The sequence below is a fragment of the Pinus tabuliformis genome, chromosome 5_1 (genome assembly GCF_031772625.1).
Source record: "Pinus tabuliformis cultivar Carrire ecotype Pingquan chromosome 5_1, CPIR1, whole genome shotgun sequence".
NCBI classification, from domain to species: domain Eukaryota; kingdom Viridiplantae; phylum Streptophyta; class Pinopsida; order Pinales; family Pinaceae; genus Pinus; species Pinus tabuliformis.
The window spans coordinates 454,186,906-454,763,621 of record NC_142305.1 but is presented as its reverse complement, the minus strand read 5'-3'; the positions used below and the strand labels follow the sequence as shown (position 1 = coordinate 454,763,621).

The following is a 576,716-nucleotide window of genomic DNA, read 5'->3' as shown; positions in this document are numbered from 1 at the left end:
TACCATTCTCCGAATGCTTTCCCAAGTTCAAGGGACGGATTGTCGGCATTTACTCAACCTATGCAACTCGACGCCCTGGGAGTTATAGGTAAATAACTAGGGTTTAGTTTTAGCCGCTTTTTTCATTATTGTTTTGACCTAATGGGTTACCATTTCTGATTGTTTTTTTGGTTTCTTCTCCAACGCAGGATGTGATTCCGTTCAGAGGTGCACTTGTCCTCTCTGCAGATCTCCCACATTCTAAACACAACACGTTTGGAGATGCTCTATCATCAACAATATGAAGTCTGGTTTTCTGGTAATTGTTACTGTAACTCTATGCCGCTGGTCAAATCAAATGAAACGAGAAAGGCCATTGTGAAAAGGCTTGGCGTAGATTTAGGAACATTTTAGGTTGGATCTGGACAGTCTTTTCAGTTGTAGTTTTTCATTATTCAGTGAATCACTTTACAATTTTGTGGGTAATTTGATTATTTATATTTAGTTTCTTTGTTTCCATGCTATCAAACTTGTCTGCCGCATAAAATGTCATATCATTATCACGACTTTCACTCGCCCGTGAGCGTTATTATTTTCATATAACCATCAATGGTGTAGTCTACATAGGAACTGATTTCATGGACCATTTTCAGTAGAAAGCCGCCATTAGTTCTTTGAGGATTCTCATAATGAATTTGTTCTTTGATATTGCTTTACTTTTGACTTTAAATTTGTGCCCTGAATTTAATGTTTACTATAAAAAGTACAATGAGTAAATTTTATTTTTCTATAATCTGAATACCTAATATTTTTTACTTCTTATTGCGATCTCACATCATTCTTAATTACATAATTTATAAGATGATTTATGATCCTTTCTTCAAACAGCTAGGTTTTTTCCGTTCCGTATCCTTTCCAAAACTTTTTATTGCATTCTCTGTCTCAGAGTTGAGGACGTTGTCCAATCTAGAATTCGAAGACAGCAGTCACCATGCATGAACAAATAACTATGAACATAATTTCAGCATTAAATTTTGACAGAACCTTCACATTAATTCTTCTGGTGGCGGATGCATGGAAACACTTTTCTGCTACAGAGGTGGTATGGCCATTAATAAATCTCTTCACCGCCATTCTCACCGATATGAAAAAAGATTTTTCCTTTTGCGGTATCAAACTGATGTAGTAGAATAGTCCGCATCGCAGTACACTGAGAAATTTTTTTCTTCTATGTATGAGTGTGTATTATGAAAAAATATTAATTATTAATACTCATTTTGTAACTACTAATATCATTTTTCATTACTATATTATACCTAAAAATAAATCATTCGGAATCAAATGCAAATCACTATAAGACTTCATAATGAATGCGCAACCGACTACATAAGAAAACATCAGTAAGAGTAGGGTGTACCTATCAATGCAGCAAAATTAAACAACTGTGTGATTGATAAGTGATTTTAAATAATGTTAACAAAATATATCAAAAATCTTCCGGATCCAATCACATTACATGGCATGAAAATTTCTCTTTTACAGAAGTTTAAAATTTTAAATTATTACTCTATATAAAAGGGAGAGGGTAAAAAGAGTTATTTTTTGACATTGCACGTTTGTTCCAAACTTTTACTCAAAAATATCATATAATGTAATGGATCCAAAAAATTCACATCAAAATGGTTCATCTCACTAAAACTTAAACTCCCAAAAATATATAATAATAATAATAAAACATATTACTATAATAGCAAGATATTTGTAAGAAAGTATCAATCTTGATTGCATTCAATGCCTCTCCCCATCTCACCTACCAAGCCCCCTAGCACCCAGTAGAAAATAATATATTTTATGTAAGTGCTATTAAATTTTGATGTAACTTTTATCATGTATATAGTAAACAATAGTTAGTTATTAGTTCATTGTCTTTTTATTTTATTCCATTATGTTATATACGAACGATGTGATATTGGGTAAATAAAAAAATAATAAACTAATCATTAACCAGATGCATGATATTTATTGCTTTCTCACACATCAATTTTGTCGCAATCTTCTCTGTGGCCATTACATTCTGCATTTAGTCTAAATGAGGCTATGGCTTTGATGCAGAGGTTTTGTTCTGCTACATCCTGATCACCGTTCTTCTTACATGCTAAATTTTTAATGATGTAAATGAAGAGATTTAATGCTAGATTTTAGACGTAATTGATATGGATAATAAGATTGTCTTTCTGATTAAGGGAACAGTCACTAAAATACTACTAGCTATTAGACGTAATTGATATGGATAAAAAGATTGTCTTTCTGATTAAGGGAACAGTCACTAAAATACTACTAGCTATTAAATAATTTTCGTATGTCAATGAGAAAGATTATGATACCGCTGAACCAATGTTATTCGTTCTTTACACGGTAATTACATAGTACCAAGTTTAGTTGATGTATTAAAGAAGGCGCCATGATGCAGATGGCTGATAAGTGAATGCATCCTTGATGCAGTCTGAAAGATACCTAAATAGATGCTATGATCTAGAATGTCCAGGATTTGTGGCAACTGATGGCACTGACATTCGACCCGGCGTTACACAAATGGGGCCGGTATCGGAGATTGGAGGGGAACAGGATGAGTTTTCTCTAATGCTTGACCTCATAAGCAATGTGTATTTTGATGTGTCAATTTTATGCCAAATAAAAGCTAAATAAGTAAAATATTATTGGATGCACAATGAATGATGCGAGACATAGGTCTGGTATGGGCTTTATTTTTCAACGGTGAGAATATAGGTCATTGGCCTGCCTCATTGTTCAATCGGCTTGCTCATGGCACGACTCACTTCGATGCTGGAGGGGAAGTTTGTCATGACTCAGCTCCCCCGGGGGCCATGACTAAGACGCAGATGGGTAGCGGTCGCTTTGCTGCGGAAGAAGATGGTTTTGCCATGTATACGAGGGCCATACAATTGTTTGATTAGATGAGGTCTGAATTTGATCCCGAATATCACATTATTGTAGACAAGCCCAAAAAATGGAGGAAGTTTGCTAGCTTCTGCAAGGCGGCTCAGGCTCAGGCTCTGGCTCTGGTTGGATATCATTCAGTCCACTCATGGGCCTTCGCATTATCCTCTGTCGTTGATATGCTCCCGCAGATCCAACGCTTTACATTGGTTTCTGGTTGCCAACACGCACGAGGTTTAACCCCTCGATAAAGCCACTTCGCTCGCTGCTTCGTGCTAAACACTAAATGTAATCGGGTGCTCGCCCTCTGATACCGCTTACCATTCTTCCTCTGCCTGATAATCTTCTTACACTATTTAAAAACCACTCCTACATGTCTTTGGGGTTTTCTTCATGTTCTTCTCCTTCGATTAATTATTGCGATGCGATGTGATCCCGATTCTTCCACTCCTATCTTTACCTCTGCGGCGCTATTCAAGAAACTGTAACAGCTTATATGGTTCTTTTAATGGATGTTGTTTTTTCCTCTCAAAAAAATGTTCAATGGTTCAAGGAGGAGGAGTGCATTATTTCTGGAATGATGGGATTCAATAGTCTATGGCCAAAGTTTGAAATATTGCTGAGCTTAAACTCTTTCGTGGGATTCCAAAAATCATTTTAGTTTTGAGATTCTGATCTACAATTTCGAGTGCCCTTGATTCTGAATTTTTATGTGGAAAAGGGTTTATGTCCATTTGGTTTTGAAACTGAATCTTGGAAACATGGGATGATATATGTTCGAAATCTTGGAAATATGGGATGATATTTGGGATAATATATGTTAAGGCATCAATTAATAAATGATAAGTATTTATTTTTGAAAAATAATAAAGATTGAAATATAATTCTAAAATTTATCTTTGTTGAACATTAAATTCTTAAAATGTAAAGTAGATTAAATTTAATTTGAAAAATTATAGACATCAATACTGGTGAACCAGTGAACTTTGAAATATATTTGTTAAATAATAATATTTGAAATGCAATTCTAAAAAAAATCAAAATATGAAATAGATTAAAAAAATAAATTGAAATAGATGATGAAGTCTTATAGTGATTTGCATTTGATTCTGAATGATTTATTTTCAGGTATAATATAGTAATGAAAAATGATATTAGTAGTTACAAAATGCTTATTAATAATTAATATTTTTTCATAATACACACTCATACATAGAAGAAAAAAATTTCTCAGTATATATTTAAATTTAATAGGGAGAAAAAAAAGAATATTAATATATAAATACAAAATTGTTTATCCCCATGTTTATGAAATTATAAATGTTGAAAATGTATCTTTATAATAAAATTATCATATCAAGCCATAGAATATAAAATTAATTAAAGATCTTGTGTATCTATTAAATTATACATGTCCATATTTGTGAAATAGTAATTTTGAAGCGTACTTTAAAAAATTTATAGTTTCACTAAACATAAATTTTAGAACGTAAAGTGGGAAAGAACAATAGAACATTATAAATATACATGGTTTTGAATGGGTAGAAAAACATTAAAAAATTTGATGTAAATTGGAAAATAACAAGACATCATAAATATATGGGTTCCAAGTTGTAATTATAACACATAAAATTTTTAAATATTATATTAATTTTGCCTTTAGTAAAGATAGAAATTTTAAAATATGAAGTTTATATTAAAATTAATTAGAAAAAAAATGGATATGTATCAAATTATCCATGTTCATTGTGAAACAATAAATTTTGAAATGTAATTGTAAAACTTATTTTTATTAAACATAGAAATTTTAAAATCTCAAGTGAAAAATAACAACAAAACATCAATTAATAAATGATAAGTATCTATTTTTGAAAGATATTAAATATTGAAATATAATTCTAAAATTTATCTTTGTTGAACATTAAATTTTTAAAATGTAAAGTGGATTAAATTTAATTTGAAAAATTATAGATATCAATACTAGTGAATGAGTAAGCTTTGAAATATATTTGTTAAATAATAATTTTTGAAATGCAATTCTAAACAAAATCAAAATATGAAATAGATTAAAAGAATAAATTGAAATAGATCATGAATATAATTAGAAGAATAAATTATGCATTCAATTATATATCTCCAATATTAATATTCATAACATTTAATTAACAATATTAAAATGATTAATGACATTAACATTATTATTATAAATAATATCGTCAACCTTTAATATTGAAAATAATATTAAATTTTTTTAATTTACAATCTTATCTATTATTATTATTTTAATTTATTAATATTATTGATATTATATTAATTAATTAATATAATATGCCATCAATATTAATAACATTAAATATTAATAAAATTTTAATATTATTTATAAATGTTAGATATTAGGCTTTTGTGATCCATATTGTAAATGAGAGTGCCTTTCAGATTGATCACGTTATTAGGATTTGGTTGACGTTTTGAACCAACTAATGTGGATGAACCACATCTAATATGGATGAACCATATTAGTTGGTTCGAAATGTACCAAATCCTAATAATGTCATTAATCTGAAAGGCACTCTCATTTAAATATTAATTTTAATATTAATTATTAATACTAATATTAATTGATATGAATACAAATATTAATATTACTTTTAATATTATTAATATTTATAAATATTAATTTTAACGTTAATTATTAATATTAATAGCATTAAATAATATTATCATGGTCAACCATGGTCAATAATCATGGTGACATTGTCATGAACATTGTCTTTTGCTCCAATGTCACATTATGAAAACCATGGTCATTCATGGTCAACCATGGTCCAATGTTGCATTGTGACAAAGATTGTCTCTATATGAAAATCAACCATGGTCCTACGTCACATTGTGACAAATATTGTCTCAATATGAAAATAAATCATGGCCAACCATGGTCCAACGTCGCATTGTGACAAAGATTATGGGAATATGAAAATCAACCATGGTCAACGATGGACAACCATGTTTATTTTAGGGTTTATAATATTTATTCAAACATCGAATTGTCACATAGATTGTATATAAAAATCAATCACGGTGAACTACGCTCAGCCATGTTCAATCATGGTCAGCCATGGTCAATATGAAAATCAACCATCGTCAATCATGGTCAGCCATGGTCCCAAATCACATTGTGAAAGAACTTTCTCAGCATGAAAATCAACCATGGTCAATCATTGTCAACCATGGTCAACCATGTTTCAACGTCGCATTTTGACAAAGATTGTCTCAATGTGAAAATCAACCATGGTCAATAATCATGTTCACATTGTGACGAAGATTGTCTCTTTGTCTAACGTCACATTGTGATAAATATTGTCTCAATATGATAATCAACAATGGTCAATCATCATCAAGCATGGCCATTCATGGTCAAACATGGTCCAACATCACATTATAAGAATTATTGTCTCAATATGAAAATAAGCCATGTCAACCATCTTCAATCATGGTCTACAATGGTTAAATGCCACATTGTCACAAATATTGTCTCAAATGAAAATCAATCATGGTCAGTTGCGGTCAACCATGATCAACCATTGTCAATATGAAAATTAACCATGGTCCAACGTACCATTGTCATAAAGATGTCTCAACGTGAAAATCAACTATTCTTAATCATGGTCAACCATGGTCAATAATCATGGTCACATTGTGACGAAGATGGTCTCTTGGTCCAATGTCACATTATGAAAACCATGGTCATCCATGGTCAAACATGGTGCAACGTCACATTGGGACAAATATTGTCTCAATATGAAAATCAACCATGGTCATCCATGGTCCAACATCACATTGCGACAAATATTTTCTCAATATGAAAATCAATCATGTTCAATCATGGTCCAACATCGCATTGACAAAGATTGTCTCAATATGTAAATCAATGATGGTCGATCATGTTTATTTTAATGTTTATAATATTTTTCTTAGGGTTTATATACGTTGGGTTTATAATATCAGTCTCTTGGATTTAATATTGTTCCCTTGGGTTCATAATCCCTTGGGGTCTTAGTATTAATCCCTTCGTTTTATTATTCCTTTGGGTTTCTCATATTAATCTATTGGGTTTATTATTCCCTTAGGTTTATAATATCGATCATGGTAAAACATTGTCAATCATAGCCAACCATGTTTGAATGTCACATTGTTACAAGGATTTTCTCACCATGAAAATAAATAATAATCCCTTGTGTTTAATATTCCTTTGGGTTAATTATATCAATCCCTTGGGCTTATATTATTAGTCCCTTTTGTTTAATAGTATTCCCATTGGTTCATAGTCCCTTGGGGTTTTAGTATTAATCCCTTGGGTTTATAATATCAATCGCCTGGGTTTATTATTCTTGAGTCAAACATGGTTTATTATGATGTCGACCATGGTCCAACATGGAATTGTGATAAGGATTGTCCCAATATGAACATCAATGATGGTCGATCATGTTTATTTCACTGTTTATAATATTTGTCTCAGGGTTTATATACGTTGGGTTTATAATATTAATCCCTTGGGTTTAATATTATTCCCTTGGGTTCATAATCCCATGGGGTTTTAGTATTAATTCCTTCGGTTTACTATTCCCTTAGGTTTATAATATCAATCATGGTCAACCATTGTCAATCATATCCAACCATGGTAAACCATGTTTGAATGTTGCATTGTGACAAGGATTGTCTCACGATCAAAATAAACCATGTTTATTTTTGTGTTTGTAGTATTTATATTTGGGTTTATCAATATTGGGTTTATAATATTGGTCCCTTGGGTTTAATATTGTTCCCTTGTGTTCATAATCCTTTATGGTTTTAGTATTAATACCTTGGGATTTTAGTATTAATTTAAATAAGTTGGGTTTACTATTCCCTTAGGTTTATAATATGAAAATCAATGATGGTCAATCATGTTTATTTTAACATTTATAATATTTGTCTTGGGGTTTATATACGTTGGGTTTATAATATTAGTCCCTTGGATTTGATATTATTCACTTGGGTTCATAATCCCTTGGGGTCTTAGTATTAATCCCTTTGTTTTATTATTCCTTTGGGTTTCTCATATTAATCCCTTGGGTTTATTATTCCCTTAGGTTTATAATATCCATCATGGTAAACCATTGTCAATCATAGCCAACAATGGTCAACCATGCTTGATTGTCACATTGTGACAAGGATTGTCTCACCATGAAAATAAATAATAATCCCTTGGGTTTTTTATTCCTTTGGGTTTATTATATCAATCCCTTGGGTTTTTTATTCCCTTGGTTTTATATTGTTAGTCCGTTTTGTTTAATATTATTCCCTTCGGTTCATAATCCCTTGGGGTTTAGTATTAATCCCTTGGGTTTATAATATCAATCGCTTGGGTTTATTATTGCTGAGTCAAACACGGTTTATTATGATGTCGACCATTGCCTGACATGGAATTGTGATAAGGATTGTCTCAATATGAAAATCAATGATGGTATATCATGTTTATTTCAATGTTTATAATATTTGTCTTACGGTTTGTAGTATTTATATTTGGTTTTACCAATGTTGGGTTTATTATATTAGTCCCATGCTTGAATGTCACATTTTGACTAAGATTGTCTCACCATGAAAATAAAACATGTTTATTTTAGTGTTTGTAGTATTTATATTTGGTTTTACGAATATTGGGTTTATAATATTAGTCCCTTGGGCTTAATATTGTTCCCTTAGGGTTTTAGTATTACTCCCTTTGGTTTATTATTCATTCAGGTTTATAATATCAAAATTTGGGTTTTTTATTCCCTTAGGTTTATAATATAAATCATAGCCAAACATGGTGAACATGTTTGAATGTCGCATTGTGACAAGGATTGTCTCACCATCAAAATAAACTATGTTTATTTTAGTGTTTATAGTATTGATATTTGCCTTTACTCAATGTGAAATTTATAATATCAGTCCCATGGGTTTAATATTATTCCCTTGGCTTCATCATCCCTTGGGTTTTAGTATTTATCCCTTAGGTTTATTATTCATTTGGGTTTATAATATCAATACATTGGGTTTATTATTCCCTTTGGTTGATAATATAAATCACGGTAAACCATTATCAATCATAGCCAAACATCGTCAACCATGTTTGAATGTCTCATTGTGACAAGAATTGTCTCACCAGCAAAATAAACCATGTTTACTTTAGTATTTGTAGTATTTATATTTGGGTTTACCAATGTTGGTTTTATTATATTAGTCCCTTGGTTGAATGTCACATTTTGACAAATATTGACTCATCATGAAAAGAAACCATGTTTATTTTAGTGTTTGTAGTGATTTTGTTTGGGTTTATAATATTAGTCGCATGGGTTTAATATTATTCCCTTGGGTTCATAATCCCTTGGGGTTTTCATATTAATCCATTGTAAACCATTGTCAATCATAGCCAAACATGGTCAACCATGGTTGAATGTCGTATTGTGACAAAAACTGTCTCAACATCAAAATAAACCATGTTTATTTTAGTGTTTGTAGTATTTATATTTGGGTCTACCAATATTGGGTTTATAATATTATTCCATGCTTGAATGCCACATTTTGATAAAGATTGTCTCACCATGACAATAAAACATGTTTATTTTAGTGTTTGTAATATTCATATTTGGGTTTACGAATATTGGGCTTATAATATTAATCCCTTGGGCTTAATATTGTTGCCTTGGGTTCATATTCCCTTGGGGTTTTAGTATTACTCCCTTCGGTTTATTATTCATTTGGGTTTATAATATAAATCCCTTGGGTTTATTGTTCCATTTGGTTGATAATATAAATCATGGTAATCCATTACCAATCATACCCAAACATCGTCAATCATGTTTGACTATCACATTGTGATAAGAATTTTCTCACCGTCAAAATAAACCATGTTTATTTTAGTATTTGTAGTATTTATATTTGGGTTTACCAATGATGGTTTTATAATATTAGTCCCTTGGTTAAATGTCGCATTTTGACAAAGATTGGCTCACCATGAAAATAAACCATGTTTATTTTAGTGTTTGTAGTGTTTATATTTGGGTTTAACAATGTTGGGTTTATAATATTAGTCTCATGGGTTTAATATTATTCCTTTGGGTTCATAATCTCTTGGGGTTTTCGTATTAATCCATTGTAAACCATTGTCAATCATAGCCAAACATGGTCAACCATGGTTGAATGTCGCATTGTGACAAGAATTGTCTCACCATCAAAATAAACCATGTTTATTTTAGTGTTTGTAGTATTTATATTTGGGTTTACCAATGTTGGGTTTATAATATTAGTCCCATGCTTGAATGTCACATTTTGACAACTATTGTCTCACCATGAAAATAAAACATGTTTATTTAAGTGTTTGTAATATTTATATTTGGGATTACGAATATTGGGTTTATAGTATTAGTCCATTGGGCTTAATATTGTTCCCTTGGGTTCATATTCCCTTGTCGTTTTAGTATTACTCCCTTCGGTTTATTATTCATTTGGGTTTATAATATCAAAATTTGTGTTTCTTTATTCCCTTAGGTTTATAATATAAATCGTAGCCAAACATGGTGAACCATGTTTGAATTCACATTGTGACAAGGATTGTTTGAACATTGAAATAAACTATTTTTATTTTAATGCTTGTAGTATTAATATTTGCCTTTACTCGATGTGAAATTTATAACATTATTCCCGTGGGTTTAATATTATTCCCTTCACTTCATAATTCCTTGGGTTTTAGTATTTATCCCTTGAGTTTATTATTCATTTGGGTTTATAATATCAATCCTTCGGGTTTATTATTCCATTTGGTTGATAATATAAATCATGGTAAACCATTGTCAATCATAGCCAAACATTGTCAACCATGGTTGAATATCGCATTGTGACAAGAATTGTCTCGCCGTCAAAATAAACCATGTTTATTTTAGTATTTGTAGTATTTATATTTGAGTTTACCAATGTTGGTTTTATAATATTAGTCCCTTGGTTGAATGTCACATTTTGAGAAAGATTGACTCACCATGAAAATAAACCATGTTTGTTTTAGTGTTTGTGATGTTTATATTTGGGTTTAACAATGTTGGGTTTATAATATTAGTCTCATGGGTTTAATATTATTCCCTTGGGTTCATAATCCCCTAGGGTTTGTTATATGATTTTCATAATATAATGATAATTTAATATTATTATGCCCTATTTTATTATTAATTAATATATATTAGGACTTTATATTATTAATATAATATTTATATAATAATATATATAAACTATCTGGTTGTTAATATTTATATAGCTATTAATAATCCTAAAAAGCAATAATAATTAACCCAATGTATACAAACCCTAAGATAAATATTCAAGATAACAAAGCCTAATAATAATAATAATATTAATAATATTAATAATAGTTTATATTATTATAATAATATTAATATAATAATCATAAATATATAAATATATAACAATATAGTTGCTATTATTTGTATAGTTATTAATTATTATAAATAATTGGTCTTTATCGTTATTATTATAATAATATCAATTATATTATTATTATAATAATAATTAAATTTGTATATTATTATAATAATATAATAATAATATCCCCGAATGCGGGTGTATAGCATAGAGCTCAGAAGGATGGCGGCGAAAAGGCATAGCAAGTGGCTCAACGCAAGTGCCAGCCGGCATCGCACAAACCATGATTTGATATCACCGTCAGTAAACATTAATGCAGCCATTACGTAGCTCACCAACTCCTGTAGATATGTAAGTATGGTGGATACTCTGCTCTGTAAGTTACTCTGTCCCGCTCCTCTCTCCAGCACTTGCAAGTTTGGCAAGGTGGAAGATAGCCCATGCTACCGGCGGTCTCAGAAACCAGACGAGGACAAGCGTAGGGGTTGGTATGCTTCCAACTCCCTTGGTCGCCACCTCTCAATCCTTTCCTCAGATGACTGTTTAATTCCTCTAGAATTCTTCAAAATGTCGAAGCTGCGAACCAGAATGATTAGCAGACGGGGCGGTTCACGGGGACGTGCCTCCCGTCAGCCCTCCTCTTCTACCTCAGAAACTTCATCAGAGGCCTTGAATTTTCAGTTTGACAGGTATCTAGCAACAAGAAGCGGACACGGCAGGTGTCGTGGCCATTTCCTCTCAAACGAGCATTCTCTCCATCCCAACACCCAGACGGTGTGCTTCCGTTTCTCGTGCACCCTTCGCCACTCTTCCATCACAGCCTCAGTTACTATTGAGTTGAGTGAAGCTTCTAAGGATTGGGAGGCTGATAGTTCTGGACACCCTTCGGTTCCAAGAATGGAAGACTTGATGGCTACAATGCAGACTTTGAATGCTCAAAGGAACACCCAAGGCGGTTCCGCATCTCAGGCAGCGCCCTTCCAAGCTGGTCCTATTGCCCCCTCATGTGGAAGTCCTTTAGAAAAAGAGGGCCAACCCTCTAAAAGTGAAGACCCTAATCCTTATGGCTACCGCATAGTCGAAGAACCACCTTCTGCACAGCATGAAGAATGATCAGGTCGATGCCTCAAGGTTTTTGTCCAATTGCTGTTTGAAGTCGCTCACTCTCATCCAAATTCACAGCCTTTTCATGGTTCTAGCTCTCAGAACTTCGGTTTTCAATTTCGGCTTTACCGGTTACCCAGGTGTGGGCGGTTTACTTCTGTTCCAGTTCAGAATGTTAATGGGTCACTGTTTTGGCAGCGGTTGTGCTGTTCCTTTCTCTGGTCTTGGTATTCTGTCACTGTTTTTTAGATGTCTCAAGTCTCAAAGTAAGTCAATATGCTGGGTTTTGGTCAATATCCCAAGCAATTTTTGTAAGCATGCCGATACAATGGCTAGAAATCTCGAGGCATTTTCCTCTCTGTAACAAATTTTTTGTATCAATATAGAAGTAGTCATATTCAATATATATCTCTCTCTCTCTCTCTCTCTCTCTCTCTCTCTCTCTCTCTCTATATATATATATATATATATATATAGATATATATATATAATATTATTATAATATTATAATCAGATATTATTATTATTATTATTGTTATTATATTTTAATATTATAATAATAATACAATATAATTGTTAATATTTTTATTTTTATAATTTTATATTATTATGAGCCATTCATATTTTAATTAATATATATTAGGAGTTTATATATTTATTATAATATTAATATAATATTCTTATAATAATATATATAAATAATATTGATTATATTATTATTAGAATAACAATTATATTTTTATATTATTATACTAATATAATAATATTATTATATTATTATAATCCCCCATCATCATCATCATTATTATTATTATTATTATTATTAATTTGTTTAAATAAAATAATAATAATCTAATATTATTATGAGCTATTCTTATTATTAATTAATATATATTAGGAATTTATAATATTATTATAATATTTATACAGTAATAATAATATTAATATAATAATCATAAATATATAAGAATATAAGAATATAGTTGCTATTATTTGTATAGTTAATCATTATTATAAATAATAAATAATTGGTCTTTATTGTTCTTATTATAATATATTATAATAATATTGATTATATTATTATAATAATAATTATATTTGTATATTATTATAATATTAAATAAAATATTATTAATATTATCCCTTTTTTTTGCTGAAGCAAGAACCAGACCTTCTATTCACTTGTAGCTAAAAAATAGGTTACATAAAATACACCAAACCCAGAGGAGAAGAATTCCATAGAGTTAACGAGCGCCCTGAGCTTTGGGTCCTAATCCAACTGCTCGAGCTCTTAGCTAAGGGCCATCAAAAGAAAACAACCTCCTAAACTGTTCGATCTATCTAACGGATGAGGATCTAAATCTGAATTAAATCAAGAGAACTCTAGAAGTATTTAAGCGGACCCGATGAGGAAATAGAGACCATGGTGAAAAGATTTCGGGTCCGCTAGGGGGATAACCCTCGAGCAAGTGTTTCGCCCGAAATTCCCTGAACCTGACCCTGAGGAGAAACCTGCAAGGAAGATATCCCCATCCCACCAAATTGCACAACAAACCTTAGCTGTAGATCTACTAATACAAGATCCAATGCCTATAAAGGATATTGGGCTAGAAAGAAGAGTGAGGAATACTCGCCCGATGAAGGCGGTATTCTCTCTCCTCCTTGAGCTACGTGTTGAATGGTCAGTGGCATCGAAAGCATTTTTATTAAACCACTTAGGGTATTGAAGACGCCCGAAAACCACTGTAACTGTAGCAAAACCTCCTTGTACTATATAAAAACTCTTGGTCTCACGATTTAGCTTCACGCTCTTCCCCCACTACCATCCATCCAATTGCGAGACCCAAATGTGCCAATTCTTGGGTCTTCTGTTTGTCGAACCCTTATCATCCATCTGTTTGATTTTCAACTGGTTACTTCTCCTTCATGCACTGATAATGCTCCCTGTCTGCACGAGCAAGAGTGTGGTAATCCTCACGCAGTTTAAAAAGTGGGTACCGATTCCCACTAGCAACTCTTGTTATCTCTTATGTAGAGCACCCCTTCATTAGCTATCTGGCCCGCCACTCAGTTCGTATTTCTACGCACATGAACAAATTTGAGTGTTCTTGGTATTCTTAGGTGAGATTGAATTTGGTGATAGACCTGCAAAAGTCTCCAGTGGTTCAAAACTTTGTCTGGTGCAGTGCCAGTGCCTATCTTTTTGACCGAATTAATTGTTAATTCTGATTCTGCCTCTATGATTGTATTATGTAAATTGTAATCAATAAAAAATTCTAAGCATTTCTCAATGGCCATGAGTTCTACCATATTGTTAGTGGCATTCCCTAAATTACTATGAAAGATGAATTTTATATTGCCCTCTTCATCTCTTATGACTCCTCCGTAACCAACATCCTCAGGATTTCATTTTGAGGCTCTACTTATATTGAATTTCAAAAAGCCATGGGGAGGGGGTTGCCAGAAAGCCTTTCCTTCTGATGTGTGCCTTGCGATCTTGTTTATGCCCTGAGGGACAGGCAGCTGGAGCCCCAACAGTCCAAGAATGTGAGCATCCTAGTGACAAGGGGGTTTCTCAGGGGGTTGCTTCAGAAGGGCATTAATAGTTTCTTTGAGTTGTTTTAAGATCTGAGCCATGATGCTTTGGGTTGAGCTAGATTTGTCCTTGAAAATCCTGTTGTTACGTTCTTTCCAAACATCCCAGATCAAAAATCCTGGAATTAGAGTCCAGGCTATGTTGACTGTCTCATTATCTGAGAAGTCTTTCCTCCAATTCTTTAAAGTTTCAGTGATGTCATTTTCATTCCTGTCCATTTGATTGAAGATTGAGGCCACCCAGTTCCATAAGGTGGAGGTGAATGAGTAGAGGTTGAGAAGGTGATCCATAGTTTCTTCCCGCAGACCACATAACTGGCATCTTGATGGACCAATAAAATCTCCCTTTCTAAGATTTTCCCGAGTGAGAATCATTTTATGTTGTACTATCCACATGAACAGTTTGATCTTCATGCAATGTGGGTTGTTCCATAGGTCCTTCCATATCTTACCAAGGCTTGGATAGTTAAGTCCAGTGGCTATTCTTTTGGCTTCTTTAAGGTTGAATATGCCCTCATTGTTTCTCCCCCATCTTAGTTGGTCATTCGAGGTTGAAGTCAAATTTTTACTCTTTTCTAGAATCGCTTCAAGAACTTTAGCTTGGGCCTTCAAAGGGGTCTCTTCACTCTAAACTAGTACCTTCCATATTCTCCATTTACCATTGTCCCTTGTCTGATCCCAAAAGTCACTTATCCTTTTTAGTCCTTTATTGATGGTATCATTTTTGATAATATCTAGTCCTTCTCTACATAGGTTAGGTTCCTGCTACCAATTATCCTCCCAAAACCACGCTAGATTCCCATTTCTGATCTCCCAGAAACTATGTTTCTGAACTAAGGCTCTATTCTCGCAAGCATTGTTCCGAATATGGGAACCCCTGATGTGTCACGTCATTCAAATGTGGTCCCTTTCTTGCCTGTCCATTGCATATTTCTGTTTCTAGAGCTTAGCCCAGGGGTTTCTTGTTTCCTTTAGCCATCTCCACCAATTTTTCCACCAAAAATTTGCTTAGAGCGTTCGAGTCATCGAGACCCAAACCACCATGGGTTTTGGGTTTGCATAGCTTGTCCCAAGCTACCAGAGCCCATTTCTTTTTCTCTTGCCCTTTACCCCAAAGAAAATCTCTTTGGATATTCCTGATTTGTTGTGAAACTGCCATTGGGAAATGAAGAGCTGAGAACATGAAAATTGGAATGGTTTGTAGTACAACCTTTGTAAGAACTAGCATGCCTACTAAATTCAAAGATCTCTTTGTCCAATTATTGACTTTGTCCTTTAGTTTATTAGTCACTGACTCCCAAACTTCCTTACTCAGAGGTTTGTCAGTGAGAGGCATTCCCAGATATTTGGAGGGAAGATGATCTCTTTGAAAGCCGAGAATTCTGGAAATATTTCTTTGAATAGAAATATCAGTATTGAAAAAGAAAACCTTTGATTTTGTGAGGCTTAACTCTATGCCAACAGCCATCACGAAATCATGCAAGATTTGTTTGAAAGCTTTGGCTTCCTTGACTGTGGGTGTGCCCTGCAACATAGCGTCATCCACAAATTTCTAATGAGTCAATATGTCCCCATTCTAAGTAAGTTTGAGTCCATGGATTCTTCCTTCCACCTTGGCTGAATTGATCGCTTTGCCCAATCGTTCCATCATGAGAATGAAGAGGAAGGGGGAGAGTGAATCTCCTTGCTTGAGACCCCTCAATGGCCAGAAGGTTTTGGATGGAGAACCATTAAGAAGGATTGAACAACTGGCTGTGGTAACCAGGGCCATGACCCATCTTATCTAGTTGTGGTCAAAGCCATACACTTTAAGAACTTCCCTGATGTATGACTAGCTTAGCTTGTCATAAGCTTTCGCTATGTCAAGGTGTATCATCATACCTGCTTGCTTATTAGTCTTGAGGTAATGAACCACTTTGTGAGCTTGAATGATATTATTGAGAATTTGTCTACCTTCCACATATCTAGTCTACTCCTCTGGCAGGAGCATTGGAAGAAGGGGTTTGAATTTGTTAGTAATAACTTTGGAAATGATTTTATACACCACATTGCATAAAGCTATGGGTCTAAATCTATCTGGTGTCATGAATTTTTCGTATTTATGAATTAAGGCTATGAAGGATGCATTAAGAACTCTTAGAACCGTTCTTAATTTTCTCGAATCCTCCACCACATCAAGAATATCATGTTTGACTATTTCCCAGCATGTTCTGAAGAAGTCTACATTGAAACCATCTAGCCCTGCAGCTTTCCCATTGTGCATCTCTTTGATTACTTCATTGACCTCTTCTTCCATCACTGGCCTATTGAGATTATAATTATCTTCCCTGGTGACTGATGAGCCCCAAATTTTGGTAACATTTTGGGCTCATTTGGCCTACTTACCTTGCTCAACCCTTCATTTTTCATCACTTATGCATCATTTCTTAGTATATTCATGTTATTTGTAGGAAGGAGGGCAGTCACTATGCCTAGGTGGCTAATACATGTTTATTTCAGGTTTTTTGACATTAAATGGAGCAAAACCACGCAGATGAAGGCAAGGAGACAGCCAAGGTGGCATTGCGGTTTTGTAGGAAGGTTGTCCACAGCCTTGAATGACCTTCCTCGTGATCTCCACCCCAACTCCGAGCTCCAACAGCTATCACCACCGAGCTAGAAGGCAGCCAACAGATTCTATAGGAATAGCAGTTTACTTTTAGTTGGTCAGCCAAGCCCCACTAATTTAGGACGCCAGCTTGGCCCTCATAATGTATAAATATTGAGGCTGTAGCCTTCGATGGGAACTTTTGAACCTTTGTTGCAAATTCTGAAGTACGAGCTACAGCTCTGTTTTGGTCTTTGTAAGCCATTTTTGGCATGTTGTTAGACTTTTGACTATGATCTTTTAATAAAAGGCACGCAGATTTGAGTTCAATTCTGAGTTCTTAGAGGAGCTATAGCTCTCAGGTTTGGGCCCAACCTGAGAGCAATAGGCCTCCTTTCTTTGTATTGTTACTTGTCTTTCTTTCAGCATTATATTTCTTGTCCTTTACATGCACTTGGAAACACAGTTTGCTGGTTCGGATTTCTTGGTGTGGTTACATAGGTTAGTGTTATGAACAAAGTTGATTTCAGTAGTTTAGATTGGAGTAAGGAGATTAGAGTGATCAGAGCTCCAAAAAAGGGTTGATTTCACACTCACTTCCACCTCTATTTAGAGATTGGGATTGCAGCCCATGCCACCCACCAAAAACACAGTTTTATATGTTCATGCAAGCTTTAACGTAATAATTTCAGTTGTAGAAGTGTCCATGCATTTAGATCTTGTGGAATAACTCTTTGTTTCAACACCATGCATGATTTTCCTTTAAACTACATTGTTGTTCTTTGGTTTTTAATAAAACAGTTAAAGTAGGTTGATGACATTTCGGTTATATGCAAGACAGAGGTGATTTGTTTCATTTACACTACGCAGCACCACTCTATCATTTCCTTATCCTTCTCAGCCATGCCTAAGCCATCTACTTACCTCCCAGATGGATCATTTGCCCACCAACTCTTCTATTATCCATGTTGTTTTATCTTTTCGGCCTTTCATTGCCTCTACCCTCCTATCGACCAACCAGCTTTACACACCCCCTCTCCATCTCATCTTTCTGTCCATAGTCCATCACAAGCTCCCCTCTCATCCTCCCTATCCACCCATACAGTTCATTCACCCATCCATCACCCAAAACTCCGATTGCAGAACATCCTGTAGAAGTTAGCAGACTTCCTGTAGAAATCCCGAGCTTCCTGTAGAATCCCCTGCAGACATCCTGTAGAAGCTTGCAAACACGGTTTCCAGGCATCTGAACCTTGTGAACTTCTGCGGAATGATGCTAGGGATCCCTTGGACCCTCTCAGAAGTGCTCCTGACCTTTTCCAAGCCTTCCTCCCCTTGAACTACCCCTGCACAGTCAAGACCCAGTAAGAAGCACAATCATAATAACTCCAACCACTTGAGCAAAAATACAAAAACATGTTCTCTTCATATGAAAGTAGTTTAGACCCATGCATCTCATCTCACTAGAAGTAATGGCATCATTTTTAGAAGTTGCATTCCCACCATTGCATCGTAAGGATTAAGCTGGTCAAATTAGGGTTTACTAGGGTTTCCATGTTTTGTTGGCTTTCAGTTCATTCTCGCAAAGTAGGTTAATTTCCTCTGAGATAGATTTCGTTCATCACTTAAAAAGCTTCTTCTGAGAACATATAGAAGTTGGCTTGAGCCCTAGCGGACTTGTGCCAGCTGACCAAGTGACAGCTGCGACAAGAGCTAGTACTTGTGCATACAGCACCGTCGCTTCCAAGTTTGTTACGAACTACCAGGTTGATAAAATTAGAGAAGGAAGCTCCAGGAGTTGTAGCATTATTGCTACAATACTGGAGCCCACCATCTTTTTGGCGCCGTTGCCGGGGAAGCGTCAGAGTATTAGTAATTGTTGCTTTTCTTCTATTTTCCTACTCTCGCCTTCTGCCAAGTAGTTTATTTCATTTCCATTCTGCAAAAGTAGCATAGACATTTCCTGCTTTCATAGATTAGCATTTCAATTCCGCAATTTCAATTTTGCAAGCATAGATTAGCATTTCAATTCTGCAAGCGTAGACTAGCATTTCCATTCCTGCAATTCCATTTGAGCAAAGGAGATTAGTTCTTTCCTGCTTTCATTTCAATTCTGCATTTTCATTTCAGCAAGATAGTTAGTTGTAGATCAATCTGTTTCAGTTTTTGCAGGTACCAGAGAAAAAAACAAAAGCAATCAAAAAAAGTCTTTCCATTTCATGCCTCGTAGGAATCGAGATAAAACAGGCAAATTCTTACCCAACACCCCCACCACATCACTGAGTCACCCTTCTCTCTTCTTCGGTGACAGTGATCCAGAAGAACCTATAGGTGAACCTCCTGAGATATACGAAGATCCTATAGCAGAATAAGAATTAGAGACCATCCCATCTGAAGCTATGGCTGACCATAGAGGAGAAGATGAGAGAATAGAAGGTGCCTTCCCCATCCGAGAAACCAATGGAGACATGAAAATGAAGAACATTAGCCCCTCCGCTTTACCTCACTTCCATGGACTGACTACTGAAGATCCTGATACCTTCCTGTTTGAGTTTGCTATCCTTTGTCGAACCTAGGACTATCCTGAAGATGATCAGAAGCTAAAACTCTTCCCTTCAACTTTTAAGGATGCAGCATTACGCTGGTTCATGGGCTTACCTGGGAATAGTATCACCACTTGGGCTCAGATGCAGCAAGCTTTCAATACCAAGTACCGGGACTACTGTAGGTCCAAGGAAACCAAGGGAGAAATCTTTCGGATGACCATGGGAAATGATGAGTCCTTAGAGGATTATGAGGAAAGGTTCCAACTTAGCTATAAACGGGCCAGGTGCACACTTGACCCTGAATCCCTCAGGTTGGTCCTGCTCCGAGGAGTCCCTGAAGACCTCTTAGATACCCTTCACATGTTAGTTGGAGGAGATATTTACCAACTGCCTTATGAGAACATAAAGACTGTGTTTAGAAACCACTCTAGGGCAGCTCGGAAACGAGGTAGAGGAAACCTCCTCCCAGCTGGTATTCCTTTCTCCAAACATGAGTTTGCAAATCAATTAGAGGATCTCAAAAGTGAGGTGAGACAGACCATTGCCATGCAACTTGATACATTCAGGATCCAGCAGAAGAAGGAAGAAGTTGAGAGGGCTTTGGCTATCTTCTGCCCTAGATGTACAAAGAGACACCCTAAGAACGAATGCCCATTACATTCGGTTGAGGTATGTTTCGTTTGTGAGGAGGACCATCCCACAATATAATGTCCAACCTTACCTAGGCTTAAATCCATGTACCAAGGGACAGAAGCCCCCACTGAACCTCTCTATTTCCTCAACCAAAGGAGGCCACAAGGACCTAGACCTTACTAGCAGGGGATGCAAGGGGCACCCCAAGCTTATTACAGCCCCAACCAATCTACTCCTATGCCTTCCTGGGGTCCCCCTGCTCATCCTTCCTGGTCTGTGCCTCCTCCATGGTCTTATCCACCTCAGTACCATCCTCAACCCACTACTCATTCATATCACTCACATACCCAGCCAGAGCCTCAGTGGAATGCACCTCAGTCTGGGTGGAGGCCCCAGTACAACACTCCTCCCACCATTTTGCCTCCACCACCAGTTCAACCTCAACCATTACCTCCTGCTCCTCCAAGACAACCTCAAATTCCTGCTCAACTGAACCCGAACCCCAACAACAGACAGGCCCAGCAGGTATACACTGGGGAAACATCATGCCCTACCTATGTTGTGGAGATCCAGGAGATCAATCTTCGATCTGGAAAGACTCTTCCGGATCGCCAACCTCCTCCCCCAGAGGACGAGGAAGACAAACAGGAAAGTGAACCAAAGGCCATTCCACCCTTTCCTGAGAGACTAACAGCCACCACACAACCCAACCCAGAGGAGGATGAGCTTCTGGGAGAGCTCAAGCAGTTGTGTGTGAAAATACCACTTCTCCAAGCCATCAAGGATGTGCCAATATACAACAAACTGGTTAAGGAAAAATGTTTCAAACACCCAGGCAGGCGAAAGAGAGATGCTTCAACCATCAATGTCTTAGGACAACTGTCTGACCTTATGTTAGGACAAGTCATCTGCCCAAAGTACCTAGACCCTGGGAGTCCTATAGTAGATGTCCACATCAATGGCACTATCATACCTCACACCTTGATTGATATGGGGGCTGCCATTAATGTGATGACCAGGGATACCATGCTCAACCTCAATCTTCAGGGTTCCCTGAGGAAGACCCCGACAGTCCTGTAACTAGCAGATCGCTCCACCATGACTCCCGAAGGGATTGTGGAGGATGTCTTGGTCTCTGTCGACTCTTGGGAATACCCTGCAGATTTCTTGGTTCTGCAACCAAAGGCAAAGCTTACTGGATATCCTCTTATTTTGGGAAGGCCTTGGTTAGCCACTGCAGATGCTTACATAAGTTGCCGTGTAGGAAACATGACCATCAAAAATGGTCCTATGTCCAAGCAGCTAGTCCTATACCCTCCTGCCCAACCCTCATTAGAGCATGACTTACCACTTTGGTTGGAGGAAGGAGAAGAGGATAAGGTGTACTCAGCACCTGTGTGCACCTTGGACACCACTAGAAGAGACCCCCCAACCGAGGATGACTTGATTGAGACCTTGATCCAGAATCCACCTCCCAGTGCACTATCCTTAGAGAAATTGGTGGAGGATGCCCAAGCCAGCACCTTAGTGGATCTTTGTGCAACTAACCCTGTCACTCCCAGAGTCAAGAGTGTGGAGTTTGGCCCTGAGAGAACGTTAAAGATCAGCTCCTCCCTATCTCCTTCCCAGGAAAAGGAGCTGTGTAACCTGTTGGCCAGTCATCTAGATGCTTTTGCTTGGAGCTATAAGGAGATGAAAGGAGTCCATCCTTCGGTCTGTACCCATCACATTTACATCAAGGAAGATTGTAAACTGGTTAGGCAACCCTAGAGGAGAATGAATCCAGCCCTTAAGGACATTGTCAAGGAAGAATTGCAAAAACTGTTGGATGCCGGATTCATTTACCCCATCTCAGATAGCGAATGGGTGTCCCCTCTGGTGTTGGTTCCCAAGAAAAATGGGAAGTGGAGAATCTGTGTGGACTACCGAGAACTGAACAAAGCTACCAAGAAAGACCATTTCCCTCTACCTTTCATAGATCAAGTGTTGGATGGACTGGCAGGAAAGAAGTTTTTCTCTTTCCTAGATGGGTTTAGCGGGTACAACCAAATCCAAATCAGCCCGGAAGACCAAGATAAGACCACCTTCACTTGTCCTTGGGGTACCTTTGCCTACCGAGTTCTTCCCTTTGGGCTATGCAATGCTCCTGCTACCTTCCAGAGAGCTGTCTTGAGCATCTTCTCGGAGCTGGTCCATGATGCGGTGGAAATCTATATGGATGACTTCACTCCTTATGGGTCCAACTTCCAGGAAGCATTTTCCAATCTGGGAAAAGTCCTAACCAAATGCATTGAGATGAACCTGTCCCTTAGTCCTGAAAAATGTGAATTCTTGATGACTGAAGGGACCGTGCTAGGCCATACCATTTCTTGCCAAGGGTTACAAGTGGATCCGAACAAAATCGCTCTCATCAAGAAGGTTCCACCTCCCCAAAAGGTAAGGGATGTTCGGAGTTTCTTAGGATTAGCAGGGTATTACAGGAGATTCATTAAAGACTTTCGCAAGCTAGCCTCGCCATTGTTTGGCCTGTTGGCAAAAGATGTGGAGTTTAAATGGACTGACGATTGTCAGAGGGCTCTGAATGAATTAAAGGACAAGTTAGTGTCTGCCCCAATCTTGAGAGGTCCAAACTGGGCCCTACCTTTCCACATCCACACTGATGCCTCGAACAAAGCCATAGGGGCAGCCTTGGGACAAGTTGAAGAAAAACTTCCATATGCCATTTACTTTGTTAGCAAAAACTTATCCAAAGCTGAACTGAATTACACTGTAACCGAGAAAGAATTCTTGGCTGTGGTCCATGCACTGAACAAGTTCCGACATTATATCACTGGCTATCAAACATATGTACATATTGATCATGCTCCAATTAGATATTTAATGAATAAACCAGATGTGAATGCTCGTATTATTAGATGGTTACTTTTGTTGCAGCAGTTTGATTTGACCATTGTTGACAAACCAGGTAAAGAAAATGTTGTTGCTGACTTTTTATCTAGATTGGATTTATCTGCAGATGAGGATGGAACAGTGGATGACCAGATGCCCGATGAACATCTGTTTGCTATCTCAGTACTCTCTCCATGGTTTGCTGATATAGCAAACTACCTTGTTTCAGCACAGTTCCCTCCGCACCTATCTTCAAGAGAGAAGAGCAGAATCATCAGAAAAAGTGCCTCATTTACTTGGATTGGGGGCAACCTATTCAAGCTTGGCCCTGATCAGATCTTAAGGCGTTGTGTAAGGGAGGAGGAAGTCTTTGATATCCTCCTCACCTGTCATGATGGGCCTTGTGGAGGACATTTTGCAGCAAAGAGGACTGCCTTCAAAATCCTGCAGGCAGGCTACTATTGGCCCACACTTCATCAAGATGTCAGAAGGTATATCAGCCAATGTGACCGATGCCAAAGAATGGGGAAACCGACTCAAAGGGATGAGATGCCTCTCCAACCTCAAGTGACTCTTGAGCCATTTGAGAAGTGGGGTATGGACTTTGTGGGTCCAATCAACCCTCCTTCGAGGCAAAGGTCTTACATCATTGTGTGCACTGACTACCTCACAAAGTGGGAAGAAACTAAGGCAATCAAAGCAGCAACAAAAGAAAAGGTGGCTGAGTTCTTAAGAGAGAACATCTTCTACAAATTTGGCTACCCAAGAGAGTTGGTCACCGATCAAGGGAGCCAGTTCACATCCAACCTAATTGAAGACCTACTAGCTCATCACAAAATCAAGCATAGGACTTCCACCCCCTATCATCCTCAGGCAAATGGGCAAGTGGAAGTCACCAACAGAGCATTGGAAGGGATTTTGACTAAGGTGGTGAGTAGCAGTAGGAAAGATTAGGCAGATCGCTTGGTTGAGGCCACATGGGCTTACAACACCACCTGGAAGACCACAACCAGCTTCACACCTTATGAGCTGGTCTATGGGAAGAAAGCTTTGCTGTCCATTGAATTTGAATACAACACTTTGAGGATGGCAGCTCAGCTGGACCTAGATCTCAGCCATGCACAACAAGAAAGGTTATTGCAGCTGAATGGACTGGATGAGCACCGAATGCAGGCCCTCCTTCACTCAGAAGTGGTTCAACTTCAGAGAAAGGTGTGGCATCACCAACACCTCAATGACAAGCAATTCCAACCAGGAGATTGGGCACTGTTGTATGACTCCAGGCACAAAGATTTCAAGGGGAAGCTGAGAACCAGATGGCTGGGACCATATGCAGTGGAAAAATGTCATGACAATGGATCTGTTCTTATTCGGACCATTGATGAGGAGGCCATCCCCATGCTTGTCAATGGGCATCGACTGAAGATCTACAGGAAACCTCTCTCAAGACAAGAGTTCATCAAAACTGTGGAGAAGTCAGTGCTGGTCATAGAGAAGGGTTCTGCCTATGCTTTGGACATACCCTGAAAGATCTAAAAAAAATAAAAAAATAAAAAAATAAAAAGTAATAAAGATCCTTAGGTGAAAACCTTTCTGAGGCTCCCAAGGCAAGTGGTAGGGGTGAAAACCTCATTGAGGCGCCCCTATTGCCTTTCAAAAAAAAAAAAAAAAAAAAGGGAGATTTGAAAAATATCCTTGAGTGAAAACCTCTCTGAGGCGCTTAAGGCAGATGGCAAGGGTGAAAACCTCATTGAGGCGCCCCTACTATCTTTCAAAAAAAAAAAAAAAAAAGAAAAAAGAAAAAAAGAAAAAAAACAATAAGCAAAAGAAGACAGGGACAGCAAGTTTATAATGTGGAAATGCATGCAGGTTGCAGGTGTTATATGAAGGGGAGGAGGTCTTTCAACTCAAAGTCAAGGATCCTTATCATGTTGCCAGGGGACCTCACCAGCACCTCCTCCAAGAATACTCATCTTCTCCAAGGTATGGGCACGATTTCATCACAGCTTAGTCTTCTACAGGAAGTTACAGACTTTCTACAGGAAGTACAAACTTTCTACAGGAAGTTCTGTATTTCTACAAGAAACTTCCTGTAGAAGTTTTGGACGGCCCAAAACTGATTATATGAGGAGATCTAATGACCAAGGTCCGGTATGGATGCATGCAAGCTACCAGTTTCTCCCTCACACATTGCTGTCACCTCCTTCTACCACAATTGTCTACATGCAATGAAGATATCTGCACCATCAAAGCAGATCATTGAGTTATCAAGAGAAAGCAATTTTTAAAATGAAAAAAGACGCTGAGATGCCATGCCATACCCATCCCAGCTATCCATGAGCTCTGTGAGCGTGATCGTGAGGCCACTGTCTTCGTCGTGCAGCATGCACCCGAGGAGGAAAAACTGCTACAGGACATCCTGCAGGAGTCCCGTAGCAGTTAAGCCAGCTAGAGTGTACACCATTCAAGCGCTTGCAACATGCAAGGATAACGCAGGCACACACAGCCGAGTCATAAGCTTCATCGTTAGCGGCCTGTGAAGAGGAACCTCCGGGCCTGTGCAATCCACCAGCAGCAAATAAATCCACTCATCGTCGTCCAAGAGCCTGAAAAATCGTGTTGCGGCCGCACAGGTAAGTGCCTCGACCCTTTCTTCCGTCGAATTGCATGAATTTTACTTTGAAAATGTTTGCAAGTGTGAAGTGAATGGGTTGAGCGGTTGTATGGCCAATCGACTGGCCACGTCGACCAGTCAGATGGTCTAGTCAGATGGTAAACGGTGGTCGTGGCAAAAGGAACGGGCAGTGCACACGTGAGAGCCATCCAGTCGGGGAGAAATGAGTTGTAACAGAAACAACGGCGGCGGATCTGCGGGGAATGATGTGGCAGTAATGGAACTTGCAGAAGAATGATGGTGTGACGTCGTCCAATGGTCCGGCAGGGACAACTCACCCCCGCGCCACGGATTCCGCCGGATTCAAATCTAATCGGCTAGATTGCCACCCCATGCATTTATCATTCGCCGTTTGAAAGTCGAGTGAGCATCCGGATTCCTCTGAAGCTCGACACTCCAAGTCTTCAGCCGTTCGAACGCCTGTTAAGCAGCACCAAGAGCGCAGACCCACTGCAGTATCCTCCAGAATTCGTGCGCTGCTTCTATAGGAAAGCTGTTTCTACAGGAAATTGGGTTCCTCACGTCAAAAGGTGGTGGATTAAAAAGGTAAGCCTGAACCTTCCATGCAATTGGTTTTGAGGGTGGCAGAATGGACGTCTACAGTCTGGTCGTAAAAAAAATTTGCAAGTATTGTCTGCCGTTGCATGAATTGTCATCCTACAAGATGTCAGTATAATTAAGCTGTGTTAAGGTCCTCGGGAGATAAGTTTCGTGAGCTGTGTGCATGACAGAGGCGTAATTCTACGCTCTGTCCCAGTAGGCCAATTTTCTTCCGCATTCGCCACCTCCAGCTAACGCAGCAGTTTTTCACCATGTCGGGTGGGTTTATCAGAAGGGAACCAACCGATTCAACAAAGTTAAGAGAGAATCCTGAGGTGGTGGAGCTATTCACGCAAGCGCAATGGATGTCGTTCTGCGACAAGTTGCAGGGCTATGATGATGAGGTGGCAGAGGAGTTTTTGTAAGCTCTGAAGCCGAAATCCAAAACATTGGCCATCGTTAACTTCAGGGGTTTGAGTCTCAGACTCACCCCACAATTCATCAGCCGAGTTACTGAGCTCCCAATGGGATTACCATGGGATAAAGAAGAAAGGAAATTGGGCCAGAAGGCTAAGAAAGAATTCTTTCCACCAGAAGAGGAATTCTCAGAAGATAAAAATGGGGTTCATAGAACCAGCTTACTGCCACTATGGAGTGAAGTTAGCCTCCAGATTATGAAGTACATCACCTGCGAAGGTCGTTTTAGCATTGTATATGGGTACCATTTTCGGTTACTCACGGAATTAAGGCACCAAATGGACCTACCTGTAGAAAACAAACTGAGTATCCCCTACTTTCTACTACAGTCTATGATTGAATGTGCCACCAAGATGAAAGAAGGCACACCAGACCAGGTAGCCCACCATGGACTCATTAAACCCCTCGTGGAGGATGCGCTCCACACATACAAGGTTCCTCTCTCATGGGAAGCCTTCAGAAATTTGACCAAGGATGGTGACATAAAGATGTTGACCGAGGAGCTCGGTTCATCTAGCAGTGAGGAGAAAGAGTCAGTGTCCACAGGGAAGAAAGAAAAAGGCCAGAAGACCATGACCACGGAGCAGAAGAAAAAACAAGAGAAGAAACAAGAGAAAAAGGGTGCCAAAGAGAAGGATGACACACCCATTTTGACGGCAAGGGAGAAAATATTATAAAGCAGAGTGGACAAGGCTGAGCAGGTCCACATCAGCAAAGGCACCTCGTCAGCAGCCGAAACCAAGTCAAAAATTAAAACACCCTCAGCAAAGCAATCTAAAGTGGTGCCACCTGTCTCTACAGGAAAACCGAAACCGGCGTCTACAGGAAGCCAGAAATCAGCTGAAAAAGGGCCTTCTACAGGAAGCCCGCAGTTAACTAAAAAAGGGTCTTCTACAGGAAGCCCTGAAAAAGCGAAACCCAAGGAGAAGAAAGCTGACATTCTTGCAAGGGAGGCAACAGCTGTGCTAGCCACCCTCAGCACACCTCCTAAGCCCAAGGAGAAGAGAAAGAAGGAGACCCCTCTATATTTTAAGGCTAGGAGAAGTGTGAGAATAAAGACGGGCAAGCCACAGCCTCCGTCCAGCAGCCCAATCACTATAGATGATGCCCCTACTTCGCCCAAGGAGAGGTCCCCCTCGAGGATATTAGTCACCTATGAGAGGGGGAGCCCGAAGAAAACTACTTGGAAAGAAAGGTTAGACCAATTGACTACAAAAGCTCGGCTACAGGATGTTGAGGATGCTCTACAGGAAACCTTAGCCAGGCTTAAAGAAACAGAGAGAATGGAAGGAGAAGCACCCTCATCACCACCAATGGAGGGCGAAGTAGAGCCACCAAGAGAAGTAGAAAAAGAGCACATTCCAGAGCCTAGCCCTCAGCCAAGTCTGAGTTCATATTACAACTTCTTAGAGGCTGGCAAAATTATACCTCAGAAATTCACTGTGCCACTGTTCTTTGCATTGGAGGAAGAGAGAGTACGTACACACATGTGGATGAAAATAGCCAAGTCAAAGGGTGTGGCGGACATAGGTCCCTTGCAAGAGCAACTTAAGGAGGCCAGAAGTGAATTAGCCATGGCTAAACACGTGGAAAATTGCCAAAGAGTGTTCCTACAGGAAGAAAACGAAAAGCTTAGATTGCAGCTACAGGAGCTGAGGACAGGAACAGGTACACCCTCCAATGACACCACAGTAGAACAACAAGGCAAAAAGGAACTGCACACCGGTCTTGGGGAGCCAACCACACATCTACAGGAAGCAGAACAGCAAGCACAAATTGAGGTGCAAGCTCTCAGACAACAGCTGCAGCAGAAAGAGGCACAATTGGCCTGCATGGCCAGTTGGGCCATGGATGCTATACAATGCAGACAGCCGGCCAAATCCTATGGCCTGTACCTAAAAGACCAATGGCTGCAATTTCAAATCAATACCTTGGCGCAAAGAGGTATCTCTCAACTCCAAGACCCGCAGCAATTCACTGAAGTATGCAGTACTAGTTCATCAGAGGATAAGGCCAAATTAGCAGAGTTCTACCTCCATAATTTGGCCCTGCCTAATGTAGTTTCATGGGATCCCAATACGGCCTTGGGAGATATGCAATTAATGGCATTTGCCTCATGGTTGAACCATGAGGACAAAAGAGCAGCAAAAGCCAAAGCGGTCATGAACCGGGAGCTGAATGAGCCATTGCTAATTCGAGCAGAACCAAGGGATCCAATTGCACTAATCTCGGCACACCAACACTTGTCCACTGACCCTCAAGCTTCATTGAGATATATGGATCAGCAGGCCCAAGCCATAGCGCATTTTGAGGACATGGAGAGACTGTTAGGAGACAACGTTGTCTAAGCTTGCACCTGCCGATGGAATACATTGGCCCACAGTCTGAAAATCAGAGAGTATCATACCCCAACTCGGATGAGGGAAGCTCTAGTATGGGTGGCCCTCTATAAGAAATCCATGCAAAACCTCCAGGCCAGCTGGATTGGCCTCAAACTAAGCCCACCACTGCTGCTAGGATTAATGGAGGGCAGCACAAAGAAGGATGATAACGAACAGTGGGAAGAGGTGAACAGAAAGGCTGGTTTTCATATCAGCAAGGAGGACACTACTACAGAGGCTTCGGATGTAAGGGTGGCAGTAAAGGCAATGAAGGATGAGGAGTTGGGCTAGTTGCTCAAGGATGAGCAAATATTTTAGCCGGGGGGTGATGATGAGCCCCAAATTTTGGTAACATTTTGGGCTCATTTGGCCTACTTACCTTGCTCAACCCTTCATTTTTCATCACTTATGCATCATTTCTTAGTATATTCATGTTATTTGTAGGAAGGAGGGCAGTCACTATGCCTAGGTGGCTAATACATGTTTATTTCAGGTTTTTTTGACATTAAATGGAGCAAAAACATGCAGATGAAGGCAAGGAGACAGCCAAGGTGGCATTGCGGTTTTGTAGGAAGGTTGTCCACAGCCTTGAATGACCTTCCTCGTGATCTCCACCCCAACTCCGAGCTCCAACAGCTATCACCACCGAGCTAGAAGGCAGCCAACGGATTCTAAAGGAACAGCAGTTTACTTTTAGTTGGTCAGCCAAGCCCCACTAATTTAGGAGGCTAGCTTGGCCCTCATAATGTATAAATATTGAGGCTGTAGCCTTCGATGGGAACTTTTGAACCTTTGTTGCAAATTCTGAAGTACGAGCTACAACTCTGTTTTGGTCTTTGTAAGCCATTTTTGGCATGTTGTTAGACTTTTGACTATGATCTTTTAATAAAAGGCACGCAGATTTGAGTTCAATCATGAGTTCTTAGAGGAGCTATAGCTCTCAGGTTTGGGCCCAACCTGAGAGCAATAGGCCTCCTTTCTTTGTATTGTTACTTGTCTTTCTTTCAGCATTATATTTCTTGTCCTTTACATGCACTTGGAAACACAGTTTGCTGGTTCGGATTTCTTGGTGTGGTTACATAGGTTAGTGTTATGAACAAAGTTGCTTTCAGTAGTTTAGATTAGAGTAAGGAGATTAGAGTGATCAGAGCTCCAAAAAAGGGTTGATTGCACACTCACTTCCACCTCTGTTTAGAGATTGGGATTGCAGCCCGTGCCACCCACCAAAAACACAGTTTTATATGTTCATGCAAGCTTTAACGTAATAATTTCAGTTGTAGAAGTGTCCATGCATTTAGATCTTGTGGAATAACTCTTTGTTTCAACACCATGCACGATTTTCCTTTAAACTACATTGTTGTTCTTTGGTTTTTAATAAAACAGTTAGAGTAGGTTGATGACATTTCGGTTATACGCAAGACAGAGGTGATTTGTTTCATTTACACTACGCAGCACCACTCTATCATTTCCTTATCCTTCTCAGCCATGCCTAAGCCATCTACTTACCTCCCAGCTGGATCATTTGCCCACCAACTCTTCTATTATCCACGTTGTTTTATCTTTTCGGCCTTTCATTGCCTCTACCCTCCTATCGACCAACCAGCTTTACACACCCCCTCTCCATCTCATCTCTCTTTCCATAAGCCATCACAAGCTCCCCTCTCATCCTCCCTATCCACCCATATAGCTCATTCACCCATCCATCACCCAAAACTGTGATTGCAGAACATCCTGTAGAAGTTAGCAGACTTCCTGTAGAAATCCCGAGCTTCCTATAGAATCCCCTGCAGACATCCTGTAGAAGCTTGCAAACACGGTTGCCAGGCATCTGAACCTTGTGAACTTCTGCGGAATGATGCTAGGGATCCCTTGGACCCTCTCAGAAGTCCTCTTGACCTTTTCCAAGCCTTCCTCCCCTTGAACTACCCCTGCACAGTCAAGACCTAGTAAGAAGCACAGTCATAATAACTCCAACCAATTGAGCAAAAATACAAAAACATGTTCTCTTAAGATGAAAGTAGTTTAGACCCATGCATCTCATCTCACTAGAAGTAATGGCATCATTTTTAGAAGTTGCATTCCCACCATTGCATCGTAAGGATTAAGCTAGTCAAATTAGGGTTTACTAGGGTTTCCATGTTTTGTTGGCTTTTAGTTCATTCTCGCAAAGTAGGTTAATTTCCTCTGAGATAGCTTTCGTTCATCACTTAAAAAGCTTCTTCTGAGATCATATAGAAGTTGGCTTGAGCCCTAGTGGACTTGTGCCGGCTGACCAAGTGACAGCTGTGACAAGAGCTAGTACTTGTGCATACAGCACCGTCGCTTCCAAGTTTGTTACGAACTACCGGGTTGATAAAATTAGAGAAGGAAGCTCCAGGAGTTGTAGCATTATTGCTACAATACTGGAGCCCACCAGTGACAAGTTTTGGAATATGTTCAGTGAAGCTTTTAGTAAATTGAGATCTGTCTACAATGGTCTCCTCTGCTATGCTTTGAAAATGTTGTACCGGAACAGGATCCATTTCCTTGTGAGTATTTATCTCTTTCCCTTAAGGATCTATGAGTTTTGTGATCCAATTATGTGCCCTATGTTCCATGGTAGACTTGTGAAAGAACCTAGTATTTATTTCCCCTTCTTTAATCCAATGCACTCTTGATTTCTATCTCCAGAATATTTCCTCCTGCTCGCATTTGTTGTCCCATTCTTGTTGAAGAGAGTCCGCTTGCATTTTCCTTTCCTCTGTGAAGCCTTCTATGATGAGAATTTGGTTAGTTTCCTATAATTTTTTTTCCACTTCTCTTTTGGCTTTAAAAATATTTCCAAACTCATTTTTGTTCCATTCTTTAAGCCTTAGCTTGATGTGTTTGAGTCTCTATTGCAGGAGGAACATTTTTGTGCCTTGAGTGGGCATGTCTTCCACCCACCATTTTCCAATATTAGTGATGAAGTCAGGGTGAGTGAGCCAGACATTTTCAAACCTGAAAGGTTTGTTCCTCGGAGTGCTAATGAATGAAGCTTCTAGCTGAATGGGCCAGTGGTTCGAGCCTCCAAAAGGGAGGATAAAAGCTGTCATGATACAGCCAGTGAGAAGGAGGTCCTCCGAGATTATGAATCTGTCTAGTTTTGAGGCAACTTGAGAAGCTCCTCCTCTCTTGTTATTCCATGTGAAGGTACCATTTATTGTTTCCATATCCACCAGTCTCATGTTATTTAGGAAGTTTTGGAAGGCAATAGAGTCTCTTCTAAGTGATATGGTCCCTCCTTTTCTCTCTATGAGAGATATGATCACGTTGAAGTCCCCTCCTAGAATCCAGGGCATTACTGGGTGTCTCTCTCTCAACTCCTCTAGTGAGATGAGGAGCCTGAGTTTGTCTTCAAGTTGTTGAGGACCATAGACATTTGTGATCATGTAACATTCCTTCTCCCCCAAAGGTTGGATAACCATTGAAATGTGGTTCTCGATGCCTAGCATCCAGGATTCCAAATTTCTGAGGATTTCATAGAGTGAGAATTCCTCCCATTGTATTATTTGCTTTGACTACTAGGTACTCATATTTAATAAGCCATTTGCTATGTACTTCTCTTATTTTTTCTACTGAGCATTTTGTTTTTTGTATAAACACCATATCTGGTTTTTCTTCTTTTATTCTGTTACTGAGATTTCCTTGTTTTCTTTTACCTCCTAGACCTCTAATATTCCAGGTTGTAAGCTTCATAATGATGGGTATGTAAAAGAGTAATTGGCGAGATCTTTCGTCTTACCTGAATTAATCATGAGTTTCCCACACTCTGTCAGCAGTTCATTTTGTCTCTTCCTTCCTCTTTTCTTGGTTGGGGTTTTGGTGGACTGTCCTAATGTTATCTCCATTGATATAACCCCTCTGTTCTCCTAGTTGACATGGTTCCTTCTGACTCCTGCAACGTTTGTTTGAGACCTTCGGCGGAATAGCTGTTGTACTCTGTCAAACTCCTCTTGTGGTAGAGAATCAATCCCTTTGTTGGTTCCCTGCTCTAGAAACTCTTCTAGATTAGGATTCTCCCTCTCAAGAATCCCTTGTACGTCTATGTCCTTCGTACCGCCTTCACTTGGGGTCATCTTATGGTCCCTGCTAAGTTCCATAGTGCTTGTTAGGTCATCCTTTTGTTCATTGCTTTCCTGTATGATTTCCATGCTATCCTCTTTTTCCTTCTCTGCATGATTATCCTCTAGATCCTTGTTCGTTCCATTTTTTCCCCAATCTTATTCTAAAATCTTGAAACTGTTATGATTTGGTAGCTTCTTCTCGCTAGGTTTCTTTTGGTACTTTCCCCCACTCCTTTCCCTCTGCCTCCCACTTTGGTGAGACCTTCAGGGTCCTTTCCTGTGTTGGTTTTCAGGTTGTCCTCCCTTTTGTTGAGTTGGCACTCTCTGAAGAGGTGCCCATGTTCATGACATTTACAGCATCTGAATGGGATGTGTTCATAGCCGACCGCCTGTACCCATTCCTCATCATATACTTCTAGGATTACTTCATCTGGGAGTTCTCCTGATAAGTCCATTTCTAAACATATGTAGGCAAAGGAGGTATATTTACCTCGCAGAGTCGCCTCTGATATCTTTATAAAATTCCCTTATTTATTACCTTTAGCTTTTAGGGATTCAAGTAGCCAATAATCTAAAGGTAAGGAGTATAATCTAATCCATACCGAGACCGATGTGAAAATTTCTTGCTCCAGGACAAAGTTCATCACCCAAGGTCACATGTAAAGGCCTGTGACAACATAGAAGTAGGGTCCTCCTTCAAATACTCTGTCTTTGTCCTCTAGGTTAGTGAAAACCACTGTAAAAAAACCCTTGGACCCAAGATGTAGATTTATTTGTCCCTTCGGTTTCCAGTTGTTTCTTATCCATGTGTACAACGCTTTCTCCGTGGGCCATATACACATAAACTTACATATGACCGAGTAAGTCACCATGTGATCTCTATGCACCTGTAGTGCAGGATCACTTAAGACCACCCGGGGTTTAATGTTTGTCTTCGCCTTCCAGGGTCCTATCATAGATATGTTCTCAGTTCTCTAACTATTGTCTCCTAATTTCATTTCCCTCCTAATTTCCTTGTGGATCCCTTTCTGTTCAAGGAATTTACTGCTTTCCAACTTTTGAGTGCCAGTTGCCTTTGTCTCTGCCTCCGTCGGTTTCCGACAATTGTTCAGACTTGCCTTCTTGCTTCGATTTGAAACCACGTTACTGTAGGAGGGAGTGGAGCTCCCCAGCCGTACCCCTCCATAATTACGAGCTTGCTCAAAACCCTAGTCCCTCAGAAGCTTTTCCTCTTTCAAATATTATTATTATTATTATTATTATTATTATTATTATACAATATAATTGTTATTATTTTTTTATAATTTTATATTATTAGGTTATTTAAATAATATAGTAATAATCTAATATTATTATGAGCTATTATTATTATTAATTAATATATATTAGCAGTTTATATAATTATTATAATATTAATATAATATCTATACAGTAATATATATAAATAATCTGGTAGTTAATATTTATATAGTTATTAATAATCCTAAATACTGATAGTAATTAACGCTATGTATACAAACCCTAAGATAAATATTAAAAATAGTAAAGTCTAATAATAATAATAACAACAACAACAACAACAACAACAACAATAATAATATTATGAGTTTATATTATTATAATAATATCAATATAATAACCATAAATATATAATTATATAAAAATATAGTCCCTATTATTTCTATAGTTATTAATTATAATAATAAATAAATAATTAGCCTTTATTGTTCTTATGATAATAATATTGATTATATTATTATTATAATAATTATTATATTTATATATTATTATAATAATATACTAATAATATAATATTACTATAATATTATAATCAATTATTATTATTATTATTATTATTATTATTATTATACAATATAATTGTTATTATTTTTATAATTTTATATTATTAGCTTATTTAAATAATATAATGATAATCTAATTTTATTATGAGCTATTATTATTAATAATTAATATATATGAGTAGTTTATATAATTATTATAATATTGATATAATATTTATATAGTAATATATATAAATAATCTGGTTGTTAATATTTATATACTTATTAATAATTTTATATAGTTATTAATAATCCTAAATACTGATAATAATTAACCCTATGTACACAAACCCTAAAATAAATATTAAAAATACTAAAGCATAATAATAATAATAATAATAATAATAATCGGATGCGGGTGACAACCATGACATTAATGGTGATTAGACGGATGGGCGGTGGGAGCACTGGCCACATGGCTACTTGCATCCCCTCCCAAGCCAGAATGAAGGGAATTCATGTTGCCCTACAGGTGCCATTAATTGGGTGCTCCAATCGAGAATTCTCGATCAACCTCAAGGCCATGGCCTCTACATACCATAATGCAGTTTTTCCTCCTCTGCTCCACAGCTTTTTCCCTCCTCAAGCAGTAGAGCCTTGCTCTCGCACTATCACTGGAAGCCGCTGTTGGCTACTCAGCTGCATGGATGTGGGAAATGGGTATCATTTCTCCCAAACCACGCACTGCAATCTGATTCCAGCTCAGAATTCCTCCACTCGCTCTCTACATAGCCATTCCACCAATCTTCCCACTCATAGCTCTGCGACGAATTCCACCATGGCTCGCATCCGCCACCGCATGCGTAGCAGAAGAGGGGATAGTCGTGGTGGAGGCATCCGTCCTCCTACTACACCCAGCCCTGAATCTGCCTCCCCTCCCTCTTTTGTTGACATTTCAAATCCTCACAGCACCTTCTATGGTCGATATCCTGATACCTGCAGTGACAAAGGACTAGCTCAACTCCAAGATGCCCGTAGGAGGGACACAGTTGTTCATACGACCAATTTTCCCCTTCCCCCTCACCCCGCTCCTCACATGATGCAATTTCAATTCTACAACACTCTTCACAGGCCTGTTATCACTGCCACAGTCACCATCACCTTCTCTGAGGAAAATGACCCGCAGGAAGCTCCGCCAGAGAACAATGGTGAGTAGCAGAGGGCCACACAAAGGAACAGGAGTGCTCGAGACCCAGGCAAGCAGCAACTGGTCGAGGACTTTCCCACCTCACATGGAAAGAAGATGGTTGGCAGTCAGCAGGTTACTGAAGGTAGAGCTAGAGACACGAAGGCACCCGGTGGCTGAACAGGAGACACGTCTCGCCCACATGCAGCCGAAGGTAGCTTTGCTGGCACTCAACTAGCTGATGGAATTTAGCGCGGCGCGTCTATAGAGGAGGAGGAGTGGTACAAGTACGCATATCTTATCGAGCAAGAGCCTGCCCCAGACGACCTCTAGGAAGGCCATCATGATTGACACTTGGCAACTAGGTGTCCCCCTTCTGCCCGCTGGTGTTTCTCTATGATGATTGGATGATTTCTGTTATGTCATGTTTTGTAAAAACTTTCCTCCTGGTTGTTTTTTGCAATGTTTGGTATTTTTGGTCAAAACTGATAACTGTTATGTGGGTTTTTTTCTGCTTTCACGCACTGGTTTCCCCATCAAAGGAGCATACATGCTTAGACTGTTATATTTTTTGACAAATGATGTTCAGAACTGTTGAGGCCAAAGCCTCGATGTACATTTATTTTGTTTCACATCAATAGAATAGTTTTACTTAGAAAAAAATAATAATACTAATATCATTATGAGTTTATATTATTATAATAATATTAATATAATAATCATAAATATCATAGGAATATAAAAATATAGTTACTATTATTTGTATAGTTATTAGTTATCATAAATAATAAATAATTGGTCTTTATTGTTCGTATTATAATAATTATACTATTATTATTATTATTATTATATAATAATAATAAATATTATTATAATATTATAATCGAATATTATTATTATTATTATTATTATTATTTTATATTATTAAGTTATTTAAATAATATAAAAGTAATCTAATATTATTATGAGCTATTCTTATTATTAATTAATATATATTAGGAGTTTATATAATTATTATAATATTAATATAATATTTATACAGTAATATACGTAAATAATCTGGTTGTTAGTATTTATATAGTTATTAATAATCCTATATAGTTATTTATATAGTGATTAATAATGTTAAATACTAATAATAATTATTAATGTGATTGATATAAGCCTATCAGAGTATATCAACCACATATATATATGATTGATATAAACCTATCGAGGTATAACAACTATATTTACCTTAGTAAATATGCCTGTGCTAGTCATATATACTTTAAAAAGCATCCCATCCCATCCCAAGAAGAAAACCTCTCTTAGGTAACTTGCCCCTCTCTTATTGGGAATCTTACTAGGACATAAATACCTCTGAAAGACTTATTGGTAAACGACCAATAGTCCTATTCATGCACAAATCATATCAACGTACCGAATAGTCGTTTGGGCTGTTTTGACGTAAGCATAGGGAGGTTCTCTCTTTTTTTTTTCAATATTATGCCGAAAGCTCAAACCTTTGTTGGAGTTAAGATGCACAATAGATTAAAACATATACTCAGCAAATAAAATAAAGCACAGGAGACACAACCATTTAACGTGGTTCACCCAACCAATCTGGGCTACGTCCACCAAACATAGGCATCGGCAATCTTTATTAATCAAACAGAAGATTACATAAATAAATTCCTCACAAACTCTCACACCACTCTCAAACCATCTGTATCGATACCTGTTTTATAGCAAGGAGAATCTAACTACCTCATAAATCTTCTCACATCAAACTTAGGATGCATTAACTCTCTCGCAACAACCTGGAGCTAATCTAGCAACAAATTCCTATTGTTGTCACACACTGAGATTTTTGCCTATTTTATTTAAAACAGAAAATCTCAACAATCTCCACCTTGACAACAATTAGCCTGATGCCCTGTTTGTTTATTATTTTATCTTTTCTGCAAGCCAAGAGAAGCCAAACACCAGCGTAGCTTCTCCAACAAAACTGGTTTCGTGAACATGTCTGCACAGTTTTCAGTGATAACCTGTCTTACAAAATGGTACTTAATTGGAATATGCTTTGATTTACTATGATAGGCCGGATTCTTAGCCAAATGTATTGCACTTTGACTATCAAAAAGTAACCTGATATTGTCCTGTAACCTACCAAACTCACCAAGCAAACCTTTCAACCAAACGGCCTCTTTGCAAGCATGCGAAACAAAAATGTATTCTACTTTAGTAGTGGATAAAGCAACAACGTTTTGTAGCTTTGACATCTAGCTAATAGCTCCACTTGCAAGAGTAAAGACATACCCTGAAGTTGACCTTCTCTTATCCAAATCACCTGCAAGATCAGAATCAACATATCCGCAAACAGATTCACTACTCTTATTGTAAGTAATACAATAACTACTTGTGCCTCTCAAATACCAAAGCACCCATTTCACTGCTGACCAGTGTTCTTTACCCGGATTTGCCATATACCTACTGACAACCCCAACTGCATGTGAAATATCTGGTCGCGTACACACCATCGCATACATCAAACATCCTACTACATTGGCATATGGAATTCGAGACATATAATCCTTTTCTTCATCTGTATTAGGACATAAACTGGAAGAAAGCTTGAAATGGGAAGCTAAAGGGACTGACACAGGCTTCACGTTATTCATACCAAACCTCAAAAGTATTTTCTCAATATACTTTTGTTGTGATAGCCATAGCTTACCATTGCTCCTGTCTCTGAAAATCTCCATGCCCAAAATCTGTCTTGCTGCTCCTAGATCTTTCATATCAAATGTCCTTGCCATCTGAGCCTTCAACCTGTTGATTTCTTCTATGCTTTTGCTTGCTAAAAGCATATTGTCAACATACAATACTAAGATAATGAATATGCCATTTTTAAATTGCTTAAAATAATGACAATGATCATATTCACTTCTAACATATTTCTGACTCAACATGAAAGAATCAAACTTCTTATACCACTGCCGAGGCAACTGCTTTAGGCCATATAATGACTTCTTGAGCCTGCAGACAAATTTCTCATTGCGATGCTGAACAAACCCTTCCGGTTGTTCCATATAAATTTCCTCATCTAAGTCTCCATGTAGAAATGCAGTCTTAACATCTAATTGCTACAACTCTAAATCAAGCAAAGCCACTAATGCTAACACAATTCTAATTGAAACAATTTTAACTACTGGTGAAAAAATCTCATGAAAGTCAATACCGGCTTTCTGAGAAAACCCTTTTTCTACCAGCCTTGCTTTGTACCTGTCTTCCATATCATTCACACCCCGTTTCAGCTTGAAAACCCATTTACACCCCACATTTTTCCTGTCTTTCGGAAGCTCAACCAGATCCCATGTGCCATTCTTACCTAAGGCCATCATTTCGTCCTTCATGGCTACTTTCCACTTGTCAAATTTCGAACCTTCTACTGCTTCCTAATAGCACAGAGGTTCATCGTCATTAGCAATAAATGCAACAGAAGTGACATAATCATCATACCTTCTCGGTGGCTATTTGATTCTTGTTGACCTCCTTAAGGATGTTTCTGGCGCTTCCTCGATTGGCTGACTACCATCTGTAGGAACTTCTTGATGATCAGTATCTGAGACCTGTTCATGATCTAAACCTGAACCCTATTCATGTTCTGAAACCTATTCATGACTAGTATCTGAACTATGGTCATCATGACTACCATTAGAAATGCTATCAAACTGAATGTGCTGAAAGTTAGATACATCATCCTGTTTCAATCTACTATCTACATCTAACTATACAAGAGAGGATTCATTAAACTTTACATCTCTGTTGATGATGATTTTGTGGGTAGTAGGATCCCACAATCTATATCCCTTTGTTCCAACACCATACCCAACAAAGATATACCTTTTAGACTTTGGATCTAATTTAGTTCGCTGATGTTTAGGCACTAGAGCATATGCATCACAACCAAACACTCTGAGTTTAGAATAGTCACAAGGGTGTCCTTTCCATACCTCTTGTGGAATCTTGTAGCCTATCGCCATTGATGGAGATCGGTTTATCACATAACAAGCTATTGCCACCGCTTCTGTCCACAACTCCTTTTGCAACCCGGCATTACTCAGCATACTCCTTGCTCTCTCTAGGAGAGTCATGTTCATGCGTTCAACAACTCCATTCTGCTGAGGAGTATAAACCATGGTCTTATGTCTCTCGATCCCTGCATACTTGCAATAGCTTTCAAACTCCTTGGAAGTAAACTCACCACCATTGTCAGTTCTTAAACATTTTATTGTTCTACCAGTGCTATTTTCTACCAATGCTCTAAACTGCTTGAAAACTGAAAAAACATCAGACTTCCTTTTCAACATGTAGACCCACACTTTCTTATAAAATTCATCAATAAAAGATACAAAATAAGACAAGCCACCATATGAGGCTGTAGGGGCTGGTCCCCAAACATCTGAATGGATATAATCAAGCATGCCTTTACTAGTATGTTTGCCTGTTTTAAATTTTTTCTTACTTTGTTTTCCAAATAGACAATGCTTACAGAAATCTAACTTTCCAGACTTTAGATTTGGAAGTAACTTGCGATCAGCCAAAAATTTTAACCCTCTTTCACTCATATGCCCCAATCTTTGATGCCATAAGTGAATGGAACTACTGTCATGTTCAGACACTGTAGACACATAATCTAACCCTGTACTTCCTTCTAACTGAAATAGATTTCCTACCTTCTTAGCTTTCAAAACTAGTAAAATACCTTTGTAAATTTTCATTACTCCACCTTGAATTACAGTTTTATATCCATTTGAATCAAGTGCTCCTAATGAAATCAAATTTTTCCTTAAATCTGGTACATGCCTCACATCAGTTAATATTTTTGTTGTCCCATCAAACATTTGCAGTTGTATACTCCCAATTCCCACAATATTAGATGTGACATCATTACCCATGTACATGACTCCATCATTCACTGATCTATATGTCTTAAACCAGTCTCTATGAATACACATGTGGTTTGATGCACCAGAATCTAGCAACCAATGTTGATCATGATTTGGCAAATTAAGACTTCGTTGCTCATACCTAAACCAGATGTCGAACCTGTATCTGTCGTATTTGCCTCCTTCTTCTCTGTCGAAGAATCTGCTTTTGAAGTTTGTTGTTGTCGCTTCCAACAGTCCTTCTTTAAATGCCCTAATTTGCCACAAAACCAACACTTTAGCCTACTCTTCTTCCCTTTCGACTTTGAACGTGAGTCGCTCGGCCTCCTAGGGCGTCTTTCTTTCGAACGACCTTTAACCATCATAGCTTCTGATGTAGAGGTTTTTGAATGCGACCTTCTCCTTGTTTCTTTCGATAATAAGGATGCAACTACATCATCAAACTCAATAGTTTCTGATGAACTAAGACTTATAGAAGTAACAAAATGATCCCATGACTCGGGAAATGAGCACAATAAAGTAATAGCTTTATCCTCGGATTGAATTTTTACTTCTATACTTTGTAATTGCACAAGAAGAATATTAAAAGCATTTAAATGATCAACAATCGATGTACCTTCTTTCATTCGCAAACTGTACAACTATCGCTTCGGGAGAATCCTATTGGTTAAGGATTCGGTCATGTACAGTTTCTCCAGTTTCGTCCACAAACCAGCAACCGTTGTTTTCGACACGATATTAAAGAGGACATCATCAGCCAGACACAGTCGAATAGCACTGATTTCTCTTTCATCCATCTCGGCCCACTCATTATCTGTGATGTTGTAAGGCTGTTTGGATTTGCCCAACAATGTCTTTGCCACACCATGTTGGACAAGCAAATCGTACATCTTCACCTTCCAGATCTCGAAATTATTTTTGCCATTAAACTTCTCGATTTCAAACTGGGCACTCTGAGTTTTCGCCATCTTATATCAACCAAAAAACACAATAATCTCCAAAACCAATTTCCAGATTTATCTCTGATCTTTAAATAACAGAAATTAATCTCAAAAAGAATGTCTATGCCTTACTGCCTTCTAGTTAGCAATTCCTCTCATCTAAAATAATTCAATATTTATGTTTACGTTCTTCTTCCAAATAAAAAACTTAATATTAGACTGACTGGTTACCAATAAACATCCAATTGAGTACCGAAAATAATAACGCATACTCAAACACTCTGGCTCGGCCAACTATTTTATTAAGAGAAGCTGAAACCGTACCATCTAATCTTTCAAACCATTTCGCTCAACTTTTAATTAAAGAAAACGTCCGAAAGGAATTGCTAACATGTTGACATTTAGAAGTTGGAAGGATCTTTTACACAACATGGATAGTACCTTCGGATCCGCGCCATTCAAACACTCTTTATGCGGCCAGCAGCACAAATGGTCATATGCACAAACACGCAGTTCTGGAAACTGCCTCCACGCATCCGGCACCAGCAATTCTCCACGCAGCAAAGGGACATATGCACCAGCAATTCAATGAATACCACCAGCGCTCCACGCATTACAGGCACCAGCGCTCCATGCACCAGCAATTCAGCACCGGGCAGCCACACGCTATAGAATCTCTGTATGTCCTCCACGCAGTGTATATATATGCTCCACCAATTGTCATATGCCAGCAGTCTCCAGCGTCAACGAACCAAGCTCAACTCCACGCAGGTTCACACAGCTTCTCGTGGCAGGCAGCAACCTCACGCAATGATTGCAGCAAGGTGTGCAGCAATCAATTGAACAGGTTCACGCAGCAATGTGTGCAGCAATCAATTGAACAGGTTCACACACCAGCAATACGCTCGATCCACGTACCAGCAGTCAATGGAATACCACGCACCAACAATTCTGTGCAACAACACTCCAACATTGCTCTGATATCAATTTTTGGAGTTAAGATGCACAATAGATTAAAACATATACTCAACAAATAAAATAAAGCACAGGAGACACAACCATTTAACACGGTTCACCCAACCAATCTGGGCTACGTCCACCAAACATAAGCATCGACAATCTTTATTAATCAAACACGAGATTACATAAATCAATTCCTCACAAACTCTCACACCACTCTCAAACCATCCGTATGGATACCTGTTTTATAGCAAGGAGAATCTAACTGCCTCATAAATATTCTCACATCAAATTTAGGATGCATTAACTCTCTCCCAACAACCTGGAGCTAATCTAGCAACAAATTCCTATTGTTGTCACACACTGAGATTTTTGCCTATTTTATTTAAAACAGAAAATCTCAACAACCTTTACGGGCTTAGACTATAGAGGACCAACAAGGTTGGTTAAACCTCAGATTTGCCAACTAATTCGTTCACTTATATTTTATTTTCCAAATGTATTCAGTTGCACGATAAGAATGGACTACAAGTATCACGTGTAACGTTGAATAATGCTAGGTAAGGTTAAGTAAAGTGAGATTTGTGATAATAATCACATGTTAATGTTGAGTAAGGTTATATTAAGTCAGATTTGCAATATTTGTTCATCTATTCAGTTTTACGAAAAGTTTTGTTTTGTTTTTTAATTATATGGTGAATTGGTAACTGCTGGTTTTAATTTATCGGAGACTCAAGATCAATCCTCGTAGCTGTCACTATAACACTAAGAGTACATCCAACTACCTACAAGTTGATGTACTAAGATCCTATGACAAGCGAGGCTGTCACTATAACACTAAGAACTACCTACAAGTTGATATAGACTCAAGATCAATCCTCGTAGCTATCACTATAACACTAAGAGTATATCCAACTACCTACAAGTTGATATACTAAGATCCTATGACAAGCGAGGGTGTCACTATAACACTAAGAACTACCTACAAGTTGATATACTAAGATCCTATAACAAGCAAAACTCTCGTGCCACAAATGAGGAAAGTAAATTAAAAATTTATATTTAATAATCAAAAGAATTTTAACATATTATAGAATAAGAGTTAATGAGGGTTTAATTAGGGTCAAAGTAGTGGTGCCACAAATGAGGAAAGTAAATTAAAAATTTATATTTAATAATCAAAAGAATTTTAACATATTATAGAATAAGAGTTAGTGAGGGTTTAATTAGGGTCAAAGTAGTGGTGGAACATCGATATATAGAAGAAGTAGATGAAAGCCCATTTATCATATATATGTGAATTAAAGACGGTTCCATGTTTTTAAAATTAAATCATTTTTATATAATTTAATTCGTTAAAACATAAACTTAAAATATTTTAAGTTATTAAATATTTATTTATTAATATTTATGGACTAATGTCTTTGGCCTGAGTCATGCCGTGAAAACGTATTCTAATTATCAATTACACATTTATGTTATAAGTTTTTAGCTAATAATTTTAATAAATAAATATAAATAAGTAGTATAGATTTATTTTAATCATGGATTTAGTAAGAGTTGAGAAAGATCAAATCAATTAATACAAACATAAATAATCAGTATATATCCATTTTAACCACGATTTAGTAAAAGATGAGAGATCAATTCAAGTAAGGTGCAAATCTATTTAGAATGCAAAACTTCAATAAAAAGTTTGATCTAAACAAATTTAATCTCTTTGATAACTTGATTATCATATCTATATATATCTATATCTATATATCTATATCTATATATCTATATATATATATAAATATAAAATTATAATTTCTCATTGTTTATATATATATAAATAAATATATAATTATAATTTTTCATTGTTTAGGTTGTATTTTTAATTGACTCAATCTCTTCAAAATTCAATTGGGCATAAAATGATCATACGATTGAAATGGTTTAACAATAAAAAAAATATTTGTTCCAATTGCTTTATATAAAGTATTTAATATTTTTTATTCTTTTTACTTTTATTTTGTATATGTAAATCACAATTTGTTGATAACTTTAATTTGTATCGAGTAAATATTTTCTTTATTTTTATTTTACTGAGCACATACATACTTACATATCTTCATCATACTGAGTTGTAGAATACCACGGATGTTGACTCAATAAACTTTTCAACTCAATTATTTATAACATAAAAATATTATATTTATTTATATCTAAATATAAATATTTAAACAATATAATCATAGATGAATTGAAAAAATAATTTCAATTTATTATCCAATATTTTTATAAAAAATTACATTTAAATAAATAATAAGACAATTCAAAATCCGAAAGAGTAGTTTACTTAAAGTTAAGAGTATAAAGGGATGGATTTAATGGTCGAAAGTAGTGCTTTAACCTATTATAGGATAAGGGTTAGTGAGAATTTAATTTAAAGTTGTGTTGAGGTTAAAGTAGTCGTGGAACATCCACACATATAGAAGAAGTAGATCGAAGCCTATTTATCTTATATTTGTGATTAAATATTATTCTATATTTTTGGAATTAAATCATTTTTATTATAATTTAATTTATTATAAAATATTTTAATTTATAAAATATTTATGATTAATGTATTAAATTGTTGTTCCACAGAGTATCTAGGCATTGAGAAGAAGAGATTGGAGATTAAGGTGACATTCTGTGTGATATCATGGCTAAAAGATTATAATATGAGTGATATTAGGTAAATGTTTTCTAATTACCAGTTAGAAATTTATACCATAAGTTTTCAAGCGATAATTTTAATAAAAATGTAAATAATTATATAAAATATTAAACTTATTTACACAAAAGTATAAAGATTTAGAAAATATATTTATATATACAATTAAAAACTATAAAATAATTTCAATCTATTATACAACATTTTAATATTATTTTATAATCTATTATACAACATTTTAATAAAATATTATAGATATATAAAAAAAAATTATTATTTTAATATTAAAAAAAAATATTTTTTATATTTAATTTTGCCTTTGATGTGATGAAAGCACTTCTTAATTAAAGGCTTATTAATAGATTAGTATCATTTATGAGATTCTTACAAATCAATCTAATTACATCTTAATTGTGGATATATCAAAGATACATCTTAAAGATCTATCAAGTGTTGAGAGGGATGAAATCTCAGAATGTGCAAACCTCATTTTTTAGTGTAAAACTTGAGGAAAAGTTTGCAACGGGATAGATTTTGATCCTCTTGGCACTTGATAAATCTAGATCTAGAGTTAAGATAGATCTAGAGTAGTTATATATATATATATATATATATATATATATATAAGCAATAGTAAATTAAATCTATGATCTCAATTTTATCTCATCTATCATAACAATATTATAAACATGGGTTTGCTATAATTTTTTTATTTTCCTTTTATTTTCATTTTATTTAAAATAATTTGAAATTTCTTTACTCTAAGGAGTCAAAATGTTTACCTAACGTAACATTACAACATCCTTTCCATACTAGCTTAGAGAGCATATTTGATCACATCAAAAAATTATACAGAAAATTATATATGAATTTAAATGTCTCTTGCAAATTAAAAACTACCCTTATGAGTCTAAATATTGTAATGATTTTTAATCACATGTATTTGACATAGCATGAGTGGCTGGTTGTTTGTGTTTTAATACTCAGCTCCAATAAACATATAAACTAGCACAACCACATTTACCAATGTGGTAGATATACACCAATATGCATATATGAAGCATATATACAACCACATTTTCCAATGTGGTTGATACAGGCTGATAGGCTTATATCAACCACATTAATAATTACTATGTGTATTTTTTTAAACAACAACTATTTATGATTATTAATAACTATATAAATAATAACAACCATATTCTTATATATATATATATATGATTATTATATGAATATTATAATAATAATATTAACTCATAATAATATTATAATACTATAATAATAATATTATATTTTAATTATATTATTATATAATATAATTATTATTATTATATTATTATAATAATATAATATATTTATTAATTTCTTATTATAATAATAATAATATATTATTATACTAAAACCCAAGGGATTATGAACCCCAGGGAATAATATTAACAAAAATGACTAATATTATAAATCTAAGGAATACAAACCCTAAAATAAATATTAAAAATACTAAAATAAACATGGTTGAATTAATAAAAGCCTAAATTAATATTTTAAACTCAAGGGAATAATAAATCAAAGGGGTTATTAATATTAGAAACCTAAGGAACTAATAAACCCAACCGTTTAATATTATAAACCTAATGAATTAGTGAACCCAAGGGGTAAATTTTAAAAACCAAAGGGATCAAGAAGCGCAAAGGATAAACATTACAAACACAAGAGATTAATAAAGAAAACCATGATTGATATTAGAAACGCAAGTTAATAATAAACCGAAGGGATTAATACTAAAACTCCAGGGGATTATGAACCTAAGGCAATAATACTAACCCCAAGAGACTAATATTATAAACCCAACATTGGTAAACCCTAATATAAATATTAGAAACACTAAAATAAACATGGTTTATTTTTCATGGTGAGACAATCCTTGTCACAATGTGACATTCAGCCATGGTTGATCATGGTTGATCATGGTTGACCATGATTGATATTATAAAGCTAAGAGAATAATCAACCCAAGGGATTGATATTATAAACCAAAAGGAATTATAAACCCAATGGATTCATACTAAAACCTTAAGGGATTATGAACCCAAGGGAATAAAATTAAACCAAGTGGACTAATATTATAAAGCCAATGTATATAAACCCGAAGGTAAATATTATAAACACTAAAATAAACATGATTAACCATGGAATAATAAACCTAAGCGATTGATATTATAAATCCAAAGGAACAATAAAACCAAGGTATTAATACTAAAACCCCAAGGAATTGTGAACCTAGAGGAATAATATTAAACCTAAGGGGCTAATATTATAAACCCAAGGTATGTAAACCCTAAGTGGAGACAATTTGTTTCATAATGTGAGATTGGACCTTGACTGATCATAGTTCACCATGCTTGGTTATGGTTAACCATGATTGATATTATAAACCAAAGTTAATAATAAACCCAAGGGATTGATATTATGAACCCAAGGGATTAATACTAAAACCCAAGGGATTATGAACCCAAAGGAATAATATTAAACCCAAGTGATTAATATTTGAAACCCAACATTGGTAAACCCAAATATAAATATTACAAACGCTAAAATAAACACAGTTTATTTTCATGGTGAGACAATCTTTATCATAATGCAACATTTACCCATGGTTAACCATGGTTGACTATGATTGAAAATAGTTTACCATAATTGATATTATAAACCTAAGGGAATAATAAACTCAAGGGATTTATATTATAAACCCAAAGGAATAATAAAACCAAGGGATTAATACTAAAACCCCAAGGGAATAATATTAAACCCAAGGGACTAATATTATAAACCCAACATTGGTAAACCCAAATATAAATACTACAAACACTAAAATAAACCTAGTTTATTTTCATGGTGAGACAATTATTGGCACAATGTGACATTCAAACATGTTTGGCCATGGTTGGCTATTGTTGAGAATGGTTTAACATCATTGATATTATAAACCTAAGGGAATATTAAACCCAAGGGATTCATATTATAAACCCAAAGGAATAATAAACCCATGGGATTAATACTAAAACCCCAAGGGGTTATGAACCCAAGGGAATAATATTAAACAGAATGGACTAATATTATAAACCCAACATTAGTAAACACAATTATAAATATTACAAACACTAAAATAAACATGGTGAGGCAATCCTTGTCACAATGCAAAATTCAACCATCATTGACCATGTTTGGCTATGATTGATAATGGTTGACCATGATTGATATTATAAACCTAAGGTAATAATAAATCCAACGAATTGATATGAGAAAGCCAAAGGACTAACAAACCCAAGGGACAAATATTATAAACCCAACATATATGAACTCTAAGATAAATATTATAAACACTAAAATAAGCATGATTGACCATCATTGATTTTCATATTGAGACAATCATTATCACAATTCCTTGTTGGACCATGGTTGACCATGGTGGACATCCTAATACACCATGGTTGACTGGGAAATAATAAACCCAAGCGATTGACATTATAAACCCAAATAATAATATACTGAAGTGATTAATACTAAAACCCCAAGGGATTATGAAGCTAAGGGAATTATATTAAACAAAAGGGACTAATATTATAAACCCAAGGTATACAAACCCTAAGATAAATATTAAAAATACTAAAATGAACATGGTTGAATTAATAAACCCTAAGAATTAATATTTTAAAGTGAAGGGATTAATAAACCAAAGGGATTAATACTAAAACCCCAATGGATTATGAACCTAAGGGAATAATATTAAACCCAAGGGAATAATATTATAAACCCAAGTTATATAAACCTTAAGTGGAGACATTGTTTTTCATAATGTCACACCAGATCATGATTGATGATAGTTGACCATGGTTGGTTATGGTCAACCATGATTGATATCATAAACCCAAGTTAATAGTAAACCCAAAATATTGGTATTATGAACCTAAGGGAAACGTAAACCCAAGCAATTATGAACCGAAGGGAATAATATTAAACCCAAGGGACTAATATTAAAATCCCAACATTGGCAAACCCAAATATAAATATTACAAAGACTAAACTAAATATGGTTTATTTTCATGGTGAGACAATCCTTTTCACAATGCAACATTCAACCATGGTTCACCATGGTTGTCTATGATTGACAAAAATTGAGCATCATTGATATTATAAACCTAAGGGAACAATAAACCCAAGGGATTGATATTATAAACCCAAAGGAATAATAAAACCAGGTGATTATGAACCCAAGGGAATAATATTAAACCCAAGGGCCTAATATTATAAACCCAAATATAAATACTACAAACATTAAAATAAACTTGGTTTATTTTCATGGTGAGGCAATCCTTGTCATAATGATACATTCAACCAAGGTTGACCATGGTTTGCTATGATTGACAATGGTTGACCATGATTGATATTATAAACTTAAGGGAATAATAAACCTAAGGGACTGATATTATAAACGCAAATGAATAATAAACCCAAGGGATTAATATTAAAATCCCAAGGGATTATGAACCCAATGGAATAATATTAAACCAAAGGGACCAATATTACAAACACAACATTGGTAAAGTCAAATATAAATACTGCAAACATTAGAATAAACATGGTTTATTTTCATGGTGAGAAAATCCTTATCACAATGCGACATTCAACCATGGTTGACCATTATTGGCTATGATTGACAATGGTTGACCATGATTGATATTATAAAACTAAGGGAATACTAAACCCAAGGGATTGATATTGGAAACCCAAAGGAATAATAAACCCAATGGATTAATACTAAAACCCCAAGGGATTGTGAACCCAAAGGAATAACATTAAACCCAAGGGACTAATATTATAAACCAAACATATATAAACCCTAAGATAAATATTATAAACACTAAGATAAACCTGATTGACCATCCTTGATTTTCATATTGAGACATCCTTATCACAATTCCATGCTAGACCATGGTTGACCATGGTGGACATCATAATAAACCATGGTTGGCTGAGGAATACTAAATCCAGGTGATTGATATTATAAACACAAAGAACAATAAACCCGATGGATTAATAATTAAACCCCAAGGAATTATGAACCTAAGGGAATAATATTAAACAAAAGGGACTAATATTATAAACCCAAGGTATACATACCCTAAGATAAATATTAAAAATAATAAAATAAACATGGTTGAATTAATAAAATCTAAGAATTAATATTCTAAACTCAAGGAATTAATAAACCAAAGTGATTATTACTATTATAAACCTAAGGAACTAATAAACCCAACTATTTAATATTAAAAACCCAATGAATTAGTGAACCCAAGGGACACATATTAAAAACATAAGGGATCAAGAAGCACAAGGGATCGATACTACAAACACAAGAGATTAATAAAGATGACCATGGCTCATATTATAAACCCAACCTAATAATAAACCCAAGGTATTAATACTAAAACCCTAAGGGATTATGAACTCAAGGGGATAATATTAAACCCAAGAGACTAATATTATAAACCCTAATATAAATATTACAAACACTAAAATAAACATGGTTTATTTTCATGGTGAGATAATCCTTGTCACAATGCGACATTAAACCGTGTTTGACCATGGTTGGCTATGATTGAAAGTTGTTAACCATGATTGACATTGTAAACCTAAGGGAATAAATAACCCAAGGGATTGGTATTATAAACCCAAAGGAATATTGAACCCAAGGGATTAGTACTAAAACCCAAAGGTATTATGAACCCAAGGGAATGATATCAAACCCAAGGGACTAATAGTATAAACCCAACACATATAAACCTTAAGATAAATATTATAAACGCTAAAATAAACATGATTGACCATCACGTTTTTTCAAATAGAGAAAATCCTTATCACAATTCCATGATGACCATGGTTGGCATCATAATAAACCATCGTTGACCAGGGAATAATAAACCCGATCGATTGATATTATAAACCGAGGGGAACAATAACCCCAAGGGATATTATAAACCGAAGGGGATAATAAACCATAGGGATTAACACTAAAAACACAAGGGAATAATATTAAGAGAGGGATAAATATTATAAACCCAAGGTATATAAATCCTAAGATAAATATTGCAAACCCTAAAACTTAATGTTTTATATACCCAAGGGAATAATATGAAATCCAAGTGATTAATATTATAAACCTAAAGGTATATAAATGCTAAAATAAATATTAGAAACCTTAAAGAAAAATGATTAATAAATACAAGGGTTTATATTTATAAACCAATGAATTAGTAAACCCAAGGGATAAATATTATGAACCTAAAGGATCAACAAACCCAAAGAATTAATATTAAAATCACATGGGATTAATAAACCGTAAAAATTAACATTTTAAACCCAAGGGATTGATAAACCCCCACGATTATGAATATTATAAACCCTGGAGATTAAAAAACAGTGAGGATTGTTAATATTATAAACCCAACCACAACGAACGTTAATGATATAAATATAATGTTGATTATAAAATTAATATTCATATTAATAAATATATAATAATAAAAATATTAAAAATATTAAAAAATAACTACTACAATAAAATTATTATTATTATAATAATAATATTACACACAAAAGAATAATATTATAAACCCAAGGTATATACACCACAAGGTAAATACTGTAAACCCTAGAATTATCATGGTTGACCATGGTTGATTTTCATATTGAGACAATCTTTGTAACAATGCGACATTGCACCATGTTTGACCATGATTTATTTTCATATGCAGTGAGGCTTTGTCATAAAGCAACGTTGGACCATAGTTGACTTTTGTATTGAGAAAATACTTGTCAGAATGTGATGTTGGACCATGGTTGACTATGATTATAAACCAAGGGCATTTATATTAGACACAAGGATTAATATTATAATCCCTATGAATATTATTAAACCCTAGGAATAATTTCCCTTATATTAATAAACTAAAGTTATTGATATTATAAACTGAAGGCGATAATAAACCAAAAGAATTAATAGTAAAATCCTAAGGGATTAATCCGAAAGACTTATATCTAAATCTAATATTAATTATAAAATTATTATTTATATTTATAAATATATAATAATGAAAATAATAATAATATTAAAAAATAACTATTACAAAAAAAAATATTTTTGTTATAATAAATAATAATTATTAATTTATATTAGCCAATGGGGCTTTGGATTTACAGTGAATGGGTGCACTGCTAAGGCACTCCTTACAGTAGGTCACTGGTTCAAATCCCTTGTGAGTTCTCACCTACCATTTTTTTTAATTAATTTATATTAATAATTAATTATAATGTAAATAAATTATTATTACAATTATTTTAAAATAACTCAAGGTAAAAAATATAAAATTGATTATAAAATTAATACTAATATTAATAAATATATAAGAATGAAAATAATAATAATATTAAAAAATAACTATTACAATAAAAATATTATTATTATAATAGATAATTATTATTAATTTATATTTAGTAATTAATTATAATGTAAATAAATTGTTATTAGAATTATTGTAAAATAATTAGTGTTATTACTAATTATTTATTATATATTATTATTATTAATATTAGAGGTTAGACCATGGTTTACCATGATTATAAACCAAGGGGGTTTATATTAGACCCAAGAAGAATATATTATAAACCTTATGAATAATATTAAACCGTAGGAATAAGAACCCTTATATTAATAAACACAAGGGATTGATATTATAAACCAAAGGGATTAATACTAAAAACCCAAGAGATTAAAAACTCAAGGGAATAATATTAAACCACAGATAAATATTATATACCCTAAAAACCAAACGTTTTATATAACCATGAGAATAATATTAAATCCAAGGGATTACTATATAAACCCTAAAATAAATATTATAAATCCTAAAATAAACATGGTTTACTATACAGTCCCTTGGGGTTTTAAACCCCAAGAGGCTATGAACCCAAGGCAATATTGTACCCAATTGATGAATATTATCAACCAAAGGTATATGTACCCCAAGATAAATATTGTAAACCCCAGAATTATCATGGTTGACCATTGTTGATTTTCATATTGACACAATCTTTGTCACAATGCAACAATGCACCATGGTTCATGCAGTGAGTCTTTGTCATAAAGAAATGTTGGACAATGATCGATTTTCATATTGAGAAAATATTTGTCACAATATGACGATGGACCATGGTTGACCATGATTATAAGCCAAGAGGATTTATGTTAGACCGAAGGATTAATATTATAAACCCTATGAATAATATTAAACCCTAGGAATAATAACTCTTAGATTAATAAACTAAAGAGATTGATATTATAAACCAAAGGGGATAATAAAACAAAGGGATTAATAGTAAAAACCCTAGGGATTACGAGCTCAAGGGAATAAATCTAATATTAATTATAAAATTAATATTCATATTGATAAATATATAGTAATGACAATAATAATAATTTTAAAAAATAACTATTACAATAAAATTATTATTATTATAATAAATAACAATTATTAATTTATATTAATAACATTAATCAAATAGGCGTTGGGAATGCCTTTTGCTAATATTTATTAAGTGATATTTTAAATACTAAATATTAAATATATATTTTTCAATTTTTAATATCAATAATATTCATGTTACAATTTAGCACTCAATGTAAAATTTTATGAGCAGGGTCGCCAGGTAAAACACGATGATCGAAAATTTACAGAGAATGCCCAGTGAAACATGATGGTTGAATAGCTTTGATTAATACGATTTTTTTAGAGAATTACTTGCGATTTGGACAATGCCCGGTAAAACATGATGATCGAAAATTTACGATGACCTCAAACTCAAACGTGTAGATCCTTCGCCAAAAAGGAATTGCATAGCATGGGGTCGTGGGACTTCAAGAATATAGAAATAAACCAACAGAAAAAATTTGCGGGTAAAGGTATCTCTTCGATCGAAGGATAGCTCTGTCATTGAACTAAATCATTTCATATGGAAAAGAGATTAGTGTTAATGTCGAACTAAATCCCCACATAGGGAGACATGAAAACTAAGTGGCCACTCATTTTTCTCATCTGAGTATTTACCACCTCTGAGATAATTAAAATGCAGTTGAAATTTTCAGGGCATTTATGAGTAGAGCAGCATGGTGAGTAGTGTGGTTAGCAATATGAGAAAAGCAGTGTGGGCAGCAGTGAGAGTAGTGAGAGCGACGAGTAGTGAACAGTGAGCAGGGAATTGTTATGCAGCAGAAGTATCAAGTAGCGAGCAAGCAACAACAAATGCATTCAGACATGAAAAAGGAACTAGAAATTTCAGAACATGTGGAGACAAATGATTTAAGACAAGTGAAAATTACCTCATCCGCCAAAGCTGGGAAGTGGGTTTGGGTAAATGCCAAACAATATCGAGACATTTTAAAACGAAGAATAGCCCGTCCAAAATTGGAGAAAACAAGGAATAAACAGTCTAAACAGAAAATTAATTAAGCCTTTCGCAAAAAGCACTCAAACAAGTCTCGTCCACAAGCACGTGGCAACAAGAAGTTTAAAGGAAAAGTCATTGATGATTCTACCTTATATAGTCCCACATCCAAACCTCTCACTTGGTCATCTGATCTTTATGTGAAAGAATTATTAAATGCAAAATAAAGGTTTGATGTTTTAGAAGCTAAAGGGTATGAAACAGATCATAAAATTCATATAATAATGGCTGAGAACAAGCCATTAGCAAAAGGTAATAAAATTTTAAAAGAACAAGTAGCATTTCTACAAGAAGCTCTCCTGATAGGGAAGACAGAATGACAATGCATGAAGGTGGATGTGCAAAACATAAAAAATCTATAGTGGAAAGTGCAAAGGTGGTGAATGTGAAATCATCCCAGGAAAAAGGGAAAATGATTGCTCAAATAAACAACCATGAAGAGAACACAAGAGAAGAAACGAAAAAAGATTCCACCAAAGTTTCCAAAACTTGGGCTCAAGTTATTAGCAATTCTGCTAGTAAGGAGGGAGAAAAAAATATTTAGGTTGAAAACATGCAAGATAGTGAAGGAAAGGAAAGACAAAATAGGGTATCAAACATAATTATTAAAGGGGTGAAAGACTTAGGGAAAAATGAATGTACTCTTGACCTTGCAAGAAACTTCTTGAAAGACAAGTTGCAATGGCTAGGAAAAGTATGCCAAGCATGGAGGGTGGGTAAGTTTAGTGGGGAGAGAGCCAGGCCCATAAAAGTCATTATGCCTAGCTTGCATGATAAATATATTATTCTAAGCAAGAAACATCTCTTGAGGGGTTCTTATTTTTTCCTAGAAGAATATCTAACTGTAAACAACAAGAGGAAAGAAGGGAGGAAATATAGAAGGTTAGGGCAACAATAGATGAAGGAAAGAGAGCACGGATTTATAAAGGAAAAGCTATGATAGTGCAATTTGGACCTCCTTCTAGAACAAAGCAACAAGATGGTAATAAAGAAGAGGCAAAAACCTCTTCAACGAGAAATCATAAAGCAAGGTCGGTATGGGAAAATAGGGATAAAGACTCAAATGTGAGTCTTGCATGTCAAAATAAATAGCAATGAAGTCATACCCAAGTTTCCTTAAGGTTATTTTGTTGGAACTATAGAGGTTACCCATAGAGACGAGGACCTAGGTTAGGGCCTATTTTGGAAAATAGAGACATAATTTGCCTCATAGAAACACATGAGCATGAAGGGTGCAAAACACCTCTGTTTGAAGGATACTGGAAGATCGCAATGTGGAACAAGGCAGCAAGGAATGGAAAAGGGCATAGGGGTATCATGGTTTTAGTAGAGGAGAAAGAAGGTCATCCCATTCAGTTAGAAAAGGAAGACTCAAATAAGCAATTCATTTGGTTTAAAATATCAGAAAATGGAAACCATATTAGAATTGTAGCATGCAATTTTGCGCGACAGGTGTCAAAAATCTACAGAGGTAGAGGGCTTGACCACAAAGATCCATTTGCATATTTAAAAGCAGATATTGCAACATATTCACAACTAGGTGAATTCCTTATAGTGGGTGATTTCAATGCTAGGACTGCAAGTGAGCAAGATAGAATTCTTTGTTGTAAAGATGATTATGACCCTGTTTGGCTTACAGAAGAAAAAATCATGAGTGAGAAATAATTTCAGAGGAAAAGGGCTGAAATCTCTTTGGTGAAAAATTTCTTACTCTATGTGGGGCCTTTGATTTAGTCATTTGTAATGGATTGATTAGATGGGTCAAGTCCGATAATTTCACTTGCAATACTTACAATGGAGCACGTGAGGTAGATTATGTAATTTTCTCGCATGGTTTGTGTGAGAAAATGGAAGAAGTTTTGGTTGGAGATCAGCTGTGGGATTTGAAATCAAATCACAAGACAATTTGTTTATGTTTCTCTTGCATTGGAAAGAAACAATTAGAGTAAAAAATTCAGCATGTCCAACAAAATCTTCCACAGGGCAGAATTCTTTTGACCCCAGAAAATTGTAATACCTTCAAAATGATGGTAGAGAGGCTCTATGAGAAGGAGAAAATTACAATTCACAACCTTCATAGTCATGAATTAAGACATTTAATTCAATGTGCACTTGCAAAGCGCAAAAGAACAAAAATTAAGAAGTCTGAAACAAATTGCTTTCGAGTTAATGCTTGGTTTGACGAGGAATGCAAAAAGGCAAGGAGAATGTCGAAAGAATCAAACAAGGATAACATAAAGCTCAAACCTTACAAGCAATTATTAAACAAGAAAAAGGCTAATTTCATGGTTTCAAGGAGGAAAGAACTAATCTTCCTTGAGAAAAAAATCCCAAATTATTTTGGAAGGAGCTCCAGCCGAAAAACATACAAATTGGAAATAATATTATAGCTTCTGAATGGTTTGACTATGCAAGACAGTTCTATGAGAAGGTTCCCAAGCTTGACCCTCCCCCCTTGGTCAACACTGATAGTGAACTCTTCACAGTACAAGAGGTAGAGATGGGTATCAAGAATTTGGGTGTTGGAAAAGCAAAAGACTCAGTTGAACTCCAAGCAGAATATCTAAAGTGGGGCTCAAATATTCTTACACCTCATATTACAAAAATCTTCAACAACATCATACAACAAGGGCTCCCCATAGATTGGACAACTAGTCTGGCAATATCTCTTTTCAAGTGCGGTGACGTCAATAATCCTTCCAATTATAGGACCATCATGATGAACCATTTTTTTGGAAAGCTATTTCGAAGCATGCGAGAAAACAAAATTAGCAAGTGGGCAGAAGAAAGAGATAAGCATGCTAAAGGGCAAGCAGGTTTTAGAGCTAAGCATTCCATAGTTGATCATTGCATAACTTTAAGGCACATCATTAAAAAAGTTTGGGAGAAAGAGGAAGAATTCTTTTGTTTCTTTGTTGATTTTAGAAAAGCATTTGAATTAGTTCCTAGGGATAAACTTTGGTAGAGAATGGAGGAACTTGGGGTTCCTAAACATTTGAGAGCAGCTATGCATAGGCTGTATGAAGAGGTGAAAGTCAAAATTAGAACTTCAACAGGCATTTTTGAAAGTTTTAGAAGCAATAACTAGGTCAAGCAAGGTTGCCCACTGTCTCCTACCCTTTTTGGTTTATATATCGAAAAGCTTGAGGAGTGGTTAAATTCGCAAGGGGGTGATGGTATCTATTTGTGCAAGTTTGTTATAAGGATTCTTTTGTATGCATATGACCTTATTTTGATTGCTAAATTGGCTCTTGGTTTTCAAGAGCACTTACTATCCCTTGATAATTTTTGTAGAAGTGTAGGGATGCAAGTCAATATCAGCAAAATGAAATTAGTGGTCTTCTCTAACAAAAGAAAACATAACCAGCATAAGTTCTACTTTCAAGGCAACATTCTAGAAGAAGTTGCGGATTACAAAAACCTTGGAATTGACTTCAACAAAAATCTAAGCTACAATGGTTGTAGAAAGAAAAGAACTTTGGGGGATTGGAAAGCATTTTCTGCTTTCAAAATAGGTGTAGAGAGGCAGAGTTATGGGAGTGGAATATCACTCAAACTCCTTTTGGGCTTCTAGTTGTTAGCATTATGATGTATGTGTTGTGCTCTATGGAAACCCACTTGTAGCAGGACAACTCACCTGTATATGGTAACTAGATGAATCTACAGAAGAGATATCAGATGTGATAGAATGCATGACAGTAGCGTTTACGGATGTGATGAAATGTAGGGAAGCTTCAAGGAATCAGTTTAGAAGGCAACTCACTCAGATGAAAGTATAGCAGGTAAACAACAAAGAATTATAGATTAGTCTTCACAAAATGAAGAAAGAGAGGTATGCGTAGGTTCACCATTGACCAAGTTGTGTATGCACGCAGGTTCACTGTATACAAGTCACGTATACATACACATGCACTTTCACGGAAGGAAAACTGCGTATACCTTGGAAAAGTAAATTTTTGGTGCAAAATATTTGGTCCATGGTATTTTGATCCATGGTATTGGTCCAAGGTAGCTGCTCTGAGGTATTGACCCTAGGTATTTGGTCCGAGGTATTGGTCCTAAGTGGTTTTGGTCCATGGTATTGAGAAAGGCCTAAGACTATAAAAGGAGGAGAAGATCATTAGGCCAAGATGTGGAAGTATCAAATATCTAATGAAGTGTGAGATCTAATATGCAGGTTATTGGCTTATGGTGTTGTGCTTGATCTGAACAAAGGATGAACCTTAGCTTTTGATGAAGGATAAGATCTAATGATGTATCAAGATCTTAAGGCTTGAAGTGAATTATCTTTATGTGGTCTGATCATGTATCTGAATAATTGATGCATGTTGTAGTCTATAAATATGATGATCTCGGTATGACTGAAATCTGGAGTAGTTGAAATGTTTAAATCATGATTTACAAATCTGTACGTAGGTTCACTTTAGAAAAGGCACATATACATCCTAGTTCTACATATCCAAGCAACGTATACATCATAAATTTGATTTTGCAGATCTATACGCTGGTTCGCTTCAAGGAAGGCACGTATCGACATAGGTTCGACACATGGAAGTAGCGTATACCTTACAGAATATGTTTTAGTTGCTTCTATTTGCTATTGTAGTGTTCTGGGTTCTAGCTTCGGTTCTAGTGACTGTATTATGGTGAGAGCATTATTTATTTATTTATTAATAAATAAATAAAATTGTAACAACATATATTATAAAAAAATTTAATACAATATACCAAGATTAATATTCTTAACATTAATTATAATCATTATAATATCATTAATACTAATCATGGTTTTTGTTTTTAATTATTATAATTCTAATTATTATTACTAATTATTATATTAACAGTAATAATTAATGATAATAAATAATAATAATTTCAATTAATATTAATAATAAATAATAATAAATATTAATGATCAATCATTTATTATAAATATTGAATATTAACTCAATTTTCTAGGATTAATATTTTCGATATAATGTCATTTTTATTATCATTAATTATTATAATACTAATTATTAATTAGTATATTAATAATAATTATTATTAATAGAATTAATATTAATAATAACCATCATATTAAAAGTAACTAATTAATATTAATATTAAAAAAAAAATAAAAAATTAAATTAATTAATTAATTAAATTAATCAGAGATAGCCGACTTCTCATCAAAAATTATTTTTCAAAAATTGAGAGCCGGCCTTCATCCTTCTTCTCTCCTCATTACTATTTAATCCCTCAAATAAGCTCTTCTTCTATCAAGCATTCAAGTTGTCTTGATGATGGATCTCGGTGGGATTTGAAACGTTGGCATAAAATGGTTCTTACTGTGGATTCTCCAGTGACTAAGTCAAAATTAATGGGTTGTCAAAGTGGTTGATCGATTCAATTATGGTTGTTTCAAAAGAGATTTCTTGATGCAGATATATTTGATGATTGAATGATGTTGTTGATGGATTCAATCTAAAAATTTATGAAACGTAGTCCCTGGAAGAAAAGATAAAGTTGTAGCCTTCTGTAGGTTGACACCTACATACTAGTAAACATATCAACTAGTACAAGATCTATGGGGTTGTAGCTCCTTTCCGATTGAAGTTGGAGAATGAGAGAAGGTTGTAGCCTTCTATAGGTAGAAGCCTATGTACTGGTATAAGACTGCACCAATACAAAAATTGTAAACATAATTCTCTTATTATTAAAAGAAGACAGAGACAATTGCAGCAGGTGGTTTTCACCCACTTTGGGTGTCCACCTTATATCTTTGTGTTCATGTGTCTTACTTATGTGTGATGCTTTATTCTGTTTTTACTGCACTATCTAAATATATTGGTTAAGGTTCTATGCATGATAATTTGGGTAAATCAAAAGATCTCTGCATATACACTGGTTGAATTAAGTACAGTTGCGTATACACGCTAGTTCACTAAGCTAAAGTAGCATATAAAGATCAATTTTGAAAATTAAATTATTGATCTAATAATACTGATTCACCCCCCCTCTCAGTATTATTTCCAACACTAGTGATTCCAGTGATTCTCTATGGTTGTGAATAGGGGGCTAGCAGTACCTCCAACATGCAGTGGAGACAAATTGAGAAAATTCAAAAGTGTTTGATTACAAACAAATTTAAGATTAAAAGTGCAATTCCTTATGATATATTGTCAAGTGAAACAGGGACTGCTCCTATTGAATCCATTGCTATGGTGCGAGTCATAAGGTATTTAAAAAAAAATTGAGCAATTGGAAGAGGGTAGATGGCTTAAGGATGTCTTTAATCATAGATTGTGCAAGAGCAAAAAAACTTGGATGCAGAAAAATAACAAGTGGTAGTAAATGGGGTATTTGATTGAATGCGTGTCGCATAAACAACAAAGAGATAAAATATTTTGGTATGGAAAACTTCCACAAATGTACTTGGGATAAGGAGCTAGGAAGAAAGAAAAATTACTATATTGAAGTGTTTAATCCCACTCATAATCATCAACCAAAAGCATACATAGGGGCCAATATCTCTTGGAGAGACAAAATTCTTACTGCTCAGTTAATGACTAATTCTCATCAATTCCGTTGTGAAACAGGGCACTGGAAAAGGACAAAGGAAGTGTGGGAGGAAAGGGTATGCATTTTTTATTCTTCTAGAAAAGTGGAAACATAAAAACATTTCATTTTAGAATGTGAGGCATTCAAATACAATAAGGAAATTTATGGAGATATGATGAAAGCTAGCTTTTGGGATAATCGATTTAGCGAGGGGTTTGTCAAGAAGCAGAGAGCATTTATTGTGAAGCTTTATAGAAAAAGGGTCAAATACATCAAGTAGATGAAGAAGCAATCTATCGCATAGGCTATCTTTAGCCCTGTGGACGTTAAAATAATTTCTTTCTTTCTTTCTTAATAATTTGTTGTTATTATGCTAATAACATTAAATGATGATAATTTCAAAAAATTATTATGTTAAATTTTATTATTTTCTTAAAACTAATAAAGATGTTATTAATCATCACATTTAATTATTAAATGTTGCTAATTAATCATATCTAATAATCATTTTAATAATCGTCATATTATTATTAAATATAATAAATCTAAACTTACATAACTGCTTGCATTAATGTTTAGTAAACCACTTTGGTCAACCATGCCACTTGATATAGTATATGCAAATCACAACAATATTTACTAATGATTTAACCATATTAGACTCATCAATATTGATAACCCAATATATGTTGATAACTTAGTATTTGGTTATAACCACAATATATTGGGTTAATGACATCACAAATATTAATTTGTAAACATTTTTAATATTGTATTAATGATATTATTAATAACATTGTTTTCCATATTAATTTGAATGTTATTGTTATTATTAATTATATTTATTAATATTGTATTTTTTAATAATTAATATTAATGTTATATTATAATAATAATAATAATTATTATTATTATTATTATTATTATTATACAAATATTAAAAATATAGTATTTAATGTAAAACTTCCTTTAATAAAAACTATTTAAAATAAATAATATATTTATTAAAAAGAAAAAGAAAAAAAAAACGTATTTATTAAAACCTCAACGTAACTCACATTTGTTTTAATGATGTAGTTAAATGCTTGTACTAAACATTGGAATTAAATGTTGTATTTGTTGGATTCAAACGCAATGATACAACAACATTGTACTTGTTGGAATTAAACTTTGCTTTGAACATTGTAAATGTTGTAAACATATTATATGATATAACTCATTGCTTATATCAAATAGAGTTGGGCATGTACAAAGATGATAACATTGGAAAATTAATCATAAGCCACACAATGTAATGTATTGTAAATGTTATTATGAACATTGTAAACTATGTTCTTCACAATGAATACATTGTTCCATAATACTAATGAACACTCTTACAATGAACATAATATTAATGCAATAACCCTAAGCGACGCCAAAACAAATGTTTCTAACATAAAAAAAAAAATACTAAATTCCAGTATGCTACCCAATGGCTTAGATTATGGCACAATATAAACGTTGGAGTGTTGCTCCAAATTGTTAATGTTTCTCCCAAAACATTGATGCATTGGAAATATATTAACATTGCATAACTTTGCAATTATATATTTAACGTTAGTATTAAATGAATAAAAGATGCCAATAAATGAAGGAACATTATCCTTAAATGAAGAAGAAACGCATGTCTGGTTTATTTTGAATTCTCTCCACCACAATAAATGTTGAACACTGAATATTGCATAATAAAAACACTTCCCGATGTTGTACATTCTCCAATTTATAACGCTCTTCATCGTGCCTTTAAGGTGTCAATATTATGTATGGAGTTGTCAACATTTATTATTATTATTTTTGTATCTTGCCATCTCTGCAATTTTTTTAATTATGTCTTCCCTGTGCCTATGTCATCTACTATTTTTGAAGATCATGTCAGCTTGCGTTACCTTTGATCATAAGTGTAATGCATATTTGTAATGAGACTTGACTTTAAGAGTTAGGGTGCAAAAAACCTAAAAAATTCTTTTGAGAGCACTTTCTTCCGAATGAAACAATAGGTAACATATCTCATGAAAATGCAAGGATTTTGATTCCAGTACTATAAGTCTTGTTTTATTGCTTAATTATTTGATTAATTACTTGTCTCTTGATTCATTTGCCTTTTGTTTTTTTACCATTGGCTACTATCTCTTGTTTTTGGTTCACCGTGACTATTTTTATTGACTTCCATTTAGGTTCATCAAATTCTATTGGAACTAATACTTAGATTAAAATTTATCCTTTTTTATCAAAATTTTAAAGTAAAACTTTTTTTAATAAAAAATTAAAATAAATAATATATTTATTAAAATTTAATGGGTGAATTTAAAATAAAATAACCTTATTTATTTCAAACATTTGTAAGTGAAATGGATTTAAAAATTTGAAGATTCAAACACTTCATGCAACTCATTAAAATCCTAGACCTAATAGTATAATATTATAATAATATAAACTAAAATATGTATGATTGAGGCATGTTCAAGTGAAAAGAAATATGGGGATCTAAAATATTCGTTTGAGCAATATCTTGGTATAGCAAATTCATTTTTCACTTAGTAAAGAGGGATTCAATCAAATTAATGAATTCAAGGTTTAGATGAAGGGGCATAAGGGCTTTACATTATTTGAATTTGTCCAAGAGAGCATTCGAAAGTTAAGCAAGAGAGCATCTCATGGTTTACAAAGTTTTTATTATTATTATTATTATTATTATTATTATTATTATTATTATTATTATTATTATTATTATTATATATATATAATCATTTTGATTGAATTTAAAAGAAACATATTTCAAATTCACTTTTATTTTAAATCAAACAAATTATATTGAAATTTAGTATAAAAAAAAGGTGATCCAAGAGAGATGTTGAAGAGGAAAAACATAATGATTAAGAAGAAACATCATTAAAATTTATTGTTAAAACCAATGAGTTATATTAAATTTAATACTAATATCTAATTTTATATTGAGAATATTATATTATATATTATATTAACAATACTAAAACCTATTATTATATAAAATATATAAATATTTAAAACCTAAAATCTAAAAATACTATTATAACTTTTTATTTTGGGTAGGTCAGCACCCACAGGGATTTGAGCTAGTGACTTATCGCAAGGAGTGTCTTAGTAGTGCACCCATTCACCATCAATCCAAAGCCCCATGGGCAAAAAAAAATAATATTATAACTTAAAACCCTTAACTTTTGCTATAAAATTTGTAATTAATGAAGACCAATGAATTGAAAAAACAAATATTTGGACCATAAAGCCTTTTGAAACACACAATTTTAAAAAACTTAGCCCACAACAATGTGTAGCCACATTTCATAATATAAAGGTTTTAACATTTTTGTTTTTAATTCTATTTCTCTAATCTTCATACATGTCAAAAACTAACTTGTACGGTAAATTTTTAATCATGATTTGCACAAAATTAATTTAACTGAGATTTAAACATGTGATTTAGATATGCAAGAAAGTTAGTAGTGTGAATTCTATCCATTGATGGTGTGGTAACGATGAAAATATACTGGCATCTTTAAGTTTACACCATATGATTAAAAAAAACTAATTAAGAAAAAAGATTAAAATACCACGTTCCAATAAGGGGAGATGCCACTCAGCGTAACAACTGTTTCCAAACACAAAATCCAAACCTAGTAGCAAGAGACCTGATGCAGGAGCATCAGGATTAGCTAGCAATGTGAAAACCTATTCACATATTGTGGCTAAACAGGTTGAAATTCAGACTGTTGGGTCAAAACCAGTTTTTACTGAGAGGGTTGGATCTCTCAAATGAGTTGTTATAATTCATTATTGTAATAAGTCGAGACTATCTTATTTTAGTTTTAGAGATAGAGTTGTTTGCATAGGTGTGAGGTAGAGCTAAGAAATAGAGGATTTGTGGTTAGATCTCTTGAGAATAGAAGATTGTTGTTAGATATTGTTAGAGGAATTATTTGATTGATAAAAATGGAAAATTGTAATAAGTGAGGGATTAGAGAGGATTTCTGAGTGGAGCGAGGGCATAGAGTGAGTGGATTGCATTCTTTTGGAGACAAAGGTCTTTATTGTAGTAACAGGTGAAGGTCGAGACTCTGCTCTTTATTTTATTATGAACAAAACAATATTGTGTGCATTATCATTTGCGTAGCCCATGGAGGCTTTGAATGTTTACTTCCTTTCTCTGTGTTTAAACACTTCGATGTTGGCCATGTTTTTTCATAGTTCTTAGTGGAAATCCCCGCATTTAAGGGAGATTTGGTGTAGATTGGGTCTGCAAGCTAAATCCCATTTACACAGGAAATCATGCTAAAACACTTAGTGTATTTGAAAGGGTGGATTTGAAAGCTTATGTAATTGGTTGTTGAATGTTATTGGGTCTGGTAGTTCATACATATATCGCATCGCTCAAATCATTGGCATATGACAAGTCTTGTCCCCGATCCTTGGTGATATGTGATCACCGATTGGTATCACACCAGCTTATCGGAGCGGGTCATATATTTAAATGACCATCGTAAAGTGCCAGTAGCGATCATGATATCGCATCGGACCAGGGGAGAGCATTGATAGTGGAGCCTTGTGTCTGTCGACCCACGATACTGCGATTGGATCCTAATCGTCTGATCGGTTAGATCCAGATCTACGGTGGAAATTGATATATTTGCTTATAAAGGTGGAAAATAATTCCTTAATCCTTTTTCAAAGGTTTGGGTCCCAAAAAGGATAAAAGTGTTGCTTTAACATTTGAAGGGTTCTTTAGTCTCGAAATGGGAAAGCATTATTTTAAAAGGATTTGGTCTCGATAGTGAGGAGCGATGATTGTGGGTTGTAAAGATCCCTTGTGGGTTTTTATTAACCATTGTTTCTGCTACATCAAATTTTGGTATGACAGTAGAAGAAGGAGGTGTTTGCAGTGAAGATGCTACTGAGGAGAGGAATTGGTCGAGGGAGACTAGAACCAAATTCAATTCTATTGGAAGAGGTGTCGAGTTTGCGTGCACGAATGGAGAAAGCCCAAAGAAGAGCACCTGATGATGGAGCCAAGAGTTCTTCAAAAGAATTTGTTGTAGATGTGGGAGAAGTGGACGAAGACAATGAAATTTCCAAAGTCCTCAAGATGCTAGCAAAAGTTGGAAGCAAACCCAAGATGGAGATCGCTATGTATGAAGGGAATATGAATGCGGAGGTGCTTATAGATTGGATCAGATGCATAGATCAATACTTTGACTATGAAGAGGTTGAGGAGAATAAGATGGTCAAGTTTCCAGTCACCAGATTAAAGGGTCATGCAGCCATCTGGTGGGATGAGGTACAGACATCAAAAACGAGGAAAGGGAAATCCAAGATCAAGCAATGGGATAAAATGGTAAGAAAACTGAAAGCCAAGTTTTTTCCTAAAGACTATCATTTGAATCTTTTTAAACAAGTGCAAAATTTGAAACAGAAAGGAATGTCCATTCAGGAGTATATAGAAGAATTCTATAGATTAAGTATTAGAGCAGGGCATGTAGAAAATGATGTGGAAAAGATAGCTAGATATACAAATGGGTTAAGGTATGAGACACAAGATGGGATTATCTTGTTAAGTCTGAAAACTGTTGAGGATGCATATCAAGAAAGTCTAAAGGTAGAGGAGAAAATATTGAGGAAACATAGTCAAAGGAATAGAGGAAAGAGCTTAGTGGGAGGTAGAGGAGCTGCCAGATCCAAACGAACATAGCATCACCATGAAGCAGGAAGTTCAAGTTGTATATCACCACAAAGGGGTGAATCTAGTAGAGGAAGATTCACGCCCAGAGGAAGAGGGAGAGGAAGAGATGTTAGGTGTTAAACCTGTGGAGAATGGGGACACATGTCATGGGATTGTCCTCATAACAAATTAGCGAGCCAGAGGGGTGAAAATGTGGCTGAGGAAAAGCTAGAACCACCTCAGCTTGAGAAGAAAGAAGAACCCCCTAAAGAAGGTGAATCACTGCTATTTAGAAGAACTTTGCTTAGAGCAGAGAAGGAAACTCGAGAACCTGCACAAAGGAAGAATTTGTTCAGAACCACATGTAAATCAAAGGGTGAGTGCTATAAGGAAATCATAGACAGTGGAAGCACCAATAACCTTGTGTCCAAAGAGATGGTGGATAAGCTTGGGTTAGTGAAGATAGTACATCCTACACCCTATAGAGTGTCTTGGTTGCAGAAGGGCCATCAAGTTATTATGACAGAATAGTGTAGTGTTGAGATGCAAATAGGTACACACAAAGACGTAATCCTATTTGAAATAATGCCCATGGATGTATGTCATATACTATTGGGGAGACCATGGCAACTTGACTAGAAAGCGATTCATGATGGGAGTAGGAACACCTATACCATAGAGACGGATGGAAAAAAGCACATGTTATTGCCATTGAACAATGATGTTGATAAAGGATTCCATGAAAATAGTGTAATGTTGATAAGTGGTAAATAATTGCTACAGGAGGTCGACAAAAGCAAGGAGTTCACTTCAATATCGTAGGGAGGCCCAAGGTAATCTTAGCATCCATGAATTTAAATGATTTTCCAGAAGAAATTAAAGTCGTGTTAGATAATTTTATGGATATCATTGTGGACGAATTATTGAATGTATTACCACCGGCTGGAAGTGTTAGCCACCATATTGACTTAATACCAGGGGCAAGTCTACCCAATAAAGCTGCATATAGACTAACTCCTCAGGAAAATGCAGAGGTTGCAAGGCAAGTACATGAATTGATGGACAAGGGACTAATGAGAGAGAGTTTGAGCCCATGTTCTATGCCAACAGTACTTAGCCCGAAGAAGGGAGGAGAATCGAGCATGTGCACAGTTTCCTGAGCTATCAACAAGATAACGATCACGTACAGATTTCCTTTGCCTAGAATGGATGATTTAATGGACTGTTTAAGTGGATCCAGATACTTTACTAAGATAGATTTGAAGAGTGGGTATCATCAGATAAGGATTTGGGAAGGCAACAAATGGAAAATTCCTTCAAAACGAATAGTGGACTGTATGAGTGGTTATTGATGCATTTCGGGCTCACTAATGCACTCAGCACATTCATGAGACTAATGAATGAGGTCTTGAAGGAGTATGCAGGTAAATTTGTCATTGTTTACCTTGATGATATTCTGATTTTTAGCAAAAGTAAAGAGGAGCATTTAGAACATCTTAAGTTGGCCCTAAGAACTCTACAGAAGGAGAAACTACTAATCAATTTGAAGAAGTGTAGTTTCGTGGAGGAGGAGCTGGTGTACTTAGGATTTTTAGTTTCCAAAGAGGGCTTGAAGATGGATCCAGAGAAGGTACAAGCAATCCAGAACTGGCCTACTCCTAGAAGCATATTTGAGGTAATAAGCTTCCATGGACTTGCTAGTTTTTACATAAAGTTTATAAGAGGCTTTAGTCAAGCTTGTGCACCAATCCTTGATACAATTGAGGAGGTCAATAAGCCATTTCGATGGACAAAAGTAGCGGATAGAAACTTCAATTTTTTGAAGAAGAAGATAACAGAAGATCCAATCCTAGCATTGCCTAATTTTGAGAAAGCCTTTCAAGTAGAAACAGATGCAAGTGGAGTAGCAGTTGGCGTGGTGCTGAGTCAAGAGCAAAGGCCAATAGCATATTTCAGTGAGAAACTAAATGATGCAAAGTGTTATCACTGTAAAACTTCCTTAAAAAAATTTGGAAAACTTACATGGTTTCTCAATTCTTGTATCAGTCATGGTCAAGTCATGGTGTTAAAGGGTCTCTAGGTCATTTCATGCTTTAAGGGTTAGGTCATAAGGTTAGAAGTCTTTTAAGATCATATCTCTTTTCCAAATAATGTTTGACAGCCTCATTCCATGTTTTAGAAGTCTTACCAGGTGTTTATAAGTCATATCTCACATCTTTTTGGAGAAATTTTGAAAGTAGCTACGAAATCACTAAACTAGGAGTTTTTGTAGCGCGCTACGAAACCCCTGTAGCAGCCTGTTTCAGCAGAAAAAACTCTGCTTTCTGCATTTACTAGTAAATTTCCAGAAGGGGTTCTGAGCAGCTGAAAACTTAATTTTGAAAACTGAAAGAGGCTCTTATTCCTAACATACCAATATACAAAAACCTCTTTCATTTTCTTCAAATCAATTCTGAGGTGGGAGGAATTTATGATCAAACTTGCGCTACGAAACTGCTGTAGGTGCAAGTTTTCCACAGGCATATTTCTTTGTTTTACACCTGTTTTTTCAAAATCAGTTTCTGGTCACATGAAAGGGTATTTTGTAATTCTGAAGGAGGTTTATCTTTATCAACTCTCCTAACACAATAACCTATCTCAATTTCTTCATAAGTGTTTTCATTTGGGAGATACTAAGCTTTCATTGAGACCCTACTTTCAGAAAACGGATTTTTCCTGTTTACCATGTGTTTTTCAAGGACAGTTGCTAGATAGCTGGAGAAATATTTTAAAAAATCAGGAGAGGTTTTTGTTATGGACAACATGGGCTACAAAAACCTCCTTCAGTTTCGTAAAATGTGTCATGGATGAAGATATAAAGGCTCTGTCCCACGTGCCAATTTTCAAGGATCTAAACCTAAAAACAGGGAAACATGTTCCCTAATTTCTAGGGTTTGTCATCAGCAGTTGGGTGACCACGTGGGAGGCTTCATCAAATTCGACTTCTTGAGGTTGCAAGTTGTCAAATAATGCTTTAAATTCTTAGATAAGGTTGTTGAATCATGATAAGGAGTTACACTCCTAGTTGTATTAGGTCTCTAGGACTGCTAGTTAGGTGTCATTTGCATTTAAAAATCAGTTTTATGTATCAATAGGTGTCATAGTAGGATGAATTCGAATTTCCCTCATGCTGGAGGAGGAATCTCAGTTATGTAAAGAGCTCTATATATAGAAGAAGATCTAATGTAATCAAGGTTGGAAAATTTTATGATACAGCTTGTATTTGGTTTATGTAAAGACTCATTTTCAGTAATATAATTTTGACTTTACTTCTCAGGATTCATGAAGGATTTCTTATGTTCAGAATATGTGATCTTGTCCTTTCCATAATTTTTACAGTGGTATAGATGTATAATCACTCAGAATTCACTGAATGTGCTCTGATTTCCTGTATGCATTTATAAACTGTGGTCCCATATGAGTTATGTTCTGAATGTCTAAATGTTGAGTGCCCTGACTTCTATGTAAGGTTGAGTTCACTGTTATATTGATGTGTTGTTGACTCCATAAGCCCAATGGATAGTTGTTTAATGTATTTCCAGCATTCATATTTTTCACAGTTGTTCTATAAGAGTTAGCCATCTTATCTTTAATCAAAATCATTAATCCTTTAAGAGAGAGCCCTCTCACGTTGAGGAGGCTAAGCCTCAGCCTAAAGTAGGTCTGAAATAGTTACTTAGAGTCAACCTGACCAGCAGCCTATCAGGATCTGATTTTGAGATAACATTTTGGTGCGTCTGCCGGGAGTCTGAAGATTATTCATTCCCGAAATCAAGAGGCTGAACTTCTGAAGGTAGCAGGAGCTCAGACATCTTTTTGAGGCTGCAAAACTACCTTGGCGACTCCACACATCAAATAATAAATTGGAAGGTGACTCCACTGCTAGAAGATCAGTAGCTTGATGAAGTTTCAAGATGAATTCCATTGCAAGAATGAATGCCAGGTATGCTCCTATGAATCGGTCTCATATCCCTGGTTTTCCAAATCCTATGCCAAAGGTTGATTGGTTAGAGGATCTTCCAATATTCAAAGATGAAAAGAAAGACGATGTTGCTCTTCATTTGGTTAGGTTTCATATGCATGTGCGCAGTCTTAAGGTTCATTTCCCTGAAGATTGTCTCATGAAGATGTTTATGACCACTTTAGAAGGAAAAGTATGGTCTTGGTATAAAAGTTTGGAAAATGGTTCAATATATTCGCTTGCTAGTTTTCATGATGAATTCTATGAGATGTATAAAGAATGTTATCCTTCCTTATTGCTGCTTAAAGATTGCTGTAGGCATTCTTTAAGTCTTATTCAGTACTTGGAGGATTGTTATGATGATGATGAATTTATGGATGAAGAAATTTTAGAGGCTCTTCATAACAATGCATTTCAACACCAAGAAGAAAGTATAACATCTCATGAAACGCAACGTGAAGATCAGCAGGGGTTTACTTATGAAAACCATGTTACATCCTTTGATATAAATGAGAAGATGCAGCAAACTTGCCAAGATTTTGATCACAATAAGTATGAAATTGATTGCAAACACCAAGAAGAAGTACCGAAAGATAGCTTTTATAACCCTCAGGCAGAGGAAAAGGTTGTTCATTTTTGTAATTCCTTGCAGCAGCTTGCATCAAAGAATGATCTTTATAATGAAGAAAATTACATTGTTTGTGGGCATCATGCAGAAAGGCAGTTGGATAGCACATCAAAGGGGTCTTGTGTGGTTGAGAATCAGTTGTCTGAGGATTTAGAGTGTTATGATGGTCATCAAAATAATCATGTCTTCTTTGACCCTATAAGTGAATACATGGCAAAGCTTTGCACACCAGTATTTCATTTTCATTTGCATTATGAAGATCAGGTACATTATAAGTTGATTTGGTCATCTCACTATCATGGTTATTTTGAGGTTGAATGCAGTCAAGAGCCTCCAATATCAGAAACAACAATTGATTGGCTTTATTGGAAATATCATGTTGCTTGACCTAAAGTGGAAATTGGAGCTAGTAGGTAGGTAGGAAAATGCAAATAAGCTCAGGGTAGGTTGACTGAGCATCTATTTCAGTAGGTGCAGTTTGAATTCTTCTTACAAAAAATTATTCAAGGCTTGAGGAGCAGATTGGGCAAAAGTTCAAAGTTTTCTTCTAGAGGATGGATAGCGGCACTGGAGCTACAGGTTCTTAATGTACCACAAGGGCACACTATCCCTAGTGGAGCCACTGTTATCACTGTAAAACTTCCTTAAAAAAATTTGGACAACTTACATGGTTTCTCAATTCTTGTATCAGTCATGGCCAAGTCATGGTGTTAAAGGGTCTCTAGGTCATTTCATGCTTTAAGGGTTAGGTCATAAGGTTAGAAGTCTTTTAAGATCATATCTCTTTTCCAAATAATGTTTGACAGCCTCATTCCATGTTTTAGAAGTCTTACCAGGTGTTTATAAGTCATATCTCACATCTTTTTGGAGAAATTTTGAAAGTATCTACGAAATCACTGAACTAGGAGTTTTCGTAGCGCGCTACGAAACCCGTGTAGCAGCCTGTTTCAGCAGAAAAAACTCTACTTTCTGCGTTTACTAGTAAATTTCCAGAAGGGGTTCTAAGCAGCTGAAAACTTAATTTTGAATCCTGAAAGAGGCTTTTATTCCTAACATACCAAACTAAAAAAACCTCTTTCATTTTCTTCAAATCCATTCTGAGGTGGGATGAATTTATGATCAAACTTGCGCTACGAAACTGCTGTAGGTGCAAGTTTTCCACAGGCATATTTCTCTGTTTTACACCTGTTTTTTCAAAATAAGTTTCTGGTCACATGAAAGGGTATTTTGGAATTCCGAAGGAGGTTTATCTTCATCAACGCTCCTACTACAATAACCTATCTCAATTTCTTCATAAGTGTTTTCAGTTGGGAGATACTAAGCTTTCATTGAGACCCTACTTTCAGAAAACGGATTTTTCCTGTTTACCACGTGTTTTTCAAGGACAGTTTCTAGACAGCTGGAGAAGTGTTTTAAAAAACCAGGAGAGGTTTTTTTTCTGGACAACACGGGCTACAAAAACCTCCTTCAGTTTCATAAAATGTGTCATGGATGAAGAGATAAAGGCTCTGTCCCACGTGCCAATTTTCAAGGATCTAAACCTAAAAAAAGGGAAACATGTTCCCTAATTTCTAGGGTTTGTCATCAGCAGTTGGGTGACCACGTGGGAGGCTTCATCAAATTCGACTTCTTGAGGTTGCAAGTTGTCAAATAATGCTTTAAATTCTTAGATAAGGTTGTTGAATCATGATAAGGAGTTACACTCCTTGTTGTATTATGTCTCTAGGACTGCTAGTTAGGTGTCATTTTCATTTAATAATTAGTTTTATGTATCAATAGGTGTCATAGTAGGATGAATTCGAATTTCCCTCATGCTGAAGGAGGAATCTCATTTATGTAAAGAGCTCTATATATAGAAGAAGATCTAATGTAATCAGGGTTGGAAAATTTTATGATACAGCTTGTATTTGGCTTATGTAAAGACTCATTTTCAGTAATATAATTTTGACTTTACTTCTCAGGATTCATGAAGGATTTCTTATGTTCAGAATATGTGATCTTGTCCTTTCCATAATTTTTACAGTGGTATAGATTTATAATCACTCAGAATTCACTGAATGTGCTCTGATTTCCTGTATGCATTTATAAACTGTGGTCCCATATGAGTTATGTTCTGAATGTCTAAATGCTGAGTGCCCTGACTTCTATGTAAGGTTGAGTTCACTGTTATATTGAGGTGTTGTTGACTCCATAAGCCCAATGGATAGTTGTTTAATGTATTTCCAGCATTCATATTTTTCACAGTTGTTCTATAAGAGTTAGCCATCTTATCTTTAATCAAAATCATTAATCCTTTAAGAGAGAGCCCTCTCAGGTTGAGGAGGCTAAGCCTCAGCCTAAAGTAGGTCTGAAATAGTTACTTAGAGTCAACCTGACCAGCAGCCTATCAGGATCTGATTTTGAGATAACACAAAGAAGAAATATTCTTCCGATGACAAGGAGTTTTATGCTACTGTGCAGGCGTTGAAAAAGTAGAGGCATTACTTGCTGCCTAAAGAATTCATCTTATATTCAGACAATCACGCTTTACAGTTTATTAATAACCAACCAAAGCTAAATCAGAAGCATGCCAAATGGGTAGAATTTCTGCAAATTTTCACTTTTGTAATGAAGCATAAGAGTGGTAAGTCTAATAAAGTAGCAGATGCATTGAGCAGGGTAAGTTTTCTTTTGCAAGAGTTTAAAGTGGGTGTTGCAGGTTTTGAGGAAATGATAAAGATGTACAAGGATGATGAGGATTTTAGAGACATCTACACAATAGTTCAGAATCCAGTGAGCCATAACAGAAGTCAGTGGATGGACTACCTCAATTAAGGAGGTTTGTTATTTAAAAGAAACAAGTTATGTATTCCCAAATGTGCAATGAGGGAAAACATCATCAAGGAAAACAACGGTGGAGGGTTATTTGGAAATTTTGGACAAGATAAAACCTTCGCTTAAGTGAATGCTTTTTATTAGTGGCCTAAAATGCAAACTGATGTTAAAAAGTTTGTTGAGAAATGCAGGGTATGTCAGTATGCCAAAGGAAGGAGTCAGAATATAGGACTGTATCAGCCATTGCCATACCAGATCGACCGTGGGATGCAATTAGCATGGACTTTGTTCTGGGATTGCCTAAAACTCAGAGAGGAAATGATTCTATTTATGTTGTAGTAGATAGGTTTTCTAAAATGGCACATTTTATTGCTTGTAGGAAAACTAGTGATGCAACCCACATAGCTAATTTATTCTTTTCAGAGATTGTAAGATTACATGGTTTACCTGTAAGCATTGTATCTGACCATGATACCAAGTTCGTAGGGCATTTCTGGAGGACGCTTTGGAAGAAACTGGGAACTAACCTCAGTTTTAGTTCAGCATACCATCCTCAAACAGATGGACAAACTGAAGTAGTGAACAAGAGCTTGGGGAATATACTAAGGAGTTTAGTATATCATAATCCCAAATAGTGGGATTTGGTATTAGCTCAACCTAAATTCACTTACAATGATACACCAGATTGAAGCACTGGAATGAGTCCATTTGAAATTGTTCTTGGAATGCATCCAAGAGGAGTGTATGAGCTTAGAGATTTGGGAAAACAGGATGCTAGGAGTGCAAGTGCTGAATATTTTTCCGAATAGATGTAGAGATTACAGGAATAAGTCAAAGGTAAATTGCAAGAGAACAACAACAAATACAAGCAGAGAGTAGATCTGAAAAAAGAGAAAAGGAGTTCCAAGTAGGAGATTTAGTCATGGTATATTTGAGGAAAGAAAGATTTCCTACTAAAACTTATAACACACTGAAAATGAAGAAGATAGGACCTTGTAAAATTAAAAGGAAATTTTTAGCCAATGCATATGAGATTGAGTTACCAGAAGGGGTTTGCATATTCCCCATTTTTAATGTCTTAGACTTATATCCATTCAGAGAGGCAGAAACAGAGTTGTAGAAAGAAGAGACAGGTGATGAATTTCAAACCGTGAACTGGGAGGAACAGGTACCAAAACTAGTCAAGAAAGAAGTTGAAACTATCATGGATCAAAAAATATCCAAGAAAACTAGAGGGTAGACATATTTCCATTATCTAGTCAAGTGAAAGGATCAGCCAGTGGAAGATTCTAGTTGGTTGATAGCAATTGAACTACAAAAATATGGAGTAAGTCCTAATAGCTTGAAGAAGAAATCTTTTCTTCCCCAGAAGTACGATGCAGGAGCATCAAGATTAGCCAGCAATGTGAAAACGTGTTGACATTTTGTGGCTAAACAAGTTGAGATTCATTGACTGTTGGGTCAAAACCAATTTTTACTAAGAGGGTTGGATCTCTCAAATGAGTTGTTATAATTCATTTTTGTAATAAGTTGAGACTATCTTATTTTAGATTTAGAGATATAGTTGTTTGCATAGGTGCGAGGGAGAGCTAAGAAATAGAGGATTTGCTATTAGATCTCTTGAGAATAGAAGATTGTTGTTAGATATTGTTAGAGGAATTATTTGATTGATAAAAAGAGAAAAATGTAATAAGTGAGCGATTAGAGAGGATTTATGAGTGGAGCAAGGGCATAGAGTGAGTGGATTGCATTCTTTTGGAGATAGAGGTCTTTATTGTAATAATAGGCGAAGGCCAAGACTCTATTCTTTATTTTATTATGAATAAAATAATATTGTGTGCATTATCATTTGAGTAGCCCATGCAGGCTTTGAATGTCGACTTCCTTTCTCTTTCTTTAAACACTTCGATGATGGCCCTGTGTTTTCATAGTTCATAGTGGAAATCCCCGCGTTTAAGGCAGATTTGGTGTAGTTTGGGTCCACAAGTGGAATCCCATTTACACAGGAAATCATGCTAAAACACTTAGTGTATTCGAAAGGGCGGATTTGAAAGTTTATGTAATTGGTTTTTGAATGTTATAAGGTCTCGTAGTTCATATATATATATCGCATCACTCAAATCATTCGCGTGTGACAAGTCCTGTCCCCGACCCTTGGCGATATGCATTGACTTATCAGAGCAGGTCTATATATATTTAAGCGACCATTGTAAAGTGCCAATAGTGATAGCAATATCACATCGGATCAAGGGAGAGCACCAATAGTGGAGCCTTGTGCCTACCGACTGCCGATACTATGATTGGATCCTGACGGTCCGATCAATTAGATTCGAATCTGTGGCAGAAATTGATATATTTGCTTATAAAGGTGGAAAAGCATTCTTTAAGCCTTTCTCAAAGCTTTGGGTCTTGAAAGGGATTAAAGCACCGCTTTAACATTTGAAGGGTTCTTTAGTCCTGAAAAGGGAAAGTAATGTTTTAAAAGGATTTGCTCCTGATACTGAGGAGGGGTGATTGTGGGTTGTAAAGATCCCTTGTGGGTTTTTATTAACCATTGTTTCTGTTGCATCAAGACCCCTTGGGATATTTATACTAAATTAAATAAATTTTATCCAACTATGATCAAATGCTAGCACAAATACTTTTTCTCTTTCCCCCGAAAAGAAACTAGTCAGGGGCTAGAGGTAAATCGCTAGTTGGAGGTCGGGATTTTAAAATATCACACCGAAGTACTCCAAGGGCTTGACTATGCTGCGAGAGGTCATGTTTGATTGACTGCACTTTGAATTTGTTTGATGGGTCCCACACTTAGTCGAGGTTGATGTATATTTTTTCCATGGTTAACCATGAAGCCCAACTTCCCGACTACTACATAGCCGATTGATAAGAGCTCTGACTATGGACTATTGAGTGCCTATGAATTTGAGATGATCAAGCTCTTTTGTGCTACAATTTCATTTGAAACCTAAATATAGTAGCAACATATTGAATGAAAGTTAAGTTATGTGTGCTTGAAACCAAATACATCTCATCAAATCATATATTTGACGAAGGATTTGAAACGACGACATACTTCCAAACTAATGGAAATTTCAGATGGGATTTCAACAATTCTTGATGAGCTTCATGCTATAGATCTAATGGATCATTCCATGCTAAGAAGAGGAATGGTTCATTGCATAATTCAATATTCGGATTAGTTACTTTGATTTCCATATGGAGATCTAACTTCGTCACTAATGAAAGATTCAATACATTGCCACATTTGTTCATTCATGTGTGTAGGGAGGAGCTCAGTAACCTTCAACTGGGGTTTTTAGTAATCCCCAACACAGACAATTCAGGATGGCTTCTACCCCTATCTTTAATGTAGCTCTTTGATAAGCCTTCCTTGGACAACTCTACAGCTCAACGCACTTTTACGACTCTAAGTTATGAAAGGAGAGCGACTCGGATTTACAAATTAACTAATACAGAGATTCTCCCCTCTAAATAGGGAATCAACATTATTTCCAAATAGAAGAGTTTCACATGCACATAAAGGATTATCTTGAGAATTCAGATTTTATTAAATTTGTAAAGAGGTATTTACAAAGAAATATTACACATGCTCATTACCCCAAGTTTTCTCTCTCTCAATCATTTGTCGTCTATCTCATTCTATTTTAAAGAGCCCCTTCCTTTTGCTAAGCTCATATTCATGCACCTTTTTTCTTGAGCTCTACCCTCTTGCCTCTCAACTAGTTCATGCTACACCCCTAAAAGCTAAAGACTCGAAAATATTTTATAACAGAATGAAAATTATTTGGACATATGTCCCAACTCTAACCTAACTAACATCTCAACAAATATTTGCAGATGATTGATTAGCGCAAACAATAGTTCATCAAACTGCTTAACACCTATCAGTCTTGGATTCTTTCAAAATCAGGATATATGTATCCATATTAAAATTTACAAATTTTGATTTACTAGAAGGAAAAAGAATCTCCATTTGGAAATTTTAGGACCCCATTTTTGGCGGGGGTCTTAATCAAAATGAGCTACTTAGAGATGATGCTCCTAGGTCGAACTCCCCATGCGGAAAAAAATTGACCTCCTAGTCAAATTTCCTCAATATGACAAATCCTCCAGGGTCCCAAAATTCAATATGTTGTTGACCTCTTACTTTGTTATTTTTTTGCATGGATTTTGTTGTTTTCCACTTCCTAGGATCCCAAAATTGACCTTACATCTCTCTTCATTTCTTCTTGATGTACCTTTGTCCATTTAGATACAGTCTAATGCAGACTGTCCTCCTACCTACAATATGCCTCCTCTTAGACACTTTTATCTCCAACATGCTTACTTCTTCAATATTTATGTCATCTTTTACTTTGGCTAGTACACACTTGGAAAATTGTTGCTACTCCTTTTCTTAATTGTATTGTTGTTGTTCCTTACTAGTTATCGTTGCCTCTCCTTTTGGTGGAGTTCATACTCATGAACCTCCCAAAGTTGATTGTTTGATGTCACCACTCCTTTCATTATGGTTTATTATTTTTCCATTAACTTTGTAATGGTAATGTACCATCGACTTGGTGTCCATGACTCTTCATCTTCAATGGTCAGCTTATTCCTTTTCTAAACCAAGTTTTTCATACTACAGCCTTGCAACACTTTTAAAAACTCCATGAATTCAATTTCCAGTTCTTCTATATCCTTGGCAACAACAAGCTTCCTTAATTATCTTTCAATAATCTGTTTGTCCATTGTTGTATGATTTTCATCTTGGTATTGTTTATGAGAAAATTTTGCCTCATCCACTATCAAAATGAAATTATGATTTTTTATGCCTTGAGATGGAATTTCTTCTCTTTCCTTCTTCTCCATGATAGTTCTAAATGATTCTCCATCACCATATACAAGATAGTCTGCAACCATACATGAAAGGATAGGTTCAAAACCATAAGGTTCTTTTCCCTCATTTGATCCTCCTGTCAGCTTCTCCTTATGTAGATTTGAACTCTCCAAGGAGCTATTGAGACTTGTAGAAAGTCCCTTATCTTCCTCATGAGAAAAACTTGTCTCATCCTCCTATTTTTTATTTGTTGTTGATCATTTCTATTGTTGACCAATAGTCCTCATATTCTACTCGTATGTATCAAAATATTTAGATGCTTCACTTACCTTGACTCCTTCTTTCTTATATTCCTTGTCAGATTTTCAAGTAACCAAACAATGCTTCATATACTTCAAATCCTCTTTAAATTCTTATAGCAGGGCACTTGCATGCTTCCCTTCATTTTTTGTGGGGTTTCCTTCATGCTCTAGTCCTCCTCCTTTTGTAACAATATTCAAATGTTTGCAAGGCTACCTTCAATTTCCTTCATAACAAAATTTTGTTTCTCATCGCTTCCATTTTTGCCTCTAAGAAGCATCATCTATATATTTGTGTCTATTTCCTATAACTACACATAGTTTAAAACCATGAAGCTTTGTAGCCTCGTCTCCTATCAATAAGTCCTCTTACTGCTTTTGACTCTTTACATAGTCCATAAGACTCCCCACTAGTCTCCTGTCATAATCATTATCAACTTCACCAAGGATAAATCCTTGTTCTAATTCATAGAAGTGAACAATCCCGTCTTCACACTCAACATGTATGAGTTCTTCCCTTGCCAATAAATCCAATAAACTATGCTTCAGCCTCCTATATAATATGAGCCATTTCATCTTAGGGGCCATTTCATCTTGTTTTTCCTCTTTAGCACCCAACCATCCCATTGGCTTTCTTCCCTCTATTGTAGTAGTGATATTATGATGTCAAGTCTTATCTTTAACTCAACAGGCTCTATGTCATATTCTTCTTGATTCATTCTTCCTTTTATGCCATTATTCTTGGCATATTTTTCTACTTTGTTGTGGTTTATCCTTGAACCTACGTTATCACTATCAATAGTAATTCTCACACCCTCCTTCTATGGAATCCCTTTGTCCACTTGTGACCAACAAGAAGCCTTCTCCATCACTATAAAAATTCTACCACTTGTCACCTATACCAAGTCCTTCTCTTGGTATCTTCCTTCTATCAATAATTTTATCCACAATCACAACTTTGGAACTAACTCTGAAAACTTCTACCCAATTGCATCTCGAAGTTGTCCTCATTCTATTTCTCTGCAATAAAACCTCTTCTTGAGCACTCATTCTCCTTAGCTTTTAACATGTTAGGTTGTTGCACATATTTCTCACCTCATGCTGATGACTTATCTTGTTCAATTCTCCTAAAGGACCTCCTTTGTCCCTTCCCTTTGTTACAAGGTCCTTGTGCTACACTCCTCTGTCTCTATTTAAGTAATATTTACATTCACATCTTCTTTGGCTATATGGGCTACTACCTGCAATTTTTCAGTTCCGTACTGACCTAAATTAAAACTTAAATACTTGATTTACCTAACTAGTTCTTCAATTATGAGATTTTAATATCCTAGTCTCCTTAGTTCTAGTTCTAATCATTCTTCTTCAATTATTTAAGTTTATTTTCCTCTGTGGGAATTATTTAACTCTTTCAAGTATAGTCTCCTCAACATTCTCTGTCACTAGACTCTGCATTGTCTCGGTCCATAATCTATCCCACCTTGAACCCTCAATTACTTGTTTTTCTTTCAATGATGGTTTCACAAAAACAAGACACTATCACTTATAAACTAGAAATTTCATTGCCTCTTTGTTTCTACTCCAAGTCTCCACTAAATTATTTCTCCCCTTACCTTCAACAATTTTCATTGATCGACTACAATCATGGTTTAGATATAAATGTTCGAAGATCTTCTAGACTTTGATACCACTTGTTGCAATGGAAGTGGCTGGTTGTTTTCATTGTAATAATCAATTGAAAAAAAATATAAACAACCCCCATCAAACAAAAAATCCAAATCTGGAAGTGGGAGATTCTTTGTTATATTTATATCTAATTAAATAAATTTGATTCCACTATCATCAAATGCTTGTGAAAACATTTTTTTCTCTTTGATATGATGAACAACTAGTGAGGGGTTGGAGTGTAACCACCCCTTCCCACATTTACCCAAATTCACAAGCTCACCAGGATAAACATGAGATGAGTGTCACTAATATGTAACCACCCCTTCCCACATTTACTCAAATTCACAAGATCCCTAGGCTAAAAGTGAGACGAGTGTCACTATCACTTGACCCAGCCTCGTAGATGCAGTTATGAAAATGGGGTCCACATGTCTAGAAATGACTGTAAAGACCTAGTGACACCTGATCACACTATTATCAACCTCGCTTGACTGGATATTAATTCTTTTTAGTTTTGTTTCCTTAAATTTAACATAAATTTCTATTTTGACAAGTTTTCGGGTTCTAAACTTTTGAGGTCATTTTGAGGGTCTTAACGACATTTTCACAGAAAACAGAGAGACTGGAAAGTGCCAAAATTATTCTCATGGTCTTTTTTCTTGGCCTCCTCGTGGAAATCTTTGAAACAAGGTATTATGATAGTTAAACAAAGGTCGTATGCCAAAGTCACGACCCCAAGAAGTTGGAGGTCAAAATTACTCATTTATATAAACACTTTATGTAGTTAATACCTATAGGTTATAAATACATATACCTCGACTAATTCAATAAGCTCACGTGAGAATCATCATGAAGGCGCCATGCCAGTTCAAGCTAGCGGCAACACTTGTTAGCCCATGCATTCATCAACCATTCAATAACTTACCAAAACATGTCAAGAGGCATAGATAGAATACATCATATAACCAACATATAAGTTGCACATAAACATAATGGAAACCATGGAAAATAAACCATAATTTCAACATCATAACGAGTACAAGTTCTCATAAATCAGAAAATGAAAATAACTCTTATTAACATATGAAAAAGTGAGCCAAGTAGGGAACTTCCACGTAGCACCGGACCATAGATTAGGCTGAAGCAAATCCCTCTTTCATCCAATCACCCTTGCACCATATTCCAATCATGAATGTTTGATCTCATGAAATAAACCCAAACAAAACCAACGAAGGCTTCTAGAGGCCAAACCACCTCAACCATCAACCATAGTGATTCCACGTATATGGTCCAGAAATCACTAATATAAAATAGATCAGTCTTTACCGAGGATGTCCAGGTGTAAAAGCCTATGGTTGAAAGTTCATTTAATAAAGTTAATAAAGGAAAAATTACTAAAGGAAAAATAAGACCAAGGTCATGGGACTTGTATTCCAAGATGAATGTTGGGAAAAACATCCTAGTGAGTGTCACTTTTGATTTATTATGGCTAACAAAATTGGCAAAGGCATTGGAAAAGGAAAAGAGGCATTAATAGATATTTAGTTATGAAAATAAAGGAAAATGGAAGAAAATGGAGACGAAATGTCTAAGGTTTTCATGAGAGGAAACTAAAAGGAAAAATAGAGGAAATTGAAGAAAATAAAGGCCCCAATGATGAAATGGCTTCTGAGGATGAGTTCACAACCTTTTGTTAGTTTGTCTTTCGAATTAGTTTCAGAGAGATAAGATCACCAAGAGGAGGAAGCAAGAAAGCAAGAAAAGGAAGGAAAAGAAAGGAAAAGGGAAGCAAGGGACGAGAAAGGAAGAGTGGATCAAGCAACTTCAACCAGAACACTTGTAGGTAATAGGTTGCATGTGTGATTTCCTAGTTGGTTTGTGAATGCATGGTACATGCATTTGTGTATTTGGTTCTTTTGCTGTCATTGGAATGGGTTTTTCTGGGTATGATAGTGGTTTCAACCTTACCTTTCCATCTCCACACAGGCATGGTGTGATGGGGTTCTATTATTTGGTTGAGCTTTCAATTTTCATAAGATTTCTAAACTGGGTGAGGTGGTCTCAGGAAAATTCCAAAGGGTTGGGGTTGTAGGTGGCTTAATATTCGAGAATTGCTTGACAAGTGGGTGGAGATAGGAACATTCCTCAAGGTTATAGTGAATAAATTCTAAGGCATTCAATCTTGTTTTGGGCTTAGTGATCTCGTCATCAGTTTTGGTGGGATCACAGTAGCCTAAGGGTAGGTGTGGCTTAGTCTACATGAAGCCCTAGTTGTTTATGTATCGGTTTTCTTATATGATCTCTTGATTGGTTTTGGCAAGATCATAGGAGAATTAGGGTGGAGGTGGTTTAATCTTAGAGAATCCCTAATTGTTTATGTATTGAGTCCTACATTCATCCTTGAAATATGGCATGAGGGTGATTGGCTAAAAGAAAGATTTGGTTTAGCCAAATATATGGTCGAGTGGCACATGGAAGTCCCTGACTTAGTTGGATTTTTCATATGTTATTAAGATCTCTCCTCCTATTGTAATTTATGAGTGGTTGTACTTGTTATTATGCGACTTCATTGTTATTCTATGATGGTTATTATTTTTGTTATATGTTGGTTATAAACATGGTTCCGTAACATATTCTAACTATGGCACTTGATACGTTTTTATTAGTTGTTGAATGGTTAATGAATGCATGAGATAAAAAATGTTATTGTGGCTATTAAGAGAGGGAATTAGACCTTCTTGGTGAATCTCAAATAACTTTTATACTCCTATGTTTAGATATGCATTCATGACCTGTAGATTACATCTTCACCATATGTTTGACGAAATGAATATCATCGTTAAGTCAAGTCTTTAATCAATTTTTGTATGAATGGATTTGTTCTAATGTTATTGATCATTTTTGAAAGTCTCATTCAATTCTAGGAAATGGTGTAAAGGTTATCCCAAAATGGTGGCTTAAAATTTGGGAACACACTATTGGTTTTGTGTTATATTCTTTCCATGAATAGCCCTGAGCGCAAAGGTGGGAGGTAGACAACCCAACCTTTTATGTGTTGGGCATAGTGGAGGGGTCAGAAGCCCCCTCTATTGGGGGGTTTATAGGGGGAAAGTAGCCCCCCTACACAGCATCCAATGCAGCACCCCAAATTTCGTTTTTTTGACCCTATATGAGGTGGGCGAACCTACCTATGCTTTTGTGCATGGATTTTACACATGGTTTTGGGCGTGATGGTTTTATGCCCATGGTATTTTGTAGATCCGGTCAAGGGAACTACCATTATGTTCTAATCTAGGGTTAATGGATTGAGGTATATGGATGCTTCAACATGTATATATATGTATTGTAACATTCAAAGGAATATAACGAAAAATAAATTTGGTAGTCCTAGTTTTGGGATCCGGGGAAAAATATTTGTGAATATCTATTTTATGTTTTAAACACTTTCCATTTATTTGATGTATTTAGAATTTGTATGCTTGTAACTTTTGTATAGGGTTAAAACATAGATTTGGTAGTAGAGTTGTTGTGGATTCAAGGGGACACCTTTTCTACTGAGAGGTTTTGTTCGGGTCTATGGTAAACCTTGTCCAGTGGGGGATATACAAGATATACTCTTTTGGTTAAAGAAGACAGCAAGCAGTGGAAATATAGAGATTGAGAAATTTAATGGTATGAGTTTTTAGTTATGAAAATTTAAGACAGAGGATCTCCTGGTGGATAAAGATCAATGGCTCATGGTAGATCCAACTACTAAACCAATGAAAATGTTCGATGAAAACTAGAAGAAATTGGACCAGAAATGAAAGAGCATAATATGTTTATGTATCTCAAACTCATTATTGTTGAATTTATTAGGGAAAGCTTCAGAGAAGGACTTGACAAACAACTTAGGGACTTTGTACCAATCTATGTCTGTGGTGAATAAATTGTTCCTACGGAAAAAGGTTTTATAACCTAAGGATGAAGTATGGAGACTTAGTGACAGAGGATCTCGACGCCTTTATTATTGTGGTAAGCCAGTTGTTATCTATTGATATTAAAATTTCAGATGAAGATAAGTGCATCATTTTTCTATGTTCTCTACCAGATTCATGGGATAATCTGGTTGTTGCAATAGGTATCAATACAACTACCTTGCATTTTGATGAAATAGTCTCATCCTTGTTTTCAGAAGAGATGAGATGGAAAAATATGGAGGGTCAAAATGGTGATTTTTTTTTTTGTATGAGGACAGTCCCAAAACATAAACAAAAATAAGTCCTTGTGTGTGAGATCTGAAACTAGAGGGAGATCTAAATCTCCAAGAAAACTTGTAAAGGTGTGCTAGAAATGTGGAAAGGAAGGGCACTTCAAATAGGCTTGTAGATCTAAAGCTCCTCGGAATGGAAAGGAATCTGATGATTCTCCTTCTGTAGATGAAAAAAACACCTCAGATGAATGTGGGGATGTGTACATGGCTTCTTATTTAATTACACACGTAGATCATGAGGCATGTTTGATTGACTTAGGTGCATCCTTTCACTTCACTCACCATAGGTAATGGTTCTGTGAGTATGAGAAATATGATGGTGGTGATGTCTTCTTAAGGGATGAAAGGAAGGCTAGAATCATCAAAAAGGGAAAAGTGAAGCTGAAGTTACAAGGTGGAAGGATTATAACACTTCTAGGTGTTCTCCATATTCCTGCACTGGCCAGAAACCTAATTTCTATAAGCAAGATGGATGATGCAGATGTAAAAACAGTGCTCGAGGAACATACCTACAAGATGGTTCGGGGAGTAATGGTATTGATGCAGGGAGTTCAGATTGGAACTTTGTACAAGCTTTTGGGTAACACTGTTATTTAAGGGTGCAACAATTTTGTTGTTCCTTTAAGCGGAGCAGAAAATCTAGTGGTCTCTAGAGAAAATACCTTGCTATGGCATCAAAGGTTTGGACATATTAGAGGGAAGGGCCTTCGAATACTTCATGGTAATGGTATGGTAGAAGGTATATATAATTTCTCTTTGGATTTTGATTTATTTGAACATTGTGTATATGGGAAGAAGAATCAGGTGAGTTTCCCCTCTACGGCTAAAAGGGCAAAAGGCATATTAGAGCTTGTGCACAGTGATGTGTTTGGACCTATGTCGGTTCCATCACTGGGTACATTTGTATACTATGTATCATTTATAGATGAATTCTTAAGGATTACATGGATATATTTCCACAGGAAGAAAATTGAAGTCTTTGACAGGTTTAAATAATTGAAGGATCTGGTGGAAAAATAGATAGAGCAGAAGTTAAAGGTGCTGAGAACAGATAACGGTGGAGAGTTCTGGGAGAAGGAATTTGAAGAGTTAAGTAAAAATTGTCATATAGCAAGGAAAAATACTTCTCCATACACACCTCAGAAAAATGAAGTTACAAAAGAATGGATGTGACATTTATGGGAAAGGAAAGAAGCATGATCAATGGTGTCAGGTTAGGATAAGAATGCTGGGTATTTCTTACCTGGTCAATAGATCACCTTCATCAACATTGGACGATAAGTATTCACAAGAGGTATGGACTAGTAAGAAACCCTCTCTTTCACATCTCAGGGTATTTAGCTATGATGCATATGTGCATGTTCCGAAGGAGAAAATAACCAATTTTGATAGTAAATCTGAAAGGTGTATCTTTATTGGGTATAAGGATGGTTTGAAAGGTTATAAGCTTTGGAAAGAAGAAATAAGGAAGGTTGTGTACAATCAAGATGTGGTGTTTAGAGAGGTGAAATATGCTGTCAAACATGAAGTCCTACCAAACGAACCTAAGAAGATAAAGTTTGAGCTAAAGGAGGAAGAATCACACTCTATAGAAGAAGAGGAATCAAAATATGAAGAGCCACAAACTCCATCTATGAGAAGATCAATTCCAAAAATAAGGAAGCCAGAAAGGTATAGTCCATTTGCATTCTCTAGAAATTTTTCTTTATCTATTATTGATGATGATCCCAGAACTGTGAGGGAGGAAGTAGATTCAGAGGATGGAAAAATCTGGAAAGAGATTATGGTTGATGAAATGACATATTTAGACAAAAACAAAGCTTGGTATCTGGTGGAGTTGTCGGTTGAAAGGAAACCCATTGGAAGAAAATGCGTGTTTAGGAAGAAGATGAATGCGGAAGGTAAGGTGGAGAAATACAAAACTCAGTTGGTAGCAAAAGGTTATTCCCAGGTGCTAGAAATTGATTTTGGTGATATTTTTTCTCCTCTTGCCAAGGAAGCTTCTATTAGATTAATTTTATTTTTTATTGTTTCTTTTGATTTTTAGGTAGAACAGAGGGATGTGAAGACAACATTTCTTTACAGGGATCTGGAAGAGGAGATCTACATGACGGAACCTGAAGGCTGTGTAGTGAAAGGTAAGAAATAATTGGTATGCATGTTAAAAAATTCTTTGTATGCATTAAAACAATCACCAAGGATGTGGTATCAGAAATTGGATACATTTATACGAGGAATTGGCTTGAACAGAAGAAAAGTAGATCACTGTGTGTATTCTAAATTAATTAGTGACCATGTTATTTAATTGGCCTTATATGTGGATGATATGTTGTTGATTGGAAATAACAAAGAAACTATCCAATATTTGAAGACCCAATTGTCGCCCAAATTCGACATGAAGTATCTTGGTACTGTAAAATATTTGTGGGAATGGAAATTAAACAATATCGAGCAAAGAGGAAGCTCTAGTTAAACAATGGGAAGTATGTCGAGAAAATATTGCAGAGGTTTAATATGTAGGATAGTAAACTGATGAAGGTTCCTATTCCTGTAAGTGTAAAGTTATTTGCTGAGCAATGTCCCAAGACATAAGAAGGGTAAGAGGACATGTCACATGTTCCATATACAAGTGTAGTCGGTAGCCTAATGTATTCAGTGGTCTGTATTAGACCAAACATTGCACATGTAGTGGGAGTATTGAGCAGGCTTATGTCAAAACCAGGGAAGGAGCATTGGACAATAATGAAGCAGGTTTTCAAGTATTTGCGTGGCACTAGTGATTATCATTTGTGCTACCAAGGAAGGCAATGATTTGATAGAGTTTTGGACATCCTCGTCTTTTTTGAGGGAGACTAAGTTGGAGATCTAGATGAGAGAAGATATATAAGTGGGCATATGTTTAACCTATTTGGAGGTGCAGCCAGTTGGATGTGTAAGAGACACTATGTAGTAGCACTTTCAACTACAAAGAAAAAATACATGGCAGCCACTCATGCAAGCAGGGAAGAAATTTGGTTCCAGAGATTGTATTCAAGTATGGGGTTAGTACAACAATCTATAAGGATAGAATTTGGCAGCCAAAGTACAATTTTCTTGGGAAAGAACCCTGCTTATCATTCAAGTACAAAGTAAATTGATGTTCAGTATCACTTTGTTAGGGATATGGTTAAGGACAAAAAGGTGTGTTGGTAAAGGTGGACACTTTGAAGAATACTACAGATGCATTGACAAATTTTGTGAGCAATAAGAAGTTCTCTTGGTCTAGAGAAACAATGGGAATTGTAGGGTTGAACCAATGGTAAGCTCTCTTGCTGCCCCCTGTGGAAAGAAACCAACAAGTGAGAGAATGTTGGGTGTGTGCTATATTATTTCCATTATTAGCCCATGGCATGAAGCTGGGGATATAGAGGGGGAGTAGGCAGTTCCCCCTTCATTGCACCGAGCATAGTGGGGCAGTGTCCAACCTGTACGGAGTCTAGCGCAAAGCCACAATATATTTTTTTAGACCCCATATTAGGTGGGTGGACCTACCTATGGTTTTGTGCATGGATTTCAGACATGGTTTTGGGCATGATGGTTTTGTTCCCATGGTATTGTATAGATTTGGTCAAGGGAACTATGATTATGTTCTAATCTAGGCTTAATGGATTGTGGTATATGGATGCTTCAACATGTATATATATGTATTGTAACTTTGAAAGGAATACAATGAAAAATAAATCTGGTAGTCCCAGTTTTGGGATCTGGGTGAAAATCTATGTGTATATATATTTCATGTTTTATGCTCTCACCATTGTCTATTTTCTGTCTTCGGAATTCATATGCAAGTAATTTTTGTACAGGGTTAAAACCTACGTGCACCCTCTAAACTAGAAATTTTTGGCCATAACCACACCGTTACATGCTTATTATTAGGTCCCTATAATACTAGTGTATCCCCCTTATTGTTATTGTTGTGCCCATGTAGCCCCCATATTATTATTGTTGTACCCCATAGAAGACACTTATTGCTATGTTGTTCCCTTACATTATTATTGCTGTGTAGGCTTTGATTATATTATGACCACTTAGACTCCTATATATAGAAAAGAGGTCTTGTCATTTGTATCACCCAAGAATTGTTCATTTATGTAATCTAAAGGATGTTTTTCCCCTTAAAGAGGATAATTTTTAAGTCATTGATGTTTATATTTGTGAGTTGGTTGCATAACATTTGGTATTAGAGCTTTGGATTTTAGGGTTTCGCTTCTTCAAATAGGTCATTGTGGAATTTTCTCTATAAGTATTTTTATGCGAAGCTTAAGAAGTAAAATTGCAACCACGTGGAGTTGAAATATTATTGAACCTTTTGTACGAATTTCAGATATTGTCTCACTATATTTGCAGATATGTGATCTAAGGAAGTTAAGCCTTTTGCAGACTCCAAAATTCCATCTCATATAGGTGATCTAGGGAAAATAATCATAACTTTCTCTTTGAGCATCAGATTTGAATTTTGTAAAAAGTGACTGAAATAAAATGGACTCTAGTTTTTGGGGTATCATTTTCAGGGCCGAAGGTTGAATCAGTGACACATGGCACTTTGTACAAGTTCACTCTATTGAACCTGTCTATAATCAAGCCATCGTGTGAGATTGGGAATAACACTTTCTTGAAGAATCCAATATTTCTCTGACTTGTTGAGTTGGAAAGAAGACTTAGAGGGCTACTATAAGACTAAATTTTAGAAATTGGAGATCTAAAGTTATAGATACAACCATTTCAATATCAAGCTCCTAGAATTAAGAAAAAAGTGTGTATTTGTCAGACCAGGTAGTAACTCCACGAAATTCAATTCATTGATTTCATTTAGGTTGTTGTTTATTACATACATGAGGGAGAGGTTGTTCATTTCATTTCTCGGTGACTATTCATATTCTCCATTATTTATTTACATCAATTTCAGTTATTCACCCAATCCATATGATTAGGTGTCAACATTCCCCCCTTAATCCAAATGGATGTTTGTGAGTCCAAGCATTGTTCTGAATCTTTCAAGTTTTTCTCTTCCAATTGCTTTGGTGAAGATGTCTGCAATTTGCTCGTTCATGGAACAATGGAGGAGATGGATTTTTTTGGCTTCAACATGATGTCAAATCAGATGATATTTAGTATTGATGTGCTTCGTTCAATCATGGACTTTGGGTTCTTGGCCAGCTTTATTGTAGAGGTATTGCCAATCATGAGTGGAGTTGATTGTACTTGTTTTACCTGCAAATCGTCAAGAATTTTCCTGAGCCACACAATTTCTTTTGTTGCTTCAGCTGCTGCCGCGTATTTTGCTTCTGTTGTGGAATCTACTGGAACTGATTATTTGCTTGATCTCCAGGAGACAACTCCTGATCCAAGACTCATAGCATATCCTGAAGTAGATACCCTAGTTTCTTTGTCTCCATCGAAATCTGAATCTGAGTATCCAATCAAGTTGAAGTCGTCCACCTGTGTATACTTGATTCCAGAGTCTTGAGTTCCCTTCAAGTACCTTAGAACTCTTTTTGCAGCAGACCAATGTCCCTCGCAAGGATTTTGCGTAAACCTAGAGAGGATTCCAACAGCAAACGAAATGTCTCGTCTGGTAGTAGTTAGGTAGTTGAGACTTCCTACAAGTTGTATATACTTTGTTGCATCCTCAAATTATTTTCCTTTAATAGATGTGAGCTTTAAGTTTTGTTCCATTAGAGTAGTAAGAGGATTGCATTCTTTCATGTCAAACCTATTCAACAGATATCCAATGTATTTCTTTTGAGAAATAAATATGGACTTCGGATGTTGGGTTACTTAAATGCCAAGATAGTAATGAACATAGCCCAAATCAGTTATTTCAAAACTTTTCCCCAATTCCTTCTTTATGGATGCAATGTAGCTTTCATTGTTCCCTATCATCAAAAGATCATCTACATATACCACAAGACATACAGCTGTTTTTCCAACTTTTTTGACAAATAAGTTGCATCATCAAGATCATAATGTTTTTTAATTGAGTTTCAGAATATGCTCAGTTAGTTTTTCATACCAGGCTCGCGGTGCTTGTTTGAGGCCATACAAGGACTTCACAAGTTTGCATACTTTATGTTCATGTCCTTTCACAGCAAATCCTTCAAGGTGAGACATAAAAACATTCTCTTTTAGATCTTCATTTAGGAAACCAGTTTTTACGTTCATTTGATGGAATTTCGAACTGTTCTGAGCTACTAGGGCAAATAGTGTTTGGATGGTAGCCCATTTTGCTATGGGGGCAAAAGTCTCCTAAGAATCGACCCCTTCCTTCTGTGCAAAGCCTTTTTCTAGAATCCTATCTTTGTGCTTGTCAAGTGAGCCATCAACTTTATACTTGTTCTTGTAGACCAACTTGTAGCCAATTGTTTTGGTTCCTAATGGAGGATCAACCAGCTTCCAAGTGCCATTCTTTATGAGGGAATCATACTCCTTTTGCATTGCTTTTTTCCATTCATCATGAGAAGTAGCTTCTTTGAAGGAAGTTGGTTCAAAACCTATAGACAATTTCAATTCATAGAAACATCCATATGAATAGGTGAATTAGAGTCATCTACATCACCTCCATTTTGCCGGTTTGAATTTCTAGTTCTTGTCTTTCCAATCTCATCGGGATGAACACTTTCAATTGTCTTTGTCAGCCACTTTGGGGCACCTTTCTCAGATGGTCTAGGCTGCTCCATTGATTGAGTTGGGACTGAATCAAGGTTGAGTCTCCCAATTCTATCAATCACATCCCTTAAAGCATCATTGATTGTTGGGGTTTCATGCAGGGGAGAGTGTTCTTCAGAAGAAGATTCCACATGTTGATCTAGTATAGGAATTCCCCCTTCAAGATGTGGAATCTAATTATCAAATTCTTGAAATGATTTTGCATTTGCGAATCTATCCAAGCGATCAAGCTTCCGCTCAACAACATTGTCAGTTTTGGATGATTCAAGAAAAATTACATCTCTAGATACAACAAACTTTTTATTTACTTCATCATAGAAACGGTATGCTTTGGAGGTGTTTGAATGCCCCAGGAAGATACACTTATGACTTCTTGCACCAAGTTTGTTTATATGTACCTTTTGGTATCAAGGCATAACAGGTGGAACCGAAGACCCTGAGATACTTTATCGAAGGAACATGCCCATACCACATTTCATATGCAGTCTTGTTTCTAATAGCATTAGATGGACATATATTCTTTATATATGCAACACATAGAACAGCATCAGCCCAAAACATTATCTTTACATTTTTGAAGAAGAGCATGGATCGTACGATATTTAAAATTGTCCTATTCATTCTTTCAACTACACCATTCCATTGGGGATTATAAGGCATAGTTGTTTGATGTTTGATCCCATGTTGGCGAAGATAGTTTTCAAATTCATTTGATGTGTATTCTTTTCCATTATCAGTGCGAATAGACCCAATATGAGATTGTGCATCATTTTCAATCCATTTATGAAAGTTCTTAAATGTTTGAAAAGCATCAGATTTGTTCTTCAATAAATAAACCCAACACATTCTGGTGTAGCCATCAATAAATGTCATCATATATTTATTTCCATTTTGCAGAAGGAACAGGAATCGAAACACATAAATCTGAATGAATGAGTTCAAGTTTTCTATGTTCTTTTGAATCTGAATCATGAAAACACTACTTGCTATGTTTTCCTAGAATACAAGCATCACATTGCTTAAATTTCCTAGGAATTGTAGGAAAACTAGAAACACCATTTTTCTTCAACAAGCGGAGACTGTCATAGTTCAAATGTCCAAATATAGCATGCCATAACAAACTTGATGGAAGTGTACTTTCTTCATGATGAGAATTGCATGAGAAATTTTGTGCATGAGCAGAGGTTCCTTGAAGCTTGAGAAGCCTTTCTTCTTCTATTCCCCTCATGACAAGTGAGTGGTCAAATGCCTTTCTTACCTCAAGATTTCCATCAAACATATGAATGGAGTGACCTTGCTAGCGGATGTGGATCAAGGAAAACAAGTTTCTCTTAAGCTGTGGGAGATATAGAACATGATACAGAAGAAAGTCTAGAAGACCAGGCAGCTTAAGCCTGATTGTGCCAAGCCCTGATGGCTTGACTTTTGATTGGTCTGCAAAGTATACAACTCCATCAACATTGTCAGTGAAATCTTCAAAAAAATATTTTCTATGAGTCATGTGGCAGGCTGCTCCTGAATCAAGCAGCCAATCATTTTTCCAAGAAGCAAGTGAAGCATTAAACAAATCTTCATTTACTCCAATGTTATATTGTGCCACAACATAGTGAGTGGATTCAGGTGCTTTACCTTTGTCTTTATCATCAATTTTACCTTTCTGTTGGTTTCTTTGTAGCTCAATTTTGTCCCATGGTAGCTTGCATGTAGAGGCATCATGTGATCCATTTATTTTGCAATGAATTCAGTGGAAATCAGCCTTTTCTCCTTGGGAATGTCTGCCCCCCCTGCCTCTAAAATATCTTCCTCTTCCTCTTCGACCACCTCTTCCTCTTGAAGAATCTTGAGCAGGATGATTTTCTTTATGAGCAAGGCACACAACCTCTTCATAAGATTCAGGGGCTCTCTTCTTTCCAAAATCTTTCTCTCTTTCAGCAAACTTTTTCACAAGAGAGTCAAAGATGGTATCTTTGAGATTTCCATTTGTTTGCAATGACTGAAGATAATTAGAGTAATTAGGATAAAGTGTCTTGAGAAAAGAAATAAGAGGAATATCCAATTCAACCTTAGTGGATTTAATATCATGAATTATAGACTTTAATTTAGATGCAAGAACAAGAGGATTATTATTTTGCAGTTCAAGAGTGAAGAGTTTAATCACGAGTTGAACAAATTCAAGTGCTAAATGTGAATCATAGATTTCTTTCAGGTTTTGTAAGGCTTCAAAAGTAGTTGAAAATGGCGAAATATGGTGACTCGCCTCTTCATTTACAAATGCTGCAATTAATTCATAAGCTTTGTTGTTTTTGTTTTCCCAAATGGTGAGCTCTTTGTCTGAGGTAGGTTGTTCTGGCTCTTTGTCTCTGTCTCCAACGCACACTCCTTTCCACAACTCATTAAAAATAAGGGTGTGTTTTATCATCTGGTACCACTCAGGATAGTTCTCCTTGCCAGTGAGAACTATTCCCACAATGGATATGATTGAATGCATTGTAAAATCTTGTACTGTAAAAAAACTGTGTACTGTAAAAAGAAATATATTCCTACTAATAGAAAAGTACTTTTTGTGGTAATTTTTTAAAAAAATACAATTCAAAGGGGCATTCAACACGATTTCTCAAAATTCGCTTGTTTGCTCAACCAAAATCTGTCATAAATATATAGGGTGGTTTGCATCTCACACAATTTTGTGAAGAACAAAGAGCATTTAATTGATGATGACAGGAGCATAGATTTGAAAGTGTAAAGATTACCAAAAAATAACCCATTCTGGGCCAATCAACTGCGGTGTGCTTCCTAAGAGAATTATCATTTTCTTCCTAGTTCCATCTACAACATGTGCAATGTAAAATGGGTTTACCCATGCCACAGAGTCATCCATGCTTGTCGGAAAGTTGAGTTTTTGTCTGTTCTTATTGTTGATATTCAAGTAATGAATGAAGTGGCACATCGTGACATACAGACACACTCTCATCGCTGTAAACGCTCATACGAGAACTTGAATTATTTTACATGAAAAAAAGCAATAGTTCAACGCAGCATTATTCAAACAGTTCAATGGCTCACCACACCAGCATTCATGGGTTCGTTTCCCATTGTGGTTTCCACGTTCTTCACAATGGCTCACCGCACCAGCATTCTTCAGAATCACTCACTATACCAGCATTATTCAAAATCGCTCACCGCACTAGCGTTCTTCATAATTGCTGCTATACTCAACGCTTTCTGAATTTAGAGATTAGTAGACAGACTGCGCAGTAGACAAAGAGGACAAAGAGCACAATAGACAGTGGACAGAGAGCTCAGTAGGCAGAATCCACAGGGGCAGAGGACAGAGAGCATTAGGCAGAAGGGAGTTACAACTATATTGGGAGTTGGCTCTGATACCATGTCAGACCAAGTAGTAACTCCATGAAATTCAATTCATTGATTTCATTTAGGTTGGTGTTTATTATATACATGAGGGAGAGGTTGTTCACTTCATCTCCCATTGACTATTCATATTCTCCATTATTTATTTACATCAATTTCAGTTATTCACCCAATCCTGATGATTAGGTGTCAACATTAGAAGAATCAGTTTGAAGTTATTCCAAGGGCATATTGAAGCATAGATAATAGTATTGGGTTCCAAAATTCCTCCTAAGAAGAATAATTTTACACCCATTACACCCTCAAAAATCTCTACTATGATGCATGAAGAGCAAGAATTGCACATTATATATCAAAATTACGAAAGAAGTGCAACAAATTTTTCTCTTAGAAATAAGAACCAAAGATGAACTAAAAGGTGACATGGATGGTTTAAAAGTAGACATGAAAGGTTTGAAGGATGGAATGGAAGCTAAGATGGATGGTTTGAAGGAAGACATGGAAGGTTTGAAAAAATTGTTGCAAGAAGGGCTTCCCAATGGTGATAAGGTAACCCATGAAAACAATTATGAGGAGAAAAGGAATATGAATTACAATTTTAGATACTTCAATGTGGGGTTTAATTCGAAATATAGATATGAGGAATTTTGATGGAAAGGATCTCGTAACATGGATACTACAGGTGGAGCAATATTTTGTTCTACAGGAGATGCAACCCTCACAAAAGGTACGCATTGCATCTTTATATTTAGAACCCAATCAATTTTTATGGTATAGATGTTTTGTTTCTCAGAAACCACTTATCACCTGGTCAATTTTTATGGAGGAAATGATAGCACATTATGATGATACAAAGAAGAACACCTTCTTTAGCCAATTGATGAATCTCAAACAAAAGGGTTCAATGACAGAGCACCTTGAAGACTTTGAAAAGTTGAATATTAGGGTAACTGATATTCTAGAGGAGAATAGGATTGATGTCTTCATATGGACATTAAAAGATAACATCCAACACGAGGTTCACCTTTGGGAACTTGCTTAATTGGAGAAGGCATTCAAGGTGGCAAGAAAAGTTGAAAGAAAAATTATGGAAACAAGGAAGTATATCACTGATAACTATAAATATGGAAACGTTGTTGCTCCTAGTATTCCACAACCAACAAGGTTGACACCACAAAAACTGGAAGAAAAAAGAGCAAAAGGGTTTTGTTACATATGTGATAGAAAATACACTAAAGTTCATAAGTGCGTTGAGAAGAAATGATTCTTCATAGACTATGAAGAGGAGGAATGAAAGGAACAAGAAACATCAAAAGTGGAAGATATACACAAGGAACCAACCCCAGAGAAGGAATAAATGAACCCAACCATATATTGTAAGGCATTGGCAAGAATTACCACTCTATAAATACACAATTAAAATGCATAAGCAGATTAACTCAACCAAAATCAAGAAGATGCATGATGGAGGTATTCATTAAGGGAATTTTGAGGTCTAAAATGGGCCTCCTAAGACAAATATATGATCCATATAAACTTTATAATAACCAATAGGATTCAAGATGATGATGTCAACCATGGGGAATGATTCACCGTTTTTGGAGTAAAAAAATAAAACTATTAAAAAATAATAAAATAATAAAACTACTTTTCCAACCCATATTTTCAACTTATCTCCCTAATATTTTACTCAAATTTCGAGCGAGAGTACACGTTGGATGAAAATTTTAATTCCTTATCCAAGGAGTACCCATGTTACATACTTTTGATGGACCCTGCTACACTAAAAATGATAAATACATGAAAAAACATGATTGCAAACATGTTTTTCATTTATTTCTCATTTTTCGTGTAGCAGGGTCCATAGAAAGTATGCAACATGGCTACTCATCCTTGGATGAGGAATCAAATTCTTGATCGAACGAGTATTGTCGATCGAAATTTGAGTAAACCCATAGGGAGATAAACTAGAAATATGAGTTGAAAAAATAGTTATTTTTTTCCCTCTAAAATTTGATGTTGTAATCTAATATTATTTTATTATTTCCACTATTATTTTATAATTTCCTTAGGAGGCCTATTTTAGACCTCAAAATTACCCTAATGCACACAAATCTTGTACAAATTGGATTGATTCACACATTTTATGGGCTTTTCTCTACCCTTGCCACACTTCATATGTAGACTTACAATTATTTAATGCAAACAAGTCTAAACCAGAATTGGTTTAGATCCTAATATATTTCCTAAAAATTATTTCGATCTTAAAAATCCTCCCATGAATCATCTTTCATATCATTTAAGGCACATTTGTTACATTCCAAATAACTCAATTTTTAGAAGTCATCTAACTCCTCAACAATTTTCCATAAATAATATATTACATGTCAATGAGGGTATAATTCCTTATTTCTTAAATAAATCACCTTAACTAAAAAACTAAATTAATGTACATTGATTTCACTTAAATTAAATCACGAGGATTAACTCAATGACCTTTTGATATATCACATGTCTCTGACATATCACATGCATTCATGACATATTAAACAATACCCTTAATTTGACTACATATTGGAAAATACATGTAAAAATCACATTATTTAACCCCCTACAAATATGAACCCAATACACCTTCCCAATTAAAAAATCTCATACGTTCACTAGATATTGTAGGTATCCATTTTTCATCATTTTTAATACCTCTTTATATTTTTTCATTAACTTTGAGCTCCATTTTTTTATACCTTCCAATATAAAAACCCTTTACCCCCTATATATCCCCCAATATATTATGTCATTTTTTCCTTATCATATATCCCCCAATATAAACCCACATGTTATGGTATTTCTCCCCCAGTGAAGCACCCATGAATTAAATTAATGGAATTCATTTTCTTTACTAAATGTGGAAAAACCTCCTAGGTCTTTATAACTTGTAGAAATGGTCCTACATTTTCTTTAATAAATGTGGAAAAACCTCATAGGTCTTTATAAAATTAATTAATATCATATAATTCTTATAAAGTTATTAATTATAAATCTCTAACAATGTCATAAATGTCTAAAGGATTTTGATTATAAAAAAATCAATTATAAATAATATAACAAATTGTGGATTTAACAATAATATTAATATTATTAAAAATAAAATTTTTATAATTACACATTATAATTAAAGAAACTAAAATTAATATTAATTACAAATAAAATAATTTCAATATTGATTTATAACCCAAATATTCTTATAATATGACTAACTATAATAATTATTAAGTATTATTAATTACTAATTAACCTAACCTAAAAACATGTCGACTACTATCATTCCCATTCTCTCAAACCTCTATTTATTCATCCCGTTGAGATCTATCTTATACATATTTTTGACCTATCATGATGATGAGCCACAATGGATGGCTCGAAACGTTGATTTAATAACCCTAGATGCGATAATCCTGGAAGAAGATAACACTACACAGATCCCCTAATTGTCAACGAGGCAGTAGATTCAAAGGATAGAAAACTCTAGAAAGAGGCCATGGTTGATGAAATGTTATTTTTGGACAAGAATGAGGCTTGGTATATAGTGGAGTTGCCGGTTGGAATGAAATCCATTAGAAGAAAATAGGTGTTTAAGAAGAAGATGAATGTAGGAGGCAAGGTGGAGAAATACGAAGCTCGGTTGGTAGCAAAAGGTTATTCCTAGGTGCCAGGAATTGGTTTTGGTGATATTTTTTCTCCTATTTTAAAGGTAACTTCTATTAGATCACTTTTATATGTTGATGCTACTTTTGATTTTGAGGTAGAATATATGGATGTGAAGACAACATTTCTTCATGGGGCTTTGGAAGAATATATCTACATGAAGCAACCTGAAGGCTTTGCAATGAAGGGAAAGAAAGAACTAGTATGCAAAATAAAAATGTCTCTATATGGGTTAAAGCGATCACTAAGGATGTGGTAAAGCAAAATTTGATACATATATACAAGGAATTGGCTTCACCTGAAGCAAAGTGGATCACTGTGTGTATTTTAAATTAACTGGTGACCATGTTATTTATTTGGTCTTGTGTGGATGCTATGTTGCTGATTGAAAATGACAAAGAAAATATCGTGATTTGAAGACCCAATTGTCCTCCAAATTTGTCATGAAGGATCTTGGTGCTGCAAACTATATTTTTGGCATGGAAATTAAATGATATTAGGAAAATATGAAGCTCTGGTTAAATGGGAGAATGTATGTCAAGAAAATACTATAGAGGTTTAATATGTAGGATAGTAAACCGGTGAAGGTTCCTATTCCTGTAGGTGTAAATTTATCTGTTGAACAATGTCCCAAGATGCAAGAAGAGGAAGAGGACATGTCTTATGTTCCATATGCAAGTGCCTCGATAACCTAATGTATGCAATGGTTTGTACTAGACCAGACATTGCACATGCAATGGGAGTATTGAGCAAGTTTATTTCAAAACCAAGGAAGGAGCATGGGACAGGTGTAATGTCCCTCTATTTTAGAAACTATAATAGTTTAAACGTTATATTTGGTAGTTTAAATACTGATAATAATGGCATGATGACCAAGATTTTCCATGGAAAAAAACTATCATAATGTAATTAGTTGAATTTGAAATAATTAAATATGGTATTGGAAGAAATTATCTGGAAAGAAAATAAGAACAAATGATATCATTATACTAATCCATAATCTAGGATGGATAGATTGCATAAAGGAAAATAATACTAATAATATTAAACTTTCCCAAATCACTCCAAAGGAAAACACCTAGAGTGAAATCATGTGATTTACTAGATAAGTAGAGAAAATATGGGAAATCACTCTGTGTGGCGGAAACAACACTGGAATCGGTCAAAACACATCGTAGTGTAAAAATACAGGCTTCAAATGATGAAAAACGGAAAAAAACAGGAAAATCCTTCACTAGGACAATAGAGTTTTTTATTCTGGGAAGAAAATAGATCTCATCTCGGGGGAACCAGAGGTGACGGTTCATGGTTGGGTGGCAAGTTGTTATTTCCAAGCTAATTCGGTTGTTGGTAATCATAGTAATATGAATTTTTGGTAACAGAGTATTTAGTTTCTTATCATTATTCTGCTATAATTACATTGATGTGATTATTTTCTGCTCAATTTTCTAACCACAAATACTGTTACATGAATTCCTACTATGAGAATCTAATAAGGGAAATATTGTTGCATTCAAACTCGATGAGCTCTTAAGAGATTTTGCATGTCTGTGGCTAAAGTAATTGTATGTTTTATTTAAGAAATATAGTTATAGAGATCTCGTGTCTCGTCGTATGAATGCATTTAGATTTGATTTATAGCTTGGATTTTATTAATCATGTAGCAACTGACTCCAGCAATGCTCTAATATGTAAGCCAACTATTGAAACTTTTATTCAAATAGATTAGTTACCTTATGAGTAAACGAGAAAAGCAAATTATTGGAATGTAGTAAATAGGCATTCATACATGTACTCTTAATACAAAAGTGAGACTTTTGGGTACATAACTGTATACCCAAATGGTTGCATTTCTGTAAGAGTTCTCTGTGATAGTTGTACATCAACTAATAGGCTAAAACTAGTTAGATTAGGATATTCTAAAAAAAAACCATATCTGGTAGGTTTTAATTATCAGTACCAGAAATGCAATATTATAAATCGAATTTCATAATCATCTTAATAATTTGAATTAATAACATCATAAATAGAACTTGATAACAGATTGAATAGTTGAAGCTAACAACTGCAATTAAATTTGCAGGTAAGAAACACTTAGTGATCCTAGGTATATAGGCAATCCCTGAAAAAATAAAATCGACAGGTAGGAAAACTCTATGCTAGAGATTACATAGATGGAGTTACTATAACTTAGTCAACTCCCAACTCATAATTATTTCATTCATTAATTATGGGAAATGTTGAGATAGATATTTGAACCAAAGAGTGAATGAGTGGTAACATCACATATATAACATTACAAAAGTACATAGTACATATAGATATTATGAGTTCATGCATGAATTAGAAAGAGAATTCATATGCAGATCAAACCTTAGGCAGTAAATATCCATAATTAACACTACTACATCGATTTCTCAGGATAATTGTATGGTTGTAAATTGAATACTCAAGAAAACATACTATAATTGTATATGTTAGTCATAGCTTAAGGTGAATTGAAATATCTTGAACGTTGGTTAGGAATGATAGCCAAGAAAATGTAAACATTAAATAAAATTTTTCTTTTGATCATCTAGATGACAAGAAACTTGCCTAATAGACATACCCTATCTTTCTGAGCTCAGCTGAATGTTGACAAAGGAATACCATGAACAACTATACATACACAACTGGAATTTTTGAGAACAATGCTAAAGATACAAATTATTAGGAAAACGCCTCATCATAAATTGGCAAAGGGATATCCTTATCAGTGTTACACATATGAATGAAATTACCAAGAATAGCACCAAAGATAAAAATCATTATAGAATAGTCTTATCATAAAGACAACAAAAACCTTTGCATTATCATTGCAGTGAAATGAAAAATCCACATGACATAAATATCTTCTCGCAAATGAAGAGGAAAACCCCAATAAGTTACAAGTGAGTACATTAGGTAATTAACTTTAAAAAGTAATTCTCCAAGACTATGGCATTTAAATGTAAATGTGAACAACAACGAGTGGGTGAATCACCTATAAAATAGCTAGGAAACAAAATTTAGAAGGGACGCATAGTGACCTACAATTAAACCCTAGGGGAAAGAACCCATTAGCCTTATACATGGCGAAAAAAAGAGACAAAATTGATAGAGGACTCAAATCCTTATCTATTCAACCTTTCAGGGGTACACCCAGAAGGTAATTTTTAGCATCGAATAATTGCATACGATTTCGACAAACCCATGGAATGCTTCAAATATGATGATGTACTTGTTGTGTAATACTCATAATAATAGGGGGTTTCGAGAACCAAAACCAACCTGGATAATTGTCGAGCCTCATATTAGCATATTAAACATTAGAACAAGCACCATGCCTACAAGAAAAGACCTTTGAGGTTACCTACGAGGAATACCAAGCAAAAATAGGTGAGAGAGTGAAAATACGAACTGAACTAAGGAGTCAACAGTTAGTTATCATGGTTATTGTAATAGCTAAGAAAAATGAAACCAGGTCAGCATACCTTTTCGGAGAATGGAACTACTATGCGTTGGCATTGTAGAAACCTATGTAGTGAGTTCGAGAAATAAAGTAAGGCAGTGAGGGAGAGAATATTAGTACAACTGAACATTCTTGCAGTTTGGAAATAACCGAGAATGCAAAAAAAACCCACCATAGTCTCTAGAAGGAGGATGGCGAGGCCCCTTATGAGGATCCATCGAGCTCTCTAGTATAAGCTAAACTAAGCCCTCCAAAAACAAAGGTTGCTCAGTTGCATAGAAAGAGTAGTGATTCTTAATCGAAAACGCAAAATGAAAAAAATATAAATGATATACTTTTACTTGAATAAACGAAGACCCATGCACCAACGCAAGATGGGTTACTAGCTCCATATCTAGGGATATAAACCCCTCATAGTTCCAGGGAATCAACTACAACAGGGTGTCCATGGCATTGCCCTAAATTACAAGAAACCACCTCCATTTCCAAGGCACAGGAAGAAAGGGTTATGCATGCACAGTATGAACCAAAAACTCAATAGACAAATGAAGAATTTCAAGCAGGGCATGCACAAAACCTTGGAAAGTGAAGTTATGGTTTCAAATGCTCAAGTAATAATCGTTGATTGAAAAACCCAACATACTACCAATTGGAGTCCAATCGCAAAGATAATGACAAGCTCACTTACATCCCATCTGGCGAGTATGAGATCACGTGGATAGAGTTGCGTGGCACACCTTGAATGGAGAAGGGTGATGTGGGTTGCATAGCTTTTGTAAGGAAAATGGTGGTGAAAATTTAATGATCCTCATAGGCATGAGAGTTGCGCCAAGTAGTTAGAACAGGGCATGCCAATGGCCAAGTGTGCACAAAATCATTCCATCCACCCTATATATTGTTAAGTAAGTGGATCATAACCTTAAGGGCATGAAAAATTAGTAATACCAAGGAAAATTGATGATTCCATAGTGTTATATGATTAGATCGATAGGAAAATAAAGTAGTTGTTATGGCTTAACCATGAAATATTTATATCATAACAAAATATTTACGTCACAAGTAATATTAAGGTATTAAGTCCTTAGGAAAATAGGTTCATAATTCATACTAATTTGAAATGAAGGAGGAAGTATGGAGTATATAGATGGTAGTGGTGCACAAAGTATCATGACCAGGTAAGGAAAAATTATCATGAATTACTTGGAAACTAACTATGTAGTTGAATGTATTATTAGTAAACTATGCCCTTCCTATGTTGTAAACAATCACCAAAGCTGCAAACTATTTAGAAGGGAAAAAAAATGGTTGTTAATTGTCTGGATCCATTACAAATGGTATCAGAGCCAAAATTTCTACATCGTGCTTGAATAGAGGCTCCATTATTGGTTGTTGTTATGGATGATTAACATTACAAGGAAATTCTCTGATATTGTTAAATTGCTTTGATTGACAAATACCCTACTTTATTTGAATGATGGAGGATTGAACCCCAACCATTACTAGAGGGGATGATTTATATGTAGAAGTGGGGGAAGGTGGTACTTCAATACCTGCTCAGTTTGCAGAAATTGTACAGAACTTGCAATGGAAATTGGCACAACTCCAGAGTAGCAATGAGCGATTAATAAAAGCTAGTGAAGAATAGCAGAAATGGATTAGAGAATGGATTTAGAAATCTATTCATAACAGCATTGAGCTAGAAGGGTCAAAACAGAAGTTGATAGGATCGATGCTGGAAAAATCAGAAAGTGATGAAGAATTTGATAAAATAGATTCTAAAATCCATAAGTATAAGAAGGAGAAGAAACTATAGGGAGAGTTTTGAAAGATAAAACATCCTACCTTTGAGTGGGAAAAAAGAGGAGGACACAGAAGCTTGACTCTTCAATATGGTTAAGTGCTTTTAGGATTACGAATATGAAAGAAACCTGAAAGAAAGATTGGTTGTTTATCAGATGCAGGGAAAATCCACCCTTTGGTGGGAGGAGAAAAAAATAATGCATCTGTTGGATGAGAAAACTATTTCATGGGAGGATTTTCAACATAAATTTAAAGATCGCTATTTGAGCAAGAGATATTATGACAATTGGGAAAAAGAATTCCATGAATTGAGATTGGGACAACTTACCATGGATGAGTTCCTGACCAAGTTCACCAACTTGCTTTAGTATGTTCCCTACAATAGAGAGGAAAATGCTAAGGTACAGAGATTTCTGACCTGTTTATCAACTGTGTATAAAGAAAGAATTGAGTTTGATAATCCCATAACTATGGATGAAGCAGTCAAGAAGGCCAGACTTTCTTATCAGTAGTTCAAAAATCAAAGTGAGGGTTCTCGATTGTCACAGGTTGAGGATAAAAACAATATGGGGATGAATTTGAATACGTAGAAGCTGACCTATTTAAATAAATTTGGTAAGGACCACCAGTAGAAAAAATTCAACAGAGGTGATCAAATCAGCGAGCATAGTCTTACACTAGCTCAAATTCTGTAGAGTTGCATAGCAAAAAAACATAGGGGGTAAGGAATGGGAGAAACTAAAGTGTTGCAGCTGTGGCGAACTACACTTTCTATGGGAGTGTCCCCAGAACCCTAAGTCTATTTAGAAGGTATAGGTGGCACATGAAGCTTCTACGGTAAATGATGTGGCCGGAAGCATTTTGAGAATCAACATGGAATTGGAAGACTGGCATGGAGAACATCAAACTACCATCACTGATATTGAAGGTAGTATTCAAAACCAACTTGTGTCTATTTTAATAGACCATAGGGCTAGCCTAAGCTATATAAATCCTCAGATGGTGGAAAAGTGTAATTTAAAATCAGAAAAATTTCAAAGTTCTTGGCTGGTACAATTAGCCGCTGGTACCCAATGAAATGTTCAACCCATGTGGTAAAAAAATGTGTAGTGAATTTAAATGGATATCTTGCAGAAATCAACTTAAACATCCTTCCCTTAGGATTAGATGTAATTGGGATGGATTGGTTGGAACAAAAAAATGTTGTCGTGAATTGTTTGGAAAAGACTGTGAGTTGCATTGATTCAAAAGGGAATTCGTTTCCGGTAAAAGGAAAACCAAAACTAGTATCAGTTAGATAAATAACAACCTTAGAGCTGAAAATAATATCAACGAAAGGATTTCAAGTTTAGATGGTGCATGTGGAGCAACATGAACAACAAACATTAGCTGAAGGGTTAGATCAGTTACCTGTGGTAAGAGAGTTCCAAGATGTGTTTCTTGAACAAATTCCCAAATTATCCCTAGGAGAAAATTAGATTTCTTTATTAACTTAATGCGAGTCGCTCTGCCTATGACCAGAGCCCCATACTAAATGATTACCACAGAGCTGTAAGAACTGAAAATAGAGCTACAAGAGCTATTAGACAAAGGTGATATTAGGAAAATTTGGTCATCATGGGGAGCCCGAGTACTGTTCGTTAAGAAAAAGGATGGTACATTTAGAAGGTGTAATTACTATAGACATCTTAATAAATTAATCATTAAAAACATATATCCCCTACCTTGAATCAATGATCTGTTTGATCAAGTGGGGCAGTTGTTTTTTCAAAGATTGACTTGCGAATTGGATATCATCAATTACGCATAAAGGATGAAGATATACACAAGAAAACTTTTAGAACAAGGTATGGTCATTATGAGTTCATGGTATCACCTTTTGGATTCACTAATGCACCTATGACCTTCATGTGTCTCATGAACAATGTGCTCCATAAATACCTTGATCAGTTTGTGCTAGTTGCCATTGCTGATATATTAGTGTATTCTAAAATTTGGAAGGAACACCAAGAGGATCTTATATCTGTCTTGAAAACACCCAAGGATCACCAAATTTATGTAAAGAATAGTAAGTGTGAGTTCTATAAACCCAAAATACAATATTTAGGACACATCATCTGTAAAGACATATTTGCACTAGATCTAGAGAAAGTGAAAGAATTATGAATTGGCCAATACCAAAAGATATGTCAGTAGTTCATTCCTTCACAGGAATTACTAGATGCTATTGGAGATTCGTGCAAGGGTTTTCAAAGTTGGCCTAACCGATTACCTCTCTACAGAAGAAGTGGTTGAAGTTTGAATGAATAGACAAATTCGAGGAGAGTTCTAATAAATTAAAACACATGTTGAGAACAACCCTTCTCTTAAAGATAATAGATCCAAACAAGAAGTTTACAGTGTGCACTGATGCTTTCCTAGAAGGACTGGGGGTGTGCTACTACAATATAATGCCATAATAGTCTATGAGTCAAGAAAACTAAAAAAGGATGAGCACAATTATGTTCTGTATGACCTGGAACTAGCTGCGGTAATCCATGCCTTTACATGTGGATGCGTTATTTCCTGGGAAAAAGGTTTGTGTTGGTATCTGATCATATGAGCTTAAAGTATTTCTTTAGTCAACCTAATCTAAATTCCAGGTAGGCAAGATGGTTAGCTTTCCTTAGTAAGTTTGAAATGGAAATAAAACAAATAAAGGGAAAATAAAATAGAATTATTGATGCACTAAGTAGATACTCTCATTCTCTTATCGCAAGTGCAGAAAGAAGTGTGAAAACAGATTTTGAAGAACATGTATGGTTAGCAGTGCAACAAGACCTAGGTTATCAATAAATCTATCAAAAAGTACAACAGGGAGAAGTTTTTGGGTATGCTCTAAACTCAAAAGGTTTAATTACATATAAGAACACGTTGTATATCCTAAATGTAACCACATTAAAACTAATGATTTTATATGAATGAGACAAGAGACCATATGATGGTCATCCGGAGTATCAGAAAATGATGAAAACCTTAAGAAAATGGTTTTTCTGGCCACGTATGAAGAAAGAGGTGGCAGGCTATTTATCGAAATTCTTGGAATGCCAAAATGTGAAAGTAGAACACCAACACTCCGTAGGGTTACTCAATCCACTACCCATACCAAAATGGAAGTGGGAGGTGATCTCCATGGATTTCATAATAGGATTACCAAGGTGCAGGCATCAACATGACTCCATTATGGTCATAGTTGATACATTGACTAAAGAAGCACATTTTATCCCAGTGTAATCCACTTTTGGAACTACAAAAATTGTTAATATCTTGATCAGGGATACTGTTTTGGAGAATTTAGAATGTACAGATAAATACTAATTCCCTAGTTAAGTAGTTGTATCTAGAACAACAGTTTAAAGTGTTTTAGAGTTTTCCTATAAGCAATAGATATGATGAGAATATAGAAGGCCTACCTATAGTTCCTCTTTCCTCTCGTCTCCCTTGTATTGATTTTGTCACTCCTTCTCGTACTTAATCCACTTGACAAGTACCTTGTAAACACAATAGAAGATAAAAAATAATCAAAGCATACGATCTATTGAATATAAGTGAAAGGAATCAGATACAATTCACACACATGAGCATTATAAAATAATACAAACACATGGGAAAAAGGTTCAAACACTTTATTAAATAGAAGAAGGAATTACAACAATTGGTGTCTGATTCAAAACCATTCCTCTAGCTTAGATCCCATCCACATCATATCAAAAGCATGAAAAACTTGTAGCATCACAATACTTGCTTCAAAGCTAAATATCATAGCAGCATTATCTCCTTACAATTCAACATAATCCAGCCTTTGATCACTTAGATGAGGATTCAATTTATAGGAAGATGAAGGAAGTTTTTTCATTAATGATGGCATTGAATGGACTTCCATAGTTAGAATTAGTTCCATGGAGGAAGGGATGAGAGGATAGGATTCACCTTAACTCATTCCTTATCCATTTTTGAGCTCATAGGAATTTATAAGTGAGGGAAACTTCTAGATGACTCCAAAAGATAAGAATATTCCCAAACCCTATGGGAATTCTGCTCAATCTCGCCCAATGTAGGTGAAAGGAAGCCTAAGTGCTCTCTAGAGAACCCTGGTAGTGGACTTAAATGCTCTGCAGTGCACCTTCATGAGGGCTTACCTGCGCTAGTCCCTCTAGAGGTTATTTCTGGATGTCCTCAAGTAATGAAACTTTCTGGGAACGAGACATTCAAAGGGGTGACTTGTTTAGGGGATGAAGCAACTGAAGTTATGGTTTGATGAGCCCTAGAACACTAATCTGGATGTTGGTATTTGATGTGCCCAAATGGATCTATAACAACTGCCCCTAAATCATGAAGTCAGAAAAATGTCAATGTCGAATGAAATGATTTACAACGTGATGAGGAGGTATCGAAGTGGAAGGTGACCTGCATCAATTACAATACATATATCATGATATTTGATTTTTCATGAATAGCTGAGGGGAGGCATGCCCATGCTCAACTTATAAACTTTCATTACATGTACATCAACAATCATCTACAGATATAGACCCATGATCAGAATGACCATCAATGTAAAGCCATTGTACATATGATTTAGTACTCGTGAAATTGCAGCCCGGATGGATGAAACTAGATCTGGGGTCTTCAATCATGTTCAGCTATTCACTCAAGTACGAGTCTATTCATTTGGATATGTGATTTGAAGTCAAACATGCGAAGACAACATCTGATTACCAGCCAATGATGTAAGTTGTTAACATATGCGAGAGAAATCACCAATAATGATAATGATCCTCAAGGTATTGCAGTACATTCTACATGGTGTGAATGGATGATTTGAAGTCGAACACCATACAAAGTCTTTTAGTTGAAGGCCATTGATGTATGCCTATCACCGGAAGCGACTAACCTACCATTGCTGTATGCAAGCCTCAAGGTACTAAATGGGTGTTTCTAATTCAACTTCTTTGATAATGTGCTAATGTTGACAAGAAGCGACTCATCCTAGGAGGTCCTTGATGTATCCCACATCAATGACACGAAACGAGTGAATGGGTGTTTCTAATTCAACTTCTTTGATAATGTGCTAATGTTGACAAGAAGCGACTCATCCTAGGAGGGCCTTGATGTATCCCACATTAACAACACGAAACGAGTGTAGTGATTTTAGAGATGGAATTTGAGTGATGAGACAAGCTTCAGGAACGGTGGTCATGAAAATGAAGGTTTATAGTACTGTAAAGGATGACTTCTCTTGAACATATTGGCAACACTGAATGAATTGGAAGCATTGACCCAAAACCAAAGTAATGGATGGTGTGATAGACCATAGGTATGATAACCATTAAGCAAATAACCCAACCCAAATAATCTGAATGAATTGGCAGCATTGACCCAAAACCAAGTTATGGATGGTATGATAGACCAACGGTGTAATAACCATCAATCTAATAACCCAACCCAGATAGTCAGGGAGATGAAGTGAAAGTGTCATGTTAAAGAGTGACCTCCTACCATAAAGTGGTTTTCCCCTTCTCCCATTTTTTCCCAGTCATTCCTAACCATTACCTCTTTATTTTTATGAAGCTTGAGGAGGATAATGTTAGGATATTCCGACACATAGGATATAGTTAAGTTCAACTTGGTCTAGTATAGAGTTAGGTTAGAGTTAGGTAAAGTGTGTTTCTTTACCGTTGTACATTTTGTAACTTACAATCCGATGGTCACGATATGTAGTGATCCGACGGTTCACTCTCACCTCGGTATTACCGACACTTGATCCGTGGCTTGACACCCGATTGGTCCATGAGTTCTATTTAAAGCGCATGGAGGGTCATTGTTCGGGTAATCCGTGCATGAGAGAAGCTTATGTAAATTTTCATTCTTTGATTAATAAATTGCCTGTAGTACCCACGTTGGGACAGGCCGTGGACTATTTCCCTCCTTGCACTCTGAGGGTTTTAACCACGTCAAAAATACTGGTGTATTGATTTGAGATCTAGTTGTGAGCGGTGTCCTTTTGGTATTCTTTCTGTGGAACTTACCCTGTAAATTCCTACATGGTATCAGAGCTATTTGAGGGCCGCGTCTGTTGGTGATCCAAATCTGAAGCCGGTAGAACTGCATGCGGTTGTCGTTTCCTAGATCTGCTGTTTCTAACTGCTTTCGGGCCGAGAGGACTGCTCTGTTGCATTCAGAGCATCTGTTCCAGTGAGGAACCCCTTTCGTTTCACGCGAAAAGGTTTCCGGTAGCCCTAGTTGCGTCATTTTTCAGATCGGGAGGTATACAGTGTTTTTTTTGCAGTTTACTGTTATTTTCTCTCTGTTTATTTCGGTCTCAGTTTATTTAGCCTTTTTTTTTCATTTCTGCGTATGCTCTTTGCCCTGCGACTCTGTGCGATCTGGGCAAATCAGAAACAGAAATGAAGGATTTTTCTCATGCGTATGCTCTTTTCCTTGCACCTTAGTGTGATCTCGGAAAATCAGAAACATTGAGAAAAATATTTAGTTTTTCGGCTAAAGCTAACTTTGAGATTTTTTTTTAAAATTTCTAGTTTTTTGGTTAAAGCTAACTTCGAGCCGCAAGGTTCGTTTTTCTTTGCATGTTCGTGTTGGGTTTTGTGTTTTGTGTTTTGTAGGGAAAAAGAGCTTTCTCAAGGCAAGCACGCAAACCAAGGCCCCCCCCCTTCTCTCTCTCTCTCTCTCTCTCTCTCTCTCTCTCAAATTTTTTGTATAGATCAATTGGTTCAAAGCTATTTTAAGAGAGTAGAGGTCTTGGGTTCAAATCTCCATTTTGTGGGGGCGGATTTTTTCATTCCCGCACATTCGCGCACTTTGCCGGCAACGTCAACAATTTTTTTTCAAAAAGCCATAATTTCTTCATCCGGAAGCCTTTTTCAGAGCCGTTTTTTTTAAAACCGCCTATTTTTTCGAGATCTATCCATTGGAACACTTACTTTTAGCATCTTCAGCTTCAGTTTTTTTAAAAAATGGAAAGTCCATGCCAAGTCATTCTTGACAGCACTAACTACTTCCAATGGGTAGACTACATGGAAGATTTACTTAGAAGTAAAGGTCTCTTCAGAATAGCCACAGACCAAGAGAAGAAACCAAAAGATGAAGACAAGGCGGCAAAATGGGAAAATAGACAAGATCAAGCACGAGGTTTGATAGGGATGTCTATTTCTCCTGATCTTAGATTCCACATTGCAGGACTTGAGACTCCTCATGAAGCATTAGAAAAACTTGCTAAAATTTTTGGGATTAAAAATGTAATTAGAGCCCATCAACTTGAGAATGAGCTGCTTACTTTGGATCCTAATAATTTTTCTTGCATTGAAGATTTCTTGTCCAAATTCAAGACCCTTAGATATCTCTTGGAAGGTGTTAAAGTTAAGAAAGAATATGGTAACCTTATTTATTCCATCCTTACTAAGTTGGGACCAGCCTACTCTGTATTTGTTTCCACTTTCCATTCTACAAGGGAAGCTTTCATTTGTCAAGGACAAGACTACAAGGCCCCTTCCTTTGACTCCTTTTGTGATTCCTTAATAAGAGAACAAGAAAAACTCTTACACCTTGGTCTTCTTAATCTTAGAAACTCTTCCACGAAAGCGTTAGCCGCCCAACAGCAACCAAATTCAAAGAATCCTAAGAAGTCATATCCTCAAAAGAATGGTCCTAAACCATCTCAGCCTCAAAATGAAAGATCATTTCAGCAAAATGATAAGACCAATAAAAACAAATGGAAGAAGACTGATAGACATTGTAACTTTTGTAATCGAGATGGCCACTTAGAATCTAAATGCTTTAAGAAGATGGAAGCCTTGGAAGCCACAATGAAGAAACATAACATCCATGTGGAGCCTACTTCAACTTCAACTTCCGGAATGGCACTTTTTGCATGTCGTTGTCAATCATCTCAGTCTGGTTATGCATTAAATGTATCTTCTTCTTCTTCTCATTCTCATGAGTGGCTCATTGATTCTGGAGCCTCTTATCACATGGCCAAAAACCAAGCCATGTTTTCTTCTTTAAATGATTGTAACACCAAAAATATATATGTTGGTGATGATAGATCTCTTAATGTTATAGGGACTGGAACTGTTCATCTAGACAATGGTCAGTTTAATGATGTATTATGTGTTCCAACCTTATCCTGCAACCTTCTATCTATCTATCAGATAACTCATTCAGGTGAAGGTAAAATTGTTGAATTTTCACCTCATGATGTTGTAATCAAGGATCTAAAAGATCCTAAACAGATTCTAGCTACTGGTGTTGTTGATGATTCCACAAGGTTGTATAAGTTTCACAACTTTGGGTCATCACATCTTCCCTCAGTATTTGTTGCTCATAATGATGAAGTGAGCAAGCTTTGGCATGAGCGATTTGGTCACTTAAACTATCGCTCCCTTCAGCATCTATGTAAAGAAAATATGGTGACAGGTCTTCCTATGGTATCTTGCAGAGATGGTGTTTGTTCCGGATGTGTACTCGGAAAACATCATCGGGACAGTTTTGACAAACGTGCCTCTTGGCACGCCTCAGCCCCTTTACAGCTTGTGCACAGTGATTTATGTGGTCCTCTTCCTGTTGCTTCATTCTCTGGCTGCAAGTACTTCTTAACTTTCATTGATGATTTCTCCAGACGCACTTGGGTATACTTCTTAAAACTCAAGAGCGAAGTATTTAACACATTTTTGGCCTTCAAAGCCTTTGTTGAAAAACAATCTGGACATCAAATTCTTAAGCTAAGAACTGATAATGGTGGAGAATATGTTAAAAACACATTCATCAACTTTTGCACCGAAAATGGAATTCAAATGCAACATACTGTTCCATACACTCCACAACAAAATGGTGTAGCTGAAAGGAAAAATCGCACCTTAAAGGAAATGGCTAATTGTATGCTGCAATCTAAAGGACTCAGTCTTAGTTTTTGGGCCGAAGCAATTAATTGTGCAAATTATATAATCAATCGCACTCCTACTAAGGTTCTAGAGAATATCACTCCAGAAGAAGCTTGGAGTTCCATTAAACCAGATGTAAGTCACTTTCGTGTGTTTGGAAGTGAAGCATGGGCCCATATTCCAGATGAAAAGCATAAAGCTTTAGAACCTAAGAGTGAGAAATGTACTTTTGTTGGATATTCTGAAGATGTAAAAGGTTATAGACTTATTCCATTTAAGTCCAAAAATGTTATCATTAGAAGAGATGTAAAATTTGATGAAAATAAATCGGCCTGCGAGCCTAGTCCGGCGGATGTGCCACCTCTTCCTATCTCTTCTACTTTTGAAAACATTTCTTCTTTAGATGATTAAAGCGAGGATGATAATCCTCCCCCACCTTCTCAGGATCCTCAACTTCCAAGATGGGTCTGTGCTACTCGGGATGCAGCAGGTGATCTTGTCGGTGATCCTACAGATCAGCGACGTACACGTTCTCAGTTTGAAAGAGCCTCTTCTTTACTGGCTCAAGCTCCAGTAAATCATGATCCTGACACTTTTGCAGAAGCTTCAGGCCATCCACATTGGGAAGCAGCTATGAATGAAGAATATCATTCATTGATGACAAATGATACATGGGATCTTGTTCCTCTACCAAAGGGACGAAAACTTGTAAGATGTAAATGGGTTTACAGAACTAAGTATGGACCAGATGGCAAAGTTGATAAACATAAAGCTCGTCTTGTTGCTAAGGGCTTTTCACAGGTTGAAGGCATTGACTACATTGAAACCTTCGCCCCTGTTGCCAAAATGAACTCTATCCGCCTTGTTCTTTCCCTTACTGCCTCTTTAAAATGGGAAGTCCATCAAATGCATGTTAAATCTGCCTTCTTGCATGGGGACTTGCAGGAAGAAATCTATATGGAACAACCCTTTGGCTTCATACAAACAGACTCCAGCCTTGTGTGTTGACTTAAGAAATCCCTTTATGGTCTCAAGCAAGCTCCTCGGTCTTGGTATGCCAAAATGGATAGCTTTCTTCTAGAATCTGGCTTTTCTAGGTGTCATTCTAACAATACTGTCTACACCAAGAAAGTGGGCAACTCTCTTATCATCCTTGTTCTTTATGTTGATGATCTTATCCTTACTGGTAGTGATCCCAATCTTATAAACCATGTGAAGTCTATCCTTAAAAGGAAATTTGAAATGACAGACTTAGGACACTTACACTACTTTCTCGGTCTTCAAGTCTTGCAATCCAAGGAGGGTATTTCCCTTTCCCAGTCCAAGTATGCTTGTGATATTCTTCGTCATTTTCACATGGAAGACTGTAAGCCAGCCCCTTCTCCCTTTCAATCTGGAGTCAAACTTTCAGTCTCTTGTACTTCTCCTGAAGTTGATGCTACCTTATACCGTCAACTTGTCGGAAAACTCTTGTATTTAACCCATACTCGTCCTGATCTTTCCTTTGCTGTTGGCCTTGTTGCTCGTTTTATGGAAAACCCCCGTGAAAGTCATTGGAAAGCAGCTAAAAGAATACTTCGTTATGTTCGAGGTACAGTACAGTTTGGGATTCATTACAGTGCCAAAGCAGCTCCTCTGTTAGTTGGTTTCACTAATTCTGATTGGGCTGGTGACCCTGATGATCGGAAGTCTACTGCCGGTTATGTCTTCACTCTTGGTTCAGGACCTATTACATGGGCTTGTAAGAAACAGGCCGCCATCTCTCTTTCGTCAGCAGAAGCAGAGTATCGTGGTGCCGTGGAAGCTAGTAAGGAAGCCTTGTGGCTTCGTCAGATCCTATCAGAGTTTGGCTTTGAGCAGCAGCATCCAACCACACTTTGGTGTGATAATCAAAGTGCCATTCAGCTATGCAAAGATCCAGTCCAGCCTCAGCGCAGCAAACACATTGAACTACACATGCACTTCATCAGAAAGCTCATTCATGACCATGTTCTTGAAGTGCAATATTGTCCAACAGATGATCAGGTTGCAGACATCTTCACAAAGGCTCTCACAGAGGCGAAGTTCCCTAAACTTCGATATATGCTTGGAGTTCAGGAAGTTGTCACTAAGGGGGGATAGGCTCTAGTGCCTCCTTCCTTCTCCTATTGTGTCATATTTGTAAATCCTTCAATCCTATCCCAAGTTGTTCTTAAGGGGGGATGTTAGGATATTCCGACACATAGGATATAGTTAAGTTCAACTTGGTCTAGTATAGAGTTAGGTTAGAGTTAGGTAAAGTGTGTTTCTTTACCGTTGTACATTTTGTAACTTACAATCCAATGGTCACGATATGTAGTGATCCGACGGTTCACTCTCACCTCGGTATTACCGACACTTGATCCGTGGCTTGACACCCGATTGGTCCATGAGTTCTATTTAAAGCGCATGGAGGGTCATTGTTCGGGTAATCCGTGCATGAGAGAAGCTTATGTAAATTTTAATTCTTTGATTAATAAATTGCCTGTAGTACCCACGTTGGGACAGGCCGTGGACTGTTTCCCTCCTTGCACTCTGAGGGTTTTAACCACGTCAAAAATACTGGTGTATTGATTTGAGATCTGGTTGTGAGCGGTGTCCTTTTGGTATTCTTTCTGTGGAACTTACCCTGTAAATTCCTACAGATAACACATGCTTGTTGTATAATTTCACCCTTCGAGTGAATCCATCACTATTTGATGTTTTAACGAGTCTAGCGAAGGTGATACCTGGTCTTGTCTAGATGGACAAATTTGTCGCTATTTGATGTTTTTAACAAGTTTAACGACAAAGATAACTCGGTCCTTTTCATGTTTAGAGAGTTTGAAAAGGGACAAAGAGAAAACTCCACAAGTTATTTTTTGTAAATTAATCTCTCAAGCCTAAAAAAGCATAAAATAATACAAGAGAGATATCATTTCCAATCCGTTAACGAGCTGGAAAGGACAAGCGCTCGACAATCTTTTCATATTTAGAGACTCTGAAAGAGCTTAAAGAGGACTCCATTTTGAGGAATGAGTGGTGTCTAGGGTAGCAGCTGGTTCTGGTGATGTTGGAACTTCTAAAAACATGTTGATTTATCTAAAGAGGCTCGCTAATAAGACCACTCATTGCAACTGTTCCTCAAAAAGGGTAAAACAACCAAGTCAATGTGTATGATCAGCCAAAGCGATGGTGGCGATGGGATGAAAATAACCAAGGATCATCTAACAAAAGAGGCTGATAGAATGGCAATCACAAGGTTTGAAAATGAAAATGGGTTCATTTTTACACAAGCTTGAACCATAGGGAACTATGCTTGGATTCAATTTCATTTTTACACAAGATTAAAACGAAAAAATATGCTTGAGATTGGTTTACATGCCCCCAGCATCATGAAAGGTAGAGTCTTTTTATAACCAGATGGAAATCGCTACGATGAAGCAAGACAATTATTCAACACCTTTTTGGCTTCATCCAGATAGGGACAAACGTGAATGGGGTGATTTCCTTCACATAACCTATAGGGAAACTTAACTTTACCACTAGGTGCATGCCCCCCAAGCTTCATTACATTCACCCAAGTTGAATACTTGTGGCCATCGGGTGGATGGAATGAAGATTCATTTACGAGATCAAGAGAAAGGCTCGACCAAGATTTTATGAGACCTACTCAAAGACTCGAATTGGAAATTTTCTCGAGGGGACCTTGTTTCATTTTTTAATGAGCTTGACACAAGACAAGGAACTATGTTCATACCCTTTGTTTCATTTCTTAACGAGGTTGACACAAGACTAGGAACTATCCTCATATTCCTTGTTTCATTTTTTAACGAGGTTAGCACAAGACTAGGAACTATCCTCATGGAAGTTTTTTCATTTTTTAATGAGGTTGACATAAGACAAGGTACTATCCTCATGGATCTGTTTCATTTTTTAATGAGGTTGACATAGTAAAATAAATATCCTCATATCCTTTGATCACAACTCATAAGAGGTCGTGAAGGAGAGATCTGGTTCCAATGCCTCCAGTACATGATGTAAAATATCACTGAATTGATCGTCAGTTGATGTAGGTATGGAACGATTTGGCACATAATTAACTCGTGACGGGGATGATACCATTGGTACAAAAGGAGTATTTAGGCAATATGGTTGATTGGAAGCCATATTTGGACTAGGAGATGAAAGTTGGTTAATGGTGAAAATTCTACCTTCATGCGGGAAATAAATCACTCGAAAGAGTGTTGAAACAATAGCTCCCATGTCATAAACATAGTCATGCCCAAGAAGTAAATTGTAATCTAAAGGGCCTGGTACTACCATCACATTCAAATGAATGATTTTTCCTCCCAAAGTAATAGGTAACTAAGGAAGGATCCCTAATGGTTGACTAGTTCCTCTATTAAAACCAACAAATTGTGGGTAACAGGCACAAGTGGCGGCAAATCGAGCGTTTGCCAAGTAGTTGAGGAAAAGATACTCACTAATGCACCTTCATCTATAATAGTGCTAGATACAATCATATTATAAACCTGTACTATGATCTACAAAGGCACTTAAGAAGGAAGATAGAATCCTGCCAGTCGATTCCAACCAAAGAAAGTGATCAGACTACTTGGAGGGGGTACCGTAAATAGGAGAATTAACCCCTTGAGTTACGAAAGTGGGAGGATTTTCCTCCTATCTTGATGGAGTAGGAGGAATAACCCCGATCTCATTAGAATCTGAAGAAACAAAAAGAAGTTTAGTGGTATCATCTTCACTCTCTTTAGGAAAGGTATGATTAGCTGAAGGTGAAATTGCATCAACGGTTACCTTGACCTGTTGATTTTGGTTGGGTATAGACTCATAGGATTCACTTTCAAAGAGAGTGGGTTTGACCACTGAAAGATTTTGGTCAATGAATTCATCAACTAGTGAAGGATTTAAGTAGAGTTTCCTGTAACTAGATGGAAGTCACTACGGTGAAGCAAGATGGTTATCCAACACATTTTTAGCTTCGTCCAAATAGCGACAAAGGTGAATGGGGTGATTCCCTTCACATAACCTACAGGGAAACTTAACTTCTCCCCTTTTCCATGAACTTTACTACCGCTAGTTGATGGTGTGTCAGTAACATGATCTCCAGAAGTTGATGACACAGGATGATGTGAACGGGAAGACCATTCTTCTAATATTTGAGGAATATTAGGACAATTTCAAAGAAGATGGTCTCCCACACAAAGTTTGCATGGATATCAAACTTTGTGAGGCTTGATGGATGATTTCTCATCAGATGTTGCATTCAAATCAATGGTTGCTTGGTTGCCTCTCTGCTGAATTTGCTTCTTCTTCTTCTTCTTCCCTTTCTTATTCTTCTTAGCCACTTGGTTACTAGTACCAATACTTTCACCAGGCGAAGGGGAAGAAGGGGAGGAAGAAACGACTGAGGAAGAAGGCAAAGGGTCAACTTGAATTCCTTGATTAGTTGACTCCAAATTTGTTGCCATATGTTTCAACCTAAGATCAACTAAGGAGTGAACGGGAAGGATGTTATTCACGGTAAATTAATTTTATTTTAATCAAAGTAACATAACAAAACAAACGAGGGATAATCTAGGCAAAAGGTTTACTAGGCAACTGTGAACTACAGAATACCTCTTGGTGAACCAAGAAGTACGGGCAGGCAATCTCCTCAAATTCTATGTTCGGTGTATCACAGTGTACAAGGCGACCGAATCGGTTACCTAAGGATGGATAGCAACCTAGTGTTGTCCTCCCATATATACCCGAAAGTACATGGAGTCCCAATCCATATAAGCATTCTCTAATGCAAAACCGCATAGTGAGAGCATTCCCATATACTTTTGTTCAAATTCGCAACTATGGCCAAACTCCATGTGGGTCATCTTATTTATGGCAGCTAATATTTTTCTTGGATCCCACTCATCGAGAGGTGTAGGATTGATCTAAATATCATCTTATTCCGATAAGTATTCATGGAGTTATGAATTTATTTGCATTATAAGACAATTCATCAAGGTCGGCCAACAACCAAATAAACCCCACACATGTGCTCAACGCTTTAGTATAAATATAGGTGGTGTTCAAGTCATTTCAACACACTTGGCATGTCTTCCTCTCTCTACTTATCTTTGGGTTTTAGTAAGAGGAGAGATCCTAAGGAATAACGTTGCCCTGATCCAAAGGGCAGAAACCCAAAACTGTCGGAAAGGCAGGAACTGTCGATAAAGCCGGAACAACCGAAACTGCCAGAAAATCATAACTACCAGAAAAGCAGGAAAAGCTGAAACTACTAGAAAATCCTGAAATATTGGAATTGTTAGAAAAGCTGGAAATCCAGAACTACTAGAAAAGCCGAAACTTCCAGAAAAGCCGAAAAAGCCAGAACTTCCAGAATTACCGGAAAAGATGGAACTATCGGAAAAGCCAGAAAAGCCAGAATTGCTGGAAAAGACAGAACTGCTGGAAAGGCTGGAAAAGCCAGAATTTTTGGAACTGTCGGAACTGCAGGAATTGCTAGAAAAGCCTGAACTGCTAGAAAAATTGGAACTGCAGAGACTGTCGGAACTGCCTGGAACAACAGGAACTGCCGAAACTGCCGGGAAAATCCGGAACTTTCGAAACTGCTGGGAACTTCCAAAAAAATCAGAGCATTTGTCTCCAAAGGAGAGTGAAATACAAGGGATAACTAACTAACATTGGGGCAGTTGTATGGTACTCAGTAGAAAATACACCAAGCATGCAATGTTACAACTAGCATGCAAGGGACAAATAGCATGCAACAAGAATCATGCTAAGGACAACAAGCATGCTAGGGACAACAAGCAAGCAAGTGACAACAAGCAAGCAAGGTGCAGCCAACACATAGGTCAGGATGGAAACATGGTGCAGCAATGGAACATAATGCAGTACAGTGATGGGTACAGTCATGATTAGTGAAGCATGATGAGATGCAGCGTAATGATGATGGGTGCAGCATGTTGCAGCACGGTGAGGTGCAGCATGATGATGAAATGCAACACAACGATTGGTGAAGGAGTCACCTTGGAGAATTAGTTGAAGCAGCATGTCTTCAGCTGATCTCATGTATCATCTTCATAGAGATGATCTATGCTCTTATCTAGATCAGTCAAAGTGTTGACTTCTGTTGTAAACATACTATCTCTCTCTCTCTCTCTCTCTCTCTCTCTCTCTCTGTTGAACTATTCAAGAACATATAAGAAGAATTGATCAAGGGTTTCCCCACATTGTGGTTTGTCCTTGGCTAACGCCACATCTTGTGTCCTCTTGTCTTGGCTTGTCCTCTGCGATTTATGTTTATGTTCTATCTACAGTTTACTTTAATGCTGATGTGATTTCTAAACTAGAAAAGATATGGAGCTAACTATGAAAATTGAAATAAATTTCTCTAAGCATAGAATATACCTAAAATTAATAAATTTACATACTGTAACACCACCCTATATACTCGAAGCTACATGGATGAGCTACGATATACTTATGTACACGGAATGAGGTATCACACTCAGGATGTATTGCATACAAGTTAACAACATCTACATTGTTTTATGATGCCCGAACATGTCTCTAGACTAGACATCTAAATATTTTTCGTTAGGTGACAATGCTCCATTAGGTAAATTCAAATAAATTTTAAGTTGATCTTTTTTATAATTTTCCTTTCAAGGTTCACCACGTGATGTATTTTTTCCATTCCTAAAACGAAACTAATATGATAAGCATTATTTCCATTCAATTTAACAATGAAAAACCTTAGCTAGTAGGGATAGAGCAATCAAATCTTTGACAAAAAGTAAAGAGCACATGTAATGAAATTTCCCTAGCTATTCCTTTCAAGCATTCACAAACTACAATATGAATGATGGAAGTTTTTCTTTTCGATTTCCTTAATGAGAATATGAACAAAAGGAAATATGCACATACAATAATCAATCTTTCATAAGAACGAAGACTTTTACGACAGTTCTGATTCGAAGGAAGAGAAGACTTTACGAAACTTTCTTTCGAATGAAGATTAATCAACTATATTATAACTTTGACTATAGACTGATAATGACAAAGAAAACATTAAAGAAACATTAATCAATCAAGTCAAAATAGGGCTCACGAGGAGAAAGAAACTTGTTTTCTGGGACATGACATTCATTGATCAATCAACAAGCAACCAAATAAAGGAAATTTGGTAAAAAAACTCAATCCAAAAGTGAAGATTTTCCCGAAGGTTGATTAGTGCAGGTCAAAGAGGGCCTAAACAGGCTACAAAGAACTGTCTCTCACTTAAGGGTGCTCTGTGGAGCACTATCCCCTGACCAAGCATGCGTTGATTCCTCAAAGGTCACTCAAGAGTCATCTAACCTCAACTTTTTACCAAAATTCAATGAAAAATAGCTTAAATACAATCAATGAACACATGTACGGTCTACAAGAATGTCTTAGGAGGTGAATAAGCTACTAGGAAAGGTGATAGTTTCCCAGTGGAGTCGCGAATTTGTTTTGGAGAATTTAGCATCTACGGATAAATACTAATTTCGTAGATAAGTAGTTGTATCTAGAACAATAGTTTGAAGTGTTTTAGACTTTTACTATAAGCAATAGATAAGATGAGAAGATAGAAGGCCTACCTGTAGTTCTACTTTCCTCTCATCTCCCTTGTATCGATTTCGTCGCTCCTTCCCATACTTAATCCACTTGAGAAGTACCTTGTAAGCACAACAAAAGACAAAAACTGATCAAATCATATGATCTATTGAATATAAGTGAAAGGAATAAGATACAATTCACACACATAAGGATTATAAAAAAATACAAACATGTGGGAAAAAGGTTTAAACACTTTATTAGATAAAAGAAGGAATTACAACCATTGGTGTCTGATTCAAATCCATTCCTCCAGCTTGGATCCCATCCACATCACATCAAAAGCATGAAAAACTTGTAGCATCACAATACTTGCTTCAAAGCCAAATCTCATAGCATCATTATCTCCTTACAATTCAACATAATCCAACACCTGATCACTTAGATGAGTGGTCAATTTATAGGAAGATGAAGCAGGTTTTTTCATTAATGGTGGCATTGAATGGCCTTCCATACTTAGAATTAGTTCCATGGAGGAACGGATGAGAGGATAGGATGGATCTTCACTCATTCCTCATCCAAGCTCATAGGAAGTGATAAGTGAGGGAAACTTCTAGATGACTGCAAGATAGAAGAATATTCCCCAAACCCTATGTGAATTTCACTCAATCTCGCCCAGCGCAGGTGAAAGGAAGCCAAAGTACTCTGTAGAGCACCCTGGCAGTGGACTTAACTGAAAGGCAATACACCTTCATAAGGGCTTACCTGCGTTGGTCCCTCTAGAGGCTATTTCTGGATGTCTTCAAGTCATGAAACTGTCTGGGAAGGAGGCATTCAGGGGGGTGACTTGTTTAGGGCATGAAGCAACTGAAATTAGCATTTGATGAGCCCTAAAACACTGATCTGGATGTTGGGATTTGATGTTCCCAAATGGATCTATAACAGACATCTTCAGACTGCATGGGATACCAAAGATGATAGTTTCAGATAGGGATGAGAACTTTACCTCCAACTTCTGGAAGGCTTTGTTCGGGGGTTTCAAAACTAAGTTTAACTTCAGTACTACATACCATCTACAGATGAATGGGAAAACTAAAAGAACAAACTGAATTCTGGAGGATATGCTCTGAATTTATGTGATGGATAGGCCCACTAAGTGGGAATATTTTCTAAATCTAGTTGAGCTTTCCTATCATAACAGCTACCAAAATACTATCAAGATGGGCCCATTCAAAGCTTCTTATGGAGAGAAATTCCATAGCCCATTTAGTTGGAGCCAACCTCAGGATAAGTTGATTCTTGGACCTGAGGTTCTATAGGAAATGGAGCAGTCACTGCAAAAATTTGAACATAATATCAAAACTTCCAAAGATAGACAAAAGAGTTGTGTAGATAGAAAAAGGGTACATAATGAGTTTGAAGTGGGAGAGCTGGTGTATCTGAGGTTTAAGCATCATAGAACTTCTCTCAGAACCAAAGAGTGTGCTAAATTACCAACACGATTTTGCAGCCCATTCGAAGATTTGGATCGTGTGGGTGCAGTAGCATACCAGTTGGCTCTACCTAGTCATGTTAAAGTTCATAATGTATTTCATGTATCATTAATGGAGAAAATATGTTATGATCCTTCTCATATAGTTGACTGGAACATATTACAGGTGGATCTTAAAGGAGACTTTTTATTGGAGCCACTCTATATCTTGGAGTGGAAAGAGACCATGCTCCATAATCATGTCATGGCCTAGGTCAAAGTGTAGTGGCGGCACTTTTCTCTTGAGGAGGCCACTTGGGAACTAGAAGACAACATGAAAACACATTATCCAACTTGGTTTTCCAAAGAAATGTTTGAGTAATAAACATCGCGGACGATGTCATTTTACTTTGGGGGGGATGATATAAAGAGCATCTATTTAAGAAACTATAATAGTTAAGACATTATCTTTAGTAGTTGAAATATTGATAATAATGGCATGATGACCAAGGTTTAGTTTGGAAAAAAAACATTGCTAATGTAATTACTTTAATTTGAAATAATTAAATACGGTATTGGAAGAAATTATCTAAAATGAAAAAAGGAACAAATGAGATAAGTATCCTAATCCATAATCTAGGATGATAGATTAGATAAAGGAAAATAATAATATTAATACTAAACTTTCCCAAATCACTGCAAAGAAAAACCCCTAGAGTGAAATCATTTGATTTAATAGATAAGTAGAGAAAAATGTGGAAAATCACTCAGTGCAAGGAAGACAACACTGGAATGGGTGAAAAATCACCGTAGTGGAAAAAATAGGCTTTAAAGGAAGAAAGAGAATCCTTTTCAAGAAAATAAAAAGAGAAAAAGCCTCAGTTGTGGGCATTGGCAGAACCTAGAGAAATGGGAGCCATTATAGAAAGTCTCCTAGGGAAATTGAGGCATAAGAATGCCTTCACCAAGACAATAGAGGTTGTTGATTTTTGGAAGAAAAGAGATCTCAACTCAGGGGGAACCAGAGGTGACAGTTCACATTTGGGTGACAGGTTCTTATTTCCAAGCTAATTCGGTTGTTCGTAATCCAAGTAATATGAATTTTGGGTAACAAAGTATTTATTTCTGTAACACCAGAGGCCGATTCAACCTCCTTGGTGAATTTAAGGAAATGGAATTCATGGAACATCACATATAGTCATCCAACATCATCCAAATAACCTTCAGGAGACAAGTCAAACACTTTGATTTCCTGTCCTTGGGTCCTCTTGCTATTTGAGAAAATTAGGGTAGGGTAATGCTCCCTATACACTATCCAGATGAGTTAGTCTCAGAACTAACACTCCCCAAACACTAGAAAGGTGCTTTCTAACGCTTCCTAGACACTGCCCATGCAATTTAGGCTCAAACTAATGCTCCGTTTTGCTAGCATTCTAGGATTTGAGCCACCTTTTTGAGCCCAAATCCCGGGACACTTCAGAGAATGGAATGATTACTTAGAATTAGTAAGGATTCAAGGAAACGAGGATGCAAAAGAAATAATATGAAGATCATAACCAGACCCCTACTAGCCATGACAGGCATTTCATCAAACATATCATCAACATGTAGCCTATACATGTAAATAATAGAATTAAGTGTAGGAATCTCATGCTTGTCTAAGAGTCTCTATGAGCCATTGTTACTTCATGCCATTTGCAGCATTATCCTCCATTAACTCATAAACACATTATCCATTCATATACAAGTAAACACATGGTGAGAGCCATACATAGCTTCTGTCATGGAAGGTACATATAACCAGCATAGCAGGAACAAGAATAAAATAAACATATAGCCATCAAATCCATAAATACATCATTAACTTTTCACATGAAAATCAAGGTAACGTATTTCTCATTAATGAATGCAATGAATGAACTAGAGATGGGACTACCACATTGCACCCGACCGTAGAATGGATGAGCCAAATCTCTTTTCATCCATTCACCCTCGTGCCATATTCCAGGAATGAATGTGGGATCTCATAGAACACATCAATCAAAACTCATCCAGGGCTTCTAGAGGCCATCCACCTCAACCCATCAAATGGTGATTCCACCTCATGGTCGGACATCACCAAAAACCATCATCAAATTGGTCTCTATCAAAGCCTCCCATGGCTTCTAGAGCATTTATCCAACCAAGGCTTCCATAACTAGTAGCTCAACCCACAACTTATATAGGGCTTCCATAGCATTTGTGCAACATAGTTTTCCAAGACTAATAGTTTAACCCACCAAGGGCTTCTAGAGCATTTGTCCAACCAACGTTTTCAGGACTAGTAACTCAACTAAAGTTGTTATAGGGCTTCTATATTCTTTGTTCAACCAAGGATTCCAGGACTAATAACTCAACCTAAGAAAAGGAAACATGAGAACAAACCAAAACAAAGTAATGAAAGTAAACCAACAATTACCATGGTTATCCAGGAAATGGAAAGGCTAGGCAATCCACTATCAATCTCGGCCACCCTCCATTCTAATGATAAATCATAACCAAGAAACCACATGCATGTGTAATGCATGCCAAAACTAGTGAAGAAATCATACATGCAACTTGGTACCTGCAAGAAAATATAATGTAGTTGTTGACGTCGATGCCCTCTTGTGCTTGCCTTCTCTTCCTTTGCCCTCTTTCTCCAAGAATCCAAGTATGCCACACCCTCCAAGAGTGCTAGAAGAAAAATCTAAGTAACCAAGAGTATGAGAGAGAGAGAAAATAATGAGAGAGCTCCAAAATTAAACCGACAAAAAGGTTACCAACTAATCCTCAAAAGCCTTTTTATGAATGAGGCCTCTATTTTCTTCACTTTCCATTATTTTCCTTCATTTTCCTTCTCACATGCAACCTGTGAGCTTTCTCCCCCTTTTTCTCCTAATTTCCATTATTTTCGTAAATAAATGTGCCAAAATGTCATTTAATGCCTTAGCCATTGCCTTTGCCAATTTCCTTAGACATAAACAATCAAATGAACACCCGCTAGGATGTCTTTCCCAACATTCAGCTTGGAATAAGTGTCCCAGTCATTCGTGGTTATTGTCTTTAGCATTTATTACATGGAATTTTCACCAAGGCTATTATAGAACCCTCCCCCTTGCGGGACACTGTCCTCGGTGTTCAATCACACATATAACTCAGCAACCTGCTGAAAGAAGACATACAGCTCATGGAGCTTTATAACCCAGCTCTATGTGGTATTTACAATGAAATATCTGCTCAAGGCATAACATCATGACACCAGGACAACATACTACATAGTGGAGCTTTATAACATAACTCGTTATAGTATTTACATTGAAAGTCCTACTCAAAAAACTCATAGGTCATCATAACATCATGATAACATGACCACATGATAGTATAATAACATTACACCTATACCACATAGTGGAGCTTTATATCACAACTTGTTATGGTATTGACATCCATACATCGGTGTACACATAACAACATCATCAAAATATATATACCAAAACATATGCCAAATCATATACCAAACATATATCAGGCATATACTAACATCATATAGCGTATATAAAAACATCATAGGGCATATATAAAAACATCATATAGCATGTATCAACCAACATAAAGCATATATCATACCATCATAAAGCATATAATAAAGAACATAAAGAAAATACTAAACCATCATAAATCATATACCGAGCCATCATAAGAAAATACTAAACCACAATAAAGAAACTACCAAACCACCATAAGCAAAAACCAAACTATCATATCAAGCTACTTTGCCTCAACTAGAAAACAAGGAAGGATAGATGGCCCGCATTTGATCGAACATCTCCCATGTAGCTTCATTAGGCTGAAAATGATTCCATTGCACATTAACTTGCTCTATTGCTTGGTTTCAGAGCATAAGCACCTTTTTATGCAATATACAATGAGGCTTCGGCTATAATTCTCCATCTTGTTCCACCTAAAATACAAAGCAGTCAATCACATGATGACCATCCTTAACATACTTCTTAAGAAAAGATACATGGAAAACATTGTTGACTTTCACTGTCAGAGGCATTGCAAGTCGATAGGCTACTAGTCCAATACTATCAATGATGCTAAAGGGTCCACAAAATCACAGTACCAGCTTGGCACATGAGCCAATCTCGAAGAAGATCTTCTTCAGTTTGATCCACAAGTACACTTGTTCCCCAACCTAAAACTCTTTGAACAACCTATTCCTATCATCATAGCTCTTTTCCCTATCTTGTGTTTCCTTAATATTTTTCTTGATCACCTGCATCTCCTATTCCATTTCTTCCAACATATTTGTTCCAATCAATACTCTCCTAACTGGATCACTCCAACTAATGGGAGTGTTACAACTCTACCCATACAACGTCTCAAAGGGACTCATCCTCAGTGACTCCTGATAGCCATTGTTGTATGAAAAGTCAACCATAGGGAGATACTCTTCCCACTTCCTCTTTTGATGCATCACATACATCCTCAACATGTCCTCCACTATCTTGTTGACCCTTTTTGTCTATCCATCTGTTTGTGAATGATAAATTGTGATGAAGGCCAACTCTGTAACCAAACCTGCAAATAACTCCTTCCAAAATCTGGAAGTGAGCTTCGCATCCTTGTCTGACACAATATTCTTTAGAACACCATATAGTATAACCACGTCTTAGATAAATACATGTTCCACATCACTAGCTGAGAACGTAGACTTCACCGAAACAAAGTGTCCAAACTTTGTTAACTTGTCCATAATGACCAGGACAGAATCATGTTGCTTACTATCTTCGACAACCTTGTTATGAAATCCATGGAAATGACCTCCTATTTCCACTCTGAAATCGCAACCGGTTGTAACAGTCCACATGGATGTTTGCACTCTACCTTCACTTGATGAAAATCAAAACATCTTGCCACAGACTCTACTACATCCCTTTTCAAATTCAGCCAATAGTAATATCTCTTCATTGGTGTGGGTGTCTTCTGATAACCTGGGTGACTTGAATATGGTTAATTCCCTAAATATCACCTTCTTGAGTTCACTACTATCTGGTACATATATCATATCTCAGAACCTGACCAACCCATCTGTTGTAAGACATTGATCCAAGTCCTGTGCACTTGTACCTATACCAATATCTATACCTGTACCTATGTTATCACATGTACCTATACCTGTACCATCACATGTACCTATAATATCACCTATAATTGTACCTATACTATCACCTGTACCTGTACCTATACTCTGTTACAAGCTACACACAATCTCCATATTTCTAACATCCTGTTGTCCTGCCCACAAATATCCTATCCTGCAAATCTGTCCCATACAAATTCATAGCTGCCAAGTGATGTATCTGTATCCATCTACTGAGATCATCTGCCACTTTTTTCTCCTTGTCTTTGATGTACCTAATATCAAAGTCAAACTTGCTGATCATGCCCAACCATCTATCGTACCTGTCATTTAGATTTGGTTGGTCAAACAAATACCACAACCCTATGTGATCACTCATAAGCACAAATCACCTTCCAAGAATATAGTATCTCTAGATCTTCAATGGATCTATAATCATTGCCAACTTGAGATTATGTGTGGGATAGTTCTTCTCATTCTTGTTTATTTGCTAGGACTCATAACATACCACCTGTCCATCCTACACAAGGACTCCACGAATCCCTCCCTTGCAAGCATTTGTACACATTACGAACTCTTTGTCTAGATCTGCAATATTTAACACTAGTGCATGTGTTAGTAACTCCTTAAGCTTCTCAAAGCTAGTCTCACACTCTGTGTTCCATTCAAACTTCTTATCTTTCCTCTCTAATGATGTGATAGGATAAGCAATTTTTGAGAAGTTCCTAATGAACCTCCTATAATAAACTGCCATATGCATGAAATATCTCACCTCATCCACATTCTTAGGATCTTCCCACTCAATGATGACCCTTATCTTCTTTGGATCTACTGCAATACCTTCCTTGGAGACAACATGCCCCAAGTAGTGCACCTCAGTCTGAAAGAAACTACACTTGCTGAGCTTAGCATACAATTGATCGTCTCTCAATAACCTCAATACTGATGTGAAATGCTCAACAACTCTTCTCATTTTTAGAATATACCAGTTTATCATCAATGAACACAATCAGAAACTTATCCAAAACTTGACGCAACACACTATCCATCAAACACATGAACATAGTTGTAGCATTAATTAAGACAAATGGAACAACAACAAATTCATAATGCACATACCTAGTCCTAAACACAATCTTGTATATTTCCTCCTATCTGTTGCATACCTAATGGTATCTGGATCCAGGGAAAATTTTAAGAACCCCCCCTAAATTTACATGTATAATAAATGGGCGAATCTCCATGGTATATAGGAAAAATGGAAGGCGATTTTATCAATAATATGATATGTATATATAATTTTTTTGCGAATCTCTCACCAGGCATGGCGAATATTTTACTCAATTATAAAATCCCGTGTTTATTGAATACACAAATGAAATCATTGCATTTCTTTAAAATATCTTTTGAAATCAAAATTACCGAAATTACATGTCGATAACCTAGTGGGTGTAGGATAAAATTCACCCATGCCATTCACAGAAAGCATGAGAAAAAACCTAATACTATATATAAAACCAAGAAAAATTCAAATTCATCACTTCTAGGGACCTCGTAACCACCCTGCCAATACACAAGTATGTTCCTATTTGCAATTAAAAAAATTACCCAAATTACAATCTGTTCACTCCACTTCTAGGGACCTCGTAACCACCCTGCCAATACACAAGTATGTTCCCATTTGCAATTAGAAAAATTACCCAAATTACAATCTGTTTACTCCAGCATATGTTGGAAAGTTATAGAAGGATGACTAGTGCAATCAATCCATTCCTTTTAGCCCTGGATTTGTTTCAGTTTAAAACAGAAGTATACAAATATACTTGTCCAATGTCTATGCTTTAACCATTCACCTTAAGATGTTTTTACAATATAATTTCCTAAATCTATTTAATATCTTCATTATCATAAAAACCAACCTATATCCATCTTAACTCCACATCTACCACTCTTAGGGGGATGAAATCTATTTATCCCTCTCAGCACTTGGTAGACCCAAAATTAAGATGGATCTAAGATAGAATTTCCCCTTTAAATAGTCTATGCTCACATGAATACCATGGGTCAATACCATGGGTTATCATAAACCTGGAGCTTAAAAATTACTATTAGTAATTTATAAAAATTAATAAAATTAATAGTTGATTTTTATTTTATTTTTATTTTAACCAAGCTAAAATGTTTAACATACATTAAATTACAACATCCATTTTTACTCTTGATCAGATCATATATTTTTTCACTCTATGCTAGTTTGCATATCACAATATTTGATACCTCTAGTAGATCCAGAGTAAAGATGGATCTATGCTGGTTTAATTCCCCCATTTAAATAGGCTACATTCCAAGTGAATACCATGGGTCAATACCATGTGCCATTTTGGTGAATACCATGGGTCAATACCATGTGCCATTTTTATTTTTATTAATACTAATATTAGGGTTAATAATGTTTTTTTGCATAGTATTAATAACAATCTAGTCCATGGTATTTGTCCCATAGTATAAATATAAGGTGACTTACGGAGTAAATATAAAAAAATGTTTTATTTGTTTACCATACCTCTCGTTTATTTATATTTTTATTAATTTACCATACCATTCATAAATAAAAGGTGACTTATGGAGTAAATATAAAAAAATGTTTTATTTCGTTACCATACCTCTTGCTTATTTATATTTTTATTAATTTACCATACCTCTTTTACAAATATGGTATTTGGCCCATAGGATTCAGTTAAATAAAACCTCTTTCTTGAGCCTTCATAAATAGAACGAGGGTTATGGACTAAATATAAAAAGAGGTTTTATTTATTTACCATGCGTCTAGTTTATTCATATTTTTATTTATTTACCATACCTTTTGAGTAAGTATAAAAAGATGTTTTATTTATTTACCATACCTCCACTTTACTTATATTTTTATTTTTTTACACCCTTGCATGTATATAAGGTGACTTATGGAGTAAATATAAAAAATCCTTTATTTATTTACCATACTTCTCATTTATTTATATTTTTATTAACCTACCATACCTCTTTTATAAATATGGTATTTGGGCATTTGGCCAATAGGATTCACTTAAATACAACCTATTCTTGAAAATGGGCGAATGGATTCACTTAAATAAAACCTATTCTTGAAAATGGGCGAATGGATTCACTTAAATAAAACCTATTCTTGAAAATGCGCGAATGGAAGGTTGTAAATCCTAATTTCACGGGCTAAATTTACCTTTTTTACCCTCTCCCTTAAAATAAGGTGGGCTATTTGAGGTGATTTGTAAAAATGTACTATGATACAAAATATTCGCCCACTAAAAATTTAAAACCCCTTAATTTCGCCAAAGGGCGAAAATTCGCCCCTAAAATCACCCCTATCTGGATCTCAAGTCAATCTTTGAGAACACTGCTACTCTCTTTAGTTTATCGAACAAGTCATCAATCCTCAACAAAGGGTGTCTGTTATTGATAGTCACTAACTCCCTATGAGGTTGCAACTCTGTAATGTCTTGAGGAAATACATCCCTGAACTACTGTAAAACTAGGTACTTGTTCAACACATCTGCATCCTCAACCTCCTTACCCTTATCACTATAAAAATGTACTACAAATAACTTGCACCATTTCCTACGGCTATGCTTTTCTTACATAACTTTCACCATTCTAACTGATGTGGATTTGCTCTTGCCTTGCAAAACTCTTGGTTCCCCATTGTCATCAACAGATTCAATAACTTTGTCGTAGCAGTCAACCTTGGTTCTATGTAGATACCACCAATCCATGCCCAACAACATACTGTATGAACCCAATGGTAAAAAATTCAAATGCCCTCCTGTAGGCATACCATCTAAGTCAAATACATAAGATCTTACCCAATGATTAACTTGCTTCTTCGTACCTATAGCCAATTGGACTACCCAAGACTCTCCATGCAATTGCTTACCCAAACCACATTTATCCACCAAGTCTAGAATAACATAGCTATAATTAGATCCAGACTCAATCAAAATACAAATAACTTCATCACAAAGCTTACCGTCCATCTCAATGATAGATTCCTAGTGTTCTGTATGCCTACTATCCACGACTGTGTAGATACGAGGAAAACTCTGGCAAACATCTCCAACATTTTTTGCCTCTTGTGCACTGCATATCTAGGGTCTACCACCTTGATTCTGTGGACAATATCTCATGCGATGGTGCTTGCCAAAAGTCCAACACTCTAGGGGCTTCCACTCTCCATCCTTATTCTTCTCTTCAACTCTATGTCCCTGCCCTTTATTTGATGCAGTGAACCTCTTAGGTGGGGCAATATTATCCTTGTTATCTATTGTTGTGGCCTTCCCCACCTTTTATCCCATTTGCCTTTCTTCCTTTCACTACCTCTCCAGACTACCTTAGTCTTAATTCTACACTTCGATTGCTCATAGCAATGCTTTAGCTTTCGAATGGCATCCTCCAATGGCATAGGCTCATCGAATTCGATTCTATCTTTCAATGCAACTAGTAACCCACTAACGAATCTCTGAATCTTACTTTCTCCTCATTGAGGTAAGACACATACCACAACAGTTCCAAGAACTTACTGGTGTTCTCATCATCTGTCATGGATCCCATCTTTAGTTCATAAAATTCATTTTCTCTATCATCAAAGTACCTTTCAGACAAATAGTTATTCTTGAATAACTACTCGAATTCACTCCAGGTCAGATCTTCATCATCTATGTCTTTGACATTCTTCACATCTTCCCACCATATGTCTGTTTTACCCATAAGACTAAAAGTAGCCACTCTAGCTTTCATGTTATCTAAATAATCATGTAACCTGAATAATTTCCTCATGACAAGCAACCATGCATTTGCATCCTGTGATCTCTTTATTTGTCCACCATGGAAAATTTTAGGGGCGAATTTTTGCCCTTAGGAAAAATAGGGGTTTTAAATTGTTAGTGGGCAAATATTTTGTATCATAGTACATTTTTACAAATCGCTTCAAATTTATTTTATAAAAAAATAAGGTATGGAGGTTAGCCCACCTTATTTTAAGGGAGAGGGTAAAAAGGTAAATTTAGCTCTTGAAATTAGGAGTTACAACCTTCCATTCGCCTTAATTTTCAAGAATAGGTTTTATTTAAGTGAATCCTATGGGTCAAATACCATATTTATAAAAGAGGTATGGTAAATTAATAAAAATATAAATAAATGAGAGGTATGGTAAATAAATAAAACATTTTTTATATTTACTCCATGAGTCACCTTATATACATGCAAGGGTGTAAACAAATAAAAATATAAATAAAGTGGAGGTATGGTACATAAATAAAACCTCTTTTTATACTTACTCAAAAGGTATGGTAAATAAATAAAAATATAAATAAACTAGAGGTATGGTAAATAAATAAAACCTCTTTTTATATTTAGCCCATAACCCTCTTTTTATTTATGAAGGCTAAGAAAACAGGTTTTATTTAAGTGAATCCTGTGGGCCAATACCATATTTGTAAAAGAGGTATGGTAAATTAATAAAAATATAAATAAATGAGAGGTATGGTAAATAAATAAAACATTTTTTAATATTTACTCCATAAGTCACCTTATATTTAGGGACACTCAAAAAAATGTGTTATATTTAGGTGAAACCTATGGGCAAAATACTGTGGGCCAAATACCATGGGCTAGATTATTATTAATACCATGCAAAAAAACATTATTGATCCTAATATTAGTATTAATAAAAATAAAAATGGCACATGATATTGACCCATGGTATTCACGTGGAATGTAGCCTATTTAAAGGGCGGAATTAAACCAACATAGATCCATTTCTAAGCCCCGAGAGGGATCAAATATCGTGATATGCAAACTAGCATAGAGTGAAAAAATATTTGATCCCTCTCGAGGCTTGGTGGATCAAGAGTAAAAATGAATATTGTAATTTAATGTATGTTAAACATTTTAACTTGGTTAAAATGAAAAAAATAAAGTAAAAAAAATCCATTATTAATTTTATTAATTTTTATAAATTACTAATAGTAATTTTTAAGCTCTAGGTTTATGATAACCCATGGTATTGACCCATGGTAATACCATGGTATTCATTTGAGCATAGAATATTTAAAGGGGAAATTCTATCATCTTTGATCCATCTTAATTTTGGGTCTACAATCCATTATTAATTTTATTAATTTTTATAAATTACTAATAGTAATTTTTAAGTTCTAGGTTTATGATAACCCATGGTATTGACCCATGGTAATACCATGGTATTCATTTGAGCATAGACTATTTAAAGGGGAAATTCTATCATCTTTGATCCATCTTAATTCTGGGTCTACCAAGTGCTCGGAGGGATAAATAGATTTCATCCCTCTAAGAGTGGTAGATGTGGAGTTAAGATGGATATAGGTTGGTTTTTATGATAATGAAGATATTAAATAGACTTAGGAAATTATATTGTAAAAGCATCTTAAGGTGAATGGTTAAAGCTACATTTAGTCACTTCACAAAATTTAGTAAAAAATACCAATATCTCCATTAATATTGGTTTTTCTGATTTTTTTAAAAAAATTCAAAACAGTGAAACCTTATCACTCTTTCCACATCACCCTCGTAGAAGATTTCCCACCATTTTTCAAACATTTTCAATATGATATCTTCATGAAAAAGTTTAGGTACTGATGTTGGATTAGTTGTTTGAAAAATAATCTGGTTTGTACAACCTTTCATCTTTTGTGCTATTCCTAGTTTGTCGTAATGATCTGTAGGGGTTGGAGCCACTACACCATATTTTCCTAAAAGGTGGAGATTGCTCACCAAAAAAGAAATTAATCTACATGTCACAATGCTATAAAAAAATGTGACACGTATGAGGGTAGTGAATTATGCTAATAATCAATTGAGATTGGGAGAGATGTAATTAAATTTTATTATTTAATTGAAGATTTCCAATTAAAATAATAATAAATCTACATTTATATATTCATATATTGATTGGAAGGCTTCTCACAATGGTCACTTCTTTCAATTAGATCCCCTCCAAGCCTTTAGGATACCTAATACTTTCTTATATAATATATTTCGGTCTTGCTACTTGTTGGCGTGTTGTGGTAAACAAACTTGATGTGTTTTTTTTTATCTCTCAATTGGAGTCTATGGAAGAAGAAAGAAATTTGATAACTTGAAAAAAGTGGTAGCTTGACAAAATTTGTAGAGAAAAGATTAATCTCTCCTACCTTGACAGAACTCGTGGTCAATATCAACACCTACAAGAACTTTATTGTGGAATATTATCAAAACTAATAGAGGGATATGAAAGAGTGTATTGTAAGAACCTTGACAAACACGGCCACTGAAACTTGGAACATTGTTAATAGGAAGAGAAAATTATGTTTCTTTTTTCCAAACATGTATGTTAGTATATTACAGTTTAATGAATATGTTTTCTTATTATCATATATGGTTTCATACTTTAACAAAACGTTTGCCAAGACTTCACAATGTTTTATTATTCAGTAAAATATTTGCCAAGATCTTACAAGATTTTATAATTTAGTGAAAGTTTCTCCATCATTGTACAAGATAATATAATCTCATGAGAAATTCGCCAAAAAAAATTATATATACATATTATATTATTGATAAAATTTCCTCCCATTTTTCCTATGTATCATGGGAATTAGCCCATTTATTATACAAATAAATTTAGGGTGGTTCTTAAAATTTTCCTTGCTGTCCACCAAAAGTAGGTGGCTTTTCCTTCTTAAATTCATCTGACGAATACACCCTAACACTCTTCCTATAAGGATGATATCGATGATGACCATAGTGCCTATATGAATCAGAACTAGAATCATACCTGTGTCTAACCCTTCTCCTCTTTGCAGTCTCCAACAATTTCCCATCACAAATTGTATCCTCTCTATCTGATTAGTGACCTCCATGTGATTTTTTTCCATATGCCTCATTAGTTTTATCTTCCTTCTCATCACTGATCTATAGTGGTCCTTGTCGCTGCGAATCTGACAACCTCTGAAGTATTATTGCATTCACCTCTACTAAATCTTCCTTTGACTGTATGATTCTGTCATTATCTACCTTACAAGTCCTTATCTCCTCCTTTAAATTTCTTAATCTAACTTCCAAGTCAGAGGGGTTCCCAACACCATAATTCTCTTCAGATTCGTAGGGAGAGTCTCTATAGTCAACGATCTTGCTAGCCATTTGATATTTCTTCCTACAAGGCATAATATGTAAGATAAACCATATTACAATAAATCAACGTACCTTAGTATAGCTCGGGGAGATACTTGTCTGCCCGATTACCAAATCATTGTGATACATGTATAACATCATCATAACAACATATCAACATATGCAAGTAAATGTATCAACTCATAAACATCACTCTAACTAGGGTCTAGTCACCAATGCAAGGTCATATCAACAATGCATGCTATGACCTCATGCATGAGAACACCATTACTCCATCGTAAACATTGCCACATGCAACCAACAGTATGCATAAGTAATGCCAAACCAACTACCAATACGCATAACCACATGTAGTCAAACATAATCCATCAATTCTTGTAATCAACCTACAAGACTGATGCATGTAATCAAAATATTAAAAAATGTAGCCTAACATATAGGGATGTAAGTAGGTATCATGAAATCATCATGTAAGCGACATATAATCCATACACAGTCAGTCACATACTCATTTCAGATATATTTCATGAAATCAATATCAAATTCTCCATGATAACCATACTACAACCCTAATCAATCATCAAGCAAATGCAACAAGTATATAAGTGTAAGAGACACACATGCAACTGACATGCATGCCTCACAAACAGAAATTCAACCCATTCAGTCTAAGAGTTGAACATGGTCTGATACCACTCTGTAACAATCCCCTCCCATATCTTACCAAGAAACCAAGCAGCCAGGGTAAACATGCGATGAGAGGCCACTATGATAGGATTCAACCTAGTTGGTGAATTTAAGGAAATGGAATCGACAGAACATCACATACAGTCATCCAACATCATCCAAATAACCTTTAGGAGGCAAGTTAGCCACTCATACTACCTATCCCTTGGTCCTACTGCTGTGTGAGAAACTTAGGGCAGGGTACTGCTCCCCAGACATAGCTCGGGCGAGTTGGTCTCAAAACTAATACTCCCCAGACATTGGCAAGGTGCTTTATAACGCTTCCAAGACATTGAATAGGAAAGTTAGCCTCAAACTAATGCCATGTAGCATTGTGGGATTTGAGCTAGCTTTTTCAGCCCATAGCCTGGGACACTACCCAGAATGGAATGATCACTTAGAATTAGTAAGGATGCAATAGAAATACGATGAAAAGGATCACAACTAGAGCCCTACTAGCCATGACAGGAATTTTGTCAAACATATCATCAACATGTAACCTACAAGTGTAAATAATAGAATTTAGTGTAGGGATCTCATACCATATCTGAGAATCGTTATGAACCATTGTTCCCTCATGCCATTTGCTGCATTATCCTCCATTAACTCATAAACACATTATCCATTCATATATAAGTAAAAACATTCTGAGAGCTACACATAGCTATTGTCATGAAATGTGCATATAACCAACATAATAGGAACAAAAATACAATAAACATATCAACCATCAAATCCATAAATATATCAACACCTTTGTACATGAAAATCAAGTGAACAAATTTCTCATTAATGAATGCAATGAACCAACTAAAGATGGGACTACCATGTTCCACTTAACCGTAGAATGGCTGAGTCAAATCTATCTTCAGTTATTCACCCCTTTGCCATATTCCAAGCATGAATGTGGTATCTCATAGAACACATCAATCAAAACTCCTCTAAGGCTTCCAGAGGCCATCCACCTCAACCCATCAAACAGTGATTCCACCTCACAATCAAGCATCACCAAAACCCATCATCAGATTGGTCTCCATCCAATCCTTCCAGGGCTTCTAGAGCATTTTTCCAACTAAGGCTTCCAGAACTAGTAACTCAACCCACAGCTTATACAGGGCTTCTAGAGAATTTTTGCACCCAAGGCTTCCAGTACTAGTAACTTAACCCACTAAGGTTTTCTAGAGCATTTGTCCAACCAGGGCTTCTAGCACTAGTAAGTCAACCCAAGCTATTACAGGGCTTCCAGAGCGTTTGTTCAACCTGGTCTTGCATGCCTAATAACTCAACCCAAGCTAAGGAATCATGAGAACCAACCAAAACAAAGAAATGAAAGTAAACCCATAATCATCAGGCCTATCCAGGAAATGCCAAGGCTAGGAAAACCAATGTCAATCCCAACCATCTCCATGAAAATGACAAATCATAACCAAGAAACCACATTCATATGCCATGCATGCCAAAACTAGTGAAGAAATCATACATGTAAGTCGATACCTGCAAGAAAATTTGATGTAGTTACTGATGTTCATTCCCTCTTGTGTTTCCCTACTCTTCCTTTGTCCTCTTTCTTCAAGAATCCAAGTATGCCACACCCTCCAAGAGTGCTCCAAGAAAACTCTAAGTAAACAACAGTATGAGACAGAGAGAGAAAATAATGAGAAAGCTCAAAAATTGGACTAACAAAAAGGTTACCAACTAACCCTCAAAAGCCTTTTTATGAATGAGACCTCTATTTTCTTCATTTTCCATTATTTTCCTTCATTTTCCTCCTCGCATGCAACCTGTGACCTTTCACATCCTTTTTCTCCTAATTTCCATTATTTTCATCAATAAATGTGCCAAAATGCCTTTTTAATGCCTTAGCCATAAACAATCAAATGGATACCCCCTAGGATGTGTTTCCCAACATTCAGCTTGGAATAAGTGTCCCAGTCATCCGTGGTTATTGTCTTTAGCATTTATTACATGGAATTTCACTAGGGTTGTTACAATTTTCTTATGATTATTCTGATCTAATTACAGTGATGTGATTATTTTCTGCTCAATTTTCTAACCATAAATACTCTTAGATTAATTATCAATGTCAGTATCTAATAACGGAAATATGGATGCATTTAGACTGGATGAGCTCTTAAGATATTATTCATATCTTTGGCTCAAGTAATTATATGTTTTCTTTAAGTAATATAGCTACAGAGACTTGGAGTCTTGTCATATGAATGTATTTATATTTGGTTTAGACATTGGATTTTATTAGTCATGTACCAACTGAGTCGAGTAGTGCTCTAATATGTAATCCAACTATTGAAACTTTTATTCAGATACAATCATTACCTTAGAAGTAAATGAGAAAAGAAATTTATTGGAATGCTATTAAATAGGTGTTCATGCATGTACTCTTAATATAAGTGAGACTTTTGGGTACACAAGTCTATTCCCAAATGGTTGCATTCTTGTAAGAGTTCTCGTTGAGAGCAATACATTAGCTAACAGGTCGAAACTAGTGAAATTGGGAGATTCAAGAAGAAACCCGATCTGGTAGTTTTTAATCATCAGTATGAAGAAGGAAATATTATAAATCAAATTTCACAATCGACTTAATAATTTGAAACAATAACATCATAAATAGAACTTGGCAACAAATCAAATAGATGAATCTACCAACTGCAATTGAATTCACATGTAAGAAACCACCTGGTAATGTTGAGTATATAGGGAATCCATGAGAAAAGAAAATCAACATGCAATAAAACTCTATGCTAGAGACTACGTACACAGAGCTACTAGAGCTTAGTCTCTTCCCAAGTCATAAATATTTCATTTATTAATTCTAGGAAATGTTGAGAAAGCTATTTGAACGAAAGACTAATTGAGTGCTAACTTCACATATATAACATTACAGAAGTACAAAGTACATAAAAATATTTTGAGTTCATGCATGAATCAGAAAGAGCATCCAGAATCATATCAAACCTCATGCAGTTAATAACTAGAATTAACACTACTACATTGATTTCTCAGCATACTCAGGAAAACAGAGTATAATTGTATATTTTAGGTGTAGCTTAAGCTGGCTTGAAATATCTTGAAATCTGGTTAGGAATGGTAACCAATAAAACATAAAGAGTAAAGAAAAGTGTTATTTTAATCAATTAGACAAGAGACAACTAGCCTAATAGACATACTATGTCTTCCTAAGCTCAGTCGAATGTTGACAAAGGAATACCATGAACAACTATACATATACAATGAAATTTTTAAAGAACAGTGTAAGAAAATTCCTCATCATAAATTGGGAGAGGGATATCCTTTTCAACAATACACATATCAATGAAATTACCAAGAATAGCACCAAAGACACAAATCATTATAGAACAATCTTGTCATAAACATATCAACAACCTTATCATTATCATAGCAGTGAAATGAACACTCCTTGACATTAGTATCTTCTTGCAAATGAAGGGGAAAACCCTAATAAGTTACAGGTGAGTACATGAGGTCATTAACATTAAAACAAAACTTTCCAAGACTATGAAATTTCAATGCAAATGTGAACAACGACTAGTGGGCAAATCACCGATATAATAATTAGAAAACAAAATACAGTAGCGACACATAGTGGCCTGCAATTAAACCCTAGGCAAGAGAACACATCAGCCTTATACATGGCAAAAAAAAAAGACAAAAACCTGATACAGGACCCAAATCCTATTCTATTCAACCTTTCAGGGGTACACCTAGAAGGTAATTTAAAGAATCTAATAACTGCATACACTTTCGACAAACTAATGGAAGGCTTCAAATGTGAAGGTGTACTTGTTTTGTAATACCCATAAGAATAGGGGAATTCTAGAACCAAAACAAACCTAGATAATTGTGGAGCCTTAGATTAGCATGTTGAACATTACAAAAAACATGATGCCTATAAGAAAATAACTTGGAGGTTACGTACGGGGCATGCCAAGAAAAAAGAGGTGAGATAGTGAAAATATGAACTGAATTAAGGGGTCAACAATTAGCTATCATGGTTATTGTAATAGCTAATAAAATTGAAACCAGGCCACCATATCGTTTTTAAGAATGGAACTACTATGCGATGGAGTTGTAGAAACATGGGCAGTGAGTTAGACAAACAAAGTAAGGTAGTGAGGGAGATTTGAGTGGTCCAACTAGAAATTCCTGCAGTTTGGAAATAACCCATAATGAAAAAAAAATAAAACTCACAATAGTCTCTCAAAGGAGGAGGGCAAGCACCCCTTCTTATGATCCATCGAGATCTCCAGCATAATCTCAACTAAGCCATGCAAAAGCAAAGATTGCTCAGTTGTGCAGAAAGAGCATCGATTCTTAATCAGAAACAAAATTGAAAAAAAGATAAACATTATACTTTTACATGAATAAACGAAGACACACGAGACCAGGAGAGATGGATTACTGGCTCCATATCTAGTGAGATAGACCCCTCACATCGCTAGGGAATCAAATGCAACAGGGCGGCCATGGCATTGCCCCAAATTACAAGCAACCACCTCCATTACCAAGGCACAAGGAGACAAGGGTTCTGCGTGCACATCATGAACCAAAAACCTGATAGACAAATGAAGAATTCCAAGCGGGGCAAGCACAAAAACCTAGAAGGTGAATTTAGGGTTTGAAACGTTGGAGTAATCACCGTCGCTTGAAAACCCCAAGATCCCAGCCGTTGGAGCCCAATCACAAAGATAAGGACAATGTTTCTTACATCCCACCTGGCATGTACGAGATCATGTGGCTGGAGTGGTGTGGCATGCCTTGAAGGGAGAAGGGTGACATGGGTTGTGTAGCTATTCTAAGGAGAATGGTGGTGAAAATTTAATGTCCCTAGTAGGCATGAGAGTTACGCCAAGGAGTTAGAATAGGGCAGTCCAACAACCAAGTACGCACAAAATTATTCCATCAACCCTATATAGTATTAAGTAGGTGGGTCATAACCTTAGGAGCATGAGAAATTAATAATAGAAAGGAAAATTGATTATTCCATACTCTTATACCATTAGAGAATATGGAAATAAAGTAATTCCTAGGGCCTAACCACGAAAGATTAATATCAGAACAAAAGATTTACATCACAAGTATTATTAAGGTATTAAGTCCTTAGGAAACCAGGTTGATATTTCATACAAAATCAAAATGAAGGAGGAAGTATGGAGGATATAGTTAGTAGTGATGCGCAAAGTATCATGACTAGGTAAGGAAAAATTATTATGAATTACATGGAAACTAACTATGCAGTTGAATGTATTATTAGTAAACTATGCCTTTCCTATGTCATAAACAATCACCAATTTTGCAATGTATTTAGAAGTGAAAGTAAAATTGTTATTAATTGACTGGGTCCATTACAAGAATAGTGAAGTGATTTTTCAGGTATTTGTGTGGCACTAGTGATTGCAGTTTGTGATACCAAGGAAGACTAGGGACAAAGTTTTGGACATCTGTGGCTTTGTTGATGTAGAGTAGGCTACAGATATGGACCGGAAAAGATCTACAATTGGGTATGTGTTTAACATATTTTGAGGTGTAGTCAGTTGGATGAGCAAGAGACAGTTTGTAGTGGCACTTTCAACTACAGAGGCAGAATACATAGCAGCCACTTGTGCAAGCAAGGAAGCAATTTGGTTGTAGAGATTGTGTTCAAGTATGGCGTTAGTATAATGAGCTATAAGGATAGACTATGACTTCCAAAGAAAAAATTTCTTGGCAAATATCCCTGCATATCAATCAAAGACATAGAACATTGATGTTCTATAACTTTGTGAGGGATATGGTTCAGGACAAAAGTGAGTTATTGGTAAAGGTGGACACTTTGAAGAATGTTGTAGATGCAGTGACAAAGTTTGTGAGCACTAAGAATTTTTCATGGTGTAGAGAAACAATGGGCATTCGAAGGGTTGGACCAATTACTAAGCTCTCTTGTGACCCCCATGTGTGTGAAATAAAACAACAAGTGGGACAACTTTGGGTATGTGTTATATTATTTCCATGGCTAGTCATACATGCAGGGTGGTGGTGATGGCTCTAAAATTGTAGCACCAACATTGGGGGATACTCACCTAGTCTGGACCTTAGTACAACTCCTTTTCCATTTTGGATGGTGGCTCTGACTGGGGGTTATGGGACCAATTTCCCAATAATGTATGGTTTAACGAATGAATGTTTTATAATATATATCGCAGATGGTAGGTGGTTTAATCTTTGACTTTAAAATATACAAATATGCCTGCGTAACTCAGGTAATCTAATAAGGATTCTTGATAATTCCTAAGATACAAAGAATCATATAGATGATTTACTTATCTATAGAAAGGTGCATTTAAACAATGATTACTTTGTTTAAGAAATTAAACAAAGTAATTATGAAAACATATTGCATGACATCGTAATATTGATCATTGATATATATCTCTAATTGTAACAATTCTAAATCGTTCAGAAATGACTCAATATAGAATTATTTGAAGCGTATGAATACATCAACAATAGAAAAATTAAATGAAATGCCAATTAAATCAAGAAAAAAATAACAATGATAGAAATACCACATGCATTTGATTCTTGATCTTTAAACAACATTCTGGTTCCACCTCTTTATTCCAAAAACTTCCAGGAGATACAAAAATGTAGATCTTGGAAAAGTTCTTTCACAAAAATCTGAAACCTTGATCCACTGCTTATAAAAAAATAAATTTAGAAGCGCAAAAGTGCAGCTTCAAGTCTAGCTTTTGTACAAATTGAGGACCCTTTCTGCAATACACTGAAAGGGTTTATATAATAGAACTAAAACAAACTATCAACATAATCGCTTAAAGTTGTTGGAACTGTAAATATGCAAATCTGGGATTTGCATTGCAAAAATAGTAGCGCAATTGCCTTTTAAAAGGATTGATTGTATCTATTTCTACTCCTGTATCCACAACTGACAAATTGAGAGCATGTTTTGAACTTCCAGAGGATGACTCATACTTGAGTGTAGTTGTCCCCTGTATGTGGCATCTGAAAGTTCGCGCACCATGTGATCAGCAACGTTAGTAAGGCATTTGATGGTCATCTATTGACTATGTGGCTTGACTAAAAAGGACCAAAACACATCCCAAGTAAGGCTTTCTACTCTACTGATTTTTTCTTCTTTGGTGGCCAAATCCTGCTTCCATTGATTTTCTAACATTTTCGCTTTCGGGAACTTTCCATAGGAACAGTCAGAAATCAAACTAACTCCATATAAATTATCATTTACCAGTTGTATCACATTTTTCATTATAGCTCTAGCCCTGGAAGTAGCCCTTTATTCCTTTATTAACTGTGTTTCCCATTCTGAAAACAATACTTGTTTATGTGACTCTTGAATTTTTGGTAGGTTAGTAGCTCCGCCTTCCACTATGCTTTGCCATTTGAGGAAATTTGAGACCTTGTCATCTGCATCCTCGAATTCTAATCTAGTATTAACTACCTGATCGATCAGTGATGCAGTTATGATGCATAGTGCGACGATAAGAGATATTTTATGGCAAAGGTTATTGAGCTGTTGCGATAAGGCCTTGTTTTCTTCTAGAGCTTCCTTCTTAAATTCCTCAACCTTATGATAATCTCTGAACTGTTCTATATATAGTTGAAGCTGTGAGATTTCCTCCTCTTTTGCCTTCATTCCTTGTTGATGTGTCAATTGGAGTTGTTCAAGATGTTGGGACAACTGTTGTTGTTTTTGGATGACATGTTGGTCAATATTTTGTTTCTCTATGTTTAATTGAACTTTGAGTTGCTCATTCCTCTATTTTTCTTTGGCCAACTGTTTCTCAAGCCGATTAATCTCATGCTTTTTTGTTGTTGTTTGCTCCTTAAGCTGAACAATCCTTTGATCTCTTTCTTTGATTAATAGATTAGCCTCAGTGAACTTATCAATTGTGGCAGCTGTGTAAGCCCCTGCATATTGGGATAGCTTAGTCAAATCCTCAGAAGGATTGACCTCTGAATCCTTCCATATAACATCCATAAATTTTGATTGAGGAGCTATGGATGATGTCTAGTCAATTTTACTCTTTTTTCTCTATTTCCTCACTACAACCCTGTGCTTAGGACTATAAAAGTCATCCAAAGGTGGTATCTCCTCAATATTTAATGTAATTCCACATGAAGGATTCCAGGGATTATTTCAACTTCTTTTTGAGCTATGTTTGTACTGGGTTTCCATTCAATCGCGCTCTCAGTAATGATGGGTTGTTGAGTTGCGGGTGATGTTGATGTATTAATGTTTTGGGTGTCACTCTAGCTTTTGATCTGATGATCAAATTGTTCCCATTCTTTTATCAATATGCGGTCAATATTAACATTTTTTCTAAGGGGTTCACTTGTCTTTTCAACTGTTTCCCCTTTCCCGAAAATCTCTTCAATAGTCTACTCCCCACTGTGTTCTTCTTGTTGAATAGTAGGGGTAGTATTTAATAGATCTAGAGGCAATGTCTGTAACCTCCTTGTCCTGTATTCCATGAATTCATCCAACTTTGGGGCTCCTAGTTTGAATCTTTCTAGATGAGTTACTTGTGAAAATAACTCTGCAGAAGCAAATAAATCATCAAACTCATCCTCATGTATAAATTTAGTAATTTTCACCTGACTGGTGAAATTGTAAGAAACCATGTTTGGATCATACTATCTCTTAGGAATTACTGCTAGACTCGGGTCCTTAGCTTTCTCTGCTTCTTTCTCAGCATGTTTAAAGTCATGCAAGGTGTAAGTGCCACAACGAAGGGGAAATGGAGACCACACTTGTTTTTTAGAGTCTTTAAGGTTTCTAGTCATTCCCTTCTCCACTATTTGATGTGCTATTTCCTTAGCTAATAGCTTGTTTGGAATATAGAGTGGAAGGACATGAGGGTCTGTTATACTACCAAAAACCTTAATATAGGTGAAATTCGTCTGAGACCCGAGGAGTAGGTTTGTTAAAGATGGCTTGGTGAACAAGTAAAACAAAACCATGGCAAATTATGTATATGTGATTCTTATATTCAGACTTCTATAGATACTTATGATAAATATGAATGGGAGTTGCATCTTAAACAGTCCATTTCCAACCCAGAATAGGAAAGTCAGAATTGAAACAGATTGTGTCCATTATGTAGGAGCTGATATAAAATGGGGGCACGACTCTGGTGGTGACAAATCTATTTCTTCTATAATCTAATATTTGATTGGCCATTTCTGATAGAATAGTTTCCCAATCCATAATAAAAGAGTTGACTACTGCTTCTATTAATGGGACCATTTCTATAGAAAACCTAGCAGAATCTAGGCTTCCAAAGAGCCTACATACCATTGCAACACCATAACAATACGGAGATGCTAAGGAGTCCACATAGTACATACCAGAGGATTCGTGCTTAAGATTGCTTGGAAAATGTCTCCACTGTTTGATAGGGTCTGACTCTAGGTCATTCTCCTTAGCGAAAGCTTCCAGAAATGCCTTGTTGTAGTGCTATTGGGGATCCGGCAAATGGTACATCTTCTTAACATCTTCAGGCTTGAATGTCTCAAACATCTTCCCATCAGCTGTGAAGAAGGCTCTATCTGTTATATTAATACTTTCGATTACCCATCTCACTAGATCATTATATCGTAAAACTTTGGCTCGGGCTGCTATTTTATGGAGGAAGGAGCTAGCCAAGTCAATGAGCGTGCTCTCTGTTTTATCGATTCCATCCGATATTACTTCGAGTAAAGCATAGATGCCTTCCCACGATACTTTACTAAGTCCTAGACATGTAGTATCTGCAATTACCACCAATTTCGTTGGTGCTTCTTCCACTACATTAGGGGCCTTTGCCTTCCGATATTTCTTAGATATCTTGCTTGATTGTGTGATTCTCAGAAAGCTCTGTAAAATGATAAAGAGGAGTGTAACAGTCGAAAAAATTGAACAAATATAATACAAATTATAGACCAAACACAATTAAGCGCATTATGTGTATCATATGTTATGTTGTACTTAGCTATCTCTAAGAAATATTCAAAGGACATCGACATAACTACTCCTTAATGTTTTATCATAACTTCCAACATGAAACTTTAATCCTGAAACCATATGTCGCATCGCAAGTCTTGTAACAGTATTTTTTAGAATAGGTTTCGTGACTCCGTGATTTGCGATCAGCTATTGCGTTATTTTAATATTTGTCTAATAATCGTGTATCACAAATTGGGAGTTACATGTGCCATACTCAAAAGATTTGTTTACATAGTTGCGATTGAGATGATCTCTGAGATGGCATGGGAAGGCAACGGGTTTTAATATTGGAAAATCATGTCATTTCTTTCTTTATCGATTTATCCCTTTACCACATGTATTTATAATATTTATCACTTTATTTTTATCGACAGCGCGCCATGCGATAATTAAATAGCATAGCGATTTTTCAATGCAGTATATTGGATGTTTCTTTATGAATCAACGATATGCGATTTGTGATAGCCTTATCGCACTGCAAGATTTCAATGGATTTTTATGGACACTTCACTATGAATTGGTGATATGCAATTCGTAATAACCTTATCACATCGCAAAATTTCAATGTCACTTTAAGTCATCTCCTGTAATTAACATTTTGCGAGATAAGATAGTTTTATTACATCATGTGTATAAAAGGCTTACCTTGATAAAAATTTGCAATGAGGGTTTTATTATGACCATTATCACATCGCAAGCTTTTCAAATAGATTTTCACGAGGTTTAAAGAAATGTGGTTTGCGATGAGTAGTTCTAACTATTCTAAAAGCAATTTTCATATGACTTCTATGGAAAATTTATTTTATTCAAAAGTTTATTGCTTTTATCTATATTCAAAAGGGGAACCATTTCTTATTTAACATTTTGAGACTAAGAGTTGAAAAATTGAAACGGGGAGTTGTTGCATAGCACAAAAATTGGTGATTCACTGGGAGTACCAGTTTTCTCTGAAAAATAATGAAATTTCAAAAACTTTCTTACATAGAATCAATTGTGGAAAAGACAACTATATAAGGATTGGTTAGATAAAACTTTGCTCTAAAATAAATATATATGAATTTTGCAACCTCTTGTACAAACCCTTATGATAAAATAACAACATTTTTTGTTTTCTTCAAGCCTTGATTGGTTGTTAAAGATAAAGTAGGGGGCTCCTCCAACCTAGCTTTTTAAATTTACTCTTTTGTTATAGGTAGTGCCTTTGTTGCCAACAAACATCTATAGTCTCGACAGGGTTACCTTTTAACCATCAGTCATTCATTGTCCCATCCATTTAAGAGCATAACGTTTTTGAAGATAAATCCAAAATATATGTTTACATGTATTTTTTATTTTTTTACTTTTTTATTTTTTTGGAATAAAATCCATTGTCCTGGTTTTGGAGCCAGATGATGATAATTCCATTCACTAGTTGTAATCGAACTGAACAAGTTGGCTTGTAATGAGACCCCTTGTCTTATGATTATAAGCCATTACCCTGTTTTGATATGCAGTATTGGTAATGTCAATTTAATTAGTTCCATATTATCATGGTAAGAATGATCGTCATGAGAACTCTTATCTTTTAAATCAGATATATTTCATAATTACACTCTAGAAAACAATAAACCTAGTGGATGGGGTGAATGCTTTACTCCTTAAGAGTTTGTGGATGAGAGTTTTAGAGTTGTGGATGCTTAGCTGGAGAAATTATGTACCTTTTTATAAATAACCTTTCTTAACTTTATAAAAATTCAAAATGATTCACTGTATTTTCAAGGCTTGGAAGGTTTCACAAAATTAAAGACGTTCTTAGAGTTTCATGTTATATCTAATTTCCAAAACTGTAATCATTTCATTAAAATGTTCTATTTTTGAAAGCAAATTTTCATAATATTTTTTCAAAGAGCTTTTCAATAGTGAAAATCCAATGGGAGACTATTTGAAACATTATTTCCTAAAAGAAACTAGCTTGCATAAAGAATATGTACCGGTAAGAAGGGCTTACCTTCTTAGGAGAAGAATTTCTTTAAGATAAGCCCATTCACAGGAAGAGAATCTCTCTTTCCTGATAAATCATGTAGTCGAAACGTTGATGAGCCTATCTTTTCAACGATTTGAAATGTTCCAAGTGTTATCAATGAAAATTCTGTTACCAAAAAAATTTTTTAGCCTAGCTTAAAGACAAGGTGTTTTCGCAGCGCATGAATCCTTTTAGCAGCCTCTCAGCGCTACTTGTTTCGGTGGTTTTGTAGCGCGCTACGAAATTGGGGATTTATCCTAATCCATAGCGGCCCTTTCACAGCTGTCATGTTTGTCAAAATCCATTGGGCTTTGCATCAGCAGTTGTCAGTGTATAACTATGTTTTAAGATATGTTTGGCTCTACAGATGCAGAACGAGATCTCCATACTGGTATACTGGCTACAACTGCCATTGATGAAGTTGCTGTTGGATTTGTAGAGGAATACGGGTCCATGTTTCAAGACTCATCACTTCAATGCCGTTATGGAATTTTTGAGCGATTTAGGGGTCCAGAGTTCTTATTTCTTCCACAGATGACTGTTTTCAGCTGACAGTGGTTTGGCCCCTGAATCGATGAGTAAGGATTATTTGATGAAAGAAAACATTCTTCAACAAATCGACAGGAAATACATTGTTGTTGTTGCCCAAGGAAATCTTGCTGTTATTAACCAACATGCTGAAGATGAAAGAATTCGTTTAGAAGAGCTACGTAAAGAGGTTTTTGAAGGTGTAGAAAGGCCAAAGGTTACTGTCCTAGAATATCAAAGGCAAGGGAATGATTCAGGGTGGACCAGTCATCATCAGCAGCTCGTAGTTGAGACAATTCTTCAAGCATTACGGGATGAGATCATGTATGATCCTCGTGAGCGAATTGAAATTGCGCAGAGTCATGTTTTCTACAGGCTTTCACTCCTAAGACAATTTCTGCAACGACAAAGGCATTGGATCCTGAATCTAAGGTAGTGCATATGTCATCTTCAGGTGTACATGATTGTGGGATCGCGTACGTGTCAGTCATGAGCTTTGACAAACGAAATGTTGAAGATGTGGCAAACGATATTAGCTGTTCGTTCATTAGCTCTGCCACCGACAAAAGACAGAGACACATGGTCGAAATTAGCTTATCGTTGCCGGAAAGGTGTTCGTATTATTTAAGGTAATTCCGCCTTGATCAGATTGTCGCAGTATGATCCAGAATTACTACTCCAAATACAAACTGGTAACTGTTAGTGTGTTTGAGACCTATTGTGCATATCTGGAACGAGAAGTTGCTTTGGGAGGAGGTTATAAAATTGAGAGAATCAGAATCGCGTGGGAATACTTCAAAGAGGAGCTACATCGTGAAACATGTCAAAAGATAAAGTCTCTTCATCTATATGACTGCCTGAGAGCTAATAAGTCAACAGCAGCATGGGTGTTGAGGCTCGTGTGCCGTTTCTAGATAAGGAGTTTATCAATATTTCCATGGGAATTGATCCAGAGTGGAAGATGGTGCGGCCTGATCTTGGGCGCATTGAGAAGTGGATCCTTCGCAAGGCATTTGACGACGTGGAGAATCCTTATCTACCAAAGCATATTTTGTACAGGCAAAAAGAGCAATTCAGCGATGGTGTTGGTTATAGTTGGATTGATGGTTTGAAAGAGCATGCTGCAAATCATGTTACCAATATGATGATGGCAAATGCAAAGTACATTTACCCTGAGAATACACCCACGACAAAGGAGGCATACTACTACAGGATGATATTTGAAAGATTCTTTCCTCAGAATGCTGCACGCTTGACTGTACCTGGAAGCCCTAGTGTGACTTGCAGCACTGCCAAAGCTTTAGAATGAGATGCTGCATAGTCTAGGAACCCCGATCCTTCTGACAGGGCTGTTTTAGGTGTTCATGTGGATGCTTACAAAGAAAATGCATATATCAGCAATGGCAATGGCGACGAGGAAGTATCAGCAGATTTTTCAATTAAAAAGCCAAAATTTCTAGATGGTGGTGTGAAAGTTGCAGTTGACGGTTGAGCCATAAGACATCCGTGCTTTTTAAATGTAGCTTTGGCTTAGTATATACTTGTGGAGCTCTTGGATGATTGAGGTTTTCGTGTTTTTGCACAGGCACACCAGGAAAGCAAATGTCAGGATATGATGGATCTGGACCATAAATTCGTTTGAGCGAATGAAGGTGCTTTATCACCGTATCTCTGAAGGCTATAAAAACTATTTCTGGTGAGTAAGCATATGTAGTTCCACCTGTTTTACCTCCATCAGCAATAAACAAAGGAGTGTATCGGGAAATTGGAGGAATAGAACTATGCATGTCCATGATTGTTAATTCTAAGACTTCTGGGTCCCTTGTGAATGAATTCAAAGAGGATATGGCACGGAAACTGGAATTGTTGTTGATTAGCAAACACTGGTTAATATGTTGAATGTCAGAAACAGAGGAGATAGTCTGCTAGATAAAAGTGTAAAGTTGGGGTGGCTGAACTTCATGCATGTTTTCATATCTGTTGAAGCAAAACTGAGATCTTACAGAACCAGCCTTCCAGTTTCAACACTTTAGTTTCCAGCTAGATGCAGTTTGGATGTTTGATGCGCGGTTTGAGCAATATTCAATCTCATCTTGTGCACTCAGACTTCAAAGATTTATGCTGAGATAATTTAACTGGATATTGGATTGTTCTCATAAGATCACCATGGTTGATAGCTAAGAACAGTGTGCTTCATGGCTAGAACAGTGTGCTTCATGGCTAGAACAGTGTGCTTCATGGTTTTCTTATGAATGCTTGATTTATTTGTGATATGTGACAAATCTATCTCCTTCGGATGTGAGGAGTTTAGAGGAAGACTATGTTTTTTAAAAATCACACAGCAGTTTCGTAGCGCGCTACGAAACTGCTGTAGGTGATGATTTTAAACGCAGAGCAGCTATGTTGGTGAGATGATTGAGAAACTTGAAAGAGAGACACCTGTCTATCAGTATAGCCTACAGCACATCCAAGATGTGGCAGTCCGCTCTATTTTGGTCAATTAAAGATAAAAGGCAAGCTCTTTTGGATTCGAATATGGTGAGGCAAATCAAAGACCGACAAACAGGAACAGTTTCCTATATTTCAGGGTGATGGAAAACATATTATATTAAGGGCCAACAAGCAACTGCAGACACCTGTTCAGTTCACTAAGCATCTAGATCATAAGGCATATGGTGTTATGCGTGGTTATTAAACGTATTAAAGAACTTGGAGTGTGTTTTTTAAATGGTAAAGAAAAATGGAAGACAGGGACCGTGAAAATAGGGTGGTCAGGTTTGCCAATTTATGAGTCATCTGCACAGCTAGCACCCGAGGTCAGCTTGTTCAGTGAATGTTTCTCCAACACATCTCAGCCTAACTAAAGGAGGACAGCTGTCAAGGATCCAAGAAGAATCATGTTACGAGGAGAATGGAATTAGTGTTTTAGTTTGATTAGGATTTTGTGTAATTACAGCTCAGCACTTTTGTAATTAATGAATTAGTTAAATAGCATATAGGAGTAGTTAATAGAGCCTTTGAGCTCGCTCTAGAGAGGGAAGAATGTATTCCTATAAAGGGATCAGACTAGGATGTAATAGGGGTTGGAGATTTATGAAAAAACAGAGTTTTTATATCAGCTTATGTAAAAGACTTTTGACAGTAATATGAAGATTACTTTTTCTTCCCAAGATTCATCATGTGTTCAATGCTCAGAATATATGTGGCTTTGTCTTTATCCTTTTATGTTTTACAGCTCACTAAATATGCAATCACTCTGAATTCACCTAGTGCTCAGACTTCCTGTGTATATTTATGAGTTGAGGTTCCTTTTGAGAAATGTTCTGAGTGTTTAAACATTATATGCCTTGGCTTCCATGATTAAGTAGTTAATAGTTTACTGCAGAGGTGTTTGACTCCATGAGCCCAATAGAAGAAATGTTATTTTGTTGTTCCAACCAGCTTACTTTCATGTACTGTTTGAAGAGTTAGCCATCTTTTCCTATTATTAATTCATATCAAAAATCTGTGAGAGAGCCCTCTCTGACTAAGGAGGCTAAGCCTTAGTCTAAAGCCTGGTTTGAAATAGTTACATGAGATCTTGCTAAATAGCAGCCCTTAGTACACGATTTTGTGATAACATTTTGGTGCGTCTGCCTGGAGACTGATGATTACTCATTCCCGAAATTTTAAGATTGAATTTCTAAAGGTAGCAGGAGTTCAAAGTGGTTTTCGAGGCTGCAAACCTACCTTGGCCACTCCATTGTTGAAGAATTCAAAGTTCATACATTCATGGTGATTCCACTGGAGTTATGAAGGACCCAGAAGCTGCCATTCTTAGTTCAAGGTATGCATGCATAGATTTTTCAGGAATTCATGGTTTCCCAAATCATTTTCCTAAGGATGCATATTTTCTAAGGAATGGTCCCAAATTCAACGGAGAAGATTTGAGTTTAACCTTGAATCATATATCAGATTTCTGTGAATTTTTAAAGCTTCTTAGAGTTAAACATGAGGATGTTTGTATAAGGTTATTCTATGATTCACTTCAAGGGAAATGCAAACAGTGGGTTGAATGCTTTCCTACCAAATCCATTAAGTCATTTCAAGACCTTTGGCTCATGTTTTTGGAGGAATGGATAGATAGGTCAGAGTTGGTGGTAGACTCTCCCTCGGTTGAAGATTTTAAGAAATGGAATGATGATCATAGTAAAGAAGAAACAAATGAATCTTTTTCTTTGTCCTTATCCTCATATCTAAAATCCTTTGACTGCAAGTCAGAGGATAAGATGAAATTTTTTGATGAATTTGCCAAAGACATTGAGAAAGAAATTGAAGGTTTAGAAGGACAAATTCAGGCATACAGTTTTCATGATCATGATCATTATTCTCAGAAATTTTCTATGGCAGAACGCAAGGAGACTATGCTGGTTCCTTTCTCTTTCACGATTGAGGAACTGAACACTGTGGTTGAAGGTCATCTTGCACAGCCGGAAAGTTACAAGAGAAATCAAGCTGATCATCTATTCTGGGATCCTGTAGCTGATTACATGGAAGAGTTTTACTCTCCAGTATTTCAGTTTTTCAAAGAAGATCAGAAACAATTTCAGTGGCAGCGGTCATCACACTATCATATTGGCCCTGAACTCCGATGCAGTCAAAGAAGTCAAATGTCAGATAAAACAGAGGATTGGTTACATTGGAAATTTCATATTGATTGAACAAAAAGAAGTTGAAATGGTTAGGGTAGGTAGGTATAGGTAAATGCAAATAAGCTCAAGGTCAACTGAGCATTTTTCATTAGAAATAGCTTTCCACATTTTTCATTAGAAATAGCTTTCCTTCTCCTACAGTCATGCTTGTCGAGCAAATTGCAGTTTGTCAAAATGGATAAGGCACTAGAACTGCAGGTTCTTAGTGCACCACAAGGGCACACTATCCCAAGTGGAGCCACTGTTATCAATGAAAATTCTGTTACCAAAAATTTTTTTTAGCCTAGCTTAAAGACAGGGTGTTTTCGCAGCGCATGAATCCTTTTAGCAGCCTCTCAGTGCTACTTGTTTCGGTGGTTTTGTAGCGCGCTACGAAATTGGGGATTTATCCTAATCCATAGCGGCCCTTTCACAGCTGTCATGTTTGTCAAAATCCATTGGGCTTTGCATCAGCAGTTGTCAGTGTATAACTATGTTTTAAGATATGTTTGGCTCTACAGATGCAGAACGAGATCTTCATAATGGTATACTGGCTACAACTGCCATTGATGAAGTTGCTGTTGGATTTGTAGAGGAATACGGGTCCATGTTTCAAGACTCATCACTTCAAGGCCGTTATGGAATTTTTGAGCGATTTAGGGGTCCAGAGTTCTTATTTCTTCCACAGATGACTGTTTTCAGCTGACAGTGGTTTGGCCCCTGAATCGATGAGTAAGGATTATTTGATGAAAGAAAACATTCTTCAACAAATCGACAGAAAATACATTGTTGTTGTTGCCCAAGGAAATCTTGCTGTTATTAACCAACATGCTGAAGATGAAAGAATTCGTTTAGAAGAGCTACGTAAAGAGGTTTTTGAAGGTGTAGAAAGGCCAAAGGTTACTGTCCTAGAATATCAAAGGCAAGGGAATGATTCAGGGTGGACCAGTCATCATCAGCAGCTCGTAGTTGAGACAATTCTTCAAGCATTACGGGATGAGATCATGTATGATCCTCGGGAGCGAATTGAAATTGCGCAGAGTCATGTTTTCTACAGGCTTTCACTCCTAAGACAATTTCTGCAACGACAAAGGCATTGGATCCTGAATCTAAGGTAGTGCATATGTCATCTTCAGGTGTACATGATTGTGGGATCGCGTACGTGTCAGTCATGAGCTTTGACAAACGAAATGTTGAAGATGTGGCAAACGATATTAGCTGTTCGTTCATTAGCTCTGCCACCGACAAAATACAGAGACACATGGTCGAAATTAGCTTATCGTTGCCGGAAAGGTGTTCGTATTATTTAAGGTAATTCCGCCTTGATCAGATTGTCGTAGTATGATCTAGAATTACTACTCCAAATACAAACTGGTAACTGTTAGTGTGTTTGAGACCTATTGTGCATATCTGGAACGAGAAGTTGCTTTGGGAGGAGGTTATAAAATTGAGAGAATCAGAATCGCGTGGGAATACTTCAAAGAGGAGCTACATCGTGAAACATGTCAAAAGATAAAGTCTCTTCATCTATATGACTGCCTGAGAGCTAATAAGTCAACAACAGCATGGGTGTTGAGGCTCGTGTGCCGTTTCTAGATAAGGAGTTTATCAATATTTCCATGGGAATTGATCCAGAGTGGAAGATGGTGCGGCCTGATCTTGGGCGCATTGAGAAGTGGATCCTTCGCAAGGCATTCGACGACGTGGAGAATCTTTATCTACCAAAGCATATTTTGTACAGGCAAAAAGAGCAATTCAGCGATGGTGTTGGTTATAGTTGGATTGATGGTTTGAAAGAGCATGCTGCAAATCATGTTTCCAATATGATGATGGCAAATGCAAAGTACATTTACCCTGAGAATACACCCACGACAAAGGAGGCATACTACTACAGGATGATATTTGGAAGATTCTTTCCTCAGAATGCTGCACGCTTGACTGTACCTGGAAGCCCTAGTGTGACTTGCAGCACTGCCAAAGTTTTAGAATGAGATGCTGCATAGTCTAGGAACCCCGATCCTTCTGACAGGGCTGTTTTAGGTGTTCATGTGGATGCTTACAAAGAAAATGCAGATATCAGCAATGGCAATGGCGACGAGGAAGTATCAGCAGATTTTTCAATTAAAAAGCCAAAATTTCTAGATGGTGGTGTGAAAGTTGCAGTTGACGGTTGAGCCATAAGACATCCGTGCTTTTTAAATGTAGCTTTGGCTTAGTATATACTTGTGGAGCTCTTGGATGACTGAGGTTTTCGTATTTTTGCCCAGGCACACCAGGAAAGCAAATGTCAGGATATGATGGATCTGGACCATAAATTCGTTTGAGCGAATGAAGGTGCTTTATCACCGTGTCTCTGAAGGCTATAAAAACTATTTCTGGTGAGTAAGCATATGTAGTTCCACCTGCTTTACCTCCATCAGCAATAAACAAAGGAGTGTATCGGGAAATTGGAGGAATAGAACTATGCATGTCCATGATTGTTAATTCTAAGACTTCTGGGTCCCTTGTGAATGAATTCAAAGAGGATATGGCACGGAAACTAGAATTGTTGTTGATTAGCAAACACTGGTTAATATGCTGAATGTCAGAAACAGAGGAGATAGTCTGCTAGATAAAAGTGTAAAGTTGGGGTGGCTGAACTTCATGCATGTTTTCATATCTGTTGAAGCAAAACTGAGATCTTACAGAACCAGCCTTCCAGTTTCAACACTTTAGTTTCTAACTAGATGCAGTTTGGATGTTTGATGCGCGGTTTGAGCAATATTCAATCTCATTTTGTGCACTCAGACTCCAAAGATTTATGCTGAGATAATTTAACTGGATATTGGATTGTTCTCATAAGATCACCATGGTTGATAGCTAAGAACAGTGTGCTTCATGGCTAGAACAGTGTGCTTCATGGTTTTCTTATGAATGCTTGATTTATTTGTGATATGTGACAAATCTATCTCCTTCAGATGTGAGGAGTTTAGAGGAAGATTATGTTTTTTAAAAATCACACAGCAGTTTCGTAGCGCGCTACGAAACTGCTGTAGGTGATGATTTTAAACACAGAGCAGCTATGTTGGTGAGATGATTGAGAAACTTGAAAGAGAGACACCTGTCTATCAGTATAGCCTACAGCACATCCAAGATGTGGTAGTCCGCTCTATTTTGGTCAATTAAAGATAAAAGGCAAGCTCTTTTGGATTCGAATATGGTGAGGCAAATCAAAGACCGACAAACAGGAACAGTTTCCTATATTTCAGGGTGATGGAAAACATATTATATTAAGGGCCAACAAGCAACTGCAGACACCTGTTCAGTTCACTAAGCATCCAGATCATAAGGCATATGGTGTTATGCGTGGTTATTAAAGGTATTAAAGAACTTGGAGTGTGTTTTTTAAATGGTAAAGAAAAATGGAAGACAGGGACCGTGAAAATAGGGTGGTCAGGTTTGCCAATTTATGAGTCATCTGCACAGCTAGCACCCGAGGTCAGCTTGTTCAGTGAATGTTTCTCCAACACATCTCAGCCTAACTAAAGGAGGACAGCTGTCAAGGATCCAAGAAGAATCATGTTACGAGGAGAATGGAATTAGTGTTTTAGTTTGATTAGGATTTTGTGTAATTACAGCTCAGCACTTTTGTAATTAATGAATTAGTTAAATAGCATATAGGAGTAGTTAATAGAGCCTTTGAGCTCGCTCTAGAGAGGGAAGAATGTATTCCTATAAATGGATCAGATTAGGATGTAATAGGGGTTGGAGATTTATGAAAAAACAGAGTTTTTATATCAGCTTATGTAAAAGACTTTTGACAGTAATATGAAGATTACTTTTTCTTCCCAAGATTCATCATGTGTTCAATGCTCAGAATATATGTGGCTTTGTCTTTATCCTTTTATGTTTTACAGCTCACTAAATATGCAATCACTCTGAATTCACCTAGTGCTCAGACTTCCTGTGTATATTTATGAGTTGAGGTTCCTTTTGAGAAATGTTCTGAGTGTTTAACATTATATGCCTTGGCTTCCATGATTAAGTAGTTAATAGTTTAATGCAGAGGTGTTTGACTCCATGAGCCCAATAGAAGAAATGTTATTTTGTTGTTCCAACCAGCTTACTTTCATGTACTGTTTGAAGAGTTAGCCATCTTTTCCTGTTATTAATTCATATCAAAAATCTGTGAGAGAGCCCTCTCTGACTAAGGAGGCTAAGCCTTAGTCTAAAGCCTGGTTTGAAATAGTTACATGAGATCTTGCTAAATAGCAGCCCTTAGTACACGATTTTCTGATAACACCAAGCCACATCTTTTGAGATTTGGTATGCTTACCTTTGTCTTCATGTGCTTTATCCCACTTCAAAATGAGATCACCGGTCTGTAATGATTTTGAGCTGATAGAACTTGCATCAAAAGAAGATTTAATGATTTGTTGATGTTTAGAATGAGTAATTCTGGCCTTTTCTCTTTCCTCATCTAATTTAAGGATTTGGTCAAACCTCAATTGAATAGAGGAAGAAGGGATTTCTTTAATAAATTCCACTAGGGCTAGAGATGGGAGTGCTAAATTTGGAGGTATTACAACTTCTTTCCGATACACTAAGTGAAAAGGAGAAGTACCTATTGAGGCATTCTGAGTTATGCGATCTCCCCATAATGCAAACATCAAAGATTTATGCCAATTCTTTTGGTTTTGATCAATAGTTCTTTTGATAATCTTGATGAGATTCTTGTTAGTTGACTCTACTAAGCCATTTCCTTGAGGATAGTAATTTGCAGAGTATTTTAACTTAAAAACTCTCATAAGAGCAAATTCAACTATACTATTTCTAGAAAAATAAGTCAAAAATAAGCGTGTTAGGCAAACCAAACCTTGTAATGATGAACTGATCAATAAATTCAATAATTGCATCAGAATTGGCTATCTTTAGAGGAATTGCTTCTACCCACTTTCTGAAGTAGTCCGTGGCTGTAAGGATGTATCTGTGTTGCTTGGAAGAATGTGGGACAATTTCTTCTATAATATCAAGTCCCCATTATTCAAATGGTTGCTCAATGTTTTTTGGTTGTAGAGGAAAGGTTGGTCACCTTTGTCATCCACTAGTAGTTTGGCATATCTTGCATTTCCTTACGTAGTCATGGGCATCTTCAAACAAAGTTGGCCAATAATATCCAGCATGTAGTATTTTTTGAGCTGTAGTGTCTTCTCCAAAATGTCCACCTGTTGGGCCATCATGTAATTCTTGCAAAATAGTCTACGCTTCAACTTTTTCAAGGCATATTGATATTATTGAATCATAATTTGTCCTGAATAACACATTATCAATGATTTCAAAGTGTTTGGATTTTAATCTTAAGTCACGTTTGTTTTTGTAACTGAGTTCAGGAGTAGCATATCCATTTTTCAAGTAAAAATTTAGATCAACATATTGAGATTCTGAAGTGCAGTATTATCTGAATCTTCATTCTCTAGAATATTGGAAGCTCCTACCGATAATCTACAAAAACATTACCCTCTAACAATTTTTGCTAGTTTAATATCAATATCATATTCTTGTAAAGATGTTACCCAATTGGCTCTCTTCTCTCATAGTTCCCTTTGAACTAGCAATTGTATCACTGCAGAGAATGGGACTATTACTTTAGTGTGTGTTTTTGCAAGAAATGGTCTAAAGTGTTTGATAGATTTAAATACAGAAAAAGCTCTTTTCTCAACTTCTGAATAATTTCGCTCAACACCTTGCAAATTAGAACTAAAGAAAGATATGGGTGCTTCTACTTGTTGGTCATTGATTTGCATTAAAACAGCAGCATAAGATGTTTCAATGGCTAGAGTAACCAAAATAAAATGACTAGAGAAATTCAGAGTATTCAATGTAGGAGAATTAATGATTCCCTGTTTGATTGAATCAAAAGATTCTTTCTAGTTATGTCCCCATTTGAAAACTAAATTTTTCTTAATCATAGATTGCAAGGGTAAAACTATCTAATAAAAATCAGGAACAAATCTTTTCAAAAAATTTATCTGTCCCAAAAATGATTGCATAGATTTCTTGTTATGTGGAAAAGGAATATTAGAAATCTCTTTTATCCTATCTGGATCAATGTATATGCCATCTCTGGATACAATAAACCTTAAGAGCTTACCTTCATTAAGAGAAAAGAATGATTTCTTGGGATTTAAAGAAATCCCATATTTTTTACAACGTTCAAAGATCTGTTTTAAATCATGCAGATGTTTGGTCCTTTTCTTAGAATAAACAGTTATGTCATCTAATTAAACAACAAATGTTCTATTGATCAAACCTTTGAAGGCTATATCCATGGCTTGTTGGAAAGTAACCCTAGCATTTATCAAACCAAAAGGCATTTTCTGATAATCATATGTTCCCCATTTAGTTGTAAATGTAGTCTTTAATCTATCATCTGGATGTACCAGTATCTGATTATATCCTGAAAAACCATCAAGAAAAGACATTAACTCTGAGCCAACAACTGATTGAATTATCTATTCCATGGTTGGCAATGGGAAATTATCTTTCAGACATGCTTTGTTGAGATTTCTAAAATATATGAAAATCCTAATGTCACCATTATTTTTCCTTACAGGTACTAAGTTGGAAACCCATTTAGAATGTCTGAAAGGAAAGAGTATTTTAGCCTTAAGGAGTTTATTCAACTCTACTTGGATTTGACTTTGAAGATTTTGGTGAATTCTCCTTAGCTTCTATTGTACAAGTTTCTCATCAGAAATCATTGGAATTGTGTGTTGAATGATAGAGGTATCATAAGTTTTTAGATATTCGTAATTCTAAGTGAAAACAATTTCTTTAATAATATGATGAAAGAAAATCTTTCCTCTGATGAAAGTCCAAGTCCTAGATTGACGTTCTGGGGTTTGACCTCAGTGCCAAGATTTACTAATTAATACTTTAAAGTAGAACTTTGAAGTTTTGCTTTAGTAACCTTTTTGATTCTATCCCTAATATCATAAAGATATTCTAGCTTGACCACAGATCTAGGAATAGGATTTTCATTGAGTATTTTCTTTAATTGAAGATCATGATCACTTTCATCGATAATCTGCTCGTCATAAGATCCTTCATAAGTCAGGAAATTTAAGATATCCTTATCGTGATTAAATACATGCCAATTGGTGACATTATCTGGGATAGATGGTCAAAAAATTAATTCAATTGAAAATTTGTCTGGACTATAATCCTCAAATGGAAGGAGCTTAGAAGAAACATTAGCCAAAAGGTCAGTTGCTACATTTTGTGATCTAGGAATAGGAGATATATATCAAATGCCAAAAAATGAGTTATGGGATCTTGAACAAGTAATTGATAATGTTTGAGATGAATCGAGAGACAATGGATAGTATATCTTACTTGCCTAATAACAATCTTAGAATCACCAAATACTTTTAGATATTGGATATTCATGCCTATTTCTTTATAGAGCCCTTGAATCAATGCCTCATATTCTGCAGTGTTATTGGTACACTCAAATTCCAATCTAGATGATAACATGGTTTTTTTCCCCTCTGGACTAACTAAAATACATCCTGCTCATGCACCGTCATTGGATTTTGATCCATCGAAATACAAAGGCCAAAATAAAGGCTTATTTACAAGTTCATCTACAACATTAACACACTTTGAGGTATTAGCATGAGAGAAATTTTCAATTTGCGATATGACACTATAAGATTTCTGAGCATTAAAATTCCCAAAAAGTGACTCAGTCGAATAGTTTCCGAGAATATTATTATTGAAGGTTATAGGTTGATTCTCTTGTTCAAACTCAGTTACTGTATGAGTCAAATGCTTTTCACGATCTATTCTGATTTGATTTTGCTTCCCATTATAGGGGAGCCACATGTGAGACCAATCACCCAAAATATAGTTGTGAAGATTTTCGGACCAATCTCTACTCAGAATCAAACCATAAAACTCAAGGATGTCAACGATTAATATATCAATTCTTTGGAAAAACCTGGGATCAGTTGATAATATGATAGAAACTAAATTTATCTCTCCTAAAACTTGCACCTTAGTTCGATCTAATTGAACAATGTGAAATGTGGACTTCTGGGGCTCAGTATTTAATTTGGAGTAAACTAAGGCTGGCATAATATTTGATGAAGACCCTGAATTAGTCAAACAATTATGCAAATTTCTATTGTAGATCTCATAGGTTAAGAGAAAAGGAGGAGTATGACAATTTGACCTGTCCCCAATTAAAACAACATCAGTATCATCTACTTTATCAGATGGTGGCTTACCTAATCCTTTAGTAGCCTTGGACAATAAACTAGTTGAAGAGGAGAATAAGGTACAACGTTTAATTCTTCGAGCAACAATTTTGGTTGATGTTTGAACTTGCTAAGTTCATGCATAGAAATATTTGCTCGAGTCTTCTTTATATGTTCTACAATTTTATAATCCATGGAGTCTGAAAATACTAGCGTTTTAGATGATGAGGGAGGATTGGAAGATGATGGTTGATTGTGGGGAGGTGCAAATGGAGTTTTCTTTATGGGAGTTTTGTCTTTAGTAACAGGATTTCAGTTTTTATTTTTATAATATACCTGATTAGTCTCAGCTATATTTTTTCATCTGGTATTTACTGGATGAGCTTCCTATTCTTTTTCATTATCAGAATTGGGTAAGATAAAGTCCCACATTCCATGACATCCAACTGTTTCATCTTCATCCATTTCTTCAGCTGATAAAACTGTATCTTCATCTTCATCATCTTCCAGATTAGATTCGGCATTAGATATCACATTAGGTGGTTTAGGATTAGTCGAATGATTTATTTTAAATTCCTAAAAGGTTTTTTAGTAGAAGTCTCAGCTACATGTTTTTTTATTTCAACCATTTCATTAGACATAGTTTTAAGAACTCTTTGTAAACCTTCCATGTCATACGGATCCTTGAATTCTTTCTTCTTTGAATCATCTCTAAAGGTAACTTTTTTGGATTTCCTTTCTTCTATAGTGTTTTTCTTTTCCAAATCTAGGATACGTTTTTCAACAACAATTTCTTCCTTCATATTTTCTGCTAATGTTGGTTTAGAAGCTCTGTTAAAGAAAATGGCTATGTTTGAAGGCAAGGCATAGATATACCATTCATTTCGGACTTCTTCACTAGGCTTGGATGTCACAGGAATTTTATTCAACAGCTTATTGAAGCGTGAGTTGAAATCTTTGATGGGTTCCTTTGATTTGGATTTAAGATTGGAGAGATCATTGATCAGAGTTGCTATAGACCTATCATCTCCAAACTTAGTTAGAAATTTCTCTTGGAAAGCATCCCAGCAATTGATATAACCTAGTGGTAATGAAAAGTACCACGATCCTGCTACTCCTTGTAGAGTGTATGGAAATAGTCTAACAATAGCATCTTCTTCAGTTACTCCATTCAAGTTGATTGATAACATGAAATTATTTATATGTTCTTCTGCCAATAGGCCAATGTCAAGGTTAAATTTTGGTAACCATTTTTCAGGATGAGCTAGAAATTGGCTTAAAGGTGCAGGCATTCTAACTGCTCCTGGATTGGTCCATGGCCTTGGTTGAGGTTGATTATGTACCATTGTGGAGCTAACAGTAGAAGAGGGTGATGAAGGGGTAGAAAGTGATTGGGTAGAGGATGTTGAAATTCCTGTACCTATTTGGACCATGATTTGAAGTTGGGAAAGGGATGAATTATCTTGTAATGGTATGGATGGAATAGATGGCGATGATGACAGAGTCTCAATGTTAGATTCAGATGGTGTTTTTCTAACCCTTCTTTGAGTTGTTAGAGGAAATTCGACTAGTGGAATACCAGGTTTTTCACTTTTCGATCTGGTAAGCGGTTGCGATGGGATATATTGTGAAGTTACACTGCCTTGGGATAACTTAGATTGTTCTTGGGACATCGAAAACCCTTGTAGTTTATGAATAAAAGACTCTACTTCAGGGGGTTCAGGAGAAGAATTACCTAGTGTGTTTAGGATTTCAGTAGTGGGTGTTGTATTATTCTATTTAACTTCTCGCTTAGGAATAGGAGATTTTGAATGCAAAGGAGAAGTTGGAGGAGATGGTGAGGGAGTTTTACTCTTAGAATGGCTTGCGGATTTAGATTTACTCACCATTCACAATTAAGCCCTTCTTCTAGCACCAAAAACGTTTATGCCTCTAAAATCGTAGCACCAACATTGGGGGATAACCACTCGGTCCAAACCTTAGTACAACTCCTTTTCCGTTTGGGATGGTGGCTCTGATTGGGGGTTATGGGACCAGTTTCCTAATAATGCGTGGTTTAATGAACGAATGCTTTAAAATATATATCAGAGATGGTAGGTGGCTTAATCTATGACTTTAAAATATACAAATATACCTGCATAACCTGGGTGATCTAATAACAATGTGATTCTTGATAATTCCTCACAGAAAAACAATCATATATATGATTTACTTATCTATAGAAAGGTGCATTTAAATAATGACTACTTTGTTTAAGAAATTAAACAAAGTAACTATGAAAACATATCATAAGACATCATAATATTTAACGCTGATATATATCTCTAAATATAACAATTCTAAATCATTCAGAAATGATTCATAATAGAATTATTTGAAGCGTATGAATACATCAACAATATAAAAATTAAATGAAATGCTAATTAAATCAAGACAAAAAGAACAGGGATAGAAATATCGCATGCATTTTAGTCTTGATCTGTAAATAACATTCCGGTTCCACCTCTTTATTCCAAAAACTTCTAGGAGATACAAAAATGCAGGTATTGAAAAATTTCTTTCACAAAAATCTGAAACCTTGATCCACTGATTATAAAAAAGTAAATTTAGAACCACAGAAGTGTAACTTCTCAAGTCTAGATTTTGTACAAATTGAGGGCCCTTTCTGCAATACATTGAAAGGGTTTATATAATAGAACTAAAACAAACTGTCAACATAATCACTTAGAGTTGTGGGAACTGTAAATATGCAAATCTGGGATTTGGATTGCAAAAATAGTAGTGCGATTGCCTTTGAAAAGGATTCATTGTATCTATTTCTGCTCCTGTATCCGCAACTGACAAATTGAGAGCATGTTTTGAATTTCTGGAGGATGACTCATCTTTCACTATAGTTTTCCTATGTACATGGCATCTGAAAGTTCAGGTAGCATGTGATCAACAACGTCGATAAGGCATTTGATGGTCATTTGTTGATTGTGTGGCTTGACCAAAGGAACAAAATGCATACCAAGTAAGGTTTTGTACTCTACTGAGTTATTCTTCTTTGGTGGCCAAATCTTTCTTCCATTGATTTTCTAACAGTTTCTCTTTCGGGAGCTTTCCAGGGGAATAGTCAGAAATCAAATTAACTCCATGTAAATTATCATTTACCAGCTCTATCACATTGTTCATTATAGCTCTGGCCCTGGAAGTAGCTCCTCATGCCTTCATTAAATGTATTTCCCATTGTGAAAACAATACTTCTTGATGTGACTCTTGAATTTTTGGTAGGTTGGTAGCTCTGCCTTCTGCTATGCTTTGCCATTTGATGAAATTTGATACCTTGACATTTGCATCCCCAAATTCTAATATGGTATTAACTGCCTGATCGATTAGCGATGCAGTTATGATGCATAGTGGGTCGATAAGTGATATTTTATGGCAAAGGAGAGTGAGCTATTGCGATAAGGCCTTATTTTCTTCTAGAGCTTCCTTCTTGAATTCCTCGACTTTAGCATAAGCTTTGAATTGTTCTGTATATAGTGATTTCCTCCTCTTTTTCCTTCATTCCTTGTTGATGTGTCAATTGAAGCTGTTCAAGCTGTTGGGACAACTATTGTTGTTTCTGGACGGCATGTTGGTCAATCTTTTGTTTCTCCAGGCTTAATTAAACTTTGATCTGCTCGTTCCTCTGTTTTTCTTTGGCCAACTGTTCCTCAAGACGATTAATATCCTATTTTTCTATTGCTATTTTCTCCTCAAGCTGAGCAATCCTTTCATCTTTTTCTTTGATTAATAGAATAACCTCAGTGGCCTTATCAATTGTGGCAGTTGTGTAAGCCCCTACATATTGGGATAGCTTAGTCAAATCCTGAGAAGGATTGACCTCTGAATCCTTCCATATAACATTCATAAATTCTGATTAAGGAGCTATGGATGATGTCTGGTCAGTTTTCTTATTTTTTCTCTGTTTTCTGACTACAGCCCTTTGCTTAGGACTGTAATAGACATCCAAATGTGGTATCTCCTCAATATTTAATGTAATTTTACCTGAAGGATTTTTAGGGATTATTTCAACTTCTTTTTTAGTTATGTCTATACTGGGTGTCACTTCAATCATGTTCTCAGTAACGATGGGCTATTGAATTGTGGGTGATGCTGATGCAATACTATTTTGGGGGTCACTCTAGCTTTTGATTTGTTGATCAACTTGTTCCCTTTCTTTTATCAAGATGGGGTCAATATTAGCATCTGTGCTAAGGGGTTCGCTTGTCTTTTCAACTGTTTCTCCTTTCCCGGAAATCTCTTCAATAGTCTACTCCCCACTGTGTTCTTCTTACTGAACATTTGGGGAAGTATTTAATAAATCTAGAGGCAATGTCTATAACCTCCTTGTCCTGTATTCCACAAATTCATCCATCTTTGCTGCTCCTAGTTTGAATCTTACCAGATGAGTTACTTGTGAAAATAACTCGCAGAAGCGAATAAATCATCAAACTCATCCTCCTCATGTATAAATTTAGCAATTCTCACCTAACTAGTGAAATTGTAAGCGACCTTATTTGGATACTACTATCTCTTAGGAATTACTGCTAGACTCGGGTCATTAATTTTCTCTGCCTCTTTCTTAGCATGTTTAAGGTCATGTAATGTGTAAGTGCCACATCGGAGGGGAAATGGAGGCCAAACTTGTTTTTTAGAGTCTTTAAGTTTTTTAGTCATTCCCTTATCCACTATTTGGTATGCTATTTCCCTAGCTAATAGCTTGTCTGGGATATACAGTGGAAAGACATGAGGGTTTTTTATACTACCAAAAACCTTAATATACGTGAAATGATCCTCCCCGAACCAACTGTTGATTGAAGTTAAGTCAATGCTAGCTTCATCATAAACCCGAAGAGCAGGTTTGTTAAAGATGGCTTGATGAACAAGTAAAACAAAACCATAGCAAATTCTGTATATGTGATTCTTATATTCAGATTTCCATAGATACTTATGATAAATATGAATGGGGGCTGGATCTTGAACAGTCTATTTCCAACCCTGAATAGGAAAGTCAGAATTGAAACAAATTGTGTCCATTATGTAGGCACTCATATAAAATGGGGGCACAACTCTGGTGGTGACAAATCTGTTTCTTCTATAATCTAATATTTGATTGGCCATTTTATCTAATAAAATAGTTGCCCAATCCATAATAAAAGAGTTGACTGCTGCTTCTATTAATGGGACCATTTCTATAGAAAACCTAGCAGAATTTGGGCTTCGAAAGAGCCTACATACCATTGCAGCACCATAATAATACAGAGGTGCTAAGGATTCCATAGAGCACATACCAGAGGATTCGTGCTTATGCTTGTTTGGAAAACGTCTCCACTATTTGATAGGGTCTGACTCTAGGTCATTCTCCTTAGTGAAAGCTTCCAGAAATGCCTTGTTGTAGTCCCAATGGGGATCCAGCAAATGGTAAATATTTTTAACATCTTCAGGCTTGAATGTCCCAAACATCTCCCCATTGGCTGTGAAGAAGGCTCTATCTGTTATATTAATACTTTCGATCACCCATCTCACTAGATCATTATATGGTAAAACTTTGGCTCGGGCTGCTATTTTATGGAGGAAGGAGCTGGCCAAGTCATTGAGCGCGCTCCCTGTTTTATTGGTTCCATCTACTATTGCTTCTTCTTCTATCTCCATTGGGTATTCTACATTGAGTAAATCATAGATTCCTTCCCACAAGACTTTACCGAGCGCTAAACAGGTAGTATCTGCAATTACCACTAATTTCGCTAGTGCTCCTTCCACTACAACAGGGGCCTTTGCCTTTTGAGATTTCTTAGATATCTTGGTTGATTGTGTGATTTTCAGTCAACTCGACAAAATGAGAAAGAGGAGCATAACAATCATAAAACTTGAACAGAGATAATATAAATTACAGACCAATCACAATTAAGCACATTAGGTGTATGAGATGTTATGTTGTACTTAGCTATCTCGTATGAAATCGTCAAAGGACGTACCCATAGCTTCTCCTTAATGTTTTGCCGTAACTTCGAATGTGAAAATTTAATGTTGGAACCATATGTCGCATCGCAAGTCTTGTAATGGTCTTTTGTAGAATGGGTGTCATGCCTCCACAATTTGCAATCAGTGATTGCGTTATTTTAATATTTGTGTAATAATCACGTATTGTAAATCGGGAGTTACAAGTGCCATACTTAAAAGATTTGTTTCCATAGTTGCGATTGTGATGAGTACTGAGCTGGCATGGGGAGACAATGGGTTTTGATCTTGGCAAATCATGTTATTTCTTTGTTTATCGATCTATCCCTTCACCCCATGTATTTATAATATTTATCACTTTATTTTTATCAAGAGCGCACCGTGCGATAATTAAATCGCATCTCGATTCTTCAATGCAGTATACTGGATGTTTCTTTATGAATCAACGATATGCGATTTGTGATAGCCTTATCGCATCACAAGATTTCAATGGAATTTTATGAACGCTTCGCTATGAATCAGCGATATGCGTTTTGCAATAGCCTTATCACGTCGCAAAGTTTCAATGCCACTTTAAGTCATCCTATGGGATTAACATGTGCAAGATGCGATAGTTTTATTACGTCATGCGTATAAAATGCTTACCTTGATAAATCTTTGCAATGAGGGTTTTATTATGGCTATGATTGCATCGCAAGCTCTTCAAATGGATTTTCATGGGTTTTAAAGAAACATGGTTTACGATGAGAGGTTCTAACTATTCTGAAAGAAATTTTCATATGACTTCTATGGAAAATTTATTTTATTCAAAAATTTATTGCTTTTATCTATATTCAAAAGGGGACCCATTTCTTATTTAGCATTTTAAGACTAAGAGTTTAAAAATTGAAATGGGGGGTTGTTGCATAGCACAACAGGTGGCTACAGGGGGGTCATCATCGCCCCCTGTTCATTACATTGGGCACAGCATGGGGGCAGTATCGCCCCCACACAAGGTTCGGGGTAGTGCCTTAGGAAATGTTTCTAGACTCTATATTAGGTGGGCAGACCTACCTATGGTTTTGTGCATGGGTTTTTCACATGGTTTTGGGCATGATTGTTTTTTGCCCATGGTATTTTTTAGATCCGCTCAAGGGCACTATGGTTATGTTCTAATCCAGGGTTAATGGATTGTTGTTTATGAATGCTTTTGTATGTATATATATGTATTGTAACATTGAAAGGAAGGTAATGAAAAATCAATATGGTAGTCCCAATTTTGGGATCCGGGGAAAATCTATGTGTATTTGTTTTATATTCCTGTCATTGCTTATTTTCTGTTTTTAGAATTCGTCTGTAGGTAATTCTGTGTAGGGGTAAAACCTACATTTATGTAGTGGTTTGAGATGGTTAAGAATAATAGAGGATATGATTTTGTAGTTCACATTACAAAGCGAAATGGGCCAAAATCCACGAGGATCATTATATGTACCTTGCTTTGGGATTAAATTAATCAATTTAACATTTAAACCTGAATATACCCGCTGAGATTGTTGAGATTTCTCCTCCAAGTCATGAACTTCTAGTCTGATGAAGGACCAACATGATATGAAGAATTCTATTTTGAATCCATCTTGAATCGAAGCTTTGTTACTTCGCATTTCCATTACTACTTCTTCAACTTATGCAAATGAAATTTATCCCATGAAGGCCCATTCTTATTTCTGTGAATGCAGTGGAGGATATGAGCCACAATACTTTGAATTGTGTCCCCCTTGTTAGACACAAGTTTGATGATCATGTCATAATAGTATGGTACCAATTTCTTCTATAGCTCTACATGATTCAATAATCTTTGTCCCTCCTTTGAGAAGAGGGAAAATATCTTATTATGGTGATGCTGTTTGATAATTGCCTTATGGTATAATTTTTTTCTTTTCTCTCCTCTTTTAGGTGTTGTATCTAATTTTTTTTTCCTTGATAGATTTTACTCTTATTTGCACATCTTCTCGATCCTATTAATCAATTGTCCTTCTTCCTTAATCATTTCCCTAGTAGGCCCCTCCAAAATTATTTGTTTCCAAATAACCTACATCTAAGCCTCAAAAGCTTGTTTATATATAAAGCTATGGCCAAACTCATATTATTCTAGTCCTTAGTTTTTGCTTTGAGTTAATTTAGCTTTAGCTTAAAATTGGGCATGCGATTCCTTCTTTGTGCATTGATCTCCTCTCACTAGGTCTTGGCTTTATTCAGGATTTTAGGATCTTGAAGCCAATTTTTTTTTTAATCTAAAGGCATGATTTCATGGGGTAAGTTTCAAATCCACATTTAACTAAATAGCCTAGGAGTCTGACACTAAGTAGGGTAATATGTAGGCGCTTCAAAAAATATATCTCGACCTAGTAAATATTCTAATATAATAAACCAATATAATTGGCTCCCCACCTAATGCTTCCCACCTATGTGATTTTTCAATGTAAATATACCATTAATTCTATCAAAATTTGTAGCCCTTAAGTCATGAAGAAGATATATAAATTAATGCGCATCACAATCAAATATTTTGATGCTATCTTTCTTTTCATCTAAACTTTTAATAAGGTTGAAATCTCTTCTAGCAATGCCAAACTCATCTTGGCAAAGAGTACTGAAAACATGGAGGTTGAACAAAAAGGTTGCCTCCTAACAAGAAGGCGCAACCTATATAGCACTGTTAGGCACACCAACTCCTTGGTTACGACATAGCTAAATATTCTAGAAGGGTTGTGAGAGCAAGAAATCTAGTCTAGAAAGGATACCTCAAGTTAATTCTAGAGAGCAACATGGCCCCTAACACTTCCTTTTGTATCAAGGGCCATAGTCTCACATCCCTTCCAACATTGTTCCATAATATCTTTAACATTCTCTCTCAATACTTTTGTCTCCTGTAACAAAAGTATTATGGGGTTCTCTTTATTTATTCAATCCCTTAGGTCCCTTTGTTTTCCTTTGTTATTCAAGCCACCTATATTTCAAGTGAATCTTCATTTGATAAAATGTTGACAGGAGGAGAACATCTTTGGAAGCAGAATCACCTTCCATGAATTTATAAGATACTCATCCCATTCTAGATTTCTTCTTTGGTGGTTCTTGTACCTTTTTCATTGTTTTCTATGATTATTTCTTCCTTACCTTTGTCTCTCTCTATTTGAGCATCCATTTCCGAGTTTTATGATCTCTTCTCCTGGTATATTCCAAGCCTTTGGTTTCACCATTGGAGATAAAGCTGATAATATTGATTTTCTATTAATTCAAAATGACTTCGAGTTCTAATTTTTCCAACCCTTTGATAAACTCCATCGTAGATTGTTCATCCACATTTAGGGTTTCTTGGTTCTCTTTCACTTCCATCGCAACGTTCACATTCACAACCAACTCCTCTATTTATGTAACCTCAATTGGAGCTTCATGGATCTTCCTCTAGGGATTAGTTTTCCCCTGGGGATTTACCTCGTTAGGCTTTACCACCATTAGATTCTCCAACAATTTGGTTTTCACTTCATATTTAGTGATCACTCAGAAGTGGTTTCCCACTGAGATAGTATTTGTATTGGATTAAGACAATTGATTCTTAGGGTTTCTCCATTTGTTGACCAATGTCTAGAAGCATTCCATATCGTTGTGAGAGATATGCTTATGAAAGTCTACTTTCTTGATTGGGAAATCTCAAAATAGGTGGCAATACTCATCGCTTCGTCGACACATGAATGCGGTGTGCTCATAAATCAATGGTTTGGTCCAAACTTCATCACGATAAGAAATTTCAATTGATTCTAGGAGGGACTGAGAGATATTCATGTACACATAGATTCTCATGTAAGAGGTATAATGATGTTTCATCGTGACCTCAAAGATATTTACCAAAGTACCAATAGACTTTCCAATACCACTAACAATATGAGGATCTGAAAAATCATCTATAAAGGAAAAATGTTGTAACCAAACTGGGGCTGCCAAAAATTGTTCCTTTTGTGGATTGTAGCACTCTTCCATAGACCTCATGAATAGGTCGACATTGATGAAAAAATAAGGACCATTTTCAAATTCCTTGGTCTCGTCCTCTAGATTAGAGAAGATCACCATAAAGAAACCCTTGGCTTATAATTTCATATCGATTTGGCTCTTGGGTTGAGATGTGTTCCAAATCCACTTCACCAAATCCAACTCCCTCAACCAAATACCAATAAATTTTCATATGAGAGTGTGTTATTTCGTGTGTTGATGACAACCTTCCAACTTGTTGGGTGGCGCCACAAACATAGGGTTTACTATTGCACCTATAGTAAATTAAATTGTTGATAGCCAGTTACAACATCTTAATAACAGGGGGCTTACGCCCTTCCCTACAAAATTACTCATTCAACCAATCAGACTCAACCCAAAGATACGTTGCCTCATAACTCTAAATACGTTATTTTATTAGTTGTTTAACAAAATGAATAAATTAAATATTTATGTATATAGGTGTGCTTATTTTAGAATGATGTTTGTATAATTTTAATTTAATTATTAATAATTATTCAATGTATGTTGAGGATTTAACTCCTACTAAATATCTTCTAATATTCTTTGTAGTATACATAGATTGAAGGTTGAGATTTAACTGTAGAGTAGTTGTGCTTTTTTAATTAAATTGATTAATTTAAATATATGTCATATGAACATGTGTCATATGAATATAATTGATGGTTTTCTGAGAATGTGATACTAGTAAGTCATAGTATTGTAACAAATTTTCCATATATGTGAAGAATATGTAAAATGAAATGAATCTCCATAATTAAAAATATTTTTTAACTGTCTATATATTTAATTTATATAATATATTTTAATTAATAATAATAATAATAATTATTATTATTATTATTATTATTATTTACAACAAAATTATAATTTAACCAAATATATATATATTTTTAATTTAATAACCCAAAATACATTATAAAACAAAAATAAATGTTTTTAAAGTTTATAAACCTTTTTCACCCATTTAATTTATATAACTGCCCAATTTATTTGTATTAAAAAATTCTATATAATTATCATATAAATATACATCTTTAAATAACCATCTAAAATCAACTAAATAATGATTACTGCAGTCTAAGGATTACTTCCTGTTCCTTCGATTTACCTATTTCTGAGGCGGCTTCAGCTTCAGTCGACGGAAACACACTGATAGTGAGGCAGCAGATTCTCAGGCAACGGCAATGATTTTCTATTTAGCGGGGAGAGAATTGTCTCTGCATCTCTACTGGTGTCACCATCGTAAGTCCTCTGCTTTAAATTCATACCCACGAATTCATGAACTGCAGCGGGGTTCTACATAAAGTTGCAGCGAGGTTTTCATGTTAATTTTAGTGCAAAATCATGATAGCTGTACTTGTGCGAATTGATCATGTGAATCGAGCACCATTACGAAGACATAATATTAATAGCCCAGTCAACATAATGATAATATTATCGAAATTTGATAATATAATATTAATAGTTTATTCAATATAATGATAATATTATGGAAGTTTGATAATTGTTGAATTTAGGTTTTTCTGATTTATATTAAGTATTTAGAAGAGTTTTTGGCCAAAATTACGTTATAATTCATTTATCTACGCATTTGGAACTAAAAAGTGTGGTTCATCCTCAAGACAAATTGCCCGGATGAATCACGTTTGTTGGTTCGAAACTTGTCACAAATGAATTATGATGTGATTTTAGCCTCAAATTCTTGTCAATAAAAATTTGATAATATTATAAATTTATTAATATCTATTGATTTTAGTTTTAATGTAAAAACCATAGTTACAAGTACTGCTCCAGGCATTGGGGAGCACTTATCCGAAGCCCCCCCACTCTCCTGGGAGCTTGGGCACTGGTCGGAAACACCCCAAAACTCCAAAACTGTGGGAAGCTTGAACAGGTACTTTGGAGCTTTTTGGGAGCTTCACTGTAACCGATTTTTTACTTTTGGGAGCTTCACTGCAATGAATAAGTGAAAACTTAGGTGCATTTAGGTGTATTTGGCGTTGCTAGCTTGGGTGTTGCTTTCCGCCATTCTATCCAAATGAAAATGACGCACCTAACCAATCTTGATCTTTGTCATTGGAAAGCTATTCATTCTCCTCATACGCTGAGGCAGATGGATATAAAAGCATTTACGAAGATCACTGGCCACTCCCAAAACTATCATTATCAACTTGGAAATTTATAATTTTATTATACAAACTCTCTTTAAAATAAAATTGGTTTTAAAGTCTATTGGTTTAATTTTTTTAGTTATTATTAATATATATTTTATTTTTTCATATATATATATATATATATAATATTGGTGAGGTTACATCAAGGGCTGAGAATTGAACCAATGACTTAACATATAACATTGCATGAAATCACCTAATAATCCATTGATAACAACTTTTTTCAAGATTTGGGAGTTTGGAATGTTTCTTTGCTCTGAAGGAATTTGAATGAAAAAGATTAATATTTTGTTTTTTTTTTTTTTTTTGCAGTGTTTCAAAATTCAGTCTTTTACATATTTCTTTTCAAGATGGAATTTGATTGGCAAGTTTTGGATGGAAATAAATAAATTATCTTATTTTTATTTTATATATATATATATATATATATATATATATATATATATTAAATTTCAATATAGTATATTATTGCTGCTCTTGATTGGCAAATTTTAGATGGAAATAAATAAATTATTTTATTTTTATTTTTAATATATTATATTATTGCTACTCCCAACTTGATGTTTTCTGTAATTTTAAACAAAACTTTTAACCGTGCCAGATACTCGTTCCCGCCTGTCAAAAATACCTACCCCGAAAACTTGTAATAACCAACTTCAACAAAATATTAGGGAAAGAGCTAACCAGCCATCCCCAGGGTATTTAATGCCCGGGATATGCACGCCAGTTAACGCGATAACAGGGGAAAGCCAAGTTTCGACATTAACTAATATTTTGGCTTTTGTGTGTTATCGGGCTAAGCGGTGTGCATATCCCCAGGCAATAAATACCCTGGGGATGGCTGGTTAGCTCTTTCCGAATATTATAGCCAGTAAATTTAATTCCTCTTAACTGAGTATTGAACTAATGGTAATAGAGTCTTCTTGTGGGCAATTTATATCAATCGTATATCAAGTAGAAGTAAAATTTAATTATGCTGTTTTGTTTGGAATCAGAGCATTACCCAAATTCAATTCCTCTGAACTGAGTATTGAATTAATGGTAATGAATGGTAATGGAGTCTTGTTGTGGGCAATTTATATCACTCGTATATCAAGTAGAAGTAAATTTAATTATGCTGTTTGGTTTGGAATGACGCTTTCGTATTGTGGCCATTTTATATGTTTAGTTTCGAATTATGTTTTTATAAGGTGGGTATTTTATATTAAATTTAATTCAAATATATATAAATTTAATTATGTTTATAAGTATATTTATTTTATAATTGGGTTTTTAAGATTATAATTTAATTATCAATAATTATTAGGTAGATGATCAAGGTTTAATTTTAGTAAAATATTTTAAAACATTTTTAATAGTATATATAAATTAAATACTCAGGATTATTTTAGAAAGAGTTAAAGATTAAAAATCTCGTTAAAAACTTCATTATATTAAATATGTAGATATTCATTCTTTTTATAATAATTATTATTATTTAAAAAAAAATTATGATTTAGTTAATTTTTATGAATTTTTTAATTTTAGTTATTTATAAAAAATAAATATTTAAATAATTTTCACCTTTATTATATATTAATGCCCATTAAAATTTACCAAACATTTAAAATAATATAATTAACTAATTATTAATTTTCTTTTATAGATGTTAAAATGTATCATTGGATAAGTTCAAATTCAGGAGTAGCATTACACAACATGAACGTTAAGTTCGATAGTTGTGTTGCATAACGTATAAACATTTATGATGGGAATCAATATCGTATTATGGGAAAAAAATAAAAATCAGGTCAATGCTGAGTGGTACAAGGGTGTGAAAATGTAAGATAATAGTTCTCCAATGAGACGGTTGTATAAGGCTGAAGCTAAAACTAAGGTGTAATGATTTGCACAATGCATGAACGTGTAAGATGAAAATACTGCAAAATATATGAAAAATTCAATTATCTACCTAAGTTGGTTGAATGCGGAACGCTAACATTAGAAAATTTGAATAAGGATTGCTTCTACCAAAGTGAAATGGCCTCTAAGCAGCAAAATTTCGATGCAAATTTTATGATAACATCCTTCTAGAGCCCATAAATCCCTGGGTCTGGCCAACTTTCAAATCTTATTCAATTTATTTTAATAAAATAAACCTTGAACAAATCCTCTACAAGCAGATCCAGACTGGGCTTACCAAGCTGTTTATGATATATTGGTGTAAGAAATCAAGTCTTGTGAGACGTAGGATTCTGGGTATTGCAGGACTAATTAGATCTTGAGGCTAGAGGAATCCTTACATGAACTAATTTTGTACATGGGGGAAAGGATTTTCAGGAGCTCGCTAGCTCTCTGCTTCGTCCTTGGCTTACACTCCATCTGTAACAGCATAACCAGTTTATCGAACGTGCCCATCTGGACAACTTCTCTCAGCAACCCTTCTTCTGCAGAATTGAGACAGACTGCCAATAGAATCGCAACAGCATAATTAGTTGCACTGTCAGACACAACCAACAAGCTTCGAACAATAGAAGGTATCGCTAAGGCATGGCCAACTATGGCATACCGCCCTTCCCAAATGGTGGAAAGTGCCTCCAAAATAGACAGCGATAGCTCTGTCATGCCTCTGTCTGCACCAGGAAGAAGCTCAATCAAACGTGGAACTGCACCTGCTCTGCCTATCTTGGCTCTATTCTTAACGACAGCGCACAACGGAAATAATGCCTTCAGGCTGGCCTTAATGGCCGGAGGATATATATTTTCTTCAAACAGTTTTAGCAGCCCGTCTGTGATTCCTTCTCTCGATCCAATTTCTCTGGCGGAAATTCTATCGTTTGCCAGTTTTTCAACAACGGATGCTGCATTTATCCTGGCCTCGAGAGTGCAGTTTGCGAACACACGTTCCAGGGTATCCAGCACAGAGGGTCTCATGAAATCTCTTTTGATAGACATGTCATAGGCAGAAAACATTGAAAGTGCACCGACTGCTTCTTCCAGGGCCCCACGATCTGCGCCCACATCAGAATTAAGTGAAGCCTCTGAATCAAGAAGATGGATTAGGACAGGCAAAGCTCCCTCGGATTGAAGGCACTGTCTGTTCCTCTCGCTTCCCTTGGCTAGAATTCTCAAGTTCTTCAAAGCTTCAACTTTATTTATTGCTGCATCTTGAATTTCCTGAATCATTTGGCGCACCTTGCTTCGTTCTGCAACGGGCTTCGGTGTGGGTATTCTGATGACACCATTAGATTTGTTGGCAACGCACCATTCCTGTAGCAGCCTGCGAAGGGTATGATTGGGGATGAGCTCTTTGCTTTGAAGAATCTGCATAGTCGCTGGGCATACATTGTTTCCATTGTCCAGCCATTTCTCAATGGAAGATCGATCGTAGGTCATTCCTGTGCATAGGCTCACAGGATCTGTCATTATATCTAACGAAATAGGACACCTGAAGAAGGGCGGAATAGATACCGATATGGAGAGATCCGCACGTTCAATTCCTGTCGCTAATGGCCTCTTGGAAAAGTTCTTCAAATCTACCACCATGCTGTCTTGAAAATATCAGTCCAGGAAACCCTAACCAGCACGTTGAAACCTTCAGAAAATATCACCCACTTACAGGTCCGTAAACTATAGGGTTACATATCCTTAATGCAAAACTCGGATGAGTTAGATTATATGAGAAAACATCATCAGAAAAGAGTAAATACTGATGGCAAATTACCAGAGCAAGAAACCATGAATTTTTCAATGCAGACACAGCATCAGATATGTGGGAAAATTATTGAACACAAACTAATCATCTGACTTAAAAATTCTCGATTATGTATACATTAAAACAGCTTCAAAACATTTTACCAGGAAAACCCTAGCAACGCATGAAACATGCACAGATGCGCTTGCCCGGCTTGCTAAAGACATGACAGACTTTAGAAAAACTTCTCAGCAAATGCAAATTTAAAAAGCGATCAGTTTACTGCATTGAACAGCTCCATTCATGCACCCTAAATATGGGCTATATTCAAATCTGCGGGGCATGTATCATGCGATTGACGTTGACTAAGAATCTGCAGTTTACGACGATTTTGCGAAGTTGGGCTTGATAGATTTTCTTACGGGGAACAGATCTCAGAAAAGTCGAAAAACAATATCATAAGGACACTAAAATTAAACGAAGGATAACAGAATTACTATTGGAAAATGAACAAAAATTTCAAACCAACCTATTTCAAAGAGTTTTAGGCCCAGAAAACTTCTGAACATCTAGATGGAATACCACGCAATCCAGAATTTTGAACGAGTCAAGATTCAAAACAAACATTGTTCCGAGAACTTGGATATTGAGACAATAGATCCGTTTTTGATGTGACTGGTTGAATTGGTTTTTAATATGGTGTCTTCCGTCAGCCATTCTACGGTTTTCTCGCTAGAATTTCAAACTGTCAGCACCTGACTATTCAAAGAAGAGGAACAACTACTTCATAAATTTCTCGTGAAAAACACAAAGGATTTAGTCAAAGATCATTCCCGACATTGCTGTTCTCGACGCCCGCTATTTTTGTACCTTTGACTGAAATATGAGCAGAAGCGTGCATTGGATATTAAATTAGTACATGGGCCACATTGACTGCAATACAAACCTGAGAGTGCATTGGATGAAAAGAAACTGACTAAATACATGCATGAACAGAATGGGAAAGGGAAATCGTATTTGTTTTTGTCCTCATCAATCTTGCTTTTCTGACCAGCGCTGATAATAATGGGCGGAAGATTTTAGTTTTGCCTTGGACCCCACATATATTTTATCCTTTGAAAATCAATGCAGGGTTATCCACCATATATATATAATAATAAATGGGCTGCAGCTTATATAATATAATAATCAATGGGTTGTAGTATAATTAAAAAAAATGTGTGAGTTTTTATTATTTAAATTATCTTAGAATGTATAAATAGATTTAATATTAAATAAAGTTTTTTTGGTAAAAATCACAGGAGAGAATTTCCACTGAAAGATTATGTTTAATTTATTATGGATCACATAAACTTGAATACTAAGGATTTAATATTTTGAAAAATTTATGATGTATTTGATTTTGTTAATTTAATAACTTAAATTTATGTTTTTAAATAAATTAATAAAAATTTTAATAAAATAATTTTAAAAACAGTCATTTCATTTTTCAATTTGATAAAAAAAAATCAAAATTATTAAATAATATAATATAAATAGTTATAATTAGTAATAATAATAAAATTCCCCGGATGCGGGTGATAACTGAGATGGGACAGGCGATGGGGGATGGCCACATGCCGGCCCGTGGCCATCACGTGGCAGCCGTAGATAACACAGCCATCGATTGCAGAAGGTATAAGGTGGAATGGCAGGAGATAGTTAATGCTCCGCGGGGTAATTCGGCTCAGGCGACGGCAGCAGTTATGGCGGGGGAGCTCCAAAGCAGGGCCGGTGAAGTCATAAGGGATATCGATGCATGGGATCAGAGAATGTTTGTGGTATTGCAGTTGCCTGGCCTCTCCGTCTCTGTCGGGATTTCTTCTCCGTCTGTCTGGTTCATCCCTCAGTCGGCGTTGGTTGCAGGGGGTCTGGTTGCAGAGGGTCTGGTTGTAGGGGGTCTGGACTACCCTGTGGTCTGTTGGAATTTCTTTCCCCTGCCTCCCACGAGAATGGTGAGACCTCGACAGCGCATGCTTAGCCGCCGAGGCACTTCCAGAGGGGGAATCTCGCGCAGTCATGAAGCGGACAATGTTGTCCATTGCTGCCACTGCAACATTGCTCGCTCCACTGGCGCCAACCCCCTCCACTCCAGCCAATTCATGGATGCAGGGGCTTCGAGCTCGAATGCCTTGCCTGCCTTTGGTTCGGCTATCTTCAATTTCAGCAGTGCCATGAACAATCCGCGGATCAGCGCGCATGTCTCAGTCTTGTTCATAGAAAATGCCCGGGAAGATGAGGACGCCCTGGATGAACAGGGGCAGAGGACGAATGACAATCAGAAGCATGAAGCAGCGGCCTCTGAAGCTGATAAGGAGCAGGAGGTTAAAGGTGCGGCCTCAGACCCGGAAAACGTAATGCAACGCAAGCAAGATCAGAAGCCGGGAACTGGCGAGGAGGAAGACACCTTTCCCACTGCAGCTGAAAGAGAAGCCTATGGCTGGTGCCGGGTAGAGGAGGTGCAAATGGACGACTGATGACGCCCGCACACAAGGTTTCTATGGCTTTCTGTTTGGTCTTCTGCTGTTTGTTTTTTGACTCTGTTAAAGTAACAATGCTTCTGGTCTCTTTCGTGTCTGGTTTAATGTCCATGTTCCTGAATTTTGTGTCAATGATTTGGGTAAGGTCGGTGTCCCCTGCGTGGGATGAAATGGTTGGTGCCCCTGCGTGGTCGTGCTGTCATGGAAGTCTGGTTTTTGTGTCTGGCGCCCCTGCGTGGGCTATTTTTTTGGATGCCTCAATTGCTCTCGGGTGACATACCCAGAGCCTGACTCTCTCTTGTTTCACCATAATGTATTTTTGAATCCTGTACATAATATAATAGTTTAGTCTTTTATCGAGAAAAAAAATAATAATAATAAAATTAACATCACACTTAAATTAAACATTAAATTTGTATATAATTTTTTTTTTAAATAAAAATACCCATTTGTGTGTAAAATGTTATCTCTTCACACCAAGACTCAAAACATCCTGAACCATATTTTCAGCCTCTTAAATATCGCTCAAGAACTAAGATCCTCACTTTTACAACTAATCTAATTTTGGGTAATCTAATATTTAACCGATAAAATACAGAAATAATAAATTTATTATTGATTTACTACCTGATATTTAATATTTCACCACGATTAAATTAGCATGTCTATAAATTACTTTAAACTAGTGTATCATCAAATTTGAAATGAAAGCGTAAAATATGTGACCCCTGCGAAATTCTAAACTCATATGTTCTTATCTGTGTATAAATTTTAAATTAACATATAAAACTAAAAGCAAAAAGATGCAATAAGAACATAGAAATATGTGAACATTGATAATAATTCACATGTGAACATTGTGAAATTAATGATTAACGATTAAATTAATACACGGTGCTTAATGTTTACCCACACCACATGATTAAACAGCCTGTCATAGGAACTAGTACATTCTGCTCATCGCTGTATAAACTATGGACGAGTGTAACACGGAAACTGAAATAAGGACACGGGGTTAATGTGAAGCTAGTGATCAGGTAGCCAATATAAATAAAAGAAGTGGTGACAAAAATACCAAAAATTAACGTCATTGAAACTTTCATTGGCATCGCGTGACAATCCAGAAAACAAGGCCAAAAATTAACGTCATGTAAATTTTCCTAGGGATTGTGTACAGCACAAGGACAATCCGGAAAATATTCTCCAAAAGCGAGTGAATAAAGGTTTATTCTGAATAAGGAAAATGCAAATGTGGCCACATTAATTTACTGGACCGTACGTTATGCTATAAACTCAGCACCATCGTATTAATTGAATATCTATCAAACATCACATAGTTGTTGTGCATAGTGGTAAAATTAAGAGCCATTCAGTTGTATTTTCGTCCCATTGGATTGACCGATCAGTCTATGAAATAATAAGGAGCGCCATTTTTATCCAGGAATAGTTCAGAATTCTATACCGTCGTGACATGTCGATGAGCTAGCATTCTTTCAATAATATTTCATGTTGACGTGGCTCCAACACAGCGGCAAGCTGGAGTTGCTGGACACGTATTTAATGACTTCAAAATTGAATAAGTGAATGAGCTAGCATTCTGTCAATGCCAGTTCATGTTGACGTGGTTCCAAAAGAAAACCAAGTTGGACTTGCTGGCCTCGTATTTAATGACTTAAAAATGGAAGTGCATTAATGGACATCGCATGATAGTTCGCTGGAGGAATGACACGTATGGGTGAATTAAGACATGTCCTGGTTGGCTACGATAGAGATGTAGTTTGATTTGTCTACTCTTTCCAGCATGTAGCCGGACTCGTAGGAAATTCCCGGGTATTTGATAACTCGTTACTTTTCTTGAAGGGGATGGAATCTACGGTTAGGGTGGGGTGGATGTGTACTTGCTTAACATGGGTAGATTTTCACTACTTCCCCTTTAACTTCCCGGTTTACCAATGCAGTCTTGATATGTGCTGGTGTTTAAACTAGCTATATTAAAAGGAGGAGTGTTTTAAAGAGTCTATTTTATAGTAGAGTGATTAACCGTGGTTATTTTTATGATTTTTTTATTGGTTGAAGTTTTATAAAGTGTAGATTAATTAGTTTGTGTGGGGTTTAGTCTTTATCATGTTTTAGTTTTAAATTTCATGGGGAAGGTTGAGAGTAGGAATCAATTGTGAAAGTTACAATGTCCCTATGGGTGTCTAGGCTTGACCAAGTGTTGTGTAATGATGTGACAATGATCCAAGATGTGTCCAAGCTCGCCCAAGTCTCACACAAACATAATGACCACATCATGTTGTTCAAAAAATCACTCTTCCATCCAACATGTGGGGTAATATCGACCTAGGTATAGACTAGTAATTAAAAAAGACAACAACTCGTTTACATTATTTGGAGTCCTACCAAAAACATTATGAAACACAAAGGATTGTAGGTAATTGTGATTATGGTTCATTATTATAATAACTTTTTCGTTGAAGCGTTTTTGGTCTATATAAAGAATAATGGTTTTTTTTATGTAACTAAGCATCTCACCTTCTAATCTATAGGCAAGGGTAAGACGGCTGGGGCGGATGGCTTTCACTCCCCCCAGCGGAGTTCGAACCCTGCGGAGGTCCCCCCTTCGGCGCATTCTGCCGGCTTCGGCCGTATTGTAATCTGGCTTCGGCCGTATCTGTCTGGCTTCGGCCATAATGTAATCATGAGGGCTGCGGCCATATATGGATTTTCACTCTGAAAAAAAGATATTCCTTACTACTCAAGGCCATACAACAAGGTTCAAAGCCATTATACCACATAATATATTTGATCTCAACATGTCGCTTGCATGAATTAAATTTGGGTGGGAAGGTTATAAGATGTAGATATTAGTTCTTTTGCAAATATTATTTAAACTGAAATGTTCCAAAATGTGAAACTGGAATTTTATCACCTTAATAAGTACTAATGGATTATTTCAAATGGTATGATTTTCCTTAAATAGTAATAATGAGTTAGATCTTTTTTCCTAGGCAACCTAAAGATTTTCTATTGATAACTTGGGAAAACCCAATTTTAGGTAGTCTTTGCAAGCTCTCATTGACCACTACGAAACCAAACGAGTGGAAATTATGTAGGCTCTTGACAAAGAGAGGTTTGAAGAAAAAAATTAAACAAACAATTAAATATGTTTTTTGCTCAAAACTGAAGCCTTCTATTGGGATGGCATGTTTAGACTAACTAACTATAGATTGAATCAAAAAATTAGTAAACCGGGAGAAAGACATAGAACTTATGTGGATTGGGAGAGGTTCACCTCAATGGGTTCTTTACTCTCCTTACTAAAGTTCTCTAATTCAAGAACATAAGCCAATTGAGCTTGAATTTTCTCGATTTTTTGATACATCTCCTTTACTTGTAGTTGTAGATCATCCAACATGAGCATGACCTCGTCTTTGGCCTCATTGTGGTCAAAAAACACTTTCTCCAAAGCGTTTCATCTTCCAATATAAATCTATTGTGGGAAGGTACGAGTTTTTCCTTCCTTGGGTGTGTCATGGATATGGAATCTAACCTCTTACTTCTTTTTTAGTATCTAAGTCCAAGAGCACCCTCTTTATCCTCACACTTCATGTTCAAGGTCTTCATGTTTTGATTGAATTTCCATTGGATTGTGATCATGGAACTTGCAAACAAAGGATTCCTCCCTATATTAGGCCTTGATTCACCCCAACTTTCCAAAGAAGCCACTCCTCATTGGTTGTGAGATCATTGTTCTGACATGATTAAGGAAAAAGACCAAGGTTGTGTAAAACGAAGGCATGCTTTTGTCAAATAAATCATTGTTGTGGACAAGGATGATCTCCCTAGGTCCATTACCCAGATCTAGAACAAAAGAAGATAGGAATACATAGCTTTCACTAAGTCTATTGCAAACAAATTATAAATGAAAACAAAAGTGATATCAACTCAAACCGGTTTATCGAATTTTTTCCTTGCTAATTTCTTGAAATATTGTAGCTTCCAGCCTTGTCCTTAGTGCTCATGAAGCAAACACATGCAGACAACACCAAAAAATAAGAATAAAAGCACATCTGATCCAAATATAATTTGACAAGACACATATATTTGACCAAGGAGATATATACCAAAAATCGTCAAATGTAGACAATAATTGTGGGAAAACAACATATAAATGTATTATCACAAAGGAAGTTGTCACAACCTTAAGCCTTGATGTTGTAGCGTCCCCTTCCAACTATTTCTCATTTCAACACCTTACTTTCAAAATATTTCGCATTATTATTTGAACACTTTAGCAGATTTTCAATGAGAATCTTGGAGCCAAAGGCTTTCTGAAATCAACTTCAATGAAAGATTATTGCATTTGTATGCTTAGAGGAGGATAAGAAAAGGTGGTTATGATTTAGCCAAATTAAAGATGAGTTAGATCCAAACCAATTGGGATATATGCCATCCATGACGCTTATCTTCTAGAAACTTCTTATTATTTTTATTTTCTCCTTTGTAAAAACAACGTCGCACCTTTTGAATGAGAAACCTATGATAGTGTCACATCTTGTAGTTATGGAACTTATGACAATAAGCTATGTCGCATCTTGTTAATGTGTAACATGCAACATCCTCGTAAATTAGGGTTCTTAAAGGGATTAGAACAAGATTTTGATCTTTTAGGGAGAGGATTTTCCTCCATATTCTTCAGGGATTAATCGAAATAATGCTTCAGACGACAAAAAAATAGGGGTATGACATAAATTTCCATGAATGTGACAAAATAATGTATAACACATGTCGAATCAAGAAAGAAAAGAAATGCAGAGGGGGATGAGCAATAAATAAGGAGAGTACATGTGCCATAGCCAAACCATATCACGAAGGTCCATCGCCTTGGGACCGGTGGGGGGAAGCAATCGACGGGTAATGTCACATGTGGTAGCAAAGACCAGATATGAAATTTAGGAGAATTGTGCAAAGGAAAATAACAGAAAACTAGAGTAGAGGAGATGATGTTTAGAGGACGCATAGAACAGAAATACTTCCAAATGGATATAATACAAGAAGAAAGTCCCCATTAAAAGTATAAGAACATTTAAACGCGCCATGATTCTGATATTATATATGAACAAAAAGTCAAAAACGGCTTTTACGCGAAGGTTATCAACATAGTTATGAGCCAGCATAGTTGAATCCTTATTGAATATGAATTATAATTGCACGCCATGATTCTGACATCATATATGAACAAAAAGTCAAAAATGGCTTTTACACGAAGATTATCAACATAGTTATGAGCCAGCATAGTTGAATCCTTATTAAATATGAATTATACCTGCACAATACCTTCCTAGCATTTATTGTTTGGTGGGGTGATTTTTGTGCCTCACCCATGGTCTCCAACCCCTATAGGGAATAATGATTTATCTCTTTATAAACTTGTATATAACAACAAATGCTAGCCATCCTAAATATGCATTAGAATTGCAATAACTTTTGTAACATTTAAAAAGTTGTAATTATTAATATTTAGATAATTAAATTAATTACATCAATAATTTTAAATAAAATCTTTTAGAAATTTAAAAGTTAAAAGTTAAAATGCATGTAAAGTTAATTTGGTTTATTACACTATACTTTATCTGAATTATAAGTATTTATTACAAGTATAATTGATCTATGATAATATTTCTGGAGACTAATTTGTGGTGAATTAGCTTTTATCTTCGATGAATTTTTTTGGAGATTATTGTTGTGAATAGTTGTGAAGACATTTTGGGCGTACACATGGAAATAATATATTTATTTGTAGGGAAACTTGTGGCGACGTATTTGCAGTGAATCTTTGCATGGAATAGTTTTTATGTGTTGAATATTTGTGATATCGTGAGATTTTATCTATTTAGGTGTATATTATGCATTTTACAACATTACTAAGGCAATAAATCTGTAACAATATGATTGCAAGAATTTTGTGGCAATATATTTTGCCACTAATAACTCAAGTGTATATAGGCAATAAATCTGCAACAATATGATTGCAAGAATTTTGTGGAAATATATTTTTCCACTAATAACTCAAGTGTATATGTAACATTTATTTATTTTGTTTTTTCTCAATGTTTTTAATATTTTTATTTATTTTTATTTTTATTTTTTGACTTATGAACACTTCACCACATATATCAAAACCTCAACGTATTAGGGGGACATCAAGTAAATCTATTCTAGAATTTTTCTCTCTCTTTTCCTTTCTCCTAGCTAGAAGAATTAGCAATTGTGCCAGTTTCATATTTGTATGACATGAGGTCAATTTTGACTCCTATCACTAGAACCTATAGGTTCCTAAATATGACCCTCCCACAAACATAGGTAAATAAAAGAGACTTGAACCTCAAATATTTTAGTATATAACAGTTCACTATCATGGTGATCGCTAATTGAGTTTCCCTACAAGTTCTACCTTAGAAATTCTTTATGATCACATGGATTTATTAAAAAAAATGAGAGAAGAAAGAGAAGTAAAACATAAAATAGAATTAGTTGGATTTTTTGAAACCAAATTCATATTGCTAGAAAATATAATATTAGGGTTTCAAATTTTGCTAAAAAAAGGAAGTCATGTTATAAAAAATAGGAAATAAAAAACAATCATTTTTTGAAGAAAATTTCATGTTGAGAGACAATATTTAATATTTGAAAAATAGTAAATAACAATTCTACCCTAAGTAGTATGAAAAATAAATTAGACATCAAACACGTCAAAAAGGAAATGAACAAGCTAGTTGAGTAGGACCAAGAGTGCAACAAAGGAGCCTTGAATCTTATAATTGTTGGTATTAAAGAGAAAAAAATATGAGAACACATTAGAAATAGTAAAAGAAGAACTAAAGCATTAATAAAAAATTGAAACTTATTTCAAAGATGCAAGAAGGTTTGGAATGATACTTGAGAATAAATATAGGCATGTATACATTAGTGTAAATTGTAGTGCCCATAAATTATGCATACTCAATAAATCTCCAAGCTTAAAAGGGACAATAATATTTTCCTTTATATTGTTTGTAAAGACCTTCCTCTATTTGGATCTATTGGAGGAGTTATTGGAGTTTTATATGCACCTTCAACAAACATCAAAATGTCCACACCAAGATAAATTAAATAAGTACTCATTATTACTTTCCAAAAGGTATAATTTGTCCCATAAAAGATATGCACTCTCATTGAAAATAATCATTCTTGAATGGCCATTGATTCTCTTAAGGTCTACCTTCCAACAATTAGATTATTTCTAAAAGAATGCACTTTCTTCCTAATTATTGGATTGAAAATTTTCCTAAGTGGTGGGGTTGAATCAATATGATACAATTTTAAACTATATAAAACATTAAATAAAAAAAATTCACTAGTCACGTAAGATTATTGCACAAATGATATATGTGGAAGCCCAAATGGAAGAAAAACATAAAACTTCGTTTAATTATTTGATTGAACTAGGCACCAACATTCTACTAAAATATTTGTAGACACCAACCAATAGGAGACATCAATCTCCGCATCTTTGCAAGCATCAACATGCATGAGACACCTCTCTAGGACAAACCTTACATTCTTAAATGCATTCTTAAACAAGGGACATATGAGTTAGTCAGTTATGATGGAAATCCTTTATTTGAAGCTCACAATGAGATTAATATTTTTGATGAAATGTATTTCCATTTGGATGTATGAGTAGCATGATAACCCACTTCAAGTATGATTGATGCAAAATGATACTAATACACAAGATCGGGTAAAATATTAATAATATGTGAATCCGATGACTATAGTGTATGCATGAGGCTATTATTAATGAACAAGAGCTTATAAATTTGAAGTAAATGATTTCGTCACAAAATGTTGAGTGTATAAAATGGTAGCATATCCGTAACACCCCCAACCAGTTACTCGTGTATTTCAACCACCTCCTGTGGCATATCCATACCTATATAATCCTATGTAACTTGGATTTCTAACAAATTTTTACTTAATTTACTTCCAATTATGTATGTTAAGAATTTCTAATGCATTCTATAAAGAAGTGCACTGACTTATAGGGATAATTATAGAATATTATGATAAAAACCTACAATTCACACTCAACACAAGAAAAAACATAATTAGTTACAACATAATTTGAATTAATATTAGCAGTAGCACTTATGTCATAAAACCTTCCAAATGGTTGTAGTCCTTAGATTCTACCCTTAGTAATATACCAGGTTTCTCATTTTCTCTTAAAAATGGGTTACCCTCTAGCTAGGGTTTTGAATCCATCTGGAAGTTTCTTACTTAAAACTAGGTACATTTCCAATACTGTAGATAACAAGGCAAAAATATCAAATCCAAACACCCCAACCTACAGGCTGACATCCCCTATCAATCCCACTCCCAAGTAGTACACCCCCTTCTCTACACCTTTAGTCCCTTGGGATGTGCTACTACCTCTAGGGTTCCTGACTGGGCTTACTAGAGATGTCTTAGAGAATTGTGGCTCTAGGATTTCCTATTACTCTTGAGTTTATATGGGTACCCTCCTAGACATAACATTAGGAAACATGTCCCACCTTTCTTAGGGTCATCCCATTGTTTTTCCACCAAGGTGTCAAATTCATCTTTTCCTACTTAGATTCTCTAGGATCCTTCCATAGAATCAATATACTTTCTCTTATGTGCATGTTTTATTCCTGACACATGAAACCACTGAAATTCACTTGATTTAATTTCTCCTAAAATCATGTGCACTTTAATAATTACATATCAAGCACCGTTTTAATACAATTGGAGTTTTATCCCCTTATACTCTTTCTATCTTTTTCTACAATAGTGATGTATTTTGTTAATGTGCATGAAACTTCTTCTTTACAAATTTGGGATCTCTAGCCTCAAAACATATAAATAATATGCACATAGGCACAATCGCCTCAAAACATATTTACACACACATGCACACAAGCATGTTGGCCCCAAAGGTAGTCTTCAGATCACCAATCTATGTTTCACATGAACATGTTATTCACTATCCAAGGGTCAATGTGGGGTGTTACATTAATCTCTCCCTTATTTATGCACTATTCTCAATGCATTATATATACACATATACCACACAATTATCCTATAAGATGACAATTATTTTACCTCATTGCATATCCATGCTCTCATGTAGCATCTTTAGCACCAAAATGGGTCCATTGCACCTTTACAAAGATGATGGATTTATTTCATAGCGCTTTGACCTTCACATCCAAAATTTACACTCATTGAATCTAAAAGTATCTGTCGGGCACCATATGAATCTTATTCTAGTTAGTTACATAGTTAGGATCAGGAGCATACTTTTTAAGTAATGAAATATAGAACACATTATGAATATGCATGAATGTTATTAGCGCAACCATATATGCAATTGGGCCAATCTTCTCGATGACTTAAAATGACCCACAATATCTAGTTTCCAACTTTGCAAATCTATCTAGTTTCAATGAGGTTTCCTTTTCCTTCACTCTTAACAAGACATAATCATCCACTCTAAATTCCCTATTTAATCTATTCTTATTTACATATATTTTTTTCCTGTCCTTGGAAAACTTAAAATTCCAATCAATTTCTTTTACTTGCTCTTCCATTTCCCTGAGAAGGTCTAGCCCAACAATGGCCTTGTCCAATGGGTTATCCCAACTCATAGGTGTGTTGCATTTCTTTCCATACAAGACATTATGTTGGATAATATTCAAATATTCTTGGTACACATAATTATAAGAGAACTCCACCAAGTGCAAATATTCTTTCCATTGATGGTTTGTACATCACATACATCCTGAACATATCTTTAATAACTTGATTGGAATTTTTTATCTGACCATATGAATCTGGATGGTATGTTCTACTAAAATTTAAATTAATCTTAAGTACTTTAAATAAACCTATCAAAAAGTTTTATGTAAACTTGGGATTCCATTATGATATATTTGTCTTCAACACACTATGTAGGTTAGAAATTTCCTTCATATAAATTCAAAAACATTTGCTGCCTTATGTGTTGAATTTGTTCAAATAATTTGAGCCTCGTTGGTGAATTTTTCCACCACTACCATGATGGAATCATGTTTCTTCACAATTTTGGGTAGATTTATAATAAAATAAATAGAAGAAATTTATAATTTCCACTTAGGATTGGGTATTGTCCATAGAAATCTAGCTAAACTTCTATGTTAAACTTTAATTTTTTTTGAATTCCAAACACTTGGATATATAATAAGCCACCTCTTTTTTCATACTTCACAAAAGGTAGTGTTTCTTAACTTCTGAGGTTTTGTTTTGGTATCCTCGATGTCCAACATAAGTTACCCTATGCATTCCATTCAACACTAAATTTTCAGCCCGTGAGAATTCGACATATAAATCCTGCCTTTGTACATAGGAATTCCATATTTTCCCATTCCGTAGTCATTGTACTTTGGGTATAAATTTATTTGTTGTGGGTTGGTTTTTATTTACACGTATTATTGATCTAGAATTTTAGCCTCTAAAATTATGATTTTTAAATCTTTTTTTTCATATACTTATGGTTGCAGCGTGCATTGTATGCACCATTCTATTAAGTGCATCAACCAAATTACATTCCTCACCTTTTATGTGCTTAGTTTTGATGTCATAATTAGCCAAGAATACAACCATCTAATTTATCTGGAATTTAAATTTCTTTGTTCAAATAAATGATTAAAACCATTGTGGTGAATTCTCAATTCAATAAATTTTCCCATGAGGTAATTCCTCCACATTTTTAAGGAATGTATAATGGTTTTTGACTCTAAATCATGAGTGGCATAGTTCCTTTAAGGATCCTTCAAATTCCTTCACTCATAACACATCACATGTCCATTTTACATCAAGACTCCCTCAACCCCTTACTTACATGCATTGGTGCACACAATGAAATCTTCATTTGGATCAATTGTCTTCAATATAGACACAATTTAAATGTCGAATGATCTCACATTGATGGGACCATTCAAATTTTGCACCTTTCTTTCAAAAGTAAGTGATACGATGAACTATTTTTTAGAATCTCTCAATAATATTCCATAGTATCTTGCTAAGCTCATTAAGCATATCAACTTTTTCACGTTTTTGGGTGTTGTTCATTATTTGATTACTTCGATCTCTTCTTAGTCTAGTGTTATGCATTTATATGACATGATATGACCCAAATAGTGAATTTAACTTTGATACAATGAGAATTTACTCAACTTGGCTTACAACTTATTCTATCTAAGTACCTATAACACCACCCTCAAATGTTTTCATGCTCTTATTTAGATTTGAAATATGCTAGGATGTCGTAAATAATTGCAATAAGAAACTTATGCAAACAATTTTGGAAAATGAAATTCATGAGACACATGGAGACACCCAATGCATTAGATAACCCAAATGATACAACCACAAAACTATATTTTCCATATTGAGTTTGAAATTTTATGTTACTGATGTCTTATTCTTTAATCCTTACTTGATGACATCTTGATCGCAAATCAATTTTGGAAAACACCTTAGCTCGCTTGGGTTGATCAAGCAATTCATCTATGCTTGGAGAAGGGTAGCTTTTCTTCATTGCTAGTAAGTTCATCTACATAAGCTCAATACATAGCCTTAGTGTACCATCCTTCCTTTTCAAAAAGAGCATTGAGGCATCCTAAGGTGACACACATTGGAATATCTACCCTTTCTTTACTAATTATTCTAACTGTTTTTGTAATTATATAGTTCCAATGCACACATCCTATATGTGGTTTTGGGTACCAAGTATATAAAGTTCAACCAATGTACCTTTTAGGTGGTAAGTTATGTATCCAAATAGAAAATAGCATAAAAAGCAAGAAAAGATAGATCAACAACTTGATAATGATCCACTTCATGGGAAAACCTCCTTTTACATCACATAAATGAAAAATTATTGGATGATTCAAATGACAAGACTTCTTTTATACATATAGGATTCTAAGGGGTCAAAATATAATTAGGGCCTACATAACAATCAAAATGTAAGGCCACAAAAATAACAATAGTGGTATTTAGTGGAGCACAACAATAACAATATAGGGGCTACACTAGTATTGTAGGGATCCAACATGCCCCTCTCCTTCAAAAAAGTGTTGCCCTTAATTCTTGAGTAGTTATGGACGATTCTATATAAAATACTCATCCTCCCATGTGGAATATATAGTACTTAAGTTCTTCCAGTTAATGAGATATTCTAAAATTGATTAATTCCATAACTATCGGTTTTTTTATGTCATTGATCATAATAGAAACACCCATCAACCTGTGGCATTGTACCTCAATAAGGTTATAAATATCAGACATCATTTCATAAAAGGACATATTGGTCTGCACTATGTAGTTTTGTTTCTCTTATTTAATAAAGAATTTATTTCTTTTGAACATTGTGTGCTTTCTCTTCATCTATTTGACCTTGGCCCTCCAACATCTACATTAGTGATTTCCTCAAGCTCCAACATGATATTTCCTTTCTCATCAAATTCTAGCAATATAGTTTGAACTAGGAGCTTGTCACTTATCACCTTCTTTAAACATGAAACATGGAAAACTAGGTGTACTTGCGAAGATGCGGGTAACTCGATTTTGTATGCCATAGCACCAATATTTTGCAACACCTTATAAGCGCCATAGTACTTCGGTGATGATTTATTATCCTTCTTAGATTTCCTGAGGGACATTTGTTTGTATGATTGAAGTCATAAAAATACCCAATCACCCACATCAAAAGTTCTTTCACTATGATTTTAATCTACTTGTTTCATTTGATTATGCGTTGGAGTCAGGTTATCCTTTAAGAATTTCAGAAATTTTTGTTGATGCTCAATGTGATATTTCACATTATTGAACCTTAGAATTGCCACTTAGAGATTATGTGATGGACAATGAATTCTTTCCATAAATTTACATAAATGGGGTTATTTGTTTTGTGGTATGGAAGGAAGTGTTATACCATCATTCTATCAGAGGTAACCACTAGATCCATTGTGTTTTTTTATTAGATATAAAACAAAGAAGATTTCCTTCAAAATGTTTTCTCACTATCTCAGTTTTCCTAATATATTGAGGATGATAGGATGAGCTATGAGCTAATTGAGTACCAAGGCAAGAAAAATTTTATGTCTAAAAATTTCCAATGAAACTTGGATCTCTGCTACTCACAATAATCTTTGGGCTTCCAAATATCCTTTGAATTTTTTCCACAAATGTAGTAGAAATTGTACTAGCTTTGAAATTATGAGATAATGCACCAAAAATATGCATACTTCGTAAAACTATTAACTACCACCATAATGACACTTTTTCCTTCAAAGTTGGGTAGGCCTAGGATAAAATTTATTTTGACCTCCTAATGTTGGCTTGGAATCACTAATAGTTCTAAAATACGTAGGGTGTTATTTTTCTCGACTTTCTTTTGTTGGAGAATCAAACATTCTTCCACAAACTTCTGAATATCAAATTTTAGGCCATCCCATAAAACGTTCCTTCTTGACCCTGTGGTAACCTTTTAAGAATATTGAGTTCCCTCCTATAGGATAGGCATCCAATTATGAATGAACATTTTTTTTCATTTGGGAGCTCTTACATAGATATAAGTGATCTTTGTACCACAGTGAATCATTTTTCCAGATAAATGTATCAAATGCATTGGGATCTTGCTACAAATTTTAAATGAGTGCCCACATCCATTTATCATTATTCCATTCATCCCTTGATTCTATTATCCAATAATGTTGGATACTAGGAATGGCATAGAGAAATTCATTCACATCCTTATCCTTTATTGAGAGTGCATTTGCAACAACATTTTTCTTCCTTCTTTTTAGATGATTTCAAAGCCATAACCAAACATCTCTGTGATCCACTTTTTCTACTCTTATAAATATAATATTTGTTCCAAGAAGTATTTAAGACCATCATGATTTTTTTTTTATCTTAAGGTGTCTTCCCATTAGGTAAAGGTACCATTTGATTAAGGAATGTAGTATTTCCAACATTTCCTTCTCATAAATATATTTTTGTAAATCCTTATCTTTGATTGGATAAGTTTCAAAAGCAATGGATCTTCCTTCTTGTATTAAGACAACACTAATGTCATTTCCTTAGGCGTTACATTCCATAATAAAGTTTTTTGTGAAGTCTGGTGTAGCTAATACTAGAGCTTGACACATTTCCCCTTTAAGATGTTTAAAGGCTTTAATTTCTTCTAGAGGACCTACTTCAGGATTATTTTTAGAGGTTCTATTATTTTCCCATAATTCTTAACAAACATGTGATCATACCTTTTCAACCCAAGAAATCCCCAAATATGGCTTAATATTGTGGGGATTTTACATTCTTTGATAGCTTTAATTTTGTTAGGGTCTACCTCAAAACCCTCATGAGATACAATATGACCCAAATATTCCACCTCCTGTACCCCAAAGGAACATTTGGAGGGTTTTGCATAGGAGTTTTCTCCTCCTATAGTTTGAGCAACCTATCAACATTTTGAACATGACCTTTCCAAGACTTATTGTAGGTTAGTATATTATCAAAAAATACTAACATAATTTTTGTAAGGAAGGGTTTGAAAGTGGAATTCATTGAACCTTAAAATGTGGAAGGTGCATTACTAAGAAAAAAATGCATGACCAAAAATTCATAATGACCTTCATGTGTATTGAATGCCATTTTTTTAATTTATTCTATCTTAGTTCTCATTCGATGATATCTAGAACATATATATAACTTGATGAAGTAAATTGCTCCATGTAATTCATCCAATAATTCACCATTGGAAGGAATGGGAAATTTATCTTTATTAGTTAGCTTGTTGAGATATCTATAATCCATACAAATATACCACGATCCATCTTTGTTGTGCACCAATACTATTGGAGAAGAAAAAAAACTTTTTCTTGGTTTAATTATACCTGACTCTAGCATTTTTACAAGCATACATTCAATTTCATTATTCTATGCATAGGGATATCTGTAAGTTATGATGTTTGGAGGAACACTTCCTAAAATCAAGTCAATATAATGATCATGATTGTGAATAGATGGGAGACCTTTGGAAATCTCAAATACCTTGGATTGATTGTCAAGGACTCTTTCGAGATCTGGATAAATGGATTACTTAAATGTTTGAACATATAGTGAGCATAATTGGGCAATTTACCCTTCTTGTTCCTTCTTCAAAATATTTTTCATACCATTAGAACTAATTATGCTTCTAGGTTCCCCTATGATAACCTTTAACTAAATTTTCTTTCCTCCCCATAAAAATTCAAGAAATGTTGTGAAAAATTAAAAGCAATCATCCTCAAAGATTGCAACCATGGACTCCTAATACACCATGAGCACCACCCATTTGAATGGAAAGCATCAGAATATTAAATACATATTCCCCCATGGCTAGATTGATATTATGGCACTTCCTTGAGAAATTTATAGTTCCTCTATCTGCAATCACCGCTTGACACTCTAGTGTCAAATATATAAAGAAATTAAAATCCTTGACTATCTTACAATGAACAAAATTATGGGTGCTAATTGAATCAATCAACACAATTACCTTTTTCTTCTTGATATATCCTTCTATAATGAGAGCTTAAGGAGTGGTAATTCATGCCCTTTCTTTACAATATATGGTTAGATTTATATCTTATTTTTCAATCCTTCGATTTGGTTCCTAGTTTATATCATCTTCTTTTTATGTTTTTATTCCTTTTCTTCTTCCTTTTCACAATATATGTAAAATAATTTCTTCTTAGCACGATTATGACTTTTAGTGTATTTTCTATCACAATTGTAATAGAGCCATTTTTCTCTTCCTTCCTCTAGTTTTTGTTGTGTAAACCTTGTATATTTTGAGAGGCTAGGAGTAGAAACACTTCCATATTTATAGTTGTGAGTGGTAAACCTCCTTGTTACCATAATTTTTCTTTCAACATTTCTTTTCCACCCTGAATGCATTCTCCAATGACCTAATATCCCAAAGGCGAACCTCATGTTTGTTATTATCCCTTAAATTTATTATGAATACATAAGTCATATGCTCCTTTAAAATATTAGTTACCTCTATATTCAATCATTGGAAGTTCTCAATGTTCTTTACAAGTGAACCCTATTTTCTGAGATTTATCAATTGGCTAAAGATGGTATTTCTCTTTGTTTCCTCAAAATGTGCTATCAATTCTTATTTCTGAGAATAAATCCATCGATACCACACAAAATAAGTCGGTTCTAAATATAAAGGTCCAATGTGTGTGTTGCACACTTTGTACATCAAAGAACTATTCCATCTATAGTATCCATGTTACTGGATCCTTACTGTCAAACTTCCTCATATAGATATTTGGAATGTAGTTGGTATTTAACCCAAAGTTGGAGTCTCTAAAATTATTATTGACATTCCTTTTGTTCTCAACATGATCTTCATGGAATACCTTGTTAGCACCATGAAACATTTCTTGTAGCAACTTTGTCAAACCTTCCTTCAAACCTTCCACATCTCCTTTTAAACCAATATGAAATCCTTCCATATCTTCTTTTATTTATTAATTTAAACCATCCATCTTAACATTCATCATTGATTTGAATTTATTTATTTTTTCTCTTTGTGAGAGCGAAATTTGTTGCACTTGGTGCCCTAATTTTGATATATCATGTCGCATTTCTCACTCTTATTCATATGTCATGGTAAATATTTTTGGTGGATTAATGAGTGCATCATTTTTGTTCCTGTGATTCATTTTGTAACCAAATAATAATATATCATATTCTTCAATATGGCCTTCGAATCACGTCAAATTGATTTTTAAGAAAAATTCTGGAAGTTTAGAAATACACACCTTTTTCATTTTTAAGAGCTTGATTTTGAGCTTGTTAATCTGTTTGACCTCGAAACTATTGTATATTCGTGATTTTAGACTCCCAATATCTAAAATATTTCGTTTAGGTAGCTCTCTATTTATTTTTTCTAACTCCACAAGTTAGACCAAGATTGGACTGTTTAAGATAAATGTATTCCAAATATCACACGATGACCTAATGATGGACTTGCTAATTATAATGAACTTGTGGAGGCTTCTGTGTGTCATTGTTTTAACCTTCAGCCCTAAAACTTGTAACTAAAAAACTATATTTTGTTTGATTTCAGTCGCTTTTTATGTAATTCAAATTCGATGATCAACGGGAAAGTTATGATGATTTTCCCGAGGACACTTCTTTGAGTCTGAATTTTGGAGCATAAATAAATCCTAAATTCCTTGGACGATATCTTCAAAAATATATTGAAACAAGATGTGAAAGTTTATCCATATGTTAATCAATTATATTTTTTCTCCATGTGCTAAAAATTTCATGGTTTGAAGGTTCACATAAAATCAATTATAGTGAAAATTCGACACTGACTAGTTTGAAGAAACAAATCCTGGGATCAAGAGCTCTCATACCAAATGTTATGTATCCAGATAAAAGAATAACACAAAAATATAAGAAAAGATAGATGATAGACTTGATAATAAGGCACATTGAGCAGGAAAACTCCTTTTACATCTCAGAAATAAGCAATTCTAGGATGATTCAAATAAAAATATAATCTTGGTATATATAAGAGTCTAAAAGGTCAAAATATAATTAGGTCATACATAACAATAATAATGTGAGGGAACATCAACAATTATAGTGGTCTTATATTGGGCACAACAATAACAATATAGGGGCTACACTAGTATTGTATGTACCTAACATGGTAACCCTATAATTTTGGAAAACACATCTTCAAATTCAATAACTACTCGATCATCATTAATGTTTGGTGTGCGATCCTTTTCTATATTCCCCTTCTGTGTTGCATAAATTTGGAACCTTTTTCTATAAATTTCTTTCCAATTTCATGACTGATATTTTGATAACATAAATTGGCCTTGGAATTCATGCACATCTCTTTGCTACCCTTCATCATCAAGGAAAGTGAATGATTTATTTTAACAATTGAGTACCGCATGATATTTTTCCAATGAATCTATACCAGTTAGTTGATCATATGATCCCAATGGCATTATGTTTAAATATTGAATTTTCCTTAACCAATTCACATTTATTTGGAATTCGTTTACAAATTTAGTTATTCTCATTTTAGCTCCTATTTCTAACTGAACTAACCAAGTTTTCCATGCTTGGTATTATTAATGTTAAATATTTTAACAAGATTAGGATGAAGATAACTATGACTAGCTCCAAAATAAATTAAAATCACCATGGGTTGGTTATTAAATTTACCTTCAACTTCAATCATATGCACATGCTGATCAAATATCATGTAGTTCAATGTTCCATAGATCTTGGGCATGCTTCTACACATGCCTCCCACTATACCTGTCAAGCTAAGAGGTCACTCGACAATGTCAATTGTGTTTTTGCATTAATATTTGTCATGGATATATACATGGAGGGAGAGACTCTTGGGCTTCACCTCCCAATGTCTCTTCAGATTCCTAATCTCCTTATTTTCTATTTAAACTATTTACATAAATTACCTAAACCCAAAGATTAGGTTTCAAAATTCCCCCCCAATCTAAAGGGATGTTGGTGAGTCCAAGAATCACTCTAAATCTTTCAAACTTTTCTCTTCCAAGCACTTTGGGTGAATATGTGTGCAATCTGCTTGTTTGTGGAACAATGGCATATATGGATTGTCTTGGACTCAACATGATGTCAAATTAGATGGTATTTTGTATTGATGTGTTTTGTTTGATCATGGAACTTTGGGTTCTTGGCAAACTTCATTTCAGAAGTGTTGTCAATCATGAGTGGAGTTGAATGCACTTGTTTCATATCCAAATCTTACATAATTTTCCTCAGCCAAACAATTTCATTTGTTGCTTCAGCTACTGCCACATATTCTGCCTTGGTTGTGGAATCTGCTGGAATTGATCATTTGTGTGATCTCTAGGAGACAACTTCTGATCCAAGGCTCATAGCACAACCTGAAGTAGATACCCCAGTTTATTTGTCTCCATCAAAGTTTGAATTGGAGTATCCAATCAAGCTGAGGTCGCCTACCTGTGGATACTTGAGTCCAAAATCTTGAGTTCCCTTCAAGTACTTTAGAACTTTTTTAAAAAAAATTAATGTCCCTCACAAGAATTTTTCATAAACCTGGAGAGGATTCTAACAACAAATAAAATGTTTGGTCTGGTAGTATTCAGATAGTCAAGAGACTTCCTACAAGTTTTCTATACATTGTTGCATTCTCAAATTATTTTCCTTCAATGGATGTAAGATTAAAGTTCTGTTCCATTGGAGTAGTCAAATTATTTCACTCAACCATGCCAAATGTGTTAAAAAAATCTCCAATGTGCTTCTTCTGAGAGAGGAATATAAGCTTTAGATGTTGAGTTACTTCAACACTAATATAGTAGTGGACATAGCCCAAGTCAGTCATTTCAAAAACTTTCCTCAATTCCTTCTTTATGGATGCAATGTAGCTATCACTGTTCCCTTTCATCAAAAGATCATCTACATACACCTCAATATATACAACTATTTTTCTAACTTTCTTAACAAACAAAGTTGCATCATCAAGATCATAATGTTTGAAGTTGAGTTTTAGAAGATGCTGAGTTAACTTTTCATACCAAGCTCATGGTGCTAGCTTGAGGCCATAAAAGGATTTCAAAAACTTGCATACTTTTTGTTCTTGGCCCTTCATAGCAAATCCTTTTGGCCGGGACATAAAAAGATTCTCTTTTAGATCTCCAATCAAGAAAGCAGTTTTTACATCCGTTTGATGGAATTCCAACCGTTCTAAGCTTCCAAGGAAAAGAGTGTCCAGATGGTAGCCCATTTTTTCTGTGGGGGAAAAGTATCCTCATAATCGACCCTTTCATTCTGTGCGAAATATTTTTCCACGAGCCTAACTTTGTGCTTTTCAAGTGAGCCATCAACTTTATAGTTGTTCTTGTAGACCCACTTACAACCAAATGGGTTCGTTCCCAATGGAGGATCAACCAACTTCCAAGTGTCATTATTTATCAAGGCATCATACTCTTTCTTCATTGCTTCTTTCCATTAATCATGAGAAGCAACTTCTTTGAAGGAAGTTCATTCAAAATCTATAGAAAAATTCAGCTCACGATCATCAGAAACATCCATATCAATAGGTGAATCAAAATAATCTACATTATGTCCATTTTTCCTGGTTGAATTTCTTGTTCATGTGTTTCCAATCTCATTAGGATGAACACTTTCAAGTGTCTTTTTCAGTGATTTTGGAGGACCTTTCTAAGATGGTCAGGCTCCTTAGTTTACTGAGTTGGGACTGAATCAAGATTGATTCTCCCAATTTTTTCAATCACATCTCTCAAATTGTCATCAGTGGTTGGAGCTTCATGTGGGGGAGAGAGTGCTTCAGAGGAAGATTCCATAGATTGATCCAGTATAGGAATCCCCCCTTTAAGATGTGGAATCTGATTATCAATTTCTTGAAATGACTTTTCATGTTCGAATCTTTCCAAGCTATCAAGTTGTCGCTCAACAAAATTTTCAGCCTTGGAATATTCAAGAAATATCACATCTTTACATACAGAAAACTTCATATTAACTTCATCATAGAGATAGTAGGGTTTGGAGGTATTTGAATACCCCATGAAGGTACACTTACGAACTTTCACCAAGTTTGTTCCTTTGTTCCTTAGGTATTAAAGCATAATAGGTGGAACCAAAGACTTTGAGAGGCTTTATAGAAGGAATGTGTCCTTACCACACTCCATAAGGAGTATTACTTCTAATAGCATTAGATAGACATCTATTATTTACATACACAACACATAGAACTACATCATCCCAAAACATTAATTTTACATTCTTGAAAAACATCATGGAACATACCATATTTAAGATTGTCCTGTTCATTCTTTCAGCTACTCCATTCCAATCGGGATTATAAGGCACAATTATTTTATGTTTGTTCCAATGTTGGTGAAGATAGTTTTCAAATCCATTTGAAGTGTATTATTTTCAATTATCGGTGTGAATAGAGCCAATATGAGATTGTGCATCATTTTGAATCTGTGCATGGAAGTTCTTGAATGTATGAAAAGCATCATATTTTTTCTTCAATAATAAACCCAACGCATTATGGTGTATTCATCAATAAATGTCATCATATATTAATTTCCATTTGCAGAAGGAACATGCATTGGGCCACATAAATCTAAATGAATCATTTCATGTTTTTTATGTGTTCTCGAATGTGAATCATGAAAATATTGTTTTCTATGCTTTCCTAGAATACAAGCATCACATTACTTAAGTTTCCTAGGAATTGTAGGCAAACTAGTAACACCACCATTCTTCAACATATGAAGGTTGTCATAATTCAAGTTTCCAAATCTAGCATGCATAAAAGACTGTATGGAAATGTACCTTCATCATAATGAGAACTGTATGAGAATTTTTGTGCACGAGAAGAGGTAACTTACAGCTTGAGAAGTCTTTCTTCTTTTATCCCCATCATGACAAGTGAGTCATATGATGCTTTGTTGACCTCAACCTTGCCATCAAACATATGAATGAAGTGTCCTTGTCGGCAGATGTGGACCAAATAAAACAAGTTTCTACTCAACTCCAGGAGGTATAGAACATCATGTAGAAGAAATTCTAGAAGACCATGCAATTTGAGCCTGATTGTGCCAAGCCTTGACGACTTGAATTTTGATTTGTCTACAAACTATACTACTCCATCAACATTGCAATTAAATTCTTCAAACAAATCTCTTCTAAAATTCATGTGGCAAGTTTCTCCTAAATCAAGAAACTAATAATTTTTCCAATAAACAAGTGAAGCATTAATCAAGTCTTTAGTTACTCCAATTTTACAATGTTCCAAAAAATTGTGAGTGGATTCGAGTGCTTTACCTTTCTCTTTATCATGGTTTTTACCTTTAGCTTCATTTCTTTCTTGCTCAATTATATCTCAAGGAAACATACATGTGGATGCATCATGTCCATCTCTATTTCAACATATGCAATGAAGATCAAACTTTTCTCATTGAAACTGCCCCCCCCCACGCCCCACTCTCATGCCTTTAAAATTTAGTCTTCCTCTTCCTCTAGAAGAATCTTGAGCATGGTTCTGCTCTCTATGTGAAAGAAAAATAAATTCATCGCAAGAATGAGGAGCTATCTTCTTCCCAAAATCCTTCTCTCTCTAAGAAAACTTCCTCTCAAGGGAGTCAAAGGTAATATCCTTGAGTTTTCCACTTGCTTGGAATGACTCAAGATAATTTGAATAAGTGGGATATAGTGCCTTGACATAAGGTATGAGAGGAATGTCTATTTTTACGCCAATGGTTTTTATTATATCATGCATAATAGATCTTACTTTTGATGCTAAAGCAAGAGGGTCATGATTTTTCAATTCAAGTTCAAAGTGTGACTCATACAATTCCTTCAACTTCTTGTCTTAAAAAGCATTTGAAAATGGTGAAATATGGTGTCTCAACTCTTCATTTATAGATGTTGCAATCAAGGAATAGGCCTTGTTGTTCTTGTTTTCCCAAATGGTGATCTCCTTATTTGAGGTGTGATTTTCAAGTTCATCATCTCCTTCTCCTACACAAACTCCTTTCCACAACTCATTGAAAATGAGAGAGTGTTTTATCTTTGGTGACCATTCAAGATAGTTCTATTTTCCCAAGTGAACTACTCCAACAATAGATATCAATGAATGCATTTTAAAATTTTGTGCTATAAAAAACAAAAAAAATATACTTCACTACCAATATACTGTAAGAAATTGCACTTAATTCTAGTGGTATTAACAAAGGTCTATTTGTGGGACGCTATATTTAGGAGAGGGAGTATGTGGGGGAAGGAGTATTTGGGGTAGGGAGTATATGGGGGGAAGTATCACAGTTAAAAAAAATTGGGATTGGATTCAAACTGGAGGTATCACTAAACAGTGGGAGTCGGAGCGTATCACTAAATAGTGTGGTGGTAAACAACTACCTCACATATCAATTTTATGTCTCAAAGTTAGTATTAACATATGGTAGTGTTCAACGGAGGTACGATGGGTGGTATTTGAGCATTGTGGTATTGTTGATTGTGGGAGAAGTTATATGGAGAAGATACAATATTGGAGCGTATATAGTATTAATCAACAGAATTGGGAGCGTGGAGTATCCAGGCATCAACAGATTGAGGAGGGGCCACGTATGCGGAGGGAAGAAATGGTGTGGTGAGATGATTCGACGTTGTAGAGAGTATAGGGTGTGGAGAGGTTGTATAAACTGTGTAAAGGGTGGTGGGGCACCACAGGGAGCATGGTCTTAACCAGGTTCTATGGGGCATTATGCTTGGAGGAAACCGATGGAATATTGGGAGGTCAACTAGAGGTATTGTAGGCATTAACAGTAATACATTAAAATGAAAATCCGTGATGGGTAGCGTTGAAAAAATGTGGATGTATGGAGCATATTATAAACAGATATGAAAACATTCACAGATATATGATAACAGATTATAAAAAAAAGACAGCATTCAACATATTCACAGGTTCCAATAGAATGCACAGTGGTATTTAAAATTATTCAATGCACAAAACCTTCATGACTTGCAGCGAACAATAACCAAACCAACCTCATTGCCTTGAATATTATGGCATTTCAATGACCTTTAGTTCAACCTTAAATTTCAAATTAATTGCTCAAATCAACCATCTCCCATGCAGAGGGACAAATAATATGATAGACCACAGAAATGGGGAAGACTTTAGAAGTGACAGAAGTGAGTTACAAGGGCAGAAAAGCTAAAAATGGAGCTAGCTCCGATACCATATCAGGGCAAGAGGTAACTAGACTATGCGAATTGCGTTTTTGCATTAAGATTGCTCATGGATATATACATGGAGGGAGAGACTCTTGAGTTTCACCTCCTAGTGTCTCTTAATATTCCTAATCTCCTTAGTTCTTATTCACATTATTTACATAAATTTCCTAATCCCAAAGATTAGGTGACAACAATATCAAGTCTTTGGATGTGATGTATAGTCCTAATTTTTCCTTCTTCTTTGGGAAACATAGCTTTCATCCACAATCACAACGCTTAATGGGATGTAATTTTGGTCTCTTACTCAATGAATCAGCCCCCCTTTTGTCACTATGGGCTACCTTTTTTAATTTATTTTCTTGATAATTGTTCTTAAAAAATGAAGGTTTGAACCCATTCTTCCTTTTCTCGACATTGATTCTTTTCTTATCATCCTAAGTCTTTTGGAATATTGTTCTCCTTTTTCTATACACTTATAGGTACTATACCTTCCTCATACCTTCATCCAAATTCTTTGGTTCACAAAATGGTGGAAACCCAGTCACAAATATATCTATCTTTAGCTTTTCATCTTTCATAAAATCAATATACCTCAACAATTCAATGAATTTTCGACCATACTCTTCCATTATCATTTTCTCTAACTTAAGTTCAAAGAAATTAGGCATTTTTATTTCATATTAGTGCTTAGATAGGAATTTCTTTTTGTGGAACTTTTTAAATTCCTCCATGATAACTTACTCTCATTCTAAGAGTTGTTTATAGCACAAATTCAATTTTACCTTCAATTTATATTTTTACTCTCGTACATATAAATTAGATGAGTATTTTTTTGCAGGTGGCAACACCCTAGGGTCTTGGGTTGAAAACCCCAATAGAGCGGATGGCATACAACATAAGGAAATACCCAAACAAGAAGTCTAAATGCTTAAACTACTGAAGTAGCAAGAGGAGGTATCACCCGAGGGTCCGACACTCGAGGTTGATCCCACAGGGTCCAAACCCTCTACTCCTTTGGATTCCTTTAGAACCTGTAACTTATCCAAGAAAATAATATAGAACAACAATAATATAAATCATGTTCATGATATAGGTGTTAAATCATATAAGCAGGTGAGTAAATGAGCATTAACATAAGATTCATAAGAAAATCATAACATAGATTAATTCATAAAAACAATAAATATCAGGAACAAAACAACATTTCTTTATTGATTTAAGTTAAATGAAATGTGGAAAACTACAACCTAAGTCTTCCTTGAGCTCCAAGTGAAACTGTCCTCTAGATCCATCTTGCCTAGGCCTCAACAATCTTCCTCCATCGATATACACAAGGATCTCATAGAAGTGATGAAGGACATCTCAAAGAAGGAAACAAAGGTTTCTTATAACTTGGGAGTGTAGGAGGCACAAGGATTTATTCTAACTTGATCAGGGATGTAATCAACTATAATATCAATATCTCATCTCTCCTCCCCTTAGGCCTTCCCATGGAGGTTTATTTATACTTCTCCAAATTAGTTTTTTCAGTTGGGAAACAGTTGGGCCATGGGCTATAGTAGGTGAGTAACATGTAAAACCTATAAACTCCACCAGAATTTAAGGGGATTATTTACTGTTTAGTGTTTTAACACATATACACGGGTTGGGTATAGACTATCCCACGTGTACACTCTTTTTATATGAGGAAAAATAGTATATGGGAAGTAAAACACTATTTTTTAGAATTTGGACCAGGTTTGGAAAGGAGGGGTTGCCCTAGGTCATAACCAGAGCATAAAATCTACCAAGAGTGGTAAATGGTGCTATAATAGATGTCCCCTAATATATGAGGTCATAAGGGGTACATGATGGTTGAAATGTATTAAGTGTATAGAAGTAATCCTGCCGAGACCTGAGAGGAGTTCATTAGAATTCGACCTGCCAAGCCAGTGAAAGAGATAAAAAAGAAAGTTGTTGTCTAAGGCGGGCATACCTAGGCTTAGATATAATAAGAAATGCCCCCATGTCAAGTAAAAACGTGGATCCAATATGTATACAAGTATAAAAAGACTAAAAATACATATTGGATCATCTAATCATATCCATAGAAGTACATGTCTCAATATCACATATACAGAACTGATCAATGATGTTGAAGTAGAAAGCTGATCACTGAAGTCAGAAAGTTGATCCAAAAAGTACCAAGTCAAATGGTGGAACAAATGCTACTACCTGCAACTCGGGTGCCAACATATAGGATTTCTCTATAATGAACTGCAACATATAAGGCGGATGGTGTCAACTAGCAAAAATAGGAGGGACTGGAAAGTGAACCAAAAAATGTTGATGCAAACTTGGGGTGTTCATTGACCGCTATGTTACATTTCTACACGATGGGAATAAATGATTTGAAGTTGACCATGTGAGAAATCATTTGATTTCCAGTCATTGAATTGTACTGTTACCAAATGTGAGACTACTCATCGATAATTATGATGAGAGCCAAGGTACCTAATACAATATAACAAGTGCAAATAAATGAGTTGTAGTCGAACACTTGGAAGAATCTACCAATCATTAGACAATGATGTTTTCCCACTGTCGATAGCGAAGGAGTCTGCCACTGATGACTGCAAACCCTAACATACTACCAAATGGACTCTAGACCTTGTTCCCAGAGAAATGAGTTGAAGTCGATCGGAAACGATCCGCTAGAAGGAAGGCATTAAGGCATCCTTCATCAATTGAGTACGAGTGTAAACCATAGGCCAATAATATGGAAGGAATCAGACGAATAAAGTTGTAGTAACCCAACCGAAGAATGTTTCTGGTGTACACAAGATGTAGCTAACGCACGATAGAAACCCTCTGAACCAACCAATAATGAAAGATGACATAAAGGCGAGCAATCCACCAATAGGGAGAAATGGAAGCAAGGGCACTACATGAATCCCAATGTGTGATAATGAAATTTGACATCAAACACAAGGGAAACCACTTAATCAAATACCCATGATACTGATCGATGATGAGCTTAAGGTGACCTATTAATGATGAAAATACGGCCAAGGTGCGGCTCTAGATCCACTCTTAGAGGAATTTTTTATAGTTGATAAGAGCAAGACCCACTAGCAATAAGTCAATGGAGCTTCTCAAACTAGCATGAGAAAAGGACCAAATAGCTGATGTGATAATGAACGTGACTTTGACAACTAGGGATGGCTGATTAAAAATAGGTCAAGAGATAGTGCAGAAAGGCCGACTCGGGTTTACCTCCCTTAAACAAGAGCACACCTCAAATGTGACCACAAGGCATCATATGATAACTTTGTATAAGTTTGTCATTGAGGAAGCATAAGAAAACTCTCCATACGATTTGAAGAGTAACCAATTAGAGGAGTACTGACTCAATAACAAGGTTAAGGCTCTCCTAACTCAAACCAAAGCCCATCCCAATGGAGGAAAGACTTATTTCCGAGTTGCTTTGTTCAAGGGTGGCACAATTGACTCTAGTTGCCATCAATCATGGAAATAATATCTCGTTCCTGCTCTTTTTGGAATATATAATTTTTTTATGTCTTTTTCATATTTATGAAGCCTAAATAAGAATAAAAGAATGCTATAAGGTAGTGGAAAGAATGAGAGTCCAAATATAGATGCGCTAGTTCCTAAGAGGGGAACATTCCTATGCTCCATGCAAGGTGACGAAACTAGTCAATGACACTCAGAGGAATGCTCTTTCCACGGGTAATAGGGTGTGAATTTGTAGAGGCTAAGTGATTGCAAGATTGATTTCACAAAAGACATGGTCAAAAGGTGGCTTAAACACGAGTCCAAGTGAAGCCGGCTTAAGGCCAAAAGGTACAAGTGGTAAAAATGCAAAGAAACAATACAGATAAACACAAAGGAGCCTCTAAGGTATAAATCTAGAAAAATAGCGAAGAAGTAAGAGAATGAGTCTTCATCGTACAAGTCATGGCGAGAATAAAGAGGACTCCCGAGCCTACGCAATATATAAGCATGGGAAGCATATGCTAGAAAGGATATAACTAATATGTCCATGTAAAGATTGGCTCTACCATCATATCATGATTTTACAAGTCAGCGAGTGAAAATGGTTTTATAACCAAGACATTATGGGGTCGACCATATGGCTAAAATATTGGAGTATGGAGGATAGTATGCAAAGTGTAGTGGAAAATGATATCCCTAACCTATATTCTAGTGAAAAAATGATACGTGCCATGATGGGTCTATAGTCATGGAACTGAAGCATTCTCTCAAAAAATCTTCAAAGTATCCTGTAAAAATAACCCATCCCAACACTCCAAGACAAAAGGTCAAAAAGCCCACAAAAAATAAAAATAAACTTTAGAAAAAGTAATTATCATATGTCAACTTATATACAAACTTTTTGACTCACAATTTCTCATTTGTGTTTTGAGCAATTGGGTGAAGGAGCTATGGAGAAAGAACCAAGAAAGTTTCCTTCATCAAATTCATCCGTTCAAATAGCCTCCAATCTTCCAGGTAACCTTCTAACTGAGCTTTTAATAAGTTTTAATGTTTTCTAAATGTTTTGTCAAAAATTTGACCATGCGAATTTATTTTTAAAAAATTTCTCTCTACGTACATGCGGGTTGGATACATGTGAACCGCGTATAGGAAAGCCCTATACATGACCATGTTAATAACAAACTCGTGTGTGTGTGTGCATTTGCAAAATTTAAAAACACGATTTTAATGATTCAAAACATCATTTTTTTAGGATGTCGATTAATTGGCGTGAAAGAGAACATAGTGCGATTGATAATGAAGTAATGGAGGATCAAAATGCATTAGATTCCTTATAGGATGCAGATTGCTAAAGATTTTCAAAATTGTTGAATATGAAGGCAAATACTAGGTAAATTGAGATGTTAATCCAATACTGGAGTGCAGAGTAAGACGATTTTGTTATTGATTAGATGCCCCTGAGGATTGAAATAGAGGATATCTATTTCATCATAGGTCTTTCCCAGAGGGGAGAGAGGGTCCACTCAACAGGAAGAACAAGAGGTAGTCTTAGTGTGGAAGACTACGTATGCATATATTGTCCAAGAAACACCGAGAAGATTGGAACCCATATTCCAATCAAACATGTAGAGAGTCTATCACTGAGAATCCTTCTTTTTACCATTGCCAGGGTAAATGGTTCTGCTTCTCTACATTAGGCCTCTCATGTTTCAATGAGTCTTGCAGTGGATTGTCTCACTACAGTCTTCGATTGGTGCACACCCTTGTTAGCCAATATGAAAAAACAACTTACTTCTATCAAGAAGGGTCAGACAGAGAACTTTGGATATAGAACCATCTTGTGTTCGTTCTTCTTTGAGAGAGTACGTGGGGTTTGTCCCAAGGTATTATCCACCATCATGAGCCCAAGAGGTCCATGAATGAGCAGGTGGGTTGACTTAATGAAATGACTAGGTGGCGGTGAGGTCCCTAGGAATACATTCGGTGACGAGTTTTCCTTTGGTGGGAACAACATGTCATTGCGGTCGAATATTAACCTTATGCCGAAATGGACCTAAGAGGAGATCCAGATTTGGTGTTTCCACCAGATGCAGCATGGGGCACCATAGGTACAAATGTTTTTTAATTTTTTAATTTTAAAATTTTTTTGGATTTCAAGTATAAATGAACAAAAATTTATTTTTGATGAGAAAAAATACTTACAAAAGTATTGCAGATGTTGGACTAGTGAGACCTAATGGTCTTCCTCGACATAGGCATCATGGAAGAGATGTAGAAGGAGCCACAATAGAGACTAAGAGGACCCTCCATGCAGTCCAGAGAAACTTGGTGAGGTTAACTCACCAAGTAAGTATTGTGGCTATAAAGGACGTACCAGAGGAGATGCAACGACATATGGTAGGAGTACCATAGGATTGGGCGCAACTATTTTGGTGGGTGGAAAATGCCATCATTTTCTTCCTTTCCACTCATCCTGAGAAGGATCGCTAGATAGATGATCATATCTTTTTTTGTTAGACATGATGATGGGAATAATCCCAAATTTTGTAGGACATTTTGTCCCGATTTTTTTATATCATTTTGGACACAAACCTCTATCTATGTACAGATGGTTTATCATGATGATCATTTATATACAGATGATACTTTGATTTTTATTTTTTACTGTGATGAATGATTTGTATGCCAATCTAATGCTTGATTAGTGATAAAATCGGCTAACGAATTTTTTGATTGTGGAATATGAACAAGTGTGATATAAAAAAATGATATTTGTAATAAACAAACTCTCATAATTGGTGATATAAATAAGGATCTCTCACCAGTTGTGATAGCACCAGTTGTGAATCCAAATAAACTACTAATGAACGAATACCAATGGATATTGCCTAAGATAGTAAATTAATAATAATAGTATATTCGACAACATTATTTGAATCAAGACTGGTACATAGCCTCTCAAAACCAACAACTAGCGAGATGGATAATAAATCACCCAAGTTGCGGAAGCAAAGTTTCATGTGTGTCTACTAGCACCATGAATAAACCCTAGATATATCAAATCGTCCATCAATACCTAGGAAAGCGGATCAAAAGTATTAACATCACTATAAAATTGATAAACAGATATGCACAAAGATACAATATTTACAATCAAGAAAATGTTGGGCTGAAGCCTAAGAAAAATACTTTTTAAGATAGTGCCCATTTCTGGGCTTCGAAAAATTATTTCCCTCTAAATCAATCAACTCATAAGCCCCCTTTTTCAAAAAAAAATTGACAATGAAGGGACCGTACCACATAGATTTAAACTTGTCTGCCCCAATGCATATTTGTCTTGGTCTTAGACCAGGACAAGGTCACCTTTAGAAAAAAATCTAGGATGGAAAGATTTATCATATTGAGTTTCTACCCTCTTCTTATGAGCTTCGTTGATTATGGCCACATTTCAATGCTCCTCATTGAGATGTTCCAAATGAATGAGGAATTCTTCAAGACTAGAAGTATCAGGAAGAAGTACAACAACTAGTTTAAGGGAAGGAATTTCACATTCCATATGAAAAATGGATTCCAACCCGTAAACTAGTTGAAACGGAGTAAAACTAGTGGCAGTCTTCACTAACATTCAGTATGCCCAAAGTGCCAGATATAACGTAATGTTCCAATTGGATCAAGATTTGTTAATCATCCTTTGTAGGATGATTTTTAGGGATTTGTTCATGATGTCAGCATGTACATTGCCCTAAGGAGAATACGATGATGAATGCTCCTGCCAGAAACCCAATTTAAGAGCCAATTCAGACATCATTTTGTTTTGGAAATGATTGCCATAGTCAGTGACAATCTCTTTAGGAATATCGAATTGGGAAATAACTTTATTGAAGAGAAACAAGGCTGTTGTTTCACCATCATTCTTGAAAGTAGGCATAGCCTTGACCCACTTAGTAAATTAGTCTATAGCTATGATGATATACTTGTGATTTCCTACCGAAGGTAGATTACAAGTAGAAAAATCAATACCCCACTTCGTGAAAGGACCGATGATGATCATAGTGAAAAGAGGAGCTCGATGTGTGCACATTGTTCGAGTATAAACCTAACACGGATGGCATCTCTTGACCACTTCAATACAATATTTGAAGATCAAAGCCCAAAAGTAACCTGCATGCAATTGTTTTTGAGTTGTTTCAAGCTAAGATAGATGACCACCACAAGCTCTACTGTGGCAATAATTAAGAACATACTTGGCTTATTCTATGTTTAAACAACATCTAAGGATTTAATCAAACCTGTGACGATATAAAGTGTCACCTATAATAATATATCTTTTAGCGATGTGATGTAATTTTCTATGTTCATCCTTTGAAAAAGTGAGCAGAAACTTCGAAGTGTGGAGATATATAATAATATCTCTGTACCAAGGATCTTGCGAGGAAATAAGAAAAACATGTTCATCAGGAAAAGTTTCCTCATCAACGATTTCTTCCTCACAAGGAAACTTTGAGATCAATTATGCAAATACTAAGGATCTTTTAGACTTAGCTGAAATGAATTCGAGATCGAATTCTAGTAAAATGACAATCCATCTATTATATTTGCCCCCAACCACTCGCCTGCTGAGAACAAATTGAAATAGATTAACAGCTACTAGGACAAAAGTTTTTAGAAGTAGAATATAATTTCTAAGTCACTGGACAACATGGACAACTTCCAAAGTTAATTTATCAATGGGATAATAACGTAGTTCACAACCCACTAAGCCTTAGCTCAGATAGTAGATTATGTGCTCAGAGAGAGCATCATCCTCTTGAATCAGAACCATACCAATAGCTAATTCTACTATAGCGAGATATAAAAGTAAGTCTCTACTATAATCAAGTGAACTCAATAAAGGAACAGAGGTTAATTCTTTTTTAAAAGCATCAAAGGAGGATTGCGTGAAATCATCCCATAGAAATGGGACGCCTTTCTTAAGCAATCACATAAATCCTTTTGTAATATCGGTGTAGTTATCTATAAATATCCTTAAGAAATTGGTTTTTCCTTGAAGACTTTGAATTTTACATGTAGAAGATGGGGGAGGCAACTGTAGTATCGCCTCAACCTTGAAGGGATCTACCCAAATCCCTTTAGTCAACATGATGAATCTCAACAACTAACCAAATGTAATAGTGGAAACACACTTATTCAGATTCCACCGAATTATAAAAACGACATCATTCAAAGATAAATCGAAGATGTTTAGGATGATCTATTCTCTTTCAAGAACGAGCAGCTAAATCATCCAAATAATCTTTGATAATATGCTTTTTATCATGAAAATCATATGACATGGCCTGCTAAAATGTAGCTCCATCATTTTTATGGCCAAAAGGCATTTTTTTGTACGCAAATGTACCCCAGGGGAAAATAAAAGTTGTCTTATGTTGATCTTCTGGATGGATAGTAATTTGATTATAACCAGAAAAACCGTCCATAAATGAGAAAATTTCATTACCCGCACACTGATCGATAATCTGATCAATAAAAGGCGTGGAGTAATTATCCTTAGGACAAGCCTTATAAAGTTAATGCATACATAGATCGTTCCCTGTTTTTTATCTATAGGGATTGGATTTGAGACCCACTCAGTTAAAGGAACGGGGTATATGAAACCCACCTTAAGCAGCGTCTCAACCTCAGCTTTGATAGCTACTGCGTTTCTAGGGTTTACCAGTCGAAGTTTCTAACAAATAGGTTTTGCATTTTCGTACGTCTTGATCTCATGCTAGACTATATATGGATATATTCCAGGTATTTCCTCATAAGACCAAGCGAATACATCTTGAAACTCTTTAAAGAGATTGGTATAAGTTTGAGTTTATTCAGGGGAACAGTCAACTCCAATGAAGACATTTTCAATAATGTTGGGATTCCTAGAGATGTTCACTAGAACATCTTATGAAATGACATACATGTTAACTTCGACAGAAAACTGTGATGGAGCCAAAGGATTTAAAACTACGTGAACATCACTAGCAGATGGAGAATTGGACAAACTCTATTCTACTTCCCAAAAATGAGGGAGGAAATATGACCAATGATGCAAATCATACCAGGGTATTTCAACACCAAGCATTACTTCTAGGATAGCTTCTTCAAATGGAAAAACAGTATCTAAGAAATCCAGAGAAGAAGTCGAATCTAGAGTCTAGGCTGGAGCCATATCCCCATTCAACTCCTCTGGTGAAAAAGGAGTACAATTGAAGTCTACAGTGTTAATAATAGACTGGTAAGAAGTTTTAGCTGCAAATATAGGAAATGCCATTCCACCTACCTACCCCTCATCTAATTTGGTGGTAGATGAAGGTAAGGGCCAAGGATCCAAAAATAATGAGTTCTAAAGAACTATTTTTGAGAAGGTGCCTTGGTGGATGAAATAACATTAATTCTAGCTATAGGTGCAGGAAAATAAAAGGTACCCATTAAGGAAGAGTACATTCCAACTCCTAAATTCTCTACAGGCTACTTGGGATTGTTCACTAACAGAATAGTAGATTTCGAAGTTGCATGGGACTCACCCCGAGAATAATCCATCTAATCAACCTTTACAATTCTCCCTTCATGAGGAAATCAAAGGATGTGAAATAACAATGATACAATAGCATCCATCTCGTAAATCCAATTTTTACCTAAAAGGAGATTTTAATCCATATTTGCATCAACTATCTCTACTTCAATATTTACAACCTTACCCCCAACACAGATGGGAAAGGCTGAAATAATCCCATGCGGTCTATGAGAATGACCATCAAATGCTGTTAATAGAGTTGCTGAAGGAACATCCTGAGGCAATCCAATAGCCTTCCAACATGATATGGACATTACACATGTGGAAGCTCCCTCATCAACTATAGTTTGAAAGGTATTAGTTTTTTGATATGCAGACTTGATTTAAAAAGCCATATGATGTGGGAGTCTCTTCTTGATGTTTGACATATCAAATGTAAGCACAAGAGAGTTTTTTGGATCAACTGCTCCAATCGGAGGGAGCAATGAACTCCTTTGTGTTGGGCATGACTGGAGTACCTCTAACACCGGCGTAGAACAAGGAATCTGAGCCAGATCTTCTACAATAGAGTAGTTTTGGGCTTCCTTAGTATTGGGGTTAATGGTCGAGCATTTTACGAAGCCTTTCGGCATCTGAGGTATAGACTCAACTACGGGCCTCTCAATATGGAGTTGCTCTGAAACATTGGGAGTAGACTTAGCCTTCAACGATTGTGATTCATCATAATCACGTGACTGTGTAGCAATGTCAATATGTGAACTCATCATGTAAACATTTAATGTATTTTGCCCTTCTTCGTTTCCCCCAAAGGCGGTACCGATACTAGAATTCATGCCAGCAACCAACTATTTCCCTTGGGGAAAAGGGTTAGTTAGCACAACTTGGGAGCTAGAAGACCCCTCATGAACCAACAAGCGTTGAGCATCTTGAATCTTAGGGAAAAGATGAGTCAAATGGTCACCATTGCATAACTTGCATGGAAACTTTATTTTCTTCTTAGACTCTTTTTGACCCCTTCTGGCATCATTGCCAGGTTTGTTTGCATTGCCCTTCCCATCTTGATTCTTTTTCCTACCACATCCTTTCTTCTTCCCATTGGATTGTTGGTTTTCTTTGGGGTTATATGTTTGAATGACATTTATAGATGAAGGTTGAGAAGGCATAGGCACTGATGATGATGCCTCCATAGAAGAAGCGGTTTGTAAAGACAACCGCTGCAATTGATTTAGTAGGTTTTTCATGTTAGTATCAATTGATTTGAATATCCCATCTACATGGGGACCTAGCTTTGGCTTGGCTAAATCAATCTTGGACCTAGAAGTATGAAGAAAATTTTTCTGAAGAATCCCAGATTGAGAATATATAAGTTCTAGTTATTGGGCTCTAAAAATAGCCTATTCATCGGTGAATACACTAGAGAGCGATACGTCATTATAAATCTCAGGTTGCAAAGATTTAAGAAACCATTAAAGAATGAATTTTTGTAGAATATCGACTTTAGTGAGCCTCTTCCTTCTCCTCCACTTCTGGATATGATCTGAAATGTAGGTTGTCTGGTCCTAGTGGAAATTATCTAATAGCTCAGTTGCTACATCATAACAAATGTGAAACTAAAAAATGGTTTAAAAATATAGTAGCCAAATCACCGAATGAAGCGAAGGTGCCCCCTGGGAGTTCAATGTACCATTTAGTTGCTTTCCCATTTAGGATGCATTGAAATAATCTCAACATGATTGAATCATCCATCAGGGACTTCGACGAACACCATAAGTGGAAAGTGGTTATATGATCACCAAGATTTTCACTAGTCTTCCCTTCGAATTTGGGTATATCCGACAAAATTTTGGTTGGAACTGGAGGCTAGGCTAGGTTATATCTGATCAAATCATTAGTCAACTTGGATAGATATGGCAAGTTTAACGTCATTAGGAAAGCTAAGCATGGAGGACCCTAAGAATTCCACCCAGTCTGGGTAGGATTTCCAATGTTCTAAAAAGAATACCCTAGACTTTTGAAGTCACCAGGTTGCCTGAAGTAATTCGTAGAAAAACCTAAACCCAAAGGAGAACTTGTGGCCCAGAAAAAATCAGAGTTTGTCCAACTCCTGCTAAAAAATTTCCATATCTAGTAAAATTCCCCACTTAGAAAGGTGTTGAATGGAGTAGGGAGCCCTTGGTAAGGGTTTCATGCATGAGCATTGGGAGAAAAACTCTGGAATGAACTCATGGAGGAACATGAAATATTCCCCTATTGGCTGAAAGAGAATTGATTCCCAGCTCCGAGTCCACTAACATCTAGGTTAGTTCATCCTTGGAAAGGTATATAACTTTGACCCATCGAGGGAAAAGGTATTGATCCTAAAGATGGGTTAGAATGTGATATATGACCACTCCCAAAAGGGAAACCCTAAAAATAAGTTGACCCACTTGCCATGGAATGTATAGACGTGGAGGCAACTGATGGAAAACTTAACGGAACTAAAGGAATTGCACTGGTCAGCATTCCAAAGGGGAAAGAACCAGTGCAAGAGGAAAATGCTTCAGTGCCTGTACTTAAGGATGGAATGGAGGTAGAGCTAAAAATTGTAGTGTTAGGAGTGATTTAAGGTATGGAAATCATAACTCATCCTTGTATTAATAAAGGAGTTTGCATACTAGTAGCACTCATGGTGGAAACCATGCTCCCAACAATGGTCATTGAAGGAAAAGATCAAAATAGACCTGGGCTCGAAGGCATGTGGGTCGAAGTCACAATGTATAATAAAATTTCTGGATGATCGGGAGGAAGAGGAGAATTAGTAGTCAAAAGAGACTCAAGAACTTCTTCAACCTCTATAATGTCTTATGACTGGAAGAGGACTCTAGAAAGGACTGGAGTGTTCCTCTCCAACTCTTTACTGATACCGGGTCTATTATGTGAATGAATAACTTGAATTGGAGGATCAATATCTGTTGCATGCTAACATTGATTGGAAATCACTAGTAGAATTGCCACTATGCCTTCTAGAAGAAGGCTCGGCACTTGTAGGTGAAAGCCCATGAAGACTCCTAGACCAACGAACTGGTAAATCAAGCACTTTTAATTATTTTTAAGAGAAATAATTAAAGACTCAAAAAATTATAAATCTAGGCCAACTAGGAGCAAAGAGAACTCTCTAAAAAAGTCCCTAAAAGATACAATCAATCAAAATAATTCCAAGTATTTCCATTCTAGGTGATGAGGACTGGACACCAAAATACAAGAAAGTGAAACCAAGGACCTTCTGAAAATATTCTAGGATAATGATGGCCCAGGCCTACTAGCGAAGGTAATATAAATAATTATGGTGACCTCCAGACAAATCCTTTGGCGGTGCAAGCACCCAAGCTTCGGAAGGGTACCCTCTAGAAGTACTAATGAATGTGATGCAACGTCTACCTTAGGTGCCACGAAATACCCCTCCGCAGCCACCTATGTGATCCCTAAGAATAGCAACTAAGGGCACTAGTTCGTATCAAAATCCAGGTGGAACAGTCTCCAGGTGGGATCTAACAAGTAGGAGAGGGTGTATCTCTCTTCCTTGTCTTCACTCTCCCTCGTGCTTGACTTCCAGTCACAGAGCTCTCCTGGTCTTTCTAATGACACTGGATTTCACTTATTATTCAACTTCTATGTTTGATAGTTTGATTGGCTTTGGAGAGTTAACTCTCCACTCACCTATTCCAAGACCCTAAAGAACCTAAACTTGTTGTTGTTGTGAATGAAAAATTAAAAATGTTCAAGTTCTTTTCATTAAAGTGCTTGATTTTAGAGGGTTGTTCTTTAAGTCAAAGGTATAACGAGAGTGAAACTTATGGTGTTTTTGACACAAAAGAAATCAATAGAAATTTAACTATATGCATGCAATTATTTTCTTTCGATGAAAATGGATTTCTACTTGGCTCTACGAAAAACTTATATAAGAAAAATATTTATTTTTCTTTTCCTTTTCAGAAACACTCCACACACACTCAAAATCTAACAAAAAGACTAAAAATGCTTATTATGCAAACTTAAATGATGATGCAAGATCCTATGAATACTCATATAATAAGAAAATGTGTTTCTTTACAAGATTAATAAGCCAACTTGAAAATAAATAGGGAAAAAATTCAATAACAAATTTCCCTCAAAACCAAGTAGTACCAATTGAAAAAGTTCACAATTGCTCAAAACAAAATAGAAGAAACCAAAAACAAAAACTTGAAAATAAAAAGAAAGGAAAAAACTATGTTTTTGTCCCTTTCCCTTTAAAAACCCAAAGAAATTTTTGAGGTCACAAAACACTACTAAACCTCAAAGATCAAGAAACAAGCATAAAGAGTCCTAGAACTTTGCAAGTTATGCAACTCATCAATAAAATGAGACTTGAAAAGAGAAGGGACTACAAACTTGCACTAACTAATATAAATAGCAGTAAAAAAGACTTTAGCAAACCAACATAATGTCAAGAAAGACTCTCAATATTGCCAAAGAGACACTCAAAAAACCATGAAAAAGAAAGGTCAACCAAAAAGGAAAGCAAAGAAAATAAATTTGAAAGTTGGGTTATAAACAAAACTGAAATCAATTTCTTGTTTTGGAAAGCCAGAACAACCAAGAACTTTCAAACAGAAGTGTTGCACCTAAAACTGAAATTGAAACCTTACTCAAAAAGAAATCCTAGGTCAACTAGGTTTTTCACCAAGAAGAAGATTCAAAATTGAAAACTTGCAAGAGAACGGAGTTCTACTGACAACCAATTACTAGAAAATATCAAAAGTCCCCAGTCAACAGACTTAACTGGGCAAAAGATTTTCAAAAATCAATTCAAAATTAGGTATACACAATTGTGTAAAGGCACAGAGGCATTCACACACATTTTAAACATAGGAAACTTGCGTATGTATGGGTCTATTTCAGGAAACAAGCATGTATACACTACTGTATCCCTAAAAAAAGGCGTATGAAAAGATCAATGAAGAAAAATAAAAAATCAAGGCCTGATCCAAAAGTTCAGACTTGATGTCTGGGAAGCGAATAAGTAACTGACACTGTAAAACAAGAAATCAAGAAAACAAACCCTGGTCAAGAACAAACAACCCAAACTGTGAAAAACAAGAATGTTTTCCCCAGCAGAGTCGCCAATTTTGTTGCAGGTGGAAGAAACCTAGGGTCTTGGGTAGAAAACCCAAATAGAGCAGAGGGCATATATCATAAAGAAATACCCAGACAAGTAGTATAAATTCTTAAACTACTGAAGTAGGAAGAGGAGGTATTACTCGTAGGTCGTACATTCGAGGTCAATCTTGCAGGGTCCAAACAGTCTGCTCCTTCCGATGTCTCTAGAACCTATAAATTATCTAAGAAAAGCATATACAACAGCAGTAATAGAAATCATGTTCATGATATAGGTGTTAAATCATATAAGAAGGTGAGCAAATGAGCATTAACATAAGATTCATAAGAAAATCATAATATAGATTAATCCATAAACACAATAAATATCAAGAACAGAACAACATTTCTTTATTGATGTAAGCTAAATGAAATGTGAAAAACTACAACCTGAGTCTTCCTCCAGCTCCAAGAGGAACTGTCCTCTAGATTTGTCTTGCCTAGGCCTAAACAATATTCCTCCATCGATATACACAAGGATGTCATAAAAGGCATGAAGGAGATCTCAAAGAAGGAAAAAAAGGTTTCCTATAACTAGGGAGTGCAGGAGGAATAGGGATTTCTTTAGTCTTGATCAGGGATGTAATCAACTATAATATCAATAAATGATCTCTGCTCCCCTTAGGCCTTCCCATGGAGGTTTATTTATACTTCTCCAAATTAGCTTTTTTCAGTTGGGAAACAGTTGGGCCATGATCTATAGTAGGTGAGTAATGGGTAAAACCTGTAAACTTTGTCTGGATTTAAGAAGATTATTTATTTTTTAGTGTTTTAACACATACACGCAGGTTGGGTATAGACTAACCCACATGTACAAACTGTTTATACAAGGAAAAATAGCGTATGGGAAGTAAAACACTATTCTTTAGAATTTGTACCAAGTCTGGAAAAGAAGAGCATCAAATCCACCAAGAGTGGTAAATGGTGATATAACAATAACTATGTATCTGAATGCACGTTATTATCTATAACAACCAAGCTTCAGCCTCCTATCCCTCTCTTTTCTTGTCATTAAATGTGGGAGGACTGATCTTCATAAGCTCTCTTTGTAAACTATCCAAGTTGGGTGTCCTTTTTGGTTTCCTAAACATTGATTTCTTGGAATACTCCCTAATTTTGAGGAAATATGGGATCTCTTGGTTAATTTCCTTAATGTATTATGGTGCTACTTAGTAGTACTCCTACAGTATCTTTATTTCCCCACACCCTTACCCCTAACTCATGAATCATGTTTCTACCTAGAATCATATCCCTAGTCCATCGTTATCCATAATTTATTTAGGATCTATAAAATGAGGTTATTAATTTGTCAATGTTCTTTCATTATGAACCATGTAACTAAGCATCTATAGTTTGAGAATCCTCATTGTCCCTTCTGGGTCTCTATCCTATGGCCTATTCCACCCATGTCGATTTGATTCCTTTCGCAACATTGTCCATTATAATTTTCACACATATGAGCTCTTGTTCATGGCTGTAGGCCCTTGAGCATATCCCACACTCTAATTCTCATGTTAGCTCCACCCTATAGGCCACCTATAATATCATTTTAATTTTTAGAGAAATGTATTATCTTGAACCAAAATCCTAGAATGATATACGTATTCTACCATTCAACAGATTTCTATTTACTATATGTTTTCCCAAATCCAAGTTTTAATATGAAAGTTATGAGATGTGAAAATTTTGGAAAATTTAACCCAATTTCCCCTCTCCTATCACAACAATATTATGCCAATTCTTTGAATACTTTTATATCAGAATTTAAAAATAGCTCCATAGTTGTGTACTGTTTTCCAATAGTTTCCTATTGACTACTTTGATGCCTTAAGATAAGTTCTATTTGCATAGTTACAATTGTTTGAAGTGATTTCATACCCCATTTCTCCCTTAGATTCTCTCTAGCATAACCCTTTCATATTGTCTCCATTTTGCGATTGTAATATGTTAGTGGAAAGCTCTCTCCAAGATATTTTATCTGAAGGGAAAACACTTCCTATACCATTGGTACAAAAGGTGTCATGGATTTTTCTACCTAAAAACACCATTTAGGGTCTGAAAATCCTAGGAAGACGATAACTCAAAAAGTAAACAACAAATTTAACAAATTTGTTAAGATTTTGATTCTTTTAATGCCCAAAACTAGTCACTCTACTAGAAATCTATAATTGTTTTTAGTCATACACACCTTGATCTCTATGTGTCGTTGTTCCATTGGAAAATAAATTCCTTTGTATACATATAATTTTATTTCCCACTGGATATGAACTAAATTCTCATTCCTTCCCTTACACACCTAGCATACATACAACATTCTGCTTTTCATCTTGGTCCCTAACTAGGCCCCAAAGTTTGCATGGTACCTCCCACATGATATTCCTTGATTTGATATAGCTCAATGGAGGGTCCATTCTCCCTTTTTTCTACAGTGAGTGACTTGGTAAATCATAGGTCTGATTTTGTATCTTGGAATATATCCAAAATCAAGATTCTTGTTAGGTTGGAACATGCACAAATGTTGTAATGAGATTGTGTACCTAATGGATCTAACAGTTGAGATAAATATAATCCAATGGACCAAATTCTTAGTATGTCATAACCTCTACATGGGGTAAAAGTCATAGTTTTTTACAAAATGGATCCGGCAATCATGAGCAAACAAATTCGGTGGTACACTAATGACATTGGGTAGAAAATGGTGTTGACATTTACCATGCATAATCCACCCAATGGGTCAAATGATCCATGATCAACTTATATTCATATCAAGTGAAAGAATGTTTCTTGATCAATGGGGTAGAAAGCGCCTAATGGATCCTATAGTTAACATTACATGAGAATGATGGTGCACATTGTGCGATGAAAAGAACAAAATTTTAGCACACTTGGTTCACTAGATGGTGTCTAGTCATCTCAATAGTTTGAAACCTAGCCTCTTCAACTTAATACCTCAATCACCACCTGGAACAAGCCCCAAAAATTTCCACTTCATTAATGATTTCATAATATGGAAAATTTTATACGTTTTATGATTTTTTTTTATTCTCATTCCATTAATAATATTTACTTTCACTGAATTTCAATTAGCACAAAATTAACATTTCTTCTACTAAAATTTGTCCACCAATTTGAAATTTCCTATGTTTATAATAATAATATCAACCCATATATATACCATTGTGGTGGTTTTTCATCCTAAACTTTAGATTCTGTTCATCTTCATTCCCTGCAAATTTGTCAAACAATTTTCCAACAATCGATGAATTTCTCCATAGTGGATCTCGACCCATATGTATTGAGTGTTGTAAACCTGATCTCTCATACCACTCTATAACACCCCTAGCCACTTGCTATTGTATTTCATCCAGCTATTGGGGCATATTCATACCTCCGTGTCCCTCTTTAAATTATCTTTCTAACATTTTTTTTTTATTTAACTTATTCCTAGCGAATTGTGTTATGCATGTATAATACATTCTACAATGCATTGCAATGACCTACATGGATATAATTGCATAATAATATCATAATATACAAATCATACTTCAGACGGGAAAAATACATAAATATTTTAATTAATACTAACAATGGCACTTACCTGAAAAAATATATATCCTTCCTATTGAACCTATATGTTTTCCTAACCATAGACCACGTTGTTATTTTTTTCTCAACAATGGGTCACCCTCAAGTTTGGGCTTGGACTCCATGGAGCAACAAGTGCAAAACTAGGTGCTTGTCTACTACCATAAGTAAATAGGGACAAGCTACAAAAACATGATAACCTGCAACCTACAAGCTTACATCCACCATTAGCCCCACACCCAAGTAGTGTAGCCCCTTCTTTAAGTCTGAAATCCCTTGGGTTGTTCCACTACCTCTAGGGTGCCTAACTTGGTTAGCAATGGATGTAACATAGCACTGTGGCTCCAAGAGCTTCCATGGCCCTCAAGGATTTCTATGTATCCCCCTATTTTTCCACCAAGGCATCTAATCCCCATTCTTCTAGTTAGAGTCTTTAGGATCCCTCCATAGTACCAACATCCTCACTTTTATGTGCATGTCCCTTTCTTGCCACGTGCCATTAGGCAAATTTGGAGGTCGAAAATGGACTTCGTAAGGAAAATAATAAAGTAAGTGTTATGAATTTTTAAAGAAAAAGAGAGGAAACTAACTTTTTCAATTGTAGTTTTGTCTTCTCTCTGTATAGGTTTACTCAAATATCAATTGTAGACAATTATTGGATGCATAATCAAATTCCACGTCTAATGAGTACCCATTTAGGATACTGCTAAGTAAACTAATATTGAAAAAAAATTGAAAATACATGAAAAAAGTGTGTCGAACACATTTTTTATGTATTTTTTATTTTTTGAAGTGGGTATACTTAGAAACATGTACAGTGGGTAGTTATTGGATTTGGAATTTGATTATGCATCCAATGAGTCTTTATAGCTGACATTTGAGTAAACCTATAAGGATATAAGTTGAAAAAAAAAATAGTTTTCTTTCCTTCCCTCTAAAATATTTACCCTCGGGGATGACATAATCATCTTGAATGCCATTGGTTCTCTTAAAGTTAATTTTTTTAGGACATTTTTTGTTTTGAGGCCCATTTAAGACCTCAAAATTTCTCTAATTCTCCCCTCAAAGCAACTTGATGGAATTTTTGTTAAAAGTATGTTCACTTTATTATTTATTAGGTCATCTGGAATCCTCGTTCTTCTTTTCTAACTTTGTTTATAGTATTAATATATTTTACTAATTTGCATGAATCTTCTCATTTACAAATGTAGGTTCTTTGGCCTCAAAATAAATAAAACATATGCATATGGGCATAATGGCCCAAATACATATATACACTCATTCATATGTTCAAGCTATCCGCAAAGGTAATCCTCAGCTCAACTACCTAATTTTTGCATGTACATGTTATTTGCAATGTAGATGTCGTTTTGGGGTGTTACATTATGCATGAATTATTGAAGGTTCTAGGCTAATGTAAGTTTGCATGGAAATTTCTAATCCTAAGACCATTAGTTTATTAAATGAACATGATTTTTTTTTATTATATGACAGCTCCATCCAAAGTCTTCGTATAAGCTACATTGTAAATGTATTGTAAATATTTTGCAACTTTTGAAATTGAGAAAAGGGGATTGAGTCAAGGGATACATATTCCAGAGTTGGGAAGGAGGCCACTTGCTTGGGATGTTATGGTTTCATGTGTAGAGAAGAAACCCAAAATATAGGAAAACCACCAAAGGTTGTCTTGTACATGAATTGATGAAAGAGCTCTTGAAATTAAATGAGCTACAACAAGAAGTATGCAGTCCGATGTTGCTTGAGAAGAAACCACAAGAAAAAGGATGGGAACTTTATGGAGGGACTATGTAATTTCAACCAACAGGGGCACAATAGTAATTGTGGTTGAGGGGGATGCCAAGAAAAGCAAGAGGCAATAGGAGATACGAGAGAGACACATTCAGACAAGAGAAGGAGATACAAGGATGGATGAATAGTGGTATCGAGGGGAAGATTAGGCAAGAGTTTCTAGCAACAAACACTTAATATAAGAGAAGTGAAGGGGATTGGCTCTCGATCCCTGGAGATTATGGGTTGAGTTTCTAGTCCCTTGAGCATTGTAACAACAATCTCTCCTTGGAGGTTGTGGGTTGGTATAAGATCCCTAGATCCTTGTGAGAGCTTGGGTCCCTAGAGTTTGTGGGTTGAGATAGAGGTCTCAAAAGCCCTATAACAATTTGGGTCCCTCAAGGTTGTGGGTTGGGATGGAATCTCAGGGGCCTTGTAAAAGCATCAACACCCTAGAGGTCATAGGTTGAGATAACAAACTTTGAAGACCTGTAATAGTTTTTGAAAAGACCATCCTCGTGTTGTGGGGAAAAGTATCCGACTCGGAATGACCCTATCCCGACTCTAAGGGTGATAGTTCCTTAGCAACAACTGAAAGTAAAGCTTTGATAGTTTTCCTTTATGAAAATACAGAGAAGGAAGAAAAGATTGACCAACCGATGTCTTTCGCTTTTGTCGATCCTGTCTTCTCTCTTTGCCTCTTGCTCCCAGCTCCTTGCTCTCTTGCTGGCCCAGCTACACACAGATCCTGCAAAAACGAGAGAGGGAAACTACAAGAAACATGTACTCATAACTGATGCATGGATTAGGATGAATCAAATATACAGATGAAAACAATACATCATTGCAATACAAGTATATAGGAGAACATCAAAAGCTTTATTGATAGAAGAAAAAGGTTCTGAGAAGGTTACAACCATAAATGGCTCCAATCCAGCAGCACCTCCCCAGCAGCAAGAAATCTCCTCTTCTCCTCTATAAAAGCAATCACCCAATAGCTCTAACTGTAAACCAACAGCACTTCCTTGCTTTGCACAAAATTCCAGCCTCCCTAGACCTCATAGAAGAGCTCTATATATAGGGTAGAAGGAGAAAGGATGAGTCAGCTTGAGACTGACATAAAGCTGCCTTGTGTCCTCTCCCTCTTCAGTTAAACTTCAGTTCTTGAGTCCACTTGGAGATCCTTGCTTCCACATGGAGATCAAGTACCTCTTACTCATCACAGGGCGAATTCCTTGAACCAAGTGTCAGTTTGGAAGCTTCCTGGGCAATTGACACCTTGCAGAATGACTGTGCCACTTGGCCAATCTCGCCCAGCGCAGGTAGCCTTCATTAGAGTTGACTTTCAGTGCAGGTACAAGGAGGAGCAGTTGACATTCAGCGCAGATGCTCAGTGGAGCAGTTGACATGATCCAAAAATAGCCTGTTTTTGAGTGTTTTCAGGTGGAGAACTGATAGGAAGTGCTGTGGTTTGCTGACCTTGTTCCTCTAGGGGTAAGAACAACATGTTTAGGGACTGAGGATCCCTGTAATTATTGACATTTCATGCTCCATGCTGCGAGGCACAAAAATTTCTATAACAGTTGCCCCCTAAAGTATGAGGCCGTTTATCGGGTGAAATGCTTTATCCAGAGGGTCCGAAGTTCATTCAAGTGCTGAGAGGTGCCCTGTAATACAATACAATACAATACATTATTTTTCATTATGTTTTCATGATCTAGCTGAGGCGGGCATTCCCATGCTCAGCTTTATAAATACATTTTGGTACATAGAACAGATGATCGTCTGATGGTAGACTGATAATTCTCTGCTGAAATTATCATCCTTTGAGTAGGATGATCATCTGCTGCAATGATGTACATGACAAATGCTTTTATATTTCCTGAATATGTATCGCAGCCCGGATGGATGAAACTAGATCCGGGGTCTTCAAACTCGTTCGATCTTCACTCTAAGTACAAGTCGATCCATGTGAGAATTTCGTTGAAGTCGAACATGGAAAGACATCGCTTGATTACCGGTCAATGATGAAAACCGTTAACAAGCGCGAGAGGAATCACCGATAATGATAATGACCCTCAAGGTACTGCAGTACAATTCACGTGGCGTGAATAAAGGACTTGGCGTCGAACGCCACGCAAAATCTTCTGGTCGAAGGTCATTGATGTATACCTGTCGCCGGAAGTGAGAAACTTGCCATTGAGGCATGCAAGCTTCAAAGTACTGATGGGGTTGTTCCTAGATCAACTTCTTGGATAATGAGCTGAAGTCGACAAGAAGCGATCCGTCAAAGGAGGGCCTTAATGAATCCCACATCAATGACACGGAACGGAGCTAATGATTTTAGTGGAGGTGAAAACAAACTGTGACATATGATTCAGGGTGGCGATCATGAATGGATGAAGGAGAATGTATGGCAGTGGATGGGACACGGTTGACACTTTCAGAATGACCTCTCTTGAACATATAATGACACTGATGCGATGGATTGGTAGCATTACCCCAAAATGTGGATGGTTTGGCGAAGACCATGGTGATGAGACCGGTGAATGGAACAACCCAACCCGATGTGGTACGGAGGAAAAGTGTCATGTTCAAGAGCGACTTGCTACCATTAAGCTTTGATGTTCTCCCAATTTTTCCCCAGTCATTTCTGACCAGTACCTCTTTATTTTTGTCAAGCTTGAGGAGGATAACATATGCTTGTTCTATAACCTGCCCTTCGGGCAAGCCCATCGCTATGATTTAACGAGCTTAGCGATAGGGAAACTCGTTCTCGTCTAAAGACAAGTTTGTCGCTATTTAATCATTTTAACGAGTCTAACGACAAGGAAAACTCGGTCCTTTTCATTTTTAGAGAGTCTGAAAAGGTACAGAAAGTTAACTCCATAATTCCTTTTTCGTCATCTAATCCCTTAAGTCCGAAAAAGTATAAAACCATACAGAAGGGATGAATTTTCGATTGCTTTAATGAGCCGAACGAAACAAGCGCTCGATCTTTTTGTGCAATAATCCCTCAGGTCCAAAAAGATTAAAATCTAGAGGAGGGATAGCTCTTCCGGTCGCTTTAACGAGCTGGAAGGCCAAAACTCGGCAAATTTTTCATATTTTACGAGTCAGTGAAAAGAGCTCAAAGAAGACTCGTCTTTTGAGGAACGAGTGATAAACAGGGATAGCAGCAGATTCCAGGTACAAGTTGGAATATTCCAATTACGGCAGTGTCACAAGGATGGCTAAGTGAAATCACTCTTCGCAGCGGTTCCTCAAAATGGGTAAACAAACATATGGAGATGAACGATTGGCCAAATGAACGGATGGAGGTGAGACTGCAAGAACACGACCAAGGGTTTTAATATGGCTGTCAAAAGTTACTTTCACCAGGGTTATTTACCGGTTCATTTTTTCTGAATGAGCTTGAACTCTAGGGGAAGATTGCTCACAACTTATGTTTATTTTTTAACGAGCATGAACTATGTGCTAAAACTGCTCGGATCTTGCGTTTATTTCTTAACGAGCATGAACTATGTGCTAAAACTGCTCGATATACCAGTCATAGAATAAGAACGCCTCCTGTGAGATAACTATTTTTTAAGGAGCTTTATCTCACGAAGCTATGCTCCAATTTTGGCAAGTTTTTACCTTTGCCCCACAGACTTTCTTCATGCAAGGTCGGAATCGGCTAATCCTACGAGTTTAAAGGGTTAGACCTAAAGGTTTGAAGGGAGGACCTAAAAATTTAAAAAATAAATAGTCGTCCCTCGCTCACATTCCAAAAGTTTGCATGCCCCCAGACATAGGATAGAATTTCGAGGCTGCCCCTCCTCTCCCCTACCTCTGCTTTTCTTTGGGTGTTCACAGCTACTTGTCATCTTGCCAATCTAATGTTAACGATACTAGTCTTCTCGTTATTTTAAGGGGTCTTACGCGGTACTCAGTCTTCCCGTCGGCCCAACTTTTAACGAACAGCTGTTTGTGACAAGAGAAGAACACTACTCAAAGACAAAACATTGGTATTATTGAGGGAGGCTTGTCTCTTCCTTATTATCCGAAGAGGGTTCTATTTGCTGCCGCAAATCAATCTCTTTCTTCGGCGATGTCTATCATTGGGTTACTTAACGATGGTTACCCTCTGTCACAACAATAGAATCTCTTTCTTTGGAGGCTGCCCCTACTTATCCTTCAAAACATTTGTTTTAATGGGTGAGGCTTGCTTTTCCCCAAAGATGGTTACTACTTGCTGTAATAAGGGAATTCCTACTTGGGCATTGCCCACCTCTTTAGACAAAGGTGAATGACTCTTTTGCCAAACACATAACTTTAACAAAAGAATACTATTCCAGAACAACCCCTCTTCCATCCACGGATGGGGTACGGACTAGTCATATTCTTCTGCGGAAATTCTACTTTATACCCAGGGTTTCTTCTGCCCGGAGCAGACCAGGGTGCATGCCCCCTGGGTTCTAGTCTTTCTTTCCGAATCAATCGCACTCATCGGGAAGGAGGACTGGGGGTGGAGGCGTATCTTGAGTGAACAGACCATTTAGGATTGGTATTTGACTATTTGCGGTGTGAGATCCCGGAAATGAAAGTTGGTCTACGAGCTTGACCATCCTTCCTTCGTGTGGAAAACACATTACTCTAAAGAGTGAGGAGACTATCGCTCCCATGCAATAAATATAGTCACGTCCAAGGAGTAGGTTATAATCCAAGGTTCCCTGGACGACCATCACGTTCAAATTGACGGTCTTCCCTTTCAATGTAACAGGCACATTGGGGAGGATTCCTAATGGTCGACTGGTTCCTTTATCAAAACCTGAGAGATTTCTTAACTCAGGTAAAAGCGCCGGGGAACCCAGTGCTTTCCAAGCAACAGAGGAAAGGATACTCACAGACGCCCCCTCATCAATAATAGTACCAGCCATAATCATTCTATAGATCTAGACAATGATTTTGAATGGTATACTGGCTGGTAACCGGGGTCTGCCTAGTTGATTCCAATCAAAGGATACAACCAGGTTGCTTGGTGGTGGGACCGAATATACGGCCGGGTATGACCCTGATGATGTTCCTTCCTGCGATAAAGGAATGGGCGCATTGCCTGACGCTCATCAGAGTCGGTGCTAATGAAAAGAACTTGGATGGTGTCATCCTTATTCTCTTCAGTGAGGGTGTCGCATGAAGATGACTCTTCGGCGACGGTGTCATTTGAAGATGGGTCTTCAATGACAGAGTCATTGGACGATGAAACCTCTGAAGGAAGAACCGGGTCAACTGCCGTTTCGACCTTTAGACTTTCGTCTGGTCTGGATTCAGTAGGTTCATTCTCAATGACCGACACTTCAGCTGACCACTTGGGCGGGTCAGCTGGATTTTCAACTATCAAGGGATTAGGCGCGAGTTTTTGGTATCCAGGAGGAAGTCGTAACGGTGAAACCGGACGATCTTCCAAAACTCTCTTTTCCTCATCTAAGAATGGACATTTGTGGATGGCATGCTTGCCTTCACACAATACACAGGGTGATCTTGGTCTCCCTCTTCGTCCTTCACTCTCGCTAGTTGACGGACTGCAATCAACATGACTATCAGAGGTTGATGCTACCGGATTGTGCAACCTTGGGGACCAGTCCCTTAGTATCCGGGGAATACAAGGACAATCACGATGGAAGTGGGTCCCTTTGCAAATGACACATGGCGATTTAGGCCCGGTCGGTGCAGTGTGTGGGTTTTTGTCAGCTGTCTCCTGCTTGCCCCCAGTCGCCTTCGCCATAGGCTCCTTCTGCTTCTTTTCTTTCTTCTGCTTCTCCTTCTTCTCCTTGGGAGGCTGACTTTTGCTAGCTCTACCTTGCGAAGATGAAGGATCAGAGGAAGTATCGTAAGAAGTGGAAGGCTGGTGGGTAGTTCTAGATTGTTCTGACTGTTGAGTCGACTGCTCAGGATTAGTGGCAATCTGGACTACATTAGTTGAAAAGAGCCATACAGGGAGGCCGATTTTCAATCCTGGAAGTGACAATGTTGCCATATGAGGCGCACCAACATCTCCCCAAGAGGAGAAGGGATTTGGACTTCCGCCAAGGTTGCCTCCTTGGTTGGTGGGCTCCATACTTTTCAACTGAAAGATCAACGTGGGAATAACAGGTGATTTTGTTCCGCTTAAAATAAATTTTATTAACGACGCTTTCAGACACAAACTTGCTTTTTCATGTTTTAAGAGTCGAGAAAAAGCTAAAGATGACTCTAGTCGCCTTCGATGTTTTAACGAGCCCGAAGTGACAAATGCTCGGTTGGACCTTTTCAGTTATAGAGTTTGAAAAGGGCCAAAAGAAACTGCTCTGGAGATCTAGGCAGAGGGTGTGCCAAACCTTTCGCCAAACCACAGAATACGTTTTACGGTACGGGTGGTCGATCTTCGTGAATGCTGTGTTCACTGCATCGCGATCAGTAGGGTGGTCGACACGGCTTCCTATGGATAAAGGATAATTGCCTATAGGGGTCTCCCAATATACGCGACGGTACGCGGGAGCACAAGTTCGTATTAGTGCTATCGTCCCTCAGGAGGAATCACCCACCTTCGTAGAGATCGACAGTCACTATGTTTAACGACGCCGGAACACGTCTCTACCTAGACCTCTAGATGTTTGCGTTATGTTACAAAGCGTTGTTATGTAAATTGGATTTATTTTAATGTTGATCTTGCTTATCAGTTTGCCTTTAAGGATCACCACGAGATGTATATATACAACTTCCTAAATGCAATCTAAGATGAGAAGCAAAACTTTTCAGTCTTTCAACTTTGAAAACCTTAATCTACTGAGGGAAAAGAAAGACATCAACTTTTCTCACAGATCATAGAACACACACTAAATGCACTTTTCCTAAATTAACATGCAAACTGTCAATAATGCACATGCACAATGCAGATATTTCTTTTCTTTATCCTTAATGTTGATGTAAGACAAAAAGGAAACTGTTGTATAACTCTGAATCTAATTTCAAGCGAAAGTAAACAAGCTTGTCCAAAATCAAAAGACACCTTAAGATCGACTTGTTTAGACACTGGAAATGTATAGATTCAAACCACAAAATGAAAAACAAACAAACTCAAACAGCCATGAACAGTAACAAAACTAGCTCTTAAGATCACAAAGACACTTTTACAGTTCAGGATCTAAGAGGCCACAGCTATACTGGTTCGCTTTTCACAATGGGAAACTGTAACTGAAACAAGAAATATTGAAAGAACAATCACAGTTTCATCACACAACTGAGGCGGAATAATGTCAAGGAAAGTTGGTTTACAGCAAGTACAAATGACAAGCAATCAGCAGCAAAACAACAGTGAAAACAGGGCCAAGACTCAGTGGGAAACCTCAGGAAGACATAGCCTAACTGGTTCAGCGCAGGCTCTGGTCTGTCAAACTGACTCTCAGCGCAGTTCCCGAAGGGAATACCTGCGCTGAAATGCAGACTGCCTTTGGACAGCCTGCACTGAGACACGAGAGTTGCGTTTACAAGGATTTCCGGGTCATAAAAAGCTCAAAAATTCACTGTTTTTGCTGAAATAAAAAGCTATAGGTCAAGTACAAGCTAAGGGATGATCAAGAGGATGAAAAGCTATCACAAAGAGCACAAGAGGATTTGTGGATCAGCTCTTCAAATCATAAACTTGCTCAGAAACTGAGCCAGAGCAGCTGCCCTCTACTTTGCAATTGAAGGACTCAATTGCAGTTCGATTTGGTGCTCTCCTTGTTTATGAGATGAATAGCAAGAAACACAATAAACCAACAAGATACTGGTCTATGAAACCAGAGATTCTGGGTTCGATCCCCAGCGGAGTCGCCAGTTTGTTGTGGGGAAAAGTATCCGACTCGGAATGACCCTATCCCGACTCTAAGGGTGATAGTTCCTTAGCAACAACTGAAAGTAAAGCTTTGATAGTTTTCCTTTATGAAAATACAGAGAAGGAAGAAAAGATTGACCAACCGATGTCTTTCGCTTTTGTCGATCCCGTCTTCTCTCTTTGCCTCTTGCTCCCAGCTCCTTGCTCTCTTGCCGGCCCAGCTACACACAGATCCTGCAAAAACGAGAGAGGGAAACTACAAGAAACCTGTACTCATAACTGATGCATGGATTAGGATGAATCAAATATACAGATGAAAACAATACATCATTGCAATACAAGTATATAGGAGAACATCAAAAGCTTTATTGATAGAAGAAAAAGGTTCTGAGAAGGTTACAACCATAAATGGCTCCAATCCAGCAGCACCTCCCCAACAGCAAGAAATCTCCTCTTCTCCTCTATAAAAGCAATCACCCAATAGCTCTAACTGTAAACCAACAGCACTTCCTTGCTTTGCACAAAATTCCAGCCTCCCTAGACCTCATAGAAGAGCTCTATATATAGGGTAGAAGGAGAAAGGATGAGTCAGCTTGAGACTGACATAAAGCTGCCTTGTGTCCTCTCCCTCTTTAGTTAAACTTCAGTTCTTGAGTCCACTTGGAGATCCTTGCTTCCACATGGAGATCAAGTACCTCTTACTCATCACAGGGCGAATTCCTTGAACCAAGTGTCAGTTTGGAAGCTTCCTGGGCAATTGACACCTTGCAGAATGACTGTACCACTTGGCCAATCTCACCCAGCGCAGGTAGCCTTCAATAGAGTTGACTTTCAGCGCAGGTACAAGGAGGAGCAGTTGACATTCAGCGCAGATTCTCAGTGGAGCAGTTGACATGATCCAAAAATAGCCTGTTTTTGAGTGTTTTCAGGTGGAGAACTGATAGGAAGTGCTGTGGTTTGCTGACCCTGTTCCTCTAGGGGTAAGAACAACATGTTTAGGGACTGAGGATCCCTGTAATTATTGACATTTCATGCTCCATGCTGCGAGGCACAAAAATGTCTATAACACCTCGAGCAAAAGAATAGGAAGATGGGAATCAAGGATTTTGGCTATTGCCTTGATGGTATAGTGGATTCTGGACTCCCTAGACGGGGGTCATTCATTGTGTGTTGAATTGGGGGTGAGGTTGGGTGCCTTCGGACTACTAGTGTCATCCAAGAAAGTAAATATCAGTTGGTGGGATTGAGGAAGGAAGTATTTTGGAGTCCTTGATTTAGTGGTAGTTGGTGTGCTGGTCCAAAAAGCAAGGAACCCCCCCAGACTTTGGAATCTGGCTGAGGGCTCAAGGGTGATGGCTACAATTAAGTTTGGTTGCAACTATCTACGATTGGGTGGAGATTCCTTTTCCTAGACTCAGTTTCCCTGCAGGTTCAAAGATAAGTATTTATGTATGTCATTTATCTTATAATGAATCATGTTGTTATGTTCTAGATAATGGTTTTGTATTTAGGCACTGCATTGTTTTGATTATGCTTCCATATCCCGGGTACATATATATATATATATATATATATATATATATATATATATAGATATATAGATATAGATAGATATATATATATATATATATATATATATATATATAGATATAGATAGATAGATATATATATATATATATATATAGATATATATATATAGATATATATATATATATATATATATATATATATATATATATATATGCATGTGTGTGAAAGTTGAAAGAAAAAATGTGTGTAATGATTTCTAATGGTAGTCACAAAACTTCTGATACATAAGAGGCATAATAAACCACATGATAACAAAGACTAAGCCACAATGTTATTGGATATACATACATGTTTAGCAGCGTGAGAAGAAACACATAAATAACTCATTAAGGAAAAGACAAAACTCGTTACATGTCATGGCCTAGCCATGAGAGCTTGGATTAAAACTTGAAAGATAGTGGGTTCTAAGACCCTTTTATTAATATGAACATTACATGGAAGATCCTCTACATAGTATTGTTGGTCACTTTAATTGCTTATTGAATTAAACAACAAAGTGCGACATTAATTGTCAACCCAGGGAAGCCTTGTTATTTCAAAGGAAACTACGTACTATATGCACTCAATTTTAAAAGCAACAAAAGTTGTAGTACAAACAAATCTCACCTTAAATTAACAACCTAAAGCTGCACTCTGCAATACAACAATTACACTCTGTTGCAGATAGCTACCACAGAATGCTTAATTCCACTCAAAGAATCAGACAATGGAAAAGAATCAATCTGCAAAAGAAAACAATGGCTGTGTTGTAATAGAGAGCCAGGACCCTATCCCTAGAGTAGAAATCTCTAGCACCTGCCTCTGATTAACTAGCTTGCCAATTTACTCTGTAACTTAATCACCGGTGAAACACTCATAAATTAACTTTGAATAACACAGCAATCAATTGAGAAAGAAACAGAGTTTCAGCAAAGGTATTATAAACAATATTCAGCAAACAGTACTTGTTAACAAGGCATGAATAAAAGACACACTTGACACACTGCAGAAATGAAATGGGTGAATCTTGTGATGAAGGTGGGCCCTGTCCTTCTCACAAGATTCCCCAGGAAACAAGAACTAGAAAAAGATGTTCAGAACAAAATTTTATTCATCCATCAATATGTCATATTACAAAAATAATTCCAGTCCTGTTCCTTCAGCTAAACCTTTTTCCACAGTCTGTTCATCCCCTTCTAATGTAGATGTCTCCTCTTTATAAAGACGAGACATCTATTACAAAAGATTTGCTTTGTTTTAACCCATTATACAAAAATAGGGAAATAAATTCCCTGTCAACAAAATGTTGTTATAGTAATGTTGTCTTTAGATTATAAGCATTACATCCATTGTAACAACTTCCTCAGTGATTAGTTCTAGTTCCTTTGCTACTGTCAAATTTAGAACGAAAATCTCAATTGTTTCAGCATCACGATTTGCGTGCTGTTTCTGCTGTTTCAGCAACTTCAAAAATAGTCTTCCAGGCTGTTTCAGCATCGCAGACTGCACATCATTCTTTAATTGTTTAGCACTTAATAATTCAAAGATTAACTATAAAGATGTCGTGATTATATGCTAAATAATTAAACATATAGTGATGAGAAGAATCATTACATACCTTTGAGATAATTGGGTTAAAACACTAACAAAGGCTTTTAAATATAAGTCGAAAGGGATGATATCATAGAAAAATATATGGTCAAAAAGGGACAATATGAGGTCCTAACATCCCCCCCAACTGAAACGGTTGCATGTCCCCATGCAACATCTACTATGAGTCTGAATTGGATTACTGGGATGTACAGTGCAAATTACTTATACAGTAAGTATAGAAGGTGCTATCAGTGGAATCTCTGAAACCGTCGACCCTCTGTAATCTTTGCCATGCTGCAAGATCTTCCTTTTTAGACACCTTGAAGTAGGCCTTATATTGCTGTACTGGCAACCAGAGAAGTGGGAAATGAAAATGATAGCCCAACCATTTGTCACCACATTGCTGAACACATTTAACATAATTAAATTGCTGCATGAAGATTAAGAGGGTTAAAAGGATGGTATTCCCTTCTCTCCTTAGGGCAATGTTCCCAGAACAAATTGTTTGCATGTATGGCAAGAGTTCCTTTCTTTTTGATATACTATTGACATTCTTCTAACACTACTACCTGTAATTCCCTGATATGCTCAATCATTCCTGGTTCTCTTATAACCCGATGATGTTCAGCAATGAAAAAAACTGCATTCTGTGGTTCAGCATGGATCCACAGAAGGTGATTTTCTTCGTTATGTTTTGCTGAAAGAAAATCGTTTTTCCACGTGAGTTGATTGGGCATAAAAGAGACCAAGGCTCTAATCTGAATGTCACCAGCCATAGGAATCAAATTAAGCATTCTATCTTCCGGAATGGCCTCATTATGGAGATGGAGTTCACATAAGAGATTCTGTTCACTGACTGACGCTGCTACAAAAGTTTCAATAAACTGCTGGGGTGTAGACACTTCGTGAGGTCATCCATCTCTGACTACATTTGTCTGACGGAATGCTAGGCTTTCTGCTAGGAACACAAAATAATTAAATGATGGTTTCCTAGTAGCCAGAAGTCTTTGAACTAATTCAAAGATAAGAGACAGTCTAGTTTTTAACTTTTTATTTTCCTTCTGTTGTGCATGGAACTATTCCAGGACTTCCCAATTTCTATATACATCATTCTGCCATACTAATTTATGTTCCTGTAATGCATTTTCTTGCGACAAGGCATACTCTTTCTTCCATATATCCTTGAGTTCTGGAATTCTTAAAGTTTGAGTGAAGACAGTCTCTGCACAGAGAGGCTCAGTCTGGGTAAATACTGTCTTTGCAGACTTTGGTGCAGGATTCTCAGCTTTAACAACTGGGGTAGGCCACGGTACTTGCGGTTTCTCTTCTTCTTCAGAAATCTTTGAAGGCCCTGCTGGTTCTTGTGTAACAGCAGGGTGTTCCTTTTTAACTACAACATGAGTAAATGCAGGAGTGGGTCCAGACAATGGGACTTCAATTACCTTATAACCAGCTCGTGAATAGAGGTCACCACACTGGCTACACATGTATTCATCATACCGATCCTTATCTGCACTTTTCTCAGCTGCAGATGCTGCCTGAGATAAAGTATACAAGTTAAGTTCTTTTTCATAAGCTTCCCTTGCTATTATTAACTCCTACTTATAAGCCTGAATCTCGGCTTTCAGAAACTCATTCTCTTGTTGAAGGGAGGCTAGCGTGACAGGGTCTTCTGTAGCAGTTGCAGTTTCTGTAGCTGGTTCAAGTGGATGGGAGGATGGTTGTTTGGTGGCAATTTCATTACTTATATCTCCAGCAGGTGGTTCTTGTGTGACAACTGCTAGACCATCAGCTAGTTTTGTAACAACTATATCCTCCTGAACATGCAAATTCTGCATACCAACCACCTAAGTGGCTAGTTCTTCTGTAGCAGCTATAGTTTGTGCAGTATCCTGGGTTTCTACACTTCGCTCATCGGAAGGTGGCTCTTGTGTATCAACTGTTGAATTAGAGCAAACAAGTCTTGCTCTGTTTCCTGATCATGGTCATCAGCAGGTGGTTCTTGTGTGACACTTGCTGAGACAGTAACTGATTCAGTTGTATGTTGATTATCCATTTCCTCTTTATCAGCAGGTGGTTCTTGTGTAACACCTGCTGAATCAATAGCTGCTATGTCTTGATGTGTTTCCAAATCATGATCATCAGCAGGTGGTTCTTGTGTAACACCTGCTGGACTAGTAGCTGGTTCTTATGGGACAACTACCTCTTGGTCATCTAACTTTTGCTCCTCAGCACCTGTTGAGTAAGTAGCTGGTTCTTATGGGGCAGCTACCTCTAGGTCATCTATCTTTTGTTCCTTGGCAGGTGTTGAGTCAGTAGCTGGTTCTTGTGAGGCAACTACTTCTAGGTCGTCTATTTTTAACTCCTCACCAGGTGGTTCTTGTGTAACACCTATTCAGTTGGTAGCTGGTTCTTGTATAACAACTACATGTCGTACATCGTCTTGGGTGTCTACTTTTGATAAAGTAGCAGCTGGTTTTTGTGGAGTAGCTACGTCTTCTGAAAGGAATGATGTCACAAAATCCTGGACATTTTGCATTTCCGTACAGGGGGGTGAAGATGGTAAGGATTCAGGGTTTGGTGGGGTATGGGTTTTTAGGATAATGGGTGGTGAATTTGGGGTGGGGGTCTCTTTTGCTGCTATGGAAGATGTCCTCCTTCGTCTTCGAGGTAAGGAGGCTGGGAAAACAGTGGTTTTTCTTTTATGGATGGCCTTTTCTGGGGTAGGAGGAACATCAGATATAATAGCTTGTTTAATTGAGACCCTTGTTCGTCTTTTTGATGAAGGAATAGTCGTTTCTTGACTTTTCCTTTTCCTTTTCATCTTAGCTAGGGGAATGTCGTCATCTGAATCACCACTGGGGATATGGACAGTGGGAATGGATGATTCAGGTAAATTATGGGACGGGGTTGATGCAATAGTGGGGTCAATTGGACTAGCTATCACGGATGGTTGAGGATTTTTAGCATTCATTTGGGGAGTCTCAACTGCTGCTTGAGAAATTTCAGTAGTTTCTTGAGGGTTTTCGGCTGCTGGTTGAGTAACTTTAGCAGCTTCCTGGGGGTTTTTAGCTACTGGTTGAGGGATTTCAGCAGCTTCCTAGGGTGGGTTGTTAAGGAGAGGAGGGTTTTGTAGGGCAAAGCCCCTCAGAATTAAAAGTTGAACCAGGTGATGGCGAGTAAGGGAGAGGAGTGGGTACTTTGCATCCTTGGAATAATGTGACATATTCTTTAGACACCCAAGTAAATAGTATGGCATATTTAATACACAACCATGTCTTAAATGATTCAACAACACAAAGTCATGCTGGTACACTACTTGGTAACGTCCTTCGTAGGTGAGGTAGTGCTTGACAAACTCTGCAACCTTTGGCCATGGAGGTGGTAATGAATGTAGTGCAACACCTCTACCTTTACGTTCGACCCGCTCCCCAGGTAGAAGAAAATATTGTTGTGCGTTCAGAATTATGTGTTTACGGTTGAACCAACGGATGCCATTGGCTGGTAATCCTGAAACCTGCGCTATATCCTCCTCTGTTACCAGAATTCGCACTCCCTGAACAGTAGGATAATCTTCCTTTAAATTACGTGCGAATTCTAGGACTTGCTAAGAATCAAATTCCTGGAGCCTCCGGAAGTAATCCACCCAGCCTGCTTGCAGAAAAATTTGAGATGCTTCTAGGTATAGTTCCAATAGAGTTGTTGAACCAGGTTCATTTCGGATAGTGTTACCTCCCATAGTTACTGGTTTAGTAAAATGCACAATACAGAGCCGAGTTACCGCAACCGAGACAAAGTAAGATATTGCGAATGGGGTTATGACATAATAAAACAGAGACAGGGTGACGAGACTCGATCATGTTAAAAAAATGATGTTGATTGGCATGTCGGGTGATGATTGCAAAACTTTGATATTCCCCCCAACTGCGGCTAAAATGATAAGTTTTGGATGTAAGGCGATTTCGAAAATCATATCAGAATATTCTCATTAACTACAGTTTAATATTTACACATAAACACGCATACTTCATGTTTTACCTTCGATTGTTGTGCTGAAAGTATATTTTCATCATTTAGTGGATCACCAATGGTTATTGGAAAGGGTTATAAGATATGAGGGTATTTATATAAAGGGCTTTCTCTATTCACAGGAGGTAATGGTGAAGGAACTCAATTATTAGGATGAATGGCTGATTCTCTCAAATGGAAAGTGTTATATATTGATCATTTTTTAGAGAAGTTGATGCCTCAACTACGGGAAAGTGGGAAAATTGACGCTTTTTCAAAAAATGGAAAAAGTCAGTGTTTCGGCAATCGAGAAAATGGGGAAAAGTTTGTGTTTCAGCCATGGTTAAAATGGGGAAAAGTTGGTGTTTCAGCAACAGGGGAAAATGGGGAAAAGTTGATGTTTCAGCAACAGCAGAAACTGGTGTTTTAGCAATGGCTGAAACTGGTGTTTCAGAAATGGGGAAAAAGAGATGCTGTTGTTAAAGAGGAATAGGAAAATGTTGTTGATGGGTCATGAATTAAAGTGGAATGGTCGTGTTTCCCAAACTAAAACATAATCCTGCTTGTAATGCAATTATTCCTTCAACCAACCTCCGAATCTAAGACCTGCAAAATAAATTGTAATATGGTAGCCCTTGACAGGGATTATTAGTTAAGTAATCTAATCTAATACTAATACAAAAATAATGCAGAGATTAAGTGCAATGAGGGCAAGAGGCTCCCCCAAAAAGATGTAATGTAAATCTGCCATGCAAGTGGCCTTAAAACCATCCTTAGAAATTGGTTGCTGGTACAGATGAAGCTGATACCCATTTACTAGCAATGGAGTTCTAGAACCATCAATTGTTAGGATCCTTACTGTTCCATTGGGAAAAATAGTATCTATCTCGTAAGGTCCCAGCCACCTTGTTTGTAGTTTTCCTTGAAAATTTTCAAACCTAGAATCATATAGTAAAGCCCAATTACCTTTTTGGAACTGCTTATGTTTAATAGTTTTGTCATGCCACCTAGTTCTTTGCTGGTGAATCATAGTTGTTTGATGGATGGCATCCAACCTTTTTTCATCCAATTCCTGTAGCTGTTGCAACCTAGCTGTCTGTGCATCAGTCAAATCAAGGTTAACAGGTAAAGCAATTCTTAAGGTTTTAATTTGAAATTCCACAGGAAAAACAACACTTTTACCATAAACCAATTCATAAGGTGAAAAACCTGTAGTGTTCCCCCAAGTAGTTCTGTAAGCCCATAATGCCTGAGGCAGTCTTTGAGACCAATCTTTCCTATTCTCCTTCACAGTTTTTGTTAAAATAGCTTCTATGACTTTATTTGTACTTTCCACATGACCATTAGCTTGGGGGTGGTAAGGTGTAGTCATTTTATGATTGATATGATATTTTTGAAGCATATCTTTGAAACCATGTGAATTGAAAGGAGGTCCTCCATCTGTGACTAATTCTTTAGGCACCCCAAAGCTAACGAAGATTTCTTCAAATGAAAAGGTTAAAACAGATTCTTCATTAGCTTTGATTAGTGCCTTAGCTTCCACCCATTTAGTCATATAATCTGTACAAACCAATATATAAACTCTTTGGTTGGATGGAGGATTGATGGGCCCTACAAAATCTAGAGCCCATCTTTCAAAGGGTTCAAGTATTACTTGAGGGTTCAGTGGCATTTCATCTCTATGATTGGGTTGGCCCATTCTCTGACAACTGTCGCAGGCTGTGACATATTTCTTTGCATCCATGAAAATTGAGGGCCAATAATAACCCATCCTGAGAATTTTATGTGTTGTTCTCTTATCACCAAAATGCCTACCACAAGGGCCATCATGACAAGCCTTCAATATATCATAGACCTCATATTCTCTAATGCATCTTCGGATCTCCTGATCAAGTCCTGTATGAAAAACACACCCACTTATCCAGTTGTACCTAGCACTTTGTTGAATGATCCTTCTTTTCTCCCTATGTGATAGGTGTGATGGTAGCTTCCCTGCAACCAAATAATTGGCAATGTCTGCATACCATGGTGAGTGAGCAGATACTGCAAAAAAATATTCATGAGGAAAGGAATCATCTACTAGAGTATTATCATCAGTTTTTATCCGAGAAAGGAAATTAGCAACTACATTTTCTTTACCTGGTCGATCCACAATTGTAATATCAAATTCTTGTAGTAACAATAACCACCTCATAACTCGAGAATTTGTAACAGATTTATTCATTAAATACTTGATAATCGAGTGGTCAGTATGAAAAAAAGTACGATAACCAGTAATATAATGTCGAAATTTATTAATATCATAAATAACTACTAAAAATTCTTTCTCCATAACTATGTAATTAAGTTCAGCATGGGTCATATTCTTACTAATGAAGTAGATAGCATAAGGAAGATTGTTTTCCTCTTGACCCAAGACAGCTCCAATTGCAGTATTTGAAGCATCAGAGGATATATGAAAGGGAAGTGCCCAATCAGGTCCCCTCAGAATAGAAGCTGTAGACAACTGATGCTTAAGTTCATCAAATGCTTTCTGACAGGCATCAATCCACTTAAATTCAGCATTTTTCATAAGTAACACAAACAAAGGAGAAGCTATTTTAGAAAAAAAATTGATAAATATTCTGTAATATCCAGCATGTCCTAAAAAACCTCTTACATCAGTTTGTGTTTTAGGAATAGGAAGGGTCTGAATTACCTGTACTTTGGATGGATCCACTTGAATCCCAAGGAATGAAATGAACTATCCCAGTACAATTCCTTCGTTCATCATCATATGACATTTTTCGGTACTCAAGGAAAGATTAGCTTCTATGCATCGTTGAAGTACTTTCTCAAGGTTTTGTAGCGCAACTTCAAAATTCACACCATACGGAGTGAAATCATCCATAAATATCTCCAAAGAATCATTAAGCATATCAGAAAAAATTCCTATTACTGCTCTTTGAAACGTTGCTGGAGCATTACACAGTCCAAATGGGAGAACTCTATAAGTAAAAGTTCCCCAAGGACTAGTAAAAGTGGTATTGTCTTGGTCTTGGGGTGCAATTATGATTTGGTTATATCCACTAAAACCATCTAAAAAGGAAATGAATTTCTTCCCTGACAAACCGTCCAACACCTGATCAATAAATGGCAAGGGGAAATGATCTTTTTGGGTAGCTTTATTTAAGGCTCTATAATCTACACACACTCTCCATTTCCCATTTTTCTTCGGTACTATTACCAATGGAGAAACCCATTCACTGTCAGATATGGGGTATATAAACCTTGCATCAAGCAACTTTTGAAGTTCTTCCTTAACAATTTCCCTCGAATTGGGATTCATTCACCGTTGGGGTTGACAGACTGGTCAGGCTCCCTCCTTAATATAGATATGATGAGTACATAATTTAGGAGAGATCCCCTTCATGTCTTTGTAGTCCCATGCGAATGCTTCCTTGTTCTCACGGAGCAACTTCATTAGCTGTTGTGTTTCAGCATCTGATAAATTGGGGTTTATGTTTAATGTTTTGCCAGGTTCAATTTCTACTGTTATGCTTTTAGAGGAGATAGCAGTTGATGTTTGAGGTAAATCTTCAGATTTAAGCTTTTGCTGTGTTTCAGGATCCAGAATTGCAGTTAACTGATTATGTGCTTCAGAAGTAACTGAGGAAGGTTCAGAAATAAAATTACTAATTACTTCATCTTCTGTGGTATCTTTAAGAGTTAAGGCTTGTCCAATGGTCAAAATGGGTTGAGTATCATTATCCTCATAGTCTAACCATATAGAATCATCATTATTAATCATAGGTGTAGCATGAGGGTACAGCATAAGCTGCTTAGTTTCACAACCATTAGAAATTGTCATTGATCTTGATCTACAGCTGATAAAAGCATCTGCTATAGCCAGCCAGGGTCTCCCCAAAATCAGAGGATGCCCCCCCAACTTTGCTTTAGTCTGTAACACCACAAAGTCAGCTGGGTAATTCCAGGATTCAACTGAAATGATCAAGTCTTCAATAACCCCCTCTAGTTTTATTGTGGAACGATCAGCTGATTCCAGGATAGTTGGTGTTTCTCTAATTACATTTTTCAATTGTAACAGCCGTGCAGTTTCAAGGGTCATAATGTTTATAGCAGCACCTAGGTCTACCAGAACCTGCGAAACCATAATTTTTCCAACTTGCACTATGACAGTAGGGTGACCAAGGTCACCATATTTTACAGGAGGAACTTTTCCTGATATTAAAGCAGCTAGATCACCCATCACATGAACTGTAAGGGGATCTTTAGCCTTCCTACTAGGTTTCTTAATACAAATGTCTCTGACGGTTCTGGTGTAGATTGGTACATCTCTGAGTGCTTGTAAAAGTGGAATTTTAACATACAGATTCTGCAATTCCCCTAAGAGGTTAAAAGCAGGTGGCTCAGGCGTCTTAGTGAGGGCCAAGCGCTCAGGGAATGGTGGTTCTACTGTTTTAGCAGTTCCATTAGAGGATGGCTTGACTGCTTCAACAATTTTATTAGAGGGTGGCTTGACTATTTCTACATCCTTATTAGATGATTAACTCTGTTCTGTCTCTTCTTTATCAGAGTCAAAAGAGGTAATATCATCTATAATTGGCTCGACTACTCTCCCAGATCGTAAATGAATATCATTACATTTCACAGGAGATGTAGGCAGGTTCTGAATGTTGATGACTTTCATAGCTTTATTATTATTAGGGTTAGGGTTCAGTTGTATAGGCAGCTGAGGCTTCATGGTCTGATTATTTGGTGGGGTACCTGATGGGAGAGAAAGTTGTTGCTGGAACTGAGGAAATTGGTTTGTGAATGGAGTTTGTTGAGCTCTCCATTTTGGGTTCCATTGGTTAAAATAGGATTGTTGTAGAAGCCAGGGAGTCCACATTGTAGGGTCTACAAAGGGAGGGTTTGTTTGCTGCATGGGTGGGAAATTCATTTGATTAAAGGGTGGGTATTGCATTTGGTTAAAGGGTGGGTAATTTTCTTGATTAAAAGAAGGATAATTATTCCAACGATTAAATGGCATACTAGAATTCGTACCTTGTCCTCGTGGTTGCCATTGCCTCCTTTGTGTCAATAGATAAACTACTTCAGCTTCCTTCTCAGTTGGTTTTAACGTTGCTTTTCCCTGGTAAAGAGGGGCATTGTTGAGTTTCATGGTCCTTTTTACAAATGGTACAGATTGGCACCTTGTCCAGTGGGCATTCCCTCAATGGATGTTTTTCCCTGCATTTAGAGCAGAAGATGGCCAAAGCAGCCTCTGCCTCTACCTGCTTCTTTTTAACCTACAAGGTATCAATTTGTGAAGCAAAAGAACTTAACACTTCAGTCTTGAATTCCTCAAGTAGATTACCTATTTCAGCCCTTGTTGCTCCTCCACTAGATAATTTCTTGACCCTTGATTAAGTACTATCCCTACTCTTTGATTTATTTGCAGCTCCTCTTGAACACCTCTTGCAGAGGTTAGCAATTTTGTCAAACGATTCTTTACATATATCCCCTTTACGAAGCATATTTAACATATCTAAACAATCAACCCTTACCCCTTTCAATAATATTGTTTTGAGAATATCTTTACTTACATCACGGTGCTCAGATCTCTGCAGATTATACTGGAGTCTTTCCACAAAGTCCTCCAGATTTTCATCCTCCTTTTGAACCATCTTGAATAATTCCTCCATTTTTTCTCTCGTCTGGCAATAGTCTTGGTATTTGGCCAGAAATTTCTCCTTCATCTGATCCCATGTTGTGATCACATGACCTCCCAGGCTCATAAACCATCTTAGTGCATTTCCTTTTAATGTTGCTGGAAAAAATTCAATTTCTGAGCATTATTAACATAATCATAGCTTCTACACAATATATCAAATTCGAACAGAAACTCATCAGGGTATTTAGAGGAGAAACCATGGAAGTTGGGTAATGTTGAAAGTGGGATATTTTTCATAGGAGTTGTTCCTCTGGGGAGTTCCCCAATAGGGAATTCCAAGGTGGAGAGGGAATTTTCTCCTTTTCCTTCTCCTCTATGACCCCCACCAAAGCTTCCTTCATTGTTATCCTCCATTGGTTGTTTTCCTGATGCACTTTCCCGGCCTTCAGTGTTTTCTGTTGGACTCTCAATGTCCTGAATTTGTTCCTCAACTTCAATATCTTCTATTGGTTCTTCAATATCTTCTACTAGTCCTTCGACTTCCTCCACTGGTTCCCTAGTATGTTCTACTATTTCTATAATCCTTTCAGGTCCCACTACTTCCTCCGTTTGATGGTCCGTTTGGAAAGAGTGTTGAGTCTGTGGCCTCCGAGAGCTTAACCTTTGGGATGTCTCCGTTTTTGAAATAATATCATCGATGAAATTTTTCCTTCCTCCTCTTCCTTTGCCCTTGCCACCTGTAGGATTAATTTTCTTGCGTCCTCTCATGTATCCTGCATATCTACAGAAAAATCATCAGTAGTTTTAAAATCTACAATTGCCTTCCCCGGCAACGGCGCGAAAATGTTGGTCACTTTAATTGCATATTGAATTAAACAACAAAGTGCGACATTAATTGTTAACCCAGGGAAGTCTTGTTATTTCAAAGGCAACTGCGTATTATATGCACTCAATTTTAAAAGCAACAAAAGTTATAGTACAAACAAATCATGCCTTAAATTAACAACTTGAAGCTCCACTCTGCATTACAGCAATTACACTTTGTTGCATATAGCTACCAGAGAATGTTAATTCCACTAAAAGAATCAGATAATGGAAAAGAATCAATCTGCAAAAGAAACAATGGCTCTACTGTAACAGAGAGTCAGGACCCTATCCCCAGAGTGGGAATCTCCAGCACCTGCCTCTGATTAACTAGCTTGCCAATTTACTCTGTAACTTACTCACCGGTGAAGCACTCATAAATTGAATAACACAACAATCAATTGAGAAAGAAACAGAGTTTCACCAAAGGTATTATAAACAATATTCAACAAACACTACTTGTTAACAAGGCATGAATAAAAGACACACTTGACACACTGCAGAAATGAAATGGGTGAATCTTGTGATGAAGGTGGGCCCTGTCCTTCTCACAATATTCCCCAGGAAACAAGAACTACAAAAAGACGTTTAGAACAAAATTTTATTCATCCATCAATATGTCATATTAAAAAAAGAATTCCAATCCTGTTCCTTCAGCTACGCCTTTTTTCACAGTCTGTTCATCCCCTTCTAATGTAGATATCTCCTCTTTATAAAGAGGAGACATCTATTACAAAAGATTTACTTTGTTTTAACCCATTATACAAAAATAGGGAAATCAATTCCCTGTCAACAAAATGTTGTTATGGTAATGTTGTCTTTAGATTATAAGCATCACATCTAGTGTAACAACTTCCTCAGTGATCAGTTCTGGTTCCTTTGCTGCTGTCAAATTTAGAACGCAAATCTCAACTGTTTCAGCATCACGATTCGCGTGCCATTTCTATTGTTTTAGCAACTGCAAAAATAGTCTTCCAGGTTGTTTCAGCATCGCGGACTGCACATCATTCTTTAACTGTTTAGCACTTAATAATTCAAATATTAACTATGAAGATGTCGTGATTATATGCTAAATAATTAAACGTATAGTGATGAGAAGAATCATTACATACCTTTGAGATAATTGGGTTAAAACACTAACAAAGGCTTTTAAATATAAGTTGAAAGGGATGATATCATAGCAAAATATATGGTCAAAAAGGGACAATATGAGGTCATAACAAGTATCATTTGTATTTGCTTCCATGTTGTTTGTTTTCCAAGACACAAGTTGTTGTATTACATGGAAAAAAAATGTATTAATGTCAAGGGGAGTTTCCCCTAGGACCAATCGAGTTTTCATCCTTTCATAAATGATATTTAGCCTCACATTCTCAACAGGATGGATGCCTATTGCTGGCATCTTAGGGTGGTTGTCGAGGCACTCGAAGGCTCTCTGTAGCACCATGGAGTTGCTTGCAGGATCAACCTAGGGTTTGGTACTATCAGCGGGTGGAAGGAGATTTAGGAACCTCTCAAGAGCCTACACCAACCATGGTAGGTAAGTGATGTTGGAATGACTATGCCACCTTAGGTAGCATTCTCTCCTAGTGGGAAGGGAAGGCTCATGGGCCAAGAACCCAATGGAGAATATATCACCCAAGCTCAAAAGGGATAATGTTGTAGATTATCCTATGCAAACAAGGGCATCATCATGAAACCATGAAGCACATCTGGGAGTCTACCATATTCTTGAGAAAAATCCATAGTCAACAAGACTGACTCAAAGAAGGTTGTGTGACAACAGGGCTTGTAGGAGGGAAGGTTGAAGACCTCTTCATCTAAGACATTGTATGATGTAGAGTCAATTTCCCTTGATCAAATTATGACCATAATTAGGAGGAAGGCCTCGTTGCGGCACGAAGGAGTGATGCTATAAACTTGTAGGAAATTTTGTGATAAACTTATCCTTTGGACAGTTAAAACCCTAGTCAAGGGAGGCTTCCAGTTTTTGGAAATAGATTTCCCCACATTATTGGGTGGAATGACAATGAAAAAATTTCATAGAGCCTGAAGCTTGGAAGATAATTTAATTAATATTTGAGGACTTAATGGTAAAGGGATTCAGGGTTCTATCGAGAGACAATGATGGAAACTTCCTTTTTCACTTCGATATGCCAGGCGGGGAAGCTGCCATAGTTGGTCACCGTAGAAGCCGAGAAGTTTGGAACCCTAGAGTGTTGTGAGAATGATTTCTTAAAGGGCTCCATGTTCGAGGGTTCCCATTTACTATGTAAAACCATGTTTGAACCTAGTCATCGAGGGATTGTTGAAATAAGGAATTGCTAAGAGGGGGTGAATTAGTAATTATGAGATTCTTTTTATTTTTCTATTATGCTTACAATAACTTCTTATATTCTTTTACTTGTGAGGAAACTCATTAACAAAAGCACTGAACAACAAGTTCAAACATACATGTTCATACAATAATCACATGAGTAACACACAAATTTGACACTATTTTTTTCACATGGAAACCTAGAGGGAATAAACCACCACCAAATTTTTTGTTTGTTTATGATGTATATTAATCACCCACTTAATTACATCTGTTTTTTTTGGGGCACCCACTCACAAGTGGCACCAACCCCATTTGGTTAGAAAGAACGAACTTTCCCAAAGGCGCCAACTTCTTCTGAGTGCATGCACCAACCTGCTCTAGCCATTGTTCTACTATTTCATACAATTTTCAAACTGAAAAGAGAGGCATACACATTACAAGTAAAATACAAAATGGTTGGTTGCAGATTCAACTTCTACACTCTGTCTTATGTGTTATCATGCAATAGTTCTTTACTTTTTTCTCACAACAACATCTCCTTAGCACTATGCCTCCTATGTAAAGGGCTCTCTATTACCTACTCTTCAGCACTACCCTCATTGTTCTTCACACAACTGATGAGCCCCAAATTTGGTTACATTTTGGGCTCATTTGGCCTAACTACCTTTGCTCAATCTTTCATTTTTCATAACTTATGCATCATTTTTTAGTATGTTTATGTCATTTGTACGAATAAGGGCAGTCACTATTCCTAGGTGGCTAACACGTGCTCATTTCAGGTTTTTTGACACATGATTGGAACAAAACCGAGCAGATAAGGACCAGGAGATAGCCAAGATGGGGTTGAGGATTCGTAGGAGGGTTGTCCAGCATTAAATGGCCTTACTCGGGATCTTCACCCCCAACTTCGAGCTCTAACAGCCACAACAACCGGATTAGAAGGCAGCCAAACGGATTTTGAGGAAGCAGCAGTTCACTCCTAGTTTGGTCAGCCGAGTCCCACTAATTTAGGAGGCCAGCTTGGGGCCTCGTGATGTATAAATTCTAAGGCTCTAGCCTTCGAAAAGGACTTTTGAAACATTGTTGCACATTCTGCACTACGAGCTGCTAGCTTGGTCTTGCTCTTTTGTAGCCATTATTGGCATGCTATTTGACTTATGATTATTATTTTTTAATGGAAAGCAGTCCGATTTGATCTCAATTCTGAGTTTTTAAAAGGAGCCATAGCTCTCGGGGTTGGGCCCAACCTGAGAGCCTAAGGCCTCCTTCTTTTGTATTGTTATCTTTTCTTTCAGCATTATGGTTTTCTTTACATGCATTTGAAACGCAGTTTGTTGAGTTAGATTTCTTGGTGTGGTTAAGTAGGTCATTGTTAGAAGCTGTTTAGAATAGAGTGAAGAGATTGGAGTTGATAAAAGTTCCAGAAAAGGGTTGCCTGCACACTCATTTTCACCTCTTTCTAGGGGCTGGAATTGCAGACAGTGCTACCCACCAAAAACATTGGTTTACGTATTCATGCAATCTTTGGTGCAATATTTTCGGTTGTAGAAGTTGTCCATGCGTTCAGACCTCTTGGAATGTTTCTTTGCTTCAGTACCATACATGGTTTTCTTTAGAAATAATGTTGTTGTTCATTGGTTCCATTAAACAGTTAGGACAGATTAGGAATGTTTTGATTATGTGCAGGACGTGGATGATTTGATTCAGTTTACACTGTGCAACACTACTCCCTCACTCTCTTGTCCTTCTAAGCCTTGCCCAGGCCTGCTGCTCATCTCTCAATTAGACCCCTTGTCTCTCAACTACTCTACTGCCCACGTTGTCCTACCTTTTCGGCCTTCCATTCCCTCTACCCTCCTTCAGACAAACTAGCGTAGCACACCCCCTCATCATCTCATCTCTCAGTCACTAAGGTATTACGAACCCCTCTCCTACCTCCCTATCCACCCATGCAGCCTCTTCCACTCACCCATCACCCAAAATCCGATTGTAGAACATCTTGTAGGAATTACTGAACATCCTGTAGAAATTCTGAAACATCCTATAGAACCCCTGCAGACTTCCTGTAGAAGCTCATAAACACAGTTTCTTGGAAGCCAAACTTTGTGAGACTCTCTGGAAGGGTGTTAGGGATCCCTTAGACCCTATCTGAACTTTCCCAACCTTTTTCAAGCCTTCCTCTTCCTTGATCCACCTCTACACAGGAAAAAGCTAGTTAAAAGCACATGCATGATAATTCTAATAATTGAAACAAAAATGAAAAAAGTGTTTTCTTCAGATAAAGGTAGTCTAGACACATGCATTTTACCTTCATAAAAGTAATGGCATCTCTTTCAGTAGTTTGCATTCCCATCTCTGCATCAGTAAGACTAGCTGGTAGAATTAGGGTTTGCTATGGTTTGCGTTCCTTGTTGGCTTTCAGTTCCTCTCTGCAAATAGATTCGCTTCCTTTGAGTTAGCTTTCGTCCATCAGTTAAAAAGCTTCTTCTAAGAGCTCATAGAAGTTGGCTTAAGCCCCTAGCGGACTTGTGCCAGCTGTCCAAGTGACAGCTACGGCAAGAGCTAGTACTTGTGCATACAGCACTGTCGCTTCCAAGTTTGTTACGAACTACCGGGTTGATAAAATTAAAGAAGGAAGCTCGAGGAGTTGTAGCATTATTGCTACAATACTGGAGCCCACCATCTTTTTGGCGCCGTTGTCGGGGAAGCGTCAGAGTATTAGTGATTGTTGCTTTTCTTCTACTTTCCTACTCTCGCCTTCTGCTAAGTAGTATTTCATTTCCATTCTGCAATTTCCTTTCTGCAAAAGTAGCATAGACATTTCCTGCTTTCATAGATTAACATCTCAATTCCGCAATTTCATTTCTGCAAGCGTAGATTATCATTTTAATTCCGCAAGCGTAGCCTAGCATTTCATTCCTGCAATTTCATTTGAGCAAAATAGATTAGTTCTTTCATGCTTTCATTTCAATTCTGCATTTCCATTTCAGCAAGATAGTTAGTTGCAGTTCAATCTGTTTTAAGTTTTGCAGGTACCAGAAAAACAAAAGCAATTAGAAGTCTTTTCATTTCATGCCTCATAGAAATCGAGATAAAACAGGCAAATTTTTACCCAACACCCCCACCACATCACTGAGTCACCCTTCTCTCTTCTTTGGTGACAGTGATCCAGAAGAACCTATAGGTGAACCTCCTGAGATATACGAAGATCCTATAGCAGAAGAAGAGTTAGAGAACACTCCATCTGAAGCTATGGCTGACAATAGGGGAGAAGATGAGAGAATTGAAGGTGCCTTCCCCATCCGAGAGACCAATGGAGACATGAAAATGAAGAACATCAGCCCCTCCGCTTTACCTCACTTCCATGGACTGACTACGGAAGACCCTGATACCTTCCTATTTGAGTTTGCCATCCTTTGTCGAACCTATGACTATACCGAAGATGAGCAAAAACTGAAACTCTTCCCCTCTACCCTTAAGGATGCAACACTACGCTGGTTCATGGGCTTACCTGGGAACAGTATCACCACTTGGGCCCAGATGCAGCCAGCTTTCAATACCAAATACCGGGACTACTGTAGGTCCAAGGAAACCAAGGGAGAAATCTTTCAGATGACCATGGGGAATGATGAGTCTTTAGAAGATTATGAGGAAAGGTTCCAACTCAGCTATAAACGGGCCAGGTGCACACTTGACCCTGAATCCCTCAAGTTGGTCCTGCTCCGAGGAGTCCCTGAAGACCTTTTAGATACCCTTCACATGCTAGCTGGAGGAGATATTTACCAACTGCCTTATGAGGACATAAAGACTGTGTTTAGAAACCACTCTAGGGCAGCCCGAAAAAGAGGTAGAGGAAACCTCCTCTCAGCTGGTATTCCTTTCTCCAAACATGAGTTTGCGAATCAATTAGAGGACCTCAAGAGTGAGGTGAGATAGACCATCGCCATGCTACTTGATACATTCCGAATCCAGCAGAAGAAAGAGGAAGCTGAGAGAGCGTTGGCTATCTTCTGCCCTAGGTGTACAAGGAAACACCCTAAGAACGAGTGCCCATTACATTCGGTTGAGGTATGTTTTGTCTGTGAGGAGGACCACCCCACAAACCAGTGTCCAACCTTACCCGGGCTTAAAGCCATGTATCAAGGGACAGAAGCACCCACTGAACCTCTCTATTTCCTCAACCAAAGGAGGCTACATGGACCCAGACCTTACCAACAGGGGATGCAAGGGACACCCCAAGCTTATTACAGCCCCAACCAATCCGCTCCTATGCCTTCCTGGGGACCCCCTGTTCATCCTTCCTGGTCTATACCTCCTCCATGGTCTTACCCGCCTCAGTACCATACTCAGCCCACTACTCCTTCCTTTCATTCATATGCCCAGCCGCAACCTCAGTGGAATGCACCTCAATCGGGGTGGAGGCCCCAGTACAATACTCCTCCCGCCATTTTGCCTCCACCACCAGCTCAACCACAACCATTACCTCCTGCTCCTCCAAGGAAACCCCAAATGCCTGCTCAACCGAACCCGAACCCCAACAACAGACAGGCCCAACAAGTATATACTGGGGAAACATCATGCCCTACCTATGCTGTGGAGATCCAGGAGATCAATCTGCGATCTGGAAAGACTCTTCCAGATCGCCAACCTCCTCCCCCAGAGGACGAGGAAGATAAACAGGAAAGTGAAACAAAGGCCATTCCACCCTTTCCTGAGAGACTAACAGCCACCACACAACCCAACCCAGAGGAGGATGAGCTTCTGGGAGAACTCAAACAGTTGTGTGAGAGAATACCACTTCTCCAAGCCATCAAAGATGTACCGATATACAACAAACTGGTTAAGGAAAAGTGTTTCAAACACCCAAGCAGGCGAAAAAGAGATGCTTCAACCATCAATGTCATAGGACAACTGTCTGACCTTATGTTGGGGCAGGCCATCTGCCCAAAGTATCTAGATCCTAGGAGTCCTGTAGTCGATGTCCACATCAATGGCACCGTCATACCTCACACATTGATTGATCTGGGGGCTGCCATTAATGTGATGACCAGAGATACCATGCTCAAACTCCACCTTCAGGGTTCCTTGAGAAAGACCTCGACAGTCCTGCAACTAGCATATCGCTCCACCGTGACTCCCGAAGGGATTGTAGAGGATTTCTTGGTCTCTGTTGACTCTTGGGAGTACCCTGTAGACTTCCTGGTTCTGCAACCAAAGGCAAAGCTTACTGGATATCCCCTTATTTTGGGAAGGCCTTGGTTAGCCATTGTAGATGCTTACATAAGCTGCCGTGCAGGAAACATGACCATCAAAAATGGTCCTATGTCCAAGCAGCTAGTCCTGTACCCTCCTGCCCAACCCTTATTAGAGCATGACTTACCACTTTGGTTGGAGGAAGGAGAAGAGGATGAGGTGTACTCAGCACCTTTGTGCACCCTAGACACCACTAGGGGAGGCCTCCCAACCGAGGATGATTTGATTGAGACCTTGATCCAGACTCCACCTCCCAGTGCATTGTCCTTAGAGGAATTGGTGGAGGATGCCCAAGCCAGCACCTTAGTGGACCTTTGTGTGACCAACCCTGTCACTCCTAGAGTCAAAAATGTGGAGTTCGGCCCTGAGAGAACGTTAAAGATCAACTCCTCCTTATCTCCTTCACAGGAAAAGGAGCTGTGTAGTCTGTTGGCCAGTCATCTAGATGCTTTTGCTTGGAGCTATAATGAGATGAAAGGAGTCCATCCTTCGGTCTGTACCCATCACATCTACATCAAAGAAGACTGTAAACTGGTTAGGCAACCCCAAAGGAGAATGAATCCAGCCCTTAAGGACATCGTTAAGGAAGAATTACAAAAACTGTTGGATGCTGGATTCATTTACCCCATCTCAGATAGCGAATGGGTGTCCCCTTTGGTGTTGGTTCCCAAGAAAAACGGGAAGTGGAGAATCTGTGTGGACTACCGAGAACTGAACAAGGCCACCAAGAAAGACCATTTTCCTCTACCCTTCATAGATCAAGTGTTGGATGGACTGGCAGGGAAGAAGTTTTTCTTATTCCTAGATGGGTTTAGCGGGTATAACCAGATCCAAATCAGCCCGGAAGACCAAGATAAGACCACCTTCACTTGTCCTTGGGGTACCTTTGCTTACCGAGTTCTTCCCTTTGGACTATGTAATGCTCCTGCCACCTTCCAGAGAGCCGTCTTGAGCATCTTTTCTGAGTTGGTCCATGACTCGGTGGAAATCTATATGGATGACTTCACTCCTTATGGGTCCAACTTCCAGGAAGCATTGTCCAATATGGGAAAAGTCCTAACCAAGTGCATTGAGATGAACCTGTCCCTTAGTCTTGAAAAGTGTGAATTCTTGATGACTGAAGGGACCGTGCTAGGCCATACCATTTCTCGCCAAGGATTACAGGTGGATCCCAACAAAATTGCTCTCATCAAGAAGGTTCCACCTCCTCAGAAGGTAAGATATGTTCGAAGTTTCTTAGGTTTAGCAGGGTATTATAGGAGGTTCATTAAAGACTTCAGCAAGCTAGCCTCGCCATTGTTCAGCTTCTTGGCAAAAGATGTTGAGTTTAAATGGATTGACGATTGTCAGAAGGCTCTGAATGAATTAAAGGACAAGTTGGTGTCTGCCCCAATCTTGAGAGGTCCAAACTGGGCCCTACCTTTCCACATCCACACCGATGCCTCGAACAAAGCCATAGGGGCAGCCTTAGGACAAGTTGAACAAAAACTTCCATACACCATATACTTTGTCAGCAAAAACTTATCCAAGGCAGAATTGAATTACACCGTAACTGAGAAAGAATTCTTGGCCGTGGTCCATGAACTGAACAAATTTTGACATTATATCACTGGATATCAAACATTTGTACATACTGATCATGCTGCAATTAGATATTTAATGAATAAACCGGATGTGAATGCTCGTATTATTAGATGGTTACTTTTGTTGCAGCAGTTTTATTTGACTATTGTTGACAAGCCATGTAAAGAAAATGTTGTTGCTGACTTTTTGTCTAGATTGGATTTACCTGCAGGAGAGGATGGAACAGTGGATGACCAGATGCCATATGAACATATGTTTGCTATTTCAATACTCTCTCCATGGTTTGCTGATATAGCAAACTACCTTGTCTCAGCACAGTTTCCTCCGCACCTATCCTCCAGAGAGAAGAGCAGGATCATATGGAAGAGTGCCTCATTCACTTGGATCGGGGGCAACCTGTTCAAGCTTGGCCCTGATCAGATCTTAAGGCATTGTGTGCGGGAGGAGGAAGTCTTTGATATCCTCCTAACCTGTCATGACGGGTCTTGTGGAGGACATTTTCCAGCCAAAAGGACTGCCTTCAAAATCCTGTAGGCAGGCTACTATTGGCCCACGCTTCATCAAGATGTCAGAAGGTATATCAGCCAATGTGACCGATGCCAAAGAATGGGGAAACCAACTCCAAGGGACGAAATGCCTCTCTAACCTCAAGTGACTCTTGAGCCATTTGAGAAGTGGGGTATGGATTTTGTGGGTCCAATCAATCCTCCTTCGAGGCAAAGGTCTTACATCATTGTGTGCATAGACTACCTGACAAAGTGGGTAGAAACCAAGGCAATCAAAGCAGTGACAGAAGAAAAGGTGGCCGAGTTCTTAAGAGAGAACATCTTCTACAAATTTGGCTACCCAAGAGAGCTAGTCACCGATCAAGGAAGCCAGTTCACCTCCAACTTAATTGAAGACCTACTTGCTCATCACAAGATCAAGCATAGGACTTCCACCCCCTATCATCCTCAAGCAAATGGGCAGGTGGAAGTCACCAATAGAGCATTGGAAGGGATCTTGACTAAGGTGGTGAGCAGCAGCAGGAAAGATTGGGCAGATCGCCTGGTTGAGGCCACGTGGGCTTACAACACCACTTGGAAGACCACAACCGACTTCACACCTTATGAGCTGGTCTATGGGAAGAGAGCTTTGCTGTCAATTGAGTTCGAATACAACACCTTGAGGATGGCAGCTCAGCTGGACCTGGATCTCAGCCATGCCCAACAAGAAAGGTTATTGCAGTTGAATGGATTGGACGAGCACCGAATGCAGGCCCTTCTCCACTCAGAAATGGTTCAACTTCAGAGGAAGGTGTGGCATGACCAACACCTCAATGACAAGCAATTTTAGCCGGGAGATTGGGCGCTGTTGTATGATTCCAGGCATAAGGATTTCAAGGGGAAGCCGAGAACCAGATGGTTGGGACCATATGCAGTGGAAAAATGTAATGATAATGGATCTGTTCTTATTCGGACCATTGATGAGGAGGCCATCCCTATGCTTGTCAATGGGCATCGACTAAAGATCTATAGAAAACCTCTTTCAAGGCAAGAATTCATCAAAACTATGGAAAAATCAGTGCTGGTCATAGAGAAGGGTTCTGCCTCTGTTTTGGGCATACCCTGAAGATCTTAAAAAAAAATAAAAATATATATCTATATATATATATATATATATATATATATATATATATATATATATATAATAAAGATCCTTGGGTGAAAACCTTTCTGAGGCTCCCAAGGAAGATGGTAGGGGTGAAAACCTCATTGAGGCGTCCCTGCTGTCTTTCTAAAAATGTTTGAAAAAGACCCTTGAGTGAAAACCTCTCTGAGGCGCTCAAGGCAGATGGTAAGGGTGAAAACCTCATGGAGGCGCCCCTGCTGTCTTTCAAAAAAAAGAAAAAAAAAAAAAAACAGGGAAAACAAGTTCAAGATGTGGCAATGCATGCAGGTTGCAGGTATTCCATGCAGGAAAAGAGGCCCCTCAACTCAAAGACAAGGGTCCCTACTATGCTACCAGGTGACCTCACCAGCACTCCCTCTGGAAACACTCATCTCTTCCAAGGTCTGGGCGTGATTTGATCACAGCTTAGCCTCCTACAGGAAGCTACAGGACTTTCTACAGGAAGTTCTGTATTTCTATAGGAAACTTCCTATAGAAGCTTTGGACGGCCCAAAACCGACTGTGTGGGGAGATCTAACGCCCGAGGTCCGACACGGAGGCATGCAAGCTAATGTTTTCTCCATCACGCACTGCTGTCGCCTCCTTCTACCACCCCAGTTGCCATGCAATGGAAATACCTGCACAGTCAAATCAGAACATTGAATTATCAGAGGAAGCGATTCTCAAATGGAAAAAAGGATGCAGAGACACCATGCACTACTTATCAAAGCCATCCAAGGGCCCTACGATCGTGACTGTGATGCCACCGTCTCCACCGTTTCAGCATGCACTCGAGGAGGAAAAACTGCTACAGGACATCCTACAGGAATCCCGTAGCAGTTCATCCAGCTAGAGTGCACACCATCAAGGCGCCTGCAACACATAGAGCGGGCACATGCACCATCCGCAGCCAGGTAATAAGTGTCGCAACCAACAACAGTCTGCGAGGAGGAACCCCCGTGCTTGTGCAGGAAGCAGCAACAAGAAAATCCAATCACCCTCGTCCTGAAACTTGAAAATAACGTCGCGGCCGCACAGGTAAGTGCCTCACCCTTTTTTCGTCAAATTACATGAACTATGCTCTGAAATGTTTGCAAGTGTGGAAATGAATGGGTTGAGTAGTCGGGTAGCCATTCAACTGGCCACCACGACCATTCAGATGGTCTCGTCAGATTTGGAAAGTGTTGGTCGTGGCAAGCAAAACGGCTAATGGACACGTGAGAAGCGTCCAGTCGGGGAGAAGCGGCGATATAACGGAAATGGCGGTGGCAGATCTGCAGGGAATGATGCGGCAGTCAGGGAGACTTGGAGTGAAATGAGTAGGTGACGTCATCCAACGGTCCGGCAGGGACAGCTCACCCCCGCGCCACGAGTTCGGCCAGGATTCAAATCCACTAGCTAGATCGTCACTCCACTCATTTATCACCAGCCGTTTTGCAGTCGAGTAAGCATCTGAATTTCTCTGAAGCTAGTTACTCCAAGTCCTCGGCTCGTTCAGACGTCTGGTGGTGGCACAGAAGGCGCAGAACCACTGCCATGCTCTCCAGAACCTGTGCGCGACTTCTATAGGAAGCTGCGCTACAGGAAGCTAGCCACTATGGAGGAAAATTGATCTATTCACGTCAAAGGTGGCGAATTGGAAAAGGTAAGCCTGAACTTGTTCCTCCCATGCAATTGGTTTGAAGGGTGGCGAAGTCGACGTCCTCAAAAATGTAAAAATACAGTCGGAGCATAAAATTGCAAGCGTCGTCTTCCTTTTGCATGAAAATTGTCGTCGTAGTATATGCGGGGTTTTCTACAGGATTTGGTTCGTAATTAAGGCCCTGTCAAGGCTCATCTATAGATAGCCAAGAATTCACGAATTGTGTGTGTGACAGAGGCGTAGTTCTGCACTCTATCTCAAGCAATCCGAAAGGCCATCTTTTGATACGCACCCGCCACCTCCGGCTAACATAGCAGGCTTTCACCATGCCGGGTGGATTCATCAGAAAGGAACCGACGGACTCAAAGAAACTACGGGAAAACCCGGAGGTGGTAGAACTATTCACCCGTGCGTGATGGATGTCGTTCTACGACAAACTTCAAGGTTATGATGATGAGGTGGTAGAGGAGTTCCTGCGAGCTTTGAAGCCAAAATCGAAACCGCTGGCCGTTATCAATTTCAGGGGTTTGAATCTCAGACTCACCCCACAATTCATCAGCAGGGTCACTGACCTCCCAATGGGGGTACCGTGGGACAAGGAGGAGAGGAAATTAGGCCAGAAGGCTAAAAAGGAGTTCTTTCCACCGGAGGAGCAATTCTCAGAGGATAAGAACGGGGTTCGCAGAGCTAGCCTACAGCCGCTTTGGAGTGAGGTCAGCCTCCAAATCATGAAGTATATCACGTGCGAAGGACGATTCAGCATCGTATATGGGTACCATTTCCGGCTGCTCACAGAATTGAGACACCAAATGGACCTACCTTCAGAAAACAAGCTAAGTATTCCTTACTTCCTCCTGCAGTCCATGACTGAATGTGCCACCAAATTACGAGACGGCACGCCAGACCAGGTAGCCCATCATGGGGTCATTAAGCTCCTCGTGGAGGATGCACTCCACACCTACACAGTCCCTCTCTCGTGGGAAGCCTTCTGAAATCTGACTAAGGATGGCGATATCAAAATGTTGACCAAGGAACTCACCTCCTCCAGCAGCGAGGAGAAGGAGTCAGTACACACAGAGAAGAAAGGGAAAGGCCAAGAACCCGCGGCCAAAGCACCGAAGAAAGAACAAAAAGGGAGGCAAGAGAAACCCTAGGTTGCCGAAAAGGAGGGTGACAAATCCACATTGACACCCAGAGAGAAAAGGCTACAGAGTAGGGTGGAAAGGATGGGACAAGTCCACGTCAGTAAAGGCACCTCGAAGGCAGCCTCAACCAAGTTAAAAAGCAAAGCACCCTCAGCCAAACAGGCTAAAACGGTGCCACCTGTTTCTACAGGAAAACCAAAAACGGCTTCTACAGGAAGCCAGAAATCAGCTGATACAGGGCCTTCTACAGGAAGCCCTGAGAAAGGAAAACCAAAAGAGAAGACAGCCGAAATTCTTGCAAGGGAGGCAACACCCTTAGTACACCTCCTAAGCCGAAGGAAAAACGAAAGAGGGAGACCCCTCTGTATTTCAAAGCCAAGAGAAGTGTGAGAATCAAAATGGGCAGGCCCCAACCTCCATCCAGCAGCCCAATTACTATAGAAGATACCCCTACCTCACCAAGGGAGAGGTCCCCCTCAAAAATATCGATCACTTATGAGCGGGGGAGCCCGAAGACAACTACTTGGAAGGAGAGAATGGACAGGTTGGCTTCAAAAGCCCGGCTACAGGATGTTGAGGCCGCTCTACAGGAAACATTATCCCGGCTTAAGGAGACAGAGAGGATGGAGGGAGAGGCACCCTCATCACCACTTAGGGAAGACGAAGTAGAGCCACCGAGGGAAGAAGAGAAAGAGCATATTCTGGAACCTAGTCCCCAGCCAAGCTTGAGCTCGTATTATAACTTTTTGGAGGCTGGGAAAATTATTCCACAAAAATTCACAGTGCCGCTTTTCTTTGCGTTGGAGGAAGAAAGAGTGAGGACCCACACATGGATGAAAATAGCTAAATCAAAAGGATTGGCAGATATAGGCCCCTTGGAGGAACAACTCAAGGAGGCAAGAAAAGAATTAGCTATGGCCAAACACGTGGCAAACTGCCAGCGGGTATTCCTACAGGAAGAGAACGAGAAACTTAAACTGTAGCTATAGGAACTGAAGAAGGAAAAGGGCACATCCTCAGGGGACACTACAACAGAACATCAAGGTAGAGAAGGACTGCAAGTTGGTCTTGGGGAGCCAACCTCGCATCTACAGGAAAGGGAACTGCAAGCACAAATCGAGATACAAGCTCTCAAACAGCAGTTGCAGCAAAAAGAGGCACAACTGGCTTGCATGGCCAGTTGGGCCATGGATGCTCTACAATGCAGATAGCCGGCCAAATCCTATGGCCTGTACCTACGAGACCAGTGGCTGCAATTTCAGATTAATGCATTGGCACAGACGCGTATCTCCCAACTCCAAGACCCCCAGCAGTTCACAGCGTTATGTAATAGCAGTTCATCAGAGGATAAGGCCAAACTCTCGGAGTTCTATCTCCATAATTTGGCCCTTCCTAATGTGACTACATGGGATCCCAACAAAGTTGTAGGGGATATGCGGTTGATGGCATTTGCCTCATGGTTGAACCATGAAGAAAAGAGGGCAGCAGAGGTCAAAGAGGTCATGGACCGAGAATTACATGAGCCACTGCTGATTAGAGCAGAGCCAGGGGATCCCACTGCATTGATATCGGCCCACCAACACTTAGCCACCAACCCTCAAAATTTATTGAAATACATGGATCAGCAGGCACAGACCATAGCACATTTCGAGGATATGGAGTGACTGTTAGGGGACAACTGTGTTCATGCTTGCACCCGCCGATGGAACACATTGTCCCACAACCTTAAAATCAGAGAATATCATACTCCAACACAAATGAGGGAAGCTCTAGCACGGGTGCCCCTCTACAAGAAGTCCATACAGAACCTCCAAGCCAGCTGGATTGGCCTCAAGATAAGCCCACCTCTGCTGTTAGGATTGATGGAAGGCAGCACAGAAAAAGAAGAGCATAAACAGTGGGAAGAGGTGGAAAGGAAGGCTGGGTTCCATGCCAGTGAGGAGGAGACCACTTCAGAAGCCTGGGATGTGAGGGTGGCGGTGAAAGCAATGAAGGACGAGGAACTGGATTAGTTGCTCAGGGATGAGCAATCATTTTAGCTGGGGGGTGATGATGAGCCCAAAATTTGGTAACATTTTGGGCTCATTTGGCCTAACTACCTTTGCTCAATCCTTCATTTTTCATAACTTATGCATCATTTTTTAGTATGTTTATGTCATTTGTATGAATAAGGGCAGTCACTATTCCTAGGTGGCTAACACATGCTCATTTCAGGTTTTTTGACACATGATTGGAACAAAACCGAGCAGATAAGGACCAGGAGACAGCCAAGATGGGGTTGAGGATTCGTAGGAGGGTTGTCCAGCATTAAATGGCCTTACTCGGGATCTTCACCCCCAACTCCGAGCTCTAACAGCCACCACAACTGGATTAGAAGGCAGCCAAATGGATTTTGAGGAAGCAGCAGTTCACTCCTAGTTTGGTCAGCCGAGTCCCACTAATTTAGGAGGCCATCTTGGTGCCTCGTGATGTATAAATGCTAAGGCTCTAGCCTTCGAAAAGGACTTTTGAAACATTGTTGCACATTCTGCACTACGAGCTGCTAGCTTGGTCTTGCTCTTTTGTAGCCATTATTGGCATGCTATTTGACTTATGATTATTATTTTTTAATGGAAAGTAGTCCGATTTGATCTCAGTTCTGAGTTTTTAAAAGGAGCCATAGCTCTCGGGGTTGGGCCCAACCTGAGAGCCTAAGGCCTCCTTCTTTTGTATTGTTATCTTTTCTTTCAGCATTATGGTTTTCTTTACATGCATTCGAAACGCAGTTTGTTGAGTTAGATTTCTTGGTGTGGTTAAGTAGGTCATTGTTAGAAGCTGTTTCAAATAAAGTGAAGAGATTGGAGTTGATAAAAGTTCCAGAAAAGGGTTGCTTGCACACTCATTTTCACCTCTTTCTAGGGGCTGGAATTGCAGACAGTGCTACCCACCAAAAACATTGGTTTACGTATTCATGCAATCTTTGGTGCAATATTTTCGGTTGTAGAAGTTGTCCATGCATTCAGACCTCTTGGAATGTTTCTTTGCTTCAATACCATACATGGTTTTCGTTAGAAATAATATTGCTGATCATTGGTTCCATTAAACAGTTAGAACAGATTAGGAATGTTTTGATTATGTGCAGGACGTGGATGATTTGATTCAGTTTACACTATGCAACGCTACTCCCTCACTCTCTTGTCCTTCTAAGCCTTTCCCAGGCCAGCTGCTCATCTCCCAATTAGACCCCTTGTCTCTCAACTACTCTATTGCCCACGTTGTCCTACCTTTTCGTCCTTCCATTCCCTCTACCCTCCTTCAAACAAACTAGCGTAGCACACCCCCTCATCATCTCATCTCTCGGTCACTAAGGTATTACGAACCCCTATCCTACCTCCCTATCCACCCATGCAACCTCTTCCACTCACCCATCACCCAAAATCCGATTGTAGAACATCCTGTAGGAATTACTGAACATCCTGTAGAAATTCTGAAACATCCTGTAGAACCCCTGCAGACTTCCTGTAGAAGCTCATAAACATGGTTTCTTGGGAGCCAAACTTTGTGAGACTCTCTGGAAGGGTGTTAGGGACCCCTTAGACCCTATCTGAACTTTCCCAACCTTTTTCAAGCCTTCCTCTTCCTTGATCCACCTCTGCACAGGAAAAATCTAGTTAAAAGCACATGCATGATAATTCTAATAATTGAAACAAAAATACAAAAAGTGTTTTCTTCAGATAAAGGTAGTCTAGACACATGCATTTTACCTTCATAAAAGTAATGGCATCTCTTTCAGTAGTTTGCATTCCCATCTCTGCATCAGTAAGACTAGCTGGTAGAATTAGGGTTTGCTAGGGTTTGCGTTCCTTGTTGGCTTTCAGTTCCTCTATGCAAATAGATTCGCTTCCTTTGAGTTAGCTTTCGTCCATCAGTTAAAAAGCTTCTTCTAAGAGCTCATAGAAGTTGGCTTGAGCCCCTAGCGGGCTTGTGCCAGCTGACCAAGTGACAGCTGCGGCAAGAGCTAGTACTTGTGCATACAACACCGTCACTTCCAAGTTTGTTACAAACTACCGGGTTGATAAAATTAAAGAAGGAAGCTCCAGGAGTTGTAGCATTATTTCTACAATACTGGAGCCCACCAACAACACACCTATCGAACTTGTTGCTCGATTACTCATTGTGCTCTCTGTGCTTAGACCTCTCTGTCTCTATGCACAGCTCTCACTCCTCATCAATTTGGCGATATCCTCAACACCCCACCTGACTCAATTTCCAAATGATGGTTTTGTTTATTAGAGGCACTCTATGTTATGCTATCTCTAAATTCTATACTTTAACTTCCCAAATGTACCGTGGCATGGCTTTGTCTATCATTGTTTCATCTTTTGGTAGTTTCTTGTCATAGTATCAAATCAGAGATGGGCCATGGATCTTCTTACTGAAAAACTACGTAACTCTCCATGCTGAGAAATTAATTCTCAGACAACCTGAAAACTCCTCCAAGAGTCCCATTCTTGGTTATTTCTCAACAAAGCTTGATGGTCCTTAGGGATGGCTACTATGACCTAATTTATTTCTCCTAGTCATATATGCAAAGAAACTGATTGCTTCCTTCATTCCACACAATAATATCCCTAAAACAATGTGCTTGATTGTTTCTTTAGAATTTTCTATAGGTTTATCCCATTTCTACAATCAACTCCATTGATCATGAATTCAATTCTACAACTGTCAACTCATACATCCTTTAACTCATTATATTACCTCAGTAGAACATGCCATATCATAACTTACACTGACGACATGTTACGATACTGCACTTCTCCAATTTCCTTGGTCCCCTTTTGCCTTTACCTCATTTAGCAACCGTTTTTTTAGGGGACCAAAACTGTGACTGATGTCTTAGTAATATATCAGAGCCCGCCACTATCATAACTTACACAGTTGAAATCTTTCAATATTTTATTGTCTGATATCCTTGGCTCCTTTCACATTTAGCTCCCTGTGCGTTTCCTGCTCAAGGGACCAACAGTTATGACCAATGGCTTAGTGCTTAGGTTTTAAGGCCTTCTAGCTCCTACCGAGGGCCAATCTTCCTTTGTTAACTACTCTGCACCCTTGGTTCTCTAAATGCTCATGATCAGGTGTCAGCACAACATCGGAAGCTCCTTCCATCACAACTTTTCCAAAACCATTTTCACAAGAGTTACAAGGTCCTCATCCTCTAATATGTTGACCTCCAGGATGATGTAATTACTCCACATGGTGACTTATTAGTGGTGACATGTGTCACCCGAATTTGGCCAACTAGTCCACCCAATAGTGTTGAATTTTCCTTCCATGTCCCTTGTCATACTGCCACATCCTACTGATGTCATATTCCACTGCAGCTTCTCAGAGCCAATCTAAAGTCGCTATGTGTCCTACCAAAGGAGAGAGAAGAAGTCTTGATTAACCTTTGGTTTTGCAGCACAATCCTTTTTTAACTCTATTAATCATCCCTTGTATTTTTAACAATATCGGCAACACTAGATATCGTAACTTCTTAAAATAAATATGTTAAGAAGTTCTGATAGTCATATATGCTCCGACCTCCAATATTTCGATGAACTTCAATGTTCCAATGTGCTTGGAGCTCCGATATAAGTTTCTCTAAGGTTTTGATGTCCTGTCTTCTTTGACGTCCGATATGGAAACCTTCTTCAATGCTCTGAGGTTTCGATGTGTTGTCTTCTCTAACCTATGATATTGTAACCTACTTTGACGATCTAAGGTTTTGATGTGCTGCCTACTCTGATATCTAATATGCTGGTCTCCAGGGTTCTGATATAAGGTCTCGATGGGCTTTGATCTTCGATATCGACAACCCATATCGTTCAATCCCAGAGTCCATTTTTAGACTTCCACATACCGTTGGAAAGTGATTCTAGAGAAGTTTCAAATGGAGAAGGTCCGACGTAGGGTTTAATCCAATCTTCTACCTCTGAGATTGATGAAAAATTTCTGCCACACTTTTCTCCTTGACTCTTCTTCTTGTTCTTGGAATGTTGAACTCCCAACCACCTGAGTCATGATTTTATGGCTTCTCGAGTAAGCCTACTACTATGATGATTTTCTATAGACAATTTCAAAAGCCATGGGATTCCTCCGTAACAACAATAGTCATAATTTATGGCTTTTCTAGTAAGCCTCTTACTGTGATGATTTTCTACATAAAGCCTACAACTACCATTGGAGTCCTCCTGAGCCACACATCAACTGTGATAAGCTTTCATGCTAGTTTGGTTGACATCAATGCCAACATGAATGCTAATACTAACATAGCCGCCACCAATTGTCTAACAATCTCCCCCTTTGGCATTGATGAAAACACCATAATATCCCCCTCACGATAGGCATGGTATTCTCTAATGCCCCACTAATCTTCTCCCCCTTTGACATTAATGACAAGGAATAATTCTTGAGTGCTCCCCCTGAACCATTGTTTCTTACTCTTCCATGGCTCCCTCAAGGTGAGTAGCTGCCACCCCCAATGAAAATGCAGTCATTTGGAGGGAGGCGGTACAGCTCCTATCTGCATACAATGATATTCAAATGGATCTCTTGTCAGTGGCTTAGTAAATATATCTTCCAGTTGCTCTTTAGTGGCCACATATTCAAGTATGATAGCATTGGATACAACCTATTCCCTCAAGAAATGGAACTTGATAGGAATATACTTAATCTTTCAATGCATGACTGGATTTTTGGAGGTGCATATGGCACTTGTGTTGTCACACATTCTTGGAATGGGATTCGTCAGATCTACCTGAATAACTTTCAAAGTTTGCTTCATCCATAGAATCTGTTACAATGGGTAGCAACAACAATATACTCTTATTTAGCAGTTGCCAAAGCAATGGAGGCTTGTTTCTTGCTGACCCATGACACCAAGTATTTTCCCAAGAAGAAAGTTTCACCAGAAGTACTCTTCCTATCATTAAGGCTTTCAGCTAAATTTACATCTATGTAGGCCTTCGACATGAATTTTTCACTCTTAGCATATGACAGTCCATACTCTATTCTTCCTTGAAGATATTTGAAAATCCTCTTGACAGCAATAACATGAATCTCATGTAGGAAAGCTAGAATCTGGCCAAAAGCCCCACTGCTTGCACGATGTCTGGCCTTGAAGTTGTATGGTACAATAAGCTTCCTATAATTGATCTATATTCAAACTGATTTACCAGCGGTGTGCCATCTTCTTTTCACGACATGTAGCCTGTATTCATCGGTGTGCTTACTGATTTGCAATCTCCCAGCCCAAATTTCTTTAGAGTTTACTTGAGATACATTATGGGAATTTCGAGCTCTAAAATGGCCCTCGTAAGAAAATTATGTCCATATTATATTTGATTGGTTGTTGTGGTTCTGATATGATTTATATTAATTTTATTCTCGTTTATTTAATCTGTTATGAACATATGTACGTTTTGATTCCTTTTCAATAATTAGTGAATATGATATATTGTATATTATATATTGTATATTATTTTATATGATTAATTTTTTTTTGGAAATGTGTTGAATATAAGTTCTTGGAGGACTCTATCCCTTTCTCAATATAGTGTTGAAGAAAGTAAAACCTTTTCTTTTCAACTAAAAGATCTGAATGTGGAATTTTTTCATAAATTAAAGACACAAAGGACTTAAAATCCTGCTAAATTGGATGAATACTTTCTTTCCATAGTATAGAAATAGCTCCAAATTCTATAAATTATTTTAGAAAAAAATCTAAGGATTGGGGGTTACTATAAATAGCTTCGAATCACATGAAATGGAGTTGTGATTGAGAGCTTAGCAACAAAGGGGATAAGTATGTAAGTCCTTAGTTGGAATAACCATAACTTATCAAACATAGTTCATTATTTTTCTTAATGTCTGGTGACCTATGAATAGTACTATTAGTTCACATAATGTTTTTCTATTCCTAGCTATGGAGACCCATTAACTGGACTGGTAATGTTGTGAATTGTATTTCCTATTGTTCCTAGTGAACTAGTTATCCAAAGTAACTTAGTGACCAGATTTTAGGTACCCAAATTGGAATAATTTCAACATCCACTCATCACCTTTTTTATATCTTTTCTCGATCCACAAACCATATTATAATTCATTTTTTCCATAAGAATTCATTTATTGACAAGGTATAATATTTCCATAATTATGCCTATTTTAGTGTTTATTCTTTGCATTAAGGAAAGAATCAACTTTTTTTCTAACTAACAAGGAAATAATGATAATTATTGTAGAAAAGGTCATAATAGATATCCCTAGAGACATAAATGAGGGACCAAAGAGTCAATGGTATAATTCCTTTTTATTGTTGCAACACCTCTATGTTGCTACAACAAATATGAATTGCCACTACACAACTAGTTTACCTCCAACATATCAATGTTGCAACACCCTTACATTCTAATAAAAACTTCATGTTTCTTCTACCATCACCAAGCTACAATATAGTGGAAGAAATAATGCTACAACACCTTATGTTGTAGCACTATTGTGACAAAACTACTACAAGACCTTATGCTACAACACATGCCAAGTCCTTATTCTATACAACAAAAAACATCAAAAGTGACTACTGTGACTCCATGAATAGTTGTTACAACTCATCATAGGTAACCCACAAGTTTCATTGTTGTCTCTCAATGGCTACCTACAAGCAAAGTTGACCATTTCCTACCCAAGGAAGAAAAGGAAAAAAAAGTTGGTCCATATAGCAGGTTTCTGACTTGATTTCCTATTTATCATGTTGGTTGAGGGAAATAACAGTTACTTCTTTTGACATCTTGGTTTTAATGAAGAAAAAATAGCCTCTGAGTCTATGATTCTCATGATATCCCTTGATTCCTTGATTAAATTAAGAAACTGAGATATTGTATAAATTTCCATATTGTAATCGAACGAAAGGCTATAACTAGAGATGAGAGGATATTATTCATATTTTACCATGCCTTATGTTAATAAAAAAAAATTGTTATCCTCGTTTTTTCTATTTCCTATATGTGTGATGTGTTTATATGTTGCAAATTTTACTGGTGCCTAATTTAAGGTAGGGCCACCTCCTTAGATAGGTATTGCATATAATTTTAGCTAGGATAGATTATAATTTCATTTACATATTAGTTAGTTTCGTTGTTTTACTTATTTCCTAAATTTTGTATCGTGGTGCAATGCAATTAGTAATTATTATGTTCTGCAACAACTCACTATCCTCTACTCTATTTTTCAATTAAAATAGTTTTGTTGAAACTTGTTAGATTATTGAATTTGTTTCCTAATGGTGTGTTTATTGATTGAAGTAAAGGTTCAATCTATTTTCTATACTATTGATTCAACTTGTTTGGTATATCTCGTGCATTACACTATTTTATCAAATTAAGAGTCTTTTGTTCGTAAATTTTATGAATAATTAGTTAGCTTGATAAAGTCACCTATTTATTTCCTACCCATATATTTATATTCCAATAGAGTGATTTACATTTCTACAAGGTTGTTGTAGCTAGTACTTGAATTCTTGTGAGTGTGATATTTCATTTTTGAAAGTGTGTGATATTTCAATTCCTTTGACCGTAACATTTCAATTCCTATCAATGTGGGCCTTATTCATATGAAGTGTGGCTTGATGACTTGTGAAATAATATTAGCATTCAACTATGTTATATTTATATAGTAATACAATCTCATTGGTATTTAAAAATTGTATTAGTTAGTGTATATGGTGCACGATAGCTCACAATTTCCATACAACACCATATTGATAATTAAATGTATGGGTTCTCAACTAACCACTAAGTAATTAGGAAGTAATTGAAATACCCATCATTTTTGTTGACCTTTTTGGGTAACTATAAATGCTAAAATAGTTGTTTATAACTTAATTTCATCCAATTACTATTTTCTCGTTAAGAATATTGGTGTGATCTATTTCTCTTTAAGTTAATTTTTATAAGAAAATATGTTTCTTTAATTTCCCATGCATATGATTAGATATAAACAAGGTAGATTTGTTATCTCTATTGTAAATACCCACAAGAATAATAGTGGAGGATATGAAGAGGAGAGATAGCACAATCAACCTCACTTTTTCAACCCTACAACTAGCTCTATATCAAAAAGGAGTTATGAATATTCTATTCTATATTGTAAGACTAGAAAAAAGACTAGCCTCATTCTATAAAATTGTTCTTTCTTGAATCTCCCAAGGAACCTTCAGAGGACAAGGGAATTTTTTTTGAGTAGATGGAATACAAAATCCCCATTAAGGGAGAAAATATTCCTTCAAATGCCCCATTATGATATAAATGAAGAAACTAAAATGACGAAAATTTGACATTCAGCCTTGCCCCAATTCCATGACTTGTACAAAGAATATGTGTACACCTTTCTATTTAAGTTTGATGTATTTTTAGGAATTTATGACTATGTATTAGATGGAAAGAAATTAAACTTTTCCCCTCCACACTCAAGAATGTTACATTACGTTGGCTCATGGGACTTGGTAGAGATAACATGAGCACTTGGGCACAAATGAAGAAGAACTTCATGGAGAAGTATCAATAGTATTTCAAAGATAAGGAAAAAAATGATGATGTATTCAAAATGACCCAAAATTAGGAAAAAATACCAGAAGAGGATGTTTAGTAGTTCGACTGCAACTTGTCATAACAACGATACAGAGACTCAACTCTAGAACAACTATGTGTCCTACGACTACATTGAATTCATGATGATTGCATTGAACTCTTGAAGATGATGGGTGTAGGAGATGTCTCTCAGGGATTTTATAATTACATTACTAATTGATGTCAAACATACTCTAGTAGAACATCAAAGACTAGAACAGGGTTGAGAGACATATCATAAAAAGTAAGCAAGATTGTAAGAAATAGATTCACTAGACAAGAAATTGGGAATATGCTGGATTAAATACTTTGACTTGACCCCCTGATTTTAAATAAACATGTACAGATGGTAGATAGGTTGGTGATATTGTACATATCAATTAGGTTGGTAAGCTGAGGATTTCATTTCGCATTGGTGTGCCCATGTGCATATATGTTTATATGTTTTGGGGCCATGTTCCTATGTGGATTTTTTTTTATATGTTTTGGGTCTAAAGAGCCTACTTTTGTAAATATGAAATTACACACACATCAATAAAGTAAATTACTATTATAAACAGAGTCAAATGAAAAGAATTTAAGAGCCTAAGACTCCATGTGTGTTAAAAAGGGTTCTTAGTATGACTTAATAATTTCTAAAAAGAGCACATATTATTAACTTAATTTCATTAAGTGACTTTATGGAGTGCCATGTGTCAAATGATATACATGCACACAAAAGCTAGGATTTTGGTGTTATGGAACACAAATTTTATAGGATCTAACTATGCAAATGGACTAGACATCTTTATCGTAAACAAAGGATGACCCTGTGAGGGCTTGGATGGTAGCTAGAAACCCTTGAAGGCAAAAAAAACTCCTAGATTCCACAAGGATTTGGTACATAGCTATCCAATTGATTTGGACATCTTGGGGGTCATGGAATATCTTAAGCTATTGCAAGTGCAGAGATGGGGGTTAACTAGTGGGTGTGGAGTTGATGGGGAATGTGAGCCTATTGGTTGGGCAATGCTAGGCTTTAGTATCTTTACCCTGTCATATTTGGTAAGAGATGCACACCTAATTTTTGGGAAGTTGTTTTATTATGGATTCAAGCCCCCAACTCGAGGGTGACTCACTACTGAGAGAATACAAGCATTGTGGTCTATGGATGGGAGTATCATCTAAGCTTTGTAGCCAGTTAGCATCTTTAATCAGATAAATGTTAATTTAAATGTTTATTTGAACTCTGATGTAATTAATTTTGTATTTATGCCTATTTCACATGCATACAAAATAATGATATATTTATGTGCTTATACTCCTATGCAAGAGAGAATTGTGTGGTCGAATACTTTAAGTTATGGCTATCATATGTACAGGAAATAAAATGAAAGAAAGGATTTGGATTGAAATTCTAGTTACGTGGGTAACATGTGTAGTAAAACGCCCAGTAGAATGTTGTGGGGGAATTATAGAGGCAATGGAGGCATTAGATAATGTAATTAGAGCTTAGGTTTACAACACAAACCATATGGGTGAAACTTTTCTATAGAGGGAAAGCGTAGATTGATAGGAAATTGTTTAATAAAATTTATAGGAAATGCATATGGATAGATGTCCAAATTCAAGATGAGAACCTCTCTACTACTAAAATAAGTATTATTGATGGTAGAAAGAAAAAATAAAAATAAAATTCTATAAATTTATAAAAAAAATTGAATATTGTGATGTTAGTAGTGAGGTAGAAGTGCTAGGTGGTAGAACTAGATGAATTGGCATGTGGAGGCAGGAAGGTGGAGAACAAGTGGCATGACTAGACAGCATAATACATCAATGATATAATACACCCCATACAACTTTGAAACTACTATCAATATGGATTATTGATCTAATTGGGAATTAGCCATTGAATCCATTGGCAGTAAAAATTTATTTTCTCCCCTGTATATTGGAACCTAATGGGTGATCTGGGTCATTCATGGGAAATGATCATGGTTATCATATCCATCTGGGATGAAGCTTTTTTTCATCCACTGCATATGTTGGAACATAAGGCTTGATCTAATCTATTAAGAGGAAATGATCATGGAAGTTAGATCCATCAAGGGTTCAACTCCATTTTAACACCCATGTATATCGGAACATGATGGGAAATATAAGATGTTTATGGGAATTGATCATGGGCATAAAATCCATTCAGAGTGCAACATCATTTTACCCCCCGCATATTGATGAATGATTTACGCCATTGACGGGAAATGATCTTGGTCATTAGATCCACTTAGGTTTTAGATTTATTTTATCCCTTATATATGTTGGAACTTGATGGGTTATTTAGGCCATTTATGGCGAATGATCATAGCTATTGAATCGATTGGTAGTGCAACTTCACTATATTCCTGGCAGATGTTTGGACATGATATGGATCTGGGATCTTCGATTGAAAAGATCCCAACCATTAGATCTATTAATGGAGAAAATTTAATTTACCCTCCCTTGCTTATTTGGACACAATATGGATTTGGGTTGTTATATTGCAATGATACTAGCCATTATATATACAAGGTTGCACGATGTGCATCATAGAAGAAAAGTAGGTGATGGACCCTGCATGAAATAGTGTCCAATCAATGACTACCATGTGCTTGGTGCCATGTGAATTGTGGGGCCTAAGTGGAGATGAAAATGAAAAAAAAAAAATTGCATATGTGCCAAGTGACAAAGGAAGGTGTGTGAATTTGGTTCGTGTCTAATGAGAACTACAAACTAAAATATACGCAGGAAGATACATTTCAATAGAGGGAGGGTGAAAAAAGAAAAGTTTTATAAATGGGAAGCACTATAGAATAAATTCTCAGGAAGATATAGTTAAAAAAGAATACTAAATCATTTAAAAAATCAAAATTTCAAAAAAAATCTTATTTTTGTAGTAATTCATTTACAGGGAAAGTTTAAGGAACTAAACAACGTTTAAAGGTAGCAAAAAAACACTAAAATTTCTTGTACTATTAGTAAAAGAGTTTTTTTGATCTAGATTGGGTCAATATATTGTTTATCATCCATCTTGATGCTTTCAGTGGAAAAAGTGGAGGAATCAACTCACAAGACACAATTTGGAAGAATAGGGTCTGAAACCTTCCAAGATTGTTTTGAGGAATAAAATGATGTTCCTTGATGGTAAAATTTTTCAAATAATGTGAGTCTCCCTTTCATGATATTCTACAAACAAATACCTTTCCAACAATGTAAGAACATGTCAATCAGAGTCTATATCTAAAAGTTATGCCACTCATAAGTTGACCTTCATATTTTCACCACCATAGTTTGAGAGAATGCCATGTTAGGCCCCATTATTCATGGAAAATGGGCTAGACACATGATTATGATGTATAAGACTTTAGAAGAGTCAACATTGTAACTCTAGTTAAGAGTTTAGGTAGTCCAACTGGTGAGCTCCAGTATTGCAGCCATAATACTGCAACTCCTGGGGCTTTCTTCTTTACTTTTATCAACCTGGTAGTTCGTAACAAACTTGGAAGCGATGGTGCTGTATGCACAAGTACTAGCTCTTACTGCAGGCTGTGACTTGATCAGTTGCGCAAGTTCACTAGGGGCTTAAGCCAACTTCTATGAGTTCTTAGAAGAAGCTTTTAATTGTGATAGAAGAAAGCTAACTCTATAGGGGTTGTTCGACTTGCAAAAAGAGGAGGAAAACTGAAATGAAATGTAAACCCTAGCAAACCCTAGAAAACCCTAGTTTACCCACTAACCCTACATTTAACAGAAAAGAGATGGAAACCAATGAGGTGAGTGCCATTTGATTACTAAAAATGTAAATTGCACTTATTTGAGCTACTTCTGAAAAGAAATGGAAAGAAATCATCTTTTTGTACTTTTGAGTATTTTTATTTGGAATTATTATGCTTGTGATTTGACTAGTTGTGACTGTGCAAAGGGTTGGTGGCAAAGGAAGATGGAGTTTGGATTTTGCTGAAGGTGAGGAAGGTGTGGAGAGGTCCTAAGAAGCCCCCAGTACCCTTCTAAATACTTCCATTCTGATCAAACTTTGAAAAATCACTCACAAGGAACTCTACAGGAGGCTACAAGGGATCTACAGGAGGTTCTACAGGAAGATCTACAGGAGGAGGCCGAAAGTGGTTTTTGGAGGTTTGCACGTGGAAATTTGGTGGAAAAATGGAAATGAAGGCTGGACGAAGGTGTTGAGGGGTCTAGAACTTGTCAAGGAAGATCAAGGATGAATGAGATGGTTGGATTTGTTCAAAGGTCAAGAAAGAAACTTTGTGAAAAAACGCAGAAATTAGGGCTGATTGGCTAAATGTGACGAAGGAGTGGGGAAATCTAGGAGAAGTGAGTTGGTGCTGACTATTTTATCGAGGGATGGTGAGCTGAAATGTTCTACAAGAGAGATACACGCTTACTTCTCAAAATTGACCAAGGAAAGAACCGAAAAACAGAGTTTTGTCTATTGTACCCTAAATTCTGGCCTAAACCAGAAAAATGTTGAACAATACTTTATGAACAGAAAAGCATGCAAGAGAACTATGATAAAAGGACATGAAATGATTTAAGAAAGTGAATTTGAACAAATATCAACTCTTCCAAATCAAAGTATCACACTAGCAGTTGCATGAAAGAGAAAAAACTGTGCTTTTGGTGGCAGCAGTAGTGCCTTGACCTCAGATCATGGTCCAAATGAGGGAGAAAGGAGATCAAGACCTGCTGGTAGCCTTTCTGGATATTTTTCTGTCACTATAGCAACTTACTTAAGCAACTTGAAGCAAAAACAACTATTCTAACCATCAAAAGCAACATAATCTAATGAAGCAAAATGAGTATATGCAAGAGAAATTAACTCGTGAATGGAATCAAAACATATAAATACACAAAGGAGGTGCTGGGAAAATTTATTTGGGCCCTAACCCAAGAGCTTCAGCCCTCTGAAAAAGATCAGTGCTGGCTCAAAACTTGGTTCATCTTCATTTATAAAAAAATATCAGTTACATCACATAAAGATTGTCTCAAAAAGAGCTCGAAAATGAGCTGAGTACAATGCTGCACAAAAGTGCGAAAATAGACTAAGAACCCTAAGCCCCCTATTTATACAAATGGAGTCCCCCAACATCCCTCCTAAAATCAAGGAGCTCGGCTTCCCAGAACTAGAGATAAACAACAATCCTTCTTTACTTGCTTGGCTACCCCTTGGAAAGTGGACCTTTGTGCTCCGAGTTTCTGATGGAGAATTCAAGGTAAGGGTTCATAAATGAAGGGTACACCCTCCTACAAATCCTCTCCCTTGTTCTTCCTCAAATTTGGCTACCAAATGCTCATTACACCTTTTATTTTGTCTCAAAATTGACCAAAAATCCGCATAAAGAACACATGAGACTTTTTGGCATAATGACTAACCCAATTCACTCTATTACCATCAATATAATAAAAAACATGCAATAAACTAATGAGAATGGTGGATTAAGTCGAATTAAGAGGCAAAATGAGCCCATATAATTACCCATTTCTGGGGCTCATCACAAACCTAACCATTAGTAGGTTAATGGGTTGTGTTATAACCAAGCTACTAGGAGAAAATGCGATTCCATTTCTTTCGAGTGCATTTGTTCCATAACTGAGAAAAAATAGGCAAGAGGAATAGGATGTAGGGCATGCAGAGAGGATTTTTTATATGTATCAAACTACGGGCCTTAGAATATACTTCTTTGTACTCTCAACCATATTTCCATTCATAAAAAGAGGGAAGAGCTTGCTCACCTTCAAGTAGGGTTTTCCTCCCAAAAGAGTTTCGAGAGCACATATTGTGTCAAATATGTGTGTGTGAGCTTTTGTTATTCCATTCTATATTTTTTGGATAAATTTTGTTCACATGCATGCACTATTAAAAATAAACCTACAGATCTAGAAATCGAAGAAAACTATAATAATGTAGAATTTCAAAATTTAAATATAATATTATCAGATATATTGTGATAAACTATCTAATGGAATATCCATGGAAGTTTACATATAATATTGTTATCAGATTCAGGTTTCTTTTGTTATTTTGTGGAGATTGGTAGGGGATCTAGATCGGTTAGGAGAAAATTTTAAAAATGCTAACCATGGCCAATGAATCTGTGAATAAACCTCAAGATCCTATAGAGCACAATTTTTCATGGTTAAAATAATGAGTTGCTAATATAAACCACAATGTGAATATCCTAATGGTTTCTTGAAACAATAAGATTGGGATATTTAAAGAACGAAGGGGTTCCAATATAGAGGAAAAATAAAAAATGGGATCACGAGATCGGGAAGCAACCAAGAACGAACTAAAGAAAGAATGCAAAAAATATAAACCCAGTTTAAGTGCCATGAATCAATCACAAACCTCATTTAAAATGGAAGAAAAAGTCAATATAAAGTTGTAGCATGGTGAGGAGGATGATCTGAAGTTCGATCATTGCTTCTAACAATGGGAAGTGTATTTTGGCATCCATCATGTTGACAAAGGAGAAAAGAGCTAATTTGTGTAGTTGGAATTATAGGGCCATTACTTGACATGGTGGGAGAGCCACATGGAGAGCCTAAGGTTGGAGGGAGAGCCTTTGGTTACTAAGTGGGGGACTTTGAAACCCTCATTACATAATTGTTTCACCATATTGTGGAGGTCTAGTGGATCTCGTGGTATTACATCAAGAAAAACATGGGTTAAAGCATGCAGGAATACACCACATAGTTTAGAAAGATGGTCATAATGCAGGATATCTCCAAAAAGAACCCATATTTACTCCTCAATTATTTGGGGTGTCTACACCGACATCTATTGGAGAAAGTGGTGTTATTCAAACCCAAATCAGTGGATGAGGATTGCGTATAGGAATAATACCTAGAAAACATATGCCTTAAGAGAGATTAATCAAGTGGATCAAAAAGATGCTGCTAAGGAAGGGAAGAAGAGGAAAAAGGGGGGAAATATAGAAATATGGAAGCCACAACACACTAGGGAAATGATTTGAGCAACTTCTACAACCATACAAAGGAGAAGTGTTAGAAGTTGCATCTAGAACTAAACCTAAAGAACAAAAAGAAAGATAATAAGAAGAAGAATTCCATGGCCATTGATTTGACCAACCAATTTGAAAGAATCTCAGGCTTGGATGAAGAGATTGTTTGTATGTAAGTGCATAAGGAGTTTAATAGGAGTAGCCTTCAACAATAAGAAGAGAAATAAATGACCAAACTTTTCCATATACAGATACAACTCAAGAAGACAAATATTGATGCTATGTTTGAATCGGGGTCATAGGTGAATCTCATTGCAGTAGAGTTGGTCAAGAAGTTGGGCGTGGAAGTTCGTGATCATCCAAAACCATATCCAATGTGATGGGTAAATAAATATGTAGAGATGAAGGTAACAAAAAAAATACAAGAATAGTTTTTCTAAGTGCTAATTTTATTGATGAAGTAGAACTATATGTGGTTCCCCTTGTTGTATATGGAGTTTTGTTTGGGAATACCTAAATGTACATGTGAGATGCAATATCCATGTAGAGATATAACCAACAGCATCTTGTCAAGGATTGGAAATCATTCATCATCAATGTGCATAAAGGTAAGTCAATCATTTCACTGCTAAGTGCCAACCAAGCAAAGAAATTCATAAGTTCTAGCAAGAAGTATGATTTAATATTTTTAAGAGAAAATCAGTCTAGAGAAGAGTTAGAAAGAGGCAAGGAATCCCTAGAGGGGTGTACTAAGAAACATAAACAACAACTAGAAATATTGCTACAAGAATACAAGGATGTGTTCCAAGAGCCTAAAGTTCTACTACCTTGGAAGGAAGTGGAGCAAGAGATCTAGCTATTTTCAGACACCCCATTGCCAAACATTGGGATATACAGGAAGTTTGTTCTAAAGTCAAGTGAGGTGAAGAAATAGTTTCAATAGATATTGGAGAAGGGTGTCATTCAACCAGTACATCACCATGTAGATCACCCATATTCATTATGCCAAATAAGGATGGGACTTGGAAGTTGTGTATAGATTACAAGGCATTGAACAAAAATAACTCTCAAGAAGAAATACCCCCTACCCAGGATAGATGATCTACTAGATCAATTGTAAAAAGAAAACTACTTCATCATGGTAGACTTAAAGTTTGTATATCGCTAGTTTTGAGTGAAAAAATAAGATATATGGAAGACCTCCTTCAATATTATAGAATGTTTTTTATGAGTGGTTAGTCATGCCATTTGGGCTATGTAAAGCATTAGATACATTTATTCGGTCTATCAGTGATGTATTTAATACATTTATAGTTTCATTTGTTATTATCTATTTACAAGATGTACTGGTATACAACGCTACCTTGGAGGAGCACATCTCACGTTTGATGCAAGTGTTGGAGACAATAAAGAAGCACCAACTGTAAGAAAATATCAAGTGTTAGTTTTCATAGTAGTATTTTGTGCATCTAGGGTATGTGATAGGTTGAGGAGAGCTACAAATAGATCTTGCGAAGGTGGAAGCCATCATGAAATGGTCAGTTCCTACTAATGTTTCTAAGGTAGGGAGTTTCATTGGGGAAACATAGTACATAAGCAAATGAATAGCTTCATTTTTAGTGGTAGTAGCATCGCTCCATGCAATAACAATAAGTGGCAAGAGTTTTTAGTTGGGAAAGGGTCAAAAAAGGGCTTTCAAGGATCTAAACAAGAAGATTAGTGAAGCAATAGTTCTGGCATTAACAATATTGTTGTAGCCCTTTGACGTGGAGATAGATGCAAGTGGTTATGATATGGGAGTCATATTTTTGTAGGGAGGAAGACCTATATGCTACCACTATGAAGTATTTCATGGGGAAGTTCTTAACTTCCCTACCCGATAAGGAGGTTTGTGCCCTAGTGCACTATGTTAAGAAGTCGAAGCATTATTTGATGGGGAAGGAGATAGTAATCCACACAGATCACTAGCCACTACAATGATTGTAGGCCCAGAGTATGGTAGAATTGACAAAGCATTAAAAGTAAATGTGATTTCTACAACATTTTCATTTGGTAATCAAATACAATCAGGGAAGAATAAATAAGTTATATGATATGCTTTCAGTGACACTGACAACATAGATCATAGCTTTGGGAACTCTTATGCACATGGAACCATTCAGCCATCATGCATACAAAAAGGGATATTGAGAGGATGAGGGCTTGAAGGAGGTGTTTCAATAGCTGCAGAGTCAGATTCATGTGCACAATGTAACAACACTATTGACTACCATCTCCAGGATGGGTTTATCTATAGGTTTGATAAGTTATGCATTCCTAAAGGTGAGTGGTTGACATGTATTATAGAGGCTCACACCTCCAAGGTTGTAAGACACTTTGGTATAGGGAAGATTGTGGCTTACTTGTAGAGGTATGTGTATTCACATAAGATACAAGATGATGTAGCTAGGTTCACAAGAGGATGTAGTCTTTGTTGTACTAGCAAGCCTAGCAACATGAAACATGGTCTATATCATCCCTTACATGTACCCACTCGTCCTTGGGAAAGTATTTCCATGGACTTTGTGGGAGGTTTAACAACAACTAGGAAGGGACATGCATACTTGTTCATGGTATTTTACAAGTTCATTAGGATGTGTGCTTTAATGCCTTGTAAAAATACCATCAGTGGGCAAGAAGCAACAAAATTTTTCCTTGGATATGTTTGGGTGCACTTTGGGATACCAAGGAGCATCGTTTTAGACAGGGATATGATATTTCTGAGCGAATTATGGACTAAATTATGGGAGAATATGGACATGAAACTAAAGAGATATACATCATTCCATCCATAGACATATGGGTACATAGAAGTAAACAAGACTTTGGTGCAATGTCTAAGGGCATACAACCATAATCATCCAAAGAATTGGGATGAAAATATAGTATATATATAACATTCTTACAAGAGAGTAATCCACACTTCTATAGGAAATCCCCCATTTGAAACTTCTTTTGGATATTTGTCACCTTCACCTTTGGACATTGCATATGGGTAGCAAGAAGGAGTGAGGAAAGATATTTGAGGAGATGATTTGAGGACTAAAAATTTATATAGAATATCAGGCAAGTCCATCTATCAGTGCAAGAGACATTGTAGAATTCACAAGAGAAATATAAGGCCAGGCATGATCAACATAAACCAGAGAACTCGTTCAAGGTTGGAGACAAAGTATGGCTATAGTTGAACAAGGACAGGTTATAAGGGCGTGGTAAGAAAATTAAGGCTCAAAGGTAAGGTGTCTTTGAGGTACTTTAAAAGGTTGTTGATAATTCCAATCAAATTAGTTTACCACCATATATGCACATTTACTCAGTTGGTAATGTAGATAATTTGAAACTCTATGAGCCTTCCATGCTAGATTAGGAAGATGAACATGTCCTAGCTTTTCTGGAGGATTTGCTACCGGATTCTCAGGAAGATTTGACAAAAGATACATTTTTTGCAAAAGACTTCCAAAACTACAAGACAATGGTAACATGAGCTTTGCAATATTGGGTTTAAATGACAACTTTGAGGAAAAGATAAATGGTACACTAGAGAGAGGGGGAAGGAAAAATTCCTTCACCTCATTCAGTAGATTCTTTTAGGGACCAAATTCTTCCCAAAATTGGGAGGTTTTATTTGGATTGGATCATTATATTGTTTATCATCCATATCAAGTCTTTTCAGGTGGAAAACATGGAGGAATCGGGTCACATGAATGTTTTTACCAATGGGGCCCAGTTTGGAAAAACAAGGTCTAAAGCCTTTTGAGAGCATTTTGATTCCTAAAATGACATTTTTAGTGGGTAAAATGTTGCACCTAATGTGTGCCACATTTTCATTCTATCCTACACACAGAGACTTTTCCAACAACTCAATGATCATGCCAATCAGAGTCTGCATGCGAAATTTGTGCCACTTAGGAATTTACCTTCATGTTTTAACCACCATAGTTCGAGAAGATGCCATGTTAGCCCCAATTATTCATGGAAAGTGGATTAACCATGTGATTATGATGTACAATACTCTAGGAGAGTCAATATTGTAACAATGGTTAAGAGTTGAGGTAGGAAAACCTAACCACCAGTAGGTTATCGGGCTATGTTATAACTGGGCCACTAGGGTAAGGGATTTCATTTATTTCTAGTGGATTTATTTAATATTTTAGAAAAATTAGCCAATATGGATAGGAGGTAGAGCACAAGGAAAGTATTTTTTCGTTGTAGCATCCCACCGACCATAGACTATACTTCTTTATACTCACGACCATTTTTCCCTTCAAAGAAAGCCAATGAAGTGTTCGTCTTCCTCCAGTTGGGTTTTTCTCTCGAAAGGGATTCCCAGAGCATATCTTGTGTCAAATATGTGTGTGATATATTTTATTTTTTCATTCTCATGCATTCACAATTAATATTAAATATACAGATTTAGAAATCTATGAAAATTGTAATAGTGTAGAATTTCATATTTTAAATACAATATTATCGGATTTGTTGTGAAAAACTATCTAATGGAATATCCATGACAATTTATAGATGATATTGGTATCAAATCTATGTTTCCTTGGTTATTTTATGAGGATTGGTGGGGGATATATATCGACTTGGCCAAACGTTTAAAACCATAACCATGGCCGATAAATCTGTGAATAAGCCTTATGATCCTGCAAAAGAAACAATTTCGCGACTCAAACAAGAAGTAACTAATATTAACCGCAATGTGAGTTTCTTCATATAAGCCTTGAAAAATAAGCTTGGGTTATTTGGAGAATATGGGGGTTCAAATGCAAAGGGAAAATTAGAATAAAGATCAAGAGATTGGGGATAAATGAAGAACTAGCTCAAGAAAGATCCTAGAAAATATTAACCCAATTCAAGTGTCATGAATAAATTACAACCCTTGCTTAAAATGGAAGCAAAGGTCGATATCAAGCTATACCATGGTGACATCAATGATATGAATCTAAATCATTTGTTTTAACAATTGGAATCATATTTTGGCATCCATCAAATTAAGGATAAAAGATCTCATTTGTGTGTCTGAAATTAAAGGACCATGCCCTGACTTGGTAGGAGAGCCACACGGAGACCCTCCTATTGGAGGGAGAGCCTCTAGTGACTAAGTGGGAGAACATAAAAATTCTCATTAACTCATAGTTTTACCCTATTCAGTATGTGGATGACTAGTGGATCCAATGGCACCACTTTAAGCAAAAGCTAGGGAAATGCATGTAAGAGTACACCACAAAGTTAAAAAATATGGTCATAATGCTTGATATCTCTCCAAATAACCCATATGTACTCCTCAATTATTTAGTGGGTCTACGCTACTATCTGTGGAAGCAAGTGATGTTGTTCAAGCTCAAATCAATGGAAAAGGCTTGTGTGCAGGCACAATAATTGGAGCACATAGGCCTGAAGAGAGTGTAACAAAGTAGATTGAAGTGGAAGGAGCAGCAAGATGCTTCCAAGGAAGGAAAGAAGAAGAGAAAACCAATGAAAATATACGAACAACGACTGCAGCCACTGCAATATTGAGGACCATATGAGGAAGAAGTGTTGTAACTTGCATCTAGAGATAAATCCAAAGAAAATAAAAGAAAGATAATAAGAAGAATAATCTCATGGTCATTGCTTCAAGCAGCCAAGTTGAAAGAAGCTCAGATTTGGTTGAGAAGATCATCTATACATCAGTATAAAAGGAGGTGAATCTCAGTGGCCTTTAGTAATAAGGAGAGAAATAAATTATAAAACTCTTACATATAAATTTATAGGTCAAGAAGACAAAGATTGATAATATGTTTGACTTAGGATCACAAGAGAATCATATTGTGGAAACGTTGGTCAATATGTTTGGGCTCGAAGTTCATGATCATCTAAACCCATATTCATTGGGGTGGGTAAATAATGATGCAGAGTTGAAGGTAAAAAAATAGTGAAAAAATATTTGTCATCGATTTTAATTTTATTAATGAAGTATAACTACATGTGGTTTCTCTTTATGTATGTGGAGTCGTGTTTGGGAATCCCTACATGTACATGAAAGATGAAATATTCATGTAGTGGTCCAACCAATATCGACTCTTCAAGGATGGAAAATCATTCATCATCAATGTGTACAAAGGCAAGTCAAAAATTTGGCTGGTAAGTGCCAACCAAGACAAGAAAATTACTAGTACCAACAACAAGTTTGTTTTATTATTGTTAAGAGAAAATCAGTTTGGAGAAGATTCAATAAGAGGCAAGTCATCCTAGGATGGGTATACTAAAAAATAGAAATGACAACTAGAATATTTTCTACAGGAATCTAGGGATGTGTTCCAATATCCTAAAGGTTTACCACTTAAGAGGTAAGTGGAGCATGAGATCCAGCTATTGTCAAACTCCCCATTTCCAAACATTGGGTTGTATAAGAAATTTGTTATAGAAGCATTTGAGGTGAAGAAAAAACTACAGTAGCTCTTCTAGAATGCTTTCATTGGACCTAGTACATCACCATGTAAGTCAGCCATAAACATTGTGCCAAAAAAGGGTGAGACTTAGTAGATTTCTATAGATTACAAGGAATTGAACAAAATCATGCTCGAGAACACATACCCCCTACCAATAATACATAATCTACTAGATCAATTGGAGCAACCAAAGTACTTTATCAATCTACACTTGAAGTCTATGTATCATCAGGTCCAAGTCAAAGATGAAGATACATGAAAGACCACCTTCAAAAACAAACAAGGTTTGTATGAGTAGTTATTAATTCCATTTGGCCAATGTAATGTGCTAGCTATTCTTATGAGATTAATGAATGATGTGTTGGGCCATTTTATAGATTCATTTGTTATAGTCTATTTGGATTATATGTTGGTGTATAGTGATATATGGTAGGAGAACATCTCACATTTAATGAAGGTTTTGGAGACATTAAACAAGCACCAACTGCTATAAAACCTCAAGAAGTGCAATTTTTTGCAACAATCTTTGGTGTACTTGGGGTATGTCATAGGTGAAGGAGAAATAAAGACAAATCTTTCTAAGATGGACGGCATCATGAAATGGTTGGTGGCTACTAATGTTTGTGAGGTCAGTAGTTTCATTGGGGTAGTAGTGTACCTGAGGAAATTGATAGCCTCATTTTTAGTGGCAATAATGCCACTCCACGCCATAACAATAAGTGGCAAGAGTTTCTTGTAGGGAAAGGGTCACTTGAGGGATTTAAATGAGCTAAACACAAAGATAAATCAAGCACTAGTTCTGAAATTACAAAACTTGCAACATACCTTTGAAGTGCAGACAAAAGCAAGTGGTTATGCTATGGGAGTGGTCTTGATGCAGGGAGGAACCCCTATGCTACCATTTTGAAGTATTTCATGGGGAATTTATTAACTAACCTACCTATGATAAGGAACTCTATGCCCCGATAAAAGTTGTGAAGAAGTGGAAGCACTATCTGATGGGAAAGGAGATAGTCATCCACACAGATCACTAGCAACTACAATACTTGTAGGCCCAGAGTAAGCTACAACATGCTAGGAATTACAAGTGGATGGGGTTTCTATAGTAGTTTCATTTGGTGATCAAGTACAAGAATGGAAACAAAAAAAAGTTAGATGCCCTGCTTTTAGGGGCAACCACACCAAAGATCACAACATTGGGAATTCTTATGCACATGGAGCCACTCATCCATGATGCATAGAAAGAGGAATATTTATAGGATGAGGACTTCAATGAGGTGATTCAGTGTTTGTAAAGTCATATTCATGTGCATGATGGTGACAATATCATTGACTACCATCTCCAGGACAGGTTGCTCTAGAGTCTACATAAGTTATCTGTTCCTAAAGGAGAGTGATTACAATAAATTAAAGAGGTTCACACCTCTAAGTTTGTAGGCTGCTTTGGTATAGGGAATAGAGTTTCCAACTTGTAGAGGTATGTGTATTGCCCAAGGATGCTAAAGAAGGTAGATACACTACAAGAAAAAAGAACATTGGTGAGGGGCTAAAAATGTCACCATAAGCTCATTGGTGATGATCAAAAGAGCATTTGTCACCAAAAACTGAACGTCACCAAAGGTGGCATCACCAAAAGTATAGGTGTTGTAGTGACATACAAAGTCCATCACTGATAATAATTTATAATGATGGATAGCAACTATCACCATTTCGTACGAGAAATGGTGACGAACCATAGCCTCTGTCACCAAAAACTGAACATCGCCAAAAGTATAGGTGTTGTACTGAAACTCAAAGTTCATCACCAATAATGATTTATAATGACGGATAGTGACCATCTCCATTGCATATGACCAATGGTGATGGACCGTAGCATTGATCACCAAAAATTGAACATCATCAAAAGTATAGGTGTTATGGTGACATTGAAGGTCCATCACGAATATTGGTTATAATGGTGGATAGTGACCATCACCATTTCATATGAACAACAATGATTTATTGTGATGGATCCTTAATAGTCGTCACAATTGGTGCATATATATGGTGACATTCATTGACCGTCACAAAAACCCACATTTCCAGAAGTATAGGTGTTGTGGTGACATTCATTGACCGTCACAAAAACCCACATTTCCAGAAGTATAGGTGTTGTGGTGACATTCATGGTCCATCACGAATAATGACTATAATGACAGACATCGACCGTTACCATTTCATATCAACGACAATGATTTATGGTTACGGACCTTTGAGGGTCATCACTATTGATGCGTATATATGGTAGCATTCGTTGACCGTCACTATTTCATATTTTTGGTGAGGGTCAAAAAATGTCACCAAAGCTCATTGGTGATGGTCAAAAGAGCCTCTGTCACCAAAAATTGATCGTCTCCATTTTATATGGATGTCAAGGCACGATGGAATCGAACCACCAACCTCCTGCTTGTAAAGAAAGTGCTCTTCCATTGAGCTAGCACCTTTTAAAGAATTATACTTTTAAAAATTAGACCTTGAAACTTCATAAATTGTAAATTCTACAAATTTAAATAAATTAAAGTCTCGGAAATATTTTACTAAACAAGGAAAGCAACATCGAAGTTGTAGGTCCCTACCTAATGGTTATTGAAGTTATGAAAAGTGGGTGGAGGGAAAAATAGTTATGTATAAGAGAATCAATATGTTCAGTTGAATACTCAATTAGAAATGCAACTCTGAAGACATTTATAACCTATAAATAACCTATAACTAGAAAATGCACCAAATATTGCAAAGGAAATGTCATAAGTGGATAGCATATGGAAGAAGACGAGGAAGGGACTTGGAACCCTTGTACATATTCCCATGCCTAAGCAATTGGAAAATCCTATCTTGTTTGGCATGTCTTCTTATTATCTAGCACATGTTAGCATGCACTAGCATTCCCTAACACACCTTGGCAGTCACGACCTCACAACTAGCATTAAATTTTTCCATGACTTGGGAACCTTATATTCACTAGAACACCTTGGCACTCCCTAGTTGTCATGCCCTCTATTATCCTCCACAATGTCCCAGGCTGATGAGGAGATCGATGAAGGTAACCACAAACCAAGCTTTTAGTTTGGTAGCTAGCCCTGCCAAACCAGAGTGGACTCTCTCTATGAAACCATAGCCAAGAGATGACCAGGATGTAAAGGATTTTAGGCTAGACAGCTAGGCTCAGGTGGGTTTTTGAAAAATTTACGGACTTGTGTAGGTTTTAACCCCGTATAGAATTACCTGCATACGAATTCTAGAAGAGAGAAAATAAGCAATGCGAGAGCATAACACATAAAACACATATACACAGAGATTTCCCCCTGGATCCCAAGACCGGGACTACCAGCTTGATTTTTCATTATGTTCCTTTCAATGTTATAATACATATTTATACATGCTGAAGCATCCAATACCATGGAACGAAAACCATCGCGTCCAAAAAAAAACATGTTCGAAAATCACGCATAAAACCATAGATGGGTACACCCAACCTAACATAGGGTCCAAAACCAAAATTTTCTGGGGTGCTGCCACAGACCCCATAAAGTGGGGTTACGGGTGCCCCTCAAACCCCTTGTTAACTACGTGGAAAGAATATAACACAACCCAACATTCTCCCACTTGTTATTTTCTTTCCATAGGAGGCCACAAGAGAGCTTAGTCATTTTTCCAGCCGTGAAATGCCCATTGTCTCTCTACACCAAGAGAACTTCTCAGAGCTCATAGATTTTGTCAATGCATCTGTAGTATTCTTCAAAGTGTCCACCTTTACCAGCAACACCTTTTTGTCTTCTATCATATCCCTCACAAAGTGATACTAAACATCAATGTGCTTTGTCTTTGAATGATATGCAGGGTTCTTTGTAAAGAAAATTGCACTTTGGCTGTCACAGTCTATCCTTATAGCTTCCTGTACTAACCTGATACTTGAACACAATCTCTGCAACCAAACTACTTCCTTACTTGCATGAGTGGCTACCATGTATTATGCCTCTATAGTTGATAGTGCCACTACAGATTGTTTCTTACTCATCCAACTGACTGCACCTCCAAATAGGCTAAACACATACCCACTTATAGATCTTCTCTGATCTAGATCTCCAGCCCAATTTGCATCAACAAAGCCATGAATATCCAACACTCTGTCCAATCCTGGTCTTCCTTGGTAGGACAAACCATAATCACTAGTTCCACACAAATACCTAAAAACTCACTTCACTACTGTCTAGTGCTACTTCCCTGGTTTTGACATAAACCTGCTCAATACTCCCACTTCATGTGCAATGTCTGGTCTAGTATAGACCATTGCATACATAAGGCTACTAACTGCACTTGCATATGGAACACGGGACATGTCCTCTTCCTCTTGTTGTGTCTTGGGACATTGTTTAGTAGATAACCTCACACCTACAGGAATAGGAGCCTTCATCGATTTACTATCCTGCATATTAAACCTCTGTAATATTGTCTTGACCTACTTCCTCTAGTTTAACGAGAGCTTCCTCTTTGCTTGATCTCTTTTAATTTCCATGCCCAAAATATAGTTTGCAGCACCAAGATCTTTCATGTCAAATTTGGAGGACAATTGGGTCTTCAAATCCTAGATAACTTCTTTGTCATTTCCAACCAACAACATATCATCCACATACAAGACCAGATAAATAACATGTCACCAATTAATTTAAAATACACACAGTGATCTACTTTGCTTCTAGTGAAGCCAAGTCCCCGTATAAATGTATCAAATTTCTGATACCACATCCTTGGTGACTGTTTTAACCCACGTAGAGACTTCTTTAACTTACATACCAGTTCTTTCTTACGCTTCACCGCAAAGCCTTCAGGTTGCTTCATGTAGATCTCCTCTTTCAGATCCCTATGAAGAAATGTTGTCTTCAGAACCATCTATTCTACCTCAAAATCAAAAGCAGCAGCAACAGATAAAAGTAATCTAATAAAATTTACCTTGGAAACAGGAGAAAAAGTATCACCAAAATCAATTCCCGGCACCTGGGAATAACCTTTTGCTACCAACTGACCTTTGTATTTCTCCACTTTTCCTTCTGCATTTGTCTTCTTTTTGAACACCCATTTGTTGCCAATGGGTTTCCTTCCAGCTGGCAACTCTACCAGATCCCAAGCCTCATTTTTGTGCAAAGATGCCATTTCATCAAACATGGCCTCTTTCTAGAGTTTTCCATCCTCTAAATCCACTTCTTCCTTCACAGTTCTGGGATCATCATCAGTAACAGACAAAGAAAAATTTGAACAGAAAGTAGATGGACTATACCTTTCTGGCTGCCTTCTTTCTCAAACTGATCTTCTCAAAGCCGGAGTTTGTGGCTCTTCATCGTCTGATTCCTCCTCTGCTGTAGAGTCTGGTTCTTCCTCCTTTACCTCAAACTCTATCTTCTCAGGTTCCTTTGGTTGGACTTCATGTTTAATAACATCTTTCACCTCTCTGAACTCCACATCTCGGTTATACACAACCTTCCTTGTTACTTTGTTCCAAAGCTTATAACCCTTTAAACCATCCTTATACCCAATAAAGATGCACTTTTCAGATTTACTATCCAACTTGGTTCTTTTCTTCTTTGGAACATGTACATATGCATCACATCCAAATACCCTTAGATGTGAAAGAGAGGGTTTCTTACCATTCCATACCTCTTGTGGAGTCTTATCCTCCAACGCTGATGAAGGTGACCTATTGACCAGGTAACATGCAGTATCCACTGCCTCTAGTGAGAATTCCTATCCTAACCTGGCACCACTGAGCATGCTTCTTTCCCTTTCCATCAACATCTTATTCATTCTTTTTGCAACTCCATTTTGTTGAGGTGTATATGGAGTAGTCTTTTGCCTTGCTATACCACACTTCTTGCAGAATTCTTCAAATTCCTTATTGCAAAACTCTCCACCATTATCTGTCCTCAACACCTTTATCTTCTTCTCTATCTGGTTTTCCACTAGAGCCTTAAATTCTTTAAACCTATCAAAGACTCCAGATTTCTTCTTAAGGAAATATATCCATGTATTCCTTGAGAAGTCATCTATAAATGATACATAGTACACAGACTTACCCAGCGATGGAACCTTCATAGGTCCAAACACATCATTGTGCACAAGCTCTAATATATGTTTCGCCCTCTTACCACCAGAGGGGAAACTCACCTGATTCTACTTCCCAAATACACAATTTTCACAGAAATCAAAATCCAGAGAGCTATTACTCATACCTTCTACCATACCTTTACCATGAATTATTCGAAGGCCCTTATCTCCAATATGTCCAAGCCTTTGATGCCACAGCATGGCTTTTTCTCCAGAGACCACTAGATTTTCTGTTCCACTTTTAGGAACCACAAAACTGTTGCACCCATCAACAATAGTGCTACCTTGCAGCTTGTACAGAGTTCCAATCCGAACTCCCTGCATCAATACCAGTGATCCCCGAACCATCTTGTAGGTATCCTTCTCAAACACTGTTTTTACACCTCCATCATCCAACTTGCTTACAAAAATCATATTTCTAGCCAATGCAGGAATATGCAGAACACCTGGAAGTGTTCTAACCCATCCACCTTGCAACTTCAACTTTACTTTTCTGCAATGAATGATTCTAGCCTTCCTATCATCCCCCAAGAAGACATCACCCCCATCATATTTCTCATACTCATAGAACCACTCTCTATGGGGAGTGAAGTGAAAGGATGCACATGAGTCAATCAACCATGCCTCATGATCTACATGTGTACTTTAAGAAGCCAAGTACACATCCCCACCTTCATCTGAGGTGGTTTTCGCCTCCGCAGAAGGAGCCTCATCAGATCCCTTTCCTTTGTCAGGAGCTTTAGATTTACAATCCCTTTTGAAGTGGCCTCCCTTTTTGCATTTCCAGCACACCACCTTTACAAGTTTTCCTAGAGATTTAAATCTCCCTCTAGATTTAGATCTCCCACTTGATGACTTATTTTTGTTTCTGTTCTGTGACCGTCCTTGTATAGACAAGGCATCACTATTTTGGCTCTCCATATTTTTCCATCTCATCTCCTCCGTCAACAAGGCTGAGATTATTTCATCAAACTGCAAAGCAGTTGCATTGCTACCTATTGCAATAACTAGACTATCCTACGAATCTAGTGTTAGCACCTAAATCTGCCTTAGGCTGAAGGAAGGCAAAAATTAGGGTAACCACAAACCACGCTCAGTCTGGTAGCTATCCCTACTAGTGCAGGAGAGGGCTCTCTACTAGTCACACTCAATGAATGGATATGCAAAATGGTCTGAGATGACTTACAATACGATGTTTACCTTAGGCTTGTAAGTGAAAGAGGATTTTGGAAAAGATTTTTGAAAGTGGCCGAGCTTCTGGGATGTATATGGGACTGGCGCTTAGCAAAGAATAGAGAATTGAGAATGAAGGCACAGATTATTTCGTGAGGCAAGGTAGGCGGGAAGTGCAACAATTTCAACTTAAGGTGACATGGAATGGAAATATTGCCGAAGATAGTGAAAAGGGAACGGTTTCATGAATCCTTTTCAACAGAAGAATAACACTGCACATGAAATTTTCCCACAGGCAAAGCAATATAAATTGATTTCTACCTAATCTCACTTAGAAAATTTCACTGAAATGAAACATGAAATGAATTATGAAACATAACAAGATACATATGGAACATAAGAACACATTTGCTACACTCACAACCACAAGAATCTCATGAAACAGAGCCGCTGCCTTTCATTAACTCTCTATCAAAAATACACAGTGCAGAAACAGAGTTTCTTTCCCACAGTCTCTTAGAAGTTACAAGCCAGCCAACCCTTTGCAAATAACTTTACAATATATAGAAAGCGTATAGAAGAGATGGAACACCTAGGGGTTGGGAAGTTACTCAAATCATTTCGAAAAGGAGATGGAGAGCCAACCATCAGCTACAGGTGCAACACTCTCAAGCATGACATTTGGTTGTGGTGACCCTTTGCATTCTTTTGCCACATGGACAGATGCCCACTTGGAGAGAAAATTCTTTAAAAGGTGCCCTTGGTGCCAAAAAACAAAAGAGTAGATGACTGGGCCCACTTGGAGAAGTCGCGACCCGAAATTTTGCGAACCGGGAGCAATTTGGCTGTTTTTCCCTATGCGCCGTGCCAAATTCGTTGTGCGTCGCACCACTTTGGAGCCTGTTTTGGGGCACTTTCAGGTGTCCAAAATGTGCCCAAGTGGGCTTGCTAGAAAGCCTATCCTGTCTACTTTCCAACCTAACTAGAATTTCTGAGTTTGAAGCTCATTTGCCCCTCCAAAACTTCATTCTCCCAAGACTGCTTTCTGTGTGTCCAAAAAGTGGCAGAGAGGCCATTTTTGGGTGTTTTTTGACCTTTAGGAGACCCAAAACTTGTCAAAATTTCTAGCCCGGACACCAATAGACGTATTTTTTGATGCTGAATCCAAATATGCAAGCCGTTCCTCGATCTGAGTTCTAGATTTTTAGCGTCGCGCCAGTGGCGCGACGCACAGGGAGAAATTTCCTGTTTTGTGCCCAAAAAATTTGCCTGTGACCAAAATTTGCCCAAATTCCTTGAAATTTGGGCTGGAGGTTCCCTATGAAGTGCTTTGCTGTGCCAAGGAAGCCTCAGCCAAGATTTGAAGCTGATCTTGCTCCTTTGCCTCCTTTGCCTCTTTTGCCTCTTTTCTCGCTTTGCTCAATTTTGCCTTTAGGCTCCTGATTCTCGCCTTGAAACTCATGTTTCGGGCCTGGTAGTGATGAGTCATGTGCCACAGTGTGTCGCGCGCCAAGCCCAGTGAACCATGCGCCCTGAGTGTGTCATGCCCTTGTGGATTTTGCACTATGGGTTGGCTGCCGATGCGTCGCGCCCTCCGTGTGCATCGCGCGCCCTGGTGTGTGCGCCGCACCACCTAGCAATCTGCCCTCCTTACTCGAATTCCTCCTCCTTAGCCCTATTTTCTTCAACAATGCCTCTCCCAAGCTTTTTCATAACACAATGACTTAGTCTTGGGCCAAAACAAATATATATAGGCTTTGAGAGAGTTGGGTTTAATTTTTTCCTCTTTGAAGACCCACTTTCTAATGTTTGAGTTTTGCACTTTTCATTGACTTTTAAAACACTCTGTTTTTCCTTTTTTCTTTGAAATTTTGGCTCTCATGATAAAATTTTCGTCGTTTCTTTGCAGGGACTGTGTGACTGGGCCTCTGGCTTTGAAATCTATGACTGCATCTGAAAATGTCAACTGGCGATTTTTGGAAAATTTTGTCATAGTTGACCTTGTTTGACTTTTCTTCAAAATAGAGTTTTGAAGAAGAGTCAATGTCTCTTCAGGTGATGATGAAGCTTTCTGAACTATAGCTGTATAAGGTCTCCTTCTGGCCTGCAGGGCTTGTTCCGGACATGTTTTTCAAGGAAGATATTGATGATTTCCTAGACCAAACCATAAAATGACTTTGTCTTGTAATATGACAAGACCTTGACTATCATGAAACTTCAGTGATTACGTACAAAGACCTGAACCAGCAGGGGCTGGAGATGAGAGAAAATTACCAGCATGACTATCTTCGTCAGATCATGACATGTCCCTAGCGAAATGCAGCTGAGTGGATGGAGCGGAACACCTAAAATTGAAATGCAGAAAGAGCTTTGATCTCTAATGGAGGGCTGACCAGACCGACTCTAACATTGGCTCCAATGGGGGATGGTAGCTCCTTGGAGGTGCCAAGAACACCAGATCTCTAGAGGAGCTGGACAGTGCCTCTGGGTCCATTGGGCTATGGAGTCATCATTTTGATAAATAGCATATAATTTGACTTATTTATAAAATTGGAATAACCGGGAAATTTACTCAAACTTGACAATTGGAATAACTCAAAAACTGACTTTACATACTGAAAAGAAACTGAAATAAAAATGGTATTTACAATGACAGTGGAAGCAGTGTTAATAAATCAGCAATGATACCACTTGAGTAGCCGACCATTGATCGACCCTCCAGGACAGTCTTCCCCGTTCATTTCTTTCAGAATAAAGGCATTCTGACCTCTATATGCTGCAATCTTGAAAGGACCTTTCCACAGATTTTCGAACTTTCCGTGCTTGCCTTTCTCTTCATTCCTTGCATCCCACTTTAGCACCACATCATCCAACTGAAATTTGTCCGCTTTAGCTTTTCTTTCATAAATTTTCCTTATCTTCTCCTGCAACTTGGATGTGTTTTTGAAAACTTCTTCTCTTATTTGCTACAACTGGATCATTTGATTCAGCCTTCTTTGTATGGGATCTTCCTCACTGCTGGCCTCCTGAAGAAGTTTGACCACCGGGGCAGCAAGGGAAGTGGGAAATACTATGCCCACACCATAAACCAGCTCAAACGGTGACATACCAATAGACTTTTTCTGACTAATTCTATCTGCCCAAAGTGCACGAACTAGCCTCTTGTTCCAGCTCTTCTTATTAATTTCCAGCAGCTTCTTGATGATGTTGACCAAAGATTTATTCAAAGATTTCGCCAATCCATTACCTTGCGGATGATAGGCAGTTGAATGACCCAAAATTATGTGATATTTGTGACAAAATTCTACCATCCTCTTCGATTTAAAAGCTACTGCATTATCAGTGATTATTTTGTTTGGACAACCAAAGTGAGAAAAGATGTTATTTTCGAGAAATGAGATGGTTACCGTGTCCGTCGCTTGTCTGGTAGGTGCTACCTCAATCCATTTTTTGAAGTAGTCTGTCGTTGTAAGGATCCACCTATGTTGTCTGGAAGAGGTGGGATGAATTTCCCCAATGAAATCCAACCCCCACTGCTGGAATGGAGCGCTCACTTCGATAGGCTTAAGTGGCAAAGGCTGTAATTTTTGTTTTCCTTCGAAAATTTGACACTTATGATAGCGCTTTACCATCTTATGCACATCAGCAAACAAAGTAGGCTAGTAGTACCCCGCTCTCAAGATTTTGTTTGCTGTTGACTTCCAAAAGAGATGTCCACCACACTCTCCTCCGTGGAAGTCCTCCATGACTTTCTTTGCCTCCTCTTCCACCAGACAATTTAGAAAAATGCCACCTGGATATTTCCAATACAGTGCAGAATTCAAGATACAAAATTTGGCAGCCTTCAATTTAAGTGTTCTCGCATTGTTTCTAGCCATGTAGGGCGGTGGTGATAGATGTTTCAGCACATAGATTATATCAGAATACCATGGGGACAAAGCAAACATTTCAGATATCTGAACTGACGTTCCTTCATCATTCTCATCGAACATGGCAGCGATCAGATTTATGTCCAATGCATGCAAATTTGATTCAGCCATTAGTTTCGCCAACCCTTGTCCTTTGACCAGTTTTGTAGGCTTTATCTCCACATTGTACTCTAGCAAGGCTGTGATCCATTTGCCTCTTCTCCCTTCCGGATCGGTCTGCACTAAAACATCTTTCACAGCAGTATTAGGAACATAGGCCAGAATGTGAGTGTGTAAGATATACACCTGGAAATCCTTCAGTGCCTTCACCAATGCCAGGGCTTGCTTCTCAATGATGTTGTACTTCAAAGCTGCATCCCTTATAGCCTTGCTAAAGAATGCAATGGGTCTTTCATGATCATCCCTTTTCTACAACAATACTACTGCCATAGTGTGCTCAGAAGCAAATGAAAACAATATGAAATCTTGAGTGTAATCCGGGATGACTAGCACTGGAGCTGAGGAGAGGGCCAATTTGACCAAGTTGAAAGATTTTACAGCCTCATCCATCCATTTCACCTGGCTGTCCTTCTTAAGCATGTTGGTCATTTCTTTCAAGTGTTCCACAAGATTAGGCACAAAACGATGCAGAAAATTCATCTTACCATTGAATGACTGTATCTCCTTTTTGTTCCTAGGCAGATCGATTTGTTGAATTGCTTGGACACGTGCTGGGTCTATGTGGATGCCATATTTTGAAATGATATGCCCAAGTAATTTTCCTTCCCCCATGGCGAACAAGCTCTTCTTAGGATTCAGAGATAGGCCATATTTCCTACATTTTTGAAAGACAATTTTTAGGTGATGCATATGCTCTTCATCAGATTTTGAAAACACCGTCAAGTCATCCAAGTATACCACCAAAAACACATCCTTCTCATTTGCAAACGCCAAGTCCATTGCACGCTGAAATGTGGCACCTGCATTCTTCAAACTGAATGGCATTTTGGCATAGTGAAATGTTCCCCATGGAGTTGTGAATGCTGTCTTATCCCTATCATCTTCATGGACTGAAATTTGGTTATATCCTGAATAACCATCAAGCAGGGACATACGAGATGCCCCCACTACTCGCTGAAGTATATGGTCCATATTGGGCAACGGATAGTTGTCCTTCAATGAGACCTTGTTTAGATTTCTGAAAACAATGCATAGGCGTATCTCACCGGTCTTCTTTCATATAGGAACTAAGTTAGATATCCAATCTGAAAATCTGATAGGCACAATGATACCTGACTTGTACAACCTATTTACCTCTTTTTCGATGGATGGTAGCAACTTTGGATTGATCCTTCTCAGCTTTTGTCTAAATGGTTTCTGATTGGGCTTGATAGGTATGGTGTGTTGAATGATGTTCGTATCATAGGTCTTTAAATCAGAATAATCCCAAGCAAATACATCTGCAAATGAAGCCATCAAACTGATATATTTGTCCTTGATCTTTGGCGGTAGTGTCTTGGACAATTTTACCAATTTTGGATTTGTTTTTGTACCGATGTTGACTTCTTCTACACCTTTCTCTGTGGGCTGCAAAGTTGGCTTGCGGGCTACGTCATCCTGATCGAAAAGTTCTTCTAGGGGTATCAAGCCTTTAGGAATGATGTTATTCTTCAGCTTTAATACATCCATTTGATTGATTTTTACTTCTTCTGTACCATTCCCTTTGTTCTCATCGTTTTCCACATCGATTAAGGTTTCTTTGAACTTGCCTTTGTTGAGCAGAAAATCCTTAATCTTCTCATCATCTTGGAACACTTGCCAATGTCGTTGATTGTCTGGAATGGTTGGACGGTGCTTGACATGGATTTCAAATTTATAGCTGGAGTTCATGGGGATCTTCAAGCTGCTTTCTGCCTTGGTAAGAGCATCAGAAATACTATTTTGTATTCGTGGCACACATGTCAAGTTGTATTTGGAGAATAGCTTCAAAATGTCCAAAACTGTATTATGATAGGCCCACATCCTAGGATGTTTTTCTTGGTACTCTCCTCTGACCTGTTTTATCACCAACTCGGAGTCGCCATATACTGAAATCCTCTTTGCATTTAGCTTTCTAAGAATCTTCAGGCCAGCAATCAGAGCTTCATATTCGGCTTCATTGTTGGAACATTCGAAGGCCAGCTTGTAGGAGCAAACTCTCACGCTGCTGGGTACTTTTTTTGGGGCGAAGAAAGGACTGCGTACCCAAATACCAATACCAGCTCCATCATTCCCTACTGCTCCATCAAAATCCATGGTCCATAAGCCTTCTTCTTCCTCTTGCAAGTGCTAAAAATCTTTTTGTTGTCCATTGTTTGTTTGATGTCCATCGTTTGTTTGTTGTCCATTGTTTATTTGTTGTCCATCGTTTTCAACTAATTGCCCAATCTTTTGTTGCTTTTCTTGTCTTTCTTTCTTCAAAATCTTTCTAAAATTTTCTGTTATCTCTGGAATGTCGTCTGCTTCTACCATCTGACTATCTATTTCATTTAAACTATCTAAAAACAAAACAAAAGACTCTAAATCTGTATGTACATAGTTTATAGGATGATTTATCAGTTTCTCCTTGCTTGTGATCATATACTTCATCTTTTGTTCCCGATATAATTTCCTCATTTGTCCGAACACCAGGATTGTCGCATAGGAGAAATCCAGCTGTAGTGTCCCCTTCAATTTTGCCACCCAAGACCTGGAAAGAAGCATACCAAACCTTGGAGGGATGTCTGCTACCACTACATCCATCAAAACATTTTTCATAGGAAGTTGATCTAGACTCACAACTAAGTCTTTGATGAGCCCTATGCATCTTACTCTACTGGAGTCGAATGAATAGAGATCATGATATTGGCGGGTGATGTCCAGACCAAGCTTGTCCATGATAGCCTTGGGCATGAGATTATGAGAGGCTCCGGAATCAAACATGGCATTGTGTAGCACAAAGTCATGCAATCGCAAACTAATATAGAAGGGTGGTACCTCGCTCTCAGGAGACTCACCATTTTTCACTGGCCCAAAAATCATTTCAGGCTGATCATCTTCCATGTTTACCATGTCGGACATTGGGTCCAAATTCAACATTTTAGAAATATGTCCTCTATAGCTGTTGTTCTTCATGATTTCAGTCAAAGGGATGGATACCTTTAGCTTAGAAATCTCATTCTCTAGGCTGAAAGCGGGAGTTCTTTCTACCTCTTTGACTGGGATCTCTTTCCTTTCCTTTCCTTTTGGGGTGGTCGGTTGCTATGATTGTTCTGCTGGTTTTGATTTACTGCTCTCCGGAACAACTGCCTCCTTTCCCTTTCTTTGTGTAGCTGATAGATCTTTCTTTGTTGTTTCATCCCCCTTCTTTTTCTGAATTTGTTTAGCCGGTACATCTCTGTTTTGAAGGGAATATCGTTGTTGTTGTGTGGACAAAGCATTCATATACCCCCTTTGATATTCTTCTGACTCTTCTTCCAACACGGTTTCGTTAGCTAGGATAAAATCAGTGTCTTGGTGTGTAGCTGAGTTCACTACACATTCTTCTTCTTCGGTGATGTAAGTAGGCAACTCATCTGGAGTAAAAAGATGGTTTTCCTCGCCTATTACATTCCCTTCCTCATCTGATTCCGGTCCATGTACAAAATTCTGCTGCAAAGGTGTTTGTATCGGTTGTTGTGTTGTCTGCTCTTGAGTCCACTGATCTCTTTGTCTTATCCTATATTGTGGCTGCTGTTGGCCACGAAAGTTAGGATTCCTAACTTGTGGCTCTGGCTTGTCAAGTTTTACCCTTTCGAGCATCTGTTCTACCTTCTTGAGCTGCTGATCCATTGAAGAAGATTCTTCTTTCACCCTGGTTTTCTTCTCTGCTTTCGCTCTTGCTCTTTTGGACAGCAGGTTAGCCTTAACGCTGACTACAATTTTCTGCATATCTTCCATTGTAGCCGGTTCTCTCTCTCGTAATTGGTACGCCATGTCAGCATCAAAACCATCCGAAAACTTTATCATTGCTAGTCCCACCAGTGGCTTTAGATGGTCTGGGATATCATTGTAGACTGCATTAAATCTAACACAATAATCTTGGACTGACTCACCGGCATTCCGCTTGATTTTTTCATACTCAGCCAGAATTTGCAGGGGATTCTTTTTTACTTCCCACCTGTTCAAAAATTGTCTTTGCAGCTCAGCCAAGGTGGTGATGCTTACAGCCGTCAAACCTCTGAACCATTTCCTCACATCACCTGAAAATGCTTGTACCAAGAGCCTCATTGCCACGTTCTCCGCATCGATCTCATGAAGTTCATAGAAATCTGCCATTTTATCCACATGTTGTTGAGCTGTAATACTGTTAGGAGTGCCATCGAAAAATGGGATTTTACTTTGATAGTCATTTGGCATGTCATATAGGACTTGGGGTAGAACAAGAGGATCAAAACGGGCAGCCATCATTCTTGGTGGATTTGGCCTTGGAGGTGTTGGAGGAGTGTGCACAGTTTGCAAGGGGCTTGCACTAGGAGTTTGGGACTGTGTGGCAATGTAGTTATCGATTAATCTATTAGCTCTTTCTGTCTCAAGTTCTACAAGAAATTGCGGATCGGGGACGGTGTAATCAACAACCTTTTCGGATTTAGATTCAAACAGTGATATCTCAAATCGTTCGTCAAACTCAAGCTCTTCAAGATACTCAAAAATATCGGGACATGAAGGGGATTTGAGTACGCAGGTTATGGTGCTTTCTTGACGAAGGAGTCTTGGGATCAAATTTGGATTTTTGTAAACGTGAGGAGGGTCTGGGTCCAGATTCGCTTTGGTATATCATCTTGAAGCCAGTGTGCTATTGAGAGAAATTACGAGACACAACCAACTTACTCAGCCTTTCCAATCCTAAGCTCACCATCCGGAAGCCTAGAATTCTTATGAAATAAGGGGATTTGATTTTCAACTCATTCCCTAGTATGATCGCCACTATGTTAGCACCTAAATATGCCTCAGGCTGAAGGAAGGAAAAAATTAAGGTAACCACAAACCACGCTCAGTCTCGTACCTAGCCCTACCAGAGCAGGAGAGGGCTCTCTCCTAGTCACACTCAGTGAATGGATATGCAAAATGGTCTGAGATGACTTACAATGCGATGTTTACCTTAGGCTAGTAAGTGGAAGAGGATTTTGGAAAAGATTTTTGAAAGTGGTCGAGCTTCTGGGATGTATATGGGACTGGCGCTTAGCAAAGAACAGAGAATTGAGAATGAAGGCATAGATTATTCCGTGAGGCAAGGTAGGCGGGAAGCGCAGCAATTTCAACTTAAGGTGATGCAGAATGGAAAGATTTCCGAAGATAGTGAAAAGGGCATGGTCACATGAATCCTTTTCAACAGAAGAATAACACTGCACATGAAATTTTCTCACAGGTAGAGCAATATAAATTGAATTCTACCTAATCTCACTTAGAAAATTTCACTGAAATGAAACATGAAATGAATTATGAAACATAACAAGATACATATGGAACATAAGAACACATTTGCTACACTCACAACCACAAGAATCGCATGAAACAGAGCCGCTGCCTTTCATTAACTCTCTGTAAAAAATACACAGTGCAGAAACAGAGTTTCTTTCCCACAGTCTCTTAGAAGTTACAAGCCAGCCAACCCTTTGCAAATAACTTGATTACAATATATAGAAAGTGTATAGAAGAGATGGAACACCCAGGGTTGGGAAGTTACTCAAATCATTTTGAAAAGGATATGGAGAGCCAACCATCAGCTACAGGTGCAACACTCTCAAGCATGACATTTGGGTGTGGTGACCCTTTGCATTATTTTGCCACTTGGATAGATGCTCACCTGGAGAGAAAATTCTTTAAAAGGTGCCCTTGGTGCCAAAAAACCGAAGATTAGATGACAGGGCCCACTTGGAGAAGTCGCGACCCGAAATTTTGCGAACCGGGAGCAATTTGGCCGTTTTTTCCCCTGTGCACCGCACCAAATTCCGTGTGCGTCATGCCACTTTGGATCCTGTTTTGGGGCACTTGTAGGTGTTCAAAATGTGCCCATGTGGGCTTGTTGGAAAGCCCATCCTGTCTACTTTCCAACCCAACTGGAATTTCTGAATTTGAAGCTCATTTTCCCCTCCAAAGCTTCATTCTCCCAAGACTGCTTTCTATGTGTCCAAAAAGTGGCAGAGAGGCCATTTTTGGGTGTTTTTTGAACTTTAGGAGACCCAAAACTTGTCAAAATTTCTAGCCCGGACACCAGTAGACGTATTTTTTGATGCTGAATCCAAATATGCAAGCCGTTCCTCGATCTGAGTTCTATATTTTTAGCGTCGTGCCAGTGGCGCGGTGCACAGGGAGAAATTTCCTGTTTTGTGCCCAAAAAATTTGCCTGTGACCAAAATTTGCCCAAATTCCTTGAAATTTGGGCTAGAGGTTCCCTATGAAGTGATTTTCTATGCCAAGGAAGCCTCAGCCAAGATTCAAAGCCGATCTTGCTCCTTTGCCTCCTTTCCCTCTTTTGCCTCTTTTCTCGCTTTGCTCAATTTTGCCTTTAGGCTCCTGATTCTCGCCTTGGAACTCATGTTTCGGGCCTGGTAGTGATGAGTCATGTGCCTCAGCATGTATTTCTTCCTGTTTGCTTTGTTCAACCACTGCTCCAAGTGCATGTTTACCCTCTCAAGGTAGGACTCCCGGTCTTCATTGATTTCTTGCTCCAAAGATGTGAGCGGAACCCTTCTTTGAGCAGCTTGGCACTGCTCACGGATGTTCTACAGCTCCATGATCGTCTGTTGGTCCTCAGGCTGTTTGTTTCTCCACTCTAGGTAGTTCATGTTCCATTTGGCCCTTTCTAGATCAATGGTCAGGTCTTCAATCTTTGATTGCTGCTCCTTGATGATCTCTATAAGCTCCTCATTGGTGGGTTCTGCATTTGGCTCATCATCCTGGACCAGAACAAACTCAGTCTCTTGCTCACCTGATGGCACACCTGAAGGCCCATCCTTGTGCTTGGACTTCTTGCCCTTGTCCTGTACCTGTGTTGTCGATGTAGGAAGCGAGGCCCCTTCCACCCCAGGTGGAGATAACGCTCGCTTTGTTGCTGCAAACAAAGGTCTGGTGCCTTTCGGATAGCCTCTCTGATATGTGATGTATACTAGCATGGTGGCAGTCTCATGGCTATCAAAATGATGTGAAGGGCTTCCCATATCAGGCTAAAATTGATGTGAAGGACCTCCCTCCTCATGCTCAAACTGGTGTGAAGGACCTCCTGTATCATGCTCAAACTGATGTGAAGGACCTCCCATCTCATGTTCTGCCTCTGATATCACCGGTGGAGTGCTGAAGAAATCACGGGAGATGAAGTCTTCCCAAGCAATACCCTGTAATCCTAGCTGATGGTCCACCAAAATCCTGATGAGAGAAAAATTATAGACACTGTTTAGTTGCTGTCGTGGGGTCTTATGCTGCATGAAGTTTTTCATCTTCTCGATGTTGTTGTGGATGAAAAATGGGAGGCTCATCATCTTCACCCTAGTGAAGTGCATGAGCAAGCGGATGTGATAGGCATAAAGGTGAGAAAACCTCCCCTCGCAACTGAAATACTTCATGATCAATCTCATGAGTGGGGCATACTCCTCCCTCAAAAATCTGAATGGAAAAACTCTGGTGAGCTGGCTCAAGCAGCTATTCTTGATGTAGGGCTCATAGTGATGCCTATCCACTTTCTTCTTCTTATGCCACCGCTCCCCAACATTAGGTATCCCTGTTGCCATTGATATAGCCTCCGGTGTCAAGGTGAAAGTGACCCCAGCCAGGACAGATTGGCTTCCCTGTAGATGAAGTGCAAAAATGTAGGCCAATTCATGATGTACTCTAACATTTTCCACCCTTTGGCAAAATTCATAACATGCTAAGTGTTGGAAACAAGACATGGCAAGTGGGCATGCTTGTAGCTCTGTGAGGGTGTTGGGCTCGTCTCTGAGATGTCTTCCACTCCGGTGATGTCTCCTATGGGCCCTCTCTCCTCAAGATGTGTCACTGTGTGTATCCCCCTCATAATCTGATGAATTTTCTGATGCCATCATTGCTGCTTGTACCCTGAGTTTAATGCTGCCCTCTGAATCCAATGACACTGATGAATGCTCTGAAAATATGTTACCAAGGGGACAATAAAATAGGGGAGTGTTAGGAGGGGAATGATGAAAAGGGGAATAGGGGTTTAAAGGAGAAATTTATCAGGGATTTGGTAGTGTTTGGGGTATGGTTTTGATGGGGTAGGGTTTGGGATTTTTTTAGGCTAAAGGGATAAAAGGGATGAATGGATTTGATTACAATATAGCTAGGGTGATGGTAAGGGGAAAATGCTACAGAGAAATTAGCTAATCAAGGTAGGATACGAGCTCATTTAGCAATTGTATTACTGTAGCAAAACCCTAGCTTTCTTGCCATTCTTTGTGCCATTTTGTGTTTGCTTAAAAACTTGCCTTTCGATTTCATGGTCACCAAAAAATGTTTTTCTTTGAGTTAAGGATCAATGGTTAAAAGATCTCTGGCCACCTTTGCAATGTTGAGAGCCAATTTACAAAAATTTGGGAGATTTGGTGCTTTTTTAAGCTCACAGGCCTATGCGCCGCGCGCTTTTCCCAGTGTGCCGCGCTCCAGGTATGCGCCGCGCCAGTGTAGTGTTAACACTCTGGCCGGGCTCCCAGTGCGCCGCATGCCCTGAGTGCGCTGCACCACCTTGGGTGTGCACTGCGCACTGTGAATTTCACCCGAATTTGTTTGAAAAACAGGAAGAGGGGCTTAATGGAGTTTTCTAGGGGGTTTTCTTGGGAGACAAGGAGGAATGGGGGTGAAAATGATGAGGAGTGAGGGGATAAGGGGAGGAAAGTGACCTTGGTGCTAATCATTACCATCTAGCAACCCCATCAACCATTTTTCTTGTTGCTTTTTCAATGGAAGGCCATTGTTCTTTTGGATACCTTTCAAACATCTTAAAAACAGCTAAACATTGACCAAATTGTTGGAGAAGAGGTGTCATAAGGCCTACCTCGTGATTTGATAGCTTTCACAAAGATTTGAAATGGTTTGGCACTGTTTTTATGCCCCTGGCTGTGTGCGTCGTGCGCCAAGCCCAGTGCGCCGCGCACCCTGAGTGCGTCGCGCCCTTGTGGATTTTGCACTGTGGGTTGGCTGTCGATGCGTCGCGCCCTCTGTGTGTGTCGCGCGCCCTGGTGTGTGCACCGCGCCACCTAGCAATCTGCCCTCCTTACTCGAATTCCTCCTCCTTAGCCCTCTTTTCTTCAACAATGCCTCTCCCAAGCTTTTTCATTACACAATGACTTAGTCTTGGGCCAAAACAAATATATATAGGCTTTGAGAGAGTTGGGTTTAATTTTTTCCTCTTTGAAGACCCACTTTCTAATGTTTGAGTTTTGAACTTTTCATTGACTTTTAAAACACTCTGTTTTTCCTTTTTTCTTTGAAATTTTGGCTCTCATGATAAAATTTCCGGCGTTTCTTTGCGGGGACTGTGTGACTGGGCCTCTGGCTTTGAAATCTATGACTCCATATGAAAATGTCAACTAGCAGTTTTTGGAAAATTTTATCATAGTTGACCTTGTTTGACTTTTCTTCAAAACAGAGTTTTGAAGAAGAGTCGATGTCTCTTCAGGTGATGATGAAGCTTTCTGAACTGTAGCTGTATAAGGTCTCATTCTGGCCTGCAGGGCTTGTTCTAGACATGTTTTTCAAGGACCATATTGTTGATTTCCTAGACCCAACCATAAAAATGACTTTGTCTTGTAATATGACTAGACCTGGACTATCATGAAACTTCAGTGATTACGTACAAAGACCTGAACCAGCAGGGGCCAGAGATGAGAGAAAATTACCAGCATGACTATCTCCTTCAGATCATGACATGTCCTTAGCGAAATGCAGTTGAGTGGATGGAGTGGGACACCTAAAATTGAAATGCAGAAGGAGCTTTGATCTCTGACGGAGGGCTGACCAGATCGACTCTAACATCTAGTAGAGAACAAAAAAAACTAATGCACTTATCTTCATCCGAAATTTTAATATCAAGAGGCGCTAACTGACTTACCATAGTATTAAATGCATTCAGATGCTCTGTCACTGAGTCTCCATCTTTCATCCTCAGGTTATATGACTTTGTCCGCAGGAAAAATTTATTCACCAGAGACTTAGATTGGTACAAAGTCCCTAACTTGTCCCAGAAAGCCTTCACTGTAGCTTCCCCAGATACATTCAGCAATACTAAATCTGAGACACATAATCGTATTATGCTCTTTGCCTTCTGATCCAACTTCTTCCATTCTTCATCAGACACTCTAGTTGGTTTAGTACCCAGATCTACCACAATCCACTAATATTTATCCACCAACAGATCCTCCATCTTGAGTTTCCACAACTCAAAAGTCTGACCATTAAATTTCTTGATCTCTATCTTTCCACTACTCACCATCCTCTTTCACCATTAGAATCGATCTCGTAGATATCCCACTGAACAGGGTCTACCACAGGCCCGAGTGAAACCCCTCAGCGAAAAAGGTGTTCCCTTGAAGCCAAAATAGCTCTGATACCAAATGTTGCTTTTAAACCCATACAAAAATTACCTGCATACAAGTTCTAGAACACAGAAAATAAACAATGCGAGAGCATAACACATAAAACACATATACACAGAGATTTTCCCCTAGATCCCAAGACCGGGACTACCAGCTTGATTTTTCATTATGTTCCTTTCAATGGTATAATACATATTTATACATGTTGAAGCATCTAATACCATGGAACGAAAACCATTGTGTCCAATACCATGGACCAAAAACCATCGCGTCCAAAAAAAAACATGTGCGAAAATCATGCACAAAATCATAGGTGGGTCCACCCAACCTAACATAGGGTCCAAAACCAAAATTTTCCAGGGCGCTGCCCTAGAGCCCATAAAGTGGGCTTATGGGTGCCCCTCAAACCCCCTGTTAACTACGTGGAAAGAATATAACACAACCCAACAACATGGAACTCTTTCCACTGGTGTCTTGTTTGGCAGGGACTTTGTCAAGGAGGCAGGGATTTGGAACTCTATCTAAGATGAAGGACCTAACATGTATGACATAATCTCCCTAGAATAGAGTATCTCCTACCTAGAAGAGTGTCCCATACTCAAAATATAGAACCCTTCTATATTGTGTACTTTTCTTGAAGACATATGTGCATAAAATAGTACTAAGAAAAAAACCTAAATTAAGAAATGTGACCATCTAAGTCAAACTATACATTTATACTAAATATGGCTCTATATAAGTTTGGGAAACACTAGACAAGCATGCTTGCATACAACAACCATAAAATTCCTAAAATCGATGCGCTTCTTTCATCACTGCTATACCCTCACAACAAAACTGGAATCTGTAGCATATACCCCAAGGTTGTATGCATCTGCTAAAGGTGTAGTTTGAAAGGATCTACTAAGATGAAGTACTATTGAAGGGGAAATACCTTCAAAACAATAGATAATGTCTACTATGAATTCAAACCATTTGTACACAGACCAAGGCTGCTACTGGGTACAATTCTCTGCTGAACGAAAACTGCAATGTATTGTAATGCTGCTGAAGAATAAACACCTTTAGTGGAATACAAATAAAAACTCTAATAGATATTGTCACTATGGCCTCAGTTGTAGATAATCTCATCAATATAGGTAACAACTTTGATAATTGAAAAACCAAAAGGTGAGATGCATGGATCATTTGAAATGATAGATTTGGGCATACTTTATTATTGTTTAGAAGTAGCACCTTTATGTCACAGACCAAGGATGCGAAGAAATACATAAAATATTAAACAATATGGTATAAGTCGAGTGCAGGTTATTTTGAAACAGTAATGGAATTTTCCTTGCACGGGTTCTAATCTAGTGGGTATAAATTTAGATAAGAAACTCATAGTTATGGGGTTGGAATTGCCTCAGTTCATGAAAAGTCCCAAATTTGCTCACTAGAAAGAAGAAGAGCGAGTTGTCAGGTTTATGGAAGGGAACACCCTATTCACAAGAAGATAAATTGAAATTAGTTGGGAATATTATTTCTCATCTTCTTGGACGTGTGTGCTTTGAAATGATAACCACATCCAAAGACTCAATAACACATCTGGTAAAGTTTATAGATGTGAAGTACTTCAATGCACTTTATTACATTGTTCAATGAATGAATGAATTTGAGGTTGTTGAATTTTGCAATAAGACATGGAAGTGTTTAGAGAATATGTCTAACGACAATTTAATATTTTGGTAGTTTATACTGACAAGGGCACATGAACCACACCAATAAGAATAAACATACCAGTGACCCAACATGATCACTTCCTTTATTTTCTATTTCTTCTGATATGCTCGAGATATTCCTTCAACAAAGGCACAAGTGAAAATTTTTCTACAAGTCCAAATGCAAAGACAAACCATAAAGAATCCATTTTCCTTTGATTGCACAATTTTTCCACATCATCTGCAAGAAAAAAGACCAAACATGTCATGAAAGACCACAATCAACCAATTAGAAGCCCATAAAGTCTTGAAACAACTTGTATAAACCACAACTTTGTAAGCAATTTCAAAATAATTTAGAGCATAATAGTCAGCGAGTTCAAGAAACCTTTTTGTTGAAGGCATATTAAGCATAATAATCATCTATGTCTGAGGAATTAAATCATCAACCAACTAGTAAACAAACATTTCTATTGAAGGTGTATTAAGCATAATAATCATCTATGTCTGAAGAATTAAATCATCAGCCAACTAGTAAACAAACCTTTACGTTGAAGACATACTAAACATAATAATCATCTATCTAAAGGATGAAATCATCAGATAAGGAGTATTTCTACATAAAAATACACATCAACTTGTAAACAATTGAACAAGGATAAAAACCTTTGCAAGTAAACTTAGCCTCATGCTTGACAAGGAGTAGATTAACATTCATTTTATCTTAGGAATTAGATGCATAGTTTGAAAAAATATTTATGCGGGTTTGGACAACTAGCCTTGAGTCATTGACATATCTTTAGTCCTTTAATCCATCTATAAATATTGCAACTTCTGTGACCTCTATCAATTTTTCTCTTAACATTAATAACTTTCAAAATTTTGTGACTTATCCTTTCAAATTTCAGATATCTTTAATTCATTTTTTACTTGAGATATTCTTCTTTTGACACTCTGTTACATTGACAATTCCCGCTCTATGAAATCTATTTATAAAAGTACCATGTGCCATAGAAATTTATTTGACCGTAAGTAGCTCAATTGGTTTGTTCCAAACTGACATGCTAAGGATGTGAAGCTATTGTACACACATTTTCAAGTTACATGGAGACATTCATTTTGGATTGAGTAATTTAGTTATTTTTGTTATAATTGAACCACATAGTCTGTAGATAGTTCGGCACGTATTTTCTTAATTTTTTCCCTTTCATATCATCTGATTTCATTTACGTTTTTTAAGATTTGTTTTTCAAATATTTACACTAATGTTGTATCGTTGTGCCTTCGCCATCAAATATCATGTGGTAAATTGAAAGGCTGAAACATGAACAACTAACATTTTATAAGTAAATCTCTACCTATAAGAAGGGGAATATAATTCAAAAAAATAGAGACACGATAAAAAATAAATATGTAGGGATGAACTCTTAGATACCTCTCGCCTCCATATGTGACTCATTTGTTGGTCAAGTGAAAGGTGTTGAGTTGATATGAATGGAGAACTATTTGATCCCCTTCATGAGAGTTAATGCCCACTATCGTTGGTGGTTTCCCTGCTACATGTAATTGGACATTATTAATGTTGAGAGCAGCTTTAGAGGGTTTGCCTGATTTTCATTTTGGCTTTGCATACATAGAAAAGTAGTGTGAAGATTCTTGTCTAGATTTCAGGTTTGGAAATTTGCTTTAAGTTGCATTTTCTGAGCATAGAAGATGGAAAACGTTGCAGGGGTTGTTCTGAGAAATGTTTGAGAACCCATTATAACGTACATGGCTCATCATTTTTCAAGGTCATAACAAGGCAAATCAAGGTATTTCTAGTCAAGACACAAGACTAGAAGTACATTCCAAGCTACGAAACTCAACATGCATTACATATTTTACTCCGGGCCTAGATTTGTTTTATGGGGAAAATCTAGGAGGATGAGAACCTTCTTCTCAAGCAAGATTGGATGTGGGGGGCCCTCTAGACTGTGCCTAAAAATTGGAAACTAGGTTTTGACCCAAAGGAGGAACAAACATATTTGAAATAGATTCAACCTCCCTTTAGAGCTATGGAGGAATTTAGAAATTTTGAAATCGTCAGTAATGCTATAGGTCAATTTTATCTCCTTGGAGAAAATTTCCAGTTTCAAAGATAGGAGAGTGGTTAAAATGTTGGAAGAAAATTAACTTCATGAAAACACTGAGATTCCCTGCAAATATTGATATTTACCAAGGAGAATGGATTTTAAACTAGAAGTTGGATTTTTGAAGAGTGAAAAGTCCCATTTCATTGGGTTGGCTCTCATACAATTCTATGGGAAGATTGTAGAGAGAGAAAAAAGTATGAATGGTGGTGTCTACAGATTCTAATTTGGAGGCTAGTTTGAAGTCTAGACAAGGTAGAAGAAAAAGGGCAAGCAAATCTCAAGACTGTTGATTTAGATGTTGTTCCAACTTCAAGCTTTGGAAGTTGATAAGTGCTAGTCTGAGGTATGTGGTCCTAAAGTGGTTGAAGGAACACATGATTTTCCTATGAATTTTCAAGGTAGGTCCCCTTTTATCAGTTATTCATGCTATAAAACAATACTAAAAGAATCCCCTTCCATTATTGGGTGTTTCAATATTGTTTGTAATGTTAAGGAAGGTTTAGGGGACTTTAAGGCCCCCCACTGGAATTTGGTTCCATCTTTTGCGTCAGGAAATTGTGGCATTCTCTTCATGCCACTTATCCATTCTTTATACCATGAAATCTAGTATTTAGAAGCTTCATCAGATGAAGTAGGGATTCATTCTTTCTCCTGTTTGGATGGTTAGCTAGTTAAAGAGGCCTCGCAAAATAAAGGTGATGACATGTTCAAGTCATCTTACCATCCAAGATCAAAGAAAGAATGTTGTGGGTGATTTTGGGGTCTGGAAGGGGGTTTATCACTTGATCAGGATCACCACCAATTTCCATTGGAAGAAACTATAATAACTCTAAAGAAAAGTCATGGTTTCAAAAAAATAGGAGGGAAAGGGCATGATTCACAATTAGTGGGGCACTTGCAGCAAGCAAAACCCCATTTCTAAATGATTTTTCAGTCATTTCTTTGAAGTTAAAAAGTCGATTGATGTAGAACCAATTAAATAAGTACCTACCTAGAGAAAAAACTAAAAATGCATAAGTGGAATTTCAAAAAGGCTAGATAAATCCTTTGTTACTACTCAGTTGATGTTAGATTCATAGAGTGTGATCATAAATTGCTTAGGGAAGATCATAGTATATTACTGCAAAATGAATGAGACAGTAAGAAGCCTCCAACCCCCTTTAAGTTTAATCACTTACTAGCTAAATAAAAAGGATTCCAAGGCTGTGGTCATCAATAATTGAAGACATTATGATAATAACCGTGAGGACAGAGACATGAAGTAGTTCATAGACAATCCGAAAAGGGTAAAAGGTGAAGTTGCAGACTGAGATCAAAGCTTTGTTAAAAAATATTTAAAGGATGTCGAAAAATGAATTAAAAACCTCCGATAATAATAAAGCAGGGGTGTTTTTGAAATATGAAATCAATCCTCTCAAAGAGATGGAAGTAAAAACAAATCACCTTGCTAAAGAGGAAAAAGAAACTAAGCTAAGAAGGAGAACCATCTTGTTCTCCTGAAAGTGATAGGAATACTAAACTTTTCCACAAGTACGCAAGTCATACAAGAAACATTAACATTATTCGGGAAAACAATAAGCCATATAGCTCTAGCGTTAATAAGTCTTTTAAGGAGATACATGAAGTGAGAAAGAAACATTTTAAAAGTCTAATGGAAACAAATATTTGTGAAATCATTAAAATTATCAGGCTATTTCCTAGCATTATCAGTGATGAAATGAACACAGAGTTGGAGGAAGAGGTGTCTAAAGAGGAGATAAAAGCAGTTTTAAACTCCAAAAAACTAAAAAATATTGTATACCCAATGGATGGATAGTTGAATTTTTGAAGAAGAATTTATGCTGCTTTATAATGATGATATGAAACATAAAAAATCTAAATTCATACCAAAGAATCTAAATATATAGATTCCTATGTGAAATATAAAGATATTTCTACATGAAAAAAATGTCTAGGCAGGAATATCTAAATGATTCTTGAGTCAGATATTCTGAACTTTATATTTGCCTTGAGAAACTCCAAATACTAACCATTCAAGCTACACTACAGTAGTGATCGTATTTGTCATTATTTCATTTCTGTGATTTTGATTTTCAGCTGCTCAAACTCAAGGTTCAAAAGTAACTCCATGTTTATCAAGCAATGCCTTTCTCATCAAGAAGTTTGCATCTATAGCTTGTGAATTTTGGATTAGCATGGTCTTTTTGTTTGTGATTTTGCCCATAATGGTCTCGGCGACCCATGACACTGTCAAATTCCTTGATATAACATTCCAAAATAGAGTGGTAAGAAGTCAAAGCCTATTCATATACCCCTATGTTCCTTAAAGAGGAATTTCTCATTGATTTGAATGTCATTTCCTCTTTTAGTCAAAGAGTTGTATTTGGGCTCATATTAATTAACATCTTTGACACCCTTGTGCTATTATAATGATTGCTTGAATGAATTTGAAACATAAACAATTGGGATATTTGCACATAATTTTGAAATGGTATTCTTGGTGTTTAATAGATAGAATCCTCGACTGGCAGCCAACATTTTTCCAACAATAGAACGGAGCACGTGAGAACCTGATTCTCTGTCAACACAAAAGTTGGCTTATTGTCATGAATGTTTTCCTCCTTTTACCTAGAGAGTTTCTTTTGGGCCCTTATAAATGTTTCCTTTAATATTTTGTTCCTAGATTTCAATGTCACATGAAAATTTGAACCGGTTGATCTCCATGTTCACATACTGCAGCTTGAAATTTTAAATTATCTCTTCCAATGAAGGCTTCAAAGAGAATGAAAATATACACAGGTCGATTTTTTGTTCCCCATTGTTAAATGATGTCTTTGTTCTTTATAAAGATGAACTCTAGACTGACAGGGTGCATCTGGGGATTTGTTGTTCCTCAAGCACCTATTTCTTATGTTCAAATGGATTTTCCCCAATTACCCCCAAAAATAAAAATATAAAACAATTAAAAGGAGTTGCCTTTGGGCCCTTACAAGTGTCCACCCTATGTCCTGTGCATATATTTGATCGATTGCAGATTGCCAGAGAATTTGAATGGACTGAGCTCTATTTGTCGATGTTGTGGCTTCAGTTTTTACATTATATTGTCTGATTAAAGCCTGAATGAGAATGGAATATACACAAGTTGGCCTTTGCACTGCGATTTCAAGTCCTATTTTTGGTTTTTAATAGATGGATGTTTGATTGGCAGTGTTCATAAGAGGAACCTGATGTTAACACCAAATTTTCTCATTGGTATGAATGCCCATTTTACTTTTACCTTGAGAGTTTCATTGGGGCAGTTGAAAGTGTTGGCTTTGATATCCTGTGCTCATATTTCAATATGTTACTTATAATCAAATAAACTTGCTGGAATATCTCCATTTCCACATGAAGCAACTTCAATTTTTAGGGTACCTTATCCAATAAAGGTATGTAAGAGAAAGGAAAAATATACAATAGCAAGTTTTTGCACCTGATTTGAAATAATATTTGTGGACTCTTGACTGATAAGGAGAATGTAGGGAACCTGATGCTCTTCGAACACCAATGTCCTCGAGGAAGAAGGCAAACATTTTTTCAAACCAGATACCTAAGTGGAATCCAAAGGGTAGACTCACTTCCTTGTAGATGTAGGAATCTTAACTAGTTCTATAGTTTTGATTTACTTCTCTCCATGTTGAATTTTTCATATTTCTATTAGTTGTTCAAACTACACTCATGAAGTGATTTACAATTTTTCTCTGTAGATTCCTCTCAAATTTTGCAGTTAAGGTAGCCTTGCATTTGTCTACAGTACCGACAACTGTAATATGTTGTGAAGAAGAGCTCAAAAAAGTCTTTGAGTTTGTAAGATGTGCATAGAAAAAAAGAAAGTTGGAAGCATGTATGTATGTGGATGTCCTCGAATTGGGAAGTATTTGCTTTTGGAGAAAGTCAAATTTTTGTCTATTGAATAGAAAAAAATGTCTAGGCAGGAATATCTAAATGAGTCTTGAGTCAGATATTCTGAACTTCATATTTGCCTTAAGAATCCCCAAATACCAACCATTCAAGCTACACCACAGTAGTGATCGCATTTTTCATTATTTTATTTATGTGATTTTGATTTTGAGCTATTCAAACTCAAGATTAAAAAGTAACCCCATGCTTATCAAGAAATGCCTTTCTCATTAAGAAGTCTGCATCTGTAGCTTATGAATTTTGGATTAGCATGGTCTCTTTGTTTATGATTTTTCCCATAGTAGTTTTGGTTACCCATGGCACTGTCAAATTCCTTGAGATAATGTTCCAAAATAGAGTGGTAAGAAGTCAAAGCCTATTAATATGCCCCTCTGTTCTCTGAAGAGGTATTTCTCATTGATTTGAATGTCCTTTCCTCCTTTAGTCAAAGAGTTGTATTTGGGCTCGTATTAATTAACATCTTAGATAGCCTTGTGCTTTTTTAATGATTTCCTAAATGAATTTGAAACATAAACAAGTGGGATATTTGCACAAAAATTTCAAATGGTATTCTTGGTGTTTAATAGATAGAATCCTCAACTTGCAGCTAACATTTTTCCAGAAATATAACGAAGCATGTGAGAACCTGATTCTCTGTCAACACCAAGTCTAGCTTATTGTCATGAATGTTTTCCTCCTTTTAACTAGAAAGTTTCTTTTGGGCCCTTACAAAATTTTTCTCTGATATTTCGTTCCTATATTTCGATGTCACATGAAAATTTGAACCGATCGATGTCCATGTTCACATATTGTAGCTTGAAATTTTAAATTGGCTCTTCCAATGAAGGCTTGAAAGAGAATGAAAATACACACAAGTTGATTTTCTATGCCCCATTGTTAAATGACGTCTTTATTCTTTATAAAGATGAACTCTAGACTAGCATGGTGCATCTAGGGATCTGTTGTTCCTCAAGCACCTATGTCTTATCTTCAAATGGATTTTTCCCAATTACCCCCAAAAATAAAAGAAAATGAAAATTAAAAGGAGTTTCCTTTAGGTCCTTACAAGTGTCCACCCTATATCCTCTGCATATTTTTGATCAGTTGCACATTGCCAAAGAATTTGAATGGACTGAGCTCTATTTTCCCATGTCGTAGCTTCAGTTTTTACATTAGATTGACTAATTAAATCCTGAATGAGAATGGAATATACACAAGTTGGTTTTTTCACCCCGATTTCAAATGATATTTTTGGTGTTTAATAGATGGATGTTTGACTGGCGTGGTTCATAAGGGGAACCTGATGTTAACACCAAATTTTCTCACTTACATGAATGCCCATTTTACTTTTACCTTCATAGTTGCATTGCGGCAGTTGAAAGTGTTGGTTTTGATATACTGTTCACATATTTGAATCTATTACTTATAATAAAATAAACTTGCTCACATATCTCCATTTCCACATGCAACAACTTCAATTTTTAGGGTACCTTATCCAATAAAGGACTGTAAGAGAAAGGAAAAATATACAATCGCAACGTTTTGCACCTGATTTGAAATAATATTTGTGGACTCTTGACTGAGAGGGAGAATGCAAGGAACTTGATGCTCTTCAAACACCAAAGTCCTCGAGGAAGAAGGCAAACAATTTGTCAAACCAGATAACGAATTGGAATCCAAAGGGTAGACTCGCTTCCTTGTAGATGTAGGAATCTTAACTAGTTTTATGGTTTTGATTTACCTCACTTCATATTGAATTTTGCATATTTCTTTTAGTTTCTCAAATTATGCTCATGAAGGGATTTGCAATTTTTCTCTGCAAATTCCTCTCAAATTTTTGTCTATTGAATAGAAAAAAAATGTCATGGCAGGAATATCTAAATGAGTCTTGAGTTGTATATTCTAAACATTATATCTTCCTTGAGAAGCCCCAAATACCAGTGATTCAAGCTACACCGCAGTAGTGATTGTATTTTTCATTATTTCATTTCTGTGATTTTGATTTGCGCTGCTCAAACTCAAGGTTCAAAAATAACTCCATGCTTATCAAGAAATGCCTTTCTCATCAAGAAGTTTGCATCTACATCTTGTGAATTTGGGATTAACATGGTCTACTTGTTTATGATTTCTCCCATAGCGGTCTTGGTGACCCATGGCACTATCAAAGTCCTTGAGATAACATTCCAAACTAGAGTGGTAAGAAGTCAAATCCTATTAATCTTCCCCTATGTTCCTTGAAGAGGTATTCCTCATTGATTTGAATGCCCTTTCCTCTTTTATTCAAAGAGTTGTGTTTGGGCTCGTATTAATAACATATTTGACACCCTTGTTCTTTTTTAATGATTGCCTGAATGAATTTGAAACATAAACAATTGGGATATTTGCACATAATTTTCAAATGGTATTCTTGGTGTTTAATAGATAGAATCCTCAACTGGTAGCCAACATTTTTCCAACAATAGAATGGATCACGTGATAACTCGATTCCTTGTCAACACCAAAGTTGGCTTACTGTCATGAATGTTTTCCTCCTTTTACCTAGAGAGTTTCTTTTGGGCCCTTACAAATGTTTTCTCTGATATTCTGTTCCTAGATTTCGATGTCACATGAAAATTTGAATAGACTGATCTCAATGTTGTTGTGGGGAAAAGTATCCGATGCGGATGACCCTATCCCTACTCTAAAGGTGACAGTCTTTAGCAACAACTGAAAGTAAAGCTTTGATGTTTTCCTTTATGAAAGTACAGAGAGAGGTAAGAAATGATCAACCAACCTGGTATCCTTCGCTTAGTCGATCTTGATCCTCTCTCTTTGTCTCCTGTTCCCAGCTCCTTGCTCTCTTTGCCGGTCCAGCTACACACAAGACCCTGCACAAAACAAGAGAGGAAACTACAAGATACATGTACTCATAACTGATACATGGATTAGAGTGAATCAAATATACATGTAAATACAATACATCAATGCAATACAAGTATATAGGAGAACATGCAAAACTTTATTGATAGAAGTAACAGGGTTCTGAGAAGGTTACAACCAATGATGGCTCCAATCCAGCAGCACCTCCCCAGCAGCAAGAACTCTCCTCTTCACCTCTAGTAAAACAATCACCCAATAGCTCTAACTGTAATCCAACAGCACCTCCTTGCTTTACACAAAATTCCAGCCTCCTTAGACCTCATAGAAGAGCTCTATATATAGGAGAGAAGAAGAGAGGATGAGTCAGCTTGAGGCTGGCATAGAGCTGACTAGTGTCCTCTCCCTCTTCAGTTAATCTTCAGTTCTTGAGTCCACTTGGAGATCTTTGCTTACACATGGTGATCAAGTACCTATTACTCATCACAGGGCGAATCTCATGAACCAAGTGTCAGTTTGGAAGCTTCCTGGGCAGTTGACACCTTGCAGTATGACTGTGCCACTTGGCCAATCTCGCCCAGCGCAGGTAGCCTTCATTACTTTTGACTTCCAGCGCAGGTACAGAGTGGGACAGTTGCATTACAGTGCAGAAGCTCAGTTAAGCAGCTGACATGATCCAAAATAAGCCTGTTTTGAAGTGTTTTCAGGTGGAGAACTGATTGGAAGTGTTGTTGTTTGATGACCTTGTTCTTTTAGGGGTAAGAACAACATGTTTAGGGACTGAGGATCCCTGTAATTATTGACATTCCATGCTCCATGATGCGAGGCACAAAAATGTCTATAACAAATGTTCACATACTGTAGCTTGAAATTTTAAATTGGAGTTTGCAATGAAGTCTTGAAAGAGAATGAAAATACACACAAGTCGATTTTTTGTGCCCCATTGTTGAATGACGTCTTTATTCTTTATAGAGATGAACTCTAGACTAGTAGGGTGCATACGGGGATCTGTTGTTCACCAAGCACCTGTCTTATCCTCAAATGGATTTTCCCCAATTACCCCCAAAAATTAAAAAATAAAAATTGAAAGGAGTTTCCTTTGGGTCCTTACAATTTTCCACCCTATATCCTGTGCATATATTTAATCGATTTCACATTTTAAGAGAATTTGAATGGACTGATCTCTGTTTGCCCACGTTGTAGCTTCAGTTTTTACATTAGATTGTCTAATTAAATCCTGAATGAGAATGGAGTATACACAAGTTGGTTTCTGCATGCCGATTTCAAATAATATTTTTGGTGTTTAATAGATGGATGTTTGACTGGCAGGGTTCATAAGGGGATCCTGATGTTAACACCAAATTTTCTCATTGACATGAATGCCCATTTTAATTTTACCTTGAGAGTTGCATTGGACAAGTTGAAAGTGTTGGCTTTGATATCCTATGCTCATATTTCAATCTGTTACTTATAATCAAATAAACTTGCTGGCATATCTCCATTTCCACATGCAGCAGCTTCAATTTTTAGGGTACCTTATCCAATAAAGGTCTGTAAGAGAAAGGAAAAATATACAATAGCAGCTTTTTGCACCTGATTTGAAATAATATTTGTAGACTCTTGACTGACAGGGAGAATGCAAGGAACCTGATGCTCTTCGAACACCAAAGTCCTCAAGGAAGAAGGCAAACAATTTGTCAAACTAGATACAGAAGTGGAATCCAAAGGGTAGACTCACATCCTTGTAGATGTAGGAATCTTAACTAGTTCTATGGTTTTGATTTACTTTTCGTCATGTTGAAGTTTTCGTATTGCTTTTAGTTGTTGAAACTATGCTCATGAAGGGATTTGCAATTTTTATCTACAGATTCCTCTCAAATTTTGCAGTTAAGGAAACCTTGCATTTGTCTACAGTACCGACAACTGTAATATGCCATGAAGAAGAGCTCAAAAAATTCCTTGAGTCTGTAAGATTTGCATACAAAAAAATAAAGTTGGAAGCATGTATGTATGTGGACATCCTCGAACTAGGAAGTCTTTTCTTTTGGAAAAAGTCAATTTTTTGTCTATTGAATAGAAAAAAATGTCTAGGTAGTAATATCTAAATGAGTCTTCAGTCAAATATTCTGAACTTTATATTTTCCTTGAGAAGCCCCAAATACCAACCATTCAAGCTACACTGCATTAGTAGTGATCGTATTTGTCATTATTTCATTTTTGTGATTTTGATTTTGAGTTTCTCAAACTCAATGTTGAAAAGTAACTCCATGCTTATCAAGAAATTCCTTTCTCATCAAGAAGTTTGCATCTGTAGCTTTTGAATTTTGGATTAGCATGGTCTATTTGTTTATGGTTTTTCCCATAGAGGTCTTGGTGACCCATGGCACTGTCGAATTCCTTGAGATAATGTTACAAAATAGAGTGGTAAGAAGTCAAAGCCTATTAGTCTACCCCTTTGTTCCCTGAAGAGGTATTGCTCATTGATTTGAATGTCATTTCCTCTTTTAGTCAAAGAGTTGTATTTGGGCTAGCATTAATTAACATCTTTGACACCCTTGTGATTTTGTAATAATTACTTGAATGAATTTGAAACATAAAAAAGTGGGATATTTGCACATAATTTTCAAATGGTATTCTTGGTGTTTAATAGATAGAATCCTCGACTGGCAACCAACATTTTTCCAACAATAGAATGGAGCATGTGAGAACCTGATTATCTATTAACACCAAAGTTGGCTTGTTGTTATGAATTTTTTCCTCCTTTTACCTAGAGATTTTCTTTTGGGCCCTTGCAAATTTTTTCTTTGATATTTTGTTCCTAGGTTTTGATGTCACATGAAAATTTGAACTGACTGATCTTCGTGTTCACATACTACAGCTTGAAATTTTAAATTAGCTCCTCCAATGAAGGCTTGAAGGAGAATGAAAATACACACAAGGTGATTTTTTGTGCCCCATTGTTAGATGACGTCTTTGTTCTTTATAAAGATGAACTCTAGACTGGCAGGGTGCATCTGGGGATCTGTTGTTCCTCAAGAACCTATGTCTTATCTTCAAATGGATGTTCCCCAATTACCCCGAAAAATAAAAAAATTAAAATTAAAAGGAGTTTTCTTTGGGCCCTTACAAGTTTCCACCCTATGTCCTGTGCATATATTTGATTGATTGCACATTGCCAGAGAATTTGAATCGATTGAGCTCTGTTTGTCCATGTTGTAGCTTCAGTTTTTACATAAGATTGTCTGATTAAAGCCTAAATGAGAATGGAAATGAGACAAGCTGCAACATCTAATTTACCAAGTTTCCTAAAAACCATGATTCAAACATGATTTTTAACATGATTTGTTTCATCCACGACGACTTAAACAAAGAAAAACACTTTGCTAAGAATTCTAAAATCATCTTCAATATAAGCTGGATTGGCCTTAGTGCTGAAGGCACCGTAGTAGTCAAGGGCCCTCTTTTAAAAGGCTTGGTGTAGGCCCACCCTCTCTCTAGTCATCGTGAGTGGCAAACAATTTTGGGGAGTTGTATGAAGCCAAATCCACCTTTCCCCAAGTTGTAATCAGAGATTCAATTCTTTCGATTTGAGACCCCTCTCAGGGGGTTATTATGTTTGCAAGTGCGATCTACAGATCTCGTCTCCTCCCTTGTAGAAAATATTCAAGAATGGACCAGGATCCACCTCTTCCTTATGCATTAAACAAAATAATATTTATGAATAGTACACATGGAAAAACATTACAGACGCAGATTACTGCGTGTGATTTTAGCGTTCCCTATCATTATTGCATGTTGCAGTATCAAATGTGTATTTAAATAGTAAGGACGTTGAGTAGGAGAATATTTGTAAATACTAAGCACATCCAGCCACATGTAACAAAAACTTTATGAAAGGAAAGCTGAGTATTTAGATATGAAAGACAAGCCAAGCAACATGTAACTCTATATATTTAAATGACAATGAAGTCCAACTAAGAGGGAGGAGCGCTTGTAGCATGGGAAACTGTAGGAGCAATTTCCCACCTCATAAGCATTACTTGCACTTTGTACAAGAGCCAGCCTCTCCTTGGGTTGAACCACTCTACAATCTCATCCATTTGTAGTCGGTTGCTAGGAAATGAAGTGAGTTTAATATTTGGTAAGAAATCTAAAAAGATTAGTAATAATATATCAAAATTATATCCTGATTTTCTAATGAACAAGAGGGTGATGGTGATCCATACAATTAGCTTGCTCACCTATCAATAGATTGAATATCTGATGGTGGGGTTCGATACCGAGTCTACTACTAGTAAAACCCCCATTCATAACTCTCTGCAATCCCGTTTGGCTATTTTCTTGAAAACCCTCTTCAAATCATTGTCACATGCATTAAATCTATGAATTAAGGTAAATGGTCAAGCTGCAAATCCATAGCGCATTACTACCATGTATAACTCATACAGATCTACGATAGCTACAAAACAATCTAGCTTGGCTCTTGCCTTTTGAAAAATGAAGAAATCCTCCCGAGTCCTCGAACATAAATAAATTAGCACTTAGATTTTTCAAAAATGTTGAAATTTTCCCTCGCCAAAAAACAATAGATACAATTTTAGTGTTATTTGACCAGCTAACTACTCTTACTCTTACTCTTAGCTATTTTTCTAATTTTATCTTGGAAAACATTGATCATATAGTGGTATTTATCATAATAACAATAATTATCTAATTTTAAGATTGAGATTTATATGCATGATTTTGTTAAAGTTTACTAGTAAGAATTTGATATTTTTCAAAGGAAGCAAGTGCTTTTAATTTGGTTGTACTAAAAACATTTATTTATTTTTGCATATTAGGTATGTGCAAATAAAAGAGAGTATATAGTAAATGGATTTAATAGTTAAAAACAAGTGTTGGTTTCTTAAAAGTCATAGGACAAATTTGGAAGGGGTAGGGTATGTATCCTTCTCTATGTTAAATCAATTCAAATTGTTGTGTGAATGGGGTTGTAAAACCCTTTGTTTTCATCTCGAGAAAATGGAGTCCTCTCCTAGTCACTTTCATATTTTAAGTTTTCATAAGAAAAATGGGTTATTTTCCTTAAGATGTGAACATTTCATTTTAAGCGGTGTGATAATACAATTTCAATGAGGCATTAACAGATGGAATGAACCTGCACATTTGGGATGCTAGTGTTATGTTATAATTGAGGCAAGAGTGCATGTCTAGGAAGACACTAACAAGGGATGAATATGTGGAATAGTTGTGAAGAAAACCTAAGACAATTGATGAGTCGCGTGAAGGATACTTGGCACTAGTACTAAGTGAACATTCCTTTATCAATGTTGATACCCTCTCCTTGGCACAACCATTTTGCAAGATGAAGAAGAAATGTGAAATACATGTCTGGACCACTAAAGAAGTTGGCAAGGTTGTTGCAACATATATAGATGGTTATGTTGTGTTTCGAAAGGAGGTTTTGGAACTTGGAAGGTGACCATTGGAGTAGATTTTTCATGGAGTGCCAAGCAAGTGCAGGATCGGATAAGGAGCAAATTATACAAATACAAAAAATAGGCCACATTCGGTTGGGATATTACTATTTTGGGATATCCAAAATTAATGTTGCATTTTATGGCAGTGTAATTTAAGAACTTGGGTGCATGCCATATCTTAATGGTACCTTGGAATTTTGGTGTGTGTTAGTGGAGTTAGTGCAATGTGTTTAATGAGAACTAGCTAGAATTGTTTTAGTGAAGGAAAAAATCCCACAAGTTAGAGATGACTTAACCATTTTGCATCATAAGGTGTGTTATGCCCTAGTTTGGAGGAGACAACTGGAACCATCTTAGAGTGTGATGGGTTGTGCCATCAACTTAGGTCCACTTACATGGGTTGAGGTGTAAAGGTACCCCCTGAGTTGAGGAAAATGATTAGAATACTTACCTATACAAAGTGTTTATGATTTAGGATTAATGATTTTTTGTTGGAGAATGGAAGAGGAAAATAATAAAGGAGAATTGTTAAGGTTTGTTGTAAATTAATCAAAAGGAAGTGAAAATGTCTCTTTTTAGGAGGATTGTTCAAGTTGTCTTTTCAAATAGGACTAAATTTTAGTTGTGGCTAGGGAGTTGGCATCAAAAGCATTGATTAGGTACTCTAAAAATCCTAGACCCCAACATATCTAAGCCATTCCATTAGATAGATTCATCTTGGGCAAAGGTTGCAAAGGCTAAGGTGCAAATCCATCCTCTTTAATGTGGGTTTTAAACCTTCCATTTGAGAATGCTAAAAACAAGGTCACAATCTTGAAAGGAGGTCCTTGATTTTACCAAAACCCAATGCCAATGCTTAATTCATGGTGTGATTCTTTCTATTTGGGTTTGGCCTTGCACGATGAGACCTATATCATCCTCACAAGAGAGCTCCTGGTTGAGTATTATGACAACAAAATGGGGCACACCGTATTTCCTAGGTAGCTAGCCTTTTAGGTGATATTTCCTAGCCTTTGTTTCCATGGAATGCCAATGGAAATTTCGTAGAATTTTGGTCATGCTTATGTCATATATGACATTTGAGGGGGATACCCTTATAGTCTAAAGTATTAAGAGAAGTGATGCATTGATTTTCAAGTTTCTTTTCACCGCACAACTCATCTCTAATATCTGAATTTACCAATACCCTCACCACCTTCATCTCCACAAGGTATTTGAAAGTGAGGTTGACGTCCAAGCAATCCCCCAGCTTGCTTCCAATTCCCTTAAGAGTTTGTTTAGACCATATTGTAATTTTAGTCCCAGAAGTTGAACCTAGATAGGGACCTTGTCTAGTCCCTCCTGAGTGGGATCAAAAATAAGGGTTCAATGCTTAAGAATGAAAGGGGTGGGGTTGATACTCCAAACCTTATTCAGACCCAATGTACCTCTTTAGACTTATTGAAAAATAAAAGGATCCAAACTCTTACCAGTATCATGTCAGGGAGTATTAGGAGTGCCATGAAAAAAAAAGGGTGAACTAGTTCAAAATGCATGGAAACAAATGAACAAGAGTGAGTGACAGGGAGTGACAATGAGTCTGAGGTATGTTAAGGAGGGAGTGACAAGGTTATATGTTAGGTAGTGCCAAGTCATGTTAAAGTGCTAGGGTGTGTCAGGGAGTACTAATGTGTACTAGGGAGAGCCAAAGCATGCCAAGGAATGTAGGGGATGCTAATATGTGCCACATAGTACCATGGGATTGTTAGACATGTCAGGTGCTATGACATGTCAAGATGTAAACTATGTTGCTTAGTTGTTTTATGGCCACGGTTGGATGTGAGAATTGACTTGGTAACTTGTTAAGTGGGATGAGTTATAGGGAGTTCTTGGGCCCCCTTGGCTAAGTGATTAAACACATTAGGGGTTATGGATTGTGATAAAGGAGCCCCTAATCCCCTTATCACAACTAGAAATAGGCCCATGAACACCATCAATATCTACTGGAGGTGTTGCAATGAAAGCAATAATCAATATAAAAGTTGTGCTCAATAGGATAGGGATCATTAAGATGTTAAACCATCCAATGTAAAGATGGTTTCGAATGCTAGTAATCTAGTCACATAAAAGACCCCATAAATTTGAGCTTTGGGACACCCTTAGGAATCAATAATTAATCCAAACTGAGAGGATTCATTGCTGAGGTGATAATGGCAACAACCTTGAGTTGACGCAAAGTGAAACTTTTTAAGTCTTGCACAACTAGGGTGTCAGTTTCATCATCAACAAGAGGCACAATTAACAAGTGGCAAACATCTCACATTTAGGGCACTTGGTCACAAATCTTTATGCATGTTTTTCATCCGAGGGTACCTTTCACATTTCCCAATGCACATATTACATATTTGGATGAATTTTGGATGGCTTGTCACATTCCACTAGCTTCATGCATGAAGAGGAGATCCCATCCTTTAAGAATATTTTGAATGATTTCATGGCATAGTGAAGGGTCACATGTATAAAAGAATAACACCATTACCAAGAATAAGAAAATTGACATTTGAGCCAGGGGTTAGGGAGTGTTGGGGAGTGCCATGGAAACAGAAGGGGGAACTAGCTCAAAATGCATGGAAATGAATGAATAAGAGTCTGTGATGGGGAGTGTGAGTGAGTTTTAGGTGTGTTAAGAAGGGAGTGTCAAGGTTATATGCTAGGCAGTGTCAAGGCATACTAGATTGCCAGGGCATGTCAGGGAGTGTTAGGAAGTTTAAAATCATGCCAAGGAATCTAGGGGGTGCTAACATGTGCCACATAGTGCCAAGGGATTGTTAGATGTGTGAAGTGCGATGGCATGTCAATATGTAAACTATGTTGCTCAGTTGTTTTATTGCCATAGTTTGATGTGAGCCTTGAAAGGGTAACTTGTAACTTGTTAAGTTGGATAAGTTGAAATTATACATGAGTAGCCTAAGATGAGTTATAGTCATGTTGACGGTACTCAACCCACCAGCATGTAAGGGGATCTCCACAGTAAGAAGTCCCAATTAGAACTCAGATCGTTTAGTGTAGGAGTCCCAACATTGGGTCGTGTGGTAATGCATTGACCGTGATTTCGCATAGAGACAAGATGACTCTGTTTGTAGAAAAGGTGTGACAACTATAGTGAGTTAAGGAAGGTTTTATGCTAGGTAGTGCTAATGCATGATAGAGTGTCAAGGAGTGGTAAGGTGTGCTAGGGAGTACCAAAGCATGCCAAGGAATGTAAGGGGTGTTAACACATGCCACATAGTGCCAAGGGATTGTTAGATGTGTAAGGTGCTATGGCATGCCAAGATGTAAATTATGTTGCTTAGCTATTTTATGGCCACGGTTGGACATCAGCCTTGACTTGTTAACTTGTAACTTGTTAAGTGGGATAAGTTGATATTGGACATGAGTAGCCTAAGAAGGGTTATAGTTAATTCTTAGGTGAACAGGGCATTTTCTAGTTGTAGTAATCGTAACTTGGTCAAGTTGTTGTAGTTGAGGAAGGACTTTGTTGGGTTCCCAAGTCCCAAAAAAGGTAAGGGTAGTTGTGAGGGAATGATAGCTAAGGAGTGTCAGAGCATTCCAAGGAATGAAAAGGCATGCCAACACATGCTACACAGTGTCAATGCATATTGAGGAGTGTTGGGGAGTGTCCGGGATGTTGAGAAATATAGGGAATAATAATTAGGTGATTTCTTTATGATAACTGGTTGTGAATGATTTTTACTTAGATTATTGTAGTTTTATTTTGCATCAAACAACTACTAATGCATAAACAATGAAAAGACAAGAGACATAAAGAATAGGTGATAAACCAGGTCCAAAACCTCTCCAACATGAGAGGAAAACCCAAATGAATTTCTTCTTCTTATAGATACTTCAATTGATGAATACCAAGACCATGACCTAGACCCTTGACTTAATGACCTCTCCAAGGCGAAGTCTCAAGCCTCATTGATTCAACTTCCTTCTTTTTCCTTGAGTGAACTATGATTAAGATTCTTCCTTCAATAAATCGGTTGTCCTTCAAATTTCGGTTCCTTGGATCAGATTTGTAGTTCTTGACCCTCCTACAGAAACCCTAGCACATGTGGTTGACCAACCTTTGAAAATTGATATTCTTCGCTTGGATGGTATGACCTCTTCTTATAATTTGGCTTTTAACCTTGTTTATCTTCTTCCTTGATTTGACTTCTTAGACAACAACAAGAGTTTCGACCCTTTATATTTCTTCCTTCCTTCGCATGTGCAGAGGTATTATCCCTAAAGTGGACCCATAAAAAACACCAAAATCTTCGCTCTTCATTTCCTTCTCTTCATTGGTTATCTTCACACTTCTTATTCTAGACTTAACCAAACTTTCTTGTCCGCAAATGGAGGTTGATTTGCCCTATATATAGTGTTTTGCACATCAAAATAAGTCAACTTGTGATACAGGTAAGCTAACTTAACATTCTAGAAGAATCCTTAGGCCGACATCAAGAAGAGTTTGTGGCAAGGTCTTCGAGGGCTAATAAATTTTATTTTACAATGGATTACATGCCCAAAATGGGTCTTCAATCTTTGACATTGACTCAATGAAGTTTATGACTTGATGACCAAACCTAGTAGCTCACAATGGGAGCTTTAACTAAAAATAACATTCCTCGATCATGAAACCCATGATTCAAGCATTACAAAAATAATTTTACTTTATTATTTACATTAATTACATAAAATCACAATTACACATGTCATTATGAAGAATGAACCTAGTTACATTTTTCAACAAGGGCATCACAAGGGAGAACTAGGTCAAAATGCATCGAAATGAATGAATAAGAGTGTGTGCCAAGGAATGCTAGTAAATTCTTGGTCTTCGAAGCATGAAGTGTGTGAGGAGAAGTTCATAATAGGACTCGTAGGAAGCAAGAATATGGTTGAGATAAGGGGCTAGAAGAAACAGTTTCAAACAAAGGGAAACTTTGCATTGGGCACAACATTGTTTTTCCAATGCCTTGGTTGGGTTCCCAAACCGCAAAAAAAGTAAGGTTATCTATGACGGCATGGCAGGTACAGAGTGCCAAGATGTGATAGGGAATGATACTAAGTACTAACACATGCTAGACAGTTCCAAGGCATGTTAGGCATGCCAAGACATGCCAGGTGCTATGTCCTACCAAGATGTGCCAAGTGTCAGGGTGTGGGGTGAACACATGCTAGGGAATGTTAGGGCCATGTGTCAAGGAAACATAAGGGAGCACTAGTTTTAAATTAATGGAAATTAAGTGTTAATGAGTTCCAGGTTTGATAAGGAGGGAGTGATGAGATATTATAGATATTTCCAAGGCATGCTAGAGCGCTAGGGAAGCATACCAAGGTGTGCCAAGTGCGAAGGTGTGACAATGTGTGTTGAGTGTTAGGGAGTGCCAAGGAAACACAAGGGAGCACTAGGCCAAAATACATTGAAATGAATGAATAAGAGTGTGTGGCATGGTATGCTAGGTAGCTCTAAGTCATGCTAGCATGCCAGAGTGACATGTGGACAAGATGTGCCAGGTGCCAAGGTGTGCCAACACGTGCTAGGAAGTGTTAAGGAGTGTTACAGAAACACAAGGGAGCAATAGGTGAAAAAATTGCATGCAAATGAACAATTAAGAGTTTGTGATAGGAAGTGCCAGTGAGTTCCGGGTGTGGTAAGGAGGGAGTGATAAGGTATGCTAGGAAGTGTTAAGTCATGTTAGAGGACAAGGAAACATGCCAAGATGTTTCAAGTGCTATGGTGTGCCAATGCATGCTAGGGTGTGTTATGGAATGTCAGGGCAACACAAGGTAGCACTAGTTTCAAATGCATGGAAATGAATGTTTAAGAGTGTGCGACAAGGAGTGTCAGCGAGTTGAAGGTGCCTTAAGGAGGGAGTGACAAGGTATGCTAGGTAGTGCTAAGGAAAGCTAGAGTGAAAGGGCGACATGCCAAGATGTGCCAAGTGCTAGGGTGTGCCAATGCGTGCTAGGGAGTGTTAGGGAGTGCGGCAGAAACACAAGGAAAAACTAGTTCAAAATGCATGGAAATTAGTGAATAAGAGTGCGTGATATGGAGTGTCAGTGAGTTCCAAATGTGATAAGGAGGAAGTGACAAAGTTATATGTTAGGTAGTCCTAAGGCATGCAAGAGTGTCAAGGAATGTCAAGGAGTGGTACGTTGTGCTAGGGAATGCTAAAGCATGCCAAGGAATGCAGGGGATGCCAACACGTGCCACACAAGGGATTGTTAGACATGCCAAGTGCTATGTCATGTCAATATGTAAACTAGGTTGCTTAGTTGTTTTATGGCCATGGTTGGACATGAGCCTTGTCTTGGTAACTTTCTAACTTGGATGAGTTAATATTGGACATGAGTAGCCTAATATTAGCTATAGGCCATTCTTAGGTGAATAAGGAATAGTATAGTTGTAGTAATTACAACTTGGTCAAGATGTTGTAGTCGAGGTAGGACTTGGTTGGTTCCTAAGTCCCAAAGAAAAGGAGGGTAGCTATGAGGACATCATAGCTAAGGAGTGATAGGGTGTGCCAAGGAATGAAAATGTGTGCTAACACATTCTGTATAGTGTCAATGCATGTTGAGGAGTGTTGGGGAGTGTCAAGGCCTCACAAAGGAGAACTAGGTCAAATTTCATGGAAATGAATGAATAAGAGTGTCAGTGAATTTTAAGTGACCCAAAGACGAAGTGTGTTAGGACAATTTCATAATAGGACTTGAAAGAGGTAAGCCTATGATTGTGATAAGGGGATGGACAAAGAAATTTTAGACAAAGAGAGACTTTGGGCTAACGACAACATTATTTTTTCAATGACTTGGTTGGGTTCCAAGAAGTGCTAAGGCATGCCAAGAAGTTTTAGGCGCTAGGGTGTGGCACCAACACATGCTAGGGAGTGTTCGGTCCAAGTTCCAGGGAAATACAAGGGAGCACTAGGTCAAATTAGTACATGAAAATGAACAAATAAGAGTTTGTGACAGTGTTAGTTCCAGTCTTCGTAGCCTGTCACCAGGGATCAACATGAGCTCTTACTATGTCTGGTTTTGTTAGATGTTTTGCACATGATGTTCAACACAAAACATGTCACAAGTGTGTCCATTAGAAGAATCTCAGGAAAATAATTCCAATGGTATATCACACTCTCGTAACCGGCTCCTGGATTAGAAGATATGATCGAAATGGATGAGTGATTCTTGGTTATGCATGTTTTGAGGTCAGTTGTTGCACACAATGACAAGTTTAGTACAAAATCAGTTTTTGAAATACTGGTAAGGAATTTTTCAAAAGTGAAAGAATTTTTCGTTCATCACATACCAAATAACACAAACCTCCTTCATTTTATGTATAGGTGCTACTATGTGGGAGATATACAATGATATTTGGAGCATTCATTAAAACAAAGCAAGCTTTTCATATTTTTTTACTGTTTTAGTCATTTTAGTGTGGGGCCATTTTAAAATGGATGGAAAGTAATTTTGCAAAACCCAAGGATAATTTTGTTAAACACGAGCCATATAAAAAAAACCTCTTTCAATTTATTCACAGGTGTCATGAATTGGGATATGTGACTAGATCTTTATATATCATTTTCACATATTTAAATTTTTAATGATTTTTTGTTTTAGAGATAATTTTGTGGAACATATTGCGAGCAACTGGAAATCAATTTCCCAAATTTGAGAGAGATGTTTCTCCAAACTGACCTTTTATACAAAAACCTCTTTCTGTTTTGCAACAGGTTCTATGGTTTAGGAGATACGAGGTCATATTCAACACCTATTTTCATAAATTTGGCCCAAGTTTAATGTAACTGATTCTATTTTGAAGAAAATGGTTGAACTCAATTCCCTTAGTACAAGGATGAGAAAAATGTATATATTGTATGAATTTCATAGTGTAGGGGTTGGATTTTGGCAGAAGGTAGGACTTTTGGGAAAGCTTGGAGCTTATTGTATACTCATTTCAACAGTTTGGCTAAGGAATAGACTAGTGGTTTGCAACACTTTATGGGATTCATGTGGCATCCTGCTTTGGTATTGTGTTTTCTTCTATAATTGTAAGTCCACATGTGTTTTATGTATTCCATTATCTCTCTTTATTTCATCTTAACTAAATCAAACAAGGATAAAGGTAGAATACATTGAAAGTGCAGTGCTCTACCTAGGGTTTGCTTAGTTATCTATGTTTTTAGCCGTTTGAAAAAGATCTCTAAGTTTTTCATGCCCTTTTCAACTCCTCATCTATCTAAAACCTCTCCATCTCACTTAATTTGAAGTACCAAATCACTTGCCTACCTTGCCCCATATATATCTTTGCAAAACTGAGCCTCATTCCCCAGACCCAAAACTGCCTTTCACTTTTGAGCCAACAAAACATCATGAAATTCAATTGAACACCTCTGTACACATACCTGGCCTAAAATCAGTCATCACATCAGTCATCTCAAGCTTTCATTGGCCATATTTTCTATGATTGATAAGGAGAGAGCCCTCTCCCGACCTGGTAGGGCTAGCTACCAGGTTAAGCATGGTTTGATGTTACCCTAGATCTTTCCTTTCTCAACCTGAGGTAGATTTAGGCCACTAACATAGTGGTGACTCCACTGGGGAAGAAACTTTTATTTGTTTGTTAATGTTATTTGTTTTATAAACTACAGACGGAGCCTGAAGTTATGCCAGGAAGCCTTCGAACTACGCATTGCTTTGCAAGTGCATAAGTAGATAAACGACGCTTCAATCAATCTTCGGTCTAGTTTATGAACTGAACATCTGACTTGCAAATTTCCCCAGTACATTAAAATGGGGAAGAGGTGACAGATCTTCTCCGGGAAAGATCATTCAAGTTGCAGATTTGATTGCTGATGGTGGGCAGTGGTCAGACACATATGAAGGCTGAAACATTCACCTGGTGACTCCAACTCAATCTAGAGATTCCAGTGATCACTGATCCATTCATACACTAAAATAAAATGGTAGGGTATGTGGCAAACCCTGTGCTTTGTGAAGTTTTAAAAGAAGTTGGAGATCAGTTAGTGGATATTGAAATTGATGAAGTATTTTTCATTGCCGTGCTTCAATTTTTGAGATCTCCGAAGATTCCTCCTAAACCTAAAATTGGTTTCTTTGAGTTAGTTGTTGAAAAATTCTAGAAGGACATTCAGTATTTAAATGATCAGATCCAATCATATGAACTCTGAGATCCCAAAAAGTCCTTGGAAACTCCCCCTCCTTCAAAACAAGAAACAATAGAGCTTCCTGTGGATGTTTGCATTGACAGTTTGCAGCTGGAAGCATGTATTGAGGAGTTGGGGCAACAAATATAGTCTAGCTTTTTTGATCCTATTACAACATACATAGAATTTTTTTTCAGTTCTAATGATAGATCAACTTGTCTTTTACATAACCAGACTCGTTATGTGCATGTATGGTTGTCAGCATTTACATTTGTGTCCTGGTTGAAGCACTTTCAAGCAACATCCTTGTCACAATTACTTGATTGGTTGATATGGCATTACAACATTACTTGATCTATCAATTTTGCAGCAAAGTGGGTTATATTTGTACATAAATAAGCTGCTCGAGGCAACATTTCAGTTTTCGGTATTTGTTTATGTACATGTTGCAGTATGTATATGTTTTTGGATTGGTATGAGTTTTTTTGGGTTTGTAGTTGTTTGAATCCATGCCCAATGGATGAGGCACTTGGTCTATGGTGTTCTTGACACCTCCAAGGAGCTGCCACCCCCAATGGAGCCGATGTTAGTTCCAGTCTTCGTAGCTTGTCACCAGGGATCAACATGAGCTCTTACTATGTCTGGTTTTGTTAGATGTTTTGCACATGATTTTCAGCATAAAACATTTCACAAGTGTGTCGATCAGAAGAAGATCAAAAAAATATTTCCAACGATATATCACACTCCCATAACCGGCTCCCATATTAGAAGATATGATCGAAATGGATGAGTGATTCTTGGTTATGCATGTTTTGAGGTCAATTGCTACACACAATGACAAGTTTAGTACAAAATTAGTTTCCGAAATAATGGTAAGGAATTTTTAAAAATTGAAAGAGGTTTTTGTTCACCGCATACCAAGTAACATAAACCTCCTTCAATTTATGCACAGGTGCTACTATGTGGGAGATATACAATGATATTTGGAGCCTACATTAAAACAAAGCAAATTTTTCATATTTTTTATTGTTTTAGTCATTTTAGTGCGGGGCCATTTTACAACAGATGGAAAGTAATTTTGTAAACCCCAAAGAAATTTTCATTAACCATGAGAAATATAACAAAAACCTCTTTCAGTTTATTCACAGGTGTCACGAATTGGGATATGTGACTAGATCTTTATAGGTCATTTTCACAGATTTAAATGTTTTTGATTTTCTGTTTTAGAGATGATTTGTGGAACCGATTTCGAGCACCTGGAAATGAATTTCCCAAATTTGAGAGTCATTTTTCTCCAACACGACCTTATCTACAAAAACCTCTTTCAATTTTGTAACAGGTGCTATGGTTTAGGAGATACGAGGTCATCTTCAACACCTATTTTCATAAATTCGACCCAAGTTTAATGTAACTGATTCTATTTTGAAGAAAATGGTTGAGCTCAATTCCCTTAGTACAAGGATGAGAAAATGTATATATTTTATGAATTTCATAGTGTATGGGTTGGAATTTGGCAGAATGTTGGACTTTTGGGAAATATTGGAGCTTATTGTATACTCTTTTCAATAGTTTGGCTAAGGAATAGACCAGTGGTTTGCAACACTTTATGGGATTCATGTGGCATCTTGCTTTTTTATTGTGTTTTCTTCTATAATTGTAAGTCTAAATTTGTTTTATGTATGCCATTATCTCTTTTTATTTCATCTTAAATAAATCAAACAAGGATAAAGGTAGAATACATTGAAAGTGCAGTGCTCTACCTAGGGTTTGCTTAGTTATCTATGTTTTTAGTTGTTTGAAAAGGATCCCTAAGATTTTCATGCCCTTTTAAACTCCTCATCTATCTAAAACCTCTCCATCTCACTTAATTTGAAGTACCAAATCACTTGCCTACCTTGCCCCATAGAGATCTCTGCAAAACTGAGCCTCATTCCCCAGACCCAAAACTACCTTTCACATTTGAGCCAACAAAACATCATCAAATTCAATCAAACACCTCTGTACACATACCTAGCCTAAAATCAGTCATCACATCAGTCATCTCAAGCTTTCATTAGCCATCTTTTCTGAGATTGACAAGGAGATAGCCCTCTCCCGACTTGGTAGGGCTAGCTACCAGATTAAGCGTGGTTTGATGTTACCCTAGATCTTGCCTTTCTCAGCCTGAGGTAGATTTAGGCCACTAACAAATATGAAGTGTCAGTGAGATACATGTGTGATGAGGGAGTAACAAGGTATGGTAGGCAGTGTCAAGGCATGCTAGAGGCCAGGGCAACATGGCAAGATGTGCCAGGTGCTAGGGTGTGTCAATGCATGCCAGAGAGTGTTATGGAGTGTCAAGGAAACAAAAGGGATCACTAGTTTCTAATACATGGAAATGAATGAATAAGAGTGTGTGACAGGGAGTTTTAGTGAGTTCTATGTGTGGTAAGGAGGGAGCAACAAGATATGTTAGTTAGTGCCAAGGAATGCTAGAGTGCCAAGGCAACATACTAAGATGTGTCATGTGCCAAGGCGTGTCAATGCGTGCCAATGTATGTTACGGAGTGCCACACAAACATAAGGGATAACTAGTTCAAAATGCATGGAAATGAGGAGATAAGAGTGTGTGATAGGGGCTGTCAATGAGTTTGAAGTGTTGTAAGGAGGGAGTGACAAGGTTATATGCTAGGCCGTGCCAAGGCATGCTAGATTTCCAGGGCATGTTAGAGAGTGCTAGGGTGTGCTAGGGAGTGAAAAACATGCCAAGAAATGTAGGCGATGGTAACACATGCCACACAGGGCTAAGGGATTGTTAGATGTTCCATGTGCTATGGCATGTTAATATGTAAATTGTGTTTCTTAGTTGTTTTATGGCCATGTTTGGACATGAACCTTGAATTGGTAAATTGTTAAGTGGGATGAGTTGAGATTGCACATGAGTAGCCTAAGATGTGTTATAGGTAGTTCTTAGGTGAACAAGGCATAGTGTAGTTGTAATAACTATAACTTGGTTAAGTTGTTGTAGTCGGGGCAGGACTTGGTTGGGTTCTGGCCAAGTCTAAGAATAAGAAAGGGTATTTGTGAGGACATGATAACTAAGGAGTGCCAGGGCATGCCAAGAAATGAAAAGGTGTGCTAACACATGGAAGACAATGTCTATGGATGGTGAGGAGTGTTAGGGAGAGTTAGGGGAACACATGGGAGAACTATGTCAAAATTCTTGGAAATTAACTAGGTCAAAATGTTTGGAAATGAACTAGGTCAAAATTCTTGGGAAAGATACTGAGGTTTGAGCCCTCTAAATGCAATGAAATGACCTCCTCACCATTTGTCATGAAATTATTTGAAGATGTCAATTTTTTAGTGTTTTGTCAAAGAATGCAGGAAGTAGGTTACCATGAGCATTTCACAGGTATATTTGCCCTCACCTTGAAGGAAGACAATATCACCATTGAAGGTACTGATTTCATGTTCTCAGTGGATTCCATCTCTCAAGATACATGCATACCAAAGTACAGTGAAAAATGGTTCAAAGGCATGAACCTAGACCTAGAAGAGTACAACCCCTACGTGAAATCACAATATAAAGGAGCTCACTCACATGTTTTCCTATTCAGATACTTGTTGGAGAGATATGCACCATTGATGAAAGTTGTCATGAAGTTCTTCACATGTGAGGGCATATTTTCTAGGCTATATCAATACCACATAAGACTACTCACGCACTTTAGAGCTACCAAGTCTCTGAATTTGTCCAACTACTTGTATAGAAGCCTAACCAAAATGTCTAAAAGGGTGCAATTGAAATCCAAAGTGCATTATCCCAACGTATTTCACCATATTCTTATAAAGGTTATAGTTCTCCATCAGTTGAAAGAGAATAACATGACATGGGACACCTTCATTGAGGTAACCTTGAAAATGCATATAACCACTTCACCATGCCAGCACCAAACCATGTCAGTACAACCCATGGAGGTGGGGTCATCAAGAAAATATGATGAGGTTTCCAATGCACCTAGGCCTGAGGTGACCAAGACATATCATAGAGGCAAAAGCCTTATGTTTTCTCCTCAAATTGAGGAATGGGCTAAGCCTACTACATCAGCAGGATAGGGATCACAATCACATCATGAGGCTTCTTTGCATGATGAGGAGCCCATTGAGCATGACTTTGACTTGTTCAACTTGGAGGCACATGATGAGCATCAAACCCTACAATAAGTCATCAAGGAGAAGGATTATCAGATCATGGAGCTCAAGGACAAGTTGGAAAGGGCCAAATTCATAATTTCATTCCTTGAGCAAGAAAACAGTCAACTTAAGGTTGCAAAGCAGCTAGTCATGGAGAAAGAGCAATTCAAAGTGAAGAAATAAGAGATGAAATGCAAGGCAGTGGTGGACCATGAGGACACTGACTAGTGTTAAGGACATGTGGAAAGGAATAGACCAAGGACAATGGGTCTTAGGAAGGCATTTTAGAGGGAAAGAGAACAAAAGCCACCAATAGAAGAATTAACCTTTGAAGAGAAGATTGCCATGGAAATAAATGAGGAAAGTGAATTTGGATTGGAAAAATCAATTTTGACCTTGAGAAGCTCCTTGACAAGGCCAACAGGGATAATAAGTTGCAAAATAAAATTGCCATCCATTATAACACAAGGAATTAGGTTGCCAAAGTCAAAATCAAGCAGTTGAAGGAAAAACTCACGAAAACCCTAATCAGCCAAGAGGAGAAGGGTAACTTAGATTTTCTAGATGATGCATCCATGATTGAATAACATACCTCATCAGGCATCTCTACACAAATTTTGGGAGGATTTGGACAAAATTTTATGTTTTGGTGCAAACTAGTGCAGACTTGCAAATTTTAGCAATTTTCTATCAAAGAGCGGAGCAATCTCACACTATGCTTCTTCCTCAGGGCTCCAAATGATAGAAACTCAGAATTTTTAGAAATATTATGAACCCCTATCAAAACCTATTAGCCCACTTTGCTAGTCTGGGGCTTAGTGTTTTATAAATTTGAAAAAAAGAAGCAAAAAGTCACCTTTATGCCCCTCGTTTACCATTTTACTGAGCACATAGCGACACCTTGGGAGAATGGCCATATCTCAGCAAAAAATGGGTCATTTTGAGTGTAGGAATACTCTAAAGACATATAAAGTCTCCCATATTTCCAGAAAAGGCTTTCGACCAATATTTGGACTTCAGAAAGGCACTCAAAAATGGCCTCCAAAAGCTTGTTGCACACTTGGAAATTTCTGAGCTTTTTGTAAAATTCTCACTGTGTAATTTTTTGTAATTCCTAGTTTGACTTTGGTAAAAGTTAAAAGGGTGAAGTAGATGAATGTGAGGGGTAAGATTAAATGTAAATAATGCATGGTTAGTATTTGTAAGATGTTTTGATATCAATTTGACCTCATTTATGAGAGAGGTTGGAGTCAAAGTTAATTGCAGAAGTTGTTTTTAACTTCCCTAGACATTAGGGTTTGGTTAGAAAACCTCATGGATCTGTTCCTAGAGTCATGGATTTGACACCTGAGAGTGGGGAGATGTTGTTTTGATATTTATGTATCAGATTCTTAGTTATAGAATGGGTTTGATTTCAGAGCAGAGAACTATTGTAGCTTGTACTTGGACATTTTCTGGAAATCAAAAGACACAATTCACAACTATTATCTAGGAATTCATGTGCAGTAACTTTGTGATGTTATTTTTTCTCTTTTATAGCTTTATATGAAAGATATTCATCTTCTCTTTCAATTCATCAATTATTCAATGGTTTTCATTACAATTTATAAACAAAATTCCTTGTATAAAGCTTTGTTTTGATGGAAAAATCATTATTTGTTATTAACTTTCTTTCTTGCTTAATGAATTCATGTTTCATGCTCATTAAGACCTTTTTCTTTGTCTAAAAACTACATTACACCGAAAAATCCTAAGATATATCATAAAAGTAATGTTACCTTGCTCCTTTATAACTTTTTTGTTGTAACCCTTAGATCCTTTGACCTAACTACTTGGTTTTTCTCCCTTATCCAGCAACAAAACCCTAAATTTTCTGAAACCCACCTGAACCTAGCTATCTAGCCTAAAATCCTTTACATTCGAGTCATCTCTTGGATGTAATTTCATAGAGAGAGCCCTCTCTCGTTTGGTAGGGCTAGCTACCAAACTAAAGGCTTGGTCTGTGGTCACCTCCGCCGATCTCCTCATCAACCTGGGACGTTGTTGAGGATAACAGAGGGAATGTAAATGTGTTCTAGTGAATGTAAGGTTCCCAAGTCATGGAAAAATGTAATACTAATTGTGAGGTCATGACTTCGAAGGTGTATTAGGGAATTCTAGGGCATGCTAACATGTGCCAGATAATACAAACACATGTCAAACAAGCTAAGATGTGCCAAGTGCTAAGGCATGACAATATGCGCAAGGCTGTGACAATGCATGGCAGGGACTATCAAGGCAACAAAACGGAGGAACAAGTTAAACTACAAGGAAATGAGCACATAATAGGGTTAATAAGTCATAAATTTACCTTTTCTATGAGGGGCATGCTAGGCACACCAACACCAAGTGCCAATAGGTTCCAAGTGCCAAGTGTTAATGCATTATAAGTGCCAAATATTCCTCCATTTTTTCTCATCTAGTTTCAAATAATTGATCTCAAATAACTTTAATCTTAAACCATGCCAAAGCATACCAAATCATCTCAACACATGCCAAACATTTTAAGACTTTCAAAGTTTCAACACGTGCCAAGTGCCAATGTGCATAAGGGAGTGTGATGCATGCTATGAAGTGGCCCAGCATATCGAAGAGTGCTAAGGTGTACTAGAGAGTGCCAATGCATCCTGAGGAATATTAGGGAGTACTAGGACAACACAAGGGAGCACTAGGTCAAAATGCATGGAAGTGAATGAATATGAAGGTGTGTCAGAGAGTGTCAATGAGTGCTAGATGTCATGCCAAGGAGCGAGTGACAAGGTATGATAAGACTGAGTAAGGCATGCCAAGGAATATCAGGGAATGTCAAGAAGTTCTAGACTGTGATAGGTAGTTTCGAGGTGCACTAACATGTGCTAAATAGTGTCAAGGCATGCCAGGTGTTAATACATGCTAGGATGTACAGGGTGCCAAAGTATGAAAATATGCGTCAAGGTGTTTTAAGGCAACAAAAGGAATAAGCAAGCTAAAATGCAAGCAAATGAACATATAAGAGGGTTAATAAGTCAAGACTTTATCTTTTTCAAAAGGGGCATGCTAGGCACACTAATAGTATGTTCCAATACATGCCAAGTGCCAATTTGTGCCAAGTTCTAATGTTTGTCAATGAAATATTATGCCAAGGTGTTCCTGGGCATGCTAGGGACTACAGGGCATGCAAACACATGATAGGAGAGTGCTATGCTATTCTAGGGCATGCCAACATGTGTTTAGGTGTCCTACTCATAGCAAGATGTTCTAGGTACAAAGATGTTCCAAGACATGCGAGGTGCCAAGGATTGTTAGTGTATTGTTCCAAAGAATGTTAAGGTGTGCCATGAGTGTTGAGGAGTGCTAGGCCTCTCTCATTAACGGAATTGACAGAGCTTGATTATGTATTAAATAATATAGTTACTGCACACACTAGTGGAACTTTATTTAAAGGAAATTTGCTAGTTAATAAACCTAATAGAGATGAATCATGTGTTGACTCATAGGAAAACTATATTCTTATGAATTGAGGGAAATGATACACACTAATTACTTCTTAAAAAATTGGCTAACTATTATGACCACTATGACCTTGGACACATAATGAAAAAGACTCCACAACAATGGTCTTAAATCATTATCTATTGACAAAAGAATATAGTAACAGGTACATAGCATCATCAAAAACTCATTGGAATGATCAATGATGATGAACATTTTTTGACCGTCACCAAAAGTAACCAAAAAAAGCATTGGTGAGGGTCAATAAAAGATCGTCATTAGAAGTGTCACCAAAGAGAGAATTAGTGATGGGCCTTTAACGATCCTCACCAAAAGTGTCACCAAAGACAAAATTAGTGACATACCTTTAACAACCCTCACCAAAAGTGTCATTGAAAATGTCTTTGGTGGAAAACCTTATAAGACCATCACTATATACACTTACAACAACGATTTTTTAAAGACCGTCACCATATGCGACATTGGTGACAAACCTTAGAGGTTCGTCACAGGCATGAAGATTCATCAAAAACTCATTGGAATGATCAATGATGAGGAACATTTATTGATCGTCACCCAAAGTAACCAAAAATATCATTGGTGATGGTCAATAAAAGATCGTCACTAGAAGTGTCACCAAAGACAGAATTAGTGATGGGCCTTCAACGACCCTCACCAAAAGTGTCACCAAAGAGAGAATTAATGATGGGCCTTTAACAACCCTTACCAAAAGTTTCATTGAAAATTGCTTTGGTGACAAGCCTTATAGGGCCATTACTATATACACTTACAACAATGCTTTTTTAAAGACCGTCACCATATGCGACATTGGTGACGGACCTTAAAGGTCTGTCACAAGCATGACCCTCACTAATGACCTTTTCTCTTGTAGTGCTAGGTCATTAAGAGTATTCATGCTTTATTGTAGCAGTAAGCATAACAACAGGAAATAGGGTCTATATCATGCCTTACCTGTACCCACTCATCCTTGGGAAAGTATTTCCATAGAATTTTCGGGAGGTTTACTAACAACTATGAAGGGAAAGTATTTCCATAGAATTTGTTTGTGGTAGTTGACAGGTTCAACAAGATGTGTGTTCTGATGCCTTGTAGAAAGATGATCAGTAGGAAAGAGGCAACAAATGTTTTCTTTGGACAAGTCTGTGTGCACTTTGGGATACCAAGGAGAATTGCTTCAGATAGGGATACAATATTTCTGAATGAATTTTGGACTACATTGTGGGAGAAGATGGAAATGAAATTGAAGAGATCTACAATATTCTATCCATAGACATATGAGTAGACAAAACTAGTTGCTAGGAATTTGGTGTAGTTTCTAAGGGGATACAACCAAAAGCATCTAAAGGCTTGGGATGAAAATATGGTATATATACAACATTCCTACAACATAGCAGTCCACACATCTATTGGAAATTCCTCATTTGAAACTTGTTTTGGGTATTTTCCACCTTCACCTTTGGACATTATGTATGGTTAGCAAGGAGTAGTGAGGGAATATCTTACAAGAGACACTTTGAGGTTTGAAAAATTTATAGAGAAGATAAGGAAGATCCATATACAAGTAAAAGAGATAGTATCTAATTCATAGGATAAATATAAGGCAAACCATGCTCAACATAGAACGAAGAAATCATTCAGGGTGGGAGGCATAGTATGGATATATTTGAACAAGGAGAGGCTACAGGGGCCTCGTAAGAAAATCAAGGATCTATGGTATGGTCCCTTTGAGATACTAGAAAATGTGGGTGATAATTTGTCATGAAGCCTCCCCTCATATCTACCCACTTTCATGGGCTTACCCAGGGTAAACGTGAGATGAGGGGCCACTGTGATAAGAATTGACCTTGTAGGTGACCTTAAGGAAGTAGAATCGATGAAAACCCTCAACACATATCTTTTATACCTTCTACAAGACTTCCAGAAGACTTCTCAGTCATACCCATGACCAGTTCCTAGGTTCCAGTAAGTTTTAGTGCATCAAAACCTTAGACGCTCCCATGATATGGACAAGGGTGCATTTGGGAGGCTTTAGAAGCTCCCACATCAAGAAAAGGGAGGTTACAGGGACTCTTTTCCCCAATTTTGTGCTCGCAACTCTAGGATTCGTGTCACTTTTCAAGACCATAATCTAGGTCACTGCCCAAAAGCCCCTATAGCTTTTAAAATCCATAATTTACATGACAAGAAGACTTGCAAGCCAAAAATTGGCTCCAAGACTAGGCCTGACCATCACCAACTGGGACTTACATTCTATCAAACACTTGGCATCAATGCAATCTACAGGACATGAATACAAGACAAAGCATAAATCACTGATAACTCATATTAGACTTAACAATAAGGATCGCACCCTATTCCCTTTACTTTTTTGACATCAATTAGGCCTTGCATCCATTATCCTTTCAATTAGAAGTAAATACATTAAATAACCATGACTATAACTAGTCATATAACCATGTTTAAAACGAGGATTAAACAATGTAAATAAAAATGAGATAACATCCACTAAGTCCACATAATAACAAGTACAAAAACAAGAGAGCTTAGATTTTATTAAACATAGGCAAGAGCGAACCAGGTTTAGGAATTCCAAGTACGACCCGACCATCAAAATAGTTGAACCAAATATTTCTCTCAGCTAATCACCCCCACAAGATATTCCAAGCATGACTATAGGATCTCATGGATAAACTAATCCAAAAACAACCAAGCGAATCAAGAGGTTAAACCACCTCCACCCTGACCAAATTGTGAGATCACCAAAATAGACACTAACATCCCAAAACCAAGCTAAGCTTGGAATGCCTCAAGACTCCATCACTATCCTTGAGGAATTTCCTGTCTCCTTGTCTCTCAAGATTTACCACAATCCACAGCAGATCACTAGGCCCTAAACTGAGACTCCACCCACAGGATTTATTGTGTATCCTTCCAAACTAGTAAAGGGATTCCTAGGCCTTTCAGAATTTTCCTCAGACCACCTCTACCTCGGATTCTGAAACCATGTAGCAATTCCAAAACTCAAAATTGAGAAATAATCCTATCACCCCACGGCTATCTAGAAGAAAGCAAGGCAAGGCTAAAAACCATTGTCAAAACCCAGCAAGACCCTACCACCAATAGTCAGAGAACTAAATACCAACATGCAAAGCCATGCATGTCAAAACGAGCTAAGAAATCACACATGCAATATGGTAGCTACAAGTATTCCTACTAAAGTTGCTTCATCTTGCTCTTCCTTGCTTTTTGTTTCCTTTCCTTTCTTTTCCTTGTCCGTCCTTTGCTTTATTTTCCTTTTCTTGCTCCAAAGCTAGAATTCTCCAAGAATACTTTAATTTTATAAGAGTGTGAGAGACAGAGAATAATGTGATTCCTCCAAAATTGAACTGGCAAAAGTTTGAGAAAAATATTGAGCAAAAGCTTTCCAACTAATCCTCATAAGCCCTTTTATCAATGAGGCCTCTATTTTATTCATTTTCCATTATTTTCTTTCAATTTCCTCCTCACATCCAACCTGTGACCTTTCAACTTCATTTTCTCCTACTTTCCTTTAGTTTCATAAATAGATGTGTTAAAAATTCCATTTTTCCTTTTCAAAGCCTTTTCCATTGCCTTTGCTAAATTCCTTTAGCCATAATAACCGAAATGAACACCCAGTAGGGAGTTTTGCCCACCATTCATCTTGGAATATGTGTCCCATGACCATGGTATTATATATTTCTACTTTATTAACTTTTTACATGGATTTTTAACCAGGGATGTTACAAAACCCTCCCCTTGGGGGAACACCATCCTCAGTGTTCAATGACACCTATAACCAGCAAGAACGTTGTAATGGAACATACTTCCCATGGATATTTTTAACATATATCTTTGCAGTATTTACAATGACCATCTACTAAACATGAAAAACATATTGATTACTGGAGCTTTATAACACAACGCATTACGATATTTACAATAATAACCACATATATACACGTACATATTTTCTTCACCAAACAAATAATCATACTGTCTATGGAGCTTTATAAATGCAACTCGATAGAGTATTTACAATAATACACACATATGCACATTTGCTCAACCACCAAATAAAAGGGATATGATGCATGCATCTGCAACAAGGGAATCGAGATGATCACACCTCAACCCTCAAACTAATACCATGATTCACATCCTTCCGAGGAAGTATAGAATCCACTATCAAATTCAAAACTACATCAATGTCTAGCGTTGCAATCCAATGCTACTTTTCCTCCAGTGAACAGTTACCGGGTCATTGTTCCATGGAACACCCCAAATGTGCATATGACTCCATATGGAAATGCTAACGACAAAAATAAATCCAACCACAATCTTCCCTTCTCTACTACATAGTCCCTTGAGTAATCTGTTCACCCGCTTTCGTGTAGTCACACACTTTCCAAGTTCTATTGGCACCCCCATCCCGGGTAGTCCAGCCCTCGATAAGGTTTCCTTGCATCGGAAGGTCCAAAAACCAAGGCATATACCTACCTTAAAACCATCATAGCATTCATAGCATGCTCATGGAAATCAATAAACACTATTGGGTACCAACGTCCCACAATAGCCCTGCTCCTGAATGCTTTACCAGCATATTGCTACCTGTTCCAATACCTTTTTTTGTTACCGCTAATGCTTGCCACCAATTTTGACCACCCAACCGGGAATTTCATTCTTTCCTGTACCAAGCACATAATTTCCATTATGTTCAAAATAAATTGAAATAACTTCAAATCATATCTCATTGGTGGTCTGTCAACAAGGTACACTTGCAATTTTGTTCACTTCTTGTCACAACAAGTCAAGCTAGCATCTTTGACCAAATTGTCATGTATTAACATATCACATTAGGTTAGCTCAAAGTACAACCATCATATATCATAGCCATAAATCACATGTAACCATCATAAACTGGAATCATAGATCACACGTAATCATCATAGACCATAATCATAAATCACATGCATAGTAAAAATAAAATAAAATAATGATACTTATTCTTTAATCAATCCTTATCTTCTACCTTTGTCATTATTTCCTATGCACAACAGATCAATTTCCACACCGAACAAACACTCAGTTCTTTCTCCTCAACCTTCTGCGCATACACATAGTTTGCATCACACACATACAACCACACATGACATACAACACCACGAAATACATGCACCTGCACCTAACATACCACACATACACGTACACCCAGTGTACAACACAACACAATACATACTCCTACATCTGATGTACACCACAACACAAGACATACACCTACACCCAGTGTATAACACAACACAAATACATACATAAAGTACAGAAAAATGAATACATATGTCACGATAACAAGACTACACAATTCACATACATAGTATCGTTTGCTCGCAACAAAACATTTATTAAGTGCACACAATACCACATGTACACCAATACCATATGTACAAAATGTACACAATACCACCTTTACACAACATGATCCAAGTTGACTCAATTCTCGAATTTAACTAAGATATTTTACTTCCCTAATGTAGTTATAATTTTTTTTTATAAGAGAATAAATGAACATATATGCATGTTTAAGCGAATGGAAACATAATGACAATCAACAAATCATAAACAAGAGACATTGATAACAGAGTTCGTCTAGTGTGGACTATGTCTCTGGGCCCGGTGTCAAGATGGTGTCAGCCACTTCATTAAGTGCTGGAAATGGTTAAGATGTACATGGACTATGTTTTCTATCATACAAGGACATGTGCCCTCTACATGAGTGGCAAAGTCTCTCCATGAGATGTTCTACTATAGGAACTATCACTCATAATAGACCTCCTATCAGCATGACATAAAGTACACAGGGTGACAATGAGTATCCCGGCATCATAGCATTGAAGAGATCTCAACCAAAATAGCCATGGTGACACTGAATATCCTGCCATCATAGCAACAAAGGGATCTCAATCAAAACATACATAACAATCCATGATGAATACATCTCACATGAAATATACATAAAGATTTCGCATCATATATCAAGCAGGAAGCAAAACAACATCATATATCTCACAACAAATGATCAAATAATTACATGGAAACAACACTTCATATACCTAAACATTGATTCTAGCTGAAGAATAGAATACTCAGCTGCTGGATTTGAATGACCATCGAAATCGTGGCGTTGAATGACATATCATTGACAGTCCACACTCTGAAATCTGACATTGTCATTGTAATATAGGAAATGGTCAAAACATAGAAGGCTTGCCTACAAAAACTGACTTCACCACTAATTTTGCGTCATTGAGAAGTGTAAAATTGACTATCTAGTTTATGAATTCTGACACCAGAAAAATCTGGGCCCGTAGGAATCTTTTAGATTCCCTCTTGATTCTCTAAAGATTCCCTCCTCTAGTTTGACTGGAGGTCTACAACTCAAATCAGAAAACCGATCCTGTCATTGATATGCTTGCGAAATTTTGAGAAGAATGAGTATAAATTTGGTTGCATTCTGGATCTGGGAAATTTCAACCTCCACGTAATCTAGAAGATTCCCTCAAGGTTCTAGAAGATTCTCCACCACTGGGAATCTGAAAATCTACTGCTCAAAAGGTGAATCTGACCTTGCCATTGCACTCACTATGAAAATCTGAGAAAATGACTATAAACTTGATTACATTCTGACAAAATGAATTTTTACTTCCCAAGGAATCTTTTTAGCATATTAAGATACTCTGCAAAAATCTTGTCTCGAAAAGAATGCCATTATGGTTCTGCCTCTATGGCCTATGTCATGGTTTTGCTGCTCCTCCATTTATTTGTTCTCCATTCAGTGCCTCGCTTCTCCCCGTGCAAATGAAAAGTTGGGTTTATATGGTGTTTTTGAGCGGAGCTTTCCAAAGAAGAACCACTAGCGCATTAGTTAAGACGTAACATTAAAGCTAGAGAGGTCGGGGGATTAAATCCAGACCCCTTCAAAATATATGCGTAGTTATCTTTTTGTTGGGAGCATTAGTACATAACTATTGTGTATTTTTATTTAAATAGAGGAGTGGTTTATGTTGCTATGGAAAGCATTTTCATGTACCATCTTATGGTAATGGTTTGCTATGTATTGGTGTGAGGGTGCCTGGGAGGTGGGCCTTCCACACCAGCCAGGTGGGTTCAAGCCCCGCCACCCTCAGTTTAATAACTGGCAACAACAGGACGGTCGGGTCCACCGTAGGTGGCCTACCCATTTATATGACATGTTATAACATATATTTGATATATATGGTGTGGTGGTTGGGGCCAGCTGGGATCACGTCTTATTGGCTCATTTATATTTGTTTTTTTTTTAATGTAATTATTTGGGGTCCGATGTGGGTGCTGGGGGTCATGGCCCGCCACTTATTTTAATATATATATATATATATATATATATATATATATATATATATATATATATATATAATATATATATATATATATATATATATATATATATATATATATATATATATATATATATATATAATATATACATATACATATATATACATATACATATATATACATATACATATATATATATATATACATATATATATATATATATATATATATATATATATATATATATATATATACATATATGTATATATGTATATATATACATATATGTATATATCTAGATATATATATATATATATATATATATATATATATATATATATATATATATATATATATATATATATATAGATATATATATATATATATATATATAGATATATAGATAATGATAATAGACATTTTTTTATTTTTCTATTATAAGATATATTAGACAAATTAAGGAGCAACAATTTCACCCACTCTCGGGAGCTAAGTTCCCATGCTGGTTGACAGTGAATTTGTAGGACACTTAAACCTGGCCCACTGCCCAACTTTGACCAAAAATTTGACTGGCTCTATCTCCTCCATACAAGTTCATATTTGGGTTTCGTTCACAGCATTCAAATCAGGGTCATGAGCACTTCTAGTTGGTGCTCGTTTGGGAGCAATCTGACCACTTTTAATTTTGACCCTTCTTGAGTCCTCTTGGACTTCTGCATGTCTCTAGAGCCACCTGGATCAATCCTCCCCACAGAGGAGCTTTTGGTCCTCCAAAATCATTAAAAAAAAATCTGCAACTTCTTTGTACATTGTTTGCACTTACAAGTGTCTGATAAGTCAGCCTTCCTTCTCCTTCACCTTTGTCCTTCTAAGCCATAAGTGATGACCTGACACCTACACCGTCTACAAACCTGTAGTACAATTATACAAATTACATGCTTAATTTACATGACCAACTAATGACACAAACATCCTATATTTGTAGGGTGTTTATAACACATACTCGGCGGTCAAGTTTACATCAAAATTGATAAATACCCTAGCAATGAAAACAAGGGAAAAATATCATCGTTTATTCAACAAGTGATGGAAATCACATCATCATTGCAACACATGATTTACAAAAATAAGGCCGAACACTATTGTTGCTTTAGCAAGTGATGGAAAACACATCATCACTTTTACAATTTAAATTGCAACAAATGATTCTTAAAAACATAGCCATGACAAGCTAACATATCTAGAAACCATTTTTCACTTATCGATGTGAATGGGTTCTCTGCCTGTGGTGGATTTTCTTGTCAAATGACCTTTCCAACTGGTTCATGCACTGACACTTTGTCTTTAAGGCGTTTCTCTAGATGGAGCCTCCAACATGTGGCCCTTTGATGACCACCTATGTCGCAATTATTGCAATAAATCTTCTTCCTCCATATCTGCTTTACCTTTTTCTTTTCTTACTATTGAGAGGGTTTTTCAGGCCCAAAACTTTTTTGTGCTGCCATTCTCTTCTAGCATTCAACAAATGTATGGTTATGTAATACACAAAGGGTACATGTTTTTCGATGCCATGATTTGTGTCCATCATTAACAACATGATTGTAATCAAAATGAACATTTGAATATTGACACACGTTATACCTTTCCTTGTTGTCTCTAGTGTAATTATGGCAATTAGAGCTTGCCTCAACTCTTCCCCGGTAATGGGAACTTCCATGGGATGATGGTGATGTGTTCCCATCATTCTCTTTCCTCAACGATTTCAACAATTTCTTGGAATCATCTGACACCTTTGAGCATTCTCCTTCAGTGTATCCCAAGCCTGCAAATCGAGGTCTCTACATAGCCTTCAATGGCTGAGTTATGCCTTGGTTATTAACACCAATTTCTTCTTCTTCCTTGTACCTCATCCTAGTAAGGAACCTCAAGTTTGTCCCTATAATTGGTATCTCCATATTTCCAACATAAATTATACTATGTGAAGATGAAACTAAAGGAAACTCAACATCTCTTACCTCCACTGTCAAGTTGGAAAGAACTGAAGAGGGATTCTCACCATCTGTTGTTGGTGGTTCACCGGTTGTCTTGGTGCATTCCCCAACTTCCTTCATGACATACCCAAGTCTTGCCTAACAGGGTAATTCCTCTACTTTGATGGGGTTGACAATGCCTTGGAAATTAATGCCCAAGCCCATTCTCTTCAGCATTTTGGAGCCAATTCCTCTGGTATGATTTTCAAAAACAGTGAAATCATCATCAGGAAACATACATGAAGATAGAGAATTACATTTTACCTCACACAGGTCATGCTGCAGATTTTCCAAGGCCTCTTCCTTATCTTAGCTTGTCGTTGTCATAACAAACTTTGTTTTTCCTCTTTCTCTTCTTGTAGAAGCATCTTCAATTCCACATTATCTGCTTGACGACTCTGGTGTTGTGCTTTAGTTACTCCAGGACCTCTTCCATGCCTCACAACCAAAGCTACAATTGTTTCTTTTCCTCTGTCTCTTCTTATAGAGATTCATACATTATGTCCATCTTTGTGGACACTCTCAACATGGTCTCGTACATCTCTTTGTCATCCACCATTGTTGCACATTCCATTGTTCATGTTCACAATTCACATCCATGCGAAGACCACTCTGATACCAAACTTGATCCGAGTTGGCACAACTCCAAGATTTAACCAAGATCTTTTACTTCCCTAATGTAGTTAGAATTTCATTTTATGTGAGCATAAATGAACATATATGCATCCTTAAGTGAATGGAAACATAATGATAATCATCAAATCATAAACAAGAGACATTAGTAACGAAGTTCATCCAGTGTGGACTACGTCTCCGGGTCTGGTGTCAAGATGGTGTCGATCACTTCATTCAGTGTTGGAAATGGCGAAGATGTACATGGACATCTTTGCCATGGATACCCACGGTTACGCTGAGTATCCTGCCATCATAGCAACAAAGGGATCTCAATCAAAACATACATAACAATCCATGATGAATACATCTCACATGAAATAGACACAAAGATTATGAATCATACATCAAGCAGGAATTGAAACAACATCATACATATCATAGCAAATGATCAAAGAAGTACATGACAACAACACTTCATATACCTCAACTATGATACGGGTTGAAGAATAAAATACTCAACTGCTAGATCTGAATGCACCATCGAAATCACGACGTCGAATGGCATATAATCGACTATCCACACTCTGAAAGCTAACACCGTCACTCCAATCTGGAAAATGGCTGAAAAATAGAAGGCTTGGCTATAGAAACTAACTGCACCACTGAATTTGTGTCATCAAGAGGTGTAAAATTAACTATCCATTTTCTGAATTATAACACCAGAAAAATATAGGCCTATAGGAATATTTTAGATTCCTTCTCGATTCTACAAAGATTTCCTTCTCTGGGTTGGTTGGAGATTTGCAACTCAAATCAGAAAACTGAACTTGTCATTTAGATCCTTGCAAAGTTCTGAGAAGAATGAGTATAAGATTGGCTACATTCTGGATTTGGGAAATTTCAGCCTATAAGGAATCTAGAAGATTCCCTAAAGATTTTGAAAGATTATTGTCTATTGGGAATCTGCAAATCCACTGCTAAAAAGGTGAATTTTACATCGCCATTGTGTTCCATATGAAAATCTTGGAAAAATGACTATAAACTTGATTACATTCTGACCAAATAAATTTTTACCTCCCAAGGAATCCTTTTAGCATCTTAAGATTCTCTGCAAAAATCTTGTCTCGAAAAGCATGCCATCATGATTCCACCTATGTGGACTGTGTCATGGTTCTGCTACTCCTCCATTTCTTCTTTCCCCATACGGTGCCCCCCTTCTCCCTATGCAAATGAAAAGTGAGGTTTATATGGTGTTCATGGGTAGAGCTTTCCAAAGAAGTTCCAGTGGCATGTTGGTTAAGGCAAAGCATTCAAGGTGGGGAAGTTGGGGGATCAAATCCTAACCCCTCCAAAATATATACATAGTTTTTATTTTGTTAGGTGCATTAACACATAACCATTGTGTTTTTTATTTAAATAGAGGTGCATTTTATGTTGTTATGGCAAGCATTTTGATGTATCGTTTTATGGTAATGGTTTGTTATGTATTGGTGTGAAGGTGCTTGGGAGGTGGGCTGGCCAGACTGACTAGGTGGGTAGAAGCCCTGCCACCCTTGGTTGAACAAGTGGCAACCATAGGAGGGTTGGGTCCACTAGACATGGCCCACCCATTTATATGACATGTTACAACATATATTTGATATATATGGTGTGGCGGTTGGGGCCAAGGGGGGTCACGACTTGTCAGCCCATTAGATTTTATTTATTTATTTTGTCTAATATAAGAGATATTAGATAAATTAAAGAGGCAACAATTTCACCCTCTCTTTGGAGCTAGGTTGCCATGCCAGTTGATGGTGAATTTGTAGGACACTTAAACCTTGCCCACTGCACAACTTTGACCAAACCTCTTACTAGCTCTATCTGCTCCATACAAGCTTGAATTTGAATGTCATTCATGGTATTGGAATCAGGGCCACGAGCACTTAGATCTGTTGGTATTTTGGGATCAATCAAACGACTTTGAATTTTGACCCCCCCTAAGTCCTCTTGGACTTTTGCATGTGTCTGGAGCCACCTGGATCACAAGACCACCTGCACAACATGTGCACAACATCACATGTACACGACACCACCTACACAATGCGTACATAGTACACAATGCGTACACAGTGCCACATGTACACTACACCTCCTGTACAAAATGTACACAATACCACATGTAGACAGTACCACATGCATGAAATGTACATGACACCACATATACACAACATCACATGCATGACATGCACACAACAACCCCTGTAGAAAACACCACATGTACCCAACATCACATGCATGATATGCACACAACACCACATGTACAACACGTACACAACACCACATGCACACAACAACATATGTACACTCATGCACACAACACCATATGTACATAGAATTGCATATACGACATGTACATAGAATCATATGTACACAACATCCAACATGTACATAATACCATCTATACCCAGCACTGCATATGCAATATGCACAAAAAACCATAAGTACAACCATTAAATATAAAATATGCACAACATATACACAACAATATCATTGCACATCCAAGACCACATTGCCTCTATCAAGCAACCTTGCTTCTAGCATCTCTCTATCATCCATGCTTATCCTAGCATGTCACAAATCACGTTGTTTTCATTTTGTTGATGTATCTCTTAACATTATCTTGTCCATAACATAAACTTAGACCATAGTATAACCACATGATATCAATTCATATCCATATGATATTGACCTCAGAGATCTTTCAGGCTAATCTTCCCACTTGATTCCTCATGAACCAAGAATCTCTTCATTCCATTCACCTGCATAAGTAGTCATTCCTCTACAAGAATGATTTTTGATGGTCCTGTCAGACAATCGTATGCATACATACATTCATATATATACATATAAACATCAACATAAAACAATCATGATGCTGTCAAACAACGACATGCATACATACATATATACATGCATATATATAAGCGTTAGCCTAAACATGATCACAACATAATTACCAAATATCATAAGGTCAAGATTAAGAGAACTCCCTTTATCCATGCACATCATGCACAACATTCATAACATTCATGGATGCAGGTGGTATTGTGTACATGTGGTATTGTGTACACCTTGTACAAGAGGTGTAGTGTACATGTTAGCTTTCTAATGATTGTCCTGACACCATCTGTTTACACTAATGGACCCAACCAACTTTGCCTATTTTCATACTATTACCTTTATCAACCCTTATGTTTTACCTTTCCTGTTAGCTTTCTCATGATTGTCGTGACACCATCTATTTACACTAATGGATGCAACCAAGTTAGCCTATTGTCATACTATTATCTTTTATCATCCCTTACACATGCACCAGCTTCATCTGACTCTTTTATTACCTGTTGGGTTCCACACAGATATCCCATAGTCCAATCAACATTCCTCATTTCCTAACCAATTCCCAAGACCCTAAAAACTTAAAAGGAAAAAACAAGAAACAAAGAAGAAGAAAATCATGAAAATGAATAATGATATGACACCATAAATAAGGTGGCATGATCATGCACTAGACATACCTGTTAGGATTCCAAGAAACTCTCCTAGGTTGTCACTTGGAGATGCTTGGTAACATATAAATTCAAATTATTGTTGCAAATGGAGGAATGATGCTTGTCCAAGCCAGATAACCACTTCTATTTTGTTTCACTCTAGACATGCGTGAACACCCCCAGATTACAAGGCTTTAGACCACCAACTACTCACAGTTTAAGGATTTGGTGAATATGGAGAATACTGACCACACTAGCATATGCACAAGACCATGTGATGGCCGACTGTAACCAGTAAAGAAGTCTACAAATCTAATCCACTAATGCACAGACAGGATGATAGCTCTCTGGCACCAGAGGAAGAGAAACCTGAATAACTTATTCAATGATACATACAAGACTTTAACAAAAAGAAAGGATGACAGCTACTCTAATGCTAAATATCAAGAGCTCGAGAATACAACATATCAGGCATAGCTTAGAATAGAAGAGAAATAGAAGGTGAGCAATTAATAGCAAAAGAAGCTTGTATTAGCTGAGAATGAAGACGAGACGCTTCAAGTGCCAAAATAGTCACAGTCTCTAGAAGTTGAACCTTACATGAAAACATCAACCATCAACCCTGATTACATATTATTTTTGGGTATATATAGAATTTCATTACAAAGGCACTTGGCTAATTTAGGTATGGAGGGGTCATAATTGACCACCAACTGCATTTAACTGCTTGATAGAGTCTCTGAGTGTGTTTTCTTGCTTTAGTGGGTGAATTTGATCTTTTAAGGTGCTTTATTGTCCTCTCAGGCAGCGGGAGTGTTCGTTTCAATGAAGTTCCACAACTGCTAAATGCAGTTACATGATCACACTCTGTCCTTTTGCTCTTCGGCCATACTGTCTGTTAAATGTGGTTGTTGAGGAGCAACTACAATTAGTACTAGTAGGTTGGTCACGTTCATCTTTCGAGCACACGTAACGATCAAGGGACGTGGACTGCATGGCGAGTAGACGGTTCAGAAGGGGGAGAAAGATCGGTTGTTGGATAAGGAGAATAGATGGCGGAAGTGGCTTGGTGGGGAATATCGGAAGAAATGGGAGCGGGATGAACGTGGGCCATTGGATCTCAAGCGGACAAATCCAACAGTGGTCGGGCGACGAAGGCACGCGGCGGTTATCAGGCGAGGATAGAGGATTAAGATGTAAGTGGTATCAATCACACTGCCTTTACGTGTTGGGCAGTAAAAGGATGAGGGTGTGCGATCCCACTGAGCGTGTGACACGTCGCGGTGGAGGAGAGAGAAAAACCGCTCTCCATCATCAGCTAACATCCCATCGCTTTGTGGGCGCAAAATGTGCAAAGGCCATCGGATCTTGGCAGAGCTGATCGGATGGTGAAGAGACAATCAGGCAAGTTGCTTTATCGGGCGCGTCGGGAGCCATTGGATCGACGGGTAGAAATCAATTGTGGAGGTTACAGGTGATGATTTCATAAGGGTGCAAAGTCATATGAGCGCGGTTTTATGGGGTTTTGGCTTTATCAGTCGGGGCTGGCAACCAAAGGGGTTTTTTTGGGTTTTAGAAGAGAAAATAGAGGAAATGGAGGTAACAGAGGATAAGCGGAGTGAAGGAAGGAAGGGAGAATGACCACCATGAGCCTCCTTTAAGCATCATCAAGCGGACTAGGCTCATTTATGACCTTAAAAAATCAAAGATATGTAGCAGAGCTAACACTAGCTCCTTCTGGGGATGAGATCCTCCCTGTGAAGTCTCAAGAGTTGTAGACCATCGCCTTTCCTATGAAAACCAGATTAGCAAAATTTCCTAGTGTTCCATTGGGCATGGAGTCTAACTTCAGCTTACACTAAAACTGATAAAACCAACATATCTACAACTTCTAAGGCCTGAAGACCTTAAACAACATAAATTTTCAAAAATTGCCCATTAACTGGGCCATCAAAAATTGTATCTCCTTCCATAATTTGCAACATGAAAGTATTGTTCCCTTGGATCTCATTGATGACAAAAGGTCTTGTCCACAGATCATTAAACTTCCCATGGTTTCCTTTCTTCTCTTTCATTGCATACCACTTAAGAACCAAGTCTCCAACCTGAAAACTATCTATCTTTGCCTTCCTGTCAAAGGCTTCCTTGATCCTTCCCTGATGTGCTACAGATTTTTCAACCAACTATTCTCTGATTTGATGCACTTCTGCCAAATCACTAATCCTTTTTGCCATGTCTTCTTCTTCATTCTACTCTTCTTGTAAAAAATTTGCCACCGGGAGGGTTAACTAAACTGGGAATACGGCCTCAGTGCCATATACCAGCCTGAATGGCGAATTCCCTATGGATTTCTTGGTGGTCACTCTGTCAGCCCACAATGCATACTTGAGCTTAGAATCCCAATTCTTTTTGTTGTCTTCCAACAACTTTTTAATTATCCTTATCAGGCTCTTGTTGGAAGATTCTGCTAGACCATTGCCTTGAGGGTAATATGAGGTGGAATGAACTAGCTTAATGCCCATTGAGTTACACATGTCCACCAACTCTTTTTCCCTAAAGGCTGTTGCATTCTCTGTAACTAATTTATGTGGACAGCCAAATCTGGTGAAGATATTCTCTATCAAGTACTTCATGACCACTTGATGATCAGCTTTCCTTGTAGGAATGGCTTCAATCCACTTAGTGAAGTAATCAGTGGCTACTAAGATCCATCTGTGTTGGCCACTGGAATGTGGATTGATTTCCCCTATGAAATCCAAGCCCCACTATTGAAAAGGGCCACTAGCATGAATTGGCTTAAAAGGCAAGGACTTCAATTGCTACTTTCCCTCAAACCTCTGGCACTTATCACACGATTTAACAAATGAAAAGACATCAGAAAACAAGGTGGGTCAATAATACCTAGCTCTGAGGATCTTGTGTGTCATGGTCTTCCAGTAGTGATGTCTTCCACAAATGCTGGAATGAAACTGATGCATAACTTCTATGTATTGTTCATTGTCTAGACACCTCAAAAGAATTCTAGAGGGGTACCTCTAGTACAACAAGTTTTCATGAATGCAATACTTGGCTGCTCTAAGCTTAATGGTTTTGGCTTGGCTTGAACTTAGGCCTAAAGGGACTTCCAGCTTCAATAAAAATTAGATTATTATGGAATACCATTCATAAGAAGCTAGATTTTCTGCCACTGACTGGCTCTGCTCAGGTTCAACTATTTTTTCTGTCTATCTGTCCTCTTAGGTTGTGCTTATGAGATTTATGTCCAACATCCTGCAATTTTCTTAAGCCATCAGTTTGTCAAGGCCTTAACCTCTAATCATCTTGGTGCACTTTAGTTCTATGTTGAATTCAATTAGTTTTGTAATCCATTTAGCCCTTCTTCCATCAACATCTGGCTACATTAGGACATCTTTAACTAAAGCAGAGGGCACATATGCAATTACCTCGGAATGAAAAATGTATATTCTAAAATCTTTCAAGGATTTGATAAGAGCATAGGCCTATTTTTCTATAATGTCATACCTCAACTCAACATCTCTTAAGGTTTTGCTGAAGAATGCCACTGGATGTTCTGAGCCTATATCATCTTTTTGCAATAGAACTGCTGCAAGGGTGTCATCAGAGGCAAACGAAAATATATCAAAATCCTTGCTATAATCTGGGATGATCAAAGTAGGAGCTTCAATAATGGCTCTCTTGATGGATTCAAAAGATCTTCTTACTTCCTCAGTCCATTTGATTTTTGACCTCTTTTTCAACATGGAGGTGATGTGTTTTACAAGTTATAGAAAATTTGGAATAAACCTCCTTACAAAATTTATTTTTCCCAGAAAAGACTGGATGTCCTTCTTTGTTCTTGGGACAGACAAGGTCTATATTGCTTGCACCCTTTCAAGGTCAATTTTGACACCTGCAGCAGAGACAATGTGTCCTAACAGCTTTCCCTCTTCTAAAGCAAACTGTGACTTTTTAGGATTGACTGATATCCCAAACCTTTTGCATTTCAGAAATACTTTCTTCAGGTGTTTCAAATGATCTTGATGGCTGCTCAAGTATACTGTTACATCATCAAGGCAGATAAGGACAAACTTATCCTTCTCTCTCATGCATGTTATATCCATAGCTCTCTGAAAGGTTGCTCCAGCATTCGTCAACCCAAAAGGCATCTTGGAATACATAAAACTGCCCCAAGGAGTGGTGAATGCAGTCTTCTCTTGATCATCTGGATGCACAACAACTTGATTATACCCTGAAATTCCATCTAGGAAAGACATCACTTTGGCTCATGAGACTTTCTGCAACAGATGCTCCATCTTGGGTAGAGGATAATTGTGTTTCTTTGAGCATTTGTTAAGATTTCTGAAATCAACGCAGACCCTGATTTCTCCATTTTTCTTCCTCAGCACTACCAAGTTGGCTACCCATTTTGAATATCTGAGAGGGACTATGATTTTGGCAGCCAATAGCTTCTTGATCTCCTTTTCAATCAGAGGAAGAAGCAAAGGATTTATGGGTCTCAGCTTCTGCTTGAAAGGGATGGTGTCTTTCTCCAAGGGGATCTTATGCTGGATGATCTTTTTATCATACATTTTAAGGTCACTGTACTCCCAGACAAAGACATTAGCAAACTACTTCATCAAGGTGGAGTATTCAGAACTCTGAGTAGCAGACAAATGACTAGACAGATTTATATACCTAGGATGATATGGGCTCCCTATGTTATGCTTATGGACTGTAGATTGATCTTCTTTTTGGGCAGCCCTATAAGGCACATCATTCTGGTCAAATGGATTTTCTAAGGGAACTAGGCCTTTAGGTATATGATTGCTGGGTAGTTGGACAATGCTACTTTTGCCAAATTTGTTATTTAGTTGGGATTGAGGGATTTATTCCAAGGCTTCATTCTCTTGGTCAATTTGAATTTTAGAGAATTCATCAATGACTTGCAGAAACCTATTTACTTCATCATCATCTTCAAAGACTTTCCAATGCTGGACATTGTCAGGCAAGGATGGTCTATATTTTACCTAAACTTCATAAACTAGTCTGGAAGGCATGGGAGGGATAAACATACTAGCAGACATAGCAAGGGAATCATCAAACTAATTTTTGGCTCTAGGGATATATGAGATACAAAAACTGTCAAAAGAATCTTTGAGTCTCCATACCTCATCTCTATACGCTTTCAACCTCGGGTGCTTTGCTTGAAATGTTCTGTTGACTTGTTGAATGATGAGATCAACATCTCCAAACACCCTTATGTTTCTGATCCCTCTGTCTTTAGCTGCATTAAGGCCCAATATCAAAGCCTCATACTCTGCTTTATTGTTGGTGACTTGAAAAGTCAGCTTGAAAGATAGATGCATGCTTTCTTCTTTTGGAGATATTAGCGCCACCCCTACCCATGCAGTTTCCCTGGAACATGATCCATCAAAGAACATCTCCCAAACCTGCTTTCCTTGCTATTCCATGGCTTGGCTTATTGGTTTCTTGAGCTGCAACGAGGCCTTTTGGGATTCTTCAATTTGGAGAATACATGCTCCAAAATCAGTGTCCACAGCATAGATGGGATGATTAGTAGGATTCTTCTCATCACTGATGATGTAGGCTAGTTGTGCTTCTCTGTACAATCTCCTGCTCTCTCCTCCAAAAACTGGGACAGTGGCATAAGATAAATCATTTTGTAATGTTCCACCCAGCCTCTTAATCCACCCTCTAGAAAGTAGCATACCAAACTTAGGGGGAACATCTGCCACCACAATATCCATCATCATGCTCTTCATGGGTAGCTGAGTTAGGGTAATAGCCAAGTCTTTGATTAATCCCAGACATTTTACCTTTCTTGAATCAAAGGAGAATAGATCATGATAAGGTCTGGTAATATCAAGGCCTAACTCTTCCATGACAGCTTTGGGCATCAGGTTATGGCTGGCACCAGTGTCTAGCAGGCAGTTATGGAGGGTTTTGTCATGAATGGTCAAGGAGACATAGAATGATGGGGAGCTATTGTCAAAGGGTTCAGTCATTGGGCCAAGCACAACTGCAGGTTTATCGTCTTGCAAATTTACATAGTCATGGGAGGCTTGTGAGGCTTTTAGCTCAAGGGCATCAAGGATAGGCTTTCTAAATACCTCACTCTTTGCAAGTTCTATCAGAGGCACAAATATTTTTAACTTCTAGACTTCTGATTCAAAACTGAAAGGGGAAGGGAACTTGTCAAGGCCTCTTACCTCTTGAGTTGGAGCTTTGGGGATGACTGGATCAGTTGTTGGCTTTTTCGATTTTTTGGTCTACTACTATGTTGGGATAGCAGCTCTTTGGGTAGGATTCTCCTTGACATTACTCATTCTTGACCTTAAATTATACCTTTGTTGTTCATGAGTCTGCAGAACAACTTCTCTGTCCCACTCATGACTAGTCTGGTCCTCAAATAATGATTCTTCTTAGGCAACTAATGTCAAGAAGGTAGCATTTCCCTTGTCTTCCATGTAGTGAATCTCATCCTCTTCATTTAACTGTTCCTCCTCCATGACTATGTTCTGAAAAGGAGTCTTGAATCTTTGTTCCTCATTGGTCTCCTTTCCTCTCTGAATGATCTACAATTGATCATTTGCTCTTCTGAATGAATTTGGATTTCTGGAAGCAAATGAATTAGGTAGCCTTGCCTTCCAAGAACTCTGCTCAACCTTCAGCTTTCCTATCTCGGCAACCAATGACTCTATCATCTTAGTCATTTTATCTAATTTGGGCTCTGAAGATGAGGAAGAGGTGGAAGCCTCACCTCTCATCCTTCTTCTGCCAGAATGACCCTTGAGGCTTTCTGCAGCCATGATATTAGATTCTACCTCTAGGGCTGCATCTTACAATTCGACTAGTGTGGTACATCTTCTTTCTCTCAATAGTAAGAAAAAGTTAGAGTCAAATGCATTAGCATAGGTGAGTTTTGTAGGGGTGGGGGTAGGCTTTGCTTCAACTGGTATCTTGCTATACATATGATTAAACTTTTTATTAAAATTAGACAATGTCTCCCCATTTTCTCTCTTGAAGTTTCCAAACTCAGTATGGTAGTATAACAGGTCTTTCTTATCTCCCCAATGCTTTAAAAACACATCATCTAATGCTTCAATGTCTGCTATGGACCTAGGGGTCAACTCTCTGAACCACTTTCTAGCCTCTCCATCAAGGCTCTGGACAAACACGCTCATCCACACATCATCCTCACTGATATCAAGGTTATCAGCATAACTATAAAAAGATTCAAGGTGTTCTTCAGCTGTTACTCCTTCTGTACCAGTGAATTTAGGCATGTATTTCTGATATTCTCCTGTAGGCATGGCATTCAAAGGAATAGGCAGGACCAGGGGTCCATACCTAGCAGCTATGATTCTTTCCATCTTAGTAGGAGCTTGTGGGCCTGCCATGACTGGGGTAGGTGGATGGATACTGGCAGTTTGAAAGGTAGGGAGCTGTGAAATAAATGACAAGGACAAAGGAATATGATGGACTATGTGGGAGGTTTTCTTTGGACTGAGATCCAAAGGGGAACTTAATGAATAAGGAGCTTTATGAATCTCTGAGGGTATTTCTTCACTAACAATGCTAGGCTCTATATCTTCAAAATGTACATGCTCAGTTACAAGCCTCTCTTGCAGAGATACATAAGATTATTTAGGCTTACCTGATCCTGATACTCCTTTCTATGATGTTTTTCTTTGCTTGACAATCTTCTCAGGGTTAGGCATTGGGTTAGCTGGTGATTTCTGAAGATTTCTCTGGGTATGCCTCACAAACTGAGCCAAAACTGTAAAGTGGAGTCGCCAAAGGTTGGTTCTCTAGTAGAGTCGCTAGATAGATGATTACAACCAGAAATGTGTCCGAGCTTTGTCTATCATCAAAGTTGGATATTTGTTGTTCTCCCAAGGAGGCTGAACTTCAATCTCCTCTCCCCGGCAATGACACCAATTATGTTAGGATTCCAAGAAACTCAACTAGCTTGTAGCTCAGAGATGCCTAGTAACATATAAATTCAAGTTATTGCTGCAAATGGATGAATGGAAGGAATGATGCTTGTCTAAGCCAGATAACCACTTATATTTTGTTTCATTCCAAACATGCTTGAACACCCCCAGACTACAAGGCTTTAGACCACCAACTACTCACAATTTAAGGATTGGGTGAATATGGAGAATACTGACCACACCAATAGATGCACAAGACCATGTAATGGCCGGCTGCAACCAGTAAAGAAGTCTGCAAATCTAATCCACTAATGCACATACAGGATGAAAACTCTCTGGTAACAGAGGAAGAGAAACCTGAATAGCTTATTCAATGATACATACAAGACTTTAACACAGAGATAGGATGAAAACTACTCTAAAGCTAAATATCAAGAGCTTGAGAATACAACATATTAGGCACAACTTAGAACAGAAGAGAAATGGAAGGTGAGGAATTAACAACAAAATAAGCCCGTATTAGCTGAAAATGAAGACGAGACGTTGCAAGAGTCAAAATAGTTACAGTCGCTAGAAGTTGAACCTTACATGAAAACATCAACCATCAACCCTGATTACACCTTATGTTTGGGTATATATAGAGTTTCATTACAAAGGCACTTGGCCAATTTAGGTATGTAGGTGTCATAATTGGCCATAGAGTCTCTAAGTGTGCTTTCTTGCTTTAGTGGGTGAATCTGATCTTTTCAGGTGCTTTGCTGTCCTCTCAGGTAGCTGGAGTGTTCGTATCAATGAAGTTCCATAACTGCTAAATGCAGTTACATGCTCACACTCTGTCCTTTTTCTCTTCGGCCATACTATCTGTTAAATGTGGTTATTGAGGAGCAACTACAACTGGTACTGGTAGGCTGGTCACCTTTGTCCTTCAGGCACACAGAACGGTCAAGGGATGTGGACTGCATGGTGAGTGGATGATTCGGAAGGGGGAGAAAGATCAGTCATCGGATCAGGAGAATAGACGACGGAGATGGCTTGGTGGGGAATATAAGAAAAAGCGGGAGTGGGATGAACGTGGGCTGTTGGATCTCAGGTAGACAGATCCAACGGTGATTGGGCGATGAAGGCGCACGACATTTATTAGGCGGGGATGGAGGATTAAGCGGTAAGCGATATCGATTGCACCGCCTTTGGCTGTTGGGTGGTAAAAGGACTAGGGCATGCAATCCCACTCAGCGCGTGACACGTAGCAATGAAGGAGAGAGAAAAACCACTCTCCATCACTCACTAACGTCCCACTTCTTTGTGGGCGTGAAATGTGCGAAGGCCGTCCAATCTTGGCAGATCTAATTGGACGGTGGAGAGACAATTGGGCAAGTCGCTTTATCGGGCGCGATGGGAGCTGTTGGATCAACGAGCAGAAATCAATAGTGGAGGTTATGGGCAATGATTTCATAAGGGCGCAAAGTCATATGAGCATGGTTTTATGGGGTTTTGGCTTTAGCGCTCAGGGCTAGAAACCAAAGGGGTTTTGTTGGGTTGTAGAAGAGAAAACATAGGAAATGGACGTAACGGAGGATAAGCAGAGTGAGGGAAGGAAGGGAGAATGACCACCATGAGCCTCCTTTAAGCATCACCAAGTGGACTAGACTCATTTTTGACCTTCAGAAATCAAAGTTATGTAGCAGAGCTAACAGTACCAATACTACAAATCAAGCGTAAGCAATTGACAAGGTACCGAAAGCACAAGACTCTCAATAGACACCATGACTCAATCCCCATGGGTTCCCAATGCTTTCATTGGAAAGCTCAACCTGAGCCTTCTTTAAGATTCCATGGAAATTTCTTTTCCATGCAGTTCTCTATATCATACTACCATAACACATAATTCTTAGTGCATAAATAAATGTAAGAATATATTGATTATCTTAATTTGTTGTGCCAATCACACTACCTTGCAATTGAGCACACATGTTAGCCACTTGTTCTAAATATCAATACAACATATGAACTAAGTTGAAATCAACCTTTTCCAAGAATAACAATCATATCGTAATTTATAGTCAACTCATAGTCATTAGACATAATGCTACAATTGTCACCTACTTACGCTCAAGTACATATCAATTATCTCAACACATATGTGTGAGTAAAACCATCTTAAAACAAGATCATTCTTACATACACATGGTCATATTATGCAATTAATCAAACATTCCACCAATTTGCAAACATACCATGTTAAATAACTCAACTAGATGACATAATCAAATACTCAAACATCAAATAAATGATATATTAAAACTCATACGTTGATATCATAACCCTAACCATATGCATTGGCAAATCCAATTTAGCATGATACATATAACATCAAGATCTTAATGTAATAACCCTAATCATCAAGATAACTCTCATATAACAACAAGTTAACCTATAACATACTCATCAACAACATATAACATAATCATCAAGTTATCTAACATAAAACAACAATACAAATTCATACAACCACATGTTACTTCCATTCATGACTATCGAACACATGTGCATATGACTACACTAATAAACTAACATTTATCACACATGTAAACATAATAATAATAGAATGAAAAGCATATCAGTAACCCTAATACTAATAAAAAACATTAACCAACATACTTGCATGCCCACCATAAGAACTCGTATGATGATCTTCTCTTACCCCGAAGTCCATTGTTGCAACTTCACTTTAATGATCACCATCTCCTACTTTATCTCAACCAACTCATTAGCATCATAACATACCAATATCACCGTGATGACTTAATTGCACAGAATGACCTCACAGTGCATGTATTACCTACTAGACATGCATAACCATAACCATGAAAATGCATGAATAAAAACATATAGACACTGACATGCATAACAAATTCTATGCAACTAACATGCATTCATGAAAAGTTCACCCCATCAACAACATCATCAACTTCTACATGGTGAGATAACTACAACCATGACCAAAACCATGCAGTTGCAACAAGGACATGGTCATACAACACAAGAAACACATATGAAATCGACATGAATGCATGACCAACACACAACCCATCTAGTACGAGGGGTGAACCATGCTCTGATACCACTCTATGGTATCAGATATGACCCAAAGAGAGAGAAACCCGTTCTAATACCACTATGTGGTATGCGATATCATCCAAAAAGAATGGAAACCAGATACCACCTAAAGAGAACGAAACTTTCTCTAATACCACCCTGTAATGATGCCTCCCCTCATATATACCCACTTTCACTCGCTTACCTAGGGTAAGCATGAGATGAAGGGATACTATGACAAGACTCAACCTCCTAGGTGACCTGAAGGAAGTGGAATCGATGGAAACCCACAACATATACCTTTTATACCTTCTACAGGACTCTTAGAAGCCTTCCCAGTCATCCCCATGACCAGTCCCTAGATCCCACTGCGTTTTACTACATCAAACCCCTAGACACTCCCTTCATATGGACAAGGGTGCGTCTAGGAGGCTCCACAACCCCCATAGCAAGGGAAAGGGAACTTCAGAGGAATTTTTTCACTAGTGTTATCCCTGTGACATTGGGATCCATGCCACTTTTGAAGCCCAAAAACCCCTATATCTTTCATAATCCATAATTTACATGACAACAAGACTTGCAAGCCAAAAACTAGCTCCAAGATTAGGCTAGACCATCCTGAACTGAGACTAACATTCTGTCAAACACTTGGCATCAATGGAATCTACATGACATGAATACAAGACATAGCATAAATGATTGATAACCCATATGAGACATCACAATAAGGATCATGACCATGTTCCCTTACCTGTTTTGACAACAATTAGGTATTACATCCATTATCCTTTCAGTTACAAGTAAACACATGAAATAACCATGAATATAACCATGCTTATAACTAAGATTAAACAATGTAAATAGCAATGAGAGAACTTCCATTAAGGCCACATAATAAAAAGTACAAAAACACGAGAACTTATCTTTTATTAAACATAGGAAAGAGACAACCAGGTTCACGACATTCACGTACCACCTGACCATAGACATGGCTGAATCAATCTTTCTTTTAGCCAACCACCCCCATGCCATATTCCAAGCATAAATGTGGGATCTCATGCATAAACCAATAGAAAAACAACCAAGGGAATCTAGAGTTTAAACTACCTCCACCCTCAGCAAACTGTGATCTCACCAAAGTTGGTATCGATATCACAAAAATAAATCGAGGTTGGAATGCCTCCACACTCCATCACTATCCTTAAGGAATTTCCCATCTCCTTGTCTCTCAATATTTACTGAAATTCATATCGGATCAGCAAGCCCTAAACTAAGACTCCACCCTTAAGCGTTACCGTGTATCCCTCCAAAACCATTTATGGGATTCCTAGGCCTTTGGGAATTTTCCTCAAACCATGTCTGCCCCAGATTCTGAAACCATATGGCAATTTCAAGATCAAAACCGAGAAAAAATCCCATCACACCATGTCTATCAGGAAAAAGGTAAGGCGAGATTGAAAACCACTGTCATAACCTAACAAGACCATGCCACCAACAACCGGAGAACCAAATACCGACATGCAAAGCCATGCATGTCAAAACCATCTAAGAAATCACACACGCAGTATGTTACCTACAAGTATTCCTGCTAAAGCAGCTTCATCCTTCTCTTCCTTGCTTTCTATTTTCCTTCCTTTCTTTTATTTTCCTTACTTTTCTTCCTTTTCCCTTCCTTGCTCCAAATCTAAAATGCTAAAAAAAGACTCTAAGTGTCCAAGACTATGGGAGAGAGAGAATAATGAGAGAGCTAAAATACTAAACTAATAAAAGGTTTGAAAAACATCTTGCCAACTCATCCTCAGAAGCCCTTTTATCAATGAGGCCTCTATTTTCTTCATTTTCCATTATTTTCCTTCAATTTTCTCCTCACATGCAACCTATGACCTTCACCTTCCTTTTCTCCTAATTTCCTTTATTTCCATAAATAAATGTGCCAAAATTCCATTTTTCCTTTTCAAATCCTTTTCCATTGTGTTTGTCAAATTACTTTAGCCATAATAACCAACATGAACACCCACTTGGATGTTTTTCCCACCATTCAACACAAAATACATGTCCCATGACCACGGTCTTGTATATTTTTCCTTTATTAAGTTTTACATGGATTTTTAACTAGGACTGTTACATAATTCCTTTTGACTTGGATTACCACCATATATGCACATTTAGTTAGTTGTGAATGTAGATAAATTCAAGCTATATGAGCCTTTCATGCTCTATCAGGTAGAGGAACATGTCCTACCTTCTGTGGTGGATTTGGCACCAGAAGCTTAGGCATAGTTGAAATAAGATATAGTTTTGCAGAATAGGTCTATAACTACAAGAAAAGGGTAGCATGGCCTTTGATATATTGTGTTGAAAGAAAATCTTTGAAGAAAATTTAAATGGTACACTAGAGAGAAGGTGGAGGAAAAATTCCCTCACTTCATTTAGTAGAAGCTTTTGGGGACCAAAAGCCTCCAAAAATGCATAGGTGTGATCCAGATTGGATCATTGTATTTTTTATCATCCATCTTGATGATTTTAGAGTGGAAAATGTGTAGGAATCATCTCATGGGACTGTGTTTACCAATGGAACCCAGTTTGGAAAAACAGGGTCTGAAACATTTTGGGAGAATCTTGAGGCATGTAATGAATTTTTTTTGGGGATAAAATTTTTCTGCCTTAGCACAATATTATTTTATGGTTTTCTACACATAAATACATTCCCAATAGAATAAGAATCACATCAATTGGAGTCTTTATGTGACAATTATGCCACTCAGAATTTGACCTTCCTATTTTTAGCACCATAGTTCGAGAGTATTCCATGTTAGCCCCCATTATTCATGACAAATGGGCTATCCACATTATTATGATGTAGAAGTCTCTAGAGGATTCAATATTGTAACTTTGGCTGATAGTTTATGTAGTTAAACCTAACCACCAATAGGCTATCATGTTGTGTTATAACTAGTCCACTAGGAGGAAAATGAATTCCATTTATTTTGAGTGCATTTGTTTGATAACTAAGAAAAAATAGCCATTAGGGATAGGAGGTAGAGCACATGGAGATTATTTAGGGATTGTAGTAGCCCAAGGACCACATGCCATAATTCTTTGTGATAGCAACCATATTTCCATTGAGGGAATGAGAGTGGAGCGACCACACTTTCCAACTAGGTTTCCCTACCAAAAGGGTTTCCCAGGGAATTTCCTGTGTAAAATAAGAATTTGTGAGCTTTTATTTTTTCATCCTCTATTTTAAGCATAATTTTAATTCAAATGCATGCACTATTAATTATAAATATATAGATCTAGAAATATAAGAAAATTGTAATAGCATAGAATATCATATTTGGCATATAATATTATTAGATCTATTGTGATGAATTATCGAGTGGAATATCCATCGTATTTTACAAATCATATTGGTAATAGATCCAAGTTTCTTTGGGTATTTTGTGGAATTTACAAGGGATCTAGATTGGCTTAAACAAAAGTAAGAAAACCTTAACCATGGTTGATGAAGATATGAATAACCCTTGTGATTGTCCAGAGGAGAGGTTTTCATGACCAAAACAATAAATTGTTGATATAAACCACCATGTTAATCTCCTCATTATGGCCCTGAACATTAAGCTTGGGATATTTTGAGAATATTTGGGGTCAAATGCATAGGGCAAATCAGAAGAGGGATAAAGAGATCGGAAGAAATGGAGAACTAGCTAGAAAAGATTGACCTAGTTCGAGTGTTGTGAATCAATCACAACCCTTGTTTAAAATCAAAGTAAAGGTCAATATCAAGTCATACCATGGTCAGGTAAACAATTTGAACATGAATAATAGTCTTCAGAAATTGGAATTGTATTTTAACATCCATCAAATTTTGGAAGGACAAAACATCTCATTTGCACAAATAAAATTAGAGGGTCATGCCCCGACTTGGTGGGAGAGCCACACAAATACCCTGAGGATGGAGGGAGAGAATTCAGTGACTAAGTGGGAGGACTTCAAACTACTGATTAAGTCATAGTTTTACCCCATTATGTAGGTGTAGGACCCGTGGATCCAATTACACTACTTCACGCAAAATTTGGGCCAAAGCATGCAGGAGTACACAATAAAGTTCAGAAAGATTACCGTAATGATGGGTATCTCCACAAAGAACCCAAATTTTCTCCTCAAGTATTTGGGGGGGTCTACATGACCATCAGCGGGAGAAAGAGATGATGTTCAATCCAAAATTAGTGGAGACAACTTGTATACATGGACAATATATGTAGAACATAGGCACGAAGAGAGCACAATAATGTGGATTGAAGCAAAAGTAGAAACAAGATGCTTCTAAGGAACATAAGAAGAATAAAAAATGGGGAAAATATAAAAAGATGATAGACAAAAAACACCAATTAAAAGATCCAGACAACTACTGTAACCACTACAACATTAACAACCACACAGAGAAGTTTTGGAAGTTGCATCTAGAGCTAAACCTGAAGAACAAAAAGAAAGATAATAAGAAGAAGAATCTCATGGCCGTTGATTCGCACAACCAAGTTGAAAGTAGCTCAGGCATGGATGAGAAGATAATATGTACATCAATGTAGAATGAGGTGAATCTTAATATCCTTCAACAACAAGAAGAGAAATAAATGACCAAGCTCTCCTGTATAATGATACAGGTCTAGAAGACAAAGTTTGACGCTCTATTTGACTCAATATCATAGGAGAATCTCATTTCTGCGGAGGTGGTCAAGAAGCTAGGGCTCAAAGTTCATGATCATCTAAACCCATATTCACTAGGATGGGTAGATGAAGATTCACAGATGAACATAACAAAACAATGCAAAATTTGATTTTGCATCGGTGTTGATTTTATTTAGGAAGTAGAACTAGATGAGGTTTCCCTTGATGTACGTGGAGTCGTGTTTGGGTGTCCCTACATTTAGATATGAGATGAATTATTCATGTGGAGAGACAATGAACAGGATATCATCAAGAAAGGGAAATTGTTCAAAATCAATGCGCACAAAGGTAATTCAAAATTTTGTTAGTAAGTGCCAACCAAGCCAAGAAATTGATTGGTTCTAGAAAGAAGTATGTTTCATTTTTTTGAAGACAAAATCAATCTTGAGAAGAGTGAGTAAGAGGGAAGGCACCCATGGATGGGTGTACTAAGAAGAAGAAACAACAATGAGAATAATTTCTATAGGAATATAGGGATGTATTGCGAGAGCCTAAAGGGTTACCACCTAAGAGGGAAGTAGAGCACAATATCCACCTATTGTCAGACTCCTGATTGCCAAACATTGGGTTGTCCAATTGCTTTGTTATAGAATAAAGTGAGGTGAAGAAATAGTTGCAGAAACTACTAGAGTAGGGTTTCATTCAACCAAGCACATCACCATGTGGGGCACCCATCATCATTGTTCCAATAAAGGATTAGAATTTTTGGATGTGTATAGATTATAGGGTGTTAAATAAAATCACGCTCAAGAAAAGGCACTCCCTGCCCAGGATAGATGATATACTAGAACAGTGTGAGTAAGAAAAGTACTTCACTATGCTTGAATTAAAGCATGGATATCACCAGGTTCGAGTCAAAGAAGAAGATATATGGAACACCACCTTAAAACTAGGAAAGGATTGTATGAGTGGTTAGTCATGCCATTTGTCCTAGGTAATGCACCAGCTACGTTTATGAGAATAATGAATTATTTATTATGCCATTTTATAGATTCATTTATTGTTTTCTTTTTGGATGATATACTAGTATATAGTTCTACGTGGGAGGATCATATCTCACACTTTACCCAAGTGCTGGAGACATTAAAGAAGCACTAATTTCAACAGTACCTGAGGAAATTGCTAGCCTTATTTTTTAGTGATAGTAGCGTTTCTCTATACCATAACAGAAAGTGGCAAGAGTTTCCAGTGGGCAAAGGGTTAGCACATGGATTTTGAGGAGCTAAATAAGAATATTAGTCAAGCACTTGTTTTGGCATTGCTAAACTTGCCAACAACCCTTTGAAGTGGAGGAATATGAAAATGGTTATGTTATGGCAACATTCTTCATGCGGTGAGAAAGGTCTATATGCTACCATTATGAAGTATTCCATGGGAAAGTTCTTAACTACCCCACCTATGAGAAGGAAATATATCCCCTAGTGAAATTTGGGAAGAATTGGAAGCATTATTTGATGTCAAAGGGGACAATAATTCACACAGGTCACCAACTACTATAGTACTTGCAGGCCTTGAGTAAGCTACGACGAAGCAACCATTACAAGTGCACAGGGTTTCTACAACATTTTCATTTGATGATCAAGTACAAGAAGCGAAGCACAAACAAGTTGGCTAATATGATTTTAAGGATACACACACCAAAGATCACAACTTTGGGAATTGTTCTGCACATTGATCCATTCACCCATGATGCATACATATAGGCATATTTAAAGGATGAGGAGTTCAAAGAGATGTTTTAGCAGTTGAAAAGTCAATGCCATCTGAATAATGGTGATAGCCCCATTTGCTACCATCTCTAGGATGGGTTTCTCTACATACTGAATATGCTATCTGTTCCTAAAGGTAAAAGATTATAGTTGATTAGAGAGGCTCACACCTCCAAGTTTTCAAGGCACTTTGATGTAGAGAAGGTCATGACCAACTTGTAAAGGTATGTGTATTGGCCCGCAATTCAAGAGAAGGTAGCTATGTTAATAAGACGATGTATGCTTTATTGTACCAGCAAGCCTAGCAATAGGAAACAAGGTCTATATCATCTCTTTCATGTACCCACTCATCCTTGGGAAAGTATTTCTATATAATTTGTAGGAGGTTTATGGAAAACCAGGAAGGGACATGACTACATGTTCATGGTAGTTGAAAAGTTGAAAAAGATGTGTGTTATGATGCCTTGTAGACAGACCATTAGTGGGAAAGAAGCAACAAACATTTTCTTTGGACAGGTCTGGGCACACTTTGGGATACCAAGGAGCACCGTTTTAGAGAAGGATATGAGATTTATCAATTCATTTTGGGCTACAATGTGGGAGAAAATGGACATTAAATTGAAGAGATCTACAACATTCGATCCACATATAGATGGGTAGAAATAAGTAGCCAATAAGAGTTTGGTGTAACTTATGATGGGATACAACCAAAAGCATATGATGATGTGGGATGCAAATTCGGTATATATACAACATTATTACAGTAGAGTAGTCCACACTTCTATAGGAAAGTCCAAATTTCAAACCTGTTTTGGATATTTTTCGACCTCACCTTCGAACATAGAATATGGGAATCAAGGATGAGTGAGGGAATATCTTACATGAGACATATTTAGGGCTGTGAAAATTATAGAGAAGATTACGTGCATTCATCTATAGGTATAAGAGGCATTGCATAAGTCAAGGAGAAAAATAAGGTCATGAATGATCAAAATAGAATAGAGAAATCGTTCAACATGGGGGACACAATATGGGTACAATTGAACAAGGAGAGGAAATATCGGTCTAGTAAGAAAATCAAGGCTTTGAGGTATGTTCCCTTTGAGATACTTAAAAAGGTGGGTGATAATGCCTATCGACTTAGTTTGCCACTATATATGAATATTTACTCAGTTATGAATGTATAGATTTTGAAACTCTATGAACATTCCATGCAAGATGAGGAAGACAATCAGGTCTTACCTTCTGTAAGAGATTTAGAACTAGATGCTCAGGCATAGTTGATAAAAGATACGTTTTAGGAGAAGAGGTCCAAAACTACAAGATAGGGGCAACATGACCTTTAGAAGATTGGGTTGAAAAGACAATTTCTAGTAGAAGATAAATGGTACACTAGAGAGAAGGTGGAGTAAAAATTTTGTAACCTTATTCAATAGAATCTTTTGGTGACCAAAAGAATCCAAAAATGGGGATGTGTGATCAATATTTGATCAATATATTGTTTTTCATCCATCTCGATACTTTCAGAGTAAAAGAAGTGGAGAAATTAGAACATAAGATTGTTTTTAATGACGAGACAGTTTGGAAAAACATCGTCTAAAAACTTCTTGGAAATTTTTGGTGAATCAAAGTACATTTTGCAGGGTAAAAATTTTTCGCTAATGTTTGGAAACTTTTCATGTTATTCTACACATAGAGTTCTTTCCAACGACACAATAATCATGTCAATCAAAATTTGTATGCGAAATTTATGCCACCAAGACATTGACCTTCCTATTCAAAACCATATTTCCAGAGGATGTCATCTCAACCCCTGTTATTCATGGAAAATGGGCTAGACACATGATTATGATGTGAAACAATCTAGAAGAGTCAATATTGTAACTCTAGTTAAGAGTTGAGGTAGTAAAACCTAATCACTAGTAGGCTACCAAGTTTTTTTATAGCCACACCACTATGAGGAAAATGGATTCCATTTCTTTCATGTTAATTTGTGCCATAGCTGAGAAAAAAATCCACGAGGGATAGGAGGTAGAGCACATGAAAAGGATTTGTGCACTGTAGTAGACTGTAGGCCACAAACCATACTATTTTTTACTCACAGCCATATTTCGATTCACGGAAAGAGAGTGGAGCAACCTCACCTTCTAGTTGGGTTTCTATCTTGAAAGGGTTTCCCACAACATATCCTGTGTCAAATATGGTGGTGTGATATTTTATTTTTCCGTTCTCTATTTTCTGCATAATTTTCATTTCTATGCATGCACTATCAATAGTATATCTACATATATGTATAAATCTAATAATTTCGTATTTTAAATGTAATATTATTAGATATGTTGTGAAGAAATTTACAATGGAACATCCCTAGCAGTTTATATATATTTTTGCAACTTCAATAAAAGTTTTCAGAACGATCTTTCCAATGACATTGTATTTTCAAAATGGAGCCAGTATGAAGAAGTTATGACTAAAACAATGTAAAAGAAAAATAAAGTATGTAATCACTACAAGGAGGTGTAACTCTATATCTGGATCGTATATTGCGGTACATAAATCGTCAATTGAAATATATTTGTCGATAGATCACAACCATGTAGCTAGATTACAAATTTTGGTAAGCACTTATTCAAACAATTTGATAGAAGTCTGTTGTGTGAGAGCATTAGAAGTTGGAAAAAACTTCTACACACTATGACTCTTGACTTTGAACTTAAATTTGAGAAAACGTAATTAATAGAAAGATATTGAAGAGGATAATACATATATAAAACCAAAATTTCAGTTTAGGATGGTAAAATTCCTAAAAAGTTAAAATAAAGTTGTAAGTCATCTTTAGGGAAGAACCAACATGAGGACCAGAAGTAGGCAGATGATAAAGGGTCCTATAGTTATGAATAATAGGTTTTAGGTTGTCATATTACCATAGGTAATTTCAAAATAGAGTCAAATGGGTATGGTAGGGATAGGCCATAGGATAGATACCTAGAAGAGACCATAAGGTGTCTCAAAATAGAGGTGCTCAACTACAAGGATTGTAAGAGAACATAAAAAAAATAACAATCACATTTTACAGAGCTTTAATAACTTATAGATTCTAGGTAGGAAAAGGGACATAATTGATGAGTTTCAAATAATGATGTTTGTGATTCAAGGCATTCTAGGAATGTTGTTAGGAAGAACCATCACTCATTAAACAATTCAACTAAGAGAGCCTTGATTTCCTTAGAATTATGGATAAATCCAAGCACATCTCAAGTGATGAAACAAGGAAGGAGACTTGGTTTATATAGTTTTCAAGGATAGATTTGGAAGATTAAGCCTCCTATATTTAATGGTGAGCATAAGAAGGGAGAGGATGATGAATCTTGAATGCTAGAGATGAGAAAATTCCTCCAATTACATAATTACTCATGCAATTTAGAGGTGTGAATTTCAATCTACCACTTGAAGGGAAAAGTCAATTTATAGTGGGAATAGATTAGAGAGTTCAAACGCTTGGATGACACAAAGGTTTCATAGAGACAATTTAAAATTAATTTCAAAATAAATACATGTATGAGCACTACTGTGGAAGGAAAATGCAAGACTTCTTTGAAGTCAAGTTTTTGGAATATGATAATGGAAGAGTATGGTCATAAATTCCCTAAATTTTTGAGGTATTTATAGTTTAAAAAAGATGAAAAAATAAAAAATATAGATATTTGTGAGTCAGTTGCTACCTTTTTATGCTGAAAAAATTAAATTAAATTAAATAAGGATTTTGGATGAATCTATGAGAAAGGTAGAGTACCTTTATGAACAAAGAAAAAATAAACCATCCTTCCTAAAAACTTGAGATGACAAGAAAATAACCAAGGTGGATCAAAGAAAGAATGGATTTAAACCTTCATTTTTCAAGAACAATTCTCAATAAATCATGAAACACAACCAATCCATAATGAACCAAATGGATCTAGTTCATTAAATAAGACAATACTACATAAAGGAATAAATTGTGACAACATAGTTGGGTGATATGGCCCATACTATTGCATAGTTCAAGAAAAATGTCATTTTTGCTTTGTTTTGGTGCCCCTGTTTGTCACAATTATGTTGGCATATTTGTCATGAACCATAATTGTGACGTATGATTTCTAAGATGTCACAATTGCAATGAAAGGAGTTGTTCAACACAAGTGAGATGGACTATTTTTGGTGTCATAATTGCGATGAATTAGTAATTACCTCTTTTGTCGCAATTGCAATGACCAAGGGTTTTTTGCACCTTAAGGTTAATTTCACTGTTCATTTGACTAGTCACAAACGTCGCAATTGTGACGAGAAATTAATATAAAAATATCCAACATGTGATAGATGTTGTTCCATATTTGCTATAACTATAATAATTCTAAAAGGTTTTAATGTCATTTTTGCGAGCAAATATAACATATTTTGTGATTATAGGAAAAAAGTAAAAAAAACATTAGATTGGGATCAACTAATCCTAAGGGGGTTAATGATGGAAAATATTATTTCCCTTATAATTCTTCCAGGTGCAGATATTCATGGAGAATTTCATATGAAACGTTTGGTAGAGATTGTGGAAGAATGAGCACATTGAATGGGGGAATGAATATCATCAAGTGGTAAGCTTTTATTTATGAATAATTATATATATTTTCTTTATATTAATAATAGTTGTAATTTACCTAGATGCGGTTGAAACCCAATCTCATTAATGGCCACCATTCGGATTGTCGGCGCTAGGACCTGTCAGGCGGTGAGTTGCGCTCTGCTTTAGGTTCATCTCAAATGAAACCTAGCCAGAGTGCATGCTGCAATAAATGGCCCCTCAGGCCAAGATTTGGAAACAAATGATATTCATATGGTGCCTCTCGAACCCTCTACTCATCCCCCGTTCCTTAGCTTCTGTCCACCTCGGGCTGGAATTTCTTGCAGCAAAACAGCCACAGGGAGATGATGTTGGCTCCTTTGTTGTATTGATCTCGGAAATGGGCACCATTACTCCCACTCCCAGCACTGCCCTTTAAATCCTGCTCAGGAGCCCTGTATTCACAACCTGTTCTCCCTCCCATCTGCTTGTCCAGCTGGTTTTCACTCCAACCTCACTGGTATGGTCCGACGCCACATGAGGAGTCGTAGAGGAGGAACCATAAGAAGTAGCGCTCGCCCTCAGGCAGCACATAGCTTGACTCTTGCCTCTCCCCCTCAGCGCCATGAAAACTCGCCTCCCCCCAGGTCACCGCAAAGTCATTATCCCCATACGCGTAGTGGGTGGGGGCAAGGGTCGGCCTCAATGGATGCGCACAACGATATTAGGCTCCATACTACAATTTCTCCTTTGTGTCCAGGCTCTGTTCCTCACATGACCCAATTCAGGTTCCAGAGCAGTCTAAATAGACCCATCATAACTGCCAATGTGACTATCGTTTTCTCTGAAGAAGATGAGCAGAACAATGACCAAGCGAGGAATTCTGAAGAGCACTCTCAGGAGGTGAGAATTCCGAAAATGGGAAGGGGTTCTGAGAAAAATTCGAAGGATGATGGCGGGGGCGCAAGCCACAGCAGACTGCATGGTGGAGAAGCTCACGCAGGTGACATTCAGCGAGCTGGTGGCAGCTCTGTAGGAGCTGCATTAATGGTGGGGTTCGCTGGCAGTTCGAGCGGCACCCAGCATGCAAGGGGGCCTCCAGGTGGTGCAGTGAAGGGCGACGTGGCAGAGAAGGATGAAGATTGGGACCAGTATGCCTGCCTCATTGTCAAGGAGACACCTAATGAGGATGACAACAAATGATGCCATGTGGCATCCGTTGCCACCCACGAGCCAGCTCAGCCTTCTGCTGCTGACGGGTTGGTCTAGTCATTTGATGTTTTTGCTGTTTGTTTGTCTGATCAGAGGGTTTGTTGTTCTATTGTCGAGTCTAGTGGTGTTGAGTTGTATCTTTTTCTGGGTTTTGCTTCAAAACATGGATCCAAGTCCTATGTATGGGTTTCCTTTGGTGACAGTCCTGGGATATATGTTTAGTCTTTTTGCAATGTCAAACTAGTTTCCCCAATCTCGGGTAGTTTCAACTATTTTGATGAACTCTAGCAACAGCAGTTGAGGCACGGCCTCGGTGTAATTATATTTTTTGTTTTTATTAATAGAATTAGCCTTACATAGAAAAAAAAATAATAGTAGCAATTTTTTTATTGTAATAATCTATATATATATATATATATATATATTTATTTTTATTTTTTTCTTCTGCAGACTAATTTCACGTTATGGTTTGAAAATATTATAAGGTGCCCCCTAGGTATTTTGATTTTAATATCATACCAAATATTAGTGCTAGAAATGATGTTCTACTAGTTAAGGAAGATGGAGCGAACATTGAAGTTGAAGATAATGATCCTATGCAAGAAGATGGAATTAATAACATAGTTCCAGAGGATGGGACAAATCAATTTATCCAATACATTGCTTAGAGATGAGAAAGAATATTTTTTGGTGATGATGAACATGATCAACTTGTGCTAAATAAGGTAGAGACATGACATTATGAAGGCTCAAGAGAAAATTTTCTCTCTGGTATATTATTGTTAGTGAACTTTAATGGTTTGAATGGTTTTTCAAACACTTGTACGACATAGATCCTAATTTCTAATGTAATATATTTTATCACATGAAAGGTTGATTTTTTTCCTTTTTTCAGTTAATTAACGTGAAAAATAAAAATGAAGTATTTATGCTTAAGATTGTTTACATTAACTAGTGATTTTTTATGTTGTACTAGATTGTTAGGTGAATTTCTATTACCATTAACAAATGAGCTAGCTCACACATACTAAGATTTATGCATTGATATGAAAGAAATTGGAAAGGAGTATGAAGCTATAGATGCATGTCCTAATGATCATAATATATATTATTGATAGCATCCATTGAAAAAAAAATTCCCTAAATGTAACAGTAATAGAAATCAAATTGATGAAATAACAAAAAAGGTTCCTCACAAGGTTCTTCGTCATATTCCCATAATTCCATGTTTGCAACGATTGGTCAGGTGTGAAAGGATAGTAAATATTATGGATTACCATGCACAAAAGAGAAGTGAATATGTTTTTATTTGAATTCCTTCATATGGTTATGTACTTAGGGAAGTTGAGGAAAATTGGTTGCATTTTAAACATGAACCTTGTAATGTTAAGCTTTCACTGGTGGTGGTGTTAATCCATTTGGAGATCTCAGGTCTATTTATTCAGTGTGGCTGATTTTTTTTATCAACAATAACCTTCCTCCTTGGATGTTAATAAAGAGGGAGTACATTATGTTGACAATTATTGTTCCGGGTATTTTTTTACTAATATTGTAACATTTTCATTTTTATTGTTTGTTGCATAATATGTTATATTTATTTATTTAATTATTTAATTATATGTATATACCATAGTAGTAGTCATGTGTAATTTCAAACAATTAGGTAAGTATGAAGTTAAATATATGAATGTATATATGAAGGCTTTTATTGACAAGTTAATGAATTTATGGGTTAACATCACTATGTATGACTTTTGTAAGCCAATAAATCATAGACAATTTCAATTCCATGAAATTCTTGCATGGACAATTCATGATACTCCGGGACTAACACATTTTTGTTGTATATAACGTTCCATTGCACTTTAATAGTATATAATTATTTCAATTAGATCATATAATGCATGTATTTTAAATAATCCCTTCATTTATAATTTCCATTAATCCATAGCTTGTAGGCCTTCAAACTAAGGGTAAATTTTCATGTCCAATTAGTGATCCTAAGATGAAATTTCATCATTCAAGAAGTTCAGAAAAGGAGGTCTTTGATGAGTATAGGCACTTCCTCCCTAAGAACCATAGGGGTCGTGCTATTGAAGAACATCATCTCAATGGGAAAGAATAGACTAGATTAAAACCACGAAGAATGACACCTCGCCTATGGAAGTTGGAATATAATAGAAATCATCATGGAGGACATCGGATTCCATGATATATATATCATTAGAAGTAATTACGAACTATTTCACAAATATTGTTCTTGTATCTATTGCACTTGAAAATTCAACATCATATCAGAGCATTGGTGATGAATGAAAATAGAGATCACTCTTGAAGAAGACCTAAATTTGCAATCCACTTTCTTATTCATGATCCTAGGTTCCTCTATGAATTATGAGAATATATTAGAAGGAGCTTCAAACTTTAGGGCTTGGAAAATAAGGATTGACCTTCTCCTTGTAAAAGAAGGTCTCTTGGGAATTGTGAAAGGTAAGGTCAGTAAACCATAAAAATATGAAGAGAACACAAAGTTTGAGAAGGATGATATCATAACTATGAGCACCATTATAAAATTTGTCAAATATCACTTAATTCCTTATGTTTCAAATCTTCAATCATCAAAATAGATGTATGAACCCCTAATTGGATTGTTCACTATCAATAATATTCGTTAAGTTATGATTTTGAAGAATGAACGTCGTGATGTTCGAATGAGAGGGAATGACACAATACCATCATATTGATGAGGATATCTGAAATAAGAGATTAATTTCAAGCAATTTATGAATTCATTTCTGAGAATGAATTAGCGACTACAACACTTAATGGTCCACAGGATTCTTGGGACTCATTTGTAGCATATGTGCTAGAAAGCAAGCTCCAAAGTTTGAAGAGCTATGGAGAAATTGTACTGAAAAATAATTAAGGCTCATATCTGAAGGAAATATTCAAATACTAGATGAAGGTGATTATAAAGCATATGGAACACATTTATAGAAGAATGCATGAACAAAGAAGTCTTGTTTCCAAAGAAGAAATGAAGGAAGAAGAATTGAAGGTACAGGACCTACTACTCAACAGAAAAGAGACATGTAAAATTTTTAATGTTATCATTGTCATAAATTTAGTCATTATCGAATCAATTTTCCTAAAGGATCTAATGATAGAAAATGAAAAACAATTAAGCATTTTACCACGACAAATATTGAAGAACTTCAAAAGAAACCCAAGAATGAAGATGTAGGCAATAAATATTTGTTATATTACTCTACTCTTAGTGGTTCTATTGTAGATAGTTAATATTGTGGCTAGTTGACAGTGGTGCCTCAAGTATCATGATGAGATTTCATGACAACCTCACAAAGTTAGTGGAAAGAATATTATTACAAAAGGTGGATTTTGGAGACAATAAAAATTATGCAGTCAAAGTCATTGGGAAGACATCAATTAAACTAGAATCAGGTGACAATATTCATCTTAGAAATATATTTCTCTAGCATAGATTCCACTAGAGTAATTGGAGTTGATGAAGGTAGGCTGTATAGACTATTGAAACAAACTGCTTAAGCACTTTCACATAGTTATATTAATCCATGTGAACTTTCACATAGAACATATGCTCATATCCACTATAAATCTTTTCTTGCCTTAAAATAGATGGTTTCAGGTGTTTCAGAGTTGCAATAAGAACATGAAAGAGTATGAAAAGAACGTGCTATTCGGAAGAACATAAATAAGCCTTTACCAAGAGGTGAAAGTAGATATAATGAAATTTTGGACCTAGTCCATTTTAATGTATGTGGTTCAATGTCGGTGAAGTCTCTTGAAGGATTTTTGTACTATGTAACATTCATTGATTATTTCTCTCACAAGACATGGATTTACTTCATGAAAATGAAAGATGAAGTCTTTGACAAGTTATGAGAATTCAATGTTGAAGTTGAAAACTTGAAGGGAAAGAAGATCAAGATCTTGAGATACGATAATGGAGGAGAATATACCTCCAAGGATATTGTTACCTTTTAAAAAAAGTTTGGATTAAGGGGGAGTTGATAGTCCCTTATAATCCACAAAAAAAATGGAGACGTTGAAAGAAAGAATAAAACTATTGAATAATTTGTCAAGGAAATGATGCATGATGAAGATGTACCCATATTTATATGGATTGAATCATCTATAATAGATGTATACATTCAAAATAGAAGTCCTCATCATATTTTGGAAGAAAAGAATTCTAAAGAAGAATTCACCAAACAAAAATCCCAAGTTGTTCATTTAAGAATATTTTGTTGTGTTATATTCATGTACCTAAAGATAAGAGAAGGAATTTAGAGCCTTTTGGAAAGAAAGGGATATTTTTTGGTTATAGTGAATCATCAAAGGCATATAGAATATATATTCCAAGAGGAAACATGTTGTAGTTAGCAGTGATGTCACCTTTGATGAGAATGTGGCTTCTTGGAAATCTAAGGAAAGTTACATGGATTCTAATGAGGACAAAGAACGTGAAGCTCCCAAGGAAAAAGGTTCTAATTTGTAAAATCCTTCAAAACATCTTGTTGATCATCAATAAAGTCTAGAAGGGCTGAGCAAACATGTGGACATGGTTGTTGCTCCTAAAATCAAGTAAAGCCCAGATTGGTTGAGATCCACTTCTGAAGAAGTCAAAAGATATGGAGAAACACATGGAACATTGTGGGAAAGAAAGAGAACTAATAGGTATTTTGGCTATGCAAAATTAATGACTAATATTATTAGGATTTTAAACCTTCCACTTTTGAAGAGGAATCTACCCATAAATTTTGGAAGGATGTGATGTTAGAAGTGTACCAAATGATTATGAATGATGATGTATGAGATATTGTGTTAAGACCTAAAGGAAAAATAGTGGTATCCTCCAAATGGGTATACAAGATCAAGCATGTAATGGATGGACGTTTTTACAAATATAAGGCAAGATTTGTGGCTAGAGAGTTCTCTCAGAAAGAGGGCAAGACTACGATGAGACTTTTCTCTAGTTATGATGTACACTACCGTTAGATCTATTATCTCTATTACTTCTTGTATGGGTTGGAAATTACATTAAATGGATGTAAATATTGTTTTTCTTAATGGTGTGATTGAGGAACAAGTGTACATAGAGAAACCTCAAGGTTTTGAAGTTCATGGAAAAGAGTATGATGTTTGCAGATTGAAGAAAGCCTTTTATGGACTTAAAAAAGCACCCAAAGCTTGGTATACATGAATTGATAGTTATTTGACGAGACTCGGTTTCCCCAAGAGAAATGTTAATCCAAAATTATACTTCAAGGTTGATAAAAATGAACTTGTGATTCTATTATTATATATTGATGATTTATTTCTGACAAGTGTGGAGAATCCTACTACTTGGTGTAAGGGGGAACTAGCCTCTAAATTTGATATGAAATATCTTGGGTCGATGGATTACTATTTGGGGCTAGAAGCACGACAAAAGCCGAGTGAAATATTTCTTGGTCAATGAAAATACACTACCAAGGTCCTGTAGAAGTTTGGAATGATGGATTGCAAGTCAATGCCAACTCCCATGGTTACAAACACGAGAAACCTGAGAGAATTTGAGTATGATTTGATAGATACATCCATGTACAAAAAGATAACTCGATCTTGACGTATTTGGTTCATAACAGGGTAGACATTTTCTTTGCAGTGAACATGCTAAGCCAATTATATGTGGAACCAAAACATGATCATTGGATTGTAGGAAAGCATATCTCGATATATTTGTTTTGTAAAATTGACTATGGTTTGAGATATGTCTCAAACAACGATATGCATTTCTAGGATAATATATTGCATATTGGTAAGGGAGTAATACAAATGGAAATATCACATTCAAAGGTTACTTCAACTTGGGCTTTCCTATGATTTTGTTGATGAGAAGGAAGTAAATATTTGTCACACAAAGTACTGTTGAGGAAAAATATATTTCTTCTACATTGGTTGGTTGTGAAGTAGTGTGGCTTCAAAAGTTACTCACAAGACTATTTGACTATGTGCTCAAGCCAACTGTGATATAATGTGATAATCAAAGCTCCGTGAAGCTCACAAAGGATCTTGTGTTCCATGGAAGGTCAAAGAAAATTCATATCAAGTACCACTTCATCCATGACATGGTGAAAAAGGGATAATTGAAGCTCCAATATGTCTCCGCTCATGAGAAGATTGTAGATATTCTGATAAAGCCTCTATCTTCAGTGAAATTTGTGTACTCTAGAGACAATCTAAGACTTGTGGAGAATGCTCTCTCATTGAGAGGGAGTTCTGATGAGATAACAACAGGGAATCATAGTCTCCATATATCAAGTATTATGACCCATACTAGGGATATTATCCCCGTGTTAAGTGTTTTGACCAGAATTAGGGAGAATGATCTCATAGAGTAATGAAATTCATCTTGTGTCATGTATGACCAAAATTAGGAAGAATGGTTCTAAAGGCCTAGAATTACTCAGAGTGTGGCCTTTCAACATCATAATATTTTAGCATCACACCTATAATTACTTTGATAGAATGTGGCCTTTGGATATTCACCATTTGTTAAGTACTGACCAGAATGATGGTGAACAAAATCTAGTCTGTATATTATTTCAGAGAGACTAGAATTATGGTGACTAGTTGATGCTAATGGTGTACCATCTGTCAAGAGTATTGACCAAAAATATGGTGAAGATACACCATGTGTCAGAGCTACCGACCAAAATAATGGAAGCTTGTTGATGTTATTTTCCTACCATGTGTCAAACTTATTTGACCATAATTGTAGTAGTTTTTTGATGCTATTATCCTACCATGTGTAAAACTTATTTATGGTAGTTGATTGATGATGATCTTTTATATCCTTTTATTAGAGAACTTTATTCACTTGAATAACATATGTCTAGTAGTTATGAGTTCCTCACCCCACTAAGAGAGATTGTTGAATTTTGTAGCTATGGTCAGTCTTCATAAATTATATTTTAGCCTTTGTAATGTATAAAGAATTTGCAAGACATGTTATTCATGTCATTTTTTATTATTTATACCTTTAAATAATTATTGTAAGACATGTTTTTCATGTCGTATTCAAAAGAGAATTTTTCAAAATTTGAATTTTGAATTTTTGGCTCTAAAATAGTCAAGTCGGCCTTCTTTCATGTTAAGATAGACCCAGTGAAGAGATGTGATTTTTCATGAAGGAGGAACACAATATAAAACCATTTTACCTCCTCATCAAAGACACCATTTCACCACACATACGAAAGGCATCTTTTGGGAATCAAAGCAATGGAAAACAAGGACAAAAAGGTCAAACAAGAAGGATGAAGATCTCTCTCTCTCTCTCTCTCTCTCTCTCTCTCTCTCTCTCTCTCTCTCTCTCTCTCTCTCTCTCTCCAAATTTCATTTTTGTCTCTTAGGATGTTAATTTTACGTAACAATGGTATGTTCTATGCTTAGCACAATTATTACAATGTTCCTTTAACATGCCAATGAGAATTTCCAATTGAGTTTTCCAATAGCAACCACATTAACCATAAATCACATTAGAAGTAATTGTAGATAGAACGTAAAATAAAATGCAAAAGACAAGCAAAGACAAGAGGACACTGATTTGGTAGATGTCAGATAAAAAGCCTAACTTGGGGGAAACCGTTTCATAAATTACTCTTATTATTATATCAAATGTTCTACAGAGAGAGAGGATACAAAAAGTCAAAGTTGACTTACCAAATCAAAATCAAAAGAAACCTGTCAAATCTATAGTCAATTGCAGTCAAATTCAACCATAAGCAGAGAGTCAAAGATGGTTAACCCAGCATAGAAGCTTCCCCTTTGAAGCTCAGTCAGACGAAGTCAAACTCAACATCCAATAGTGTTCAAAGTCAGCCAAAATAGTCATAAAATTTGTAGTCAAACTAGGTCAACCTAAAGTTAACCTTACCAACATCATAGGTCAAATAGCACAAAACCTCAATTTTTGTGCCAATCAATGCGGCCTAGTCAAACATAGTCATACGCTACAAAATCATAGTCAAACTTAGTCAAACAATTCCTAGTAACCATTGGTCAAAATTCAGTCAACTCGTGAAATTTTCGGCCATGTACTTTAGTCTAAAATTAGTGCTCCTTGCTACACATGTAAGAGAATGACAATGTCCAACAGTTGTATGAACCAATGAAAGAAGGAGAGAGAAGAATGTGTGAGTGGTGATGATGGCAAAAGAGGTGAGAGGACACTTGTATTTATACAAGTCATTGAGGCTGAAGTGACATGTCTCTTGGGTTTCATGAGCCTACAAGATGATGTGCTCAACTTGAAAAATTTACACATGTGTGCGCATAAATTTTAAAACACAGTTATTCTTGTCTAAATTTGATGTTCTTTATGTTGATTTTGTTCCTCTCAAAACGAGGAATTTAATGCAATAACATTCTCCATCAAATGAGTTTTCCAAAGTTGAATTTTTCCCTATTTTCCAATTTTAACACTCCCTCTCAACTAGGGAGAATTCCACTTTCCATCCATCCATCATCATTGGTCATCATGCCATTCCAACGTCATGTACCATCTATGTATCTCATCTCATATTTTTTCTGCTGAACACTAATATGAATAATGAAGAATAGTCTATCGAGAGTGAGTCTCAAGGCCCCACCAATCTCCATTGACAAAAGCCAGCCCAAAGGTAGAACCTCAATTAGACTTGATCCCAAATCAAGTTGTTGAACACAATGCATACTAGACATAGGGTATATGATAGTACATGATGCATCCAACATTAGTGTTATGGTCCTTATCCACTTTTTCCAACTCATTGGATATATGAGAGCTACTTCCCATGAGTCCCAGACTACATGGGTAGGATGTATGCTGGGGTATCAACAAGAGAAGGTGAACCAATCATCCTATGCATATGTCAATCATAGGGGAAGATGAAACACTCACCCAACACACCTTTGTCATTAATCATAGGGAAAGGTGAACCACTCACCCTACACACATTTCAACCATAATGGGGTATTGTAGCAAAAGGTGAACCACTAACCTCATGATCGCTCACATCTCCAAGAAGTACCCCAAGCCCCCAGGAGCTCCCCATCTCAATTTCAAACTCAAGGGGGACCATCATGGGAGACTCTTTCCATGACTCAAAGTGTCTCTCAAAAGGCTAAGAATTTTACCTTACCTAAGGGCTCCATGAGGATGCCTGCAATCTTCTCATGAGTCCTGATGTGTTGAAGCCTTATTTCTCCTTGTTGTACCATTTCCCAAATAAAGTGTTACTGGACATCAATGTGCTTGGAGTGGTCATGGAACAAAAGATTCTTTGAAAGGTTAATCCCCTTTGGTTGTCACGAAAGATCATGGTGGTATCAAACACAAGCTCAAATAGCTCACTAAATAGCTTCCTTAACCAAACATCCTTACAACATATCATACTAGGTACAATGTATTTGCCTCAGCAGTGCTTAGAGAAATCGATTTCTACTTCCTACTCATTCAATAAATTGAAGAAGACCCCAATGAGAAGGAGCATCCAGACGTGATTTTTTGATCCACTATGTTGGTAGCCTAGTCACCATCAATATATCCATGTAGCCTCAAATTCTTTGCAATTTATCTCAGTCCATATTTGATTTTTCCACAGAGATATATCAAGAGATTCTTTGCATCAATACAATGTACATGATGAGGCTCAACCATAAATTAACTCAATGTATTCACAACGAAGCATATGTCCAGAGGGGAGTTTACCAATAACATCAGGTTCCCCACAAGTTTTCTATATTCGAAAATGTTTGCCAATTCGAGCCCAACAATGCTACCACATAGCTTCCTGAACTTGAGTTCCATCAGAGTAGACATATACTTGCAATCCATCATCCCACATCTCTCAAGAAAATCGACAATTTATTTTCCTTTAGAATGGAAAATATTAACTGGCTTTTACCAGACCTCAAGGCCTATGAAGTAGTGCATCAATCCTAGGTCCTTCATCTTGAACACATAAGCCAACTCCAGCTTGCATTGATAAAAGAGAAGGTTTGCACCTGTCAGAAAGAGATCATCTACATAAAGGACCAAAATGAGAGGCATGTACTTTTCAACCTTGAAGCGTAGGTTAGGATCAACATCACTTATCATAACTAATAACTTCATAAGATAGATATTAATCCTCTCATACCAAGCCTTAGGGGCTTGCTTCAACCTATAGAGGGATTTCTTCAACCTGCTTACGTGTGTCCTTCGATCTTTCACTTCGAACCCCTAAGGTTGTTCCATGTAAACTTCCTCCTCAATATAGAAATGTAATAAAGTGGTTTTAACGTTGATTTTTTGTAGGCTCCATCCTTGATTGGAAGAAACATATATAATAGATCAGATAGTGGTGTATCATGAAACCGGTGCAAATATCTCGTCATAGTCCACTCCCTCCTTTTCAGAGAAATGAACCTAGCCTTATATTTTTTAGCATTCCCATCAGCTCCATGTTTAATTTTGTATAGCCATTTTGAGGCGACTATGGAATTTTCCTTCAGTCTAGGTACCACATCCTAGACATCATTTTCATGATATATTCATATTCCTCATTCATCGCATCCTTCCAGGGTTGGTCCTTTATAGCTTCTTCGAATGTACATGGCTTAGTTTGAACAATAGTACTCATAGTATCTAAGTACCCTTGATAGCTATTTTACTTCTTACTTTTTTGAAATCTCCCTCTTGGAACAATATGTCTTTCATCATCTTCAAGAGTATCTTTGAGCCACAAAGGTATTTTCCTTTAGGTAGATGGATAACTAGGAGATGGATCAATGGGATCCATTGGGACTTCAACATCATGCATAGGGTCATCTATCAGAGGTTCACCCTACTTTTCTACAACATCATCATTATCCTTCCTTGGAATGGGGACATCTCTAACATTCCCAAGGGTAGTGTCTTCATCAAAGGTGACATCATGGCTTACATCCACATCTCTTTTACCAGACACATAGATTCTATATGCCTTTGAATTTTCATTGTAGCCCACAAGTGTACCTATCTTTCTAGATGCTTCCAACTTGTTTCTTTTCTCTTTAGGCACATGAAAATACACAAGACAACCAAATATTCTAAAATGGAAAACATTAGGTTTCTTCCTATTGAAAACTTCTTCGGCTGTCTTGAAATCCAATGCTTGATGCAGGCTCCTATTTTGAACATACACGACAATGTTGGTAGCTTCTCAGCATAAGAACTTCATAGACCTTGATCATGGAGCATGGCATGACTGGCTTCCATAATTATTCGATTCTTCCATTCAAAAACTCCATTTTTCTCAGGAGTTATGGAATGGTTGTATCCCTCATAATGGCAAGCTCTCTACAAATGTCATTGAATTCATTTGATTCATATTTCGTTCCATTGTTAATCCTGTTATCACTCAGGTTGTCCCTTGGCTCCTTAAGGGATACGACCGAGGTAATGACAAACCAATCTTTGGGCTACAGGTCCTAGCCTACCTGCAGTCAGAGAGGGATCTCTCTTTATGATTTAACTTTGTTTTGGGTTGATTTTAGGCTAGTTATGGTGTACGAGGGTTTTGTTTTGATTTTGGTGGGAAGGAGATGTTTTCAAGCAGAGTTGGGATGCATAGTGTGAGAAGTTCAAACCATTGGGCATGGAGTCATGGATTATGGCTTGTTGTTGTATTTTCTTGGTCACAAGAGGAGTATAGAGTAGGATAGCTACACATAGAACAATATCAGGCTGGAATAAAGATGGAATGAAGGTCAAAAATGAAAGGCAACTAAGAATCTTTCATTAGCTAACATAGAGGGAAGGTGGATGAAAGTTTGTTTAGGAGCAGTAAAGAATTCCTAAAAACACAGACATATATGAAAGAAACGGGGTAAACATGATCATTTAAGTATGCATATTCATAACCATTTCTGAGGAAAACATATAGAAATAACAAGAACCGAGCATAAGGTGCAGTCAAGCAAAACCTAAGCTATTCTTTTTTTTTGCTATTTAGATGGTAACACAATTGTGCATAAACATAATAAAACTGTAAACAAAGGTTGAAAAACTTATTGAGCCATGTAGTAGCACAAGAATTCCATAGTCACTCTTTAACCATTAATAACACAACAGTCGGTTCATCATCCAAAACATTCCAACAGTCTTTGATTACAGAGCTTCTCAAAAATACAGTGCAAGTCCAGCATAAGGAATATCAACCAACCAACACTTTAAACAATCAATTAGGGTGGTTTATATAGGGAAAATATCTAAAATATCTATTACAGCAGACCTAAAACAGGTCTGAGGGAAATAACTTCTTTAACCTAATTCTGTCTTGAAATTAATGCAGGAAAATATCTTTGAGCTGCGCTGGAGGCAGTGGTATCAAAATGAGTTAATATGGTGTCCTTTTGGCTATGTGCTGTTCATTTAGCCATAACTGTGCATTGGGCTTTGATCCCCTGCTCTCGAGTGGTTTTGATGTGCATTAACTGTGATCTGAGAGCCTTAGATGGCTTCACCGTTTTCTTTGACTTTGCTTTGGCGGTCTTTAATGTTCACCTGCTTTGGTATTGCCGATATGATACTCTTTTCCACTTCACTGATACTATTTTAATTTAATCTGGGCCTTGTCTTTCCTCTGATACTCTTGAAATTGTCAAATTGCCCCTTTTCTGAACCTTCACGAAGAAATCCTGTCAAATTGCGAATTTTCGGGCCTGCTGGGAGCTGAGCAATAGGCAGCCTTCCATTTTGACCATTTTTTCTTAGCGATGTGCGATTAGCACTAAGCGCTAATCGTGCATCAAAAACTGCCTCAGTTTTTCATTCTGGGCATCCTTCGCTGCAATTTCGCCCTTTGTGCCATTTTTTGGTGATGACGTCAGCATGACGTCAGCAGTGGGTCCCGGTACGGTGGTGACATGGCAGGGTGACATAGTAGGGTGACGTGGCAGTACGGCAGGGTGACAAAGTGGCACAGGACGCAGTGGCAGGTTGATGCGAGGGTGATGTAGTACTGTCGTGGTGACGACATCAGGGGCGAACAGACAGAAGGCGGTTTGTGGTTTCATCGGACCACCTTTTGTACGAGAGCGGTAATTGTCAGAGGGGCTCCGACGCAACAAAAGGCGGACACCTGTCTTCTGTACGACGGCAAAACTGCCAGGCTATCGGAGAATAACTGTCGATCATCAGGGCGGGTCCGAAATCGCCGAGAGCCATTGGATCTGGGCGGGTGGATCGAAGGGCTAACGGAGTGCAGAGCTGGCGGCAGGTTTATATGCGGGGGCCCGCCCGAATATTAAATTAATATTTATGTGCGGGGGGGTCAAAACTTTGGGAAATACGGGTTCTTGAGGCCTCGAAAGGGGTCCGATAGCCAAAAAAGGAATTTTATGCATAGGAATGAGTCCTTAATGCATTTTAGGAGATGGTTTGAGAGGCAAGCTGAGGGTTCTGGCTAAGTTTCAGGCAAACTTAGTGATTCCCAAGCATAGTCAAGGTTATCTTCCAGCCAGAGGGAGGGGATATGTACATAAGGGAGCTATTTAGTGCTTTTTAGTAAGGAGAAGGGAAAATAGATAGGGATTTATATAACAATGTTAGAAGTTAATATGAAGTTGTGAGGTGAAGTGTAGGGGAGAGGCTAAGTTTGTGAACTGAAACTTTTAAAACATAGGAAGTGAATGAACTGTGGAGAAATGATTTTTACACAAGAAATATGGCTTCTTTTCACTGAAGAAAGTCAAAGCTTGACTTAGTATTTTACAAAAAATGAAGTCGTAATAGGACTGGTTGGGCAGATCCCAAGGTCTTCAAGGGGATGTTAGTGAGTGATTTGGGGGATAAGAAGAAGGGGGAGTTAGACATGCCTCGCTTGAGTTGCTCCAAGGGAAAATTGCCTTGCACTTGTGATCTGAAGTAAAATAACACTTTGAAATACAAAATTGATCACACTTATTCATTCTGCAACCTCAAACAATTCATCCTTATTATTTAAGAAATAGATCGATGTTTTGTGAGAGAAGTCATCCACAAAAATTTCCTAGTATAAGTATCCTCCCGATGATGTTACGGGAAACATACCAGATAGGTCAGAATGGACCAATCCAACAATATCGATAGTTTGGATTTCACTTGAAGGGAATAGTTCCCTTGTAATTTTCTGAACTTCACATCCCTCTCAAACTCCTTCATTATTAATTTTAAAATTGGGCACAATTGTGACAATCTTCCTTAATTTAGGTAAGGATTTTTAATGAAGGTGGGAAAATCTCTAGTGCCATAATTTATATTAAAGAAAGGTATCTCAAGTCAAGGTTCCCAAAGGACTTCCTCCAACTTTATAGAGACCATCAACCCCAAATCCAAGTGTAAATGCATATTTAGGGTTTCTTTTCCAAATACATACCTTTCCATCAATGAATGCTACCTTAAAGCCTTTCTCTTTCATCGTAGAAATGGACACCAGGTTCAACTTCAAATTAGATACATACAATAGTTCAACTTCAAATTAGATACATACAATAGTTCTTGTAGATGAATGGTTTGACCTTCACTTAAGTGAAGAGTGACATCACCTAACCCTTTCAGGGGTAGGTTGCATTATCTGCAAAAATGGTCTCCAAATTAGTCTTCTTTTCAATCAAATTTTAGAGGGCCTATTTGTACCCAGTGAAGTACCTTGAGGTTCCACTATTAATCAACCAATTATCCAAAGTATATAAGAGAGAGGAAGAAAATAGAGTGGAATTAAGATTAAAAAAAAAAAAATTCTACAACATAACTTTCCTCATACCTAGAATTTCATATTCTTTTGGAAGGTCAACCGTGTCCATATCGAGCAACAGGATCATTTCTTTTTCATTTATTGTTGAACTTGTTGTTCCTTTGATTTCCATTTCCTTCAAAATTATTACTGTTGTTGTCATCATCCTTTGGAGAATCTTCTTGTGAGGACACTCTCTAGCATAGTGGTCAAACATGTTACAATTATAGCACCTTCCGTTCCTTCCTTCTTTGAATCCCTACTTGAACCCTTGACCCTGTCTCCTTAGACCAACATTATTTTTCTTCTTTGCATGAGTGGAGAAAGTAGTAGGTTCATTTCCATTTGAAGGCTTGTCTTTCTCCATCATCCTTGTCTCTTCTTCAGTGCATCTATACAATAATTCATTGAAGGTAGGAATCCCATCATTATTTAGAATGGTGGTGTTAAACACATGCCATGCTTTTTAAATACCTCCAATTGCAATGAGAATTAGCTCCTTTTCAACAAGAAGTTATCCAATAGATAGTAGTCCATTCTTGATTTGTGTTATTCTCATAAACTAGGATTGGATAGACTCCCCTTTATCCATGTTGTACTCCAAATTTTTCTTGAGAAAGAGGATTTGATTTGCATTTTTTATTTTGAACATCCCAACCATGTTATCATACATCTCTTTAGATGTTACCAAATAAGAAATATAGGAACCCAAATGCTTTTGAATAAAGTCTATGATAATTCTATTAGCTTTGAGCTCACCTTTTCTGTACTTCATCTTTGAAACAACAATTGCATTTCAAGGAGGATCCACCACTCTTCCATGCACATAGTCCATGGCATCATGCTCTTCCAAAGTCAAATTCAAAGTCATATTCCATGCATGATAGTCAGATTTGTCCTTGAGCTTATCTTCAGATTTGAAGTAAGATGTAGTAGCCATTAAGGCTAGTCCAATAAATCTTTCTTGGTGACTACTTTTCTCTCTCTTTCTTGGGATTTTTCTTCACCCGTGCTCTGATACCATGTTAATTTTAGTTAAAAATGTATGTTATATGCTTAAGACAATTCATTAAATGTTCCTTTAGTAGCCCAATAACAATTTCCAATTTAGTTTTCCAATAACCATCACATTAACAATAAATCACATTGACAGTAATTGTATATAGAACATAAAATAAACTATAGAAGACAAGCCAAGAGAAGAGGACACTAGATTTGGCAGATGACAAGGAAAAACCCTAATGCGGGGAAAACCCTTTAATCAATTATTCTTATCAGAGATCAGAGATTAGAGATCATTGATCAGAGATCAGAGGTAAGGGATCAAAGGATCACATAAGGCCAGGAAGGGGAGGGTACAAGGGAGGGGAAGGGGGAAAAGATAAGGGAATAAGAGAAAGGAGATAAGAGATAACAGATAAGAGATAAGAGAGAATTCTTTTCACCCTTGATTTTATAATTCCAGTAAGAAGATGTAGGAATAAGTCGACGCGGATGTTCACATATTGGGAATGTCTTCTAAGGAGTACGAAGCTCATCGGTATGCATCTTTTGTCTAACCTAGCCTCCTCCATCCCTCGGGACCAACAAGGAGTAGTACAAGAATATTCATATGTTGTCCATTGACTACACCTTTCAGCCTGATCTTAGGCCCTGACTCACCCTCCGTGGACAAACCTTGTGGAGGAAACCTTAGGTTTTTGGGGCATTAGATTCTCACCAATGTTTGCATTACTTAAGCCGACATTCTCGCTTCTGGTTCGTCCACACTTTCTCGCGCCGGTGCTTTCCACCTTAATGTTTAGAAGAAAAAGGGTACAAAAAGTCAAAGTTGACTTGAAAAATCAAAGTCAAAATAACCTTGTCAAATCTACAGTCAATTGTAGTCAAATTCAAGCCTAACCATAAAGTGGAAGATGGTCAACGCAACAGAAAAACTTCCCCTTTGAAGCTCGATCAAAGGATGTTAAACTTGGCCTCCACTAATGGTCAATGTTAGCCTAAAATAGTCATAAAATATTTAGTCAAATTTGGTCAACCTTAAGTCAACCCTATGGTCAAACAACCCTGAGGTGAACGCAAGTCAAACAACCCAAAAAATCACAGTTTTTGTGCCAATCAATGCGTCTTGGTCAAAAAGATTGAAACCATCCAAAATATAAGTGAAACTTACTCAAACAGTCCCTAGTCAATGCTTGTCAAACTTCAGTTAACTCCTAAAATTTTTAGCCCTATACTTCAGTCTAAAATTCATCCTCCCTGCCACACGTGTGAGAGAAAGAGAATGCCCAATAGTTGTACAAGCCAATGAGAGATTGAGAGAGAGGAACGTGTGAGTGATGATGATGCCAAATGATGTGAGGGGACACTTGTATTTATACAAGTCATTGAGGGTGAAGTGACATGTGTCTTGGGTTTCATGAGCGTACATGATGATGTGGCTAAATTGAGCAATTTACACATGTGTGGGCATAAATTCGAAAATAGATTTCTTCTTGTCCAAATTTGATGATATTTAGGTCGATTTTGGTCGTCTAGAAAAGATGAATTTAATGCAATAAGAATCTCCATCAAATGAGTTTTCCAAAGTGGAATTTGACCCTAGTTTACAATTTTAACACTAGACCTCACATATATGAATTCTAGGCAGGTCAAAGTCGCAACGCCGAATTGAAGCGTCAAAGTTGGAGGGTCAATGTGCAAGATAAAAAAGTATGGTCATCTTTTGGGAAACATATTCTGGAAAGGTTGAAATTCTTGGTAGATATGAGAAGGATGAAGTATTGACTTGAATTGACTTGACTTGAGAGTTGTGACCAGGTCTGACCATAACATCGTTAGCTTGATGTCATAGTTTACTAGAAAAATCAGATATCTCTTGTTGATTGAATAAGCTATCTAAGAAAAAGGTTGTTTGGTTTTTCCCCTAAGTGGATTTTCCCAAGGTATGCCTTGTGTTCTCCTTGTGCATTGTTATCTTTGCTTGAGTTTAACACCATCCCGATGTTTTCTTTGGAATTTTGGAATTCAAACCTATTTTTAAAAATAAGGATGGATATGATTTGCTAAAATGATATTCCAATTTCCATGTTGCCTCCTTCAAGATGAAGTGTTCCCACTGAATTTTTACTTGAGATATAACTCCATTCTCCAATGTGACTGCCCTCTAGTCTATAATGCGTAGAGGGTCTTCTAGGAATGCTCCCTCTGGTTTTAACTGTACAAAATTCCAATCCATTATGTGAGTTACTTCATGTACATTTTTTTTTAAGAAAGACACATGAAACACATTATTAACTTTTAGGATTGTTGGAAAAGCAAGCTGATGGGCCACTTGATCTATCCTTGCTAACACTTCAAAGGGTCCATAATATCTAGGTGATAGATTGCCACAATTTCCAAGTCTAAGAGTAATATTGTTTGATTTCACTTTTAGATAAACATGGTCACGAACATTGAATTCTTGTTTAACTCTATTTAGATCTGCATAACTCTTTTGTCGGTCCTTAGTTGTTTTCAAATTTTGCTTCACCTATTTAACTATTTCCTCCATTTTTTTCAGCTTGCCTGGCCCTAAGATCGGTTTCTCTTCAAGATGATCCTCACTTAAGTGTACTTTACACTACATTCCATTCATCACTTTAAAAGGAAACATTTTTAATGAAGTCTTATAACCATTATTGTAGTTAAATTCAACTAACTCGAGGTAGTCTTCCCACTTAATGTGTCTATCAATAACATACATTCTCATCTTGTCCTCTAGAATTTGATTAGTCCTTTTTGTTTGACCATCATTTTTAGAATGATAAGATATGTTAAAGTTTATATTTGTACCAATTCATTGAAATAAACGAATCCAAAGTTTAGAAGTAAATTTTGCATGTCAATCAAAGATTACAGTCTCAGCCATACCATGTAATCTAAATATATCTTTCATAAATATTTCATCTATATTGATGGCTTTTAAAGTAACTTTTCTCATATAAAGTGTATTTCCTTACTAAGTTTGTCTACCACAACCATTATAGAGTTAATTCGTCTCGTTGTTTTTGGCAATCCAATGATGAAATCCATAAATATTACCTCTCATTTCCATTCTGGAATGGCTAAAGGCTATAATAATCTAGGCATATGTTTATTGGAAGCTTTAGCTTGTTGACATTCTAGTTATTTTTCTACATATTTTGTTGTTTCCAATTTCACATTATTCCAATAGAAATCTTTCCTCAACATGGTTATTAGCTTCTAAAAGTGAAAATATCTAGTTATAGGATTTTTATGTAGTTCATAAAGAAAAAACAAAATTCAAATCTAAATCATTAGGTATATAAATTATGTCTATATACATCATCAAATCTTGATCATTCACTGAAAAATAATTCTCTTCATCATCTTGTGAATATGATTTTTGAATTTTCTCCTTAATTTTAGCATATGCTTGATCATAAATTGTAGTTGTTCTCACTTTTTCAATCAAATATATTTTCTAGTTACTTTCTAAGATAACACAAATCTTATTTAGTTTTCTACTAAGGGAATCTGCTATTACGTTTTCTTTTGCTTTAATGTGTACTATATGAAAATCATATTCACAAAGGAATTCCAACCACCTAAATTGTCTAGCATTTAAATTTGGTTAGTCAAATAAATACTTGAAACTGATATAATCAATTTTTATTTGGAATTCTCTTCCTATAAGATAGTGCCTCCACATTTTTAAGGCACAAATGATGGCTTCTATTTATAGGTAATGTGAAGCATAGTTCCTCCCATCGTTATTAGGTTTTCTATATTCATAGCTTATCACATGGCCTTCATGCATTAGAATCCCCCCGAATCTTCTTTATAGGCATTAGCACAAACTCCAAAGTCTTTGTTGGGATCAACTAGTTCAAAGTTGGAGCAATAGTTAATAATTGCTTCATTTATTAAGAAATATCCTGACATTTTTTATTCCAATCAAACTTATTTCCCTTCTCCTGTAAATAAGTGTGATTTGTGATGCTAATTTGGAAAATCCCTCTATAGACCTCCTATAATAAGATGCAATTCCCATGAATGATCTTATATCAACTACATCCTTAGGCATTGGCCACTCTATAATGGCCTTTATCTTTACAAGATCCACAAAAATCCCTTCTTTGGATACCACATGGCCTAAGTAACGAATTTTTTTTCAAAAAATGAAAATTTGCAAAACTTAGCATACAATTCATTTTCTCTAAGTGTTTGAACGACCATTTTCAAATGTTGGTCATGTTCCTCTTTACTCTTAGATAGATTAAAATTCCATCTACAAATACAATGATGAATTTGTCAAAGTATAGGCTAAGTACACTATTCATCGTACACATAAAAGTGGTTGGTGCATTAATGATATCAAATGGAAGTACAATGAACTCATAATGCCCATATCATGACTTGAAGGATATTTTATGAATTTCTTTGTCTTTAATATTAATTTCATGATATCCTAATCTTAAATAAATCTTTGAAAATATTGTAGTTCCCTTGACCTATTCAAACAAGTCATCAATCCAAATAAGGGGTAATTGTTCTTGATTGTCATTTTGTTAAGATGTTGGTAATCTATACAAATTCTAAGAGTTCCATATTTCCATTTAACAAATAAGTTTGGTGTACCCCAATGTGACACACGAGGTCTTATATATTTCTTGTCTAATATCTCTTGTAATTATATCTTTAATTCCATTAACTCTGGAATACTCATTTTGTAAGGGGATTTTGATGTTGGAACTACTCCATGGATAATATCTATGGTCAATCTATCTCCCTTCGTGGAGGTAGTCTTGGAATTTCCTTCGGAAAACATCTTTACATTTCTCTATAATAGGACAATATTCAATTGAATAATTTTTATTATTGTTAAAGATATCTTCAACCTGAGTTACAAACATTTTACATCCTTCACTGATGCATTTCTTTAACTATAAAGTAGAAATTTTCGTCACTAAAATAACTCTTGGAACCCCTATTACCGTACATGTCTCACCTTCATCGTTGATGCGTGTGAAAGATTCTTCTAAATAGTTAAAGTCTACCATGTGTTTTTATATTCCATGCTTATAAGGACAACATAAGATACCAAAGGTATAATGTTCAAATTTATCTTAGTTTGTAAGAATTCAAGTATAGTGAATAGTCTCTACTAATTTCAGTAACTCGTCTTTTGGTTCCTTTGGCAAATTTTATTATCTCGAATTTATTTTGATTTTCCTTTTTAAGTCCACATTATTGATTTACAATAGGGTAAATATAATTGAAATTAGAACTAGGGTCAATCAGTTAAAAAAAAAAAAAAAATTACCTTGGATCTCCATCATAGTGGATTGATAATCAACCTCTTTATCATCCACTGTTGCACTAATCTTTGGAATATTTCAACGAACATAATTAAATGTAGATTCTTAATGAATACCTATTGCTCTATCATGATTGGATTTCTATAAATGAAACTTTAACCGTCCATCAATTTTTATATAATTATAAAAATGTTGCCACTAAAATTTTGTCACAACCATTTGTGTTATTACTTTAGAATAGTTGTGAACTTTTTTGTTTGGAGTATTTCTCATATAAAACCCTACTAAATTTTCCTTATGATTTTAACCGTTCAAAAATATATGCATTTATTTATTTCATATCGGTCGCTTATCTCTAGTTCAAGGTTTTATTTTCAATAAGTTTCCTTCCACAATTTCATAGGGTTATATATTTTTTTCAAATGGGTTTTATCATAACCATAATTCTCTCTATTTTAATTTTGTGTTTTTTTAATCACAAAATTATGGTTTAATTGCAGAGATAAGGCCTTGTGTCCCAAAAGCGTTTACTCCTTCGGGTAATCTTTGACACTCAACTTTTTCTTATTCTTCATTATCCAGTTTTCATTTCTTAATGTACTACCATACCCTAATTAAGAATTTGTATCTTTAACACTTGTGGTAAAATAGAACTCTCAAGGAAATTTCGAAAGATTTTTTTTCTCCGAAAATATAAAATAAACTTTTTCCTAACCGTAAAGGATACTCAACTTCTTTTCTTCCAGTTCAGATGTCCTTTAACTCCTAGATGATAATTTACTTGTGCACGACTCTTTTTCTAAGGACAAGATACCAGGGTTCCTTTCCTTTTATATTTAGTTAATAGATTATCTCATAGAATTACTTCCTAATAGGAAGTTTATGCGTAAAGGATACTCAACTTCTTTTCTTCTAGTTCAGATGTCCTTTAACTCCTAGATGCTAATTTACTTGTGCACGACTCTTTTTCTAAGGACAAGATACCAGGGTTCCTTTCCTTTTATATTTAGTTAATAGATTATCTCATAGAATTGGGTGACATGTAATATGTTAAAAGGGTAACCCTGGCGCAAAAACTTTGGTGAGTTGCAATTGTTTGTTATTATTATGGTCATATCTGACTAGTACTGCCATTTTAGTAGTATAAAGATCGTTATAAAACACATTTGTGTTAATCTTATATATTATTGACTACATATGTTTACCTCAAACAATCTATGCTGGTGTCTTTATATTTTATGTTTTAGAACAAAAAAAAATTGTACAAGGTTGTAATATATTTAATGAATATTTCAACTAACATTTATAGAAAGTAGTTTTAGGATGGATTTATACCTACTATATGGATTCTTTATGCTATATGGTATTTTTTTTAAATATTAATGACTCTTTTCTTGGTTTATTACTAAATCTTCAAGAGTTTTCGACTGCATATACATTGATGTATATTAACTATACAATAAATTTTTTATTAAACTCATTTCAATCAATAATGTGGATATCTCAAAGTAATTATTTATGAATTTGGTATCCTTAAATTCAACTGATCACTTAGACTATTGTGCCACCTAAATTAGACTACTCTGAATTATATTTCACTTTATCTTTTTTTACGATGGTTATATACTTATATAACCAATCTTAGACATAGAATAAAAAAAATAATTATACTAGCCTTTGCTAATTATTTGTACTTCACTTTATTTGTTGTCCATTAAACTCTTTTTATCACACTTACTCTCTAAATTACAGGAAATACCATTTCTATATATATAGATATATAAGCATTTAAGAATGTAAAAAAAAATCATATTTTACTCTAATAGCTATATTATAATTTTGCTTTATTGAATATTTAAAATATCTAAATTAATGCAACTATTTTAAGAAACAAATTTCAGTTGTTTTTTCTTTTTACAAACATTTTTATTCATATTGTTTTTCTGGCAAGTATTCCAATATAAAAACATGTTAAATATTCATCTCCTAAAATATGAAAGTGTTTATGATACCAACATGTAAATATTATTTTAGAAATTAAGACTGGAGCTATGAGGCTCCTCTCAACTATGAATTCTTTTTAGCAAAGAGTCCCCCCAAGATCCAAGCTCTGCAAGATTCTTTTCTTTTTCAATTCTACAGATTTTGCTTCTATCACAATTCTACAGTGCATGAGTCACCCCCATCGAAAGACAGAAAACATCCCCCTTTACAAAATATAGTTGGCAGTGAGTAACTACCTATGCCTTATCCTCTAGGTTCTAGGTGGTTTCTTGCTCATTAATTAGCTCCACTTCCCCAACTCTCAAAGATAGTGTCTTGCGTCTTTGGGGAATTTATTGATCAATAAATTTCCATCATCACTGATAATATAATCCTTATATTAGATGCATAGGTCTTATTTATCATGGGTAATTAATTTGACCATTAACTTACAACCATGGTTCCCTTTATCTGTGTGTAGATTCAACATTAATTTCGAGGTTCTCTACTAATAATATAATAAAAAGGATATATATTTAATGTTTATTAGTGACATAATCACAGATAAACTAATTTTCATATAAGTCTTTAAAGCCAAAAGAATTAAATACATTGATTATATACAAATTTAGAATATAAACTCTAAATTAAGAGATATCACAATTACAAATATGATACATATATATACTTGGAATTGATCCAACTAACTGTAAGTTGGGATACTGTAGTTGAGAGAATATCTCAAAAATATCCAACAACCCAAACCAACTCCAAATAAATTCTAGCACACTCAATTAATGGAAGCATTATATCCAACAACCTTCCTTATTGTTTACATTACAAATAGAAATACTAGAATCACAAATTAAAGTATTGAAATTATAGCACCAATGTCAACGCAGATGTTTGTCTGATTTATTCATCATTAGCACTTTCACCAACTTTGGAATCTAGGAGACTATGGTCCCCCTCCACCATAACTTCGAGCTTACCACATAACCAACATAAGGAAAAATTAACTCTGACCATTATTGACATATTTGTATTATCAATTCTTCTTAACATACTTTCAACTGGTCATTGTGCCAAGAATCTATCTCGATACTTAACCATTCTATTTATAAACTCCCATTCAAAGAATACATATCACATTGTGTCCATCAATTATTTAGGAAATTCATCTGAATATTGAATGTATCCAAAATTTAGTCTTACAAAATGAATTTCTTTACGAAAACTTACTAACATATAAACTATAAATAGTAGTTATTGTTCTTGGGTCACTGCATCCTCCAAGAATCGCAGTTTGTAACAGGTTGTAGACATAAATAAGCTAGTGAGTGTTCTTGTGGCACTATATACAATAAGAACTACTGGTTTAAATTACATTACTCAATTCAATATGATTGGTTCTTCATACTCCATTCACTAAATAACCCACAACAACAATTCATACTCAGAATGGACAGATACACAATATTCAAAACACTAGAAATGTCACGAAACTTGATAGTATACTTGATGGTAGTTATTAAATTGTAGCACTAGTGATTTCTCATGCATTATCCTCCACTAGAAGCCTCAAAATTAAATGTGGTTGTAGATCATCCAGACATGATGCCTTTTCAAATGCTTGTTAGTTGGACCTCCATGAAACACTAAATCTAGAACTAGCATTATTGCCTCATCGAAAAAATAGGCATGTCTCACATGTTGCTTAGTCTCACATTGAAGCCTTGCTAACCACTCATTCTAGTAGAAGAAAGAAAATGTATATAAACTAGAATATTTTTTACTCTAATTTAATGACACTCTGATAAAAGTGCTGCATCACAGTATTTTAGCTTCATCACCAACAATTGAAGATATTGTACAGATATAGCAACATGCATCTACACTATCAATGTAGAGCATATGTGTAGGATAAAAATCAATTTCATATTTTGATGTAGGAGGAGGGCCACTTTCCATCCATGTCACATCTCATGATAAATTCTCATGCCCCTTTCCAAGTATTCAGATTCTTTAACCACATTAAGGGTATATACATATACTAATTTATGTATACTAACAAGAAATTATCATTCAAAATATTTATAAAACATTAAAATAGTTTGCCTAATCCTTATCCTACTTCAGTAATTTGGGTCAACAAACAATTCCATCCTCTATCTCTTCATGTTCCATATACTAGCATGTTGAGAAAAAATGTATGGAAAAAGCCACAGAAATATTAAAATTGCAAAGATTTCAACACCGAGTTCTAGAGGAGGAGCTCAAACATGAGCAAGTGTTCCCCTCCATAAATAACATGGCTACATTCAAGAAATCCAAGAATCAAGGATCGGTCACTCTTCTTTATTAATTCATGGTTGTTGATGCTAATCATCCCATCCACGACCAAGTTTTTATTAGATGATTTGAAATGTGTCAGACCGATCAATTGGTAAATCCTTCACGCTACTCATTTTCTATGCATCTATGATTGATGTTTGGCATTAAATTGATGTGTGGACTAAAGGATTCAATCTTGTTGGTCTAGGAGACTCTCCCAAGGTAGAGAAAAAGCATATTTACAGAAGAAGCTCTAAATTCTATGCACAACTTCACAAAAACACACTATACTCACACATATGCCTATTCCCAGGCCCTCCCTTATCAGATTTATACCCAAAAGGGCTCTGATGCCAAAAAAGAAATCAAATTTCACACCATTTTTTTTTCTCACATTTGATTACAAATATGATACATATACACAGTTGTAACTAGATCCAACTATTTCTAAAATGGGAGATTGTAATTGAGATTTAATATCTCAAAAATTTCCAACAACTTAAACCAACTCCAAACCAATTCGAGTGTACTGCATTAATGGAAACATTATCTCCAACAAGAAGTTGGTTTTTATTTTAGTGTTGTTGTTTTTCTTCATTGTACTAGTTGGAATTGAAACATAAAAGGTTAACCACCTCTTTATAAAATCTTAACTTCCTTTCATTTTCTAGCTCTTTGTTGTACCAAAAATTCTCTATACATTTAGATGTAATAATTTCATTAATCTTGTTGGTATTCTTCTAAATTATCATTCCCCAACTCCTTATAAAATTTTAACTTGTTTTTTTAAAGAACAATTTACTGTGCTATAAATTCTCTTTAAACTTATATGGAATAATATTTTTAATATTATGGGTATTTATGGGTATATAAATTTAAAAATTGATGATATACATCATGCCTTTTATTTTTGGTTTTCAAAGCCTAGAAATCCTTCAAAAAGGTAAAAATATAGAAGCTATGTGATTACGCGAAAGGCAAATTTATATAAAATTCATAGATGGATAGATTATGGTATTGTCGAGAAGTGTTTTACACTTTTTATTATAAGAGAGAGATACAATTGTTTCAATCCATAATATGGAACTAAGAGGTTACATTTAAAATAATATTCATAACAAAAAGGTCTTTCGATATCAAACATAAGGAAAATAAAATTCAATATCCACTTGTAGAAAAAGGTTTCGAAATAACCATTTATTCCATGGTCAACATGGTGTTGGGTCCTTCATTTTTGTGATCAATTTTGGGATAAAATAACCATGGAAAAATAGGATGCGCAAGTTGGGAAAGTAAATGGTTAAACTAGTTGGGAAGTAGCACTAGGAAAGAAGAAAGTGACAAGCAATAGATCAATCAGTTACATTGGAACTTATAAAATCCGTAGAAAAGGGAAAAAGTTGCTAAGGTTGAAAATATTAGTCAAATGCGGACCAATTAGAGATAGATCTCTTAGAAAAGGGAAAAAGTTGCTAAGGTTGAAAATATCAATCAAATGTGGAACAAATAGAGATAGATCTCGTCAACATGGTTAAAGTGGACTACATCAAGTTAGAACGAATAAGATCAAAGGGTAGAAGATTATATAACAGTGGGCAAATTGAGCTATGGGGGAGAGATCAAAAGAAGCCCGACATGCTGCTAGAATTAGGACACAATATTTGCAGATGTTTTCTACTATAATTCTATTTTAGTTCTAATATATAATGAGCATTTTGGGAGAAGTCATGAACAAATCCCTTTGAGTTAACACAGCTTTGTATTTGTAATGATTGAACTTGTCTAAATATATATAAAAGAGATTCTTGCAGGGATTTAAACTTGTCTTCTACGTATGAGTGTATGAATTTGATTTTATTGTGTCCCTACTTTAAATATTTTTAAAATCTTCTGCTAAATTCATTGTCATGTATCTATTAACTTTTTGCGCAAGGACTATTTAGTAGATCTATGGATGTTTATAAGCTTAATGCAAATTTATTTGAAGAAATTAATCTTGTCACCTTATAAAACCCCACAACATCATTTACAACTATCGAAATGCCTCATGTAAGACCTCCTTCACTCATAGGAGATTGAAAATGATGGCATCATGCTAGGATACAATGGGCCCTTTGTTGGTACCCTGTAGTCAAACCCTAGGTCATTATAGTGAAAATTTTTACCAACACATGGAGTTTCAACACAATCATTATTAATCCAAAGTAAAATGTTTCAATATTCTTTTACACACACACAGTAATTGAAAATAAAATATTTATAATGTTTAAAATGTATATGAGATGATCCTAAAAAAATTAGTTGTATGATAACTATAAAATTTAAATGAATCTATATTAATACATCTTATCATTTCTTATTAATTAGCTATAAAAATAATAAATAAAACAAAAACGATATAAAAAATTTAAAAACTAATATCAATGGTCATGTGGATATATCTCTTGGTGAGACATATATAGGCTTGAAATTTCTTGGGCATTTTGTAAGCCATTTGGAGGTACCTGAATTCATGGAATTGGGAAGGAGGTGCATGATTGGTTATACCTACAACCCCAAAGGCTTTGATATATGATGTAAAAGTCTAATCGTATAAAGTTTGTATTTCCTAGGTGTCTTGTAAGCCCTAATAAATCATACCTAAATGCATGAATGTGGTAGTAGATGTAATCAAGTATTCTACATCCTTTCTGTGTATAGGGAGGATGTCACATCAAGTTTTGGAATTTAATCACTCAAATAGGTAGGAGGGTGGAAAGTGGACTCATATCTACGCTCGATGTCGAGTCAAAGAATTGAGTGTTCAATTAATGGGGGAATGTGAGATAAGAAATATAAGAATGTGAGCGACCAAGCTAGATAAAGTTTAACATTATTGATGAACCATGTATGTGAAAATGATTCCTATATAACAGCTAAGTACAACAGATGATACCCATGTATCTTGGTAGAGGGATTTATTTCTATATGGACATCAATGTTCAGATGTGTATAGTGCATGTTCATGTGTGCAGGTACAAATGAAGAAGAAGAAATATCATAGTGAAGAAATCTCAAGTGAAGATACAAATGTAATCCTCAATGCAACATAGAACAACAACTCCTGTTATTTCTAGTGGAAGTAATGAAGATGACAAAAAACGATATTGGTTATTGCAACAGTGGAGAGTGGATGGTGGTGGATAGCGAAGTTAATATTTTGTGAGGATTATGGAACAAATCCAATAATATATTGTAATTTTAGTCAAACATTATATTTGTAAGTAATTTTACAATGGCATGTTAAATGAGTTGATGTAGTGGTCCTTGATAATGTTTGACTATGTACCTGGTATCTAAGTGGAAGGAGCTTTATATAACTAAGTCAATGATGGTATAAGCCTAATGAAGGATTGTATACCATTTTATAGTTCATGATAATCTAAAAAATGCTTTGTACTACATGTTCTTGGTAAGCTTGAAACCACATGAAAGAGGAAAGTTTGTGGTCAACTACAAACCAATTGGTGTGATGTTTTGCAATAATAGTTAACCATTTTCTAGTTCATGGTAGTCTACAAACCACTTTGTGGTGTAGGTTTATTGTATGTGATGCAGGGTTAATACCCTGCTATACCCACAATATGCATATTCTCTTTCTACCACGAATTCCTATGGCCACCTTGGTCAAACCTTCATAAGCTAGGGTTAAGGTCCTTAATTTAATCTTCAAGTGGAAACATTTCATTAGACTTCCCATAGTCCAACCCTTCATTAGTCTCCCTATCAGAACTTTATAACTTAACTCTTCATTAAACTCAACCCAATCCTTAATCCCTCAGATATATAACCCTGGTTAATCCTTTCTTAACCCATATAACTCAATAGAATATATCTTTGGAGCTTTCGGCTTGCGATATGCGACAAACTTCCCCATCATTGTTTTCTTTCACCCACATCAACAGCTATCACACTATCGCATCAAATCAGTACGTCCCTTCATCGCCAGACTCGCATGTGATATGCTATCACAACCGAACTTCAAATAAATTAAAGCCATGCCTATAACTTGTCGGGTCTGCCTTCTCCACAATTATTTAACACGATCTTTCTTCACCGTCAATCTCCATCTCAATCCGAAGGCTATAATTCTTCCCAATCAACAAATCAAACCGATGCTTTATAACCGTCGATCAAGATCCACTTGATCTAACGGTCCACAACGATGTTGGGTGGACTACTTACATGAGGTTTAACGCCTTTTTTGGACCTGATGAGAATTATAACCTCTCAACCTATAAAAGTTCAGGTTCGCCGTTACGGTTAATTCCCAATCAACTTACGGCCCAATATCCATTGGATAACGAGGCATTTAAATCCTATGGTCTAGATCAATTCTCGTTTTTCTCCTTCCGCTAGTACTTAGATTGAATCTCCACCATCCATTTCTTAGCTCTATCTTATGACATAATCCTGGCCACTCATCATGAACAAATATTGTCCATTGATCTTCTAGATCGAATGGCTACTGTGCATCAACACTTCCATTATTCGCTCTTCTCTTCACTTGGGTTTCTACGCCAATTCTTTAATGTTTTCGATGCTTTCGCTTCTTCAAGATTTTGGCCCTTCGTTGTTTCATCACAACTTCTCTCCTTAATTTAACTCCATTTGTACCTTTATGCTCATCCCCTCCACTATAGCACTAAAATCTTTCTTTTGTACTGTCAATGTGTGTACAGAGCCGAAACACAAACTCTATGGTTCTCTCCTCAAACCATTCCCTCACAAACAATTCTACCCAACACTCCTTTTACTGGAATTTTTACCTCTAAGACAAATCTACCCACAATCATAACTGTGGAGCTGCCTCAACAACTTCTACCCAATCACAGCTGGAAGTTGTTCTATTACGCTTCTCTGTAATCCATCTCTGTTCTACACCTGCAACATAAGTTACACAGAAACACTCTAGCCACACACAGATTATAATTCAATTACACAGTACACATTGTACACACTCTCAATCAAGTTTTTTGTATTAATAAATGAGTATTTACAGAAGAGTCCCTCTCTAGCCTAATTTTCTGGTCAGTGGCCTTTCTTCTCCTACTCGTAGGCTTGCAATCTGACTCTTTGACTTACTAGCTACTCTCTAGCTACTTCTCTAACTATTGACTGACTAACTCATTCTCGCCTTTTAGGATTACCATTTTACAAAATTGTTTTGTTGAACTAGTTCTAGTTCAGATCCTTAATCTGTTGAACTAACTCCTCAATATCCTCTAAGTCCACTTTTAACTCCTACTTATCCCTAAGAGTCCTCTCTAGCTCCTTGGATCATGAAACCACTTTCTAGTCCAAGAATTTCAATTGATTTCTAACTCTCTCAACATTTTTAATCACTCATGTTCTCCTTCACTCGAGAGCATTTACAAACATCCCCACACTTATCTAATTAACCACTTAAAACATTAATAATTACATACATAGGAATCCAACTTCCTTGAAAACACAAGACCCCCTATGTATACCACAATACAATGATAGTTTCGAGCTAATGCTCATGCATCAGACTCCCAAAGTAGAAAACATTCATTACCTCTTGATCATGTGTATTCATATGTTGATAGGAAACATCCAAGGTCCCAAACATTGGTTTGTAGTTGTCTGAATTCTTTGCACCTTTGTTGTTGTTGTATGTCACATGTCTTCTATTTCATCTTCCTCTCCTTGTCAATTAGTTTCAATTTCTGATTGATCATTCTTCTTGTTGCTGTCAACCTCCTCCATATGGACTGCTTCATCATTAACTGCCATAACTCTTCAATCTCCATCTCTAGGATATCATTGGGCTGGTCCATATTCTTCCATTCATTGTTACCTCTTTCTCTTCACTTCAGGTTGTTGTTGTTGTCAACTAACTCTTCAAATTGTTGTTTATTATCTTCTCTTTGAAGTTGTCGGATTCTTACTGCCACCCTTTCATCCTTACCCTCTTTCATGATTATCTCTTTCTGAATTGAATCTTGACTTTTCAGCATTCTCTCCGGTAATCTAACATCTCTGTTTCATGGATTAAATACTTCCACAGAATCTTCTTCTTTCATTTTTATTTGGCTTCTCATCTGTGCAAAATTTTCTTCAGCATCTGCAACTAAACCTGCACTCATAAAATAATTGTTAAAATAGAAAACATAAGGCCTCAGTGCCTCTTCTTCCTTTGGCAACACATCAATATGCTGCTCTGTTTTCTCCTCATCTATCAGCATATCAGTTTGCTGATTTGAATTCTCAAAAGAATTCATGAGACTATCAGCTAGTCTCTCCTCCATATCATCTTCTTCAATGATATCTCTCTACTCTAGTTCGTGGTGATGAACTCCTCCTTCTGTAATGTCAATTTGTTGAACTTCCATTACCATCCCTTTCTCCTTATGATTGTCATTCATGACAATTTCTTTGTCTTTTTCCATCCATATATCATGAGTATATATCCTCTGCTTTTCCAACTCCCTTCTTTGTTGGACTCTTTCCTCCTATCTTGCGTCTACCTTGTAATCTTCATCAGGTTCTTTCTTCCTCATTGGTGCTTTCAGCCATTTCTCTAATAGTTCCAATTTTGCCTCCCATTCACTGATCCTTTAATAAGATTTTAGTCCTTCTTCTTCAATATATTTTGCTTTGTTGTCCCCTTGTAACTCTTCTTCCATTGCTATCCTTGTCTCATCATCTACAATAATATTCTCCTGCATTTGTTCTTCATTAATAACATCAATCAAATTCATTAGACTACCTCTCTGATACAATATTCCTTCATCCTTCATTGGAATAAGATCCAGATCTTCCATCTCTATGATAACTTCCATAGACTCTTTCTTATGTATCCAATCAAATTCTTCTTCTTCTAAGAAGTTTTCTTTGTCACCTTTTACTTCTAGATCTTCATCTATTCTAAAGATATCTTCAAAAGGTTGCTCTTCTTCTATAATACCTGCAATCATGCACAAACTATCAGTTTTAAAAACATAAGACCTTATGGTATCACTTGATACTTTAGTCATCATGTCTCTTTGCTGTTATGAATCCTTCATATGATTCATAAGATCTTCGATCTCCATTCTTCATATTCACCCATAAGTTCACCCTATTCTGGTTTACAAATGGATTTTTCCATTTCCAACTAAACTTCTCTGAGTTCTTCCACGAGGCTCTTCACTTGCCTCAGTTGTAGTCTTCTCTGGAACTTAGACCACTTCGCTACCTTTTTCCTCAAGGCCCAACCTTGTCTTTGGCTTTCCTCTAGTATCCTTCTTAATGCATTGAGTTGTTCTTTTAACTCTGCGATCTCCTTGTCACATTCCTCTTGACTCATCCTCTTGCCATTTACCTTGCCATCTTCCTTCTTCACTTTTCTTCTACTATGGTATTCTTCAAAACATATGTTACATCTGTTATGAATATCAGTATTCATCTTCTTCTCCATCTTCATCGGATCCTTACTCACTTACTATGAGCTGCATTAAATCCTCTGCAATAGCAAGTCCTCCCTGCTGCCACTCACCTCACCAAGCTTTCCTCTATACTTGGTATTTTGGCAAGCACTTGGTTCTCTATTCTCTGGAACCTCTTTGAGCACTTCTCTCTGCTCCTTCTAGGCTTCAACTCATCTGCCTCTTCTAAGAACACAAGTGTCCTCTTGTACTTCAATCACAAATGAAGTACTAGGTTCTGACCACCTCTTCTTTCACTTAGAAAATCTTACCAGCTTTCTTCATCCTTTAGAAATTCTACCCACATCCTTTGTGGAATTGCCTTTGTGAGTTGCAACACTACCTCTGCAGTAACAAGTCTCCTTCTTGCTACATATTCCTTACTAAGATTCTCTCTTCTGAACTCAGTATTTTAACATTTTTTTGGTTCTCTCCTCTTGAACCAATTAAGCACTCCTCACTCTAGCTTGCTGCAACTTCTCACCTTCCTTTGGTATCACCCACATATCAATGTTATTTAAACGAAAGATCATTCCAAAGATTTCAAAACCTTGCTTTTCAGTTCCCTCCTAAGAATACTCTTATCCTCTCTGTCCAACCTTCAATTGGATTCTTCAGGTTCACTGCCACTGCATGGCTTCACAAGCAATCTCCATCGATTCTTCACATTTGAGTGAATCTCCACTTTCCTCAAGGAACAAACATCATTGTTTTTTCCTTATGCTTCTACAATCTCTTCTTAAGCGTATCACTTACTCTCATCTTATCTCATCTCTTCTACTTATCAGATTCAAATAACCTGATCTCCTCTTTCTTTTGTAATCATACTTGTATTCTACACAATTCTGCTTTAATCAAAAAGAGCTTTAATTGGCTCTGATACCATAAATGACACAGGGTTAATACCTTGCTATGCCCAGAGTATGCATATAGTATGCATATTCTCTTTCTACCAGGAATTCCTATGACCACCTTGGTCAAACCTTCATAAGCTAAGGTTAAGGTACTTCATTTAATCTTCAAGTAGAAACATTTCATTAGACTTCCCATAGTCTAACCCTTCATTAGTCTCCCTATCGAAACTTTATAACTTAACTATTCATTACACTCAACCCAATCATTAATCCCCTCACATATATAATCCTAGTTAATCCTTTATTAACCCTCATAACTCAATAGAGTATACCTTCAGAGCTTTCATCTTGTGATATGCGACAACCTTCCCCACTGTGGATTTCATTCACCTAGATCAACGCCTATCGCACTATCGCATCAAATCATTACGTGCCTTCGTCGCCTCTTGCATGCGATATGTGATCAGAACTGGACTTCAAATAAATTAAAGCCACGACTATAACTTCTTAGGTCCACCTTCTCCACAATTATTTAATGCCATCTTCCTCCACCATCAATCTCCATCTCGATCTGATGGTTGTACTTCTTCCCGATCAACAACTCAAATCGACACTTTATAACCGTTGATCAAGATCTGCTTGATCTAACAGTCCACAACGATGTCGGGTGGACTACTTACGCAAGGTTTAACACATTTTTCAGACCCGATGGGAATTATAACCTCTCAATCTATAAAATTTCGGGTCCACCCTTACAGTTAACGCCCAATCAACATATCGCCCGATATCCGTTGGATGATGAGGCCTTTAAATCCTATGGTCCAGATCGATTCTCATCTTTCTCCTTCCGCCAATACTTAGATTGAATCTCCACCATCCATTTCTTAGCTCTATCTTATGACTTAATCCTAGCCGCTCATCACGAACAAATCTTGTCCATTGAACTTCTACTTTCCTCTTCTATTCACTTGGGTTACTATGCGAATTCTTTAATGTTTTCGATGCTTTCACTTATTTAAGATTCTAGCCCTTCGTTGTTCCGTCACAACTTCTCTCCTTAATTTAACTCCATTTGCACCTTTATGCTCCTCCCCTTCACTGTAGCACTAAAAGCATTCTTCTGTACTGTCAATGTCTGTACAGAGTTAAAACACAGACAACTCTACCCACAATAGCAACTGTGGAGCTTCCTCAACAACCTCTACCCAACCACAGCTGGAATTTGTTCTATTACGCTTCTCTATAATCCATCTCTGTTCTGCACCTGCAACATAAGTTACATAGAAACACTCTAGCCACACATAGATTATAATTCAATTACACAGTACACATTGTACAAACTCTGAATCGAGTTGTTTGTATTAATAAATGAGTATTTACACAAGAGTCTCTCTCTGGCCTGATTTTCTAGTCAGTGGCCTTTCTTCTCCTGCCCATAGGCTTACAATCCGACTCTTTGACTCACTAGCTACTCTCTAGCTACTTCTCTAACTACTGACTGACTAACTCGTTCTCGCCTTTTAGGCTTACCTTTATACAAAAAGGTTTTGTTGAACTAATTCTAGTTCAAATCCTTAATCTGCTGAACTAACTCCTCAATATTCTCTAAGTCCACTTTTAACTCCTACTTATCCCTAAGAGTCCTCTCTAGCTCCTTGAATCATGAAACCACTTTCTAGTCCAAGACTTTCAATTGATTTCTAACTCTCTCAACATCATTAATCACTCATGTTCTCCTTCATTCGAGAGCATTTACAAATATCCTCACACTTATCTAATTAACCACTCAAAACATTAATAATTACATACATAGGAATCCAACTTCCTTGAAAACACAAGACCCCCTATGTCTACTACAATACAATGATAGTTTCGAGTTAATGCTCCTACATCAATATGCATGAAACCACATGAAGGAGGAATGTTTTTGGTTAGGTACAAACCAACTGATATGATTCCTTGTGGTCCTCCAAAACCATTTAATGTTGTTCATGGTAAGTAGAAACTATGTGAGGATGTGATAAAGAAATAAAGGTTTGCAGGGGACATGGAACATATGGACATGGATTCCTACAAAGTTTTTGGTCCTTGGGATTCTTATGCTAGAGCATCAAGAACATGGTTGATTGTAAGTTGAGAAAACCAAAGCATGGTTGAGGGTAGGACAACAAAATCCAAAGCATGCCTATGAGTAAGAAAATAGTCATGATATGATGATGATGGTGATGCACGAGTTAAAATTACAACTATATGTATTAATATATGATGGTTGAAAGAACCATGTGGACAAAGGACTTCTTAGTAGACCGACAATTATATAGTCTAGTTACCAAAGCATTTTGGTGGATGGTTCTTTCTTTATATGAACATCAACATTTTGGTAATGTTTGGAAATGCTAGGTTGGACTACTGATAAACCTTGCTAATCAATAGGTTCTTCAGTTCATAGTGGATTATGTGCTGGCAAGGATAATATATGCATGAAGTCCTTAACATATCAAGATCAAGAAAAATAGTCGTTAAGGAGGATTGTTCCAATATATAAATCCTACTTTTCTCAAGTAGGTTGTTCCAATATAAAAATGCTATGTTTTTTATGTACGATTGTTGGTTCAAGAAGTTTATTATTTATATTATATCTAATTGTTTTGAGAAATATTTTCTCATTTACATGTTTCCTAAATTTTTGTGAAATTAAAATATTTACTCAAATATTAATTATGGAATCAAAATAATTTTTCTATTTTAAAATAACATACATTTATTTATATCATTATTTATTGAATATACATATATTTAAAAAAAAATTAATTAACCTTGAATATATTATTGTAGTGAACTTAAAATATGATAGCAAGGTGCAAAAATATGAATGGGAGACAATTCAAAATTAACCATGAGTGAAAGCAGCTTTTCCTGGAAGTATGGACCGGTGAGAAAAAACTAAAATGTGGTTTGGTGGATAAATAGAGGATTATAAATGAAATCCGTTGTGGAAAATATTTCGAAATATTGGATACATCTAGGAAGATGGAGTTTCTCTTCATGTGCAAGAAAAATTAAAATTTTCCAATATATGGCCATAGAAGCACCTCAGAGCCACCCAAGAAAATTTAGAAGTTTTTCTTATAAATAACCGATGGCATTCCAAAGAAGTAAGAAAAGTTATAAGTTTTGTACAAATAATCATAATATTGGAATTCCCCACAGGGCTTTGGATTAATAGTGAATGGGTGCACTGTTAAGGCACTCTTTACGATAGGTCACTGGTTCAAATCCATGCCCTTAAGTGCATACCTACCAAAAAAAATCATAATATTGGAATTTGTCTTTTCTAAAGCTTTATTTGCTTGTAAGCCAAATATAATAAGTTTTAAGTTTTTATAGAAAGTTTTAGGCTCATATAAAGACTCTAATCTGTCTACCTATTGTAATTATCTTTATATGACACTAGTATCCTCCATTTCTATATACTTTTATATCAGATTGAAAGTAATTCAATACTCTTTCATGGTAGGTATTCTATATACTTTTATATAAGATTGTAAGTAATTCAATACTCTTTCATGGTAGGCTCTTACATGTTATCGATCGCTGCCCAGCTGAATTCGTTTTGGTTTTTTCTATTTTTTTAATAATCTGAATGGGGTCTCTATTTTAGTTTGTTCTAGGAATTTTTTACTCCAGATCTATCTGAGAGATAATGGTTTCGATCTTCATGTCAACCTTTAAGAGAATGCCATGCTAGATGGGAAGGTTATATTTTCATCATCAGTTTAATTCCTATCTATGTCGTGGTTCTTCTGGTGACTGGGAACCCTTTACCCTAGTGTTATGGTCACTTCCGCTCTCCTTTACTGGACTCTTTATTATAGACATTTTCGTGCCTTACAGCTCTAAGCATGAAATGTCCATAATCCAAGGGATCCTAAGTCCCTAAATGTGTTGTTCCTACCCCTAGAGGAACAAGGTCAACCAATTACAGCTTCTCCCAGAAGTTCTCCACCAAAAACTGCTCAGAATCAGTCAAATCAAGATCATTTCAGCTGCTCCACTAGCTAGCTGCGTTGCACAGCACCCCAGTACACTAGCTAGGTGCGTTGCAATGCACCCAAATGCACTACCAGGGTGTGCTGAGCAGGAAATGACAAATGGCAGTGTCATTCCGCGAGGTGGACAGACAATGGAAGCTTCCAGAATCTTCCCCAATGACACTTGCCTCACTGAGTTCGACCAAGGATGAGTAAGAGGCTCTCAGTCTCCAAGTGGAAGCAAGAACTGACAGAGAGAGGCCACAAGTCAAATCATAAGCTGACTCATCCTCTTTGCATACATCTATATATGGATCCCTCATCCCAGAGATCTAGAGGCTGGAATTTTGTACTTTGCAGAGAATTGTTGTTGGTTTTGAGATAGAGATCAGTGTATTGGGTGATTTATGCTTTGTTGGAGGTGAAGAGGGGATTCCTTTGCTGGGGGGTTGATGATGGATCAGGAATCATCGTTTGTAACTCCTCCTGGACCTTCTTGTGATATCAATAAAACTATTTGAGTTTCTCCTACATGCTTGTGTATCAATGATGTTTTTGTTATATTTGCATGTTTAGCTTAAATCTGATCCTAAGCTATTTATGAATGTAAATCCATGTCTTTGTGTAGTTTTCCTCTTCTGTGATCTTGCAGGAATTTGGTGAAGCTGGGCAAGTAAGGGAGCAGGTAGCTGGAAGCTGTCAAAGAGGAGAGAGATTGGATCAAAGGACTAGCGCAAGACACAGGTTGGTTCATCCTATTCCTCTTCGTTTACAATTCATAAAGAAGAATACGAAAGTAGTTTTCCTTGTTTGTTGCTAAGGTACTGTCACACCTTAGTGGGATAGGGGCGTTCTGAGTAGACACTTTTCCCGACAACAAAATGGCGACTCCGTTGGGGATCGTGTCTAGTTAGTTTGTTTGTGTTTCTCTTGTTGTTTGTTTCATAAACACAGAAGTAGCAATCAAACTGCATTTGCCATTATCAAATGCAAAGTAGACACCTGCTACTTCAATCCTTTCACTGGATTTGTTTATGATTTGAACAGCTAATTCACAAATGATCTGATTACCCTTTGTGATACCTCTTAGACCTCCTTTAAATCCACCCTCTAATTGTGCATTACTGATTGCTTTTACTCGGCCAAAATCCATAGATTAAACTGCAAACCGTGACCCAGAACCCAGATAGAAGTCTCGTTTCTGCCCCAGCGCAGGCACTGTGAAGAGACTCTGCATTTAAAAGCAGTTCCCAAGAGGGCTACCTGCGCTGCAATTCAGTTTCTCTGTGTAACAGGTGCGCTGATCAGCCTAGCCCTGTGCAGCTGAGGTTCTTTGCTTCATTTTTTCAGTTTTGTCTCTGATTTTGCAGCCTGTGATCAGTGTGTGTCTGTTTAAAAACCCCTTTTCTTTGCCTTAATTCTGCCTCCTTTGTACAAAAAGACTGTAGATGTTCTTTGTGTGTTTGTTACATCATTTACAGTTTTCCATTGAAAGAGTAGAATAGTCATACTGTCGTCCTTGGATTTAGATCTGTCATAAGTGTCGATTTTGATCTTAGGAGAAAGTTTGTTTGCTGTTGATAGTTGATTATGCTTTTACTTTTGCCTTTGGTTTGAATTTGTCTCTTTCTAGTGTCGAAACGAGTGTTTATTTCAAAATCATAAAGTGTCGTAATCTTCTCTACCTTTTGATTTCGAAAAGAAGCTTGTTTGTGTTTTTCACTTGAAAGCAAATTCAGATTTGTACATCAACTTTCTTTTTAGGCATCAATATTAAGAAAGTGGAAAACAAATACATGCACTTGTGAATTTGCATATTGATAGTTTGTATGGCTTGATTTAGGAAAAGTGCATCTATAGTGTGCTCTTTTCTCTTTGAGAAAAGATTGTGTCTTTCTTTTCCCCTTGTAGCTAGGATTTTCATTGCTGAAAAGAGATAAAAGCTTGCTTATCATCTTTAGATTGCATTTTAGGAATTACATCTACATCTCGTGGTGAACCCAAAAGGCAAACTTCTAAGAAAGATCAACTTAAAATAAATTGAATGAATCTAACAACGCTTTGGAACTTAACGCACAACATTTAGAGGTCTAGGCTAGAGACGTATTCCAGCGTCGTAAAACCTGGTAACTGTTGTCCTCACTGATGGTTGGGTGATTCCTCCACTGTGAGACGATAAGTGCCAGTACGGACTTGTGCTCCCATGTACTGTTGAGTATATATTGGGAGACCCCTATAGGCTTAAAACCTTTTATCCATAGGAAGCCGTGTCGGCCGCCCTACTGATTGTAATGCACCGAACACAGCATTTGGGAAGATTGACTGCCGTACCGTAAAACGTATTCTGCAGTTTTGTGATTGGTTTGGTACTCCCTCTACCTAGATCTCCAGAGCGGTCCATTTTGTTCCTTTTCAGACTCCTTAACGGAAAAGGTCCATCTGAGCACTTGTCACTTCAGGCTCATTAAAATCGAAGGAGACTAGAGTCATCTTTTGTTTTTTCTCGACTCTTTAAAACTGCAAAAACAAGTTGTGTCAAAAGCGTCTAAAATTCATTCAATTCGGAAACATAATTCCCCTTTTTTTATTTTAGTTGATCGAGTAATCCGCAATCGTGGAAGAAAGTCAATTGAAACCCTGTCGTTCTCGGAGGCTTACGAGTCAACCATCTTTGTCTCCGGAATCGAAACCAGTACGGACAAAGCGAACTCGTTTAACCGGTTCGAAATCTCCTATTAAAGTTAGAACAAGTGTTCCAACAACATCCGAGATTCCGGTTACTCGAAACATTTCTGGAAACCCTGCCTCTACAGAAGAAGTTCAACAGCCACAGAGGGACAATGATACTGATCCTAGTCTGAGAGTAAACACTTGTGTTACCGAACCAGTTCCATCTACAACCGGTTCGGAGAATCTTGCTCTTCAAACATCTATCGCTACTGATTCCACCCCTTCTTTGGCACCAGAAATATTTTACGGACCTGACGGTCTTCCCCTTCCACCTGGTTTGATTGCGATTGAAGAAATTGTAGAAGATCCGCAAACAAGTACTCCAACGTACTTTGGAGTCGGGGTCACTCTATTTCCTTCTTCATCAGAAGTTGGTCTACCACCAGTAGAAGTTCCTGTAGAATCGCTAGGTAATCTTTTGGATAGACTCCAAATGTCTGCACAACCGTCAACATCTAGGACTGTGTCGACTGACACAGCGACAGCAGAACTCCCTGCCGTCACTCCGACAATGTTCACCGGCATACCATCTATCCCAACTAGCTGTCAACCGCTAGAAGGAGCCCACTTAGGGGCTATTTCGACAGTCTGGTCCATTCCTGTTTGTTCACCTGGAATAATATCCGGAAACTCTTGTGTTGAGTCTCAACAAATTGATCCATTTGGAGGTCAATTTGGGCAGTCTGGTCCCCAAGGGCAAACAATCCCCTTGAGTTCTGGATTACCACCGTATGGGGACCAGTATGCCCTATCATTATCCCCTCCGGGAGGATATCCATTCGGGAGTTCACAACAGTATTCAGGTTATACTGGAATTACCTCAAGTGGTTGGGTACCTATACTACCTCAACATTCAAGGGTTGTGTATTCGATGCAACAATGTGTACCTATGTCGAATATCCCGACTACACTAGCTATCGTGACGGTGTCACAAGTTCAAACGCTGCCTGCTGTATGTCAACCTCAGATTTCTCAAGTTGTAATGCAACAACCCCTTGACCCTGTGACTCAACCACAATCGCCAACTAGTGGGGCGACACAGGTCCAGACGGGTACAATTACCCCACACCTTGGTCCAACAGTTAGTATAGCGCAACAGCACATGGCTTCTCAACCATGGTTGGTGCAATACCAACAACCACAATTCCAACAAGTATACCAAGGTTCTGAGTAGCAAATCTTTGCGAACAGTGGACAGCCATACATTCAAAACGGTCAAAATCAACCATTTTACAATGGTCATGTCCACCAACCTTATCAGTCATACCAGCATCAAATGCATTATGCTGGCATGCAAAGACCAACTGCTTAGGCAATCCCATCTTACCCTAGGTATGCTTCACCTAATCTGAATCAGCAGTTACCATTCGTGGCAACTTTAGAGTTACCTGATTTAAACCGGTTAACAAACGATCCAATTGCTTACGCCCCTTGGTGGCCAGCAATTCCGCATAAACTTCCATCAGATATTCCTAAATTTAATGGAAATCCGGGTGAAGACCCATCAAATCACGTGATGACATTTCATCTATGGTGTTCATCAAACACCCTAAACGATGATTCGATAAGGCTTCGCCTCTTTTAGAGGACGTTAACGAGTCCAGCGGCAAAATGGTACATCGAATTGCCTAGAGCTTCATTCGACAACTTCAGTACCTTAGCCACAACCTTTTTAACCCATTTTCAATTATCGATAAGGTATGAAACAGGAACGGAACTCCTCACCAGCTTCAAATAGACAACGGCCACTCACATATCTGATCATATACATGAGTGGCGACGTCGTCGTAGGATGGTAAAAACGTACGTTCCCGATCAGCTATTAGCTGAATGGTTTATCAAGTCATTACTACCTTCCATCATGGAAGATGTGGCAAAGGGGGGAGTCGTAACAGAAGAGCAAGTTATAGCTCGTGCACAATATCTGGATTTGATCTATACTCAGTCCGGCATGCTCTACGACAAAATACATGACGCCCCTAGACTGGAATTCTCAATTCCTCCTCCTCCTAAATCAAACAATGACTCTCACGCCGGCGATGGCGTGATTGGCACGACAGACGCGAAATCGACAAAGGCTACATCCAAGAAAGGCCATAAGATTTCAAATCAAAATGCAAAAGACGAAATTCTTGCTTCGGAAGTAAATGCCGTATCGACAGATAAGGGCAAAGAAACCAAACAACTAGGAAGCAAGAAGAAACAAGGCAAAGGGAAGAAGAAGAAACATGATGAGTCATCTCCTGAAATACCTTCTTCAAACCCTCCTGGAAATAGGAAACCCCCTTCAGGGTGTCAGATATGTGATGAGGATCATTGGACGAAAGAATGTCCATACAAAGCTGAGCTTAAGAAATTCTTTAAAAGTTCGAAAACCTCAGCAGTGTTAACTGATCCGTTTCCAAATCCAGGAAGTTGGAACAAATCTGGTTGAAAGTGGAAATGCTTCCCTGTCTCAAGTGCTAATGTTGTCGGTTTCAAAACAGCAAAATGATGCTTTGATTTCGACAAGGAATAAAGATTATGGGAATCCACAGCTGTCGAACAACAAGGATAAAGATCAACCAAGTAGTTCGACAACAACTTCGACAGAAGTTGTAACACCCACCATTCCTGAATTAACAATAAAACCGCCGAAGGGAGTAGTACACAAGTCGACATTTAATCCCCGCGCTAGAGCGGCGCAACATTATAATATAGTGGAAGATTTGGCCCAATCGCCGTCCGCTATGTCGACTCTTGAAGTACTTCAAAATTGCCCATCCCAAAGGCAGGCTTTGTTATCAGCCATTGGTGGGGTTGACCCAAAAGATTCCAATCTTGTATCCTTCGACCATAAAGGATACGATCCTCAGTTACCAGCCCAACTAGCTTTCCTTATTCAAGTGAAAGCCCTCAACAAAACTGTTCATCGAACAATTATTGATGAGGGGGCATCCACATGCATTATGTCGATGAGTTGCTGGAAAACTTTAGGATCTCCAACCTTGTCGCGATCTTCGACGACATTGAAAGCATTCGACGGAAGGACATATACCCCATATGGTATCCTAAATAACTTGAAAGTTGAACTAGGAGGGAAAATGGTAGAAATAGATGTTGAAGTCATTGATGGGAATCTTGATTACAACATCCTACTAGGAAGGCCATGGATCTATGCCATGGCGGCTGTCGTGTCGACCTATTTCAGAAAGATTGCATTCCCTTTTCAAGGAGGGATTACAATCGTCGATCAACAGAACTTCCTCCCCAATGGTTCGCAAGTTACGGGAAGCATTCCAATGATCCATGGAAGCACCCATTCGCTTCAAAATATCAGAGTAGGCCTACTAAAAGACCCTATATTAATGGGAACTTTCGCACTTACACCGCCAATCAATATGGGAGAAGTAGCGTCAGTAGGAACGTGCAATATGATATCTTCGACACGAAAGGTTTCAGAAAACGATATTGACATGGATCATGCAATGGTTTTGCCCCCAAGCCCAATGGAAATATTGTAGCAATCAATGTTCCTAGCATGGGAGGCAAACCCGAATCAACGCTCATCAAGCGTTTGGGTAGATAGGTCTAGAGAATATGGTACCCCTTCAGATCCTTGGTCGCGAGTGCATGGAACCGACGAAGGAATTGTCCAATCAATGTTGATTGAAGGGGCACCATGGAGTGATTGCCACCATCGTTCCCTTCTTCCGGATTGTGAAGAAGATACTCAAGATGACCTTTATCATCCTTCAGTTTTTGAATTCCTATCAAATACTGTAAATACGGTGGATTCCGAGCGAAACTTATCCAATATTGAAGAGACTATAGCCATAAATATCTCGACCAAAACAGATGTTGTAGAGAATATTTATGTTGGCAAATGTTGTTCTCCTTCAGAACTGGAAATATATAATGCTCTTTTTCGCGAATTCAGAGATGTCTTTTCTTGGTCATATGATGAAATGCCAGGCATTGACTCGAGTATCGTTGAACACGAAATTAAGATGTATCCAGATGTCAAACCGGTAAGACAACGCCTACGGCAGGTGCACCCCAAGAAAGCTGCTGCCATTAAGGCAGAAGTCGAAAAACTTCTCCATGTTGGTTTCATCTACTTGGTTCCTCTAACCGATTGGGTATCGAATATTGTCCCTGTTATGAAAAAACAAGGGACAATTAGTGTGTGCATTGATTATAGGGATGTAAATCAAGCTTGTCCAAAGGACAACTACCCTACACCCTTCATTGACCAGATAATTGATGAATGCACCGGATGTGAAATATTTTCATTCATGGATGGATTCTCCGGGTATAATCAAATAAATATCCGCCCACAGGATCAGTCAAAGACAGCATTTATTTGTCCGTGGGGCACATTTGCGTATCGAAAATTACCCTTTGGTTTAAAGAACGCTGGGGCGACGTTTCAGAGGGCAATGAATTATGCCTTCCATGACATTAAGAACATCGTTCAACCATACCTCGATGACCTTCCGGCTCATTCGCGAAAGCAGACTGATCATCCGCAGCATTTAAGAGCGATATTTCTATGTTGCCGACACTACAACATACGACTCAATCCACACAAATGTGTATTTTGCGTCAGTTCTGGTCGTTTACTTGGCTTGTAGTCTCTAAGGACGGGATTCGTCTCGACCCCTGTAAGGTTCAGGCAATCATAAATTTACCTCCACCTTCAAATTTGCTTCAGATTCAGAAACTCCAAGGGAAAGCAAACTTTCTAAGGAGGTTCATTCCAAATTATGCAGAACTTGCTAAAGGTTATACACATCTTTTGAAAAAGGAAGTACCCTTTGTATGGGATCAGGTTGCGCAAGCTTCCTTTGATGCTTTGAAAGATTCCCTAATAAAAGCATCATTAATGTATGCCCCTGATTATCAAAGAGACTTTAACCTGTATCTGGCTGCAGCAGATACGACCATTGCGATGGTTTTAGTTCAAGAAGTCGATGGAATTGAACATCCTATATATTATTTAAGTAAAAACTTAAATGATACAGAAAGCAAATATTCTTACGTTGAAAAGCTAGCACTCGCAGCTGTTCAAGCGATACAGAGATTTCGACACTATGTCCTCTTTCGGAAAACTACCATTCTGTCAGATTGCAACCCCATGACTTATATATTGTCGCGACAGTTGCTGGGGGGAAAATATTCAAAATGGATAGCAATCCTTCAAGAGTTTGATCTGGAATTTGTAAAATCCAAATCAAAGAAAGCTCTAGTTTTCGCAGAATTATTATGCGATCTCCCATCGTCGTCCAACGATGAAACATCCCAAGAATCAATCGTGGATGAAAGTTTGTTTATGATATCTACAAGCAATGAGTGGTATGGGGATATAATCGTTTATCTCCAAACCCAAAAATTTCGGCCAAACACCTCCCACTCCGAACAAAAACGTATTCGATACCAAGCGAAAGACTACATGATCGTCGGTGATACACTTTACCGTCGTGGTATCGATACAGTTCTGAGAAGGTGCCTCACCCATGAGGAGGCCGAAAAAGCCCTGAATGAGTGTCATTCAGGGGCCTGTGGGGGGCATCAATCTGGATATGCTACAGCACAAAAAATCTTACGAGCAGGATACTTCTGGCCAACAATGTTCAAAGATTGCATAACCGCAGTCAGAAGTTGCCATGCTTGTCAAATTTTTGATAGCAAAACCAGAAGACCACCCGCACCTCTACAGCCAATAGTTGTTGTTGGGCCGTTCGCCAAATGGGGCATCGATTTCATGACATGTAACCCCACCTCGACCGGGGGGCATGGGTATATCATAGTCGCAGTTGACTATTTTACCAAATGGGCCAAGGCGATGCCTACATTAGATAATACTGGTGAAACAGCTGCCCTTTTCTTTTTCAATCATGTAGTCACCAGATTCGGCGTACCACAAGCCATAGTCACAGATCATGGATCGCATTTTCGCAATCACATGATGGTCGAATTAGCTGCCAAACTAGGGTTGTCTCACGACAGATCTACTCCATATTATCCGCAAGCCAACGGACAAGTTGAAGCGATCAACAAGGTCCTGAAGCGCATGCTGCAAAGGATGATTGGAGTTCACAAGAGAAGATGGCACCTAATCCTGTACTCAGCTTTGTGGGCCTACCGAACATCGGTAAGGAATGCAACCGGATTCACACCCTTCCAACTGGTGTATGGCTTGGAAGCAATCTTACCAATCCAGTGTGAAATCTTGTCTCTCAAACTTGCAATCGATCTCCTCCCCAGAACTTCAGAAGAAGAGGCTCGTTTCTTGGAATTAATCCAATTGGATGAAACCCGTCGTGATGCCGCTTTGGCTAATGAAGCCCATAAGAAACGAGTCAAGGCGCAGTTCGACAAAAATGTCAAACCCCGTGTCTTCTCAGAAGGTGACTTGGTCTTGCTTTACGATCAAGAATCCGATAAATTGGGAGCTGGTAAATTTAAGTCTTTATGGATGGGCCCCTATATTGTTAAACGGGTGTTAGCAAAAGGAGCCTATGAGTTAATGGATTATGATGGAATTCCACTGGTGCAACCTCATAATGGGTTGTACCTCAAGCATTACTATGCTTAAATAGTAACCAATATGCTTTTGTTGTATTTTGTTTTCGCTAAAGTGTTCGTTTTGGTCGAGTAATCCACCTTTTTACATTTATTGCATATGTCAAACCTTTTGGAGACATGTGTCGGATATGCCGAAGGAGCAAGTCGTAGTTTGTGGAACCTGTCCTCCGCAGCCTGGGCCATTTTTGATCCAAGCGGCGAGTTAGTAAGTTTCAGAGGTGTATGTATTGGTCAATCAACGAATAACATTGCTGAGTATAGCACGTTGATAGAACTTCTCTCTGATGCCATCACCCATGGTATACGCCGACTAATTGTCACGCTAGACTCACAACTCGTAATACTACAACTCAATGGTATATATTCCGTCCGAAACCCAGCTATTTATCGCATGTTCCTAAGGGTTAAGATTTTGGAAAGACAATTTGATCTTATTCAATACCAACATATTTCCAGAAACTTAAACACATTAACCGACTCATTAGCAAAATATGTGTTAGATAGACATTTGCAACATTTATAAAAAGAAACACATCATCAATGTTTTACATGTGGATCATATAGCTCAACCAGAATAAAACCCCGAAAATCAAAATATATATATAGCTGTTTATGGTTTACATATAATGTTCTGTAACCAAGAAAAAATCGGTCACACGACCCAAAAACTCAAAATGCTAGGGGGCACCCTAGTCTAATGATGCTCGTGATAGCAAGTCACAGCCTGTGCGATCATGCGTAAGAGACGAGTCCATCGTCTAGGCACACCAGTAGTATGCCGCTGTAACTGCAAAGGTAGCTCGTCGATCCTCACATCTGGAATACCGAGAGTAAGGCTCTCAACCTGCTCCTGCACAGCTGTGAGAGTCTCGGCCACATCAAGGTCGCGAAGAATGACTCTTCCAGCGGCCTCTCCTGCTGGGGCAACAGCTGGCACTCTCGGGCGAACTACTGGACGAACAGGACCAACATCTGCATGTACACACGAGTTTGATTAAAGTCTTGATAGAATAAAGCACAAGGACATTATAAACAAAAACAGTAAACAACAATATGGTCAGAGATTTTACCAATAGCGCCCCACTGCTTGCCATCCAGCAGTACTAAATCTGGATCACCCCGGAAGTCCATGCCAGCATATGGATACTCGGCATAAACCATCTCCTGACGATCAAACCACCTGAAGAAGGTATCAGAAAACGAAATCTGAGACTGGCCAGCATGCCTAGACATATGGTCAACCCATCTCTGCATACGTGGTTCAGTAGGAGAAGGTAAGTCGAGTGCAATGTATAGTGGTTGCATCAGTGGTATCTTCTCCAAGGCAAAGGCAGTCAAAATAGAACCGAACCCAAAGTTCTTCAACCTCCCGTCCTTTATCTTGGTCAACTGATTTTTCATCACAAGAAGTACTGCATCGCACCAGTTGAATATTTTCGGTTGGAGGCATTCCAAGGCATGCTGCATATAGGATCTGTTGGCTACATGAAGAGACGCACTATCGGCCATCCTACCAAAAGTAAACAGGATAGACCTAAGGGACCTGTCAGTGACATCACGGATGATGATCTTGCCATCTTTACTCGGCTGAGATCCTTCCCTGCAATACTGGCGGACATAATCTCTCACAGAGTCACTTCCTTGGGCCGAACCTGACAAAGAGATGGGGGCACCCCGCCTCGATAAGCCAGTCAAGAAGTAAATGTCTACTGCAGTCAAGGGGATAGATTTGCCCCTAATCTGGAAAACTTGATTGATAGGATCCCAAGCATCGAGCAAATACTGCAGTAGGTTGATCTGTTGTCTCATGCTAGAGATGCGGAAGAACTTCAGCAAACCACAGTTCCACAGCGCGTTCACTGTAACCGGATCATGTAGGGAAATCATGTCTTCTTCTTCATGTTCTCGTTCTCGCCGTGTAAGGGTCGTCTTGCTCCGAGATCTTTGAAAAACAAACAAGAGAGGAGTTAGATCCTGATTTTGATGAGAAACAGGCAAAAATTTTCTTCAAAAACTGTGCAACAAATTCCTTTTCTGCGCCCAATGCACCTGCAGCAGTGTTCGACCTGCGTTGAATGTCAAACTGCCTTCATACTGGCCAACATTCAGCGCAGGTTTCGATGTACCCAGGGTGCGTTGATGGCAGAACGAACCCATCAAACCCCAGGGGCTCAGAAAAGCAGAGAATGAAGCACAGAATGCAAAAAGGAAACCATAAAATGAAAGAGCTCGGGTTTAGCTCCTACCTGGTCCAGACGGTGCCGAGAATTGTCCACAGAATCTCCCGAAATCAGCTGATGAAAATTAGGGGGGAAAAGGCACCTCCAAAGCTCCAACAAACCAAGTTCAAATGAAATGGTAAAATGAGAGGTAAAAACACTTTTTAATTGCTTTTTACGTAGTTCAAAGTAAAATATTAGCATTTTAATCTCATTTTCAAGCAAATGTTGTTCATTTCTAACTAGTTTGATGAAGCAGTTGAAAATACAATACTATCTTTGGAAAGACGAAGCTATTTATGGTATAAAAAATCAAAACAAGACCATTAATCGAGCAGTTTTAGCACATAGTTCAAGCTCGTTAAAAAATAAACATAAGACATGAGCAAATGTTTCCACCCGCGTTTAAGCTCGTTAAAAAATGAACTATTCTCCGGTAAATAACCACCGTGAATGAAGCATTTCAGCCATTAAATCCTTGGTCGTGTTTGCACCGTCACCTCCACTTTTCCATTGGCCGATCATTCACCTCCATTTGATTGTTTACCCATTTTTAGGAACAGCTGCGAAGAGTGATTTCACTAGCCATCCTTGTGACACTGCCGTGATTGGAAAATTCCAAACCTTACCTGGAATCAGCTGCTACCCATTTTATCACTCGTTCCTCAAAAGACGAGTCTTCTTTAAGCTCTTTTCATCTGACTCGTAAAATATGAAAAGATTGTTGAGTTTTGGCCTTCCAACTCGTTAAAGCGATCGGAAGTGCTATCCCTCCTCTAGATTTTAATCTTTTTGGACCTGAGGGATTATTGCACAGAAAGATCGAGCGCTTGTTTTGTTCGGCTCGTTAAAACTATCGAAAATTCATCCCTTCTGTATTGTTTTATACTTTTTCGGACTTAAGGGATTAGATGACGAAAAAGGAATTTTGGAGTTACCTTTACGTACCTTTTCAGACTCTCTAAAAATGAAAAGGACCGAGTTATCTTTGTCGTTAAACTCGTTAAAAAGATTAATAGCGACAAACTTGTCTTTAGACGAGAACGAGTTTCATTATCGCTAGGCTCGTTAAAACATAGCGATGGGTTTGCCGGAAGGGCAAATTATAGAACAAGCATATGTTATCCTCCTCAAGCTTGACAAAAATAAAGAGGTACTGGTCAGTAATGACTGGGGAAAAATTGGGAAGAAACTCAAAGAATCTTTATTGGTAGCAAGTCGCTCTTGAACATGACACTTCCGCTCCGTGCCTAAGTCGGGTTGGGTTATTTCATTCACCGGTCACATCACCATGGCCACGCCATACCATCCACATTTGGGGTAAATGCTACCAATCCATCACATAAGTGTCACCGACATGTTCAAGAGAAGTCATCAAGAGAAGTCACCCGTGTTCCATCCACTACCATACATTATACTTCATTCCTTCATGACCACCATCCTGAACCATATATCATCAGATCGTTTTCACCTCCATCAAAATCATTTGCTCCGTTCCGTGTCATTGATGTGGGATTCATCAAGGCCCTCCTTTGACGGATCGCTTCTTGTCGACATCAGCTCATTATCCAAGAAGTTGATCTAGGAACACCCCATTTAGTACTTTGAAGCTTGCATGCCTCAATGGCAAGTTTCTCACTTCCAGCGATAGGTATACATCAATGACCTTTGACCGAAAGATTTTGCGTGGTGTTCGACGCCAAGTCCTTTATTCACACCACGTGAACTGTACTGCAGTACCTTGAGGGTCATCATCATTATCGGTGATTCCTCTCGCGCTTGTTAACAGTTTACATCATCGACTAGTAATCAAGCGATGTCTTTCCATGTTCGACTTCAAAACATTTCTCACATGGATCGACTTGTACTTCGAGTGAAGATCGGATGAGATTGAAGACCCTGGATCTAGTTTCATCCATCCGGGCTGCGATATATATTCAGGAAAAGTAAAGACATTGACATGTACAGCATTGCAGCACAGATAATCATCCTACCAAAAGGATGATGACTTCATCAAAATCATCAGTCTACCATCAAACGATTATCTGTCCTGTGTACATAAAAATGAATTTTTAAAGCTGAGCATGGGAATGCCCGCCTCAGCTAGATCATGAAAACAGTATGAAGATAATGTATTGTATTTTATCTTATTACAGGTCTCCTCCCAGCATTGAAAGAACTTCGGATCCTCCTAATAAAGCATTTCACCCGATAAACGGCCTCATACTTTAGGGGGCAACTGTTATAGACATTTTTGTGCCTTACAGCTCTAAGCATGAAATGTCCATAGTCCAAGGGATCCTAAGTCCCTAAATGTGTTGTTCCTACCCCTAGAGGAACAAGGTCAACCAATTACATCTTTTCCCAGAAGTTCTCCACCAAAAACTGCTCAGAATCAGTCAAATCAGGATCATTTCAGCTGCTCCACTAGCTAGCTGCGTTGCATAGCACCCCAGTACACTAGCTAGGTGCGTTGCAACGCACCCAAATGCACTACCAGGGTGCGCTGAGCGGGAAATGACAAATGGAAGTGTCATTCTGCGAGGTGGACAGACAATGGAAGCTTCCAGAATCTTCCCCAATGACACTTGCCTCACTGAGTTCGACCAAGGATGAGTAAGAGGCTCTCAGTCTCCAAGTGGAAGCAAGAACTGACAGAGAGAGGCCACAAGTCAAATCATAAGCTGACTCATCCTCTTTGCATACATCTATATATGGATCCCTCATCCCAGAGATCTAGAGGCTGGAATTTTGTACTTTGCAGAGAATTGCTGTTGGTTTTGAGATAGAGATCAGTGCATTGGGTGATTTATGCTTTGTTGGAGGTGAAGAGGGGATTCCTTTGCTGGGGGGTTTATGCTGGATCAGGAATCATCGGTTGTAACTCCTCCTGGACCTTCTTGTGATATCAATAAAACTATTTGAGTTTCTCCTACATGCTTGTGTATCAATGATGTTTTTGTTATATTTGCATGTTTAGCTTAAATCTGATCCTAAGCTATTTATGAATGTAAATCCATGTCTTTGTGTAGTTTTCCTCTTCTGTGATCTTGCAGGAACTTGGTGAAGCTGGGCAAGTAAGGGAGCAGGTAGCTGGAAGCTGTCAAAGAGGAGAGAGATTGGATCAAAGGACTAGCGCAAGACACAGGTTGGTTCATCCTATTCCTCTTCGTTTACAGTTCATAAAGAAGAATACGAAAGTAGTTTTCCTTGTTTTTTGCTAAGGTACTGTCACACCTTAGTGGGATAGGGGCGTTCTGAGTAGACACTTTTCCCGACAACACTCTTAGATTACTCAACTTTTTAGTGCACATAAGAAAAGTTTGTGTATTGACGGCACCATTTTTTTGCGTCAAATACCACTCTGGTTGCTTATTTTTTAGGCAAGGAGATTTGGGATTCTGGTGTCAGACTTGCAACAGTCGCTTTGGTTGTCATTTGTCCCGGTTATATTTCTTGATATTTTGCTGATAATGAAGGGGTGGCGATCTTTGCCCTGCTTTTAACTTTCTAACTGTTTCTGAAGGCTGTTAACATTGGATCCCTGGCCTGGTCGGTCGCCCGGGCTTTCGCTTACTCTTACATGCTTAAAGTAATTTGATGCTTTAGCCTTGAAGATATAAGTTTTGCATAGTAGATGCGTGGTGTAGCTCTTCTTTAGCAACCTTTTTTTTTTAACTCCAAGCCACACATACACAACTGAGCAATGTTTTTTTTGTGATCGTCTCTTCTAGTTGGCAGATCATCCATTCAAAGTGAGATCATTAACTCTCTTGCTGGTAGGCGTAGGTGGCAAAGATTGGTTGAAGGTGCGTCACTAGATTTTTCGAAGTTCACAATTCAAGTATTTTGGGTCGTTGTGCTTGGTTATGATGGAGAAATGCATTGAAAATACCAGCGAAGAGTGTGGAGGTTGCGGTGTTCGATGCCACATTTAATAGTGCCTGAAGGAGAAAGCATAATTTTGTTGGCACGAGAGGAGAGGAGCCACATGGAAATTTAGATTCTTTGGCCCTGTAATTACCATCATCAAATTTGAGGTCACGTTGTGTGGTCCCTTTCCGTGGGCCAAATTCTGAAGCTTTTAATTTGCTCTAACTCCAAAGGAAATACTGCCAGTCGTTTCCAAATTGTGAATTGTTGTTCGAGAGCAGCGGAGTTTCCATATTGACATGCCAGAAGCCTGAGCCCCCCCCCCACTAAGAAGCTTCCCAATATTTCGCTAACCTTCATGCAAATCCCCAAGTTCAATGTCACTGGACAGTGGAAACTCCACTCTTTGTCCTATGCCATGAATGAGTTCCCTTTTTTTCTCTGTAAAACTTGTGCAGATCGCTCTCCGATCGAACCTTAGCAAAAGCCAAGGAATTGCAGCTTAGGTTAAGTAACTGCATCAGATCATCATCTCTTCAACTTCTAGCATTCCACCATCACAGAAACCACTTCTAGCATTCTGCCATCACAGAAACCCCACAGGCATAGATGCTCATAAGGAACTTCGGCGGACACCTCCCAAGTGCAACGTGTAGATCCTGTGCATTTTTTGACAGTAGAGGCCATATGGATCCAGGTCGAACAGCTTAAAATCGTAACCTAAATGATAGGCTCCAGGTGGTGGCCTAGTTTATGTCGTGCGCGAAGAGACGCTCTGTGGCTAGCTACCATGAGGTCACTACCAGGACCTTCTGAAAGCCGAATTTGAGAAGTGTGTTGTGGCCATAGGTTTGGTCCTGACTGTAAAGCATTAGGTATGGAGGTCGGTTCACATCCAACAAATGAAGGTTCCGAATGAATGCAAGCTTTTTTCATAAAGAGATTTTTAAAGATAGCTTTTTTCATTAAAGATTATTTTGGGCCAAAATATTTAAAAAGGGATATTAATTCCTAGCTTCAAGGAAAAAAAAATTAAATATTAAGAGAGCTTGTAAATAATGCTCATTCAAGAATTACCATTTGTGAATTTGGGAGATGTACTTGGTATCTTTATGGTTGGGGTTATTAAGTGATGCTTATTGGTTAGTCATTTAAATTTAGTTGAATTTTTTTTATTTATATTGTAATTGGAAGTTTCAAGCTATTGCTGTCATCATCAGTTTTGTCTTTGCTAACCTGGTTCTTTCAACATGGGTAAAAGATTGCAGGAGCTTCATGAGAAGAAGGTAGCATAAAAACTTTGTAAAGAAGTAATTCAATTGCAGTGAATTGTAGATGTTTTGTAAGCTAACAATGCAAAACTTAAAAATAGGTTGCAAACATCAGTAGCTTGTAAAATCCAAAAGGTTACCGTTTAGAATCAACCATGGGAAAATATTTCCAAATGCTTGCAGATGAATTTAAAGAGAAGATTGACCTCCTTGATGACTTGCAGGATGAAGTTAAGTGTTTTTCTGACTCAAGAACATAAAATTTGAAGAAGCAACTCGAAGAGAAAAATAATCAATAGATTATGGAGATTGAATGTTTAAAAGAAACAATGATGGAGAAATATCATTTTTTGAAACAAGATTATGATGCCTTGTCTCAAAAACTAATTGAGAAGGATGAGGTCATTCAAAAGCTGCAAGAATCTAAGCAAGAACTTGAATTGGAAGTTATCCATATTCAGAAATTTGAGATGGAGACAGTGGATGTTAAGGTGCTAAGCTCTCCTTCTTCTACACTTGATGATGTCGATTGTGAGAAGACTGAAGTTGATGATCATGATGCATCAGATGCCTTTGTCACACCCAATTTTGAAAAGCATACCACTGTAATTGGATCCCTCTTACTAAGAGAAATGGGATATACCAGAGGAGAACTTGGGTAGTACGGACATGGAATTGTTGCTTCTATTAACCCCATAGTGCAGACTTCAAGAGCAAGGGCTGGATATGATCTTGTTGTTGTCTCATCACCTACATCCAAATGTGAGGTGCTTGAAGAAAATGCTCTTTTTAATTATGATAAACAGATCAAAGACATGGTTGTTGATGTCATTCCAATTGATAATGTTGTTGCACTCAACTTTGAGTCCGTAGAGGCAAAAACTAAGTCATTTGTACACCCTCATCGAAAGAAATTACCTAAGCATCAGCATTATTGGTCATCTAGTATTTGTACATTGAAATCATTATAGAAGAGACATGAAAGAATGAATCATGGACCAGTGCCAACCATGAAGATCATTTGTGCATGGATCGAAGGATGCTCATGGCATCAATTGAACCAATGCTTGTAGAATTCATATCGTCATGTTGCATTAGTTGTTCATTGTTGATTTCCATTGTTCCCTCAGTTATGTTTCAAGACAATAAATTTTCTAAAAATGGGGGCTATTGATACTTGCTCCTTCTTCAGTTATGTTTTAGGGGGGCGGCAGTTAGATGGTGACAAATATTGTTGTGTTTGCTTCATTGACAATTGCCATCTTTTGTGTTTGATCGGTGTGATGGTGACAATGTTCAAACAACTTTAGGAGTGTTGATTGTATGATATTTGCCATACTTACAAGCATCATTGTTTGTTTGTTGGTTGACGGTGTTGCTTTTGTTTGAAGCCTTTGTCGTAGTTCTTATCGACACCTAATTTCTTTGAATCATTTTTTGGAGAAGTTGACAATGTTTTCCACCCTTGTACATCTGCAACAATCCTACATTAGAGTTTGATCGACCTCATTGAAGTATCACGACTCTCATCTTTAGAGTTTTGGTACTTCAACATTTCGTACTTTTTAATTGGAGCAAGCTTATGTTCTTTCCATTAAGTGGATCATTATGGGATCTAAAATTTCAGCTCCATGATAATTTGAGCACTGGAATCTTTCTCTCTTTTGGGGGGGCATTTTTTTCCTACAATTTTTTCTCTCTTTCTCCACTTATAAGAGTTTGTACATGGATACCTAAGCAGAGGTAGTTGATGGGACCCATTCTTGGTTTTCTTTCATTCTTAAGTTACTCTCTATATTTCACTTAAGGGAGGGTGTCAGAGTTTATCTTTTCCAATGATTCATTTCCCTATGAGCTAAGTATGGTTAGTTGTAAGCTCACATAGTGTTACACAGTATTTTGTCACTAACCCCGTGTCCCTTGATCCCGGATAACGTCGGTCCCTGAATGGCATCTTCTCTATTTCATACATCAAAATATGTGTCCACATCTTCAAAAACACTCAAGAATATTAACCATGCTCATTAATCTTGAAGTTAACCCTTTTTACCCATGTTTCAAGATCGTCGCAAGACATAAGTGTTCTTCCTGTGACGATAGCCCAAAGTAAACAAGAACCTCATGACATCATCGCAAGAGTACATCTGTTCTTAGCGACGGTCGGATTTTAGGGATCATCGCAAGTCATCAGTATCATGCTTGTGATGATAGCTTTGAATACACTATTGCCTTGTGATGTCGTCTTTGAGTCTTAGTGGTTGACTCGCGACGACCCAAATATGGAGAATTAGTTCAAACAGAATGCTTCTGGGTGGTTCTAGAATGGGTTGTTGGGTCAAGGAAGTTCGCCTTTCCTCATTTGAGATGGTGGTTCCAACTTTTAAGTAACCTCCCATGAAGATAAGCTTCCTCTCCCTCATTTATGGAGGCTCCTCCTCTTATAAAGGCATCCTACATTGCTATGATCATCTAGTTTTTGGTAGTGAGCAAATTAGCTAGTTCTTGTTGTTGGATTGATAGTTTGCCATGTGAATTGTTGATAGTCTAGCAATTGGTTATGGATTGTTAGTGTGATTGCCTTAGCCTTATACTAGTGATTTTGGGTGAGAGAGAGAGTCATCAGCCTTTTTGGGAGACCTTTGAGAGTGAATGCTCATGGAGACATACTAGCTACGCCCTTCAAGGAAGATTGTGACATCAAGGCATGGTTGTAAGCTTTACTTTTTCTCATATTAATACAATAAGTGGTTACTTCCTATTCTTGTATGAAATATATTTGATAGCTTATGGTTCCTTGACTCTGTAAGTGAATAGTTCATTGTTGTGCTCTATTATGTGTTTCGTTGTTCTCTTATGTTGTTTCAGGTAAATAACTCATCAAGGAGAAGAAAACGATAGTTAGAGCAACATAAAAAAGATTGCATCGAACATCTGCTTAAGGTAGGCTCTTTCAACAATGACTATTTAAGGAATTAGTTGCTGCATTTGTTTTGTTGTGACTAGACCCACTCTAGGGCTAGAAGGGTTGCCTCTGTCCACAGAGGGAACTTTACCTACATCACAAGTTGGCGACTCTAGTGGGGAATCCTTTGTGTGTTGTCCCTTGTTTTGCTCTTGATTTGTTTTTTATTAAATTACATAGTGTCTCCTTGTTTGGGACTGAACCATCAGTGTCCTAGATCACTTGAGTAGCTCTGGTAGTCCACTTCACTGTTTGAGTGATAAGCCTGGTGTCTTTCAGTAGTTTTTGCCTTGTTTTCCTTATCAGTTGAGATCGTCATTGTTTAGCTCTTAGCAGTTGCGACAAATTGCCCTTGTCCTCTTTGACCAAGTTGTACGTTGCAGATGTCCCCTCGATTCTTGAAATCAGAATTTCGCCGAAGATAGGTGTACTCTTGCAACGACGTCGTTGAGTTGCTAATGTCATGCCTGCGATGATTTGGCTTTCATCTCATGTTACTAGTCTAACCCATGCGACGATTCCTGTAGGGTTGCTTTTCACAACCCTACCTCCTGGATAGGCCAGTGTAGCTTGTCCTCTGCTGTCTCTCACATCTTATCAAGCTTTTTTTGACTGTGTTTTCTAAGGCACATCCTTCTTGGTTCCATTTATATGAGTTTTGGTGTTTGGGTCGTGTGACTTAATTCTTTTGGGATTTCGTCAAGAAGTCACTTGTTTTGGGTTGCTTGTCCTTCCAAGATTCTAAACTATGTCCACAACCATATTATTGACTCATTTGAAGTTGTTCCTTTCTTGCTTCTTTATCCTTTCTGATTGGTCTGTAGTGATTGGTCATCGAACTAGTTTGTTGTGTTGATTTGATTTTTGTTCACTATTGAAACATAGATTACATTTGTTTTGATCAATCAGACTTGCATTTGCTTATTTGTTATTAAGTCCAAAAATAAAAAAACATTGCAGTCATATAGCATATGAAAGTGAAAGCTTGTTTGCATTAGTGGATTTTTCATGACAGAGAAATTAAAAGGCAAAGTTCAAATATTTCATTTTCCATCATAATAGTGGCGAGATAAGATATATTGATGCATTGTGTTTCCTAGTGATGGGATTGCTTGCATGCACAACTGTTCTTGCATTTGCTTGTTATTGTTTTCATTTGCTTGGAAATGAACTCCTTGCCCTCATTTCGGTAGTTGTTCATCGAAAGGAATGGTTTTTTACCCATTGTAGTTGCATCCTAGAAATTGTTGAAATACATTCGGTAGGACCTTGAAACCGAGACTTAAATCAAGAATGAACTTAAAAATGCATTGGAACCTAACGCTCACATATCTAGAAGTCTATGCTAGGGACGTGTTCCAACATCGTTAAACCTAGTTCCTATTGCTTTCACTAAGGTTGGGTGATTCCTCCTTTTGTGATTCGATATGTACTAGTACAAATTTGTGCTCCCTATACCGTCGAGTATATATTGGGAGACCCTACTAGGTTATCATCCTATTATCCATAGGAAGTCGAGTCTACCGCCTTACAAATCGTAATGCACCCAACATAGCATTTGGGAAGATTGACTACCGTACGGAAAGTCCTTGGTCATTTCTCTTTCATTTGATCACTAAGCTATATATGTAGTTTTGCGATTTGTTTGGTAAACCTCTTGGCTAATATTCCAAAGTAGTCACTTTTGTTCCTTTTCAACTCTTTAAAAGTAAAAGAATCATCTGAGCACTTGTCCTTTCAGTCTCATTAAACTTCAAAAGCGATAGAGTCACCTTTTGTCCTTTTCTCGACTCTTAAAATATGAGAAAGCACAGTTTTGTTTCAATGTCATAAAATTAACTGCACACAAAATATTCCTGGTTAATCTTAGTCTTCCTTTTAAGGTCAAGTCCTATGGCAACACTTTTAGAGTCTACCAGTCAAGGTCTCCCCCCAGATGGGAATCCTGGTCCCTTTCCTTCATTTGGAAACACTGGTGCTCCTTACATGGCAACGTTGTCCTGCCTAGATTAACCATTGGTCTACCTGTTTGGTTGTTTTCATCCTTGGTGGTCCTGAGCATCCCGACTCCTGTTCCACCATCTCCTTCATTTGAATCATGTCACGATGATTCCCAGGTTGACCCTTCGCCTTCTTCCCCTATTTCTTCACCCTCCTCTTCTACTTCACCTGGTGAAAGTTCTAAATCTAGTAACCAGGAGGCTAAGAAGAAGAAGCGGAAGACGAAGAAGAGGAAGATAGATACCCAAGAGGCCAACTGTGCAACTATTTCTTTGAGTGCACCTCAAGTCAGAAAACCTTCTGGTCCCCCATAGAAGGTCAAGTTTCCTTGCAAGCTACGCAAGGGTGACAATTTCCTCCGAGACTACCCTGGTATTCCCAGAGTCTTAGAGGTATGGTCTCAGCTTTCGGATCGACCATCCTCATCGACCTCTAGAGATCATGTCGATGTTATGATCTTGGCCAGTGATCCGCAGATGAAAGGGACGATTAAATTTCCCTGTAGGTTATGTGAGGGAGAACATCTCCTTCACTTTTTTCCTCTCATGGATAAAGCATCCAAAATTTTGGAAAACCTGGAAGTTCCTCAACCCCAACTTCCTATTGGTTATCAGAGGATTTATTCTTATCCTCCCCAACATCATGCAGAGACTAACTTGGATTCATCTCTTCCCCATCCTCCACTTCTGGAGTCTGACTGTGTTGTGTCTATTCTGGACCAACCATTGGTCGAAGAGAGCATTGGCCTGGTCTCGCCACTAGTAGTCCATTCTGTTCCGGAAGAGCATAATGATTACACTGCTCATGTTCTTCTTGTCTCGTCTGATTCTCTTGAATCAACGTGTGACCCTCTTGTCTCAGCTAATCATGAGAGTCCTTCTTTGGTTCCTGCAGAGTGTGGGAGCAATCATACAATACCCCCACCAAGTAGTTCTATTGTTTCCTTCGATTGGAGTCACTTCACTACTTTCTGCCTTCCATATTACGTGCCTTTCTAGATCATAGTACGTGCCTATAATATGGCAGTACATGGCATTCTCTTGGATGAAGGTGTGTCTGTTAGCCTCATGCCTTCCACTACTTCGCAAGCCTTGGGCTCCCCACAGCTTGTGCCTGTCACGCAGAATCTGTTCGCTTTCAACGAAGGAACCAGTCAACCCTTAGGGATTCTTCTGAAGTTCCCAATTACTTTGGGAGGTAAAACCATCTATATATACATGATGGTCATCTAAGATGCATTGGATTTCAATCTCCTCCTTGGTCATGACTATATTTATGTCATGGGAGCTATCGTTTCTTCACTTTTCCGTGTGGTTTGTTTTCCACATGACGGAAGAATTGTGACTATAGATCAATTGTCATTCTTTAGTCACCAGGTACCTCCTTCGTTACCATCATCTTCTGTCAGCTCTTGTTTGCCAGCAGTACCTTCCCCGCCACAGGTCAATTATGTGGCTACCCATTCCGCCTCCATGGATGATCATGTAGATGATCTAGTACATCATGTACTGGGGGCATTGGGACTCGATCTGTTGTTGGTACCCGATGACATGTATTCCTCCCTGAGCATTATTCTTCCGTCTAGTGAAGACCTCTTGGGAGCCATGTCCTTATTTGGTCCATAAACAAGGAGTCCCGAGGATAGTTTTTGTCTTGTGTCAACCTCGTTAAAAAATGAAACAAGGAGTCCTGAGGATGGTTCTTATCCTGTGTCAACTTCGTTAAAAAATGAAACAAGGAGTTCAAGGATTTTATTAAATTCTTGTCTTGTGTCAACTTCCTTAAAAAATGAAACAAGGAGTTTGACGATGGTTCTTGTCTTGTGTCGGCCTCATTAAAAAATGAAACAAGGAATCCGAGGATAGTTTTTATCTTGTGTCAACCTCGTTAAAAAATGAAACAAGGAGTCCTGAGGATGGTTCTTGTCTTGTGTCGACCTCGTTAAAAAATGAAACAAGGAGTTTGAGGATGGTTCTTGTCTTATGTCTACCTCGTTAAAAAATGAAACAAGGAGTCTAAGGATAGTTCTTGTCTTATGTCGACCTCGTTAAACAATGAAACAAGAGGTTTGAGGAGTGTTCCTAGTCTTGTGTCTACCTCGTTAAAAAATGAAACAATTGTTTTGAGGATAGTTCTTTCACTCTGTCAACCTTGTTAAAAAATGAAACACCTCCCTTGTCCCAATCGAGTCTTGGATTGAAATCTCGTACAGTCCCAATCGAGTCTTTCCATGATCTCACAAGCGAGCCTTCGTTACATCCACCTCGTTGAATGCAACGAAGCTTGGGGGGCATGTACCTTGAATGAATCATTATGTTGGGGGCATGTGAAGCTTATTTCAAACATAGTTTTTCGTTTCAAGCTTGTGTAAACATGAAACCAAATCCAAGCATAGTTCTCCATGGTTCGAGCTTGTGTAAAAATGAACCCATGTGCCGATGTACTGTTATGGTTTTGTGTGTAAAACATTTTCTCGTTTATTGTGTTTTTTTTCTTTTATGCAAATGTTAAATATATTGACTGATACATTAATGAATTGTGGAGACATTTGCACAAATTTATAAAAATTATATACAAGTATTCAGATGCAATAATAAAACATAGATAGATGTATATCACGTGTTGAGCACCATGGTGCTCAAAAAATATATGTATATGTCCAAAAAAAATGCGAGAAACATGTCTCTCAAAAGCACCAGAAAATGAAACCTAGGAGTCTACTATGGATGCTGCTCTCTATAGTAGACCACTTCTCGGACCACTCATTTGAGCGGCCAGGGTACCCTGTTCGACACACCTGCGGTGTGTCGTTGATAATGTCTCAGGTTCTCTTCGAATCCTCTATAATCCGAGATCCCCTCAATTAAGACCTCTAGGTTCTGAGCTATCTCCTCCTCAGCATCTCCACTGGGAGGTGGCAAGGTGATCTCTTTGTTATCCCTCTGGGTAGTAGGAGTGAGACCTACTGGTCTCTGAGGTCTGACATCTCGAAAAAATTGAACATAATGATCAGGGCATCTATATTTAAAATCCAAAAGCAACAAATTACAAAAAAAAATTGATGTTCAAACCGAGTATTTTATCTCTCTCATCCCACTATTCTCCAGGAGGAATGTTATGAAACCAGCTCAAGAGAAGATAGAAAAGATAGATCAACACCTTAGAATTTAGCCTCTTCGAGGGGGCAACCTCCTTTACATTACATAAATGAACAATTCTTGGATGATACAAATGAAAAGACCTCCTTTCTATATATAGGAGTCTAAGGGGTCATAACATAATCAGAGCCGGCATAACAATAATAATGTAAGGGCACAATAATAATAATAGTGGGTTTCTATGGGGCACAATACTAACAATATGGGCACTACATGAGTACATCAATATAATAAGTGGGTTGTACTAATAACAATAAGGGGTTACACTAGTACTATAGGGGCCTAACATGCCCCTCTCCTTAAAAAACCGTTGTCCTCAACGCTTGAGTAGTTCTTGATGCTTCTGTATAAAATTCTTGTCCTCCCATGTGGAACATTCAGCGGGTAAGTTCTTCCACTTGATGAGATACTCTGAAATTGATTGATTTCGTAGCTATCGGGTTCTTGTTTCTGTGACTGCTCCAGGTTCCAATATGATTTTTCCTTCCTCTTCAATTTCTGGAAATATTGTTTGAATTGGGATCTTTTGCAACTTTTGAATAAGTGGCCATACTTCTTCATCCTTCTTCCATTCATCCGTTGCTTTGTTTATCTAATCTGGTTGGATAATAGAAATAACACAAAACAATGCTTCCACATCCTCATCCTTGAAGAGTCTTCCCATTCGGTAAGGTCGCCATTTTTTAAGTGCATGTAGTATTGCCGACATTTCCTTCTCATAAATAGTTTGCTTGAGATGTAGCAGTAAAAATACCCAATCACCTACATCAAAACATTTTTCACTATGATGTTGATCTACCTGTTGTTTCGTTTGATTTTGCATCGAAGTGGCGATATCCTTTAAAAGTTGGAGAACTTGTTGTTGATGCTCGATCTGATCTTTCACTGCTTGAACCTTTTTTTTCTTGATATGTCCTTCTATCCCTAGAGTTTGAGGAGTGGTAATTTCTTCCAATCCTTTACAAGATATGGTCGGATTCATTTCTTGATGCTCGATGTGATCTTTCACTTCTTGAACATTTTTATTCTTGATATCTCCTTCTATCTTGATAGTTTGAGGAGTAGTAATTTCAACCAATGAATTACAAGATATGGTTGGATTCATTTCTTCTTTCTCGATGTCATCTTTCACTTATTGCACCTTTTTCTTCTTGATATGTCCTTCTATCTTGAGAGTTTGAGGAGTGGTAATTCTTGCCAATGATTTACATGATATGGTCTGATTCATTTCTTCTTTCTCTGCGGTGGGGTCCTGGCATATATCTACTTCTTTTGATGTTTCTTGATCCATTCTTCCTCCTCTTCATATTCTATGTAAAATAATTTCTTCTCAGCACACTTATGACCCTTAGTGCATTTGCTATCACAATTGTAACAAAGCCCTTTTTCTATTTTTTCTTCCAATTATTGTGGTGTAACCCTTGTAGGTTGTGGAAGCCTAGGAGAAACAACACTTCCATCTTTATAGTTGCGAGGGGTATGCTTCCTGGTTTCCATAATTTTGCTTTCCAGTATGTCACAAAGCCATTTTACTCTTTCCAATTGTTGTGGTGTTTCTCTAAAGAAGGTGTTGCTCTTTGTATCCTCATAATGTGCTATCATTTCCTCCATGAAAATTGACCATGTAACAAGTTGTTTACGAGAACAAAGCCCTTCATACCATAAAAATTGATCTGCTTCTAAATATGAAGATGCAATACATACCTTTTGTAGCAATGGTACACCATGTAGATCAAAATATTGGTCCATCTGAAGTATCCAATTTACTGGATCCTTGCCATCAAACTTCCTCATCTTGCTTTTTCTTGATTTCAGGAGCTCGATCTTGAAATGACTATAACTATGTATTTTTGGATCTTTAAGTTCTAAAATTACGACCTATAGTAGCCCTTGGTGTCCTCTTTCGAATGCCACCAGTCTGATCCAAATTGGATTCTCCAAGAAAGAGTTATGCACAATCTCCCAAGATGACCTGATTATATACCTTTCTAGAAGAGCGAACTTGTATGATGTGCCACGTGTCACTGTTTCGACATTTGGCACTGAAAAATATATACAAGAAACTAAAGTCCATCCTCTTTCTGTACCTTTTTACAAAATTTCAATCCGATGCTCAGAGAGAAAGTTATGACGATTTTCCCCAAGTCATCTGTTTGGAATGTAATTCAGGACTCTTCAAAAAGACCAACTTCCTCAGACCATATCTCTGCAAATATAGTGCGAAAAGCTTGGAAATTTGGACCCAAGATTTAGCGCAATTTCTTCTCAAATGGGTTTTTTTTAGCTTCTGAAACGTCGTAGAAAACAATTTATAGCGAAAATTCCATGATGACCTGTTCAGAGCAGTGAAACCCTAGAATCCAAAGCTCTAATACCAAATGTTATGAAACCAGCTCAAGAAAAGATAGAAAAGATAGATCAACGCCTTAGAATTTAGCCTCTTCCAGGGGGAAACCTCCTTTACATTACATAAATGAACAATTCTTGGATGATGCAAATGAAAAGACCTCCTTTCTATATATAGGAGTCTAAGGGGTCATAAGATAATCAAAGCTGACATAACAATAATAATGTAAGGGCACATTAATAACAATAGTGGGCTTCTATGGGGCATAATAATAACAATATGGGCACTACATGGGTACATAAATATAATAAGTGGGTTTTACTAATAACAATAAGGGGTTACACTAGTAGTATAGGGGCCTAACAAGGAAGCAGCATGTCAGGGTCACCCCTGAATTCCATTCCTACGTATGGCCAATCCTCGACTACAACCTACTGACAGTTTATCCACTCGATAAATTCAGGCCCCCATGACACCGGCTGGCCGCTGCCTCCTCCCGGCATCACAAGAGCCCACCGAGTCATTCGGTTGTCTCGTAGTCCTGGCCACCCTACCCATATGTCCTATAGCTGAAGGATTGGTACTCGCTCCAGCATGAGCGGTACGAAGATAGAGACATAACCAAACTGCTTTGTCTCACCCCTTTGGCATTTGATCAATTGTCTCTTCATGTTAAAGACACAACCTCTACCCAGTCAAACATAGTGGGATTGAGACAGTCTAAGGCTAACTGCAGTTGGGTTTTGGTTGCCTCGTGTTGGGCTTGGGAGCTAGCTGCCCTAGTGATAGTGAATAACAACACTCGCAATGACAGATCATTCACCGTGGTAATCTATAACTTGCCGCTAGTGGATGATTTCCATGGCCCTGGGCACACTCATGCAATGAGCATGTCTAAAGAATCTTCGGTAATTCAAACACTGCCCATGCGGTGTCTCACCCCCTGTTGTGATAATTCGGTCAAAAAATAGATGTCTGTGGCATCAAATTCAATTTCTTGCCCAGAGATGATAAATTTCCCCTCTGTTGGGTTCCACGATCAGATCAAGTATTCCAGGAGATCCAGTTGAGCTCTCAGTAGCAGTGTTAAGAATAATTTTAGTAGGCTGCAGTTCCGTATGACATTCAAACAATGAGGATCGGCTGCCCTCCTCACATCATCATCATTGTGAGTATGTTCATGCCAAGAGAAGCCATTTTACACCCATGCATGCACAAATACCTTTTTATTAAATTCCATTCAACAATTTTCATATGCCAAAGTTATTTACAAATGAAGTTTTTGTGATTTTGACGCTCGTTGCAGTTGTTTTTAAAACAACTGTGACGATCCAGTTTGAATAGTTCACAATTTCTTGGATTGTTGCAGGGGTACATCACTTTCCTGTGATGATCCTGATTTTGGAACAAACAAATTTCTCAATCGTCGCAACCCCGAGGGGGAAACCTGTGATGACCGAGGCGGAATTTTTGACCCAAAAATTCCTCCAAACCCCAGCCAAAAATGTGAGATTACATTTAAAATTGGCACAAAAACAAGGGAAAAGATAAAGCATTTACCTGGAGGAAGTCTGGAAGGCAATGAACCACTGAATCTCTAGGAATTGATCACCAAGTTTCACAAGGTACGCAAGGTTTGAAGTTTTTTACCATAGTTAAAAAACACAAGTGAATTATTTTTTACCATAATGCCTCTTTTATAGCCTTTTTTCGAAATTTAGGGTTTTCTAGGGTTTTGATTTAGGGTTTTGAGCATTAGTCATGTATCTTTGTGGAACGGGTCTTATGCTTGGATTTCTTTGTGCAATGACAGGTGTCTTGGATGTAGGTGATGACTGATACATTCTTGGTAAATACTGAAAAAGTTTGGACGAGTCACCTTTAAGCTCTTTTCTGACTTGTAAAAGATGAAAATATTGCCGAGTATTTTTTGCCTTTTTGACTCATTAAAAGAATAAAAATGGGAGGTCTGCTTTCAGCTCTTTTCTGACTCTTGAAACATGAAAATATTGTGGAGCCCTTGTCGTTTCAAGCTCGTTAATGGTTGCGAAACGTCGTGTATCAAGTTTTTTACCTTTTCAGACTGGAGGCACTATTTATGAAAAGTACTCCTTGACTGAAATGGTCAAGTGGTTCTCTCAAGTATCGTTTTCTACCTTTTCGAGCTTGAGAGACAAAAATTTACGAAAAGGGCCCACCTGGAGTTTCCTTTTCCATGTCTTTTTCAAACTCTCTAAATATGGAAAAGACTCTGAGTTTTACCTATGTCAAACTCGTTAAACTCTGTTGACATTGGATTCATCATCATGATGAGACCTCAACTTCTCCTCCCTATGGCTCGTTAAAATTTCACTAGGTTGGATTTGTTTGAAGGATAAACTTATATTGCAATCATATGCTATCCCCTTCAAGCTTGTGTTTCAAAAATAACTGGGCTATTCGTCAGCAATGGTGGGGGGAAAATTTGGAAATATTTTATTGATTACCTTTGGTAGCTTGTCACTCTTGAACATCGATACCTTTGTTGCTTCTTGCCAAGTTTGGGAAATCCTCACTTCTTCATTGGCCTTCCGGGGTTTGGTTTCTTCACTTCACTTCATCCCGTTCAATCCTTGTTGTCTCTGCATGACCTTCGATCCCCTGGTACCAGAGTGCTACCACATTCCGGAGTCATGTCGCCAATATGTTCAAGAGTTTAATCCTTCTACAGTTTGCACCCTTACTTTCCCCTCTGTTTCTCTGTTTCATCCATCTTTATCTTGCTCCTTGTCTCATGTCATTGATGTGGGAGACATTATGGCCCTCTTGCGACCGATCATGTCCTGTCGACATCAAATCTTTATTCAAGATAATGATCTAGAGACTCCTTTTCGGTACCTTAAAGCTTGCATGCCCTAATGGTGAGTTCTTCACATTCGATGACAAGATTTCATCACTGACCTTCAATCATATGACTTCATGAGTGTTCGACTCCAGCTCATTTTTCACACTTCGTGACTTGTACTAGTTGTACCTTGAAGACCATTGACATTACTGGTGGTTTCTTTCGCGCTTCTTAACGGTTCACATCATTTATAGGTAATCAAGTGATTTTCTAGTATGCTTGACTTCAGCACATTTATTCACATATTAGAAATTGTACTATGATCAGGTTGGATTCAAGATCCCGGACTCAGATTACATAAGTTTGGGTTGCGTCGATTGGTTTGTGACAACATACATGACTCCTCGATTAGATGGTTGCGACCATACCTGAGTCTTTTTGGATGGCTGCAACCATACCTGTGTTTTCATATGGTCTTATCAACTAGATGGTTGCATCCATACCATAGACCAATTCTATTTGTCTTTTAGATGGTTGCGCCCATGCCTAAACTACATGTATTTCTTTCACTATCAGAGATATCCATTGTACTTGCATCTGGAGGTTCTCCGCGATGGTGTTCCGGTTCATTTATGATTTCGTAAAGCACTACACCCCTCCCACTCTCTCGGCCTTCATGCTTTAGGGGGCATCTGTTACACAATATTTTTTCATCGACCCTGTATACCCTGATCCCGTGTGATGTCGGTCCCTAAATGGCATCTGCTCTGTTTCATACCTCAAAATATGTGTCCACATCTTCCAAATCACTCAAGAAGATTAACCTTGCTCATTAATCCTGAAGTTGACCCTTTTTACCCATGTTTCAATATCGTCGCAAGACACAAGTGTTTTGCCTGTGATGATAGCCCAAAGTAAACAACAATCTCGCGACATTGTTGGAAGAGTACATCTATTCTTAGCGATGGTTGAATTTTAGGGATCATCGCAAATCATTAGTATCCTACTTGCAACGATAGCTCTGAATACATTGTTTCCTCGCGATGTTGTCTCTGAATCTTAGTGTTTGATTCACGATGACCCAGATATGGCGAATTAGTTCAAACAAAATGCTTCTGTGTGGTTCTGGAACTGGTTGGGTCAAGGAAGTTCGCCTTTCCTCATTTGAGATGGTGGTTCCACCTTTTGAGTAACCTCCCATGAAGATAAGCTTCCTCTCCCTCATTTATGGAGGCTCCTCCTCTTATAAAAGCATCCTCCATTGCTATGATCAGCTAGTTTTTGGTAGTGAGAAAATTAGCTAGTTCTTGGTGTTGGATTGATAGTTTGAAGTGTAAATTGTTGATAGTTTAGCAATTTGTTGTGGATTGTTAGTGTGATTGCCTTAGCCTTATACTAGTGCTTTTGGGTGAGAGAGAGAGTCATCAGCCTTTCTAGGAGACCTTTGAGAGTGAATGCTCATGGAGACATATGGGTTGGACCCTTCAAGGAAGCTTGCGACGTCAAGGTGTGGTTGTAAGCTTTACTTTTGCTCACTTTAATACAATCAATGGTTACTTCCTATATCTTGTATGAAATATATTTGATAGCTTATGGTTCCTTGACTCTGTAAGTGAATAGTTCATTGTTGTGCTCTATTATGGGTTTTGTTGTTTTCTTATGTTGTTTCAGGTGAGACACTCATCAAGGAGAAGAAAACGATAGTTGGAGCTACGTAACAAAGACTGCATCGAACCCCGGCATAAGGAAGGTTCCTTCGGCAATGAGTATTTAAGGAATTAGCTGTTGCATTTGTCTTGTTGTGACTAGATCCACTCTAGGGCTAGAGGGGTTGCCTCTGTCCGCAGATGGAACTTTACCTACATCACACATAGGGACTTGCATCTCTCCAGTTTTCGTAGTTATCCTTATCCGACATCGAACCTCTTCCATTACTATATAATGGAGGTCTTCTATGTATTTTTACATCAATTTGTGATAATTCAATACTCTTTCATGGTATCAAAGCCAAATTTACACATGAAAACACATAAAGACGACCACAAGAAAACTTAAAAAGTAATATAATAGCTTGAAGCTAAATCAAATATGATAATTTTCCTTAGTTTCGAATGAACAAGAGATTCTAACTACTTAAATCTATATTGAAATGATCTCCCACAAATGACAAATATGAACATAAATCCAAACATTAAAAGGTGAAGAAAAGGTGAAAAGTAAATCCATCATTACAAGAAGGTGAACAAAGAATTAACAATAAATCCATTGTTATTTAATGGGATGTAGGTGCTAGAAAATTCCCATACCTTCGGCATAGAAAATTCCATACCTTCTTCTTCCGAAAGACTTCAATATTGTAATTTGGCTAGCAAAAGAGATATGAGGTAGGAATTTATGTTTTCTAATATTTTTGAAAAGATATACGAGGGAGGATTTCATGTTTTTAAATATTTTTGAAAAGAAATGGAAATATGAAAGTAGCTGAAAATTTACTTGTAGCTGGAAAGAAAATATTATATTTATACATGATACACCCAAATATTTCTAATAACATAATAAAAGACGGTTATCCATGCTCATAAAGGAAAAAGTTATATTAATATCATATGTATCCGAAAAATAATTTATGCAATGTAGATTAACTAATTAATGTATGGGTTTAATCTCTATTAAATTTTAGATTCAAATGTCATTCAAAACCAGTGAAGACGAAATAATGCTATTTGGGCATGTTATATCATGTTAACTTTGTGGGTGTTACACTAAAACCCAAACTGGACGAAGCCTTTTGTTCAGCGTTAAGCTATCCCTATGCAAGTTCAACCCAATATTAGAACAAATTAAAGAAAATTAACTGTGCGAACCAAATTTGTTGTATAATTCATTAGGCAACGTTTCATTTGGTAATCAATCGTCGTTCATAGTCTATGCTTTATGGAGCTTATTTTCTTTTGTGCGTCTTCCATACGTAGATGCCAAAGTGCGTTTGGTGCTTACACCTCAATAAACTTTAGTAGACTCGAAAAGAGACAAAGATAACATTAAGTTAGAGAAATAGAGAACGCATTATGGTACACACAAATTGATGTTTTAATTTATTATAACGGTTATAAATATATAGGACATATATCACAAACTTTAACGAATCTAGATCTTAAGAAAGGTGTTATATGACTCGGAAATGAAACAACTACAACTTAAATATAGAGAACAATACTTTCTAGATTGACACCTCGGGACTTACAATAACAACCTGTAGATCACATCATACACATGGAAGTGTTATTTCCAATACTCTCCCTTAATGCTTACATGAAAAATATAGTAACATAAATTACAACGATAAATGAATCTATGTCAAACTAGTCTTCATCAACACTACATCCACTCTGGAATCTCGCAAACACTGCTCTTTCACCACCAAATCTTCGAGTTGTCACTTGAACTCCATTGAAAACATAACCGCCTTTGAGCATCATTGATGAACTTTTCCATATCAACGATATTGACATCTCGGCCCGTCAGGGCTTCCGCAATAAGAGTTGTCAAGTAATGAATTATCTTATAGACCAACCACCATCTGTCGAATATTTCATTTTTGGCTATCTGTCAGTTTTTAGGATGAAGGGTTAGATACTGAATGTGTTCAAAATTTGATCAAACAACTTGATGTTACTAACACAAGAATTGATGTTTTAGATACCGGGAATTCACATTTAAGAATGACCATCCCTTTTTATAACCAAAATTGAATAAAATAAAAAACTACTTGACGAAAACATCTCACAACTACAAACTCAATAATCATGAAACTATCAGTTGTCATCAATACATAGAGAATTCAGCAAGTCCCTTCTTAGTAGAGGTCAAAAGTTTTTCATTGGGTTCAATCTTATCTTGGATTTTTCTCATTTTCACAAAGCATTTCTTAGAGTGGTAAATTCCATCAAACTTATACTCACATATTGAGTTGACTAGAGTCCATATGTTTAGAATGCAAACTCCAGAATTTGAGATCGGAACAAGATAGTAACAAAAACATCTGATGCAGAGATCTCTTTCCCACATAAGAGAAAAATTGGTATGTGTCTCCAATTTTAACATTTTTTACATATATCACTGGCCACTTTAAAGTCCTCTTCACGATATCCAAGGTCCATATACGCGCAGTAGCATGTGCAGTTCAGGGGCACAATTTTACAGATTTATGATATGATACTGCACACAATTTTGACAAAACCATCTAGGCATGAATTTAATTCCTTTGCGGGTTCTAGGGAGATATCCACAAACAAAAATTTATAGATAGCAAGATGACAGAAGGATCTGATGATGCTTGAAAAACCTGCAAACAACAAACAAATCTACACACAAGATCACGAAAAATTTCACACACTAAAAATAAACTCTCATACATCTATACTAAGATGTAAATAAACAATAACGCGCCTCGCATATTTCTGGCCCTCTCTTGAGGGATTCAAGCCAGTACCAGCACTAATACCATGTTAGAAAAATAGAGAGAACACATTATGACAAACACAAATAACTTGATGTCTTTATTCATCACAACAATTACAAATATATAAGACATACATCACATACTTTGACAAATCTAGATAGTACGAACATGGATCTATGATTCGGAAATGACACTAACTCAGACATAGAGAACAACAACTTCTAAATTGACACCTTGCGACTCACAATGACACCCTATAGATCACATCATACCCATAGAAATATTACTTCCACCAGTAAGACCTATACCGAGACATACCAGAAAAAGTAAGGAAAAATTGGAAAAATAGTAAGGTCCGTTAAAAATATTATGTGGGCACCTCCCCGGCTGCTGTTGCCTGTCTAATAAACAGTTTAAGTTGGAATCTTCGTATGGTCTGTCGGAAATATGAGGTGGGGAGAACGTCACCGGTTGTTCCTGCCACGTCTAATAAAACATTTAATTTGGATGCCTGGTATGGTGGGGAGAACCTCCCTTTTTGTTACTGCCCTGGCCAATGATCTAACAGTTATCTACCAGTTATGCAGTGAATTATCAGCCTTATAATAATCCAAACCCTACAATTATGGTGTTATATTTGGATCTTTCATTTATTTTACTCAACGACTATCTAAACGCCGGTAAAAGATTAGAAGGCAATTGATTTCAATAATATGAAACACGAAAAACGCTGTTCCAGTATTGTAGCTGACCATTGGGTTACTATATGCCTGAATTAAAAACAGCCGGTTAAGTTGTGTTCTGATCATAATTGAATCAAGCAACCAAACCCCGATGTTTCAAAGTAGGAGGAAGTAAAGGATATGGACCCAGACAACCCCACAAACAAAAGGTTAAGCAACCAGTGAAGCGCTCAAGTATTCAACTCTCGTATAAAAGCTGTGAAATGATATGTTAGTTGAACCGTGGTGGATGTCGCTGCCACCACAGAAATAGGAGGGAGAGCAGAGCATCGTACAGTGGAAAATTCTAAAGGAAAACAACGCCCAGGTGCATTCGGCCTCATGGGATTATGCACAATTGACCTAAAAATCACCTTACTTTAGCTTATTACCGAGGTACCTCAAATTCCTACATTGTATACAAAAATAGTTATCGTTACTAAAACAGTAGGTTGTCAATATCCCAAACTTGTTACCGTTTGAAACTAGAAATTACCTCAGTTTCGATTCTCGCCGAGGTACCGGAAACGCCTACGATGTATACAAAAATAGTTACCGTGAAGGTTGTGAATATCCCAAAATTGTTACAGTTACTCGAATCTGATGGGATTGTGATTATCTTCTCACTACAGTTATAACAAAAAAGTTTTCCCCTTTTTAATTTATTACTGGTGCTCAAATTTAGTTAATTTTATTTGTATTTTTACTTTAATCGTGTGTATTATACGATAGGTATAAAATACTGCCGTGTTAATCTTATTATTATTAGTTTTTAATTTCAAAGTTATTATTTGGTTTACCGGATAGGGTGATTTACAAAGGAGGAAGGAGGGCAGGCTGTCACCGTCTTATCTGATCAATGGACCACGATAGTGGTAGCATATCCCCAAAATGTTTTAATGTTAATAGACTAGGGTAAGAGGAGGGCCATTAAGCCTGTCATTCCATTGGATGGAGCCTCACAAGTGTAGAAGTGATGTAAGTTAACTTTTTAACCATGGCAATTGGTATGCACCTTTCAGTAGAATTGGTTTTGGTGGAAAGAGCGGAATAGCCTGGATAGTATCGGGGTTGAGGCAAAAATTTGGAAGTGGGATACCCAACCAAACTAGGTTGCGGATTTCACAACCAATATTCTGATAGCAAAGCCAAAATTCTATCTTACTAATGACGTTGTTTTAATCCCTACTACGGTGTGTCGTCTTAGAAGTTCAGAACCAGTAATGAATTCTTACTCCCTATAATTGGTTCTCTGTTGTGGTTCAACCGTTTGTGCAAGTCGAGTATTTCAGGGCCAACTCAACGAAAGATTATTTTGGCCTCCTAGCATTCTTCTTTTATCCTCGGCCCTTTTCCTCTAATCCCTCTTCCCTCTGCCATTATTGGTCCTGGTTGTCTATCCTGGTCTCTTCTTGTTGTGGCTTGTTTGGGACCTTCATTCGTTCATGACCCTTTGCCATTATTGGTTCTCGTTGTCTATCCTGGTCTCTTGTTGTTGTGGCTTGTTTGGGACCTTCCTTCGTTCATGATGTGCATTTTTTTTCGTCGCTATCAGGATTTTTTTAATTCATGTTGCAATTTTAACATATGCTAGATGTAAGTTTCCCTGCCATTGTCCTTTGGTGGTCGTCTTCTTAGTTGCGCTACATTTTTACCTCCTTTTATTTGTATGGCACTTCTTTCATCTCCTAATAGTTTCATCTCCTAATAGTTGGGCTACATTTTTACCCCTTCCCTTGTATGGCACTTCCTTCATCTCCTAATCGAAGGTCACTACAGTGGCGGTTTTATCGGACTTAGCCCTTGCCTACATGCCTCCTTATCATTTCATTTTTCTTTGACCTTTGTGGTTGTTACCTATAACTTTGGTTCCTTTTTCTTATTCCCCATGCCTCACAAGAGGGCACTGGTTTGAAGGCGTGCAACGTACTACCAAGAGCAAGCCGAGAGAGACAAACATCTGCATGCACCACTAAATAGAGGACACTGCCTCGCACTATTGTGAACTCATGCCGAGTCATGTCAAGGATGAACTCACATGTGCAAAAGGAGAAGTTTTTATGTAGAGGTAATCCCTCCTTGACACAGAGGTCCTCACAGAATGGGTAGCTTGGAATTTGGACATGAACCACATAAAAACTCACTTTGAACCATACATGCAAACAATGGAACTTTATTAGAAAATGAAATTCCTTTTCAGCCATACACTCCGAGACAAACATGAACACTAAGCTGATATTCTCCGCTTCTTAAAAAACTTACACCACATTGGAAGGACCTGGACAATAGAATGCAAAGAACCCATTTGAGGGAACTAGACAATAGAAATCAAAGAATTGACTAACATCTTGGTACTCCCTCTTAGCTCGGAAACATTTAAAAGCTCTAAAGAGCCCATCCAAGTTGCAAATTTTGATTCAGATCACCTTTTAGTTATTGAGCATGTTTATACATTTTATTCCCTATGGACAATGTATCTATTTTGCTATGATTAATTTTGGGTCACCGAGTATTCAAATAACCCTCTCCTCTTTAGAGTAAAATTTTAAATCTCTCGAGCTAAAGGTTAACCTGAGTATTTTTAGTTTCTCTTTATATATTCTTATTTTATACTTATATTTATGAAAAGAGTAAATTTGTAACCTTAAAAACATATTATTTGAGTTTTCAAACTTATATAATTTTAAAAATATATGATTTATAATCAAAATTATATATAGGTAATAAAATTACGACCACCTCTTAAAAAGAATAAACCCTTATTTATGAAAAGTGTAAAATTGTAACTTTAAAAACATATTATTTGAGTTTTCAAACCTATATAATTTTCACAGTATATGATTTGTAATCAAAATTATATATAGGTAATAAAAATTATGACTCTAAAAAATAAAAAAAGTTATTTAGTAATTTGAAATTATTAAAAATAAAATAAAAAATCTTGAAATTTTATTAAAAATATCATACTAAAAAAACACTCTCGATTTAGTTTAATAAATCAAAAATATGTTTTAAATGAAAAGTATCTGCAAAGAGAATTAATCTGAATTAGGAATGCATACTTATTTTTAAATAAAATTAAATAAAAAATAGGGAAAACATTAAATAAGATATTTTACTGGAATAAAATCTCAATTTTAAAATATCTCATACTCTATTAAGTCATATTTAGAAAGTTCATCCCCAAAATATTATCCGATAAAAATATCACATCATTTTATCTTCTAACATATTTTAAAAATTTATATAAACCAAATCACAATAAAGAAACAATATTAACATATTTTACATAACTTCCTCACACTTTTTTCAAAATTTTGAAATAATTTTCAAACAAAATCCTTGCTATTATTTTTGTATGCACAATCTCTAAAGAACTTTTCCACAAACAATTCATACATCACCCCCCAAAATTCTTCCGTGACAAATTTGGACGATGCTTCCTTCAAATCGCATCAGACTAACTCCGGTTTTAGGCTGCCCGTGATTTCTGTACGTATAGTATGTGTGAAATTAATCGTATTATCAGATTGTTAATCAAATCGTACAAGATATTATATGCCCGACCTAATTTTACAACTAATACTCTATAAGCTGAAGTTTTGTTTCAAGATCAGATCACTGTAGACAGCTGAAGGTACACGCTTCAAATGCGATCCAGGAAAATGCAAGGCAGCTGCTGTCAATTGTCACCAGCCAGAAGGTACACTCCTGAAATGCGATCCAGGAAAATGCACGGTAGTTGCTGTCAATTATCACCAGCCAGACAAGTAAAGATCTATCACCCATCTTTACTATGCCTACCGTCCGATCACGGATACAGCAACGACAAAGAACTTGATCAGGAATTGAATAGTGTGAAACTATGGCGGTGCGAGGAATCTTTGGAACTGGAAAAGTAAATCTAACATGTGCCCTTCACACGTCGATGTGACAGGCGAATTTGTCTTCTCGCGAACTCCAATCATTATTTCTCCTTTATAACCTAAAAAATTCTCCACTCTCTACACAAAATCTCTACGTGTGAGATGGAGCAACGAGGGGTTGCAGTCATGGCTGCTTTTCTGCTTTCCATTGTGTTCCTAGCAACCTCGCAGGGATCGCAGTATTACGAGTGTAGAGATGGAGAACGAAGCGATCAGCAGTGCATGGGGTTGCACGGTGCAGAGGTGCCGACCCACAGAATTTCATACAAGGTTCTTCGTAGGGACTACGCGCCCTGTAAACCCCAGTCAGGGCAGCCCTATTACAGCAACTGCAACAACAATGCGAATGATAACAATAATCTCATGACGGCAGCTGCTGTTAACTCATACAGGAGGGACTGCACAAGATTTAATGATTGTTCGAGGAGATAACCAGGCAGATTAATGGATTTATGGCTTCCTTCTGGACATGTAAATAAACGACAATAATGTAATTATGAGTGGTGTTAAGCTGAATGTTATGTTGCTCTACCATTAACCTAATTGATGTCTGGCTACTACTTATTCATTCAAGGGTGTGAGGAGATTGGCTGTGTTGTATACATCTGGAGTCCAGATGTGTTAGTATAACTTGTTATTTTCGCAACTCTGAGTTGCAATGTGACAATGAACAGAATCACAGAAGGATTATGTAGTAGTTATATGTTAAAATTGTAAAGTTGCATCTGTCCCAGCTCCTCTCGTTTTGTAGATTAGACACATCTATGAAATGAAGCATCGAATACAGAAAAGGGTATGTGATGATGTAACGATGTTTGTACTGAACAGTGGCCTACTGATATCATGTCAACTCTCGCACAGGAATCCGATGCAAGGTTTCTTGTCCAGTTATATTTACTGATTCTATCTCATGGTTATGTAGTTTCTGGGATAATTCGTGTTTTAGGTCACGGTTCATCTTTGGTTTAGAAATCGCACTTGCTTATATTGAAGGGACAAAATGTCACATGATTGTTTTCTTTATTTCTTTAGAGAATAACTTTTATGGTTAATCACAGATTGATTCAGGATTTAGTGGTGGGCCAAAATTATATTCCTATCATTTACATTATTTACTTCTTACCTCATATCTGTGGTTTAAGTGCTTCCTCGATGGATTCCTGATGAGGAATTATAATTTATCGTTATTAGATAACACTTTATTAAGTATTATTAAGTATAACTAATATGATATGGTAAAATTATATATATGGGGGAATTGTGGTTTACTTTTATGTTTTTATGAGACTAAGAAAATTAATAAATCTCTCTGTATATAATGTTTTTTTGGATGACATTCCTCTGAGATGAAAATGTAATGATTTACACTATTAATGAAATGTGAATTTGTGATGGTGTCAATTAGAATTTATGTTATTTTATTTGTCAAAGTATATTTGTGCATATTGTATTTCGAATTTTGGTAATAGTAAATAATTTTTTTATATTATTAGGAGTATGTATAGGTATTTTTTAATGATTTTAGATATTTTTATCATTTAACTTTTTTTATAATTTTGTGAGGGGTGTTATTTAGGATGATATGCCTTATTAACTAGTATTGATTAGAGAATGAGATGGCTATTTACATTTTATTAATGCATATTCCTTTATGAATAGACTTTTCTATTGTGAATGTGTAATTTTTTCTTAATTTTTAGCACTTAGTAACTATTTTTTTCTATTGTAGGCTTATGAGTTGACTCTTAGTCTTATTTTTCAATTAAATTGAGGTTAATTGGTTAGTTGTTTTCATGTAAGAATTTCTAAATAACTCTAATTGATTCATAAATCCAATTAATACCAATTCCCTCCATTATTGAATATTTTGTTAATTATTTAATATTTTGTTAATTTTGGATCTCAATTGTCAAATAAAAACAGTGTTTTGTATTTAAATAAATGAATTACACCACTCTTTTCCCATTTACTATTCTACTATTCACTACTATGAAGAATCAAGTTTGTGGTTGTTCGCTATCCTTTGTTGTGGATATTGGCATGATTTCTATTTTGGGAATATGTTGAATCATGTATATTATTTTATATAAACTTGAAAGTTAATGAGCATTTTAATAAAAAAAATATTATAAAAAATTAAAACAATATATTAATAAAAAAAAATATAAATATTCTAGAATATGATAATATTTATTTTCTTATGTATACAATTTTGTTTAAAAAACAAAAATAAATAAAATGGAAAAGATTAACTTATCAATAGACTAATTAAAATTAAAAATAAAAATAAATAACACCTCTTTTATTTACCAAAATAATCTTACCTATTATGAAAAGTTTTATAAATATAATTTGCTTTAAATTCTTATGCATATTACTTATTTGAATAGTTAACTTATGAAAAATTCGTCCCACGGTATAACATCATTATTGAATGATGGACTAGTTATGCAATGCAACGAATGCATTATTGGTTATTTCTTTTATTTTATTACTTCTAAAATGTATATTTTTTAATTATTAATAAAAAGAATGTAATATTTTTTTAATATTAATGAAAAGAAATTATTGCGTTGAAATATATAAAATATATTTAAAATTTAACATAAATACTTTAGCATTTATTAATTTTTTAATTAAAAAAATTATTAAAATAAAATTTTAAATGAAATAAAATGAAGTAAAATAAATTATAATAATTTTTTTAATTAAAATAATTTTAATTAATAATTTTATATAATTATTTATTTATAATAAAATATTTTTCGTTTAATACATAGAAAGATAATAAATTTGGTTATATTTATGAATAATATATAATAAAAGATAAAATTTGTGTTCTATAAAAAAATAATTTTGATATATTTTTAATCAATGTTATATATTTTTGGCCCAATTTTATTTTTTATTTAATAAAGAACACAATCCAATATAAAATATAAATTTGATTTAGTTAAATTTTATATTTTATATTATAAAATTTCATAGAAGAAAGAAATTAACTAATTATTTAAAAATTCATAAAATATTAAAAATTATGTAAAGTTTAGTGAAATAGATAAGTTATAGTTAATTAATATGTAATCTTTTCCATCGCATTTATATTTGTTTTTGGTTTTTTGCATCTTTATTAAGTCTTGAAAATGGCCCTTGATAGAGGTAACAAAACTTCCATTCAAACTTCTTTATATGTGAATCTACCTCCATTATTTAACAATCCCAACCACATGAATCTTAAATCAATGAAAAGCTTCTCACATATTATAATTTGTTTTATAATTTGGAATTGGTGAATTACAATATAGGGTTATTGAATTTATTTATTTATTTTTTGGTTATAATTGATTGTGACTTTAAAATTTATTATGATTATATGATTAAGCATGTCATGTTTGTTTTTTATCTATGTATAATAATGGTCATCTTTATGGTTTACATTTCTCTCAAAGAATTTCATTAATCGTAATGGTTTTACGTATATCAAGTAATTGCATTGATTTATGAATATTCATTGTGGCTAAATATATATGTCTTTTCTCAAGATAAAAATCTATTTTAAGTGTAAATTTTGAAAAAAGGTTTCTACCTTGAGATATTTAATTTTTCTCGATTCTTAGTAAAACTTAAGTTAAGATAGATTTATGTTAATTTTTAATAATACTATTTATATTTATAGGATTTTTTCAACTTTATATTCAAAAGTATTCTCCTTCTCATGTACACATATACATACATACATACATACAAACACTTCGTATTTTAATTCAAAATATTTTACAATTAATCTTTTTAATGTGATATCTATAGGTTTGATTATATATAGAAATCTGAATCATTGTTTTAATTTATAGAGCAAAATGGATTTTAATTTATAGTTATTCTTTATATTTTTTATATATTTCAAATATTGCCAATTTTTATTTATTGTTTATTAATGTTTATAAAAAAAAAAATTATCAATCTTCTTATGTGTTTATTAATTATATGTTTTGAAATATCATGGTTAAGAATATGAACCTTTATTATTTAAATTTATTTTAATGTGACATGAATATTATAAATTTATTTTAATGTGATGGAGCTTAATTTCAGGAGTGTCAACTAAGTAAGCTAACCCTTAGGGCTAAATTGAATCAATTTATTATATTTATTACTTTTTTTTGGTGAGATAAATAATTTATTTCCTTATAAATTAGATTGTAGATAAAAGGGATGAGTATCTTCATTGGGTCTTTCACTAGGAAGACTAGACCATAAACATAATTGTATTCTTTACAAAGAGGCATAGGATATCACCATGTTCAAAAGAATGGAAAGAATAAGATGTAGACAAAAAACTAGGCTAGATAGGCTAGTGGGATAGACTATAACATCAAAATTCAAAATAATAAGATGCATGACAAAATATAAGTAGATGGATAAGAATCAGTGGTGGTAACCTAAATTGGACCTTCATTGTTCCCAAGATTGTTGCTAGTTAGGTAAGGAATTCCCAAATGTTGTTCGATGTAATCCAAACGCTAGTCTGGGTCCCTTAGAGGATAGTGGAGGTACTCCAAAGAGTGGAGTATGTCAACTCCATACTAAAACCAATCCATTAGAATGCAACCAATGACAAACTTTAGGTGTCAGCATAGGTTCGTAGTATACATGTATTGGTTGAAGAAACATTGTGCGACCCATGTCTGGAACCTAGTCAAGAAGTTCAGTGTTAAAAACTTTCTACCACATTAAGGCTCCCACATATTCCATGCATGTTATATCTTCTTGAATGGGGCCTGTGGTAAGTTCACAAATCATAGCATTTGTTTCTTCTAGGGGGTGGTGGATATGAGAGTGACCCTAAGAAGCCCACTCCTAACAATATGCCACCCCTCGGTAGAAACATACATGATAATAAGGCATATTGAAAACTACGAAAATAAGACAAGATCGAAATTTAGAGGCAGAGGGGAAAAGGAAGGTTCCCAACATAGAGACACCATGTGTTGTAGGGGGTGGGAGGTGATGTGAATCTCATATTAGATTTTCTTAAATTGACACCTCTGGAGTTGATTCCCTTTCATTGGGCACTTTCTTGAAAAAACATAACTAAATCTTTGGTAAATATAGAGTGGGAAACTTAAACACAATGAGAGACTTACAAAGAAGATAGGCACAAAATAAATTTTGGGTGTTGTCTTGGTTCCGTACAAATCCTACGATCCCAGGTCCCTGGAACTTCTTTTAAAATGCAATTAAAATTCCTTACGAGATTCTGATCTTTCATGTATGTCCCACTAGACTCAATCCCACCACTTAATAGATCCAAGGGAACAAAAAAAGATTTAGGTCACCATCACTTGATAATGTGGATTACCTAGTCCCGAATCTAATAAGAATAACTTACAAGACTCAGGGCTTCCGACTTCTAGGCTTTCGGCTTAGGATCTGTTACATAATTATGTCGATTAATGATCCTTAGCCTGTCTCTTGATTGAATCTCGATGCTCAATTGAAATAAGTTGTGGGATACGGGATTCTGGGCTTTCCGAGCTAAGAACTTTGTTACAGGATCCTTCACTTAACAATGTTAGGCTCCGACAACTAACATACTTCTCCAAAAGTTAAAAATAGACTAAGGGTTGGCCCTTTTAGGCTTAACTGTGGCTTAAGTGGTTCGACTGCTCCTGAATTTCGGTATTCTTTAAACTCTTCTATTCCACTCTACACCTCTCATAGGAAGCTCTTCTCCCCTCTCTGTTATTCTACAACCACTCAAGCTTGACTTGGGTAATTATATATCTCATGAACACTTATTAAAACACAAGGCTACAAAAAAATGTGCAAAAATAAAATCGATTGTAGAAGAACCACTTTGTACATACATAGTTCTCATACGTAGAATTGTACACACCTCTCTGTTTTATTTTCTCATTAATCAAAAGAATATAAATTACATAAATTCATCTTAGATCCTTGAACATAGGATCTGAAAACCAATTTAAGGAAAATTAAACTAAACTACAACCACTACAACAAATTATCTAATTTAAAGAATGACATGGAAGTTTTGAACAACTTCTAATCTAACAAACCATACTTTGAGGAACCAACTCCCCTGGTAAATGATTTTGACCTATCGTTCAATGAAAATTACATATGCCCTTGCATCATACTCCCAAGGAACAAAGGTTTATGAGCTCTTGTCCATGAGTTCTTAAATTCGTTTGTCAATTTTATGTATAAGTGTGGTAGTCATCTAGATTGCATCTGATACTGGCATATTCTTCCATTTAACCAACTATTCAAAGTACTTTGTGTCTCTGGTATTCTTGATCAATCTCTTGTCCAAAATATTCTTTGGCTGCAAAGGTTTAGCTATTGGCAACTTCTTTTCCCATGGAATTGACTCTTGCTTCCAGTCACTAGTTGGTTGTTATGTCTCAGGTTCATAATTATACAGGGCTACTACATTAAAAATGAGTCAAATTTCTAGTCCAAGTGGAAATTCAAATTCATAAGCATTAGCAAATTTTATTTTATTTTATTATTATTTCAGAATTTTGTAGGGTCATTTATTTTAAATTTCAATTTGTCATACTCTCCCTTTGGGAACGTTTCCTTCCTTAAATTTCCCTGCAGTAGATCTCCAACCAAAAAAAAATTCTCACTTCTACTAAGTTTTGCTTTGATTTTATATTTCAAATTGCTATGATACAATTTATGCTTGACCTCATCGTGATTGTAGAAAAATCCTTTCCTACTGCACCCATTTTCTTTGGTCTTCCTAAATTTCTAAGTTCATGTAATCCTCTTGGGTCCATTCCATAAAAAATATAAAAAGGGATTTGTCTAGTGCTTCTATTAGGAGTTCCATTCTAAGCATATTCAACGTGTGTTAGAATTTGGTCCCACTGTTTAGAGTGATCTCCAATCAGACTGTGCATAATGTCCTAGGATTTTCTTCACCACTTCAGTCTGACCATCAATTTGTGGGTGATATGCATAGCTAAAATGCATTTCTATACCGAATTTATTCAAAAAGGTCCTCCAAAAATGTCCCAATAATTGAGTATCTCATTACGAAACAATGTTCTTTGGAATTCTACGTAGTCTCACCACTTCTTTAAAGAACATGTTAGCAATGTGGCTAACATCACTAGTTTCAGCACAAGGAATAAATGAACCATTTTTGCAAATCTATCTACAACCACAAACCCAGAATCATTACCTTTTTGTGTTTTAGGAAATCAAAAAGAAAAATTCATATTTACTAAATCATAAGGCCTCTCTAGAGTTGGAAATGGGGTATACAATCCAGTTTTCTGGCTTCTCCCTTTGGTATATTGACATACTCTTCACGTTTTCACAAACTTTTTCAGATCAGATCTTAGATTTGGCCAATAATAATGTTTCCTGAAGAAGACATAAGTATTTTCCTATCCAAAATGTCCCTCCAGACCTCCATTGTGTTTTTCCTTGATCAAGTTCTCGCTCGTGGAACAATTTGGAATGCACAGTTGATTGTTCTCGAAAATAAGTCCATCTTGAAGCATTTAATCAAGCCATGGTCTCCTATCTGGTGAATTTGGACTTTTACAAGCTTCAAAGGCCTCCTTGAAGTCTACATCCTCCTCATACAACTCCTTTATGAATTTAAATCCCAATACTTGAATTTTACTTTTGTGTAATAAAAGTTGTCTTCTTCTCAAAGCATCTGCAATTTTATTAGATTGACCATTCATCTACTTAAAAAAAAATGTAAAACTATGTAAATACTCAAAACACTTAATATGTTTCTTATTCAACTTAGGTTGTGGCATTATATGCTCAAGAGCATGATTATTATAAATTCTCTAGACAGCAAATAATGCCTCCATTTCTTAAGAGTTTGAACTACTTCATGGAACTCTTTGTCATAGGTTGTGTACTTTCTATTGACTTCATTCAAATTCTCACCAAAATAGGCTATGGGTCTATCCTTGTGGATAAGAACTACTCCAATCACATCATTAATGGCATCAGTCTTCACTTGAAAAGGTCTATTGAATTCTAGAAGAGCAAGTACTGGTTGTTTTGTAATCTTCCTCTTCAACGTCTAAAACCCTCTATTAGCTTCATCAGTCCACCTAAATGGATGTTGAGTTTTCTTCACTTTGTCTACAATTAGTGCACTCATATTTCTGAAATTTCTAAGAAACTTCATGTAAAAACTTGCCAAACCATGAAAACTCGTAACTTCAAAAACACTCTTAGGAGAGGGTCATTCAAGGATAACTTTCACCTTACCTAGATCCATCTTTAATACTTATCTGGAAATCGCAAATCCTAGATATACCAACTCTAACATTAGAAAGGAACATTTCTTCAAATTCATAAGAAGCTTCCCTTGCTGCAACATTTCTAACACATACTTCAAATGTCTCAGATGTTCCTCCTTTCACCGATTCTATACCAAAATGTCATCCAGGTAAAAAATCACAAACTTCCATATAAACTACTTCACCAATTCATTCATTAACCTCGTGAAAGTATTGGTTGCATTGGATAAGCCAAATGGCATGACCAACCATTCATATAAGTCGCTCTCTAGTCTTAAATGTTGTCTTCCACTCATCTCCCTCTATGATTATGATTTGATGGTATCCACTCTTTAAAACAATTTTATGAAACCAATAGGCACCACTCAAACAATCCAATAAATCATTAATTCATGGTAGGGGAATACGGTACCCGATTGCAATTTTATTCAGACCTATAGAGTCTATACACATGTGCCATCCTACATCCTTATTTGGAGTCAACACCATGGGTATTGCACATGGACTAAGACGCTCTCTGATCGGTGGCTTATTGGATAGTTCCTAAACTTTCTTTCTTACTTCTTCATTCTCCTTAGGTGTCATGTGGTAACCAACTTTATTAGGAAAACTAGCTCTTTGTATCAAGTTAATATGATGACTGATACTCACTAGTGGTAATTCACTTGGAAAATCATCCACCACAATGTCATGGTATTCTTCTAGAATCTTTTCAATTTCTACACAAAATTCAAAGATAGTACTAGAAGTAAGAATTAATCTAGGCTTACAAAAAATGGAAAAATTTACCTCTTTTGGTACTAACTAGTGTAGAAAATCCTTTCCACTCATCAATAATTCCTTTGAGTCACTACTTCCAGAAGTTCCTTCCTCCTATCATGGCAACAAAGTATGGTTGATGCTATCCTTTTGGGACATATAAATGTTCGTCTTACCAACATGCACCATGCTTCTGTCAAATTTCCATGGTCTTTCAAACAAAATGTGACATACATCCATCGGCCTCAGATCACACAAAATCTTATCTTTGTAGCTACCAACCTGTAGCTTAGCCTCACATAATTTATTAACCAAAATATGATGTCCATTTTTCAAAGAAGACACTTTATAGGGTGTTGCATCCTTTGGGTTCTCAAACTTCAAATTCTCTACAACCTTTGTGGAGACTAGGTTGTTTGTACTACAAATATCAATCACAACTTTACAACACTTACCTTGAATATTGCAAACAATCTAGAACAAGCATTTCCTCAGAGTTGGATCAACAACTTCCTTCTCCTTCTTGATCAACACCTTCTTTATCATCAGGGCTTCTCTTATCTATGCCACATTCTATGCTTCCTCCACCTCTACCTCCACCTCTTCTGCTAGAGATGCAACTGCATTCCTTTAGAGAAGTTCTCTATTCTTTGGATAATCATATGCCATGTGTCCAATATTTCCACACATGTAGCAACAAAACTCTCTCCTACCTCTTCCTCATCCTCTGGAAAATGATGTTCACCCTTTAGACACTGTCTCTTGCTATCATTGTGGACGAGAACTACTAGCTCCATCTTTTGGTGTATTATATCTTCCTCTATTTTGTTGTTTCCTTCTACCTCTAGCAACACCTTTTTCTTCGCTTGATATTTTCCTTGCAACCTTATTTTATGCTTTGAAAGCCAATTGGCAGGCCTCCTCCACCATTCTATGTTAAAATACACTTATTTCACATTGGATATCTAATTTGAGTCCATTGATGCACCTTGTAGTCTTCTTTGCAGAATCTTCCACATATCCATCTGTAATGTTGACCTTGAAGAACTCTTTTTTATATTCTGTAACTATCAAAGCTCTCTATCTATGTTTTTTCATACTTCTAAACAAGCTCAACTGGTAATATTTGGGTAGAAACCTACCTGTAAGCTTTGCGACCATTCTATCCCAACTCTTAATTTTCTACTTGTTCTTTCTTCTCCTCTTTGTCTGTACACAATTCCACCAGAGAGATGCATGTCATTTCAATCTTGCCACTGCATATTTTAACCTCTCTTCATCCATTTCCTTATAGTCGAAAAAATTGTGCATCTTTGTGATCCAATTTATTAACTCCTCTAGATTCATACTACCTGTATAAGAGGATAAATTGAGTTTTAGTTCCATGAAAAAGCCCAAAAATACTCTTAGAACCATAGCCTCTGCTGGTTTTTATTGTTGAAATAAGGAATTGTTTGGGGGGGCTGGGGGAGGGTGGGGTGGTGAATAAGTAATTAAGAAAATATGATATTTTCCTTATTATGCTTATAATCAACGTACCAACAATATTTCAAACACACATTTTCAAACAACAATCACATGAGTAGCACATATTCACACAATGTTTTTCACCTGGAAACCCAAAGGGAAAAAACAACCAATTTTGTTGTTTGTTTATGATTTAAATTAGGCACCCACTTAACTACATCTATTTTTTTGTGAGCACCCACTCACAGGAGGAACTGACCCCCTTTCGTTAGCAAGCACCAACTTGCCTAGAGGCACCAACCTCTTCAGTTTATAGGCACCAACCTTCTCTTTTCACTGCTCTACTATTTCATACAATTTTCAAATTGAAAACAAAGGCATACAATAGTACAAGTAAAATACTAACAATGATTTTTCGTAGATTTGACTTCTACTCTCTACCTTCTGTGCTCACTTGCAGTAGGTCTCTTCTCACTACTCACATCAACACTTCTTCTGCACTCTACCTCCTTTGCTAACAACTCTCAACACATTGCTTTCAGCGCATGCTATACCAAGTTGTGTCCTCCTTGGTGCTTCAACCTCTCTATCTCAATGAACTCCACCCACACCACAACACTATTGAAATTTTTCCAACACTACCCCATCTTCTCCATTGCAGGAGATCGTTTTGTTCCACTGAGGCACTCTTCACAAGACAATCTCTAGAATCTATCCTTTAGCTTCCAAACTAGGCATGGCTCCCCTTGCCACGGTTGTGTCTTCTTGTAATTTATTGTCATACTACCAAAACAGAGATGGACCTTGTAGTTCTTCATAGTATAATTGCATAGAGATCAATGCTGAGAAATTAATTCTTAGGTGACCTGCAGACTCCTCTGAGAGTTCCAATTTCCTTTATCGCTCCACAGGTCTTAACAGATTGTAGAGGTGACTGCTATCTTCTCATTTATCACAACCATTCATGTACGTGAATCAACTCATATTCGACTTTGCCACAAATGTTGTCCTCAATTTCTTGTTACAGAGTCTTCTCCAGGTTTAGCCCCTTTCAACTGCCAACTCCTTTATTCCTGCATTCAATTTCACCGCTATCGACCCATACATCCTTCAGCTTGATGTACTTCATTATCAGATAAACTCCATATTGTAAATTCACAGTGGTGAAATGTTATGATACTTCTTAGTCGTGATGTCTTTATCTCCTTTAACATTGCACTCCTTGAGCATATGTCCTCCATGGGACTGAGAGCTATGACCTACAGCTTAGGGTTTAGGCTCTAAGACATTTTTTTCTTGCCGAGGGCCAATCTTCTTTTGCTACTACCTTGCGCCCTTGGTTCTTTGGATTTCCATGACCAAGAGCCAACACAATATTGGAAGCCTCCTTCATCGTAGATTTTCAAAAACCCATATGTTCCAAAGTTATGAGGTCTTAATCCTCTAATATACCAACCTCTGATATGGCATCGTCACTCCACACGGTATATTTATAATGATGACATGTGTCACCTAGATCTGGCACATTAGGGCACCCAATAATTTTGAACCAACCTACCACATGTCCTGTCATACTGCCATGTCTCGCTGACATTAGATGCCACTTCAGCTTCACGGAGTCAATTTTATGCAGACATGTGTCATGATAAAGGAGAGAGAAGAGGACCCAAATGACCTTGGTTTTGTAACCAAATTCTTTGTTAATATTCTTCAACATTCCTTAATACTTTTAGTATTACTAGAACTGATGTACATCATAAATTCTTAGAGTGCTCAGTTAAGAAGTTCTGATACTCTGATGTACTCATCATATGGTATTATGATATTTTGATATGACCTCCAATATGCCATCTACTCTAATTCTCTGATGTTCCTGTATTTTATGTGCCGATGTCCTGATCTCCAAGGTTCCGATATCCAATATGCATGATATGTTGATATCTAATATATTGTCCTTCAATATGCCAATGTGATGACCTCCCATTAGGTGAATTTCGAGGTCTAAAACAGGCCTCCCAAGAAAAATGTACAACTAAAATAAAATTTATAACAACCAATCGGATTGAATATGATGATGCCAACCGTGGGGGATGATTCACCTTTTTTGGACTAAATAAGTAAAAATATTATAAAAGTATAAAAGTATAAAACTATTTTTTCAAATCGTATTTTAAACTTATCTCCCTAAGGTTTTACTCAAACTTCAAGTGGGAGTACTCATTGGATGCAAAAATTAATTCCTCATCCAAGGACTACCCATGTTGCATACTTTTGATGGACTAAAAATGAGAAATACATGAAAAAATGTTATTGCAATCACGTTTTCATGTCTTTCTCATTTTTTGTGTAACAAGGTCCATCAAAAGTATGCAACATGGGTACTCCTTAGACGAGGAACCAAATTCTTCATCCAACAAGTCTTGCGCTCAAAATTAGAGTAAACCCATAAGGAGATAAGTTGAAAGTATGAGTTGAAAAAATAATCTTTTCTTTTTTCCCTCTAAAATTTGATGATGTAATCTAATCTGATTTTATTATTTCCACTATTATTTAATAATTTCCTTAGGAGGCCCATTTTAGACCCCAAAATTCCCTTAATTGATATCCCAATATCTGATATGCCCAATATTATATATGCTCGATTTTCCTTCATTCCTAAGGCTTCAAATCCTTGAACTTTAGTAGACCATATCGTTTGATCTAGGAATCCATTTTTGAACTTACGCCTATCATTGGAAAACTATTACAAAGCAATTTGCATTGGATATGGTCTGATGTAGGCTTAAGTCCATTTTCTACCTATGATATGGATGTAAACCTGTATTCTGCTTTACTCTTTTACTTTGTGCTTGGACAATTGAACTCTCAACCACCATGGTGATCATTTCATGGCTTCTTGAGTAAGCCTGCTACTATGATGATTCTCTACATGAAGCCTACAGCTACCGTGGAATTCCATTTGGTCCATCACTCTAATAATCATTTTCTGGCTTCTTTAGTAAGCCTTCTACTATGATGATTTTCTACAAAGCACTCTAACAACCATGGGATTCCTCCCAAACCCCCAATCCTCATGTTGATCCTTGTTTGACATCAGTTCCAACACCTACAAAACCACCCACACACCATCAAATGTCCAAAAATCTCCCCCTTTGGCATTGATGACAACACCATAATCTCCCCTTCAATCTAGGCATGGTCTACTCCGATGCCAAACTTATCCCCCTTTGACATCAATGGCAAAGAATAATTCTCGAGCACTCCCCCTGAACCATTACAACCTACTCTCCCATGAGTTCCACATGCTACGTAGTTTCCACCACCTACTAGAACGAAGTCATTTGGAGGGAGGAACCACAAATCTTATCTACTACCTAACATATTTCAATGGTTCTCTTGCCACTACCTTGGTAAATATATCTTCCAGTTTCTCTTTAGTGGATACATATCCATGTCTAACAGTGTTGGCTACAGCCTATTCCCTCAATAAATGGAACTTGATAGGAATATGTCTAGTGTTTGAGTGCATGACTAGATTTTTGGAGATGCTGATGGAAGCTGTGTTGTCACACCTTATTTAAATGGGATCAGTCAACTCTACCTGTATATCTTCTAAGGTTTTATTCATCCATAGAATCTATGTAAAATAGGTAGCAACAACAATATACTCTGCTTCAGCAGTTGACAGAGAAATGGAGGCATGTTTCTTGCTGACCCATGACACTAAGCATTTTACCATGAAGATGGCTACACCATTAGTACTCTTCCTATCATTAAGGCTTCCAACCCAATTTGCATCCATGTAGGCCTTCAATTTTAAATGTTCGCTCTTAACATACCACAATCCATATTTTGTTGTACCTTGAAGATATTTGAAAATTCTCTTAACACCAACAACATGACTCTCTCGTGGAAAGGCCTGAAATTTGGCCACAATCCCTACCTCTTTCATGATGTTTAGCCTTGAAGCTGTAAGATATAATAATATTCCTATCATTGACCTATATTCAGTATGAATTACGGATGGTGTTCCATCTTATTTACACAATTTTCAACCTGTATTGATGGGCTCGCTAGCTTGATTGCAATCTTTCAGTCCAAATTTATTCAATCTCCTTGAGATGTTTGGATTGGGATATAAACATTCCTTGTGGAGATTGAGTAATTTAGAGACCCAGGAAGAAGGATAGTGCTTTGATCATGGACATTTCAAACTATGTTTGCATACATTTTTCAAATTGATGCCCCAATTGTTCCATATTGCTGCCAAATATTATATCATCCACATACACAACTACTATCAGTAGATGATCGCCTTGAGATTTTACATCAAGGTTATTGTCAACTATGCCTTTCTTAAACTCTTGTTTTTGAAGGTACTTATCCATCTTTTCATACAAATCTTTGGGGGCCTGTTTTAGTCCATACAAAGCCTTCTTTAGTTTGCATATGAGCCTTTCATGAGAGGTAAGTAGAAATCGTTCTAGGTGCTCAATGTAAACTTCTTATTCTAAATATCCATTGAGAAATGCATACTTCACATCCATATGATATACATTGATATTGTTATGGATGGAAAGAGAAAGAAATATCCTTATAGCTTCTAGTTGAGCTACATATGAAAAGGTTTCTTCCAAATCTACCCCTTCTATTTGGGCATACCCTTTGTAGAACAATCGAGCTTTGTTCCTGATTACTTGACCCTCTTCATTCAGTTTGTTCTTGAAAACCAATTTGCTTCCAATAAAAATTTCCTCTCTCAGCCTTGGAACAAGCTCCCATGTATCATTATTTTCAATTTGGTCAATTTCTTCATTCATAGCTCTTACCCAGCACTTGTCTTCACTTGATTAACAAAGGTTCTCGAGTTCTATTTTTGATAAAAAAGCCAAATTTGCACAACTTGTACCACCATAAAGTTTCCTTTTGGTTTGGACACCATGTCTTTGATCTCCAATAATTTGAATCTCAATATGTTCCTTTTGTACATACCTAGAGGGTGTCTTTGGCCTTGAAGTTGTGTTTGCTTCCTCGCCTTCATTATATGAATCTATTTCATTCAGATCAATGGACCTCAAATATGAACTTTCCTCATCATGTGAGTTCATATTACTTTTAGAGGATTTAGGTGTGAACCACTTCATCTACTATTACATCGATGCAATCCTCAATCTTATTTGTCCGCTTGTTGAAACACTTGTATCATTTACTTCGAATAATGTACCCAAGAAATATCCCTTCGTCGATGCATGAATCAAACTTTCCAGGATTCTTATCATTCCTTTTAATGAAGAACTTGATTCCAAACACCTTGAGGTGTTTAGCTGATGAAGGTCTATCCTTCCAAAGCTCATAGGTAGTTTTATCACTATTAGGCCTAAGTTCAGTTCTATTTGACAGATATACTACTGCATGGTCTACTTCTCCCTAGAAGTTGCGAGACACTACTACTTCATGCAACATTTCTCTGGTCATTTCCTGGATTTTTATATTATTCCTCTCTATTACATTTTTCCGAGGAGTTATAGCCACTTAGTATTGCCTCCAGATACTATGTTCTTCACATAATTCCTCAAATTCTCGAGGTGTGCTCCCCCCCTTTGTTTGTTCTTAAACATTTTCTCTTTAAGTCTTTCTCATTTTCTACTTGATCTTTAAAATTCTTTAAATGCTTGAATGCTTCTTATTTTTATTTTAAGAGGAAAATCCAAGTGGATCTGTGAAATCATCAATGAGAAACATGAAATATCTCTCTCCTTTTGAGGTTTTTCCTCTCGTTGGGCCACAAATTTTTGTGTGAATGAGCTCCAGAGGTATGGATGAGGATAACTCTTTTGAATTGAAATGAGTCCTAGTTTGTTTTCCAAACTGACATGACTTGCATATCTCATTATTAGGCTTTCACAATCTTGGTAATACTCTCACTACTCCCATATTTCTTACTTTTATCAAATTGTCAAAATTCATATGCCCAAGCCTCTTGTGCCACAATCGTGCTTCACTTATTTTGCTTAAATAATAGTTAACTTAGGAATCATCAAACACACATATACATTATTGTGGGTTCTGATTCCTTTTCACACCAGTTTTTCATTCTTTATGTTTCAAATCTCATAGTCTTTAGATAGAAAGGTCACATTGTAGCCATTATTAAACATTTGGCTAACAATGAGCAGATTGTGCTTGAGACCTTCTGCATAAATCACATTCCTTGCTGCTATTTTTTGATCAAGACTCACTACAACCTTTATCTTTGACTCTTGCTGGAGCATTTTTTCCAAAGGTGACATTGCTTCCTCTGTCCTTTTATTTAAGTGACAAAAAATTACTTTTATCTTTAGTCATATGTTTGGAAGAAACACTATCCACATACAATTTGTTTTATTGATTATGTGCTAATAAGGTGAGTCCACATTGCATGCTCCTTTTATCCTTTTGTTTCCAACTACCTCTATCCTTTTGTATAGTTGTTCGTCTCACATTTTGGGACTTAGATAGGTATTTAGACGTGCATCTCCACTCACTTGTTTTTTGCCCAAAATTATTACATTTGGAGCATTTTACTTCACTTAGCAAGGGAGAGAAGACATTTTGATCTCTAAGAGAGGAGTTTTGAGGTTTATAAATCCAATGCATATTATATCTAATATTTTCAGCTCTTTCAAATTTGATCCTTCAACAATCAATAACTTTATGTCAAAAGATATGACACTTATAAGAGTGACCATAAAATAAATAGGCATGCCTATTGTTGAAAGAATTATGAGATTGTGCAGAAAAATAACTTGATCGTTTAAATGATTGGTTCATTCTCCATTGTGATCTCCTCTTTTCCCTACTGCTCTTTTCTCTTCATTAATTATTTCATGAAGCTTCTTCCCTTGGATCTGTGGGTCTTCAAACCTTACAGACCTGAATTTTACTTCACAATAGAAGATTATTGTGGCTTAGAGTAACCTAGACCGGTTTTGATTCCTGAGGGCCTTTGACTATTCAAGATTTGATTTAGTCTCCTTGCCCCCTCTGCAATTTTTTAAATTAAAACATTTTCAATCGTTGTTCTCTCAAGATAAGTTCTCAGAGAGACAACCTCTGCTTCAAGACTCTAAAGGTTCTCTTCCCCTTCTTGGATCAGATCTTGAAGAACCTCTTCTTTTCATTTAGCCTCCTCCAGTTTAACTTTAAAAGATAGAATTTCATCCCTGAATGTCTGTGAGATTGTTTACATTCTTGACATAAGCAACTCCTGTTTGAATTTATTTTTTTCCTCTTCTAGTATCTCACGGTTTCTTTGCTTTTCTTCCAATATAACGAATGGACTATCTTTTCTCTTGATAACTTCCTCAAGATTTTCTTTTTGATAGGAAAAACCCTCTTTGTCAGAGTTATACATACCTTCCCCTACATGTTGTAGCTGTTTCTCCAGTTTCTTATTATTCCTTCTCGCTTTTATTAATTCATCGAGGGAATTGATGAGTTCCCATTCAAGGTCCACTACTCCTTCTTCCTCTTCAGAGTCCATAATACCTTGTTTCTTGGAGTCTGTTTCAAAATCCTTAAGAATATACTTATCTGACTCATTCTCCAATGAGTTATCACTATCTGACATTGGTGATGAGCTATCCTCTTTGGAGTAGAACCTATTTTTTTATAAAGAGCTATCCTCTTTGGAGTAGACCCTATTTTTTTATAAAGCTTTTTCTTCTGATGTGTTTGAGACTTGTTTCCAAATTTCAAATCCTCTTCACTTTCAGCCTTTTATTTATAAAAGAATTTGGACAAGAAATGTCCAACTCTTGCACAGTCAAAACACTTAAAGGGAATATTCCTTGTATAATTTACTGAGCCATGCTTTAGTTTTCTGGCCACTTGAGCCAACTCCTGATCATATTCACAGCTGGAGCAGGCTTGATGATATTTATGCTCCTTACCCTTTCTAGATACTTTGAATGTCGCTTCATTTGATTCAAAATTTTCTACTCCTACTCTCATCTCATGGGCTGTGAGAGTACCATGCAGCTGGTCCATCTTGAGATCCTTTAAATTGGCCATTTCTTCAATACATGAGACTTTCGCATTAATGTCATGGGTAAAGATCTTAATATTTCCTAAACAATTATCTCTTCCTTGAACTCTTTACCAATTCCTCTGATCATATTAGTCACTTCATCAACTTTGAGGAAGTATTCTGCTATGATTTTATTCTCATTCATTCTCAAGCTTTCAAACCTCATTTTGAAAATCTGAAGTTGTGCCTACTTGACTTGGTCATCTCCTTCCTGACCCTGATTAAGATTTACCCACACTTCCTTAGCATACCTACAATGCATAAATTTTACAAGTTCTAATTGGTTAAGGCCAAAGAGAATGCCATTTTTGGCTTTAGAATTGTTCCCATATAATGTTTTACCATCTGCATCAGCAGGTGATATATCAGGGACACTGTAGTCTACTAGTACTAAATTCCAAACATATACTCCTAGGGACATAAGATATGCTTCCATTTTTACTTTCCAAAAGACATAGTTTGTCCCATCAAACACTATTATTCTACTTGAGTAATCCGCTTGACCCTCTTTCTTCTACATAATTCCTTATATATCTACCTTCCAGTGATTAGACTATTGATGGAGGAACCTTGCTCTGATACCAATTGTTGAAGTAAGGAATTGCGGGGGGGGGGGGGGGGGTGCATTAGTAATTAAGAAACTCTTATATTTTTATTATTATGTTGATATTCCCTTATTATATTATTTTATTTGTGAGAGAATTCATTCACAAAAGAAACAAACCAACTATATTTCAAACACACATGTTCAAACAACAATCACATGAGCAACACACATTTGACACAATGTTTTTCACGTGGAAACCCAGAGGGAAAAAACCACCAATTTTGTTCTTTGTTTATGATGTAAATTAAGCAACCACTTAATTACACTATTTGTTTATGATCACCCATACACAAGAGGCACCGCCCCCCTTTGGTTAGCAAGCGCCAACTTTCCTAGAGGAACTAACCTCTTCAATATGCAGGTGCCAACCTGCTCTTACCACTGCTCTACTATTTAATACAATTTTCAAATTGAAAATAGAGGCATACAATAATAAAAGTAAAATACCAAAAATGGTTGTTCATAGATTTGAATTATGCACTCGGCATTTTGTGCTAAATTGCAACAAGTCCCTTCTCACTTCTCACAACGACACTTCCTCTGTGCTCTACCTCCTCTGTTAAGATCTATCTACACACTACTCTTCAACACTTGTGTATCACGTTATATCCTCCTTGGTTCTTTAACCTCTCAGTCTCAATGCACTCCCCTCACGCCACAACACTCTCGCAATTTTCTCAACACTCTCCCATCATCTCCATTGCAGGTGATGGTTTTGTTCCACTGAGGTACTCTGTGCAAGGAGGTCTTTGCAATCTATCCTTTAGCTACCCAACTATACTCAGGCATGGCTCCCCTTGCCATTGGTATGTCTTCTACTAGTTTCTTGTCACAGTAACCAAATAGAAATGGACCTTGCAGTTCTTCATAGTCTGACTACGTAGAGCTACATGCTGAGAAATTAATTATCAAGTGACTTGAACACTCCTCTCTGAGACCCAATTTCATTTATCGCTCCATATATCCTGATAGATCATAAAGGTGACTTCTCTGTTATCATTTATCACAACCATTCATACATGCGAATAAACCTTTATTCCACTCTGATGCAGATGTTGTCCTCAATTTCTTATTACAGAGTCTTCTATAGGTTTAGCCCCTTTCAACTACCAAGTTCTCTGTGCTTTCATTCAATTTCACAGTTATTGACCCATACATCCTTTAACTCATTATAATTCCTTATAGGAGAAACTACATATCGTAACTTCAAAGTGGTGTAACATTACAATACTTATCAGTCCCGATGTCTTTAGCTCCTCTGATGTTGAGCTCCTTGAGCATCTCTCCTCCACGGGACTAAGAGCTGTGACCTACACCTTAGCTTTTATGTGTTAAGGCATTGTGTTCCTTCAGAGGGCCAATCTTCCTTTGCTATTGCTCTGTTTGATTGGCTCTTTGGATTTTCATGACCAAGAGCTAACACAATATCAGAAGCCCCTTCCATCCTAACTTTTCCAAAAACCATATTTTCCAAAGTTACAACGTCTTAATCCTTCGATATGCCAACCTCTGATATGATGTCATCACTCCACGTGGTGTCTTTATAACACTGCCATGTGTCACCCATATATGGCAGATTAGGACACCCAATAACATTGAAACAGTTGGCCACATCTAGCCGATGTCAGATGCCAGTTCAGCTTCATGGACCCAATATTATGCAAACATGTGTCATTTCGGAGGAGAGAGAAGATGACCCAAATGACCTTAGTTTTTTAACCACATTCTTTGTTAATATTCTTTGGCATTCCTTGACAACTTTAATATTACTAGAATTGTTCAACATCTTACCTTCGTAGAGTACTCAGTTAAGAAGTTTTGATACTCTAATATCCTGATCCTCCAATATTTTGATATTCTGATATTCCAATAAGACCTTCGATATGCCATCTGCTCTAATTATCCGATGTTCCTATAACTAATGTGTCGATGTCTTGATCCTCGAGATTCTGATATCCAATATGGCTGACATGTTGATCTATGATATTTTGTTCTCCGATATGCTGATGTGCTTAACTCTGATATCCCGATAAACGATATGCCTGGTATTCCTTCCTTCCTAAGGATTCAAATCCATAAACTTCAACAAACCATATGTTTTGATCTAGGAATCCATTTTTAAACTTCCACATATTGTTGGAAAACTATTCCAGATAAATTTGCATTGGATAAGGTCCTTTGTAGGCTTGAGTCCATTTGCTACCCATGAGATGGCTACAAACCTCTTTTCTTGTTGACACTTTTGTTTTGTGCTTGGACAGCTGAACTCTCAACCACCATGGTGATCATTTTATGGCTTCTTGAGTAAGACTGCTACTGTGATGATTCTCTACATGAAACGTACATCTACTATTGAATTCCATCTAATCCGTCATTATAATCATCATTTTCTGGCTTATTCAGTAAGCCTGCTACTATGATGATTTTCTACAAAGCACTCCAATAACCATGGTATTCCTCCCAAACACCTAATCATCATGCTGACCCTTGTTCAACATCAATGCCAACACTTATACAACTACCCATGCATAATCAAATGTCCAACATTTCTACTTCTTCCTCTGTTGGTTCTTCCTCCTCGACACTCACATCTATAACTTCTGGTTCTCTATGTTGACCAGTCTCCAATTCTTTGATTTTGTCCTCCAACTACTACATCGGGCATAGTAACTCTTTGTTAGCAATTGATCTCTGCATGTTTTCTCTCATACCTCATTCAATGCCTATCTCAATCCTAGGTGGCATAATTTCTTGTCTTGTCCTTGAAGCAGATGCAAGGTCTGCTATGATACCAATTGATGCAAATCTTAGCTTAGATTTTCTTAAATCGACCCCTCTTGAGTTGGTTCCCTTTTATTCGGTGCTTCCTTCAACCAACATGATTAAATACCTAGTAAATCCACAGCGAGAAACTTAAACACAATGAGAGTATTAGAAATGAAATAGGCTCAAAATAGCCTCTGGGTGGTTTCTTTGTTCTATACAAATCTTGCGACCCTAGGCCCCAATAAATTATTTTAAAAAGAAATTAAAATTCCTTATGGGATTCCAACCTTTCAGGTATACCCTACTGGACTCAGTCTTATCACTTAATAAATTTGTGGGAATGGAAGAAAATTTATGTCACTGTCACTTGGCGGTCCCAACTCCCTGGTCCTGATGCTAATTAGAATAACTTATGGGATTATCGAAGTTTGGGCTTCTTGATTTTGGGATTTTGGCTTAGACTACAGTATTCCATTGGTTAATGATCCCTAGCCTATCTCTTGACTCACTCTCGAAGCTTAATTAAAACAAGTTATTGGATTCGAGATTCTGGGATTTCTTGGATAATAAATTTGTTGTGCGGTGTGTCACTAAACAGCGTCAGGCTTTGAAAGCTAACGAAATTATCCAAAATTTAAAAATAGACTAAGGTTTGGTCCTTTTAGGATAAACTTTGACTTTAGTGGTTCAACTCCTCCATAATATCTATATTCTTTAAAATATTTGATTTGACTCTGCACCTCTCTTAGGGAACTATTCTCCCCTCTCTATTCTTACCCTCCCTCTTCTTCTGCAATAACTCTTGCTCGGCTTGGGTAATTATATATCTCAGGGAAACTTATTAAAACACAGGGCTACACAGGATTGTGTGAAATAAAAATTGATTGTAGAAGGAATTTTTTATATAAACAAATCTCTATTACATAGAATTGCAGACCCATCACTCTCTACTCGATTTTCTCATTAATCCAAAGAATATAAATTACATCAATTGAGTGTATATCCTTGAAGATGGGAGCTATGAACAAATTATAATATAAGAAACCATACTTTGAGGAACCAACTCCTTTAGTAAATGATTTTGACCTCTCAGCCAATGAAAATTATGAATTCCCCTGCAACAATAGGGGTAGGGAGAAGATGACAAGAGGTCAGATAAAGATGGGGATTCGGTGAGATGAGAGTATATAATATACCGAAAAGAGGGAATATATAGGATGAAGCGAAAGGAAAAGATTGAACATAAGGTAAAACTAAAGGATGAATTGGTCTACACGAGATGTTTGGGGGAATACACTAAATACCATAAGAGATAATTGACATATGCAGGAGGAGCACGTCGCTGAAATGTTTGTGAAATGAAAGTCTAGAAAAAAATATACTGATAAAAGGGAACATGGCCATAGAAGGAATTCCAAAAAGAGATGATGCCATAGCTTGCCAGGGATTTTTGACACCTACAGAATTTTTCCATGGCTCTACACTAAACCCTAGCTTCAAAATTCAGTGCATGAACTACAATTAGAGTTGGAGAAGGAAACACCATCACTAGACTAAGATAACATGATACTAAATGCATGGTGCCTTTGAGTATCCAATGTGGGGAGTGAAATTAACAAATGTGGAATGGTGATTAAGATTCAAGAGTGACAGACTTGGGCCTAGACAAAGGTCAAGAAAGAGGGTCATCTAGTTCCCACAGAGTGAATTGTGTAGCTGCTCAAAGGTGGAAATAGATAGAACACGTTTAAACCCATAAAATATGAGAGGGAGTAGTAATGTTGAGAGGAAAGGAATGAATAACATGAGAAGGAAATTAATATTAACATGAGTCAATCTTTGGTAGGCCTTGTGAGGTAACCAATATTCAATATTAGTGGCATAATTCATAATGGTTCAGGTGGCTAGTGATCCAACCTCGAGTGATGAGATAGATAACATGTTTATGGGGAGCATGCTTCTATGTTCCCTAGCCACTTGGCTTAGTGGGGAAGTGCTAGCCCACACCCCCCCATTTTGTAATATCATCACCCGATTAAGGAATTATTTTTATTAGTTCTTCAATAGAGTTGATGTTATGTATTATTATTATAATTTTTTAATCCAATAATTCACCTCACACAACACTACAACATCTCCCCCATGCTATGTCATAGACTGAGAATTGAATAATTTTTTTACTTATTAATCATCATCACCGTCATCCATCCTTTTCGAAAATCCTAAAAAAGTTAGGTTAAATACTAAGAGAACATTCCATGAAGGAAGATATTCTCATAGAATGTTGACCTCTACACCAACTAATAATGAATATCTAATGAATATTGGTGAGATATAGATCTGGCTATGAGGGCACTAAGAATGGATAAGGTTTTTCCTCACAAGGAATAATTGTCCCCCACTCTCGAACTTCAACTTGTCCCTTACACACATGACATTCACAGTTTAGGTGCTATGTGTTTTCATCAAGTGAATGGATCATATATTATTTCTTTAGAAGTGATTTTGGATAAGGTATGGTTGTTTCCTTGTCATCTAGCAGTTTTCACAATCATTATTATTGTAGGAATGGAGGAGGGGCCTTTCTAGGCCACATAGGCATGGAGGATTGCTCCCTAGCTGATGGATCTCATAATGCAGACTTAAAAAGGGGTCTTTTTCCATTACTTTTATATATTCATCATATTTTCCAAAAATATAGTTTATATGTTGATTGTGCATCATTGGTTTTGTCCACACGTGGATCCTATCATTAAGTAGGATGGGGGAATTGAAGTGTTAGAAATTAATTAATGAAGAAATGAAATACATAAAATAATGCGGAAACAGAGATATAGAAACACATAAACCAAGAGAGACACATATATATGTGGTTCATCCAATTTGGGCTACTTCCGTGGAGAAATAGACAGACCTTCCTTTTATATTATCCAACAAAATGAAGAGATACAACCTATAATAGACCCATTGTAATTCCCTTCTTGCTCTCACACGACCTCCTCCCTCTCTCTCTTGCTCAGAAAAATAATACACAACCATAATACAATTCCCTCAGATAAACTGAGGGTTTCCCTATAGGGTAAAGAACCCTAAATTAACATAACTTCTATCGTCAGATCATTCGCCTAATGAACGACCCAGATTGACTATGAAATTACAATATTTTACAAGGCAATTTTTCATCAATTTTTAGCTTTGGGAGTGCTTCCCCCGAAACCCTGCCAAGGGGGGCTTAAAAAGGTCGCCATCACCCCCCCACTCCCCTGGGACCCCCATGACGATGATTAAATGAGCAGATTTTTCACCCCATTAGGAACATGAATCCATTGTAGCTGAAAGAAAATACCTCTGAATTAGGAAGATAATTAGGCTCCACACCCAACAATCTCCCACTTGGATACCGATTATATAAAATCCATCATTTCTTCACTTTTTGTACAATGATTCCACTTGGACTTGGCTATTTATCATCTTCACCCTCATACTTGAATACCAATTGAAACTTAGAATAATGTCATTTTCTCCCTCGTTACAAATTTTTCTAACATATCTACGAGATTGTAGCTAGTGTGTTTCATTTCGAGCTTCAACTTTCCATATTCCAATAGTAACCGTATGAAATGGTACTTGATATGTATATGTTTAGTATTGGAATGAAATGTTGAATTCTTTACAAGATGAATGACACTTTAACTATCACTTTATAACTTGCCCATCTCATGCTCCTTTCCTAATTCATCCATAAACCTTTGTAACCAAATTGTTTCTTTACTAGCCTTTGTAGCATCAACATACTCTCCTTCCATTATTGAAAGTGCAACAATGTTTTACGATTTTTAAACCCAACTGAATGTTGTTCCACCTACAGTAAAAACATACCCTGCGGTGCACCTCCTATTATCTCTATCACTTACCGCATTTGCATCAACATATCCTTGTAGAGCAATATTTGAACCACGAAAGCATAATGCTTGATTTGTGGTACCTCTCAAATACCTTAGAATCCACTTCACTACCATCAAATTTTTTTTGCTGGACTGTTCATATATCTACTTACAACTCCCACTTCTTGTGCAAAAGTAGGCCTTGTGCTGACCATTGCATACATTAAGCTTCCAACTGTTGAGGCATATGAAACTTTACATATATAATACATCTCTTCTTGAATATTGGGACACATCTCCTTACTTAGTTTGAAATGGCTAGAAAAAAGTGTACTAATTGGTTTTGCATTGTGCATATTAAATATTTACAACACCTTTTCTATGTACTCACTTTGAGACAATGTTAATTTCTGCTTTTACCTATCTCTAGTTATTGTCATACCAAGGATTTGTTTTGCAGCACCCAAATCATTCAATTCAAATGAATTTTCCAATTTTCCTTTGAGCACATTTATTTCCTAGATGTTAGACCCTGCAACAAGCATGCCATCTACATACAATAAAAATATAATATAGCTGCAATCATTTTTCATTCTAAGATAAACACAGTGGTCATGGTGACATCTAGAATAACCTTGCTCAAACATAAACCTGTCAAATTTGAGATATTGTTGCCTTGGAGCCAGTTTTGAGGCATATAATATCTTCAATTTGCACACTAAATTCTCCTTCCCTTTGAACTCATACCCTTGTCGTTGCAACATATATATTTATTCCTCCAAATCCCGATGGACAAAGGTTGTCTTTACATCTAATTGCTTAAGATATAAATCTTCTCATGCCACAAGACTTATAATAGTTCTGATTGACATCATTTTAACAATAGGAGAAGAAAATTCATCAAAGTCTGTACCTTTCTCTTGTCAAAATCACTTCACCACAAGTCTAACCTTATACCTCTGTTTACCTCCATCTTCTTCCTTCAACCTATAAACCCATTTATTCTCCATTGTTGTTTCATCTACAAGTAACTTTACTAAGTCCCAAGTCTGGTTATGCATCAAGGAGTCCATCTCTTATTCCATGGCTTGCTCCCACTTCTTCCTGGTTTCTACCTACATTTCTAATCACATATTTCCTATAGGTCTTAACCCTATACAAAAATTACCTGCAAATGAATTCTAAAAATAGAAAGTAAACATGACGAGAATATAAACCAAATACACAAATATTTCCCCTAGATCCCAAAACCAGTACTACCAGATTGATTTTTCATTAGGTTTCTTTCAATGTTTCAATACATACATACATACATACATACATACATGCACATATATATATATATATATATATATATATATATATATATATATATATATATATATATATATATATATATATATATATATATATATATATATATATATATATATATATATTTATATTTATATATATACATGTTGAAGCATTCATAAAACCCAATCCACTAACCCTGGATTAGGACATAATGTTAAAATTGGCAACTAGGGAAAAATTTCATGTGGGTCATCTTATTCATGGCTAATAATATTTTTATTAGATTCCTCTCATCGAGAGGTGTATGATTGATATAAAGATCATCCAATTTCGATAAGTATTCATGGAGATATGAATTTATTTTGATTATGGAATTATTATCAAGCCGACCTACAACTCATGTAGGCTCAGAAGCCCAACAGTTGCATCTATTCACCCACCAACGTTGTGTATAAATATAAGAGGAATTTTCCTCATTTGGACTCACTCATCTCATCACATCTCTCTCTCTCTACTGCGCAGATATGAGTCTCTTCTCTACTGCGCTAAAATGGGTTTCTCTCTCTCACACATGTGAAGCCGGAAGCTGTTGAATTTGAAGCTGTAAATGCAGAAGTAAAGATTGACTTGCGTGGCCTAGAATATCTCCTCTTTGGAACTACATTGTAGGTTCATCTGAACCTCCTTTGAAAGCCGCAACTTTTGGTGGTGGAATGAAGTCAATCCGACGAACGGTTTGCAAGATATCGACTGCCCTAGTTTGAAGCCGGAAACTTCTGAAACTGAAGCTACAACTGCAGAAGTAAAGATTGACTTGCGTGGCGTAGAAGATCTCATCATATGAACTGCGCTGTAGGTTCATCTGAACCTCCTCTGGAAGCTGAAACTTTTGGTGGTGGAATGAAGTCAATCCGACTGTCGGTTTGTGAGATATGGTCTGCCCTAGTTTGATAATGAAGCCGCTAATGCTGATGCTACTGATCTAGGGTTTGCTACTGCTGATATGAATCAGATTTATTGTACTATTTCTCTCTGCTAAATTATTGAAGATAAAAGAAGATTTGATCAAAGGGTTTCCCCACACATTGTGGGGTTTGTCCATGGCTAGCCGCCACATCTTGTGTCTCTTGTCTTGGCTTGTTTTCTGTCGATCGTTTAATGTTCTATTTGCACTTTACTTTATGTATATGTGATTGCTAATCGGTGGAATATAATAAGAAAAAGAAGTAAACTGTTATAAGCATAGAACATACCATAACTTAACATGGTATCAGAGCTGAGGTGAAGACAAATCCCGAGCAAGAGCAAGAGCAATCATTGAAGAGAAGATTGGCAAGGCTATCCTAAAAGAACTATGGGGTCCTCAACACTCTTTCCTGCCGAAGACAAGCTCCGTGAGAAAGCTAACTATCACGGATGGAAAATGTCTATCGATCTAACCCTTGAAGATCAAGGAGTGCTAGACCATGTAAGAGGCAATATTGTTGAGCCTTCATCAAATGCATCTGCTGCTGCCTGGAACAAATGGAAAAATGGAGAAGTCAAAACAAAGAAGATCATTCGGGACACTATCGACAAGCGCTTGGTGGCCTACATCTCTGATCTAGACACCTCCAAGGAAATCTACGACAGACTGGTGAGTTTATTTAAAGTTAATGATGCAAGTCAAGTTTTGTTTCTTAGAAATAAGTTGAGGGAAATCATGAAGGGTAAAGATGAAAGTATGCAAGCATACTTCTTAAGAATCACCGAGATCAAGAACGATCTCCTATCTATTGGGGAAACCATTACTGACAGAGAAATGGAACTCACAACTCTCGGAGGATTACCATCTGTATGGTATGTGTTCAGGACTACTCTTTTGAACAATAATGTAATTCCTAGTTTTGAGGAATTAATGGCTAGATGCATTCAAGAACAAACAACGGTAGAAGAGTAGGAAATGCCCTTGCCTAAAGGTCCTCCTGCTGCTTTTTCTTCTCATGCTAAGAAAAGAAATAATTCTGGGTCTAAATTGAAAAGAAAGGCTAGATTTAAGGGTGGAAGAAAAGGACGATGTTTCATTTGCAATAAAGCAGGTCACTATGCAAGGGAATGCCCTGATAGAAAGGACTCTCACCATGACGATGATCAAAATCCCTCTCATGGTAATCGAAGGAATGGAAAATTCAACAACAAAGGAAAAAGGAATGCGGCAAATCAAGGAAGAGGGCAACCATTCAAGAAGGCTAGAAATTCCATGTATGAATCTAACACTGTTGACGATAAGCAGGCTGAATATTATCTACCAGCTGCTCTATCTACCTCCGCTCCTTCGGACTCAATGGGAATTTGGCTCATTGATAGTGGTGCCTCAAGACACTTCACTAGTTACAAAGAAGTACTCTATAATCTGGTAGAGAAAGAAACTAACCTGGAAATTGTCCTTGGAGATGACATGAAATACCCAGTGAAAGGTGTAGGCAATGTTTCCCTTAAACTAAATCAAGGTAATACGATTCACTTACAAGATGTATTATATGTACCTGATCTAAAAAAGAACCTGGTATCCATCTCGGCAATGGAAGACAAAGGCTATAAGGTAACCTTCAGCGATGGTAAGGTACGCATATGGAAAAATAATGTTAAAGATGCTTTCACTCTTAGGTTTCGAGTTGATTCTTTATATCAAGTCGGTGGAAGTCCGCTAGGTGTCATGTCTTGTGACACATCGCTTCAGTCCGAACTTTGGCATCAGAGGTTTTCCCACCTTCATTACAAAGCTCTACCCGATGTAAGACAGATGGTAACAGGGATGCCTGAATTCCAAGTAGAAAAAGAAGGTGTATGTCTGGGATGTGCCGAAGGAAAGCTAAAAAGGGGACCATTCCCTTCATGTCAAAGCAAGACCTCTGATATATTACAACTAGTTCACTCAGACATATCAGGTATGATGCCTGTGAACTCCTTGGGAGGATACTCATATTATCTCACTTTTACAGATGACCATTCTCGAAAGACCTGGATATACTTCTTGAAAAATAAGGATGAAGTGTTCCCTTGGTTCCGACACTTCAAAGCCCTAATCGAGAATCAAACCGAAAAGAAGATCAAGATCTTAAGAACTGACAATGGGACTGAATATGAATCTAATGAGTTCCATGATTTTTGTAAAGAGGCTAGCATCAAGAGGGAGACTACTACACCATATACTCCTGAACAAAATGGTGTGGCAGAAAGGAAGAACTGCACAATTATGGAAGCTGTCCGGGCCATGCTACATGATCAATGTCCTCCTAAGTTTCTATGGGCTGAAGCTGCAAACACTGCCGTATATGTACAAAATCGATGCCCTCATCAAGCATTGGGTTCCAAGACTCTTGAAGAAAAATTCACCGGTAAGAAACCTGATGTTTCTCATTTTAAAATTTTTGGAAGCCCTGTATACTTCCATGTGCCGAAAGAGAAAAGAAATAAATTGGGAGCATCTGGAAAGAAGGGAATTTTCGTGGGCTATGGTGAAAATACTAAAGGCTATAGAATCTATGTAGCCGGTCAAAGGGAAGTCATAATTAGTCATGATGTCACCTTTGATGAAGATATGGCTCTTAGCAAGGTGATCAATCTTCCGACTTTGAGGAGCTCTCAAGAAGCCGACACTAGGGAACCGAAAGAAAAGGATGATGAATCAATGCCTGATGTAGAAGAACCCATGGATCCGATTGATCCTCCTCCATATGAGCCTTCCTCTTCTAGGAAGAGGCCTTCATGGCTTAAGGGGTTACTTGATGATGCTGAAGGACATGCTGCACCCCGAGGAACCTTTCGTGAAAGTAAGAAACCTAATAGGTATCAAGGATACCTGACCATCATGAGCACGATCATACAAAATGAGCCTTCGTCATTCTCAGATGCCATCAAGCATCAAGTATGGAAGGATGCTATGACCGAATAATATGAGTCTATCATAAAGAATGATGTTTGGGAAGTAGTTCCCAGACCCCAGGACAAGACTGTTGTTACTTCTAAATGGCTTTACAAGATAAAGCATACAGCAGATGGAAGCACGGAAAAGTATAAGGCTCATTTTGTTGCTCGAGGTTTCTCCCAAAAAGAAGGTATAGAGTATGATGAGATATTTGCACCTGTTGCCAGATATACGACCATCCGATCGATCATAGCCCTTGCCGCTTCACAAGGATGGAACCTACATCAGATGGATGTCAAGACTATGTTCTTGCATGGCTCAATCAAAGAAGAGGTCTACGTGGAGCAACCCGAAGGATTTGAGATTTATGATCGAAAATCTCATGTATGCAGGTTGAAGAAAGCTCTCTATGGGCTGAAGCAAGCACCCCGAGCATGGTATGAGAGGATCGATAGCTACTTGATGAAGCTGGGATTTACTAGGAGTGAAGCCGATCCTAACCTTTACTTTAAGGTTGAAGATGACAAGCCTCTCATACTGGTGTTGTATGTGGATGAACTCTTTCTAACGGGTGCAGACCCTCTCATTCACAAATGTAAGAGGGAGCTGGCCTCTGAATTTGAAATGAAAGACCTAGGACTGATGCACTACTTCCTAGGACTTGAAGTGTGGCAAAAGCCAGGAGAAATTTTCCTATCTCAAGGAAAATATGTGGTGAAGATATTGGAAAGATTCGGAATGGTGGACTGCAAGCCTGTAACTACTCCGATGGAGCTTGACTTCAAGAAGTTAAGCGGTAGTGCTGCTGGACCTGTTTTACGAAATGCTACCGAGTATCGGCAAACTCGTCGGAGCATTAATGTTCTTAGTGAACTCCCGTCCAGATATATGCTTTGCAGTCAACACGTTGAGCCAGCATATGGTTGAACCCCACCACATGCACTGGATTGGTGCCAAGAATCTGCTGAGATATCTTCATGGCACTATCACTTATGGGTTAAGATACATTGCCAGAGATGTGAGACTATTTGGATACACAGATGCTGACTAGGCAGGCAATGTGGAGGACCATAAGAGCACTTCTGGGTGTTGTTTCTCCTTGGGATCTGCTTCGATATCCTGGATGAGCAGGAAACAAAAGTCGGTGGCTTTGAGCACCGCCGAAGCAGAGTATATTGCTGCTAGCATGGCTTCTTGTGAGGCAGTTTGGTTGCAGAAGCTCTTCAGTGAGTTGTTTGGATTCACATTGGATACCACTATGATCCTTTGTGATAACCAAAGTGGGATTTGTTTGTCATAGAATCCCGTATTCCATGATCGCTCCAAGCATATTGATATCAGATACCATTATATTCGAGATATGGTGCAACAGGGAGTTATAAGGCTCCATCATATCGGTACAGATGAACAGGTCGTCGACATTCTCACAAAACCCCTTGGGAAGGTAAAATTTCTAACTTTCCGTGAACAACTTGGAGTTGTTCAAAGACCCTCCAATGAGGGTCATGTATGATGCATTGAGCTCTCAGAGCTACAGAGGGGTGCGGGGTGCTTCTTGGAGCAGCATATGACCACAGGATTATTCACTATCCCCTGGTGGTATACATGTACACCCTGTGGCGACATTGTAGCAGGATTGATGTGTTCTCCTATGAGGCCTGGATTGATGTGTTCTCCATGGCAGCCTAGATTGATGTGTTCTCCATGGAAATTGTAGCAGGATTGATGTGTTCTCCTGTGAGGCCTGGATTGATGTGTTCTCCATGGCAATTGTAGCAGGATTGATGTGTTCTCCTGTGAGGCCTGGATTGATGTGTTCTCCATGGCAATTATAGCAGGATTGATGTGTTCTCCTGTGAGGACAGGATTGATTAGTTCTCATGTCGAGGCATCCTACCCATCCAGTTTGGGACTCATGGGAAGTACCTCTCATCTGATCAATGAGCAGGGAAATGAAGTTAGGGACCATAGTAGTACCGATGGATGCATCGTTGTAACTACCGTACTCCCTGCGCTAGGATGACCTCCATTGATCTGGGATCAATGATACTGGTCTGGGACCAGTGGTAGGAGTTGTACCATACTATGACGCTGACTTCGGGTCGGTTGAGACTGGTCTGGGATCAGTGGTACATACTCTGAGACTGACTTTGAGTCAGTGGAGGATGATATTGGTTTGGGACCATTGGAGTTGTACTCACTATGATGTTGACTTTGGGTTGGTTGAGACTGGTCTGGGACTAGTGGTACATACTCTGAGACTGACTTTGAGTCAGTATGATACATCCTCGATCATTTCTTCTTCTTCATAATTCAGACAAAAGCAGAGTAGAACATAACAATGCAAGAGCAGAGCTGAACAGAACAAAACAGTACAGATCAGTGTAGGGCAGAACAAGACAAAGCAGAACAGGCAAAATAGAGTAGAGCAGGGCAAGGGTCAGGCTGTACAAGGCAGTACATTTGATGGATGAATAGTAACGACTGATTGACAAATTGCAGATGAAGTTCTCCATGGTTGAGAGGGAGTGTTAAAATTGGCAACCAGGGCAAAACTTCATGTGGGTCATCTTATTCATGGCGAATAATATTTTTATTAGATTCCTCTTGTCGAGAGGTGTAGGATTGATATAAATATCATCCAATTCCAATAAGTATTCATGGAGATATGAATTTGTTTTGATTATGGAATTATTATCAAGCCGACCTACAACTCATGTAGGCTCAGAAGCCCAACAGTCGCATCTATTCACCCACCAACGTTGTGTATAAATATAAGAGGACTTTTCCTCATTTGGACTCACTCATCTCATCACATCTCTCTCTCTCTACTACGCAGATATGAGTCTCTTCTCTACTGCGCTGAAATGGGTCTCTCTCTCTCACACATGTGAAGCCGGAAGCTGTTGAATTTGAAGCTGCAACTGCAGAAGTGAAGATTGACTTGCGTGGCCTAGAAGATCTCCTCTTTTGAACTACGCTGTAGGTTCATCTGAACCTCCTTTGAAAGCCGCAACTTTTGGTGGTGGAATGAAGTCAATCCGACGAACGGTTTGCAAGATATCGACTGCCCTAGTTTGAAGCCAGAAACTGCTGAAACCGAAGCTACAACTGTAGAAGTAAAGATTGAGTTGCGTGGCCTGGAAGATCTCCTCATCTGAACTACGCTGTAGGTTCATCTGAACCTCCTCTGAAAGCCAAAACTTTTGGTGGTGGAATGAAGTCAATCTGACTGTCGGTTTGTGAGATATGGTCTGCCCTAGTTTGATAATGAAGCCGCTAATGCTGATGCTACTGATCTAGGGTTTGCTACTGCTTATATGAATCAGATTTATTGTACTATTTCTCTCTGCTGAATTATTGAAGATAAAATAAGATTTTATCAAAGGGTTTCCCCACACATTGTGGGGTTTGTCCCTGGCTAGCCACCACATCTTGTGTCTCTTGTCTTGGCTTGTTTTCTGTCGATCGTTTAATGTTCTATCTGCACTTTACTTTATGTACATGTGATTGCTAATCGGTGGAATATAATAAGAAAAAGAAGTAAACTGTTATAAGCATAGAACATACCATAACTTAACACATAACCATAGTTCCCTTGACCGGATCTACAAAAAACCATGGGCAGAAAACCATCATTCCCAAAAGCATGTGCAAAACCCATGCAAAAAAGCATAAGTAGGTTTTCCGACATAATATAGGGTCCAATTTGTTTTTCCTAGGGAACTACCCTGGATCCTGTATATGGGCCTATTGCCCCCCCTGAAACCCCTTGATGTGGGGGTTGCACCCCCTTATGATCCCACTCCTGCGCTCAATGCAATGAAAATGGTGGGCTATTTCCCCCCCTGTGACACCCTCGCATGTGTGACTAGTTCTAGAAATAATATAACACACACCCAACATTTCTAGTTCACAGAATCAATCAACAATAAATAATATAATGAAGGAGATTATTTTTCAGGGGGTCTACTTATCCTGGTAGATATTCTAACACCACTTTTAGGTGTTTGAGGTGCCTGTTGTTGTTGTGGTCGTTGTTGTGGATGTTGATCATTATGATTTTCAGACACCCTTCTGTGATCTCATCAAGAACTATATATTCTTGGTTTTCTTTTTCATGTTTCCTTCCCTGCATCTGATCCTTATACAAGACCTTTTCATTGAATATGACATCTTTGCTCCTAATGATTTTGTGATTTTTATAATCATATAAGTGATAAATAAAACCATTTACACCATATCCAATGAAGCTACATTTGTTTGATTTTGCCTTAATCTTTGTTCTATTTTCACTATTGATGTGGACAAAGGCTTCAAAACAGAAAGTATTTAGAAATGTGTAGTTTACCTTTTAACCTGTCCATGCCTCCTATGCAATACCACCCTCCAAATAAATTGAAGGCCCTCTATTTATTAGATTAAAAACAATATCTACAACATCTTCCAAAATTGTAAGGGAAATCCTACATGAAATCTCATGCACCTTGCATGCTCCATGATTGTATTATTCATCCTTTCTAACATACTATTTTCCTATGGTTCTCTTGGAACTGTCTTATCTCTACAAATTCCAAGCTCTAAAGAGTATTTATCAAAATCTTTTCTGCATTCACCTCCATTGTCTGACTTGAGACACTTCAACTTCTTTCCTATATCATTCTTAACCAAAGGCTTCCCTTTCTTGAAAGTATCATATACACATATTTATTTAGAATACAATAAATCCAGGTTTTCCCAGTTGCATCATTAATAAAAGTAACATAATAGTGAGAGCCACCGAGAGATGATACCTGAGTAGGTCCCCATACATACGTATGTGAAACCTCTAATTTTTCGCTCTTTTTTTCCTTCCCAGCTCTGATAAATCTCACTCTCTTTTATTTTACATAAACACATTTTCCACAAAAATCTAAATCAGCATGCTTCAAACCTAGCAACAAATATATTGAGTGAAGAATATGCATCCCCTTCTCACTCATGTGCTCGAGACTATGATGCCAAAGTGTCGTATCTACTCGTGTGCAAGTTAAAGCATTAACATAATTATAAATACTATTGCATAAATACAATGTACCAACCTTTTCTCCTTTAGTGACCTTGCAAGTTTTGTGTGTAAAAGTATTTACATGTATTTACACAACATTCACCTCCAAACTACCCTGTATTAGATTTTTCTTTAGATCTGGAACATGCCTTCCCTCCTTCAATAGCCATTGGTTCTGTTAGGTTCATATACCAATAGGAATCATAATTTTAAATGACTAATGTTAAGTGTTGTAATATTGTACATACCTTTGCTTTTTACAAATGTTTTCCATATTAAAAAATAAAAAAATGTAAAGAGGGTATATCCTAAAATAATAATCAAAGGACAAAAAGAATAATAAAAGGTAAAAAAAATGAAAATATATGAACCCTAGAAAACAAAAGAGACCATGAAAGTGAGCAAGTCAAAATGCCACTACTATTTACTTTTATGGATAATAATGATTGCGTGTAGCTTGTTATTCATGCCACAATTCATGGTAGTCAAATTGTTTAATCTTGATTATACCATGCCTTGAATTTTATGTTTATAGTTAGGGAATAAAATTTGACCAAATAGTTTAACCTTGGCAGATCATTAGATAGGTAGAGTAAATAAAAGGAGCTCATCAGTTCAATCTGAGCCCTTGGATGATATAAGGTTAGAATTAGACAGATTACTTTGTAAAAGAAAAGGATTTGGTAAGGGTTTTCTAGCCTAAATGAACCCAAATAAAGTGAAGAAAAAATGGTAGGGTAAGTAGAATAAAGGTTGTAGAAATATCATGTTCATTACATAGAAGCACTTATGTCATGTTTAGATGCATCTTGCAATGTGCATAAACAGTAAACAAAACAGGCACAATGGTTCACAATATGTTTTATTTAACATCCCCTCATTCATTTCACCCCTTCACTTTACTAATTTCCCATAAATAAATTCTAGTACTTAAATCCTACAAGTTAAAGAGACTCGGAGCATTTCTATGACTTTTGGAGGGACCGTACCCTCGGCTTGATGACTTATGGATAATAAGTACTAGAACCACCTTCATGAATACACATCCCCCCTTCATAAAATCCATTTCCCCTCATTTCCCTAATAGAACCCCCCTTTCCTAAGGTTAAACTCTATTTACCTAGGGAAAGTGGAAACCCCCAAGTAAATCCCTTTTCACTCAAAAACGCACAAAAAACCCACAAAAAATCTTTTTTCTCCTAAGTATAAAGTTAAGTGCGTGAATGTTTTACTTTACCCTTGTACTAAAGAAAAACCCATTTCGCCATCCCATTTTCATAATAATCACTAACATTAATATAAATTCCTTGAAATCCTATTATCCCATATAATAATTAAATCCCTATATAAAATACCCCAACCTTCAGATTTAATAAAAAATAATAGAAATTACCCATACCCCAACATAACCTTACATAGTTTACCTAATCCTGGTAAACTTAAGTTAATCCCATTATTAACCTCACCTGACTCCCTGATCCCTCATTAAGCCTGGCCTGATCAGTTTAAACCTATGATTTATCCCTAAACTAATCCCAAACCATCGTGATTAAACCACTGGGCCCCCCCATCAACTCCCGCTCATTCCCCCCGCACAAATCTTCCCCCCGACTATCGTTTGATCGTCGCCCCCCCTCATCCAACGGTGCACAGCCATATCAGCTATGCTCGATGACTAAATGTTAACCACATGATAAAGTGGTTTCCCTAGATCCCCCATTCGCTACATGTCATGCTCTAAGGTACATCGGGTGACCCCTCCCAAAAACCACCTGCACCACAAAAGCGGTGTGATAGCCCTCCAAAACCACTTCCCCACTTAACTGAAAAACTGTTAACTATTCATCCAAAAGTGAACCCACCAAAACTAATCATTTTCTCCATAAAAGGCCATGAAGCCCTCTTTCACCCTTTTTTCACGCATTCTCTTTGTAAACTCTGTGAACCATTGCAATCCTTGCAAATGCCAAATTTACCAACAGACTTCCAAGTCTGCTCCAGGAGATGTTGCAGACAACCCAACTGACCTTTTAGTCCATACCAAGACTACGCCAACCACTACAGCTGCCATGAACCATCATTTTTAAAATCCAATTTGCCCAGTTCTAGGTAGTTCATCACAAATTACCTCTTACCCCTATAAATTTTGAAACCTTTAGCCTGTGCAGTGTTTTAATTTAAAAATTGATTAAGAATACTACCAATTTAAGAACTACTTGCATAAACCCTCTGAAAATCCCCTAACCTTTGATAAAACCCACAGAGCCTAATTCAAATCCATAAGAACTGAATTATGGTTGCCCCTATCACCATGGAAATTAGACCCATTACTAGTCCACACTTAGACCTGCACCACCTTCCCCTGGCTGACAGGGATTTCCAAATCAAAGATACAATTTGAACGGAGCTCCTGCTCAGAATTCATTGCTTAAGAAAAGACAAATACCTGAACCATATAGATGATATTGACCTCCGGGATTCCAATTTACCCAGATGCCAGTTCCCCCAAGTTAATATCTTTCCAGAAATTGTTCATATGTGTTATACATGCTACGTCCCCAGCCATAGAGGCATAATGTATCATGACTAGAAGGTTCTATTCACTATCACAACTGAGTCCATTAATGAGATGTTGCAATTCCAACGAGGACCAAACCTAACCCCTCTCTCAATTGGAGACCTGTTGGACCAGTATCCCAAGCTAAGCCCATCAAGATTGTCCCAGTTGTTCCAAACCTTCATTAGAGAGGAAAAACACATCCCTAAGGACCCCCCTCCATATGTATCAGCTATTTTCTCTAAATGGGGCCAGTACATTGTAACCATGATATCATGTGTTTTGGGTTACACTACAAGTGAATACATTGATGAACTTATTCTTGCCTTCATGCCCATTTATACCACAGGGAAACCTCCTGCAACCACATATGACTTTGCCAAACTCATAGTTAATAGAATGTATGAGAAGTTCACAATAATGGGCAATGAGAGAGTATTCAAATACTCCTCTGTATTATACCATATATTTTTGTATTATCAATCGGATAAGTTTCCTTTTATTCTCCAAAAGCTTGACAGTAGGGGCCAGCTCAGATTTGTCATTTTTTGGACCCCACTTTTCTATGAATTTAGATCACCATATACATACTTAGACATCATAGATTATGTTGTGTATCCAATCATGACTATGCTCACTAGAAATCCTCCACCTAGGATAAGTCCAGAGATAAAGAGAGTCCTCCAACTTTCCAAGCAAACCAAAGTGGGAGATTGGTACCTTTAACAAAACCACACAGAAATTAGAATATACGGTTGTTTGCTTGCACGATATAAGTTGCCAAGATACATCCCTATGAGGTTGTTTGCCTTAGAATATTACAGACATATCATCAATGCAGATGAAGTCAACTTTGTCACTACCAAGAATAAGGCCTATTTCAAAATCAAAGACAAGTTACGTCCTTTCATATGCAATTCCAGGGAGGCAGGGAAAGAGGCAGACCTAATCCTGCAAGGCATGAAATTCCAAAGGAGTTTTGTATGGAGATATGACCCTTTAGAATTCATTACCAAGAAAAGGAAAAAGGTCAAGCTAGGACCTTTTATCCACCACCCCATACCACAAATAGAGGCATATGAAAATCAGAGAGATTGGGTGGAAAATACCTTAGTACACAGAGGTAGCACAAGGGTAGATGTAGAAAATGCTCTGATTGATTTGGAAAAGCAGCTTGATGAGAGATCTTTTCTGTAGGTACCAGAAGAGCAAGAAAGAGCCATGAGCACCCCTCCAATCATGCAGACTCCTCAGAATAAGGAGAAAAATCCTAAAATAAATAGAGAGGGAGCTTCCACTTCAGGAATGGACACCTCTAATTTGCAGCAAGAAACAAGTCACAACAAGAGGCAAAGGCTCTATCCAACCTTTGAATAGGAATATGCAAAAGGATCATCACAGGTAACCAACATAGAGGTAGACAGAAGTAGGCCCACAACTCCATTTGAGGACATACAAGAGCCTTCCACATCACAGACTCAAATGCTGGAAATGCATCTTAGTGTGGAATTGTCTTCATTTAGTAGGCCTGCTGAGAAGGGCCAGGACATAAAATATAGGTATAAAGACATCAAAATGAGAAATGAGAAGCTTAAAGCCCAAACATATGCTCAATCCTAAAGCTCACTCCCACAAATCAAACAAGGTTGATATTAGCCTTTCACATCAAGGAGGGAAAGCTGCAAATGTCCTTCATCAAACCTACAGCACAGTAGCTCAAGACATCATCAGATTTCAAAAGAGTTGACTTTGAAGTATTGGCAAGGGAAATTCATCCCATAGACCAAATAGAACTGCATAAACAGGCTAGAGAAATGATATACTGCACCCTTACAGGTAAAGCCATAGCTTCCCATCAGCTACAAAACTCATTAAGCAACATCTCGGCACAGTTTGAGTTGGAGAAGTCCTCCTCATGGGCCAAGGATATGTAGATTAAGTCTCTGGAAGACTTGGTTATTGAGTTGGGACATGATCCCAAAGATATAAAGGCTATTTAGCAGTTTATAAAGAAGAAGAACAATGATATTGCTGCACTGAAGAAGAAATTGAAGATACCCCAGCTGCAACATCCTCAAACACGTGAAGTCATAGAGAGCCAAACCAGACATGAGGAGTTGATGGACTTGGTCCTAAAACTCAATGATCAATTAGAGGAAATAGAGAAAGAATTGGATAATTTAATCCAAATGAAACAAACTAACATTGCATCAACTTTAGCAAATTTCATCCCTACAGTGTCTACAATAGTCCCTTCCACACTGGTAGCTACACTAGCACCTACAACTCCACTTGCCACAGCATTTCCAGTTACAGCAGAGTCTAGAACAGTAGGTGCATCAGGAGAAGAAGCAACAGAATTAGTTAGAGCCATGGAAGAGATGTCAATTCAACCTACAGAAATGAATAAACTGAAGTAAAAGGTGGCAAGTTTAGAAACTGACTACAAACTTACCCAAATTATGCAAAAAGAAGAGGCACAAAAGGCCAACAGAATGAGTGAAAGCTATATAGAAAGAATTGACGTTAGAGAAACCCCTTGGGCAAGCCAAGGAACTGTTATGGGTCAATATCATTGACTCCATCAAAAATATTTGGCCATCTATTTAAGTTATTTTTGAGCAGACAAAATTGATAAAGATAGCTATAGTAGCTATTTAGAAAGTCAACGAGGAATTGGGTGACATGCCCGAGGATGCCAATAGACTCATCCACTTCCTTAACAACAAAAACAGATATGATCTTCAAGAGCTAAATATAGAAGACAAGACTGAAACCATTTTGAAAATAAGGAAGGTCCTTTCCAACAGAAACCTAATGCTGAACTTAGAAGAAAAGTGCCACAACATGCAGGTGGCCATTGATAGATTCATGGCCAAATTCGAAATGTTGACGGAGAAAGGATTGCCCAGTCCATTGGTCATTAATGAAAAACTTATGACACAGCTGGACTATGATAACAGACTCAGGCAGTTGGCTAAAGAACGAGCTAACAGTTCATCCATAAAAGCACTGCCAACAGTAAAAGTTTTGTATAACACCTTCGAGAACTTTTATTTTCTCCAGCATGAGATTAAACACTTGTTCATCACTAAGCCCATTTTTTCCAAGTATACTGAAGCTGATGAGATATATAGGCGAATGATGAATGTCAAATTACTCGATGTAGAATGGTGGGAAACGATGACTGATTTACTGTGAGAAATTTAGAGTAAAATGTTATTGCACAGTAAAAGTAGAACAAATAGGTAAACAGATGAAAATGGGACAACATGGCTAAAGAGTATCAGGCTCAAAGAGTATCAGGTGAAAGATAAAATTTAAAGAAGATTCCAACGTAAAAGACCATAGCTGCAAGCCAACATAAAGGGCTACAAACCCAACCATAAAAGCCAATAGTACCACATAAAAGGGGACATCATGAAATGGTTCAATAGCTATCTCTATCTTCTTGAAAGAAGATATTTGTATTTCCTAGATTTAATCTCAAGTTAGTTTGAGATATTTTGTAATAATTTTTGTATAAACACTTCACAATTTGAAATATGTAGGGTGGATTCTTAGAAATTTCTATAGATATTTTTTATCAAAAGACTATAAGCTATTGTATCACTATTTGGACCAACAAGCTGGATTAATGAATAAAGACAAGAAATTTCACAAGATTCTTGTGTAGAGAGAAGTGCAGACAAGTATTTTCTCTTGTGTTGTTATCTTTCTTTAAAAGTTTTTCCACAATATTTAATGCATCTGAAATCTAAATGCTATAATATGGAATGATATTTCAGAATATGCTTCAATACACTCTGTTTTAACTATTATGCATTTTAATTTTTTTTGCTAATTCTTGATTGCTCCTTAGTTTAGGTAGTCTCCCTATAATCTATAGCAAAGGATTCTTAATTGCCATTTGTTCATGATTATCCTCTATTCCTCATTTTAATCTCGGTCTAAGAATTCTTAAGTTCTCTCTCACCTTGGTTAAGATCATTTCACCCATCTGGCCCAAACACCTGCACTTTACTCTACTAGCTTCCCTTTGAACATTCCCTTTAGTGAGTTAATTCCAATTCTACTGCCCTTCTTTGATTCCATATCCCAATGGTCCAAAGACATAATTCTATCCATCTGTTTTAAGGATTCCACCATCCAACCTTCAATACGAATCAAAGCCCCCTGAACCTTCTAAACTAGCCTAAAGTCCCAGCAAACAAAGTTAAATCATATAGAGAGATCCCTCTCTGAGCCATAGGTTGGCTAGAGCCTGTGTTTAAAAGTTGATTTGTGGTTACCTTGGTCCTTTCCTTCTTCTGAAAACTTATAGGGAAAATTTCTGAGTGATAACATAGTGGCGACCATACTGGGGACTTTGAATCCTCACTCTTAATAAAGCTTTAAGAAAATCCTAAATTTTTATTTTAAGCCTCTTTAAGTCATTTGTTAGATGTTCTCTTGAAAAATCTTACAAAAACAATTAAAAAAGTTTGAAATTCTGGCTTCCAAGAAGACTCATTTTACTAGGGCTAATCAGACCCAAATCCTGCCCCAGTAGTTGATAATCCCAACCTAGTTTCAATAAAATCCAAAAAAGAATAAAGTTCAGTTAGCTAGAAACCTTTAGTTAAAGCTAGTTCATGTACTGATGAGTGGTTATTTCTAGAAGAACTTCCCTTTGATGAGTCAATTGATCTTTAGTTATTTAGAACAAAATTCTGAAAGTGCACTCAGTGAAACTATTCTAGATCCAGAATTCATTGCAGACCTCGAAGTTCAACATGACAATAAATCAATTGATGAGTACATTCTCAAATATCCACAATCATCTGTTAATACTTCCACAGTCCTTGAACTTTCTGGACAATCCTCCATCACTTGAGTTCACCATTGTTCCCTTCAACTTCATCAATAATACCTTGTCAAGTCCATTCTTCACCACCATTTGTACCTACCCTTCCTCACCAACCTATCATCTCCCATTGATCACCTACTATTCTTGGTTCTTCATCCACTCTTCATCCACATCTTAACCCCTCCGAGCCTATAGCCATGGAAAATAGATATGCTTCTCTTGTTTTACCTGCCCAACTTGGTGCTATGCCAGCAGACTACCAAAGCAAAAGTGTTCAATTTGATGGCATAGGACATTACGCTGCTCAGCAACATGTCAACAAAATAACAAATTACTTTGAGTTGCACGAAATTGATACAGATAATGTTCAGATGAGACTCTTTGCCCAGACTCTAGTTGGTGATGTTAGTAAATGGTTTAGAGCATTTCCTCTTAATAGTATCGATAGTTTAGAAGCATTCCATCAAAAAAATTTAATAGATGGGAAAAGAAAAAGAATCCCCTACAAATCCTTTCAGAATATGAGAATATTAGAAGGGGACCAAATGAAACTGTTCAAGATTACTGCACTAGATTCAACACTATATATAATGCCATCCCAGTTAATCTTAGATCCCCACCTAACTTAGCATTAATAAAGTTTCCTAATGGTTTTGACACAGATATGGAATACCAACTTAGGGAAAGAAACCCCCCAACTTTAGAAGAAATGCAAAGTGTAGTTGTTAGTGCTGAAGCTAATTTATTAGCTAGAAGGGATAGAGTTATAAATGAAAAGAGAAGAACTGCTAAGGACGAAGTTTCACCATCTGATGTTAAAATAAACAGTTTAGCCAAAAGTATGGAAAGACTAATGGATAGGATAGATAACAAACAAAGGAAACCCCGACGGGATAACCAAAAAGCACCTCTAGTTAGAAACCCGAATTAAAAAAAAAAAAGAAAATAAAAACATTGGGAAAAAGTGACCAGATCAGAACATTACGCCTCCTTTTCAAGAAAATTATGCAGAAACATCCCATCCTGAAGACTCGGAACAAGACACACAAATAAACTTAATGGGAATAAATGATGAGGTCATTGTTTTTCGTACCCAAGATGAGTATGAATTGCATATGTTACAGTAATTACAAATAGGGATATGATTCTTTCATTTTTTAAGTACATAAACAATATAATCTTACAAGTAGAAAGAATGTTGATGTCCCTGACCAAGCCAAGAAAATAGTGCAAAATCAACCTAAGAAAATAAAAGAAGCCCATGTTTCAAAGATCCTCCAAACTCTCCCTAGGCAGAACCCAAATCCTTCTAATCCCACCATTGTAGATATACCCTCTGATCATCCTTCTGCTGATCAATCGGCCACCTCAATTCCACCTAAGGACCAGTGGACAAAACTCAAAACACCAATTCTGAAAATCCACACAACAAGATCCCCAATAAAGGAAAGGAAGACAAGTCTACTCAGATTCCTGCTTCAAAAATCCAAAACCTTCAAACAGAAAAAGTTTCTTTACCATCCAATCTGGGAGCAAAGATAGAAAAACTAAAGATTTTAGTTCCTTTGACAAAACTAATCAAGAATGAAACTTATAAATCATAGATAAACCATACCTTAAACATTGCTAAAAATGAGGATTCCGTTAACTTGTTTGATGACCAACCAGAACTCATATTTGGTCTAGATGTTAATGGCAAACCATTGGAAGGAGGAGTTCCACCTTTTTACACTAGCCTTAGTATGCACGGTAAAATTTTACATAATGCAATGTTGGATTTTGGGGCCTCTCACAACTTAATGCCAAAATCAGTGATGGAGAAATCAAACCTAGACATCACAAGGCCTTATAAAGACTTATTCTCATTTGACTCCAGTCAAGTAAAGTGTCTAGGATTGATTAAAGATTTGTGTGTTACTCTAGTCAAATATCCTGTCAAAATCATCCTAGATGGCATGTTGTTATCTAGATGGCGTAGCCAAACTTCAGGGATGCTTACAACTAGATATGTCATATGCAAAAATCTCTGTTTTTGGACAACCTAAGACACTATACCTAGAAACCTTAATGAAATACATGGTAAGTAGCTAGGATCGGCCTCAAAACTTTCCCATCTACTCCATACACTTAGACATTTATTCTTTTATCCTGTATAATGTTGATCAAACACCAGAAGAAATTTTAGACAATATTAATACAAAACCAAAAGAAATTGTAGTTTCTACACAAAATGAAACTAACCAAACTTCAAAATTTTTCAACGAACAAGATGGGCAAACTATTGTAAGTTATGAAAAGTTTGTTGCACTAGATAGTGAAAATTATGTGCATGAGATATTATGGCATCTTGAATTTGATGGGTCAGTCAATAAGTTTGGAGCAGGAGCAGGAGTGTGGATATACAATTTGGAAAATAATAATTTAGAAGGCCATGCATATAGATTGAATTTTAAATGTACGAATAGTATGGCCAAGTATGAAGCATTAATTTTAGGTCTTAAGTTAGTTAGGAATCTAGGAGCTAAGAGAGTTTCTGTCAAGGGAGACTCTGAACTAATGATAAAATAGATTGTTACTATATATATGACAAAGGACCCTAGATTAAGTTGTTATAGAGGAACTATTGTAGAAATACTTAATACTTCCTAGAAACAAAGCTTGCAGTAATCCATAGAAAACACAATATGCAAGCCCATAGTTTAGTAATTTTGGCCAACACTTGCAAATTACCCTTCCAACCTAACCATCAATACACTGCTGAAGTTAGGCATATACTTGCAATTCCAGATAATTTAAAGAATGGGCAGGTATTTCCTAATGACAAACAGATAAATAACTTTTTAATTTCAGAAGAAGAGTTTGTAAATAGTAATATAGATACTGATACATCCATAGATCCCGACTCTAAGGATGAGTTAGAAATAAATGAGATAGGAGGTGATGAACTAGATCCATTTAACCCAAACAAATTTACTAAATTAGATATAGATAACTTAAAGAAAATTGAGATTGATGAGATAATCAGTGAAGAAACCGAAGTAATTAATCTCAAGGATAACTTCTTACTAAAGGGATTGACCCCTCTAGAACATTTATTTGATTCGAGTGATGTTCCTAGGAAACCTAAAATGGAACCAATAAGGTCTGATATATAGGAATGTAATATAGGCACCGGTGAAAATATTAAACTAATCAAACTTCGAAAATCATTACCTCCAACTGAAAAAGTAAAATACATTGAGTTGTTGAAATAATTTCAAGATGTTTTTTCTTGGAGTTATGAGGACCTTAAATCCTATGACACCAACATCATCCAGCACACAATTCCCATTAAGGAAAATCAAAAGCTTTTCAGACAAAAACTTAGGAGGATTAATTTTGTCTTATTACCTTCAATTGAAAAAGAAATTCAGAGGATGTATGATGCCAAAATAATTTCACCAATCCGGCTCTTTGATTGGTTCTCAAACATGGTGCCAACTATGCAAAAATTCTCACTATCGGTCACCTGATAATGCAATGTAGCTAAAGAAAAATACTTGAACTACTTCTACTATCAAACTTGTGGAAGCTTAATCGATTTTGAGCAAGATCAACCAGAACACATATAACAGAGAAGAAGATTCAATAACACATGAAACACAAAAGAATACTCTAGGGAAAGCCTCAACTAAAAACCCTGCTATCTGTTTTATCATACAAGTGGAAATATCTTAGGATTACATAAAGCTTTAGCTCACAAGCTATCCAGCTCTCAATACAATCCCTCACTACTAATCATAGACAGAATAGACAACACACATGCCTTCCTTTGGTCCTCCAAGCCTCCTATTTCCTTGCGGAGTTTGTCCTGGGCCCTCAAGCTGCCACCTATGTGTAATAATTCCTCACACACTACTCAGACCTTTGAAACAACTGCGTAATCCTCAAGGAATGAATTCCTTCTACATGCAAGAGATATTCACATGGGAATATTCTAGAAATTGATAGTACATTGTCCCTTCCTTTAATCTCAACTGGGTCTCTACCTGAACTGACATGCATGAGTTATTTATGAGATAATATTCAGTTATATAGAGAACCCTACTTGCATGCATGCATGAAATAACTATCTGAACTCACAATTACTTCCTCAAATTGTTTCGAACTAATTTAATTGGACTTAACTTAGTTAACTGAGCTAACTAATTACAACTAATTACAACTGAGAAAACTCTTGCATGTCTTCACAATATCCATTTAACTCAAGATTAATTAGTTAATTATTTTTTCAAACAATTGGTGAGACTAAATTCGAATTTTAATTCTCAATTTTAATTTAGGGACAAATTATAATTGAAATATATCCTGAAATGCTATCTCTAGCAATGCTATTTTTAACATTTCTTGTTCCTATTTTCAACACTCCCTCTCAACAAGAAAGGGATTATCTATCACCCCAATCGTGTCTCTATGGAACTCGAATTTACACTTTGAAAATGCCTTAGTCTAAATGTCAGCATCTTCCTCGTCGGTCAAAACATACTGCAACAACGTGATCCTCCTCACCACATAGTCTTTGAGTTGATGATACCGAATGTCTATGTGCTTGGACCTATCATGAAATACTGGATTTTTAGAGAGTTTGATACAACTCTGATTATCACAATAGATCACAATTGGATCCATCCTCTGATAAAAAAACCAACCAGAATTTTCCGCATCCAAATGGCCTCACATGTTGCCTAACTTGCAGCCATGTATTCAGCCCCTGCTGAGCTAAGTCCAACTGACCTCTGTTTCCTACTATACCAAGAAACTGCAGCTGAACCAAGGTTGAAAATTCCTCCTAATGTGCTCTTCCGATTTGATGGACTCCCTGCCCAATCCACATTTGTGAAGCCCTATAGCTTCACTCCCTCTAACTGTTTGTACCATAATCCAATCTGAGATGTGCCTCTAAGGTATCTCAAAACATGCTTTGCTGCCTTCCAAAACATCTTGGTAGGCTAAACCATAACTTGACTCACTTGGTTCACCATAAAGCACAAATCTGGTTATGTGTTCACTAAACACATCAATGAACCCAAAAGCTGCCAATATATAGTAGCCTCTACTATGTCACTTGAAGTAGCATCCTCCTTCCTCTAGTTACCTATTAGAGGAGTCTGCATGGGCTTGTACTTCCCCATGTGTAATCTCTTGAGTATCTCATTGGCATACTCACCTTGAGACACAAACATTTCACCATCCTTCTGCCACACTTTCATGCCTAGAACGTAGTGCATGAGACCCATGTCTTTCATCTCAAACTCTCTTGCAAGACATGATCAACTGATCATCACCTGTCAATATCAGATCATGAACATAAAGAACAATGATCCACTGCTTACCTTACACCCTGATGTGGTACAAAATTCCCATCCACTTCACTCTTTGTGAAGTCCAACCCAATGAAGTAGTTGTCGATCTGTTGGGTCCCTATAATACTAGTGATTACCCCATTACTATTGTAGTTATACCCCTATTACCCCCATATTGTTATTTCTGTGCCCCATAGAATCCCTCTATTGTTATTTTTGTGGCTTTATATTATTATTGTTAGGTCGGCTGGATTATATTGTGACTCCTTAGACTCCTATATATAGAAAGGAGGTTTTGTCATTTGTTTCATCCAAGAATTGTTCATTTATGTAATGTAAAGGAGGTTGCCCCCTCGAAGAGGCTGAATTCTAAGGCGTTGATCTATCTTTTCTATCTTTTCTTGAGCTGGTTTCATAACATTTGGTATCAGAGCTTTGGATTCTAGGGTTTTGCTGCTCCAAACAGGTCATCGTGGCATTTTCGCTATAGATTTTTTTCTGTGACGTTTCAGAAGTCGCAAAAAAAACCCATTTGAGAAGAAATCATTGAACCTTGGGTCTGAATTTCAGAGCTTTTCGTGCAATATTTGTGGAGATATGATCTGAGGAAGTTGGTCTTTTTGCAGACTCCTGAATTACATTCAAAACAGGTGACCTGGGGAAAATCGTCATAACTTTCTCTCTGAGAATCAGATTGAAATTTTGTAAGAAGGTACAGAAAGAGGACGGACTGTAGTTTCTTGTATATCTTTTTCAGAACCAAAGGTCGAAAAGTGTACACGTGGCACTTCATACAAGTTCGCTCTTCTGAACTAGTCTATAATCAGGTCCTCTTGGGAGATTGTGCATAACTCTTTCTTGGAGAATCCAATTTGGATCAGACTGGTGGCATTGGAAAGAGGACACAGAGAGCTACTACAGGTCACAAATTCAGAACTAGATGATTAGAAAGTACAGAGATACATCAGAGGCAATATCAAGCTCCTACAAAGTGAAAAAAGGTGTGTAGATTTTTTAAAATTTTTGCTTAAGCTTGGTTTGAAAATTTATTTTGAAGGAATTCAAAGGGCATAGTAGAGCATTATTATCGGTAACTGATGCCCCGAGGAAAGAAAATGCAAACACCTAGTAAGGAACCTGAAAGCTCTAGCATGACTCATGAAGAAGAGGAAGAAATGCTACATGATATATCAAAATTACAAGAACAAGTGCAACAAATGTCACGCTCACAAAAGTTAACAGAAGCTAAGATAAATGGCGTGGAAGCTAAGATTAATGCCATGGAAGCTAAGATGGACAATTTGAAGATAGATTTGAACAAAAAATTTGAAGACAGGCATGGTAGATTTGAAGACAGATTTGACAAATTTTCTACAAGAAATACTTACTAATGGTGAAAAGGTAGTAAAGGAAACTCATGATGAGAACAAAAGAAATGTTAATCATGATTCCATAGACGCTAATGTTGGATCGAAGAATCACCATATTCCAAAAATCGATATGAGGAAGTTTGATGGCAAGGATCCCGCCACATGGATATTACAGATGGAGCAATTCTTCGATCTCAATAATGTGCAAAACGCACAAAAGGTACGTATGGCAACTGTATATTTGGAACCAAATCAGTTTGTATGGTATCAATGGCTTTGTTCTCGTAAACAATTTATCACTTGGGCAATTTTTACGGAAGAATTGATAGCACATTATGAGGATACAAAAAGCAACACTTTTTTTAGCCAATTGATAAGTCTCAAACAAAAGGGTTCAATAATGGAGCACATTGAGGAGTTCCAAAAATTGAACATAAGGGTAAAAGATATTCCAGAGGAGCATAGGATTGATGTGTTCATAGGGTCTTTAAAGGATAATATCCAACATGATGTTCGCCTTTGGGAACCTGATTCATTAGAGAAGGCATTCAGGTTAGCAAGAAAAATGGAAAGCAAAATTATGGCAACTAGGAAGCATACCATTCACAACTATAAAGACGGAAGTGTTGTTGCCCCTAGTCTTCCACAACCTACAAGGTTGACACCACAACAATTGGAAGAAAAAAGAGCAAAAGGGCTTTGTTACAATTGTGATAGCAAATACACAAAAGGTCATAAGTGTGCTGAGAAGAAATTATTCTACATAGATTGTGAAGAGGAAGAAGAAAAGGAGCAAGAAAGGTCAAAAGAAGAGGATATACTCCAGGAACAAAGCCTAGATGAAGAACAAATAAATCCGACCATATCTTGTAATGCATTGGCGGGAATTACCACTCCTCAAACCATCAAGATAGAAGGACAAATCAAGAAGAAAAAGGTAATAGTGTTGATTGATTCAGGAAGCACCCACAATTTTATTCATTGTAGGGTAGCAAAAGAATTGAATTGCTTCCTATATCCAGCACCAGAGTGTCAAGTGATGATTGCAAATGGAGGAACAATAAATTGCTCTGGAAAGTGCCATAATATCAAGCTATCCATGGGAGAATATGTATTGACTAGCCCAATGCTTTCCATTCCAATGGGAGGTGCTGATGTTGTACTAGGAGTCCAATGGCTACAATCCTTGGGTACAATAGCTTTTAATTTTCAAGAACTTTTCATCAAATTTTCTACGGAAGGAAAGGAAGTTGAATTAAGGGGTATTGCAGGGAAACCAGGAAAGATAATCAGCTCTAATGGCATGACAAAGCTTCTAAAAAAGGAGCAAAGAGGTGTAATTGCACAATTATGTTCGCTAGATGTTTCCACATTGGAATCATCTATTTCTCCAGATCTCCAAAAAGTCCTGGACAATCATTCCAAGGTATTTGAGACTCCCAAAGGTCTCCCACCTATGCGTGATCATGATCATGCTATTCATCTGATTCCAGGAAGTGTTCCTCCAAACATCAGGCCGTACAGATATCCCTATGTCCAAAAAAGTGAAATTGAACGTATGGTTGCAGAAATGCTAGAGGCTGGTATAATTCAACCGAGTCAAAGTTCTTTCTCAGCTCCAGTAGTATTGGTGCACAAGAAGGATGGATCATGGCGCATGTGTCCGGATTATAGGGAGCTCAACAAGCTCACTATTAAAGATAAGTTCCCCATTCCTGTCATTGATGAATTACTGGATGAATTGCATGGATCAATTTACTTCACCAAGTTGGATCTTCGTTCGGGATATCATCAAATCAGAATGAAGATTGAAGACATTCCGAAAACGGCATTTAGAACTCATGAGGGTCATTATGAATTTTTGGTCATGCCTTTTGGCCTTACCAATGCACCTTCAACATTTCAAGGTTTGATGAATTCAATTTTCAAACCATTCCTTAGAAAATTTGTGTTAGTATTTTTTGATGATATACTAATCTACAGCAAGTCTTGGAAGGATCATGTTGAACATGTTGACAGGGTGCTACAACTATTGGAGGAGAAACAATTATATGCAAAAAGATCCAAATGTTTCTTTGGAGTCCAGGAGGTGGAATATTTGGGTCATATTGTATCTCATGGAGTTAAGGTAGACCCTAGCAAAATTAAAGCCATTAAGGAATGGAAAATCCCCACATCCATAAAGCATCTGCGAGGATTTCTTGGGTTGACAGGGTATTATCGCAAGTTTGTTAAGAATTATGGGAGAATAGCAGCACCTCTAACAACATTATTGAAGAAAGATTCATTTTCATGGACTCCGGAAGCAACAAAGGCCTTTGAACATCTTAAAGAGGCAATGTGCCAAGCACCGGTCTTAGCTACACCGGACTTCACAAAAACCTTTATTGTGGAATGTGATGCTTCAGGAAATGGAATTGGTGTTGTTCTAATGCAAGATGAAAGACCCATTGCTTTTGAAAGTCGTCCAATCAAGGGAAAGTTTTTAAGCAAAGCTATTTATGAGAAGGAAATGTTGGCAATACTCCATGCACTTAAGAAATGGCGACCCTACCTAATGGGAAGACACTTCAAGGTAAAAACGGATCATGATAGCCTTAAATACTTTTTAGAACAAAGATTATCCTCTGAAGAGCAACAAAAGTGGGTCACAAAGATGTTGGGTTATGACTTTGAAATCATCTACAAAAAAGGGAAGCAAAATGTGGTGGCAGATGCACTCTCAAGAAAGGATGAGGATGTGGAAGCATTGTTGTGTGCCATTTCTATTATCCAACCAGATTGGATAAACGAAGCAAGGGAGGAATGGAAGAATGACGAAGAAGTGTGGGCACTTATTCAAAAGCTACAACAAGATTCCAGTACTTCTGATACATTTAGCTGGCAAAATGATTCGTTATGGTACAAAGATCGCTTATACCTCTGTAAGAATTCCCAGCTAAAACAAAAGATTCTTATGGAATTGCACACTTCTCCCTTAGGAGGGCACTCAGGATTTTTAAAAACTTACCACAGGGTTAAGAAGGAATTTTTTTGGATGGCCTTAAATCAGATATTCAAAAGTTTGTGGCGGAATGTTTGGTTTGCCAACAAAATAAAGTTGAAACAATTAAGACACCGGGTCTATTACAACCTTTATCCATTCCAAGCCAACGTTGGGAGGAGGTTTCAATGGATTTTATCACAGGTTTACCCAAGTCTGAGGGAAAGAGTGTCATCATGGTGGTAGTTGACAGACTTACCAAGTATGCACACTTTTGTGCATTATCACATCCATTTAAAGCCAGTACAGTTTCTACTGCATTTATGGAAACAGTTCAAAAGCTACATGGAAACCCAAAGATTATTGTAAGTGACAGAGATCCCATTTTCACTGGAAATTTTTGGACAGAATTATTTTCTTGTCTTGGTACTCAGTTAGCTCATAGCTCATCTTATCATCCTCAATCTGATGGGCAAACTGAGATAGTAAACAAATGTTTGGAAGGATATCTTCGTTGCTTTGTATCTGATAAAAAGACACAATGGGTCAAATGGTTGCCTCTGGCTGAATGGTGGTATAACACTTCCTTCCATACAGCAAAAAAAATGACCCCATTTATGGCACTTTATGGGTATCAACCACCATCCATCACATCATATTTAAGAGAAAATTCTAAGGTTCAGGCAGTGGAACATCACATCGAACATCAACAACAAGTCCTCCAACTCTTAAAGGATAACCTCGTGTTGGCACAAAATAGAATGAAACAACAGGCAGATCAACATCGCAGTGAAAGAAGTTTTGATGTAGGTGATTGGGTATTCCTACGGCTACAACCATATAAGCAAATGTCCCTAAAGCAAGCTAAGAAGGATAATAAATTATCACCAAAGTATTATGGTCCGTACAAGGTGTTGCAAAAGATTGGTACTATGGCATACAAATTGGAGCTTCCTGCAGCTTCTCGATTGCACCCAGTTTTCCATGTTTCATGTTTAAAGAAGGTTATAGGAGACAAGCTCCCAATTCAAACAATATTGCCAGAACTTGACGAGGAAGGAAAAATTATATTGGAACCGAAAGCAGTCACAGAAACAAGAACTCGACAACTACGAAATCGATCAATTTCAGAGTATCTTATCAAGTGGAAGAACTTATCCACTGAAGATTCCACATGGGAGGATGAGAATTTTATGTAGAAGTATCCAGAACTACTCAAGCATTGAGGACAACACTTTGTTGAAGGAGAGGGGCATGTTGGGTCCCTATAATACTGGTGATTACCCCATTACTATTGTAGTTATACCCCTTATTTATATTGCTGTGCCCCTATTACCTCCATATTGTTATTTCTGTGCCCCATAGAATCCCTCTATTGTTATTTTTGTGGCTTTATATTATTATTGTTAGGTCGGCTAGATTATATTGTGACTCCTTAGACTCCTATATATAGAAACGAGGTTTTGTCATTTGTATCATCCAATAATTGTTCATTTATGTAATGTAAAGGAGGTTGCCCCCTCGAAGAGGCTGAATTCTAAGGCGTTGATCTATCTTTTCTATCTTTTCTTGAGCTGGTTTCATAGCCAGCTCCTGGTTTTCTAAGGCTTTGATCCTAGTGTACCAAGCACAAGGTGATTGCTTCAGCCTATACAAGGCTCTCTTGAGTCGGCACACATGCGACTCACGATTAAAGGTATCAAATCCTTCCAGCTGCTCTATGTACACCTCTTCCTCAACCTTGCCATTGAGTAATGCAGTCTTCACATCCATATGATGGATCTTCCAACCCATCTGTGCTGATAGTGATAACATCAATCTGATAGATGAGTACCTTGCTACATGAGAACAAGTCTCATCATAGTTGATCCACTCGACCTGTGAGAAACCATGGGAAATGAACCTTGCCTTATGTTTCTCCACACTACCATCAGTGGCATGCCTTACCTTGTAAAGCCAATCGGAATTCACAACTGACTTGTTTTACGGTCTTGGAACAACATCCCAAACACTGTTGCAAACTATGGAGTCATACTCCACCATAACATCAACCCAAACTAGTTGCTGCACTGCTTCCTTAAAGGAATATGGTTCGGTCTCAACACATTCCCCAACAAGGGCCATGTAACAATTGTACCGATTAGGTGACCTCCTCTTTCTGCACTAAGAAGATGGCTCTCCCACATTCTCTCTAGCATCCGACAATATTTTGTCAGCCTCCCTTGTGTGTTTCCGCCCATCTCTGGAAGACTCTGCATGAGTGGATGTCTCCACTCCTAGAACCTATACATGTGGTTGCTCCACATTAGGCTGAGGCTCCTCTTCCTTAGGAACCAAAATTTCCTCCTCTGCATGCATCTTGAGTTCCCTCTCAAGGGAAACTCGCATGGCCTTCAACTCATCAAACTTAAGATCTCTACAAATCATTGTCCTTTGACAGGTAGGAAAATACACCCAATAGTTGTGGGGAGTATCACTATACCCCACAAGTATCCCTAACTCTACTATTGGCTTTAGCTTCTTCCAGGCATCCTTGGTCACATGGCAATAAACCGATGAGCCAAAGATCCTGAAGTGACTCACATCTGGTCTACTCCCAGAGAAAGGTTCCTTTGGTGTCTTCATCCCAAGTATGCGATGCAAGCTTCTATTCTACAAATAAATGTTGTGTTGCATGCCTCAGCTCACAAATGAAGTGCTAGGTCTTGGTCATGTAGCATCACCTGAGCTGCTCCCACAATCGTTTTGTTCTTCCTTTCGACCACCCCATTCTGCTATAGGTTATGGGGTACCGTCAACTTCCGTTTAATTCCTTCTGCTGCATAGAAGTCATTAAACTCTTGAGAGACATACTCTCCACCATTGTTGCTTCGCAAGGCACTGATCTTCTTTCCCAATTCTTTCTCAACCAAAGCTTTGAACTCATAAAACCTTGAGAAGGTTTGATCCTTCCTCTACATGAAATAGATCCAGCATCTATAAGAAAAATCATAAATGAAAATAACATAGTACCTTTTCTAAGTGGTGGAGGTCGTCGAGAATGGTCCACGCACATCTATATGAACTCGCTCCAAGATTGCATTAGCTTGACTGTCTCGATCCTAAAAGGAATATTTTGCATACTTACCGAAGGTACAACCTTTACATGTGTCCACTTGCTCAAGTTTACCTTTGGGAAGTCCAGTAGAAATCTGTTGCATTATCCTCAAGGCCCCATGATGCAAGTAGCCCAACCTTCTATGCCATAACTCACCAATATCTTGGCTTTGCACCAATTCTACTTTGGAACTTGCAGCATAGTCATCTACCTCCAGGTTGTGGAGATTCTTCACTCGAATCCCAATCCTCTTGGTCTGACCTGTGGCTATGTGTCTCAAGATTGCCTTTCCTTTAATTAAGACTACATCATAACCTCTGTCTTCCAACATCGTGACTGATACCAAGTTTTTCTTTAGTCCAGGCACATACTTTACATTAGTTAGGGTGAGAGGAGCTCCATGCTCCCTCTGAAACACAACCATACCCTCACCTAAAACACGGTACTTTCCATCATCACCCATCTCTATGTGCATCTAGAGGTCCTTCTCCTCCAAGTCACTGAATAAACTCTTATCGTCGGTCATGTGGAATGAGGCTCCACTATCTAAGTACCAAACATAACCCACCATCAATGAATCCATGCATGCGATGGGGGTAAAATAAATTCGAACTGTGAGGCTAGTACCTCAACATCTGATCCTTTCGAGGATCCCTTCTTGGATTTCTTCTATGGATAATTTGTTGCATAATGGCCAACCTCATGACAATTAAAGCATCACACTTTAGATTTGTCAATCTTCTTCCCACCATGGGAAGAACTCGATTTGGAATGGGAAGCCTTCCCTTTCCCTTTCCTCAGCTTACTTTCCAAGGCTAGATTTTCTTCATCATCATGCTTTGATGAAGAACCATCTCTGGTGCTTCTCCTGATCTTCTCTTGCATCAAATCCGACCATAGTCATTCCCAATCTGGCAGTTTATCTCTTCCATTCATTGAGTCTTGGTAGCTATTCCAACTCTTAAGAAGATCGAGGAGAGCAAGGGTCACCATGTCATCATCGGCTGTCATGATTCCTACACTTCCAAGCTCATCTCTGTAGGCGGTGAGCTTGTTCAGATATGTAGAGATCATGTCGCCCTTTTCACACTTGATTTTCTGAAGCTCGTCCTTCAGCGCCAGCTTCCTTTGGTCACTACTATTCTGATATAGGTCCTTCAATGTATTCCACATTGAGAATGGTGTCTCCTTCCCATGGAGACTTGAGACAATATGGTCTCGAACTCCTTCCAGAAGAATCCTGCTCGCTCTCGCCACACATTTCTTCCATTCTGCCAATTCTTAGGCATTAGTTGCTGCTGGCTTGGGAACTTCTTAATTAATGAAGTCATTCAACCCGTTGTCCTCTAATACCACTTTCATGTGATCCTTCCAAGCTATGTAATTCAAGTTGCCATCGAGGGCATACTCAAGTCTCAAGCCATTGAACGCCATTGGTGAATTTCGAGATGTGATAAGAAATCGATTCTGTACCTACAATCAAGAACTTCAACCTTCGAAATTTTCCCTTCTTTGTATACTATTCTCTGCTTGATCACCTTTGCTCTGATACCATGTAGAAATTCTCACTGTAGATCACCTGATAATGCAATGTAACTAAAGCAAACTAATTGATCTACTTCTACTATCAAACTTGCGGAAGCTTAATCGATTTTGAGCAAGATCAACCAGAACACATATAACAGAGAAAAAGATTCAATAACACATGAAACAAAGAAGAATACTTTGGGGAAAGCCTCAGCTAAAAACCCCGCTATCTGTATTATCATACAAGTGGAAATATCTCAGGATTACAAAAATCTTTAGCTCGCAAGCTGTCCATCTCTCAGTACAATCCCTCATTGCTACTTATAGACAAAATAGACAACACACATGCCTTCCTTCGGTTCTCCAAGCCTCCTATTTCCTTGTGCAGTTTCTCCTGGGTCCTCAAGCTGCCACCTGTGTGTAATAATTCCTCACACACTGCTTAGACCTCTAAAATAACTGTGCAATCCTCAAGGAAAGAATTCCTTTTGCATGCAAGATATATTCACATGGGAATATTATAGCAACTACTAGTACACTGTCCCTTCCTTTAATCTCAACTGGGTCTCTATCTGAATTGACATGCATGAGTTATTTATGAAAGAATATTCAATTATCTAGAGAACACTAGTTTCATGCATGCATGCAATAACTGACCGAACTCAAAATTAGTTCCTCAAACTGTTTTGAACTAATTTAACTAGACTTAACTTAGTTAATTGAGCTAACTAATTACAATTGAAATACAACTCATCCTTATCTCCTTAATTAAGGGATAATTTCCTCAATCAAAGGGATAACTGTTGCATGTTTTCAGAAAGAATTCATGTTTGAATTTCATCAACTAATTAACTCATGATGAATTAATTAATTATTGTTTCAAACAACTGGTGAGACTAAATTTGAATTTTAATTCTCAATTTTAATTTAGGGACAAATTATAATTCGAATATATCCTAAAATGCTATCTATAAAAATGTTATTTTTAGCATTTCTTGTTGCTATTTTCAACAAACTAGGAAGAAAACTAGTGAGATCAGACTCTGTGTGGATCTCAGAAACCTCAACAAAGTGTCACTAAAACACAATTACCCTCTCCCCAAAATGGATCACATTTTACAAAGGGTAGTTAGATCAACCAGAATCTCATTGTTCGATGGGTTTTCTGGTTACAATCAAATTTTGGTTCATGCAGATGACCAACCCAAGACTGCCTTCACTACTCCTTGGGGCACACTTATGTATGTAAAAATGCCTTTGGGCTAGTGAATGTAGGAGCCACTTTCCAAAGGGCTATGGATATATCCTTATGAAAAGAAATCCATGATTTCCTTGTGATATACCTAGATGACATTACTATTTTTTTTAAACTTGACAATCAACATTTGGATCATCTATGACAAGTTTTTATTAAATGCAGGAAATATGGAATCTCCTTAGACCCTAAGAAGTCTTTGTTTGGGTTAGAGGAAGGAAAGTTGTTAGGTTACATAATTTCAAAAGATGGTATAAGGATAGACCTTGTGAGAATAGAAGCCATCTTGCAGGTACAACACCCGAGGAACATTAGAGAGTTACAAGCTTTTTTAGTAAAAATTAATTTTCTTAGAAGATTTATATCTAATCTAGCAGAATTAATTAGATCACTTAACAATATGCTGAAAAAAGGTTCGACCATAAAATGGATGGTTGAGGCTAAAAAATCCTTTCAGACATTAAACTAGCCTTAACTAAAACATTTGTGTTAGTCATTCATAAATTTGACAGAGAATTCATCTTGTTTTCCTTTCTTTTTGAGCACACAATAGCTTTAGTTTTACTACAGAAAAATGACCAGGGCTATGAAAAACCTATTGCTTTCTTTAGAAAAGACCTGAGAGATGCCCCCTTAAAATACAATATAATGGAAAAACAAGCATTGGCTTTAGTTAGCCATTAAGGACTTCAGGGTTTACATTTTATATTCTCATATAATGGCCCATGTTCCTAATTAAGTAGTCAAAGAAATCCTAACTTAGGAAGGTCCAGATGGAAAGAGGGGAAAGTGGATTGCTACTATTTTAGAGTATGATATAGAAATAAAACGTACTAAGTTAATCAAGGGCGAAGGTTTAGCCAAGCTCATGGCTGAATCAAACTGTTAGGCCTTCGATATAAACTTTATTGTAGCAATAGATGATGGAGAGGAGATGGCGACTCCACTAATCAGCTACGCCTTTATTGAATCACCTTGGTATTATGATATTATTCATGGTTTATAGAACTTACAAGCTCTTCCTGAATTATGTAGGACTAAAAGTAGGTTTTTAAAGATGAAATCCTTGAAATTTTGTATATTGGACAATGTTTTGTTTTGGAAAGACCATGAAGGTATTGTTCTTAATTGCTTGTTAAAATATGAATCTAATAGAGCTTTATACGAGTTCCATGTAGGTGACTGTGGAGGACAGCTTTACTAGAAGACCATTATAGATAAAATCCTTAGAGCTGCTTTTTACTGGCCTACCTTATTTTTTGATGTCAAGAAATATGTGACCTCCTATCACAAATGTCAATTTTTTTAGGGAAAGAGAAAGCTTTTACCTTTAGCCCTCAAGCCAATCTCTGCTGAAATACCTTTTCAACAATGGGGTCTAGACTTCATTGGTGAAATTCACCCACCCTCCTCTACCCAACACAAATGGATCCTCACATCCACATACTATTTCACAAAATGGATAGAGGCCATACCTTCAAGGCAAGCCACATCACTATTATCATAACCTTCCTTGAAACCAATATTATATCAAGATTTGGATATCCAACTAAGCTCATTATTGATAATGCAATAGCCTTTAAATCCAAAAGAATGATAGATTTTTGCAATAAGTATCATATCACCCTGGGCCATTCTACAACCTATTACCCTCAAGGAAATGGACTGGAAGAATCCTCAAACAAAACCCTGGTAAACATCATCAAGAAGTTACAAGAGGAAAATAACAAAACTTGGAATGAAAATCTATTCAATGACTTATGGGTAGACAGATTGACTACTAGAAATCAATTGGTACTTCTCCCTATCAAGTAGTTTATGGGATGGAAGATGTCTTTCCATCCTCTTTGGGAGTACCAGTAATGAAGATGCTTCAATAATTTCCGGTTGAACCCAATAGTATCCAAAGAAGAATAAACCACATCTTCAACAAACCATGGAAGAGGTCTATATCAGGTCTCAAGTTGTGCAGGAAAGGGTTAGAAATATTTTTGATAAGAGAACCAAGACTGAAAATTTCTACCTTGGTGACAAGGTGCTCAGGTGGGATTGAAGGAGAGAAGACAAAGGTAAACATGGGAAATTTGATTTCCTATGGAAAGGCCCCTATGTCATCTATGCTTACAAAGGAAATAATGCTTTCTTCCTGAGAGAACTTGATGGTACAGAAGCAGAAGGTGGGCCAGTGAATGGTTGAATGTTAAAACATTACTTTGAACCTAGTTACTAATTGTCTTTCCCATTTGTACATATTCTATTTTCAAAAGTTTAGTTTGGATTGGATGGTGATCTTTGAAGTTGAAGCCTGAAGAGAAGTCCCTAAGCTTTGAAAGATATACTATCATAAGTATCAATAATGTGGATGCATAGAGGAACACTTTGCAAGGTAACATCAACAACAATTCAGGGGCCTCTGATCTTGAAAGTTCTTTGACATTTCACTAGAAAATGCCATCCCCAAGTGGAGCCACTATTAGGTTCCTATATCAATAGGAGTCATAATTTTGAATGACTAATGTTAAACCTTGTAATATTGTACATACCTTTGGTTTCTGCAAATGTTTTCCATATTAAAAAATTAAAAAATGTAAAGAGGGGATGTCCTAAAAGAATAATCAAAGCACAAAAAAGAATAAGAAAATGTCAAAAAAATGAAAATATATGAACCCCAAAAAACAAAAGAGACCATGAAAGTGAGCAAGTGGAAATGCCACTACTATTTATTTTGATGCATAATAATGATTGTGTGCAGCTTGTTATTCATGCCAAATCCATGGTAATCAAATTGTTTAATCATGATTATACCATGGTTTGAATTTTATATTTATAGTTAGAGAATAAAATTTGACCATACAGTTTAACCTTGGCAGACCATTCGATGGGTAGAGTAAATAAAAGGAGCTCATCAATTCAATCAGAGCCCTTGGATGATATAAAGTTAGAATTAGATAGATTACTTTGTAAAAGAAAAGGATGTGATAAGGGTTTGCTAGCCTAAATACGCCCAAATAAAGTGAAGAAAAAATGGTAGGGTAAGTGAATAGGTAAGTAGAAGAAAGGTTGCAAAAATATCATGTTCATTACATAAAAGCACTTATGTCATGTTTACATACATCTTTCAATGTGCATAAACAGTAAACAAAGCAGCCACAATGGTTCACAATATGATTTATTTAACATCCACTCATTCGTTTCACCCCTTTACTAATTTCCCATAAATACATTCTAGTACTTAAATCCTACAAGTCAAAGAGGCTCAGAGCATTTCTCTGACTTTTAGAGGGACCAGACCCTTGGCTTGATGACTTATGGACAAGAAGTACTAGAACCCCCTTCATGAAAACATATTCCCCTTCATAAAATCCATTTCCGCTCATTTCCCTAATAGAACCCCCATTTCCTAAGGTTAAACTCTATTTACCTAGGAAAAGTGGAAACCCCCATGTAAATCCCTTTTCACTCAAAAATGCACCAAAAACCAACAAAAAATCATTTTTTCCAAAGTATAAATCTAACTGTGTGAATGTTTTACTTTACCCTTGTACTAAGGAAAAACCCATTCAGCCATCACATCTTCATATTAATCACTAACATTATTATAAATTCCTCGAAAACCCATTATCCTGTATAATAATTAAATACCTATATAAAATACCCCAACCTTTGGATTTAATAAAAACTAATAGAAATTACCCATACCCCAACATAACCTTACTTAGTTTACCTAATACTAATAAACTTAAGTTAATCCCATTATTAACCTCACTTGACTCCCTAATCCCTCATTAAGCCCAACCTGCTGATTTTAAACCTGTGATTTATCCCTCATTAATCCCAAACCTCCGTGATTAAACCGCTGGGCCCCCCCATCAACTCCCGTTCATTCCCCCCCCCCGCAGCTCTTCCGTCCTACTACCATTTGATTATGACCCCTCCCCCCCCCCCCCCCATTAAATGGTGCACAGCCATATCGGCCGCACCCGATGACCAAACGTTAACCACCCAATAAAGTGGTTTTCCTCGACCGCCCATTTGCTACATGTTGCACTCTAAGGTACATCGGGTGACCCCTCCCAAAGACATCCTGCACTATTATAGCCTAAATCTACCTCAAGCTGAGAAAGGTAGGTCCAGGGTAACATCAAACCATGCTTAACCTGGTAGCTAGCCCTACCAAGTTAGGAGAGGTCTCTCTCCTTGTCAATCTTAGGAAAAATATAGAAAATGAGGCTTGAGATGACTGATGTAAAGACTAATTTTAGGCTAGGTATATGCTTAGGGGAGTTTGATTGAGTTTTATGTTGGTTTGTTGGATCAAATGTGAAAGGCAGTTTTGGGTTCGGGGAATGGACTCAGTCTTGCAGAGGTTTCTGTGGGGCTGTTACAGGGATAAGTGTCTATATAGAGCTACTCTATCCCACTAAGGTGTGACAGCTGCCTTAGAAACAAACAGAGAAAAGCTACTTTCATTTTTCCTTTATGAATTATAGATAGAGAGGAACAGAAAGACCAACCTCTGTCTTGCGCTAATCTCTTGATTTGATTCCTCTCTTCTTTGATAGTCTTCAGCTACCTGCTCCCTTGCATGCCCAGCTTCACAAAGTACCTGTAAGATCACATAAGCATAGCACTATACAAAGACATGGATCTATAATCATAAACAATCTAGGATCAGATGTAAATTGACCATACAAATGTAGCAAGCATCAATGACACAAGAGCATGGAGGAAAACTTGAATAGCTTTTATTGATAAACAAGAAAAGAGCCAAGAGGAGTTACAACCAGTTGTTTTGACCCAGCATCAGCCTCCCAGCAAAGAAGCCCCTCTTCACCTCAAACAAAGCTTAGATCACCCAACAATCTGATGTTTGTCTCAAGAAACCAACAGCAATTCCTTACAATATGCAAAATTCCAGCCTCTGGATCTTTGGGATGAGGGATCCATATATAGATGTCTGTAATGGAGATGAGTCAGCTCATGATTTGATTATTGTCTTCCCTCTGATAGTACTTTCTTCCACTTGGAGATTGATGGTCTCTTACTCATCCTTGGTCGAATTTAGTGAGGCAAGTGTCACAGGAGAAGTTTCTGGAAGCTTCCATTGCCTCTCCACCTCGCGGAATGACACTGCCATTTGTCATTTCTCGCCCATCGCACCCCACAGAAGGGATTTTTGAAATGCAACGCCCCCACACAGTGTATTTAGGTGAGATGCAACGCACTTAGCCAGTGGAGCAGCTGAAATGATCTTGTTTTGACCAATTCTAAGCAGTTTTTCATGGAGAACTTCTGGGAGAAGCTGTAATATGTTGACCTTGTTCCTTTAGGGGTTAGAACAACACTTTTAGGGACTTAGGAGCCCTCGGTTTATGGACATTTCATGCTTGGGGTTGTAGGGCCCAAAAATGTCTATAACAGTTGCCCCCTAAAGCATGAGGTCGTTAATCTTTTGATGTCGGGTGAAATGCTTTATTATGAGGATCCGAAGTTCTTTCAATGCTGGGAGGAGACCTGTAATAAGATAAAATACAATACATTATCTTCATAATATTTTCATGATCTAGTTGAGGTGGGCATTCCCATGCTCAGCTTTATAAATTCATTTTCATGTACATAGGATAGACAATCGTCAGAGTGTAGACTAATGATTCTGATAGAGCCATCATCCTTTTGATTGGATGATTATCTGTGCAGCAATGATGTACATTTGATGTCTTTATTTCCCTGAATATATATCGCAGCCTGGATGGATGAAACTAGATCTGGGGTCTTCAATCTCGTTCGATCTTCACTCGAAGTACAAGTCGATCAATGTGAAAGCTGTTCTGGAGTCGAACATGGAAAGACATCGCTTGATTACCAGCCAATGATGTAAGTTGTTAACAGGCGCGAGAGGAGTCACCGATAATGATAATGACCCTCAAGGTACTGCAGTACAATTCACGTGGTGTGAATAAAGTACTTGGCATCGAACACCATGCAAAATCTTTCAGTCGAAGGCCATTGATGTAAACCTGTCGCCGGAAGTGAGAAACTTGCCATTGAGGCATGCAAGCTTCAAAGTACTGAATGGGGTGTTCCTAGATCAACTTCTTGGATAATGAGCTGATGTCGACAAGAAGCAATCCGTCACAGGAGGGCCTTAATGAATCCCACATCAATGACACAGAATGGAGTAAATGATTTTAATGGAGGTGAAAACGATCTGGTGATATAAGGTTCAGGGTGGCGGTCAGGAAAGAATGGAGTATAAATGTATGGTAGTGGGTGAGACACAGGTGAATTCTCTGAATGACTTCTCTTGAACATATCGGCGACATTGATGTGATGGATTGGTAGCATTAACCCCAAATGTGGATGGTATGATGGGACCATGGTGATGTGATCGGTGAATGAAACAACCTAACCCGACTCGGACACGGAGTGGAAGTGTCATGTTCAAGAGCGACTTGCTACCAACAAAGTTTCTTCAAGTTTTCTTCCCAATTTTCCCTAGTCATTGCTAACCAGTACCTCTTTATTTTTGTCAAGCTTGAGGAGGATAACATATGCTTGTTCTATAATTTTCCCTTCGGGCAAACCCATCGCTATGTTTTAACGAGCCTAGCGATAGTGAAACTCGTTCTCGTCTATAGACAAGTTTGTCGCTATTAAAATTTTAACGAGTTTAACGACAAAGATAACTCGGTCCTTTTCAATTTTAGAGAGTCTGAAAAGGAACGTAAAGGTAACTCCAAAATTCCTTTTTCGTCATCTAATCCCTTAAGTCCGAAAAGGTATAAAACAATACAGAAGGGATGAATTTTCGATACTTTTAACGAACCGAACAAAACAAGCGCTCGATATTTTTGTGTAATAATCCCTCAGGTCCAAAAAGATTAAAATTTAGAGGAGGGATAACACTTCCTGTCCCTTTAATGAGCCGGAGAGGCCAATGGCTCAGCAATCTTTTCATATTTTACGATTCAGTTGAAAAGAGCTTAAAGGAGACTCGTCTTTTGAGGAACGAGTGATAAAATGGGTAGCAGCTGATTCCAGGTAAGGTTTGGAATTTTCCAATCACGACAATGTTACAAGGATGGCTAGTGAAATCACTCTTCGCAACTGTTCCTCAAAATGGGTAAACAATCAAATGGGGGTGAATGATCGGCCAATGCAAAAGTGGAGGTGACGGTGCAAACACAACCAAGGCTTTAATGGCTGAAGTACTTCATTCACAATGGTTATTTACCGAGGAATAGTTCATTTTTTAATGAGCTTAAACACGGGAGGAAACATTTGCTCATGGCTTATGTTTATTTTTTAACGAGCTTGAACTATGTGCTAAAACTGCTCGATTAATCCAGTCGTGTGATAAGAATGTCTCAAATAAAATGGAAATTTTTAGAGTTTTGCCCCACATCCTTTTTTTATGCAAGTTAGGAAACGACCAATCCTACGAGTTTAAAGGGTTAGAGGACCTACAAATTTAAAAAAATAAATAGTCGCTCTTCGCTTGCACGCCAAAAGGTTTGCATGCCCCCAGGTATAAAACAGAGTTTCAAGGTTACCCATTCTTTATTTTGTTAAAACATTTGTATTACCGAGAGAGGCCTACCTCTTACAGGTTACCCAAAGATTGTTCTATTCACAGCGCAAACAAAACACTTCTTCGGCGATGTCTACTGAAATAGACAAAGGTGAGTGAAGGAATCTACTCCACTCACATAACTTTGACAAGAGAATCTTGTTCTAGAATAATCCCCTCTTCCAATCACGGATGGGAGTACAGACTAGTCATATTCTCTCGCGGAAACCTACCCTATACCCGAAGTTTTTCTGCCGAAGCAGACCAGGGTGCATGCCCCCTGGGTTTCAGTCATGTCCCCTGAATCACTCGCACTCATCGTGTGGACGGACTGGGGATTGAGACATTTCTTGCGTGAAAAGACCATTCAGGGATGGTATATGACTATTTGCTATGCGTGATCTGGGAAATGAAATCTGGTCTACGAGCTTGACCACTCTTCCTTCGTGCGGAAAACACATTACTCTAAAGAGTGATGAGACAATGGATCTCATGCAATAAATATAGTCTCATCCAAGGAGTAGATTGTAATCCAGGGGTCCTTGAACTACCATCACATTCATGTGAACAGTTTTCCCTCTCAATGTTATGGGCACATTGGGAAGGATCCCTAACGGTCGACTGGTTCCTTTATCAAAGCCTGTTAGATTTCTCATCTCAGGCAAAAGCGATGGCGAACCAAGCACTTTCCAAGTAGTTGAGGAAAGGATACTCACAGAAGCCCCTTCATCTATGATGGTACCAGCCATAACCATTCTATATATTTGAACAATGATTCGGAATGGTATACTAACTAGTAAGCGGGTTCTGCCTAGTTGATTCCAGTCGATGGAGACAACTAGGTTGCTTGGAGGTGAGACTGAATAGACGGTCGGGTACGACTCTGACGAACTTCCTTCCTGCGGTAAAGGAACAGGTAAATTTCCCCCATGTTCGTTGGAGTCTGTGCTTATGAAAAGAATTTGGACGGTGTCATCTTTGCTCTCTTCGGTGACTGTATCATCTGAAGATGGAACCTCTGAAGGCAAGACCGGGTCAACTGCCATCTCGACCTTTTGACTTTCGTCTGGTATGGGTTTAGATGGTTTGTCTTGAATGATAGATGCTTCAGCTGACCACCTGAGCGGGCCAGCCAGATTTTCAACCAGTGACGGACTCGGCAAGAGTTTTTTTATATCCAGGAGGAAGTCGTAACGATGAATCCGGATGATTGTCCAAAACTCTTTCAGCTTCGTCTAAGAAGGGACAATGGTGGACGGCATGACCGCCTTCGCACAGTTTACAAGGAAATCTATATCTTCCTTTTTGTCCTGGGGCTTCACTTTCACTAGTTGAAGGTGTGTTTTCAACATGACCATCAGAGGTTGACGACACCGGGTTGTGCAAACGAGGAGTCCAGTCCTTTAAGATCTGAGGGATGCAAGGACAATCTCTGTGATAGTGGTCTCCTTTGCAAATGACACATGGTGATTTAGGCCTGGTCAGTGCAGTGTGTGGATTTTCGCTAGACGACACTCGTTTGCCCCCATTCGCTTTTGGCTCCTTCTTCTTCTTCTCTTTCTTCTTCTTTTCCTTCTTCTCCTTAGATACTTGACTTTTGGCTTTACCAGCCCCATCAAGTGAAGAGGAAGGAGGAGAGGAAGAATTAGAGGAAGTAGAAGGTTGGTGGGTAACTCTGGACTCGTCTAGTTGTTGATTCGATTGTTCAGGAATTGAGGTGTTCTGAACGACAGAGGTTGAGAAGAGCCATACAGGCAAGCCGATTGTCAGTCCTGGAAGCAACAATGTGGCCATATGGGGTGCACCAACATCTCCCTAAGAGGAGAAGGGACTAGGATTCCCTCCAAGGGGAATTCCTTGGTTGGTGGATTCCATTTTCTCAACCCAAGATCAACGTAGGAAAGGGTAATGAATATTCCGTTTAAAATAAATTTTAGACGCTTTGACACAACTTGTTTTTTCAGTTTTTAAGAGTTGAGAAAAAACAAAAGATGACTCTAGTCGCCTTCGATTTTTAATGAGCCTGAAGTGACAAGTGCTCAGATGGACCTTTTCTGTTAAGGAGTCTGAAAAGGAATGAAAGGGACTGCTCTGGAAATCTAGGTAGAGGGATTACCAAACCAATCGCAAAATTGCAGAATACTTTTTACGGTACAGCAATCAATCTTCCCGAATGCTGTGTTCAGTGCATTGCGATCGATAGGGCGGCAGACACGGCTTCCTATGGATAAAGGATTAAGCCTATTGGGGTCTCCCAAAATATACTCGATGGTACGTGGGAGCACAAGTCTGTACTGGCACTTATCGTCTCAAAGTGGAGGAATCACCCAACCATCAGTGAGAACAACAGTTACCAAGCTTTACAACGCTGGAATACGTCTCTAGCCTAGACTTCTAAATGTTGTGCATTAAGTTCCAAAGCGTTGTTAGATTCATTGAATTTATTTTAAGTTGATCTTGTTTATGAAGTTTGCCTTTCAGGTTCACCGCGAGATGTAGATGTAACTCCTAAAATGCAATTTAAGATGATAAAAAAACTTTTTATCTTCTTTGTTCAATGAAAATCCTAGCTACTAAGTAAAAGAAAGACAGAATCTTTTCACAAAGACCAAAGAGCACACTCTAAATGCACTTCCCTAAATCAAGCCAATTAGATTGTCTATATGCAAATGCACATGCATGTATTTGTTTTCGACTTTCTTAGTATATGAATGCTAAAAAGAAAGTTGATGCACAAATCTGAATTTCTTTTCGAGCGACAAATATCAACAAGTTTCTTTTCGAAATAAAAAATGGAGATGATCACAACACCTTACGATTTTGAAATGAATACTTGTTCTTGACACTAGGAAATTACAAATTCAGACCAAAAGCAATAGTAACAGGATAATCGACCATCAACAACAATCAAACTCTTTCCTACGATTGAAATCGACACTTGCGACAGTTTCAAATCAAAGGACGACAGTACGATTATGCTACTTTTGCAAAGGAGAACTGTAAATGACTCAACAAACACACAAAAACATCTACAGTTCTTTTGTACAAAGGAGGCGGAATAACAGCAAGAAAAAGGGGTTTCAAACAGACATATACCGATCACAGGCAGCAAAATTCAGGAATAGAACTGGAAAGAATGAATCACAGAAACCAAAACTGCACAGAGCCTAGCCTGATCAGTGCACCTGTAACACAGAGAATTTGAAATGCAGCGTAGCTTGTCCACTCGGGAAGTGCGCTGAAGTTCAAATTCTCTGAATAGTACCTACGCTGGGCCATAAATGAGACTCTGTTCAGGTTTCGGGTCACAATTTTCAGTTCAGTTCTTGGGTTTTGGCCGAGCAAAAAGCAATCAGTAATGCAACAGTCAGGGGTAGATCTAAGGAGGATCTAAGAGCTATCACAAGGGCAATCAGGTAGTTTGTGAATCAGTTGTTTAAATCATAAACAGATCCAGTAGATGGATTGAAGTAGCAGTTATCTACTTTGCATTTGCTATGGAAAATGCAGTTCGAATGCTACCTGTAAGTTTATGAAATAGACAATAAAGAATGATAAACAAACAAACTAATTATCTCCCCAGTGGAGTCGCCATTTTGTTACAGGGAAAAGTGTCTATATAGAACTGCTCTATCCCACTAAGGTGTGACAGCTGCCTTAGAAACAAACAGAGAAAAGCTACTTTCGTTTTTCCTTTATGAATTATAGATATAGAGGAACAGAAAGACCAACCTCTGTCTTGCGCTAATCTCTTGATTTTGATTCCTCTCTTCTTTGATAGTCTTCAGCTACCTACTCCCTTGCACGCCCAGCTTCATAAAGTACCTGTAAGATCATAGAAGCATAGCACTATACAAAGACATGGATCTATAATCATAAACAATCTAGGATCAGATGTAAATTGACCATACAAATGTAGCAAGCATCAATGACACAAGAGCGTGGAGGAAAACTTGAATAACTTTTATTGATAAACAAGAAAAGAGCCAAGAGGAGTTACAACCAGCTATTCTGACCGAGCATCAACCTCCCAGCAAAGAAGCCCCTCTTCACCTCAAATAAAGCTTAGATCACCCAACAATTTGATGTTTGTCTCAAGAAACCAACAACAATTCCTTACAATATGCAAAATTCCAGCCTCTGGATCTCTGGGATGAGGGATCCATATATAGATGTCTATAATGGAGATGAGTCAGCGCATGATTTGATTAGTGTCTTCCCTCTGATAGTTCTTGCTTCCACTTGGAGATTGATGGTCTCTTACTCATCCTTGGTCGAATTCAGTGAGGCAAGTGTCACAGCAGAAGTTTCTGGAAGCTTCCATTGCCTCTCCACCTCGCGGAATGACACTGCCATTTGTCATTTCTCGCCCATCGTACCCCACAGAAGGGATTTTTGAAATGCAACGCACCCACACAGTGTATTTAGGTGAGATGCAACGCACTTAGCCAGTGGAGCAGTTGAAATGATCCCGTTTTGACCAATTCTGAGCAGTTTTTCATGGAGAACTTCTGGGAGAAGCTGTAATCTATTGACCTTATTCCTTTAGGGGTTAGAACAACACTTTTAGGGACTTAGGAGCCCTTGGTTTATGGACATTTCATGCTTGGGGTTGTAGGGCCCAAAAATGTCTATAACAGGGGCGAGATAGGAAAACGCTTTAGTACTTTGAATTAAATGAAATGGAGATTCTTAAGACTACTGAGGAGTTGGAGAGGGCATGAAAGTGTCATGAGTCCTCTTCAAACAGTAGAAAAAATTTAAAGCTAAACAAACCCTAAGGTAGAGCACTCAAATGTCAATGATTTCCACCTTTATACGTGATTCATTTAGTTAAGCTGAAAATAGAGAGATAATGGCATACATAAACATATGATAACTTGAATCGCAGAAGTAAAAACAATACTAAATCACCTTGCCAAAAGAATCCCACAAAATGCTGCAAACCACAGTCTATTTCCTTGCCAAACTGCAGAGATGAATGTACAATAATCCTCAAAGCATTCACAAGAGTCCAACCTTGACAAATGAATAAGAAAGTACAATATATGGGCAACAAACCACCCTTGCTAGCCTTTAGGGGCCGAATTCATGATTTTAGGAGCTATTTCAATAAGATCTAAACTAGGAACTGAGAAATAGGCAGTGGAACATCTTACCTCTAAAACTATGGAAACTGATTCATTCAGTTCAAAACCACCTATACATGATGTATCTACCTCCTTGAGTCAATTTTCATCATTTTTACATCAAAGTACATAAATTTGCAGCATGAGTTTGACTATGAGAGAGAAAAAGTCAAACTAAGAAAAAACTAGGCGAAAATTTTGAGTTTTGAGCAAAATTGAGCAAATTGTGCTTGATGCGTAGCACCATCTGCCTGATGCGCAACACCTTTTCCCAGCTAAATTTGGAGGCCTTTCCCTTCACCAAATTTGCTCCAAGTTGGCTTGTTCTAAAGGCTTGGCTATATACTTTCTAGGACAAGTAGAAAGTTTGAATTTGGTGTCCATTTGCCCCTCCAAAAATCAGTTCTCCCAACACTACGTCCTGTGGGTCCAAAAAGTGGCAGAAAGAGCAATTTTGAGGTGTTTTTGCCTTTTTGGTGACCTAAAACTCCTCCAAAATTCATGAAATTTTTTGGGTTTTCATATTTTTCCATGAAAAATTCAAAAATATAAGCCATTCTACAAAATTCCTTACCAGCTCAATGCGCAGCACCAGTGGCGTTGCCCATGAGAGGAAAGTCCCTGTGTATTGCAATTAAAATTTTGAAAATGACAAAAAGTTCTCCAAACTTCTTCAAAATTTTCATGAGGCAAGTTGATCAACTACTTTGCTGAGGCAAGGAAGCTTTAGGAAATATTCTAAGTTTTTCTTGCTCCTTTTGGCCTATAAGGCTCTCCCTAGCTTGGCTTTTAGTCTTCTTATTCTTGTCTTACAAATTTTGTTTTGGGCCAAATAGTGATAGGCCATGTGTTGCAACTTTTCCTTCTCCTTATTAGCCTTGTTAAGAAGCTTCTCAAGGTGGACATTCACTCTTTTCAGCCATGATTCTCGGTCAGCTTCTATCTCTTGCTCTAGTGAAGTCAGCTTGACTTTCCTTCCTTTTGCCATCTGTCGGTTTTCCCTGATAGTTTGCAGCTCCATGATCATCTATTTATCCTCCAATTATTTGTTTTTTTGCTCAAGGTATTTAATAATCCACTTAGCCCTCTCAAGATTGGTGGATAAGGTATTGATATCAGCTTCTTGTTCTCTAATGACGTCCTTGAGCCTTGGGTTTTGGGAGATCAAATCAATGCCCTCCTCCTTAATCAAAATAAAGTCCCTCTCCTGCCCTTCAGAAGGCCCTTCATCATGCAATGGTTTCTTTCCTCTATCATGTACCTACTTTGTTAAAGAAGAAGGCAAATCCCCTTTGACCCCTGGTGAAGATAACATTTCCATGTTGTTTGGTGAAGAGAACGAGACCCCTTCCACCCCTGGTGGAGAAAATACTCATTTTGCAACTGCAAAAAGTCTTCTTGTCCCCTTTTCATAAGTGATAAAAACATGAATGTGAGCATCTTAAGTTTTGCTTTCATGTTCTCTTTGTTTCCCGGAAGGTCCAGCTTCCTCTTGAGGTTTTGCAAATATTTGAGGTCCCTTGAAAATCTCATGGGCAATGAAGGTTTCCCATGGCACTCCCAACTGAGTCAACTAGTGCAAAACAACAATTTTAATGACAGCAAAGTGATATATGCTATTGAGCTACAGTGGGTAGGGTTTCCTCTTTGCAATTACATTCATCCTCTCTATGTTTTTGCAAATGAAGTATGGTATGCTCATCATTCTAACCCTAGTAAAATGCATAAGTGACTTGATATGATAAGCATAGAGCCAAGATAACCTTCCCTCACATGTGAATTATTTAATGATGAGTTTCATTAATGGCACATACTGGTTGTCCAAAAACTTGAAAGGAAACACCCTGCCCAATTTGCTATGATATCTATCTTTAATGTATGGTTCATAGTTCTGTTTGCTAATAATTTGTCTCTTATTCCATCCTTCCCCCACATATGGCATCTTAGTTGCTTCTGCAATACTGGCTAGTGAAAGAGTGAAGTTGATGTTAGCGAGCTGTACCATATTTTCCTCCATGTTGATGACAAATTGTCTAGCCAATTCATGATCATACCTGACCCTCTATACCATCTCACAAAACTCAAAGAAATATTGGTATCTGAAAGAAGTGGTGGCAAGAGGACAAGCAAGAAGTCAGTAATATTAATAGGCTCCTCTCTGATGATCTTCCCACCCTTGTGAGGTCTCCAGGCTACAAATTTTTGTCTCCTGAACTATCACTTTGTGTTTCTTGCTGATAGCTTGAGTCACTGTTTCTTGCCATTGTGCTTGTTTTAGGGGGAATGATGAAATGAATGTATGATGAAAATAGTGATGAAAAAGGAAAATAGTGATGAGTATGAAGAGATTTTACTCTTGGGAGATGAAATTGGGGAATGAAAGGAATGATTTTGGGAGATTAGGGTTTAGTGAGGGCTTTAGGGTTTGGTGAGGGAAATTATTGCTTTAGGGGAGTGGGGTATGAGAAAATTTTATGAATGAAGTGTATTAGGGTAGATAAAGAGTAAAAATGGGTTTGATGAAGTTTTTGTGAAGGTGGGATGAAAATTGCACAATTGGATGGTGAAAAATGAAGAGAAACTAGGGTTTCATTCTTCACATGAAAGATCTATGAAAAACACCAATGTGACTTCAATTCAACCTTAGGAGGATGAGTACGTACTTGTAGAGGGGAAATTTATCAAATTTGAGGTTTGTTAAGCAATGTGGCACAATTTGGGAAGATTTGGAGCAAATTGGACTGATGCGTAGCGCCTCTGGCCCAATGCGGAGCGCACTCTTGATGCATAGCGCCAGTTCAATTTTACACTTCATTTCTTCCTCTAATGTCTAGCGCTTGCCTGATGTACAGTGCATTGCCTCTGATGCATAGCGCCAGGCCAAGTTCCCTTAAAAAACAGGGATTTTGCCTCTGTTGCTATAAATCGCAATTTTTGACTCTGCAAGATTAAATTTGCATAATGAAATGACCAAGAGGACTCTTTTCACTTTAAATATGAATTAATTTAATTTTTCACTCATCTTAAACCCAATTTTGTAATGTTAAAGTCACTTTTGGTATTGACTCTGTTTTTCCATTTAAATTGACTTTTCTTAATCATTTGACAAACTGATGCTTTGATGCTTGTGTTTTTGCTTGCAGTGGCTGGAATTAGAAAGGTTACCAAGGGTAGCAATTCTGAACTTATTACATATAGGAAAATTAAAATTACAAGAAATTTTTATACCTAGAACATAAAAACTCTATTTTACCTCAAAACAAGGTTTTGAGGAAAAAATCAATTACTATGTATATCATTATTGAAATTTTGTTCTTGAGACCTTATTATACATCTTCATCTACCTGTTGACCATTATTGATCTTTTACATGACTATTGTGGCAAACCCTGGACCTAATGAGACCTAAAACCCTAAAAATGGCTTTTGCAAATGTAATGACAAAAGATGACTGTAAATGACCTGAACTTGTAAAAATAGGCCAGCAGGTAAAGATCATGAGGAAAATTTGATAATGAGCCACTACCATCAGATGATCCATGATCCTAGTGGAATGCAGCCGATTGGATGAGACACCTAGAATGCATGCAAAAAGAGAATTTTGATCAATGATGGAGGGATGAGGATACCGACACTAACATTGGCTCCAATGGGGATGGTAGCCCCTGGGAGGTACCAAGAACTACATATCTCTAGAAAGCAGACAATGCCTCTTCCATTGGGCTAAATGGAGTCAATAACTTCAACAAACCAAATCTAATATCTTGACTCAAAAATGACTTAAATACCAAACTAAAAACTGATTTAAAACTGACTCAAACAATCCACACTAAGTAATCAAAAACTGACATCAGACCTTTAGTTTTATAGCCTTCACTTTGGGCCCCAAACTGAATGAATGACGACAGTACATACTTTGCAATGAAGGAAATAAAATGGTATGTACAATGATATATGTGACAACAAAAAATATCTCAAATATAATACCGTTTCAGCAGTCAACCATTGACCGGCCCTCCTAGACAATCTTCCCCATTCATTTCTTTTAGTAGGAAATCATTTTGACCCCAATATGCAAAAATTCTGAATGGTCCCTTCCACAGATTCTCGAACTTGTCACGCTTTCCTTTGTCCTCATTTCTAGCATCCCATTTCAGCACTATGTCTTCAATCTAAAACTTGTTTGCCTTTACCTTCTGATCATAGATTTTCTTGATTCTCTCTTGTAGCCTGAAGGTATTCTGAAAATTATCTTCCTCACTGCCAGCTTCCTATAGAAGTTTAACAACAAGGACTGTGAGAGATGTTGGGAACACATTGTCAACACCATATACAATATCAAAAGGGTACATGCCTATTTATTTCTTCTAACTTACTCTATCCGCCCGTAGTACATTAACGAATTTCTTATGCCAACTCTTTTTGTTTGTTTCCAGCTGCTTTTTAATGATGTTGACCAATGATTGAAGATTCCACCAATCCGTTACCTTGTGGATAGTATGCAGTAGAATTCCCCAAGGTGATTTGATATTTGTTACAAAAATAAATCATCTTGTCAAATTTGAAAGCTGATGTATTATCTGTAATCAACTTATTAGGACAACCAAAACGTGACAAAATATTATTTTCAAGAAACTGAATTATTACCAAGTCGGTGGCCTACCGAGTGGGAATCGTCTCAATCCATTTTGTGAAATAATCTGTCACTGTGAGGATCCACTTGTGCTAAGCTGAAGATGTAGGATGAATCTCGCCAATAAAATATAGACCCCACTGCTGAAATGGAGCACGAACTTCCACTGGCTTGAGAGGTAAAGGCTGCAACTTTCTCCTTCCTTGAAAAATCTGGCATTTGTGACAGCTTGTGATAGTTTTATATACATCAGCAAAGGTGGTAGGCCAATAATACCCCACTATCAAAATCTTATTGGCTGTTGTCTTCCAAAATAGGTGACCTCCACAATCTCCTTTGTGACAATCATCCATGACCTATTTTGCTTCCTCCTCAACCAAACAATTCAACAAAATACTGTCGAGATCTTTCCAATAGAGTGCATTATTCATAATACAAAATTTGACAGCCTTTAATTTTAGAGTTCTACTTTTATTTCTAGCCATCCCCAGTGTCAGTGAAATATGCTGGAGCACATATACAACATCTGAATACCAAGGAGAATGAAGAAAGATTTTAGATACCTGAATAAGCGAACTTTTTTCATCTTCTTCGGACATAGCAGTAATCAGATTTATGTCCAAGGCATGCAAATTAGACTTCGCCATCAGTTTTGCTAGCCCCTGCCCCTTGATGAGCTTTGTTGGCTTTATCTCCACATCATATTCTAACAAAGCTACGATCCATTTGCCTTGTCTCCCTTCTGGATCTGTTTGTACTAAGACATCTTTAATGGCTACATTAGGGACATAAGCAAGAATATGAGAATGCAGAATATATACCCGAAAATCTTTCAAAGCTTTTACCAAGGTAAGAGCTTGCTTTTCAATAATGTTATACTTTAAGGTTGCATCTCTTATTGTCTTGCTAAAAAAGGCAATTGGCTTCTCAAGTTGATCTCTTTTCTGCATTAAGACCGCTGCCATAATATGATTTGAAGATAATGAAAACAATATAAAATCTTGAGAATAATCTTGGCTGATTAAAATTGGAGCTGAAGAAAGAGCCAACTTTACCAAATTGAAAGACTTGATAGCTTCTTCAATCCACTTTACTACACTATCTTTCTTTAACATGTTTGCGATTTCCCTCAAATGTTCAGCTAGATTTGGCACAAAATGACGTAAGAAGTTCGTCTTATCGTTGAATGCTTGGATCTCCTTTTTACTGTGTGGAAATCAATTTTCTGAATGGCTTCCACTCGAGCAGGATCGATGTAGATGCCCTCCTTGGATATGATGTGACCGATAATCTTCCCTTCATCCATGGAAAACAAGCTCTTTTTTGGATTAAGAGATATTCCATACTTTCTACATTGCTGAAAAACAATCTTCAAATGGTAAAGATGCTCCTCATCTAAATTGGAAAAAATTGTCAAATCATCAAGATAAAGTACTAAAAATACATCTTTCTCATTTGCAAAGGTGATATCCATAGCCCACTGAAAAGTTGCACCAGCATTCTTTAATATGAATGGCATATTGGGATAATGGAAGGTCCCCCACGGAGTGGTGAATGCTATTTTGTCACTCTCATCCTCATGGACCAGAATTTGATTATAGCTGTGTAGAGCGATAACTAGGGTCTCTCACACCACCAATTATTCCACATTATTAAGTCAATCCGGGATCGTTTTGTTCTTTCAAGGAGTAACTCAATCCGAGGCTGTTTTGTCCAAGTAATGCTTGGTAGTATAGCGTTCTAATGATTTGAAAGGAACCAAACACTAAGCTGTAACTAAACCAACTTAAAAGATAAAATCACACAAAGCAGTTGATCAGTCAAGGGTACGGAAACAATAACTCTTCCCTTTAGAAACTGATAAAGAAAGAAAACCAAAGCATGGACTTATAGGTCTGGGAGCTAGGCAGCGTCTTGCTGGGCTCACGACAGCCTTAGGCCTGCTATCACGCAAAAGCAATAAAGGAAGATAAGCAAAAGTAAAATGGAACAACAATTCTAAAATGGAACAACAGTAATCAAATGGAACAACAGTAATTAAATGGAACAGCAAACTAACATAAACAGGAAACGTCAATCATATAAATTGGAACAGCAAACTCAAATGGAACAGCAAACTCAAATGGAACAGCAAACTCCGATGTATGTACACGTTCTAGACTACTGTAGCAATCCGAGAGTAATGTATGATGTGACTATGTTTCTAAACAAAGTGATATTATCTTCAAGCCTTTTATATGAATCCAATGATGATAACATTCATACCAATATCTTGCTATAGAAATGGATGCAATTCGAATAGATTCGCTTTGTGTAGTACAGAGACGTGGGTTAAAGAACTTATTCAGATTCAGATATTAATTAGGAAGCATAGACTATCATATAAAAGATATATTGGATTACTGAAACAAGAGAAATAAGCAAACCACACAAATCACCGTATGATACAACAGCAAGTGACCGTCGGAGCTGGGCCCTTGGCTACCAATGGTACACTGCTTCAAGTTACTTTAGACGCAGAAACGAAGTGAACACCAAGTCCTTTATATTGATTGCATTAACAAAAGTATACAAAATCAGGTCTTAACAAAACTTAATGATCAAAGTTGTTCTGAAGCTTGTAATTACAACAACAGTTGTCCCCCACGGTCGATGGCGTGGTACCTTTATAGAACAGAAATGACGGAGATATCTAGATACAAAAGATAAGCTAAAGCAGCGATCCCTCAGGATCGAAGATCCTGAGGGATTCGCTAATCATTCAGTTCTTCTCTTTCCTTTCTTGCGTTCTCCGTCTCGGTATCCTGCGTTCTTTTCCTGGACTATTCGGCTCTAATTTTACTTGATCTTGTCCGCATCCGGTTCCCTGTCGACGGGACAGCAGTTACTTTCCCTTCGCTTCTTGTTTTTACTCGATGATTCCCTGTTTCCGCATCCTTCTGCATAGAAAACATCAATTATTAGTGATTGAGCTTCGTTTGTCCATTTTCACACAATTTATCAAAACGCTTATATTCTTTAGACTCATAATGCAGAAAAGGTTAGAAATATTATTGAAAAACCACTAGATTTCTTGTCAAAAAGCATACCTTCCAAGTGCTCCACACACCCCCCTGCTTACCCTGTTTCATGTCCTCATGAAAACGTTATAATTGACATGCAAGGCTGTGAGAGAGTAGGCCAGAGAAGGGATCTCACGAAGAGGTCGACAACCATGATTAGCAACTAGATGGTCAAAGAACTGATCTAACTGATCTGCAGGCATCTCATATAGGGCCTGATATCCAGGTGCAGGATGCCAAATAATTGGGCTGCGAAACCGATACCCCAACCAGAATGGTCCTGCTCGCAGAATCCGTTCCCCATAGAGACTCAATCGACTGGCAGCCAATTCAAAATTCTCAAAGTTAAAGGGTTCCCTGAGCTGGATGTTTGGGTTAGAGGTTCGGTAGCGAAACTTTGCAGCATGGAGGGCATGGTCTTTAATAGTCAGGAAATACTCCAGACCATTTCGGATCAAGTCTCCATGCATGGGACCTAATATCTTCATGACACCTGGGATCCTCATCACACTCCTATGCTCTCTCCATAATGCTGCTGGGTCCCTAGGTTGAGCTCGTACCCATAGGTCTAAACTATTCTCTTGCCTCTGGAAGATGTTGTAAGCTTCAAGCCATTTTAACTGATTCACCCCAAATGAGATAAAGGCTTGGAATTCTATATTGCCAACGAAAGGGCCAGGATTCAAATCAGTTTCCTGGTCTAAGACAAGATTGTGCAGGTAAAATTCACATAACAACCTTTGAACTTTAACTCCATAGTGCTTGCAGCAGTCTATAAAATCATTAACAGTGTTGATATGGATAGGTGCTCCTGCCCTAACAGCTTTTATTTTTAATCTCAAATATCGTTCAAGCAAAAACAAAGCATAATTTTTAGCAGGGGCTCTACAAGTCAAAACATCAGTATACAAGGAACACAGGGTGTCCATCTGCTTAACAACACTATCTAGTCGACGAGTTACCTTAGCAACCTTTTCCTGCTCCTTCTGCCATCCTTCAAAGGCCTGGCTCTCAGACTGACTGATGTTTCGAAGTTGCTGTTGGAGCTCTTCATATCTTTCCTTGGGGACCGTCTGTTCTCGCAACTGCTCGGCCTCCTGCTGGGCTTCCTTCATCATTTTATGCAAGGTTCTGGTTTTTGGGTCTTTCTTCCACACAGCCGTAGAAGCTGGAAGTTTAACCTGGACCTTCTTATTACGTTGTTTGGAATTTCGGACCCGAATTACACCCGAGGGAGGTGCTTCTGTTTGAACCTCTTTGCTATCCGTTTCCTTTTTAATGCGAACAAAGGGTTGCTATGGTCTTCCTGCCATCGGAGCCTCTTGCTGTTCCATTGGAATGTCCATTCGTTCCTCCGGGCCAGATGGAACAGCAGTTTCTATTGGAACAGCACCTTGTTCCTCATTATCATTTGGAACAGCAGACTGTTCCTCGACAGTAGGTCTCCTGATGGGGTTTCGTCCATCAAAACGAACTCTAACCCTCGGGGTTCTTGCTGCCGTGGTCCTCTTCCTTTTCCTTGCAGTTTTTTGTATTCTCAGACTGGCTTTCAACATTCTAATTTGTTGCCGGAGTCTGGCTATCGTGCCCAGCATCCTCTGCTGCTTCTTTCTCAATTTTTCAATTTCCCTTGCCTCGGCAGAGGGTTTGGCCTTCAATCTTACTTCTTCTTCCTCTCCTGGAACATCTTCCGGCGTCCTGGGGACAGATTGTCCCGGATTGATGTCTTTTGCTTCATTACCATAGCCAGGCAGGTTTTCTTCCCCTGCCTCTTCTGCATGCCTTTCTTCGGGTAATTCTTCTTCTGCGGGGCCATCAAGGACGCCTCCTGTACTGGAGGCTTGGCCGTATCCTCTCATATTGGCCAGAACTGCTGCCAATTCCTCTTCTCCTGGAGGGTCTTGCAACGGGCTACCCATAGATTGTGCGTTTTCTTCTTCTTGATTGTCTCGCTTGGTGGTCTCTTCTCCTTCAGATTGGTCATGTCCTTCTTCAATTCCTCCTTCTGGATGGTTAGTTCCAGCCTCTGATTGCTCAGCATTTCCTTCGGGTAATTCACCTTCCACTTCCGGAGGTTCGTCCTCGATTTCAATTGGTCGGGCCGTAGTTTTCTGAATCTTTTCCAACCTTCCCCGTATTCAAACCAATCGAGCTGACTTCCTAGGTCTTTCAGGCAGGTTGGGAGTGCCAACAGGTTCTCTAGGTTCCTCTGGTCATTCCGGCGTATCGGAGGGTTGCTTCCGTTTCGAAACAGCATGCTTTTCTGCCGCCGACTTCTTACGTTTCTCTGATTGTTCCGGCGTGCTGGAGGACTGCTTTCGTTTTGAAACAGCATGCTTTTCTGCTGCTGGCTTCTTATGTTTTTCTGAACGTTCCAGTGTGCTGGAGGTTCGTTCAGATTTTGGGGGTGGTACAGCCAGTCCCTCTTTAACTGTTTCGACCAATTCCTCCCAGGTGCCTTGCTGTTGGGTAAGACTGTGGCTTATTATTAGCCGAATCAGTCCGTGGTGGCTAACAACCATATCTGTGTGCTGAGCCTTCTTCAGGCTTCGGGCCGCATCATGTAATAACGAATTTAAAAGGGCAGGGAGATTTACAGAACATTTTCCCTTTAAAACAGCTAGAAGTTTTAAGTGACGAGCCCTTACCACATCTTTTCTCCCTTCGCAGGTGATATAGCTCTGCACTATCTTCGCCAGCTCGGTCCAGGGTTCCCCCAGTGTTGTCGGCAGAACTCCTTTCCCTTTGACTGTCAGACTTTGGCCTTCGCTTTGGAAAATTTCTTTCCTTCTTCAGCTCCCATCTGGGTCCAACAGCTGGTAATCCTGAGGTTTCTGCGATAATGTCCTCCGTAACTCCTATCCGCTTTCCTCCGACTATAGAGTGGTTTTCCTGCAAATTTTGCAGGAATTCCAACGCTACAGCCTCATTCGATTCTTGCAGGCGGTTGAAGTAATTCAACCATCCTGCATTTTCCAAAATTTCGCGGGCAGCAGCGGACGCGGTCAGCTTGTGCGGTTCACTTCGGATTGTCCTCCCGCCCATAGCTTACTCCAGAAATAGACTCAGGAATGAAACAGCAACTGTTTCCAGTATTTACCAAGGAGAGAGGATACTCGATGCTAATTTTAGGAAGGATCTTCGCAGAGCATGCAGCAAAGAGAAAGATCGTGGATGGCAGTCCGTAGAATGAGATCATCATACCGTTAAATCGTGCCATTATTTTGCCCGAATGGTGTGCAGCCACGTAACCATTGGAGTAATGAGGTTACCTCCCCCCCAGCAATCTGATAGGCTGCCCCCAGCCGTCAAAGAGAGGAGCAGCAGCCAGTCGGGAGTCAAATCATAAAGTACAGCAGGTAGAATTATGCCATGTTGTAAAAGGACAATGGAGTACCGAAACCGAGGCAGAAAAGTGGATCGCTTTTTAGATAAGCCAGTGTGATATAATGAGGAACCGAGGGGTTGGACGTCTGTCAACTATACCAAGTCTCCAGTAGTCATTGTCAATTCCGTTGCCATGATTGGTGATAATGTTCATGCGATAATTATATCAGGGTGTGACATATGATACATGCAAAGGATATAAAAGACGAACAGACTTAATATCATACCTGTTGGTGTAAATATTACAACTCCAATGCCATTAACAGAGCTCTGCTGCCAACAGGTGTTCATAACCTTGGAAAAGTTGTTTATCTCACCCTCCGGAACCATTATCCTTTGTGTATCTACTGAAGAGTGCTTTGTCAAAATGCAGGCCATTATGCTGGCTTGGTGACCAGATAACCATAATGCCATTCACAAGGTAGGCACGAAACGTGGTCAGGCCGGCTCGTGATGAGACCTCCTGTTCCAAGGTTTGCTTGTTATTTTACCTTTGGACCATATCCCTGGTGTGGTGGCCGTAATGGGAATGCCACTTCGCTTCCATCCTTATGATCATGGTAGGCTGGCTCTGAATGAGACCCCCTATCCTGCATTTGATGATTTCATATCTTGTTTTTATTTTTTCTTTTATTCTTCTTTTGCAACACACTTCTCTTTTTCTTTGTTCAATTACACATAAGGGTGGTTCCGCACTCCTTAAGAGCGGGGAATGGTGGAAGAAGTCTTACAATCCCAACAGACAGATATAAATCGTTTGCTCATATTCCTCAGTAATGATCAAGAAAGTTTTTAGGGAGATCGACACGATAAAAATTACCAAACCACGGTTCGGGAATAAGATAATGACAGTGAAGACGAAAGTTAATGTCCCTCCTCTTGTCTTCTTATATATACTGACTGTTAAAATAGTAGCGATTTATGATATGCTGGTTTCGGTATATCATGCTTTATGTTCATTGCTATATCTTAAAGGATTTAGGAGAGCATAATCACAAAACGTCCCAATAGGAGCAGAAAGGTTCTGATGGTGTCCTCTCTGAGAGAAGCATGTAAATGAGTTATCTTGTGAAAAAGAAATAGCAGAATTAGCCAAATTCTGTATCTTGGAAAAAGAAATACACGAGTGCTGTTCCTTTTCACAAAGGAACAGCAAAGCACAAAGAGTGCTGTTCCTTTTCGCAAAGGAACAGCAAAAATCCACACGTGCTGTTCCTTTTCGCAAAGGAACAACAAAACAAAAAAGTGCTGTTCCTTTTCGCAAAGGAACAGCAAAGCAAAAAAGTGCGGTTCCTTTTCGCAAAGGAACAGCAAAAATTCCAAAACACAAAAGTGCTGTTCCTTTTCGCAAAGGAACAACAAAAAAATTCCAAAACACAAAAGTGCGGTTCCTTTTCGCAAAGGAACAGCAAAGCAAAAAGTGCTGTTCCTTTTCGCAAAGGAACAGCAAAGCAAAAAAGTGATGTTCCTTTTCGCAAAGGAACAACAAAGCAAAAAGTGCTGTTCCTTTTCGCAAAGGAACAACAAAGCAAAAAGTGCTGTTCCTTTTCGCAAAGGAACAGCAAAGCAAAAAGTGCTGTTCCTTTTCGCAAAGGAACAGCAAAGCAAAAAGTGCTGTTCCTTTTCGCAAAGGGACAGCAAAGCAACAAGTGCTGTTCCTTTTCGCAAAGGAACAACAAAACACCAAGTGCTGATCCTTTTCGCAAAGGAACAGCAAAACACCAAAAGTGCTGTTCCTTTTGAAAAGGAACAGCAGAATCACACGAGTGCTGTTCCTTTTGAAAAGGAACAGCAAAATCAAACCAGTGCTGTTCCTTTTGAAAAGGAACAGCAAAATCAAAAAGTGTTGTGCAAAATAAGGTAACAAAAATACTACAAACAAAGATGAAAAGAACATATGTACAGGATGTTATGTACAAATTATGAAAAACGAGTTGCTTAAGTTATAGGTGAGGAAGATTTCGCTTCCTCTCCTAAGATCTCCAAATCAGTATCTTGCTGTAGCTGTTGACAAAAGGATTCCCGAGTAAGAGGTCTTCGATAGAGACGAACTCGGTGGCCATTTACTTTGAACGTATGTCCAAAACCGTCAATTGTGATCAGAGTGAGGGTCCCATTGTCGTGCACCTTCTGGATCTCGTATGGTCCTAGCCAGCGAGTCTGGAGTTTCCCCGGGAAATCCTGGAACCGAGAATCGTATAACAGAGCCCAGTCTCCTTCATGGAAGACTTTATTCTTTATAAGTGCATCATGCCACTTAGCTCGCTGCTGTTGGATTAATGCTGTGTTTTGTAATGCAGAGAGCCTAATCTCATCCAATTCGTTGATTTGTCGTAGTCGATTGATCTGTGCCTCATTCAGATCTAAGCCGACCTCTTGTGCAGTTCGTAGTGTTTGGATCTCAAATTCGATAGGAAAGATTGGTTGTTTCCCAAACACCAATTGATAAGGTGAATAGCCTGTCGTACTTCTCCATGTGGTTCTATAAGCCCACAGTGCTTCAGGTAGCCGAGCAGCCCAATCACGCCTGTGTGATGCGATAGTCTTTGTTAAGATTGATTCAATTATCTTGTTACTGTTTTCTACTTGTCCATTTTCCTACGGATGGTAGGGAGTAGTGATCTTATGTTGGATATGATAGTTGTTAAGTGTTGCAGCTAGTTTATTTCCAACAAATTGTGGTCCACCATCTGTAATTACTTCTCTCGGAAGTCCATAACGTACAAACAAATGGAACAAAAATTGTATTACCGAATCTTCTATAGCCCTAGCTAATGATTCAGCCTCAACCCATTTAGTAACATAGTCTGTTGCTACCAGGATGTATGTCCTCTGGTTTGATGGTGGATTAATGGGCCCGACGAAATCGAGAGCCCATCGTTCAAATGGCTCAATAACCACTTGTGGTCTCAGAGGCATTTCATCAGCTTGACCAGGTTTTCCTGCTCGCTGGCAGCTGTCACAGGCTTGTACATACTTTTTCGCGTCCTTAAAAATTGTAGGCCAATAGTATCCTGCCTGTAGTACTTTATGTGATGTTCTTTTGTCGGCAAAGTGCCCCCCGCATGGTCCATTATGACAATCTTTTAAGATGTCTAGGATCTCATCCTCTCGAATACACCTCCTGATTTGCATGTCTGCCCCTGTATGGAATAAATGGTCTCCAATCCACGAAAATCGAATGCTTTTTTGAACAATTTGCTTTCGTTCTTGAGGGGTTAGGTGTTTTGGTAACTTACCCACTGCAAGGTAATTGGCGACATCAGCATACCAGGGTGTTCGAATGGCAATGGCAAACAGATGTTCATCAGGGACTTGATCTTCTACTGCTGCTGTTTCGATTGATTTGGGTATTCTTGAGAGGAAGTCGGCTACAGGGTTCTCCTTGCCGGGTCGATCCTTAATTGTGATGTCGAACTCCTGCAACAGGATCAACCATCGAGTTACTCTAGCATTCGTGACAAGTTTGTTTGCTAGATATTTGATAGCAGAATGATCTGTATATAACACAACAGGATAACTTGTAATATAATGCCTAAATTTATTAACAGCATGAATTACAGCCAGGAATTCCTTTTCAGTAACAGTATAATTGAGTTCGGCAGAGGATAAATTTTTGCTAATATAGTAAATAGCGTATGGCTTCTTATCCTCTTCTTGTCCTAGGACTGCACCGATTGCTGTATCCGAGGCATCAGATGAGATCTGGAATGGCAAATTCCAGTTTGGTCCTCGAAGGACTGGAGCTATTGACAGCAACTTTTTCAATTCTTTAAAAGCCTGGTCACATTTCTCTGTCCACAAGAAATCAACATTACCAGTTAAGGCATATAGAGGTGCTGCAATTCGTGAATAATGTTCTATAAACCGTCTGTAATATCCAAAATATCCAAGGAAACTACGTACCTCTGTTTGAGTAGTGGGGGTAAAGATGAGCAAAAGAATCTGAATTTTAGCAGGGTCTACCTGGATGCCAGCTGCTGAAATGTAGTGCCCTAGAATGAGCCCTTCTGTCATCATCATGTAGCACTTTTCGTGGCTCAGGCAGAGTCTGGTAGCAATGCAACGTTGTAGAACTTTTTCCAGGGTATCCAGAGCTGGATCAAATTCATCCCCATATGGTGTGAAGTCGTCCATATACACCTCAAGTCCATCGTTTATTAGATCTGCAAAAATACTGAGAATAGCCCTTTGAAATGTAGCAGGGGCGTTACATAGGCCGAAGGGTAATACTCGATAGGCAAACGTTCCCCAGGGGCACGTAAAGGTAGTTTTATCCTGGTCTTCAGGGGCAATTTGGATTTGGTTATATCAACTGAAGTCGTCCAGGAAGGAGAAAAATTTCTTCCCTGCTAACGTGTCCAATACTTGGTCTATAAATGGGAGGGGAAAGTGATCCTTCTGTGTAGCCTTGTTTAACTCTCTGTAATCCACGCAAATCCTCCATTTTCCATTTTTCTTGGGTACCACCACAAGGGGAGAGACCCATTTACTGTCAGAGATAGGGTAAATAAAGTTAACATCTAAGAGCTTCTGAAGTTCGTCTTTTACTATCTCTTTTAGGTGAGGGTTGAGTCTTCTTTGTGGCTGACGGACAGGTCTTGCATCTTTCTCTATATAGATGTGATGGGTGCATAATTGAGGATCAATCCCCTTCATGTCAGGATAATCCCACGCAAATGCATCCTTGTATTTTTGTAACAGATTAACAAGCTTTATTTCTTGATCTGATGTAAGGTTGGCGTTAATATTCAGAGTTTTACCAGGTTCAATTTCCACTACTTTGCTATTGGAAACAACAGTTACTGGTATTGTTTGGTCATGTGGATCTTTTAAAGGATCTTCTTCTAGCTCACTGTCAAATGCTGCTTCTATCATAAAACACTACATATGTGTTCTAGCTTCAGTTTGACTAATAAAATTGTTAATGGCGTCGTCTTCTGTTTGATCTTTAAAGTCTAAAGCCTTCTGTATAGTTAATGGAGATTTGATATTGTTAGCAAGATATGACACAGGATAAGAGTTAGTTTTAATCATTGGCAGGCTTGGCTGTGCTGGAGGATATAAAATTAAATTTTTAACATCTGGTCCTTTAGTTATAGTCATGTTTCCCTGCCGGCAGCCAATGTAGGCATCAGCAGTAGCAATCCAGGGTCTGCCTAGGATTAACGGATGTCCATCTAGTCAGGTTTTAGGATTAATTACCAGGAAATCTGTGGGATATTCCCAGGAATCTACGGAAACCATGACATCATTTAGAGTACCTTCTGGTCGAACTACAGATCGATCTGCCAATTCTAACAGAGTAGAGGTAGGTTCTACTGACGTGATGCCAAGCTTTTGGCAGGTGGAGGTTGTCAAAATGTTGATTGCAGCTCCCAGGTCAACTAGAGCGTTAGTCAGGGTTTGGCCATAGATTTGGACAGTTACAATTGGGTTCCCGGGATCTTCATATTTGATAGGTGCCTCTTTTCCTGATAATAGGTCGGATAAAGTACCAACTACTTGGACTCTGGGGTTAGTATTTGTATTCCTCCTTGATTTTTTGATGCACAATTCTTTTATGGTTTTTGCATATATAGGAATATCTTGTATGGCTTGGAGGAATGGAATCTTTATATACAAATTTTGTAATTCTCCCAAAATGTCGAAGTCTGGAGATTGTATAGGTCGAGATATGACTAATCGTTCTGGGAAAGGAGGAGAGGATGTACTTGCTTGTTTATTGTTTTTCTCTTTGTTTTCATCCTTCTGTTGTGGGGGTTGTTCTATTGGTAACTGATCTTCAATGCGAATTGTTTTGTCTCCCTCTGTTTCTATTATTCGCCCAGATCTTAACTGAAGATCGTTGCACTCCCGCAGATCAGATTCAATTTCTGAGGATTCTATAATTTGAAGAGATTGAACTGGTCTATTATTTGGATTAGGGTTGGGTTGGGCTGGGAGCTGCGGTCTCAGATTAGGCTGGGGGTTTTGTTGTAAGGCTGGCAGAGTCGGTTGAGGGAACGGAATTGATCCTGCTGGCTGATATGTCGATCTTGGCCAGCTTGTCTGCCGGGATGAGCTTTGCGAAGTGGAAGGGGTCCACTGCGGAGGATATGAATTATTCTGCCAATATGGTGGAGGATAAGGGCAGTTTGGCCAACCAAATTGGGACATCCAAGGATTCGGAGTAGGAAACATTTGAGGTGACCAATTTGAAAACGGGGGTTGAGACTGGTTTTGCCACATATTCTGTTGCTGAGTATTGAACTGCGGGGGTTGAAAAGAAGAGGAGGGGTCTGAAAACATACCTGATTGCCTAGGCTGCCATTGACGACGTTGGTTAATAAAATATGCTGATTCTGGCTCCTCTTCTGCTTCTTTGTATACTGCCTTCAAACCAGGAAGTGAAGGGCAGCTTTCGGTCAGGTGGTCCTTGGTACAGATAGCACATATTTGGACTGTATCCAGCGGGCATTCCTTGTGGCTGTGTTTCTTCTTGCATCGTGGGCAAAAAACTGCTAGATTCTGCTCCGCCTCGGCTTGCTTCTGTTTAGCCTGCACAATGTCAAGTTGTGTAGTTAATGTTCCCAGGATATCAGTTTTAAAATTTTCTAGCAAATTTCCAAGTTCCACCCGTGTTACTCCCTCTGTTGATGTTCTGTTATCTCTGGGGAAGCGATCATATTCCGCTGGTTTTATCCTCGTGCTGCCTCTTGAGCTCCTGATACACAGATCAATGATATCAGAAAATTTTTCCTGATAAATGTCTCCTTTCCCCATAATGTTTAACGTTTCGATCCATTGTTCTTTCATACCTCTGATTAATGCAGTTTTCAACACATTGTCAGGCAAAGGTAATGATGCATAGGGGGATCTTTGTAAATTATATTGGAAGTGTTCCACATATTCTTCTAAAGTTTCATTTGGTTTGGCCGTCATTTGGAAAATCTCATCTTTCAGTTCCCTTGACCTACAGTAATCCTGATATTTCTTGAGAAAGGCTTCTTTCATCTCTTCCCAATTGTTTATGACTCCACCACCTAAACCCATAAACCATCTCAGAGCTGCTCCCTTCAAAGTAGAGGGGAACAACTTTAGTTTTTGGGGGTCAGTGGTGTAATCGTACCCCCTGCATAACACATCATACTCGAATAAGAATGCATCAGGGTCTTCTGATGTGAGTCCATGAAACGTTGGGATGTGTTGAAGTGGAATTACCTTCATCGGTGCATTGACCGCAAAATCTACTATAGGATATTGTAAGGTAGAGGTTTGGGTATTTGGCTGATTCTGCACCATGGGATCAAATATGTGCCAATATCCTTCCGGGATTTCTAGGAGGGTGTTCCTAGGTTGGGAAGGGATGGACTTGGCAGGGGTTGGTTTAATGACGCTTCCCTTATCTAGAATTTCTACAGCTGGAATCTCTATCTGAAGGAATGGGGTGCCTTCAATATTAATTCTAGCTGCGCTCCCCTTATCTGGGCTGTTTAACAGTTGGATTATCCTAGAAGGAGACCTTGGTTCTTCTATTTCCCCTGTTTCTCCTTCTCCTTCACAAAGGTTACTTTGGGTCCCTTCGTGCAATGGTCCAGGAGTCAAATTTTCAATTTCTTGAAAATCCTGCTCCTTTGTTTGACTGTGCACTTCAGCAAAGGCTTCAGATGGTGATCCCGAGGCCTGAAGGGAACTAGTAGGCTGTTTAGAATTGACTTTCTTATAACCTACTGATGGCTGAGAGTCGGCTTTCTTATAGATTTCGTCTATGAAGGTCGTTCGTCTAAGGGTCACCGGCCCCTTGGCTTTGGATGGAGGCTTTTGATCTTTCTCTAACTTTTTCTGCTTAGTCATGCACTCCAATTAAACTGCTAAATCCTATTTAACCAATCAATTCTGCTAGGAAAGCGGACGGTGGAGCAGGGCTTTTACATGCTCCGTACGCAGGTTCTTACCTTCTGTTTTTAAAATCCAACTCCCTCCTAGCAGGTTTGCGCACTACTCTATAAAGGACAAATGGCTATTACCCCTTCCCCGGCAACGGCGCCAAAATGTAGAGCGATAACTAGGGTCTCTCACACCACCAATTATTCCACATTATTAAGTCAATCCGGGATCGTTTTGTTCTTTCAAGGAGTAACTCAATCCGAGGCTGTTTTTTCCAAGTAATGCTCGGTAGTATAGCGTTCTAATGATTTGAAAGGAACCAAACACTAAGCTGTAACTAAACCAACTTAAAAGATAAAATCACACAAAGCAGTTGATCAGTCAAGGGTACGGAAACAATAACCCTTCCCTTTAGAAACTGATAAAGAAAGAAAACCAAAGCATGGACTTATAGGTCTGGGAGCTAGGCAGCGTCTTGCTGGGCTCACGACAGCCTTAGGCCTGCTATCACACAAAAGCAATAAAGGCAGATAAGCGAAAGTAAAATGGAACAGCAATTCTAAAATGGAACAGCAGTAATCAAATGGAACAACAGTAATTAAATGGAACAACAAACTAACATAAACAGGAAACGTCAATCATATAAATTGGAACAACAAACTCAAATGGAATAGCAAACTCAAATGGAACAGCAAACTCCGATGTATGTACACGTTCTAGACTACTGTAGCAATCCGAGAGTAATGTATGATGTGACTATGTTTCTAAACAAAGTGATATTATCTTCAAGCCTTTTATATGAATCCAATGATGATAACATTCATACCAATATCTTGCTATAGAAATGGATGCAATTCGAATAAATTCACTTTGTGTAGTACAGAGACGTGGGTTAAAGAACTTATTCAGATTCAGATATTAATTAGGAAGCATAGACTATCATATAAAAGATATATCGGATTACTGAAACAAGAGAAATAAGCAAACCACACAAATCACCGTATGATACAACAGCAAGTGACCGTCAGAGCTGGGCCCTTGGCTACCAATGGTACACTGCTTAAAGTTACTTCAGACGCAGAAACGAAGTGAACACCAAGTCCTTTATATTGATTGCATTAACAAAAGTATACAAAATCAGGTCTTAACAAAACTTAATGATCAAAGTTGTTCTGAAGCTTGTAATTACAACAACAGTTGTCCCCCACGCTCGATGGCGTGGTACCTTTATAGAACAGAAATGACGGAGATATCTAGATACAAAAGATAAGCTAAAGCAACGATCCCTCAGGATCGAAGATCCTGAGGGATTCGCTAATCGTTCAGTTCTTCTCTTTCCTTTCTTGCGTTCTCCGTCTCGGTATCATGCGTTCTTTTCCTGGACTATTCGGCTCTAATTTTACTTGATCTTGTCCGCATCCGGTTCCCTGTCGATGGGACAGCAGTTACTTTCCCTTCGCTTCTTGTTTTTACTCGATGATTCCCTGTTTCCGCGTCCTTCTGCATAGAAAACATCAATTATTAGTGATTGAGCTTCGTTTGTCCATTTTCACACAATTTATCAAAACCCTTATATTCTTTAGACTCATAATGCAGAAAAGGTTAAAAATATTATTGAAAAACCACTAGATTGCTTGTCAAAAAGCATACCTTCCAAGTGCTCCACAAGCTGGAATACCCATCAAGCATCAACATACAAGATGTTCCAACTACTCTTTGAAGTATGTGGTCCTTTTTTGGCAATGGATAGTTATCCTTCAAAGACACCTTATTTAGATTTCTGAAATCAATACATAATCTAATCTCACCTATCTTCTTCCGCACGGGCACCAAATTGGAAATCCAATCTAAAAATCTTATTGGAATGATTATACCAGCCTTGTACAATCGATTCACCTCTTTCTCTATTGATGGCAGCAACTTTGGATTTGTCCTTCTTAACTTTTGTTGAAATGGCTTATGCTTTGGCATGATTGGAATGATGTGCTGAATTATACTCTTATCGTACTCCTTCAAATCTGAGTAGTCCCATGAAAATACATCAGTAAATGAAGACAATAAACTAATGTATCTTTCCTTTACCTAAGGAGGCAATTCCTTTGACAACTTCACCATCTTTGGATTTTCTACTGTTCCAATTTTCACATCCTCAACTCCCTTCTTGGTCGGCACCAAGCTTGGTTTCCGTGCTACATCATCTTGATCAAATAACTCCTCTAAAGGTATTAGGCCTTTATGAATGACATTATCCTTCAACTGCAAAACTTCCATCTAATTTACCTCTATGTCTGACTCACCATCATCTTTCTCTCCATCGATAGAAGTATCTTTGTATTTGCCTTCATTTTGCAGAAATTCTTCAATCTCTTTGTCATCCTGAAACACCTGCCAATGTCTTTGATTATTAGGGACAGCTGGGTGATGTTTCACATGAATTTCAAACTTATTGTTTGAATTCGTAGGGATTTTCAATTTACTTGCAGTTGTTGCAAGGGAATCTGCAATTACATTTTGTACATGAGGGACACATGTCAAAGTATAATCTGGAGACAACCTCAAAATATCTAAAACCGCATTACGGTAAGCCCGCATTCAAGGATGTTTGGCTTGGTATTCACCCTTGACTTGCTTGATTACTAATTCGGAGTCGCCATAAACTGAAATTCTTTTTTCATTCAACTTCTTGAGGATTTTCAAACCAGCAATTAAAGCCTCATATTCAGCTTCATTATTGGAACAATCAAAAGACAATTTATACGAACAAACTCTAACATTACTCGGGACTTTATTTGGTAGGAAAACAGGGCTGCGTATCCAAATACCAATTCCAGAACCATCCTTACCTACTGGTCCATCAAATTCCATACTCCACAAACCGGCTTCGTCCTCCAAGTGCTAAAATTTTTCCTGCTCATCTACCTTTGCTTGTTGTCCATTAATTTTCTGCCACTGGCGGAAGGTTGATTGTTTAGTAGTACCATCAAGCCTTTGTCTTTCTTGATCAAGTATGGCTCTGAAATTTTCTGTAATCTCTGGAATATCTTCAACTTCAACTTCAACTAATTGACTATTTACATCATTAAAACTATCAAAATAAAGAACAAAATATTCTAACTTTATATGTACATAATTGATTAGATGATTCAAAGTTTTCTCCTTGCTTGTGATCATATATTTCATATTTTTCTCCTAATATAATTTCCTAAACTGACCAAACACGGGAATAGTGGCATAGGAGAAATCTAGTTGCAATGTCCCTTTGAGTTTTGCACCCCATGATCTAGATAGAAGCATGCCAAATATAGGGGGAATGTCAGCCACAACCACATCCAAAAGAACATTCTTCGCTGGAATCTGATCTAAAGTGACAACCAAATCTTTAATGAGACCAATACATATGACCCTACTAGAATCAAAGGAATAAAGATCATGGTACTTGCGAGTGATATCTAAACCCAATTTTTTCATAATTGCCTTTGGCATCAGATTATGAGATGCTTCTGAATCAAACATGGCGTTATGCAAGACAAAATCATGTAATCTAAGGCTGATGTTAAAAGGAGCTACATCACTATCCTAAAATTGACCTTCTAATGCCGAACCAAGGATAAGCTCAGGCTAGTCATCCTCCACATTAACCATAGCAGATAATGGATCTAAATTCAAAATCTTTGACACGTGACCTTTATAGTTGCTATTCTTCATTAATTCAGTCAAAGTTATTGACACTTTTAACTTAGCAATCTCATTCTCTAAGATAGAGGCTGTAGTTTTTTCTACCTCTTTGAGTGGAGCATCTTTCTTCTCAGTCTTCTCCTTTGATGCACTTGGTTGATTTGACTTTTCATTTGCTGATTGTGTTTTGTTGGTGGTAGGATCTGCTGCCTCCTTTCCCTTTTTCTGCACATTTGGAGAATCATTCTTTGGTGGTGTTGCTTCCTTCCTCTTTTGAATTAGATTGATGGGTACCTCTCTATGCTTGAGTGAATATTGTTGTTGTTGGGCTATTAAGGAATTCATGTATCCCCTCTGATATTCATCAGATTCTTCTTCTAGTAATATTTCATTTGCTAAGATAAAATCTTCATCCTTTTGTACAGCTGGGCTTTATGAATACTCTTCATCCTTCGTGATATAAATTGGCAAATCGTTAGGTGTAAAGAAATGATTCTCCTCTCCTATTATGTTCTCATCCTCATTTGATTGCAGACCATGTACAAATTTTATTGTAATTGTGTTTTAACTTGTTGTTGGGCTGCTTGGTCTTGTGCTCTTTGTTCCTGTTGCTTGATTCTGAACTGTTGTTGCTACTGACCACGGAAGTTTCAATTTCTGATCTATGTCTTAGGCTTATCTAAAATAGTGAGTCTATCACACATCTTCTGAATCTTGGGAAGCAAGTGATCTGAGGAAGAAGCTTCCTCCTTTATGGTCACTTTCTTCTCGATCTCCATTCTAGCCCTCTTAGCTAGCAAATTTACCTCCACACTCACTGCAATTTTTTGCATATACTCCAATGTGGCCAGGACTCTTTCTCTCAATTGATATGCCATGTCGATATCAAAGCCATTGAGAAATTTAATCAAAACTAGCCCCATTGGTGGCTTTATATCAGCTAGAATTGCGTTATAAACAGTATTGAATCTAACACAATAATCCTAGACACTTTCACCAACATTTCTCTTTATGTTTTCATATTCGGAAAGAATTTGAAATGGATTTTTCTTTACCTCCCAACGATCCAGAAAATGTCTATGAAGAATTGCCAATGTATTAATAGTCCTAGCTAGAAATGCTCTCAACCACTTCCGCACTTTGCCTCCAAAAGTTTGCACAAATAATCTCATGGTCACATTTTCTTCATCTATCTCATGAAGGTCAAAGAAATTGGTCATCTTATACACATGCTGCTACACTGTGATACCTTGGGTACCATAAAATAATGGAATTTTTCTTTGATAATCAATAGGCATAACATCCAAGTTTTGTGGAAAAACGAGAGGTGCATATCGAGTAGCCATTGCTCTAAGTGGATTTGAAACTGGCCTTAGGAATGTAGGAGGAGTTGGAACAACACTAACAGACAATGTGATGGGTGTATGAGGTGTAGAAGGAGGGGAGGAAATATGAGATGTTTGAGGTGTTAAAGGGGTTGATGGGGGAGAAGAGATATGGGGTCTCTAATCAGATATGGTGTGTTGCATGGGAATGGTGGGGATAAAAGGAGTTTCAGTAGGAATTTCTGAACTAGATACAACAACAAATGAACCAAGAGTTGCAGATGTAGATTCTTAGAACTTGGGAATGTTTGTAGCCACAATGGAAGTTTGAAGATTGAAGATATAATCATCAATTGATCTTTTAGCCTTTTTAGTTTCAAGATCTTTGACAAACTCTGGATTTAGAACAGTAGAACCAACTGCACTTTCAAATTTAGTTTCAAGCAATGATAGATCAAAATGTTCATCAAACTCAAGATCTTCAAGGTATTCAAAAACAAATGGACATGAATGAGATCTGAAATGGGAATCACAGAACTTTCTTGTTGGAGAATTCTTGGGATGAGATTGGGGTTTTCATACACAAGAGGAGGATCAGGATTAGGATTGGCCCTGGTGTATCGTCTGGAAGCTAGTGTGTTCAATTATTCCTAAAAATCAAATGGAAATTATCAATTTGTCAGCCTACCAAATTCTAAATTCATCATCCAAAGTCTAGATTTTCTTTAAGATACCGGGGTAATAGTTTTTAGTTCAGATGTTTAGTTCATAAACTAAATCGGAGATTCCCTAAAGTAGCATTCATCTACTTATGCACTTGCAAAGCAAGAGCAGTTCAAAGGCTACCTGACTAAATTCAGGCTCCATTTGTAGTCTACAAATAAAACAATAGTAAATAAACATTTCTTCCCCAGTATGGTGGCCAATATGTTATTACCTAAATCTACCTCAGGCTGAGAAAGGCAGGTCTAGGGTAACATCAAACCACGCTTAACTTGGTAGCTAGCCCTACTAGGTCAGGAGAGGGCTCTCTCCTTGTCAATATCAAGAAAATATAACAAATGAGGCTTGAGATGACTAATATAAAGACTAATTTTAGGCTAAGTATATCCTCAAAGTAGTTTGATTGAGTTTTATGTTGGTTTGCTGGATCAAATGTGAAAGACAGTTTTGGGTCTGGGGAATGGACTTAGCCTTGCAGAAGTTTTTATGGGGCGAGATAGGAAAATGATTTAATACTTTGAATTAAGTGAAATGGAGAGTCTTAATACTAGTGAGTAGTTGGAGAGGGCATGAAAGTTTCATGAGTCCTCTTCAAATAGTAGAAAACATGTAAAGCTAAACAAACCCTAAGGTAGAGCACTGTAATGTCAATGATTTCCACCTTTATACTTGATTCATTTAGTTAAGCTAAAAAGAGAGAGATGATGGCATAGATAAACACATGATAACTTGAACCACAAAAGGAAAAACAATACTAAATCACCTTGCCACAAGAATCCCACAAAATGCTGCAAACCCTGGTCTATTTCCTTGCCAAACTGCAGAGATGAATGTACAATAATGCTCAAAGCATTCACAAGAGTCCAACCTTGACAAATGACTAAGAAAGTACAAGATATAGGAAAAAAACCACCCATGCTAGCCTTTAGGGGTCGAATTCATGAGTTTAGGAGCTATTTCAACAAGATCTAAACTAGGAACTGAAAAATAGGCAGTGGAACAACTTGCCTCTAAAACTATGGAAACTGATTCATTCAGTTCAAAACCACCTATACATGATGTATCTACCTCCTTGAGTCAATTTTCATCATTTTTACATAAAATTACATCAATTTACATCAATTTACATCATGATTTTGACCATGAGAGAGAAAAAGTCAAATTGAGAAAAAACTAGGCGAAAATTTTGAGTTTTGAGCAAAATTGAGCAAATTGTGCCTAATGCGCAGCGCCTTTTCCCAGCTGAATTTGGAGGCCTTCCCCTTCACCAAATTTTCTCCAAGTTTGCTTGTTGGAAGGGTTTGTATGTCGACTTTCTATGAAAAGTATAATTTTTGAATTAGGTGTCCATTTGCCCCTCCAAAAATGAGTTCTCGCAACACTGCATCTCGTGGGTCCAAAAAGTGGTAGAAAGGGAAATTTTGAGGTGTTTTTTGCCATTTTGGTGACCCAAAACACCTCGAAAATTCATGAAATTTTTTGGGTGTTCATACTTCTTTCATTACAAATTCAAAAATATAAGCCATTCTTCAAAATTCCTTACTAGCTCAATGCGCAGCACCACATCAGAGGCAAATCCCTGTGTAATGCAATTACAAATTTAACAATGACAAAAAGTTCTCCAAACTTATTCAAAATTGGCATGAGGCAAGATGATCAACTACTTTGCTAAGCCAAGGAAGCTTCAGCCAAGATTCTAAGTTTGTCTTGCTCCTTTTTGGCCTTTAAGGCTCTCCCTAGCTTGGCTTTTAGTCTTCTTATTCTTGCCTTACAAATTTTGTTCTGGGCCAAATAGTGATAGGCCATGTGTCGCAACATTTTCTTCTCCTTATTAGCCTTGTCAAGAAGCTTCTCAAGGTGGAAATTCACTCTTTCCAACCATGATTCTTGGTCAGCTTCTATTTCTTGCTCTAGTGAAGTCAGCTTGACTTTCCTCCTTTTTTCCATCTGTCGGTTTTCCCTGATAGTTTGCAGCTCCATGATCATCTGTTTATCCTCCAATTGCTTGTTTTGTTGCTCAAGGTATTTAATAATCCACTTAGCCCTCTCAAGGTTGATGGATAAGGTATTGATATCAGCTTCTTTTTCTCTAATGACCTCCTTGAGCCTTGAGTTTTGGGAGATCAAATTAGTGCCCTCCTCCTAAATCAAAATAAAGTCTCTCTCTTGACCTTCAGAAGGCCCTTCATCATGCAATGGTTTCTTTCCTCTATCCTGTACCTGCTCTGCTAAAGAAGAAGGCAAAGCCCCTTTCACCCCGGGTGAAGATAACATTTTCTTGTTGTCTGGTGAAGAGAACGAGACCCCTTCCACCCCTGGTGGAGATAATACTCGTTTTGCAGCTGCAAAAAGTCTTCTTGTCCCCTTTTCATAAGTGATAAAAATAGGAATGTGAGCCTCTTTAGTTTTGCTTTCATGTTCTCTTTGTTGCCCAGAAGGCCCAAATTCCTCTTGAGGTTCTGTAAATATTTGAGGTCCCTTAAAAATCTCATGGGCAATGAAGGTTTCCCATGGCACTCCCAACTGAGTCAACTGGTGCAAAACAACAATTTTGATGACAGAAAAGTGATATATGTTATTGAGTTGTTGTGGGTAGGGTTTCCTCTTTGCAATTACAGTCATCCTCTCTATGTCTTTGCAAATGAAGTATGGTATGCTTATCATTCTAACCCTAGTAAAATGCATAAGAAACCTGATATGATAAGCATAGATTCGGGACAGCCTTCCCTAACATGTGAAGTATTTAATAAAGAGTTTCATTAATGGCACATACCGGTCCTCCAAAAACTTGAAAGGAAACACCCTGCCCAATTGGCTATGATATCTAGCTTTACTGTAGGGTTCATAGTTCTATTTGCTGATATTTTTTCTCTTATTCCATCTTTCCCCCACATCTGGCATCTTTTTTGCTTCTGCAATAATGGTTGGTGAAAGAGTGAAGTTGATGCCAGCAAGCTGTACCATATTGTCCTCCATGTTGATGACAAATTTCCTAGCCAATTCATGATCATACATGACCCTCTCTACCATCTCACAAAACTCAAAGCAAGATTGGTATCTTAAACAAATGGTGGCAAAAGAACAAGCAAGAAGTTCAGCAATACTAATAGGCTCGTCTCTTATGATCTTCCCATCCTTGTGAGGTCTCCTAGGCTGCAAATTTCTGTCTCCTGAACTGTCACTTTGTGTTCCTTGCTCATAGCTTGAGTCACTATTTCTTACCATTGTGCTTGTTTTAGGGGGAATGATGAAATCAATGTATGATGAAAAATGGTGATGAAAAAGGACAATAGTGATGAGTATGAAGAGATTTTACTCTTAGGAGATGAAATTGGGGAATGAAAGGAATGATCTTGGGAGATTAGGGTTTAGTGAGTGATTTAGGGTTTGGTGAGGGAAATTCTTGCTTTAGGGGACTGGGTGTTCTAGACATATTTGGTCATTGCGACCCCAATCACATATGTCCATAAACCAATGGCTTCTAAACACCTAAAAGTGTTGTTTCATACCCTAAAGAAACAAGTTCAGCTGATTACATCATCTCCCAGAAGTTCTCCATGAAAAACTACTCAGAACTGGTCAAAACAGGACCATATAGACTACTCCATGCATAGGGTGTGATGCATCTCACCTATTACACATGGGGGTGTGATGCATACTAGAAAGCCCTTCTGTAGGGTACAATGAGTGAGAGAAAACAAATGGCAGAAGCAATTTGCTAGGTGGAAACCCAGAGAATATTCTAGAAACTGCTCATATGACAATTTCCTCTCTAAATTCGCCTAGGGATGAGTAAGAGATCTGAAATCTCCAAGTGGAACCAAGAAATATCAGTGAAATGACACTAATCAAAATCCCAGAAGCTGACTCACTCTCCCGTAAACATCTATATATGGATCCCTCATCCAAGAGATCCAGAGGCTAGAATTGCAACGAAGTGCTATTGGTTTCTCTCTGAAGACATTGTTCGGTGATCTTGATTTGTATGAGGTGAAGAGGGTTTTCATGCTGAGAGGATGATGCTGGATTAGACAACCTGGTTGTAATCCACTCTTCTACTACTTCTATCAATAAATCTATTTGAGTTTTCCTCCATATGCTTGTATATCTCTGAATCTTGTTTGTGTATGCATTTATATGGTTAATGTACATCTAATCCTACATTATTTATGGTTGTATATCTCTATGCTTTGATGGTATTTTTCTGACTTGACTCTACAGGTGTTCTTTGAAGTGGGAAAAGCAAGAAAGGAGTGGTGAAATCTCTATCAAAGGAGAGAGCAAACAAGCAAGGAGACTAGAAAAAGACTGAGGTTGGTGCTTTCTGCTTCTCTCTCATCTATCTCTCATAAAGGAAAACACAAGTAACTTTAATCTATTTGTTTCTAAGATAGTTACCTGTCTTAGTGGGACTAGAAACTCTGAATGGACACTAGTTTTCCCGATAACAAAATGGTGACTCCACTAGGGATGTTATAGTTTGTTTGTTTTGTTACTGTTGTTTGCTTTATAAACCACGGACATAGCCCGAAGTTAAGCCAACTAGCCTTCGAACTGCTTTTGCTATGCAACTGCAAAGTAGATCAACGTTGCTTCAGTAAATCTCTGGGTTAGTTTATGAACTGAACATCTAGCTTTCAAACATCCTAAGTGCCCTGGTGGTAGCTCAAATAACCTCATTATATCAACCCCTATACTTTGTGTTTACTGAATATCATTAGCTAAGCTTAAACCCCGAAACTCAGCTGCAAACTGTGAGTGAAAACCATGCACAATCTCGCCCCTAGTCCATCACACTATCTCTTCTTGGCAACCTGGATGCATCGCACCTCCCGTGTGTTGCAAGTGAGATGCATCCCTGTTTCCCTGTGTTACATGCGCGATGATTGAATGAGATTGTTTCTGCATCCATATTTTGGTTTTTTCTTCATTGTCTTCAACTTTATTCAGTAGTTTTGCTGTCTATGATTAGTATATCTCTATTGAAACCATCTTCCTTTGCATTATTCAACCTCCATCAGAAGGAATTGTGAATGTTTTTTAATGTATTTTTCATCATTTACAGTTCTCCTTTGCAAATAGTAGCTTAATCAAACTATCGTCTTTTGATTTGAAAGCGTCGCAAGAGTCATTTCCAGTTAAGAAAAAGAGTGTTACAAATCATTCCTCTTTTAGATAGTCGATTACACTTTTTCCATTGTATTTGATTTGAATAATTAGTATTTCAAGTGTCGAAAGCAGTTTAAAATTCAAAATTGCAAAGTGTCATCTTGACCTTAGTTTCGTTTTTGGAAAAGAAAATTGTTAATATTATCACTTTGAAAAAAGATAATTCAAATCTATACTTTGTTTTCTTTTTGTCATTCTCACATTAAGGAAACTGAAAAACAATACATGCATGTTCATTTGCATTAAGACTACATGCTAAAGTTGATTTACGAAAAGTGCATCTAGTGTGTGCTCTCTGATCTATGTTGAAAGAATTTCATTTCTCTTTCCTTAGTAGCTAGGATTTTCATTGCAAAAAGAAAATAAACGACTATTTATCATCTTATATTGCATATTTAGGAATTTTATATTTACATCACATGGTGAACCTTAAAGGAAAACTTCTTAAGAAAGATCAACTATAAAATAAACTTCAATGAACATAAAAACGCTTTGGAACCTAACGCACAACATTTAGAAGTCTAGGCTAGAGACGTATTGCACCGTCGTAAAGCCTGGTAACTATCGCTTTCATCGTAGGTTGGGTGGTTCCTCCTCTTTGACATGACAAGTGCCAGCATGGACTTGTGCTCCAATGTACCATCGAGTATATATTGCGAGACCATAATAGGCTACATACTTTATCCTTAGGAAGCCATGTTTGCTGCCCTATCTGTTAGAGTCGGTCTTTGTAGCCCTCCGTCAGAGATCAAAACTCTTTTTGCATTTCATTTTCAGGTGTCCCGTTCTGCTTGATCACCTGCATTCCATTTAGGAGCATGCCATAATCTGACGGAAGGACTTTGTCATTTATTCCCCTCATGTCTTGTACCTGTTGGCTTAGGTCTTTTCATCAATGTTTATTAAAATCCATGACAGTCAATGTTTGATCTTTTAATGGGTAAAGAGTCATGTCAATCATAGGTCTAGGGTTTCATAAGTTGTGTCTTCAAAGTGCCCAATCATGCCAGCAGGCCAGAGGGAGGATCAATAAGTTTTCATTTCAAGATTGCCATCATCAATAATGCTCAAAGTTGATTCCTCTTCAAAACTCTGTTTTGAAGAGGAAATCGTCAAATCAATGGTTTGTAATAAGTGTATTTTTAAAGTTTTCCACCATGAAGAATTTCAAATGCAGGCCTTGGTCACCTTATTATCTTCAGCAGCTTCAGCGACCCTGCAACAGATAGACGAGATTCATCATTCACTCCAAAAAGTCAAAGACAGGTAAAACAGAGTCATTTCAAAATGAGAAAGTGCCAAAAGTTCTGCAGCATTGGCAGGACAGTTTTTGTTGAAGTGCCTACTGACTATGTTGTGGAAATTAAGGATACAAAATTCTTGTTGCACAAGTTTCCACTGCCTTCAAAGTCTGGTCGACTGCAGAAACTAGCTACTGAAGCTCATGAATCCATGAATGACAATGTGTCCCTTAATGATATTCCAGGAGGTGCGGAGGCATTTGAGTTTTGTGCCAAGTTTGGTTGTGGGATCATAGTCACTGTAAGTGTCCAGAACATCGTGTCTACACGTTGTGCTACAGACTATCTTGAAATGATTGACAGAATAGAGAAAAGAAACTTAACATTGAAATTGGATACCTTTCTCAATCCAAGCCTCCTTAATGGCTGGAAAGATTCTATCATTACATTGCATACTACAAAACCATTCTTTCTCTAGTCTGAAAATCTGAAAATTAATGGTTGATGCATTGATGTTGTAGCTTGGAAAGCATTGACAGATCCAATAAATGTAGGTTGGTCGTTTACTTATACAAGAACTTATATGATGCAAGATCAAAAATATTTCAGAAACATATTGAACCCTACATTGAATGAAATTCATAGCCAGCATTATCACCTTGTACCTAAAGATTGGTGGGTTGAAGACATCATTGAAGTCACGACACATTGTGGACGAAACAAAAGTCAATGTGAAAATCGAAATTGTTGGTGAAATTGCAGGTGTGGCACATAGAAGGGAGGTCATGACACATCGATAGCACGCAGGCACATAGAGCCGTATACAGCAGCGAAAATTTGGTCATACACGGCGCATCCAGCCTGCCCGGCGCGTTGGGCTGGGGCACGGTGCACATGGTCGACACACTAGAAAAAATCATCATCAGTGTTCCAAAATCAAATAGTTCATCACAGATCGTGGGCACAAGAAGAAGACGGAGCATGACATTATTATTTGAAAATATGTACCTGATGATCCAGAGAGTCTGTGTGGAGAAAGATGCCTAAATTTATTGACAAATACAGAGTGCACACCTGAGTATTTCCTTTGTGGAGATCGCCGCAAAAACCAACTATTTCAGTGATACGTGAAGACAAAATTATTCCAGATAGATGGACATGGCATTTGTATTATTATGATTGATGAAGAGCTGGACATGAAGACTTGCAAAGAAATGATCTTGGGAAAACCCGCACCGTTAGTTAGTACCTTCAGGTTGAGCTATTTGAAATTTAATGAGTCGTGCTGAGGGACAATTTGAAATTGAATGGTTTCCATCAGTTTCAACATGATAAGGGACTACCAGAGTTTGAAAGCATTGGAGCAAAAGTTGCTTGCTCATCCCTGTCATAAGTCTGAACAGGATGAACACCAGTTGAGGTCTTTTTAAAGAAAAGCAGAATCAAATAGCGCAGCTCAGCAACTTCGAATGAAAATGCGTGACTCTCAGCTTCACAAATTTAGGAAAGAGTTAAAAAATCACTCAAGAGTGCTTAAGTGACTTGGACACATTGATTCTAATGGTGTGGTGCAGGTGAAAGGTCGGGCTACATGTCTCATTGACACAGGGGATGAACTTCTCGTAACAGAGTTGATGTTCAATGGCACATTAAATGAGCTGGATCATCATCAAACATCAGCACTTGCAAAGCTGTTTCATTCCATACGATAAATCATCTGAACAAATACATTTGACTAATGAGCTTGTGAAGCCATTACGTCAACTTTAGGATAGTGCACGGTGGATTCCACAGGTGTAGCGTGAGTGCAAGTTAGAGGTTGATATAGAGCAGTATGTTGAGTCAAAAACCCATCCATTGGTCCAAGGGTGCCTCATTTTCAGAGGTTATCAATCGAGCCAGATATATTTGTTCCAGGTTTCTCGGGTGATGTACTACAAATCAACTTTGCTATTGGCATACGAAAGCTTTGGGGTGGTTTATGGTGATTTGAGCACATCCCCACTATATTTCTATAAAAGTACTTTTGATGGAAAGTTGGGTAACTATATGAGTGAAGATACAGTCTTTGGGGTCTTTTCATTAATCTTTTGGACGTTGACCTTAATCCCTGTTGTTAAGTATGTTGTCATAGTTTTGAGTGCAAGCGACAATGGTGAAAGGGGAACATTTGCATTGTATTCACTTCTTTGTAGACATGCGAAGTTGAGTTTGATTCCAAATCAGCAAGCAACTGATGAGGAAGTTTCTACATATTATAATACACGGCAGACAGCTTAGAATACAGGAACCTCTCCTTTGAAGAGATTTTTGGAAAAGCATAGAAGACTGCGCACAGGTTTACTGGTTGTGGTTTTACTAGGCACTTCCATGGTAATAGGTGATGGTGTTCTCACGCCTGCAATATTTGTTCTCTCATCAGTATCTGGACTTCAAGTACGCACTTCAAAGCTTCCTGACAGTGTGGTGGTGGTTCTTGCCTGCATTATATTGATTGGCCTTTTTGCTCTGCAGCATTTTGGCACTCATAGGGTGGCCTTTACATTTGCACCTATTGTGATTGCTTGGCTATTCTGCATCTACACAATTGGAATATACAATGTTGTTTATTGGAATCCTAGTATATTACGTGCCCTCTCTCCTTATTATGCATACACGTTTTTTTGAATAATGGTAAAGATAAATGGATTTCTCTGGGAGGGATACTCCTATGTATTACAGGTACAAAGGTGATTTTTGCATATCTTGGACACTTCACTCCTTTTTCCATCCGAATTGCCTTTGCAGGAGTTGTCTATCCATGTCTGATACTCTCTTACATGGGACAAGCCACCTTTCTTTCAAAAAAATTTCATTCTGTTGACAGAACTTTCTACGATTCAATACCTGAGCGTGTTTTTTGGCCTGTGTTTGTAGTGGCCACCCTTGCTGCTATTGTTGGAAGCCAGGCTATTATTTCAGCGACCTTTTCAATCGTCAAGCAATGCCATGCTTTGGGTTGTTTTCCACGTATCAAGATAGTCCACACTTCGATGCCTATATGTGGTCGAATTTACATACCAGAAATAAATTGGATTCTCTTGGTTCTATGCCTTGCCGTCACTGTAGGATTCAGGGATACCACCTTAATTGGGAATGCTTATGGCATTGCTACTATCACTGTTATGTTTGTGACAACATGCCTTATGTCACTTGTTATAATCATTGTATGGCGAAAGAATTTTGTATGGGCTATTGCTTTTCTTCTCTTCTTTCGATGGATTGAAGGATCCTACCTCTTAGCCTCTGTTATGAAGGTGGCACAGGGAGGCTAGGCTCCTCTTGCTTTGGCAGCAATATTTATGGTTGTCATGTATGTATGGCATTATGGTACATGGAGAAAATACATGTTTGACTTATAAAACAAGGTTTCTATGAAATGGATTCTCACACTTGGACCAAGCCTTGGAATTGTGCGGGTTCCTAGTATTGGATTAACCTATACCAAATTGGTCACAGGGGTTCTTGCTATATTCTCACATTTTCTCACAAATCTTCCTACATTTCATCGAGTACTTGTGTTTGTGTGCATCAAATCCGTTCCTGTTCCATTTGTCCCTGCTGAAGAACGTTATCTTATTGGTCAGATTGGCCCAAAAGTATACCATATGTATAGATGTATTGCGAGGTATGGGTATAAAGATATCCCGAAAGATGATAACGATTTTGAGAATCGAATTATTCTCAGTATTGCTGAATTTATACAGATGGAAGCTGAAGAATCACAGTCTACAGCTATGAAAATACTTTTCTCAGGATGGCCGTGACCTGACAAACCAATTGGCACAGCTGCAGTTACAAAGAAATCAAGTGTTCCATGTTCCCCATATTAACAAGATGCTTTTGTGTGCTGGAGCCTCAAGGTTTCAAACTAACAGTTTTTATTCAAATGGAAAAAAGGAAATGAATGGTCGAAGACCGAAACGCCTAAATCTAAAACGAAGAACATCGATCGTATGCAGTGAAATAAGCTATGCGGTCTACTTTTGTTTTCAGTTGCAAATTAAAGGGAGTTACAGTTACAGTTTTCGCCTTCCTAGTGGTCATCAACAAAATAGAGTAAAAAATGTAATGCTACTCCTTTAGCGATGGTTAGCTTTTCATCTTCAGTGAGTAATGATTAAACAATCCCCTATTTTGGCTCGATTCATTTCTTGAGGGTAGAGTTATTTATTGTATGAAAAATCATTTTGTAAGGGTTGGAGTTTCTGGGATACAGTGTGGAGAAAAATCTCAGTGTTTCATTGTACAGCTTGGCTAGGAATTTAATAAATGATGCAGCTCTGATTCATGAGATTCATGTGGTATGAAGTTAAGCAGATGTTTCCTCTTGCAGTTTCATATGTGCCTTGTTATGTTTTACATTTCCTTCAGAATCATTTCTAGTTGAATGCTCTTAAGTAGGAAAGGTAGAATCCATTTTTATGCTTTGCCTTCTAAAGCATTCATACTTTCTGTGTTTTCCTTTGTCTGAGAAGCATTCATGTATATGCCCTTTTCAGATTTCTCAAATGTCTTTCCACTACATATTATTTCAGTTTAACTGCTAAACCTCCTGCCTATCTTGCCTCCCGAAATACTCTGCGTCTTTGATTTAATTTTCCATCTCAGGCTGCCCTTGGTCCCCATACAGCCCAAAAAGTTCAATCATTCAATAAATTTCCTTTTTCATATCCATTTACTAGCCTAAAATCAGCATTCATTTTGAGTCATCTCAGATCCTATTGTCTATTTTAACTGAGTGTGACCTGGAGAGAGCCCTCTCCTATTCTGGTAAGGCTAGCTACCAGACTGAGCGTGGTTTGTGGTTACCCTAAATTTTTCCCTCCTTCAGCCTAAGGAAGATTTAGGCTCTAACATAGTGGTGACTCCACTGGGGAGGAAATTGGTTTGCTTGTAGATTTCCTTGCCCCAGTACATATCTCAAGTTCAGAGCTGATTGTTGATGGTGGACAACGATCAGACATAAGGAGGCTGACACCATTCACCTAGTGACTCCATTCACTGAAGAATCCAGCAATGGGTGCTTCATGGTGACTCCATTGCAAAGAGATCAGTAGCTTTGACATTTTCAAGATGGAACGGGTTGCAAGAAGATACGCTCCCATGAGCCGAGATCACATCCCAGGTTTTCCAAATAAAATGCCCAAGGTGGATTGGCTTCAGAATTTGCCCATGTTCAGAAATGTGGAAGGTAATGACGCTGCTCTTCATCTAGTGAAATTTCACATTCATGTGCATAAATTAAATAACAATTTTCCTGAAGACTGTTTGATGAAAATGTTTATGGCTACTCTGGAATACGAAGCCCGATCTTGGTATGAAAGTTTGCCACCTGCTTCTATTTATTGTTTAAAGGATTTTCATGCAATATTCTTTGAAAGGTATAAAGAATCATATCCATCCTTGGCTTTAGTTCAGGACTGTTGTAGCCATGTTCATAGTTTTATTGAAGATCTTGAGAATTTTTATGGGCGTGATGACTTGCTGGACGGAGAAATCATGGAAGCTTGTATGAAAAGTCATTTCAGCAGCATAAAGAAGATCATCAAAATTTGCAGTAGGATCAAGATCTTAGTATGGTGGAAGGTGAAGGAATTTTTCATCTTGACAGTCAACAGGAATTACATGAAATGGATCAGCTGTATGAGGAAAATTTGTACACTCCTTCACTTGAAATTAATGAAGACAATCACTGTTTGAGCAAGAGAAAACAAAAAGTATTATCTCCTCTATCTGAAGACAAGATAGATCAACTCTTGAACGGTCATGTTCCAGCTCAAGTTAATGCAAATCTGCAGTGTGCACATGGTCAAGAAGGTGATGGTGAATCTTCTTCCTCTTTCGAAAATGATGACAGTCCTGTAAGCAGCTTTATAGATCAGCAGGTTGAAGATTTCCATATGGCTGAAAGTGATGAAAGAGAAAGTGTTGTTTCAGATCTATCCATAGAAGAGGACAGCATGCAGAGAAGTCAAGTGTCAAATTTAGAATGTGATAATGTTAAGACAGCCATTTCAGATGTAGATTCAGATTGTGATGACCAAGAAAAACTTGTACTAAGTCTCATGAAGGAGAACCCTGCTGCTGAAATAATCTGGAATGAAGAAGATAGAGTTATGGATCCAAATGTTCTCATGCCATCAGAACAAAGCCTTCATATAGAGGAAATCCATTCAACTCATGAATAGCAAGATGAGATCTTTGTTCAAGTAAGTGAAACAATTTCACTGGATGAATTTATGGTAGATGATATAATTGTTAGTGTCAGGTTTCAAGAGTCATCTAAAGTTGCCTTTCTCATGATTGATGAATGTGATGAATGTAATGATAATCTGGCTGTCATATCATATGAAGATGACCTACAATATATTCAGACTATCGAAGACCAGATCATTCAGGATTCCATTTCAGATTCTTCTTCCTATGTTTCATGTTTTGAAATGTTCTTTGAAAAGGAAATCTTCTCATTGAATTGTTCGGAATTTTTTGAGGACCAGGAACATACTCTTGTTGAAGTACATTGTGAAGAAAGACCAGAATCAAGAGAAAACGATACCTTGTTTTCCTAGCAGGAGGCCAATCTTCATGCTTTTTAGGATCCAATGGAAAATCTGTTGCAGTCAGCAGTGAAGGTGATTATTGTAGTATTCAGTGATGAAGGAGATCATGGTCAATTATGTTTTTGGATGCCCAGTTTCCAGTGTCCGTTGTTGACCGGAATATCTGATCAGGAGAATCAGTCAGCAAGGCATCTGCTTGATTGGTTACATTGGCATTTTGATATAGTTTGATCATATATTGCCTTGTAAGGAACACAGGTGGTCATGTACTACCACCAAGCTCTAAGTTTTAAGTTCAGGTCTTAGTATTTTGAGTTAGTATGTTAGAGTCAAGTTTTTTCAGTCATTCCAATTTGCGTCAAGTTAGTTTGTGTCAAATTTTCAGTCAGTAAAGTAGTTAACAGTATGGTGTTGATTTCGACTCCATTGCCCAATGGATAAGGCACTGGTTTTCTCTCCCAAAGCTCTGCAGTTCTTAGCACCTCCAAGGAGCTACCATCCCCATTGGAGCCAATGTTAGAGTCAGTCTTTGTAGCCCTCCGTCAAAGACCAAAACTCTTTTTGCATTTCATTTTGAGGTGTCCCATTCTGCTCGATCACATGCATTCCATTTAGGAGCATTGCATAATCTGACGGAAGGACTTTTTCATTTATTCCCCTCATGTCTTGTACCTGCTGGCTTAGGTCTTTTCATCAATGTTTATTAAAATCCATGACAGTCAATGTTAGATCTTTTAATGGGTAAAGAGTAATGTCAATCATAGGTCTAGGGTTTCATAAGTTGTGTCTTCAAAGTGCCCAATCATGCCAGTAGGCCAGAGGGAGGATAAATAAGTTTTCATTTCAAGATTGCCATCATCAATAATGCTCAAAGTTGATTCCTCTTCAAAACTCTATTTTGAAGAGGAAATCGTCAAATCAATGGTTTGTAATAAGTGTATTTTTAAAGTTTTCTTCCATGAAGAATTTCAAATGCAGGCCTTGGTCACCTTATTATCTTCAGCAGCTTTAGCGACCCTGCAACAGATAGACGAGATTCATCATTCACTACAGAAAGTCAAAGACAGGTAAAACAGAGTCATTTCAAAATGAGAAAGTGCCAAAAGTTCTGCAGCATTGGTAGGACACTTTCTGTTGAAGTGCCTACTGACTATGTTGTGGAAATTAAGGACACAAAATTCTTTTTGCACAAGTTTCCACTACCTTCAAAGTCTAGTCGACTGCAGAAACTAATTTAGTTTAGGAAAAAAAACTACAACTACATAACAAGTGCAACAATAATATGAATTAGTTGTTTATGTTAGTAATTTTAATTGTGTCACTTTAGCAATCTAAACTTACAAGTGATAGGGGATTCAAAGGCTATTATAGATTGGATGAAAGGTTATACTTCATTCAGCACTTATTTATTGGATCAGTGTATTACTAGAGTTATGGAGCTTATTAGAATCTTCAGGGTTATATCCTTTGATCACATTCACAAGGAATTAAATTCAAAGGTTGCCAAATAATCCAAAATGGTATAGTTGGATCTAATACATTAATTACTAAGAATACTTGCAAGGAGAAATGTTGGTTAATTAGTAGTTGAAGACTTAACTTTCATGCATATCTGCATTTTTTATTATCAGAGTCATATCCATTGAACTTAGGATCATAGTTTTTAACTTGGATACCAAGTTGATTATCTAGTTTTAATGTAGATTATGAGCATAGGAAACAATGCAAACATTTAGAGGTAGTGGTTGAATGTGCAACACACACATGACAAAACCCTTTCCCACATATATATGGACCAATGTTGACCCATGGTCTCTTGAACATTTTCCAAATGATATAACCCAATACCTTAAGGTAGCCATGGGTACTCTACTAATTTGTGAGGCACACATAACATTGATTGCAAATAGAAATTTGGATTAAATTCATCACAAGCTATCATTAAGGCCCACCAAAATTATGGAGGATTATGATATAATAAGTTGGTAATGTCATTATTCTCGCATGATAGATGTGTAAGGTTCAAATCTCCCCCCCCATGTTCTTTCGAAATTGAAATGATTACTACAACTAAGGCGATAATTATTTGGTGTTGGAAATATTATGGCCACATCCATGGGCCATCAATTTCATCTAGCTAGGAATTACACCCAACCTTTAACACAAGCAAACAAGAACATGGACTTTTGGATTGAGACATGAACCTAGGTCACCGTTAAGGTAATAACTCCAACTTATATGTAGACCACAACTAAAAAAATATCCCCTTCCCATATTAAGTGGGTGCTATCAAAGTCATTGCTCTTGCAAGTGAGAGGTACAAGGTTCAAATTTCTCCCACCTTCCCATGTTTTCTCTTCACTAAAATGGTCATTGCAATTAACCCATGATAAAAAATTTCATCATATCCTTGCATTATCAATTTATTTTAGGACTTCAACCTACTATTTATTTTTGAGCTCTCTATATTATCTCATAATCTTGCACACATAGAGCATTCTTAGAGCACTCTAGCATTGGAGAAATGAAGGAGAAGGACAAGGAAAGAAAATGACAAGGAAGGAAGGTTAGATCAAGAAGCTTCATCAGGAGGATTTTTAAAGTAACAAGTTGCATTTGTAATTTCCTAGATGAGGTGTGAATGCATGGTACATGAATTTCTTCATTTGGTTCATTTGTTTTCATTGACATGCGTTTTTCCTGGTACACTAGTAAAAATGAGAAATTAGTTACCAAGTGACTAAAAACATTAGTCACCATAACTTTTCAAAGTGAAATACTACCAAAAATGAGAAATATCATGTGACCCAACTAAAAAAGACTAACATAAATGACTAATTTAGTTTAGGAAAAAAAACTACAACTACATAACAAGTACAACAATAATATGAATTAGTTGTTTATGTTAGTAATTTTAATTGTGTCACTTTAGCAATCTAAACTTACAAGTGATAGGAGATTCAAAGGCTATTATAGATTGGATGAAATGTTATACTTCCTTCAGCACTTATTTATTGGATCAGTGTATTACTAGAGTTATGGAGCTTATTAGAATCTTCAGGTTTATATCCTTTGATCACATTCACAAGGAATTAAATTCAAAGGTTGCCAAATTATCCAAAATGGTATAGTTGGATCTAATACATTAATTACTAAGAATACTTGCAAGGAGAAATGTTGGTTAATTAGTAGTTGAAGACTTAACTTTCATGCATATCTACATTTTTTATTATCAGAGTCATATCCATTGAACTTAGGATAATAGTTTTTAACTTGGATACCAAGTTGTTTATCTAGTTTGAAAGTAGATTATGAGCATAGGAAACAATGCAAACATTTAGAGGTAGTGGTTGAATGTGCAACACACACATGACAAAACCCTTTCCCACATATATATGGACCAATGTTGACCCATGGTCTCTTGAACATTTTCCAAATGATATAACCCAATACATTAAGGTAGCCATGGGTACTCTACTAATTTGTGAGGCACACATAACATTGATTGCAAATAGAAATTTGGATTAAATTAAACACAAGCTATCATTAAGGCCCACCAAAATTATGGAGGATTATGATATAATAAATTGGTAATGTCATTATTCTCGCACGATAGATGTGTAAGGTTCAAATCTCCCCCCCATGTTCTTTCGAAATTGAAATGATTACTACAACTAAGGCGATAATTATTTGGTTTTGGAAATATTATGGCCACATCCATGGGCCATCAATTTCATCTAGCTAGGAATTACACCCAACCTTTAACACAAGAAAACAAGAACATGGACTTTGGGATTGAGACATGAACCTAGGTCACCGTTAAGGTAATAACTCCAAGTTATATGTAGACCACAACTGAAAAAATATCTGTTTCCCATATTAAGTGGGTGCTATCAAATTCATTGCTCTTGCAAGTGAGAGGTACAAGGTTCAAATTTCTCCCACCTTCCCATGTTTTCTCTTCACTAAAATGGTCATTGCAATTAACCCATGATAAAAAATTTCATCATATCCTTGCATTATCAATTTATTTTAGGACTTCAACCTACTATTGAATATGTCGACATAAGAGCACAATTTTTCAAGTTGTGACTTAAACTTGGGAAATCATTATAATAATTCTTCCAACCTTCTACCAAACCATAACACGACAAACCTTTCCCCTCAATATTAAAGTCAGCTTTTATATTGGATTATGTAGATTATTATTCTTACCATCTTAGAGATCAAACAAAAGTGATGATTAAAAATAATGATTGATTAATTGATATCTACCAATCTTTGAAATCTAGATATTTATGGCTATCTTAAATAACACGCAAAATGTAACAATTTATAGCCACAATTTAGGATGGCATTCAATCATGGATTATCATTACATTTGGATCATAGTTTTTCTCATGGCCCTACCATGATTAAAAGTGCTTAAGGATATTTGATTGGATTTAAAACCTCATAAAAACACAAATAATATTAGATTAATCAAATCCTTAAAATTTGTTTTTCTGATCAAAATTGGTTTAAAATGTATCCATTCTTTATAATAGATAGACAACATTGCAATTTATTTTTCAACCGTTATTTTGATAGCCTATCTTTGTAGTTGAGCTTCAACATTTCACTAACTAACATTTACTTTAAGAGGTGATATGTTCAAATCTTAAAAAATGAAGCAAAACACTACTAAAGCAACATAGAAGTGTCGCGTAGCTTTAATAAAAATTATTAACCTCAACACATATTAACATGGCCAATATCCTTGTCATATATATATATATATATATATATATATATATATATATATATATATATATTTCTTCTCTATAATTATCACTACAACCACATTTTCACCATAATTTTGTTTTTCACATTTAAATATATGATTATACATATAAATAGAATCAGAAGAGATGTGTATCAATACAAAATAAAGACTTGAACATAGGAACTGGTCCTTTTTTGCTATTAGCATTTGGTGTTGGTGAAGAGGTAAGAAAGCCATCTCTGTTACCCTACATTTTATTGGGCCTTATTTTTACCTCTTTTAGTGATCACTAAGTTTTCTTTATTTTTCCTTTTATATTTCACTACAGACATTTATTATTTTTGGTGGGATATTTACCATTTCAAACTATTGACCTAGGTTGTCATTGATGTCAATATGGCAATATTCTAGATACTAGATAACGATATGAAGCCAGGGGGGAAGCAGAGTAGATCCATGACGAGACAGGAGCAAGGCCATTAGGATAGCCAAGCCATAGGCAATAGAGGCATATTGCAAAATATTAGAACAAACAGAGGAGGTCTCTTTGAAAGACATTTCCAAGCTAGAGGATCCACATTGGAGCAAGAGGAGCCATATCAAAAGAGCATTGCATGTAATACATGCCCAAGAAGGACCAAGAGGAGCTACAGGAGAAGCCATATATATATATATATATATATATATATATATATATATATATATATATATATATATCTATATATATATATATATATATATATATATATATATATATATATATATATATATATATATATATATATCATATATATATGACAAAACAGAGCTACAGGAGGTGCCATATATATATGCCAAAGAAGAATAGGGCAACAAGAGGAAAAAACAGAGCCATCGAAGGAGCCAAGAGGAGCAAATAGAGGCACCAGAGGAGAAAATAGAGAAAAGAGCAGATAGAGCAAATGGAGGAAGCAAATAGAGCTATCAGGGCCATCGGAGAGAGAAAAACAGAGCTATCAGAGGAGCAAAGAGCAAAACAAAGCTATCAAAGGCCAAAACCCATATATATATATATGTGTTTAACGGTATCGGAGGCCAAAACCCAAATATATATGCGTTTAACGCTATCAGTGGGAAAAAACCATACATATATGCAAATACACTATCGAAGCGGAAAAGGTAGAGTTTATATAAGTATGCGTAGAATACTCTATCAGAGGCAGAAGACTTGGGTGTATTATAAATACACTATCGGAGGTAGAATTTTTAATGCTATCAAGTCCGTAGAACCCATATAACATCACACTTGTGTATTTACTTGTTTAGCGCCGAATGCCTTTTACACAGAGAAATCATGCTAAGACACTTAGTGGATTTTGGAAAGCAAACTTGAAAATTTATGCACAGGAGCATTGCGTCCTATTGGGTCCAACACATATTATCGCATCACTATAAGAGAGTGGTCTAAGTTAAGGTCTAGACTTGAACCTTTGTGATTTTCAATTGCCGACGTATATCGCATTGGCACTTCGGGAGTGGGAGTTATAAATTGCTAAGCGGCCCATTGCAATCACTGATAACAATCAATGATATCGCATTAGACCTCCACTAAGGGAAAGCACTGATTACAATGAATGTTGCAGACCGGATGCAACATTACAATTGAATTAATGCTATATCGCGTCCGCCATGTTGGAAGTGACTATTGCAAGTTATAAATGGATGGTGCGACATGTTGCGATTTCCAATTGCGATTTCACTGCAGACTAGATGCAGTATAGATATGGGAGTAATATCTTTTTGAAGTTCGGCCTTAGTGCTTCGCTCATGGTTTTTCATATATTTCCTGTGCATTTAAACATTTGTAGTGCACGGGTTTTTTTAGTGTCGGTACCTTCATCCCTCTGCCAGAGATCAAATCCTCTTGTTGCATTGCATATTAGGTGTCCTGTTCAATGAGCTGCATTCCATTTGGTGCATGGATCATTTGACAGTAGTGGCTTTGCTATAGTTTCCCTCATGTTATCTACCTGATGGCTCATGTTTGTTCATTTCAAAGCATATACAATCATCTTTTGTCTTAAAGATTGCAAAGGTTTTGCTTTAGGGTTTCATTGTCATTTAGGTCTAGGGTTTCATTAGGGTTTCATCAAAAAATGTTTCAAAGTGTCCAATAATTACCAGTAGGCCATGAGGAGGTTCCAGCATCAATAAATTTCATCATCAAGTGCTCAGAAATGTGTCTTTCCTCAAAACTCTGTTTTGAGGAAAAACAGAGTATTTTTGCTTTTATGGTATAAATTTATGTAATTTTATTTTCTCCATATGTAAATCACTCCATCTGTAACCCTGGTTTCTTTCCCTAGCCCCAGTAGTTCCAACACCTACAAAACAAGCAAAGCTCAGGTCATTTAGTTCATCACAAAGCTCAAATGAAGTGAAAAAGTCCAAAAACAGAGTTTAAAAAATAAAGTCATTTTCAAAACATTATGAAAGTGGGTTTTGCAAAATTAAAATTTAAAGCTCCATGTATAAGTCATGTCTCCAAATGTTTAAAGCTCATTTGCACTCCAAGATCAAAGAGAAAGAAAAGCAAAATCATTTTGAGGTTGAGCAATGCAAAATTTGTGAAAATCGCACCAAGTCACTAGGCGCGGCACATTGGGCAGGTGGCACAGCGCACTGGGCTTCAACCTCCAGTTTAATTTTGCACAGGCGCAGTGCATACACTGGGCATGGCACACACAGCCAGCAAACCCGAAACTTCAAACATTTGCTCCAAAATCGCCCAAAACGTGTACACGTAGGTTGAACCTCTATCACTCTTTTTCATCCAAGATTAATGCTTGCTTCATGGTGGTTGATGTATGGTGATTGTTTAAAGAAATCAAACCCTATCTCTTCAATATTTGCAAAGCAAATTGTTGCCTAGGGTTTCAAAGTGTTGTTTTACTGCCAAGTCCATCCTTTATTCCCTCACCACTCCCTTACTCCATTTCTCCCTTGGTTTCCTTATTCCCCAAATTCACTAATCCCCTATTGCCATTCCATTTCGCAAAGTCCCAAACTCAAACTCACAAACCCTAGTCCTATACTAAAAACTCCCAAACTACTCCCTAATTCCTTGTTCCCTTAACTAAACCCTACCCCAACAGTCCCTAAATCCCTCACTATTTCCCCCCCACAGTCCCTCATTTCACTGTTTCCTTTGGTAGCAAAATTTAGAAACATCACAATCACCTACTTCTCATCAAGGCAGCTCCAAGACAGTTTATCCACCAGAAGACATGGCATCTGATCCTTCATATGATTATGAAGAGGAGACCCACAGTGACTCACCTACAGAGGGTCATGCACCCAGGAGGCCTCATAGAGGTGGCAAACATATTAGAGACGAACGAACCACTCTTGCTGAATTACAGGCTTGTCGTCTTGCCATCTCTTATTTCCAACATCAATCCTGCTATGAATTTTGTGAGAAGGTTGCTAGCATTCAGTTTCATCATGAGTTGGCTCATTTGTTTGTGCTGCATTTACATGATGTTCAAGCCACTCTAGCTGGTGTCACTTCCACATTAACACCAGAATCCATTTCACTAGCAACTAGTATTCCCAACATTGGAGAGCAATGGAACAAGAGGCATAAAATTGACCGGTAGCATTATGAAGCATACATCAAACGTGGCTATATGAGGCAACTCAGCAGAGTATTTCCTTTCCAGTACCTCAAAGAGGCTTATGCTCCTTTGATGAAATTGATCATGAGGTATTTCAGCTGTGAGGGCCGGTTTTCATGTTTGTATGCTTATCATATCAGGCTATTGATGCATTTTACCAGGGTAAGGATGATGAACATCCCTTACTTCATGTGCCAAAACATTGAGAAGATGACCACGCTAGTGCAGCATAAGACTCCTCAGCAGTAGTTCAACAATATTTACCATTTTTCTCTCATTAAAAGTGTGGTCATACATCAGCTTGGCTTACAGGGCATCACTTGGGAGCACTTCATCTCTCATGAGTTTTTCACAGCTCCATAGGGACCTTCAGAGGATTTACATGAGACAGGTGGACCTTCTTATCAGCATGAGGGCCATGAGACATAGACCGCTAGCATGAGACATAGACCGCAGCAGCAAAGCGAGTGTTATCTCCACCCAGGGTGGAAGGGGCCTCACTTCCAGCATCATCACAATAGGTTCAAGACTGAGGCAAGAGGCCACTACAGGAGGAAGGACCATCAGGTGAGTGGGAGACTGATTTCATTCTCATTGAGGGTGATGATACTGATATGGGCCCACAAAGCACAAATCTTACAGAAATCATTCAGGAGCAGCAGGAAGACATTGATGCCTTGTCTATCAACTTGGATAGAGCCCAATGGACAATACAATACCTAGAGCAAAGGAATAAGCAGCTTGAGGACTAGCAGGTGATTATGGAGTTGCAAAACATTTGAGAGAATCACCAATCTGCCCAAATGAGGAGGGTGGAGTTCACTTCACTTGAGCAAGAGATTAATGCCGATAGGGAGTCATGGATTGAAAGGGCCAATATCCACTTGGAGAGGAAGCTAGAGAAGGCCATTAATGAGAAGAATATTCTTAGAAACCTGTCATATCATTACTTGTCAAGGAACTTGGTGTGCCGAGCGAGAATCAGGAGTTTAAAGGCAAAGTTGAAGAGTGCATCAAGGAGGAAAAAAGAGGATGAAGGACTTTAGATATTCACTAAGGCTTCCTTGGCCCAACACCACGTTTGATAGAGGAGACTCAACCCAAATTTCAAAAGATTTGGAGCAATTTTTGCATTTTTTGCACAAAAAACAGGATTTTCTGCCCTATGTGCCAAGCCACGTGGCGCTCGCTTTTTCTAGGAGCCTCCAAAGCACAAAAACTCAGTGTTTTTGGATTTGGCATGAAAAAATATGTTTTCCTACCAATGACTATGAAATTTGAACAGGTTTTTAGCTGTCAAAAAGGTCAAAAACACTTGAAAAATGACCTCACTTCCCCTATTTTGACACACAGGAAGCAGTGTTAGGAGAATGGACTTTTGGAGGGACAAATGGAGGCCAAATTTAAAAATTCCACTTAGGTTTGTAGGTAGACAGGTAGAACTTTCCAACAAGCACACTTGGAGTTCATTTGGACACCATGAAGGCCTCTCAAAGTGGGTCCAAACAAGCGCGATGCATAGAGAATCAGGTGGGGCACATAGGGGAAAAATTGCCAGTTTGACCAAGTTTTGCTCTGTTTTTTGCCCAGTTTTGGCTAGTTTGACTTTTTCACTTTCCTACTGGAAAATTTGTGATGTAATTTGATGCACATTGATGGATCATGATGTAAATATGTTAAATTTTCACTTTTAGAGGTAGATTCATTAGTTTAAAGGTTGTTTGAAACTGAATGAATCAACGCCCTTGTTTCTAGAGGCATGCTGTTCTCTTGCCTAATTTATAGTTCTTAGTTTACAATTAGTTGATACAACTCCTAAACATGTGTGCTCGACTCCTCGAGGTAGGGATGAGCTATGTTTGTCTATATTATGTTTTTTTTTAGTCATTAGCATGGTTGGACTTTTGAGAAAGCCTTGAGCTTCATTGTACACTCATATCAGCATTTTGGCTAAGGAATTGAGACCAGGGTTTGCAGCACTCTTTGGGATCCATGTGGCAATTTGTCTTGGTACAGTGATTTTCTCTACAATTTTGAATTTGCTTATGTGTTATGTATGCCATTCTCTTTCTTGTTTCTTCTTAGCTAAACAAACAAGAGTGTAAGTAGAATCCATTGAAATTGCAGTGCTCTATTGAGGTTCACTTTAGTTTCTTGATGTTTTCAACTATTTAGAGAGGATCGATGATTTTCCTTGCCCTCTTCAACTCCTCACCTATCTAATACTTCTATCTCACTCAAATTTAAGTGGAAAAAACAATTGCCTACCTTTCCCCATTAAGATATCTACAAGACTGAGCCTCGATCCTCGCATCCAAAATTTGCCTTTCAATCTGAGCCAACAAAATCATCATTTTATTCAATCAAACTTTCTTGTACATATACCTAGCCTAAGATCAAAATATATTTTGGTCACCTCAAGCCCTCATCGATCATAATTTGGTGAGATTTACTTGAAGAGAGCCGTCTCCTGACCTGGTACTGCTAGCTACCAGGCTGAGCATGGTTTGATGTTGGCCCTGGATCCTGCCTTTTTAGCCTGAGGTAAATCTAGGCTCTAACATAGTGGTGACTCCACCGGGGAAGACAATCTTATTTGTTTGTTAGTGTTCTTGTTTTATAAACTACAAACGAAGCCTGAAGTTATGTCTGGAAGCCTTCGAACCACACATTGCTTTGCGAGTGCATAAGTAGGTAAAAGCTGCTTCAGTCAATCTACGGTCTAGTCTTATAAGCTGAACATATGACTTGCAAATTGCCCTAGTAACATGTATCAAGTGCAGATCTGATTGTTAATGGTGAACAATGATCAGACACAGAAAGGCTGAATTCATTCACCTGGCTATTCCAAATCATTTTCGAGATCAAATCCAAAGACTCCACTAGAGGATGAACCTGACCAGCAAAAACATTAAAGGACAATATGGAAAGATTAGGTATTCAAGTTGGAATTTCATCCAAGACATTTTGTTCTTTGTTATAAATTATTTCTTCTCTTTTCCCGAGAATGTCAAGAAGGCTTTGAAAAGTATACTATGCTTGAGAAAATATCCCAGGCCTGCATTTGATTCCTTCCCCTTGAAGACTATAAATACCAAAGATTTGCATGCCTTTGAGCTTGATCAAGACCCTTTTTCTGAATCTTGTGATAACTGTCTTCAAAATGATGAGCCTCAAGAGACCAAGACTGATTCTACTCATTCTGTACATACCCCTATACCTTGTAAAATTCCAGATCAATACAAGCCTCTGATTTTACCTCCTATATCCCATTCTTTCCCTAAAAATCAAGTCCTAAATCTACCAAGATTTGATGGTGAACGTGACAACATCACTGGTGAGAGACATGTATTGAACTTTGATTCTTTTCTTGATCTTTTTGAGGTTGATGAAGAAGATGTCAGTATTAGGCTTTTTTCTCTTTCTTTGCAAGGCAAAGTCAAGAGTTCGTTCAAAACCCTACCTGATGCGAGCATCTCATATTGACAACAGTTCGTCAAAGTTTTCCTTGACAGGTGGGTGGTAAGACAAAACCCTTCCTTGATTATAGAAGAGTATAACCAACTGAAAAGACAGCCAGGGGAGACAGTACAACAATTTTCTGCCAGATTTAACCAAGTTTATTATTCGATGCCTATTAATATAAGACCTCCTAGATCCGCTCTCTTGCACTACCCGAGTGCCTTTGATCTGGAAATGGAGTTTCAGCTAAGAGAA

General features: G+C 37.2%; 1 protein-coding gene and 1 pseudogene across 1 annotated transcript; one reads left to right on the top strand and one right to left on the bottom strand.

The window, feature by feature from the left end:
* Positions 1–178,764: 178,764 nt before the first annotated feature.
* On the bottom strand, positions 178,765–180,679 carry LOC149165451 (U-box domain-containing protein 25-like). The gene has a single exon (XM_089431141.1). The coding sequence runs from the start codon at positions 180,130–180,132 to the stop codon at positions 178,861–178,863; it is 1,272 nt and encodes a 423-aa protein (XP_089287267.1). The 5' UTR covers positions 180,133–180,679; the 3' UTR covers positions 178,765–178,860.
* Positions 180,680–559,896: 379,217 nt separating this feature from the next.
* LOC149165450 (potassium transporter 7 pseudogene) lies at positions 559,897–561,782 on the top strand (annotated as a pseudogene).
* Positions 561,783–576,716: the final 14,934 nt, after the last annotated feature.

Bases quoted from the DNA above. Each gene is read 5' to 3' on its own strand.
- LOC149165451 (XM_089431141.1), bottom strand. From the start codon at position 180,132: ATGGTGGTAGATTTGAAGAACTTTTCCAAGAGGCCATTAGCGACAGGA.